The 562,261-nt window shown below is 49.0% G+C and overlaps 15 protein-coding genes, 4 long non-coding RNA genes and 1 other non-coding gene across 68 annotated transcripts; 12 read left to right on the top strand and 8 right to left on the bottom strand.

The window, feature by feature from the left end:
• Nucleotides 1-2,356: 2,356 nt before the first annotated feature.
• Hip1r (huntingtin interacting protein 1 related) lies at nt 2,357-31,392 on the top strand. The gene is made up of 32 exons (XM_052168489.1): nt 2,357-2,576; nt 17,508-17,571; nt 17,812-17,954; nt 18,135-18,191; nt 19,113-19,193; nt 19,607-19,683; nt 19,905-19,966; nt 22,863-23,003; nt 23,572-23,629; nt 23,712-23,787; nt 23,968-24,108; nt 24,267-24,328; nt 24,517-24,589; nt 24,662-24,845; nt 24,933-25,021; nt 25,092-25,208; nt 25,279-25,380; nt 25,613-25,807; nt 26,601-26,748; nt 26,856-26,942; nt 27,282-27,389; nt 27,557-27,693; nt 28,161-28,271; nt 28,397-28,455; nt 28,649-28,679; nt 28,981-29,043; nt 29,227-29,327; nt 29,442-29,547; nt 29,660-29,783; nt 29,867-29,928; nt 30,018-30,224; nt 30,350-31,392. Exons 1-32 carry the CDS (start codon nt 2,484-2,486, stop codon nt 30,395-30,397), a joined length of 3,207 nt encoding a protein of 1,068 aa, XP_052024449.1. The 5' UTR covers nt 2,357-2,483; the 3' UTR covers nt 30,398-31,392.
• LOC127672990 (uncharacterized) lies at nt 3,369-10,212 on the top strand. The gene is made up of 2 exons (XR_007975049.1): nt 3,369-6,781; nt 7,303-10,212. It is a non-coding gene; the product is annotated as an uncharacterized LOC127672990 (long non-coding RNA).
• Nucleotides 31,393-32,630: 1,238 nt separating the features above from the next.
• Vps37b (VPS37B subunit of ESCRT-I) lies at nt 32,631-60,260 on the bottom strand. 4 transcript variants are annotated; one of them, XM_052168492.1, is made up of 5 exons: nt 60,067-60,161; nt 57,309-57,402; nt 38,568-38,739; nt 35,635-35,717; nt 32,631-34,756 (listed from the first exon to the last, which is right to left on the bottom strand). In XM_052168492.1, the coding sequence occupies exons 3-5, from the start codon at nt 38,710-38,712 to the stop codon at nt 34,265-34,267; spliced, it is 720 nt and encodes a 239-aa protein (XP_052024452.1). In that variant the 5' UTR covers nt 38,713-38,739; nt 57,309-57,402; nt 60,067-60,161; the 3' UTR covers nt 32,631-34,264. The 4 variants fall into 4 exon arrangements, with proteins under 4 accessions (XP_052024452.1, XP_052024450.1, XP_052024453.1 ...); XM_052168490.1 differs by lacking the exon at nt 57,309-57,402 and having other exon boundaries at nt 60,067-60,260; XM_052168493.1 differs by lacking the exons at nt 57,309-57,402; nt 60,067-60,161 and adding an exon at nt 41,224-41,526.
• A 4,118-nt stretch (nt 60,261-64,378) lies between these two features.
• LOC127672698 (uncharacterized) lies at nt 64,379-96,802 on the top strand. The gene is made up of 4 exons (XR_007975001.1): nt 64,379-64,487; nt 90,953-91,018; nt 93,367-93,446; nt 96,096-96,802. It is a non-coding gene; the product is annotated as an uncharacterized LOC127672698 (long non-coding RNA).
• Nucleotides 87,363-121,601, bottom strand: Abcb9 (ATP binding cassette subfamily B member 9). Of its 2 annotated transcripts, none has more exons than XM_052168008.1 (12): nt 121,433-121,600; nt 115,445-116,119; nt 109,591-109,705; nt 109,047-109,177; nt 107,991-108,196; nt 106,003-106,200; nt 104,749-104,877; nt 103,113-103,301; nt 102,078-102,251; nt 98,997-99,156; nt 97,214-97,350; nt 87,363-88,422 (listed from the first exon to the last, which is right to left on the bottom strand). In XM_052168008.1, the coding sequence occupies exons 2-12, from the start codon at nt 116,031-116,033 to the stop codon at nt 88,162-88,164; spliced, it is 2,289 nt and encodes a 762-aa protein (XP_052023968.1). In that variant the 5' UTR covers nt 116,034-116,119; nt 121,433-121,600; the 3' UTR covers nt 87,363-88,161. The 2 variants fall into 2 exon arrangements, with proteins under 2 accessions (XP_052023968.1, XP_052023969.1); XM_052168009.1 differs by lacking the exon at nt 87,363-88,422 and adding an exon at nt 94,125-95,278 and having other exon boundaries at nt 121,433-121,601.
• An 11,941-nt stretch (nt 121,602-133,542) lies between these two features.
• Ogfod2 (2-oxoglutarate and iron dependent oxygenase domain containing 2) lies at nt 133,543-136,199 on the top strand. 2 transcript variants are annotated; one of them, XM_052168064.1, is made up of 7 exons: nt 133,543-133,713; nt 133,990-134,046; nt 134,398-134,511; nt 134,612-134,711; nt 135,167-135,294; nt 135,498-135,755; nt 135,827-136,199. In XM_052168064.1, exons 1-7 carry the CDS (start codon nt 133,543-133,545, stop codon nt 136,088-136,090), a joined length of 1,092 nt encoding a protein of 363 aa, XP_052024024.1. In that variant the 3' UTR covers nt 136,091-136,199. The 2 variants fall into 2 exon arrangements, with proteins under 2 accessions (XP_052024024.1, XP_052024025.1); XM_052168065.1 differs by lacking the exon at nt 133,543-133,713 and having other exon boundaries at nt 133,728-134,046; nt 134,312-134,511.
• A 240-nt stretch (nt 136,200-136,439) lies between these two features.
• Nucleotides 136,440-139,412, top strand: Arl6ip4 (ADP ribosylation factor like GTPase 6 interacting protein 4). 5 transcript variants are annotated; one of them, XM_052168066.1, is made up of 6 exons: nt 136,440-137,436; nt 137,601-137,699; nt 138,222-138,445; nt 138,522-138,639; nt 139,048-139,117; nt 139,202-139,412. In XM_052168066.1, the coding sequence occupies exons 1-6, from the start codon at nt 137,285-137,287 to the stop codon at nt 139,256-139,258; spliced, it is 720 nt and encodes a 239-aa protein (XP_052024026.1). In that variant the 5' UTR covers nt 136,440-137,284; the 3' UTR covers nt 139,259-139,412. The 5 variants fall into 5 exon arrangements, with proteins under 5 accessions (XP_052024026.1, XP_052024028.1, XP_052024030.1 ...); XM_052168068.1 differs by having other exon boundaries at nt 137,095-137,268; nt 137,601-137,786; nt 138,161-138,445; XM_052168069.1 differs by having other exon boundaries at nt 137,348-137,436; nt 137,601-137,786; nt 138,161-138,445.
• A 382-nt stretch (nt 139,413-139,794) lies between these two features.
• Pitpnm2 (phosphatidylinositol transfer protein membrane associated 2) lies at nt 139,795-273,205 on the bottom strand. Of its 15 annotated transcripts, XM_052168050.1 has the most exons (29): nt 272,674-273,205; nt 269,816-269,963; nt 238,691-238,792; nt 174,242-174,418; nt 165,355-165,569; nt 163,794-163,915; nt 162,113-162,340; nt 157,697-157,996; nt 156,786-156,881; nt 154,752-154,856; nt 154,556-154,626; nt 152,446-152,493; nt 152,015-152,262; nt 151,391-151,580; nt 151,128-151,247; nt 150,086-150,324; nt 149,501-149,679; nt 148,092-148,262; nt 147,434-147,583; nt 146,399-146,563; nt 145,849-146,010; nt 144,966-145,114; nt 144,552-144,668; nt 144,158-144,274; nt 143,913-144,061; nt 143,614-143,763; nt 142,933-143,116; nt 142,728-142,856; nt 139,795-142,646 (listed from the first exon to the last, which is right to left on the bottom strand). In XM_052168050.1, exons 4-29 carry the CDS (start codon nt 174,317-174,319, stop codon nt 142,323-142,325), a joined length of 4,206 nt encoding a protein of 1,401 aa, XP_052024010.1. In that variant the 5' UTR covers nt 174,320-174,418; nt 238,691-238,792; nt 269,816-269,963; nt 272,674-273,205; the 3' UTR covers nt 139,795-142,322. The 15 variants fall into 15 exon arrangements, with proteins under 15 accessions (XP_052024010.1, XP_052024007.1, XP_052024008.1 ...); XM_052168047.1 differs by lacking the exon at nt 269,816-269,963; XM_052168048.1 differs by lacking the exons at nt 269,816-269,963; nt 272,674-273,205 and adding an exon at nt 241,365-241,480.
• Nucleotides 210,271-217,277, top strand: LOC127672731 (uncharacterized). The gene is made up of 3 exons (XR_007975005.1): nt 210,271-210,934; nt 211,048-213,159; nt 215,982-217,277. It is a non-coding gene; the product is annotated as an uncharacterized LOC127672731 (long non-coding RNA).
• Nucleotides 240,110-241,971, top strand: LOC127672730 (uncharacterized). Its single transcript, XR_007975004.1, has 3 exons — nt 240,110-240,322; nt 240,831-240,952; nt 241,709-241,971. It is a non-coding gene; the product is annotated as an uncharacterized LOC127672730 (long non-coding RNA).
• A 916-nt stretch (nt 273,206-274,121) lies between the features above and the next one.
• On the bottom strand, nt 274,122-345,507 carry Mphosph9 (M-phase phosphoprotein 9). 12 transcript variants are annotated; one of them, XR_007975034.1, is made up of 24 exons: nt 345,393-345,506; nt 342,463-342,726; nt 338,361-338,514; nt 332,754-332,843; nt 332,030-332,559; nt 328,807-328,960; nt 322,626-322,719; nt 320,872-320,975; nt 317,007-317,461; nt 315,881-316,036; nt 310,779-310,866; nt 309,126-309,341; nt 305,273-305,320; nt 304,298-304,362; nt 302,478-302,579; nt 290,513-290,647; nt 288,433-288,611; nt 286,342-286,488; nt 285,366-285,486; nt 284,282-284,382; nt 283,128-283,360; nt 282,102-282,170; nt 279,904-280,015; nt 278,097-278,240 (listed from the first exon to the last, which is right to left on the bottom strand). XR_007975034.1 is itself a non-coding variant. In XM_052168276.1 (23 exons), the coding sequence occupies exons 2-23, from the start codon at nt 342,567-342,569 to the stop codon at nt 278,139-278,141; spliced, it is 3,396 nt and encodes a 1,131-aa protein (XP_052024236.1). In that variant the 5' UTR covers nt 342,570-342,726; nt 345,393-345,506; the 3' UTR covers nt 274,122-278,138. The 12 variants fall into 12 exon arrangements, 11 of the variants coding, with proteins under 11 accessions (XP_052024236.1, XP_052024233.1, XP_052024229.1 ...); XM_052168276.1 differs by lacking the exon at nt 279,904-280,015 and having other exon boundaries at nt 274,122-278,240; nt 309,126-309,287; XM_052168273.1 differs by lacking the exon at nt 279,904-280,015 and having other exon boundaries at nt 274,122-278,240; nt 328,807-328,957.
• A 69-nt stretch (nt 345,508-345,576) lies between these two features.
• Mtrfr (mitochondrial translation release factor in rescue) lies at nt 345,577-360,367 on the top strand. Its single transcript, XM_052168282.1, has 3 exons — nt 345,577-345,809; nt 356,736-357,044; nt 358,781-360,367. The coding sequence occupies exons 1-3, from the start codon at nt 345,801-345,803 to the stop codon at nt 359,042-359,044; spliced, it is 582 nt and encodes a 193-aa protein (XP_052024242.1). The 5' UTR covers nt 345,577-345,800; the 3' UTR covers nt 359,045-360,367.
• A 1,092-nt stretch (nt 360,368-361,459) lies between these two features.
• Cdk2ap1 (cyclin dependent kinase 2 associated protein 1) lies at nt 361,460-369,922 on the bottom strand. 2 transcript variants are annotated; one of them, XM_052168283.1, is made up of 4 exons: nt 369,584-369,922; nt 365,450-365,544; nt 363,889-364,015; nt 361,460-362,179 (listed from the first exon to the last, which is right to left on the bottom strand). In XM_052168283.1, the coding sequence occupies exons 1-4, from the start codon at nt 369,636-369,638 to the stop codon at nt 362,112-362,114; spliced, it is 345 nt and encodes a 114-aa protein (XP_052024243.1). In that variant the 5' UTR covers nt 369,639-369,922; the 3' UTR covers nt 361,460-362,111. The 2 variants fall into 2 exon arrangements, with proteins under 2 accessions (XP_052024243.1, XP_052024244.1); XM_052168284.1 differs by lacking the exon at nt 369,584-369,922 and adding an exon at nt 366,507-366,623.
• Nucleotides 369,923-382,747: 12,825 nt separating this feature from the next.
• Sbno1 (strawberry notch homolog 1) lies at nt 382,748-441,662 on the bottom strand. 6 transcript variants are annotated; one of them, XM_052169128.1, is made up of 32 exons: nt 441,495-441,662; nt 432,759-432,887; nt 431,250-431,354; nt 427,799-428,111; nt 423,979-424,079; nt 422,681-422,777; nt 420,795-420,955; nt 419,441-419,574; nt 419,209-419,299; nt 417,060-417,221; nt 416,293-416,428; nt 416,114-416,219; nt 415,847-416,000; nt 415,137-415,319; nt 413,461-413,558; nt 411,375-411,526; nt 409,660-409,857; nt 409,075-409,242; nt 408,824-408,999; nt 408,046-408,177; nt 404,374-404,509; nt 403,493-403,605; nt 403,320-403,391; nt 402,774-402,873; nt 399,583-399,657; nt 395,773-395,919; nt 395,594-395,688; nt 395,420-395,512; nt 392,976-393,113; nt 392,108-392,184; nt 389,914-390,107; nt 382,748-388,812 (listed from the first exon to the last, which is right to left on the bottom strand). In XM_052169128.1, exons 2-32 carry the CDS (start codon nt 432,885-432,887, stop codon nt 388,670-388,672), a joined length of 4,179 nt encoding a protein of 1,392 aa, XP_052025088.1. In that variant the 5' UTR covers nt 441,495-441,662; the 3' UTR covers nt 382,748-388,669. The 6 variants fall into 6 exon arrangements, with proteins under 6 accessions (XP_052025088.1, XP_052025089.1, XP_052025090.1 ...); XM_052169129.1 differs by having other exon boundaries at nt 427,799-428,108; XM_052169130.1 differs by having other exon boundaries at nt 431,256-431,354.
• On the top strand, nt 424,995-425,098 carry LOC127673446 (U6 spliceosomal RNA). The gene has a single exon (XR_007975176.1). It is a non-coding gene; the product is annotated as a U6 spliceosomal RNA (small nuclear RNA).
• A 12,956-nt stretch (nt 441,663-454,618) lies between the features above and the next one.
• On the top strand, nt 454,619-476,358 carry Kmt5a (lysine methyltransferase 5A). 7 transcript variants are annotated; one of them, XM_052167471.1, is made up of 8 exons: nt 454,619-454,729; nt 460,320-460,435; nt 461,550-461,706; nt 464,922-465,141; nt 465,497-465,584; nt 471,212-471,271; nt 473,813-474,003; nt 474,548-476,358. In XM_052167471.1, the coding sequence occupies exons 1-8, from the start codon at nt 454,720-454,722 to the stop codon at nt 474,756-474,758; spliced, it is 1,053 nt and encodes a 350-aa protein (XP_052023431.1). In that variant the 5' UTR covers nt 454,619-454,719; the 3' UTR covers nt 474,759-476,358. The 7 variants fall into 7 exon arrangements, with proteins under 7 accessions (XP_052023431.1, XP_052023433.1, XP_052023432.1 ...); XM_052167472.1 differs by lacking the exon at nt 454,619-454,729 and adding an exon at nt 458,749-459,453; XM_052167476.1 differs by lacking the exon at nt 454,619-454,729 and adding an exon at nt 459,992-460,098.
• A 1,724-nt stretch (nt 476,359-478,082) lies between these two features.
• On the bottom strand, nt 478,083-491,615 carry Rilpl2 (Rab interacting lysosomal protein like 2). 2 transcript variants are annotated; one of them, XM_052168261.1, is made up of 4 exons: nt 491,019-491,613; nt 484,436-484,587; nt 483,496-483,600; nt 478,083-478,578 (listed from the first exon to the last, which is right to left on the bottom strand). In XM_052168261.1, the coding sequence occupies exons 1-4, from the start codon at nt 491,322-491,324 to the stop codon at nt 478,548-478,550; spliced, it is 594 nt and encodes a 197-aa protein (XP_052024221.1). In that variant the 5' UTR covers nt 491,325-491,613; the 3' UTR covers nt 478,083-478,547. The 2 variants fall into 2 exon arrangements, with proteins under 2 accessions (XP_052024221.1, XP_052024222.1); XM_052168262.1 differs by lacking the exon at nt 483,496-483,600 and having other exon boundaries at nt 491,019-491,615.
• Nucleotides 491,616-498,230: 6,615 nt separating this feature from the next.
• Nucleotides 498,231-506,639, top strand: Snrnp35 (small nuclear ribonucleoprotein U11/U12 subunit 35). 2 transcript variants are annotated; one of them, XM_052167857.1, is made up of 2 exons: nt 498,231-498,368; nt 504,874-506,639. In XM_052167857.1, exon 2 carries the CDS (start codon nt 504,877-504,879, stop codon nt 505,609-505,611), a length of 735 nt encoding a protein of 244 aa, XP_052023817.1. In that variant the 5' UTR covers nt 498,231-498,368; nt 504,874-504,876; the 3' UTR covers nt 505,612-506,639. The 2 variants fall into 2 exon arrangements, with proteins under 2 accessions (XP_052023817.1, XP_052023818.1); XM_052167858.1 differs by lacking the exon at nt 498,231-498,368 and adding an exon at nt 498,517-498,731.
• A 1,462-nt stretch (nt 506,640-508,101) lies between these two features.
• Rilpl1 (Rab interacting lysosomal protein like 1) lies at nt 508,102-543,131 on the bottom strand. The gene is made up of 7 exons (XM_052167856.1): nt 542,405-543,131; nt 534,491-534,641; nt 529,295-529,413; nt 528,263-528,484; nt 518,435-518,613; nt 516,521-516,613; nt 508,102-508,859 (listed from the first exon to the last, which is right to left on the bottom strand). The coding sequence occupies exons 1-7, from the start codon at nt 542,711-542,713 to the stop codon at nt 508,715-508,717; spliced, it is 1,218 nt and encodes a 405-aa protein (XP_052023816.1). The 5' UTR covers nt 542,714-543,131; the 3' UTR covers nt 508,102-508,714.
• A 7,162-nt stretch (nt 543,132-550,293) lies between these two features.
• On the top strand, nt 550,294-560,401 carry Tmed2 (transmembrane p24 trafficking protein 2). Its single transcript, XM_052168029.1, has 4 exons — nt 550,294-550,575; nt 552,864-553,056; nt 556,698-556,805; nt 558,949-560,401. The coding sequence occupies exons 1-4, from the start codon at nt 550,396-550,398 to the stop codon at nt 559,071-559,073; spliced, it is 606 nt and encodes a 201-aa protein (XP_052023989.1). The 5' UTR covers nt 550,294-550,395; the 3' UTR covers nt 559,074-560,401.
• The last annotated feature ends 1,860 nt before the right edge of the window (nt 560,402-562,261 follow it).

Genomic DNA, 562,261 nt, shown 5'->3' with positions numbered 1-562,261 from the left:
CCTGGATGGGGTCTAATTTATACTTCCCTGGAGGAGGATTAAATGATGATTACAATTTAACAAAAGGGGTATCACAGCCGGTAAGTGACAGCCAGTCAATGACCAAGCCCCTCTGCTGAAGATGTCTGGAGATGAACCTTAATACTCAAGGCAGTGGAGTTTCCATTTTTGGTTCCTCATAAATGCTAATTTATAACATATGCTAACAGTGAAGTTTTCACTCTATCCTCCACTCTGTGGGGCTGGTTTATTCTTTTAAAACCTTCATTTTTATATGCCAACTCTTTTTTAATCACTGTATAAACTGGGTTGGCCTCATTTACACAGAGGCCACCTGCCTCGAAAGTGCTGGAATTAAAGATCCCATGCTTAACCTCACACTCATTTTTTAAATTAAATTTTATTTATGTGTTTATTTTGTGTGTGTATACATGTGCTTGCCACACAGCTTGAAATTAAAGGTCAGAGGACAACATACAGTAATCATTTCTCACCTTCTACCACGTGGGTCCTGGGGCATCAAGCATGGCGGCAAGTTCCTTTACTTACCCAGATTGGTAAGTAAATGGAACACAGCCATTTTTAAAAACATGGTCAAGGCTGGGCAGTGGTGGCACACGCCTTTAATCCCAGCACTTGGGAGGCAGAGGCAGGCAGATTTCTGAGTTCGAGGCTAGCCTGATCTACAGAGTGAGTTCCAGGATTGCCAGGGCTACACAAGAGAAACCCTGTCTCGAAAAACAAAATAAATAAATAAATAAATAAATAAATAAATAAATAAATAAATAAATAACATGGTCATGCACCAGGTGCTCTCCTAGGCATGGCAAACAGAATGCTGGTTAACACGAGGCCACCTTGACCTCCAGCAACTCAAAATCTCACAAACTCTCACAAACTCTCACAAAATCTCACAAAATCTCACAAAATCTCAAGATGCATTACTTGTAAGAGCCATAGGGACGCCTATCAACGAGTGTACTTGTTAGAGCACAAGTGCACTGGTTTGAAACCTGGCAGATCTGTGACCACATCCTGAAGGCGTGAACCTGGGCTCTAAGCCTTTTTTTTTCTTGGTCTGCAAAAATACCCCCAAAACTTTAAGATTCAACGGGATCCTGCTGACAGCATGCTGAGTGCCATGCCCAGCACAGTAATGGCTCTATTGATCGAAAAGAATGGGGACTTTTGATAATGACAGGCCACTGTAGTAGATGTTCTATACCCAGTGGGGGCTGGCCTTTTGTATGAAAAAAATCACAGGATAACTGGTTTTTGTCTGGTGTGAGAAAAAGAGTCTGAGAAACAGCTGGCACAGAGCAAAACAGTCCCTTTGTTGTGTTTTTTGAGCATGGCTATTTAGTGACTTGCTGAGGATTAGGGACAAGACAATACGTATAAGGGGTTTAGCCCCGTACCTGGCAAATAGGTTTTCAGTAGCAGCTGTTGTTGTTACTCTACATATTTTGGCAAAGAAGCCTTTCATTGATTGGTATTAGATAAAGCATGGCTAATCTCTTAGTGGTGAAGCAGTCTTGTCCAGCTCTGAAACATTGAGTGTAATATCAACATAGTGAGGAATGCACTATGGGAAAGAAAGGGTCCATCTGGGTGCTCAGAGAGCTTCGCCTGACCTGGGAGACAAGATGGTCAGGTGTCTAACTCAAGACAGCATTTCCTGTCTTGGATAGTTGATACTTCATGTCAGAAAAGCGAACTTGGAGAGATGGCTGCGCTTCCAACAAAAAAGACTAAAGAAACCAGCTGTGTGGCTACTGACCAGACTCGAGAGACAAGACTCCATTTGCTCCATCCAGTCTTCCCCCTACAGGGGTAGAGAAAGACCCAACGTGGGGAAGGGAAGAGACAACTGATTTTTCCTTTGTTTGGGGAGACGTAAGAAGGTATGTAGTAGCCAAGCTAAGTGGGTATTTGTCCCTGTGTTTAATATATCAGAATTAGGGGGCTGATGTGTTGGGGAGTCCTGGAGAGCTGGAATTGTGCAAGGAGACAGGGACAGGTGTGCAAGGGGCACGCCCAGGAAGTCTTGGGGCAACAAAGCAGGTGCAGGTCCAGGTCCAGGGAGTCCCGGGGGACCAGAGGGTGCTGGGTAAGGCGTCCTCGGGGACTGGAAGGGTGCAGGGCAGAGCATTCTGGGTGACAGAGGGTTGCATGGCAGGATGACCTAGGAGTCCTAAGGGACCACAGTGGGCACAGCGCAGTGGCTCCTGGGCGTCCAAGGGTTGACCAAGGGATGTAGTGGGCGGGGCACGGCCAGAGTCCCGGAGACCCGGCGGGGGCGGGGGGCGGAGCGTTCGGAGCCGAGGAGGGCGGGGCGTCGGTTGGCCGACCGGAGTGACTGGCGGGAGGGGCAGCGGCTCCTCCCCGTGCGGCGCGGCGCGCGGCCTCCGGGTGCCTAGGCTAGAGCCGGGCGGCGACGCCTCACTCGCGCGGAGCCGGGCCGGGACGCGGTCGGCGGCAGCATGAACAGCATCAAGAATGTGCCGGCGCGGGTGCTGAGCCGCAGGCCGGGCCACAGCCTGGAGGCCGAGCGCGAGCAGTTCGACAAGACGCAGGCGAGCGCGGGCACGGGCTGGGCGGGCGGTGGCGGCGGCGGCGGCGGCGGCGGCGGCGGCCTTCGGTGCGCTCGGCCCTGCGCCGACGGTTGCGGGCTCCGCGGCTCGGTCGGCGCAGGTGACCGGAAGCCGCGCAACAGCCGGGCTGGGCTCGGAGATGCGGACGCGGCCCAGGTGCGCACGGCCGCGCGGGGCCCGGGGCGCCCTCAGCTCCTTACCGCCTTTCCGGGGAAGCTCCCGGCTCCCTTCGCTCCCGAGTCCATTCCACGGCCGCCCAGTACCTTATTATCTGCTGGGTGAAAAGTTTCACCTATGTCGCCAGACTTGTTTGCCCGCGCGGGGGCCCATTTATAAATAGGCTGCCACCCCCTCGTTAAACACCGGCGCCTGACAGACGGAAACTTCCCAGGTTCCTTCCTGCGCTCCCACGCGCCGCTCTCCCAGGAGAGGGCCCGACCTGAGAAGGTGGCGTGGAAAATTAAATAATGGCTCTGATGCGCATTCATTCATGCATGGGTTCTGGGGACCGCTGTGCAGGTGTTGCCTTTTTTTTTTTTTTTTTTTTTTTTTTTTGTATTTTTAGACAGGGTCTCATGTAGCTCAAGCTAGCCTTGAAATCCTCATCCTCCTGCTTCCAGACGACCACCAATACGTCTGTTTTCCCTCCTTTTTGTTTTACAAACTCTGCCCTGTTCTTAAGTCTTGGGTGGACTCGTGGGGACGGGGAAGGGGGGGATGACTGGGGGTGTCACTACTTATTTCCTAGACTAAGTCAGCCAGACCGAAATGGCTGCTTTTTTTTTTTTTTCAAAGCTTTAGCAATAAAGGAAGCCAAAAACTCCTCCCACCTGTATCTGAAGCAGGTTGGTGGCATTTGCATTGAGTTCCTTCCCCCCTTGGTCAGAGCTGAGAGCAAGGACTTCTGCGGTTGCTTTCAAAACAAGTTAGCACAAGCAGTCTACACTAGCTTTCATTTTAAAATGACAGAATGCGAGGTCTAACCTTTTTGTGTTTCTGATGGATGGTGATAGTGATAAACTTCAGGACGGTGAGGGCTCTGAGCCTGCATGCAAGAACCCGGCTGCAAATGATTAATTTATCCGTGTGATCTCCATCTGGTCCAGTCTGGATCACCCACCATAAAAACAAACATGGCATTGGATGTGAAGTCATTAATACGTAATTAGCTGTGCTAGTAAACTCAAAGAGCCTAGAGAGAAATACTGTTGGCACTGAGGATATCTGGGTGTTGTCAAGAGCTTGATTTAGTCAATGAGTTTTAGAATTTTTTTTTTCTGCTCCTGCTTTTAAGCAGGTGCAGAGAAAACTGACTGCTGCAGGAAAAGATGGGACAGGAGATGGGATTTTAAAGGTCAAGTTCATTGATCTTCTGCCTGAATGATTATGTCAAGGGTAACCTTCCTGAATGTCAGAGGGACGATCTCTGGTACAGGACCACATGCGTTTGGTGGTTGGCTTGTAAATGAGGTAGTTCTCTTCACTTTTAAAACTCTTACTATGTTTAAATATGTTTATTATGTGTATGTGTGGAGATCAGAGGGCAGCTTCTCTCCTTTTCCCATATTGGTTCCAGGAATCTAGCTCAGGTTGTCAAGTCAGTGTCTTTGCCTGCCGAGCCATCTTGCCTGCCCTCCCTGAGTCTTCGAGGCTTTAAAAGGGTTATTCGTGAAGCACAGCTTTGTACTGAGGAGGCTCACGGGACTTACCCAGTCCAGAGCAACTTTTCCATAGGAGAGTTTGAGGCCAGCATCTGGGTATGCCTGTCTTCACAGTGACTTAGTGAGGGAACGGAAGAACATAGTTTTGCAAGTAGTTAATATTTAATTAGATCATTCCCAGAAATATCTAGCAAGCTGCCAGGCAGACTCCTTGCAAGAAAGACCTAGAGAGCCCTGGTTTACTGCTTCTGTGTGTCTTTTGGGACAGAAAATAGCACATCCAGTCCTGGGACCTGCCTCGCTTTGGACCACAACGCCTGTCTTGACATTGATGCTTGGTTGGGTGGTGACTGTTGAGTAGCTAGCTTGGATTTGAAGTCCTCAGCAGCCTGCCAGCCTCTCCTCTTGGGTTCCTGGAGCCAGGAGGAAGAGGAATGCTTCCATGTTTGCTCTGTGGACAGGACACACCCTGTTTTGCAGAGAGCTCTGTGGTTACCTCTCAGGAGTGTGGGGGAGGCAGTCAGTCATCCCTCCTTCTGGCAGCTGGCTCCTCCACTCTGAGCGTCTGACCCCAGGGCGTGTCCTGGAGACAGTGTCCCAGAGGCAGTCCATTCCGCCCCATGACTTTAGTCTCTTTGGTGATACCCCCTTTCAAATTGATTGTAAAATGCTAGACAACTCATTGTACCTGTATTCTGAATGGTACAACTCATTGTACCTGTATTCTGAATAGTACAATTCATTGTACCTGTATTCTGAATAGTACAGCACATTGTACCTGTATTCTGAATAGTACAACTCATTGTACCTGTATTCTGAATGGTACACCTCATTGTACCTGTATTCTGTAGTACACCTCATTGTACCTGTATTCTGAATAGTACAACTCATTGTACCTGTATTCTGAATGGTACAGTACATTGTACCTGTATTCTGAATGGTACAACTTATTGTACCTGTATTCTGAATAGTACAGCACATTGTACCTGTATTCTGTAGTACACCTTTGGAAAAAGAGAGTTGTGACTTCGTGGAGCACACGTGTAGACAGGATAGACCAGATCTCATGTGTTTGTTCACCTTGCGGTGGGCAAGTTGTCTGACTACAGAGCCTGCTGCTTCTGCAGAAAACAGGGATAGTTCTGTGTTTCTGGAAGAGTGTACTCTGAGATACTGTGAGGCGGGTTGAGTCATGTCCCTGCAAAGATGACCACAGCCTAACTGTGTTATTTGTGTAATTCGCATTGTAGATGGAATCAAGTTGCTCATCTGACCTCGAGGTGGGAGGTTGTATGAGTTACCAGGTGGGCCCTGCATAACAGGGTCCCTAAATGTAGATGAGGGAATTGGAGAGGCAACTGGCTACAATGACTTGAGGTTGAACTCTATGGGTGGGTTCGAAGCAGCCAACTGCTAAGGAATAATGCCATCCTTTATAAACTGGGAAAGGCAAGGAAACAGATTTCTGCCCTAGAACCTACACTAAGAAACCCAGCCCTATTGGTGCTTCAGTACCCATTCTAGGGGCTGGGAATGTAGTTCAGTGGATTCCTGAACCCATGAGTTTGATCCCAAGCACGATATAAATCCATCATGGTGGCATAGGCTACACCCTTAGCCACAAGGCCAGCATGGGCAATAAGAACATGGCAGACTGACGGATGGCAGGAAGAACTGTAAGGTGTACCAGTGCTGTTGGAGGACACTACAACTGCAGCAATGTGTTACAGCAGCAACAGGGGATAATACATCCAACACAGTAAGCATAACTAGTGTCTAGCACATAGTAGGGTCTCAGCAAAGTTGCCCTGCCATTCTCCACTCCTTCCACCCCCAGAGTTCAAAATCTGGACCTCTATGAAAGAGGTAAGCCATCTTTGGAGCACACTATGCAGCTAGAGGCCATGAGCATCCTGATTGTACGCGCCCTTCTGCGGGAACACACAGCTGCCCTTGTTGTTGCTTCTCTGAGCCTCCGACTTACCCACAACATGCAGAGACAGAGGGGAGGGACCTTTTCGCAGGTCAGGCTGAGAGAAACCCTGTAATCATAGTGCAGGGTTAAACCCAGGGCAGCATTAGCTTCAGAGGTGAAAGGGTGAGGGGGGGGGTGAGGCAGCCCCACTGGGAGCCAGCTGCTGAGGCAGAGCTTCCGATTGATTTCCAGGTCAATGACGCAGCTCTTCATCAGCCCCCCTCCCCTCCAGGACCAAACTCCTGTAAAGACTGACGTTTATTGACAAGTCCTGACTTCTGGCTGCAGCTGCTTGAATAGTAGCACTGCGGAATAGACACAGAAGAGGGGCCACATATGTAATATTCAGATCATCTACTGGCTTCTAGAAAATGCAAGCAGGCAGGCGAAGTTAATTTGGATTGTGTCTTTGACTTCAGCCACGGTGTGAGTCTTTGAAGCATCCTCTTCCTGTGGAGCTCTGTGGAGTATGAATGGGCTATCTCTCAGTTCTGTCCTCCGAGGAGCCTCAGCCTTGGGGCATTCAGCAGCTGCCTGTGGACAGTGCAGCTGTGAGTAGCAGCAGACCTCAGGCAAATGGGGTGATTTGGTTGGGACAGAGCCCCAGGCATTGGTGTTGTGTGCAGTTTCCTCAACCAGGTGATTCTCACAACCTACTTACCAGAGGCAGGCCACAGGGGCAAACTGGTGCCTGGAACCTGCCCTAGTCTCTGGTTTGAGAACAGTTCTCAAGTTCTGGGAGGCTTTTAGACCCCACGCTATTGCCCAGCCCTGGTCTGCATATAGCTAGGGTGTGTCTCAGTGAGGCTTCACAAGAGTGCTTGCCTACAAATAAGAAACCCCAGTTTGACTCCAAGCACTGTAGACGGGGAGGAGTGTAATTATAACATGTTACCACACGCTTGCACCCTCAAAATATTTACAATAATAGAAAAAGATACCCAGCCCCAGGGTTGGAGAGGAGCCCTGACCCCCATGGTGGGTTTCCCAACCCCAGCTCTAGCTGTTACCTTAGGACTGCTTGAGTTCTCGAGGGCTGATGTGTCCTGTCCTGCCTCCACTGTGTCCCCAGGAGTAGGCATGGGCCTGTGTCACAACAGCTGGCTGAATGAGAGGAGACAAAGTCAAGGCCCCTGTCAGAAAGCAAAGAATAGCCTGACTCACACGCTTCAGAAGCTACGCTTAAGGTGCGTTGGGGCCTGACTCCCAGGATGCCGGAATTCTGAAGTCTCCTCTTCCAGGCTAGGCCAGGGTGGGACTGTGCTGCCTCCTTCCTGCCTTTGCTTCTGTGCACCCCTGGGGCACACTGACTGCGTCTCTTGACCTAGTCCTGCAGAATTGGGGTACAGAGTAGAAGGGGAAAAGTCACCTTTGCACCCCCCAGGGAAGAGACGTACCAGCTTGGCAAGTGCACTGAGCAGTTAGGAACCTCATCAGGCCTGGCTCCGCCATTGCTCTGCGCTTCAGTTTCGCATCACACCACCTTCTCCCTCCCTCCCTCCCCTTTCTTTCTTTCTTTTCCTAGACATGGTTTCTGTGTATTCCTGTCCTAGAACTCACTCTGTAGACCAGGCTGGCCTCAAACTCAGAGATCTGCCCACTTCTGTCTCCTGAGTGCTAGAATTAAAGGCATATGCCACCACCACCACCACCTGGTCTAGTTTCCTCATTTTCAAGACAGTCATAATAACATGGCACTGGCCCAATGGGGTAGCTGTAGGTATTTGCAGGGGTGTAGCAAATATGTCAGCGATTAGATTGTGTGCAGAAAAGCAGACACGACTGAAGGAGATAGAAGGTGTCCCTTGGTTCTGAGGATAGCCAGCTGTGTGCGAGGGACACTGAGCCAAGCAGCACAGGGAAGCAGAGCTGGGTAGAGCATCTGGAGGGGCACATTGTGCACTGCCCCTTCAAGGATGGGGTCGGGGTGCACCTTCCATACACTACCCGCTCCTGTCACTGTCGCACTCCCTGCAGACCTGCCCCCTTTCAGAATGGGGAAGACCTCCTCCCTGACCCAGCTCCAAGGCCGGTGTCCAGCCATTGCTGTACAGGAGCCCGTGAATGGAACCCAGCCGGCCACTTGATCCCAGCAGCTAGGTCCTGTGCGTGAGAGGAAACCCTGTCGGGTAGAGTGAAGGCCTGATTGGCAAAGAGCAGGGAAACTGAGCTGGCTAACCCGAGATGCCAGGCAGGCCTGGCTGCCCTGACTCTACTGGTCAGCTTTGCCCTTCTCCCTTGTCCGCCTGGGAACCGCTATTTCTTTCAGGGCTGACTGGATTATCACTTTATATATGATGGCGTTTCTCTTCCTCTGCCCAAGCTCCTCCTCCCTCTAGTTCCCTGCTTCTGATGGCGTAATGTACGGTGTCTCTACGTGGCCTGGCAGAAATTCTAGAGCAGTGGTACTTCCTAACACTGTGACTATTTAATACAGTTCCTCATGTTGTGATGACCCCCAACCGTAAGGTTATTTTCCTTATTACTTTATAACTGTAAATTTGCTACTGCTATTAATTGTAATATAAATATCTGATATGCAGAATATCTGATAAGTGACCCCTGTGAGAGGGTTGTTCGACCCCCAAAAGAGGTTGGGGCCCATAAGCTGAGACCTGGTGTTGTCTAGAGAGACACACCTCTCAGCTTGGACTGTTAAAACAATGGACCCCAAGAGATGGGAAATTCCCCAGGAATCTCACACTGGGAGAAGGAAAAGGCTGGGAGCAGGAAGGGAACTTGTCTCCTGAAGAGACTTCCGGTTCTAAGAACTTGTCACCATGCAAGATGAGACTGGAGCCCTGCCAGTGGGGATCAGTGGTGGGCATCCTTGCAGGTGGGATGTTCCTGGCCCTGGCCCTCTGTTTAAACTTAATCTGACTGCAGGACCCTGCAGGTAAATTTAAGGGGGTCACTAGATCTTTGTCCTCCTTTCCACTGTGGCCACGTTGAATGAATCTCCTTTCCCTGCTCTTTCCTAGTCCTTTGGCTGTTTGAATTGGCTCCCAGAGGAAGGGTGGTGGAGCTCAGTGGCTCTGACATACAGCAGTCAGCCTGCAGGGCAGGGAGATGTGGGCAGCTGTGGCCCCGCTGCCATTCAGGTATGCCCACCTACTGTCCCTGAGGTCCTCAGGTGAGGACCACGCGCCCTCCTTAGGGCTGCACTGAACGGCTCACGGTAAGGACAGCCCTGGGAAGCAGCAAGCCTCATCCCACTTTTCACTCTCGGGCTGCCTCTCCCCCTGGCCTGGACGGCCACAGCATCACACTGGACTGAGTGAGCCCATGGAAGACATTAGTCCTGGCAGGCAGGCCCTTTCCTTCTTGCTAGATAACATAAGCCCTGAGCTGCATAGGTTCATAGGCCCGGGTGTGACTCAGTCCTCTGCCTTGTGGGACAGACAGGTCTGTGACATCACTAATACCGCAGGAACAAAACCACCCAGCCACCTCCCTGTCCGTCTAGATTCTGGCACAGCAGAGGTGTGACTCAGGACCACGTCTTTCTGTTCTGTATTCCACCCACAAAGTCTGGAGCTGGGGTGGCAGTGGATTGGGCCACGAATTTGTCAATAGTGGCCATAGGACAGGTTCTTTCCCAGGGTTTTTATGCTGTCCTTGAGGTGTTGACTGTCACAGACTAATTCTTGCATTTCCTCAGTGGTAGAATGATGGGGAAGTCAGGACCAAAGGGACAGGAGACTCGAGTGAAGAGGGGTGCAGTTGGATGGACCAGGGCCAGTTGATTGCTGACTTCCTGTCTGCTGAAATGATCAGCCTTGGGCCTCTGTGCTGCTTTGCATATGGCCCCGTCCTAGCCTCCTCGGCTACAGAACTCCTGTGTTTGTGGTCATCAATGGCCTTTGAGGTAGCAAAAGTGTTTGAATGAGAGCACTCTGTCCTCCAAGCCAGTCTTTGGAATCACAGAGCAAAATAACTCACCACCCTGCCAACAGCTCTGAGCCTGGGCTCTTGGAGGAACCTGTCTGTCGCTGCCAACTGCTGCTCTACAGCCTCGTGATTATCACACAAGGAGGCTTCAGTCGATTCACTTCAGGGATGATTTTAAAAATAGAAATTATTTTATAGCTACTTTAATAATCTCTAGTGGCTCAGTTATTAGCTGAAGAAAGATACCGCCTTGAAGTTACCAGTGCTTAGGTCTGAAAGAGCTCTTGTGCCTCAAGTGGTCTCTCTCACAAGTGTCCAATAAAGATTTACTGACTGTCCTGGAAATGCCACAGAGGGAAAGAGGTATGGCCATTCCTCCGTGTCTGGGGTCTTGGTTCCAGGGCCTCTGGAAATGCTATGATCCAAGAGTGTAGTGAGACTCATCTTGAATACGAACACGCAGGAGGCAAAGCTCTGAGTTCTTGGCTAGCCAGAGCTACCCAGTAAAACCCTGTCTTGAAACCAACAAGCAAGTAAACAAATCAGAATCCATGGATGTTCAAGTCCCTTGTATAAATGGTACAGTATTCACATGTGGTTTATACTCAGATACTCACATAATTTAAACCATGTGCCCAGTACAGTATAAGTTACACATGCATGAACCGCTGTCCTCTGTTGCTCAGGGAATGCCGAGTCAGACAAGCCTGCATGAGGGCGGCCAGTGCACACCACTCTCCTGGAATACTCTAACTGGCATTTGGTCAGATCTGTGAGTGTGAAACTCATGGATGTAGTGGGGCACCTTTGTGTTGAAGGAGTTGGAGACAGTGTAGCTGGTAAGCTAACACAGATGACAGATGGCTGTAAATGAACTTAAACAGTGCGCAGCCAGGCACAGGGACACACACCTTTAATTCCCTGCACTGGGAGGGAGGAGATGGTGGATCTCTGTGAGCTCCAGGCCAGTCATAGAGTCTGTCTCAAAACCAAAAAAAAAAAAAAAAAAAAATCCGGGATATCTTCTATCTGGAGGTAGCTCTCTCTTTGGTCAGGGTAGCTGTGGGCAGACCACCCAGAGGCTCAGCTGTGAGTAGAGGTCTGGCTTCATAAGGACCAGGGGGCAGTTGAGGGAGGATCACAAAGATGCATTTGACAGGGTTGTGTGTTGATTTGGTTTTCCTTCTTGCTGGGGATGGAGCCTAAGGCCTCGTGCATGCTGGACAGGGGCCTGTCCGTCCATCACCCAGGCCTGAGCTGGTGAGTCTTCACTTTCTAGGGGGTCCTGGAGGTTTCTGCTTCACCCCGGGGAAGCTCAAGTCGGAGTATGGGAAGTTACTAAAGCTGAGGGCTCTGGGTGAGAAGGTTTGGGTGCCGCAGCCAGCCACAGAGGCACTGTGGGGAAGGAGCCCCTTGGCCTGGGTGTGTGGGCTCCTGGGAAAGAGTGTGCTGACCCAGGCCCATCTGTTCTGTGCCCAGTGGGCTGTGGATTGCAGAACATGGTGCTGACACTGTGAGTATCGTCTGAGGCGCCCCAGAGCCAACCCAACCGTGGCTGCTCTGCATCTTTGTGTGCTGGATAACAGTGCCATCCTGAGCCCCCTTTTGCTGGGCCACAGGTGCTGCTGTGTCCCCTGAGGCCTTAGAGCTGCTGGCTTATGGCTGAATGCACAGCCCGCCCCTCAGCACTGTCATGTCACTCCGTGTGCTCCTGTAGGAAGGGTCTCCTTCCTCACCCAGTCCCTCCTTTTGAAACAGGACTCTCGAGGACGGCTGCTAGGGACCCTCATTCTGCCTGGTCCTGGTGTTTGTCCAGAGCTTTGACCCCTGGCTCTTCCCCTGAAGAGAGAAGAACCCAGTTGTCCGATAAGCAGGGCAGGCACACCCTGAGGACATGGGCTCCCTTGGGCTGTTGTGAGGCCTTCCCAGAGCTCCAACCTGGACCTAGGATGGAGGCTGCTTCGGGCTCCAAGGTGGGGAGGTGAAGGCCAGGTCCAGCGTCACAGTACAGCACCCAGGCATGAGTCTGAGTTGGGTGCTGTAGGGGAGTTCTCTCCTGGTTCCATCTCTGCCCGCCCTCCCAGCCTAGCCAGCCCTACGTCACCTATGACTTAAACCAGTCCGCAGTCCAGAATCCGGTCCTGCCTCGCCGTCAGGACAGGTCCACTGAGTTAGGGGACCCTGGGGAGCTTGGTTTTGGTCTAGGCTAGAAGGCTGCCGACATGTAAATATTTTCCTGAACTGTCCCCAGAGAGAACCAGAGCCCACGGAGTGAGGTGCTGAGAGGCAGGCCGTGCATTCCTGTGGCCCAACAGCTCTAAGGCCTCAGGCAGAACTCAGCAGCACCTGTGGCCCAGCAAAAGGGGCTCAGGATGGCGCTGTCATCCAGCACACAGAGATGCGGAGGAGCCATGATTGGGTAGACAAAGTGGGTCTGTGGTGCCTCAGGTGATACTCACCAGTTCCAGAACGAGGGCCAGGGAATGAGTCCTGCCAGCCCCTGTAGCCACGGGACTGTGGGCAGACATTCTGTTTCTCCATGCTGCTGTTCTCTAGAGAGTCACAGCACACAGCCGCAGGAGGGTCCTGTCATGAGATTGGATGCTTAGGGCGGGCCTGTTTAAGTGGCACACTTAGCATGTTTTGTTTTTGTGACACTGGCCAACTCCTGAAGCACCAGTGTCTTTATCTGGAGCACCCTTGGGGTTCCTCCCTGAGGGCCTGGTCAGACCCCCTGGACAAGCACTTGGATCAGTAAACTGATGCAATCATTATGTTACTGGGACCCGGATGCTGGCCTGTGGCACAATGACGGGCTCTTGAAGCCTGGCAGGTGTCGGGGAGTCTGTCTCCTAGTTGTATGTGTTATCCTTCCATGGCCCCGTGTGGCGGCCTGTGTGGCAGGTCCGTGCTTCCTCTCAGCCTCTGCCCCTCTGAGGGTCAACCCCTCCTGGTGATGACACTGTCCTGTCATAGACTGGTGGCTCCTGGGGCATGGGTGTGGACTTGCAGCATTTTCCAGTGGTCCATGTCTATAAGTGGCCGCCTCCTGTGCTCTGTTGTGTTGGGCTCTGTCCTGGCCACCAGCAGACAACCCCCTGAGGTCCCGAGCAGTTTCCAGGCATCACAGTTGCCATGGAACCTGTGACTGCCCTTGCCGATTGAGAGGGACTCTTGTGATTTATGAAGAAGTGGGGAGACGGGGCCAAGCATGGTGGGTCACGCCTTTAATCTCAGCCATTGAGAGGCAGGCTACATGTGAGACCCTTGTTCAAAGAAAAAAAAAGATGGAGAGCGCCCCTTCTATTGTGGGGTTCCCCAAGCACCATTCTGCACCTCTCAGTTCTTGACTTCCTGTGAAGTCAGACAGGATTTAGGGTGTGGTAAGCACCTAGACAGCCCCATGATCTGGGTTTCTCCAGCTCTGGGTTTGCATCCTGATGTTGGGATTGTCCTCCCCTGGGGTCTCACAGAGTGGCTGACCCTGAGAGCCAGGACAGAGCCCCTTTGCCTTTGCCTGAGGGCAGCTGAGGCCACTCCTGATGTACCAGGTTGATGGAAGGCTGTTTCAGAGCTGGGGATTCCCTCTACCTCCCACTCCCTGTGTGGCTTCCCACCTGTTACGTGAGTGTGGGGGTGACATGGTTTCAGAACCCCAAGTATCACTGTGATCAGGCCATGCCACACTCTAGCCTCAGAACAGAAGTGTGTCGCAGGGTCTGTCAGACATTCCACATACAGGGAGGTTCTGAAGCTCCTAACAACACACTCTACTCAGATGTGACCCAGACACCTCCTGAGGAAATTCACATAGAAGCCCAGGGGAGGTGGGCTGCTGTCACCTCTGCCTGCCACTGCTGCATGGGAGGAGAAGCAAGGGCAGGGAGTGCCCACAGACGCCTACTGTGTGAGCACTGGGCCTCCTTGTGTGGTGCTGGCCACCCCACACATCTGCCCTCCCTGCACACAACGGGCCTGTGTTCCCGGGAGCCAGCCTGCGCCTGCACAGGATGGCTAGCTGACACGGTCCTATCCCTTGTGGCCAGCTCAGGAATGGGTGGCACCCAGGCCCTTCTCAGAAGCCCCTGCCACATTCCCTCCAAGAGTGCATTCCTCTGTATCTCATGACCTCCTTACTGTCACACTGTAAGGCTGGGACAGCAGCCACACACACAGGCAGGACTCCTGCCACATGCCAGCAACTCGACATGCCATGAGGTGACAAGAGAAAGTAACACTACCAGAGGGACATTTGGAGGATCATAAATCAGATTTGAAGAGGGCCAGGGACAACCAGTTATGTGGCTCACACCTTTAATCCCAGCACTTGGGAAGCAGAGGCAGGGAGATCTCTGTTTTCAAAGCAAACCTGATCTAATAGTTTCAGAACAGACAGAACTAAGCAGAGAGATACTGTCTAAATGTAACAACAACAGAGGGGGTTTGGGGGGCTGGTGCTCTTTGTGGCTCAGGCCAGGATGGGAAGGGCCAAGTGTGTTACACGTTGGGGTTTGAGAAAGCAGGGGCTCTCTCTCAGGCATGGTAGTGCACACTTGTAATCCGAACTCTTGGATCAGGAGTTCAAGTTCAGCCTCAGGTACACAGTGAGTTTGAACTAAGCCTCATGGAATGAGTGAGTGTGTGTGTGTGTGTGTGTGTGTGTGTGTATGTGTGTGTGTGTATGTATTAAAGGGTGAGGTTGAGGGTTATAGACAGGGCTCAGCTGGTAAGGGTGTGGGTCCTGGGACTTGCATGGTAGAAGGAGAGAGGATGGCCTTCAAATTGTTCTCTAACTTCTACAAAATGCACACAAATCAGTGTGTGAATTGATTTTCAGGGGTCGGACTCTCAAAGTTTGAATCAACACCAACCATTAGGTTGTGTTGACCCAAACTACCTTCTGCCCACCTTGGGTTATTACTCTGCTGGCCGAGGTGGCTGCAGAGACCCCCTGCAGTTTTTAATTGTGTGCATGTGTCTGCACATGTGTTGGCAGGGGGCCCACAGAGACCAGTGTCTGACACCCTGGAGCTGGAGTTACAGGTGTCTGAGATGCTGGGATTGAACCTGAGATCTTTACAAGAGCAGACAGTGCTCTTAACCCATGAGCCGCCTCCAGTCTCCGGTGTTTGTTTCTTTTTCTTTCTTTCTTTTTTTTTTTTTTGTTTTTTTGGATTTTGCTTTTTTCAAGACAGGGTTTCTCTGTGTAGTCCTGGCTGTCCTGGAACTCATTCTGTAGACCAGGCTGGCCTTGAACTCAGAAATCCGCCTGCCTCTGCTTCCCAGAGTGCTGGGATTACAGGCGTGCGCCACCACCGCCTGGCTGTTTGTTTCTATTTTAAGGTGAAGAAAAACAGAGGTCCTGCTGCAGGCTAGGGTGGCCTGGGTCTCAAAAGTTTCATCATGGCCTCTTGGCCTCTTAGTAACCTTTTTCCTCAGAGGAGGAGACTTCCTGCCTGCCGATTCCCAGATTCACTACTTCCAAGTATCTCAGCCCCTCCCGGGTCCTCTTCCTCTGTGCCACGTGGCACAGCTCTGTCTCCTCTTTCTTGCCAGGAATCTTTTAGGCCCAGTGTCATCATCATCAGAGCCACTCAGGTGCCGGGCAGCGTAGGCTGTGGCTCCACAGCCCAGAGATGGGACGCTCCTCGCTGTGGGCTTGGCCCAGCCCACTTACCACTTACCCTGCCAGGTTAAGCTGTACCAGGAAACTCTGTCACGGTCACTGTAAGAACACAGCATGGAGTCCAGCAGACCTGGCTCTGCCCTTATTACCAATGTACACAAGCCACCGAATCTCTCTGAGCTTCAGTGTCCTCCAAGAAATAAGGAAACAGCATAACTGTCATCCAGACGTCTCTAGGAGATGGGTGGCATTCTGTGCTGTCCCTCTCGGCCACTGTTGTGCCAAGTATGCCCTCAGTAGAGGTGAAATACCCTGGGTGAGCAGGGTGGCAGTCTCCCACAGCTGCTGGGTGGCAGCCCTGTGTGTGTGTGGAAGATGAGACCTGGAGGAGGCCATGGAAGCAGGCTCAGCACATAGAGCAGGGCTGGCTGACTGAGGCTCTGTGTGCTTGGAAAGGCGGAGCTTGCCCGTGTTCCTTCAGGGCCCTAGTTCAGTGAGGCAGGAGGGCTACAGCCCCAGGTCCTCAAATTTCAGTGAGTTCCTCATGGTGGGCCCTGTGTGTGATCAGGGGTCAGTGCATCTCTCTAGGCAGCAGGGGGCAGGGTCCAGCCCAGGAGCAGCCCATGCCCAGCCCTGACAGTCCCCTGACAGATCCATGCATCTTATCAAGAAGGGACTCTGCACCCCCCCCCCCCAGGCCTGCTACTCTTAGGAAAATTCTGTTCAGCATGTGCTGAGGTATCCACTGTTGGGAATCCACTGCCCTGACAAGCGGGGCCTTACTGCTCAGATGCTGCAGCGGGAGTGCTTGGTGGCCTTTGGGTCACGGAGAGAAGAGAAGCTAGCACACTGATTGTGTCGCTAGGTAGCATGCCCAGTGTAGCTCCTTGGCCCATCTGGGTGAGTGCACTCTGGGTCAGCTGCATGCCCTAGCCTCTTGGTCTGTGCCTGTCAGTCCATTCCATCCTCCTGTCTGGGGCCTGGGAAGACTCATCTGACCTCCCGGCCCGGCCCTGCCCGTGGAGCCTCAGAACAGTGGGTGAGGGATCGTGTTCTCTGTGCTCCCTGGCTTCCTGCCTTCAGAACTGGACTGGAAGGTGTTGAGCTGGGGAAATAAAAGGTGTCCAGTGGAGGTGAGAATCCCTTCAAGATCGTGGCGTGGTGTTTTCAAGTGTGAGACTTCTTCCTTCTCAGGTGACAATAGCCTGGCTCCAAACAGAAGCTCTTGTGCCCTTCTCCAATCCAGTTGTCCTCAGTGGCGTGAGCAGGGCTATGGAAGTGTAGCCAGTGGTAGGGCCTGGTTTCTGCGTGGTGCTGGCTGGAATGTCAGCTGACATCTTTGCTGTGGGCTCTGCCGGACAGGAAGAGGGGATGACACTGAGGCCAAGGGGCTCTGCTGGGCCAGAGGGCAGATCTCTACTGTTCTCCAGGTGGGAAACTTGGGCAGGGGATGCTATATTGAGCCATGCCCTCACCCACCTTCCTGGGTCTGGGGACCGTTGTAAGGAGAACAATGTAGGGAAGGTCAGACAGGCCTCTCTGAGCCACAGCTCAGCTCTCCTCCCGCCTCCCTGAGCCTGGAGCTCTTGGTCGCCATGACATTGTCATGTAAGAGAAGTTTCCTCGGAGCGTGGATCAGGGAAAGTGTTCGCTCTTGCTCCTGCACTTGTCTTCCACAGACTAGGTGGCCCGTTGTCTTTGGGTTGTATGTTCCAGACAGCTGCAGATGGTGTCTGATCCTTCCTCTGTGTCTCCCACAGGCCATCAGTATCAGCAAAGCCATCAGCAGCCAGGAGGCCCCAGTGAAGGAGAAACACGCCCGGCGTATCCTTGTGTCCCTGGGTCTTGGGGAGCTGCCAGGAGACTGGGCTGAGCGTGGTCCTGGCCTAGGGCGTGCTGAGTCGGGAGAGCGTGTCCTAAGGACTCCAGTTGTTGTGACTTGGGATGGGATGAGAACTTGGGAAACTGCAGTGTGCCAGGGCCCAGTGGGAGGGGCTTCTGCAGGGCAGGGCATCTAATTGCCCACACGTCAGTCTGTCCTCCACTTGGCCTTGACCCTCTAAGGTATCATCCTGGGCACTCACCATGAGAAAGGAGCCTTTACCTTCTGGTCCTATGCCATTGGCCTGCCGCTGGCCAGCAGCTCCATCCTCAGTTGGAAATTCTGTCATGTCCTTCACAAGGTCCTCCGGGATGGACACCCCAATGTGAGTAGTGACCATAGCCCTTGGTCTCATAGGCTCAGGAGAGCAGAGCCTCCATGCCACCAGATGGAGGTGTGCACCCTGGAAGTGTGCGCTCCTGAGCTATGGACTGGATACCCCGCCCGCCCAATACTGGGAGGGACTGCTCAGGTTCTGTGTCCTCATCCCCTTCTCTGGCTGCAGGTACTGCATGATTACCAGCGGTACCGGAGCAACATACGGGAGATTGGCGACTTGTGGGTAGGTGTGCGGACAGTGCCCAGGCACCGTGGCTGAGCTGAGGGCAGCATCTGGGGATTCTCTGCTCTTGTCCTTGGTTACTGTGGAGGCTGAGCACCAGACTGTGAAGTTGCTGTTGGGGCCTAGTGCAGGCGGATTGGCTGCAGCTCCATAAAGCAAGCCCATGTCCTCCTGAGTGGAGACAGGTGGCAGCGCCATGCCTGTGTGGAGACTCCCAGGATCTCCTAGACTTTAACCCTAAGTTTTAGAAGCCATGTCACATACAGACTTGAATTTTCCATGCATTTGCCCTAAAGTTCGCAGAGTCAGTCCCCAGACCCCTGGGGAGCCTATGTCTGGATTCGCTCTACTGTCCTCAGAAGTCAGAGGCTCAGGCCTCATTCCCCAAGCTCTCGGGGTGCTTAGCTGAGCAGACCCTGAGGCAGAGGGTGGCCTGTCCAGAGCCACTGTGCTGTTATTCATGTCCGTTGGTGTCAGGAAAACGGCAGGCATTTGTCACAGTGCCTGCTGCACACACAGGCCCTGCTGGCATGGCGGCACACCGTAGTGTTTTTTGCAAGAGGAAGCCAGGAAGCTGTGTGTAGAGCAGAATGCACCTCCCCTGTCTGCCACCAGCTCTTTAGCAAAGTGCTCCTGCTCAGAATTGGCCTGTTGCCCTGGACAAAGGGCTCTCTTTGCCTCTCACAAGACTTTCTCTGGCAAGAGTGACAAGGAATGAGATTAAGGAGGGAGAAAAGCTAGAGACAGAGTAATAAGATTGGGAAGGTTAGGAAGAAATGTTTGTTGATTGAGTAACTGACTTGTGGAGGAAGGGCCCGCTTCCCTCCCACCTCGTTCTTCTGGTCTGGGTGCGCGCTTGATCCTTGGGATTCCGAGGTATGTTCTTGACAGTGACCTTACACAGGGCTCTGGTCCCCACAGGGCCACCTTCGAGACCAGTATGGACACCTGGTGAATATCTATACCAAACTGTTGCTGACTAAAATCTCCTTCCACCTTAAGGTAGTCTCCCTGAGAAATCATGGGACTGGGGGACTGGGGGACTCTTCTTTCTGTGACATCCTGGGGCATAGAGGGGATTGGATGGCACCTGGCCTGTCCATCCATGGTCTGTCCACTTGCCATGGAGGCTGGGATGACTGGCAGGAGATCGCCAGGTAATCTCAGTGCTTGTATAGACCCAGTGCAGATGTGAGCCCCTCTGCTCCAGTGGCCTTGCCTGCCAGTCCTGGGCTGGCTGCCCCACCTCAGTCCAGGATTTCTGTCAGCCCCTTTGCCTTAAGCAGAGAAGCTGGGTCACGGGATGAAGGCATTGGGAAACCTCCCTGGCGACTCCCCTTCATGGGAGCTGTCAGGAGCAGGGATGGGACAGTACACCGCTGCTCAGTGAGGCTGAGGGGGGGCTGTCTCCACAGCACCCCCAGTTTCCTGCAGGCCTGGAGGTAACAGATGAAGTGTTGGAGAAGGCGGCGGGAACTGATGTTAATAACATGTGAGTCTGTGTGGCCTCAGTGTCTCCCATGCTCCCAAGCATGGAGACCCAAGTGCCCACGAGGGACCATGTCAAATAAGACTGAAGGTCATGGTCCCCAGTGGGTCAGGCAGTGGATGACGCCATGTTTCTGCCTGATGGAGTTTGCTTCCTGCTCCAGAGGGGTCTTGGGGTTATGTGGGGTGCCTGCTGCCCTTTGCATCACCCCCCCTTCCTCCTAGTTTCCAGCTCACCGTGGAGATGTTTGACTACATGGACTGTGAACTGAAGCTTTCGGAGGCAGGTGAGCAAGTCCCTTGTGCCAGGCTGTGAAGGTAGCGGTGAGCAGGCTGGGCTTTCACTGCCTTCCTGCTGCTGGGGCGAAGCCTGGGCCCCACTCACCCCGGGCAAGTGCACTCCTGATAGGGCATCCACGGCAACCCAATGCCCTGTTCCTTGAGATCCCCTCCCTCCAAGACAAAAGGGGGCTTCATGGAACCTCCAGAGCACAGGCGGAGACTTCCCTTCCTGGAGGCCTGCGTGTGTATCCAGGGCATGGCACCTGCACACCCCTCTGTGGGCCCCTGGGTGTAGAGGGATGGGTGCCCTGTGGAGGAGATCTCTAGGCTCCTGCCTGGCTTCAGCAGCTGCACTGCTCTCTGGGAGAGAAAATATGGTTAACATTTCCTACTCCGTGTTCTGAAATGCCTCTCGGATCTGTCAGACTGTTCAGCTGTTGGACAGGAAATCTCTGAGGGCTCCCCTCCCAGCCTGGGGGGTGGTTGTTCTGGGCTGCACCTTCAAAATAACTGCTGGTGACTCAGTGTTGTCCATGGCAAACCCAAGGCGAACGCCTTTTTAAGGAAAAACAGGGAACTGGGAAGAGGCAGGATAGCCACCCTGTACCCTGGGCCTGGGCCTGGGCCTGTGGCTGTGGTGGGTGAGAGGTCAACATGGAACCTGTCCAGGAGCAGACGACAGGTCACCAGGGGTGTGGCCTGGTAGTGCAGCTGGACCGAGGCCACCAGGAATTGTGTCCTGACTGAACAGCTAAGCCTGAGCTCCTCAGAGCACACAGGCCGTGAGACTCAAGCCATAGACCTATGTCCCCACCCTAGCTGAATATAGCCTAGGAGGAGGCCCAAGGGGGCAGACTGTGGACCCAGAAGGCAAGTGGGAAGAGCCTGCAGGCCCCTGTCCTTGGTGACATAGATGTTTGAGTGATGTACAAAGAGTGGGCGCTGTTAACTGTAGCAGGTGTAGGTGGAAACCCCTGCACCTCGGTGGAAAGCCGGCTACAACACGCCGCCTTCAACGGGAGTGCCGGGCTCTTAAGAGAGATGTGCTCCTCAGAAGGCTGAGGCAGGGTAATCACGAATTTGAGGCCTGCTTGAGCTGAAGGTCAACCTGGGGACCCAGTCTCAAAAGCTAGAAGGGCTAAAGAGAGGCCCTGAGCTAACCCTCCAACTCCAGTTTAGGGGACCGATGCCCTCTTCTGGTCTCGGAGGACATTGCAGGCATGTGGTGCACGGGCAAAACACCTATCTATACATAGAAAATAAAACTTTAAATAAAAAGAGGTATGGGTGTGGTGGCACATGCCCTTAATCCTGGTGCTTAAGAGACAAAAACAAGATATCTGAATTTGAGGCCAACCTGGTCTCGATTAGCCAGGGCTGTGCCTAAATAATGAAGTGCGTGCCCAGCATGTGGCTGGAAAGATGTAGAGAGTATTCTGCCTGAAATAAGGCATATAGTGAACCAGAGTTCACTCACAGATTTGAAATCCGAAGTAGTCCTGTATAGTTTACACACACACACACACACAAAAACAAACAAACAAACAAAAAACCAACCAAAGAAACAACCCCTAGTGTGGCTTTCATCCCTGGCCCTTTCTATACAGCCAAGCCTTGCAAGCAGCTCCACCCCAGGCATGACCGGACCAAGGGGCTGAGGGCTCCTGGAACCACTCGTCGTCTGCCCAGCATGGGCCTGGCTGCTCTCCCAGTCTGGCTCACGGCCTGCTCTTTGTCATTCCTCTCTCTGCCCCAGAGAAGATGCTGGCCAGGGGAGGCAGCCTTGTGTTTGTCCTTTGTCCCTTTCTCTGGAGTTCTGATACAAGCACTGATTGTCAGGGTCTCCAGGGCAGGTGAGGTATCAGGTCACTTGGGGCTTGCAAAGCCTGTGTTCAAGGCTGTGGCCTGGAGCAAACTCTAGTCCGTCTCCACACCTACAAGACGGCGTATTACAATGACAGTCTTTTAAAAAAAACAACCTCGTATGGTGTTTTGCCTGCATATACATCTGTGTACTGTGTCTGTGCCTGATTCCTGCAGAAGCCAGGAGAGGGAGGGCATCAGATCCTCTGGTGCCAGAGTTCTGGGTAGTCGGGAGGGAGGCTTCATGTGTGTGTTGGGAAGTAGAACTTGGGTCCTCAGGAAGAGCAGCCAGCGCAGTTTAACCCTGAGCCACCTCTCCAGCCTCTTTGGTTGTTTTTGAGACAAGGTCTTTCTTGCTTTGTAGAAATTTGGCCTTGAGCTCAATCCTCCTGCCTCAGCTTCCTGAGCAGATTATAGGCAGTAACATGCTTGGCCAGAGTGACAGTATTTTAAAATAGATTTCTTACATTTTAATTTAGTGTGTGTGTGTGTGTGTGTGTGTGTGTGTGTGTGCGTGTGTGTGCCTGTGCCGTGGCACATGTGTGGAGATCAGGGGGCAACTTGAAATGGTCAGCAGTCCTTCTCCACGTACCATATAAGCCACCTCTTTAACCTTTGGTGACAATCCTCAGCTTGTTCCTTCTCTGAGGTGTGCGGCCCTGGTCCAAGGCAGGCATTCCTGTCCTCCAGTACTTGTCTCAGGCTCATCCTGGCCCAGGGTTCTGGAAAACCCTCCCTGAACTAGAGCTGAGAGGATTGCCCAGCCTTGCTGTCGGCCTTGACCTCATTCCTGGGGGTTGTCCGGGCTGTCCTCAACGTGGGACAGCCACCAGCAGAGGGCGCCAGTCCCCGCCTAGAGCGCGCTGTAGAAGGCCCAGATTGGAGTCCCAGCAATCATACCTTCACCCTGGTTTTGACAGCACAGTGGAGGGCCACTCACTGACTCCACAGCCCCAGAGCCTGAGCTGTCACTAAAGTGGACTTGGGTGGGGCCGCCCTCAAGCTACCTCCAGCCACATCCATTCATGCTTTCCTCAGTGTTCCGACAGCTGAACACAGCCATCGCCGTGTCCCAGATGTCTTCTGGCCAGTGTCGCCTGGCGCCGCTCATCCAGGTCATCCAGGACTGCAGCCACCTGTACCACTACACGGTGACACTCATGTTCAAGCTGCACTCGTGTGAGTGCGCGGCCCTGCACCATGAGGGAAGCCGGTGTCCCCTGGTCCTGGTCCCGAGAGAGTGCTAGTTAGAACCTGTCCCCCTGTCCCTGTCCACACCAGTAATGTGTTTCATGGGGGGAACTCACCATTTTCCAAAGCAGAGAGACTTCGTGTGTCAGCTGTTCACACTCACGGCTTCCTGCCCACCTGGTGTAGGAAGGGACAGCGGCCCCTCCCCGGCCACATGATTTCTGGGGCGCAGTAGTGAAAAGGCTGGCCACTTGTGTTTGGAAAAGGTCCTCAGGTCACGTGCGCTGGCTCCGGGCAGCCTCCACTCTAGAGCCAGGTGCGGGGAGGGGGTTCGGCCCTGACAGTGTCTCTGTCTGCTCCTTGCCGCCTTGTCTGGCTCTCATCCAAGCTGAAGTGACCCCATGGAGCCTCGTCCCTTTCCCAGTTAGGGTGCACTGGCCAGGCCACAGTGACCCCTCTGCTCTCCAGTGGGTCCAGAGTCTTGAGGGTCAGGAGGGGAAGCAGGCCTCAGGGCAGCATACGGAGAGGAAGCCCTGTTCACTTTGCTGTCCCTCAGGTCTCCCAGCAGACACCCTGCAAGGCCACAGGGATCGGTTCCATGAGCAGTTTCACAGGTACCAGCCCCGGGGGCAGTGCTAAGGCATGGTTGGACAGAGTGCTGATGGTCCCCATGACCCGTGCCCTTTCCTCCTGCAGCCTCAAAAACTTCTTCCGCCGCGCCTCCGACATGCTCTACTTCAAGAGGCTCATCCAGATCCCGAGGCTGCCGGAGGTGCCTGTCCCTGCCCCCTCCCCTGCACTCCCCCCTCCCGTCCCTGCCCCCCTCCCCTGCCTTCTCCCCTGTACCCCCTCCTGGCCCCACACAACAGCCCCTGGCTCCCTGCAGGCTCTGGATGAGTTCCCAAAAGGCTTGTGGAGGTGGCTGAGACTCCCCCAAACTCTGTCCCTATAGGGACCCCCCAATTTCCTGCGGGCCTCAGCCCTGGCTGAGCACATCAAGCCGGTGGTGGTGATTCCAGAGGAGGCCCCGGAGGAGGAGGAGCCTGAGAACCTAATCGAGATCAGCAGTGGGCCCCCTCCTGGGGAGCCAGTGGTAAGACCCCCATCTGCTGGTCTCCCCATGCCTCGCTGTCTGATCCCGAAGGGCTTCCGACACAAGGCTAGGCAAAACGCAGGGTGACCGGGCCTCCCTTGCCAGGCCTCGAGGTCATAGGCTTCTGAGTCCGAGGTCCGTGTTCTCTGCTATGGCAGGTGGTAGCTGACCTCTTTGATCAGACCTTTGGACCCCCGAATGGCTCCATGAAGGATGACAGGTGAGTCCCCGGGGACTAGCTGAGGCGGGGAGGCTAGAAAAGGCCTTCTGTCTGGAAAGGCCATAGGTAGGAACTACAGAGTAATGTGACACTCAATCCTGAACCGCCACTAGTGGCATCTGAGATCCTGGGTTGGGCAGTCTGGAACCTTCTGGTTGATGAACTGAGCCCAGGATCTCTGTCCCCAGGGACCTCCAGATCGAGAACTTGAAGAGAGAGGTGGAGACCCTCCGAGCTGAGCTGGAGAAGATTAAGATGGAGGTGAGGGGTGTGGCCAAGGGTGGGCCTCACATGGGTGGGCCTGGGGTCCATACTCCCCTTCCTGCCCTGCAGGCCCAGCGGTACATCTCACAGCTCAAGGGCCAGGTGAACAGCCTGGAGGCGGAGCTGGAGGAGCAGCGGAAGCAGAAGCAGAAGGCCCTGGTGGACAATGAGCAGCTGCGCCATGAGCTGGCCCAGCTGAAGGCCCTGCAGCTGGAAGGCGCCCGCAACCAGGGCTTGCGAGAGGAGGCGGAGAGTGTGTACCTCTGGGGTGGCACCTAGCAACGGGGCGCGGGTGGAGCCCACCCTCCTGCCCACTCCACTTAGCCTAGCCTCTCTTCAGGGAAGGCCAGTGCCACAGAGGCTCGCTACAGCAAGCTGAAGGAGAAGCACAGTGAACTCATTAACACGCACGCCGAGCTGCTCAGGAAGGTGGGTGCCGGCCTCAGGGAGGGCAGCGCGGCCCGGGGTCCAGAGTCAGAACCCGTCCCCTGCCTCCTAGAATGCCGACACGGCCAAGCAGTTGACGGTGACACAGCAGAGCCAGGAGGAGGTGGCACGGGTAAAGGAACAGCTGGCCTTCCAGATGGAGCAAGTGAAGCGTGAGTCTGAGATGAAGGTGTGTTCCGTGTGCGCCCCTCCCGCACCTCCCAGCCCTGCTGCCCTACTGACACGCTGTCCCGTCCTAGATGGAAGAGCAGAGTGACCAGTTGGAAAAGCTTACGAGGGAGCTGGCGGCCAAGGCGGGAGAGCTGGCCCGTGCACAGGAGGCCCTGAGCCGGACAGAACAGGTGCCTGCTAGCCAGGGGCACTCCGCTGGTGCTGGGATCAGGCTGGGGCAAGTCAGGTCCTCTTGCCTGTGATTTGAGCCATGCTTAGACGGCAGTGTAGCCTTGACCCTCCAGAAGCTCTCAGTGTCTTGGGAGGCAGTGTGGTAATAAGACACGGCCGCGACGGTGGGCTGTGAACTCGGGGTAAGGCCGGGTAGGCTTGGCGTGGCTGGTGACATCTTCACGTTCACAGAACGGGTCAGAGCTGAGCTCACGGCTAGCTGCACTGAGCGCAGAGAAGGAGGCCCTGAGCGGAGCCATGCAGCAGCGTGAGGCAGAACTGCAGGCCGCTCAGAGTCTGGTGCGGGAGAAGGACGAGGCTCTTAGCCAGGAGCAGCAGCGCAGCTCCCAGGAGAGGGGCGAGCTCCGGGGGCAGCTGGCAGAGAAGGTACGACCGGCTTCCACCACACCCCTCCTGTGGGGCAGCTCACCCCTCTGCTGTGTGCGAGTCAGTCGTCTGTGCTCGGAGCCTGGCACCCCTTTCTTGCTGAGACCATGCTCTCCAAAAGGAAGCCCCCGGCGTACAGCCAGGTCTCCGCGTCCTCCCGCCGTGCTTTGCGGTCTTCTCACTGTGGCCAGTTGCATGGGTACAAAGCGCCAGGTTGGCCTCCAACTCAAGGCAGCCCTGTCTTAGGCCTTCTGCGTGCTGGGTGTGTTCTGTCACCCAGGGTTGTTCTTTGTGATTTTGGTTTGCATTTCTAGTTGTCTAATCATATGGAATATCTTTTTTTTTTTTTAAGTTGGATTTACTGTGCTTGGGGATGGGGAGTACTATGGAGGTCAGAGACAACTTGCAGGAGTCAGTTCTTTCCTTCCACCTTCTGGGCCCGGGGAGTGACCTTAGGTTGCCAGGTTTGGCGGCAGGCACCCTTGCCCTCCAAGCCATCTTGCCAGCATTGAAAACGTTTTTTGTGTGCTCAGTGGCCCTTTGAGATAAGTCTTTCGAGGTCCTGGGCTGTTTCTTACTCTGTCCTGTTCAGTCAGTGTCCCCGCCTGTCATGAGTCACCCAAGTCCTGAGAGGGGGGTGGTCTAGAAATCTCTGCCCTAGCTAGACTAGGGCATCCTTCCCGAGGGGTCAGCGAGCGGAGCCGGGCTCAGCCGCTGTCCAGTCAATCCTTGGAGCTAAGCCCTGGGCCTTGAGGGGTCTGAAGGCCCCACCCCTCCTCTCCCCTCCCTCCAGGAGTCCCAGGAGCAGGGACTTCGGCAGAAGCTGTTGGATGAGCAGTTTGCAGTGTTGCGGAGCGCAGCCGCCGAGGCAGAGGCCATTCTGCAGGACGCAGTGAGCAAGCTGGACGACCCCCTGCACCTCCGCTGCACCAGCTCCCCAGGTGTGTGCTCAGGGCACCCAGCCCTTTCTCCAGCGACGGCGCCTGTCCCCAGTCCTGAGAAGCAGGGGCCATGGGCTGAAGCTGCACATTCTTCTCTGTGCTTACAGACTACTTGGTGAGCCGGGCTCAGGCAGCCCTGGACACCGTGAGTGGCCTGGAGAAGGGCCATGCCCAGTACCTGGCTTCCTCTGAAGGTGAGTTCCGCTGGCGGTGGTGTGGACCTGTAGTTCCCATGGGTGCCTGTGGCTAGGGCTGCCTGCTGGGGGGTCCTGGAGGAGACAGGCACCTCCTCAGGAAGGTGGTACTGCTCAGAGCCCTGTGCCTGTTAGCTGGGAGGTTGTCTGCAGGGAGTGCAGGGATCCAGGGGCCTGGAGTCACCCTGACTCTGTTTCGGCACCCTCTGCCTTCCTTCATATGCTGGGTGGGTGCTGGAGCCTTAGTCCACACACTGAGAAAATGGAACACTTGCCTGAGGGTTCCCACACAAGGATCTTGTTGCTCCCACCCACAACCTTGGCCTTACCCACCTGCAGATGCTTCCGCCCTGGTGGCAGCACTGACCCGCTTCTCCCATCTGGCCGCGGACACTATTGTCAATGGCGGTGCCACCTCCCACCTGGCCCCCACTGACCCCGCTGACCGTAAGTAGGGCCTGACTGTTTCATCTTGTCTCACATGAGGGTCTCCAGTGTACAGGGGGAAAGGAGGGCCTTCCTTTGGACAGGTCCTAGGCCAAGGGTATGTGGGGACCTTATCCAGGACTCAAGCAAAAAGGTTCCCCTCATAGACCTTCCCTTCACCCCGCCAGGCCTGATCGACACATGCAGGGAGTGTGGAGCCCGGGCCCTGGAGCTCATGGCACAGCTGCAGGACCGGGCACTGCTACCAAGGGCCCAGCCTAGCCTGATGCGGGCCCCCCTGCAGGGTATTCTCCAGTTGGGCCAGGTGAGCTGTGTGGCCAAGGCTCTGGCTGGGCTGAGTGGATGCTAACTCTGTACTGTCCGGGAGGCGGGCTGAGCGGATGCTAACTCTGTACTGTCCGGGAGGCGGGCTGAGCGGATGCTAACTCTGTACTGTCCGGGAGGCGGGCTGAGCGGATGCTAACTCTGTACTGTCCGGGAGGCGGGCTGAGCGGATGCTAACTCTGTACTGTCCGGGAGGCGGGCTGAGCGGATGCTAACTCTGTACTGTCCGGGAGGCGGGCTGAGCGGATGCTAACTCTGTACTGTCCGGGAGGCGGGCTGAGCAGAAGCTGACTATACTGTCTGGGAGGCGGGCTGAGTGAGGGTGGATGCCCACGGGCTGCAGCTGCAGTACACACACTGCCACCCTCGCCACCTGGTCTGCTGCCTCTTGTGCATCTTTCCCGGGCCTTAGTGAAGTTGAATCTACGTCTGACTCGATCATTTCAGGACCTGAAGCCTAAGAGCCTGGATGTACGGCAAGAGGAGCTGGGAGCCATGGTGGACAAGGAGATGGCAGCCACCTCTGCAGCCATCGAGGACGCCGTGCGGAGGATCGAGGTGAGTGAGGGCTGAGTGTCAGGACTGCCACAGTTCCTGTGGCGACTGAGGGGACTAGAGGCTGCGTCTGAGCAGGGACAGTTAGGACATCCTTGGAATCCATCTCATTCTGTCACTGGGTGCAGGACATGATGAGCCAGGCCCGCCACGAGAGCTCAGGAGTGAAGCTGGAGGTGAATGAGCGGTAAGCCGGACTCCGCCCACAGCCCCAGCGCACAGCCGTCCCTGGATCCATGATCCGGCCTTCCTGACTGCTGAGCCGCCCAGAAAGGGGCTGGACACGAGTGCATGTCCCCTGCCCTGGTGTGTCGGAGCCTTGCATGATGTCACAAGGCTACACTAGAGCTGTCTTCTCTCTCTCCTCTGCTTTTCCCCAGGATCCTCAACTCCTGCACAGACCTGATGAAGGTGAGCGTGTGCATGGGTGACTCTAGACTGGGCTGTCAGGGCCACCGGAAAGTCACACCAGTGTGTGCGTGAGTGACTCCAGACAGGGCTGTCAGGACCACCGGAAAGTCACACCAGTGTGTGCATGGATGACTCCAGACAGGGCTGTCAGGGCCACCGGAAAGTCACACCAGTGTGTGCATGAGTGACTCCAGACAGGGCTGTCAGGACCACTGGAAAGTCACACCAGTGTGTGCGTGGGTGACTCCAGACTGGGCTGTCAGGGCCACCCGGAAAGTCACACCCATCTTGCTCTTGGCAGGCCATCCGGCTTCTGGTGATGACTTCCACCAGCCTGCAGAAGGAAATCGTGGAGAGCGGCAGGGTAAGCTCGAGGTGCTGTTCTCTGGCAGCCTTCCTGCCTGGGTCAGGAAGAGAAATCAACTCTGAGCCCCTACCCCATTTGTGCATGACATCCCCCACACAGGGAGGTCTCAGGGACATGCCTCTGGACCATCCAAAGTGTCCTTGATTAGACTGTCCTGTCTTGTCCTCTCATTGCCACTAGGGAGCAGCAACGCAGCAGGAATTTTATGCCAAGAATTCACGGTGGACTGAAGGTCTCATCTCAGCCTCTAAGGCAGTGGGCTGGGGAGCCACACAGCTGGTGTATGTCAACCCAGGTGTGGGTGGGGTGGGCGAGGTGCTGAGGTTGGGTGTGGGGGCTTGCCATACTGTTCACGATGCAGAAACCCAGACTCCTGGTTGACCCTGACTCCTCAGGGAGTCAGCTGACAAGGTTGTGCTCCACACGGGCAAATACGAGGAACTCATCGTCTGCTCACATGAGATTGCAGCCAGCACAGCCCAGCTGGTGGCAGCCTCGAAGGTGAGGCAGTGCTGACCTCTGCCGCCCCAGGTTGGACGTGTGCCAGGCCTGGGCTGGGGGCCTTTCCTGTTGCCTGTGGCCAACCAACCGATGCCCACTCTGCTCCCTGAAGGTGAAAGCCAACAAGAACAGCCCCCACCTGAGCCGCCTGCAGGAGTGCTCCCGCACTGTCAACGAGAGGGCTGCCAGTGTCGTGGCCTCCACCAAATCTGGCCAGGAGCAGATCGAGGACAGAGGCGAGCTCTTGGGCATTCAAAGGGGCTTCCCAGAGCTGGTGGGAGGGGTCACTCAGCTACTCACTTCTTCCCCCTGACCACAGACACCATGGATTTCTCTGGCCTGTCCCTCATCAAGCTGAAGAAGCAGGAGATGGAGACACAGGTGGGTACCCCTCATGCCTGCAGCTGCCAGGGCCTGATGTCTGGGAAAGCCCCTGGATCTCAGTGCTGAGTTGGCCGTGTGGCCTGCAGGTGCGAGTCTTGGAGCTGGAGAAGACACTAGAGACAGAGCGCATGCGGCTTGGTGCGCTTCGGAAGCAGCACTATGTGCTGGCCGGGGGGATGGGGACACCTGGAGAGGAAGAACCCAGCAGACCCAGCCCAGCTCCCCGAAGTGGGGCCACTAAGAAGCCACCCCTGGCCCAGAAACCCAATATAGCCTCCAGGACGGACAACCAGGTACCAGGCATCGGTGCTGGGTTAGGGAGGAGAGCTTGACAGGGGTGCAGTGGGGCTACATCCGGGTCATATGTATGCTTCCAAACTCATCTACTGAGCGAGCGCCTCATCTTCAAACCCTGCAGCTCGACCAAAAGGATGGTGTCTACCCAGCTCAGCTGGTGAACTACTAGGCCCTACGGTGTTCAGCAGGATGGCTCTGGTCACGCCTGGGCTTCCTTCACGTGGCTGTCTGGCAATGGTCAAGGGGCCTCTGAGAGACCTCCAACTCCTGCACCTACGGCCCCAGCCTTCCTTCACCTGCCCAAGGGGCCCAGTCTCTGGGACAGTTCTCCGGGTGTGAATCTATTTATCTTTAGTAGGACCTGCCCAGAGCAGGCCTGAGCCACAAACCTACAGCGAGCGTCTGGGATAGTTTGAATGTTGCGAGTTACTGTTATTTCTTTCTTCCTAAGTTTAGTCAGCACACTGGGAAAAGGCCGCCTAAGCGAGGAGCTGCCTTGCCTCTGGACTCAAAAGTCAGAGGCCATAAGTGAACAATTTCTAGAGGGTCCTTTCTAGAGCCCCTGCTGGCTGTCAGGGATAAGGGGATGGATGACCCGTGACCCTTGAGCCAGGAAGACCAGGTAGGCCAGGCCATATCATCATCTGGGGCCTGGCAAGGGAAGCGCTGGAACCGCTGCTGGCCAAGGCTGTGGGTGCCCTGCTCAGGTGCTGTCTCTACCCGTGACCTCAAAGCCACTCTCCTGTTGTGGTTTTCCACTCTCCTGGCTCCGAGTGCGGATGTTCAGTGCCTGCCTTAGTGGATAGATGAGACCCCAAGCTGGCCCTTTCACCCAATCAGAAGCTTAAAAAAGACAGACGCCATAGCACACATTTCTGGAGGCTCAGGAGTTCCTGCTGGAGCAGCCCAGACAGAGGCCTGCCCCTGGCAGTTTGAATAAATTTGTTTCTTGAGCCTGAAGGGGAGTGGCCGGGGTGGGGGATATCCAGGCCACCAATAAAGCCAGCAGCTGGACTGGGACAAGTGCCCAGCTTCCTCCAGCTGCCTGCCCTGTGCGCCCTGAGAAGGCTACCAACCATGGGCCAAGGTCCGGGGCTCTGGGAGGGAGCCAGCTCCTTTGCCGTGTCTGGTGTTCCATTGGCAATAAAACCTTGACTGTTGTTACCAGTGCCCTAGTGAGGGCCTCTGCCAGGCTTTTCATTTCTCCAGAGATGGACACACTCTGGCCCTGGGTGTCTGAACACAGTGCCCAGCTGGCAGCTCTGTCACCAAGACCCAGGCTTTCTATGGACTGCTACAGCATGCATCATCCTTAAGCACAGGCTGGACCAGCCGTCACCTTCTTCTCAAGGCTTCCCTGAGGCCCCTGCTGGTCCAGCCTGGAAGCCCTGTGGTTTCCCAAGGTCTCACCAGTAGTTAATACCAGCACCACATCTGAGACCATGTGTTGCAGTGGAGTTTCCAGACTTGTAGTGTCTGAGCTGGTGGGTTAGGACCCGCACGCCACACACTCCCATGTTCTAGAGTGGCGCACCGTTCAGCTGGCAGCCCCAGACAGTGATGGGGGCTCCTCATCCCCACTCAGCATGTATGGGACAGTCAGGTTCCCACTGTGAAGCCTGCCTTCTCCAGGTGGAGCCCGCTTACCAGGGAGGCCGGGCAAGTGCTTTGCTAATTGATCTCAGCACAAAAGCCTAAGTCTGAATCCTGTTTCTACAGAACTTCAGAACACTTCTCAAGTTCATATTCACAAACCAGAGGGACTTGGCCCAAGCTAGGTAGTGACCCAAGGACCCGTCTGACCTAGCATCCTTGGGGCTTAAACCTAGAACTGGAGACTAGTCACCTCAGGGGTCTGACAGCTGAAGTCAGCCCCTTCCCCATGTTCCCCACCTTCCCTGGTTCCACTCATAAGTGAGAAAGGCCTGAGTGGGAGCAAAGGATCCAGTAGGTCTGAGATGATAAAGACCCACAGTTCCACCACTCAGCCAGGAAACCCCAGGGAGGAGCCCAACAAAGTCCAGCACCTCACCAGGAGGGGCTACAAGCTAGCAGCTGCGGTGAGGAAAGAGACCATCAGGTTCTTTCAAAGTGAACTGATTTCTCAGGACAGGCCTCCCTCTTCCTAATATGACCTCCTAATAGCATCTCCTGTGTGCAGGCATAAGGCTGCGTCAGAGGACGGGACAGCTTGAATAGGGCTGCTCTTGGGTCAAGTCCCTTGTAGGGCCTGTGGTTCAGAAACACAGCAAGGAGCAACCAAGCACAGGCCACAGCTTCATCAGGGACAGCCGGCACAGGAGATCAGAGACGGCTTAGGGGACAGTGGGCATAGTTACCTGAGATCACTGACCTTCCCAGGTAAAGCAGCGGCAGGATCAGTGAAGAGAAACACAACAAACTCAAATTAATAATTCTCAATTTATTAAGAGTTCTACAGCTTTACAGCCCTGGAGCCAGCTACGGCCTGGCAAGGTCACCTGGCGGCCCCACTACATCCACCCAGAGCTCCCATGTGGCTGCAGCCCATGACTGGGCAGTGGGCACTCCTGGGGGCAGCTGGTGGCAGAGGTATTGAGGTGGCACATACAGCTCTGTCTCTTTACAGAATAGTTCCAGTAGGGTATAGAGTCCAAATCCATGAAGAGGATACAGGACGACTTGGGGACAAAGGCTGATGGCCCTGCCAGTGGCCCAGCTGGGACAGGCTCTAGTCAGCGCTGCCTTGAGTGTTACCTTGGGCTGCAGCCAGCTGGCAGGATGGAGGTGGGGTTCTGAGTTCTAGCAACAGGCACGCGGCCCTCTACTAGGGACAGGTGTGGGGCTGCCCCTCCCAGCTGGGCCCTGGGAACTCTGCACACGTGGCACCTGCAGATGAGATCCCAAAGAGGAAGGAAGGAGCTGCTGCTGCTGCCAACCCTGTGGGGTGGACTTTCCCAGACCCCTCCACACCCTGGCCAACCCCCGCAGCACTGCCGGCTGCCCACGACTATCCTGGTCGAAGGAGGACCGACCTTTCCTGGCCTACCACAGAGTGACGAGGCCGACCAGGCCCTGCCTAACTGGGTTCCGTAGGGCAGCAGTGGCTGGTGCGCTGTGGGCATCTGAGGCCTGGCACAAGTGAAGTAAGGCACAGCACGGGCGCGGGCGGATGTGACCGTGCACTGCTTGCCTGACAGGAAGCGGCACTCAATAAATCTGCATTTTTAACCAGCTCAAAACAGTATCTGCATTTTTAAAAAAGTTTCCCTGAATGGTCTTGAGAGCATCAAAAAAGTTTTCTTTTGAAATATAAAACAGGAACATTACAAGTGTGGTAAAAACACTGAGTACTTTTTTTCACAGAAACCGTCATGCGGCTTGGGGTGTGCGGGGAGGGCCGAGGACTGTACTGTGCAAAGTCCAGCTCATGCCGGCCTCACACCCAGGGCCACAGCCCGCCTGGCCTCTGCACACAGCAGCCAAGTGCAAACTCTGCCTGTGGCTTTGAACCATGAGAGCAGCCAGCTTGGGGGGAGAAGGGGGGAGGGGAGGTTACTGTGACGACCTGCCCTGCACAGACTCGGTGAACAGCACAGCTGCCCGGCCTGGCCTGGCCATGGGCACACATTCCAGGCTGGCCAGTGTAGACTGCTTTTACTAGTGCCACAGTAGCTGGTGGGCTACGACTTGAAAATAAAACAGATATAACTAATCATGCTTCTTAAATAAAGCTACAACAGGAGGGCCAAGATTCTAAACTGGGGGCGGGGGGGGGGGTAATCTTTCCAAATGCACGAGTCCATAGACACTAGACACTCAGAAATCACACCCAGAACACAGACCCATGTGATGCAGACTGGCCTGGCACAGCCGGCTCCCTTGGAGCACAAAACCTGCTCTCTATTACTTACCACAGACCTACAGTTCTAAAGTCAGATGGACGCACTGGCCCGGGCACCCAAGCCCTTGGCCCAGATGCTGCACCTTGCAGCCTGTCTGCAGAGCTCAGCCCGGCAGGCAGAGGATGTCTTGCAGGAAGAGCAGGCCCCCGAGCTCACTGCAGGATGAATCCTGGCTGGTGTGGAGCCATCCGTGGAGGGGGTCTCTGGGGCAGGGCTGGTGGGTATGGTGACACCAACTGTGCGGAGAATCCTTGCTGAGGGGGGAGGCCCACTCTGGGAGGCAGAGGTGGGCACTGCAATCCTGGGTATACAGATGCCTGTCCTGAGCCCATGGCAGCAGTGAATGGGGTGGCTATGTGTCCTGCAGGCACCGGGGGTGGAGGTGGGGGGGTGCGCCGAGGCACAACAGAAGGGAGCCCGGTGGCCTCCAGAGGGGGATAGGGGAGGGCAGGGGCAGGTGCCGGCTCCGGCACCCTGGGTGGTAGTGGGGCCCCGGCCTGTGGGAGTCTCTGTCCCTTCAGCACCAGCTCCTGGAGCTTCTCCACTTTGACCCGGCGCATGTGTGCCAGCTTCCGTTTGCTCTGGTAGACATCAATAAAGGCATCTAGAGGAAGCTCTCCATCCAGAAACTTCTCTGCCATGTTCTACAAGAGGCAGGAGAAAGCAGGCTGTAAGAACAGGCCAACTGTTAGGAAGAAGGCTCCCTTCACACTCTGGGCAAAGGAAAGAGGCTCTCAGCTCCCTGTGGTTCCCTTCTCCTGGGTGCCCGTCTTCTGCTGCAGGCTCAGAGCTGCTGACCTGTGTGCCCGGGGCCTGGGTGATGCTGACAGGAGCCATCACCACGCAGAGCCACAGCAAGATGAGGTAGGTGGTCCCACTGTTGACGCTACTCTGCAGAACCATGACAGACAGATGGCAGGCCTGGCAAGGCCCTGCCTTACTACCACACGGTCCTGAACTGCCAGCTCTCTCACTCCTGAGATGGCCACTGCCCAGGCCCTGCCCTCTGGTTTCCACCTGGCTGCGACCCGACCAACACCTGACAGAGCACACAGCCGAGAACCCTACTTGTGGCTATCTGGGCCTGCCAAGGCCTAACGGTTAGTCAGACAAGCACAGCCTGACCATATGGTTGCTACGGCAACCATACAGATGACCCTGACTCATTTCCTCCCTCACAAGGCTCCAGCCATGTATTCAGCCAGCCACGTGTGGAAACAGCAACTAGCTGCTTCACTGACCACAGCAGAGGCCTCAGACAGTAGCGCTCAAGAGGCTGGCACGAGTTAAGAGCAGCATGTACATTCACACCAGGCCGGAGCTGGACCACCTGATCCCTGCCTGGCACGGTCCCTAGCCAGAGGCCAAGATGGCCACTTGCATCCAGACCCTCCTGTATTGGAAGTGCCACTGGTTGGGTGTGGAGTTGTGGGGCTCGCAAGTCCTGGAGGTCAAGGACTGAACAGGGTGACCTAAGAGTCCAGACATGCCGTGGAGTCTGCTAAGGCTGTCCTAGCCTTACCTCAGTGTCTTCCTCAATCTTGGCCCCTTCTGCCTGAAGAAGCGCTAACAGAGTCTCCAAGGAAGCGTTGTTAGACTGCTTATCTGGAAAACAGTAAAAAATATGATGACGTGAGGCTGTGTGTCCTACCAGATGCCTTCCAGTTGGACAAAATCATCTCCAACGAGAAAGGCATCAGGAAAGACTTTCCAGGAAGCTACAAGGAAAGCTTTAAACACACCAGAGGAGCCAGAGGCGGACAGGCTGCAGGAGGCAGAGCATGCCAGCATCCCACCTCAGAGCGGCAGAGCCGCCTCTGTCCACAGAGCTGGCAGCTTCTTATATGTGACCAACACTGTAATCACACAGGCTTTCCCCAGCACCAAGGGCTGGACAGGGGCTTCGCACACGTAAGGCAGCAAGTCTGCCACTGGGTTCTATCCACGCCCTCCCCTGTTCTTACATTGTATACACTCTGACTGAATGGTCGGGTGACCTGAACCTTGCAATCCTCCTGTGGCTGCACTTGCAGGCCTGCCACCATTCAACAGAGCATTTCCCTCATCTCCTCTCAACCTTTTTCCCTTATCACGCCCTCCTGTGGAGAGATGACTTAATGGAGCGTACACACCTGAAGCCTCAGGGTCTTAGATTCAAACAGCAAGAGGGGCTGGAGAGAAAGAAGGCTCAGAGGACCTGGGTTCAGTTCCTAGCACCCACGCAAGGTAACACGCACTCACCGACACCTACGTAGAAATCAATCTCAAACAAAGAAAACTCCAGTAATATCCTGCCAGGTCCGGCTGGTGACACATCCCCAGAGGCACCGACTTGCCTTCTCCCATTCAAGGCCTCTACAGCACGGATGACACTGCCCTGGCTCTGCCTGCCAGCCTCTCACTCAGCCTGTCCCTGCCGTGGAACAGATGTATCTGAACCTTCTTTCTTTCCAAAGCTGCCATTCCACCACAGCCTGCACTCTGCAGATGGGCACTTAGATTAGTCTTCAACTTAATCATTGCAAAAAAAAAATAAAATAAAATAAAACAAAACCAACCAACGTTTGTCCTTATCAACTCAGAGACACAGTGTCTCCTCCCACTGGGCACATGACCAAGCTGTCCCTGTCACAGGACATGACCTGGGCCTTAGAAGACCTGGCTAAGAAGCTCTTCCAAGGTAGTGGCCCTGCACCAGCATGTGATATTCAAGTCTTTAACATTTTCTCTTACAATCTGGGTGCTGTCGGCAGCTGTAGTGGCGTTACGGGGACCAAGGGGGCTGGAGCAAACAGTAGCTGTAAACTTCACGGGAGAAGGTGATTTGGAGTTTGCTGGTCTTTTTTTTTTTTTTTTTTTTTTTTTAAATTTTTGAGGCAGGGTCTCTCTACATAACCATGGCTGCCCTGGAATTCACTCTGTAGACCAGGCTGGCCTAGAAATCAGGTTTCCAGGCCGCCTTGTGAGGTGCTGGGATTAAAGGTGTGTGCTACCACACCAGGTGTTTTACTGTGTGTTTCCGCATGTATGTGCTGGTTCCAGCAGGAGACACCAGATCCAGCCAGTTGTGGGCTTGTGTGGCAGCGAGAACAAACCGTGGAGCCCGTAGAGGAGCAGCACCCAGCTCGCTCAGCCGAGCCACGTCTCTGGTCCAGACAATGTGTCCTTTTTTTGGTTGTTTCTTGAAACAGGGTCATTCTTGTAGCCCTGGTTGTCCTGCCTTTCTGTGTAGACCAGGTTGGCCTCAAACTCACAAACACCTATCCGCCTCTACCTCCCAAGCACTGACGCCAACACAGCCGATTTCCAAGAGGTCTCCCCCCCCCTTTTTTTTAAGTTTTATTTTTATTTTATGTACATTGGTACTTTGCTTGCATTTATGTCTACGTGAGGGTGTCTGATCCTCTGGAACTGGATCACAGGCTGTTGTGAGTTGCCAACTGGGGGCTGGGAACTGAATCTTGGTTCTCCAGAAGAACAGATGGTGCCCTTAACCACTGAGGCCCGAAGGCCTCAGAGGTCCCCCCTCCCCCACTCTGACCCACCATTTCTTAATTTAACTGTTCCAGGACCGCCCTCAGCCTCAGCCCTGAGGCGTGCTGCTTTACACCTGCAATCCCAGCACTGCAGAGGCAGGGGCAGGGGCAGGGGTAGAGGGAGGGGCAGGGGCAGAGGCAGGAAGGTCATCTGCAGCTACAGAGTAAAGTAAGTTCAAGCCCAACCAGGGTTGACACACACTGTGACACACACACACACAGCACACCTCCCACACTCTCCCAGCATACTCACAGTACACAAATCCTGCACGCCCACTACATACACTCTCACAGATATACCACACACCATCCATACTCACACACATACCACATACTCCCACACACCCCACACACACACACTTCACCCCCCACACACACTACACCCCCCCCAGTCACACAGACACCCCACACACTCAGTCTTTCTATCTTTGTATAAAGCCGAAGTGAGCTCTGACATCTCTGCCCAACGTTCCAGCTCTTCCGCACTTCACCTCAACAGCAGACGCACACGGAAGTGTCAGCCGACTGCCCTGGTTCAGAAGATTCCTTCTGTGCTATATGGAGCAAGTGGAGTCTTGGATTTAGGAAGTGGTTTCTTCCCTAAACCAGCAGTGTGGGTCACACACAAACTATGCCTTGCTACCGCAGTCACTATTATGACCTGAAACTTTCTCGTGTCATTTTCCTGGTAGGGCATCCCTTGAACTATGTATGCTAACTTCAACTCTTTTCAGTTAAGACAGGGTTTCTCTGTGTAGCCCTGGCTGTCCTGGACTCTGTAGACCAGGCTGGCCTTGTATTTAGAGATCCTCCTGCCTCTGCCCTCTTGAGTGCTGGGATTAAAGGCTTTCGCCCACCACCACCGTTCAGCCTTCCTTCCTTCAACTCTTAATGTCAAAGATCACCTGGAAAAAGTTACCTAGTTTGGTCTTCTTTATCTGATAGGCCTCGAAGAGAACCTGGAGTTCCTGGTACTTCTGGGTCAGGTGAGCTTTCTGAGCATCCAGTCGGGGCTGGTACAGAAGGTTTCCCTCAGCCAGGCTCCGGTTGCTAGCCAGCGTCATCTCTTTGTTAAGCTGAACGGTCTGCGTCTGCAAGAAACACAGGCTGGTGAGACCGCGGGTGTGTCAGTTCCCAGGCAGGTCCCGCGTGGGGGCGCCCAGAAGGCCACGCCCTCCCTGGTCCCCCAGTGGCCTACATGCTGGGCAGACAAGCTAAGCAGAGACTCCTGCCCCCTCTGCCTTCCAAACAAAGGCCCGAGTCCCTCCCCTCCCGATGGCAGCACACAGGGCTTTGGCTTTGGCTTCAATGGATGCACTGTGACTTGACTTCTGCACAGCTGCTGCTGGGCTGGCAAAAGGACACATCTGTGAAGGCCCAGGGCTGGACTGTTCAGAGCAAGCTTTGCCGCTGCAGAGGAAATCACAGCCACTTTTGTCAGAGGGTGCTCAGTCGGCGGGGTGCCAATGTGCGCTCCACAGCCAGCCTCAGATCAAAGGAGCCCAGCGGGGCCCAGAGAGCGAGCCATGTTTACAGTGACCACTTCTCCATCTTTCTCACGCCCACTAACAGCTCTCCTGCGTCGTCCCCATCAACGCGGCTGACCCAAAGGGAGAGGGGCTACAGTGCCAGTCGACAGTCCCCTCATGAACTCAGCGCACCTCACAGGCATTGAAGCCCGGCTGTGTGGCCTTCGAGAAGGAGGTCCGTGAAAGGAACACGTGTGTTCAAAGAGAAAAACTAGACCATCTGCCTTCCGGTTCCCGACTTCCTCCCTCATGACAACTTCCTCTACAAGGCCTGCCCACCATTACCTGGCTTTCAACCCTCGCCCCAGGCGACAGACCCGCCCATTCGTTTTCCCTTTAATATTTTTCTGCCGCCCCACCCAGGCTATTTTTGCTATAACTTCCTTCCTCTCTGTATTCTGTATATAGGCCTCTGCTCCCCCACCTCCCACCATACCCTAGACAGCTCCAGCATCCTCACACATGTGACACACACAGAGTGGAGACCAGGGGAGCCCCCAGAGGAAAAGAAAAGCCCTCGAATACCTGATCCTGTCGGAGGTATCTGTTTAGCAGATACACGGACCCTAAAGACCACACTCAGCTGAAACCAACCACGGAGGACCTCAGTCACAGAGCCACTTAAACCCAGCTCAACACTGTAAAACACACGCCAGGCACATGCCCAAGGCTGGGGGCATGGGGACACTTTCATTTCTCTCTGCTGCTGAAGCAAGCAGGGAGGACCTGGTAAGCAAGAGGGAAGACGGCTGGCGTCTAGGAGGGTTCCCGGGAGGCAGGTAGGACTCCTGTGGCCCATCTGCTCCAGAGCTGCCCTGAGCTATTTGTGGGCTCTGGGGACCGATGGCCGCATGAGACTTTCCTTCCATTGTTAAGCTGTTGAGAGGAAGAGACGAACCCACCTGTGCATATCCACTCTGGCAGGCCTTATGAAACTAAACATGGAAATATCGTTTGCCCCAGAGCTCGTGGGCATTCTTCCAGAGAAACACAATCTCCTATATGTACACACACACATATGCATCCCTGCACTAAAACTTCCCAGGAGATCTGTTCAAAATAATCTAAAACCTGAGGCAACCCACACATCTTTTACCATGAGAACAGGGCAGCTGTGGTGAGTCCATCCCGTGGAAGAGCATGACGCATGCACCAAACAACTTGAAGAAAACCTCAGAAAGTCAGGTGTGTGAAAATAGCCAACCCTGAATTCAGGGCTGACATCGCAGACTCCATGCATGCAGTAGTCTCAGCTCTCAAGATGGAGAGAAAGGGCAGGGAGGGGCTGACATCGCAGACTCCATGCATGCAGTAGTCTCAGCTCTCAAGATGGAGAGAAAGGGCAGGGAGGGGCCATGAACGGACAACCTCTAACTGGGACAGAGTCTGTTCTATATCCTGGGGATCAGGCTCAGCACCTTGGCCGTGAGTGTAATGTGTTACTTTCCCTGATCCTCCTCCTGGGGGATGAGATCAGAGGGCAGAGGAGCCTCATCTTACGTCTACATCTGAATCTATGCCTACACCAAGTCAGATGCAAACCAACTGTGTGGCCTCACGGTGGCCGGGCTGTGATCAAGGCCAAGGTCGGGACCAGGCATGGCTCTTCTCCAGCTGCTGCTCTCTCTGCACTGTTCATCTTTTTGTTTGTTTACAGACAGATTCTACTGTGTAGGCCAGGCTGGCCTCAAACTCACAATCATCCGGCCTCAACTTCCCAAGTATTGAGATGAATGCATCGTGAACTACCACATCCGCGTGCGTACACATCAGTACTGGAACCGCAGTGCTCTGTTCCATATCACTGATGAAAAGCCACTGTCCTCCAGGCCTGAGGAAGGCAGAGGATGCTCACAAGCCCAGGAGCACTCAAAGTGGAGCCTGTCCGCCCTCTGTGGGGCCGCCCTCTCCCGGTTCCCACTAGCGGACGTGGAGCTGGATCTGTTCGTCTGAGGCCTCCCTGACAGCTCTAGTCGAGTTCACAGCCACCCACCGCCAATGCTCTCCGCTCTCTACGGCAAGGAAGAAATGTCTCTCCTTGCTCACCGTCTGGCGAGTCCCATCCGGATCCGAGCTGTTGGCTCGTGCTTGGCACAACAGGCCCCAGCACACGGAGACCACTCAGTGAAATCTGCTCCACCAACGCACACCCTCGCCTTAGAAAACAAACCAAAAGCCATCTGAGGCCGATTCTCAACCAAAGAACAGGCCTGGGGCTCCGAGGTGCTCATCAGTCATGTGCAGGGCTCTGGCTTTCACCTCCACCATCAAACAACAATGCAAAGGGTAACAAAATATGGACTAAGAAGAGGTGAGCTTTGTCAAGGGACCCAGAGCATTCTGTTGCACAGCTCTGTGCACTCGCTGGGCTCTCGAAGAATGTCACTTGAGTCTAAGCCTGGCTGAGGGCATGTGGGGTCACGCTCTGTGGGTAGTTTCCAAAGCAGCATGTCCCCGGATGTTCTTAGCAGAAGCAACACAGTAGCCTCACGGTCCTGAGGTGGGCGTGGGAAAGGTGACATTCGAGCACTTGCTTCAGCATTGTTAAAGGCAGCTCCACAACAGCGCCCCCCCCCCCATCAGAATAGAGCATGCACGAGGCTCGGGCACCGCCCCCCTACCCCCCAAAATCCAGACCAACCACCTATTAGCCAACTGTCTGGACAGGGCCCAGGCAAGGACTTTTTCCCCCAAAGTCTCAGGGGATTTCAGCATGCAGCTAAACAGAGACACGCCACTTTGGTTTCTCTGTAAAATGCAAATACAAAAATATCTTGTTCCCACGGGGTACAGTCAGGACTGCTTGCCCTACACAGCTCACAGTCCTGGAGGGGAACGCAGGGAAACCTGTGCTAAGAACAGGCATTCATCTGGTGGGATTCATAAAGGCAAAGCCATCTACCAATAAAAGGAACCAAACGAATTCCCAATGAGGGCGGCAGGCTGTTAAACTGGTTATATTTTTTAATATACCCTTTGGGCCAGCAGATCTTTTTTTTTTTTTTTATAGGAACAAATGACACATCCTAAATGGCCACCCAGAGAATATCCTCAGCCTCCAGGAGGACGATGGCAGGCAGCGAAGACACGGATCGGGAATGCCTCGGGCTGACAGACCTTCTGTTCTGAGCTTTTGTAACTTTGGCAGGGACAGGAGGGAAGCTCGCAAGGGCCAGACCCAGCAAAGGCTCTGAGAATGCAGAGGGAAGTCCACTGCAGCAGACGCCAGGCTCGAAAGGAATCGAAGTTGTGCACATCCTCCTCCCCAGCACAGGCAGGGTCTCTGTGAGAACCGCGGCCGCTGCCGGCCAGACTCCTTGATCTTTTCCCACGGTCCATTTTTTTTTTTAACCATAGAGCAATCTTTTCAGGAAATAATTTCTCTCTGGTGAAGAGCCATTTCTGTAAATGTTCTGGGTTTCACTTTAGCTTCCTTTTCCTCCTACGAAAACTGAGCGCTGGGTGCGTGCATTTATCAGGCCCCATTCGCGTGGCTATTTCTGCCCAGGAGTCTGACGGAGGCCGGCCAGGCCATCTGCCCAGAGTTAGTTAGTTAGCACGGCCACTCTGAATGAGTGGGCTCAGCTCACTTTCAAACTTTCTTCTTTGAGCTGCCACTTGATTTTTTTTTTAATGACTTGCTTCATTTTTAACAATCATACAATTTTTAAGAAAAAAAAAGTTATTTCCTTATGTTAAAACCCACACCTTTCTGATGTTAGCACAAACAGAAGGCAAACACCGGGGAAATAAAATACTTCTCTTTAAAAATGGGGGTTGGAGTAGGGCCTGGAGAGGACCTGAGGTCAGCTCCCCGGTGCCCAGTCACACAGGCGTAACCCCGTGTGGGGTTGAGGGGGGTGAGAGGCAGGCAGACCCTGGCGCTCACTAGCCCGTCAGGCCAGCTGACAGGTAAGCTCTGCATACAGAGACCTTGTCTCAAGGAGGTGGCGCTGAGGGAGAATGGACCACACCCAGTGTTGACCTCTGACCTCCACCAGTGTGCACGCCACCCTGTCTGAAATGAGGCAGAAATGAGACCTGCTAGACACTAAACCCCAGCAAGGGAGAAAACAGGTGTAGGCCCCCTCTGCCCATGCCACACTTGGAGATGGGAGACCCCAGCCTGCCGGCTAGGGCCAGGTCAAAGGCTGGGCTTTCCAGTGGACACCATCCAAACCAACTACTTCTCCAAAATGAATTCTGACCCAAGCCAGGCCAGAGCCTGGCTCCCTTGTCTGTAATTACAAGCGTGTCTTCCTAAATGCAGGCCGCTCTGTCTTTTTCATGGAAGACTACTACTTCTGGCCATCACCGAGTCCTCTTGACACAAAGGTTCTCCTAAACGACATGAGCAAATCTGAACAAATGAATGGAAATACTCTGTCTGTCCATCTGTCCTTCCGTCTGTCCCTCCTTCCCTTCCTCTCTCCTGTCTTTCCAGACAAGGTTTCTCTCTGTGTAGTCCTGGAACTCACTCTGGCCTTGAACTCAGCCTGGGAGGCTGCCTCTGCCTCCCAAGTCCTGGGATTAAAAGCCTGTGCCACCAGGGCCCGGCTGGAAATTCTTAACAGTACTGGTAGCCTGTCACATGATGTGAATCCAGGGAGCACTTGGGTCCAGGTGCGTCCCTTGAAGGTAACAACCTGGTTACCTCACCATTCTCTGAAGGCCTAGCGTATGCAAAAGGTGAACGATCTTGCTTTATTTAACAAGCAAACATGTTACTGGGCAATACAGCAGAAGTCCTACCCCTGGCACATATGACACTTGCCACCAGCTTTGTTCATGTGACTCCTAGGTCCCCACTGTCCTGTCCACACCTCTACCGACCTTGGCAATGGCTCTGAGCTGCCTTTATCTGAACAGCCCCACCCCAAACTAGACCATCCCTGCTCTGCGTTCTCTGCCACCTCGTACTGACACAACCCCGGGTGGAGGGGTGTGACCACAGGGAGCTGGCCACAGCTAGAAGGGAAAGAGGAGGCACAGCACACCATGCCAGGCTCCCAGCTCCCACAGAGTGTGACACATGCGCTCTGAGGCCACGGTACTGCGGTGAGCTGCTACAGCAGCCACTGGGCGCTGGCACAGCACTGGCATCTTCTGTGCTCGAGGTCCACCCTCGCTCCCGCTCTGGTCCTCGAAACCAACCGACTGCAACACCTTTGACCTCTCTCCTGTGATCCAACCATGTGGACCAAAGATGGAGGAGGGTAAAGTGGGGTGTGCCTCCTCACAGGGAGTCAGAGCAGGCCAACCTGGCCCTGTCCCCCACCTGTCCCCCTCCCAACTCTGTCTCCAGAGAGGAATCTCAGCACCCCCTCCCACCGGGAAGGGAATCCCTCCATCTAGTGAGCCTGTCTGCCCAGAAGCCTGCAGATAGCCTCCGCGGCTTCCCTAAGCAGAGAGGCTCTCTCTCCCTTCTGATGAGGACACTCAGCCCCTTAAGGCCAGGTTTGGTGCAAGTTCAAGGCCAGCTGGACCCTGCCTCAGAGCAACAAGACTAAACGAGATCGTAGAACTGCAGTCTCTGCAGCATAGCACAGGGCGCGCGCGCACACACAACTTCACTCCTCAGCCACCGCCTGTCCAGCTCCTCCAAGGGCAGAGTCTTTAAGTATCTACCATAATTTTGGCAGTATCATAGACTATGCTTGTTACCACCCAGCAGGTGGTGACCGCCTGTCATCGTGGTTTGCCTTGGCATTGCCTCGGCACTGCAACCACCACTAAATAAAGGGAAAAGGGTAAGTTCATGACAATGGTCACCAGGACAGGACACCTCAGACATGAGGTGGCTTGGGGAACCCTCTGCAGCTATATTCAACCCTCCCCACTGACAAAGCTCAATGCGCAAGAGAACGCTGAGTTATCAGCCACTGTGATTTACCCATTCATTAAAAAGGAAGAAGCTTTATGGGGTGCCAGCCCTAGACAAAGAACTAGGCAAACCAGGACTGTTAGGAGAGAAACAGCCTCCCTCAGGTGGGTGCCCTTACTGGTTGTCTAATACAAGGTAGTCAGCCTTGAAACCTATACATACAAAACAGACATGTGCATACAGAGATCTGTGTGTGCAGCAATAACCAGTGGACAAGAGCTAGCCATTTGAGGAGGGGGAGCAGGGGAAGGAATGGGGATGGTACACGGAGGGGCTGGAGAGAGAAGTGGGAGGGGAAATGTACAATTCTATTTTAATTAAAAATCTATTTTTAAAAACCACAAGCGATTGCTCCTCCTGGCCAGTCACAACATGCTCTAACACAGTAACCGGTCACTCATTCATTAGTTCATCCCTTCGTTCACTCAGGAAACACACCTAAGAGCCCAATAATGACCCGGAAGCAGCCCAGAGCCCCAGCGCCTCACGGTCAAGGTCATCTCCATACATAAAGGCTCTGCAGGTTGGGCGCTGCCCTAGTCCAGGCAGGGCCATGCGATCTGTCACTAGCGGTGTGGCCTGCACACACACAGCACAGTGCCTTGGAAGGGGGTCGAGGGGGATCGAACTGATACGATCATAAAGGCTTAGGGAGTTCCTGGGGTGACTCAACACTTCCACTGTGGTCCCATCTTCCCACCCCAGGATGTCTAGCATTTGTTGGCTGTTCTCTGCCCTGCTGTAACAGTCTGAGGTTTACCCTGAGTGTGCTTTCTCCGTGGCTCTGCTGAGGAACAGAAAGACAACAGTTGACTAGCACCCACTTCCAACAGCCACCTAGAACTCACTCCCACGGTCTGTCTGTTGTTGTTGTCCTTGTCATTTCCACACACAATGCAGCTGCACGTAACCCTATCCCGGGTTCTTGTCGACATTTAAAAATACCTTTTCCTTCATGTGAAGGGATGGACACTGAACCGGAGCCTTGCCTGCCCTTGCTGGACGGAGGCCATGTGCAGAGTCACCGCAACCTTTACGCTTTTTTGCAGCGTCCATCCGGGCCTTTCGCTCTTACAAGCTCGGAAGGCGAGCTCTGTATCCTGACTCCAGCGCCACGATCACGCTCTGCGTCCCACACTATTTCTTCAGCATCATCCATGCCTCCGAGTGTTGGCGGAATCGCTAGAGCTTTCTGCCTTGTTTGATCACGGGAAACACGATTCACGCCGGAACTGCGTGGTATTGGCTTCGCTCCCTTTCACCTTTTTAAAGATGACTTTGAACCAGGCATGGCGGTTCATACCTATGATCTCAGTACTTTGAGGCTGAGACAGGAGGACTGCTGTAAGTCTGAGGTCAGCTACAGTAAGGCTCAAAAGACCAGATAAACAAACAAATAAAACAGCCACACAAAAACAACTTCTGGAAGAGGGAGTTGGCATCTGAGCAGAGTGTGACGCTCTCAAACTGTCCAATTAGTGAAGTCATCGTCCACTGACCACATCTTCATTTGACCTTTGCCACTTCAGATAAATGTAAAGCTCTCTGAGACACAGCGAGGAGGAGACAGACCGTAAGCTTTTGTCCCACTCTGCCACTCACAGCAAAGGGCTGAGGTTGCGCTGGGACCTTGGACACTTGGCTTGTAGACCACGCTGTGAGGGAAGCGCTGGCCTGTGGTCTGCGGGGCACGTGCTCAGCAGGCTAACTACAACTTGTCTTACCCACTCATCTGAATGCAAGTCGCACAGTCGCAGGCCGTACGCCGGGAGTTCCTTTTTAATTTTGTATATTCCAGCGTCTGTATGTGGGTATGTGCGTGAGTGCTGCTGTCGGATAGAGAGCCAGAGGCAGCTGAGCCAACCAAACCCGGTCTTCTGCAGGAGTTGTATACGCCTTTAACTGCTGAATCACCTCTCCAGCTTTGGTATGTTATCATTTTTATATCACATATAGTGCGTGTGCGCATGTGTGCGTTTGTGTGTGTACCCTCACATACACACGAGTGAAGTCATAGGACCACTTATGGGAATTGGTTCTCTCCTTCCATCATCAAACTCAGGTGATAGTAAGACTTGGAGGCAATCTCCTTTACCCTCTGAGCCATCTTGCTGGCCCCGGGGTTATTTAGAAAGCTCAAATTCATCTCCCATTCAAAAAGATTGAACCAATGGCCAAAGCCAGTTCCCAAGTGACTGATGTTTTCAGGAGGCCTGTGGTCCAGGCCGACAGCCCCCCACTCCCACCCCGCCCCACAAAGGCCTGCTGCAGTAGTCTGAGGCACTCCCTTCAATTCAAATCTCCCTTCCCTTTTCCAGAGAAGAACCTAGCAGTTGCAGAGTCAGACTGTTTAGCACGGTGACAGAGGGAAGACAGGATGGTCCAGAAATACAGCGGAGGAGTCGCGGAACATTACAAAACTGGCCTAAAATACAACTGTCCCCGGGGGCTGTGTGAAACCATCTCCAAGACTACAGCCCACTCAGGAAGGAACTCCAGCTGCTTATCAAAAGCTCCACTCCCTCGCCTGGGAAACAAAGGTTTCCTGGATGTGGAGGCGCAAACCATCAGCCCCAGCACACAGGAGGCAGAGGCAGTCGGATCTCTGGGAGTTCAAGGCCAGCCTGGTCTACAGAGTGAGTTTCGGTACAGTCAGAGCTATACAAAGAAATCCTGTCTCAACAAACAAACACACAAAAGGACCAGTGATTTCCAGTCACTTTTTTTTTTTTTAAAGTAAAGATACTTTGTTGCTGGGATGGAAGACAGAAGCTGCTTCTTCAGAAAGGAGGAGGTAGCGGCCTCTGAACTCAGTCCCATCCGCAAGGAGATGGCCGTGAGGCTACGGACTGGGGTGCTGCTCACACGACGACCAAGAGCTCACGTGTGGAGGCTTAAAAACAACGGGACCAGTCCCAGAGAAGAAATTAAGTCAATTCTGGGACACACAGCTTGCCAGTGTCCTAGTTCTGGGAGGATGACCCGCCGCGGCTTGCTACTTCCTAGAAGACTTATTTCCTAATACTCAGATAAAAACAATCAAGCTCTTGAAACTTGGAAATACTTAGATGTGGTGTGAGGAGTGAGGAAGTGTGACCTGTCTAAGTGGCTCTGATAATGGATACCGGCTTTGAGATGTGACTTGACTAGAGCCACTGGCCTTATGCTAACTTGGGACCCTGGGTGGGGGGCAAGGAAGGATGGACCAGCCACACTGATCATGGTACTAATTGCCCTTGTCCCTTATCTCTTAAAAGTGGTGTGTGTGTGTGTGTGTGTGTGTGTGTATGTTCCCAGACCACTGAATCCCAACCTTTGTTACCAAGCCTGGAAATTCGGCACCACACATAATTGGAATTAGTTAGTTAACTGAGCAACTTGGTTAAAGCGCCCTCACACTAAACAACTAAACTTGTTTTGTTTTCTTTCAGATAGCTCTAGATAGCCCAGGCTGGCCACATACTCTTAATCCTGCCTCTCCCAAGCACTTGCACTGACTGACTGGACATCTTAAAGACAGGGATGTGCTCATTTCCCCCCCACCCAAGACAAAGGTCTTTGTTGTGTGTGTGCAGGAGCATGTGTGTATGCACAAGTGTGTGGAAGTCAGAGGACAGAGTGAATTCTTCAGGGGTGTCTGCTGTATAGCCTTCCTTTTTTCCTTTAAGACAAGGTCTCTCTCACTGGCTATTTATTTTGTATATGGGTATTTTATTTGCATGTGTACCACCTGCATGCCTAGTGCCCACAGAGACCACAAAGGGGCACTGGGTCCCCTGGAACTGGAGTTAGAGACGGTTGTGAGCTGTCAATGTGGGTGCTGAGAACTGAACCCAGGTCCTCTGCAAGAGAAAGGAGTGCTGTTACCCGCGGCCCCGTATCTCTCCAGCCCTTCCACTTCATTTTTACGTAGTCACATCTTTCCACTGAGTGAAGACTCAGGCACTGGGCGAACACCGTGAGAGCAGACTCTGAGGACGCTTTGACTGGTTCTGTCTAGTCTGCACCTCACTCACCAGCGAGGCTCTGGGTCTTCACTAGTGAAATACTTTGTATTAGCACTTTCTAAAGCACACAGTTAGTTTGGCCTTCACAAAGAAGCAGTCCTCTTCCTTCCACTCACAGTTCACCAGCTGGTGAGTATTGCATAATCTCTAAGCAAATAAACCCAGAAAGAAGAGGTCTGAAAGCAAACACATTTGGCCCTTGATTACCTTGTGGTTAGGAACAGCAGAAAGGCCGAGCTCACCGTGAGGCGGGGTGAGGGGCAGCACTCTGTTTTATTTTGAGACAGGGTTTTTCTGTGTAGCCCTGGCTGTCCCGGACCTCATTCAGACCAGACTGGCCTTGAGCTCACGGATATCTGCCTGAGCCTGCCTCTTAAGTCCTGAAATTAATTAATTAATTAATTAATTAATTAACTTATTTATGAGGTGTCACTGCACTGCTGGTCTTAAACTTCGGAGCTCAAATGATCTTCCTGAGACAGTCTCCCAAGTAATTGGGATGACAGGCACATGTTACTATGCCTAGCTTAGTCCCTTTTTAAAACTTTTAATGTTTGTGAGTGTGTGCATGTGTGTGCATGCTCCAACAGATAGAAATGCAAAAGGATAGAGATATCACATTGGCACAAGACAGGCCATACTGGACATGCACGAGCCAGGACACACACGTGGTCCGAGGATAACATGGGATCTAGCTCTCTTTTTCTACTCTGTGGGTTCCAGGGATCAAATCCAGGTTGTCAACCGCCATTACCCACTGGGCAATCTCACTGCCCCTCAGTCGCCTCTGCTGACGGCAAAGGCAAACAGATGTAGAATGACTGGAATACTTTGTTCAGTGGAAAGATCTCCATCTTCTGTAGTAATTTTAAAACTGAATTTAGCACTCCCCTTGTTCACACCCCCAACAAAATTCAGCTTACTAAAGAAAATTTCTAAACCCTAACTTTTAATTTTTTCCTTTTGTAGGGGACAGATCACCCATGTTGCCCAGAGTGGTCTTAAACTCATGGGTTCAAGTGACCCTCCTCTCTCAGCCTCTCAGCAGTGGGACTGCGAGAGGGGCCACCGCATGGCCCTGGATCTGAATTTTCTTAGTGGTTTCTGTCTGAGGCCAACCACCAAAGCAGCGGAGGTTTCTTAGGCCCTCTTTCCTCTTACCCACAACTGCGAGCGAGAGGTTTGTGTGGGGGCGGGTGTCTTTCAGTTTGGTCTCTATAAAGTACAAATGGAAGGCTGACTGTCCCAGTGGGCCCTAGGTTGTGTGTCTTCTGATGTTCCCCTCTTATCTTTAATATACATCTTGACATGGCCTTTCTAACCCCGACTCTGACTTCGGTTTAATGAACTTTCTTTTATGACTTTCATTTCTGACTCTCACTTCGGGAGAAAAATCCCATTCTAATTGGCAGATTTTTTTTTCTTCTTGTAGGTAGTTAGAAAAGAAGAAAATGAGTCAGAAGAGAGACTGTTGCTCTCTAGATTAATCCACTTATGTTTCTTTAAAAAAACCTACTATCTCCTGCCTAAGCCACCCTGACTCCGAGTTTCCATCACTATAACAAAATGCCAGAGTTAATCGGCTTATAAAGAAGGAGGGGCTTTGCTTTGTCTCACTATTTCCAGTCCCTCACAGGGCTCACCCATCACCATTGCCTCTGGCCTCTGGTGGGAGGACCAGATGGCAAACGTAGGGAGCACGGTGGGGAGGTGGAGGACACAAAAAAAGTATTAGTATTAGCACGTGCCGGGCTGGAGAGATGGCTCAGAGGTTAAGAGCACTGACTGCTCTTCCAGAGGCCCTGAGTTCAATTCCCAGCAATCACATGGTGACTCACAACCATCTGTAATGAGATCTGAGGGCCTCTTCTGGTGTGTCTGAAGATGTGTACAGTAGACATCAGTGTACTTACATTTAATAAACACAGTAAGTATTTAAAAACAAAAACAAGTGCCTTTGGTTCGTGCCCTCAATGACTGAAAGACAGGTCCCTCTGCAATAAAGTCCATCACTAACCCACTGAGGGTGTGGAAAGTGCTCAATGTCTTTTAACAGAATTCCTGATGGGGAGGGGATTACCTGAGTACTCAGAATACATACATTAGGACAAAGACACAGATAAGATGTCAAGTAGCCACTGAAAATCATGCCGTGGAGACCCGGGGCGTGGCCACCAACCCTGCCCATCTGAACTCTGAGCCTGGGACCCACAAGGAGAAAAGACAGACCGATTCCTGGGGTGCTTTCTGATCTGCAGGGTTTTTATTTTCCTTACTCATAAGTTTAAGGCATCTGTCAGATTTTTTTTTAAGCATTTAAGACGCTGGATCAGAAACAACAAATACAGGCTACCCACCTCCTGAAACAGTCCATAAAAATCACGAGGCCTTCCACATTGCCCCAGAACTCATTCCGGACATTCAACAATTACTGTGCTCCCACTGGTCCCCCAGGAGCCCCGGGCAGTAGCAGCGGATGACATCTATCCCACAGGAGGCCCCAGGGCCTCAGGCATCTACTAGGATCTAGAAAATCAGAACGCAGGTGCACAGCCTCCAGAACTTCACCTCACACCCTCCCAAACCCCTCAAGGTCTCCCCTTCCATCACCCCACCTCCCAACCCGCCAAGGTTGCCCCCCTCTCCTACTACCCTGCCAGAAAGAAAGAAAGCAGCCCCTCCACGGCCCATTAACCATCATTTCCCCAACTCTATTTGCTGGGAGATGTGTAATGATCCTTAAGAATTTAAATTCCAGGAATTAATGCCTGAAGGAAGCGTCTGTCGGCTCCAATGGCCTCGCATAGCAGCCTTAGGACGGAAAGGCCTTTCTGCTCACTGCCTGATTACTGCCAGGTACCACACTGGCTATGCAGGCAGTCTGATTTAATCCTTGGGACAACTACACAGGATGCCTTTTTCTTTTTCTTTTCCCAGGCTGGCAGCCTATATAGCTGAGGATGGTCCTGGATGCCTGATCCTCCTGACTCTGCTCCCAAGTACTAGGACCACACAGAGCCTCCATACCCTGGGTATCCCGTGCTGGGGATTAAATGGATGCCATCTGAACTACAGTGGTTTTTCTTTTATTAAATAAAAAGTCTCAACTATATCACCCTGTCTAATCTTAACTCACTCACCTATCTGAGCTCCCCACAGCTAGGGTAACACGTCACCTGTTTTAGAATGCTACTGTTGATACTACCGTGTTAACAGCGAGCAAACTAGTATTTGAGAAACTAGCCCCAAAGTTTCCTTGCACCCCACATCTTGTCTCAGTCTCCCCACTTCTTACTGCATAGGACACTTTGTTGTCCTAGTACTTCAGAGGCTGAGGCAAGAGAGCACCTGTTTGAGGCTAGCCTGGGCTACACAGCAAGATGCTATCATCCTCCCGCCATCACCGAAAAGCAAATATATACATATAGTTGACTTTCCAGGTTTTTGTAGTTTTTAAATTTTACGCTGCCTTTTTTTGCTGTCATTTTCTTGCTGAAAACACACACACACACACACACACACACACACACGGATTTATTAGCTTTCCACTCTATCTATAGCGCGCAATTGACAGACACATAATAGTTCACTATTAGTCCATCTGGGCAGAGCGAGTCCCAGGTGGCTCTGCTGGGGCACAGCCTCCGGCCCCGAAGCCCACTGCAGTGGCTACTTTTCAGCCTAACTGATCTTCATATTTCCTCATCTTGTCCCCCACACTCCCACACGCACAGCAGAGTCATCTACAGAAATGTCAAGGGCAGCCAACCGCAACACTGCCTGGCCTAAATCCTGCAGTGGCTCTCCAGAGGATCAGGCCAAGCTCCTTACCCCGGCGGCCGGCAAGGCCATCTGGTGCCGCCTGCCTCTCTAGCATCAGCCTAGCACTGGTCCCTCAAGCCACGTTAGTGTATCACTGCGCCTGCGCCTGCGCCTATCTCCAGAACTCTGCGGGAGTCTCTGTTCCTGCTGTTCACCCCAGGCCCTAGAGCCCACTCCCTATCTCCTGATCACCTAGACCTCAACCTCTGGATCCCCGCTGAGTCACTCTCTCCTCCAGGAAATACTCTGTGACCTTCCCCCATGCCCTAAAGGCTTCCTGGGTCTCCCCTGACTACAGCGTGTTGAGTCCCAGTACTCAAAACCTGTCTTGTGGATTTAGCCGTGTGTACCAGCGTGATCCTAAATGATAAAAACCATCCAAACTGAGGGTCCAGCTGGATGGTGGAGAGGGCCTGCCTCGAATTCGGAAGACGCTGGGTTCTATCCCCAGCCCCACAAAAAAAGAAAAAGGAAGAAAGAAAAAACAAACTGTGGCTTTACTAGTTTCACATCCCCAGAGAGAACTGGTTCTCCACAAGGGTTGAGGAATGAATAAACCTCCTGGAACTTAGCTGTGTGCACATGAAGGACACCGGCTGTCTGCAGACAAACATTAATTGGCAGCCACTGTGTCCCTCCACCGTGCTGGCTGCTCGGCTACTGACATGAACACAACTTCAAGAGGCCATTCGCTAACCCTTGGAGAGAACAAAAACATTGATTTAAAAGAAGTATGTGGCCGAGCAGATGGGTTAGCATGTGCACGTGACAGCGATCTGACTTTAACCGCCAAGGCCTACATGGTGGAGAACCAACCCCCACTAGCTGTCCTCACTTCCACACAGGCACACACATAAATAAAATGCACAATGAAAAAAGAAAAAGAAATATCAGGGGCTGAAGCGCATGCCTTTAACGTCAGCACTTGGGAGGAGGGGCAGGGATGTGAGTTTGAGGCCAGCCTGGTCTATACAGCAACCTCTGGGCCAACTGAGCTTACTAAGTGAGAATTAGTCATGTCCCCTAGAGGTAACAAACCCAAGTATCACACATCACACCTCAAATTCCATTCTTCTTGAAGAAATGCTATAAGGAGCTTGGCTTCCGCCTCTGTCCTGCTGCTAGGGAGAGTTCTTCCAAGTGCGGCCAGGAAGGAAACAGCCAAATACAACTCTGGTCTCAGGCGCCAGAGGCTGCCTGGTCAACTGTCCCTGGGACTCTGCGGATAACCTTGTACCGTGTGCCCGCATAAATCCCCATGGCAACATCCACTCCACATAAGGGCCTCGGGAACAACACAGCTGGCCTTCCTCAGCTCAGGAGCACAGCCACTGTAGATCAGGGGCAAACAGTCACTCTAGGTTCCGCTTCAGGCCAGTTCTGACAGAAGCACAGGGAGAGGACATCAAAATGGGGTCAACTCAATTCCCGGAACTTCTTCCAGTTATCTGAGGGCACCTCCTTGCTTCTGACAACACACTAACTACCTGGTTGTCATGCGAACCTTAGTCGCTCTGATTTCCAAGCAATGGGGAAGGTTGGCTGAAGTCACAATCTCATGCAGATGGTTCTGGAGGCTCTCCAGAGCCACACACTCTCCTGTGTGGAGGAGCACTTGCTCCTGTCCTGGAGGTGCCCTGCTGGAGCCCCGCATTCCAACAGGGTCTCATTTCTCCCTATCCACTGACAGACACCTTTCTTCCACACTCAATCCGGGCCACTCTTCATCCACGGAAGCCAGGCCACGGCTCACAGTGGCACTGATGGGGGATGCCCTTTTTGTCAGACACCATGCTGGTGACAGTGTGGAAAACACACGTGTGACAGAATAAAGCCAGGGGGCCACAGGGAAGTGAACAGGGTATAAAATGGATGTCAAATGCCATAGAGGACACAAACGAAGAGGCTGGGAGACAGGGAACACGTCTGTAACTGAGGGAACTGGAGAATTCCAACTTATGCTCAGGTGACAGAAGGGGCATCGAGACTGGCCGGGCCCAGACCCTAGTCTCTTTCATTTTTTTTTACAGACTGTCTCTCAAAAGTGAGCCCAGTCTGGTCTAATTTGTTATAATCCACCTGCTTCAGACAATTCAGCATGTTTCAATCTATCAGCTCAGAGAAACTCTAAGAAAGGATGGGGTGGCCTCTGCGAACCCCTCCCCCTGGGTTTCATAAAACCCTAAAAAGGCAGGCACCACCACTCTCCCTAAAGGCTGAGAAAACTGAAGGGCATAAACTTAAAAGGCAGTCACCCAGTCACATGACTCTTATCTATTCGGCTTCCCATAAAACTGGAACATTACTATTTTAAAAAGGAAAACCCAGATGTGCTGGCTCGCACCTTTAATCCTAGCACTCAGGAGGCAGAGGAAGGAGGAGTTCTGAGTTTGAGGCCAGCCTGGTCTACATAGTCAGTTCCAGGACAGCCAGGGCTACTGACTGAGTCCCCTTCCTAACTTCCGCAAGTTCAAATTCTTGGCTTCTAAAAACCCAAGTCCCACCAGCAGTGATTCAGCCCTGGTGTTGTCCAGGAGTCCCAGGTTAGCGGTCCCGTTCAGTGAGCCGCTGTGACCGGGGCAGTGAATGCGGTCACACACAAGTCACAGCCCAATGGGCCTCAGGGAGGCAGCATCTTCCAGGCTAGAGTTCTTTACTCTCCACAAAACACTATGTCTTTTCAAGACTCCTGGCAGCTCTGTGTGCTGGTACTTTCACTCCCACAGGAATGAAGCTGTGGAGTTTGAATCCTCTGAGAGCGTTAGCTGCAGACCAGGCAGCACTTCCATAGAAGACACACAGGGAGCGCTGACCCCAGAGGTCCAGAGTGCTTGCCTCATCCCCAGGCAACCGTTCCTTTTATGGAAGTGCCTTGCCAATCAATGGGGCTCATGTGGGCAGATAAAGATGCATCCCACCACCATGTGAAAAGAAAGCAAGCCAGTATGTCGGTTTAAGTGAGTGGTTCTCAACTTCCTAATGCTGCAACCACTTAACAGGGTTCCCCAGGTTGTAGTGACCTCCAGCTAGGAAGTTATTCTCACTGCTACTTCCTAAGTGGAGTTTTGCTACGGTTAGGAGTTGTGATGTGAATATCTGTGGTTTCTGATGGCCCGTGGAAGGGTTGTTCACCCTTTGAAGGGGTGGAGACCCGCAGGTTGGGAACTGTCGGTTTAGTAAAAGCCCTTTATTGCACAAGCCTGTGTCCTAACCCTCCGTCCCACAGAGGAAGGAAGGAAAGAACCTCCTCCTCCTCCTCCTCCTCAAAGCTGTTCTCAATTCCCACTCTTCACGGACACCCATGTGGACACAAAACAAATTCAGCCAGGCGCGGTGGCACAGGCAGGCCTTACGGCCTAGCACTTGGAAGGCAGACGCAAGTGAATCTACCTAGGCCCGCCTGGTCTACAAAATGAGTTCCAGGGCAGTCAGAGCTATGCAGGGAGACCCCGTCTCAACCTCCACGTTGTTTTCCCATCCAGTCCCCATCCCTGTTCCCACCTCCCCACCCACACCCACAATATTTTTCCCCAAAAAGAAAAAAGCACTTAGAGAGCAGAATACAGACAGGAAAAGAGAAAACACACAGGGCCCAGCGCTGGCATCACGTTAATGCCTGGAGCTGTGCTAAAACTCACACTCTGCAATTAAAACAGTGAAGACAATGCCCACAGCAGTTAAGGCTAACAGGAGAGGCCTTCACCAAGCCACACTTGACAGCAGCCACAAAATATCCCCTCCGGCTGCGAGAAGCCTCACCCTACAATTTAAAACACTGTCTGTTCTGCCAGTGAGTGAGTGTGTGTGTGTGTGTGAGAGAGAGAGAGAGAGAGAGAGAGAGAGAGAGAGAGAGAGAGAGAGAGAGAAAGCCTTAGTCTTCTAGCCTTCCTCTCAGCTTCTGAGAGTCTGAGCTATGAAAGGCCCACTCCCCCCACCCCCCAGTGCCTCCGAGTCTCACGACCCCCCTGACTGGACAAAGATAAAATGTGTGAGGCTAACAGCAGGTCAACATTTACTTTAAAATTTTAAAAACGAAACCCTATTCATCTGTTAGGGTGACATCAGCTAGTCTTTTTTTTTTCTTAAACATGTATTTATTTACCAATATGAGTGGTCTATCTGCATGTACTCCTTCGTGACAGAAGAGGGCATGGGCCCACTGTAGATGGTTGTGAGTCACCTGTGGGTGCTAAGTATCAAACTCAGGTCCCCTGGAAAAGCAGCCAGGGTTCTTAACCATTGAACCACCTCTCCAGCTCATCGGTTATTCTCTCAAAACAAAAATAAAAACAAAAACAAAAACCCCAGGTATCCCCCCCACCCCCATATGTGTGCGCACACGCATATACATATGGGTACGTGCAAGGAAACATGTATGACAGAGCATGCCGGCCAGTGGAAAACCTCCAGCGTTCCACCTCAGGAGTGCCTGGTCTCCTCAGTTCCAGTCCACCTTGTTTTCTGGGGCAGGGTCTCTGCAGCGTGCCTTAGGGAGCCTCCTGTCTCCCGGTCCTGGGGAAGACAAATGGATGACAACTGCGTGTCACCATTTCTGGCTTTTTATGTGGGCTCTGAGGTTTGAACTCAGATCTTCCCGCTTCCACAGCAGGCGCCTTGCCAACGGAGCTACCACTCCGGCTCCTGCAATTACTCTTTATTGAACACTGAGCACTAACCGTAAACTGTGCTCAGTGTTTCAAAGTCACCATCTCGCCTGCCCCTTATCAACTTTCTGAACCATCTATACCACCCTTCACAAGAGCCAGAGACGCGTGGTAATCTGCCGACGGTCACCCAGTATGAAAGCAGAGCCCAGTCCACTCCACGGTCGACCGTTCCAGAGCCCGAAAGCTTCGGAACACATTCACATAAATCTCCATCTGGTCAGGAGGGGATGGTTCAGGATGGTTCACAGAGTCTTCTCCTCTCTCTTGAAACCATCCCAAAATAAACAAATGTGTGTGACACAGCCAGGGGAGGGAAACTTTCACCACAAAAAAATAAAATAAAAACCGCTGTCGGGAGTTCCACCCATTCCTTTGGAAAACACCGCCCATAACTAGGACAACGGGTGTGCAAACCAGGTGTTTTGGTTTTCGAGTTGCTTCCCTGTTTTAAAAGCTCGACACACTCTCTACTGCTGAGTAACTTCAGTAAGGCTATGTGGTCGCCTCAGGTGCGGTCAGTCCTCAGCATTTCCATCTGGCACTGTGGTAGGAAGAACACCTTGACTCAAAAAAACCTAAACTAAATCAAAAGTCCTACTACGTTTATTTGCCTTTCTCTTTCTCTAGTAATCTCAAGGATCCTTTAATCCCAGCACTTGAGAGGCAGAGGCAGGCGGATTTCTGAGTTCGAGGCCAGCCTGGTCTACAGAGTGAGTTCCAGGACAGCCAGGGCTACACAGAAAAACCCTGTCTCAAAAACAAAGCAAAACAACAACCAACCAATCTCTAGGTTTCTAGGGGGAGGACGGCAAGGTTGGAGCCACAGACCATTTGACTCACTCCCCACCGACCCATCCCTCCGCTAAGTAAGAGTTTATGTTATTAAATGTTCCACTTACGGAGTTCCAGTAGCTGTTCTCACTGAAACGGAATAGTCACAGACAGCAAAGTGGCAGCTTGCAGGCAGGGTCACAAGCTGAGAAGCCTACCTCTCATTTTATTATTAAGCTAGAAAGACACACTGCACACAGCCAACAAAACGTCTCTTAGAAACCACAGCGAGGCCAAGCGAGGATTGTCCTTTCTTGTGCAGGCGCAGAATTCTCATGCAGTCAAGGAAGATGGATTTTTTTTTTTTGTCTCTTATTATTCTCTGAAAATGGACAGTGCCACATGGAGACCACAAACTGGGTAAATTACAGTGCAGGGCAACGATCCATGTGCCAAGCTGCAAAGTCCGTGAATACAAGGGGTGTATTAATGGAAACACTGATACCATCTTACTACAGTGGCCTCTCTGTAGCGGCAGACAATGATCTGTTGAGGGTTTTCCAGGGATTCTGAATGTACAAGCCTCTTACAAGCCACCTTGGAAGGGGGCTGGCTGGGTGCTGAATAATTCCTCTTCGGAAAGCAAGCCAAGAAAAAAAAAGGCCCCCAATACCAGCTTCAGGCAGGAGGCAAAACTAAGCACTGAGGACGACTTAGGGAAGCTCAGACTTCCTAGACAAAGGAGGTAGTGGGCCCCTGAGAACTGGATCAGACAGCTCCAGACTCAAAGCACTAGAGGGTCAGGACCAGTTAGTTGGGAGAGAGGGAAAATGGAAGTACTCAGGGCAGATCTGCAAGGGTGAAGTCAGTCACTCCTCCATGCAAACCACAGGCGAGGTGTGGAGGAAGATAGCCAGAAACATGGGCGGGCACATGCCTTCCAGAGGCTGGGCCGGCTTCGGACAGGGAAGGGGGGGGGTCAGTACTCAGCTCCCAGCCGGTTTCACTCTGTTGCCAGACGCAATTTCAGGAGCCCAAAGAGGTGGGCAGACAGCGGTGGGGCAGAGCCAGGCATGCTAGAATTTCCTCGATCCTTTCTTTACACGAAGGCCGGGATGTCTGGGGAAACGGATCCTCTTGCTACTCACAGACCGTTCACAGAACCACCAAAGGAAGGAACTCTTGAGCCAACTCTCCTAAAGCCACTATCACGGGAAAGGGCCTTTGGGAGAACCGGCAGCCACTGGGCCCCTTCCCACCTTACCCTGGCTGTCTGTGGCCTGAGCCTCTGAACCTCGAGGACCCCTCTCAGAGTCCCGTCCTAGACTCAGCGACAGATCTCTGCTCCCCACAAGCCCATCTTTGAACAGTCCTTCAACTCGAGCTAGTTCCCAGAGCCGATCCGCTTTTACTGGCTTCAGTGCCCCCAGCGACTTTCCAACCTTTCCTTTCAAAACCTTCCCAAATCCATGCCCACTCTACCTGCTTTGGTCCCCTAGAGTCCTTGGAAGACTGAACAGCAGTCACCTCTACCCCTACCAAGCCAATCTCAGCGCCTTCACTCCCTCTCCCGGCCCCAGACCCGGTGCCAAAGACCCCCATGTCTCGGTTCTCGGCTCCGATCCCCGACTCAAACCGGCCTGGGGCCCTCGGTGCCCCCGATCCTCGCGTCAGGGCCCCACTCTGGCTGCCAGCGCGCCGTCCCAGCACCCCCTTCCCCGGGTTCCAAGACGCTCACCTCCTCCATCCCCCGCACCATATCGCCGAGCTGCGCCTCGTCCTCCAGCAGCTCGTGCAGCTGCATCAGCGACAGCCCCGCGAACCGCGCCTCGCTCACGGCGCCCGCCATCCCGCCACTCGGCCGCTGCCGCCGCCACCGCCGCCGCCACTCGGGCCGCCAAGCTCCGCCGACCGGAAGCGCCGCCCTCAGGCCCCACCCCTCGCGGGGGGGGGCACGTGACGCCAGCCCTGGGTGTGACGTCATCGGTGCGCGAAAGCCACGCCCAGAGCGCGTCGCGCCTCTGACTGGATCCGAGGCTTCTGAGGAGGAGCTGGAAGGGACATTGAGAGCATTGTGACACTATCACGCGGTCATGATGTCACCGCGGTGGATGTGAGTATGTGTGAGGTCATAAGAGCCTTTATATTTTTTTTCCCTCAAGGTTAAAAAAAAAAAAAAAAAAAAAGCAGACCAGTCTGTCAAGGAGCAGACAGGGTGGGCTTGGTGGCTCTTGCCTTCAATCCCTATGCCGTGAGTTCCAGGCAAGTCAGGTCTGCATTGAGAGACCCTGCCTTAAAAACTAACAAAGACAAAGACAAAGCAAACAATGAGAAAAGATTCCCGAAGCGTCTGAGTCTAAACTGGAAACCAGAGTCTTGAAGATGGAGACTCCGGAAACAAGTCCAGAGTCCATCAACTCCCTCGGAATTTAGTACAGTGTCAACCAGGCATTGAGTATAGAATTAAAACTCTTTTTGTATGTGTGTGTGAGTGTGTGTCGCGTCAGGACAGTGCACCCTGAAGCGGTAAGACGGTGTCCGAGCCCCCGGAGCTGAAGTTGGAGGTCAGTGAACTCCTGACCTATGACATACTGGAAACTGAAATAGTTTCTCAGGAAGAGCAGCTGGTGCTCTTAACTGCTGACCCACCTCCCCCCGTCCCACAATTTTATCTTTTTTAATGTTTTGAAGCAGGATTTCACTTTAGCCCAGGCTAACCCAGTCTGTAGCCCACGCTGGCCTCAAACTCACAGTGATCCTACTATGGTACCCTCTGATGACCCGGATCTCAGACATGAACCACCGTGCCTGGCTGGGTGTACAGTCCTGAATAAGACACCCTACCTACATAGACCTGACAGGGAACCCCAAACAGTTGAAATGATTATCCCAGCAACGCAAAGAACAAATACCCAAACAAAACCAAAATACCAAAATAACATAATAGGAAAGAACTCAGAGGCTTGGAAGAGGTGACCTTCTAGGAAGCAGCCACTGAGGAGATCTGAAGAAGGTACAAAGCCACCAACCATCCCTGTAGGAAGCCCAAGCAGCATGTCCAGTGTGTGTGAAGGCCCTGAGGCAGGATGAGCTTGGGAAGCTTTATGAGTGAGAGAGAAAGCATGACTGGAGTGTTCTAAACACGGACACATGCAGGTGGCCCCTTTGGCCAGGGGGAAGGTGTCCACACATCCCGGTGGACCATACTGGGCCCTTGAAGGCATCAAAATGTACAGTCATCTACCCAGACTCTCCAGCTATCTGGAATATCTGGAGATGGAGGAATGAGGGAATTCATTACCTTGCTTTACACTTCATCATGGTTCTAGTTGAAAGAAGCCTACGGCCCAGGCTAATCTCCACCTGTATGGATGGGAACTGAGGCCCTGGAACAAGGAAATCCAGCTCTCCAACCCCCAAGTCAAATAACTGGTATGTCTTCTGACTCAGTCTGACACCCATCATTCTGACCTCATACCAGGCTGATCTTGTAACCGTCCTGAGCAGTCAGGCATTCAGTAGATGCTTGATGGCTCACTGCTGTGGCCTGTATATGTGGAAATGGCGCTCGTGTGTCTCTATAGTGGAACATTTGACTGGGCTCCACTGACTGCAGTCTCCTAGCCCTTTGTGCTCAGGGCAGGCACACAAAGTTAGAAGAGGGGTTTCATTTTAACTACAAGAAGAAGGTTTTTTTTTACTGATTTTAGAAAGGAAACGTTTGGGTTTTCTTCCCTTTAAATTGTTATAATTGGTCAAGAAATATAATCCTGAGAAGAAAAGGAACACAATAAAGACAGAAAAGGTTGTCGGAAGCTGAGTTTATGGTATTTTATCTTTTTGCCTATTCTGGAAAGAAATCAGACCTGCCTAAGAGGTATAGTTATGCTCTCAGGAAGCATCCACCTGAGGTTTAAGGTAGAACTTCTTAACAGTACCCACAGAAGATGAGAGTAAGACTAAAGGTCAGAGGATGCAGAGGAAAGAGCCCATTTCACTGAGCATAGATCAAGAGCAAGCCAGGAAGCCCGAGGTGACGACATACATGTATAATCCCAGCACTTGGGAAGCTCAGGCTGGGTTATATGAGACCCTGTCTCAAAAAAAAAAAAAACATAGGAAGGTGGTCTCTGAATGACTCACTGGCACACAGTAACGATCCAAGGGCTTGAGTTTAAGTGAGGCTTACGTGCCACCATTCCAGCCTCGACGGTCCTCAGAACCCACACCTGCTTCTTTGCCACCGATCTATTCAAGTCACATACCACTTCCTTTGTCAGAGCAAACCACAAAATCATCTTGTTTCTGCTCCTCTGAAAACGTCTCATAGCTCTTCCAAGGACCGAGAGTAGTAGAGAAAACCATGTCAAGGTTTTGGGTGCTGATGTCGGACCGGACCTGCCTGTGGAATGCACTGGCGGAGTTTCACGCTCTTTTCTTGTTTTGGTTGTGTGGTGTTTATGTTTCTCTGTGCACCTACATCTCCTGTAGTACTTGTGGATTGACAGGACTGTGCTCTAAGGAATCAAGGACCACATACATATATGTATATGTATACACATATACATATACATATGCCTGGCAGAGCACCTTCTCAAAGGGAATGTTGTTGCTGGATAAGGTAGGCATCTCCTGTTGCACTGTATCAGACATTATTAAACATAGTACTTTTTTTGGGGGGGGATTTGTTTTTTTTTCCGACCCAGGGTTTCTCTGTATAGCCCTGGTGTCCTGGAACTCACTCTGTAGACCAGGCTGGCCTCGAACTCAGAAATCTGCCTGCCTCTGCCTCCCAGAGTGCTGGGATTACAGGCGTGCGCCACCACCGCCCAGCCATAGTACTTTTAAAATAGGGAAAAGTCCTTCCTATTTGAATGGTAAGATCTTCTAACCTTAGGTAGAATTCCTTCTCTTCAGTGGTCACTGGTAGGATTATTAATAAATGATGTCCAATTTGAAACCAGGTAAGGTAGCTTGTTCCTCTCATCACAGCATTTGTAGAGCCGAAGCAGGAGAATTGCTGTGAGTTTCAGACCTGAACTACATAATAAGTTTCAGACCAGCCTTGGCTGTTGTGTAAGATTTTATCTCAGAGAAAATGGGAACGGTTTCTGGAGACGGTGGGAGAATGTGTGTAAATGTGCTGAGGTGTGCCTAGCCCAGGCTGTGCAGCTGTGTGTAGGTGCTGGAGGAATTATTCCCCAAGGCATCGGGTGTGGGAGCCGCACCCTTTGAAGACTCACCGCCTGACATGCCATGCACTCACACCTAAATACCCAGAGTTAGTTACCTTCACACCAGTCACCCACGAGGACTGAAGTGTAGAAACGGTGTTGACTTCGGAGAGTAAGAAGATACACAGAGGATTTTAATGACTGTTTAAAGCTGATGTTATTTGAGTGTGCCATGAAAATAGAGGATGTAAGGTTATTGAGAGGATTGGTTTTAAGGTTTGGGTTTTTTGGGTTCTTTTGTTTTTTAAGACAAGATCTCACTCTAACCCAGGCTGGCGTCAACCTCAGGGTGATTCTCCTGCATTGGCATCACAAGTGCTGGGATTACCAAGGTGCATGCAACCACATTTACCTCCAAGTTGGTTGTTTTGTTAAAGGTTTGATTTTTAATTATGTGTTTGTGTGTGTGGTTCTGTGTGAGTGAACAAGGACATAGGCAGGAAGAGGGTGTCAGACTCCTAGAGCTGGAGTTACAGGTAGTTGTAAGCTAAGCTGCCTGATGTGGGTGGGAACCGAACTTGGGTCCTCTGCGGGAAGAGTGTGTACTCTTAATTGCTGAGCCATCCCTCTAACCCTAAAGTTGGGTCTCTTGTTTTGAAGATTGAGCCTTGGTTTTTTAACTTATGTACTAGTATGCTTACCAGGTTAAGGAAGTACATCACAGAGTGAACTGAAGCCGTGTAGCCTTCCTCCTCCAGCCATCTCCCTCCTCCCTGTTCAGAGAATAGTTAATATCCTACTTCCTTACTTTACACCGATTTGTATAACCATCCATGTGCGAGTGTGGGTTTATGCATTTTGAGAACTGATTCTTTCCTTCTCATGACCTGCTGACCTGCGGGGCTCTAGAGCAGGGTCCAGTCTCCACCACGCAGATGGCCTTAGGAGTGCTGGGGTTGACCGTCCGCGGGTGCACTGCTTTCAGGTATCCTGTTTGTTTGTTGATGTGGTTTCTAGGAAATCATGGCTTGTCGGGCTTGCTGGGGAAGTATTTTACTCACTGAGCCAGCCGGCCATTTCACTGGTCCCCTCTCCTCCCCCTCCCCTCCCCTTCTTCCCATCCTTCCTTCCTTTCTTCTTTTGGGAAATTTCCCTTTGTACCCCTGGCTAGCCTGGACTTTGTTTTGTAGGCTGGGCTGGCCTTACACTTGTATGCATTCCGTCTGTACTCCCAGGTGCTGCTTCTAAAGGCGTGCGTGTGTGCGTGCGTGCGTGCATGCATCGTGATGCCATGCTAGCCGTTGTAAGCGTCCCCAGATGCTTAGCTGCGTGACATCTTGGACATGTACGCTGCATGCCACGTCACTGCTGTAGAGCTCCTTTATCTCACAGGGCTTATTGATGTGTCCCTTTGTCACCACTCCCCTCCTCCCGGCCTCGTGACACATTCTGCTTTCTGTGTGTGTGTGCTCAGCAGGTTCACAGCAGACTTCCTGAGCCTTGACTTCAGGCCCTGAGTTTGCTGGCACTCTAGGGAGAAGCTTGAAACCAAACCTGTCTCCAGAGCATGGTTTTAAAAAGAAACTATAGAAGCTGGAGGTGTGGCTCAGGGTTTAGAGTACTTGTTACCTTTGCAGAAGACCCAAGTGTGATTCCCAGCATCCACCGGGTGGCTCACAGCCATCTGTGACTCCAGTTTCAGGGGAGCTGATTCCACTTCTGACCTCAATGGGCCACAGATCCACACGATGCATACAGGCAAAACACTCAAACACATAAAGAAAATTAAAAAAAAAAAAAAAAAGCTGGGTGGTTGTATACGCCTTTGATCTCAGCTCTCAGGATGAGTTCAAGGCCACCCTGATCTACAGAGCAAGTTCCAGGACAGCTAAGGCTATATAAAGAACCCTTCTCCCCCACACAAAAGATAAACACCCTCAAAAAACAAAAAAACAACAAACAACCAAGGAAAACCAACAAGATAAAAGAAAGATAATATCCAGTGATATTAACCAATATAACCAATAACCAATGATGGTTACCAGTGTGGGGTGGGTGGGAGAAAGGAGTATCTATACACTCCTGGTAGGAATTGAATGACTGCTGTTACTATAGAAATCAGTATACTAGCTAGGATATAAACAAGCCATACCACATCTGGTACCTGCACAGCCATGGTGATTGTATGAAAACCAAGATACAGAATTAATCTAAGGGCCCATGAACAGCTGAGTGGACACAGAAACTGTGCCATGCAGACTAGGGAATGTGGCTCAATTAGTATGATGTTTGCCTAGCATGCACAAAGTCCCGGGTTCAGTTCCCAGTACTGCATAAGTTGTGGTGCACATCTGTTTTCTAGAGAGGTAGGAAGATCAGAAGTTCAAGGCCATCCTAAGCTACCTGTCAAATTTGAAGGCAAGCTAGTCTACATGAGGAAGAAGAGAAGGAAAATGTGATGTAAACACATGATAGAGGGTTTTGTTTGTTCTTGTTTTTGTTTTATTTTTGGTTTGGTTTTTTGTTTTTGTTTTTGTTTTAGCTATTAAACACTAACAAGGCCGTTGTGGTGATGATTCGTGTTTATAGTCCCAGCACTTGGAAAGCTGAGACAAGAGGATTGTCCTGAGTTCAAGGCCAGCCTGGGCTACAGAGGAAGCTATAAAGTAAGACCTTGTCTCAAAACAAAACCCAATATATGAAAGTAGAGGGGGTGTGAGCGGGCAGGGGACAAGCTTGGGCAGAGAACATGAAACAGACATAAATGTCATGACAAAACCCAGCGTTTTCTGAGATAATTTTTTCAAAAGTAGAAATTTTGGAAATGTGTATTGTCCTGCATCCCAGAGGTAACCGTAATGAACAGATGGTTTCTTGCCTCAGATTTTTGTTGGTTTGTTTGACACCAGGCTGGCTTTGATCTTGCAGCGATTCTTCTGCCCCAGCCTCACCATAGCTGGGATTACCATGTGCCCCACTGCCGCATTGCCCCAGCTGCAACCTTTTCTGATTTTAGGTCCGTGCTTCCCATGTGGTTCTCTTTTAGTAGAAGTGAGATGCCAAGCACTGCAATTGGCCTTGTAGTGCCCTTAACTGTACCTAATGCTTTTTAAGTTTATTATTATTATTATTTAATTAATGTATACTTATGGGCACAAGAGTGCAGGTGCCCACTGAGGCCTTGGGCCAGATGGAGTAACAGACGCCTGATGTGGTTGCTGGGAATTGAACTCTGGTCCTCAGGAAAAACAGTGCATGCTCTTAACCACTGAGCCACCTCCTCAGCCCCCAAACTCTTTGTTAATTCTGTTACACAGAATGCCCAACATTTTGGTTTTTCCTTGTTCATTCCAAACATTGGCATGAACACTAAACATCTAATAAGACATCCATGAAATTATTAGAAATTGAACCAAATCACTTTATTTTTAATGTATTTTGGCTTTTTGATTACACTGAATTATTTATGTTGTAGAGGTGGGAGTTTGTATATGCATTCGGAGATGTCAAAGGAGTGGGTTTTCTTCCTTCCACTGCGGGGGTGGGGGTGGGGGGGGAACAGAACCCAGTCATCAGGCTTATCAACTGTCTTTACCCTCTGAACCATCTCCCAAGCCCCTGTTGTTGTTTTTGAGACAATGTCTTGCATGTAGCTCAGGCTGGCTTTGAACTTTCGATCTCCTGACTTAGCCTCCCTTGAGCTGGAATTCCAGACATGAGATACCGTACCTGGCAAATAGAATATATTGTATTGTATTTTTTGAAATGGTGCCTTGCTATATAAACCATACAGACTTCAAATTTGAAGTGATTCCCCTGCCTCTGCCTGCTGAGGATTATAGCCGTGAGCTGCCATACTTGGCCTTACTTTTTTACAACAGTTTTAGATGGACAGAAACATCTAGAAGATAATTCAGAACATTCTGTCTGCTCCCTCACTTTTTGACTTGTTAATGTCTTATAATGTGTACATTTGCCGTGGATAACCAACCAGTATCAAAATGGTAAAATTTTTGGTTAGCTCTATTGTCTACCCTATTTTTTCCCCTAATGACAGTGTGAAGGACTCTCCCTCCCTCCCTCCTTCCCTCCTTTCCTCTCTCCCTCCCCCTCTCCATTTCCCTCTCCCTCTCTCTTCCTGATGAGAAAGGCAAATCCAGGACCTTGAGCACTCCAGGCAAGCTCTCTACCAAAATGAAAACAAAACTCTAAACAAGGTATGGTGTCAGGGCGGTTGGAAGGCTGAAGCAGGGGGACTGGCACAATGCTGAGGCCATCCTGGCATTGTTTGATGCCTTGTCTCAAAAGAATCTAAATAAGCCTCTGCTATTGAGCCTGCCTCCAAGACTTTAGTTTGTATTGGTTTCCAGTGTTTAAGCCAGGGTCTTCACTAACAGGCTGGCCTCCCATCTGAACGTGGGTGACTTCAGACCTCTGAGTGCTGAGATTGGGCATGCACCCTACACTTCCTGCCTAGCCTGTGTGGTGCTAGGCATCAAGTCCAGGGCTTCTTTCATCTTAGGCAAGCATACTATTACATCCCCAGCCACTCAGTTTACAAAATGTTTAATTAATTAATTTATTTATTTATTTATTTATTTATTTTGGTTTTTCGAGACAGGGTTTCTCTGTGTAGCCCTGGGAAGTGGCTGGGATTACAGGCGTGTGCCACCACACCCAGCATGTTTAATTTATTATTTTTTAAAATTATAAAGCCGGGCGGTGGTGGCGCATGCCTTTAGTCCCAGCATTTGGGAGGCAGAGGCAGGCGGATTTCTGGTTCAAGGCCAGCCTGGTCTACAGAGTGAGTTCCAGGACAGCCAGGGCTACACAGAGAAACCCTGTCTCGAAAAAACAAATGTGTGTGTGTGTGTGTGTGTTTGTGTGTGTGTGTGTGTAGTGTATGTGCACATGAGTGGAGCCGTCCTTGGAAGCCAGAAGAGGCCTCAGATCCCCCGGAGCCTGAGTCACTCACAGGTGATTGTAAGCTGCCCATCCTCTGGAAAAGCAGAATGTTCTTTCACTGAGCCCTCTTTCCAGACTTTTTTTTAAGTTTTATTTATTTATTATAAGTACACTGTAGCTGTCTTCAGACACACCAGAAGAGGGCATCAGATCTCATTATGGAGGGTTGTAAACCACCATGTAGTTGCTGGGATTTGAACTCAGGACCTTCAGAAGAGCAGCCAGTGCTCTTAACTGCCAAGCCACCTCTCCAGCCCAACCTTTTTTTTTTTTTAACTTTTTATGTTTGAGACAGTTTCACTAACTTGTCCAAGGCCAATCTTGAACTTACCATCCTCCTGAGTAACTGGAATTGTAAACCTGCAACTCTGGATCCAGCTTTTGTTCTCCTTAGCAATACAGCAAATAGTTTGGGTTTTCTTTCACTGTTATTGTTTTAATTCCATGCCATTTTTTTTCCTTAAGTGAAGATCCTTCTCAACAGAAGGTGTTAATTCAGGCACCAAATCTGGACCATTCTAATCACTGTGAAGTTTTGCATGTCTCAGGGAGAAAATGTGTGCAGATGTGAGTTAACTTCATGACACCTCACAGGTCTTCTGGAGGTGGCTCTGCCAGTGTTGATCCTCTTGGGCCATCTCACACCTCGGGCCACCTCTACCCCTCAGCCTTCCATCCTTCCTCAAGGTTCCAGAAGCCTGCCCACTGCGATGTGATGGGCAGTTTGCCACCTTTGTACATCTTTTATATTCTTTTGTCACACCCTTTCCCTACATACAGATCGGCATTATGAAACCATGTATGGAAAGAACTAAAAGCCCAAAGCAGCAACAAAGGCCAGCGATCCCACCCCAGGCTGAGGCAAAAAGATTAGGAATTTGAAGGTAGCCTGGGCTACATGATGGGGTCACTGACTCAAAAACAGAACAAAGGCCGGCAAGATGGCTCAGGTAGGAAAACTGCACACCGGTCATACTTTATGACCCGGGTTGGCTCTCCAGATGGTGGTGGATGAAGAGAACAGACTCCTGAAAGTGGCCCTCTCACCTCCAGTGCATGCTGTGGTATAGCCACACACATCGCACACTTCACCCATTACATTAAAACAAAGCAAACCCAGCAAACTCTGTAGTTTGAAGGAAAGAGCAGATTTGGGGTAGATGGGGTAGGGCAGCGCCTCTTTAAAAACACAGAGAGAAATGGATGGATAATGCATCAAGTGTTGTCTCAGAGGTGCCCACAAAGCACCCAGCATTGCCACTGTTGGAGGGTGTGCATGGCGAGACATCCTGAGCCCTCTCCTCCTTCCACATCCCACGGGCGTGCTTTCACTCATGCGTCTTTCCTGAGCAGACTTTTTGTTTTGTTTGTTTGTTTTGTTTTGTCTTTTGAAGCAGGGTTTCTCCACGTAGCCCTGGCTGTCCTGGAACTCACTCTGTAGACCAGGCTGGCCTTGAACACAGAAATCTGCCTGCCTCTGCCTCCAGAGTGCTGGGATCACAAGCATGCATCACCACCGCCCAGCTCCTGAGCAGCTTCTAGAGCTGGGAATTGTGGAGACAGAAGCAGGCAGTGAGCAAAACAGGCCCGGCCTTCCCCTGAAGTTGACACACAAGGGTGAGGATTTGTGTGTATGTGGAAGGGCAGCAGCGGGCTCGGAAGTGAGGAGCACTGGCTGCTCCTCCAGACCACGGCTTCAGTTCCCAGCACCCATGTTAGGTACTTCACAGCCATCTAACGCCAGCTGCCAGGAATCGGACACATCGGCTCCTAACGTCACTTGTACTTGTGTGTGTGTGTGTGTGTGTGTGTGTATGCGCATGTGTATGTGCATGTGTATGCGCGTGCACCTATGCATAAATGTGTCAAAGAAAGAAAGAAATGTGTGATGAGACAAGGTGTAGAAATAAGCCAGGCAATGGTGGCTTATTAATCTTAGCACTTGGGAGGCAGAGGCAGGCAGATTCCTGAGTTCGAGGCCAGCCTGGTCTACAGAGTGAGTTCCAGGACAGCCAGGACTACACAAAGAAATCCTGTCTCAGAAAAACCAAAAAAAAAAAAAAAAAAAAAAAAAAAAGGTCAGAGGTCAGTGAGAATGATGTGGTCTACACACATACACAGACTTTTAATCCGAGCAGTTGGGAGGCAGAGGTAAGTGCATTCCTGTAAGTCTGAGCTGGCCTGGTCTATATGGTGAGTTCTAGGACAGCCAGGGCTATGTAGAGAATATTTAACTCTGGTTGGCCTGGAACTCACTATGTAGACCAGGCTGGTCTTGAACTCATGTAGACCCACCTATCTCTACTCCTGAGTGCTTCGATTAAAGGTATGTTCCACACCCATTCGTGTGTGTGTGTGTGTGTGTGTGTGTGTGTGTGTGTGTGTAGCTGATTTGCTTTGTCATTTTCACTTTTTACTTTGAGACAGGGTGTCATACTGTATCTCTCAGGCTGGCCTGGAACTTGCTATATAACCCAGGCGGGCCTCAGACTCACAGCAATCTTCCTGACTTGAGTTCCCGAGTACTGAGATTACGTGCCTAAGCCTTCTTTTCTCTGCTCCCGTCTGGAAAGTGAGGCTCTGTAAAAATAAAACATTCTCCTTACAAAAGAGCATGTGTAACAATCGGTTGGACTTTATCAGCCTGGTCCCGATGTGTGCCCTTGACCCTTAGTATGACCACAATAGCCTTAGAATAAAATCGTCATGAGCTTTGTTCTAATGTGTTCTAATGTGCTGCTCTGTGGCAATAGTGTTTTGGCTGGCGTTCTGAATTCAAAGTGTTCTTTTAACTCAGTGGAGAGAAAGCTCTGACACAGGTGCTCCTCTTGCTGCAGGGGAAGGATTTGGAAGATCTGAGGCTGCACACCGGGCTGGTAGCAGCTGAGTCGCCGGGCAACATTCCTCGCTTGCCTGTCTATTTTAAACCCACAGATAACCAGGGAGGCGGGGGCAGGACAACAAAGACTGAACAGGGGCTGAAGGACATCTGGCAGGGAGAGCTGGCAGCAGGCTGACAGGCTCCCATGATGGGGACTGGTTCCCACTGTGTGCAGCCTCAGGGAGAGAAGGGGCTTTGTCCCCTGGATGCCCACATTGGAGGGGGAGAGCAGAGGCAGGGCCCACATTCAAAGACCTCCCAGCCCTAGTGCAGTCATTCAGCAAGGCTCTGGCCTTGCTGGGATCTGGAGGCTGCTTTTCATTGGCTCTGAGTGAGTCATCCACTTTCTTCTGCCCCACACTGTCTGTCTGTCTGTCTGTCTGTCTGCCTGCCTGCCTTCTCCATCTGTCTGTCTGGAACTTGAAACAAATATAGAACAAAATTTCTCATGCAGTCTTCTGCTTCTACTCCCTTATTCTGGTTTTTTTCTTTATTATTTGTTTATGTTTCTGAATGCTTTGTCTGTGTGCATATGCGTCCGTGTGACAGCAGTGCCCACAGAGACCAGAAAAGGGCATCGCATCTCCTGGAAATGAATCCCACGGTTATGAGCCACCGTGTGGGTGCTGGGAACCAAGCCAGGGTCCTCGGCAGAGCAGCCAGTGCTCTCCTCATGTCCATGTCTGGAGCCAGTGCTCTCCTCACGTCCATGTCTGGAGCCATGGAGCTCTCACGTCCATGTCTGCAGCCAGTGCTCTCACGTCCATGTCTGCAGCCAGTGCTCTCACGTCCATGTCTGCAGCCAGTGCTCTCACGTCCATGTCTGCAGCCAGTGCTCTCACGTCCACGTCTGCAGCCAGTGCTCTCACGTCCACGTCTGCAGCCAGTGCTCTCACGTCCACGTCTGCAGCCAGTGCTCTCCTCATGTCCACGTCTGGAGCCAGTGCTCTCCTCACGTCCACATCTGGAGCCAGTGCTCTCACGTCCATGTCTGGAGCCAGTGCTCTCACGTCCACATCTGGAGCCATGGCTCCAGGCCCAGTTTAGGCTTTTAGTTCCCACCCCTATCCCCTTTTTTTGGATTTGGTTTTTTTTGAGACAGGGTTTCTCTATATTGCCCAGGCTATACTGGAACTCACTCTGTAGACCAGGCTGGCCTCAAACTCAGAAATCTGCTTTTTTTTTTTTTTTTTTGTAACGTCCTGGAAGTCCCTTTGTAGACCAGGCTGGCCTTGAATTCACAGAGATCCACCTGCTCTGACTTGAGTGCTAGGATTACAGGTGTGCCCCACCATAGCCCAGCCTGTAAACATTTGGAAGGGCCTGGAATGCAGCTCAGTTGGTAGAGGACCTGCCTAACAACTACAGAGCTCTGAGTTCCAGCCTCAGCAACACAGAAAACCAGGCATGATAACTGTGTTCCCAGCACTCGGGTGGTGGACGCAGGAGGAGCATTCCTGGGGAGTTTGAGGACAGGGTGGGCTATACAAAACTGTATCAAAAAACCAAAATAATGACAACAACAAAACCAAAGCCAGCTGAGTACTTACTGCTTTAAACATTTAAGCCTAATGGTCTCAGAGTCTGTGCTGGAAATGTTCGGCCCTGGGCTTTGCACGGCCTGGCTCTGCTCAGACGGCCTTGTTCCCTCATGTGGTGCCAGCATATTGTACGCTTTCCGTCAGTATAACAAAGTACTGATCCAGAGTGCTGAGGAAGCGCAGGACGTGTGGCGAGAGGCAGTGCTTACGCCTGTGTGGCTCTTAGGCTTCTTCTCACTGTTCATAAAGCCATCAGGAGTCACTCCAGGGGACTCCACTTCCATGGCCCTTCCTACACTAATTGCTTCTTAGAGGCTGGACGCTTGACACCTTAGCTGACTGATTTTGCAGCCCGGTGGCTCACAGTGGGGGTGACTGTCATGAAGCCCTGAGGCTGCACTCAGGCCTCTTTTAAACCAGAGCTGCCAGGTTTCCTTCAGCTGCTCTGGGATCCCCTCAGACCTAGAATGGTGGGCTGGCCTCTCAGGGAGCAGGTCTGTTTCTGCCATGCTGAGGGAGGGGCTGATACTGTCACAACCACCACACATGAAGCTCTAGGCCCAGGTCCCAGACCACCGTCTGAAGTGTACGGGAGGCAGGCAGGGCTGTAGCAAGAGCCCCTCCGTTTTCCTTTTTCAGGGTTGGTCTGGGTCAAACTTCTCACTCATCCCCCGAGGCTGGAGCCGCTGGTGTCTCTCAGGCTTACTCAGGAAACTTCAGTAAGTGCACTGCCATTCTGGGTACGGCTGCTGCCTGTGGGGTGCGTCCTCCTGCATTGGTGACTGGTAACTTTCCCCTATCTTATTGTTATGCGTACTTATATATAGATATATAGATATACTAAATGAAACAAAATAAAATTACACACACACACATCCCTGGCTGTCTTAAAATTCACTCCGTACAGCATGCTAGCCTTGAGTTCACAAAGTTTTGCCTGCCTCTGCCTCCCAGTGCTGAGATGAAAGGCATCTCCTGCCTCCTAATTTGTTTTTATTTTGCTTTTTTGAGACAGGATCTCAGGTAACCCAGGCTGGCCTTATTTTTGCTATAAATCGAAAGGCAGCTTTGACATCCTGACCCTCCTCCCTCCACCGTGCAAGTGCTGGGATTACAGATGCATGCCACTCGGCTTGGTGCTAGCTGTGGGCCCCAGACAGCCTCAAAGTCAAAGCAATCCTCCTGCCTCAAGTTGCAAATGTATATGCACCCACACTTGGCTCTTGGCTCTTCATATCCCCCCCCTTTCTCTCCTTGCCCACTCCTCTCCCCCTCTATCCCTCCATCTCTCTCCCCCCTCTCTGTGTCTCTATCTGTGTATATTACTGAGAATCAAGCCCAGTGCTAGCTCGTGCTTTCCCTCTGAGCTGAGCTGCAGTTCCAGTCCCCATGGTGTGTGCTGTGGGTGTTTCTGTCTTTCTGTTGAGATGGGGTCTCCCTCTGTGGCCTTGACTGGTCTAGAACTGCTATGTAGACCAGGCTACCCTGGAACTCGCTGCTTCCAGAGTGCTGGGGTTAAAGGTGTGTGACACCCCTTCCGCCCTTATTTCCATCTTTCAAGTGTCTGGGAGACACTCTCACTCTCTGCCCTTTGTCAGGGTCCTCTACAGTGACCTAGCTGTGTTCAAGGGTACTGTGCCTTCTCCAAGGCTGAGCACTGGAGGCTAACTGTGTGCAAGGGCGGTGCCTATGGACAGACTGCCTGTGGTGAGGACCCCCCCCCCCCAGGTCATGAGTTCCCGATGTCTCCAGCAGAGGAGATGCCCATGCTGTAACCTGAATGCTCGCACACAGAAACTGGCTGAAGCACACTAAATAGGAGGCGGAAGTGGCTCTAGGCAGAGGGAGAGGCTGGGTACCAGCCTAGAGGCAAGACCACATCGAGGGACAAGGAAGGCAGTGTGCCTGAGGGCAGTGACTAACAGGGAAGTGGCAGCAGATGAGGCCACAGAGGGGGCGCAGTGCCAGGGCATGTGAGGCCCAGGAGGTCAGCTAAGCCAAGCTCAGAGAAGCAGAGGGTGTGGGCCAGGACTGGGAGGACCTGATTTTCAGCCCTGAGAGTTAGTTCATGACTCACTCACCGGTCATAGGTGTGGGCAGTGAGGAAACTCTCTTCAGGGGCACAGTATAGGAAGGAGAGAAGAGTAACTTCACAAACAGAAGCTAGATAAGCCTTTGGGCTTTTTGTTTGTTTGTTTGTTTGTTTGTTTTTTGAGACTGAGTTTTGTTTATCCTCGGTTGGCCTCAGATTCATTATGTAGTTGAGGAGACTTTGAATTTATGATCCTCCTCTTGTAACTCCAGAGTTCTGGCGTTTGTATGGGCCTTTGATAAAGCAGGACGGCTCTTCCTTCTAAAACCTGCTAAACCAGGGAACAGATCGCAGGAAAGAGCCCTTCTCAAAGCCCTGACGGGGGCACCTCAAAACTCAGGACCATCTGATGCTGGGTGTGGTGACACACAACCACAAGGAAGGAAGATTGGCAGGAGTTCAAAGCCAGTTAGGACTAGAATGAGACCCTGTCTCAGTTCAAACAAACAAGAAAAATATTCAGGATGCAGCTCAATTGGTTTGATGCTTGCCTATGTGCACAAAGTCCTGAGAACTACATAAAACCAGGCACAGTTGTACATGCCTGTGATCTTAGCATTTAGTGGGTAGAGACAGCAGGGTCAAGAGTTCAAAGTCACCCTTAGTTATACGCTCAAGGCCAACCTGAGCTAGAAGCTACCTACCCTACCTCCCCCCCAAAAGTTCAAGAAACAGCAAAAGGAGGGGTAAGGAGATTCATGAACTAAATGTGGTGTGGTTTCTGGTGCTAGGACAACAGATAAAAATGGGGAAACTGAGGGAACCCAAAAACCCAAAATCCAAACCAACTCTAGCCTTTACTTGATGTCTCATTGATTGTAAACAAATGTGCCTTGTAAGATGTGAAGAGAGTAAAGTGCTTTTAAGACCTGAAGAGCGGCACTGGGAGGCGGCTCAGTGTGGAACGTGCCTGCTGTACGCCCGTGAGCACCTAGGTTCTGATCCCAGCACCCTGAAAAGGCTGGAACAGCTCAGGGTCTCACTGGCCAGTGAGCTCCAGGTGCAGCGGGAGGGCCTGTCTCAAAACATAAGTGACAGAGGGAGGCATCTGATGTCAACTCTGGTCTCCACATGCACATAGATATGGATTCCTGCCCAAGCAATACCTGCACACACACACACACACACACACACACACACACACACACACACACACACACACACAAAAGTTGTAAAGAATAGGAAAGTGGAAAGTACGACCGAGAGCTGGGATGCTGGGTCCATCATCCCGGAGCTGCAGCGGAGAGGAAGAGGAACACGGCATGGGGTGGATAGGAACTCCTGAGCTAGCTCTACCAGCTCTTTCATAAAGCTGACTGTGTGAGAAATAAGGTCGAGGGGTGAGAAGATGGCACCGTTGGTGAAGGTGCCTGTGCAGATGTGGGAACCTGAGTTCGGGTCCCAGCACACTTACAAAAGCCACGTGTGGCTTTTTTACTAAAACCCCAGCTCCGGGGAGGAGGAAGCAGGGCTGGCTGACCTAGTTTGCAGGAGTTGGTATCCCCCACGCTCAGGGAGAGACGCTGCCTCAGAGGTGGAGGGCGAGGGAGAAGGCTCACTGGTCTAAGGTGCCTGCTCCTCCTGAGCTCAGCCTGCAGAGTCCGCTGTGGACAGAGACCCAGTTCCTCCTACTTAAATGTAAAAGATAACGAAGTAGAGACAATCAAGAGAGACACCCTAAGCTAGTCTCTGGCTTATATGATGCATACACACCCACACAGGCATGTATATCCATACAAACTAGTACGTATATAACACACACATATACAACAGATAAATAATTAACTCTCAGGTGAAAAGAAAGTCCAAAGGCCTGCGGGGGCAGAGCAGGGCCCGAGGGTCAGATGGCCGATCCTCAGGTGAGATGGTAATTCAGATCCAGGCGGAGCAGCGGCCATGAGGAAACAGGATCCTCTCAGGAAGCAGCAAGGATTGACACAGTCAGCTCCTGCCTGGAGATGAATTCTGGGGCCTGAAGAAAGGGAGGAGCCCGATCAGATGCCTAGATTATTCTGGGCTTGAGCAACTGCCACACGACTCCATTACCTCAGATGCACTGGTGTGGGAGGAAAACAGGTTTGAGGATGAAAACCTCAAGAGGCTTCCTTTGCTCTGCAGTGAGTGTGAGGAGTTGAGGAAACACCAGGAAGGAGCTAGCTGGGAGGAAAGAGCAGGGCCGGTTCTCACAGAGATTAGTGTGTGAACACCTACTATGAGCAAGGAGGGGCCCTCTGAGAGAGGCCAGCCTCAGTCTTTGAGAAACATCGAGCATGTATGCTAAGACAGAAAGCAACATGGTGGGAAGCCAGAAAGGCTAAATAACATGGAGACAACTGGGGAAGACTGAAAAGAAGCAGTCTGGAGGGGCGGGCCCAGAGCATGCCTTCTGGGTACCAGATCAGCCACCTTCCGGTTCTGCAAAGACACAGGAAGCCAGGCTCCTGCTTAGAGAAGACTTTCCCTTTTTCTAGGCCTTGTCTAGAAAAACCCAGATAACAGATGTAGCCAGAGGTCAAGGAACCCAAGCAGGCCTTGTCAGCAAAGCCTCAAGTTGCTTGCCTAACAGAATCTCTCATCACTTTGAGGTGTGTCCACTGCCGATCTGTTGCCAGGACATGGAAGGGTCTCCCGTGTATCCATGGGGTGTTGTGCTGCTCGGGGTTCTGGCTCCCTCCACACTGCACATAAGTCTTTGAAATGTTTCAAAGCAGCTTCTACTCATAGAGCTCCCTCAGTTATAAAGAAGAGCAGGACTTCCTGCGTGCTCGCTGCAGACACTCTCTCAGACCACAGTTCCTCAGACAGGAAGGTAAGCCCAGGTCCAGCCCAGCAAGAAAATGAGCCTCTCTCAGCCCCGTATAACACGTTCACCGCAGTGAGCCGGAATGTGTGACTGTGTCATACCCTGACCAAAACCCTCCAATGCCCTCTGTCTTCCTACATTAAAAGCCACCTCCGGGAGCCCACTGGTCCCGGATGCCTAACCACTGTCCTGCCCTTTCTGCCTCAGGTCCTCTGCCTTCTGTCCACTGCCCATAGCCTGTCCCACATGTCCCAGCTGCTTCCTGCCTATGACCTTTGACCTCACTGTTCCTGGGCAAGATAGATACCTCCCCACACATTTTTTTCTCTCCCTGCCTCTCTTTTCTTCTCTTTTTTTGCAACGGTCTCACCATGTAGCCCTGACTGGCTCAGAGCTGTGTTATTCTGTACATTTAATGCCGGCCTCAGACCTCCAGCAGCCCCCCGCCCCTGCCTTCTGAGTACCGGGATGACAGATGTATGCTACTGTGATCAGTTCATCTCTTTCTTTCTTTATTTTTTTTAAAGTTTTCCCTTTTAATTAGATGAAAATCTCATACTATTTTAAAGATCAAAAATTCTCAATGTGAGGTGATCACATGTCTGCAGCCTCAGGTCTCAAGTTTGAAAACACCATCCCATAATCCCCACCCACCCACCTCCCCCTCCCAGTCTCTGTTAAACAGTCACACCCTGTCTCTCTCCCTGTTTGTGACAACCACTATTTTGCTTTCTGCCTCTATAACTTGGAAGATTCTGAATAGAACAAATGAAGATCATACGTGAGGCTGGCTGTGGTGCCTCACAGCTGGAATTCCAGGGCTGGGAAGGCCAGTCTGGTCCACAGAATGAGACCCTATCTCAAAACAAAAACAAACTGGCCCAAACCATTGGTGGCACACGTCTTTAATCACTGCACTCAGGAGGCAGGGGCATCTCTGTGAATTTGAATCCAACTTTTTTTATGGAATGATTTTTAGGACAGCCAGGGCTACACAGAAAAGCCCTGTCTCAAAAAAACCAAAACAGAAGTTGCCTGCTCTGTTCAGGGCCCCGGGTTCTGTCTTCTGCCCTGGGCAGGTGGGGGGGTTGGGGGCTGGGGGATGGAGAGGGCAACCCTAGGACACACAGCTTTCTGTGCCTAGCGCATTAGAGTCTTCCTCTCACCTTGCATAGTTTAGAAGCAGCCCGTGCTCTGGCGTGAACTCTTGTCCACTGTATACCCAGAACAGGCTTCGCGACCCCACCTGTAGCTCTTCCGACAGATAGTAGGAGCGCTTGTGTGTATCTCTGCTGAGATTTCCATTTCTTTTTTTTTTTTAAGATATATTTATTTATCATGCGTAAGTACAACTGTAGCTGTCTTCAGACACCCCAGAAGAGGGTGTCAGATCTCATTAAGGATGGTTGTGAGCCACCATGTGGTTGCTAGGATTTGAACTCAGGATCTTAGAAGAGCAGTTGGTGCTCTTCACCGCTGAGGCATCTCTCCAGCCCAGATGTTTTCATTTCTTTGGAATAAATGACTAGGACTGAACTTGTTAGGTCACATCTGAGCTGCACCCTCGGCTGTTACATTCCACTTCTCCAGGAGTTTCTAAACTGTCATTCAGGTCTGAAGCCATTTGTCACCTCCTGAGAGAGCCAGCTCAGCAGTGCCTCTCTCCTGGTTACCTTAGTTCCTGATGTCACCTTTGGATCGCATTACCTCAGACTGGAGATACCCCTGCCCTGCCACGGGTTTGGTATATAGCAGGTACTCAGGAAATGCTTGCCGAATGACTGACCTCGGTCTCTCCAGGTGGTGCAGTGACACGAGGACTGCCACCATCATCCTCTGAGGTGGCTGTGAGCACTGCCCAAGTGACTCAGCAATCTAAAGGCCCAGTTTCCCCTGTCTTACCAGCCAAAGCCACTGGGAGCCCTGGGGTGGGTGGCGTTCCTCCTGTACTTCCTGGTGAGTGACTCAGCCCAGTTATCTGGAGCTCCTCCGTGTGGGGCAGCTGACCCTTCGGGACATGTGTGCATTGTTTGATATATTATCATCACTAATGATCTGCGCTGCTAGGGTGGGACCAGTTCCAAGCTGGTGCCCCACTGCTGCACTCACCGAGCCATCTCGCTGCCTCCAGTCTGGAATTCCTAGCCAGCAGTTACACTGAGCACAGGCCTCCACAGAGCCAATTTCCACCTACAGCCTTCTCTGCTTTCGTCCCCCTTTTTAAGCATGCAGGTTATTTGCTGCCGAACTAAGCTATGAGCTCATGCCTTGGACCCACACCGTGGAAGGAGGCAGAGACCAACCGTTCCTGGGCATTGACCTCTGACCCCCATGCCCACTGTGGCATGCGCTCTTGTACCCACACCCCACAAAATGTCAAATGAGTAAAATGTAATTAAGAATTCCAGCTTGAAGCTGGGCAGTGATACTCGAGAACGATCCCAGCACTGTGGAAGGAGAGGCTGGATGGTCCCACAAGTTCTAGATCAGCCAGGCTTGTGTAGCAAGTTCCAAGCCAGCCAGATCCTGCCTAAAATAACAAAAGCCATTTCTAGTTTGGGGAGGCCAGTTACTCTCAGGCTGTCTGGGCTCAGTTCTCAGTTTTCTTTTATTGTTATTGTTGTTGTTGTTGTTGTTGTTTTGAGACAGGGTCTCATATAGCCCAGGCTAGCCTAAAATTTACTATATACCGAGAATGACCTTGAACTTCAAATCCCCAGTCTTGCACTTCCCAAGTTCTGGGGGAAAAAAACTGGGTGTGGTGGTATATACACCTGTAATCCCAACATTTGATGGGCTCAGGCAGGAGGATCACTCTAAGTTTGAGGCTAACCTGGGCTACAGTGAAACCTTTAAATACATAGAAACAAGGTAAATACACCTTCAGGAGAAAAAAATAGTGTGCATGTGAGTGCACATATGCAAGCATGTGAGTGTGCATGCTACGGTCAGGGGACAGACAGCCTTGGGTATCATTCCTCAGGCAAGGCTCACCTTTAGCATTGTTATTACACGTATGCATTTATTTAGTGTGTGGGGGCAGACACTGTGACAAGGCGCTCTGTAGAGGTTAGGAGTTGGCAGTAGCTTCACTCAGAGCATCTGGGTGACAACTCTATGGAGTTGCATCTCCCTCCATCTTTACGTGGATTCCAGGTACTCTGCTGAGGACAACAGGCTTGCCATCCAGGGAGCCATAGCACAGGTCAGTTAGGGAGGGTTTTTTTAATTATTTTTTCATTTGTGTGTGTGTGTGTGTGTGTGTGTCGCGCGTGCACATACACTTGTGTGCGTACAGGTCAAAGGACAACTTTGTAACATTAATTCTCTCTTTGCACCTTTCTATGGGGTGGGTTTGGGGTATTGACCTCGGGTCTCAGGCTTAGGGCCAAGCCACTTCTCTAGCTTCATGCCCAGCTTTCTTTCCCCCAAGCAGTGATAGCGCTGGCTGTCCTGGAACTCACTCTGTAGACCAGGCTGGCCTTTGAACTCAGAGATCCTGCTGCCTCTGCCTCCTGAGTGCTGGGATTACAGGCTAGATCTGCCTTTTATATAGGCCAGACTGGCCTCCCACTCATGAGAATCCTCTGAGTGCTGGTATTATAGATGTGAACCACCTTGGCACCCATCTCTGAAATGTTCTAGAAATCCAGGTCCATTTTCAGAGCAGTATTTCTCAACCTGTGGGTCAAGGCCCCCCTTGGGATTGACCAACCCTTTCATAAGGGGTCACATATCAGATATCCTACATATTAGATCTCTATATTATGATTCATAACAGTAACAAAATTATAGTTATGAAATAATTGTATGGTTGGGGGCACCACAACACATATTAAAGGAACATGGCATTAGGAAGGCTGAGAACCAGTGCTCTAGAGGAAGCTAGGACTCCGCACGGTGATGACAGGGTGGACTGAAGCTTCCCTGTGACAGCCCTGCTCCTGTGGGCTTGGTGGCAGCGGCGTTCAGTCAGGAGAGCCATCAGACCTGGCTTCCATTCCTCCTTGGAAGAATTCCCAGAACAAATCAGCAAGGTGGGGCTTGTGCAGGCTCTTGGCTTTCTGTCCTTCGTGTCCAGGGATCATTTGGATATTCAAAACTGTCCATAGAACATTACAGCAGATATGTGTGTCAAAACCTAGGACAGCTGCTGAGCATGGTTTCTTCAAGGTCTGGCTGTGTAGCCCAGGCTGGCCTACTGAGATCCCCCTACGTCTGCATGACCGGTGTTAAGAGTATTTATTTGTTTGCTTGTTCAGTTGTTTATTTGCATGTGTGTGTGTGTGTGTGTGTGTGTGTGTGTCACAGCACTGTGTGGTGGTCAGAGGACAACTTGCAGGTGTTCTTCCTTTCCTTCACCATGCACAAGAACCTGGAGACAAACTTAGGTCATTAAGTGTTGTCAGGGGCACGCCTTTATCCATTGAGCCATCTGGCCACCCCCTTTTTTTTTAACGTAAAAAAAGACTTATTTACTTTTTTTGTTTGTTTGTTTGTTTGTTTTTTGGATTTGGTTTTTTCGAGACAGGGTTTCTCTGTATAGCCCTGGCTATCCTGGAACTCACTCTGTAGACCAGGCTGGCCTCAAACTCAGAAATCCACCTGCCTCTGCCTCCAAGAGTGCTGGGATTACAGGCGTGTGCTACCACTGCCTGGCTCGACTTATTTACTTTTATTTTATGTATATGAGTGCTTGCATGTATGCATGTATTACCCACACACATGCCAGAATTGGGTACCAGATCCCCAAGAACTTGAGTTATATATGATTGTGAGCTGAACCAAACCTGGGTCCTCTGCAAGGTCAGCTAGCACTGTTAAATGCTAATCCATCTCTCCAGCCCACTCCTTTTAAATTATGTGTATATGTATATCTCTGTGTGGGTATGTGCACATGAGTGCAGTGCCTTTGGTGGCCAGAAGAGGGCATCAAACCCCTTGGAGCTGGAGTTATCAGTGTTTGTAAGCCTGTAAGCCATGCTGGGAATCTCAGGTCCTCTGTAAGAGCAATATGTGCTCTTAACCAGCGAACTATATCCAGTGCCTTTTTTTTTTTTTTAAGTTTTTTTCCGAGACAGGGTTTCTCTGTATAGCCCTGGCTGTTCTGGAACTCACTCTGTAGACCAGGCTGGCCTTAAACTCAGAAATCTGCCTGCCTCTGCCTTCCAAGTGCTGGGATTAAAGTTGTGTGCTACCACCACCCGGCCCAGTGCCTTATTTTATTCTTAATGAAATAACTAAATTATTGTGCATCACCTTCATGCTCTGCCTCCAAACTTCAGAGACAAATCCCCCCGTGAATGTGTACTCTCTTGGCTACTGTAGTTTGGTATTTGGGATAGGATCTCATATAGCCCAGACTGGCCTCAAATTCACTATCTAGCCCTGAATGACCTTGAACTGTTGATCCCCCTGTCTCTGCCTCCCGAGCGCTGTGATTTTAAGCATGTACACCACACATGGTACAGACCACATTAATTTATCATGAACAGATATGTATTTATGTGTTGTGATTTCAGAGGCTGAGGCAACGGCCTCCCATTCCATGTGGACCGTGGGGATCAAACTCAGCTCATCAGGTTTGGCAGCAAGCACCTTTACCTGCTGAGCCAAATCACCAGCCCCAAATAAATAAATAAGCAAGTTTTTGCTGAGTGTAGTGGCTTACAACTTTGATAATTCTAGCACTCTGAGGGCTGAGGCAGGAGGAGGGTCTATGAGTTCAAAGCCAGCCTGGACTACAGAGTAAGTGTCGTCTCTAGAGCTGGGTGTAGTAGTTCGTGCCTTTAATCTCAGAACTCAGGAGAGGCCTGTGTGGTCTACATAGTGAGTTACCAGAGATCCAGGGATACATAGTAAAACCCTGTCTAAAAAAAAAAAAATCTCTGAATAAGCAAACAGGCTGTGGAGATGGCTCCTGGCTAAAGTGCTTTTGAGGACAGAGCCTCTGATCTGACATCAGTGCCAGGCAGGCATGGTGGCTCACCTGCCGTTCCAGCCGTGGAAGGAGGGCACAGGTTCTGCTGGGCAAACTGATTATAAGGGCGAATCATATAGTGGGAGTTCTGGGTATGAATGAGGCAGGGTAATACACAACGTCAGCCTTGGGCATCTACGTGCATTTGCACATACGTGCACACCCACACACACATGCACTCATGTGCTTATAAACAGTAGAAAAAGAAACAAAGTTTTCAAATTTGCCCTGTCTGATCGCCTCCAGGATGCTTATAAGTAAAAAACAAAACAGAAAATACCGAACATTGGAGGTATAGGGAAAGGGTAGAAACCTTGGGCATGGATGTTGGAGTATTTGCCTTTGTTTGTTTATGGGTTTTTTTTATTTTTATTTTTTAAATTTTAAGACAGTCTCACACTGTAGTCCAGGCTGGGCTTGAACTAGGGACAATCCTCCTGTGTCAACTTATTGATTGCTGGGACAGCAGGTGTGAGGCACCTCAGCCTGCTGGGAGTGTAAACTGGTGCGACTGCTGTAGAAACAGCAGGAATATGAGGGTCTCCCAAGAGAACTGTAAACAGACATCTGTACAAAACCACAAATGTTCACATCAGCACTCTTCACAATAGTCAAAGGGTAGCAACAACCAGCTGTCCCTCAGTGGGTGAAGAGACACACAGTGTGGTCTGCGCATACAATGGACTATTATTCAGCCATAAAAAAGAATAAAGCTTTGACACATGCTGCCATATGGAGGGACATCGGAAACAGGATGTGAGTGAGAGGCCAGTCACACAAGGACCCTTTCTAGATGTGTGCAAAATGTCCACACCCTGCAGCCTGCGATCAAGTACATTAGTGGCTATGGAGACTGGGAGACGAGGGGATGTGGGGCTCATGAGCACAGTTTTCTTCCGGGTGATGAATATGTCCTGGAATTAGACCTTGGTGACACCAGCCAACGCTGTGATAAATTTTATAGTGTGTCTTTTATTGCAACTGAGAAACATCCCTGAATGCATCTTAGCACCCTGGTTTGAACATTGGAACAGAAAGCCGTTGGTGGAAAAAGCTTGGAATTTTAATGACTGAGTATGTGTTGGTCCCACAGGCATAGGTGAACCTGTGATATGAGGTGTTTGTGGAGGGGACCGTGAAGGCTGCGAAGGATTTTGTAAGCTTAATCTCCGTCCAAAATAACCACTTATTTCTAAATTCATTGCTAGCCTCTAAAGTGGTGCTAGCTCAGTCTCCAGAAGGTTCTTCCACAGGCAAAGGTCTTGGGCTTGTAAACTGAGGTGCTGGAGCTGACCAAAAGGAGGGAAGAAGCCGGAGAGGGATGAGATGGCTGTTGGGAGAGGGACGGGGGTGCCCGCTCACACCGGGGCCCCATGGCGTCTGTTCAAGCCGAGATCTAGAAGCTGCAGGGACTCCAGGTGTGGCCCATTTCGCCGGCTGGTGGAGCCGGCTGGAGCCAGTCTGTGGCAGCTGACCAGGTCCTCAGGAGGAAGTGCTGCTTGGGGCTGGGTGGAGGGGCTTCCTCCTTCTCTTCAGTCTGTTCCTTCAGGTTAGCCAGAGCCAAAGCTTGCTTTTCCTGGAACTCTGGGCTTCCTTATTCTTTTTCTGAAGTGGCTGCTCTCCAAAATGCTGGCTTATCTTCTCCATTATCCTCCTCCCCTGAGCTTGGAGATTTACACTTGCCTGCCCTGGGGTTTTCAACTCTAATACATCGTCTTTGATGGGGGTTGGTGGGGGGTGAGAATGTGTGTGTGTGTGTGTGTGTGTGCGCGCGCGCGCGCGTGCAGAGACACAGAAGCAGCTGGTTTCCACTCTACAGCTGATATTTCCAACTTAATCTGGAAACATCTGAAGACTACAAACTTTTAGTCCCCCATTCTACAAATCACCTGAGTTCTGAGGTTAATATGAGCCAGGTTGCAGGTTTCCCTTTATGATGAGCTGAATGGATACCCCCCAAAAGATATCCATGCCAAGTACCTGGAACCTGGGACTGGACCCTAATGGGAAGAAAGGCCTTTGCAGACATGATTAAGTCAAGGCTCTCAAGGTAAGCTCACTCTGAAATACCTGGATCACCTTGGTGTAGTGTCGGGCTCTGATAAAATCAAAGGGAGACCTGAGCTGGTAGCTGAGAGGTAGAGGCTAGAGGACGGGGCCGTCAGCCGAGGAACAACAGGAGTCACCAGAATTTGGAAGGAGCACATGACATCCTGCTTTAGATTTATGGTTTCCCAAACTATGAGAGTGTACATTTCTTCAGAGTGGGGTCATTTGTTTCAAGAATAAGAGAAAACAAATGAGCCATGCCCACCCCAGAGCCCCCATCAAGGTAAGAGCACAGAGGCAGGAAGTTCTTGAAATGCATCCCCTTTTACAGTTGGGGAAATAGAGGCCCATTCCATGAAGTGGAAGAGTGCCGTGGCCATCCCAGCTTCCCCTGGACCACTTCAGCTCATCAATGGATCTTGTTGGGTCTTTACAACATTAAAGAAGGATTTACAAAATGTAGTCGCCATAGACAACCAAGGCAAGGCAGGGGTCTGATCACACCTGTGCTGGGTAGTGTTTGTCAGCTGACACAAACCCAGACACCTGGGAAGAGAGCTCAGTGAATTGCCTCTTTCAGATTAGGTTCGTGGGCATAATATCCCCACGGGACCCCAGATGTCACAAGTTCATCATGGTCAGCTCACGAGAAAGAGACCCTGTCTCAAAGCCCAAGTGGAGGCAGGTGGTTGTAGCACACGCCTTTAATCCAGCACTCAGGAGACAGAGGCAGGAGAGCTCTGAGTTTGAGGTCATCCTGGTCTATAGAGGGAGTTCTAGGACAGTCAGGACTAGATAAACTCTGTCTTAAAAAACAAAAAACAAAACGCCCAAGCTGGATTACCCACAGGCCCTTCCTAGGCCCAGACCTCCCTTGCCACAGCGCTGAGTAGTGTTGAGGAGCTAGAAATGGTACAGATGGGGAGAGGGGCCGTGACAAAGAGGCAGGCTTCCTCTCCTGACAGTGGGGCTGTGGCCCAGTCTTGACAATTTCAGGTGCTCGTCCTCCCCTCACTAGGGTCGGTCAGCTGGACAAAGGGAGGGCCACTGATGCAGGGTAAGGTAGGTCATACCTTTTAATTCTCCCCCCCCCCCTTTAATTCTTTTAACTGACAAGAGAAAACAAACTGGATCAATACCCCCAGACAGTAGCAGTGTTCTCTACCTCAGACTGGGCGGGGGTGGGTGCAAAAGCCAGTCAGAGCCACGTCAGATGGTCCTTAGCTGCCAGGGAAACTCAGGAGTCCCTGGTATGTGGAGACAGTTCACACACACACACACACACACTCACCCCCCACCAACCCCCATCAAAGACGATGTATTAGAGTTGAAAAGACCCCCGGGCAGGCAAGTGTAAATCTCCAAGCTCCGGGGAGGAGGATAATGGAGATAAGCCAGCATTCTGGAGAGCAGCCACTTCACTTCCTAGGATGTGAACCCCAGAGACAGGGACTCCAAGACACAGCACCAAACTGCCTGTGCAGCTGTGTGTCTCCCAGACAAGGCCCAGCGGAGAGCCAGCCCCACGGAAAACATAACGGGGAAGAGGTCAGAGGTAGTACACTTTATTGACCCAGTTCTCCCAAAACCTTAAAACCAGGACAGAGCCAGACCCTGGGCAGTGCCTGGGTCCCCCTCCACCAATCTGAGAATATATCTTACAGACAACGAGGTTCCTCCGCAGAGTTGCAGGGGTGGACAGGAGGGTAGGTGCCAGCCAGGGGAAGGATGAGGGTTCAAGTGCTGGGTGCGGGGCTGAGGGCACCGAGGCCCACCAGGCCTGGCCAGCCCCTCCTCTGCTGAGGTTCCGGTGGTTCACAGTGAGACTGGCTTTGATTGGCAGGGGGGTGATGGGCAGTGGGCCACCCCCCCACACACACTCTCTTGCCCCACCTCTGGCCTGACTCACAGAGCCGGGAGACTGGAAGGATGGAAAGGCCACCCCTTGTGTCCCCCTAGGGGACAGGGAAGCTGCTTCTCCCGAGAGGCAGAGGGTAGAGCTTAGTTCCCTCCCAGACATCCTCCAGGCAGTTGGAAAGGGTCGTGCACACTTGGCTCAGAAGTCTTGAAAACATCCTAGTGAGCTTGCTCACCGCCAGTCCCAAAAAAGTGTTTTTGAGATCTAGGAGTTGACTGGAGTGGGTTGAACTGAGCAGTAAGAACCCTGGTCACTTGGTTTAAAAGGCTGCTCTACCTTGGCAGGCCTGGAGGAGCCAAGAAGGACACAGAAGAAGGGGGCAAGCCCGTGGCAGCCGGCGGTGCCTGGGGAGCGAGTGGACAGAGGCAGGGTGCAGGAAGCAAGAGTGGGACTCGGCAGGTCGCCTCCAGTGCGTCAGCCTGGGCCACAGTCAGGCCTTGTGTTCAGTGTTGCTGGGGGGCTCCTTGTGGCCAGCTGTGTAGTCCAAGGGGTGCTCGAGCCCCAACATCTGTCGCTGCACCAGCTTGGCATAGAGGCCGCCCTGTGCCAACAGCTGCTGATGCGTGCCCTGCTGGACCACACGGCCCTTGTCCAGCACCACGATGAGGTGTGCCCGCTCTACAGTGCTCAGCCGGTGTGCGATGATCAGCACCGTGTGTTTCTGCAGGTTGCCGTGGACGGCCTGCTGAATCTGCAGGGACAGGGACCAAAGGTGAGCGGCTCAGAGGCTGCACGCCATCACTGTCCCCGAAAATCCCCTCCTGCCTTCCCCTACCCCCTGCTGCCTTCCGACAGTCAGTTCTGGGTTGTAAAATAAGGACCAAGTCAACTCCTGGATTTCTATTCCAGACAGCCCAGGTGCTACCATAGTGGGACCTGAGGGACTAGAGATCTTTCCCCCTCAGCCTCAGTGCCCAGGACAAGAAAAGCAATCTATACATTTCCCTTAAAAAAGTACTGGTGCTTGCATATGTGTGTGTATATACACCTATGTCTGTGTGCACATGACGCTGGACATCCAACACACGTGGAGGACAGCCTGTGGGAACTGGCTGGCCACTGTGTGGTGTCCTGGGACTAAACCTGTCTAGCTTCATATCGAGCCCTTCACCTGCTGAGACACTGATTGACCCTCACTGTTTTTTGAGACAGGATCTGATGTATCCCAGGCTGGCCTCAAGCCCCATGTAGCTCAGAGTGACCTCGCTCCTCCTGGCTCCTGGAGGGCTGGGGTGGAGGGTGTGCACTGCTCTCCAGGCTCCGTCATGTTTCAGTCAGTTCTTGCCAAACACTTGCTTCCATCCTGCTTTGGGATTTGATGCATATAGTAGGAGTTTCTCCCTGGTGTGTGTGTGTGTGTGTGCGCGCGTGCGTGTACAGGACACATACTGCAGCAGAGAACACACAGATGCAGTGTGCACAGCAGAGGACAGGGCAGGGTGAAAGGAGGGGTGGGAACTATCAACTTCCTGCTTTGTCTTCTTTAAACTTAAAAAGTCTGGAAAAATAAGACCAAGTGACTTGTTACAAGAAGTCCAAATTGCCCGCGAGGGCCTGAGGCATCTGCCTGCCTCTTCAGTGCTTCCCGCTCTCTCTCCCCCTCTGCTCACATCACCTTCACTTTGGAACTCTGTCACCCAGTCCCTGACCTCCCCACAGCTAGCTCCTTTGCTCTCAGGACTTAGCTAAATGATGACTTACAACCTGGTCCTCACAGTGAGTGCCACAGAGTATCTAATGGCTCCATACAGCCCCCAAGACAAAGCCACTGTGCTGCAAGGGACTCCCAGATGCACAGTGATCCTGGGATGCCTCCCCGAGAGCGCTCAGTGTGGGTGTTTGCATTTCCTGGTCAGTACCTGCACAGGCCCCGGCCTTCCCTAGTGCAGTTACTAACAAGGTAACTAACATGTGCCCTTCTGAGACTCTTGTGATGTACATGTAGCTCCCACAACCACAGATGTCTCTCAAGGGCCTGCGAGCATTATTCCTGAACATGACTGTAGAGACAGAGTCCTCTCACCATCCTTTGTAGGAAGACAATCAGCTTCCATCACTTCTGTTGGACTCGGGCTCACTGTATGCCCACACTGGCACACTGCCATTCTGCACCTGTCTGTCTTCTCCTCCTGTGCTGTCTCTTTAAATACCTGTTACCTCTGCCCCAGGAAAATGAAGCTCTCGCTGATGCCCAGATGTGTTTATGCTGGACAGTGGTTGCGCATCCCATTCCTGGGACTAAATGATTGATAGCTTTTCTCTGTAGCACAGAACCTCCAGGCTGTTTTCTTGTTTGTGACCTGTCTGTCCCATGGGAGTAGAAATGCCATGGGGACAGAAGTCTTGTTTGTCTGGTCAGCCTTTCTCTAAGACTCCAGTGTCTAGAGTGGTACCTGGGACCAGGTCAGTTACCATCCGTGTAAGAGCAGATTGACCCTAGGAGGGATGTGGCGCTATCTAGCATCAAGGACATGAGAACTAAATGAGGATTTCAGGAGAGAGGCTGTGTCTGCAAGGTCTGGTTGACTAAGAGTTCTAACGGATAGTTCTAGTAGAACTGCAGTCATGCGGAGAGACTGAAAGGCTGCCGCGTCTAATTACACCTTAGATTGGGCTTTAGCCCCTAAATAGTCATGCTTTGCCCGCCTGTGTCTGGTCTAACACCGTGACCAACAGAGAAGCTGAGATTTCCCCTCTTGGCTATAACCTGTTTCCAATCTGTTCTGTGACTGCTTCCATGTTGGAACATGGAATTCGGGATGAGCTGTGGGTGTGTGCTGACAGATCCCGGTACAGGCTCCAAAACCCATCATCCGCTTTCACCAGAGGAGTCACCTACATAGACGCAAGGTAATGCCAGGGACCCAGTGAGCGAACGCCATTTAGTACACCGTCTCCTCAGGTGTCTTGTGAGGCCCTTACTCTTGGGCCTCTTGCGGGTGGGTCCGTGGCCCATTTGTTTATCTAAGCTCCTGTAGTAGATCCTTCGAGTGGGCTTTGCTTTAGAATATTTGTCTGTTGTGTTTGCTGTGGAACATTTGGTCTAGATGTCTGATTTGGGTTTTGTTTGCTTCTAAAGGTGTTTGGATACTGCCTGGCTTGTTTTCAGTTTCCCACTCTTAGATCCCTGAGGGCACTTGGCTATCTTTTTGGCTTTCTTTGCCCTTGGAATACTTCGATTTGCTGCCATCTGACTTTGTCTCCTGACTTTCCTCAAACAGTTCAGTTCCGAGCTTCTGCTTCTTGCAGCCTTAAGCTGAGGACTTCCCTAGAGCCTGGTAATAAAGGTAAGAGGCACTGTTCCCCCACCCAGGAGACAGACATACTCTATTTCTGGGTCAGAAGGAACATGACTGGCCCAGCTGGGAAGACACACTTGATCACCCAGAGTCTTGACTCTCGAGTTATGGGTGTGTTCACGGTAACTCCAGAGCCGGTGGGAAAAGATGGCTTCAGGCCAGAGTAGAAGCATTCTGTCCCCAAATCAGAACATAAACCTGACCCAAAACACACCTGGTTCCTAGCTAGCACAGAGGGGCTTGTTAATTGTGTTTGGAGACAGTGTTTCTCTGTGTAGTCCTGGCTGTCTTGGAACTAGCTCTGTAGACCAGGCTGACCTCGAACTCAGAGATCTGCCTGCCGCTGCCTCCCAGAATGCTGGGATTACAGGTGTGCACCACCACCTCTAGCTCTTACAGTTTTTCAAAGGAAAGAAAAAATGAGAAAAAGCTTTTTTAAAAAGGAGTTGATTGGGGGCTGGAGAGGTGGCTCAGCGGGTAAGAGCACCGACTGCTCTTCCAAAGGTCCTGAGTTCAAATCCCAGCAACCACATGGTGGCTCACAACCATCCGTAATGAGATCTGACGCCCTCTTCTGGTGTATCTGAGGACAGCTACAGTGTACTTACATATAATAAATAAATAAATCTTAAAAAAAAAAAAAATTTAAAAAAAAGGAGTTGATTGGGGATAAGTCCTGTGTGTACCGGGGCAGGGTCTATGTGATGATTTACAGACTTCAAACTTGAAAGTATTTGAAAATGTGGGAAATGGAACCAACCACAATCACTTGGAACGTTTAACATTTTTTTTTTTTTTTTTTTTTTTTTTTTTGGTTTTTCAAGACAGGGTTTCTCTGTGAGGCCCTGGCTGGCCTGAACTCACTCTATAGACCAGGCTGGCCTCATACTCAGAAATCCGCCTGCCTCTGCCTCCCAAGTGCTGGGATTACAGGTGTGCACCACCACCACCGGCCACATTTAACATTCCTAACCTGGAATTTTTTTCATGCAATAAAGTAATCATGATCGGGCAGCCAGGCTGCTTAAAATCATGTAAGGAAAAGAAATTATAAAAGTGGTAACTTACAAAGGATAGATTTTAAAAAATCAATTTTAGGGGGCTGGAGAGATGGCTTAGTGGTTAAGAACATTTGTTGCTTTTGCAGAGGAGCAGAGTTTGATTCCCAGCACCCACATGGTGGCTGACAACCATGTGCGACTTCATTTTCAGGGGATCCGATGCGTTCTTCTGATCTCGGTGGGCACCAGGCTTGTGCATGGTGCATATATATGCATGAAGGGAAAACTCACACATAAAATTAAAGTTAATAAATTAGTAAATTGTTTTAATATTGAGGTTATAAGGGAACTAAGGGTGAATCCTGAGATGAACCCTATTTATCTCTTTAACGGAGCAAAATTCTTTAATTAAAGGAAAATGTTATGGCCTGTATCAAGATAAAAGCTAGAGAGACGCAGGGAGAATGCATGTTGTATTAAAATCCCCACTCTGAAGCACTGCCCCTTGGGTATCTTAGGTTCTCCTGGAGCAGCCTTCCTTTTACCCCTGTGCTTAACCTATGCTAAGATCTTTATTACACCAGCTCGTCCTACAGTTCCATTCAGAACAGAACTGCCAAGGTCCCTAAAGCTCAGGGGACTCCTTGGGCCACAGGAGCTACACCGGGGCCTTCCCTGCTGGTGAGTCCCTGTCTGTGGTGCCTCTGGTCGGTCGTCAGCCTTCTGAGAGAGGCTTGCCCCATACCTTGGCTCCTTAGCTGCTTTTTTGACCAGAGACCGGCCCTCTAGGTATTTAACCCAGCTGGGGTGTGTGTGTTTGAGCATTTCTGGTCCTAGGGCCTCTAGGGATGCCTAAGGGGAGACGGCAGTGAGGAGCAGTGCTGGGTGTGAGGGGCTACATTCAGGCCAGGGTTCCCAGCTGTGCACATCCCAGGTGGGGCGGGAATGGACTCCAGCCTGACCCTGACCGGGCCAGGTGACGCTGATCCCAAGGCCAGCTCTTTCCCCTTTCTCTTAGAGACAGACAACCATGTCTGGCCTCTCCTCTCCTGCAGCTAGTTAAGCTCTTACAGAGCCATATTACTTTTCAGTCTCCATGATGAATTTCACCCTTTGCTCTTTGAGACACTTTTAAGTCGTTCTCGTACTTTTTTTTCATTTTTCTGAAACAGGGTTTCTCTGTGTAGCCCTGTGTCCTAGAACCTACTCTGTAGACCAGGCTGGCCTGGACCTCAGAGATCCACCTGCCAGCCACTGCCTCTGTGTGCTGGAATAAGATGTGTGCCACCACAATCCACTTTTTAACTTTTTTTAAAAAGTCATTTTATTTTTTAGTTATGTAGGTGGAGTCCAAAAGAGGGCATCAGATCCCCCGGTGCTGGAGTTGTGGTCCTGAGAACCGAGTTCTGGTCTAGGTAAGAGCAGCACAGACTGTTAACCACTGAGCCATCTCTACCTTTTTGAAGTGGGCATAATTGTAGCTGTGTTATGTATATATAGGATTATTTTCATATGTTGTTTCTGTAAAACAAAATTTAACACTGGCTACTTCAGTCAGGGTTTTTAAAACAACATTTTTATTGTGTTATTTTTGGCATGCCTAATTAAAAATACACATGCACCGGGCAGTGGTGGTACATGCCTTTAATCCCAGCACTTGGGAGGCAGAGGCAGGTGAATTTCTGAGTCCGAGGCCAGTCTGGTCTACAGAGTGAGTTCCAGGACAGCAGGGCTACACAGAGAAACCCTGTCTCAGGAAAAAAAAAATACACATGCGAGGCCAGGTGGTGGAACACACCTTTAATCCCAGTACACAGGAGGCAGAAGCAGGCGAATCTCTGAGGTCCAGGCCATCCAGGGCTACACAGAGAAACCCTGTCTTGAAAAAAACCTAATAATTATGATAATAAAAATAATAATCTCCTTTAAGGCTTACAAAGACATCTTGGAGTTTATAGATAGATGTGTTATGTAATTATTATAATGAATATTAATATGTTATACTAATATATTTGGGACAATGATTCATGTTTTTATTTTTAAAGACGAAGCAATTTAAAATACTTAACATAATTACTTTAAAAGTAGCCAGACTATTAATGTGTTTTATCTGTATTTATAACTGATAACTGATAGATACCCTAATTTTTTCTGGGTTTTCATTTAAAATCATCTCATTAAAATCATCTAGCCAGAGGTAGAGAGGTGGTGTATGTCTTTAATCCAAGAACTTTGGGAGGCAGGCAGAACTCCGAGTTGAGAGCCAGCCTGGTCTATATAGTAAGAATCTGTGTCCAACAATTTGTTTTTCAGAAATAATTATGGTAAAATAAAGTATCAAGTTTTTTTAAGTGGTAAAAAGTTAAAGGCTTTTGGGCAAAGAGTAAAGAAAATATTTCAAAATGGAAATAAAATAATGATTGAAGATAGATACATGTTACCGACTAAAAATTAGATATTTGTTGTTGTTGTTTTTGGTCTTTTGAGACAGGGTTTCTGTGTATAGCCCTGGCTGTCCTGGAACTCACTCTGTAGACCAGGCTGGCCTCAAACTCGGAAATCCACCTGCCTCTGCCTTCCAAGTGCTGGGATTAAAGGTATGCGCCACCCCTGCCCTGAGATATGGTTATAACTATACAATTTTAATGTCAAAATTCAATACTTTGAGACAAAATTAATGCTTTATTTTGTTTACAATGTTAAGATTTTCTTTTTTAAAAAGCATATGATCTGGGTGGAGTAGTACATACCTTTAATCCCAACATTCAGAGACAGGAAGATCTCTGAGTTAGAGGCCAGCCTGGTCTACATAGCAGGCACCATGATAGCCAGGGCCACATAGAGATAACCTATCTTAAAAGGAAACAAAGTATTTTGTGTGTGTGTGTGTGTATGCCCGGTGCCAACAGAGATAGTGACTGATTCTCCTGCAACTGGAGTTACCGAGGGTCCTGAGCCACCACATGGGTCCTCTGGAAGAGCACCAGCCTGGTTCATAACCATCTCTAATGAGACCTGGTGCTGTCTTCTGGCCTTCATGCATACACATAGGCAGTATGCTGTATACACAATAAATACATCTAAAAATTGTTTTTAAAACCCTCCATTTCAAGGATATCAATATTTTAAATCAAGATTTTTACATCCAAATTAAATAAACATTTTCTTCTTAAGAAAAAAATATAGCTGGGTGTGGTGGTGCACACCTTTTAGTCCTGGGGGTGAAGTTGAGGTCAGCCAGGGCTACCTGTCTCAAAAACAAAGTCCAGCCAATTAAATCAATAGACACAGTAACCTAAACACTGTAAATCACAAGCTCAGATGCACCTTGAACCCTACTCACTCTAGCTAGAGACGCCCAAAGCCTCGGGTTAACACTTCTTACACAACACACACAAGCTAGTCTCTAAGAACAGCAACATTCACGAAGTTTATCCCTCAAGTGCTAATGTTTCTTGATTAAATTAGCATCTAAACTGTCCCATAGTACAATTTAGCAGGAACTAAACAGTACTTGTATTTTGCTAATGAGAAGGAAATGGACAATACTACAGTGATTCCCAGTCAGATCCCCACTTCCTTTTCTAACATTAAAGCAAAAAGCTCTGTAGAGGCTCTGACACCCTGCGTCCCAACAGGCCTGAGCCTTGCTCCCATCACTGTTACAGTCGGCATGTGCCGAGGTGGTCGGGGACCTGGAGTCTCAGCTAGTGTCTTCTGTCATGTGGTTTCCTGTTTACACTCCCACTGTAAACCTGGTCTGAGGCCAGCACAATGAAGCAGATCAGGTAGTGCCCACAGGCAGAGCCACAGTGAGTCCTTGTCAGCGCCTTCCTGTGAGGTAGAGCTATGCCATCAAGCTGGCTGGCTAGAGGAAAGCTAAAACTACAAGATACATCCATCTAGAAGACAGTCCAGAGAGTGCTAATAACTGTGGTCACAGGGGCGTGGCCAATCTGGTTCTTGAAACAACAGGTAAACCTTGTTGCTTCAAATGCCTTTTCCTTCCTTGTTAATCTCATTGCATTAAAACCAATGGAATTCTTGCTTTTTTTTCCCCTCAGACTCAGAGATCCGCCCACCTCAGAGGCGTGCCTGCCATCCTTGCTTATTACACCGCCGTTTACGTGCCTCAGGTGACATTACCAGAAGGAGGAGGAAGGGGCAACAAAGACCGTACTTTCACTATGCTGAAGGGCCATCCTCCATCACGGCCTCGCTGGCCAGTCCTTTATGAAGGAGATTTTAAAATTCGATAAATAGTGTGTCCCCACATGCACAAAATGCTGTGCTTAGCTCACAAGGAACTGGGACTGAGAATTTCTGGAAATCAGTGTGTGTGTATGTGTGTGTGTGTGTGTGTGTGTGTGTGTGTGTGTGATTAGAGCTATGGTGACCAATACCTCAGGAATTTCAACCGTCTAAGGCCTTTCTTGCCCACCCTGTCAGACTCAAGCTGTGACTGACAAAACCCTTTGGAATGGGTCAAGTTAGCACAGTCGAGTTTCCACCAACCCAGAAGCTAAGAGTGTCATCAGACTGCAGGTGAGGCCTGGACAGAGCTCTAGCTTTGCTGTGACCGCCCGACACCCACATCAATGTGTCTGTAAAGGGTCTTAATTCTGTTGTTCTGTGACTAGGAAAACTTCATGACACTGTAAACGGCTTCCATGTTGATCATGGAACTGGGGTAACCAGAGTCTGTTCCTAGACAGTCTCTCTCATTTGGCTCCAGAATAAACTCTGTGTCATCTCCTTGAGGTGAGAACTATGCTTTTGCACCAGTACTGTCCACTTTACCACTGGAGACCAGGCTCCGGGGGAGAGCGGCTTAGAGCCATGCTGTGGTTGCAGGTGGGGCACTTGTACAAGGCCTGGGGTTGTTGAGCTTTGGACTGAAAATCAAAAGCAATGAGAGGTAGAGAGAGGGAGGAGGGACGAGGGAGGAAACTCGGGAGTACCGAGGGTGGGGCTCCTCGTCAGGTCCTCTGGCCTGGCACCCTGGATTACTACCCACGCCACTAGGCTGTAGTTCTGCTTGGAGCTGGGTGTCCAGGCCCCAAAGTGTCTCTGCCCAGAACTCCCTGCTTCCCTTTCATGGCCTGAGAGAACCTGTGGCGGCTGCTCATCCTGTTGCCCGCCTGCCACAGCCTCCCCTCCCCCACACCTGCTGCCCCCTTACCAGGTATTCACTCTCTGCATCCAGGGCGCTGGTGGCTTCGTCCAGGATGAGCACGGGCGGGTTCCGCACCAGTGCGCGCGCCATGGCCACACGTTGCTTCTGGCCACCGGACAGCTGGGCGCCCTTCTCTCCGGTCTCTGTGGAGGAGGCACAGGGCGAATTAATGGGAGACCTCCCTTCACCTGGGCACCAGCTTTGCAGACATTTCTAGGGTCCCCAGCTGTGACTTCCCACAAAGGGCAGCTCAGGAAGAGACGCTCAGATTAGCCCTTCATGCAAAGGGACGGCACACTGCGGGTTGTCCCCTGTGCACACCAGGGAGATGCCCGGACTATCACAGTGTGGGGCAGACTGTTGCAAGGCTGCTGAGGGACAGCTGCTTTCCCAGACTCGGCAACTCCACTGGGATGCTCTGCCCTGACTCTAATGGGCAGCGACAGAGTGACCATCAGAGTGTACAAGCCTCTGTCAGCAAGCCTGTCGGGGAATGTCCTCAAAATCAGTCCCTCTCACAGAGGACCTGAGGCGATAGTGGGTGTGATTATCAGTATCATTACAAGACAAATATTAATAAGAACAGCTCAAATGCCTGTCAATAGGAAACAGCTGATCACTATAAAAGCCTACACATTTAAAGAGGCAGGGCAAGTCCTTGCACCAATACGACAGGTCACTAAGGTGTGCTAAATACAAAGGCCAGGCGCAGAATTAAAGAGACAAGCTTTTTCTATTAAAAGGCAGAATAAAAAGACAGTTATTTTTACATATTGTAACTCCAATAAAGACCAGTGCCACGGTGCATAGTCTGTAATTCGAGAGCTCTGCTCTTGGAAACAGGTGATGCAGGCTCAAGGCCAGCCTGGGCTACACAGTAAGACTCTGTCTGAAAAAAATCCCAAGAAAGGGCTGGAAGATGTCTTAACTGCAAAAGGCACTTTCTGCACCAGCAACGGTGAGTTCAATCCCGGCCCCTGGGTGGAAGGAGAGAACTGACCCCCGAAAGCTGCCCTCACACAAAGAAGCCTTTAAGTGGCCCCGGGGACTAATATCTCACACACTTTGTTGAGACAGGGTCTCCCCATGAGCCCATGGCTAGCTTTGAACTTGAAGCAATCTCCCTGCACCACTATGTGCAGCCAAACATTATTTAAGAAAATGATTTTACGTGTTGGTGCTTTGCTTCCATGTATGCCTGTACACCACAGGCCTGGTGCCTCTGGAGGCCAGAAGTATTGTATTCCCTGGGACACGAGTGGCAGACAGCTGTGAGCCACCATGTGGGTGCTGGAACAGAACCCTGGTCCTCTGGAAGAGCAGCAGTGCCCTTAAGCCATCCAGTCCTTGTTTATTCAGGGTTTGGTTTTTTTTTTTTTTAAGATTTATTTATTTATTATATGTAAGTACACCGTAGCTGTCTTCAGACACTCCAGAAGAGGGGGTCAGATCTCATTATGGATGGTTGTGAGCCACCATGTGGTTGCTGGGATTTGAACTCAGGACCTTCGGAAGAGCAGTCAGTGCTCTTAACCGCTGAGCCATCTCGTTTGTTCGTTTTTTTTGAGACAGGCTCTCACTATGCAGCCTGGCTGGCTTGGAACTCACTCTGTAGCCCATACTTATGTACCGTCATGCCTGGTAATGTGCATGATCGTTACCAAATGTTCAAGACTGATGGAGGAGGGGTTATGCCACACTGTGACCAACCAGATGCCAGGAGCTAAGTCACAGCGTGTTCCTGTGATGGGGCCCGGGTACATCAGTCCCTGACGCAGTCGCCCGGTACCTGTGCTGTACCCGTCCTGCAACTCCATGATGAAGCCGTGGGCGTTGGCCTTCTGGGCAGCCTCCACCACCATCTCGAAGGGCACGGTGGGCAGGCCGTAGGAGATGTTGTCTGTGATGGAGCGGGCGAACAGCACGGGCTCCTGGCTTACCAGTGAGATCTGTTGAGGGGAATCAGAGCAAGGTGACTAGGAGAGTCTGTAGATGAACCCACCAGCTGTCACTGGAGTCTCCCAGGCCCAACTTGGCTGACACCGCCTGGAGTCTCAGGTCTGAAATCTGATCTGCGTGGCTGGCTGCATTCAGCTGCGTCTCTCCCTTCCAAGTAGGGGCCCTGAGTACCCAGACCACCCTAGACCTCAGGCCTCCCAGAACGACAGTCTGGGGCCGGCAATCTTGTTGCTCTGAGCTAAGCCAAGATTCCCCTGACCACAGGGCAGGCGTGGAATGTAGCTCTGTGACTTTGCCAGGGTGCGTGAGAGCAGGCCTCCCTGGGCTGTTGCCCTTATTCTATCTAGCCCTGCCCCATTTTTGAGGCAAGGTCTTATGCTGTCATCCAAACTCACCTAGAACTCAGTATATAGCTCAGGCTGCCTTGAAATCCTGACAGCCCTCCTGCCTGGGCCTCTTGAGAGCTTTGGGTACGGTCCAAATCTCTCCAGCAGACCCACCTCTCCCTTCGAAGGGAGCAGTCCAAAGACAGTGCTGCTCTGTGATTTGAGTTAGGAATCTAATTTTAAAAAAGCACAGCAGGGGCTGGTGGGATGGCCCGGTGGGTGGTGGGTGAAGGGCATGCCACCGAGTCTGATGGACAATCTGAGTTCCTTTTGTCCCCAGGGCCCACAGAGAAGGGCAGCACCGACTCCCACTAGCTGTCCTGATGTCCACATGCATAGCATGGCCCTGTGCGCGTGCACACACACATGCACGCACACACACACACACACACACACACACACACACACACACACACTCGCGACACAATAGGGAGCATACGGTAATCCTGGGATGGGAGTGCAAACAACCTAGCTGGCCATAAGCTGGGGCTCCGTCAAGCTGGCAACTGATGCAGTAATAATCCACATAGCACGCGTTAACATACTGACACCATCGCATAAAGACAGAAGCTGAGTGGGCAAGGAATTCCCTACGAGCCCTGAGATAGACCTGGAAAGGCAAGGTGGAGGGAACTCTCCTGTCCTCATTATACGATGCACTAGCAGGCTGGGAGGGGCCCTGGGTTAAAGCACTTGCTGAACAAATCAGAGGACCAAGATCAGCTCACCGAGCCCACTCGGTGCTGGTGCTGGTGCTGGGTAGGCGTGGAGGCCTGCCTCTAACTCCAGCTCCAGAGCACAGAGGCAGGCTCCCTAGAGCTGGCCAGTGAGAGGATCAGCAGCTACGGCGGGTTCCACAGAGAAAGCCTGCCTCAAACTATGAGGTGGACGTGATCTGGGCTGACTCCAGGCCTCTCTACACACACCTACAAACATGCATGTCACACATGTGAACACACACACACACAGAATGAAAAAGGGAAAAAATCACTATAATATGAGAAAATCACTAACTCAGGGCTATAGAGTAGCACTTGACTGTGTTTGTAATAATTTTTAAAAAGTCAAGGAGACAGTATTCCCCAGAGGAAACCCAGATGATTAATAAGCAGATAAGTGGGGCCTGATGTCTTTCACCACCAGGAAGTGAGGAAGCCTGCAGGAAGTTTCTCCCTCCCGCTGACACTAGGCTGAGCAGAGGACCGATGCCTGATGCCGATGCCATCTGGGGATCTAAGCCTCACGCTCACGTTGTAGCTGCCCAGGGCTCTTCCTGCAGCCCGCTGTGTCTGTCTCTCTCTCTCTCTCTCTCTCTCTCTCTCTCTCTCTCTCTCTCTCTCACACACACACACACACACACACACACACACACACCCCTCCGCCACCCATTTCTGCTTACATACGTCCAATGCAGCGGGACTTTCCAGCCTGTGGGTCCTGCCACATGGAGACCAGAGCTCTGCTAGCTCAGTGGTAGATCTCTCATCTAACACGGAAGGCCCTGAGATCCCGCTTTGAGAGTGCACGCGTGCACACTCGCTTAGATATAAACATTTGCGCTCTCTCGTGCGTGCTCTCTCTCTTACACACACTTACACACACACACACACACACACACACACGTGCACACATGCCCCTTCAGTGAAGGGCTCTCCTGGATGGATGGTGTGGTCTGGTACACAGATGGAACACCTGGACAGGTCCCCCTATGTGTCAGTCAGCGCAGAATCAACTTTTTCTTTCTTTTAAAGAAAAAAAAAAGCCTGGCAGTGGTGGCGCACGCCTGTAATCCCAGCACTCTGGGAGGCAGAGGCAGGTGGATTTCTGAGTTCGAGGCCAGCCTGGTCTACAGAGTAAGCTCCAGGACAGCCAGGGCTTCACAGAGAAACCCTGTCTTGAAAAACCAAATCCAAAAAAAAACAAAACAAAACAAAACAAAACAAAAAAAAAAAAAAAACAAAAAAAAAGAAAAAAAGAAAAAAGAAAAAAGAAAGAAAACAAAAAAATCTTGTGTGTGTATCTGTTGTGTTATTTCAAAAGGACATTTAAGTAGAAGCAGGAGCAAGAGGAAGTAACAAGGGTGAATACCACCAAGACATTCCATACACAACCCCTGCCACACACAGTGAGAATTACTGTGTAGTGCAAGTCCGCTGCTGAAAACATTAAGAAGGGAAGCGAGGCCTGTGTGCGCAGCGGTCAGTTGGTCTGTCTGCGTCTGTAGGTGAGCAGCCTGCGGGATCAGGAGGGACCTGTGCACTTCAAACCTGCCTGGACAAGCTGGAGTGAGCGGCCCTGCGGAGCTGTGAGGGGAGCCGTGGGGGTTGGGGGGCCGGGTGTGTCCAGGTGGCTACTCAGGTGGGGTGGGGCTTTACCCCTAGGAGAGGAGAGGGGGCATGTGGTGGCCTGTGGAGTGCCACAACATTCTGCATGGGGAGGTCACATCGGTGAGAGAACTACACCCTTCCTTCCGCCCAGTCGCGACCACTAGAGAGGGAAGGGTGTGGGCAGCATGTGGCACTCACCACGCGGTGCAGGTACTTGTGGTCATAGGCTCCGATGGGCTTGCCGTCCAACAGCACGCGGCCGCCCTGCAGTGGGTAGAAGTTCTCCAGGATGTTCACACAGGAGCTCTTTCCACTGCCTGAGGGCCCCACCAGAGCTGTCACCTTGCCTGGGGACAGGCTGAAGGAGACGTTCTGCGGGAACACAAGACGGTCCAGTCTCAGAGGCAGGACACCCCCTGCCTGCCCCATGGGGCGCTGCTGACCTCTGAACGGTCTTCCTAAGATGCCAGGACTGAGGCACTTGAACCAGGTGCTTCCTCTGCAGTACTGGGGAAGTGACCCCAGCACCACTGCTGCTAGCCAAGGCTCAGGCACTGAGCTGCATCCCTACACTAGGACGGAGCGTCTAGAACTCACTAGCCAGACTTTTAAATAGTGACAGTCCCCCTACCGTAGTCTCCCAAAAGGTGGAAAAGATAGCTCAGCTCTCCTTCCACTGACCGGCCTGGCGGTTGCTGTGCAGTCCAGGCCCGGGCTTGAATTTGTGGTCCTCCTGCCCTGGGCCACATCATAGCTAGGATGACAAGCCTGAGACACCAGGACCGGCTTGGTGGCTTACAGCCTTTGGTGTGTTTTCTGTAGAGAGCCACCTGCTCAGCTCCTGCTCCCTGATTAGAGGTCACCTCCGAGGAGAGGCTCTGCCTGGCCGATGCTACCTCTCCCTCAACAGAAGCCACAGCCATTGCTTTGCTTCTGGAAGGGTCTGGCATGCAAATGAAGGATTATATTTACACCAATTGCAGCATAGCTTTTGTTCAGCAATCTGGCTTCTTGTCAAGTTACTAAAGAAGCCCCGCACCCCCAGCCACCACACACAGTCCTCCTCTTGGTACTGGGGTGGAAGTCGGGTGGGGCCTTGTGCCACGCCAGCCTCTCCCGAGGGTCTTACTGGAGGGTTAAGGGTCGGCTTCTCAGTGGAGCCCCTGCCCCTCTTGCTTCTGGCCACACAACCAGGATGTAGGGCAGTTGGGGCAGACCTTGAGCTGCTCTTACCTGGAGGACCTGCGTGTGGGGCCGGGTGCGGTAGGTGAAGGTTACATTCTCAAAGTCCACCCTGCCCTCGAGGTGGTCAGGAGCCAAGTTCCCGTCGTGCACCATGGTCGGCTGCCGGTCAATGAACTCGAACACCTTCTCAGCGGCCCCCACGCCCTGCATCAGGCCACTGTAGACGGAGCCCACGGACTGCAGGGAAGACACACATCCTGGTCCCACTCACAGCCCATTCCTGGCCCCTACCATTGATGGGGTGCGGGGAGGTCATGGGTCAGAGCTGCAGCTTTGAGGAGATGCAGGGAGCCCCCAGATGCCACCTGCTGGTGTAGCAGACAGCGGTTATGAAACAAAGGCGGTGGGGAAGTAATGCCACTGAGTCCATCTGTCCATCCGGGCATTAGGAGCCAGGGCCCAGGGTCGGACCTGCGGGTTCCACTACGACCCTGCTGTGTGTGGTGAGCAGGGCAGAGCAGGCATCCAGTCTCGCTGCCACAGCATGTTCTAGGTTCCCCTTGTTTGTCTCACAGTGTGGTCCTGGCTATCCTGGAACTCCATATGTAAAGGAGGCTGGCCTTCAACTCCCAGAGGTCTGCGGCCTCTGCCTCCTGAGAGCTGGGGTTAAAAGGCAGGTGACAACCAGGCAGTTGTTTTTCTAGGCCTCAAGTAGTCCATCCAGACGTTTCGAACAACTCAATCTGGATTGAGGATGGTCCTTTTTTTTGAGATGGGACCTGAGCATTTGACCAGGCTGACCCAAAACTCAGAGATCCACCCATCTCTGCTTCTGGGGTTAAAGGTGTGCCTGCCGCCCCACTAGGTGCTGGGGAGGGGAAGGAAGTCCACAAAGGCAAGTCACGATGTGGTCAGCATGGCTCCCCTCCCTCTGGGACACCACAGAGCCTTGCAGACAGCCCAGTCGCAGTGTTGGGGACTCTGACTTAGTTCCCGCTCGGTCTCCCGCCCTAGACAGAGGCCCCAGGCCCGCCCTCGGCTTCTGCCTCTGAGGCTGTGATGGAGGCCTCGTTGAGCTGGGGATGAGCCCAGGTTTAGCATGCTCAGCAAGCACTCTGCCAAGGGAGCCAACCTCAGCCATGATTTAATCTTTAAAATGGGTCTTAATGTGTGCCCTGTGTACGTCCTCTGTGGCTACAAACACACCGATATAAACACGAACCAGAACACCAGCCATCTTCATGGAGTGCATCTAAGCAACGGGTGGCTTCTCTCAGAAGCAAGAGAGTGCAAATAATTTGTCCCACCTCGCGCCAAGGGAAGCGGAGGCAGAGTATGGAGGCAGACAGCTGCCTGGCTCCCGTGTGCAGCCCTTGGGGCGCTGTTAGAGTTATGGCCGCCTTGGGGACCGGGTTCACACCTAGATGGCACATGGCTGCTGTGAGGTCCGGGCACACGGCACACACGCAGTGCGCCTGTACGCGGTCCAGCAGCTCGCCGTGCTCCCGCCCAGCGGTTGCTTCTCTGGCATTGTCATCCTAGAGGTGTCGTGTTTGAGTTCTGAGTCGGGGTCCTAGAGCAATTGTGCATGCATTCTGTGTGGCTAAAAACCTACCCACCCCACAGAAACCGGAAGGAAGCTGCTGTCGCCTCCCCCGCCTCGCCCTCCCTGGCTGCCCCTCACCTCCATGCAGTCTCCCAGGACAAACTCGTAGATGATGAAGGCGATGAGGTTGCCGCTGCTCATCTGCCCCGAGATGACGAGGTGGCCCCCGTAGTAGAGGATGCTGACCTGGACCACCAGGAGTGTGAGCTGCACAGGAGGAGAGACCGCAGGGCTTATGCTCCGGGCCTTAGCCAGCCCTGCCCTGCCCCGCCCCTGCCCTCTCCTCTGTCCCCCAGCTCTGTTCCCTGTTAGTAAGACAGGGGAACAGGAGAGACGCTTGAGGAGAGGACCTCAATTCACTGGGCTTGGTGAGTGTCTTTTCCCACTAAACCATCTCACTGGGTGCTGGAGGGCCTTAGAGAAACTCTGAGCACCCTGCCACCAGCGGAAACTTCATGACCCCATCTGTCACTCGCGCCCCTCCCCCAGCAGCTCCCTACAAAGGCCCCTGGCTGGAGCAGGCTGTGGGCTTGGCAGCAGAACAAGGCTTTCTTTGTAAGGCCCTGGCTGGCACATGCCACCTTCAAGTTCCTCTGCCGGGCCAGGCGGGGCGGTTCATTCTCATTGCAAAGAGCAGGGCTCAGAGAGGTTGGTGCACCAGTAAGGTCACACAGCAGCCAGTCAGGCAGGCTAGTGAGGCCTTTTTGTTCCTTTAAGTACGCTCCTGAAGAAGGACAGGATCCTGGGGACCTCGTGCTGTGGGGGTTTTTTTTGGGGGGGGGGGATGTCTGAGAGAAGAGACAGCCTACAACCTTCCCAGGATCCCCAGCAGCCCTGCCCCGCCCCAAGCCAGCGTGAAGTCAGCAGCTGGACAAGTGTCCTTGAGCGTGGCAGAAGGTGCCCAGCTGTGGATGAGCTGACAGGCTCGGCAGGCAGTTTTAGGGGGTAGTGTCAGGTCGTGGCACCTCCTGGCTCCCCTATCCTCCTTTAGCTACCTCCTTCAAAGAAACTATATCTCCCTGCCCTCCACCTCTCCCAGGCCAGCCTAGCTCCTACCACCCAGTCTATTGGGACAAGGACAAACCAGGTTCTCTCCATTCTCTAGGGAGGGGCAGAGGCCTAGGTTGGACCCTAGGTAGCCTGAGGATACGAGCTTCTACCTACCCTGCCACCTTGTAGGGGGACAGATGCCTCTGAAGGACGGGCACTGTGGTCTTTCCAGGAAAGACTCTGATGACTTGTCACCCACATGTGGGGACCTGAACTATCGCCCAGGCAAGGGCCCCTATCTGGACGCCCATCCAGTCACCCCCGGTGTCTGACCACACGTACCCCGCTGCCCCAGACATAGGACATGTAGGCTGCTGCTTCCTTCCGGTTCAGCTTGTACACCTGCTGGAGCTTCCGCAGGAACACCTCCGCCTCCTCCTCCTCATTGGCGAAGCTGCGCACGGTCTTCATTGCGCTGATGGTCTCCTCGGCCGTGGTGCTGGCTCTGGCCAGGGCGCTCTGGACCTCCTTGGAGAGCCTCTGTGCACAGGGATGGGCGGACAGCCTCACTATCCTCCTGCACCCACGTCCTTCCCATCCTGTCCATCTCACCTCCTCCTAACTGATGAGACTGACTCAAGAACAAACCCAGTGGAGCCCCTGGGGTGCGGGCCAGCTTCTGGGGGGCTGGGCGACTCTTATGTCACTCACGGTGCCTAGCATTGGGGAAGCAGGCCCCTGCTGACACTGAGGGAGACCACACTTTGACCACAGTTAGCTCTAGAAAAGGAGCGTCCACACCTGGCCCTGCGCTGGTGTAGAACAGTGGTCCCGGATGTTGCTCAGGCTCTACACAGCATGAGAAACACCGGGCACTCAGGGGCAGTGTTTGTTACCAGCACAAGCTGGGCGAGGATGTGAGGCTCCAGACACAGGTGCCGTGGCCACCACAGGCCGGGAGATCTGCTCACATGGTGAGGACAGGCAGCCTCGGAGGGAGGCAGCCCTGCAGCAGTCTACGCAGCAGCAATTAACACAACAGCTGCCGAGCAGACCGGACTGCTGACCTTCCCACAGGGCTGCTTCCATGACCGGAATGTCACACTTGGTCACAGGGGGCAGAAAAGAGAAAAGACACACCGCACCTGGGAGGTGGGGTCCCAAGTCAGGGTGTGTGTGTCAGGGACACGGGCAGAAGTCCCCTGGTATGGGTCAGCTTTATGGAGTCAATTATGTCCTTTTGCCTTTCCATGGACTCTGGGGACTGGACTCACGCCTTGGCTCTCTAGCAGCCCAGATCACATCTGGGTGCAGGCAGCATGTGTGCTTTGTAAAGACGGTAAGCCCTAAACAAATTTCTTCAAGGCTCTATCCATGTAGAGGCAGGGCCTGAGGTGGGCAGAGGTAGCGGCCAGTGGGAAGGAAGGAAGATGGGGGCAGGGTGGAGGGGGGCAGGGGACAGGCTCTATCCCAGATACTTAGTTTCCCCCTCAGTGAGGAACTAGAATAGAATCCATGATCAGGGATTAGGGGTGGTGGCCTTTTGCTGGAGGTTGAAGGGAAACTGTTTTACACAGGGGAGGGGAAGGGTCCTAGAGCTAGGTAAAGAGACCCACCCAGCAAGGCTGGGAGCTCCCCTCTTGAGTGGCCTCCCCAGGGATGCCTGAATCTGTCACGGGGCCCAGACTCGCATGTCCAAACTCAGCTCTGGGGCTCCTGTAAATCCAGGAGGCCAGGGAGAATGAGTCCAGTCAGCAGGCTATGACAGAGGGACTTCAGGCTGCCTCACAGTATAGCACAGGCAAGGCCCAAGTCGCCATGCCCCTCAAAAGCAGAGGGCCAGACTCTGCCTCCATCACCTGCCACTTCCCTGTCCCCCATCGCCTACCCCATCAGCCACCTGCCGGTTCCTCAGACCCACCAGGCACACTCCTACCGCAGAGCTTTGTGCTGTACCCTCTCCTCAGAACACACAGTCCTGAGAGCGCCCACCTTCCTCAGATCTCGCTAGCCACCCCATTCTTATTGCTTGCTTCACTCTGCCTGCCCTCGGTCCCTACCAGGGCCTCCCCTCTGGCTCAGGTGGGTCGGAACGTGGTGGCAGTCCTCAGCCTTAGGTGCTGGGATTATGGCTGTGACCACCGTGCCTGGCTGATACCTGAGGCCAGGTGTCACCTGCAGCCTGCTTCACTGCGTCCTAGTGCCGGGCACACAGTAGGTGCTCACAAAACACCCAGTGACCAAGTGAAGACAGCGAATGAACGCAGACTGCCTCAGATCAGCCTCCTGTGGCCTCCGAGGCTCTCGAAGCAGACATAGGCCCCGCCTACCTTATAGTACTTGCCGTAGATGTTGGACACCATCATGATGATGGGGAAACCCATGAAGGTGACCAGGGAAAGCTGCCACGAGAGGCTGAACATGAAGACCACCACGCCCGTGACCTTGACCGTGTTCCTCAGGAAGATGTTGATGTTCTGGGAGACCAGGTCGCTGACCATGGTGGTGTCAGAGGTGAGGCGGGAGATGAGGTCCCCTGGAACACAGGCACTCAGCCCTCTGTGGCAAGGATGCCCAGAGCTGCCAGGGTGGGCGGAGGGGACACTAAGGGGCTTCTGAGACGACAACAGAAGTCAGACCTCTTCCCCACTAGGCTGTCTGAGGATGACGGGCGTCACTTCTGGAAGACTAGCCCTAGCACCATTGTTCTCTGTGTTTTGTTTGAGGCCAGGGTGTCCCTGGCAGGGTCACAGGTGTGCACCACACATGGTTCCAGCCTCACATGTCATGTGAGGCGCCTGCTTGTCCACCGAGTGGAAGCTGACTGCAGGTCAGCTGGGGAGGCCAGCGTGATGGCGTACATGTACCCACCACAGCCAGATTTCAAACTTGGCCCTGCTAGTCCTGACTGGCAGAGTAGGGAAACACCTGCACACCCTCCTTAGAAACAGCCTCCTGGTCCCAGGCAGAAACACATGGCAGCGCCTCACACTGTGGGACACTGCACTAGAAGAAGCCTTGCAACAGCCAATGGTGGCTCCTAGCGGAGGGGCGGGGCAGGTGTGGACCCGCCCAGTGCTTGGGGCTGTGGGGGACATGCTGTTTCTCTCCCTGCTGGCTCTTCCCAACACTTGGTCCCCAGGAGCTGGGCCTCTGCAGGCCTCACTCTTGGAAGGGAAGCACTGGCCCCTGGCTTTTCACAGACGAGAGGCCTGGCCAGGGTCCTGTGGTGGCCTCAACTCAAACCAGCAGCTTCGTACCCCAGGGCTCCACCCTGAACTGGAGCACAGGAAGCACTGGTGGGGCAAGCCATGCAGCTGTGGGGAGCGGGGCCTCACAGGAAGCTAGCGCACCCTGGACACCCAAAGTCCCCAGGAGGGACCAACCTGTGCGATTCTCATCGAAGAAGCTTGTCTCCTGTGACACCAGTGAGCGGAAGAGACAGTTCCGGAGGCGAATGTTCAGTCTGGCAAATACGAGGGTGAAAATGCCGCCCCGAATACCTGCGGCCAATGAGCTGATTGCAGATGAGAGACGGTATAGCCGGCATCCTTCCGGCAGGCAGCACCGCCCACCAGCAGCCCCTTCTCCCCAAGGACAGGCCCTCTGTAGGGATGGCATCTGGGTCTAGACCTCCTCACTCCCCCAGTAAGTAAGGGTAAGGACTCAACACTGGCAGCCAGGCCCTTCTAGAAAGTATAGAAAGCCAATCCTTTGGGCTATATATTCACAAACCAACCAGGGAGAGAGAGAGAGAGAGCTATCTTCAGGGACTGGAGCCATTTTCAGAGACAAGAGGGCATGGCTCCAGGCTGTGGCCCAAGCAAAGGGTTCCGAGTCAGTGTGGGGTTGCTGCGGTGCTGGCTGCTCCTGCACCCTCCTGCCCGCCCTCCCTCCTGCAGGAGTGGTGTGTATGGGTTGGGTGGCTACCTGCCGATGGCCAGCAGGCAGACAACCACAACGGCCGTGGTGAACTGGTCCATGCTTTTCTGGATCACGATGCTGTCAATGGCGCGGCCAGTGTAGTAGGGCAGGAAGGTCTCACCTGTGGGGGAGACAGGGCAGGCTCAGCGGGGAGCCCACAGCTGCCCTCTCTGCTCACCTGATCCAAGGCCTGTTCTTCCGGGTGCCTGCTTGTCCCTGCTGTGGCTAAGCTGTCAACCTGATGGGACTTGGCCATCACAGAAACAAACCTCTGGGCATGGCTCTGTGGACTTTCTAGATTGGTGGCGGCAAGACACATCACAGACGTGGGCTACGGCACTCCATGGGCAGGGGTCCCTGACTGGGTAAAAGCGCACGTCCCCGCTTGCCGTGCGGCTGCGGCATCATGTGCCGGAGCCATGACTTCCCCACCGGGATGGACTATGCTCTCAACTGGGAGAGGAAACCGAATACACCTCTCTTCAGAGTGCACTTAACATGACACTGATGACACCTGGGCCATTCCCTCCAGAGCAGGGCCTGCCACAGGTCCCATTCCATATAGGCCACAAAGCTCAGCAGAGGCCAAAGGTCATTTCCTTCCTCCAGGTGTGGAATCCACCTTCTAGAACCAGGAAGGCCTTGCTGGTGTGGCTCCAGGCTGTGCTGGTCCCACCCCTCTGAGGGGTGGCGCTCTACGGCTGGCAGGGAGATTTCTCATCCGTAGACTTCCTGTGTCTTCGCCCTGCTGGCTCAGTGGGTCACAGAGCAAGGAAGACGACCAGCTGAGAGTCACACAAGTTCAGACCTGTGGAGAGCTCCTGTGTGGGAGTGGGGCTTTGAGGTGTGTTTCACTCAGAGGCTGGGGTGAGCCTTTCAAAGCTCCGCCCTGCTTTTCCTGCAGCTGCCTTGGGGGTGAGGGCTGGCGGGTGAGCTATAGGGGGTGGGCACAGTTCCTCTTCTCTAAGGACCCTGCTGTGCTCACGTGGAAGCAGACAGCCACCCTCACCAACACCACAGCCAGCAGCACCTCTGGCCTCTTGCACTGGGGACAGAGCTAACCGCTGGCCTCGCCTGCTCCCAGACTGCGGGGTGATGGTGCCCTGAGGAGGCAAAGCACCTGCCTCCCAGTGTTCTGGAATCCACTCTTACAAAACGGTCAGTGCAGAAGCCCGGCCCCTCAAGGTCCGGTCTCTGTCTCCTGGGGTGTCCACCCTCTCGGCAGGGATTTGCTCAGGCTGAGCTGGGCTTGAGGTCTCACACAGGTAGGTTCCTCAAACTCCTCAGCACGCAAGCTGGCCTTCTGTGGGGAAATGGCGCCCTCTGCCGGATGAGGAGCAGGAATTTCGAGGACACCCTCTAACTCTGGCCAGATGGGGTTTTCAGACAGCTGGCTTTTACCTGAGCTCTGCCTCAGTTTACCCACAGTGAAGAAAACCTTGTCGGATTCTGATTATGATGAGCTGTGTGGTCTTGGGGGCTGGGGGTACAGGGCAAACCCTTCTGAGGAATCTGTAAGCACCACAGACACTCTGAATCCTTCACTGAGGAGGCTTTGGGAGTATTTCCCAAATCTGACCTCTGCTGCTGCCTCGGTAGTCCCTCCTTACTCTAAGTCACCCATCTTGCCTGGACTGTCTCAGGGCCTGCTCCTCACCTTTAAACTCAACTCGGATCTTGGCCATCTCAGCTCAACACGGCCCATTCATGCCCAGCTCTCGGGGTCAGGATCAAGGCAGGAAGGCGCGGGACTTCTGCCTCAGCTCGCTCACCCTGCCCCAGCCCCGCTAGCCTCGGTGCTCCTTAACTACCGGGCTCCTCCTGCCTCAGGACCTGTGCACAGCTGACCCCTCTGCCTAGAACACATCTCACCCCAGACATCTGTTCCTTTATCTCCTCCAAGTCCCAAATGTCACCCGGTGTTCTTACGGGCTTGATATTTTTGTTCTTGCTATTTGTGGAAATGACTTCTCTCCACAGAGGAGGAGACTGGAGCTCTGAGCTTGCCCACATTTCGGTACAGTCAAGATGCCAAGGAACCCAATGGAAGGATCGTGCTTTACACTGCTTAGGAGCTGAGGCAGGAGCATGTCAGGTTGAGGGGGTCAGCCTCAGTGATAGAAGGCCCTGTCTCACATGCCTATAATCTCACTTGGGAGGTAGAGGCAGGGGGATCAGGAGTTCAAGGCCAGCCTGGGTTATATGAGGTCCAGTCTGAAAGAAAAAGCCTCAAATAACCAGGAGCTGAGAAACGGGTACTGGGCATGCAGTGCAAGCTTGAGTTCAGGTCCCTGGTACCCATGTGAGCAGCTCGGCGTGGTAGCCTGCGTCCCAGGACTGGCACTACCCAGCCAGCCCAGCTGAATTCATGAGCTCTGGGTTCAGTGAGAGACTCTGTCTCAAAAGACACTATGGTGACTGAGGAAAACAGCTAACAGCAGCTTCTGGACTCTACCTACCCCCACACAGGTGCCACACATATGTACACAAACATAAAACGGAAAACAAACAGAAGAGAACCCTGAGCCTACGGTGAGATGGCTTAGGGGGTACAGCTCTTGACAACCAGAGTTTCATGGCGGGACCCCATGCTGGAAGGAGAGGACTGACTGACTGACTCTCTTAAGTTGTCCTCTGAGTGTCACAGGGCATGGCATCTGCTCAACCAGCCCCTTCCCCAAATACATAAATAAATTTAAAATGTGATCTTAGAATAATAAAACAGAGCCGGGCGCACGCCTGTAATCCCAGCATTCTGGGAAGCAGAGGCAGGGGGATTTCTGAGTTCCAGGCCAGCCTGGTCTACAGAGTGAGTTCCAGGACAGCTAGGGCTATACAGAGAAACCCTGTCTCAAAAAAAAAAAAAAAAAAAAAAAAAAAAAAAAAAAAGAGGGCTGGAGAGGTGGCTCAGTGGTAAGAACACTGACCGCTCTTCCCGAGGACCTGAGTTCAGTTCCCAGCAACCACATGGTGGCTCACAACCATCTGTAATGGGATCTGACGCCCTCTTCTGGTGTGTCTGAGGACAGCAACAGTGTACTTACATATATAAAATAAATACAAAAAAAAATAAACATTAGCAATGAAAATAATTTTAAAAAATAAAAATGAAAGAATCCTTCTGGGAAATCCAGGGCTATATAAAAAAGACCCTGTCTCAGAAAATAAAATGTAAAAGAATCTTTACAATAAGAGACAGTGCTGATCCCCAGGGCACCTTTAATCTCAGCATTCGGGAGGCAGAGGCTCTGTGAATTCAAGTCCAGTCTGGTCTACAGAGAGCTCTAGGACAGAGAGGGTTATATAGTGAGAACCTGTTTCAGATAAAACGCACACACACACATACACACACACACACACACACACAGAAAGGCAGAGACAGAGAGAATGAATGAATGACTGTGTGTGCAAGATGGCTGAAACACTTCCTCACGCAGTGAGGTGGCTTTTCTGCATTTAGGTCATGGGGGCCCAGACAGGGGTCAGCACAGGTGAACGCTGTGGACTGAAGACACTCCTTCCTGGTCCTGGCCTCACACCTGCTCTGCACCCATGCCAGGTGCCCTGTTTGTCTCTCTAGCACTCACGCGCACCACACCCACTGCAGGGGGGGAAACTGAGGCTTAGCTTGCCGGGCATCAGTGCTCCTGGGCCTAACTTAGACAGAGCCCTTGGCCTGATGTAACCCCGAGGATGCCAGAACTCAGAGGCACTGTAGTACATCTGTGCCCCGCTAGGCATGCCACAGCAACCCAGGGCCACCGTAGGCATGGGGGCAAGGTCATGGAGGGACGTCTGGTTCCAGCGATCAGCAGCAGGGGTGAGTGAGACCTGGCAGTATCACCAGCACAATGGCTGAGGTGCACAGAAAGGCCGGTCAGATGAATCCCGACGGCTACCCAAGAAGGGACCTGCCTGGGCTTTGGTGCAAGTGCAGAAGCGGGTGAAACAGAAGGGGCAGCCTGGAGTTCACAGCCGCTCAAGGCTAGCTCGCTCCCACGTGCCAAGATTTATCTGAGGCAGTTTATCTTCTTAGCGCCTAGGCCGCCCACTCCCTGTCCCTCCACACCACAGGGACTATGGTTTACACTTTACACCCCCTCAGAAGCCTGTGTGATGGAGGACTGCTCCCGTCCTGGGACTTGGTGCAAACATCGGGAGGCGGGGCTTAGTCATGGCCGATGTGCCCTTCTCCCCGCTCCCCCTTCAGCTAGCTGACTCTCTTCTTCCCGGCCACCGTCAGGTGAGCAGCTCCACCACAGTCTGGCTCACTAGAGGCCCTGCAGCCATGAGCCCACACAACCCGAGCTGGAGGCGGTTGCCAGGAGCCAGGCTAACCTTTCTCCCCTTCAACTGTTGTCCTGGGCGTTCTGTCCCAGCAACACAGCCGATTAAAGTGGGGACTGTTCCCTTGTTTACGGACAGGGAGGCCAACAAGCAGAGGCTGAGTAGCTGCCTCACAGTCTGCCTCGCAGACTGTAAAGGGGAAGGGAGGGGATGGGGGGGGTGAGGGGGGCAGGTGTGAGGGAGGGGAGAGGGAGCTTGGGGGAAAAGGTGGTAGCATCTGCCAGCTCAGGTTCATGGGCCTCTGAGAATACTCTGACTGTGTCACTGCCCCCAGGTTCTGTCCCTGTGAATTCCTGGACACCCACCACAGTGTACCAAGCCCTACGCTCGCCATTCCCCACAGGAGAGAGAAGTACGGATCATAAAGGTTGACAGAATTACCCCAGGTCACACAGCTCACTGAGACCCCAGGCACTGCCAGTGGGAGACGCTATGGAGTCTCGACTTCCGATACCACCTTCCTGCCCGTGCTTCGGGAGAGGACCCGACACTTAACTTTCAAACAAAGACACACTTCGCCCTTCAGCTCCGTTCAGTCACAGGAGACAAGCTCATACAACAGGCGACAGATGGAGAAAGACAGACGCTACAGCACACGGGAGAATTCTATGCAGTCAAAGAAAATAATGTTGGGGGGTGGATGCCCAGGAGACATCAGAAGAACAATCAAGAAGCCAAACAGTGTGCACAGGTGAGGGGTGATGTCCTGAGAGCTAGGGTGGGAAACATGGAGAGAGGAGGAGGGCTCCCTGGGGAGACACTGCAGAGGTGGAGATAGGAGGATCCTGGGGGTGACTGACAGCTCCTCTAGCCAATCAATGAGTTCCAGGTTCAGTGACAGATTCTGTCTCAAAAATAAGCTGGGGGGCCATTGAGGATGATACACATGCTGACCTCTGTGTACACACAAGAACACGAACACATATGTATGTGTGTACACATGAGAGGGAGAGTAAATAGGCCTCCTGCCCACACAGAAGGCCATAACCCTGTGTTTAGCCCTGGGCTGGAACACTGTGGCAATCAGGTAGAACTGACTAAACTTTTGCCTTTCCACATCTTCTTTCCTTTTCCTTGTATTTTTTAAAAAGGATTTATTTGTTTTATGTATGTGTACACTGTCGCTGTCTTCAGACACACCAGAAGAGGGCGTCAGATCCCATTACAGATGGTTGTGAGCCACCATGTGGTTGCTGGGAACTGAACTCAGGACCTCAGGAAGAGCAGCCAGCACTCTTAACCTCTGAGCCACCTCTCCAACCCGTTTCTTGGTATTTTTGAGACAAAGGCCTACTCTTTGCCCAAGCTGGTCACAAACTCTCAACAATCCCCATGCCTCAGTCTCACAAATGCTGAGATGACAAGGTAAGACACCATACCCATTCCTTCTGGGTCTCTGGGCGTAAACCACCTAAGTAAACGGCGACACGGCTGAGGGGAGAGTTTGCTAAGCAGCCTGCAGTGCATCCTGGAGACCAAGGCTCAGCGCGGTCAGACCCAAGACCCCACTTACCCAGAGCTGCTACGATGAGGAAGAAGGAGGCAGCGACTAGGAAGGCCACGTCAGGCTTTGTGTAGGACAGCAGCTTCTGTAGCGTGGCTCCGGAGGCCTGCTCAGCAGGGGCCCCGCCCTCCCCGTGGAAGCCCTCATTCCCGGGCTCCAGGGCCTCGGCGTCCGGCCGCACGGTGGCCAGCAGCCCCCACAGCAGGAAGGAGGCCGCCAGCGAGATATAGGTCCACACGAACAGCGCCCAGAACCACGGGTCCCGGATAGGCCTGCGCACTTCGGAGAAGAGCAGCAGTTTGGCCATGGCATAGATGCCCACGAAGAGGCACACGAGGGTGATGACGAGCCACGAGGCCCGCAGGCGCCTCGGCCCCAGAGCGCTGTTCTTGGCCACGCCTATAGTAGCCCCCAGCAGCAGGCAGCTACGGTACAGGCAGGCAGCCCAGAGGTCCAGCACCGAGTCGAAGATGTTAAAGTGTCGGATGTCCTCCAGCAGGCTGCGGTCCAGGTGGCTGAAGGCATAGATGGCCGTGGTCACCCCGACGTCCATGCTCACGAAGGCCAGCGTCACTACGACCGCCTTCCACAGCCTCATCCTGCTGGCTGGTGGCCGGCGGGTGATAGGGACAGACTTCGGCTCACCGGGGCAAGGCCATCACTGCCAGCTGGGCGAGGCCACACCTGCGGGGCAACAGAGAGCATCAGGGCGAGAGGTTCAGCTGTGTTCCTAGGTAATTATAGTGATTTCCTGGGATGCCGGAGGTTCTTCTCGTGCAAGGCGTGTTTATTTCACATCTGCTGTAGGTGCGATTCTGTCCCTTGTGTTTGGGATTTAGCAATGAGCAAAACTGGAGGCAGGTGTGGTAACTTAGGTCTCTGGTCCCTACATTCCCCTCCAGAAGCTGAAGCAGGGAGGACTGCACTGAGGTTGAGTCTGAGGTTAGCCTGAGCTACACAGAGAGACATCTCACTCACACACACACACACACACACGGGGTCTAGGGAAAATGAATGGCTCAGTGGGCAGAGTACTTGGTATGTAAGCATGGGGATTTGAGTTAAATCCCCAGGACCCACAAAAGCCAGACAGAATGCACTCTTCTATGAGTCCCAGGGCGTGGGGTGTGTGTCAGAGACAGGTGGCCCCTGGAGTTCACTGTCCAGCCAGAATGAGCTGAGAGTGAGAGACACTGTCTCAAAACATAAGAGGGCGGGGCTGCAGAGACCGCTCGCTCGGCTTTACGAGCAGTCGTTAACTGCTGCGCTTGCAGAGGACCCAGCGCCTGCATCAGGTGGCCCACAACCACCTGTCACTCCCCCTCCCTGGGATCTGACACCCTCTGGACGCCACAGACTCCTGCACGAATGTGGTGCACATAAACTCATGCAGGCACACATACACATACCTATAAATAATAATTGTTATCAAAATGTGGAGAACTATGGAGAAATATAGCTGATGTCAGCCTCTGAAGCTCATGGGTGGGCTCACATGCAGATCCACATGACCACCACACACACACACACACACACACACACACACACACAGCACCAGACAACAAAGAGGAACAAGAAACAGTGAGCGAAGACCACACAGCTCCCTGCTCCTGTGAAGATGGCCTCCCTCTGCAGGAAGGAGATTGAAAAAGGGCTGATAGGGCTGGGCAAACAGCTCAGTGCTTAAGGGCACCAGCAGCTCTCCCAAAGGACCCAGCGTTGATTCCCAGTACCCACACGGTAACTAAAAGCCTTCTTTTGTTGTTGTTGTTGTTGTTTGTTTGTTGTATTTGGTTTTTTGAGACAGGGTTTCTCTGTGTAGCCCTGGCTGTCCTGGAGCTCACTCTGTAGACCAGGCTGGACTCAAACTCAGAAATCCGCCTGCCTCTGCCTCCCAGAGTGCTGGGATTACAGGCATGCGCCACCACCGCCCAGCACTAAAAGCCTCCTATAATGCCAATTCCAGGGGCTCCGACATCCTCCTGTGGCCTCCTTGGACACGGAATGCATGTGGTGCGCACACATACATGTAGGCAAGAAACTCATACACAGAAAATAAAATCTTAAAAGAAAGAGATGACTGGTCCTGAATGCTAAGAATGAAGCCCATGAAAGGAGAGAAAGGGGGGCAGACAGGGGAGGGGACACTCGAACAAGATGCAGACGAGGTGAAGTAGCGGGGTTTGGTGGCTCAGGACTGGAATTCTAGCTACTGTGGAAGGCTGGAGGCAGGCAAGTTCAGGGCCAGCCTGGGCAACTTAGTGAGAACCAGTGTCAAATTTAAGAGTGAAGAGATAGTATAGGGTTAATTCGGGTAGAATGCTTGCTTATGTGTGAGGCCCTGGGTTTAATGTCCTACATACACACCACACACACACACATACACACAGAGAGACAGAGAGGAAAGAATCGGCCCCAAGGATGCACTGGGGAAAGCATTTTGGAAGGTGAAGAGAAGGCCTGTGCCCTGAGGCAAGAGTGTGTCCTGAGGCCAGGAGGACGATGGGGATCACCTGGAGGACTTTGACACCACTCAGGAGGTGACGCTGAGATTAGCAGAGCTCAACAGATGGCCCCTGAGTCTTCACTCTTCTGGCTGCACAGGGCGGCAGTGAAGTCCAGTGCCTAGATATCAGGCTCAGCAGACCTGGCACTCGCTAACTGCTGCTGATAGCAACGGCACACACTATATCTCAACTCACCTTTCACACTCTTGGGTTCCATGGCAACCCGGAGACCTTTGGTTCTGTTTGGAAGTTTCCAGAGTCTTTAGATCCAGCCTAGGCCCTCACACCTAGCTCTGGACCTTGTTTTCCTTGGTTTTGCTGTCCACTGCACTGAAGTTCCTCCCACGCAGGGCCCTGGGGAGAGCCTGGGAGAGCCCAGAGCTTGAGGAACTCGAGTGTGGATCTTATGGCCAGGGGTGGGGTTTCTTTAGGGTAGGTTTAGGACCTGGCTGAGGCTGACTCCTGATCAGATCTTCCTCAGAGGGAGCAATGGTGTCCTATTGGTAAAGCGGGCAACACTGAGCCCTGTGTGGAGGGAGGCGCTGAGTGACAGAGCGGTCAGTCTTGAGGGACACCTTTCCCCTTTTGCTCTGGTGGCCACACCATATGGATTGACTTCTACTGAGGTATCTAACCTTTTACATGAGGTCAGTTTGTCTGCATCTCCATTTACACTTGGAGAAACTGAGGCACTGGAAGACAGTCACCTGCCCCATTCACTCAGCCAACATGGGCCCAAACCAAACAAAGCCCCTGTGTTTAGGAGCTCGGCACCAGGGTCCTCTACCTGTGTGCATTGCATGCGTGACATGCGGGCGTCTAATACCTGCATCGCGGGCTTGTGGAAGGAGCCAAGCCCCGCACTGCCTGATTTTCATGTGTTAGATTATCCTTAAGATGACTCTGTGAGGTCTGCACTCTCATCATCTCCACATAGCCGATGGCCAAAATGAGGCCTAGAGAAGAATTTACCCAGCATCCCACAACTGGTGCGTGGCAGAGCGGTCAGCGGTACCTCTGAATACAACCAACACTGACAGGAGGGGCCCCTTTAAGAAAATTAGTTAACGTTGCTCAGGCACGAAGCACAGGTGACACCAGCAAGAGTCTGCATTCTCTGGTGGGAACATGAGCGTAGCACTGTGAGACCTCCATGAAATATATTCTAATTTTACAGTTTAGACACTTGAGGCACAGAGAGGTCAAATGACCTGTCCGTGTCACACAGCTAAAGAGAGCTCCAAAGTCTGTGCTCCACGTCTCTATACATGATGACAGGCGGGCATGGCCCCAGATGCTAAGAAAGAGTCTGAGGTGCAGAGATGGCACGGAGGGTCCCGAGCCCCAGGGGTTTTTGGTTTATGTTTTATTTTTTTTTCTGTCATCCCAGCACTGCCAGGCAAACCTGAGTGTCTGTCAGAGCTACAGCTTGTTTAGTCAGCATCTGCCGTTCCAAAGGGAGCCAGGGTCAGGTGGGGTCAGGGCAGAGAGGAGGAGTGAGGCAGGAGGGCTCCCTTGCCCCAGCCTTCCTCCGTCCCTGCTCGGTCCTAGCTGCCGATGCAGTTCCTGGGCTCAGTCTGCTGCAATGCAGACGCCTCAGGGAGTGTGAGTGGGTGAGCTCTACTCGGAGCCCGAGAAGGGAAGCTCCTGGCCTTGCGCCACCCCAGGCCTCCTGCCAAGCAAGTGCTGGCTTCACTAGGCCTGCCAGGCACCCAACTACTGCCTTCCTGGGGTGCGCACCAGGGGTCCACGGCCCCTAGGAAGGGGCCACGGCTCAGGAGTGAGACACAAGATCAGTCAGAAATGGGAAGCTGCAGGCCAGGAGCTAACCAGCCTCCTCCCTCCTTTGGACTGTCAGTCACAGGAGATTCCTTCCTGAGACCCCAACAGCCCAAGTTACCCAGGCGCCCATACCTAGGAGCCCCAAGTGCCCACGTCCTCTGAGGAGAACACTCCAGATGCTAACTGAAGCACGTTTGCAGGTGACAAAAATGAAGCCGGGGAGGGAGGTAGAGAGGCTTGTCTAGGGGTCATCTGAGGCAGACAGAGCACCATCGTACCTAGGTGCCCTGCCTCCCCAGAGCTACGTCCACGAATCCAGCTCAGGTCAGGGCAGGTTTTAATCCCGGGATGAGGGTGGGGTGGCAGGTTACTCTTGTTAAATAAGTGCAGTGGGGGAAGGCCACAGTCACTGAGGACAGGGAGGCGCTCAGGTACCACATGCCTATCCACCATGTGCCTGGACTCTGAGGACGCACAGCTAGGTGGAATTGGAGGACAAATTGTGGTCACACAGGTGATACGCATGGCCCAAGAGACAAGGGCAAGATGGTGGCTAGAGATGGCGTGGGCCTTGCTCAGGGGCCAAGAGGATCCAGGAAGACAAGGCAAGTTGCCTTGCTCCAAATGCTAAGGCAAGACACAAGACTGGCAGGTGACCCCTGCCTCACTGGGCTGTGTTCTGAATTGGTGCTGGGGGTAGAACTCAGGACCTTGCTCATGCTGGGTAAGAACTCTTCCTCTGAGCTACATCCCAAGCACAGGGGGTCTTTGGGAAGGCTTCCCCCACCCCCTGGAGGGGATGCTGCTTGGAGTACCCACAGCTGTCCATTGTAAGCAAGAGTAGTCAGAAACAGCCAGGAGAGTTCCAATCACAACACACATCATCACAATCACAACAGCTACCCATCTTGGGTCTTCCCTGGTGCCTGGACCTCCCAGCTCTGTGGGCCAGAGCCCTGGGAGGCTCACAATCACCATGCCTGTTACAGCTCCAGGGAAACCCCACACTTTACCCTCTGTTGGCAGCGGAGGAGGAAAGGCGTGCCCAGGCTAATTGGGAACTGCAGAGAAAGGTCCTGCCTCCGGTGGCTCAAGGAGCTCCCATTCACCCCTCGCTCTGCAGGTTTGTCATTCTGAGGGCCCAGCCCTGGAGAGGCCGCTCGCTGCTGCTCTCAGCTGCCACTGACTGCCTTGTGTCTGGGGTGGGGGGTCCTCTGGAGACCATGACACACCCAGGCTGGGTCCACATGGCTCCATCCTGACTCCCGCCCTTGCTCGGGCCACCACATCCCATTGCTGTGACTGGCACTCCGTTGGGCGACGCCAGGTGGCCTCAGGGAACCTGGTGGCAAACCAAGGGGGTCCTGACACCTGTCCCCATGCCATCTGCAGCAGGGGCATGGAGGCCACTCATCTCCAGGGGGTGGGGCAGAGGGCAGGGAAGTGTCAACCACGCTTGCAGCTATCTCAATTAACTCAGGCAGGCGACGAGGAGCCTCCTGGGACTGCACAGGCCCGCTTGATGTTGGCCCAGGCTAGGCCTGGCGCTCGCAGCCTTCAGAGGTCGCCACCGGCTCCATGCCGGGCCACAGGCCTCCAGGGTCTCCTCCAAACGCTCCCGCAAGGTACCCACAGACCGCGTCGCAGAAGGGTCAAAAAACAGTCGAATTCCCGTTGCGAGCTCCGCAGAGCTGGAGGCGGCCCTTACCTGCCACCAGGTGAGTCGTAAGAGGGTGACGCCGTGGCCGGGACGCAGGGACACAGACTCCTGCCTCTCACCGAGCCCGCGCTGGGCACCGCTCTGCTCGGAACCGGCGCTGCGCCGCTACAAGGTCGGAGCCTAGCCCAGCTGCCCGCTGACAGGCGGGCGGCGCCGGAGGCGGGGTTTCACGGGAGTGGGCGGGACATCCTGGGTGGGGCGGAGCCTCCGAGGAGACGGCAAGGCCTCCTGGATGGGTGGGGCCTCAGGGGAAGTGGGAGGGACACCTAGGTAGGGAGGGGCCTCGGCGAAAGCGGAGAGAGGCGGAGTCTTCAGAAAAGGGCCTCGGGAGGAATGGGCTGGAAGAATCTCCCTAGTGGGGCGGAGCCTCAGGGGAAGTGGGCGGGATATCCTGGGGGTGGGAACAGAACCTTGAGGATGGGGCGGAGCTTCCGGGGCAAGATGCCAGAGGAACCTCCCTGGTGAGGTGGAGCCTCGGGAGATGTAGGCGGGACACCCAGGGTGGGAGGGTCTTTAGTGTGGGCGGATCCTCTAGAATGGGGTGGAGCTTCTGTGGCAAGATGTTGTAGGCGTCTCTTGGGCGGAGCGATACGGGGACCTCCTGAATCCACAGCTTCAGCACCTTCGACAAACCAAGCTCCTACCTGGCCCTAGGTCCGTAGTGCGGGATGTTCTGCATCTGCAACAGGCCTGAGCGCATACTCAGGAGACAGAAATACTCTTTTTATTTTCCTTGTTGGGTTATTATGATCCTTATTCATTTACTCGTACATCCAATACATGTTTATCCAGCACCTACTGCACATCCTATGTCGTTCTATGCATTTGAGAGCTGGGCATAGAGCTGGGCATAGCTTTATGCATCTGTAAGCCCAGGAACTGGGAGGCTAAAGAAGGGAGTTCAGGGCCAGCCTGGGCAACAAAGACCTTGTCACTTAAGAAAAAAAGAAAAAGACATGTCAGCACACAGTAAAGATTTCTGCCCTTCTGTAAGGACAGTCTAAATATGGAACCAGATAATATATGTATATTGTACATGTTAGAAGAGAGAACATTCTGTGGGGAATAATAAAGTTTATGGACACTGTGCTGTGAAGTAGAAATGTATGGTTTCTTTAGAAAGTTGGTTGTGGGACTGGGGAGATGGCTCAGTGGATAAGAGCACTAACTCCTCTTCCAGAGGTCCTGAGTTCAAATCCCAGCAACTACATGGTGACTCACAACCATCAGTAATGAGATCTAATGCCCTCTTCTGGTGTCTGAAGACAGCTACAGTGTACTCACATATAATAAATAAATCCTTAAAAAAAAAAAAAAGACTTACAAAAAAAAAGAAAGTTGGTTGTGTCAGATGGTGTTTTGCTGGGTTAAACACGTAAAGGAACATTTCATTGAAGCAGACAGAGATGGAAGGGTGATCTGCTAAAGCAGACATGTAAATGGCCATGTGATGAAGGGTTCTTAGTTTAACGACACACATGTATTGGTTCACCTTACAGAAAAACTTCTGGTGGTGTTCTGGTAGCTTTTTGCCACTTTTGCAGACTTGGGCTGATTGGCAGAATGATGTCGGCTGATACTGACTCTTGTAGAATTTTGTTAAGGCGGACAAGGCAAGACACATGGTGAGACGAAAGCCAGGGAGGGCGCAAGGTGCTTGGAGGAGTATAAATAGGACTCGGGCGCAGTGGCGGGGCTGGCCTGCACAGCTGACTTTATATCGTTGGTCTCACATCTTGGTTGATCTTCAGTTTGTTGAGAGAGGCACGGCAAAGAACTCTGGGTGTCCCTGTTGGTCCTGGTCACCCCTGCTGACTCGTGCCGATTTGGCTGTGGCCTGACTGTGTCTACTAGGTCCATGCCACCGCTGCTGATCCGAGTTTGCTATCCTGACACTGATAAATTAGACTCCTGATATATTTGTAAAGTATTCACAATGGATGGAGCTGCCACCTCTAAATCCTGTGACATGAACTGCAGATTTCCTAATAACAAAGATGAGATTTGCTCCAAAGAACAATTTCTAAACAGGTCCATTTCCCTGGTGTCCTAAGAACCTTTCTCTTCCACTACTTCTGGAGGGTGGTGGTCTAGAAGGGAGAGGAAAACATTTAAAGACCCTTACTAAAGGCAGTGTTTAAAAATCAAAGCAACAACGATGGTTTTGTAAACTTGACACAAACGACTTCTTTTGCGAAGCTGCCTCCAATCGACTGTCCTATAGGCAAGCCTGTGGGGACATTTTCTCATCGGGGACTGACTGATGTGGGAGGTCATCCCACCGTGGGCAGTGCCACGGGATCCTGGAGACTGTAATAAAAGCAGTCTGAGCAAGCCATGGGAAGCAAGCCAGGAAACAGCACCCCACCATGGCCTCTGCTTCAGCTCCTGCCTCCAGGTTCCTCCCTTCCCTTCATGATGGACTGTAAGCTGACACAATCACTCCTCACCAAATAGCTTTTGGCTGTAGTGTTTTATCACGGCCATAAGAACCCTAACTGGGACATGAACTATGCTCTGTGTGATTACTGGATGCTAAAAATACTGCAGTGTGCAAGACAGAGAGAGGAGAGGAGGCAGGAAATCCACCAGAAAACATGGAAGGATATGTCAGGTAGCACTAGACGCGGTAAAGAAGCCTGGGCTGGGGACGGGGCTCAGTGGCGGGGTACTGGCTTACCTAACATGCATGAGGCCCCGGGTTCCTGTGCTGGTATTGCAAAAACAAAGCAAAATGAAGTCCACAGATGGGGTGGAAATGGCTTGGGACAATCCTGTCTGGAAAGGCCCCTAATGAGAAAGAGAAAGGAAGGAGTTAGCTCCAGGAGACTGAGGGTGTGTTCCAGGACGGGGGCGTGTAAGTTCAGCGGCTCTGGGTAGGAACTGGCCTGACCATTCTGGGAATAGAAGGTGTCTGTGGGATTTGTAGGATCTAAGTGGGCAGTGAGCTAAGCCTTCAAAGAGCTCTTCCCACACCGGTCCATCCTCAGAGACTTCAACTGCTCTCTGAAACTGAAAATGGCCTCTGCTGGTCCCCTGGGACAGTCTCCTGGAAGGGGAATTTGGAAGCATTCAGATTTTAAAGGTGTTCTGGTTTTGTTTTTGTTTGGGGGTCTTGGGGGGGTACGCCCAGTAGGAACTTCTTTTACTGGGGGATTCATGAAAGGGAGCTAAGATTTGGTTGGCAAACAGATATGATTGCAAAGGGCTGGAAAGAATAACAGAAATGCCCATCATGCCCATCCATCAGGAACTGGACTAATAATTATTGGAGGGACACTTGAGAGCAGGAAGGAGACACACACTGGGGCTTACAAAGAGGTACAAGCCAGCTCCCTACACGCAGCTGTGTTAAACGCAAGGGCGAGTAGGTGCTTGGATTGGAAGAGAGTGTGTCGAATGACTCAGCGAGGTCCACGTCCTGTTGGCTGTGAGACCTCGGGAATAGTGACTCTGGGTCCGTTTTCATATTGAGGGGAAAGTGGGATGGGCACTGCAGGACTGTGCAAGAAGTACTGAGTACCTGTCTGATTAGCTCTGCAGAACTGAGAGGGTCTGAGTGGCCAGGCCTGCCCCAACAGCCATTTCCTCCAGTTTAAAGTTTCCCACCAAATGGAGAAGCTCTTCAAGACATAGGGTGTTTACAAGGAGCTGACATGACAGGTAGTTCTAAAGGGAGCCGAGGCCGTCCATCCTACGGGGAAGCTGGCCTTGAACTCGGAGCTCCACCTGCTTCCACCTCTGAGTGCGGGGATCAAGGGCATGCGCCATCCATCGTGCTCGCCTTACTCTAACTCTTATGAGGGTGAATCCAGAGTTACAGAGAGGTGTGAGCCACTGCCTGGGTGCTGGGAATCAAACCTGGATCCTGTGGGAGAGCAGCTGGTGCTGTGAACTCTTGGGCCATCTCTCCAGCTGATCAGATCATTTTACTACTTAATTATCACCTTGTGTAGCTTTAAGCACCTCTAGGATGGGGGGGGGGAGCGTCCGTTCCCCCCCCACCTCCTTCTCTTACCTCCATTTTTATTTTCAAGGTCTCTATAAAACTCCATCTTAACCAGTAGCCATCCTACTTATTTCTTCCCACTCCCAATCTTATTCATTAAAATCATAGTACTGACGTCAGAGCAGCCTCTGGGATTAACTGGTCAGTGTGACAGTTTGCTTACTAGGGAAGCAAACAGCAGCAGTGGTGGCTCTCTGAGTTAATTTAGCCAGGGCGTCCAATAGGGCTCACACCAGCCCCCTCCCCAGCTCCTGCAGCGAGCGCGCATTGCCTAAAACACATGCCCAACACTGCCACATCCAAGTTCCCCGTGAACACTGCAAACACTTCAATGGAATGAATATAGCTGGTAAAAATTAAAAACAAAAGAAATACATGAAAACTAAAATAATGAACAAATGCCATTAGTGTAAATTCCCACACAGTAACATAAGAAACAGGAGACACCAAGACAATATAAGTCCTTCAGAACCAAACAACAGAACTAATTTGAGAGCAATGCTGTCTAGCAAGAGTGAGTGATAGGAATCCCAGGCAGAGAGCTCAAAATAAGGACACAGATGCTCTAACTGAGACTAAGGAGGCAGAGGGTGACATGGAACAGGGGTTCAGCAAAGAGAGACCAAGGCTAAAACTCTGAAGTGCTGGGGGCAGGGAAACTATGTAGAAAAATCTCAGCAACAGAGGGCTCAAAGAGAGGAGGAGAGTTCCCGAGATTGAAGTCAGTGGGGAAGCAGAGCAATCCAACGAAGGCGAAGCTAAAATAATAATAATAATAATAATAATAATAATAAACCAGTAAGAATTGAAGATGTTGCTGGGTGGTGGCGCACACCTGTAATCCCAGCACTCTGGGAGGCAGAGGCAGGAGGATTTCTGAGTTCAAGGTCAGCCTGGTCTACAGAGTGAATTCCAGGACTGCCAGGGCTACACAGAGAAACCCTGTCTCAGAAAAAAAAAAATCCAAAAAAACCAAAAAAACAAAAAACAAAAAAAGAAAAAAGAAAGAAAGAAAGAAAGAAAGAAAGAAAGAAAGAAAGAAAGAAAGAATCGAAGATGTCTGTGATATTCCAGAAACGACTAAATATACGGGTCATGAGCATAGAAGAAAGAATCTTGTTCAAAAAAACACATACAAAACATTGTCAAAATAACCATAAGACTTTCCCTGAGTTGGGAAAATCTCCCAGGGATAGACACCAGGCAGACAGGACCAGAAAAGAAGCTCCCCTTAGCATCTTGAAATCAAATGCCACACCCAGAGAACAAAGACACCATATTGAAAGCATGAAGCGGGGAACATCAGGTCACATCACTAAGACAGGCCACTGGATTGTCTGAAACTTCAAAAGCCTGACGGGCTGTTTGGGATGACATGTTTCAATTTCTGAAAGAGAACATCAAAACTATCTGCCATTATTGTAACTTTAATTTTTTTTTTTTTTTTATTTTGAGTGCTGGGATTACAGGCGTACGCCACCACCGCCCGGCTGTAACTTTAATTTTTTAAAAGCCTACTTTAAGGTTTTAACCTCCCTTGTAGCCCACCACCTACTAGAGGTAGCAGAAAAGAAAGAATAGGTGTGTGTGTGTGTGTGTGTGTGTGTGTGAAGTCGACCTGTTTAGAAAGGTTCTTTGGAGCAACTCCCGTCTGTGTTGCCTGGAAATTGGCAGTTTAGTTCACAGGTCAGCAGGCAGCAGCAACTCCATCCACTCGCAAACACGTCACGGATACAGCAGCAGTCCAGCTCAGTAGACGCCTGAGAGCAAACATGAATCAGCGGCGGTGGCACTACCTAGCCGAGACAGCCAGGCCTCGGCCGAATCGGCCACGAGTCAGCCGGAGGGACCAGGAGGGACGTTAGGAAACGTCCTCAGCTGCGTCTTTCTCGGTGAAACAAAGATCAAGGAAGACATAAAAATCAACCAACATTTAGCTATGTAGACAAGCCAAGCTCAGCCTCTTCCACTGTCCATCCAGTCCTATTTACACCCTCCAAACATCACGCGTCCCTCACGGGTCTAGCCTCAGCACTAAGTCTGTCTCAGCTGACATTACTCTGCCAATCAACCGGAGTCCGAGGAAGCGACGAGAAGCCACAACGCACACCAAAAGATTTTTGGTGCGTTTCTCTCTCTGGAGTCAACTGCAGCTCAATTATGTTTTGTGAGGCGGACCAATGCATGGGTGTCATTAGTGAAGCATCCTTCGTCACGTGTCCTTTCACGGCTGGCTTTCGCAGGACATCCTCTCTCCTGCGTCTTCTTCAATGAAACGTTCCCTCAGGAGTCTGCCTGAGCCTTTCACCTGTGTCCGCTTCAGTGAAGCGTTGCTTCACGTGTCTGCTTTAACAAAACATCCTTTCACTTGTGTCTGCTTCCGGAAAACAGTCTTCCACGTGTTTGCCCTAACAGAACATCCTTTGACACACCTGACCTTCCAAAGAACCCGTAAGTTTCCACTTCACATCACAGAAGGAAAAAGAAAAGAAACTTGCCACGATAAAAATAAACCAAACCAATCTAATCCTGCCAAACCAGTTCTGTAGAAGACACTTGAAGGAATTTTCAGAATGGAGAGGGAAAAAAAATCATTCAAATCCATCCAGAGGGAAAGAAGAAACCACAGTACAGTAATACTAAGCAAGAGAAATAAAGCACCACCCCACCCCCAGATACACACCCAACAAAATCCACCAACACACTTTCCGATAATAACCAGAACACCAATTCCTTAATTAAAAGACACAGGCTAGCAGGCTGGATCCCCTCCATGGCGTTCTAATGTGTAAAACATGGAGTCCCACTGCTGTAAAACCAACGTGCTGGACAAGATGCCTTCGCTGGTGCAATGGCGGCCCGACCGATGCAGGGATAAGCAACCACTTTCTAGTTGAATCTGAGGCCTGATCATCAGAAGGGGGAATCCACGTCTGTAGTGTCTTAGTTAGGGTTTCTATTGCTGTGATGAAATACCATGACCAAAAGCAAATTGTGGAGCAAAGGGTTTATTTGTGCCTGCATTCAGGTAACGAACAGATGTCAGGGAGGAAAGTCAGGGCGGGAACTCAGCTAGGGCAGGACCTTGGTGGCAGGGGCTGATGCACAGGGCAGAGGACTGCTGAAGACCAGCCTCGACCTCTCCGGTTGCTCACCCAGCTTTCCCATAGCACCTGGGCCACCAGCGCAGGGGAGGCCCCACCCATCATGTACTGTGTATCAACCAATTAAGGAAATGCCCTATAGGCATGCCTACAGCCCAATCTTTCTGAGGGAGGCATTTTTTCCATTGAGGTTCCCATCTTCTCAATAGACTCTCCTCTAAGATGACTCTAGCTTGGGTCAAGTTGACCTCAAAGACCAGCAGGCACACACTGTAATCCTGCCCCTGCCGGCCCTAGTGAGGAACCTACTGTAGTTTTGCTAAATAACATACTAATCTGCCAAGTCTAAATATCTATAGATCACTGCTGCTTTTAGCCTTGCCCAGGGAAGACACACTCTCTCTGTCTGTCTCTGTCTGTCTCTCTCTCTCTGCAGTAAACCGTGGAGTCTCACAGTGGGTACAAGGACTGCCAAGCGCCCAGCCCCAAATAGGCCGTCTTTATCAACCTTGTCACAGAGGCTCAAGGGGAGAATCGCGGAATCCCTGGAGGATGCAGAGGAGTGTGGTGACACGTCCTGGCCACTGAATTCATGAACTTACTGCAGCTATTATTTTGCGGGGGCTTACAAAGAAGCAAGCGGGGTGGGGGGGAAGAGGTGGTTGGAGAGATGGCTCACTGGCTATGAGCACGGGCTGCTCTTGTACAGGACCTGGGTTCGATGCCCGGCACCGGCTTGATGCCTCACAACCCTCTGTATCTCCAGTTCTGGGACATTCAGCGCTCTCTTCTGGCCGCCATGGGTACTGCATGCATGTAGCATATAAATCCATATGAAGGAAAGGCACTTGTAAACATAAATTAAGTAAATATCAAGACAGGATGTTTTAAAAAGTTACTATAAAAATTCCAGTCACCAAGGCACTGTGGCGCTGGCAGAAGAGTCAAGAGTCCAGTGAAACAGAATGGGGAGCCCAGAGGCACCTTTGAGAAAATCGAGGCAATAGAGGGGAGAAAAGGTGATCTTGTCAGCGATTGTGGAGGGGCAAATCCCTATGCACAAAGATGAATCTAGACACAGAACATATGTCTTTCGTTTTGTTTTGTTTTCTTTTCTTTCTTTCTTTCTTTCTTTTCTTTTTTTTTTCTTTTTTTTGGTTTTTTGGATTTGGTTTTTTTGAGACAGGGTTTCTCTGTGTAGCCCTAGCTATCCCAGAACTCACTCTGTAGACCAGGCTGGCCTTGAACTCAGAAATATGCCTGCCTCTGCCTCCCATAAGTCGTTCAAAGAGTATACTCGAGGGGTGGCAAGGAGTGCCCATCATGTCAAAGCGTTGACTGGATATCATAATCTGCATCAAGATGTAAAGAGAAGCCGGGTGGTGGCGGCGCACGCCTGTAATCCCAGCACTTGGGAGGCAGAGGCAGGCGGATTTCTGAGTTCGAGGCCAGCCTGGTCTACAGAGTGAGTTCCAGGACAGCCAGGGCTACACAGAGAAACCCTGTCTCAGAAGAAGAAAAAAAGATGGAAAGCGAAACTCAGCTCCCTAAAGTTGTCCGTGGACCTCCATGGGTGTCATGTGCTCACCCCCCACACCATACTAATAAAAAAGAGAGGACATGAGTTTGGTTCCCGGCACCCACAGCAGGCTGCTCTCAAGGACTTGCAGTTCCAGCTGAGGGCACCTGTGTGCATGTGCACATGCCTACACACACACATACACACACACACACACACACACACACACGGATGTACTGTATGTGTATGAGGGGATCACAGGAGACCCGGGTCAGTGCTGCCCTACTGGACACAGAGCTTCCTGTGACGTTCTTCAGCTGTTCCTCCTTGGTGACTGAGCCAGGACTGGGCAGGGGCATGGGGACACTTTGCATGGAGCAGCGGTGCCAGGGGAGGGGCGGTCTAAAGGGATAAACAACGACCCACTGAGCCTACAAACTTTATAAGCCACGGAATTCAGTCCCCATGGTGGCCATCTGGAGAGCTGAGTATCCTGGGAATCCTGGCGGGGAGTGGGCAGGCCGGGCAATAATGAATTCTGAGAGGAGTATTGGGTCTCTTTCCAGATGGCAGATGGTGGGGGATTCCAGAGAAATCAAGACAGGAGTGAAACTTTAAACACCTTCTTGGCAGGCTGCCTTGGTGCCAGCGACTACGTCCCTGCGGAGGAAGTGGGTCCTCACAGTCCTGTTCTTTGGGCACAGAGTCCTGTGGCCCAGTGACCTCACTTCTGAAAGGGGGTACACTGCTGGAGACTGGGCTGTCCCTTAGGAACAACTCTGGGGTGTCAGGCTTGAGCTCAGTTCCAAACCTACCACTCGCAAGCTGTGTGACCTTGGATGGGCCAGTCCAACTGCCCCCTGTCCCTGTCCCTCACTTTCCTGTGTCAAGAATAGAAGTTGTAAAGACTGGGCTGGTGAGATGGTTAAGAGCACTGACTGCAGTTCTGGAAGTCCTGAGTTCAAATCCCAGCAGCCACAACCAACCAACCAAACAACAAAAAACTATGGGCTGGAGTGAGTGGGACTGGGGCAAGAGGGAAAAGGGAAGGGGAAAAAAAAGAAATTGTAAAGACTAAACTTCACATAGAGCACTATGAACACTAAACATTAGCCGGTGCTTCTTTGGGCATGTTCAGGTGCATTTGTGTATGTTTGTGTGGAGCCCAGAGGTTGTTGTCAGATCTTGCTCAATGGCTTGCTACCTTAGTTTTTTTTTTTCATTTTTATTTATTTATTTATTTATTTATTTATTTTAGTTTTTTAAAGATTTACTTATATTATATGTGTGAGTACACTGTAGCTGTCTTCAGACACACCAGAAGAGGGAATGAGATCTCCTTACAGATGGTTGTGAGCCACCATGTGGTTGCTGGGATTTGAACTCGGGACCTTCAGAAGAGCAGTCAGTGCTTTTCACCGCTGAGCCATCTCTCCAGCTTTACTTTTTTGAGACCGAGTAGTCTCTCGCTGAAGCCAGAGCTCATTTCTTCCAGGTGGGCCACCGAGCCCCGGGGGGTGGGGGGGGCGGGGTGATCTTGTCTTTGCCTCTCCTGGGTTGTGACTGCAGGCCTCCAGGAGCGTCGCACATAGGAGAGAAAAGCACGGAGCCACATAGATGTTGGGGCGGTGGTTCTCAACCTGCGGGTCACTACCCTAGTGGGAGACCTAACGACCTCTCAGGGGTCACCTAAGACCATCCGAAAATACAGATGCTTACATTATCATTCCTAACAGTAGCAACTTTACAGTTACGAAGTAGGAATGATATGTTTGGGGGGTGGCGTCATGAGGAACTGTATTAAAGGGAAGGTTGGGACTCACTGGGCTGGAGAGACGGAGCCTTGCAGGACACCACGGAAGCTGGATGAGGCAGGGCCTGACCCACTTTCTGAGCCCCTTGAAGGAGAGTGGTTCTGCTTCATTCTCTCACGGAAGCCAGAACTCATCAATTCTTGATTTTGAACTTCTGGCCCCCCAGAACCATGAGAGAATGTCTGCTGTTTTAAGCCAGTCTGGTGACAGCAGCCCAGGCAAGGAGTTTGGGACTCGGCACACTGGCCAGAGTCTCACTGCTCCTGTGCAGCCAGCGTGCAAACCAATCAGGCTGTAGTAAGCTTTGCCCAGAAAGCAAGGGCCATCTGTAGTCTGCTATGGTTCTAGGGAGGTTAGGGGGACTTAGGGAGCTGGAACCTGATCTCCAAAGGTGCTGATGAACACTGCCAGAAAGGAAGACCAGGCCCCAAGTCACAGGCTGTGAAGGCCACACCCATCCCACGGAGGTCCAGAGTCTTTTCACCGTCCCAGGTAGGACAGGGCTGGCCTTGTTGTAGCAACAGGAACCTGGGATGTGCTGTCCTGTGGGATGTGGGCGAGTGTGGGTGAACGCCTATGTGAGGGGGGCATATGTGAGGGCACGCGACCTCCGTGAGAGACATTTCCGGATGTGGAGATAGCCAGTTACTACATATGAGTGGACTGATTGATGGCAGTGTGAAGATGTGGCTACCTAAGGTGCACCAGCGTGGCCATGCATGGAATCCCATGGAGATTCACAGAGACATCATCAGTGAAACCATAACCAAAGCAGACCAAAGAGAAGTCGCCACTGGGTTCCCCCACTATGGTGGGGGCGCCCGAGGGCCCTCACAGAACACTCTCCTGAGTTCAGATCCCACCTAGCTCCTGATTGGATGTGTGGGCAAGACCTGCGTTACTGAGCCTCGGTTTCACGATGACAGGCTGGTACCTTTCGTGATGTTTGCTCTAGGGGTGGGAACTGAAAAGCTGGGAGCTGATCTGGGATGAGAACTTTGCCACTTCCATGCCCATTCCAAGCTGAGCAGGGTTCAGGGGTGGACACTACTTCCTCCTTTCGAGGTACCTTGGTTACCCATGAACCACACCACTCTGCAGACCGGCTTCGGGATGCCCGCTGCGTCCACAGTGAGTGGTGGGGCGGGGCGAGGGAAATGTCAACACAAATACTAGAACTTGACCGGGTGGGGGCGTGGTTACCACAGACACGCCCTCCCCCGCCCACACTGCATCCTACGGGAGAGCGGCCGGATGTGACCCTTAACGGAGCGTTTTCGAGGCGACACCCTTTGGGGCAGGCAGGGACGAGCGGTGAATGCGCAACCCGAGCTCAGCCGCACAGCTGGCGCCGTGGTTTCGTCTCAGAATCCATAACCGTCCTGCCTTGCACGCTGCGTTAGGAGGCTCCGCAAAGAAATTTCTAGTAGGAGACAGGGCAGCATTCAAATAAAGGCTCTGAGTCCTGCACTGTTCGCGTCCTGTGACTGTCCCATCTCCCCCCGCTGTCCACCAGTCCGTACCCTGTGCTGGGGACACTTTGCCACCTCGCCCGGGAAGTGTCTCGCTCTTGCCCAGTCTTCGTTATTCTCCGCAGCTAAGAATTCTCAGCGGCCCCTTGGCTGCAGGCGCCGAGCCCTGGGCGGTGACGTATGCGGAAGTACCGCTACGGAAGCTGGTGCGGCCGCTTCACCATGGCGACGGCCGCCCCGCGGCGCTTCTGCCGCTGTGCTTGCTTCTGCTCCCAGAACCTGTACGTGGCGCGCTACGGGCTGCACCTGCGCTTCCGGGACGAGCAGCAGCTGCGCCGTGACTACGGCCCGGTGAGGGGTGGAGTGGGGTGGGTGAGTGGGGGCGACATCAGGAAGGGCTCTGCCAACCCCGTGTGCGCGCCTGGCCGGTCGCTGCAGGCGGGCAGCTACCTGGTACCTGAGCTGCGAGCACGCGCGGAGTGCCGTGGACAGACGTTTTCACAGATCTCCCGATGGTCCGGTCACTCTCATCTCCGTGACAAGGGTGGGGACGCTGAGGCTCGGAGATGTTTGTTCACTCGCCTAGGGTCACGGAGTCCTTCCCGCTAAGTGGCCTTTCGCTCGCAGCTCCTGCGCAGCCGTGGTTGTGTCACCTCCAAGGACTTCCAGCAACTCTTGGAGGAGGTAACGTACCCGGCCAGCCCTTTCTCTGGAGTCCTTGACCCCGAAAGACGTCTTAGCCCTCCTTTTCCTGTCCCTGCTTGCACTCCCCCACTCGTAGAGCCTGGTCCAGGAGGGAGATCACGAAAGTCTAAATCACCTACAGCATCCTTCTCAGCAGCTGAGTGGGATAGACGGGGCCGTCCCCCCTATTCCAGCTGTTAGGTCACCTTGACACCTGCAGTGGACCTTGGCGGGTTCAAGAACTAGAGGGAGACTTGTCCTCCAGCCTTGGCTACACTTTGGTCTTCACGTGTCCAATGGCGTTGGAGGTGGGGGACCCTGGTTTGTAACCGCCTTTGCCCGCCGGCTCAGCTTGAGCAGGAGGTCGGGCGCCGCCGCAGGCTGGGACAGGAGTCAGCTGCCAGGAAAGCCCTCATTGCCAGCGCCTATCACCCAGCGAGGCCTGAGGTCTACAGCTCACTGCAGGTACCGGGCCGGCCTGGGAGCTGGGAGCTGGGGGCTGGCGGCGGCGGAGGCTGCTCTGGCCGGGCTAACTTGGCACAGCTGCCCCGTGTTCTGATCCCAGGATGCTGCTCTGGCCCCTGAATTTGTGACTGCGGCTGAATACAGTGCGTCCCCAGGCGCAGATCTTGAGGGCCTTCTCCAGCTCCTGGAGACAGTGTCAGGTAAGGCCCCATCACCAGCTGGCACTGGTGGGGGAAAGGGTAGCCTGAGATACCTGGGTATGGGAGACTGGGTGGTTTTTGTTGTTGTTGTTTTCATTGGTAGGGAAGAGGTTCCAGACAGGGTTTTTCTGTGTAGTCTTGGATGCTTCGGAACTCAATCTGTAGACCAGGCTGTCCTTGAACTCACAGAGATCCTCCCGTCTCTACCTCTCAAGTTTAAAGGTGCATGGATTAAAGGCATGCACGGGCAAAGCGGGTGCTTTGCCTCTCATCTCTGGTCTAAAAAGAGACGGACCTGGGAAGCCCAGTGGAACCAGTCTGCCTGGAGAAGGGCAGATGTCACTGTCCTCATTGTACAGAGGAAACCGGCTTGAGGCAGTAAGATGGCGGGCTGGTTCCTGAGGGCAGTGAATCACACACAGCTCCAGGCTCACTGCCTGCCCCTCCTTCTCCAGAGGAGAAGCGTATTTATCGGGTGCCAGTGTTCTCGGCCGAGTTCTGCCAGACCCTACTGGAGGAGCTGGAGCATTTCGAGCGGTCAGACATGCCCAAGGGAAGGCCCAACACCATGAACCGCCACGGGGTGGGTGAGGCCTTGCCAGTGAATCTAGGGAGCCAGGGGTGGGGGGCAGCTCGGATGGGGGGGCTCCTCTGAGGTCCTGCAAGCAGGCTTCCCGCCCCACCCTGTGCCCAAAGACACCATGAAAGCAAACGGCTTTTGCCCTTAGCAGCATCTTTGGCAAAGCTACGGGGATGCAGAGTGAAGCCCCTGGGACTCCTTCCTAGGTACTGATGCATGAGCTCGGCCTAGACGACCCACTGGTGACCCCCCTGCGGGAGCGCTTCCTGCTGCCACTGATGGCCCTGCTGTACCCAGACTGCGGTGGGGGCCTCCTTGATAGCCACCGTGCCTTTGTGGTCAAGTACGCACTGGGCCAGGACCTGGAGCTGGGCTGCCACTATGATAATGCTGAGCTCACTCTCAATGTGGCTCTGGGCAAGGACTTCACGGGGGGCGCCCTGTACTTTGGGGGCCTCTTCCAGGTGAGTAAGACCCAGTAGGCAGGGGCCCTGGCAGGTGTGAGTGCTGCAGCCTTGAACCACACCATCTGCAGGCACCGGCAGCCCTGAAGGAGACCCTGGAAGTGGATCACGTGGTGGGCCATGGGCTCCTGCACCGCGGTGGCCAGCTGCATGGGGCTCGGCCCCTGTGTACGGGAGAGCGCTGGAACCTTGTCGTGTGGCTCCGGGCATCTGCGGTTCGAAATCGCCTCTGTCCCATGTGCTGCCAGAAGCCGGAGCTGGTGGACGAGGAGGGTTTCGGTGACGGCTTCACCCGGGAGGAGCCTGCCACGGTGGATGTATGTGTGTTGACTTGAGCCTGTTTCCTCCGGAGGTGTTGGTGCTGTGACAGCAGAAAACTTGCCATCGTGGGCAGGGAGGGCAGAAATAAACTCTGCAACCATGCCACTCCTTGGGTCAAAAGGACACGCAGACTTCCGGGTCATTCTTTGGACAGGTGATCTGTAGTAAGGCGCAGGTGCCGAAAGGCAAACCTTATTTGAGATGAAGTGCTAAGGGTCTGGGGTGGAGCAGACCCAGGAAGGAAGAGAAACCAGGAAAGCTCATGGTTTTCAGCCTGGCCTCAGTCTGACCCCTGAGGAGCTCTGGCTGAGGAGGGGAGGTTGCTTCAGAGATGGGGCTGGGCAGCAAGGGAGGGAGGGGTCTCTCTAGACATCTACCTCAGAGACGGTGGCCCCAGGACTTAAGTGAAGTTCACCGCTCTGACTATCGGCAGTGCTGGAGAGTGGAGAATGGGGACAGGGCGTCCAGACAGACCTGGTTCACATCTGTCGTGTGGCATGTCCAGCTGTGCGGCTCTGGACTGGCTAGTGTCCTGGGTGTTGTGACAGTCCAACAAGTTGATGTTACAAAGCACTGTATAACGCCCCTCTGCTTGCTATTATTTAAGAGGCTGCAATCGGTGGTTCCGGTACTGGGTGAGGGGTAACTGTGCGCACTGCTCCGGTCACATATTTGTAATCCTGAGGACTCTGTCCTAAGTCTCCAATTCCAGCTTCTCTGGGGAAATGGCAAGCTGCAGACATACTAGCCTCCATTCTGACTGCAAAAAGAAGATGCGAGAGTCTCAGGAGCACACCCGACAGGCCGGTGACTCATTGCTTAATCGGTTGTGATCCATGGCTCCTGGTGGGCAGCTGTGTTTGCGACCTCTAGTACTGAGTGATGTGCACCAGACATCTTAGCTCGGCAGAGCTCTCAGTCTGGTGGAGTGGACAGACTGGCAGACTAGGAGGGCGGCTTTCAGGAGAGAGAGAGAGAGAGAGAGAGAGCCCATGGGCTCCCAGGTGGCGCAGGGCCACAACCACCTCCACCTACATGGAGGTGCAAGGAGGATCCCAAAGGACGGCTCTCTAGAGGAGGAACCCAGAGTTCCGGAACTAAAGACATCATAGACTCAAAGTATACCCGGATGGTCTTCCGGGACGGCCCCAGACTGGAAGAACCGGACCTGGCGCTGTTTCCTCGCGCGAAGGTGTGCTGTGGGGCTAATGGTTGATGCAGGAAGCCAGCAGCCTCGAGACTCATCTCTGGGGATCCAGGCAGTCCTATTGCAGTTGAGGAAAGCTGCAGAGTTCCCTCCCTGTACTGCAAAGTCCAGTGCGCAGGCGTGTGGGCGGGGCAGGCCCTTAAAGGCACCGAGGTGCGGAGTCGGAGGAGCCGGGATCCCTAGGGCCGGGCTCTCTCCGGCAGGAATGGGTACTAAGCGCCCCGAGGATCCGGCCTCGTGGGCGCTGCGCTTGGATTCGCCTCTGCGGACCTGCTCAAGAAGAGTCGCAGGTTAAGCACTTTTCTTCCGGTCTCTAGCCCGCCGCGCTATGGCTCACGTAGGCTCTCGCAAGCGCTCGAGAAGTCGCTGTCGGTCCCGGTCCCGGTCCCGTGGTTGGCGAGGGTCAGAAAAGCGAAGTAAGAAAAGTAGTAAGGACGCCTCGAGGAACTGTTCAGCCTCCAAATCCCAGGGTCACAAGGCCAGCAGCACCTCCGGGGTTGAGGGTAAGGGTCGCAGGGACAGGGAAAAGGGGTGTGTGGCGTCTGCATTGCGGGAGACTTGCATCTGCCAGCACCCACCCCCACCCCTGGGAGCGAGGAATTCCGGGTTGAACCCGGACTGAGGCCCTAGGGTACGAAGGAAGTTCTGTTCAGTGGAGGGTGCGCCTTATTCATTCCTTTAATGCATTGGGTCTTCGAGGTGGAGCCTGGAGCCGGGTCACCCTGCCAGGCACATAGTGGCTTCTAGAACCCCAAGGAAGGTTCCAAATGTTCTCTTGGAGAGCCTATTGGGAGGGTCCCACCGTGTAGTGTAGAGGCCTGAGCCTGCCTCAGGTTAGAGCAGGGGACAAAAGCCTTACCTTCTCCCTGCATCACAGAGAGAAGCAAACACAAGGCCCGGAGGACATCGAGATCCAGCTCTTCTTCCTCCTCTTCCAGTTCATCTAGTTCCTCCTCGTCTTCATCCTCATCCTCCAGTGATGGCCGGAAGAAGCGAGTGAAGCACAAGGAGAAGAAGAAGAGGAAGAAGAAGAAGAAAAGGAAGAAGAAGATGAAGAGGAGAGGCAAGGAGAAGGCAGTGGTGGTGCAGCAGGCCGAGGCTCTGCCCGGCCCCTCACTGGATCAGTGGCACAGATCAGCTGGGGAGGACAACGATGGCCCAGGTACCATGCGGGCCAGCGTGCGGTAGGGAGAGGGTCCTCTCCCCAGGTCTGACACCCCCTCTGTATTCCCTTCCAGTCCTGACGGATGAGCAGAAGTCTCGCATCCAGGCCATGAAGCCCATGACAAAGGAGGAGTGGGATGCTCGGCAGAGCGTTATCCGAAAGGTGGTGGACCCAGAGACAGGACGCACAAGGTGTGGTACTGAAGGCACAGCCAGCTAGCCCTGCCCCCAATTCGGAATATTGGCCCAGGATGTGCTCGGGTGGGGAGCTGTCACCATTTCTATAACAGTGTGGGGGAAAGGTCACTTGGGATGTGACATCCCAGCTGTTACCCCTGTGCCTCCTGCAGAGTTGCAGGACTGGAAGGGCCTTGATGCTTTCCAAAGGGTTGTTGTTGGCTCGTCTGGGCCAATGGGGCAGGCTGACAAGGGAGAGCCCACCTGAACATCTCCATTCTGTCCCAAGAGTGGAAACTGATTGGGAGGAACACCCAGGTACCCCCTTTTCAAGATAGTTGGGCTTGAGCCCCAGGATCCCTGTTACCATGGTGTGAGAGTTCCACACTGTCTCTGGCTCAGCTGATGACTTCCTACCCTCAGGCTCATCAAAGGAGACGGTGAGGTTTTAGAGGAAATCGTAACCAAAGAACGACACAGAGAGATCAACAAGGTTGGTGGCACTGCTCTGCCCGTGCTCTGCCCACATTGTGTCTACGCTTAGTTTCTCATGCTTCCAACCTGTTTCCTTCCTCAGCAAGCCACCCGAGGGGATGGCCTGGCCTTCCAGATGCACGCCGGCCTGCTTCCCTGAGGGTCCTGCCGCCCCAGGTTTGTGAGCTGCTGTTGGTAGCTTGAAGACTGATGGGTCCAGGTGCCTTCCCTACATCCTCTTGGGCGCAATGGGTGGCCTAAACACCTAACTGGACAGCAGAGTGTCACTATTAAATGACCTTGGACAGCTGGCATGTCCCCTGGTGTTCCTCTTCAATTGATTCCACCTGGCCTCGCCCTGCCCCTGCCCTGCCCAGTCCTTAGGTCCAGCTTACCAGGCCGCTGCCTGTGTCCTGCCCCATACATCACCACAGATAGGAGCCTGGTCAGGTCGAGTCCAGCTCTGGTTTATTGGCTGGGTCCCCTGGGGAGGAGAGGCCAGAAAACCTACCGAGCTGGGTCCGTGCATGGGAAGGGCTGTCAGGCTCATGTCCCAGTGGTTAGCATATGTCACTTACTGTAGTGGCATCCTTACGCACATACTGTCAAAACCACCATCTCCTGCCCCCCAGCCCCTACACACACACACACACACACACACACACACACACGCCGCCATAGTAATGAGACCAGAAGGAAGCCTCCTGCTTCTTTAATTGGTGTAACAGACTGTGACACGGAATACAGAGAGCACACTCAGGCCGGACGATGTAGAGACAGGGTCAGGACAAAGTTCACACAATGGTCCAGAGAAACGATTGTACAAGGACGGACGGGTGGGAGGGGTCTGAGACATGAAGGTGGACGGGAGGGCGGTGGCTAGCTCACACAGAGCCAGAGGGGATGGGGAGCTTTGCCGAATCCTTCTTTAGAAATCAAAGAGAAGGCAGGTGGTTGGTGAAGGGTGGCATCGAGGCTGGGGACAGGGACAGGGACGGGGAGGGACTGACTAAGGCTTCTATTCTAACAGGCCTGGGGTGGGGCAGGCCACAAGGTCTGCCTCACCCTTTGGTTAGAATGGCTAGGCCTGAGCCCTGCAGCTCAGCACCTGACACTGTAAACATTTTTTTGGTATTTTTAAAGGACTTTGACCTTCCTCTCTTACTTTCTGTAAAAGTGGGGCTTCCTCAAGAGAATGAGCCAAAGGAAATCGTAAGGGAGGCAAAAAAGCAGACTTGAGTGAGGTTTTGGAGGGAGGCTGCCCGTCTCACCATCTATGGCTGAGGGCCCTGGGAGGGCCCCAGGGACTATTGCTGTTGTCCTTGGCTGGCTGGCAGCTGGGTGGGCCCTGGTGTTCAGAGCCTCAGGGGCTGCCCAGGGAGAGGCCAAGCCTGCTGACCCCAGGCCTCCGCTGCCTTTATTGCAGGTGGCCTGAGGCGTCCAGGTGCTTCTCCCAATGGCTGGTCACCTAGGCTGAGGGGAGACGGGTGGGGCTGAGGGAGGAGGCCCTGGCCTCTGGGGCCCCCAGTGGGGCAGTGATTGTCGGGCCAGCAGCTTCCTGTGGGAGCAGGGAGTGGTGGGGCAGATATTGCACTTTTACTGTGACAGTTCCATGGAATCTTGGTCCATAAAATAATCACTGCTTTATACAGAACGCTGGAAACAACACAAAGCTACGCCTTATGAGAAGACCCCAAAGGTCTCACCCCTCCAGACATTTTTTTTTCTCTGCACAAAATAAATAGTTTTCTTCCTGTGTAGATATGCCATGGTGGGAACCCCACGCCCCTGTGCTGTACATATCTACACAGCAAGGTCAGTGTCTCCTGTACACCTGCTGGGCCCAACCATGTAGCCCTGTGTCTGAGTCCAGCCTCGAAGCGACTCAGGTACAGAGCCCCATTGCCGGACAGTGGGCCCGAGCCCCGTGGGCTCAGCCAGCTCCGGGAAGGTGCGGGAGAGCTGTGGTCAGTGCTGCGCGGAAGGCAGGGCTCAGAGCCCGTGTGTAGCCCATCCACGAGAGGGAGAAGATAGATGGCTGTATGCCCTTCAGCTGACAAGTGGCTTCTCGGAGTCGACATTAAACAGAACGGCATTAAGAAAACCTAAGAGCCCCACCCACCCCAGAGGAGGAAGTCAGTGGAATTGTGGGTCAGGCAGGGCAAGAAGCCCACACCTTGCCAAGTGGGCCAGACTGAGTGGGACCCTGTCACAGTGCTGGGTGTTCCTAATGTAGCAGGCTGCGCTGATACTGAGTTAAGAAAAGGAAGCAGCCGAGGATTGCCTGTTAAAAAAAACCTTATAGAAACCAGATGGAGAAGTAGAAAGGCGTAGAAACGCGGTGGGCAGCAGCCATGACGCAGGCCCAGCCCATGGCAGGCGAGCAGAGGTGGAGGCCTGACTTCTCCAGGTCCAGCAGCCCCAGGTGGGCTACCAAGAGCCAGCTGTGCACAGCTGGCCTCACACCTGTGCTGTGCTCAGGGCCCGGAGTGACATCAGCTCTGGGGCTGCACTGAGCTGTAGGTGGGGCAGGTGGGTGGGTAGGTAGCAGTCTGGGACTGCCAAGGGGCTGCCGTGGTGTCGACAGGCTGGGCTGGCAGCAGAAATTAAGATATGGCCTTTCTCTCCTGCTTGTGTGAAGATTTTCCACAGTGGACTATTCTGTGTGGTGACAGACCCTGGATCAGCAGAGACTGGATTTTCATGCATGTCAACATGTCTGGAGCCAGGAGATGGTAACGGGTCTCCACTCTCAAAAACCAGTGCAAAACCAGTGAGGTTAGACAGTTGAGAACTGGAGTCAACAAGAAGCAGGCTGGACCCCATTGGAGCTGCTACCAAATGGGAAGGGGCGCCAGAGGACAGGGAGGTGACAGGCAGGGCAGAGACCCATGCCTGGCCCCAGGAGGCTGAGAGGTCAACACAGCAAGATGTCCAGGAGTGCCTCCCAGGCCGGGCTGAGTGGCCGATCCCGGTTCCTCTTCCATCATGGCCTGGACATCCTGCCAGTTCCCATGACCAGCTGGGCTCCTCGGAGCCTAGGGCATTAGGCAAGGCTGGGAGGACTGTGTTTGGCATGGCCATGTCTTCCAAGGGGCCCTGGGTCAAGTTCTCAGGCCATGTCTGTGCTTGTCCCCAGCCACGCAGTGTGCCCAGGCCAGGCCTGCCAGGAGGGCCGGTGCCCTGGCCTAGCACCATGGAGACCACAGCACCTCCTGAGAGTCCTACTTGGGCCCTGCGGCTGCCCCTGGTTCAAGCCGGCCTGTCATGGCACGGCCCCAGCAGCTGGCCGCCACACTCATGCTGCGCTGGCCCCGCTGCTCGCTGTCCATCTGGGTCTGTGTCCGATCGTGCCGGTGGCTGGGCCCGCTGGGCTGAGCTGAAATGGTGCGGAGCAGGTGATTCCGGGAGCGAAGGAAGTCCCCCTGGCCGGGTAGGCCAAAGCTGCCCTTGCGCAAAGCCATGCGTGTGGCCGTGTTTCGAGCTGGGCGAGCCCGGTGATTGTACTTGAGTTGGGCCAGGTGGGCCGCATAGCCATCTGTGATGAACTGCAGAGGAGCGACAGGGGCAGGCTGTTAAGGGTCCTGGGGCTCCCCAAGGAATGTGTGCCCCTCGGTGAATCCCATTACCTGGCACTGCTGCTGCAGCTTCTTGGTGGGCCGGCCCACGATGTAGATGTGCATGGGAGACAGGCTGATGGAGTTATACACCGCCACATCCTTGGTGGAGCCGTAGGCCGCATGTGCGCGCAGGTGCAGCTGTGGACGAGACAACCATGGGCACCGGCCGGGCCCTCCGGCCCTGCCCTTCTTACCCAGGCCTCCCAAGCCCCACCTCAGAGATGAGCAGCTTCAGGAAGTTAGCCTTGTGGCGCAGCGGGTCGTGCACCAGGCCGTCACAAAAGGACACCACACCGTGAGGGAAATTGTGCTGGGCCAGCCACGCCACCACCCGCTGCTTCTGCATGTCAGGCCGGCCGGTCACATAGATGATGAGGTAGCCCAGGTCCTGCCAGTGTCTGTGGAGGCAAGGGACAGGCGTGGTGTCCCATGGCTGCTCTCCTCTCCCTTGAGCCTCCCTCTCCTGCCCAGCTAGAGCTCCTTTGAGCCACTGAAAAGGCCGTCTTCAGTTCAGCCTTGCCCCGCTGCCCTGGTTGTACTCCCCAGGTATTCACGAGGCTGAGGCAGGAGAATGGCAAGTTCAAGATGGCAACTTGGTGAGACCCTGTCTCAAAAAATGGGGTGTCTGCGGCCTTGTACGCAGGAGAGGGAGGCCCTGGGTCCAGCACTAGTCCTGCACACAGTGTGTCCTGGCCAGCAGTAACTGGGGCGAATGGCTGTGACAAGGCCTGGCAGGCACTGAGCTTATGGGGATGCCCTAGGTACCCTCATTTCCTCAGAAATGGACCAACATCAGGTGTGCCAGCTTGCTCAAGGGCAGCCCAGTCAGTGGTGGCTCCGGGTCCTTAAGGCCACTTGGCTTGCACCCCACCCACCTGCTGAGCGCCACACTCACCGCACCACGTCCACAGCCCCGGCGCGCACCTTGGGGTCACTGCCCATGATGGACACACTGGCGGCAAAGGAGCCATCAATACTGAAAACCACAAACTCTGTGCCCTTGGGGAGCACGGTGATGTAGCTGTCGGCAAATGTGTGGTCTCCCCTGGTTGTCAAGGATAGCTCATCAGAACCAGCCAGAGCATCCACCCACTCCCTCCCTCCCTCCCTCCCTCCCTCCCACCCACCCACTCTCATCTCCTCCTAGGCCCAGGAGGCTGGCCCTGCCCGGCTTGCCTCCACAGAGGCACATACCTGACCACCATCTTGACAGGGTAGACGCCCACCCCCAGGCGGTGTGTTTCTGGAATGGTGTAGGAGACACGCCCACTGCTGTTGGTCACTAGAGTGTCTAGGTACAGCCACTCACCTGAGGGCGGCTGTGTCATGATGTGCACATCCACCTGCAGCCCAGGTAAGCTGGTTACAAGCTGGCCATGGCCTGGCCTCGCTCCCCACTCCCTGGCCAGGGGAATGGACTCAGGTAGCCACACCCTTACCTTTTCCCCAGTCAGGGTGACCATGTCCAAGGGCCCGTACATGAACCGGCCTGTCACAACCTGTGGGCCGTCCTCATTGGCAACTGCATCATTGATCCGGTGGTTGGCTGCCACGTTCTGGGGGAGGGGAGGGCAAGGCGGGGTGAGGAGAAGAATGGAGAGGGTGGGGTCTTCTGGGCTCACCTAATACCTCTGAGTGGGTCTGGGGGTTGGGCCCATGCTGTGATACAGCCAACAGCCTAGCCAGGCAGGCAGAGGGAGCCAGCTGTGCTGTCCTTTCCTCCCTCCCAGCAGCCGCCTCACTCCTCATGCTCAGATGCGACAGCTCACAGCAGTGGGACCCAGCGTCCGACTGCACGGATGACCGCGGGCCTGAGCGCCCGAGGACCCTCACCCGCAGCTTCACGTGGGTCCTCTTGCGCTGCCACTTCTCCCTGGGCTGCGAAGGCGTGAACACGGACATTTCCTTGCCGTCCAGCTCTAGGATGCTTGAGCTGTCATGCCGCATGACCTGGGGGACAGAGAGAGGCAGGTCATGGGGCAGGATCAAACCCGGGTGGCTGCTCTGGAAAAGGACCAACTGTCCCCAGAGCAGGCGGTGAGGGGCACCCGGCAGGGTCTGCAGGACTATCAGACCCTCTAACTACCCCTCCTACCCCCAGCCAGCTCCCCTCTTTGCTGTGACTATGCAATGGTCTGACTCCGGCACTCCCTGGGTGCCCCGAGCCTGGCCTGATGGGACAGGGAGGAGCCCTTGCACACACTCAGGGCATCCTGTGAGGCCCAGTTATATCTGGGCAGTAGGTACCTGTCTCAGCAGAAAGGAGACCACATCAGTTGACTCCCAGTAGCTGGCGTGGAAGAGGTGGGGCAGGGCCACCGTGGGGAAGGCCGTGAGGGCGTCGGGGCAGTACAGGGCGTAGTCAATCCGCTTCTGGCCCCACCACTTGGCAGCAACTACCAGGAGGAAAGGGTTGTGATTGCCCCGCTGGGCTCCCAGACAGAAGCCCTGTGGACCACGGGGCCCTCGGGCCTGTTCACGTCAGACCAGCCCTCCCCCAGGTGCAGTCAGGGCAGGTTTTCTCCCAGGCTGGTTAGCGGCAAGCAGGTGAGTGTAGACGGTGCCCATGGGCAGCCTTGCTGCAGGGAGTGCGAAGCCCCGTGGTAGTGCTGAGGGGCGTGAGGACTTTTGGAGCAGGATGAGATGTCCCAGTGTGGATGGTGATCAAGAGCGCCTGCCCTACACCCTGCCTGGGCCTCTCTCTATTTGTCCTGTTCCCAAGGCTCAGAGATGTAAAAGAAGGAATAGAGACGCCTTGGTCTGACTTTGTAGAACATCCAGGTGAGGCCTGCTGCCCTTTCCCCTGCCTTGCTGCAGAGGTGGAGGTGAGTAGTGAGGCCTGGGCCCTTCAAGACAGGGGCTCTGTCCTCTCAGGGGAGATAGAGCGTGGGACATGCTGTGCCTGGTGGCTGCACACAGGTGCCTACCTGGGTTAGCTCCCTGAGTTCTGCCCTTGGCCTGGGAGGCGGCACCCCAGGCAGTCCTGCTCTCTCCTCCCTAGAGCCTGCATCTTCCTACCCAAGGCTATGTCTCCTGTCAGCCTCAGCAGGAGTTGGCAGCAGGGCCCAGCAGTGAGCTAGTGAAGCATGCTTGGCAGGGTGAGTGACCTCGAGTGCTGTGGATGGGGTACCTTCTCCGATGTCCAAGTCGGGGAGGCAGGGGACCCTCTCCAGGTTGGGGCTCACCTGCCTTGCCCTGGCACAGGGACCCTGGGTGGTAGGGGATGGGGGGGGCAGGGCGAGCAAGGATAGGCGCCTGATGCTGGGGGTGTGGTTGAGTGACGAGGGGCCCTCTGAGGAACAAGAACAAGGGGAATGGTTCAGACACACACACACACACACACACACACACACACACACACACACGGCTCCTACATTGCGTGTAGACCAGGGAGGATATTAGTGTGGGGCCAGGACCCATCAAGGGAAGACCCTAAGACAGCTGAAGTCTCTGAAACCCTCCAGCAGCCCCGGCCCTGGCCCAGAAGCTCACTGCAGCCTCATCCCTAGCCTCCCAGTGAGGTCACCACAGACTGGCACTGCTGAACAGCCATGGTAGTGGAAGTCCCCTGGCCCTGCAGGGTGAGGACCCACTTCCTGCCAGATAGACACCACTGTTGCCCTCCTCCCAGGGTCCCCAGCTGAAATATCTGTGGCAGGAGCGCAGGGGACACCACTCACTCTGGGCAATGCTGGATGCTGTGTAGCTCTCGGCCATGCCTGACACCTGACTGGCAATGCTGACCTCACTGGCTCTGCGGAAGCCACGGCTAGCAGGGGCTGTGCCAGGTGACGAGGGGGCTGCGTGCTCTTGGAAGACTGTGTTGTGGGCCTGGAGCACATCCGCTGTGGGGGAAAGGGACAGAGGTCCAGGTAAGAGAAGGCCTGATGCTAGCTCTCCCAGCAATGGGAGAGGCCAGCTTGCTGGGGCCAGTGTGCACCAGGTGCAGCTGGTTTAGGGCCTTGAGAGCGAGGGGCCTGAGCTGAGGCAGGGAGGGGGGGGCTGGGCAGAGAAGGGTGGACAGATGGACACAGACAGGGGTAGGGAGGCAAGGCGTGGGTTCCTGCCCTCCTTGGCCACTTCTTCCCTAGATTTGGCTACACAGCTGCTCTCTAGGCCTACAGAGGAGCAGCATGACCTTGGGCAGGGGCCTTGGACAGCTTTCTAGGGATGCTGGGCAGGCTGAGGACTGAGAAGAAGGCCGACCCCAGAGCAGCCCTCACACACAGGCTCTAGTCAGCCCCTGAGGGCATCTGAGGACAAAGGCAGGCGCTGAGGGTCCTAGGCTACAGGCCGGACAGAAGAGGAGGAACCAGTGTGGAGGACACAGCAGGCCTGCACATTCTCGGGAAGGTGAGGAGTGAGCCCCTGAGGCCCCAACTCCTTGTGACCACCCAGGTATTCTCCTAGCTGTGGGGTGAGGGGGCTGCCTGAGCCTTTCCCTATGTCTGCTCCCTGCGGCCTCGGGAAGAACACGCTGTCTGACAGGGCCACAGCCTCTGTTAGTCTCTGGGAAGCTGTGAACACTTTGCCTTAGGGTCGCTTCAGCTTCTGGACTGTCATTTACAGAGAGGAGTCACCAAGACTAACTTCCCGTGGCCCGGTCCTTGCTACCAAAGTCCCACAGATAGAGTGGCCAGAGAGGGCATGAGGGGGGCAGAGGGCTAAGGGGCGGCAGCCAAGCAGACATCAGTCACTAGGAGAGGGGTACACACACTCAGCACAGCCCAGGCTCTGGCGGGGCCCATCCTGCCAGGCGAGCGCGGGAACAGGGATACTGGTCTCCAGGAAGCTGTCCCCGTGGGGGAGAGGGGCCAGGGGGCCGCCCTCCAGGACCAGCTCTGGGTTTCTCTGCACGGTCTCGACTGGAGGCAGACGGGAAGAGAGCAGAGGACAAGAACAGACACTCAAGTGGGCCATCTGCACATGTGCTGACACAAACAAGGCTCCTTGAGGACCAGGACGTGACAACAAGATGCCAGGACACACACTGCAGCAGGGGGTGGGCCATTCTGAGGGCAGCCCCCCTACTCCCAGCCATCTCTGGGCAGCTGCCTACCACAGTGGGCCCAGTCCACAGCTCCCCAGCTTGCAGAAGGGCCTCATCTCCTTCCCTGTTTGGGTGAAGTCCCTGGGCAGTAGGGGAGGGAGTCTGGCCCTGCAGTGGCTGGGAAGCTCTCAGGGGGCTCCTCGGTCAGCCTTGCCCCTCAGGGATGGGGAGCTCCTCGCTCTTTACTTGCAGATGTTCGCTGGGGACCTGTGTCTGCCTCTGCTTCCCCTTGAGAAGACCCACTGTATCGAGGGCTATGGCGCAGATAGCACTGCACCCCTCCACGCCCCGCCCCGCCCCACCCACCTTCCTGAAAGCCTCACCCAGCAGCGTGGAGCAGCCATCGCCCAGCGGGTAGCGCTGGTATCGAGGGATGCTGAAGGGCGGCAGGGCATGGAAACGCCGCTCCAGCAGCGGCTCCAGGCGGGAGGCTGAAGGGTCCGCAGGGTGGAAGAGGTTGTACACTTGCTGGCACGCTGGCCGCAGCTGGAAAACTGGGAGTGGAGGGGAAAGAGACAAGACTTTGGGGAGTGGGCAGGAGTCTGGGGCCCAGGCTGCCTTTGCCTTGTGATTTTAATCAGCTTGGGATCTGTGTGGCTCATTTCCTTTATTAATAGATTTTTTTTTTTGAGGCAGGCTCTCACTCCGTAGCCCTTGCTTGTACTGATCTTCCTCCCTCAGCTACCGTGGGTGGCGGTTACAAGTACACCCGATTGCGCCCAATTCCAATCTTTCTGTTTTTTTAGTTGGAAAGATGGTAGTCGCACTGGTAGGAACCACAGTTCGGCATGGAGGGAGTGTGGGCAGCAGGGTGGAGGGCTCCTTCCAGCCCAGGACCCTGGGGCTCCACATGCATCTTCAGCTAGGCAGTGCAGGTACACCCAGGCTGAGGTCACCCGGCAGCACTAGACTATTCCTAGGCTGCAGCTGGGCACTGTGAGTGTCTGGGAAGCAGGACACAGGATTCACACCCAGCTTTCTCAGCTTGGCCTTTTCACAATGGGATGTGTGAGTCCACCTGATTCTTCCTTGGGGTGGCGGGGGATACCACAGAATGCCCTCTACATGTATGTGGGAAGCTGTGAGACTTGTGAGCAAGGCAGAGGGCCCTGCCCTGCAGGGGAACAGTTGCCCTCCTGGAAGAATGCTCACTTGTGGAGTCCCCCTAAGCAGCAGAGCTGCCATTGCTACCTTGTAGACAAGAAGGAGCAGAGGCATCGGTGGAACCCTGAGTATAGGGTCTTCGTTTTAATCTGGCCCCAGAGTGCACCTGCTCTCGGCTTGTCTGAGCCCTCTGAGCCTGTCTCCTCTTTGACACTGGGCTATAACAGCTGTAGTGGGAGTCATGTGCACCTCTGGGGCTGGACTGGTTAACGCTGGCACAGAACAGGGGTTACTGGGATGCTAGGATAGACGACTGCCCCACCTCTCATTGTCAGGGACAATGAGGCACCATGGCCACGTCTGTCCCCATAGGTAGACCCCATACCAGAGCCTGGGTCTGTTTTGTCTGACCTCCCTGACCCTGCTGAACATCCCCACTGCTTCAGGGACCTTGGAGAGAGGTTGAAGCAGCAGGTTTCAGGGGATGAGCAGATGACTGAGCTGCTGGAGAGCCAGGGAAGGACTGTGCCTGCCTTTGGTGGGTAGAGATGTTGAAAGGGCTGGGATGTGACCATGGCCTTGTGACTGATCCATGGAGGTCCCTGTCCCATCCCCACAGGCCTCTCACCATCCAGGGAGGGGATGACTGTTTTCCTCAAGGCTAGGACTAGCCCCAATGGGCACCCGAAGAGGAAGAGGTCAGCGATCTCGAAGTCAAACTTGCCCAGGGCCCCGGCACCGTCCAGCATCGTCGAACTGCTTGAGCGGCGGGAGCTGGGCTCATTCCTCAGCACGCTGGCATGGAGGCTGCAGTGGGGAACGTGCAGGTCACCCAGGGTCAGCTTCACAGGGGTCATACTGGGTCTCATGGTCCCTTAGGAACCAAGCCCTGTACTGTCCCAAAAGCAGGGCTGCCCAGCACCTACTAGGACAATCCTAGTGACAGTGTATCATAGCTTCTCCAGGGGAGCCCAATGCCTGACACACCATGATGGGATCATGCTGCCTGACTCCACCCACCTCCACCCTCAGGACAATGTTTCCAGTGGCTGAGGATAGCCCTTGTTGTATGCAGGGCCACAGTACCCAGCAAACTGGAAGTCCTCCAGATCAGAATGGCCAGGAGCCCACATATGCATTAGGCATATGACTGACAGAGCGCCCTGGCTCCTCCACGCTGGGGCCTTCCTCCTGGTGGTACGGCAAGCCCTACCTGGACAGGAAGGCCTGGTGCTGCTGGATGGTGTCCAGCTCATAGGTGGACGAATCACTCCTTTTGCGGGGCAGCTGCCTCCTGGCATCCTCGGTGCCGTTGCTTCGGGGGATATCAATGTTGCTGCGGCTCAGGTGCCGACTGCCCTCCAGGCTGGAGCCTCCGCCACTGCCACCGCCACTGCCACTGGAGCAGTGTGCTGCATTCACCAGGATGCCCGGGGACAGCAGGTCAGCGTCCTGGAATGGCCACGGAGGCTCACTGCCAGGTGGTCCCTGGCCTAGGCCTTCTTCAGTGCTCTGACTCCAGACCCTGTGGCCACTGCCCGGCTGCAGGCTTCTCACCCAACTAGAGGGGAAAGTCTGGCCTCCCACTGCCCCTCAGACTACTGGCTGAGTCCTAGCAGCCGTCACTCCAGGACTGGCCTGGCATACAATGATCTCTCCCAGGTGATGGCCATTCTACAGCAGGAAGACATCAGGGTCCGACAAAGGGGAACAGGGTGTCCCTATCTCACCTGGGACCAGAGCTGGGCTGTGCAATGCAAGCCTAGTATGTGAAGCCACGTGTGCTCCTGGACACATGGTGGTGGTTCCCCAGACTGCCACTTGTGGTCACCCACACCAGCAACTGTGTCCTTCCCATTTGTCTCCTGGGGATACTGAGGTACACTTTCATCTCCTTCGAACTTTGCTGACCTGCTTTAGGTACTTTCTTTGACTTAACCTGAGACCCAGGGCTTACGCTTGCCCCGTCTCTCCTAGCCCTCTCATGCCCTGCTCCAGAGGGAACTCCTGGGGGCCTCCATGGGCTTTGGACATTGTTGATTGACAAGATAGAAAGAGCAAGGACTGTGGTGTCCGAGTCAGCTCCTTGGGGTTTTGGCTGGGCACACTGCTTGTGGGACACAGCACAGGCCAGCTGATGGCTTGGTGGCCTGCATCAGGAAAGGTAGCCAGTCTCCATGGTGTATGAGAGACAGCAGGCCTTAGTGGAGGTTTGGGACCAAAGGATGCCCCACCGTCTGCCCCTGCCCAGGTACCTGCATGCTGACCACACTGCCCCGGCGGCTACTGCTTTGACTCTCAGACACCGGCTGGCCACTGTAGCATAAGGCATCAAATGCCAGGATGCCCCCAACACAGTCTCCAACCAGGCAGACCTGAAGGCAAGAAGGCAGAAGTTTGAGTCTTTATCCTGCTTTCTGGACTGCTAATTAGGAAAAGCACCCCCCTGCTACCCACGACCTGGTCCTCTGGCCAGCCCACCCTGAAAGGTCTTTCCCTGACCCCTGACAACACTCACCTGTCCGTTGAAGGTCACACCTTCCTGGGACTTGATAAAGTCTCCATAGGCCAGGTTGGCCCGCTGAATCACCGTAGCAACTGCCTCCTGGTACTGGGGTGAGGAAGTGGCCAGCAGGGGCAGAGCGGCCAGGGGGATGTGGTCCTGGCTGCTAGACAGACAGCCCTCATCGTGGCCATAGGGACTGAGGCTGGGGGGAAGGGGCCGGGTCAGCAGAGGGCAGGGAAAGTCAGCTTGACCCAATGGCCCTTCCCTGATCTAGAAAGCAGGCCAAGCAGAGCTGCCGCCTGCCCCGAGGACTCATGGAGACAGTCCTAGGAAGGCCTAAGAGCAGGCGCAGAGTGCCAGGGCCACTGAGTAGACTCCTATCCCAAGGCAGGCCAGCATCTCCACTCTACAGCACTGAACTGCGGACTCGGCTGGGACCGTCCTCCTAGGATCTGAACTTTCGTCGGCACGGGCTCTGCTGCCTTCAGGCTGAGGGGATGGGTGGTGGGAAAGGACGTTGTGGACGGAGGACCTAGCACTGGGAGCCATGCATCGCTCAGGGCCAGAGGTGGGGACAGTGTGCTGCGGCCTCTTCCTGTGGGGCATGATGGGTGTTGGCAGGCACATGCCACTCACTTGGAGACGAGGGCGAAGGCGTCAGCACAGATGGGTGGGCAGGGCACCAGGCGGATGGCCAGGTGGCCTAGGGCACTGGGGTAGTGCACACGCATGACGGTGTCGAACACGTTGGTGATAGTGTTGGTGTCACCCTGCTTGGAGCTGGGGTCCCCCGCTCCAGTGTCCAGGATGGTGCCTCCATGCAGCACCAGCAGCAGCACGTGAATCTTGGAGGGCGGCGCAGCTAGTGGCTGGCTCACCTCATCCTGCATGGGCAGTGGTGGGCATGAATTCCTTGCCAGGCCCCAGGTGCCCGAGTGGGTTTTTTTTTTGTTGTGTTTTTGTTTTGTTCTGCTAGGAATTGGACTTAGGAACTCACATGTGTGGTGGGCAAGCATCCCCCCTGAGCTAGCTGTATTCCCAGCCTGAGAGACCTGGGGGTTGGTTACCTGGTTATGGGGTCTGGGGTTCACTGCCTCAGCCCTTCCCTTGGACCCCTGCAAGGAGCAGAGACTAGAGATGGAGCGATGTGGCCCAACCAGGGTCACAGCAGACTCAAGGAAGGGTATCTTCTGGAGAAACCACATTCTACCTTCAGGGTCTCAGGAGTAGCTTCTGTTAGAGCTACCAGGCTAAGTGGTGGGACTGACTCAAGCAGCCTGGAGTCGTAGGGGTCGTTAGGAGGGGTCAGGCCAGGGAAGGAGTCTGTCCCTCAGGCCAATGCCGCGCTACTTCTAGAATCTAAGACCAAGGGCCTCAAGAGCAGAGGCGGGACCCTAGCACAGCAGGAAAAGGGAGATCAGGTCATGAGCGTACCTTTCCACTGGCCTGCTAGACTGCTATGCAGCCAAAGTGAAACCCTTGAATGTAAGCTGTGCACAGGGCTACAGAGCTATTCCTCTCAGATAAGGTGGGAGGGCGCTGGTCACATGGCTCAGTAGCACCAAGGGAGAAGAGCGCCCAAAGTCCCTGCTAGTTCTCCTAGAAGCCCAGGCCGTGGCCCCTATTCCCAGAGGCCTTTCCCGAATGCCCACTGTGTTCCTAGTGTGTGTGTGACAATGACCACTCTGTGTGTCTGTAGCTGCTGAGCCATGTTATGCCCAAGGACATAACACGGCTCAACACGTGGGGACATGAGGAAAAGAGAGGAGAAGTGATGCCTGTCTTGGGCTTGCTCTCCTCCCTGGGCTGGCATAGAACAACTACATATTCAGGGACTGCCCACCACAGGGGCGTCTGGGCATAGGGAGTGGCGGCCGCTCCCATCATGACCAAATACAGGGGGTTCTCCGATACAGTGGGCAGAAGGTTATGGGAAAATGTCTGTAAAAGCAGCTTTCCAGCGCCTGGACAGGGAGGTACAGTCCAGCTGTCCCTTGTCACCTGGGAATGGGTGGGACTATCCTTTGTGCATTACTCTGGCTCAGCCGCTCACTGATTAGCCCTTCAGGGGTGACCACAGGCCCAGAAACAGCTTTCCTCACACTCGGCCAGAGACAGCAACTCCCCCTGCCCTGAACTCTAGGGGAAGCAGAGCTCACTAGAGCAGTGATGCCTTTGATGGAGAGTCAGGGCACCCTGTCTGCTTCTACCAAGCCATCCTTTCATGAAGAAAGGTTCCAGTTGGGGGTTAGTATGGGCAGAAGGGTCTGGCTTTGGATGGCAGTGCCCCAGAAGTAGTGCTGGGTTCCTCTGACTGCACACCCCAAGGCAGATCCTGAGCCTCGGGCTCTGCCCCTCTCCTGGGGGACAGTCAGAGCTGTGTGCGCTGAGTTGGGAGGGCCTCTGCTTGCTTTGTCTAATGTTAAGCAGCAACTGACAACCATTCCCTCACCTCATACCCTGTCCAGAAAAGTACACCTCCACCTCAGACCTCAAAGCAGAAGACCTCAGGAGGGGAAGAGGTGTGCCTGCCTCTCCCAGGCCTTCCAGGGGGCCAGAGTTCCCACAGAGGAGCTATCTCCACTTGGGCAGCCTGGAGACAGAGCAGGGCAGTGCTTATGACCATAGGATGGCCCAGCTGTGGCCCAGCCTGGCTCCTGCCCCAGTGCAAACAGCTCTGACGGCCTGCAGGCGGAAGGGGCGCGAGCTCCAGCAAAGAACCCCCGAGCGAGCGGACACAGGCTCTACAAAGACAGCTTTATTGGACACTGAGTTCTGCCTGGCCGGAAGCAGCCCTGGGCCACAGCCACATCACTTCTGCCTAGACGGCTCTTTGTTCTTTTTCTTCTTGTGCCACGGGAAGGATGGGAACATGGAGCTCTTAGTTTTTTTCTGGAATTTACAAGGTTCTCATTTTATTTTCCCAAAGGTGGAACTTGGTCAAGGTTTTCCTTGGGGGCTGTCTGCTGTCCCTGGTTCTCAGGAATGTCATAGAGACAGGGCTGGCTGGTGTCCCCATAGAAAGGTGGCAAGGAAAGGGACCCCAGGCCTCTCTGGTGAATGTGGATACACATTCTCTGGCCAAATATGGATACACGGCTCTGGAGAGCTCTGTCTCTGTACCCTGCACCCAGCCCCGCCCCACAGCCTTGGTCTTAGTGTTTAGTAGGTACCCACCTCAATGATGTTCAGCTGTTCCACGCTGGAGGCTACCCTGAACTCAGAGTCACTCTGTTGGTAGATACCATCTGCAATACAGAAGCCACATGGTAACTGCTGGTGCAGTGGACACCCAGGAATGCTGCAAATTCCTGGGTCCCACCGTTGTGCGGAAATTGGGTAAGATGGCACTCTCCTCCCCAAGGCTGGTTACCCTGTGATTCCTCAGGCTCTGGATTCTCCATTTTGTCCATGAGGTCGTTGGAGTTCCACTTGGTGATGTCCTTGGCATGTATTTCCTCCTTGTGGTGCAGGTTCTCTGGGGAGGAAGGAGGACTTGGGTGCTCTTGGAGCCCACATGTCCAGTGTACCTGCTCTGCCTTACCCTTCCCTGTCTTTGGAGGCTACCCGGCAGGTGCAGACACCTGGCCTTCTGTACCATTTAGTGTATTCATGATGCTGCAGAGATCACCACTATCTAATTCCAGAACAGTCTCTCTCTCTCTCTCTCTCTCTCTCTCTCTCTCTCTCTCTCTCTCTCTCTCTCTCTCTCTGTCTCTCTCTCTCTCTTTCTTTGGTTTTATGAGACAGAGTTTTTCTGTGTAGCCCTGGCTGTCCTGGAACTCACTCTGTAGACCAGGCTGGCCTCGAACTCAGAAATCCTCCTGCCTCTGCCTCCCAAGTCCTGGGATTAATTCCAGAAAATTCTCATCACCCTGGATGTAAACCCAGTGCTCAATCCCAAGCAGTCAGGCCTCGCAGCGTAATCTGTTCTCCTCCTGGCCTTAGCTTGTCTGGGACATTTTCAGTGACAGTCACACACTGTGTGTGTGTGTTCTTCCGCGGCTGGCTTCATTCTAACGGCTGGCTTCATTCTAAAGGTGCTGTGCTTTTGAGGTGTGTCTGCTCTGCAGGGTAGGGTGGTGCTTCCTTACCTTTAGGGATTTACCAGAGCCTTTGTTTATCTGTCTACAGCTGATGTTTAAGACTCAGAAACCCTAGCTCAGAGAGGCTGCAGCTGTGAATGTGTCACTCACGACTGGACTCCCATTTCTGCTCCTCTAGAACTACACCCAGGGCCACAGCTGCTTAGCACAAGGCTGACCTTCTCCCTCTGCTGAGGAGAGGCTCCTGGGAGGGATCTGAGAAGCCTGCTGCTGTGGTATCTGTGCTTTTTCCCTACAGCAGTGGTCAATTTGGGGGTCGCACATCAGATACCCCGCATATCAGGTATGTACATTATGACGTACAGCAGTAGCAAAATGACAGGTATGTATTTCCTCTTTAAAGGACAAAGTGTCAGCTAGGAGGGTGGAGTACCAAAGACACCCTTCTCCATTCCTTCAAGTGCACAGGTTGGCTCAGAATCCCTTGCCACACATTTCCAGGTTGTCTAATTCCAGGACAAGTCAACAAACCCCATTTTTTTTTTTTTTTTTTTTTTTGTTGAATGCTGGCTCCTTAAGTTTTCTCACTGTCAGTCTGGCTAGCCAGTTAATTAAGATGCCATGGGCAGCTCCTCTGCTCCTGCTAGCGAGGGCAGAATGAGAGAACCCTGCTGGTCAACTGTGGCATGTTCCCTTCTTTCTGAGCTTCTGTCCTTTGCATGCTCTGGGGCTGGCTGCGCTGCTGGCATGCAGTGAGACCCATCTTTCTTTCTGGGCCTGCCTGCTGGCTCCTCTAACTTCTTTGAAAGCATATTTGTGGTTCCATGTGAGTGGGGTGGGCGGGGCTTGAATCTTCCAGCACAGGTGAGCAATTGGCTGTGAGCTGCTGTGCGTATTTTTCAATTAGTAGGAAATAGGCAGTTCATCTAGTTTCTCTTTATTACTTTTTCTAAATCGTCTACATTAGATGCATATTAATTTGCATTTAATGAAGAAAAGCAATAACAAATAATAAACCAAGCACAAAAATTGAGGACTAAGTCACACTTCTTACGGAGATAAATTTATCTGGGAAATGCTTCAGTAGAATTGTGTGCCGTATAAGGTGGGGTTCAGAGAATGGCACTACCCTTCCAGGCTCTGAGTCCCGACTTATAATTAAGCCCCAAGACTCAAGAGAGATGACTTTCCAGTGACCTCATTTCATTCGCTGTACTCTACCCGCAAGCCCCAGGCTGTCCACTGTGATAGTGTGGGGACAGGTAACAGGGACAGTATAGTGACAGGTGCTTCACACACTTTAACAGCTCTTCCCACCTGACCCAGGAAGGGCCCACAGGCTGCAGGGGTGACCTGCCTACCTTGTGCATCAAAGAACTCCTCTTCTGAGCCTTCGTCAGAGTCCCTGGCGATACTCTGCATCCTCCACTCTGAGATGCTATGTCGGGAGGGGCTGGCTGGAAGGCAAACCCTAGTGTGATGGTCTGGCCTGCAGAAGAGGGCTAGGAGGGCATCACCAGAGAACTTTGCCATAGACAGAAATGAAGAGACGGGTGGAGAGCCCAGGGTTTATCTGAGTAGAACCATCTGGCCCTTTCTTGCCCTGCTGCCTCATGGACTATGCAGTCTTGTCCAGGGAGAGCTTAGGACAGGAGCTCAGATGAGCCCTGGACCTGACCATACACAACTCCTTACACATGGCCACAGCAGACCTGACAAATAAGTGCTGGCTGCAGGGCAGGAGGAAGAGAGGGGAGCCGAGGCAGAGACTCACCTTACCCCACACCTGAAGTCAGGGCCAGTGTCAGCCTGGGGCCAGGTACCCTGGGCTTGGGAGGGGGTTACTGGGACAAGACTAGCCACTCAGTATGTGTGTGTGAGAGAGAGACTCTACAGGGGCACGACTGCCACAAGGGGTGGGGTGGGGAGACCTTACAGGGGCACGGACTAGCCAAAAAAGGGAGACCTTGCTTCCTCTCGTGGCCCAGAATCTGACACCTTGAAAATATCTTCTCTCACTGGGTGTCTACCTGGACCTACTCTCCAGATTTCCTCAGTCACAGACTGTTTGGGGCTTATGGGTAAGCCTGGGGATGCTGCTTAGAAAAGGCCAGGCTCACTTCACGGTCACCGTGAAGCCCCACCTGGTACCACTTAGAAAGTAAAAGGCTCCACAGGAAAGAAAAAGCAATGAGGACACAGTCAAGCTGTGGCCTGGCTGCCCTGGACACTGGAAGGAAGGCCTTGCAGCAGAGGCAGGGACCCAGCTTACCTCCCCGCTTCGAGGACCTGGAGGACTTGGACGAGGTGGACCACTGCTTCTTCAGGCCCCGCCCCAGAGGCTCCCCATTGTTGCCGCTGGGTTCGGGGGTTGCTCCAGATGCCTGGTCCTTGGTAGTACTGTCCTTGCTTAGTTCTGAGGGTCCTTCCTCTGAATACTGGGCCATTTTGCGGGACAGCATGAGCTGTACCTCCCTCTCCAGCTCTCGGATTTTCTCCATGGTCAGCCCATACCATTCGTCCTGCCAGCACCAGGCCTGCCGGTGGGCTCGCACCATCACCCGCCGCAGGCCTGCACAGAGCCAGAGGACAAGGAAGCTCAGAGCAGAGGCAGTATGCACCAGGGCAAAGCTCTAGGTCAGGCTAGAATCACTGGTCATCAGTGCTTCCTGGTTCCTCATATTGTCAACCTAGACAGAGAGCTGGCTCCCAGTGGCCTCAGGAGTTCACAATGGCTGTACACCTGGAGGGCAAGGCTTTGGTCAGAGGTCACAGTTTATTGTAAGGGATTCATGCCCTAGGGGAGGTGGCATTGGACTTCCTAAAAGACTTGTCTGGTCTACGTTTCCTGTTGAATTTTCCATAGAAGACGAGATAAAAAAAAATGGGTTGCATTCTGTCTGTCGGTCTGTCTGTCTCTCTGTGGTGTGTGTGTGTGTGTGTGTGTGTGTGTGTGTGTATGAAAGTCAGAGGTCAACATTGGGTGTCTTTCTTCTGTCATTTTTCTACATTATTTTTGGAGGCGGGGTCTTTCATTGAACCTAGAGTTTGTGGATTTGGTTAGATTAGATAACAGCAAGAGCCAGGAATTGTCTCTATCTCCCCAGCACTTGGATTACAGGCGTGCACCACTGAGTCTGGTTCTTTTATGTGGGATCAAACCTCAGGTCCTCACAATTCTGTGGTAAGCACTTTACTGACTGAGTCATCTCCCTAGCCCCAGCGCACATCTTTAATTCCAATGCTTGGGAGGCAGAGGCAGGTGTATCTCTAGGTTTTAGGCTAGCCTGGTCTACAGAGTGAGTTCTAGGACTGCCATGGCTATACAGTAAAACCCTATCTGAAATCAAAACACCAAAAACCAAAAACCAAACCCAACCAACCAACCAACAAACAACGACGACCACAAAACTGAATGCAGCAGCACACAGTAATGCACCGTTGTAAGTAATGCATAAGGGCATCCTTGGCTAATGCTGAGCTGGAGGCGAGAGTCACATAAGACCCTTCAAACACAAACAACCAGCAGTGAGGGAGAGGGCTCTGTGGGCAGACACTCAGCGTGGAACAGCCCTGGAACCCACACTGTGGGAGGAGTTGTCCTTTGACCTCAGCAGTGCTTGCTGCTTTTCCAAAACGAGCGTTCAGTTTCCAGCACCCCCACCAGGCTGGTCACCCCTACCTATGCCCTCCATGGCCTCCATGGGTATCTGTACCCACATGCACATTCCCCCCCCCTCCACACGCATGGACTTAAAACAGAGCACAAAAGGCAGTAGAACCTTACTGTCCACACCACCCAGCAAAGTAGCAGTGTGTCTGGAGTCAGGGCTTTTCCTCCCCATCTCGGACTCCTTGCTGCCCAGCAGCACTGGTCCTGGCGTCCTAGGTTTTGTGTTTGTCGCTTGCTCTGTTCCTGGGATTAGTGTGCACATGTGTTTTCTACACGGTGTTGGAATGGTCTGGCTGGTGATATTTACATGTATGTGCTGAACTGTGTTTTCTTCTGGCCGAGTTTCACCTTTCCCATACTTCGGTGTGCTCTACATGAGGGAGCTGCTGTGGTCCAAGATGGACGCATTTGAAACACTGGGTTGTTTGTTTAATTTTTGTCATTTCCTGCTAGTGGGTCTTTGGCTCATATGTGTAATATTCTATTTTGTGGCCCTGAACATTTTGAAATGTGAATGAGTTTCTCCAGGGGGCATCCTTGAGAGAAGTGACGGCTGGTATTCAGGGATGTGTCCTCTTGTTTTCTCTGAGAATTCTAGGTGGCCTTCCAAGAGGCTGAGCTCTGGCATGTCCTCAGGCTCCCCGTTCTCCCCACCCTCACATCCCATGCCTCATTTTCTGATTTCAGTCACTGAGAGTCCAGTTGTGGGGCTTCTGCTCACCGGTGGAACAGGACGGAACTCTGTCACTCAGGTCTGACTAGCCCTTGCCTACATTCGAGGGTGGTCTCAGATACAGCACAGAGGAGCTTGTTTCCTTTTCTGGGCCTGTGTCTTTTGGGCTCAGTGTACTCTCACCAAGCAGGGAAAGACGTCCTCTTGGGCCAGTTGGAGGGATGGGACACTGCACTACAGCCGGGGTCAGGCACCTTACGTCTGAGAGGGGTTTGAAGTGACTTCTCCAAGACTACTTGTGAGTACACTCATGATCACAGTGCTCAGACAGGGCTGTGTCATGTCTGCCGGCAGGTCTGCACCCCAAGATATACCCCACAACAGCTCTGCAGAACTGGCACTGTTACCCCCCTCATGGATAAGCAGACGGGACTCAGAGAGGCAACATTGATACCGCTATGGCACTGCATGTCAGCTGTCCTAACGACTTGACCAGGATGTCCTCCTTTCTGAGGAGAGAGGTGACTTTTATGGGAGCTGAGGAAACTGGGTTTTGTTAGAATCTCAGGGATTACCTGGGGGCAGGGGAGGGCATGGGGCCCACAGATCCTGGGACCCACTATCCCCAGGACCAGAAGTCCCAAGTGGGCCATACTGGAGAGATTACAGTAGGGTGGGACAAGACAGTGTCACCTATGGGATGAGGCCTGTGCTCAGGAGGCCCAGTGGGGTGGGCATGCTGACACCCAGGCTGCCTCTATGACACTGTCCTCCTGGCCGAGATCTCAGAGTTAGAGATGTGGGGAGGAAGCAGGGAGGTTTCATGGGTGGTCTCAGCCGCCATGAGGTTGGACAGACTGCAGGGATATATCCCATCTGTCTCCTGCCACCTCTGCTGAACTGTCACAGGCCCTGCAGAAACCTGCTGGGAAGGGAGCAGAAGAGAATGTATCTGAGATGCTGCCCTGACATGGAGCTGGAGAAACTGTCCCTTACTATCAAGGCTGTTGTACACACATCATTTCTGCCTTTCCAGGTGGGAGGTCCCCTCCTCAGAGTCTAGCACTCTGCTGATGGTGCAAAACACCTTCCACAATCTCTGGAATCCATACTGTGTGAGGTTGTCTAATGCCACCTCCATTGCCAGTTGAGGAATGTATATTCTGGGTCCAGCCTATGTGGGGTCTTCATTTCATCCTCTATAAACAGGGCAACGGTGTCCCCAACATGGGTAATCATGAGTCAACATGAGGAGACTGGAGCATGTGGTCAACGGTGTGGCTCTATCTGTGCCTAAAGTAAGTCTCCCTGGTTTGTGCTGACTCCAGGTGACTGCCTGGTGCTCCTGTGAAGTTGTGAGTCCAGGACTCCAAGGGAAGAGAAGGAAAGCCCTGGGCAGCATCCTCTGGCTGGGAGCCCCCAGACATCTGCTAGCCCACCTGCCCTGGAAGGGCCGCGTGGGTGTGAAGGGCTCTATCTGAGCCACTCTGCCATCTGGACATTCTAGCCTGCAGGCAGAGCTCTGGCCCAGCTAGGGAGGGTCTGGGCCCTCAGGTAGAGAGAAGCCTGGGAGCCAGAGGCCCCAGTGGCAGCTATGGGTGTCTGCGGAGGCTTCTGGCCTGAGTGTGCTGCAGGTTACACTATCATATAGCAGCCAGAGCAGGAATGTCTGGGCAGTGGATGAGGCACAGACAGTAGGCACATGGTCCCGGATGGCCGAGACGGAGTGGAGAAGGGGATATGGGTGCAGGCTCTGGGGTCTGTTGTGGCTGTTCTTACTTGTCAACTTGACTACATCTAAATTAACTAAAGTCCAAGCAGCTGTGCACATCTGTGAGAGAGTTTTCTTGAATGGACCACTTAAGGTGGTAAAACCCACCCTAAATTGGAGTTATACCTTCTGGTGGCATCCTAAATAAAGAACATGAAAGAAAAAAGCTTTTCTCTTTGCCTACTTACCCTCACTCTCACTGGCAGGCCCATTCCTGCACTGACATTAGAGCCTACTTTTTCAGGATTCCAGTGTATACTGAAGAGCAGGTGGGACAGCCAGCCTTGTGGACTAAACAACTATTGGATTCTTGGACTTTTCATCAGGAGACAGCCATTGTTTGAATACTTGGACCACATCCTGTACACTTCCTAATAAATCCTGCTTATATTCATTCATTCATTCATTCATTCATTCATTCATTCACTCATTCATTCATTCATTCTCTCATCCATCAGCTCCGTATCTCTAGGAAACCCTGACTTAATACCGGGTCATCTCTTAGCAGTAAACGGTAAGAACACAATCACAGCACGTGGCTAATGGAGGCGGACAGGTACGCACACCTCACCTGTGTCATGGATGAACCTCTCAATCTTGGACTGCATGCCCCAGTATCGGAACTCCACCTTGCAGAGCTTGTAGGCGCACATGATGGGGAGAAGGCGCTTCTTGTACTCCTGAATCCAGTTTTCAGAAAGAGGTCCCCGGCGAGTCTTGGCTGACTGGAATATCTTGGGGTCTTCTTCTGCCTTATATTCATTGGGGGGCACAGAATCCTTGACGATGTCGATGATGTCTACGGGGACACCCTGCAAGTGGTCACGTCTGCCTAACATCTATCCACCCTTTCCAGATACTCTACCCTAAGTCCTTACAGGGCCTAAGGCTCATCATATATGATGCATGCGTGTGTGTGCATGTGTATGAGTGTGTCACTGGGATTGGATCTAGGGCCTCACCTGTGCTATATGAACACTCTATCATTGAGCTACATTCCTAATCTTATTTATACTTTTCATTTTGAGACAAGGTCATACATTAAGTTGTCCAGGCAGGCTTTCGAACTTGTGATCCTTCCACTTCAGCCCATACTACCTGGCTCGGGTCTTGTAGCTTTTTTGAAGTCAGCTTGACAAACCATGGTCTACATGTACAGTTAAGTGGGCCAGTGAGCCAATGAGAAGAGGGGTTTCATGAACAGTGGGGTGGGGAGGACACACAGGGTGTTGAAATCTTTGCAGAACAGGGTGGCATTTTAGACAAAGGAGTAGAACTGGGGGCCCAGATGGCCCCTGCAGCACTGGTGCTGGACTTGAGGTGGGATCTTGGGGACCACTGGGGTGCATGCTGGGGACAGGGGACTATTGTGGAGATGATAAAGAATCTGGAGGCAACAGTTGCTTCTCTCTAGGCTAGGCTCCTGTCTAGCACCCAAGCAAGCCAGCACACCACTCTGCGCCCAGAGATCACCCCTCCGAGGAGGCCGCAGAGCCACGGGAGGTCCTCAGGTGTGGTGTGCTTCACAGACCTAAGTTCATTTTACCAATGTTTAAGAATTGGGAAATTTCAGGCTGGAGAGATGGTTCAGTGGTTGAGAGCACTGACTGCTCTTCCAAAGGTCCTGAGTTCAAATCCCAGCAACCACATGGTGGCTCACAACCATCTATAACAAGATCTGACTCCCTCTTCTGGAGTGTCTGAAGACAGTTACAGTGTACTCACATATAATAATAAATAAATCTTAAAAAAAAAGAATTGGGAAATTTCATATGAAAATCTCCATCTCTGATTTCTCTTAAAAAAAGATTTAGCTGGACATGGTAGTGTATACTTTTAACCCTAGCAATCAGGAGGCAGAGGCAGAGACAGTCAGATCTCTCTGAGTTCTAGGCCAGCTAGGACTACATAGTGAGACACTGTCTAAAACAAACAAACAAACAAACAAACAAACAAAAATGCTTAACAAGTACAGCCAGCTTTCTGCATAGTAACACCAGCCGGAAAACAAAGCAGCAAAGGCCACAGGTCACTCCAGGCAGGCTGTACAATACGGACCAGCCCACCCACGGCACGCCCCAGGAGCGCACACGCACACTAATAGGGAGAGAAAGGCCGACAGACTCGGCATGCACACCAAGAGCCTGGGAGCCTGTCCTGCCTCACTCTGCCCCGCCCCCAGCTGAGAACCCAGTGTGCTCTCAGGAAGATCAGGCAATGGCAGAGGGCCAAGCCTCAGCCTTCACACTCACCTGTTACCAGCTGGTTCTTTTCCACAGGAGTCAGGTTGAACACATTATTGTTTTCCCCAGTGTCTGTCTTATAAAAGGTTTCAATGTCAATGGAGAACTTCTCCACAAAGGGGCAGGTGAACCTGAGAGAAAGAACATCCATTGGGACTGTGCCCTGGAGGGACGGTGACTCCTTACCAGCCTGTTGGGCCACACTGGAAACCAGCAAGTTGACCAGGTAGTGAGGTGGGCTGAAGGAAAACGGCCCCACATATACCCGAGTTCTTATTCCCAAGTTGATGGAACTGTTTGGGAAGGGTTAGGAAGTGTGGCCTTGTTGGCAGAGGTATGGCTCTGAGGATGGGCTTTGAGGTTTCTTTTCTTTTTTTTTCTTTTTTTTCTTTTCTTTTTTTTTTTTTTTTTCTTTTTTGAGACAGGGTTTCTCTGGGTAGCCCTGACTGTCCTGGAACTCACTCTGTAGACCAGGCTGGCCTCGAACTCAGAAATCTGCCTACCTCTGCCTCCCAGAGTGCTGGGATTACAGGCGTGTGCCACCACTGCCCATGCCCACACCATCCCCGGTTAGTGTTCCTTCTCTTTGCTTCATGCTTGTGAGAAGCATGAAAGCTCTCAGCTACTGCTCCACCACAATGTCTGCCTGCCTGCAGCAGGCTCCCTGCTATGATGGTCATGGACTCATCCTCTGGAAACATAAGCCCCAATAAAGTCTTTCTTCTATTAGTTTCCTCGGTCATGGTGTCTCTTCACAGCAGTAGAAACGTCAGTCAGAAGGGGGGGGGGGATGGCTAAGATGTGACAGTGAAATCTATTTCCTATATTGCCATCTTGTCCTAAGAATGGCCAAGGGAGCTTCAGGGAGAGAGACAGGGATGAGATCTGATGAACTTCCTTGGTAGCTTCTGGAAGCCCCACATATGGCATCCCCATGAGTATGGTTTGATGCATACGCAGCTACAATGGCAGTGTGCTACAGAGTCGGCGGATCAGGAGGTGTCTTCTGGTGCATGACACCTGCAAGATGCCCACTCTGACAATAGAACAGCTCCTCTTTGGGATGGAGAAGAGCTCTCTGAAATCCCAAACGAGGTCCCAGCATCCTCCGGGTGTGGGGTTTGTGGGGAGGAAGCCCTGTGAAGCTAGATGGGAGTGCCCTTGGTCAATGCAAAAAGTGGGGTTTTCCACTGGGTTCTGAGAAAAGTTCTGCTTACTATGGGTTGTAGTAAGCACTGCTACAGCAGCTGAGTATCCCAGAGGTGGGAGATCTTGGACCATCTGGTCTACCTTCAGTTCATACTTCTTCACAGCAGGCTGTCTCTGTCTATGGAATGTGGTGAATGTTTATTCCCTGAACTTTCCTAGATGGCAGCCTTTGTTCATTTCCTTCCTGTATTACCTCCATTGACATTTCTGGGAGGCAGGCATCCAGGGGCACATGACCAACTGTGGACCATTAGGGGACACACATGAGACAGGGTTTGATACTTTCAGGGGAGTAGGGGTTGAACCTGCCAGGAGTGTTCCTCCAGCAGACGTCATGCTGAGGAGCTAGAGGCAGACACACCTTGTTCGGGTATAGGGGTAGGCATTCCAGGACTCCTCCACCACCCGCAAGGCTGCCTTGGGCAAGATGGAGCGAAACCAGCCAGGAATGTGCATGCCCACATGATACACCTTGTGGGTGTATTGCCCAGAGCCACCAGGACCATCTGTGTAGGGCCGGTTCTCCAGGATCTCCACTCCGCTGCCTTGTCCATAGGTCTCATTTCGGCTCTTCTTCTGTGGGGGAAAAATGTGGATGATGTTTAGTCAAAGTACTCTGCACAGGAGAAGGGGCTCAGAGGACTGAGAACAGGAAATGTCTTTGGCCTTGAGGCTGGCTCCTTCTGTGTCGTTTCAGGACACCCCAGCCTCCTAAATCTGCATTGTGGCTCCATGACCCCAAGCTTCCTGATGGAAGTGAAAAGAGTCCTGGATATCCTCTTTAAGGTCCAAGTATTAAAAGGCATAAATCATCTATTTTGACTCCTACCTATCCTAGCAGTGAGCACCAAGATGCACGTTTTTCCTTAACTGAGACGGGCTCCGGCTGACCCGGACCAGATCTGCCTTGCTCCCCTCCGCCTTGGCTTCTGCCTCCGGAGGGCCAGGGTTAAAGGGGAGTGCTGCCCTCCTGACTCCTCTTTCTTTCTTTCCTTTTGAGACAAGGTCATTCTATGTAGCCCAAGATTTACATTTCTCTTGCCTCAGCCTCTGACTGGTATTACAAGTCTCTGAGACCACACCAGTGTTGGTTGGCTGCTTCTGCTTACACTCGGCTGTGTACTGTTTGTTCCAGTCACAATAATTAGTAAGAAAAATAAATAATAAGAGGCATGCACTCTGGGAAAAAAAAGTAAGCCCTCTTAGTCTGTTGAGGACATAATCTTTCTATAGAAAACTCTAAGGAATTTTCCTTAAGTCTCTTAGGCTTAATTAAATGAACTCAGCAATGCTTCAGAACACAAAATTAACACACAAAGCTAATGAACAAAGAAAAGAAACTGGTTGCATTTCCAACAGCATTTGGAACAACAAACAGGAATATGTTTACACAGAGAAGTGAGAAACTTGTACACTGAAGGCCACAAAACCAAAAGAAATTCAAGACCCAAAGCCTGGACAGCCTTCTCTCCTGTCAGGGTAGGAGAGCCAGTACTGTTAAGGCAGCAGTACTCCTCAGGAAGCCTGTGGGACCCTACAATCCCCAGCAAAGTTCTAGTGGCTCTTTTTTTGGGGTGGGGGGTAGGAGCATATGGATATTAAAATTCATATGTTATTGCAGAACATCCCACAGCTGAAACAAACCAACCAACCAACAACCTAAAGCAAGCTGGAAGCTCATACCTCCCGGTATCACACAGAACCTTACACTTCAGTGCCTTGTTATTCACTGTAGCCAGAAGGTAGAAGCCATCCCCAGTCTATGTTGGGATTAAAGGTATGTGCTACCATGCCTGATCCAAATAAATGTAATTTTTTAAAGTGAAAAGCTAAAAATAGCCAAACCAACGACAAATCTGCCTTAGAGTTATACTGTGAAGAAATCTCTACTGCCACAAGAAGCTTGGGTCTCTGAGGACAGTCACTGGTCCCTGTGTGCCTCCGGAAGTCAGTGAACTCTGGCTTGTAGTAAGTGGGGAGTGTGGTCTGCAGGACTCTGGAGGAGTCCAGATATCCTCTGGTTTGTTTCTGAGAAAGGAGTGAGGATACAGGCTCAGATAACCCTTCATTCCCTGTGCCTGGAGGCCTGGGGACATAGGTGAGGAGGGCCCGGCTGCAGGCATGGATGCTGTCAGATGGTAGTGAGGACATCGCACAGAGAGGAGCAGGGCTTGGACTTGTAAGGAGCACTCACGGAAAACACCGGGAAAACACCGGGGCTGAGACGTACATCAAGGAAAGAGCTGGAGAGAGGTGGAACTCTGGAGGGAATGCCAAGCCTGAGTAGACACCTTCCGGACCCGGACCCTATCTTGGTGTGCACCTCATCCTCAAACTGGTAGAACGGGGTACTCCAGTCTGTAAGTGAGGAAATGGAGGTACAGGGTACTGGGGCAGCTCATCCACAGCCTCTGGGACAACGTGGAGACAGGAAAAAGCTACAGAGAGCTTGAATCTCAGAAACTATACAAGCATCCCCTCCTGCTGGGTGGGCCTGGTCCCAGGCTACTGGTGTGTAAGAGAGAGGGCAGCCATGCCCAAAGAGGTGCTGGCAGATCCCATGTGTATACAGGGATGCCTATGCCTTGCGGTCCCTCCAGGCTGCTGCCCAAGCTCTTGTCTTCAGAACCATCTAGACCACAGAAGCCCTGCTTCGAGCCATCACTCCTCTCAATATTCCAGTTACTGGGCACAGCTCGGTCTCCCCGGTGAGCAATGCTGTATTATATCTGACTTACTTCAGAGAGGCCCACAGCAGAGGCTGTCTGGAGAGACACCTAGGGATGATGTGGGGGTGGAATTACGTGTCCAGGGACCAGTATCTGACTAGGGAGCCTGAGGACTGCGGCCCATTACTGGGCTAAAGCACTGAGGCTGCTGGTCAGGATGTCCATCAATGTGGGACTTTCCTGTGCACACACGTGATACAAGCATGCATGTGAGTGTAAGCCAAGAGTGCATGGATCCTGCTCTGCTGGGCACGTCAGAGGACAGTGGAGCTGCCTGTAGATGGACGTGGTGCCTTACACGGTACCCTCCACATTTGGGAGCTGAGCCAGCAGGACTGCTGTGTATTCTGAGGCCAGCTTGGACTACACAGTGAGAATCTGTCTAAAGAGAAAACTAATGGGGTAGGGAGGTAGACAGACAAAAAGACTTACTGGGAGGACATTCCATTGGTCATACGTGGAGACGCTGAGGACAGGAAGCAAGTGTGATCCCTCCCACTCAGCTAGAGTGACAGAAGCTGACAAGGCAGCAGAGGTTCTGGCATCACACGGGACCACAGACTCCCTAATGTACATGACTCTCTGGCGGGCTGCTGTTGACAGCTCATTAAAAACATATTCCCTGATGCAAGAGCTAAAACTCTTAGCAGGAATAAGTTTTTATGACCTTGGATTAGACAATGGTTTATAAATGTGACACTAAAACTGTTAAGATTGTTTTTAAAACAGTCTTAGCTGGAAAGGGAAAGGGGAAGTGTGATATGATCTTAGGCAGAGTCATGTTTATTCATGACAAGGGGCACTTTGTCTCGTGTGTGTGTGTGTGTGTGTGTGTGTGTGTGTGCGCGCGCGCGTGCTCCAAGGGCCAAAATGCCTACAGGGGAAGATAGATGTGATGCAGAACTGCCCTTACTAAGGCAGAACTGAGCATTATTTACTCCCATAGTCCACAAGGGCAGGAAACTAGAAAAAATATAAATCACACTCACTCACACACACACACACACACACACACACACGCACACACACATGCACACACACACAGGGCTTAATGAAATAACATGCTCCAAAGAAAGAAATTTAAAAGAACTCATACAATGAAAGAGAAAACATGTCAATGTCTAAGGCCAGGAATTTGGATCCAAGAGAATACCTACTACTCAACAACAGACACATAACACACTTCATGAACGGTCCAAAGACTAGGGCAGTCATGTTTCCACAGAAGACACACAAACGCCCACTAAGTGGATGTTCAACAGTGCAAAAAGGAAGCACAAGCCAAAACCAGTGAGCTAGCACTGTGAACCCACTGGGATGGCTGCAAACATGAACACAGGACCAAGCCCTCTCATTGTGGCTAGTGGAGACAGTGTAGCAGTTCTTCAGACTAGCGATTTTTACTCTCAATACACTGAAAACATAGGAAAATATATCGAAACTCTGTGGTGGTCAGTTTTAACTATGAACTTAACACAAGCTAGAGTCACCCTGGGAAGAAAGCCTCACTGAGTTGTTCTGTCCCTTCCTCCTCTTACAGGGACCAGTTAGTCAACTGGGGCAGGTCCTAAATCTCAGGAGTCTTAACTCTGAGGAGTAAATTCCACGTACACACACTGGAGTCTAGGTGAGGCCACATATTCATATTCTTATGTGAATATGAATTGGGGGCAGGCACTGGTCAACCAGCTATGTTGGTTGCATCTTCAGGACCTCCTGTGGCTGCCTTCAGCCTGACAGTCAGAGACACAACACAAACAGGGAAGTCCCTCGCCTCCTCGGTTGGTCCTTGTGTCTCTGCACAACCACACAGGCCTTTCTCCCGTGATGAGCCTATGGGCAGATCACCATCTATAGTGCTCCCTCACGTTATATGAGCATTTGAGTTCTTGGGGGAACTGTGTAAGGGACAAGGAGGTGAAGGGCACTCTGCTCCAATCCCTAAAACCATGACTTCAAGGAGGAAGAGATGTGGCAGCCATGGAGACCCCAAGTGCTCCAAGTGGAGACAGGCAGCCATCGGCATCTCCAGACAGGACTGGCTGCCTGGGCTCAGCTCTTCTCCCTGGACAAGCTCGTTGACATCTCTGAGCTGCCTTGTTGTGAGGAGGAAGAACATTTCCAGCTTTGCAGGTCATCGTGGGGGTGGGGGTGGGGGGCGGGTGATGTACTTCAGGGAACACAAGCTGATGACATTACTAGGTGAGGGCTATGGATGGTTGCAGCCACTCAGTGAGATGGGTATGGAGACTTGTGGGGCTGGACTCTCTGCAGCAACCCCAGTAGCACTAGGGTGTCTCCATGGAGTAGGTGGAGAAAGGCGGGCCAAATGAACCAGCAATCATCAGGATCACCAGGGATCCTGAAGGTGCCGGCCTCCACAGGCTGACCCCTAGGTCTCCACTGACCACAGCAGCGAAGGGGGCAACAGTCTTCACAGTCCTCACATCGCTGTGACTTAGCCAGACCAGACAAACAAGCTCTCCTTAGCTTCCGCTGTACGCTACCCACAGAGGAAGACACTCTCGCATTCTCGCCCATGACCATTCCTAAGCAGTAAGCAGTGCTGCCCACCCTCGCAGCCTTGGGTCTTGGGTAAGCAGCCTTCAACTTCCATGGGACCACTGAAGAAGGAGAGCAGCAAAAAGGGCAGCCTGTCCCCAGCAGTTCTCAGAACTGTCCAGGGTACTGACGGGCAAGCCCCTCTTCCCAGCTCCAGGACAAAAAGAAAAGGTCTTGCTGAGCACTCTCTAGAGGACAGACAGCACAGTGATTTCCACCAGCCTTCACACCACTGGCTCAGAACCCCTCAGGCAGAGGAATGGCTCTGACTTTGTGTTTTCCACAGCCTGCTCCAACTGCTGCCAGATGAACCTCCTTGCTATTCTTTGCCTGGAAATGTAGCTCTGGGGCACGCTGGCTCTCACAGCATCTGCCTGGACCTGTCTCCCTTTCTCAGCCTTTACCACTCCTGCCTCGCTTTCATTCGGTACATCTACAGTCTTCTCTGAAAGACTCTTCATGCAGGCGGGGACAGAACACCGTGTTACTGTGGTACAACTGGCACACAGAGAGCTGTGCACACACTCAGGTACAGCTTGTGACTGTGACTGTGACATATATTCACCCTGCAGTGGCACAGGCCCCCAGAAACTCTGGATTCCCAGGCCCAGAAGACAAAGACCATAGCAGAAGCAGGGGAGGGGGAGGGGGAGACCAGGAAAGAGGCACCTGTAGGCCCTGCAGCAGCAGAGAATGCTGGGTATGGAAATGATCTACTGGCCGCAGGAGATGAGTAGAGCCTCCAGAGATGGAAATCTGGCTGTGGATGGGTGTCTGAGGAACAGGCAGGGCACAGCACCTAGGGTCCATCCCCACATTTGGAGAGCCTTAGCTGGCCTCTTGCTGAACCACTTGTTCTGCCCTTAGGCCTGTTGGCCACAGCTCACTCCACTTTCATCTAGGAGAAGGGGTGGGGCAAGGCAGGCCTCCTCAGGGCCCCTCCCTGTTCTGGATGAAGAGGACTTCCTGTCTCCCCCACTATCCCGTTCTCTAGCCAGGCACTGGCTCCTTCATATCTGGGACTGATGGTGGATTCCTCCTGAGCCCATCACAAGCCCATAGCCTTCTAGGAGCAGACAGACTCCCTGGGAGCTGGGGGAACTAAGTTCCAAATTTGGCTAAATTTTCCCATCTATAAACAGGAAAGTTTCTTTTGAGAGTCCTTCCAGGGCACTCATTTAAGAAACTAGCTTATGTAAGAAATTGAGGGGGCCAAGCATGGTGGTGCATGTCTTTAATACTAGTAGTCAGGAGGCAGAGCCAGGAGAATCTCTAAGTTTGAGACCAGCCTGGTCTACACAGTGAATTCCAGGACAGCCAGGGCTACACAGAGAAACCCTGTCTTGAAAAACAAAACACAAACAAACAAAACAAGAAACAAATAGTAATTAATACCCAGGAAGACTCATTTGTTCCCCAGAGCCAGGTTCAGCTGGGAAGGCCTACACTTGCACCCAGAGAGTAAGATCGTTAGCTGTGTATTGTCTGGAAACAGACCTTGCCTCAGCCTCTAGAAAGCTCACATCCTGGGGTCCCTGATAGCGAGATGACATCATGGGCTTTCTGTTTAAGACAGAAGCCTTTGCTGCTCAGGGACTCCTTGAGTCAGGCACTCCCCTTGCCTTTCTGCCACTGTGGCCCACGAGGAAAGATTAGAAGACAACCTTAGTTATTTGGGCAGAGTGTGGGGTCCTCTCACAAAGAACCCAGTTTTAAAGGGGCTACACCAGCCATGAAAGCTTTCAAAGAGGTATTTATACCTCTATGGACCTTTCAGGTGAATGGAGGCTGGAGTGGGACCGTGCAAGATGTGTAGATGTATGTGTGCCTATCTGTGCACATGTGCACACATCTGTACATGTATATGCCAGCCATGCTTCTCAGTCTTCCCTCTGGGCATGACAGCTAGCACTTGGCCCAGACACTCCTCTTATGGCAACATCTGGCGTGTTCACCATTCCATCTTTTGCATACACATACTCGCTCACTGGAAGGGGTACAGGGAAAGACTTTGGAAGCTCACAGCAGCAGAGAGGGGCACTTGTGACAGTGCAGACGTGCGTGGCCTATAAAGTAGGAGACATTTCTACTTACTACGGTCTAGGCTAGCAGATCAACATTCATCAAAAGTATAAATTGGCCCAATGGACTGTGTGGTCCAGATACAGATGCCGTGGGTCACTTCACAATTAAACTGGAAGCACAAGGACTGAAGCCGGGCAATGACAGGTGTTGGGAGCTGCTGAGTGCCAGTGACTCCTCCAGTGGCTGGAGGCCATGCTGCTGGACCCTGACTGCCCAACTCGGAGGCCACTGGGGCTGCACCGCCATGACCATGGGTCACTGGTGGAGGGGGAACTAAGCAGCGGCAGACACACAGCAGCCTCAGCAGATGAGTCGGGTCCTTGAACAGACTGAGTTATTTCTAGAGTGCTCAGGGCTAGGGCCTGATTTAAGCTCTTCCTCTCCTGCTCTTTAGAAATAATTAAGGGGTAAGTGGTTCAAGAGGGAATTGAGAGGCGCTTCTAAAGCAGCTCAGAGCAGACAGTCCCCCAGAGAGGTTGGGGGCACTTCCTGCTCATTTCCCAGACAAACCTCTCCTGTGGGAGCTGGCTAAATTCCAGTTGCTTCAAGCTCCTTAGACAGGTTCTGGGTCCCGAGGCTGAAGGTGCAAGCCCATGGGAAAGGGGGAAAGCTGGGCATGGTGGTGCACATGGGAGGCAGAGGCAGGAGGATCTCTGTGAGTTTGAGGCTACCCTGGTTCACAGAGTGAGTTTCAGGACAGCCAGAGGGGTTACACGTAGAATAACAAAAACCAAACCAAACAACCCAGTAGTAGGTGGAAGCTCTGAAGGCTGTCCCCTGTCCCCAGCCCTACAGACTGAGGGTTCAGGGTGATGCAATGACTACAGGCTTATACACCGAGACATTGGTCAGGTACAGGTCCTGGTGGACAACAGGAACAAGAGGCTCCAACACATCAGAAGAGCTAGAGCCAAGCCAAGAGATGCCTTATCATCGGTGTAGAGGCTCTGGGCCCTAGGCATGGAGGACAGTCTCTAGGGTTGGCAAGGGAGAAGGACAGCTGTAAAGGGATGGAAAGCGTTGTAAGCAAGGACTCCAGTCAGTAGCCCTGCAACGCAGGCAGTGGGCAGGTCTGACATTTGGGCGAGAAGCATCTGGAATGAGCAGAAGGGCTTGGGATATGTGCTCGCAGCTGATGAGGCGTGGAGGAGAGTCTGTGGTGTTTCCTCGGAGTGGGTATGACTATGACTAGACTCGTGATCCATCTCATTGGACTGTCAGACACTGGGAGTCAGGAGCCAGGCTGGGTGCTCCTGGACAATCTATCAGTCTCTCTTGCCTCACATCCCCTGTCTTAAATGAGGTTTGGGGGCTAAATGTGTCTCCTCCAATTCCTACATTGAGGCTCCAACTCCCAGGGTGATAATCTATGGAGGCTGTGTGTCTGGGAACTACTTAGATTTATATGTCATCATGGGAGTTGGTCCTCCATGATAGGATTAATGTACTTCTAAGTAGAAGAAAGACTGCCATCACATGCCCAACCCCAATGTGAGAACACATGAAACCCAGGAAGAGACAGACGTTCCTGTCAGAAACCCACCCTGCCACACCTCTATCTTGGAAGTGGCCTCCCAGACAGTAATGGGGAATCTGTGGTGTTTAAGAGCTGAGACCTAAAATAACAGCTGTTCTATGAGGCACTAGGTTGTGAATGCAAAGAGGGTACTAGTGTTATGGGTGTCTAGAATATAATGGTGACAAGATAATCTGGTCTCACAAAAGTCCAGCGTGTCTGTGTGCCTGGTGTCTAGCTGGAAGCCAGATGTGTAGCTGAGGTGCGGCACCTCACAGATTCCGACAGTAGTCCATGTCCACAGGCAGTACCCAGTAGTGTAGGTGGGACTGGTCCAGCCGCCTCTCTGAACTCACCTGTATCATGTACAGCTGGGCGATGCGGTATTCCTCCACGGTCATTGGCAGGGGAATCCGGTATTCCTTTATGATCATCTTGGAGTCCACGCCTTCTAGGCGGCAGGGAACTGCGTGCTTGTGGGGACTTTCTAGGCAAGATTCCTTAAATAACCATGACAGAATTCAATGAAGACCCTAGAGAGAGAGAGAGAGAGAGAGAGAGAGAGAGAGAGAGAGAGAGAGAGAGAGAGAGAGAGAGAGAGAGAACAAGAGAGTCACTTTCTGCAACCTGGTGGCTATGCTAACAAGGTCTAGAATTCTGGTTTCAACCCTCTCAGGCCAATGGTGACCTGGAGCAAATCCCTCCCCTCCCCAGCCTGCGTTTCCTTGTTTGCTGAGCAATCTTAAAGAGTTACCCAAGGACTAAGTGAGAGGCCATGTGAACTCCCCTCCCAGCAGTCTCTGGGTAGTAAAGGGTTCCCAGAACAGGCATCCACAGTTGCCTCTGAAGTTCAGTACTGTCAGGTGGAGGGTGAGCACAGGTTACCCAGGTGGGGAGGGGTTGGACAGGATTACAGCAGCGACGGCAGTCATGGTTCATGGTGGTCTGGGGCTGGTGAGGAGTAGCTCAGGGTACTAATCTATATATAAACATGGCCATGGTGCTACAGCACATGGGTTTCCAGGGGGCTGAGAAACATCAGATCTGCCAAGAGGATAGAAAGAAACCTTTCTTTCTTTTCTTTCTTTTTTTTTTTTTTTTTTTTTTTTTTTTTTTGATTTGGTTTTTTCGAGACAGGATTTCTCTGTATAGCCCTGGCTGTCCTGGAACTCACTCTGTAGACCAGGCTGGCCTCGAACTCAGAAATCCGCCTGCCTCTGCCTCCCAGAGTGCTGGGATTACAGGCGTGCGCCACCACCGCCTGGCGAAAGAAACCTTTCACAACACTTGGGAAGAGAGCCCCAGAAATGGACCAGAGCTGGCCTGTGTCAGCCTAAAATTACTTCTTCATATAAGAGAGGACAATTAAATCAGAGCTCATAGGTGCCACCAACTCAAGTTCCCACGTTCATTTGGGTTATCGTCCACATGATGACCCTTTCAACCAATCAGAGTCCATCTCTACAAATCCTGTGAAGTTGATCCTGTATCTGCTAGCCAGAGAAAAGATAAGGCCTAGAGTTGCAGGCAGACTCAGACCTGTGGCATTCTCTGAGCCAGGGTATTCCCTCACTACACCAGGGTAAGTTCAATGACCCCAAGTATGTCACAGTTGGTCACTTGAATTGTGGAACTCAGACACACTCTATAGACAGCAGGCAGTCCAGGCTGGCTATGCCTTCAGCCTCTTAACCGGGCACTCACAGCAGACCACTTGTTCTCTTGGCTTCCTGGCCCAGCAGGCAAGGCTGCAGGCTTCCAGCCTAGGGTCAAAGTAGGATCTGCAAGCTAGACAAAAAGCATGTTCTCTAAAGGTCTCAGTCTCTCAAAGATGTCCAGGGATGAAACCTTAGAGCCTGGCCAGCTGCAGACACCAGCAGTCTTGGCTTTCAGAGGCTCTGTGAGCACATCTCTAACATAAAGTACATGATGACACTCTCTCCGAAGATAAGCTTCCTGGTGAGCTGTAACCACAGAGATGGTGTCCACCCTTCCACATGGGAACCGAAGACAGAGACACAGTAGCCACACTACGGCACAGGATTCGGGGTGGCTCCCACAACCCAGGAAAGCTGGGTTATCAGCAAAGCTTAGTCATAAGAGCATTCTGAGAAGTGTCAGATAGTGGAGACCAAGACTGCAGCTCCATCTCAGGCTGGGTAAAGCACAGGGACTGTGCTGTGCTTGCAAGGAACTACGGAAGCAGGCAGGCAGGCAGTAGGAAGGCAGGCAGCAGGCAGGCAGGCAGGCAGGCAGGCAGACAGACAGGCAGCAGGCAGGCAGGCAGCAGGCAGGCAGGCAGGCAGGCAGGCAGACAGACAGGCGGCAGGCAGGCAGACAGACAGGCGGCAGGCAGGCAGGCAGGAAGCAGGCAGCAGGCAGGCAGGCAGGCAGGCATGCAGCAGGCAGGCAGGCAGGCAGGCAGGCAGCAGGCAGCAGGCAGGCAGGCAGGCAGGAAGCAGGCAGCAGGCAGGCAGGCAGGCAGCAGGCAGGCAGGCAGGCAGCAGGCAGCAGGCAGCAGGCAGGCAGACAGGCAGCAGTCAGGCAGTAGGAAGGAATCAACAGTAACAGAGAGGACTCAGTTCTGAAGGTAACATGTGACAAGTCAGGTATAGGGTGGCATTACCTGTGGGAGCTAACTGCAAAGCTTAACATTATTTTCCTAGTTATGTGGCCCCGAGGATATGTTGTTGTGAGGAAGGAAAGAAAAGAAACACAGAAACTGCTGGGCGGTGGTGGCGCATGCCTGTAATCCCAGTACTCTGGGAGGCAGAGGCAAGTGGATTTCTGAGTTTGAGGCCAGCCTGGTCTACAGAGTGAGCTCCCGGACAGCCAGGGCTATACAGAGAAACCTGCCTCGAAAAAACCAAATCCAAAAATCCAATAAACAAACAAAAAAAAAAAAGAAAGAAAGAAAAAGAAACACAGAAACTTAGTATGTACTCTGCTTAACTGAGCACAGGGGATAGGATGAGAAATAATTCAACAAGAAAGAGAGATGAAAGAAAGCTAGCTGAGCTCAGGGAGAATGTGGAAAAATAGGCTCATCTTTTTTTTAAAGGTTCAGGAAACCATGAATGAACAGGCAAGACATAAGGAACAACTGGAGATTCCTTGGGTGGGTGTGAGGAACTCACTGAGCAAATGGGAGAAGACTAAGATAGAGATGCAGCGAGGCAGCAACAGGGGCTCTCGCACATACATGACTGGGGTGCACCCGGAACAAAACAGGAGGACACAACAGCAAGCTAAGTACTGAAATAGGTTAAAACAATAAACAAAAAACAAAAAACATTCTTTTTAAACAAATAAGATTTGTTATGCGCATCATGGTTTGTGTCTGTACGAACATGTAAAGGCCGAGGTCAGCGTCAGGTGTCTTCTCTGTTATGATCTGAGACAGTCTATCTCACTGAGCACGGAGCTCACTATTTTGGCCATGGTGGCTGAACAGTGAGCCCCCAGGAGCTTCTTGTACCACCCACTTCTCCAGCACAGAAGTACAGCTGCATGGCCTTACCCTGGGCTTTTAAGTGAGTTCTGAGGAATCCCAACTCAGGTCCTCACGCTTGCATAGCAAGCACTTTATGCACTAAGTCATTTCCATAGCTTCTCCAGAACTTCTTAAAAATAACAAGATAAATTAGATTACAGGCCTGACGCTACAGATTAGCTCACATTCTATGTTCTATGGAAGAAAAAAAAAAAACCCAATGTTATAAATAATAGCAAGGCACATTCTGAAAAACAAAAAACAAACAAACAAAAAAAAAAACAAAAAAAAAAAACACTGACCTTAAAAGGCAGAGAAAAAAAAGTATAAGGGAGAGTCCAGAGAGATAAGTTAGGGAGAACCTGACTTTATAGTGACACAATTTTAGAAGCTCTATGAGTGATATCTGCAGAATTCTAAGAGGCAGAATTTAGGAACCAGAATTTTATGCCCAGCTAAACTGTTTAAGTGTGATATCAGCAAATCTCTGAAATATGAATTTAGGGGCTAAATTACAGATAACATCTTCCTTAAAAATATTATATGGTATTAAAACCTAACAAACTAAAAGATGAGTCATGGAAAAATTCATCCATGGAAAACTATGATGTAAACAAAGTGATTCTGCAATCATGGCAATTATAGTTACTGAAGTATATGAAAACCCCAACAATATACACAAATAATAATATAATTAACAAAGACTGGGAATGGAAGAATAAAGGTGGAGACGTAAATGCCTCAACTCCCACAGCATGAACGTTCATTTGCTACATAGATAAACTGATGTGGTATGAACAGGCAAACACAGAGGGCTCTTCGGACAGACAAACCGTTGCATATGATGTGGTGGACATGACGTTATATGCTTATTTAAATCCACAGAATATACAACCAAGGCCTGGGTGGTTAAGAACACTTAATCCTCTTATAGAGGGCCTAGCACCCATGTTAGACAGCTTGCAGCAGCCTATAACTCCAGTGTTAGGAGTCTTCTGGCCTTTGTGGGCATATGTACTCATGTGTGTATCACACACACACACACACTTAAAAAATAATTAAAATAAATCTTCCAAAAGAACACAAACTGTGGACTCTGCGCATGTGTCAGGTTGTCAGTCGTAACAAAAGGACTGCTTTGGGTGGGCAGGACTGCTGATGGTCACAGTTTGATTCCCTGAAATCCTCATGACAGCAGGAGGACAGAACTGACTCCACCAAGTTGTCCTCCAATCTTCACATGTGCTGAGGCACACATGCCCATCCTTACATCATACATATATCATACACATATGATAATAAATATTTGAAAGGACCACGTTGGTGTAGGAAGGTAGAAGTTGAAGATGTTAATGTGGGACAAGAACCTTACCAGACTCTTAATTTCCACTTTATTTTAATGTGAAACTAAAACTGCTTTTAAAATAGAATTCATTATTTAAAGAATTAATAACTCCAACTTCTTAAAAGTCCTTCTTGTGAGAGCAGTTTAGTGGTTACTAAGCACCAAGGGGTAGAGGTACCAGGGAGTCATTGTGTAATGGTCAGAGTTCTCATTTGGGTGAAGAACACACTTTGGAAGTGGCAGTGGTGACGGCTGCAGGCCCCTGGGACGCTCTTAACACCATGGAGTGGAATGCTGAAGAGTGCTTAAAATAGCATTTTTTTTTTTCTTTTTCTTCAAGGCTATTGAGGGAACCCAGGGCCTGTGTTTGCTAAGTAAGCACTTTACCTCAGAGCTACAGCCCAGCCCTTTAAAATGGAAAGTTTTATGTTACATATTCTCCACCAGACTTTAGGTAATCCAAAATATAATATACTAAGGCCACCGAGTTGCACATTTTAAATGCATTAATGGAATGAATATTTGAACTGCATCTCAATAAAGTTATTTTTTAAGATTTTTTATTAAAATTTATTTTAAAATATACAACTCAGTATTGACCTTTTTTTGTTTGTTTGTTTGTTTGTTTTTTTGTTTTTTTCTCTGTATAGCCCTGGCTGTCCTGGAACTCACTCTGTAGACCAGGCTGGCCTCGAACTCAGAAATCCGCCTGCCTCTGCCTCCCAGAGTGCTGGGATTACAGGCGTGCGCCACCACCACCCAGCTAGTATTGACCTTTTTTAAATCATCAAAATAATTTATAATAGTTAAATGCCTCTTAAATGTTATACATGATATCTTCTGAAGCTAAAATTAATATGCACTTAACTAGTTTTTAAAATCTATTTGGAACATTAAACATGACAGAAGTAGAAAAAAAATCCCTTATGAAGTCCTCTATGAAAGGAAACTGTGACAAGTTTCTGATTAGACAGTATAAAGTTATTTTTAAAAAGTCTTTTTCTGCCCCTAAGGGGATAGGAAGTCCACTGAAGACCAACAGAATCAACTAAGCTGGACCCTTGGGGCTCTCAGACACTGAACCACTAACCACAGAACAAACACGGGCTGGGCCTAGGCCTCCCTGCACACATGTAGCAGATGTGCAGCTTGGTCTTCATTTGCATCCTGAACACCTAGTATGGAGACTGTCCCAAAAGCTGTTGCTGAACGTGGGATATGCTCTTCCAGCTGGGCTGCCTTGTCCGGCTTCCGTGGGAAGAGGATGCGCCTAGCCTTGCAGAGACTTGATGAGCCAGGGTGGGGGGATAACCAAAGAAGCCCCCACCGGATCAGAGGACGGGGAAGCAGGAAGGGGAAAGGATTTTGGGAAGGGATGACCAGGAGGGAGGTGGTGAGCAGGATGTAAAATGAATAAGTGAATAATTTTTTAAAAAAGTCTTTTTTCCTTTTAATCCTTTGGTGACTGTTAGTACAATGAAGAAAATGTTTTTTCTGAAGTTTAGCAATTCTTTTTTCATTTATTTTAGACGGATGTGAAGCTGTGATGGCTAATCTTGGTTGTCAATCTGAGTCAAGGAAAGCCCGAGCAGCTGGGCACGCCAGTGGCGCGTTGTCTTGGAGTCCATCTGTCCTGCTGCCGAGGCACCCCTGCCCTTCACCGGCAGTAAAGCCTGTTCCTTTGGGATTCCAGAGCACACTGAAGACCAGCTGAGACATCCAGCCTCAAGGACTGAACAATTAACCCCTGGGTTCTTGGTCTTTCCCTTGGAGATAGCCACAGCCTGTAAGTCATTCTGGTAAATCCCTTTTAAACATAGATAGATTCATTCTAACAGTTGTGTTCCTCCAGAGAACCCTGACTAAATCAGACCAGACATGTCTTCGGCTAAATTCAAGTATATCTTAAATATGTGAAGTTGCATGTGGGCTAAAATAAACTGATAATGTTAACTTTGATCTTTTATGGGCTGAGGCCTGACCTCACCTTGCCTATGTCAGGCAGGTGCTGTTTCTGAGTCATACCCAAGCCCCTGATTTTCAGTTCAAAAAGCATTTAAAAACTTGGGGATAAAAAACCAACCCCCAGCTATCATCCTTACTTTTAGCACAGGTCTGTCTATACAAGGTTGCTGGATGCTGGTGAGGGACTTGCCTCTGTCAGGAGACTCTGGGGTACCTTGTGCTTGCACGGTTCTACATGGCTTGATACTGGGCTGCAGAGCTGGAGCTGTGCGTGCAAGGGGCAGCGAAGGGCAACAGCACCGAGATGAAGGTAGCTGGCCACACCTGCCCCCCTCCGCTCTGACTCATTCTGAGCCCCAGCTGCCTACTGTCTTTGACCTTTTGTTTTATCTTCTACAAATAGGGGTGAGAACAGGTCTTGGGGTGTCCTGTGGATGAAATGTGATATAGCTCATCAAGTCTCACCCCACTGTCACTACACTGAATCCACTGTTTCTCAAGGTCAGGAAGGCCAGTCATGGACAGATGGCCACCCTGGCTGGGATTCCTATCCCAGTAGCAGACACTAAACCCACTGCCGTGAACCCTGGGGTCTGAAGGAAGAATGCCCTGCCACAGTGCTTTGCTGGCTGGCCTGACAGCCACACTCAGTTCCCCGGGTCTGGCTGATTAATACTATTATCGCCCCTATCTGGCCAGACAGCCCCTCTGCTTTTGTTTCTGCTGAGCCTGAGGCCAGGGAGCGTCCCAGGTGGAGAGGGAACAGGACTTGTTCCCTAACTCAGGCAACTTCATGACATCCAGAGCAGCACCCTGGGCAAGAGACAGACTCGCTCGTCTCTGCCCTGCTGGAGCCATGACAGCACAGACAAATTTATAGTTCCTGCCAGTGACAGGGCAGCTTTGGGGGGCCTGGGACAGCAAGAGGCCAGTTAGTGGGAACTAGACCAGTATCTGCATATCCCCACCTGTCACTCCTCAACAGCCATTTGGGCAAGACAGGAAGGGACCTTCTCTGGAGCCTCGAACAGGCCCTAGCTTTTACCGGCACCTTCAGGTTTCAGACCTTGCTTTTAGAACCCTAGAAGGGAAACCATCCCCCAATTCTTCAGTGTCCTTGATGGTCCAACAGGATTAGAGCACATCGGAGTGGGATCGCTTGGTATGGTGTCAGGAAGGCCTTGGAAGCATTGGGGTGGAGCCCTAGACAGAGTGCAGAGTATGAGCTGCTTCCTGGTCACGGACCAGGCAGAGTGGATGTGTACTGGGTGTCCCTAGTAATCAAGTCCCCAGCTTCTCACAATAAAGCAGAAATCCAGGCTGGGCTCCTAGGCCAGGAGCCCAAAGGCCTTCTCAAATGGAGGGACTGCAGGGGGAGGCCAGAGTCAGGCTCCTCAGGGAGAGCCTGCCAGTGAAGGCATATACAGGAGCTTGTGGAGGATTGTGAGGGCTTGGCTCCGAGGGCAGGGAGCGAGCAGGACAGGGCAGGTCCTCGAGACACCCTGAGCAAGAGGGAAGGCGGGAGAATTGAGTTTACAGAACTTAATCTGTTTTTCCGGGATTAGCTGGGGTTTGACGTCACAGATGGGAGTCAGGCGTGAGGCTGAGCAGACACAGAGGATGGAAGCCATCCAAACACAATTCAGTTGCATTCTGGTTATTAAGTCTGGAAGCCGTTCGATGCAGGGTCATCAGGTGCCTGGATTCTGGCAGCTTAGAGGGAGACAGGGAACCACACCACAAGGGGGTGGAGAGCAGGGGTGGGACGGGGCTCTGTGACTCACTTGTGTGTGTATGCACAGGAACCTGCTGCTCCCTTGGTCTCCTGTTCTAGAAAATCCTACTGCTTCTCTCGGTCTCCCAAACTCTCTGGTCACTAAACAGGAGCCAAAAAGTCTAACAGCAACCTGCTGCCTTTGTCGACCCATATCTAGTGAGGGAAGGGTGACGGGGCGGAAGGGAAACAGTCCCTACACGTGGAATGCCTTGGGTACCGCTGCTCTGGATGTACGAGACGTCTCAGGAGGAGAAAGTACACCACCTCAGAACCCAAGCCCTGCCTCTCACTCTCGGTACCAAAGATTGTGCCCAGAGTCTCATATGTGCCAGGCAGGCCTCCTCCCACTGAGCTGCACTCCAGACCCTGGAGGCTTCTCCTGAGGAATGAGTACTGAGCTAAGGAACAAGGAGGGTCCTGGTCCATGAAGACGCCAAGGTTGCTGTCCTACGTTGGCTGTCAGAGGCTGACTCTGGCTCCAGGCCTCTCCCCATCTAGCTGTTTTGCCATCCTGGGTAGGGACCATGGTGAAGAAGAGCTAGAGCCCATGGCCACTACCCTGTCCCAGCCCCAGTGTCCTCCACTACTCGGTATCATGGCACCCAACCCTCCCTCCCTTACCACGCATAGTGAAGAGAGAGCCTTAGAGAGGGCACTGCTGCACTCGCCTGAACTCCCAGAGAGGGCCCTAAATCTCACCACTATGCACCTAGGACTGCCAGACTTGTCACCAGACCCCACGGCCAAGCAGGCACACGGTGGCACCAGAGTGGTGCAAAGCTCTGCAGGGTATTTCACCTGTGACACTTCACCCCCAGGACAGCATCAGTGAAGCAGTAGATTCTGAGGATCAGACAGTCTAGAGAAGGTGGCACCCAGCTTCAGACCAGCAGCAGGAGAGGACAGCCCTGAACGTATAATTCCCAATCTTAGAGTAGCTGCCAGTGCTGCAGCCTCGCCTAGGATGGCAAGGGCAGAGGAGGCCCGTGAGTGAGAATATGGCACTAGTTCCCAGACACCAGGGCCTGGCACTAGCTGAAACCATCCCTATCCAGGCTGCTGGGGACCCTGCTGGTCACAGCAACCACTGCCACCAGCCTCTGGGGTGGTGCTCCAGTGACCATGGCCAAAATACCTCTGTGGACTGGGCTGTGACCACAGGGAACCTGCTGCTTGCACATGAGTCCCTCCTCCTTAGTCCTGTTCCTCCCAGGGTCACCCCCATCTCACCTCAGAAACAGGCATATCTTTAAGGGGCAGGGTCCCTAGTTCCTGGGCTTTCAGGAGGGAGGATCCCTGAGACAGGAGCACCTCCAGGCAAGGAAGTCTAGGGAAGATTTGTAAGAAGTTTATTGAGCTACAGGCCTTATCCCAAAGCCTCTCCCAGTTCTAAAAAGCCTTAAGGGAAACTCTAGCTTTTAAGAGATCCCAAAACGCCAGAGTTTCTTAGAGGCACAGGTGGAAATTTTACTAGGGATCTTTCATCCCCAAACAGGCAAGCTGGGATAGGAAGATGATGAAGGGACTCAGCACTGTTATCTAAAAATTTAATTTATATAAAAATCTAACATATTTTAAATTTTCATAAATTTATTTTAAATTTATAGTCTTTAAATTTTTTAATTTAAAATACTCATTTAAATTTTTAAAATTTTTAATTAAATTATTAAAATTATACTAATTATATACCTAAATAACATAAAATTATAATAAAATTTAAGATACTCTTTCTGCTAAGTTCTCTAAGTTCCCACTATAAACACTCTTGCTGCTGCTGATTCTCCCACAGATCAGCAAAGACAGCTGGAAGCTGCTGGGTGCTCCCTCGCTGCCTTGTCAGCCTTAAGCAAAAGGTCTGTCAAATTGCAGCCCAAAGACTGACTTTTATTCCAGAAGACCAGCCATCCTGAACACTCCCCGGTACCACGGGGGAACCGCACAGTGATCACAGCTGCTCACTTAGGGTCCCAGCCAGGACTGTTTCAGTTTGCACTGGGACCTTCCCCCGACCCTGGCTGGGACTAAAGAGGCAAGTTGTGATAGGTACAAACACAAATCTTCATTTGCAGCTGAGGTCCAGTGTGACTAGCATGAAGCTGGCTGGCGGCTTAGAGCGTTTGTGGTATCTCCCAGTCTTCCAGCGTGTTGTTTGTTTGTTTGGTCTACTTCCAGTGGAGAGGGCCAGGGCTGAACATGGAGGAAAGAAGCAGAGACAGAAGTGACGGCAGCAGCAATAGCAGAGAAGCAGCCAGGCAGAGCTTGGAGACGGCAGCTGCTAGACAGCCAAAGCCAACAGTTGAACACCGAAAGGAGCAGACAGCCAGGGACAAGGGGCAAGGGGCAAGGGAGATGGGGGACGGCAGAAGAAAAGCGGAGATAAGGTGCTGAGGCTGCAGGACAGATGCTGCAGGCCCTGGCCCTCTGAGGGCCCACAGGGACAAAAGCCTCAGACCTCCCTAGAAGCCGGGGCTGGACACGTCACTATCAAGGGAGGCGGAATTCTCATACCCAGGCCCACCTGGAAGCAGATGCTAGTCAAGTGCTTAACCCTGAGAGCCAGGCTACACTTGTAGAGCAGTGGGGGGTCTTTTTACCAGAGGCATGCACTAGGGGGCACCACCTGCTGCTGCTAAAAAGAGGCATATAAAAGCTGCCGAAGACCAACCCTAAAGAAGCATCTCCTCACTTGCCTAGTTCCTGTCCTGGTGACCCCAGCCAGCTGACTGGCAACAGGGGCTGGGACCCGCATCACAGCATCACAGTCTACCACAGCAGTGTATCAGCTGCTAGATGCAGCTCACCAGTAACCACCTCACCGGTGGCTGCGGGTTCATGCTTCTCCGGGCCAGCCATGCTCGAGAGTTTAAAGTGATACCTCAGGAGGGCCCAGCTCCTTCGCTCCCACCACACTGAGCAAGTGTCCTCATGTCCCCCATTTGATTTTTGTCTATCTTCTTTATATCTTCCAACCCCCTCCATCAAATTGGAGCAACCCCTCTGCACCCAACCCCCCAGCCTCAGAACAGGTGGGGCATCTGATCCTATCTGAAGGCAACAGGTCCCATGTCCTCTTGTTATTCGGGAATCTTCTCCCGCAGCACGTTCCAAGCCTTGGCATCTGGTGGAGATGTCATCACCTCTATTGGTATCTAAATGTTAACAACTACTACAATGCCAAAGCCCCTGGCTCTCCTAATTCTGGCCTCCTTGGTCCCATCCCGTTCCTCTGATATCTGAGCTAACCAGTGCCCCTAACAGTCGACGCTACCTGCTCGCTATCCACCTTCTCTCACACACTTCTGTCTCTGTCCAACATACTTTGGCGCCCCCCCTCCCCACCCACTAAAACTGCATTGATCAGGGGACTCAAGCACCTCCCTGGGTCTAGATGGTGGGGATCCTTAATAGACCCCCCACCTTTCCTTAAAAGATGGGAGAGTTCTGGTACAGGGGCCCCTGGAGCTTGCAGACAGACGGTCTCAACCCACGATTAGATTTCTGTCTGAACCATGTTTTCCCCCTCACCTGGCCAACACAACCACCAGTGAACCTCGGCTGGAGTCCTCTGTGTTCGAGACTCAGCACTTGGCTCTCTGACCAATTTGGAGGCCTGACAGCTGCAGGTTCTGATTTTCTTTCTGTTCCCAAACCAGCAAGTGTCATAAGGTCTGCAAATAGCCCCGTGGGGCTCACATCAGTCTAGAAAGCCTAGGAACTGGGGTTCCAATTCCTGCCCTTTAAACCTCCTCTGCTCATGGACTACAACGGGCACATACAACGGCTGATTCCCCTGGCTAGCAGGCGTGGGCCCAGCTGTCCCTGGGCATCATGGGGAGAGTACCGGAACCCTTTTATTCTGAGAAACTGCCCGGTGCTTCCCAGTTACAATCAATGGACTGTTTCTCCAAGACGGACTCTAGAACATTCAGCATGACTAAGGGTTGGAGCGTCAGATTTCACACCAACTGCCCTCAGTCCTTCATGGTTCTGTGAGGATGGGAGAGAAAGCTCACAGTGTGCCTGATACTACCCTTCTGGGGCACTACCTGGGGGCCCCAAGAAAGCGCTGCAGCCCCACTGAACCCCACCCAATGGTCTCATCCTGAAGCTGCACATCATGGAAACCTTACCCTTTGACCCCAGACCACTGTCCATGCTCAGGCTGTGTCAGTGCACCCTCCCCACAGCTTTGTCAGATCGCCCCATGGATTCACTTCTGTGGTGAGCACAGAACTCATGCGCCCTGCCATTTACCCTCTAAAGTGGTTGTTAATGTATTGAGAGCTCTGCAGCTAACTCCGCTATCTAATTCCAAGACATTTTCTCCAGTCGCTGGCAGTCTCTCCACTAATCTGCTTTCTGCCTGTGTGGACTTGTATATCCAGGACCCATCCTGTACCTGGAGTCTGGGTTCTTGTACTTGGCTTCGTGTCCAAGGCTCATGCCGTATCACATCAGGGTTCATTCCATTTTATGGCTGGCCAATGTTGCCCTGCATGGCAATAGCCCCAGTTTATAACCTAGGAGACGGTGGCTTTGGGTCTCTTGGACGCCTCACCCACAACCTCTCAGTAGGTAAAGAGTCAGGTTTACCTTACTTCCCAGCTAGGAAAGCAGCTTGAGAACTGAACCATCACCTTAATGGGACTCCATTTGTATAAACATATACCTCAAGTATCGATAATAACACTGTGATTCACGCTGTTAGCTTTTAGACCCTCGCTTTCCCAGAACGATCTTTCCAACATGTAAAAGGCAGGGGATGTTGGGACAGAATCACGGCCACCACGACTGAAGAGCGTGAGTTGAGAGCTAGTGGTGTTTACTGAAGGCTGAATGGAGACGGCCTATGATCTGCACACTGCGGAGGGAATGGAGCAGCCTGAAGGCTTTCCCCACTGGTCTATCTGTAGAAAGATATTTGCCTCATTTCCTTTTGGTTCACTCTGTAGGGGGTGCACACCTCCTGTGTGAGGCAGAGCGCTAATTAAATTCCATCAGAGAGGGGCTACTTGGATTTTTTTTAATGTGCTGAATGATATTAATTATGATAGAAACCAAGGCTGGCAGGGGTGGGGGGTGGGGGGAAGGGAACCAACAGGAGGAGGGATGGGAAGAGAGGGCTGGATAATAAAGTATAATGACATGTCTACACTAAATACCACCATGAAACCTATCATTTGTATGCTAACTTTTAAAATTAATTTAAAGAGTGTGCAAGGAAGAAAGAGAAGTGGGGTCCCTTTCTAAACTCTGTCCCCAATACACAGGCCTGGGAATGTCTCATGTTCCCCCAAGTCCGTCTGGAGACCAAAGCTCCACAGCATGGTTTTCCCTCTAGTCTCAACACAGCCCCCAACCTCATCTAGTAAGACCCAACCTTCACCACCTCAACTTCACACCCCGAGCAAATCCAGGCAGCCACCAGGAGAGGGTTTTGTGGATCCAGGCACGAGTACTCAGGAGTACTCCAGCCCCTGGGAGACAAGCAGCACATATGCAACCAAAACCTGGTGGGAAGTATTATTCTGCTCTAAAATGGGAGTACTAACAATTGTTGACATGGATGAAAAGAAAAGACCAAAGCTGGGAGATCCCATCTCTCGACGCTGGCTAGGGCGGTGACGTCTACAGAGATGGAGGCAGAACGGCAGCAGGGAGAGTTAGTGGCTAATGGACTTTGCTTTAGCTCTGAAAGGTGGACTGCTCTGGAGGTGGCTGGCGAAGACGGTTCACACTGCATGGCTGTTCCCCTAACCCTCACCTGGAGATAGGGTCTTTCTGTGTAGCCCTGGCTGTCCTGGGACTTACTCTGTAGTCCAGGCTGTCCTGGAACTCAGATTTCAGCCTGTCTCTGCATCTGCAGTGCTGGGACTGATGATGTCCATGCACCGGCACTGCCTGTCTACCTATGTGGTTCTTCTTGAAGCTTCAGGACTGGGCAGAACTAAACAGAACTAGACCAGTTTGAATTTTGAACTTACATATATTTTGCCTCAATTACAACCAATGGTCAGCTGGGGACCACAACAGAGAGCTATGGCAGGACCATAACAAGAGTGCCCAGACCCTTAATGCTTCCTTCCCTCCCCAGCCCTAGGCAAGCCCCCTGTCTTGTGGGCACGCGCACGGGTGGGGGGTGTCCTCAGGGCGGGGGGGGGGGCTTGGGGGGTGTCCTCAGGGCTCCGGCAGCTCTGCACCAGGTTTACATCTGCAGCTGCAAGTCCCTGCAGCCCCAGCCCTGCCTGCCCACCTACAAACCACAGCTCCACCTCTGCACTGCTGCAGTTCTTGGATACACAAATTCCCTCTCTCTGCTGCTGAGCTGCTGTTGTGACCCTGAAGTGCCCATCTGTCCCCAGGGCCTGGGCACATCTGTTCCTTGTCATCATTCAGGCCCCAGTCCAAATGTCACACTTTGGGCTCCAGCTTCAACCTGATCCCTCCCTCTTGGAGCCTCCTCTGAACCTGAAGTGATCAGGCAAGGCAAGGACTTGTTTACTTCTGGTTCCTTTCTACCCCTCAGGGATAGACTGCCCGCAGGGCTCACTGGTTGCTGTAGACCCAGGAACAAGAAGAACAAAAGAAGAGGGCTGTCTATCTGTGGGACTCATTCTTAGGCAGGAGGCTCTAGACGGCCCTTAGTAGGTACCTAAGAAAGTGAGCCTGGCAAGGGCTCACTGCTCCCTCTCCGGGCAAACAGTGTTCCTAAACAGGCAGTGTTAATTTGCTGCTCTGTTAGCGGTTCCTTAGAGCAACCGTAAGCGGCTCTAAGAATAGTGCGGCCTCCTTGCCTGCTATGTCCCTGTTTTGTGACAGCATCTGTGACTCAGATTTCTCACAGGGCCAGACTTGCCTCCCCAAGGGTGCATGCAGGGGCATGAACAACAGGCAGCAGCTGGAGGCCTCGATGGTAGTGAGGGGTCAGCTGGCCCCTTGGCTCCCTTCCAGTGGGGTGGATTGGGAGAGGTCTGCTTGGACCTAGGGATTGATATTCAGCAATAGCAGGTACACCGAACACTCCAGTCAGGACAAGATAGCAAGAGTGTAGCCCAGGGTGGTCGGGCTATTATTTGATGAGACCACAGAGCGTCCCAAGACAGAAGGGTACAATATTTGAATCCTGGCCAGTGATCCAGGCCTAACCAACTGTTCTCTTGGATTCAGCAAGAGTCCTGGGTGTCACAGATCAACAACAATGGTGCCCAAATGCCCATCTCTGAAGGCAGTCTCCTGGTCCACAGAGGACAAGAAACGCCCAGGCAGTGTCCCTGAGGTAAGTCAGGACAGGTAAATCATGCGTATGAACATTTGGACCTAGATCTTTCTCCATCTCACTGTGAGTGCTGCGGGCTTTCCCACCAGGCCTCCCAGGGCTACCAGGAACACAACCTGCCTGGAAAGTTTCCAGGGTAACTGGCTCTTCTTTACAATGCTATTAGCTTCCTTTCATAGCCCCCATAAAACCTGCTAGATCATGATGGATTGCCATCCCTCTCTGGAGAGAAGAAGAGAGGAAAGAAAGCACAAAGAAAACAAAAACAAACAACAAACACAAAAGTACTGGTCAAACCTGGAAAACCCCATGAGCACACACTAGGGAAAGAAGGCCTGCCTCCGAGCTCACGAGCTAGGTGAGCTAGGTGAGCGTAGCTGTGCAGAGTGTGCCCCAGCCAACTGCATAGCAGGGCAGACTCTCACTGGCGCTCCTTTGGATTAGGCAGTGCTGGGTGGGGAAGGGGGTGGGGAGCCCAGGCAGATGCAAGCCAGTGAGGTCAAAGTTCCCACCCAAACCCCAGGCCCCTAGCCTAATACCTTGCCCTAGGAAATACTCATTGGGAAACTTCAGGCAGGAAGAAATGAATGGGGAAAAAATCCTGATCATCTATTTTCCCTGTCATTTCAAAGGGTAGGGCTGGATCCTTCTTCTAAGCTGAGAACCCTGGGGAGATCGGTCTCAGCCTTCTTTTAAAGAGTTGGACTTAGGACTCCAGCTGCTTTTCCTCTTCTCTCCCTGGACTCTCCGAGGTGTCCGAGGTGTCCGTGTCTCCTCTGTGCCATCCCTGACAGTGCCGCATCCCACAGGCCCCCTTCACAGTCTGCTTCCACGCATCAACCCTTTCCTCATCTGAACCATTAGGAGCTTCTGTCTGGTCCTCCTCAGATCTCCTTCATCGCCTCCAGACTCTTCTATTGGTCTCCACACTGTCTGCTGCTTTTTCCCCTGGAGCGGTGAGCACGCACGCACGCACGCAAGCACACATGCACGCACGCACGCACGCACGCTGCTCTACAGGCTCTGCTCCAGCCACGGCAACCCAGGCAGCCCCAGGGCCTGGGAGTCACTTCTGCCGAGTCATCCACGCAGCTCCTGGCTCTTGGGCTCATCTTGTTTCCTGCATTATTGTGGTGTCAGACTCCAACCCGGGTCTTGTTGTTGTTCCATGGTTCCTATAAGATAAGCTATAATATCTTTTTGCATGCTTGGACATAACTGATCTTATACAAGAATTCACTTCTTTTTTTTTTACTCTTTCTTGGGGCATATTTTTCTTTCTTCTGGGTGAATTTGGGTCTGTAAATATACTTAGAAAGTCAAATATTTCATGGTTGGCCATGACTGCAAGTGCTTGTGATTTTGCAGACAGTCTGGACTCTAGAAAGACTCTATAAAAGAATTAAATCAAGTCACATCACATATGTCCTGTGGGTTTTTCAACTTCTGGGTAAGGTCACTTAGCCTATTCTTTCCCCTTCTTTAGTTATATCTGCTTTCTTGTTAGTCTTCTGTCTTATGTGTGTTGTTTGTTTTGTTGTAAATCAGACTTCCAAAGTCTTACCTCATTTTTATAGTCTTATCAAAGATTGATGAGCAGAGTTTTGTGACCTTATTTATTTATTTATTTATTTAATTAAATTTTTTTTTCCGAGACAGGGTTTCTCTGTGTAGCCCTGGCTGTCCTGGAACTCACTCTGTAGACCAGGCTGGCCTCGAACTCAGAAATCCGCCTGCCTCTGCCTCCCAGAGTGCTTGGATTACAGGCGTGCGCCACCACCACCACCTGGCTGTGACCTTATTTTTTAATGATACTTTGAATGGTTTGTTTGGTTTGTTTGTTTGTTTTTTGCATTTGAAAACTGAGTTCCACAATTTTCTTACTTGTCTCTGAATAGATGGCTATGGGGCAGTAGTGACTGCCCATCAGTTCTTAGACTTCAACCTCTGACCCCCTGCCACCCATGTCTGACACTGCAACAGCAGGTCCTCCTTGAGCATGCAGGGTGTGGTGCACACACCCTGACAGAGGAAGAATCTGGGCAGAGAAAGAAGTGGCTTGGCTCCTCCCACATCCATCATCTTAGTCCTGCTTTGAGTGTCTCAGGAACTTTTCTGCTTTTGGGTTTTTTGTTTTTTTTAAGATTTATTTATTATTATATGTAAATACACCATAGCTGTCTTCAGACAAACCAGAAGAGGGCGTCAGATCTCATTACAGATGGTTGTGAGCCACCATATGGTTGCTGGGATTTGAACTCAGGACCTTCGGAAGAACAGTCAGTGCTCTTAACCACTGAGCCATCTCTCCAGCCCCCATCTTTTGGGGTTTTTGTATGGTTGGTTTCTCTGTGTAGCCCTGGCTCCTGGAACTCTGTAGACCAGGCCGGCCTCAAACTCACAGAGATCCGCCTGCCTCTTCCTCCCGAGTGCCAAGATTAAAGTGCCACCATTGACCAGATGACTTTGCTGTTTTTAAAGTAAGGGTCAAAAAGAATGTGAGCCACTCCAACACTCGGTTAGCTGAGTGTTCTGTAGTCTGGGAGGCCACTGGGCTCCTGCTGTGGAGGAAGCTGGATACACTCACAGCCTTCGGATTCGGCTCCCTTCTCACTGTAGCCAGCTCAGATGGGATTTCTGTTACAATGACAAATACCTGACTAATCCAGGGTGAAGCATTTTTGGAGCCTCTTCATGTTATCTGATTGCTAAGCAAACCTGTTCCTCTTAATAGGCAGAGAGACACAATTCATTCTACCCCAAGGCCAAAAAAATAAAAAATAAAAAAGACCAAGCAAAGCTTACAAATTCACAATTGGTTGCGTGGTTTTTTCCTGTGTCATTCCAAAATCCTCTATCTACACTGCCCTCCTATAAGATATGGTGTGAACCTGGTGGTTCTGGGAAAGACACCACACCTGTCCACGGGTGTTGTTATGTATAGGGTAACCTCATGTACCATGTGTTGGCTGTACGCCACCATCTGTAAAATGTGGTCATTTTCTACAAATCTAGGGAATTGCTCCAGGGCAGGGTTTCTCAATCTGTGGGGTCAAGACCCCTGGGGGGGATTGAAACACCTTTTCACAGGGGTTGCCTAAGAACACCAGAAAACAGATACTTACATTATCGTTCATAACAGTAGCAAAATTATAGTTATGAAGTAGCAACAAAAGTAATTTTATGGGCAGGGATCACTAAAACTGAAGAACTGTATTAAAGGGTTGCAGGATTAGGACGGTTGAAAACCACTTCTCTAGGGCCTAGATCCTCCTCAAAGAAGTCACGGTCAGGGGTCTTCAAACACTGCCAGCTTTGGCCCACCCGCTGTGCATGGCACTTTGCAGACTGGGTGTTAAACAGAGACAATACTTGGGACTAAAATAACACCCGGCTTGGTGACATCTTGATGCAGCTTTGGGGACAGCAGGCTCCTGTGCACACATTGTTCCACTGTGCATGTCTATTTGTAAATTAATCTCACATCGGTAGACTTGGCTCAGATGCCCATGTTCCTGGACCTCTTTGAGGCTAGAGTGGGCTCTAGGCCTCTATTCCACTCAGATCAGACCCTTTCAACAGATGCAGCGGGTCTCCCTCCTGTCAGGTTCTCTCTAGGTACCCTCTTTTGTTATCCTGCTACAAGGGAAAACACACAGGATGGGGAACAGGGGTTCACTATGAGTCCTGTCAACAAGGGTCCCCAGTATGCTAAAGTAGAGGAGAAATACTTGTGCTTGGAAGACACAAGTGTAAGATGAACAGAAACACGCTGGCCATCAGCGGGTCCTCATCTCTGCTACTCTCCTATGATGCTAACCTCCCTGTGGAACCAGAATACCACGTATCCCAATCTGCTGTGACTAAGCTCTGAGAGCTTTGTCTTCAAGTCACTGTGGCAGTGGTGACTCTTGGTAATGGGGCAAGGAAAGAGTGTCAGGTTGAGCTGGCCACTCAAGATGCCGCACACTCTTGGCCTGAGTTTACTCGGAGGAAAGCTAATGCCTGCATTAAGTTAGGATTTCAAGCAGTGCTGGTAGAGCGCAGGCACATGTGCCAGTTTCCTATAACCTTGCAGAAAAACACCTTTTTTCATTCAGAACGACTTGAGAGTGTTCTGTGCTGGACTGACCATGAGGGCCTCATCCAGGAAGGCAGGTGTGAGGTCAGTGGCAGCTTACCCTGGAGGCCTCCTTCAGAATCCAGGTCAGGTTACCTGCCAGAAGCCCCTGCCAACTCTAGGAGGCTGGGCACTGGCACTGCTCCTTCCATACTAAGATGGGAAACAGCTGAACTGTGAGGGCCTCCTTTTCTGGTAAGCCTTCCTTACCTAAGCACCTGAGGGGTGCTAGACACTCTGGAGGGTGTCCTGTCAGAGATGAAGGCAACCTCAGAGTCTGGCTCTTTGCATATGTAGCACTGAGGGCCAATGTCTTCATTACAATAGACAGAGGATGGGAAAGAGAGTCAGGTTTTCCCCATAGGACTTTGTGGGCCCTACATCTAATGTCCACTGAGGTGCAGCACCAGCCTGGTGTAGAAAGCAGGCAGTGCAGGCAGGACTGGGAGATTTCAGCAGCAGCAGCCAGTGGGGTGCACGTCTTTACTCTGAGCCCTCCTGAGGCAGATGCAGGCAGATCTCTGTGTTTGAGACTAGCTTGGTTCTACAGAGCTCGCTCCAGGATAGCTAGGGTTACACAGCAAAACCCTGTCTTAAACAACAAACCAACAAAACTACCACCACCACCACCAAAATAATTCCAGCAGCTAAACTGGGTACCACAGGAAGAGCACAGTAGCCATGCCTGAGAATGGCTAATGCCCGCAGACCAGTGTCCTGCACAGACCATGTGATGAGGGCTGAGACGGTGGGACCCAAGGCTTCTGAGAGCTGTCTCGGACAATGGCTTCTCATGCTGGTTACTTGCCATCCTAGGGCTTACTCAGGCCTGGACACTGGCGGTTATCACAGCCATCCCAGCTGAGGGATAGTCCAGGGAGGCTGACGTAGAGAAGGGAAAGTGGCTGTCTGCTGACTGGGGATGGGGAGTGGGAGGGAGGAGATGCGGGGGAAACTGAGGCAGGAACTTGAAAAGCTAAGGTGAGTAGCAAGTGTGCCTGCTCCAGGATTTTGGGAGGGGGACAAAGATCCTGTGGCTACACAGACCCAAGGAGCACAGAGGCTGGCAGGTGGCCTCCCACGGACCGCAGGGATCACTCCTGGACACCAACAGGTTGGTGCTCCTCCTCTCGGAGCTGTTCACTCGCATAAGGCATGCTCAGACCTTTTCCTACATGTCAGTGTCAGTGCTCCATATTCCTTCCCTCAGGTGAGCCACAGTCAGGCAAAATCATACAGTTCAGGCAGTTCACAGCTCTATGGACTAGACTAGAGGTACACCATGTTCCCCAGGGCCACCCTTAAGTAGACTTCCTGCCACTGTGGGCCAAATCCTACACGGGGAGCTACTGCAGAGAGGCTTCTCTCTAACTTGCCCCATACTGTAACCGAATAGATGACGAATCAGCTCCTGTCTTCCCTAGTCCTCCCATGGTGGCAGAAATAGCTTCCAAGTTCTAAGGGCTCCAGCTCGGGCTCCCTGGGGTCATTCTTCCAGAAGCTGCAGTGGGCATCTTCTCAGTAAGGACCAGACTCACTCAAGCCTCCTGGGCTATGCTCTCTGGGTTCCCCTCTCTATGGCTTGCTAGGCTGGTGCTAAAGCTCTGAGGAACTCCAGGCATGTGGGGGTAGGTGGTGGTCCACACAGAGGCCCAGTAACAGTTAAGGATGGCTCCTCTGCCCAAGGTGGGTCTGCACATTCCCCTTCTTCCATGTACCTGGGTCGCCAAGCATTTGCTCTCCACCCCAATTTCAATGTACTTTGAATGTAAACCTAGGGATAGCCTGTGCCTAAGACTTCCCAGAAGCATCCTAGGGAAAGAGAGCTTAAGGCCCAGCCATCCCCTTCACCTTCCTATACTGAGACAAGATACAGATGACTCAGAATCTGGAGAGGAAGGAGAAGTGATGTAGCCTCTGTGTGTGTGTGTGTCCAGTGATAGTGTGGAGAGCTTCTTATACCAGACCTACCCCACCCCCCACCCCCAAATAAAGTATCCAGCTACCACCAAGTGATACTAACAGTAAATGCTCCTAACTGCCGGGTACTCCGATGACTACATGGGGTCAGGGCAAGGGCCCATGGCTGACACTGGGCCCTTATCTCCAAAGCACAGGAGAGACACTGGCTGGTACTGTGAGCAAAGGGCTTTTACAACCAGGAAAAAAGTCACGGACCGCTTACTCCTGGGGCAAAGGCATATGGAATGTAAGCTTCTTGAATGTCAGACAGGTAGCACATTTCCACACCTTTCAATAATCAAATACATTGAAATTTCTGCACTGAATTCGTGAGTATAGGATATATAACGGCTATAAATAGCTTCCCATGGACTATAAATAGCCTCACCCCAGTTCACGCGGGACTCTGCTGCCAAATGAGCTATGACAAAGCACTCGGGTTCCAGAGCTTGCTGCATTTGGAGACAGAGAGTAAAGCATTGTGGGTGTGCATGTCAACGTTCTTTCTACACCTCGTGAGCCAACTGTACATCAGGCCGGCTCACCCTGCAACCCACAGGGTTCTAAGCAAGGTTATGTGTGTCTTACCCTTGAAATTTGCCAGGCCCTTGGACCCCGGGAGACGGTCCAAGGACATTAGTCACAAATAAAGGCAAATGCATATGCATGCTTCTACACACACACAGACAGACACACACACAGGCAGACACACACAGGCAGACACACACACACAGACACACACGGTGAGGAGGGAGGGAGAGAGGGAAGAAAGGAGAGATAATAGGAGGAAGGGAGGGAGGGAGACGGAGGCAGAGAGAGCAAGCACAACGCACAAGGCCTATAGAAGTAAGATTGAAGGTCGTATGCAGAGGGACAAATGGGAAAGCGCAGCCCTGTTCTGGGATAAACCTGGACAACACCCTTTGGCCGCCGGCTGAGTGACAAGAGCCAGTGTAAGGAAGGCCGGTCCAGCAGAGCGCAGCTTTCCAGTCTCTGTATCCAGAGCAGGGATGGGGCACCAGGCATGGCTCAGCTCTGTCCTGCACCTTCTGAGCTGGGTTGGCCTAGGTGAGCTGAACCTCAACTGACAGCCGTCACTACAGGCTACACAAGTCTTTGGTGGGCAGCTGGAGGTTTGGGAGAGAGAACATGAGGCTTCAGAGCTTCACGGTAGTGTCTCTTAAATATCTGCTCACCATTTGTGAAGCTGTTTGCATGTTCAATACCATAGAGGAGTTTCGTGGTGGACACCTCCATCCCAGAAATGCCTCTACGTCCTAGGGGAGCCTCCTTTGAGCAGGGACCTTTGTGGGTCCATCCTTAATGCAGGTGTGACATTTTAAATGCTCTTTCAAGGGAAACTCCCGAGTTTGGCAGAAGAGCCCAGAAAGTACAACGAAGGCTTCTCTTCGATGAGGCATGGCACCAGTGACAGACACGGGCTGCGAAGTCAGGATGGAGGTTCCAGTTGTAACACTACCTCTCATTGGTCTAGGTCAAATAACTTAAGAGGTTGAGCCTTAGTTGCTATATTTATAAAACTGGACATCTCATAAAGGGCGAACAGGAGAAATAAACAAAGACAGTGTTGAATACCCAGTATGCAACACTCAAGAATGTGGCCGCCACGGTGACAATGATAGGCCACAGTGCTACTGGAGTGTCCCTCGCTCTCACCCTCACACCGCTCTTTCCACAGTCATGGCTGTCAGAAGTTCACCAGTCCGCCGCCAGGCCACTCTGCAGCAGGAAGCCGCCCTGCTGCCTTCGCTCACACCCCCGGCAGCACACTCAACAGTTGGGAAGGTGCCCTCTCCCACTGCACTGAAGCCATGAAAATGACAGGGACTTGGCTAAGGTCATCAAGCAAATCAGAAACAAGGAGGGGCAAGAACTCTTCATTGAGGGCACAAAGACACCCCAGAGCCATCCCAGCTAACACCCAGAAGCCAGTGGCTCTAGAATCCTCTTGCATACTCCATGTCACAGGTGTTGAGAAGTATCCGGTGGGCCAGCCTGGTGGGTGTATCAGGGGCAGGGAAGCGGGGGTGGGGGGTGGGGGGGGGAGAGCAAGAAGGAGAGGGGGTGGCTGGGGTACAGGGAACTGAGTCATCTTCCAACTGGTCCAAGCCCATCGCACACAGTCTGGCTCCTCTGTCTTTGGCGGGGAGCCGGGGGCTATTCTGGGAAGTCTGCACACAACCCGCCACTTCCCTGCCAGGCTGACTGGGTCAGAAACAAAGCCAGCCCAGCAACAGCCCTGTGTCAGCAGGGTGGGAGGTGAAGAGGCGCTGAACAGCCCTGAGCAGAACAGCAGGCACGGGGGAAGCTGGCGGAGGCTGGGGGAACACAGCCACTCCCACCTTGAAAACAGGATAGCATGGTGGAGGAAAAAAGCAAACAAAAACTGAGCTGAAGGTCACAAAGCAAAGCATTGTGGGAAAGACTGGAATTAGTTCAGATGCAAGCTTTGGTGTGTGTGTGTGTGTGTGTGTGTGTGTGTGTGTGTGTGCGCGCGCGCGCGAACCCAGGCCCTTGGCATATATACTAGGTAAGCATTCTACCACTGAACCTCATGTCCAGCCTCAAGCTCTGTCTTTGAGAAAGTGGCTTAACTGCTCTGCTTGTAGGGAGACCATCAGGAATGTAGGGAGACCATCAGGAATGTAGGGAGACCATCAGGAATGTAGGGAGACCATCAGGAATGTAGGGAGACCATCAGGAATGTAGGGAGACCATCAGGAATGTAGGGAGACCATCAGGAATATAGGGAGACCATCAGGAATGTAGGGAAACCATCAGGAATGTAGGGAGACCATCAGTATCACAGAAGTGGGAACTAAACACTGTTAGGATGTCAGAGTAGACATGGGCACGTGTCTGATTGTCCTTTTCTGTCAAGTGTCCTGGTCACCTTTCACGACCCTCCTAGATCAGGGCCACCTCTGTGGGCAATCTATCTATAGCTGCTGCCTTATAGGCACTGGCTGCCCAGCTGAAGCCCCTGTAGAGCTGAAAGCACTTGTCTGTTCTTCTATGACCAAGGTGCTGAGGCCACAGCATCTGCCCAGCCAGTCTATGAGAACTCTTCTGCATCCAAAGAATCAGAAGAGAAAGAATGGAGACTTCTCACCCCAGCAATATTGTAACAGCAGTACTCAGCTGAGCAAAGGCTTCTGTCTTAGGTTTCAGGTGAAGGGCAATGTCCCATCCAGAAGAGAAGTCAAGCAATACCTCTGAAGGCAGAATTGGAGGGTCTGGCAGCAGAGGAGAGAGAACCAAGGGTTTAGACGTTACATGTGTGTGAGGAGCCAGCACAAACTGTCACCTGAGTATGTCTTTTTGACAGATGAGAGGAAAGGCTTGGGGATGGAAAGGAAGGGACATAGCTGAGGCTGCTCAGCACGTGGGTGTGAGGCTTGGTGGCAGCAGCTGGCTCCAGCAAGACTGAGGTTCTCAGCATGCTTTGACTATACCCTGGATAGTGAAACAGGCTCCAGGCAGCAAAGGCACAGGCTAGCAAGGACAAGATAGATAGAACTCTCTAGATTAAAGTCTTTAACTGATGTTATGTGGGGTTTTAAGGTCTAACTTGAAGCCCTGCCAGACACCCAGCCCTGTACTTTGTTTGTTTGTTTGTTTGTTTTTCCGAGACAGGGTTTCTCTGTGTAGCTCTGGCTGTCCTGGAACTCACTCTGTAGACCAGGCTGGCCTCAAACTCAGAAGTCCACCTGCCTCTGCCTCCCAAGTGCTGGGATTAAGGCATGCACCACCACCGCCTGGCTTACTTTGTCTATCCATGCAAGGAAATATCACTCGACCTTAAACAGGGAGACATTCTGATACAAACTCTGAGTTGTATCTGGCTCCTCCCCAGCCTGGCCTGGAACATGGGAGGATATATGGAGGGCACTGTCCCCTCTCGCTGCTAAGAGTTGTATGGTGTTCCTCATCTGAAACAGGCCTAGGCTCTTGCACATGACAAAAGCACTGACCACATGTGTCAAGTCCAGCAGCTCAGAATATCAGAGCTACATCTGAGGCTAGCATCTGCCAGCCAAAGAAGGAGTAGCTTCCGACAGGGCTAGGCAGGAGGCAGTGCTTCAAAACAAGGGTAAGGAGAGTGGAACAAGAGAGTCCCAGCTGTCTCTCAACGGTCCAAGCTCAGCAGCGTAGGCGGGGGCCGCGGTTGCTAATTCTCTGGACACTGCACAATTGTGGTCATGCATCCAACCTCTTAAGTCCACAAATGAGCCAGGAGTAAGACCTTGAGCCAGGCTTGCAGGAAAGATCTCAGTATCCAAGCTTGATTCTGACACCAACGAAGACAAAGGTCTTGGGCTCCCCCGGCCTCATTCAACAGTTGTCAGGTGGGGCTTGAATCTCTGGGAGGAGCACAAAGCCGGGCAGATGGGAGTCCTCTTTCCAAAGCCCACCCTGCAAGAGGGGCTCAGCCCCTCTGGGATGGGCTGCTCACCACCCACAAGATAGGACAAGAAAGCTCTATGCTCAGTAGTTTGTCTCTCTTGTCAGTACCTTGGATCTTTCTTTTAGGGACAACTTGATGGAGTTATTGAACAGCACGCTCTCTCCTGGTGTCTCTTATTCTGGGTTTGGAGGCAAATTAACTTTGCTGGTGATGGGACAGGAAGCTGCTAAGCTTACCTGATCTGTTTCCTAGGACCAGATGCTACCAGGCCATTGTTTCTTAGCCAGTGTAGTAGGCTCCTCCACTGGGAACATTCTGCCTTCTGGGTATGATAGGAGTAAGGTTTCCCTAGCACCCTAGGCTCAGACCTACATGGGATGTCAGAACTGGACCTTACTAGGGTCTTAGCAAATATCAAGACAAATTTGTAATAAGATCTTACTAGATTTAGAGTGGGCTCAAAACATAACTAGCAACTGGTGTCTTTGGAGAAAGGGACAGAAGACAGAGTCACAGAAGTGGAGGCCATGTGATGATGGAAACAGAGGAGAGTGACGCAGCCACAAGCAGAGGAAGTCCTAGAGCCATCAGGAGAGAGACGGAGCTGGGAGGCTGTGCATCAGAGCGGGCAGCGGTTGTGTGGTGGGGTAGATCCCCAGGCCCAGACTTCTGGCCAGAGCAGTGATGACATGCAGTTCAGCAGTTTAAGTCACCAGCCCCAGCAAGGTGTCACAGCACTCAGCTCCAGCTGGTGGCCCCAAGAGACAGCATACACCCTGGGGCTTCGCTATGTCCTAGGCAATTGTTTCTGCTCTGCATGCACTGTGGGAAATGACCACTGCAGCTCTAGCTGTGAGAGCAGCCTCAGCACTTAAGCAGGCCTGAGCCAGCCGGTTGTTGGGCTGTTACCAGGGCTGTGGTCCAATTAACTTGGGGCACTTAAGGAGCCTTCTCATGCTAATGAGAAGTCTGTCTGTATTCAGGTTGTTAAGACACTTGAGGGGAATTGGCCATTCAGTACATATTGTGCAGTTTGCTGTTCAACCTCAGCCTGCTCCCTAATCCTGGACTTTTGTAGGCCCCTGTATTGGTCGGGCCAGACTTGACAACTTAAAAGTCCTGATATGTGCCAGCCCTGTGCAAATAGCTTTCAGACCTAACTCAAGGCTAGCTTCACACACACCGAGACACATGGATTTCACACCCTACACTTTAGTTCTCCACTTCTCAGATCAGAGAAGGCAACAGCCAAGGTTTTGGAAGCTTTCGGACTACTAGCAAAAGCTTCTCTGGCAGATGGCAAAGTGGGTGTGGCAGGATGCTACAGCACGGTAGTCCCTCCCTTTACCCATCTCATCTCAATTCCATGGGTTTGCCCTGACAACAGTCAAGGTCAGGGCTATCACAAAGGCTCATAGAGTTGTAAGATAGCTGAGTCTGGCACTGCTCAGACCTGAGAATTTAGAAATAGCTAGTGTATCTAATGAGCCTCTTTTTTGTTTTGTTTTGTTTTTTTCAAGACAGACTTTTTCTATATAGCCCTGGCTGTCCTGGAATGGGCTCTGTAGACTAGGCTGGCCTCAAACTCAGAGTTCTGCCTCTCTCTGCCTTCTGAGTGCTGGGATTAAAGGTGTGTGCCACCACGCCCTGGCTTCTTGTGGGCCTCTTTAAAATCCAGACTCCTGGGCTGGTGAGATGGTTGGGCAGCCAAGCCTAACAATCAGAGTTTGATCCCTAGAACTCACAAGGTGGAGGGGAGGAACGGACTCCACGGGTTGTCCTCTGACCTCCACAAGCATCCGTGGTGGTACACTCATGCCCTCCACCCACACACAAATAACCGAGTAAATGTAGTTTAAACACAGCAGACTCTTGCCTCTCCTCCCAGGCTCTCTGAATCACACCTCCAGAGGCTCAGCAATTTTAACCCATCTCCTCGGGTGATGGAGAAACCATTGGAAAATGACAGGAGTCTGGGTTGATCTCTTCCATGAACAGAGGGAGACAGCAGAGGCAGAACAGGCATGGGCAGCTTATACATGAGAGCCAAGCCCTGGTGTCCTCAAACTTAGCCGCTGTCCCCATGGGCCTGGAGTCCTCCATGCAGATCCATCTGTCCTTCCCTGGCCCCTGGGCACCATGTCCCAACTGTGCTCTTGGCTATTACTGTTAGCCCATTCTTTGACCATGTGTTTGCCTTTAAACTTAGGCCCTAAGCCTTGTTCAAAGTGGTTCCCCAGGGCGCGTCAACATCGGTGCTCAATAAAGGTGCCCAGTTAATATTGGTTAGGAAAATGATTTTAATTTCAAAACCTATTTCTGAATAGTTCCCTGACCTTGGGAAGGTCACTCAACTTTTATGGAACAGTTCTACCCATCTGATGTAACAATGTCACAGGCCATAGTTAAGAGTAAGCTGACAGATCAGACACAACTGCAAGGTTGCAGAAAGGCCTTAACCTGGACAGTACTGGACAGTACTGGACACCAACCACACAATGGACAGATGACACTGGGCCCAAAAGGCCCAAACTGTGAGACCCAGCCAGGAGACTGCAGGGGGACAAGGTTACTGGGTGGGAGCCTAGAAGGCAGATGAGACTCCAAAATGAGGTAGGTAGGTAGATAGATTCCAGAACCTCTGCCTGCTTCCTTCCCACACAGAGATGGGAGTGGGGGAGACTGTCTTGGTCCTGCCCTAACAAGGTCTTCTGAAGAGGCCCTGAACGCTACTAGGCTGCTAATAGGGGGCATATCAAACAGTGGTCTGCAGGCTTGGCTGCGCTGGGCCATACCCAAGGCCCCTGGGTTGGACAGGTAGCAGCCCACCATCACTTTCAGCTATTAGTGTTCTCGGGGCAACTGTGCGGGCATGGGTAACCAGAAAGGCCTGTCCCTGCAGAGAGGCCTGCTGGAGCCCTAGGTGCGGCAACTAAAGGAATCTACTTTTATGCTGAGGCTGGCTCACAGGGAGGCCAGAGGCCATTGGTAAGGAGACCCTGGAGCTGCCTCAGCCTGAGACCATCCATATCATCTGACGGGGACCAACTGGTTTTCGTCCCATGCTAATGACTGGGAACATCTCTGAGGGCTGAGCAGCAATATGCCCTTTCTGGATCCCCAGCTCACAGATTACAAGTATCTCCAGCTGTGGCCTCATGTGACTTGGGAAAGGTCCCTGGGTTTCTGTGTGGGTTTCTCCCTCTAGCTGGCCTGACCTGGGCAAACAACATGCAACAAGCAGGGGCATACTCAACTCTGCAGTGTAAAAGCTGTGATGCAGAGTACAGAAAAGTCACTCCTGCTTAAGCCCGAGACTAGCCAGGGTCTCACGCATGACTACTGGCCTCTGCCCTTCTCTGGGCCTGCGAAGGCTCCTCCTTTGCACTGTGGCTGAGCTCCAGCAATGAGACACGGAGCTGTTCCCTGGATTCTGGAATGGAGGGACTGTTGCAGAATATTTGATCACACTGTGAACCCTGAGATTACTGGGGAAAAAAACTGTTTTCTAGTTGTGTGGCTCAGCACTGAGCACATGCCTTCAATGCCTCCAACCAGAATACAGACACACTGTACACGTCTAATATCAAACAAGGATGGCAAATTTTGCAGAAGGAAGCACCCATGCTTGAAAGTGATGTCTAGTTGAGTGACAGGCAAAGTGACAAACCAGAGAAAGATTTGATAGAATAGGCTATGCCCAACTCTCAAGAGAAGAGAAGGAGAGGGAAGCTACAGGGCGGGGGTGGGGGTGGGGGGAGCAGGGCAGGAGAGAGAAGAGGCAGTTTTATCTGGACAGTTGTAAAGAGATAGGTTAGAGAGAGAGAGAGAGAGAGAGAGAGAGAGAGAGAGAGAACAAGCTAGATACAGGTGAGGACAGAACAAGCCAGAGGATGAGAAGGAGCCAGAACATTAGAACAGATTCTAGAGTTAGAGGCCAAGCAGCAGAACTGAATGAAGAGCAGAAAGCAGCCAGTTTGAATTGGTCAGCTTGGAGAGGAGTTTTGAGCCAGAATGGCTGAGTGGAACCAGCCAGCCAGAGCTTAGAAAGAACTAGAAAGGGTGAGCTTATTCAGCAGTCAGTCTCAGAAGACTAAAAGATATTTTTATAAAGGACATTCAGAAAGACCTGAGGGTTGGTGAGTGCCAATGATAACCCTCACCCCAAGAGACTAGCCTGGTCTAGGGAACACTCTGGAGTCTGTACTGATAAGGTACAGACAGTTTAGAGGGACTGCCCTGTCCTCAATACCAGGAAAAAATTGGATGCAGAGTCAACATTTGAGGGTAGGCCCTGTGAAGTCATCACCTGTGCCTGTGTCCCTCTCATGATGGAGAAAGGAGGAGAAAGGAGCTGAGACTTGGAGTCACACACCGCACGAGGGCCGATGGGACTACTGCCTGTTCTGCACACCAGGAAGCAGTACAATGGCATTCAGCAGGAATCATGCGGCTAGGACCCACCTGGGTCTCTGTAGCTGCCACACGTTGCACTTCCTATTGTCTGAAGCAGTTCCTGCCCCCAAGCAGCCCAGTCCCCACCCAACCCCATCCCAGGAGCCCCACACAGCCCCACCTGGAGATAGAGCTTCAAAGACCAGCAGTACATCCCACACCCTAAGCAAATGAAACAAGGTAGCAAGAATGTTTTAAAATTAACTAATCCCTACTCCCTGCCTGAGCAGTCCTGAGTAAGCCGGCTCACAGCCATAGGTGGTGTGTACTCACCTAGAAAGCTGTGAAGTACTTTCCAAGGACGTGGCACCAGGCAGAAAGGGCACTGACTGCTGCAGAGATGCTCTGCCTTTTGTCCTCTACAGCTTGTGAGGGTGTCATCACTAACCCTATCACGCAAACCAGGAAACAGGCTCAGAGGGGCCAAGGGGCTCACCAGGATCTCATGAGCAGGCTGATGGCAGGACTGGGACAAGGACCGAGCTTTGGGGCTTGCTTTTTCCCCTCAGCCCTGCATATGAAACTAGTGAGGGGCTCTTGACCCAACAAGGAAGGAAAACTGAGGCAAAAAAATGGGTAGCTATGAAAATACAGATGTGAGCTAAGCTGGTAAGAGCCCCTCCTCTTCCCTCTCCAACCCCCCAGCTCTCCGCACAGTTCATCCATTTCCGACAAGCCTGGTTTTCTTAAGAGACAATGACAGCTCAGAGAAGGTCTCATGGAACAGAGCAGGGACTCCAGACCCTTGGTCTGTGGGCCTAGGACTCCCTTGTAATAGCTATCAAGGTTTTGAGTTGAACATTTAGGGGAAGGGAGCTCACAGCAATGAGCAGTCCACAAAACTCACCTTACAGGGAAACCCACTACTGCATGTTAGATCCAGAAAACCAAAATAAACAAAGGAACACCAGCAGCAGCAGCACCCAGTCCTAACACCAGTGTAAGATCCGGTTTCCTCTCACCCGGCACATGAAAAGGTACAGTTAGGGCCACTCTGCGCACAGAACCTTGACTCTTGAGCCAGACCCTGGGACCTCTTTTGTTTGGAGGAAACTGCTTCAGGCTGGTAACCTAGAAGCTACAGTCGACCCCTCTGCTCCTCGGCTCCCTAATCTCATCTCAGGGCTGCGTAGACACGGTTTTTATTTATTGGGCTTCTAGTGGATTCCTTAAGATAAGAACAGGCCTGTGTCACCCTGAATTCTATCTACCTTTTAGGAAGAATCCTCAAGTGTCTAAGGCAAAACAAACAAACCAATAAAACAAAAACAAGAAAACCCTTTCTTCATAATCTCCAATTTCAGAAACATTACAAAATGAAAACAAGAACTCCCATCTATCTACCAAGAATTGTTGGTTCCCCTCCTTCTGCACTGCTTTATGTCTGTGGCCTCTCCCTCTGTGTTTGTCTGAAGGGTGTATTATCTGTCCTGGCTTATTAAAGAAGCTATGGAGTGACTTGTCCACAACAGCCCTACCACCTCCACCACTGTTGACACACCCTGTCCAGTTCCTGGAAACTGTGTCTGTTGTGAACGGTAGGCATGTGAAGCAGTGTCATCTTTGTCACATACAGGAAACTGAGGCATAGGTCCCACGATGCCCACAGCCCCTCCCATGACATAAGCCACTGTATCTAAGACCTTCGTATGAAGATAAGCAGACTTTGTAATGCATCATCTTCCTGATTGTGGGACAGCTTTTAAATGAGAATCGTTCTAAGTTCTACAGCAGAATAAAAGTGGTGTGGTGGGAGGAGCGGTGTCTGGGTGTGCTGTATTCTCTACTTCACAGCTGAGTCTTGGACTGTACCCTGAGCAAGAGCCTTGAGTGAAAGGGTGGGCTGGAGATAGCAACTCCCTCCACTGTTACCCCAAGCCTCCCCGTCAGCTGGCTGGGATGAAGGGAAGTGAGGCCAGTGGAATGGGCACATCCTTCTTGGGCTGCCTTCCTGCTTGCTTAGCCAGCTCCGCGCAGGCTTCTGCCCAAGGCAAGAGTCAGGTCTAGTTTTCATCTAGTGCCCAGGGCCTGCCGCGCAGAGCAGCCGCATGTGAAAATAACACACGAGTTAGTCAAGAGAACTGGGTTCTGGCTCTGCCTTCATGGCACAGGCTGATCAAACCCTGAGATGGCGTGTGAGCTTGTGAAATGGGGGGTCTGCATAACATTCAATGAGATGGAGTGATGACAGTGCCCATGCAACGGTCAGCAAGACTCTGGGACAGTCACTCAAACCCATCTGCTCAGAGCTGCTCTGGACACTGAGCCAGTAAATAGAAAAGGAATAGGAAGCCAGGATGCCCAGACATCCAAAACTGAACAATGGAGAAGTCACATAGGCATACATGCATACACAAAACACACAGACACACATCACATACACACCACATATTACATACAACATATGTTATATACATATAACATACAAATACCACACAAGTACACATATATAAATTATCACATAAATACCCACATGTTCACAGAACACTACACATGTATGAGCACATACACATATGCTTACACATACTCCAGTGCACACACAAACATACCACATACAGCATATCATACAAATACACATCAGTATACCACCCACATGCACACAACACCAACAACCTGCAAACACACATAGCACATCACACATAACATAGACATACACACATCACATACAATATTTATTTTACACTCTCATATACAACAAATCACACACATGTACACACAACACCAATATATCGCTTATACATACATATCACACATATGTACATTGGTACACTCACATTCATACACATAACACCTCAAACACAACACACTTTTATAGAGCTCTGAAGATACACATAATACTCAGATACTACAAATACAATGAACATACTACAAAAATACTTACACCTTAAACATAGCTCACATGCAAACAAACACACAACATATTACACATGCCACAACTATACAGGCACATACCACACAAATGCACATATACCCACCTACTAAATTACACTTATTCAAATATCAAATATACACATGCACACAACATCAGTCATACATACTACAGGTAATACACACATACACACATATATGGAAAGAAATAAATGCATGCACCCATACATTTACATATACACACAATGTAAACAATTCACAGGCCACACATGTACACAGTCATACACAAAATGCATATATTGGAGCATAAATCCCACATTTATATACCCACTCCTTCACATACACATATCATAAACCACATATACAATGCAATCTCAGATGCACACACATTATATATGCACACATACCAGACAATTGTACCTACACACCACACACGGAGGTTTGCATCTCACTACATCTTAAGTTCATCAATGTCTCCCTTCCTTAGGGCTGGAGACCTTCAAAGAATGAGCATCTGCAGGCTTCTCTGACAGAAGAACATGCCAATTCTGTAATGCCCCAGACACTGTCATACAGGATAAGGAGAGAGGGGCAGGAGAAGAGAGGGTGGACTCTCTTTCTAGAAATGTACAAGGTCAGTCTGCCTTACTCAGCTTAGACAGTGAGCTGAAAAGAAATGAGTAAAGGCACAACTGTGTGATCCCGGCAGGGCTGCAATTATTAAGATCTCGAGCGCATGAGCAGAATGTCAACAGATATATGAGCTCCTGCTAGCAGAAGGGGCACATGTGTTTGTGTGTGGTTCAAGCTTTTTTACATGTGTATATGCACATGCATGGGTATGTGTGTGCATATACAGGAAGAGGATGAAGAAGTGTACATGCATATGCATGTATGTATGTGTCCAAGGAAATCACAAGAGCATGGCAATTTTCAACTCATGAGCTTCTTTCTTCCTATACAGTTAAGGTCACTCAGTTAATACATCAAGAGACTTTTTAAGAGCTGTGTATACTGTATACTACATACTACAAAAATAATTGCAGGTGCCCTAGGTGAGGACAAAGGTTCACCCTCCCAGATAGATAGTATCCTGAGTCCCAGAATCCCTGAATAGAGGTTGAGCCATCTGTCCTGCCTGTCCATGCTCACTCTAGCACAGGAGAAAAGCCTCGAACTTTTCCCTTACAGCACCAGGGCCTCATGAGGTCTGTGTGAACCACAGGCTCCCCTGCTTCCCGCCATCCCTTCCCTGAATCCCGGCGCTCCTGTCAAATTAAAGAAGAAAGAACCACTCACCGCCTGAAAGCCAGCCAATATGGTGATTATTCCACTTTTCCTGGAATGAGCCTTCTACACTTTTGCTGGCTGAAGCCATCGGCAGCCAGGGTTCCCACCTCTCCAAGCTGCTCTCACACCCTCTGAAGCTCCCCAAGATGCTTTCAAGTAAGTCAGCACGATGTGCGATCGTGCAGTCACAATTACACTTGGGAGCATCCACTAAGCAAGGACTTGGGGAGGAGGAGGCAGGGCTGGAGGGCAGCACTCGGGGTCTACCTGGGATGCCAGCAGCGGGAGGTGGAGCCTACCTCTGCCTGAGCTCAGCTCTCTCTGTCCTTTCTGGGTTTGCCAATTGAATGATCAGAGCGGGTGCTTGGCTGGTCCTGGGGGAGCATGAAAGACCCAGGACAAAGGGACTCTTGCTGTGATCGCAGCAGTGGCAGTGGCAACACTAGACCAGCCCCTCACCCAAGCTGAGAGCAGAGATGAGAACAGAGCTGTACTTGAGAGCTTGCCTTTACGTGTCACATCATATTTTCCATTCTCAGGCAAACAAAACAAAACCAAACCAGCATACTGCCTCCCCAGTCAGCTTGTGAAGCCATCAGAACTCACAGCCAGCCAGCAAACCCAGACATGCGGAATGAATGCCACTGAGAGGCCTGCACAGCGCCAGATGCCAAGAGGGTCTTAGTAAGTGCAGAGCCTGGAAGTTCTGCTGCTGGAGACAGCCTCCTTGCCCTGCCCACTGGGGCCGATTTACTGACCAGGAGGGAAGCACTAGAAACACAGAGTCTGTGGCGGCTCTCATGCAGTTTCAAAGAAAGGGGTCATGGAGGAGCTACAGCCAAGCACAGAGCTACCCAGGCCCTTAGCTGCTGTCGAGGTTCTGATGCCATCATTAAAGCAATCTGTCAAGGAGAATGCAGAAACAAAAATAGAGCGCAATCAGGTGGCCATGACCCGACTTAGCAACAAGACCCTGAGTCCTACTCAGGCACTTGGGAGGGTCACCGTATGTCTCAGCCGCAGCCTCAGCCTCAGCCTCAGCACTGGCAACTCAGGTCCACGCCTGCATGGCCCAGCCCCGCTGCAGGCAGCCCCCTGAGCTGTGCACCTCTTTCAGAGTTAGATATGGATTCCCTAAGACCACACCAAACTTTGATGCTCCCATGACTCAGACAGGGCTACTTGTTGTGTGTTTTTCTATTTAAAGATCAGACAGGGCTTACACACAGACACCATTCAAACCTGTAGCTTCTAAGAAATGGGTGCTAAATATGGTATCTTGGGCCCTCACTTTCCATCAACACAGGAGATGTTCTTGTTGACAACTGAGGATTCTTTTTTTCCATTGCCAGCTGCACAGGAAGGAGGGGCAGTGGGGGGGTGCTGCCTGCCTCCTGGACTGGGCTGTGGAGGGGTCAATGTCACTTACTCCCTCTCCAAATGCCATTGACAGGGTGGAAAGAGAGAGAATGCTCACCCACCAGACTAAGAATCTTAGAATCCCACGCCAGTAGAGGTGTCTGAAGATGGATACAGGACATGCTGGCAGGACAAATCCACCTGAAACAAGTTGGGAGACGAGTCCCCGGATAGCACCCTCTTGAAATCTTGGTGGAGGGACAAAACATTGCCACAATGAGTGCCCATTTCCAGAGGATTGAAGACTAATCAGCCGGAAAGCCAGGCAGCCTGTAGCCAGAGCTCTGCCCGCTGGGGGGCACGTGAGCGTCTCTAAATTTCCTCCTTTCCTTGGTGGCACCACGCTCTAGGAAAGCAGACTGTGTGTGCTCTAGCAATCACAGGCAAAATTGGAAGTACAGCGGCGCAGTGTCCCTCGCCCTGGGAGCTACTCAGGAGAGAAGCTGTGTGCTCCAATTCTGCCCAAACAGGCAGCGCCCGAGCAGGCCAGTCCAGGCCTCTCCTTCCAGCTCTCCCTCCAGCCCAGCTTTTTGGAGAGAAAGCAAACAGACCCTTCACCAGATGGAGCCTTCCTCGCTAACAAACCTAGCCTAAGACTGAGACGTGTTCAAGAAGAAACAGAATATTACCTTTCAGGAAGCCAACATGAGGTAAGGGGAGCGGGGCACTCAAGTACCAGAGCTGGAGCCTCACGCAGCAGGTGCTGGCGGGAGCCCTGCTCAGCGGGCCCATCCTGCAGACTCTGCTGGCTTCCCATGTGCAGGTCTCAGAGCCGCCCCCAGCCCGCAGTGCTATAGGCAGCTCATGCCTGGAAGTGCCAGCACACAGTCCCCTGGCTGTGCGAGGAGACACCACGCAGGGACAACAGAGGCAAGGAGGAAGGCAAGCGGGAGAGGAAGGGGTGGGGAGAGGAGCGGGAGGGCGGGAAGGAGGGAGAATTGATTCTCTCTCCTCCACTGGGACCACTGAGCTAAGTTGCCATGGAGAAAGGGGAGCCGCTGGCAGAGCTTGAGGCGGGCGGAGGAGCCATATGCCAGGGGAAGGCGTCAGCAGAGCCAATCCCACAGTTCTGCTGTGGCAACCTCCCCAAACAGGCCTCGGCCTGCACACCAAGGCAGGGTGGGGCATGGCTGGACGGTGGGCGACAACAGCCCTCCACAGCAGCCACCCTGAGGAGAAGCAAAGCCCAGGAAGCTTCCCCTAACTCGGGCTACTCGTCCGCCCTACAGCAGGGACCCTGGACCTGCCTCTTCACGCCTCCAACCTCACAGCTACCCAAGGTCAAAGTCCCAGAACAGACAGGCGGTCCCCTCCCCAGGCTTTTTAGAAGCATTGCCTTTCTATCCTTGCCTCCTGTTTCTAAAACTCCGCCACCAAACCCTGAGTCATACTTTCCCACCCTCAGGAAGGGGGGGATGCCCACCCACAGAAAGGCTTCTGTGGCCCAGAGCCACCCAGGCAGGAAGCCAAGACGGGAGGCTGCTGGGCACCTGCTGGTTAAAGAAGAGACATATCATGGACACTCTGGACCAGACCCACGTTGGGCTATATCTCCCACCTGCACACAACCGACCTTGCTGAAACTGCTGTGCAAACCCCACTACAGGGCTAGCTCTGCCCACCCCCCCACCCCCAGCCTCACACAGCCTCTGACTGCAGAGATGGCTGGGGAGGACTGGCCAGGCTGGGAGATCACAGGGCCATTGCCAGTCTGGTCACATCTCCGTGTTCTCACTCCCTCGGTACGAACTGAGACAGGACCATTTTCTCTACCAAGCTGTGCTCTGGGGCATCGTGATGCTGGCAGGCGTAGGGAAGGCTGAGGCTGTGGACGCTGTGTCCTTCCAGATCCAGTTGGAAGCACTGGGGCAGCATCCAATGCCCTGCCTCCCCTTGTGCACTTGGCTGGCAAGACTGGAGCCAGCAGCAGTGCCCCCAGCTCTGTTGCTCTTGAGGGAACATCTGAGGGAACCATGCCCCACCTTGCCTCTCAAGTCTGCAGTCAAGAAAACATTTCCTCTTCCTAGCCCCACTCCAACAATTTGTTATGAAAATATCCCAGTATATGAATAAATAAGAAAAAGGTTATAAGGAACACATAGATTTACTATCTAGATTTCTGTTTCTTCTCACTTTTCTATTATTAAAAAAATAGAACAACAAATATAGCATTTTCATCAATTGAGAGCAATTCACCAATTTAGCAGCGTGAAGTCTATCCACAGTGAGGTCCACCCGCCACCTGTATCTAGTGGCAAACATCTGCACTACTCTGAAAGGAGGCCAGGGAGACCTGTCTCACTACTGCGTCTCGCTAGCCTGACCGCCACCAGTCTACTGCCCGCAGACGGGCTTGCTTCAGGTATTTCATAGAAATGGAATTACAGAGTGCAAGCAACATTTTGGAACTGGCTTCTTTCACGTATCATGCTCTTTCTCAAAGTTCATACACGGTTGTAACCTATGTAGGCTGCTTCCTTCCTTCATGGTGGAATAATATCCTATTGACCAGGCAGACCCCTTGTGCATATGTACTCAGCACAGGATGGACATGTGGGCTACTTCTACCCTTGGGCTCTCCTCTCATTCCTCTCCCCAAGACCTGAGGAAGCATTCTGGGCATTTAGTCTCCAAACTGCAAGTCCCAGAGACCCCAAACTAAATGTTTACTCACTTGTCTTTCCAATAAGCAGGGCTCACTGGTGCCTGACATGGGACAAAGGCAAAAGGCCCCAAGTGGCCTCAGTCTCCACTGTCCCAAGGGAGCCACCAGCTGGGCAGGAGGAATTACAGGTACCCCCACCCCCCACCCCGTACCTTCTTTGACAGATGAAGCTGAGTTCCGGTGCCACTGGCATTCCTGGCTGTACAACTGGTGAGTGTTCCCCTTTAGCCACAACCTGTCAGGTCTCTATCTCATGGGGTTGCTTCAGAGACAAGGCCAACACAGCCTAGTTGAATTCTCCCTGAGGATGGCCACCCTCTACACCTCTGTCAGCCAGGCGCAGTTGACCTAGGTGGCCACTGACACTCAAAATGTGGCTAGTGCTGATGGGAAATGTTGCTTTGCTTTTATTTACAACTGAAACTAAAGACTTACATGGAGTTGTGGTAATCACCAGAGACAGGACGCTCTAAAGATAGAGGAAACAAATGGTCTAGTTCCTCAACCTCTATCTTTCCCTTTCCTCTCTCCACTTACCTGAGCTGTCTGGGTGTGGGAAGGCTTCTGACTGCAGCCTGGGCTAAGGCCTATCTAGAAGGACAGAGGGTATGTGGTGGGGCTCTCAGGGAACCAAACAGGTAGCAGCTGGGGGGTAGGCTCCTCGGACTCCATAATGACAAGAGTCTCTGAACCTCAGGCCTAGACCCTCCTCTCTGCCCTGTTCTAGAACCACTCCCTTCCCTCCCGTCTCCCCCAGCAACTCCTGATGTCATCCCAGAATGCCTGGCCAGGGGCTGTGGGATCGGAACTTCCCTACCATCTCCATGAGTCAGCAGAACCCCGTGTGGTTATGCAACCTTGGTCCCAGGCTAGGCTGAGCATCAGGTGCTCAGGGAGCCTCCCCCTCGCCCCCCTGCCCCAAGCTGCCCTCCAGACTCCCAGTGCGTGGGTGGTCTCAAAGGAATGCAGACCACACTCTGAAACCACTCTTCCTCAGGAGATGCATAAAGATACACTCAGAGGGTAAAGTGGTTTTCCTGGGCTCATCCAGCAAGGCTGGTCCCAGGCCCATGGCCATCCTGGCATGAAGGGTTGGTGGTACAAGCTCATTCTCCTGGGGTTTCCAGTGCTGGCCAGGCAAAGAGCTGTTTGTCTCAAAGTTAAGGCAGCAGAGATGAGAAAGAGAGTACACCATTGCTCTCACATGAACCTGCCTAGTATGTGTGGGACAACAGTAAGGTGGCCATGAAGATTCCAACAAATAGGGCACATTTAAACACAGCCACAAGGCACCATTGGCCTCAATCTCTGTGGTTTCCATACCCAGAGAGTCAACTAACCACAGACTGAAATGGAAAATATTGAGAAAAAGATGTACAGAGCATGTGCAGACTTTTTTTCTTGCTGTTAATTCCCTGAATGGGACAGTGGGATAGATCGTTGTGGAAACAGCACGGTGTGAAAGATCCTCACACAACTCTAGAGTGTTCAGCACCACAAACAGATGAGCTGAGGTGTCCAGGAGGATGCTCACGGGGCATGTGCAGTACTCTGCCTTCTACAGAAGGGGGTGGTGCACTCTGGTAGAAACAATGCCTCAGACCCTGAGGGACCCTGTTGTTCTGCCCTGACCTGGCAGGTACTGCTGAGGACAGGCCTGTTCTCTTCCTGCAAAGCCTTTCCTCGCCTCCCAGCTTCCCATGTTCCCGTAGCAGAAGGCCCAGGGGACCCACCACAAACCTGTAGGGACATTTTGCCTCCCACAGCTCAAATCCCCAGTGGCCTTCCCTCTTCTTTCTTATTCATGCTGTCCAGACGCGGGGCCCATCTCTCCCCACAGGGTGTTTATACCTGCACAACCTCTGTGTAAGCACATATCACTCAGGCCTTCTTGACCACTTAGTTAACTCCTTAGAGTCCTGCCCTGGCTTTCCCTTGACCCTCTCACTGTTTTCATGGTATCAGCCTTACCCAATATATGATCTACTGTTCTTCGATGTTTTTTCTTTTCAAATGGTGGTAACTGTTAACATTTGCTATCCTTCTAGCGTGTTAAGTGCCTGGTTCAGTGGCATTAAGGATATTAACACGGCTATGCAGCCATCTCCACTGCTTCTACAACCTTTTCATTTCCCAAGCCAGATCTGCACTCGTTACACACTAACTCCCCTCTCCCCCGCCCCTGGCACCCTCCATTTTACTTCTGTCTCTGTGGATCTGACACCAGTCACCGCTTCATGGCATCATTACAGCGCATGGAATTGCACCGTGGCCCTGCCATGCTTGGCGCCTTTCATTTAGCACTTCATGTGTGCTGTGGCATGTTCCTTTGTAAAGCTCTCTGTCATGAGGAGCAGGGCAGGATACGCCTTTGTTTTCAGTACTTGGGATTTAACCTAGTAGGTGAATCTCTGAGTTCAAGGCTAGCCTGGTCTACAGAGGAAGTTTCAGGACAGCCAAGCCTGCAGAGAAAAACCCTGTCTCAAAAACCAAAGCCACCAAATTGAAAAAAAAAAAAAATCAGCTGTCTGTCTCATGTACTAGATGGAGACTTCTAGGGTGGTTGTACTCACTGTAGCATCCCAGGTCTGCCTGTGAGCATACCTGCTTCACAACAGGCACTGAGCAGATGTTTAAATGGATGAATGATGAGTGAGTCCACAGACAGATGGGTGAATGAATGGACAGAGAGGCGGATGGGGAAGATGGATGACTGGATGGCCGAAGGAATGACAGGCAGATAGATGAGAAGCTGCAGAGTGAGTATCTCAAGTCACATGCCGGCGCCAGGCACCGGTTCAGATGCAGGCCTTAGCTCCCGGGCCTGCCCAACGACAAGCCACTTGCCCTGGAGCCCAAGCCTGCCACCCTAAGATGTGGCCATATTCAGTGTGGCAGGCCTCTCTCCTGAACTTCACAATGGCTTCTCTTACTTAGTCAGCCCCTTCAGGGTGGCCCCTCAAATGTGGCAAATCCAGGGAGAATTGACCAGAGAGCCAAAAGTTCCTAATTATAGTTTGTCTCTTCAACAGAGTCTCACTCTATAGCCCCGGCTGGCCTAGAACTCGTGTCTCTGCTTCCTGAGTACCGGGATTAATGTCTTGTACCACCATGCCAGGGTCCCAGCTGTAATGTAAAGGGGTCTAGGAGCCTCACGGTGTGGCAGAGAAGAGAGTGGGAGGCCAGGAAGTGCCTGGAACACACATTTCATCTGAGGAGCAAAGCCTTCGGAAGCCAGGGCAGGAGCCTGGGTAGGCTGAGGGCTAGACCGTCGTCAGCCCTGCTCTGCAGCGGGGCTACAGCCTTGGCAGCACTGCGCCTCTCACCTTTCCACAGCCTGCCTAGCTATTTATAGCCATCCTCTCTGAGAACTACTTTACCCATTTTGGTTTTATTTTTTCTGGCTAGATGGACTTGGTAAATTGAAGTCAGGAGAACCCCACCTTTGTATCCAGGAGGCTTCACGGTATGGCTATACTTGGCTGGGCCTGCCTGCACCCCTTGCCTTGTGATGGGCCTCAGGGCCTGTGACATCCTCTGCCAGGTGTGCGGTGCCTCCAGGGAGAAGGCATTCACACAGTAACCCAGGTTGACCTCAACTTGCGGGGCTGGAAGATGGGTCACCCCAAAGTTACTCTCTGCTCTAGGAAAGACATATTGTGGCAGCGGAAGGACAGCTGTACCTTTAAATGCTCAGGCCCACAGATATGAAAAACATTTGCACTCTCTGGCTGTTTGCATCTTTGGTTATTTTTAGGGTGAACCCAGTTGCCTCCCCTTGGAACCGGATGAAGCCCCAGAGAAGGCACGTAGTCCGTTTTCCCAGATGGGGGTCCTGCTCCTGTTTCCCTGGGAATGAAGCTTTGGACATGGACTATCCAGGGGAACTGCCCCCCAGTGGTACACACTGAACTCCTCTCAGGCTTGCTCGAGGGACCTGTGCACAGAAGCAGCTTCGCTCCGACTGTGAGGATCTGCTGCTGACATCAGGGTTACCCACCTGCACCCTGAGAGCCCCGTGCCACCCCCGGGGGTCTGAAGAAAAGAAAACGTGATGCAATCCCCCACAGAACCCAGCAGTCCCAGCCGACGGGAATGTCTGGCTGGCGTGTTTCTAGAACAAGCAGCAATTAGAGGCGATCTTCTCTCCCGCCCCCCTCCCCAAAACAGAAATAAATCACTGCTACCATTCTCCCAGCTAATGATTTCCTCCATTAAATTAAAAAGAAGAAGCAAATGTTTTTTTAAAATGGATTACCAGCCCTGTGCTTTCAGAGATCACATGACCTGTCAGCTCCTCTCAAGTCCGGATGCATCAAAGTCCCTCAATTATTTTTTAATAAATAAGACAATCCCAGTGTAAGACTCCCCATCAGCCTTTCCCACCCCGCCCCCTTTCACGCTGGCACATAGGGCTGGCCCTCAGAAGATTCAGGCCACAGAAGATTCTTTCTATCTCCCAGATGGGAAGCAGGGCGGAGAGGAGATGCACTTAAGCACACACCCTAGGACCCTATGAAGCGTGGAACAAGCTATGGAGTGTGGAGGAGTGTGGAACATTCTGTTGGTTTCCAGGTGTTCCTGTCTAGAAGCCAGAGCTAAGGAGCCCAAGCAGGGTAGTGTGAGTTACTGCCACCTCTCGTAGTACAGATGGCAGGACCTCACCTCTTTCTCTCCCTCCTACAGTACTCTGTGACATAGCACAGACACTGCTTGTTTAGCAATGTCTACGACAACAACACGGACGGACCCAGAAAACATGCTGCCTAGTGGTAGAATCCAGATTCAGAAGACCACAGGTCCTATGAGCCACTTATGTGACCCGTCCAGCAGAGGGACATCACAGACAGCACAGTATGGGAAGACACAGCAGGCAGAGTAATGCCACACAGCATGGTGAAGCAGTCCACACGCCAGACATGTGTGCTGACAAATGGCTAGCATAGAAAAGTTTACATTATGTGTAAAAATGTCTTGTAAAAACACAAGACAACAGAAAGCTACTTCTCAAAGGCCGTTTGGGAAGACAAGAGCGGCCAGCCACTCTATGGTGACTGGTGCAGCACCCTTTCTTACCAGGGACTGGCTTCTTGTGTTGGCCAGTCTGTCGGAAACAAGATTCCCTGTTTCTCTGATAGCTTGTGGCATGCCAGAAGCCAGAGGGCAGGCAGAGGCTGCAAGGGCCCAGGGAATACCTCTCTGAGGAACTAGGGGGCCTTTGTACTGGCCATGTCCTCTCTGGAAATCACTGCCCCAGATGTTACATAATTTGCTTCTTTTGTTTATTTGTGTTTTTACAGAGATCCCCTCTCTGACCATCTACAGTTAGAGAAAGGCAGGGACGGTCACTGGGGCCAAGAGATGTCATAAGCAAGGACAAGAGACCCAGAGCCCAGATTGCCCATGATAAGCGCCCAGCCCTGTGGCTGTTCCTGGCTGGAGGGAAGCCATTCACAGAGGACTGCCAAGGGCTGGCACTGTCCTTAGCCAACTAGAGGGCCTTGGCACGTTCCCTGTCCCTGCGAGCCTCAGGTGTTCTTCTACACTGTGGGAGAGTTTAGAGAACGTAGCTCCGGCTTTTCGAGGACTATACAAATGACGCACAAATGGTGTTTAGCATATGGCAGGGCCCTGGTCAGATCATAAATGGTAAGGACAAACGGATTATGACCGTAATCTCCCCATCAGGCAGGAATGCTCTTCTTAAGAGGATCAGGGCAACCATCCCAGAAAGCTCAAGAAGGCCACCATGTAACACTAATCACCCAAGGCTGGCCAGAGGCAGAGGCCACCCTGGGACACACTACTGAGGCTCACACCATGCAGACGAGCTGACTTAATCCTTTGCTCCACATTTTACATATGGGAAAACCAAATCCCGGAAAGGTAAGTATTTTAACCCCAGGTCACACAGCTAGGAGCTGAGGATTCAAATTGTATTCATTAAAGTTGGATTCCAACTCTGCTCCACTCCTCCAGGCACAAGCTGGGTAGTGCTGTTCCATGTATCAAGAGAAGCAAGGAAGGAAGGAGCACAGAGAAGTCTGGAGCTGGCAGAGGGTGACCCCAAGGGCTTGCACACCTCTGACATGAAAGAGAGCCTGAGGAAAGCTCTCAGTGCAGGTGGGAACTCCACAGGACAGTGCAGCAGGCCTGGGGCGTCTTAGTTCTAGCCAGAGTCAGGACTGAAGAACTCTGTACTGCATCCCCCTGGGCTAGCTGCTTAGGTGAGTGTAGAATACAGTTAACTCCCTCAGAGTCAGGACAGGGTGCTGAAGGAAGGTCTCCCAAGATCTGAGACCCAGGGATGCAGGGGTTTTCACACAGGTGGAAGATTCTATGTGCACAGCAGAGGGGAGGGAACCTGCTTCCAGCTTGGTGGGGTGGTGATAGTTTGCCCTCCAAGAAAGTCTCTAGAGATAGCTGGAACCTCCCAGCTGATGACTCACAGGCCACTACAAACAACTTCTAAGTAGATCCCACTAACTCTTCCTCCTAGGAGGGGCCCACGGAAATAATGCCCCTGCCTCAGGAGCATCCCAGAGCTCCCTTCACACTTAGAATCAAGTCCAAAGTCCTCACGGTGATGGGAGTCCCCCAGGGTGGCACTCTGCTTTTCTCTGTATTTCCTATGGCCTGTCCTCTCTTGGCCTGTCCTCTCTTAGCCTGTCCCAGTTGCGGCTTCTCAAACTCGGTAAGCATACTTCCATCCCAAGACCACTGCCCCTGCTGCTGCTGGTTTCCCGGTTGGCACACAACTTTCTTCACAGATTTCTAGAGATTTCTAAAGATTGCCCTCCGATCTCCTACGACTCTCCCTGTCCCTCCCCTGCTCGCCTCCCTTCTGCAGTTACACTATTATCTTAGTCACTGTGAGGAGAACCGGCTTTCCCTTGCACAGGATGAGCCCATTATCATCATGGTGGGCCTTGGAAGCAGGCAGGCAGGGCACTAGGGCAGCAGCTGAGTGCTTGCCCACAAGCTGAAGGCAGAGGTGTGGGGGCTGGCTTGGGCTTTTAAAGACTCAAAGGTCACCCAATCCTTCCCAAAATATTTCTACCAACTAGGGACCAAATATTCAAATACATGCACCTACTGGGACTTTTCTCATTCAAACATCACAAGGATCAAAGAGTGTATTTTAGGCAGGGATTTCATGTGATCAATCACCAGTTCTCAAAAATCCACCAGACACACAGGTGGCATCTAAAAAGTTGGCTGGTGGGTTTAGGAGGTGGCAACTGGAAGTAAGTACAGGTGGGAGTGACAAGTGCTTCTGGGTGAAAGAAGAAACCCAGAGCTTAAATAAGCAAATATGAAATAACTTAAGAGGTAAACAAACACCTCCCGTGCTGCCACCCTCAAAAAAGCACCAAGCCCAGGAAGGTTTATAGATGATTCTAGCAAACCCCTGACAACCTCAGGGGAAAGGATGCTCTATTAGAGAGAGGATAAGAACAGGCACACTTCATGAACAAGATATGCCTTTCAAGCAAACCTCAAAGTAGGACAGGCATGAAACACAGCAATAAGAACTTGGGGTCCCCCGGGGAACCATATGGAGTGTCACTTCTGCGACAATGTCACCTACTCTAGAAATATCTTCCTCCGTCTGGCCTCTGTGTCCTCTCCCTTTGTCTCGCTCGCCAGACATTCTCCATCACCCTGGTCACTAAATCACAAAGAGTATCCCTCAAATGTCAGCCACTGTTGAATGCACTGTCTATATGTCCATTTCTGGCTGAAAAAGCAAGACAGGAATTACATTCCCCTCTTCCTGGTATCCTCAATGCCTAAAAACACTGAAAGGCTCCAAGCAGCCAACCCTTAAGAGAAGCCTTCAAGAGCTGCTGCTGTGGACCACAAGCAATGGCGTCTGTGCTGCCTGGTTCTAAGCCATCCTTAAACATGTGCAGTGGGCTTCTGCGGCAGCCTGGGGAGGTTAAGAGCCCTGAAGTCTGTCTTTTTCGGGCTCCTTCTTTAAGCAAGAAGAAGGAAAGCAACAGAAGTATACTCTCCAGGGAGGCTGCGGGCACCTGACAGGGCACATCTGTCCACATCTGTCTACCTACTCTCTGTGAAGCTCAGTGTGAGGTGGTGGGGTCTGGACGACAAAGTGAGAAACAAGGAAGTGAGGTTGGCATCTCCAGTAGCTAGAAGCTGAGCTGAGGGAAGACAGACTCTCCCTTCCACACTCGCAAGGGCCCAGACAGCCCTGCTTCTCCCCCAACTATGGCTATTTACCAAGCAAAGCAGAGAAACTGTTCTAGGGCTGGGCTGCACCCTCCATATCCTCAACAGCCCTCAGATTCTGATCAATGCTGCCAGTTCCATGAGCCATGGGCATAGCTGAGACCTTCCAGGCCATAGATACAGCAAAGCATGGATCCTAATGGGAAGGAGCCCTGCTGTGGACATCAGACCAGCAGGTACCTATCAGAGCTGCTGAGAAGCACCTCTGCAGTCAGCAGATCAAACAGTTTTGCAGCAGAAACAAAGATCCCTTGGCTCAGGAGACAGGGAGCTGGTAGGTCTGGAGTCCCGGACAAGGTGCCTATGGCTGTGTAAAACAGCACACCCCTCTTGCCCCAAATAATGGTTCAGACAATAACCATTCACTACCTCACACTGCTTCTGCTGATTAAAAAACCTAGAGTAAATCCCAGCACTCTGGGAGGCAGAGGCAGGCAGATTTCTGAGTTCGAGGACAGCCTGGTCTACAGAGTGAGTTCCAGGACAGTCAGGGCTATACAGAGAAACCCTGTCTCGAAAAACCAAAAAAAACAACAAAAAAAAAAAAACCAAAAAAACAAAACAAAACAAAAACAAAAAAAAACAAACAAACAAAACAAAAACCCAACAACAAACCTAGAGTAGCCTGGCTGGTGGCTCTGCTCTGGGTGGGACACTCAGCTGGTCACAACCAACCAGTTAACCAAGGCAGGGGCTATGGCCATCTAAAAGCTTGGCTGGGGCTGGAAGAGCCACTCTTGAAGAACTCACTCATGTGACTGACATCAGGTGTAGGCTGATGGCCAAAAGTCTACCTCTGTATCTCACTAGAATTCCAGAATTTTCCAGAGAGCTTCCTAAAACTCCTCACAAGACGGTAGCTTCCTGGAACAATCGATCCAAGAGAAAGGATGGTGGAAGACACACCGTCTTTTATAACTTTGTCTTAAAAGTGACACCGTGTCACTTGCAACACCCTACTGGATATGCACGTCAGCTCCTTAGTGTAGGAGAGGACAATATATGGGTGTGTCCATGAAGGCAGGAGGCAGGACCCTGGGGGCCACCTGCGTGGCCACACTGTACTCCAACCTTTGATCTAACCTGTCTTCTTTCATCTTACAGGCTGCCCTTGAAGGTAGGTATTTTATCTCTATTCTACAGACACAGACAGGAAGCTAAGAGAAGGAACTGCCTTGAGTTCCACTGACCATTCAAGGCCAGCCAGTGTCGGTCTTGTCCAGCTAATTCCCAGTGTCAATCCTCTGGGCAACTTATCCTCCATAGGGAGTCAGAGCCCAGACAGCAGTACAGCCATGTCACAGGGCAGGGACAACAACCAACCTAATGGCTCAGTGAAAAAGGTGCTCATCACTGAGTGTGACTCGATGGACTCACTCCACACATTGCCCCATACACCTGTACAAAAACACACACAAGTAATTTAAAAACAAAACAAAACAAAACAAGCCACAGTTCTAAGTGTCTTGATTTGCCTCCATCCTTCATGACTGTCAAAACTCCCACTGGCCCCTGCCTGGGCTCCCTTGGGCAGACAGACTAGAGGTGACCTAGGCGGTGACAAGGCGACAAGCATACAGCAGACAGGCAGCCGAGAGAAGTGGCAAGGGCTTGGATCACTCACAGTCATTCCCTTGCTGCCATGGCCTGGCTGCCCAGCCGCAGGTGGCCTTCACAGAAACAGTCAGGAGCATCTCCTTTCTCTATCTGACCACCTCATCCCCTGCCGAGGTGCCTGGCTTCACAGCAGGGTCCCTGTCCTGCAGTCACTTCATTAGAAGGCCACCTGCTTGAGGTGCCTGAGTGACCTGCAGCAGCAGGTGCCACCTCATGGGGTGTGCAATTTACAGCCGCTCAGAGGTGCAGTACCCAGGCGACAAATGCATTGACCCTGCCAGCTGCCAGAGCCGCATGGTCTCACAGAAGAAACACGGGCGGCCGAGGCTTACCCATTTCCCCTACCTTGTTTTACACCATTCAGGAGAAGAAAGCAGCAACTAGACCTATAAATCTAACGTCTCTGTCCGCGGCTCCATGGTTCAGGATGCAAAGAACTCTCCCACTGCATGGAGAGATCAGCTGAGGTCAACAAGACAGAAGCTGGCACAACCCTGACCCAAGAAACCAGTTCCAGCTCCTGAGACAGAGACCCTGACTGTCACACATGGACCAGCCCTGCCGAGAGCTGTGAAAACACCTTACCAGTCTCAGGTGGGCCATACTGACTCACAGAGAAAGCACAGCCCTGCTGTCCGCAACCCACAGGAGCTTGACCTTCTCACAGAAGGCAGGCCGTCCTCTGGGCTGCTCTACAACCTTGGAGGGTTAAGCTCCCCCTGTCAGCCTACAACCTGCGAAGCCATCTTGAAGGTGGATGAACGGCAAGGAGACTCACTGTAATGGCTTCTACTAGGTCCCTGAGAGAGCAAATCTCGAGGCACTTCCCTGATTTCCTTGTTCTTCTGCTCTGTTTCAGAGGTGGAGGGATCCCTGGGGTGAGGCCTTCAGCTTGTGTGGAGGGTGATACTGACAGGTCACTCCTTGAAGCTCAGGCCTTACATCTGAGACCCCTGTGGGACCTTTGGACCTAAGAATTAGCAGAAAGGGGCTCTTCCTTTGAATAAAAGGACTCCATTCTCCAGAAAACAGTGCTACCAGGAAGGAGTAAACAAGGTTAGGAGTCACTGTTTGGAAAGACAGACAACCGGAGCAAGATTAAAGAAATCTTTAGCTGTCCTTCCTCTAATCCATGGGCTGTTATCAATCACACTGGCTCTAATCTTGGTCCAATTTCCGGATCTGCCTGCAAGGCTCCTCCAGGCCTAGATGAGCTCCTCAGAGCAGAACCTCCTCAAGGAAGAAACTGCACAGGCTCCAGGACTCCCACCTCCTGCTGTGGCCTCCTCCTGGCAGAGCCTGGTCTGCCTAGGATGAGCCCAGTTCTCACTATCTGTGTGATTTCCCAGAGTCTGGAAAGAGAGAATGAGAAGCTCTAGGAAACCCAAGAGACCCCACCCTTCCAAGCCTCTTCAGTGTCCAGCCAGCTACTTAAGAAAGGATATCATACAGTGTCTAGGCTCAACCTCTAACAAGATCCTGAGGGCCTCTGGGAAGCTGCTCTGTCTACATTCCCCATTGGTGCCCTACCCCGCCCCCAGCCCCCCAGGCCGCAGTCCCACTCCACCAACTCAGAACTGTATTAAGATATAGACATCCCTTAAAATCACACTGGTCACCAAATGGGGTCTGTTCATATGATGGAATACAACTTAGCCATAAAAACAAAAACAGACCAGAATGATATGTGGGTAAACTTGAAAACATCATATTCAGTGACAGATGCCAGAGTAAGGGGTATTATAGAAGTCTATCTCAATGCAACACCCGGGTACCAATGAAGACAGAAGTGGACTGGGGAAGAGAGGCTGCAGAGAAATGGGCTGTCTGTGAAGTGCTGAAAGTGTTTTCAAGTTGACGGTGGTGATAGCTACACAAAATTCAGAACATTTTAAATAATGCCCAGACCGGGACTTTATATGGGAGATCGTATGGCATGTGACTGGATCTCAGTGTTTTGAAATATTTATTTTAAATAAATATTTGACTTAGAATGCTTATGTTTAAGTGCAGGGAATAACAAACTACTCCTTCTATGAGTAGAAGGCAGCTGCAGAGGTGACTCTGGGTAAAGAAACCCCTCTACTCCCACATTCCTTCTCTCCTCTTGCTCTCAGGGAAGCACACGCGCGCGCGTGTGCGCGCGCGCACACACACACACACACCAAAAGCACCCACCTGGGGCTGACACAGGGCTGGTGAACATAGTTGGCACTGTGAAATAATCTGGGTGAAGTCCGTTGGACAGAATGTTGTCCATAGATGTTACAAACACACACACACACACACACACACACACACACACCAAAAGCACCCACCTGGGGCTGACACAGGGCTGGTGAACATAGTTGGCACTGTGAAATAATCTGGGTGAAGTCCGTTGGACAGAATGTTGTCCATAGATGTTACAAACACACACACACACACACACACACACACACACACACACACACACAGTGTATTTAATAACTCCTACCTTGCATACAGCTGGATTGCCAATAAACAGGGCTGACTGAAAGGGTGCCTCTTAACCCTGTGAAGTAACAGCAATGACAAACAGGCACCTGAGCGGAGGCATGCCTAGTGCAGTTGCCAGCACCTGTCAGGTTCAGCTATGTCCTGCTCCCACTTACTATCAGCACAGGACACCCAAGAGTCTCAGAGGCTGGGGAGGCAGGGTCAGTGTGGCTTAGGACAGAGTGTGAAATGACACAGAGCCAGCAGGCCTAGGCTGGGCTGATGCTGTCCAGATATTCTGCCTAGAGGCATTCCTACCTGCTTTCCCAGGACCAGCCCTTCAACTTAGGGACAAGGCCCTCTTTCCCAGCTATTTTAGTGAGAGACTACTGAGGGCCGGCCTAGTACAGAGCATGAGGGCTCTCAAGTCATTTCCGCCGCATCCTGGGTTCCTCAGCCTTCTGTGGTGGAGCTGCCGGCCTGGCCAGTGGAACTAGGCAATGCTTTTCAGAAGCACTTGTCTCATTTAAAGTTAATCATCCCAGGCTAACCACAGACTTAAAGGAGGTAACCTGGGCTCAAAGTAGCAGCTTAGTCTGGAAAGGATAGAACTAGTGTGGTCCAGGGGATCTGGACACCACCCTCCCCCCCCCCCCAGAATCCATCCAGATGCTCACAAAACTCAGAGGAGGCTTCCCAGGGGAGGCAACCGTGACTGGCTCAGTCTGGGGCTCTGCATCCTTAGGTACGTCTGAAGGACAGCCTGCCAAGGCCTGTGCTTTCCCCAACATTTGAAATCTGGTACATCTGGCTCACACACAATGACACTGAGGTCTCTATCATCTTTTCTGGCCCAGGAAAGCCAGCTAAGTACTCTGGGGACATTATCCAAACATCTGCCTTCAACTCTGGCCATAAAGCAAGAAACTGGGGAAGCTGATAATTGGAAGAGTTCTCTCTCACAGCACCATAAATCAACGCCCTCCATTTACATTGGCCAGACAGAGCTCTGTCAAAGCCCAGTCCAGGGCCTTGGGGTCCTCAAGCCAGCCAGCTTCCAGACGGCTGAGAAGAAGAGCAGCCTACAGGAGATGTGTCCATACGTCATCCAGACCTAGAACAAGTTCCTCTCAGCTCCATCCTTAAACCTGGTCCTGTGGGGATCAAGGAAGCAAAGGAAAGGGAAGCAGGTTCTGCAGTCTCCCCAGCCTTCTAGTACTAGGATCATACAGACCCTTAGTGCCCAGGGAGGGAATGAAGCCAGGAGCTGGCTGGGACTGTGTGCTCAGCCAGCTCTGCAGACCTAGAAACTAAGCCTGGAGTAGCTTGCTCAAAGGCATCTGGCTGGATCCTGATCTCCAACCAGTTACCTCTTCCATTCTTCTTAGGTGTTCTGCACAACCCAGGGAAAGAGAAGGAGACCTAGCTAGGTAGGCACCAACTGCTCTCTTCTCACCGGTCACAGCCTTCCCAAGCCTCAGTTTCTTCCTCTGTGTCACCATCTCTTCTTAAAGAGCCAGCCGAATGGCCAGTGAGTCTAGCTGTATTGCCTGACCTGCCTTGACCTGTTTCATCTAAACCACCTGGTGCACGCACCAGGTGGGTGACATTTTAGGCTTCCCAATTTACAGCACAAGTGGAAGCTTAAGAGGGGCAGAGGCAGACTGCCCAGCACCACAGACTGGCCTTCTCTCAGATTCTGAACCTCAGGACCTCCACCAAACATTGACATGCAAGGCAGATGCAGACAACAATCCACTTGGCAGAGGCACAAGCGGAAAGAGCCAGCTTGACGAGGAAGCCAGACTGTATAGCAAACTGTGGCACTGATCAAATGGCCACTGGTTAGGCAGGGGATGGTGCAAGACAGAGAGGGTTCTAGAAAGCCTCTGGGATTCCTCCATACTCCAGCAATTTCATGAGATTCTCACCTCCCTGCTCAGGGGAGAACAATAGCCACAGGTACCTGGATGGCTAGGTTCTCTGTGGGTACTTGGTGTGTGCCCCTCCCCCTCTCCTCCTGGGATGTCTCCCCATTCTCCTCAGATGGTGAAACATCTGAGAAGGGCTGGCTAGAGGCTCTGCATAGGGACAGCAGCACTGCTGATGTCTCCTCTACCAGCTCTCCCAAACGCCACCTCTGTCCCCAGTCTGACGACCGGCCAATCCCAGTTTCTTTTCATCACCCTATTTATCAGTCCACCCTGGCAAAACCACAACATGAAAATATTTACATCATGAGACTGTGGTCTGGTCTTCACTCCAGACTCTGTGGTCCCTGGAAAGATGTGTTTATCCGTTCCTCACACAGCATGCTCTCTTCGTTCACTTTTCTTTGGAGGCTGCGGCTGGGCTCTGCATCACCATGGGGTGACTGGATACAGTTGGCAGGCAGGGATTCAAAGACTGAGCTAGAAGCAGCCTGTGCAACTTTGGGATCTGGGATCTTGTCAAAGGAGCCCCAAGCTAGTCCCTGGGGGATCAGTTATCTCTGCTGTAGGCCTGGCTACTGGCTTGGGCCAAGCTTGCTGGACAAAGTCACCCCTGAAGAGGACAGCTAAGCAAATTGGAACTGATGGTTCTGTGCTTGTCACAAGCCCCAGCAAGCCTTAGCTCATGGCTGCCCAGCACCGCCATCTTTAGAAACAACTGTCTCTTGGGCATGCAGCCACGTGCACACATCCTAGTTTTACAGGTCCCTATGAAAAGAAAAGAAGAGGAGAGAAAAGAAAAGAAAAGAGAGGAAAAGAGAGAAGAAAAGAAAAGAGAGATCTACTAGGTACTCAACAAAGCCATTGCAATGTCACCAGTCCATCCCCAATCCTCAACCTCTAACCTGTTCCACACACAAAGTCAAATGAAACTTTGGAAACACAGACGGCACCTGGCTAAAGCCGCTCAGCATTCTCCTAGATCCCAAGATGGCTTTACCATGCTCAAGGCTCTGCTTGTTCTTCCCTCAGCCCAGCCTCCCCTGACAGTGCTGATCAGGAGCCACAACCGGAACCCAGGCTGTCCATACAGACATGGGCCCGTGGTGCCTCCCTTAGCCTCGCTGGCTCTGCACGAGCTGTTCCCTCCACCTAGGATGCTTTCCCTTACACACCCAACATCTCTGTCCAGCAACACAGCCTTCTCTATGGCTCAGTTCAGATGTCAGCAACACAAGAGCAGAAGCCCCAGCCTCCACAGAGTGTGGTGGTCATGGGTATCACAAAAGCACACAACTCTGTCTCTGTGGCTCAAGATGACCTTGAGAACAAGAGACAAACCTGGAAGCAAGAGGCAGACCTGGCTCATCCTGGCAGGAGCACCGAGAGCTCCGAGTGCACACTTTGGACTGAGTAGCAGGTCCCCGGTGCTATGGTGCTGGGTTTTCCTTTGTCTCCGAAAGCCCTACAGCACCGAGAACACAGGGGGAAGGGAACACGGTTCTCCTTCAAAGCTACTCTCATATAAGACAGCCTGCTCTTCACCTGCAATCTGTAAGAACACCCAGGGCATCATTTATTCATACAATATTAATACTTGCCGCTTCTTGCCAGGGCCAGCTTGCACGCTGTAATGCTCAGCCCTTGTTAAGTGAGGCCACAGAGGGGCTGACAGGGCGCCACTTCCCATGATTGGTGACTACATGGCCATAGTGCTTTCTTGATGATGAGCTCCCAAGACCCTTGACGTGAAGCAGCTCTTGAGCACAGAGCACTTCCCATCCAGCAGCCCCAGATAATTGCTTCTGGCTGAGAGGCAGAGGAGGAGAAAGACAAGGGAAGGGAAGGCACAAGGAGAGGAACCACCAGATGCCCGAGAAAGGCAGGAAGATGGAGACAGGCATGAGGAAGGGGGTGGGGGTGAAGGGCAGAGCTGCAGGTCGGGAATATCTGGAATTCCTGCCTGTGGGAGCTCAGCCTAAACTAGGACCACCTGGTGTGCTGGCCTGGGGTCTGGCAGTGAGGGCGTGGGAATGGGGTAAATAAAACTGCTCTCACAAAGAGGTCTGGGCAGGATGAAAACTGGGGGAAAAAAGACACCAAATGACGCCCTTGCTAGCCTCCAGCAGGAGGAGTACTGCCCAGGGCCCTACAGTCCTCTAGGCCAGCCTCTTTCTTCCCAGCTCTTGCTGGAGGACTGAAGGCTGCAAGAACAGGGGCCACCATTCTTAGCACAATCTACTCCCCATGCCATGTAGCTGTCCCTAGGACCCTCTTATTGGGTCACTCGCCATTTTCTTTCTACAATGGTCACTCAATGCTGAAGAGGACTCCAGCAGTCTACCTGCTATTACAGCCCCCAACACACAGCCCACTTTTCCTTCCCTCCCCTAAGGAACCCCCTTCCACCCGTCTTTTACCCATGACCCTAGAGGAACAAGTGTGCTCAGGCAGGGAGTGGGGAGGGAGTGGATCTCTGAGTGAACACACACAAACACAGTGGCCTGGCAGCAGCGGTGGCATGGCTGGGGGGGTGTTCCAGCAGACCTATTTATAGCCGAGCCCCCATGCACATGCTCCCCCAATGCTGCCTGCCTGCCTGCCTGCCACTGGGGCTTTTCAATCTGTGTCTATATTTATCACTTGAAGCCATTGGGATAATGGCAAGGCCAGAAATAGCCTTGAAGACATTCACGTGAAGCTGATGGGCAGGTCCCCAGCTCCCAGGCCGACCTCACCCCAACATCTGCCACTTGGCAGTAGGGAATGGGAAACAGCTGGATAGGGCTGGGCAGACAGATGGGAACAACATAATCCCTCTTGTCTTGCTGGCCTTGGCCCTCTGTAGTGAGGCAGGGGACACGTCCGAACTGATATATCACAGCTGCCAGGCTGAGGGGAGACCGAAGGTGACACGCTTTTTTGACGTCAGTGTGCTAATCGGAGCAGACCTTCCAGCTCAGAAAGGAGAGGACTACGGTGGCAGGCTGGGCTCAGTGAAAGCAGGTCACTGCTACCCTGGGGAGCAGCCCTCCTGTTTGACCCCCAAACTGAACTTAGTATGAGCCTGCAGGAGGAAACTGGGTCCTGCTTCCTGTGTACCTCAAGTGGAAAGAAGATGCATGGACAGCTCTGTTAGCCAGAGCACTGAAGACCCCCCGATCCTCCTCGTGAACCTCAGTGTCCAGCCAAGCCCCTCCTAGTTGGAAATAAAGTGTCCAGAGGCCTCAGCTTTCAGTTTGGGGACAAGCCCCTACACTGTTGTCAATAGCATGGTGGGTAAGGCTCAGCATTTTGGAGGTCTAACATCTTTATCCAAAAAATGGAAAGGCAGACATGGATGAGAACCTAAGAGCACTGTATTCGGGCTCTTCCAGGCAAGTACCTGGATCTCTGAGGTCCTGCAGGAAGGCTGCTCTTCCATGGGGAAAGGGGGCTGGTCCACGGCACTCACAGAGAAACTGGGCTCTGGGTGCTGGAGAGGCCTGGAATAGGCCAAGAATGTCAGGGGCAATCAGAACCATAACCAGGAGCTAAAGATGTAGGCAGGGCAGGCCAGAGTATCAGCAGGCCCCATCACAGCTGAGAGCTAGAGTAATGTCAGAAACATGACACTGGTGCTGCATGGCCAACCCCCTGCCCTGCCAGCCTCTAACCAAACACTTCAGCAACCTGGCCCTTCCTGAAATTCCAAACATAAGAACACGGGAGTAAAGACATCAGCTTGTGCGGTTCTATTTTTTTCCTTCTCTCCCAGAAAGACTCATCTGCACTCTTCAAAACCCAGCTGAATTGTTCCCTGCCTAAGAGCCTTCCCCCCATTAGGCAGTTAATAGCTGTCTTCATCCTGCTCCAGTTGCACTACTGGCCTCTCCAGCCATGAATCATAAGCTCTAATGTACATCTGTCTCCACCCCAGAGGACATATTCTTCTACCTTACTAGGCTCCTAGTGCCTGGCTGGATGAGAGCGTGAACTGCAGGTCCGCCCCTCATGCTTACCTAGAGCTGTCCTTATAGACGACAGCAGCACATCTGGGTGATGCCCAGGACAGAGGCAGACCTGGGCGCTCCCCAAGTCTGCTGGGCTGGGAAGCTGTACGTGGCTGAGATTTGTCAACAGAGCCAGCAGCAAGGGAGGAGACCCACCTTGGTGCTTGCAGCCACACCTACTGTGCTAGAGCTTCTCAGGCTTTTTGCTTTCTCCTCCCCGCTTTGTCCTTTAAAAAAAATATTTACAGGCCAGGCATGGTGGTATATGTCTTTAACTCAGAATATGGGAAGAAGAAAGAGGCAGGAAGATCTCAATGAGTTCAAGACCAGCCTGATCTATATAGAGAATTCAGGGCCAGCCTGGTCTACATTATGAGACCTGGAAAAGGCAGCTCCCAAAGGCCAGTTCTGTAGACAGCACTGCAGGCAGAGCCTGGACTTACAGTAAGCCCTGATATTGCCCCATCTCACAGATGGGGAAAGTGAGGCACAGAGAGCTAAGGGGACTGAGGACCTGCCCAAGGTGTCTCAGGCAGCTTGCCACAGAACCAGAGCCAGCCAGCACACTGTACAAAGGAAGGTTCCCGGCAGTGCACTTGCCTAAGGCCTTCCAGCACTGCTGGGCTCCAGGAAAGTGTTCTTGATTTTCCTTTGCCGCCATCTTTCCCACGTCTAAATTATCCTTGGGAGATCCTTCCAAGCAGTTAAAAAGCTGAATCCGCCTTCCCCTCTCTCTGCTTCAAGCCTATTATTTCCAGCAGAAAAGGAGAAGGGGGCGGAAGGGGGTACAGATGAGAAAGAAGGGCGGGGAGCTGAGGGGAGCTGCGGAGAGCGGAGAATCAGCCAAAATGAAACACTATCAAAATCCCAAATCGAAAGCTATTACTTTGTAAGCTAATTAAAAAACAAAAGCTTTTAAAAGGATACCTGTGACATCAGATGTGCCTTGAGAGGGACATCTGATGGACCAGCCCTGTTTGCTTGGGGATGCAGGCAGTCCCCTGCTGAGATGCCACATGCACTCCCTGACTTGTGCTTCAATGAACCCCTTCACAGTGTTGTATCAGGGAGTGACTGAGACCCATCTCCCAAGGTCAGCAGCTCTCTGAATGACAAGTGCCACAGAGCAAGGAAGGAGAGACCCACAGTAAGGAGACTCTCCTCCTCCTCCCTCACAACACAGCCCTGCTGCTTCTTACCTGTCTAGTGTCTCCAGCACAGGACACAGTTAATTCATGCTGGTCTGAGGATTGTCCTACTGAGGCCACACCTCAGACCAGGAGTAAGTCAGCAGCCCGCTTTTCTCAGGAAATAAGCCATGAGAAGAGTAACTCCTGAAGCTATCAGTGTGGGGTAGATAGAGCACCCAGCCTTGGGGTCTGAGACAGCCCCAGGAATCCTAGAGCAGCAGTTTTTACCTGAGAGTCCCAGCAGAAATAGCAAAGCACCCCGGGGCAAAGCATATCAGATGCCGCAGGCCTGCCTGGGAAGAAGCTGTGCAGGGGCAGGGGCGGCAGCACTGGAGAGGACAGGGAGGGAGGGAGAGGGTGTGTCTCCACGGCCCCACAGTCCTTTGGACTAGGCAGGCCCTTGTCTTTGAGTTTGTTTGCGGGAGTTTTATTTTGCTCTGTTTGGAGACAGAGTGGTCCAGATTGGCATCAAACTTGAAATTCTCTTAGATTAACCTCCCGAGTACAATGATAGATAGCCCTGCGCCACTCTGCCCAGCCTCTTAGCTATATCTTCAAGGCAGAAGGCTTTTCTCCAGTTGCTTTGTGGCTCTCACCCTCTGCCCCCAGGAAGCTGCCAACAACTGACTTTCCAGAAGCTGGTTGCACACAGGCGCCTGGAGACTGGCCAGGCCTCAGTACTACCTGGTGCCTGGCCCTGTTGTTCTGCCTGTGGAACCATGTTCTTAGCCATGCCCTGTGACTGCCAGGTTGTTCACCAGAGCAAAGGACAGGTGCCAGGGACAGTCTTTGGCAGTCAGAGGCAGCAATTTCCATGTTACCACTCCTCACTGGTCAGGCCGAGTTACCCAGCACAAAGGAAAATCAAACCGTATGCTTGCTTCCACTTTGGCCCACAGACTCATACTTCCTCTAGAGAAAAGAAACAAGATCTTCTTACCTGTCTACCTTCTAACTCTACCTTCTCCAGGCGGCCCTCCTGCGGGGGCTGAAGAAGAAGAACCAGGTCCTACTCTTTGAGGCTGGGGCAGGCCTACCCACCAGCTAGAACGCACTGCAAAGCCTGTCATCAGAGTGCTCTCGAGTGCCCAACCGCAGCCCCTTCCAAAGAAACACCAAAGAGGCACAGAAGCCTCCTGACAAGCGATGACGTCAAGAGTACGGCAGGTCTTCCTGCTGTAAGTAATATCTGTTCTCAGTGACACAGCTGGCCTTCTGTGTGCCTTATTACAACGGACGCTCTCTATCACAGATTCAATCAGACCGCCATGGTAGGCATGAGCTCTGGCTGTGCACAGGGGGGATCAGGGCTATGGAGGCTGTTTCATACCTTAAGTCAGTGATCCTCTGACCTTAGCTAGTCTCGCACAGGCCTCAAATGTGAACATTTGTCCCGCCTCCCACCACACACGCACCTTTGGCTGTCCTGTCAGTCTCAAGACTTGTCAGCTCCTGGAGGACCGGAAGGTCTCTGCCTGGCCTCTACCTGTTCCTCAGCAGAGGCTCAGTAAAGCTGAATGAAGAACACTGTGAACTCTGGCTTTGACATGCCCAAGGCCTGGGATATCACCAACACTGCAGTCCAACTAGAGTCAAAATCCTGGGCAGAAGCCCAGAGAGAGCTGCTGAAGGCCTGATGTGCCAAGCAGAGGCTGCCACCCTTGAGGCCGCTGGCACTGTCGGGTCTCACTGCTCAGCCAAAGCACTGTGGAGCCAGCCCTCCCTCTGCCTGTGGCTCACAAGTCTGCACTGCCCTCCACTCCGCTCGGCCGCAGACTACTGGACTTGGAGTCCAATGCTTGGCTCTGCCACTAACCAGCTTGACTTTGGACACGAAACTTTCTTTATTGGGTTTCCGTTTCCCTACAGGTTACATTAAAAGTCAGACCAAAAGATCTCCTACAGGAACCTTCATTTAGTGAGGATTAAAGTCTCAGAGTCCCTCCAGCCCTAGACCTCACAGACCTAGGGTCCGCCAGCCAGCCAGCCCCTGCCATTACTGCAGCTGTCCCCTGCTCCTCCTGCTTCTTCTGACCACTGCTCCAGCCTGCTCACAGCAGCGCAGCCACAGGCCGTCAATGCCCTGAATGCTCTCGTGACTTCATACCACTCAGAGTGAAAGCCAAGACCTTAACCGACCTACCCTCCCTATCTTCTGACCTCTGCCTCCTTACCTTTGCTCACTCATCACCCAGTCAGCCCCACACAGCCTCAGTCTCTCAGTCCCTCCCCAAGCCCACCTCTGACAGTAAGAGCGAGAGTCACACAGGCTCTGCGCACTCTACCGCCAAGCTGTAGTCGCAGGCCTGGCTTTCCAGCTTGTGGGACTCCCTACACAACTGTGCTATTGGGTTATTATTGGGAGGTGGCAGACATTTTTAAGGGGTGGGGCCAAGAACACTGGGGGCTTGCCTTCAGAGGGGAAAAAGGACTCCACTTCCTTTCTCTTCTCCTGCCTTTCATTTCTGGCTTTGAGGGAAGGGTTCTGGTTTGCCACATGAAGCGCCATGAAGTGGGACCTAAAAGCATCAGGAATGACAGGTCATGGACCGAAGCTTCTAAATCATCAGCCAACCCAAAGCTTTTCTCATCACCAGTTGATTATTTCAGGAATCTCTCACAGTAACAGAAAGCTGGCTAACATGAAGCGTGCTTCTACAGGTAATCATGAGCAGCAGAGAGAAAGAAACATCAGGCAGACTGGGCCACCTTGCTGGACACACAGTGAGCGCATCTGCAGGAAGCAGTGCTTTGCCTAAGCAGATAGGACCCCCAAAAGAGTGAAAAGGACTATCTTTGGGAAGTGCATGCCAGGGGAGGGAAGGCCTGTGGTCGGAGAAAGCGAGTCCTTGGAGGTTTGTGGCCAAAGTCCATGTCCAGATCCTTCTGGATGTGAGTCAAAGCGGCCATCAGACTGCTGGAATACAGGCAGAACAAGCCGGCAGGAACTCATGCAGGGCTGGCCTCAGCATGGCTTGTGTTGGGGTTTTGTCTAAGCTCCACCCCACACCTACCTGGCAATAGCCAGGTATGCCCCGCCCCAGAGATCTGGCCCACTATAAGAGGGGCTACTTGCCCCTCCTCTCTCTCTTTGCTCTCCGCTCTCCCACATACTCTCACCTCTCTGCCCCTGGGGCTCTTCCCCCCCTCCACGTGGTCATGGCCGGCCTCCTCTCTCTCTCTCTCTCTCTCTCTCTCTCTCTCTCTCTCTCTCTCTCTCCACCTTTCTCTCTCTACCACTAACTCCCATCCCCTATTCTGAATAAACTCTATTCTATACCAAGTCTGTGTGTGTGTGGTCCCTCAGGGGCAGAGGTGCCCAGGCAAGGGCCCGCCTGGACACCTTCCCCCACGCCGCCTAGCCACACTCACCTAACCCCTATACTCCCCCCTTTAAGCCCCTTCATCATCCTGCTGAGTCCTTCAGCTTGGACATCAAATCTCACCCAGTTCTCCCACCAGCGCTGTAAGGAGAGCAGAGAGCTGAGGACAAGCTCTTGGCCCTCAGGAGCCTCAGGGTGGTGCCTTTACTCCATGCCAGTAGGCCAGTTAGCCTTTCCCTTTGTCCTCGCCTGTTCTGGGCTGTGGTGTGGCCTAGACCCAAGGGAATAAACTGGCCAATGTTTTCATGTGGAGACAAGACTGCTCACAAAGAGAGATCAGAAGCTGTGCTCCAGAGGCTCAGCGGCCCAGGTAACAACAGCCTAGGTCCAAACTCAGGTCAAGAGCAAGGTGTGGAGTCTATGTCTGTCACTGCTGTGCTCTGAGGCCCTACCCAGGCTCTCTTCCTCTAGAGGAGACAGTGACCTTGCTGAGGCCTACCACAGAGACAATGGCAGGAAGTACCCCTCCCAGCCGGAGCCTACTCCAGGATGTCGGAAAGAAGCCAAAAAGGCCTGTTCCTGGAGACCCGGGAGACCCTTCCTGCTGCATTCCAGCCTCAAGGACATCGAGGTGACCCAAGGCTAAGTGCTCTCTATTCAGTCCCTCAGAATGAGCATGTTCAACTTGCGGAGGGCAAACAGTCTCTGCAGCTGGGACCCTCTTTGGGGCAGACTCTCTGTAATGCCCGTCTCCGGTCTAGGAAATGAGAAGATAGCAGGCTGCTGAGAAAGAAGCCAGTTGTGCTGCCCGGCCCTCCAGCCCACCACCCTTCTGGAAGGAAAGAGCTTCGAGTTCCTTTGGAGCAAGAAGCTTCTCTAAAAATAAACTCTTGTTTGTTGGGCTCTTTCCTTCCTCGCCCTGGCAGAGGACAGGGGGGACATTCCTGATCACAATACCTCTGACAGGGCTGCCGTCCACCCAGGGACTTGCTAGAGTTCTATGCCCATCAGTGACTACAAACCCCAAGGACAGCTCAGAGGCCCACTGTGAGCGAATGTAATTGTCCCATTCAGGCCTGTTCTCCAGATCTGGGTTTGCAGGACAGGCTGAGGGAGCAGGAGAGGTACAAAGTCTCAACCATTAAAGGGTCCTCAGCCTGACGGCACTCAGACACAAAAATGCTTCGGAACTTATGGTGACACTACTATTATCAGAGGTACAGCAGTATGCTGGGACAATATGAAAAGGAGGGATGGGTTAGTATAGGGTGGGGGTCTTACAAGGAAGTAGTTGAAACGGGCTCAGAAAGGAAGACATGAAATTGGCCAACAGAGTGGGTAGAGGAGACTTCAGGACACGGGCACAGCACAGAATGCACCAGGAGGCAAACTGCTCACACGGGGGGCTCTGCTGTGTCTGCTCTATTCACAGCTGCGTCCCTGGCACCTGGAATAGTACCCCCCCCCCCACCGCGCGCGCTTACAGGCTGGCACGACATGCACGGTACACCTAACGTACAGCAAGTACTTGATAAGCACTTGTAGGATACGGGAGTGACTCGGAGAAACCACAGAGGACCCTGGGTGAGATGGGCTGCGAGGCTGTCACCTCTGTAAATTCACTGATGGCAGCTGCCAAGCAGGAAAGAGCCCCTTCCTGTGAGAAAGGAAACAGGAAGTAGAGGCCCCAAGCCAAAGCAGGGGCAGGGTCTCTCTGAACACCAAGAGATGACGTCAACAGTCAGGTTCTGTGGGGCAGGGTTCTTGGGGGGACTCTGACTCACGCTGGAGGCCAACCTTACACGTGCACGGCAACCACGGGGCCCAGACCTGACCACAGAAGCCATGAGTGGGGGCTGTGTGCTCTGATGTCACTGATCCCATAGCTCCTCCTATACAGAGACACCTTAGAAAGTGAAGTAAAAACAAAACAAAGAAAACAAAAAAACATACCACAGCACACTCTCCTTGGCACTTGGAGGCCTTTTCTTGGCAAGTGAAGAAAATGAGCAATTAGAGAAAAGAACAGCCCTGGGTGCCAGCCTGCAAGCAGAAGCCAGAGAGAGGCAGCCCTGCAGCCCTGGGCCCTGGGAGTTTCCAGTGAGGAAGGGGACCAGAGGGCAGGAACCAGGAGCAAGTCAAGGCTGGCCCCAAGGCCCAGCACCATATTTGGAAAGCTGGACTGTGTGCTCCAGTCAGAAGTTGGGGCAGATCTCAAGCCTGCTGCTGGCCAGCCGTGCAACTGAGTCTAAGACCTGAGGCTTCCGCTCTCTCAAGTAAGACGGAGGTCCAGTGGCCACAAGGAGGCTGGGGCCAGTAAGCCCCTCCCCTTCTTCCCTAGAAGGAATGTGCAGCATCTGCAATCCCAGAGCTTGAGCCTTCTCATGAGTGTTTAGAGCAGAGCCCATGGGAAGTCAGGGAGGAAGGCACAGCCGGTTTACCGCCCGGACTTTCCATTAGAGGCTCTTGGGTCAAGCAGGAGGTCAGAGGAGACACTGTTGATGAACCAAAATGGCCAGGGTGCACAGTGGGTTCGGAGGGGCGGAGCCTGAGGAAACACATGGACACCAGTTTCTGGGTGACTGCTACAGCCGGTGGGCTATGGTGAGCAAGCAGCCCGGTCCTGGCTCTCCACAGAGGCCAGGGGTCACGGGGGTCCTAGACCCCAGAAAGAGGGTGCCTCAATCAAAACTCCTGCCTACCTTGTCCCATGTGTCATCTAGAGCAGAGAGCCCAGACAGAACCTTGAGAATAAAAAGCAGAGAACCTCCTTGGTATGCTCTGGATGTGAGTGAGGGGCCAATGGCCAGCCAGAGACAGAATACCTAAGATATTGTCATTTAATCACTAGGTCGCTCACTGTCCACCACAACAATCAGAAAGGTTTTCAAGGGAAGAAAGAAATGGCAAAGGCTCACAGTTCACAGGCTTTAAAGGCTGGGCAGGAAGGTAGGCACCACACAACGGTTGGTCTTTACCTGTAGATCTGAGCAGCTCTGTCAACGTCTCCACCACAGGAGGAGGAATGGTCAGTATGTCTGCAGGAGGGAGTCAGGGACCAAGACACACGTGCCAGCATCCTGCAGGGAAAGCCCAAAGGTACAGGAGATGAGTCGCCTGAGTCTCTCATCCCTCTATGCCAACCGCTAGGGAAATTGGCAGAGCTGGCCTCAGCCTGGACGATACCAGACCCAAGCCTTAGTAGGGCAAGAGGACCAAAGGGTGTGGCCAAAGTGGAAGGATCCATTTTACAAGCTTGGTGGATACATTCAGGGAGGGAGTGTCTATCTCAGAACCAGGGGTGGATCTGCCCAGCTAGGAAAACTACACAGGAGGGAGACAGACAGTTGCACTCAGCTGCCTGCTCACACACAACCAGGACTCTTGGCTTCCAGCCTAATGGTTTCACCCAGGACCCTGTTAGGATTAGAGGACATCAGGCTATAATGTGGGGTGGGGTAGAGACAACTGGAAAACTAGGGAAAGCAGGACGGAGTCAGGAGACGCTTAGCTGGACACTTGGTTGGAAGATGCAGGTGGCCGCCAGCCGTGCCACCGAGCTTCTAATTCCCTTCATCTAGACACAGTAGGAACAGAAGACGCTGAGCTCACAAAGACAAGATAAGAATGATAGAGAACTGGGCCAGGGGATGGTGGTACATGCCTTTCAGCTCAGCACTCTGAAGGTAGAGGCAGGCTGATCTTGGTGAGTTCAGGATAGCCAGGGCTACACAGAGAAAACCAACCAACCAACCAAATAGATAAAAAGATAAATAAATAAGAAAGTTAGAGAAATAGGTTTTTGTGAAGTCCCAGTCACTTACAACTACTAAAGAAGCCACTGCTCAACCCAGGGCTGCCATAAGAACTGCAACATGCCCAGTCCACGCTACAGTCCCCTAGTCTTATCTGCCAAACATAGTCCCTGCCCTTGCACCCAGGTACTGGAAACAGGCAGCTCTCTAGGAACCCCTCCAACGATGTGCCCTGGAGTTCCCCAGCAGGTTACAGACACTGAAATAGTCCAGGAACCAGTGACCAAGCTCAGGATGGTCTCACTTCGAAGGCTGAGGCCAGACACCAGGACTAGTAAAGACAGTGACTGTGGGTGCAAGGGCAGGCAGTCCTGACAGAGGTAAAGGATGTTTAATGGCAGATTGCGATGACAAAGTGATCAACTGCCAGTGAGCAGCACACCAGCCAGCAAGTCAGAGGAGAGAAAGAGAGAATGGGGACGGGGATGGGGACGAGGACGTGCAGAGAGCGAGTGATGCACAGCAGTGGGAGGTGTGGCTGGAGGGAACTGTTGGCTCTTCACACGCCGCCCACACCGCCCCTCCTACACCCTAGGGAACACCATGGTGAGGGAGCGAGCAACTTTTGGGGGTTGGCCTTCAGAGACACAGCCTCCTTGGCAGTCCTGACCCCTGAGCTAGCAGAACACCCCAGATTCCCCAGAGCCCAGCACGGACAGATATTCAGGCTGCCCAGTTCGCCCCACATGCCACAGCTCACCAAGCTCCATGTAACTATACCATCCCAACTCTCAGCTTCCACTGCTGCCCTTCCCCACAGCTACAAGGCCATCACGCAAGGTCCCCATATTCCAGGTAAGGGAAACCGTGGGGAGTGCTGAGTGTCGGTGGCGAGCCAGTTTTGTCAGGCAAGTACCTCTATCCTACCTGGCTCCCCGTGGGTGAAAAGGACAGTGGTGACTCACTCAGCAGAGACTAGGGGAAAGAAGACTCTGGGTCAAAAAAGCAAAGATGGCTGTCTTGTGCTGAACCCTCTGGAGATCAGGCCTCACAGACAATCACTTGTGGGACAGAACTCAGGGTGTTCAGAGCTCCGGTAGAATGAAACAAAAACATGTCACTGGTCAACCCAAGTTCCTCCAAACACATGGACCATACACAGGGTGAAGTGAAGCACCCCCTTGCTGAAGTCTATTGCACGCCTGCTCCATGTATGTGTAGCCATGACCCCAGGAGCTCCAGTCAGTCAACACTCATATACAGTATGTGCTGCTATTCCTAGGAACAGGAAGAAAACATTTTGCTACTTTAAGTTTTAAACTTCAATCTCTAAAATGCTCTTCGATGATGTGGAAAATTGCAGGGGAGATAAAACAGTAAACGGAAACCAAACCTGCCTGAGAGACAAGGATGGCAAGAGTTGGAATTGCTTTCCTCAAAAGTTTTCTGAACCCTGGTGCTGTTTCAGTCAGTGGAAGTGAATTGGTAAGCGAATCTGTTTCTCTATACAGTTTCCATTAATAGAATATCAGTGTCTCCTCAGCCCCACTAAATAAATGTCAAACAAACACTTAAAGAATACCGGTTTGATGGGGTGCCAAGCAGCTCCCTTGCCCAGACGTCCACGTGCCTCTAGCTGGCCCCGGCTGGAAGCAGCTAAGAGTGGGTAGTGAGACTGAAGCCAGTGCTGCTGCCTCCACCCTCCCACCCCCCATCCCCCTACCCCCTCCCCGTTGACATGGAGACTGAGGCAGGTGGCTGCAGAATGGGTAGAGAGGATGGCACACACCGCAGGTGGCTTCAAAGCAAACCGTCCATGGCCTTGGAATGCCACCGCGAAGCAGGATCACTTAATTTTTCAAAATTTGCATATGCCTCACAATGGCATAAAGCTTACCCTTTGCAATCCGGCCATTATCATTGTTGCTTATTGGTCTATTCACGAGGTGGCACAGCCATCACGCTATCTTAATCTGCAGCACTTGTGTCCCTCTTTAAAGAAAGCCAGTACCTGTGAGAGTCACCGCTCATTTGCTCTTCCCTCCCAGCCCCTGGGGACCACTAATTTGCCTTCCGTCTGTGTCGATTTGCCTGTTTTAGACAGTTTGCATCAGTGGGCTCAGACGGTGTGTGGCCCTTTCACATCTGGTTTCTTCTTCTAAGTTGTTCTCAACGACCATGGCATGTGGCAGTCGGCCATTCTTTTAATGACTTAAAATTTTTGATGTAATTTTTTTGCAGTGCCTGTGACTGAGCCCAAAGCCTCACCAATGCCAGGCAAGCCCTCTGCCTCAGAGCCATGACGTCACTCCATCGTACAACTGAACAACATTTTGCTGAATAGAGAGAGCACTCTTTGCTTCTCTGTGCATCTGCCGTTTGACATCTGTATTGCACTGGAGATTAAGGAGTCGCTGCTGTGAACACTCATGGTCGAGTTTTTGTACAGACATATTTCTAATCTCTTTTAATCTTTAAATAAAATATAAAATTTAGTTTGCTCATTTGTTGTAGCACTGGGCATTAAACCCAGGGCCCCACACTTGGTAGGCAGATGTCCCCCACAGGCTAGATCCCCAGGTCAGTGTTGGTCGCTTAATTTACACAAGGAACAAGTACATCTCCATTTTGAAAGCTATCAAAACTCAACAGATCTGTCCCTGCAGAACCCCCTTCCTCCACCCAGACGCTGCCTCGACACCACCTTGCTTCACTGTGATGACAGTGCCTGAGAGGAACTAGGTGAGCAAACCAGGCCAGGGAGAGCAAGCACACGACACAGGGCAGAGCAGAGTCCCACCTGAGTACTCTGCTCAGGATGCACTTAGCTTAGAATCAGTTGGCCAAGCTGCGTTCTCTCCCCCATCCCCCGGGAGAGGCTGTAGACAGATGGACTCTGAAGTCAGGCTCTACCACATCCAGGTTCTGAGGCCTCAAGTGAGGTGCTAAGACTCTTTAGGACTTGGTTTTCTTGTCTGGACAACAGCCACTAGTACAGACTTTGGGCATCTCTGAGAATGAGTCTGTGAGAGCAACCACTTAGCACCTGGCTGGACACATACTGTTGCTACCTTTACTCCCTCATATACACACACGGACACACACCGGACCCTGATGTGAGGGCCCAACACACAGTCACTTCTGAACAGGGGGCTCAGTGTCAGGGGGCTGAGCATTACATCCAGTTCCCCAACTGCACGCCCAGTTCCACACGTACCATCCCAGCTGTACGCCTACCCATAACCCCCTTGGGACAGGGTCTCAGGATGTAACCCTGGCTGCTTGGAACTCATTATGCACTTGAAGCTAGCCACTAATTCAGAGCTCATCCTGCCTCTACCTGGGTGCTGTGAAGAAAGGCGCGCAGCACCATGCCACAGCTCTCATTGGAGGGCTGACTCTCTGTGTTCTCCATGAGACTGGTTTCTGGCCTTCCACAGCGTCACCTCTATCCCTACCTGAGACCAGGAAATGCCCGCCTCTGGAACCACACGTCTGGGCAGGTTGGCTGAGCATCTATCTCACAGCTTAGCTCTCTTTTGTAACCACTCACACACCACGCTGCTCTTCCTCAGGCCCAGTGTGCTGCAGACAGTGGGGCCTCTCAAGACTTTCAGAGTGGAGAGCCCTCAAGTGCGGGCAGAGACATGAGTGGGGCTGAAGGAAAGCCACGAGGAACTCTTCTCTCAACTGGAAGATGGTGAATGCAGAGCTGAAGCAGGATCCTGGGAGCCGGGAAGGCACAGCCGGGGCAAAGGGACCCAGCAATGTTTCCTTGAGAGTGCAAGAGTTCATGGGGGAAAAACCCAGTACACATACACACACACACACACAGACTGAGGAACACATAACAAAAAAGAGAAATTCTTAGCCTGCAGCAGTTGGTAGCATTATGTAAAATCCCAAGCCCACAAAAATATCATTTGGATGATAAAAAGTTAAATTTAGCTAAGTACAGAGTGACTAATACTATGAGGGAGAGGCAGCACCCCCAGCTGCCTGGAGCTGATTCAGCTGGCTTTTAGAAACTTCTGACAAGTAACCAGGGCCTGGTGGAGCACAGAATAACAGATTATGTAATGAGAGGCACAGCCTGCAGCAACACAGAAAAGTGCCAGTGGGAGACTGTGGCCGTCTTCAAGGGAAGCCCTGGCCGGCCTGAGTTGAGCCACCAGGACCCTCTCTCAGAGTTGACTACTCAGGGAACCTGCGTGCTCCACGGGCAGCCAGCAGTGACAGCAAAGACCTTTCCCAGAGTGGTCACAGCAGACTGCTACTTAGATGGCTTTCAAGAAGCCTTGTGGTGTCCCCATCTTTTGAATAAACCCTTTGACCTGTTGTGACCAACAGGGTGGGCTGGAGGTAACACTGGGCCAGGTTTGGACCACCATTTTGAGAAGCCTAATCAAAAACTGAAGGCAGGTATACAAACAGGTGTGTGTCCATCTAAATTCATGGCTGTATTCTGTCCAACAGCTAGAAGCTGTTCAAGAACGGAGGTCCAGATAAGTAAAATGTGGCCATCAATACAGACCACATGCATTGTAAAAAGGATTCCTTAAAAAAAAAAAAAGAACTCAGATACATCCTTCAATACCTGAAAATATCCTGCCAAACGAATTAAGCTGGTCACAAGAGGATTAATATCATCCATCACATAAGATGCATGTAATTCAGTCAAATTGGTAGGGACAGACAGGAGAATTGGGGGGTCACGAGGCTGAAAAGAAGGGAGACAGGGAGACAGATGTTCTGCATGAGTTTTGGTTTCCCATGAGACTGTTCTATGCGGGAATGAGTACCCAACAATAAGAATAGACTTTAACACCACTGTGCCGCACACTTTAGAATAGTTCAGTGCTCAGATGCATGTTTTATATACATTATCACAATGGGAAAAATAAGAAAAGGAGGGAGCAGAAGAGGCAGCTGTGACCTGGATGTGGCTGACTGTGCTCTGAGGGGAGCAACAGCCGCTTGGGAAACCATTTTCCTGAAGGTCACTGGGCTGGGAGAAGCCTGCCCCAGACAAGGGAAGCGGACGGACGCATGAAGGGAGCCCTGCATGTTGGGTCACTCTATCACAGGAATTGTGCCACTTGGAAGTGGGGCTTCCAGCTCAAGTCAAGCTGTTACAGGTGACACTAGAGAACAGAGGTGTTGCAGTTGACAAGACCTTCCCAGATCGCCACCTCAGAGGCAAACCCGAGAGGCTAGCACATGAGAGCTCTGGCCCGCTGTTAGGTAGCAACAGATAGACAAGTGACGGGGTGTAGCTGAGGGGTTTGCAGAAAATTCTGTTCCTAACAGGAGACTAAGGTGGACCTTTTGTCCTCTTCAGAACCCATGAGTCACTAAGAGGAGTCCGCGCCTTAGTGAGGCTTGGGAAGAGGCTGACTTTCCGTGCCGCTCGTTCGGCATCCCAGCATCCCAGCGGGCTGGGTGTGGAAGGAGGCCGGTGCTGAGGTCTCACAGCTGCACTGGAGCTCAGAGCTCTCTAGTGACCCGCTGGAGCAGCCAGGCCAGCCGCTCAGTAGCTCCAGCACTGCGCCATCATGTGCTGCACTGTCCAGAGTGGAGACTTGAGCATGGCTAAAGTGTGACACTGGTGGGACTTCCTATGTACAGTGGGTGATTCTTAGTATGGGGCTGAGACTAGGGTCCCACCTGGAGGCTCTATGCCAGTCAGGTCAGCTCTGTCTGTGCCACAGTTCCCTCATCTCCTGAGTGTGAGTGTAACCCACTCAGCTCCCACCTCCCACAGAGCTACAGTTCTAACAGAAGGAAGTCTGCATGTGTGATCCAAAGCTCAAGCTGACTCCAGGTGAGACCTTCCATGTGAAAGAACCACGGGTCCCTGATTCACTTTGTGGTAACCAGATCCAACTCAATGATAAAAAGGAGTGACAAAGAAGTTAGGCCCGGGGACAAATGCCTGGGCTTCTGCTAACGTGTGAGAGACTAAAGTAAAAGGAAGGTGAATTTAAGGCTAGCTACATAGTAAGCTAGTGCTCTCCTTCCATCCCCCCTCCCCCTCTCCACCCCCCCCCACTTCATAAAACTAGGAAGTTGATATCTATATTGATAATCCAGAGGTCCGACACAGAACACCTGGACAGCTGGCAATCACACTAAAAGCACACGCTAGGGCTGTTGCTTGTGGTCTTCACCACTCCCTGGTTCCAAATGCTCACAGCCTAGTTCACTCCCTGAGACGGCAGCCAACAGGGACAGGAACCTCTGCACCCAGATCCCTAGCTGAAGGTAATCTGCACACTTAACTGTGTGCTTCTTGGTAAACAAGCTGGCCCACAGAGCTCAGGTACACTGGCAAGTTGTGGCTCACAAGAAGCAGACCTTGTGCTGGTGAAGAGCTGAGGGGAATATGGCGCCTCTTAGGGATAGGTGCCACCTCAGCATCTGGGAAGGAACAGGCAGAGATCATGTTTGCCTGAAGCCTTCCAGGTGACAGGGGTGGCTTTGCCGCCCTGCCTGTAACCTGACTGGCTGTCAGGAGCGCCTCATAGTTATTCTTCATCCTTGTTAGTGTCAACACAGCAGCACTGAGGTAATGATGGGAAATATTTACATACCACACCACTGATGGGTTGTTTGGACCATCTGGCTACTGGATGTGTTAAGTATTTGTCAAACACATGGCCCTTCCACGAACACTGTGCTAGAGGCCGGACCACAGAGACTGAAATGGCAGCCCATCTCTCTCTACCATGGAGAACAAGAGAGGCCATCTCCTATTTATGTCTCCATAGCGTGTGCCCATGGGCAGCCTCAGTCACCTGCAGCTTGGGAGCAGGGCCCAGGAAGGTGGCCTGCACCCCTGACGTAAGTGAGCTCAGGGTCATGACAGTCAAGTTCAGCTGAGGGCCTCCTCAGTCGTCAAGTGCTCCAAACAAGGTCTCATGTGGCCAGCGGCAGAACAACTGCAGGGGATGGCTGGAAATGCTCAGAGCAAATCAGTTCAGTTGTGTCTGCTGACAACAGTTTCTGTCACTTTCCAACATGGCTCAGGCTTACAGCTGCGGCCAGTGGAGGATGGGAGTGTCAGCCTTGCCCAGTGGGAATTTCTTTGCTCTCCATGTCCCTGCCAAGTTCTAACTCCATTCTGGACCCGTACAGATTTTTTTTTCTAGGTTGACGTCAATTTTTTCTCCTTCTTCTTTTTAAGTTTAGGGTGTTGGGTGGGTTGTTTTATTATTATTTTCTTAATTTTAGTAAAGGCAAAAAAGTTCTTTTCAGAGCCTGTTCTAAAGTAGCAATTTTCTTAATGAGGAGCACATGCTTGCCACCCACGTGAGGAGGCTGTGTCGGTGCTCATCACAGTGCCCCGTGAACATGGCAAGTCATGTCACCTCCCTGAGCCGGTGAGTCAAGGGAACAGCGGGCTGTGCGTAGCGTGGCCAGCCCGGGCTTCCTTCAGGCACTGGCAGGGAGCATCCCTGGGGTCCACTAGCAGGGGAGGCCTGGCCGTGCTTCTTCACATGTAAGCCCAAAGCAAAACTTGTTCCGCCTACAATGTCAAGTGATCCTCCAAGAAGCTAGATGTAGCAGGGCCTGCTGCAGTCCCAGCCCTTGGGAGGCGGAGACAGTCGAGGTCAAGGCCAGCCGGGGCTGCATGGTGAGTTCCCAGACAGCCTAAAGCTACTTAAGTGAGACAGTGTCTCAAACAGAACAAAATAAAAAACAAAAGGAAACTGCTATTTGAAGGAGAGAGAGAGAATAAACTTCTCCAGGGCTGATTCTGCCCTTCAGGGGCAGTTAGAAAACAGTGGGCGGAGTCTTCAGCTCATTCTGGAAAGTGTCATTTCAGAACATCCAGAAGAATAATGGTCTTAATAGACTATCATAAAATAAGCCCCAGGCACGGTGGCTCATGCCGTATTCTCAGCACTCCAGAGGCGGAGGCAAGAAGATCTCAAGTTTAAGGCCAGTCTGAGAGAGTTCCAGGTCAACCTGGAAAAGACACCCTATCTCTAAAATAAAGAAACAGACCGGTGGTGGTGGTGGTGGTGGTGGTGGTGGAGGTGGTGGAGGTGGTGGAGGTGGTGGTGGAGGTGGTGGTGGTGGTGGTGGTGGTAGTGGTGGTGGTGGTGGAGGTGGTGGTGGTAGTGGTGGTGGTGGTGGTGGTGGTGGTGGTGGTGGTAGTGGTGGTGGTGGTGGTAGTGGTGGTGGTAGTGGTAGTGGTGCACACCTTTGATCCCAGGCAGAAGCAGATCACTGAGTTTGAGGCCAACGTGGTCTACATAGTGAGTTCCAGGACAGCCTGGGCTACACAGAAAAAAAACTCTGTCTCAAGTTTAAAACACACACACACACACACACACACAGAGAGAGAGGGGGGGGGAGAGAGAGAGAGAGAGAGAGAGAGAGAGAGAGAGAGAGAGTTAGTTGTGAGACCAGAAAATAAATGTGCTGTAGTCTGACAGCTCTGACTCCCTGGGTTGTATGGGTTTGGAGGGTACCAGCTTGCTGGAATCTGGTTTAGCTAAAGTGGCCATATTGTTCTAACTACTTCTTGGGTGCTGGGATGAGCCAGTGGGTCCCGGGCCTCTCTGTATTGAAACACCCCATGGAAGGTCATTGGTCTTCCCTTTGCTTTTCTCTTTGCAATGGGTGGGGTCGACAAACCTCCCCTACAGGCAGGGGACCATGACCAAAGTTGGTCAGCACCCTTGGCCAGAGGTAGCCGAGTCCCATCCACATGTGAGATGATCCCTGTCCATCCTAAATGAGTACTCTGCTGGCCATGGCACAGCACTGAGGCTTAGTGGCAGTAACCCCTAATGACAGTACAGAGTGGGTAAGAGCTCTCACTGACAGAACACCTTCAGCATGGTGGACAGCTGTGGGGAGCCAACGTATCTCCGGCAGCGATCTAAACAGACACCTGCTCTGCCGCCTGCACCGAGAGAGCCAGGCAAATGTTCTTCTTATACATTTATCTGAGCCATGGGGAAAACACGAGAACCAGGAAGAGGACTGTGCCCAGGTCACTAGGAGCTTCACTCGTGTCAGACTCCAAAAGGTTCAGCAGCAGGCTGGAGACACAATTGCAAACAGTAGAACCGGGCAGGCCAGGCCTCCCTGTTAGGGCTCAGGACCCCAGGCCACGGAGGATCAGCTAGCTGGCCCAGCCATTCATTTTTTGGGGTGCCTTCTTCGACTCTGGTATACTGGCTTCTCTACATCTCCAAACCTGACCCTAGGGAGTAAATAATCGGGCCACGCTCTCACCAATTAAGGTGGGCCACGAACCACCAAGCTGGCCACGCTGAGAGCTCTGTGCCTTCTCTGTGGCCAGCTCTTTCTATTGCTTCCTATTCCCTTGGGCAGAGGAGGAAGGCACTAGCGAGCTGTGGCTTTCATGAGGTTATGGAGATGAACCATGTACTATGCTGGCCATGTCCAAGTGTACAGTTCAGTGGCACTAAGGTCATTTACCACGTTATGCAACCACTGTAGCCACCACCCTCTGTCTTTAGAGTCTTCATCCTCCAAACTGAACTCTGTCCTCATTAAACATGAACTAACCAGCCACTCCAGCCCCAACTCCTGGTGACTCTTGTGAACTTTTGTAGCACTTTACAATGTCCTTATTTGGAAAATCAGCTTTAATGTTACAGCTCTGTGCAACACAAGCATGTGGAAGGCCCTCCTAGATACATATGGGCTCCCCTACGCATGTATTCCTGAAAGAAAATTTTATCAGGCTAGAACACTGGGGACACAGAAAGCTCCAATTGTTTCTTAGATGCCCTGTGATGGACAGACTGACAGAGGAGAGACAAGGCCCAGGAAGCCCCTTCCCTGCCTCTTATGAGGAAGGAAGCTTGCAGGCTAATCTGAAGACACGACTCCTGAACATAAAGGCCTCCTCTGTTGTGTACACGGGATCTAATGCACGGGGCAGCTTCTGCCTGCTGACTGCAGCCTGCCTTCTGAGTGGACAAGCCCCCCATCCAGGACTTGTCTCAGATTTTCATTTTACTTAAAACCTCTTTCCTTGCCTGGGGCTTTGAGGTTAAAAACCAACCCCTCCTATTCACACGCCATATGTCACAATGCAAGTTGACACTACTTTTGTGGGAACAATTCAGCCATAAGGGTCCCAAGTAGAAAGAAAATACCCACACTGACTTGCGCATGCAGCCTCCAGAACTGTGTTCCTCAGGTGACAAGGTATCTGCATGAGAACCGTGGAAGCCAGAACCCAGCCGCAGGACCCTGGCTTCTGAAAGCACCACCCCAACTCCTTGAATCCTCATCCCAGAAGGGTCCATCTGCGGAACTCAATGCTGATCGTCTGAGAAATCTGGCAATGCTAAACACTGCAACAGGAACTCCCTCGTCAGTGTACGCTCCAGTAAGTTCAAAATGCAGTGTGTAAGAGTAGGCAGCCGTTTCTGTCCTTTAAAACAACACATATTGATATAGTAGAGACTGTCTTGGAAAGAACACACATACACACAATCACACATAAACATACACACAGACACACAACATGTAAACACAGCCAAACATATAAACACAGATATATACATAAACACACATACATATATACAATAATCACTGACAAATACAAACATAAACACATATAAACACGCATACATACATACGATAAGCACACACACTCATCCATCCATAAACACAGACTAACACACACAGAGAGCTGTTGTCTGTCATTGTCCCTAGAGAGGAAAACTAAGTCACTGAAGACACCGCTGGTAAGATGTCTGGCAATTGCCCTCGAATCATAAAATGTATTGTTTATCCAAGCAGTTTTAGAAAAAAACATCAGACCTTCTTATTTTATTGTTTCTATAGTGTATATGTTTTAGTTCCATAAATCACAGACATAATCAAATTCATCTTCTGAGTCACATGTCATGCACAACTTTCTTAATGTTTTGCCATATGTTTTTTAAAAAATGAATGAGCAAATGATTAATGAATAGCAAAGAAAAACATTGGAAAAAATCATGTTCTTTGGATACTAGAAAACTGGAAATCTTATGTTGCTAGAAAAGGCCAGGTTACAAACTGGGATGGATTCTGAGGCACGAATAAGATTCAGGTATCAAAGGTGATACACACCACTATTGGTACAATCAACAGACCATGCTGACATTTAACGCTTGTTTGAAAGAGCAGGGCAAAGCTACATGCGGTGGCACACACCTGTAATCCCAGCTGTTGGGAGGTAGGAGGCAGGAGGATAAAAAGCTGAAGACCAGGCTAGACTACATAACAAGTTTGAGGCTAGCTTGATCTATGTGGAACCCTGTTTCAACCCTCTGATTCTCATCAAGGAAGGAGGAGAGGAGGAAGGGACTAAAGGAAGGTGAGAGGATGGGAGGGGGAACAAAATGCAAGAAAATAATAAGTGGTTCAAATATCCTCAAAATACATTCTTTGGAACAACATTTTTAACTGATTCTGTGAACTTCCTTCAATGACCAAAAAAACAACAAAAACAAACCAGTAAACAACTCCTGTGAGTTGACTCAATTCTAGGAACTCTCCCTGGATCACTAAGTGCCCAATTGGAACTCTTGCATATTCACCTCCAACTCCTGTCCTAGTCACAGGCTAGCCGAGCAGGTTGGCAGCAGCCTTTACTAGACTGACTAGCCAGTCATAATATGGCTTTGAGGACAAGCTATGGTGCAGGACCTGGACCTGTGGCAATCGTAGCAGCCTCCTGGAGCATCAGAGAAGCATCCTCTGATTAAAAAAATTAATGGTAGAAGTGAGAAATCACAAAACCAGAGAAAGGAAGGAAGGAGGAAGGGAGGGAGGGAAGAAGAGAGAGAGAAAGAGAGAAAGAAAGAGAGAGAGAAAGAGAGAGAGAAAGAGAGAGAGAGGAGGAGGAGCTAGGGAGAAGACTAGGCCATTGAGAAAGGAAATGTGAGGTCCTGTGGCATCAGCCTGAGAGCCCTAGAGGACACACACTGATCACTCATTCATCTGTGGTCTCAGAACAGTCTAGCTTGTGATGAGGGGACATTACCACCCCATACCTCTCTTCAGTCACATGATTCAGCCATCAACTGAACTATCCCCAGTGGTCCCTACTAGTTAAAAGACAGGAAGGAACTGCTTTTGAGAAAGATGAGGAAAATGGTTATGAATGTGGCAGGCTGGCTGGCAAGGTGCTCTTGCACAGGTGGTGCTGTGGCAGCAGCTGACTCTGCTTTCTGCAGTAGGTAGCAATCCACCCTGCTTCTCTCACCTGGCTCTCCTGAACACACTGTACACCTTTCCAGACTACACATTAGCATTGGGATGCCAAAAGGCCCTTAAAGCCAAAGTGATACTCTGAGACCTACTCTGGGGTGGAGCATGGTTTATCTTTCCCAGAAGTGCATCCATCACCCAGAACTGAGATAATAGATATCTGGCTTCTGTGATGATGACTTAATGGTGCACAAATACGTTCTAGAACATTCTGACTCTTCAGAACTCCATTGGGAGATCTGGAGCACTCTACACTATAGCCTGCATATATCACTGCCCCTGGGCCTGCTGAGATCCTGAGTCCCAGGAGGCAGCTGGCTGAACTGTCTGATTGTCGCTCTTAACTGGAAAATGGGGCCCCCATCTCCTGGCACTCAAGCGAACAAGTGTCGGAGGTCTCTTCCCCACCAGGTTCACCAACCGGTTTCTGCCGACACACTGGAACACGACGGCAGTTGTTTACTTATCTTCTAGCTGGCCGCCATATTGTCTGGCTACTGCACGGCTGGCCGTCTTCCAGTTTATCTACTTTACAAACCCAAGACAAGTGTATCCACTTAAAACATTAATTTTTAATTAATTTTTAAAACCTCTTTTCTAAGAGTTATGTGTGCTTCTCTGTTCCAGACTATTTTATTGCTTGAATCTAGACTAGTGACTAATAAAGAGAAGGGTGTTTGCCTTAAAACGGACATTTACGGTCCCTCCGTGTCTCTAGCTGCACCCCAGGGACCCTGCCTGCCTCGCTGCAGTGCCTGAGAGCAGCTGCTCCTCAGGCCTGCTTTGGAATCTGCACTAGAGTACTCGGCTGGTTCATGAAGGGGAGTGGACACTGACGGCTGACGTTATCATGCAGAAGGCTTCCCTTGCCGCTCGGTTTCTGTCTTTCAGAGTAAAAACTTAACTCCATCAACTGCTTTGCTATCACTTACCCAAATCATCTTCACAGTTTTGTTTCCCTTTTAATTTTTATTTTCTTTTTTCATTTAGTAGGGTTGCCTAATGTTTAATCATCTTTTACGTTTATGAGGCTGCAACAAATCCTGCACTGGACAGTCTACTTGGGAAACATGGGGAGATGCAAAGACAGGAAGAAGTCCTGCTGCAGAAGAAAGGGAGGAGCCCAGGGAAAGCACAGCAGGCGCATAACCATGTCCACGCCTGCACACCATGGGGACAGCCAGCTAGCCCTTGTGAACCGATGCACCATCCACCAGGCACAGGGAGGACTCTAGACACAAATCAGGCTAGTCACAGAAGGTTTCCTGCAGGAGGCAGCACAGATAACAGGGCAAAGAAGCAAGAATGACGGCCTCTGGATTGGAGTTCAGTCCCACAAGCCCCGAGGCATACTTCTTGCCTACAATTTTCTCAGCTGGGAAACAGTGGAAATAATTACAAACTGTAAGGGGCCGTGGGCAGTAGCCAGTTCAGATTCCATTTGTATGCTGAGGCTGAGGTTCCAAGAAGTAGCTGATCTGTCCAAAAGACACAGAGCCATTTTGATCTCCTTGGCTCTAAAGGGAAGGGATGAGAAACCAGTGAGACTCTGAAGTCATGAACAGAAAAGAACACCCTGCAAGTCATGATTCCCTGTGATAAGTGCTGGGGCTCCAAGCTAGAAAAAGGACTGAGTCTGAGGGTGGTCATGATGCTGGGCTCAGCATGGTGGAGAAGGGGGAAATGGGGGATCCTAGAACCAGCCAGCTTACACCCAGGTCAGGAGAAATGCACCTACTTAAGCACACATCAACAGCTGGGCAGGGATAACTGCTCATGCTCGTGCAGTCATTTATCTAACAACCCAAGCTAAGTAGTGGTACATCAAGATCACGTTCCTCTAAGAAACACAGCTTTGGACATAGGGTCTTGGAAGACATGATTAGCTAAGGTGGGGTCACAGTCAATAGGGAAGGTCCTAATCAAGTGTGACTTTAGTCTTTATAAGAAAATAGGGGGCTGGAGAGATGGCTCAGTGGGTAAGAGCACCGACTGCTCTTCCAAAGGTAATGAGTTCAGGTCCCAGCACCCACATGGTGGCTCACAACCATCCGTAAAGAGATCTGATGTCTAAAGACAGCTATGGTATACTTGCATATAATAAATAAATAAATCTTTTAAAAAAAGAAAGAAAGAAAGAAAGAAAGAAAGAAAGAAAGAAAGAAAGAAAGAAAGAAAGAAAGAAAGAAAGAAAGAAAGAAAATAGGCAGCCGGGCAGTGGTGGCGCGCGTGCCTGTAATCCTAGCACTCTGGGAGGCAGAGGCAGGCGGATTTCTGAGTTCGAGGCCAGCCTGGTCTACAGAGTGAGCTCCAGGACAGCCTGGGCTACACAGAGAAACCCTGTCTCAAAAAAAAAAAAAAAAAAAAAATAGGCACAGGTTTTGGTCTTATACTACTGATGTCTAGTATGCATGAGGTCCTAGGGTCAACCACCAATAGCTTTTGAGCTGGCAAGGTGGCTCAGCGGGTAAAGGGACTTGCAGCAAAATCGATGGCCCAAGTTTGATCCCCAGGACAAGAAGAATACACTCCCATAGGTTGTCCTCTACCTCTACATGTATGCCATGGGCTGTACATACATGCATGTGCACACACATATACACAATAAATAAATGAATACAGTTTAAAACAACCAAGGCAGAATGACACAAAGGGAGCAATCAGTGTGGTGACAAGACTGTCAACATTAGCCTGCAAGTTACAGCCAGCAGCAGCAGCTAGGAGGAAGCCTAGGTGGGGTACCTTCTCCCTGCGGTTTCAGGAAGGGTGCAGCTCATCCAGCATTTGGACTTCGATGTGGAATGAATTCTGGGTGTTGGAGGCCATCCAACTTTTGGTCCTTAGTTATGATGACCTGAGACGCTAACAAAAAGACACAAGAGACTAGCTGCTATAGTTTGCCCTTCAGGGGCTCCAAGAGACAGGGAGAGTCCGTTCCATGTGGTGGCCCTTTCCCTGCCACAACCAACGGTCCCCTCTCTGCTGCCAGTCTTGTCTTCCCTGTACCTGAGGTCCTAATGGGAAAAGAAGACGCACTTGGCTGTGACCACTCCCAAAAAGATTGGTGGTCTGGCCAGGCCCAGCTGGGGACTCTCTCCCTTGCTCCTTTAAGCCTCAGGCAGAGCCAAAAGTGGGAGAGAACACAAAGGTTCTGAGGGAGCACGAGAACCACAAAGGGTCTACAGTAGGTCTGCAGCAAGGCCCCCCAAGCTGTCTACATCACCCACATCCAATGTCCCCGCCAGCATCCTGTGCCCCCCAGAAGTGCTATCTTCCACCCACTCTGCAGCTGGGGACCCTGGCAGGGGCCGTGGGCAGCTGGCATCTGCTCTTTGAAAAGGTATTTATCTTTCCACTTGCTGAGAGCAAAGACTGCCATAAAAGGACATGCCCAATGTCAGGTGCAGAAGTGCTCCACAGAGACAGATGTTGTTCACACGGGCATGAGGCCGCTCACTGCCAGGACTGCCCTTGCAGAAGAACCTGGGGCCCTGCTGTGCAGGAGGTCTCAGGCAGGCCAGTGGACACTGTCCCCATGCCTGCATAAACACCGTGAGGCATCATCTAGCCCATGAGCACCGGGGGTTCTAAGAACGTCTGTGCCAAGCCCCTGAGCTTGAGATTTCTATTTGTTTTCTTTTACCATTTCATCATCTGAAGTTTATAGTCCAGCAGCCTTTAGTGCAAACATAAGGCCGTGTGGCCACTGCTGCTGTTCTAGAGCATTTCATCATCCACTCCCACAGCTCCCGGCTTCCCTCCACACTGAGCCCTGCTAACCAACCACCAGTCGACTTTCCACCTCAGTCTGGGGACTGACAGTGAGTGGGGTCACGCATATTGACCTTGTGTGGTTGTCTTCTTTCACTTAGAACATCCTTTCAAAGCTCCACCCCTGTGTAGTGTGTTATTCCTGTCTATGGCTGGATGCCCCCACCGTATGCAGGGCCCATGTTCTGTTTATCTGGTGTTGGAAAGTCCAAGCCGTGCCTCTTGGTCCTGGTCTCCGGGCCTACTGTGGACACTGGAGAGAAGTTGCTGAGGCCTCTGCTCTTGCTTCTCACGGGTGGCCTGTGCAGTGGACACACTGGTCACGTGCTAATTGTTCTCCACAGCTGTTGCAGTATCTTCCAGCCCACCAACTCCTCCACATCCTCTCTAACACTCACTTTATTTTTAGAGGTTTAAGATCACAGACGAGCCCAAGACTCTGAACAGATACAACCAACAGGATGTGGCTCCACGGCCCTCGGGGCCAGGTGTCCACATTAGACCAGTAACCACTCAGCACAGGACAACGCTGGTGTAGTCAGGAGGAGTTATTTCAGGTTCCTGCTTTAGGGCTTTCTGGCTGTGTGACTTTGGACAAATACTTTAACTTCTCTGGGCCTCAACTAATCCCACTATGGGAAAGGAGCTCGGGTGGAAGTTACACATGCCCCTGGAGCAAGACTGTGACTGACCCTAGAGCTTTATCATAAAGCCTGTAGGATAACACATAAGAGGTAGGGTGGTGGTTTCCTCATTCCTTGCCTGTCTTTTACAATTAGCACGAAAAGGGCGGGAATGTTTTCTCTTCCATCTCTTCTCTGCCTTCAAATGAGAAGGACAAAATAAAGGAAAAAGCAAGGAGTAGGAGGAGTCTACATGTTCTCCTGAGGACAACTGTAGCAACACACACACACACACACACACACACACAGAGCTATATGACTCTCATCCTTTATCATAAACTCAGTTTCCCTAATCATGTCATCAGATCCAAGCAAGTAGGACAAAATTCCTACCATGAAGACATAAAGGTGAAAAGAGGTGAAGCAGCCCACCAAGATCACAGGGTACCTCTCAATGGGGTTCCCACTCTTCCCTATCAGTCTGGCCAATACAAGAGATAGCATGGGCACCGTCCACACACAGGGCCACACCCAGAGACAACCCTGCAGCCATGACTCTATCACAGTGCCTGCCTCTCTGGTGTGCCAGGGCCTTCCCTCCCTTTATCTCCCACTCTGAGAGAGAGAGAGAGAAAGAGAGAGAGAGAGAGAGAGAGAGAGAGAGAGAGAGAGAGAGAGAGAGAGAGAGATTGTTCATGCTGACCAAGGTCCTGACTGAGAAGTCCCAGGAAGGAAGCAGCCCCGTCCTCTCTGCTAGTGGAGGCATGTGTTCTTATGGGCCACTAGCTGATATCTCCATAGTGACAGAGTGACACAGGCAGCGGGGCTAAAAATAGCACCTCTACCTGATGAAAGCCCTGCCTGTCCAGTTCCGGCTGCGTGGGACTCTGAAAAGCTTGGGGACCAAGATCTCCACAAGAGAGGCCCTTAGGCCATTAGAAGGGCGACGGCACACTCAGCTCCTCCAGGGAGCAGCGCAGCCAAGGTCCCGAGTTAATGGGCTCTGTGTGGGTGGCCCCGGAAGGCCTGCAGTCACCAGCATTCTTGTTCTAGTGCAGGCAAACTCCCCTTCTCAGCAGGCCAGCTCCTCTCAGCCCTGACAGTGAGAAGCACTCTCTCCCCAGCGGAGCTCTGTGACAGGCTTCTCAACACGGTTCACACAGTGCTCCGCGCAAATTCTGAAGGAAGCCATGCAGGCTGCTTAGGTAACCCCAAACGTGTTCAACCCCCAAACAGTAGGTCAGTCAGTGTGGAGCTCAGAGCCGGGCAGCCAGCATTGGAGACCAGGAGGCGGGGACACTGAGGCACACCTTCCCCTTGGCCCCAGCATCCTCTTCTCTACCCTAGGCTGACCCCAAACACAACTGTGTGACAAAGCAAGGACATGGCATGGAGCGAATGGCACAGAAAAGCGCATAGCACCACACTCGGCAGGACTGAGAGTGTGTTGTGACAGTGTAGCCTGGAGACCCCTGTGAATGGGCATTTCCCACGTGTGGACGCTGTTGGTCAACTGGATGCTGCCAGATCAGCCAGAACATTGTCACACACAGATGCCAAGCTTAGCCTGGTCCAGGAGAGCCCAGAGTTGAGCGAGAGGTGTCTCGGATGGAACCTTTGCCAGAAGCAGGACCGCAATGGCAAACCGACAGCTTCATGTGTCACTAAAAGCCAAACGGGTGGGTATAAAGCTCAGCGCTACCGTGCCCAGCACGGCTAGCGCCCTTCTCCACCCTCCTCACTGAGGGGAGGGAAAGGTTGGTTTTTTTTTATTTTTTTTTAATGTTCATAGCCAGGAAATACCACTTTTCACTAAAGCTACTTGATTATTTAAAGCCATTTTATTCTGTTGGTTAGTTTTAATTTTACTACACACACACACACACACACACACACACACACACACACAGGTGTTTTGCCTAAATGTATATCTGTGCCCCATGAACGTGCCTGGTGCCCTCAGAACTAGAAGGGGGCATCAAATCCCCTGGGACTGAGTTGCAGATGGTTGAGTCGCCCTATGGGTGTGGGGATCAAACCTGGGTCCCCGGGAAGAGCAGCCAGCACTCTTTAATCGCTGAGTTAAATCTCCCCAAGCCCTATTTAAAGCCTTTAAAGAATTATTGAGAAACATTCTCAAAGTGAGATAACTTCACATGTCCCCTCAGATGTTCACATGTATGATCCGTTACAGACTTGAAGTCCCATGTCATCAAGGCTCTCTGCCAGTTATGAGCCCCTTCCTATCACCTCCACCCGCCCCGCCCCACCCCATCCCACCGGCTCCACCCCATCCCACCCCCACCCACTGTTGGCCCTGGTTCTCTCAGTACCTTTGCCTGGGTGGAATGATGCAGGACTTTTTGCGACTCACTTGCTTCAATTAGCATAATGACCTCAAGTTCAATCTGCACGGTCCTATATCACATATCCATCCCGTGGCTACCCGTTTTATCTACTGATAGACTGTAAAGCTATCTGACTTTTAAATTGTCTTTGTAAATTTACCATGAACATATATTACTCTGAAATTTTTAATGATTTACTAGTGTGTCTGTCTGTGGGTGGGTCCATGCATGTAAGTGTAGCTGCCCCCCCCCCAAGACCAGAGGTGGCCAGCCCTCCTGGTCACAGTTATAGAGAGTAGGGTCCAGCGTGGGCACTAAGAATTGAACTCAGGTCTTCTGCAAGAGCAGGGAGTGTTCTCAACCACCAAGCTCTCTCTCCAGCCCTGAAGGCTTTTAAACCAAAGAAAGGGGCCACTTGCTCCTCTCTCTCGGATGCCTCCTCCCTAGTCTCAACCTGCCACTCCATCTGTGTGACCGTGGACAGAGCTGCCTTCCCCTTCCTCTCCTGTGTAATCTCTAACATGGATTCCCAGCATGACGATGTCAAGGTAAATCTATAAACAGCCTTAAAATTCTCCAGGAGAGCATGGTGAGTGCGGCTAGCCATTCTTCGTGGTCTGAGTTAATCATTAAGTACCCATAATCCTGAATGGGAAACACACCTGGCCTCACTGGTCATGGTAATGGACTCCCCAAGTTGCTTGTTCCTCAGGCACATGGATAGTTAATTAGGGCAATGAAAGCAAGTGTGGCTTTGTGAATTCCAGGCTGACTTCCTGTTCCCACTCAGCTGCCCAGACTAGTGATGTCATGTCACTCTCTTAGCTACCTTTCCTGAGCGCCAAAGGACAAAGACCCAGGGAACACGTGTCCCCTGTGTTCCCTGCCACTTCCTGCTGGGAATCAGGAAAACCTCAGGCCACTGAGCTGAGACACCTGCGTCCTTCTGCAGGCCCTTAGCATGGGAAGGAACCTTCACAGGCCCACGCCATAGGTGAGACCCTTCCGAATGCTCTGATGGTAAGACCTACCAACCTTCACACCTGGGACAGAAAAACACGTGATCAGGATGATAGTGCACAGCAGAGTCACTCTCGTGGACCATCTCCTGCCCAGGCACAGGGAGGTGTGGTTATCAAAGGCCACCCCACCTCTAGCTCTCAGCCTCTTGGCCAAGAATGATTTTTTTCTTCTTGGCTGTTGTTTGGAGGTTTTGTTTGTTTGTTTTTCGAGACAGAATTTCTCCGTGTAGTCCTAGCTGTCCTGAACTTGCTCTGCAAACCAGGCTGGCCTCGAACTCATTAATCTGCTTGCCTCTGGCTCTTGAGTGCTGGGATTAAAGGGGTGTGCCACTACCCAGCTCATTTTTCAACTTGAAGTAAACAAAAGCCAAAATCTCACTGACCCAGAAACACCCAACCAAAATGTGGCCTGTCTACACAATGTTTGCTGCTCACCCCTAAAAAGGCAGGCAATTCTGGTGTATACTATAAGTGACCCCTGAGGCCATGACACCAAGTGAAAGAGGCTAGTCCCCAAATGAGGCATGATGCCACCATCCCTAATATGACATCCCTAACAGTATCAACTCCATAAAGGCAGGAAGTAGACCAGTTGCCAGGACTGGGGAGGAGAGTGAGGAATTGTTGAATGGGGACAGAGTCTCAGCACGGGAAGATGCTGTGGATGGATGGTAGCTGCACGGCCACCTGAGTGTCCTTACGGCTATTAAACTGTACACTTAAAATGATCAGGGTGATGGATTTTTATATTGTGTGTATTCTGTCACAGGAGACAAAGGACCGAGGCACTGACATATGTACAACCTGGTGGCGCTGAAAATATGACGCTGAGTGACAAAGAAGCCAGACACGAAAGGTCACACATTATGTGCTTCTGTTTACAGAACATGTCCAGAGTAGGTGACTATGGAAACAAAAAACCCATTCATTTGCCAAGGGGCCGGAGGAGAATGGGGGCTGCCAACGGGTATGAGGTTCCCCTTTTCGGGGGTAGAGTGTTCTGGAACCAGAAAGAAGATGGATGTAGTAAATGTCACCAGTCATATACTTCCAAAGTGCCTAGTGACTCACACTCTGAATGCCGCCAGGCTTCAACTCATGACCTTCCCTGGAGAGATGTAAAGAGATGGCCGGGTCTATCCTCTCCACAGAGAGGGCGCCAATGGAAGGATTCCACACAAGACAGCTTGGCGGCCTAAAGCAATCACTGGAATTAGTCACAAGAACAGGGAGGATTCTCTACCAGTGAGAAGTCCACTGGGCAACACTCCCACTGCAGAGTCACACTGCTGCATGGACAACTCACAGAAAGACGCACCACTGAAGCCGGTCTCACTGCGCAGTGAGCGGCAGCAGCCCCACCCCCACCAGAGAGCACTACCTCCTGAGTTAGCCTTCCGACAGGGAGGGGCCCTGAAGGCTGTGAACAGCAGTGGCAGTACACGCGTGGGTCCGTCCGCTCCCCGAGTAGGGAATGTGATTAAGTACGCTCTCAGAGAGATCTTGTGTAGACCAGAGCAGTGGTCTTCTTCTTCTGTCTTCTCCCCAGACCCTTTCTTGAGCTCTTTATGCCTCTGCCTATGTTGGAGCCCACTTCACTTTCTCTGTGTCCAAAGGCTGGGACCCTGGATTTTCAAGTGCTCTGTCAAGGTCTGGGTCAAAAAGGAAGCTGTCAATCGACAGTCTGGGAGAACAGGTAGGCCTAGTCCTGAGACCCTAGGACTCTACTCCAAGTTCTGAACCAGCCCAGGTACTCTGAGTAATATATATCAGCCTGTCCTATCTGCCTGGACATTCGGGCCCCAGGAGCTAAACCATGAGGCCAGCAATGAAGTCTGACTTCAAATGGTCAGCGAAGCCTCAACAGAGTGTCTGCACCCTAAGCAGTTCTGCTGCACCCAACACACTGCCTGGGCACCCAGGGAGACGCCCCACTCCTGCCTGGGCACCCAGGGAGATGCCCACCCCTGCCTGGGCACCCAAGGAAACTCCCCAACACACTGCCTGGGCACCCAGGGAGACACCCCACTCCTGCCTGGGCACCCAGGGAGACACCCCACTCCTGCCTGGGCACCCAGGGAGACTCCCCACTCCTGCCTTAGGGGCCTGTCCCAGTTTGCTCTCTGTTGCTGTGATAAATACCACAACCCGAAGCAGCTTAGGGAGTGTGGTTGTTTGAATAAGTATGACTCCCCCATGGGCCTGCTCATACTCAATGTTTAGCTAGCGGGACTATCTGAAAGGGTTAGGACCAGGAGACATGGCCTTGCTGGGGGCAGTGTGTCTGGGAGCAGGCTGCTGTGGGTCAGGGTGCAGCTCATAGCCTCTGCTCCAGCTCCTCCCTCCATGCCTCCGTGTGCCCGTCCTGCCACGCTGGCAGTGGAATAAACCTGACTGTAAGCGAGTCCCCAACTAAAAGCTCTCTCAGCAACAGTTGCCTCAGTCTACTGCTCTCCACAGCAATAGAACCCTGACCAAGTCAGGGAGCAAAGGGTTTATTTCCACTTATGGCCTCCACCATGCAGGAAATTCAGGCCAGAAATTCAAGCAGGAACCTGGAAACAGGAACTGAAGCAAAGGCCATGGAAGAATACTACTTAGAGGTCTCCTCCTGCTGGCCTTCTTTCTTATATACCCCAGAGCCATCTGCCCAGGAATGGCACTGCTGACAGTGAGCTGGCCCTTTCAAACCAATCAAGAAAATGCCTCCTCCAGGACTTGACTATCAGCCAGTCTGATGGAGGTAACTCTTCAATTTAGATTCTCTCTTCTCAAACGGCTCTAGTTTGTGTCAAGTTAACAAAAAAGCTAAACAAGACAAGGCCCAACTCTACAGTTCCTCATCACCTTCTGTTTCAGCAGCCACAGACCCCTGAATTCCTCAGTTCAGTAGCCCCTGAGAAGCCAGGCCCAGCCTCCTCCTCTCCTGGCTGGCTTCCCACGACCATCTTCACAACACAAGAAGACTAAACAAGCACAGGAGAATGATAGGATTGAGGACCCTGGCTCCAGAGGGATACCCTCCCCACCTAAGCAAGTCCCACATCACTCAGAACCTTTACAAAGTCTCACCTCACCACCACCACCACCCACCACCCCCGCAGAAAGGAGGCCACATGCCAGAATCCCTTGGCCAATTGTTTTCTCTTTAGAATAGAAAAAAAACCCACTTACTCCCAATTAACTCATCTCCCAGAACCTCTAGACCCACACCTCTGTGCCTGACCTCTGTCCTCCAGTGATGCAAGCCTTGAGGACTAAACAGGATCAGGATTGGCCTCGGATCCCAGTGCGTGTGATCCTATCTCAGGGAATCTGCTGTCAGGCTCCAAAGCCCTTTGGCTTCTTTTTGGAAAGCACGAACTTCCAAACAGAACAAACAGAAGAGGAATTCTATTTCCCTCTTGGAGAAAAACAAAACAAAACAGAAAAGAAGCAACACGCGCAAACTCAAGCTTCAAAGTTCTTTGTACTGTTTAGACACAACCAGATAGGAAAACACTGACAGATTAAAAGCAATAGCAGCATAACCCACAGTTTGGTCACTTACAGCAGGTGTGACTCAACACAAACAGGTCCATGAGGAATGGGGACCTCCTTAGGCCTGGATCTGAGCCAGTGGCTAACATACTGAGTGCTGGGACTGAAATCATGAAATACCATTGGCAAAGCATAAGTAACTACCCACGGGTGACCACAGTCCCTTTGTGCTGTCCACAGGTCTGGTGGCAATTTTGAATCAAGCACAGTTCCGGGGCTGGGGCATCACATAAAGGCGGATAATCGGCAAACAGTTCCTCACCGCTGCTTCCCAGACAGGCTCGAGATACCAACTCAGCACCAAGCCACTCTGCCAGGCACAGGTGTCCCCAAGACAGACAAGCTACAGTCCCTTACAGTGTGTGCAGCAGGGGAGGAGGCAGATCTGGGCTCCCAGGAAAGAGAAGAGTAGCAGCCTCCTAGAGGAATCTCCATAGAAGGAAATCTAGAGTCCAGAGTAACCTGGCAGGTTATGGTCCGGATGCTACCAGCATGGACTCAAGTAGCAATCACAGTATGCCAGACCACCAGCACAGCCTCTAGTAAATAGGGCATCTCAGATTTTATGAGTGCCAATCCCACTCCACTGTCCTGTGCCCAGCCCTATAATCCCAGGGTGTCTAGGACAGGGGATGTCATTGTTCCTTATGGAAAGGTCAAACTCATGCATTTTCCCCGTACTCTTTCTGGCTCTCCTGTTTATTTGACTCTAAATTCCTCCCCTCCCCGGCCTCCCACTGCAAAGTCAGAACATTCTTCAGAAAAGGGCTGGTCGCGTGGAAAGAACCAAGGTGAGATGAGAAAAGCTAGTGAAGTCAGGAAACGTGATCTCTGCCACCCGAGGAATGCAGGACGAGCGGCGCTGGTCAGCGGTCATTGCTGTGAACTCACGATGCTTCCATGAGTCACCCACCACTGGCAACGGACATCAATCTGGAGCTCTCAGTCACTGGACGGGATAGAAGCTCTGCTGCTCTGCTCGCAAATGGCAGGACTCCGTGACACACATCCCTTGCCACCCCAGCGGCCAGTGCTCAGGCTCTGTGGCACCTGAGTGTAAATTAGCAAGCTCCTCACTACCTTCATACAAATCGTGCTCTGGGCCAATTAAATGAGCTACTTCAGGACTTTGCTTCATTGTATTGGAAAATGTCAAGCACGGGGAACACGCAGTCTTAGGTGACGCATGTCCAATTGATGGCTGAGCAAGGGAGAGTGCTTTCAGAACTCTAGAGGCTTTTGTTATTAATGGTGTTTTAGTGTTGGGTTCTTAAACACATCAAACAAATTTCCTGAGACTGGTAGTTACTGACTGCCACAGGGGAAGACTGTGGGCCTCCTACCTCCCAGATGGTCCAACCACAATAAACGTTTGGCCTGTCAGATGCACAACACTGACGAACTAATTGAAATATGCTGCAAAGAGCAAATCCCAAATAAACGTGAAATCATTGTTTTCTTGTGCTATAGCCCACCGGATTGCCTGATGGAATGTGCCTCCCCATCTTGCACACCGCCAGCCTCCTCGCTGATGTGCGGTTTTCTAAAGACTTAAATGCTTTTTTTCAGTGTGATTACCCAAGTGAGAAAAAGTCTAATTGCAAAAAATGTTTGCTTTTTCTTCCCCATTGGGGGAAAAAAAAGAACGTAAAGAGTCAGTTCTTACAAAGTGGCAAAAAAAGCAATTACGGCCCTGGGCAGAGGAAAGGAAGTGTGTGCTTGTCCTTGGGGGCGATGAGCAGGGCCTGACCACCAGGCAGCCCTACTGCTGGGCCAAGGAGAACTGTTTCTCTTGAAGGACACAGGAATGTCCACCTAGTTATACTCAATACCCACTTCTGACAGGACACTCATGTTCCCTTGAGTCCTCCTCAGGGGACCAGGAATTATAGGACTTGATACCCAATCCTAGGAGGAAAACACTAGGAAAGAGGATCAGCCTGGGCAGACCCAGGCAAGAACAGTCTTTGCCAAGGGCCACTCTTAAAGCAAGCCCTGTGGGGGAAAGAGCTGGAGTGATCTGGAGTCCTGGGGTCAGGGGCAGGAGTGATCTGGAGACCCAGGAATTAATAGAGGTCCACAGCATCATTGGGAAGATTCTGTTGTGAACCTGAGCTGTGGAAGCTCTAGCTTGGCCTGAACGCCTCCTTGGGAAAACCAAGGCTTAGGAGGAAGCCAGCCTGTCCTCAGCAGCTTGTAACAATGGCCAGTTCCGCCCCACGTGGGTGCTGGGCTATGGCTACCCCATGTGTGAGCACCTGTTCCCTCTCTGCCCCAGGTGGGTGCTGGGCTATGGCTACCCCATGTGTGAGCACCTGGTCCCTCTCTGCCCCAGGTGGGTGCTGGGCTACAGCTCCCCCACGTGTGAGCACCTGGTCCCTCTCTGCTTTTGGAGAAGGGAAATAGGCCCTGTCCAACAGAAAGTGCGATTTTCTGGAAGAAGCTACAGGAAAGAAAAGGGCAGGTAGATCTCCTTTCTTCAGCATCTGTGATAACAAGCACACATGAGAATCTGCCACCAGCCAGGTCCTGAACTCCTAACCTTCAATTACCAAGCACAGGCTATGTAGCAGCAAGATTCCTTGAGGTGGACAGATCCAGGATGTCAAGGCCACTGTTACTGAGGAACTTCATACTTGTAAATACATTTAGTCACTAAGACCTACTTCTCAGGCTGGAGAGATGTCTCAGAAGGCTTGGGTTAGATCCTCAACAGCTGTATCCTGATGTGGAAACACAAGGGCTCTTTGGAAGGTCAGTTGGATGGTGTTTTGCTGGGACAAACACATGAAGGAACGTTTCATTAAAGTGGATACAGGTGTGAAAGGCTAAGGCAAACCCAGGAGAGAGGATGTTCTGCTAAATCACATGGAAGGAGACACGATGAAGGATTCTTTGCTAACGACAAGCATATACTGGTCCATCTTATAGTCTATACTTGAGCTGCATTTGTCGGGACTCCATAGAGAGAAAAACACACCAAAAAGCTTCTAGTGGTATGCTGCAGTTTGTTGCTGCTTCCAAGGACCGGCTCTGAGATAAGACCCAGGCTGAGACACGGCATAAGCTGAAACAAGACACGCAGGGGACATGTGACATTTAAAAGGTATAAACCAGACTCCACGGAGTGACAGAGAAAGAGCTTGGCTTGCTGGTACAGCTCACTGCACAAGGCTTGTGGGTCTCGTGTCTTTGCTGATCTTTGCTCCTCTGAGGGAGGCACAGCCAAGAACTCCTGGGGTTCCTCCAGGTCCCTCCTGCTGGTGAGCCAACGCTGAGGCCTGGCCGTCCTGCTAGGTCGTGTCACCACTGCTGCTAACCTGACTCTACTGAGCTGGACTGCTGGTGTATCTGTGAGGTGTTTACGAGTGGATGGAGCTGCCGCTGCCTGCTGACCTGTGAACTGAACTGCCAACTTCCAGACAACACAGACGGAAGTTGCTCCAAAGAATCTTTCTAAACAGGTCTACTTCCCCCGTAACCTTTCTTTTCCATTACCTCTGGTGGGTGGTGGGCTACAAGGAAGGTTAAAGCATTTAAAAACCATTAAAAATGAGATATAAAAGAAATAAAGTTACAGTGTCCCATTGGCTCAAGGCCCCTGTAGCTCTGCTCCCAGTGCCCTCTTTTGGCCTCCTTGGGCACAGCACACATGTGGCATATGTTTACACAGACAAACACACATAAACATAAGTAAAAATAGGGGGTTTTTGGTTTGGTTTGGTTTGGTTTTGGTTTTTCGAGACAGGGTTTTTTTGTGGAGCCCTGGCTCTCCTGGAACTCACTCTTGTAGACCAGGCTGGTCTCGAACTCAGAACTCTGCCTCCCAAGTGCTGGGATTAAAGGCGTGTGCCATCACTGCCTAGCAGTTTTTTTGTTTTGTTTTGTTTTTTTAAAGAGAAAAATCTACTTGTAACTCCTAATCAAGGCTCCAGATGTCTTCAAGGTCATTTACAAACTTCTGCAGATGGCAAATGTGGCTTGCCTGATGTGTGAGTTTCTCACTGAGGAGGAACAAGGTGACGATCCACTGTCTGTTTGTGCTCTCATACTGTAAACAAGTGCCCTTCTGTGGTTGCTTCAGTGCCACATTGTTTTGCATGTCTGAGTTTTGTTGATTTTTGTTGTTCAAAATGCCCCCAGCACAGTACTGAAGCAGTGTCTGTAGTCCCTGAGCAAGGCATACGACATGCAAAGAAAATGCATGTCAGATGAGCTCCCTTCAGGCCTGAGCTGGTGAGGGGAGTGTCAGTGAACAGTAATTATCTCAAGCAAGATGTTTTCTAATAGAAATACACATTAAGGGCTGGAGAGATAGCGGTTAAAAGCACTGACTGCTCTTCCAGAAGTTCTGAGTTCAAATCCCAGCAACCACATGGTGGTCCCCAACCATCTGTAATGAGATCTGATGTCCTCTCCTGGTATGTCTGAAGACAGCTACTTATATATAATAAATAAATCTTTTAAAAAAAAAAGGAAATACACATTAAATAAGTTAATGTGTCCATTAATTGATGAAAAGGTCATGAACAGATGCTCCCAGGAACCTAACCCTTTATTCTCCTAAGCAAAGTTTAAATGTCCCCACAGTTTAGGGTTCAGTGTGACTTTGGACAACTAAAGTCCTTTGACTAGGACAACCCAACTGTCCAGAGAACCGAGATGCACGGCGGGTCCTACTCTTACTGCAGTGTTCACTGTATGGGCCAGCTGCTTCCACGCCTGCAGGCGGTCCGAACATCCACCAGGGAGCTAGCGTTTCGGACTGCAGTGCAGAGTCAGCCTCTGGGTCTCCCCTGCTAGACTGTGTCTATGATTGCTCTTTCTCTCCACATTCAGAGATGGGGTAGCGGAGGGAGGTCACTCCAGGAGGAAAGCTGTGTGGAGCGGGCAGGACTTGAGGAAGGAGCGGGTGCTGCGGCACTAATTCGTCAATGTTGTCACTTCCCCAAGGTTGTAGCTTGGGGTTTGACTGTCACCGGATCCCTGCCTGCTGCTGGTTAACTTCCATTTTGTCCTCTGGCAAGGGCAACTGTGCTATGAGTAACTCCAGCAATCTCCAGCCTTGCCCCTCCTCGCAGCTCTCTGGTGTCCACACCGTAAGGTTTAGTGGAGCTATGTCTGAGTGTTTGCTGGGCTGGGCCTATGGGAGTCGGCACCTTAGACTCATCAGCAGCCTAAGTGCTGCCACCACCAGCTCACAGGCATGAAGAAGGTTCAGGCAAACAGGAACCAGGCTGGTAGTGCGGCCTTGGGACATCCCTGCTTCTCATCCCTAACAGCGGTCCCCACCCCACCTCCAGCACTCTCAGATGAGATCTCCGCCAGCCTCCCCCATCAGGTTTCGGAGCAATTTCCCACTCCCTGGCCCAGAAACCCTGCTCTGACGGGTCAAGGTAGCATCCACAGAGTTTAAACAAAGCCTTATATATGTCTTTATCATGGCTGTGGCTAGTCAAAATTCTACCTATCCATCATTCCTCTATTTCCTGGCCCACCACATACATTTCCTACTAGAATGGAATGAACCCTTTAAACTATAAGCCAAAATAAACCTCTTAAAAAACAAATGTCTGCTGGGCGGTGGTGGTGCATGCCTGTAATCCCAGCACTTGGGAGGCAGAGGCAGGCAGATCTCTGAGTTCGAGGACAGCCTGGTCTACAGAGTGAGTTCCAGGACAGCCAGAGCTACACAGGGAAACCCTGTCTCGAAAGAAAACAAATCCAAAAAACCAAAAAAACAAAAACAAGAACAAAAAACAAAAAACCAAATCTCCAAATATAAGCCTCCTGGGAAGCCATCCCTTGGGGACTTTCTTCAAACCATGCTATGAGTCCACACAAGCATCAAGTGAAGTGTTATTCACCATAGCCAGTCCACATCTGTCCACTGTTGTAGAGAAATTTATTATGATGGCTCACAGAATATATAGACCATGCAGGTGCAATGGCTCCTCTCTTTAACCCCAGCATTTGGTAGGCTGGGGCAAGAGGACCTGAGACTTATTCCCAGGGCCCATATAAAAAGCCAAGTGTGGTGATGTATGCTTGTAATGCCAGCACTGGGGAGGCAGAGACAGTGGGAATCTCCAGAGCTCACTGGGCCAGCCAGTCCAGCCTACTCTGCACTCCTCTAGCCCATAAGACACCTTGTCTCAAAATACAAGGTGGAAAGCACCGTAGAAGTGACATCTGAGATCCTTTGATCTCCACATGCACTGCGAGCACGCGCGCGCGCGCGCGCACACACACACACACACACACACACACACACACACACATACATCCATATGCCCACATGAACACATACACAAAAACTAAGACTATAAATAGATTAACACACACACAGGCCAACAGACTGACAAGTAGAAATAAATATGCAGACTCTACAGTGTAATTGCCACATAGGGTGAATCTGCTATTGTATGGTGAGTATGCAGAATGCCAATGAGGAAAATGATAATGAGTAGGAAAGCCAAAACCCAAACCAGTGTGGTATTAAGGCAGAAAGAGGTGGTATAGATCCCAGCAGAGTCTGATCAAGTCAGTTGATCGCTCTATCTCTCAATTTATTTTTCTGGATTCAGGGGCAATAGCAGATACTGTGTGCAGTGTGTGTATGTGTGAGCCATGTACACACTGTAGCTCAGACGACATAAACCATCCACTGCTGCCTTAACCACTTTCCTTCCTGGTATCATAGAAAAAGTAGCCTAGTTTCCAGGGAAGACAAAGTGATCCTGTCCCTAAATTCTAAAGAAAAAAAAAAAAAGCAAACAAAAAACCCACCAGGACTGGAGAGGTGGCTTCTTCCAGGGGACCCAGCTTCAAAGCCCAGCACCAAGGCAGCTCACAACCCTCTGTACCTCCAGCTCCAGGGGATCCAACACTGCTGGCCTCTGTGGGTACTAGGCATGCATATGGTGCACAGATATGTCTGCAGGCAAGACACCATACATGAAAAGTAATTTAGGTAACTCCTTAAAAGGGAACCACAAGCATCATTTTCCATATGGAACATTGTAAGGAGCTATCAACAAATGGGTTGACCTAAGATGAGGTTTTAGAACAAATCAGATCAGAATCTGTCCTGGCACTATTTGAAAACATCTCTGGATATCCAATAAAGACTTAATAACCATCGATCACATGACCTAAAGAGAAGCTGTGCAAAGACCACCTAGCTGCCGGGGCCTACAAGAAGAGGGGCAACGTTACTATTAAGCAGTTTTGGAGTGACTGTGTGCAAAGGATTGATTGATCTCTGCTGCGCAGAGCTGAGATCTGATCTGCAGGTACCTCATGGCTCCCTTGGGGTGGTCTTTCTGGTCATCTACCTCAGCCCCTCCTGCCGGTGGCAAATAGCACCGTGGCCCAGGAACCCATCCTTGCCCTCCCATGCAGAAGCACATAGTTTCTGGGCTCTTCCCAAAGCGGCAAGACAGCGATCTTGAAGCAACAGATGCTCTCTCTGCTAATCTCTACAAATAACTGCACATACTTCATTACTGGCTCTTCTTAAAGATTATGCTGGGAAGCCTCAACCGGATGGGCTGTTTAGGAAATCTGCCTGGTAGTAAAACAGGCCTCTGGATAAGGAGGAAGGCAGCAAGGGGGTGGGGGGGGACCAATAAGAACTATAACAAAGGAGGCCTCTTGGTTGTCTCTCACACCATCTAGACAATGTTTCCCTAAGTGCCTACTGGGTGTGAAGCACGGGGACACAGGAATAGGATTTAGCCCTGACCATCTGCGAAGTTACAGAAGTTACGGTCTAGCAGGGAGGTGTGTGGAAACAGAAGCCTTCCTTCACCTGGTAACTCCAGATTAGGCCTGCCCAAAGAAGAAGGGAAGGGATCAATCTCCTCCAGTCAAGGCCAGGGAAGACTGACCAGCTCAGTCTCCTGCAGGGAAGAGGTGAAAGGGCTCAAGGAGACTTGGCTCAAGGGAACCTGGAGGGCTGGAACCTGAGAGTGTGACTGATGACACATCAGAAGGGAGACGGCTGGAATAAACAGGGATAAATAAACATGGGATTTTAGATTCTAGAAGAAACAACCAAGCTCAAGAAAAGACACTCAACTCTTGTACTCACACAGCAAGTGTAGGGAAAGGCAAGCATGGACTCCAGCCCCCTGGGCTCAACTCCTCTACCCTGAGCCACTCAAGTATTCCCAGGCAGGGAAGGGAAGGGGAGGGAAGGGGAAGCTAGCTACCCATGCAACATTCACCTCCTGGAGAACTGACCTACTGCCAGGCCTTGGTCATCTCCACAGCAGGGATGTGCTGTCCCAACCATTTGGCAAAGTCACTCCCTCTGGGAGCAGCCCTTCCAAGTCATTGTGTTTCTCTGCAGAGGGAGTGGTCTGGGCATATATTACAACCCCAGAACACCGTTTCTTTACAAGAGAAATGAATTTAACCACAGCAGTCCAGGAACCAAACAAGGAAATGTCAGGGAGGCAAGCGTCAGAAGAAATTCTGCTCCTGTGGATGCTAGCTGCACCCAGTGGGGCTGACCACAGTGGGAGGCCGTATGTGAATCAAACTCCACCTGGGAGCATCCAAGCCAGCCCGGAGATAAGCTAGACACAAAAGTATCTATAAGAGCCACACTGATAGAAGTGCTGTAGGGGGTTCAAAGCAGAGATGGGAGCCTGGGGACTGGGTGGCGGGCGGCCAGACATTTACTTCTTGAGGGAGGGGCTACCCTATCAGTTAGGGTGACTCTCAAATGGGGCAGAGGTGAGAAACTGGCAGTAGACAAAGGATGATGCTTAGTTATGGTCTCTTGAAGAATCCGGTTTTGGGAGGCAGTTAGGCCTAAGAGTTTCAGAGATATAGAGGGGAATAAAGGGAGGAATCCCGGGATTTCAAGGCAGACAGACGCAAGAAGGCTACTTTAAAGGGGCATAAAGCTAGAGGCCTTGCCTTGCCTTCAAATGGCATCTGTACAGAATTTTTACTTAGGATAATCATTTGGGATGAGCGTTAGGGATAGGGGAGATGGTAGCCGTAATCATTGGGGGAAGGGGGGGCATTTAAGTTTCCCTCTGGCTAGCTCCCCACCAGTCTTTCCACCGATAGGAAAGAATGTGGATTCGAGGAAGAGGAAGCCTCCACCCCAGCCCACCAGACCTTAAGATACTAGGATCTCTCAGGACATCTGGAAAGGGAGCTTTGGGATGGAAAGGGGCCACACCCCATCCTTCGGCCCCCAATGTCCACCCAGTCTGGCGAGACCGCAGGGATGTCCTGCTGTATGGATGCAGAAGAAACCCAGACCATAGCTCTGCCCTGCACTTCCTGCCAGCTCCAGAGAGTCGGGGGTCTCTGGGGCAAGCCCTGCACTGCAAACACACCTGCCCCTTGACCCGCTGTGACACTTGTCTCTGGGGGAGGGGAGCCGGGGTCCTCCAGAACCGAGGAATTCAGCATTAATGATCCGGACGGGGAGGGGATGGTCACTAAGCGATACCCGGGTCGGGGATCCCGCGCCTCACACGGTTCTCCCACGCGGCGTCCCGAGGGCCCGACAGCCGGACAGCAGGCCGCGCGCACGGTTGCCCGGCACTGCGGGCTCCCCCGGCCCCGGAAGGGCCGCCGTCCTCCCGCCCGTCCGTCCTCCCTCCCGCCCCCTCACTCACCCGCTCGGCGGGCCGCGCTCCGGACTCCTCGGCCGCCGCCTCACGCCGCGTCCCGGGCAGCGCGGGCCCCACGGCCCCGGCCCGGCCGGCTGCACCCCGTGGCCCCGCGCGCCCCCGCCGCCAGCTGGCCCCGCGCGAACGTCCGGACGGCGGCGGGCATGCTCCGGGCCGTCGGCGGCGGCGCACGTGCTGGCGCGCGACTCTGGGCCGCCGGCCGCTGCGGCCTCCGTGAGCGCGGGCTGAGGGGGACGCGGGCCGGGCCGGCAGGAGCGCTCTGAGCCCGCTGTGCCGCTGTGCCCCACGCGCCTCAGCGGCCGCTGCCTCCCGCGCGCGCCGGCCCGGCTCGCATTCCCTCAGTCGCGGCGGCGGCGGGCGGCGCCTCCTCAGGCCGCGCGGGGGAGCGGCGGGGGCGCGTCGCGGAGGAGCCGGGCCGCAGCCTGCGCCGGAAGAGCCGCTCCGACTCTGGCCCCGCACCTCGCGGGAGGGCGAGGGGCGAGGGGCGAGGGGCGACCGCGCTCCAGGAGGGACCGGGAGCTGGCGGCTTCGGGGTTTTGTTTTTGATTAAACAGCGCAGGAGGCAGGAACGAGGAGTGGCGAAAGCCACGGGGCACTGGGAATACTGGGGCAGGCCCCGCGCTGGGTCCTGGTGGAAACCTGAGGTCTTTGCCTACTGCCGTCGAGTCCTTTGCACAAGACTCCGGGCGGGAAAAAGTAAAGAACGCCTGTTGGCCATCAGCAGAGGCAGGAGTGGCCGCCTGACAGGGTGCAGCTCAGGTCCCCACCTCCCAGAGAGCAGGATCAGGTCCAGAAAAAGCTTCATCTAGATGCTCCTTTCCCATAGGACGCTCCTGGTGCCACATTGAAAGACCAAGAGGGTACTTGGTGAGACTCAAAAGAAAAAGCTAGGTGTGTGTGTGTGTGTGTGTGTGTGTGTTGCACAATGACAGCCCTGTTTGTTAAAACTTGAAGTCGTGGAACTAAGAGCAAACCTAACACCTAGTGGTGACTACCATATGGACAAGAGAGACAAGTCCACAGTGTCACTGGAAACTGCCCTCAAGACGGTATCCAGACAAAGCCAGGGAGCATAGAACCACACTAGGTGTCATCTCCTCGGGCACAGTGGAGACTGCAAAGGCTCGGAAAGGCAGTTTACAGAACGTGATGTCCACACCCAGACAAATGAAGGTGTTCGCTAAATACTCCTACTGTGAAGTCACCAAAAGGTGCCCTAGGGTGCATTTAGAAACACAGTTATAGATAGACACACACATACACCTCTCTAGGTTGAGGCTCTATGCCACTGGTTGCTTGGAATTTACTTCCTGTATTACTTTTAGTATTCTCGTGTCTATTAACCAAACCATGCAGCTCCTGGGACTTGAAGACCATCATTAAAACCCAGCTCTCGCAGACAGTATGAATAAGCTCACGGATACCAGGAAAGCTCATATCCACAAATATTTATTGAGTGCCTAAATGCAAGATGGAGGATGATGTCGTCCCTGCTCTCGCAGAGCTTACAACTTCCATAACAAGCACTTGTCTGACCGTCCGCAGCACTGTATAAAGCAATAACTGTTTTTCACATTATGGGTCCCTGTTACAGTTCAAGTGTACAATGTAAGTAAAACAGAATTACCTTTGAAATCTGTAGTCATAGTGAAGGCATGGTAGGTGAGGATCAGCAGGTGCAAAGTTATGGCTCGATTCCTTGTGTATCTGAGGTCTCTTGTGAAGTAAAGGGCAACCAGATGGGGGGGCACTGGACTAGTTAACAGCGTGTGAAGCTCTCATATTGCTCTTGGCAGGGCAGAAAATAAGTTCTGGCAAAATCTGTGCACTCCCAGGGGTTCAGACTTGCAACATGCAAAAGTGTGCATGATCCACTGATGAATGTGACTTCCAAAGGTCCCTGCCTGCCTGCCACTTACTTTAAAGACTTGCAGCACAAAGTTGCATATTTAAAATTAGTAAAAACTGTTCTTGGGACATGTGAAACTTAAGATGATGAGAATATCCGGGTTGACTACATATGGGTGCGGGTTCAAAAGACAAGCAGCATTTGGCAAAGCGTGTGGCTTTTCTAGGTTAAGAGGGTAACACTAGTCATGTTTATAAGTCCATATATGTCTGACACCCAGGGCCACTTCCCCTGGAGCCAACCCTCTTGCAGGTGGTCCATGGCTTTTAGAAGTCAAATCATGGAATTTTTGAAGGAGAAGTTACTTTAGTTAAGCCAGCAATAAACTATAACGGGAAGAAGCCAATATTTATACTCAATAAATCCCATTAAGATCAAAATGCTTTCTGAATTTACATCTGATGGGTTAACTTTTTATAATTTTCAGTCAGCCAATAAATAAATAACATACCAAGGAAATTCATTTAAAATCCAAGAAAACCCTTGATTTTATCAAAGAGCAAAGACAACATAGACCACCTAACACAAATGACAACCATTGTAGTGATTGAACAAAATCATCAACTTTAAAAAGAAATCACTGGATTGGGAATATAGCTCAGTGGCAGAGCTGTCTAGCATGTGCAAGGCCCTAGTATGCCTTTAAAAAAAATCATGGGGCCAGAAAGATGGTTTAGTGGTTGAGAGCGCTGGCTGCTCTTCCAGAGGGCCCAGGTTCAATTCCCACCATTCACATGATAGCTCACACCTGCCTGTAACTCCAGTTCCAGGGGATCTGACACCTTCATACAGATAATACATGCAGGCAAAACACCAATGCACATAAAAATAAATCCTTTAGAAAATCACTCTCTCAACATCCCAGTAACGGGTTGATCTGAACCATGTTGTTGGTGCACACTTACCTCACACTGGCCTATCTGTACTGAAGGGAATCTCCAATCCTTCGGTCTTTACACTGAGGAGAGCAGGCCTGAGCCGAGGTGTAGTCCAGGTTTGTCTGGCTCCAAACCCCCCTTCTCTGTTCTCTCTCCAGCTGTAGCTAATGCTTCCCCTGGAGCCAACCCTCACAGCTCTTTCAGGCTGGCTTGTGAGAAGATGGGGAGCATCTCCACAGCTGGAGAGCTGGAGAGTTTACTTTCTATGTACATGTTAAAAGGCACTTCCCAGAAGCTGCAGGCTCACTGAGGGTTTTTTTTTTTTTTTTTAAATACTAGCTGCAATATATCCCAGCACAGAAACAGTTTGCCACTCTTGGGTAACAGATGCTCTTTAAGACTGTTACCCTGCCCACTTTTAGGATGAGTTGCTTTTGAGTTGAGTGTTCATAAGATGTGCATTACAGAGGGGAGAGGCAGCTGCAAGAATTTTCCTTGGTGTCTTTCTTTATAGCTATGAAGAAGAAAAGAATGAAATTTCTTTTTCAAATAAGTAATTGATAGTTTAAATCTATTACACACTTCAAAAACCAAAGCATATGCTTTCTGAGAAGCACAGAAGATGTTTTGATGGAGCTTAATGCCTTTTTTGGAATAGGCCAATTACAGGCACCTAAGAAGATAACTCCTTGGTGAGATAAAGCCAGTGGCAGTTTCTTCTTAAGAATGCAGTTGGCTATACAATGAAAGGAGGAGACAATGAGACACCGGGAGCACTGTTAGCTCGTTCAGGCAGCCTTGTTTGCTGGTGCCAGGGCACGTGCCCTCACACACGAGGCAGGCACTCGATCACCACGTGTACGGTGCTCTCAGCTTGTTAGTTCTGCATGCCACATGGAAGGACAGATTAAAAAATAGACTATCCCTTTATAAGCTCTAGTCACAAGCTATACAAGAGCTTGCTTAAAATGAACCTTTTTTACTGTAACATTTTTAAAGGGCTGAAAGAAAAGGCACTTGCTTCTAATGATAAGAAATCCTGATTAAGTAAGTCTTCACTGGTTACTGAAGATAAGCTCAAAGATTAAGTATTATCCCAAGGGCCCCCTCCTGCCTGAGAGTCCCAAGTTGAACAGGACATAGGCCTATCACCAGGTGAAGCTCTGGTGAGAAAATGCTTGAAGACCACCTGAAATCCTGCTGAGACATATACACTGCAATGGAGTTGCTCAGATGCCTTAGTTCATTGTAAATACTCATTATGGAGAAAGAACTCAGGGGCAAACCAAAATCAAAAGCCTGAGCCGTGGCTCTGGAAATCAACTGTGAGAGCTCAGACAAGTCTGTCTGCAGATTCTGAGCACAAATACGTGGGTGCTGGGTTCGGACTGGTCACCAGAGAGTGCGTGGGTGAGCAGCCCAGACATCACCAACAGTCCCAACACAGGATACTTGCTGCTCCTAGATCAGAACAGCATCTCCTGCCCACACAGTGCTCCGAGAGAGTGTTGGGAATGCCACCTAGGTGATGGGCTACAGTCCGCTGCAAGGCCTGGGGGACACACCAGCTCTGTCTGGACACATCCCCTGTCCATTGTCAGGCAGGGTCGAGTGCTCTGCACGCAGACCAGTGGCTCTTACAACAGCTACTGCGGAAGTATTTTTCTCTTTGGCAAGGGTGGGGTGGTGGGTCAGGGTAAAGAGGGTGAAAATGTTTCCACGATGACTTTGGGAGCTAAAGCTTTATGTTTAATGGGAACTGGAGCCACCCTGGGAACAGTCCCAGGTGTGCCCCCACGTAAAGCATGGGCGATGGTAGGACACTGCAGCTCCCCGCCTGCCATCTCCCAGCTCTGACCAGTTCCTTTCCTCACCAACAAAAATATTTCAGAGAAGTAAGTTATATTTGCATAGTTTTTAAACTCTCCAGCGCTCAAGGACTACTATTGTTTTTAACCATTTACTTCCTGGGGTGGGAAAGGGTGTGAACGTGCACAGTGTGTATGTAGAGGTCAGAAGACAACTTGTGGGAGTCAGTTCTCTTTCTAATATAGGGGTCCTGGACCTCAAACTGGTCTTCAGGCTTGACGGCAAGCACTTTTACCTGCTGAGCCTTCTTGCCCGCCCAATTATTCTACTATTCACTTCAAAGCATGTGTTTCACATAAGAATTGTTTTATCATTTCTTAAAAACTTCTATAGAACCTAAATACGAACTCTACTATAATATTTTAAATATCTGACATGTTAGTCTATCCTTATAGAAGCTGCTAAGCATTTATTTTAAAAATGAATTATATTTACAATGTAGAACAAGTTTATAAAACCAGTGTGCAAAGTTCATTGTAAAAGGATAACACTATTTCATTAGAAACAAGTTGCCTCCCAAGTTACATTTCCTTCTTGTTGATAGAAATTGGAGACATATGCTATTTAAAAATAATGCTTTTTAAATAGTAAAATATACAAGAGGTTCCTGAGCATACCAAAAATATCTTGAAAATATGTGGCCATTTTAAGTATAAAATAGCAGGTGTAGGAAAAGCATGATTGTACAACTACAGTCTGGGGGTTGTAAACAGTAGAAAAGAGCTTGCCTTTGCCCAGTGCATAACTGTACATCAGTGCAAACAAAAATGTCTCAAGTTTAATGGCTACCAGTCTCAAAGATTTGCAGAGCTGCGCAAAACATGAAACTTCTTGAGGGTCATTCGAACTGAACCCAGTTCACGATTGATCTTTTCCAAACGATCTTCCAAGGCCTCCTAGATAAAAGTAATGGGAAAGGTGTAATGAGAACCCGCATCAAATCCTCTGGGTCTGCAGTCAACAACTGCTGCAACAGACCTTTAGGATGCAGCAGGAGAACAAGTACACACATTAAAAATTGGCAGATTTTACTTTCTACACAAATCTTTTTTTTTTTTTTTTTGAGACAGGGCTTGTTTGTGTGACCTTGGCTGTCCTAGAACTAGCTCTATAGACCTGAAAGAGCTCAAAAATCACAGAGATCTACCTGCCTCTGCCTCTAGAATGGTGGGATAAAAGTCACCTGCCACCACTGCCCGGCCAGCATTATTTCTCTTAAACTGAACAATGGCTTGGCTTCTCAGCCTTCCAAATAAGCAGGGCAATTTAGGTATCCTCGGTCTGTGTGGTGCCCTTGCCATATGGGAATCCTGCACAGCAGAGCGGCCATGAGAGGGGGTGACGACCTGAGACCGCATGTGCAGAGCCTAAGGTGCTCTCCACGGTCCTCAGAGAAGTGAGCATGCTGGATGTGGCTTGGCCATAGACACACATTCCAAATAACCTGACAACAACGTCTCCCTTTAAAACGTTATCGGAGACCTCAGGGAAAAGGATTTAATAATTAATGAATGATGAAGAAATGCAGCTAACAATACCTGGAATATATATTTACCATTCTAGATAATATATTCCATATTGGTATTCTGAAATAATGCTTGTTATGTTTAACAATTTTAATAAAATGATTGAATGTCTGGTGTAAAACACTAAGAAAAGTGACCAAAGGGAGGGGCCATCCTCTTCTTCCCAGTTTCTCTTGCATATATGCACATCCTGGTTAGAAGTAGAAAACCTCACATGGAAGGTTTCAAATATTGTTCCCTTTAAACTTTCCTGGCATGTTATAAAGTGTCTTCTGACAACATCCTCCTAAATTAATGTACAATATTCCTTTGCAAGTAACACATTTAACCAGGAATCTTTCCGTAGAAGTTTAGGTTGCTTCTAATTTTAGACACTATAAATGAGGCTGCAGTACATTTCTTAGACATATCTCTTTGCAGTGTCTATAAATACTGTCTTTGCAATCACTGGCAGACAGAAAAGAAAAAAAATCCACACTTTGGTTCAAAGAAAGGCAGATTTCTGCATTCCAGAAAGTCTGTGATAATTTGTACTTGCATTGTCTACATTCTATTGAGTTGCTGTGAAAAACAAAATAAAACACCCGAGAAATTGGACATGTAGTGTCCCATGGAGCCAGTGAAGTGGAGGCAGGAAGCTGAGGAACTCAAAGCCAGCCTAGGACCATAGCTCAAAGAAACTGAAAACTAAACTTACTAATGTAATTAGGGAGGAGAAAAAAGACCTTAAAAAAATTACATTAACAAGTTATGTTGTATTTCTCTCTTTTCATTAACAGACATCTCCGAGAGGATGGAGAGATGGCTCAGCAGTCAAGAGAACTTCCTACTCTTGCAGAGGACCCAAGTTTGATTCTCAATACACACATGTTGGCTCACAACAGGCTGTAACTCCAGTTCCAGGGACATGTGCCCTCTTCTGGCCTCCTTGAGCACCAAGCACACATGTGGGGCACAACATACATGCAGGCAAAACACCTATACACATGAAATAATATTAAAAAATAATAAAGCCAGGAGTGGTGGCACACACCTTTAGTCCTAACATTCTGGAGGCTGAGGTACACAGATCTCTGTGAGTTCAAGGCCGGCCTGCTCTACAGAGTAAGTTCTAGGAGAGCCTGGGCCACACAAAGAAACCCAGTCTGGAAAAACCAAAATGAATTAATTAAAAATATATAACAACAACAACAACAACAACAACAACAGCAACAAAGACAAGTCTAAAGTAGTCCATGCTGACCTTAAATTCAATATATGGTTGATGATGGTCTTGAATTTCGAATCCTGCCTCCACTTCTCAAACACTGGACCACAGATGTGTGCAATCATATCCAGTTATGTGTGTGTGTATGTGTGTGTGTGGGTGCTTGGGATGGGATTTACATGGTAGACAAATACCAACCTGCTATAGCTCCAACCCATCTTATTTTTTGAAACAGAGTCTTACAGCCTAGGTTGGCTTCCAAACCAGGATCCTCCTGCCTCAACCTGCTGAGTGTAGAGATGGCATATGCTAATAACCATCTCTGCTTCAGTATGTGGTCCTTAAGAGCGGGCTGAGCGTCTGTCAGTGGTGCTGGGGATGAAGGCCTGGCCTTGTGTGCTACATGAGTACCCTCCACAGCCCCTGCTGCTCTAGCGAGGCTGCATACCTCCCCGGCCTGGCTCTACCGCTGACTTTCTTAGTGACATGTCAGACATGAAGAGAATCTAATGCCCTTTCAGATGTCTCGTAAGAACACAACACTGATGTTTATTAAGGAAAGCACACTAAGGATTTCCTAATGAGCTAATCGCCACAGTTCTCCTCTACTTTCCTAGCTAAGAATCGCAAGTTTCCCATGCTGAGTTTTATGAATTACTCAGTAAGATGATGGTGAGAGGGTTCGGCCGGTAAGATTACCTGCCATCAGCACTCCCTCACAGCTGGAGTCTGATCCCTGGGGTCCAAGAAAAGGTAGAAAGAGAGAACCAACTCCACAGACTCGACATCCACCTATGTGTCCTGGAACATCAATGCCCCCCCCCATATCATACACACACAAATATATAACAATAAAATCAATTTTAAAAATTGGATTTCATGGATGTGAGGATGATCTGGCTGGCTAAGCGTGGGCCCTCCTCCCCCTGCTCTATGTGCAGTCTGTCCTTCCTAAGCTATACATTTAGTAAAAGAGGACAGCCTTCCCCAGACAGAGTTGGGCCAGTTTTCTCTCAAGGCTATATGAGTGGTTGAGTTTCCCATGTCACAACCTCCAAACAAGCTCTCACAAGCAATTCCATCAGGTAGAGAGATGGCTCAGGGGTCAAGAGCAAAGCCAGGTGGGTGCAGGGATTGAACTGATCCACAGACACCAGGCACTGATATAGTGCACATATGAACACACAGGCAGACTCATCACATAACCTGACCCCTCTGCTCCTGAGGATGGAATCACATCTCTCTAGCTGTCTTTCCAATCACAATGGCCATTCCGTTGGTGAAGCACAACTGTTTTCAGGGCTTGCTAGATGGAGAGGTCAGAAGCCATTGACAGACACATTAATCAGACAAAGAGGTAGCACTTACTCGGCAATGTAAAATTTGTCACAGGTTTCTGTGGGGCTGAGGAGAACTCCTTAGCATGCCAAGGCCCTGGGTTTTGTTACCAGTACCTTACTGAACAAACCACAAAATGAATGCTATTTGCTACCATGAACAAACACCATTTTTTATGCCTAAAAGCAAAACTTAATTTTATTCCTGACAGCAAATGTAGCTATGGAATAACTGTAACTCTCCAATACTGACTACAAGCGGTAGCAGCTTTGATTGCTGCATTAGAAGTGGTGGTGGTGTGAATGAGATGGCTCCCACAGCCTTACATTACATACTTGGTCTCCAGTCGGTGGGACTGTTTGGAAAGGATCAGGAAGCACGGCTTTGTTGGAGACACAAAACTGTGAAAGCTTCCTGCTCTCCCCACTCTACTCTCTACTTCCTTGATGTGAAGATGTGAGCTCTCAGCTACTGTTTCAGTCACCTATCTTCACTTTGCCTTCCCAAGACTCTGACCCTCTGGAGCTGTGAGCCAAGACAAACAATGCCTTCTGTAAGCTGCACGGGTCACGGTACTGTCTCAGAGCACCAGAAAAGTAATTAACACGGTGGGCCGTGCCGTGAGGCTCTTCTTGGGGCACTGCCCCTAGCCACCCTCTAATACAGCTCACACTATGCTGTCTCACCTGATTTAGTCTTGTTTGTAAAGTGATTCTTCCTCTAGGAGAAGGCATTCGGCTTAGTGCTGCCTCGATCTGTTAACAAGAGAAATTGTTCCAATGAAACCAAAAGAGTTGTAATTACTGGCAGTGAGCTTTCCGAGACAAAGTGAGAAAAGTGTTCAGCTTAGCATTTTCTTGTCCTTGTTGACCTAAGTTGTCTCAACAGTGTGGCCTAAGGACACAGTCTGATACCCCATGGTACCACACACACACAAGGTAAATTCCCAAGGATAGGTCTGACACAATGACATCCTCTGTGGTGGTTTCAGTAAGAACGGCCCCCACAGGCTCACAGATCTGAATGCTTAGTCATCAGGGACTGGAAAGTGTGGCCTTGATGGAGGAAGTGTCCCTGGGGTAGGCTTTAAGGCTTCAAAAGCCCATTCATTATATCTGGTAGCTCACAAGCATCTATAATGGGATCTGATGCCCTCTTCGGGCAAACAGGTATACAGGCAGATAGAGTGCTCACATACATAAAATAAATGTTTAAAAAAAAGCACATGGCAAGGCTAGAGCAGCGCTCTTAGCTGCTTGCAGGTCTTGATGCAGAGATCTTAGCCACTGTTCCAGCACCATGTCTGCATGCATGGCGCCATGCTCTAGGCCAGGATGATAATGGTCGACTAAACACCTGAGCCCATAAGCCAGCCCCAATTCAAGTTTTCTTTTGTAAAAGTTGCCGTAGTCATGGTGTCTCTTCTCAGCAATTGAACAGTGACTAGGGCATTCTTATTTTTGACTTTTTTTCTGTAGTGGCTTATGTTTATGTGTTTGATTTGCTGTTTTTTTTCGGAGACAGGGTCTCACAATAAAGCCCAAGCTGACTAGGGACTTGTGATCTTTCTGCCTCAGCCTCTCAGAACTGAGACACAAGCCAGGACCACCATGCCCAGATTAGTCAACCCCTTCTGACTAGTCCCTAGACACAAGCATCAGGCTCAGAAAAACAATTTTTTAAGTATTTTGAAATGTATTTATTTGTTTTACCTGGTCCTTTTCTTTTGTAAGTTCATCAAAAAATCGCTCCGTTTCAGCTAGGGTCCTAATCTTTGCTGTATATTCAAAATCATTATCCTGTGGTGTTGCTGACGCTGGCTCCCACTGCTCCAGGCTGACTGATTTGCCCTTCTCCCAGGCTTGTCTCGAGGGCACTCCCTTCAAGGCATTTGGTGAGTGTTCAGGACAAGAGCTAGGATTAACAGGGTCATCACTGGCTTTTTCTGTCAGAAAATAAAGAAATTTCTTATGTTTCTTATTAATTTTTCTAATAGACTGAATATTCGTCGCGTATCCAGCTCAGCCCCACTTCCTGAAAGGAACTGCTATACGGCCTAAACCGCAATGAACAGAGAAGCGTCTTTTCTGTCTTCCCCTCCCAGTTTCTTGAGACAGGGTCTCACACTAATCCAGGCTACTCTGGAAGTCATTAAGTAGCCCCAAACGGCCCTGAAGTCATAGTAACTCTCCTGCTGCAGCCACGAGAGCTGGGATAGAAGATATGAACCACCACCCACAACTGAAGACTCTGTGCTTTATCAGGAACCCTCGGCTTGATAAAAGTTTGAAAAGTGGGGGCTGGAGAGATAGCTCAGTGGGTAAGAGCACTGACTGCTCTTCCGAAGGTCATGAGTTCAAATCCCAGCACCCACATGGTGGCTCACAACCATCTGTAAAAAGATATGACGCCCTCTTCTGGTGTCTGAAGACAGCTACAGTGTACTTACATATAATAAATAAATCTTAAAAAAAAAAATTAAAAAAAAAAAGTTTGAAAAGTTCTCTCAATGACTTCAAATAAACTTTATGTAAATATAATTCAGTTTAAGAAAAGTTTAAAAACAATGATTTATCACATTTGGGAGACATGTTCTGAATCCTGAAACACTTAACACTGTTATATGAAGTGACTTCATATATATAAATTTATTTCAGTGACAGTATAAAAGGGAAGCGGTACAGTATTGTCCTGGTGGTGACAATCAGTACCTCGCACCTCAGCTTCCCAACCTGCTCATCAATACCCGCAGAACAAGCACATAGTGAGTGTCCAGGCAGACACCATCTTCAGAGCCTCACAAAGACACCAGAATTTTGGAAATAAATGCCTTTAGCTGTGAGTAGCAATTTTTATGAAAAGATACCTTCTGAGTCATCGAGAAGAAACTGGAGCTGTTTCCTTGGATTGGTTTGTTGTAACGTGGACACAGGAACGGTATCTAAATCATCCAAAAGGATATCAAATCTAGTGAATGAAGCAAGTTACTCGTGAGAAAAATGTGAAGTGAGTTTTCCTATCTCTCTAGAGAGCTGAGTTGGTACCCTGTGAACTCATAGTCACATCTTTTCTTAAAAGAAAGCTAGACATATGACTTCCAAAGCTGAGTCTGGCTTTCCTGACACCAAGTTCTATTCCTACATCAGAAACTTAGAGCACTGCTGCCACGCACCCTCGTCCTCTGCTCTGCGACAGGCTTCTGGAGCAGGAGGGCCGGCCGCACTCAACTCGCTCAGAAGGTGAAATGAGGTTCCCATGCTTAGGCCATGCATCTAGAACTCAGAGGTCAAGTTCTTCCCAGTTCCTCACTCACAGCTGGTCTACTTTAGGAGTGGATACGCTGCTTCTAGAGACAGGTGCCTGCCACCCTCATACCCACTACCTGGCACCAAAATGTCCCTTTATCACGCTCCTCCTCAGAGCACAGAGGGCTTCATCTACATCTAAACTCTGCTGAGGTGTTGAGGCAACACTTAATATCCAGCAACAGCAAGTTTCCATTGTCAAAAACTATTTCCACACATTACAAGATATGATTTTCCATGATACTCACATCAAGGACCTAAAGCCACAGGGCCCCACTGACAGCTCAGCAATCAGCAGAGCTGGAGCCATATCGATGGCTCAGAATCCTTGCTGGGGTGAGGGAGATGGCTCAGTGGGTAACGGCACCTGTCTCCAAACCTGATGTCCTGAGTTCAATACCCCAGACCCACATGGTGGAAGGAGAGAGCCATCTCCACAGGCTGTCCTCTGATGTGCACGGATTTGCCATGGCACGCACACACATGCATGCACACACATGCACACACATACACACATGCGCACACATACACACATGCACACACATACACACATGCGCACACACACACACACACACACACACACACACTAAATCAATAAAATGTTTTAAAAATGTATTTTTAATCCCACAACTTTACAGAACTCACCGAACTGGACTGCTTTCATTTCTGCTAAGGAGATGACTGAATCCTGGGGACAGATTCTCTTTCGGAGACCTCTTAGGACTATAAGCCACGGTCACTGGCGTTAACATAATCTCTCTTTTTGCTAAAGAAGAAAGTGAAGAAGGAATGCAACTTTTCGTCTGTGTTATGCTGGCAGAACTTATTCCTAATTTTACAAATAATGAAAAACTTGACAGTATTGTAGACAAAGCAAAACTCAAACCACCTAAATCTAGTGTCTGGAGGCCCCCCTGCTGGTGTGGTAGCAAGCCAGACTATAGCACTCTGGCTCAAAACTGGTTTTTCAAGATTTTAGAAGTCGAGTGGAAATAAGGCAGAAACGCCAGTGCAGTAGAGATTGTCCCTGGAACACAGGAAAGATAGATGTCCCTGGGCAGGTGGGAGTGTAGGCAGCAAGGACATGTTAAGTCAAGGCTTTAGAGCCAGCAGGAACAGTGGGGAGGAAAAGCTACAGGCACCAGGAACAGGGCAGACATGTAAAAAAAAAAGCCTTCTCTGACCTCCGGAAACTGTCTCAATTAGTGCTTAACAGCTATCACCTTGATCCAAATGCTCAAAAGCTTTTGCCTTTTTTTTTCCTGAACTAACTTCTTTTTCTTACCCCATCCATGCCAGGCCAGGGCTCCACCACTGAGCTACATCCCAAGCCCTTTTAACATTTTATTTTTAAGATAGGGCTTGCTAAGTTGAAGACTAGCCTTGAACTCACTTGGTAGCTCAGGCAGGCCCTGAACCTTAATCCTTGGGCTCCCAGGCAGCTGGGACGACAGACCTCTACTTCAGGCCTGGCATATAATGAGGTTTCTTGGGTTGTTTAGTATCTGTGCGCCCAATTTCATTCTCTGGCTGTGCTCGGCATGCACATTCTCAGCAGAGTCAAACAGTAAAAGTGCACGGGAAGTCACTCTCCCTAGTCCAAGGCACACACATCTCTTACTTGGAGTGTTGACTTTCCGATTGGAGGGTGGGAGAGACGACGACCTTTGTGAAGCCGAACTCTGTCTCTTTGGTCTCTGCTGGGCACATTTGTCTGGGGAACGGCCTGTATTGACTGAAGGCTCAGTTTGCCGAGGATTCACTAATTCTGCATTAGACAAACACACACAAAAATAAACCAGACCTGGTTCCCCCCATGTGCTTTTCACAGCTGTCACGGCACAAGGTCCTCCACAGAGCGCATGCTCTGCTATCCAGGCTGCAATAATGATTTGCAAATGTACTGCCTTATGATGATGAACTGCTTGAGGAGGAGTTTATAATGAATGCATCCTGGCTTCCGGTTGCAACTGGCATTCAAGGTGAGTGCTCACAGGGAGTTTATTTTTAGGAAGCAGATCCCTAATGTGTTTACCAGGAGATGCAGCTGTGGGACGCTGAAGGTGTGCCTGGTAGGAAGTAGAGAGAGCAAAAGAGCCAGGCATGGTGAGGGGAGCCCAGCGCTGGGGAAGTGGAGGCCAGAGATGAGAAATCAAGGTGAGCAGCACAGTGAATTCCAGGCTGGTCTGGGCTCCGTGAGATCCTGTCTCAGATAGGAAGAGGGTGGAGGACAGAGAGAAAAAGATGGAGGGTGGAGAGACAGGGATGGAGGGAGGAGAGAGAAAGAGTGCTATTGACCTAGACATGCGGGGAAAAGCACACCTTGGAAGATATTACTCTTCTTCTCTATAGATGTTCAGAATCACGAAAAAGGAAAAGTAAAAAGAAAAAAAACAAAAAATGTTTTCTGTATTTTTGGACACTCTGGATTCTGTTGCCTCGGCCTCCAAGTGCTTGGGAAATAGGCATATACTCCCCCGCTGCCCATTTAATTCGTTTTATTAATATAAAATGACTGTCACCATTTTTCAATATGTGCAAGTAAGACAAGCAGATGGAGACACACTTACTCAGGAGTCCAGGCAAGGTGTGATTTCAATCCTCCTATATAGCACATAGAACTGGATTATATGCCTATGTAGCCCAGCTCATGAAGACATTATCATCATCATCATCATCATCATCTTATTATTATTGTTGTTGTTGTTATTATTACATGTAGGTGTGTATGTCAGCATATGGGTATGTTCACATTACTGGAGGGGTCTACAGAGGCTAGAGGCATCAGATCCCCTGGAACTAGAATGGTTGTAAGCTACTGTGTCGGTGCTGGGAACTGAACTCAGGTCCTCTGCAAGATCAAGCGCTGTTAACCACTGAGCTATCCCAGTGTAGGCCTCTTAAATAATCAGAACATGATATGTAGTTTGCTTTATATAAAAGGTACATGCTATTTTAGGATAATTATAAATTACAAATTATTATTAAGGGTCAACTATCTATGGAATGGGGCTGGAGCAGTGTCATAAATTAGGACTTCATTTCATATCTTGAGAACCTTATTTTATTTTTTGAGGCAGGTTTTCACTATGTGGCTCTGACAGACATGGTACATACTATGTAAACCAGGCTGGCCTCAAACTCCTGCCTCTGCCTTGAAAGTGCTGCAATTAAAGACATGCAGTGGGCTGGAGAGATGGCTTAGCAGTTAAGAGCACTGATCCTTCTTCTGAAGGTCCTAAGTTCAAATCCCAGCAACCACATGGTGGCTCACAACCATCCGTAAAGATATCTGATGCACTCTTCTGGTGTGTCTGAAGACAGCTACAGTGTACTTGCATATAATAAATTAATAAATCTTTAAAAAAAAAAGACATGCAGTGCCATGCTTGGTTGAAAATCTAATATTAAAGAATATAAAGAAAAAAGCAGATACCTTTTGCTTTCTTTCAACATTAAAAAAGGAATAGAGTACTACTGGGGGTGGTGTCTAGAAAGATGGCTCATCAGTTAAGAGTACTTGCACTAAGTACTTAACTTGGGTTCAGTTCTCAGCACCCATACAGTGGTTCACAAACATTCACAACCCCAGGCCCAGGAAATCCAATACTTCCATGGACACCAGGCTGGCATGTGGTGTGCATTCATATATGCAGGTAAAACACTCACAGATGTAAAATAAAATCAATCTTAAAATTAAAGAAATACTTACTACTTGAAGAATCCTCTTTCTCTGTCTGCGTCCCCCAATTTTTAAATATTCTCTCTTCATCAAGTTCCTTTAAAGCCTTGATAATTGGTGGTGTGTCTGAAGCATCCCTCTTCTTTTTAATCAATAAGCTTGCTGGTGAACTTTCAAGTGAAGAGTCCTTTTCTGGAGGAGAATGGTATCTAAAACAGTAGCTGCAATTGTAACCACTGTGGGCTGAACATTTGCACGCCCCCCAGCCCAGAATGCCCAGATAACAGCCTAGCTTAGCTGGAGGTTTTCGGAGCTGAAGCCTTTAACAAGAAATGAGACTATACAGGTCATGAGAGAGGAGCCCCATGGTGGGGTCAAAGGTCCTTATAAAAAGAGGAGGAAGACAGGCTGGACAGTACACATATGGCTGTAACCCCAGGACTCAGGCAGCTCAAGCAGGAGGATGGCTAAGAGTTCCAGGCCAATCTTGAACACACAGCAAGACTTGCCTCAAAAAAAGAGAAATTTCTGGTCTCAGGAGGTCTCTGTACACACACACACACACACACATGCAAATTAGGTATGAAAAAAATACATTTAAAATGAAATAAAAAGGAGAAAACAGCACTCTGTCTGGTGCACACCACAAACAGGGCATGTAAAACATAGCCAGGAAGAAGGTCCTCGCCAAGACCTCTGCCATGCTGGCATTCAAAGTGGACAAATCCATAAAAGCATCCAAGTCTATACTCACTAGTTAGAGCAAACCACACTGAATTTACTAGGACAGTCAGGGGACTAATAGGAGAGGTGTGCGTTTATCTCCATACAGATGCTATTATAATGCAAGTAATTAAAACTGAACCTATCTGATATAGTTGTCACCTGGGAGACTGCCAGTGCATGACAAATACTGAGGGGGACACTCTCAGCCGAGCACAGGGTCCCCAATGGAGGAGGTAGAGAAAGGACCCAAGGAGCTGAAGAGGTTTGCAGCCCTGCAGGAGGAACAATAATATGTACCAACCAGTACCCCCAGAGCTCCCAGAAACTAAGCTATGAACCAAAGAGATCACCAGGAGGGACACATGACAACAGATGCACATGCAGCAGAGGATGGCCTTGTTGGACATCAAAGGGAGGAGAGGCCCTTGGACCTGAGAAAGCCAGATGCTGCAGTATAGAAGAATGCCAGGACAGAGAAGTGGGAGTAAGTGGACTGGTGAGCAGGGGGAGCAGGAATGGGTTAGGGGATTTTCGGGTGGGGTTGGGGGGAACCAGGAAAAGGGACAACATTTGAGTTGTAAATAATTTATCTAATAAAAAAAAAAAAAAACTGAACCTACACATAGCAAGCCAGTGCTTCATGGTTCTTTAAACGAGCTAGCATATACAAACATTTCTATTTATATGGTACCCAGAGTACACTGCTGAGCTTGCTCAGGCTAGCCCATGAGTGAAAGGACTATCTTGTCCTATCAACAAGTCTGCACTGTACCCTTGAGTGCAGGCAGAGAAGCTCTGCGAGCCCTATGAAGGTAAAGCACCTGGAAAGCATTAGCCTCTCAGACGGACCGAGGAGGTGGAGCCACTGCTAAGAGAGCTTGCCATGCAAGCAAAGGACAAAACAAAACCAAACCACACAAATTAGGCACAAATAAGACAGTAAAACATTAACAAGTGGATGTGGTGGTGCCTCGAGCACATGGGGGTGAAAAGCAGATCAAGTGTTTAATCAAGGCACCCTGTCTACACTGTCACAGCTGAGCTTTGCTGGAAGACAGTCATCCAACTGCGTCTACTCATCAACACTATCTTGAGTGAACCACCACTCGCCCTTCCATAATTAGCAATCTCTGCAAGACAGCTGATTCACACCCTGTCCACTCTCTACCAACCCTCCATCCTGGCTTTCACAATCCAGAAAGAACCTTGGGTCCAACTTCAAAGAGAATGCAGAAATCCCAAGACAGGAACTGTTTCTTGTCCCCCGCCCCCACACCTCCCCTGCCCCCATCCCTCTCATAGTCTACTTTTGACTGTTTCCTCTAACCAAGACAGCTGCATCTCTACAAAAGCATTCCTCAGCTGACCTCCGCCGTTATCTCACCCAGGAACACCGGTTTCCTCCAGCTGCTTATCTATCTTCCTGTCCCTGGTGTCCAGAGGCTGCCCAGTAAAGATGGAGTACTCTGCTCCTGGAATCAGCCACTTCCTCCTGCTGACATCCGAGGTGGCTAGTGTGCTGTAGGGATAAGAAATATTCCACAGCATCACAAAGTTTGCACTTCAGTTTAAAGAAAATTTACATATATGAAAAATGGGTGAATATTTTGTCTGTGTGCCACATGTGTGTATGGTACCCAACACAGCCAGAAGAAGATGTCAAATTCCCTAGGACTGGACTAAAGCCCCCATGCTGGGGCTTGAACCCTGGTCCTCTGGAGGAAGACCACAAAGCCACAAAACCATCTATCTAGCCCCTTGCACTTCAATTTATACCAAATATTTATATCAACACAACCATCTCCAAGTTTGATTTACATTTGCAGAGACTTAGAAACCATGTATGGAAAACCATACTTTTTTGTTGTTTTGTGGTGTGTGTTTGTTTTTGAAGGGGGAAGGGATTTCGAGACATTTTCTCTGTGGTAGCCCTGGTTGTCATGGAATTTGCTAAATTAGACCAGGCTGATCTCAAACTCTGACTCCCTCATGCTGGAATTAAAGGTGTGTGCTGCCACAATCACCACCTGGCTATTTTAAGGTTTTAAGATTCAACTGAACTTTTGAACATTCCCCTAAGATAAAGAAGAGTCGGGTGCTCAAGGTTCTGCACAGCCCCTACCTGCACTCTAGCATACATACTTCCCTTCTCTCAGTACTAGCTCAGAGTAAGTAGATAAAGCACAGCTGCTTTCCCACCCCTACAAACACTACCTGCATTCTCCAGTACAGCAGTCACAGGCACCATGCTGCCACCCGGCTTCTCAGAGTGGCTACAATGCCAGGGGCACCGGGCTGTACATCACTTCCTCTGTCTGTATATGGAGTTCAGTCCCTGGGACTAATATAGTGCAATGATGACAATAAATAAAACACAAACTACTTTTTAAAACTTCGATTCCCTGTAATCCCAGCACTCTGGGAAGCAGAGGTAGGCGGATTTCTGAGTTCAAGGCCAGCCTGGTTTACAGAGTGAGTTCCAGGACAACCAGGGCTATAGACAGAAATCCTGTCTTGAAAAAAAAAAAAACAAAACAAAAAAAGAAAAAAAGAAAAAAAGAAAAAAGGAAAACAAAAAACAAAAAAACCAACTTTGCTTCCCCAAGGTTCCTATCACTCAAATAATAAATAAAATGTAAGGAGTAATAATGTTCAAAACTCAGTTTGTCAAGGTTTACATCTAGTCAAACCCTGCCCTATACTAGACTTTGAACCCGTGCAGGGAGTGGTAGCCCCGGCCTTAAACTCTAGCATTCAGAGTGCTGAGGACATGGATCTCTGAGTGCCAGGCTAGCCTGGTCTACATAGCCAGGGTAGGAACTTGAGCAGTAACCTGGAGGCAGGAAACAAAGCAGAGATCACGAAGGAGTGCTGCTCACTGGCTCGCTCTCCAGGCTCCTGTATACAGCCAACTTTCCTCTATAGTATACCCCGGGTCTCCTGCACAGGGGTGGCACTGCCCACATCAGCTTGGGTCCTCCCACATCAATGTCAATCAGAAAATGCCCTGCACACTCGCCTAGAGGCCAATCTGATAGAGGTATTTTTCAGTTGAGGTTCCCTCTTCCCAGATGACTCTAGTTTGTGTCAAGTTGATAAAATTAACTAGCACAAACCTATCTCATCTCCAAGCCTGCCGTCACCACCACACTAGGCAACTTACAGAGCTGTCCTTGATCTCTAGACCCAGTGACTCTGTCTACAAAGTCCTCTACCTCCAAGGATACAACTAGACTGTTATAATCAGAGGTTCCAGCTCTAAGGAAACTAAACACCCCAATTCCTCCCCTATCTTTGTTCCTGCTGCTGCTAAGCACCATCCCAGCAAGCAGCTAGCAAGCCCCGGATCCCTCAGCTGACCAATCAATCCCAGCTTCTCCAGTTCCTCTGTCTACTCTGGAATGCAGGCGGCCACCTCAACTATTCACAACCCTGACTCCAACTCTCATTATCTGGCCGGAAGTAAAACCTCAAGCTTGGAGGATGATGGTGGCCTTACTTCCTGTCCACTGTCTGGGCTGAGCTTTGATGAGCAGTCACCTGCCTGAGCCTACTGAGCAACTCCATTGTGGACATTCCTCCCCTTGATCAGCAAGCTCTGACTCTAACGGCTCTTCACCATAGCCTTCAGTCGGGAGATACTCAGGGCCAATGTCAACGAAGAAGCGAACCCTAAGAGAACCCGCCATCTTCCTCTCTGCTCATGTCATCCTTCACCTGCTAGGTCAAGTTCACCACTAGGTTACATTCTGCTTCAACCCCAGGTGGCTCTTGCCCTTTCAGAAACCATCTTCTGGTGAGCCTGGAGCTATCCCCAGGCCTTGCTCACTGCTACACAGGCTCTCTGCCACTGAGCAACAGAACAGAGCCCTTTTCCCTCAATTTTTAAATTAAGAAACATTTCAAACATTCTTAGGAAATTACAGAGAATACTACAAGCGCCCACCTACCTACTCCCAGTCTTAACAGATGCTTAGATCTTAGCCATATTTGTTTTTAATTGTGAGACATAACATTGTATACATATGTATAGCTGCATTTGTTAAACGAGGGCATGCATCCACACCCTTGAATGCTTCCCCTCCACAGTATGTTCATGGTTCATTCACGCTGGCGTGCGGGGCTGTCAATCACGGCTCCAGTCTGAATGCGCTCTGCTGATTCTGTCTCCTGCTGGGGGATGTTTCAACCATGCTACAGTTAACACGTGGGAGACTTAACCTACAGCAAATATCTGAAAGCACAGCTATGAAGTTTGGGATGCACCTTCAGTCTCCTGGCTACTGCCAAACAGTCCTCTAGCCAAGGCCACCAACATGCAGGTGGCCACTGGTATGTGCTAGTTCCTTTCTTCGTCTCTGCCAAACTAATTAAATCTGGCCTGTCTGATGGCGAAAATGGTACATGCAATTATTTTAACTGTCACTTTCCAGATTTCTTAGGAAAATGAGCCTCTTTATTGCTATTAGCTGTTTGGATTTCTCTTTCTGTGCAGCTTCACATCTTTTTCCTTTATCTGTGAAAGAAATTATCTCCTTCTTACTGAATTATGGTAGGTTTTTTGTATTCTAAAAACACATGCACATGCGTGAATGAGCCTGTGAGATGATGGCTCAGTAGGTAAGAATGTTTGCCACCCATCTGACACCTGAGTTTGATCCTGGAAATCATGATGGAAAGAAAACTGACTCCTGAAAGTTGTCCTCTGGCTTTCACACATACACAGTGGCAAGCGCATGCTCACACACACGCAGTTTAAAAATGTATTTGTTTCTTTTAAAGGTTTCAAGCATGTGCTACTGGGCATAAGGTCTTCACTTTGTTCTAGGCCCTGAGATTCCTACTACAAACAGCTAAGCCCTGAGCCTCTTCAGTCCTAGAGTTCCCTGCTCACAGAAGACAAAGGTTCTCACGGGGCTCAGCATTCCTGTTTGCAGTTTTAAGACTTTGATTGCTTTTGTAAGATCAGAACTATGGTTCTTGCTGAAATTAGTGTTAATTCTTTCCTACTGAAGGTCAGGAAGGGGTAGCTCATTGGTAACACATTATCTAGCATTTTCCAGGCCCTGGGTCCCATCACCAGCACTGTCTTAGTCAGGGTTTCTATTCCTGCACAACATCATGACCAAGAAGCAAGTTGGGGAGGAAAGGGTTTATTCAGCTTATACTTCTGCATTGCTGTTCATCACCAAAGGAAGTCAGGACTGGAACTCAAGCAGGTCAGGAAGCAGGAGCTGATGCAGAGGCCATGAAGGGATATTCCTTACTGGCTTGCTTCCCATGGCTTGCTCAGCCTGCTCTCTTATAGAACCCAAGAGCACCAGCCCAGGGATGGCACCACCCACAAGGGGCCCTCCCCCTTGATCACTAATTGAGAAAATGCCCCACAGTTGGATCTCATGGAGGTATTTCCCCAACTCAAACTCCTTTCTCTGTGATAACTCCAGCCTGTGTCAAGTTGACACACAAAACCAGCCAGTACAAGAACTTAAACGATTTTGTTGTAATAATTTCAGATTACTACATCGATAATACAAGAAACAGTTACAGTTTTCCTGGAAAGTGCAGCCACTTGACTTGGTATGGACTTAAAAGAACATGTGGTTATCTTATAACGTGAATGGATTACTGACATATAAAGGCCCTAGTAACTATTTCCCAGGTAAATGTTCCTGGATTTTCCTTTTTGGAAATCTACTTTGTCTATATATGTCTGCATTAATTTATTATGAGGATATGCACATGTCGTGGTGCACTTGTGGAACTCAAGAGTCCAACTTGCAAGAGCCGAGAGCCGATTTTCTCCGTCCACCAGGTGGATCCAGGGATCAAACTCATTTCAGGCGTGAAGGCACAGGCCTTTACCCACTCAGCCATCTGGCCAGCCCCAGCCACCAGCACTTTGAAAAGAAAAAAAAAATCTATTTCTTTCTCAACTAGATTTTATTGTTCTATATTTCACTACTAAAATTACTCCAAATTGACAGTCCAGACGAGACATTTTAATACCATTATCTCCAAAAGGCAAAAGAATAAAAACTACTTAGCTTTGCTGTTGCTGGGCAAAAGCGGGAGGACAATATGCAAATGAATTCCCTTGCTTTGCTTCCCCCAAGGCATCACAACACAGGCCTTCAGCCCTGGCTGGTCTGGAACTCACTGGGTAGATCAGAGATCTACCTGTTTCTGCCTCCTGAGTGCTGTGATTAAATGTCCAGTCCCAAATATCTTATGCATGCATGTGAGTTCATTCACATGGCTGCCAGAGGACAAGCTCAGATGCCAACCTCAGAAGAGGCTGTCCACCCCCTTTGAGACAGGGTCTTTTGCTGGCCAAACTGACGGCCAGTAAGTAACAGCTCCTATCTTCAAACCTGCAGTGCTAGGATTAAAACTATGAAACCTGGCTTTTTTGGGGGGGGAGAGCCTGGGGGTTGCTGTCCTGGAACTCTATCTATACACCAGGCTGGCCTCAAACTCATAGAGATCCTTTTGCCTCTGCCTCCCAAGCACTGAGATTAAAGCAGGCACCACCACTGCTCAGCCATACCTAGTGTTTTTAATTTTTATTTTTTTATTTAGGTTTTTTAAGACAGGCTTTCACTGTGTAATAGACCTGGCTGTCCTGAACTGGCTTTGTATACCAGACTGGCCACGGACATCTGCCTGTCTCTGCCTCCTGAGTGCTGTGCTATTTTTTTATTACTATTTTTTATTATTTTATTTTATATGTATGGATGTTTTGCCTGCATGTATGTCTATGCATCACATACATGACTGATGTCCCTGGAGGCCAAAAACGGCATCAGATCCCCTAGAACTGGAGTTAAAGATGGCTGTGAGCCATCATGTGGGTGCTGTGGGTGCTGGAATTGAACCCAGGTCCTCTGGGACCAAGTAGCCATTGCTCTAAACTGCTGAGCCACCTCTCTAGCCCCACACCTAGCATTTTTATAAGTTTAGGGGCTTGAACTCAGGCCCTTGAGCTTGTAAAACCTCAGCCCTGCCAAAAACACTAAAAATTCCTCAGTCCTACACAGCATAAAAAATGATGGTGTAGGAAGGCTTTGGCCTAAAAGCTGCGACCTGCCAAGCCTTTCCCATCATACACGGCCACACTGAGTAAGTACACAACACATGCGCTTCCAGGTGCTAGACATGTAGGCTGTCTTCAGCACACTACAAAGAGTCTCACACTCTCCACACTTCTGAGTCAAAGCAGTCTCCAGCTTGTAGACCCACTGGGCCGCTTCAGTCCTTACTGCCCGATGCCTCAGTGCATTCAGTGACTGTGGCTGCTTCAGTTCCCCCTCACTTGCAGTAGGTGTTTCAATGGCTCCCTTGCCAAACTCCATACCCACAACCAAAAGCAGGACTCCAAGAGCTCTGTCGTGCACCAGTCCCTGACATCCAGCTCCTATCAACCCTGTAAACACCGTTCGGGAATAACTGGCTCCAGCACTGTGCCCCAGGCTAGCATCCTGAGCCCCAAGCCTACATTCACAATTGCCCGACTGATTTCTGCCTCAACCCATGTAAATCACAAGCAAAAATCTTCATAACGGTCTGATCTCTATGTGTTCTGAGCTGTCTCTCTCTCTTTTTTAAAAGAATTATTTGTTTATGTTATGTATACGGAGTATACTGTTGCTGTCTTCAGACACACTGGCAGAGGGCATCAGACCCCACTACAAATGGTTGTAAGCCACCATGTGGTTGCTGGGATTTGAACTCCGGACCTCTGGAAGAGCAGTCAGTGCTCTAACCGCTGAGGCTCTCCAGCCGGAGCTGTCCCACTCTTGTCTCATCAGCCAATGTTCTATACAACCATGTTCTGTTCAGTGCACTCCACCTCCAGAGCATTCCAAAGGTTCTCTTTTTTCTTGTAATTAAAAATAAATTCATATTACATTTATTTATTTATTTAGTGTGTGCACAGACATGCCATGATGTGTATGCAGAAGTCAGAGGACAACTTTTGGAAGCTGATTCTCTTTTTCAGCCATGAGGTCATAAAATGTGGTGGCAAGCCCCAGCACTGAGCTGTCTCCCTGGCCCTCAATCATCGCTCTTACAGATACCAGACACCTGCAACCCTGCTCTCCCAGCACTAAAATGGCCTACTTCATGTCTTCTCGTGGCAGGAACTGTACACATACAAGCGTCAGGTGGCACTGTTTTATTATACAAAAACCTTCAGGGGCCAGGGGGACAACTCAGTGGATAAAGCACCAAAAGACTAATGACTCAGTTTCATCCCTAGGATCTCTATAAAGAAGGAAGTAAAGAATTCCTCTAGCTTCCAGGTATACCACAGCAAATGAACACCACACACACACACACACACACACACACACACACACACACATCTTTAAAATTTACACCAGGTATAATGGCACACACAGTTAATGCCAACACTTGGGATAAAGGAACAGGAAGATCAGGTTGGGGCCAGCTTGGACTACATAGGAAGTTCTGGTTCAGCCAGGGCTACAGAGACAAGCCCTGTCTCAAAAAAAAAAAAAAAAAAAAAAAAAAAAAAAACCAACTAAAATAAAATAAAATCTTCAAGAGAATTCTCAATTCTCAATGAACTAAAGGTTAAAATCCAAAGGCCTAACAATAACTTAGAAAGCTATCTATGATTAATCCACAGTGTCACCTAGGGCTACATGACTTCTTGCTGTGACTATCCAAGCCATGTATCATGGTGTAAATGCAATGTCCCCTACAGGCTCATGTGTTTTGACATCGGATTCTGAAGTACTACAACTGTTTGGGAGGATCATGGGGCCTTAGGGGTATGGGCCTAGCTGCTGGGAAAGGTCACTGGGGTGAGGGGTGCAGGTCATATGCTTGTTCTGCCTCCTGCTTAGAACAATGTGAATGACCAGCACCCTCACAACCCTGGCGCCTTGCATGCGAAGCCCCAAAAGGGCTCTCGAACCCGAAACTTTATGCCTCTTCTTTTACTTGTTCTCAAAAATTCATCTTTCCCTTTGGTTCCTTTTGACTGGTTTGATTTATATTTTTTGCCTGAGACAAGGTTTTCCATAGCCCAGGCTTAGCATCAAGCAGGCTCTGTAGCTGAGGATGACCTCTGGCTAAATTTTCTTTTTCAAGATGTATTGATTTCTTTTTACTGTGAGAGTAGGCATGCATGCATGTCACGGCTGACATGTGGAGGTCGGAGGTCAGAAAACAACTCTTAGGAGCTGGGTCTTCCCTTCCCTGTGGGCTCCAGCCCGGGCGCTCACACTTGTGGCAACTGTCGTTAGCTGCTGAGACACCGCACTGCACTAATATTTACTTCTTAAACACCATTTTTAAAATAATTTTATTTTTAAATGATAGGTATAGTGTGCTTGTGAGTGGGAGCTTGTGTACATGAATGTAGTTCTCAGAGTTCAGAGGAGAGTGCCATCCCCAAAGCTGGAGTTACAAGCAATTGCTTGCCGCCAACATGGACGGTGAGCACTGGTTCTCTGGAGTAGGAAGTGCCCTTAATTCCACATCATCTCTCCAGGCTCTAACTTTTCTTTTAAATACAAAAACCTATTATATTCTATTATGATTACTCAACAAAGATATAGAAAGTATATTGACAATTACAGCTTAGGAGGGTTAGAAATACAACTTCATTTTTCTGACAGATTTTTTTTTTTTTTTTTTTTTTTTTTTTTTTTTTTGGATTTGGTTTTTTTGAGACAGGGTTTCTCTGTGTAGCCCTTGGCTGTCCTGGCTCTGTAGACCAGGCTGGCCTTGAACTCAGAAATCCACCTGCCTCTGCCTCCCAGAGTGCTGGGATTACAGGTGTGCGCCACCACTGCCTGGCTGGACTTCTTATTAATATACTTTATACCAAAGTCATAACTAAAATTTGAATTCTAACAGTCAAGCCTTCTTCTGTAGATGTGTCATCCAGGTGGCACTGTGCCAGGGCAGTGCATTCCTGTAATCTCAGTATTTTGGAGGCAGAGAGGAGAGGACCACTGCAAGTCTGAGGCCAGCCTGAGCTACAGAGTGAGTACTGGGCCAACCAGAGCTTCATAATAAAGACTGTTCCAAATGCAAAAACTAAACCAAAGGTTACAGTAAGATAATTCTAGAGAACTAAAGCAGAAAAGCACAGCTTAATATAGATCCATCCCTAAAGGTCTTTCCGTTAACAAAAGATAAAATGTCAGCTTATTTCTGGGTCTTCAATTCGATTCCATTGATCAACCTCTCTGTACAATATCATGCAGTTTTTACCACTGTTGCTCTGTAGTACAGCTTGAGGTCAGGGATGGTGATTCAAGCTCTTTTATTGTTCTGGATTGTTTTAGCTATCATGGGTTTTTTGTTTTTCCATATGAAGCTGAGAATTGCTCTCTCAAGGTCTGTAAAAAATTGTGTTGGAATTTTGGTGGGGATTGTATTGAATCTGTAGACTGCTTTTGGTAAGATGGCCATTTTCACTATGTTAATCCTACCTATCCATGAGCATGGGAGATCTTTCCATCTCCTGAGATCTTCTTCAAGGACTTGAAGTTCTTGTCCTACAGATCATTCACTTGCTTGGTTAGAGTTATACCAAGGTATTTTATATTATTTGTAGCTTGTAGTTTCCCTAGCTTCTTTCTCTGCCTGTTTGTTATTTATATAAAGGAAAGCTATTGATTTTCTATGCAGCCACTTTGCTGAAGTTGTTTATCAGCTGTAGAAGTTCTCTGGTAAAGTTTTTTGACAATGAAGCTAAAACCATACAATGGAAAAAGAAAGCATCTTCAACAAATGGTGCTGGGATTGCAAATTTGTTCAACCAGTGTGAAAATAAATCCAAGCAAGGGTGCTTTAATCATACTTAGAAGGGGGAACAAAATAATTGGAGGAGGAGTAGGAGGAGGAGGAGGAGGAGGAAGAAGGAAGGGAAGTGATGGGAGAGGGGAGGGAGGGACGAATGGGATGAGGGGGAGGATTAGATGTGTAGAGGGCCAGGAGAAAGAATGGAAACCTGCAGCTGCTGGGGTTGGGGGATGGGAGGAATCTTTAGGAAGTCCCAGAGACGTGGGATGGTGGGGCTGGGGTTGGGGAGGAGGTGGCTCCTGGGAGTCAATATGGGTGACTTTAGCCAACAAGCCAAACAGTGGGGACATGGAACCTGCAGAGGCCACGTCCTGCAGCCAGACAGAACCCCTAGTGGAGGAATAAGGATGCGAACCCACCCACAAACCTTTTGACCCCAAATTTTCCTGTCTAAGAGAAATGCAGAGACAAAGGTGGAGCAGATACTGAAGGAATGGTTAACCAGAAACTGGCCCAATTTGAAACCCATCCCTGACTCTATTAATGATATTCTGTTGTGCTTGCAGACAGGAGCCTAGCATACTGTCCTCTGAGAGGCTCTACCCAGCAGCTGACTGAAGCAGATGCAGATACCCACAGCCAAACATTGGATGGAGAGTGGAGACACTTATGGAAGAGTTTGGGAAAGACTAAAGACTCTGAAGGAAATGGAAACCTCACAGAAAAACCAACAGAGTCAAATAACCTGGACCCGTGGGAACTCTCAGAGACTAAGCCACCAACCAAAGCACACATGAGCTGGAACGAGGCCCCGGCATGCTCAGTCTCCATGTGGGCTCCCCAACAACTGAAGCAGAGGCTCTCCCTAAAGCTGTAATCTGACTGTGGTGTCCATTCCCCAACAGGGTTGCCTTGTCTGGCCTCAGGGAAAGAATGCACCTGCCCTGGCAGAGACTTGACACACCAAGGATGGGGGAATACCCAGGAGGTGACCTACCCTCTCAGAGGAGAAGGGGAGTAGGGGAGGGTGTCTGTGATGAGGGGACCAGGAGGCAGGACAGCATTTGGGATGTAAACAAATAAAAAAAAATTAATATATATATATTATTTATATTATATATATTATATTTATATTATATATATATATATATATAATATATATATAAATATAATGCCTGGATTCTAGTGGTAAAACTTTAAAATGTTCTCCAGTCCAGGGTCTTGTTCTTTTTTTTTTTTTGGATTTGGTTTTTTTGAGACAGGGTTTCTCTGTATAGCCCTGGCTGTCCTGGAACTCACTCTGTAGACCAGGCTGGCCTCAAATTCAGAAATCCACCTGCCTCTGCCTCCCAGAGTGCTGGGATTACAGACATGTGACACTACTGCCCAGTGTCTTGTTCTTATAGGTAATTATTTGTGCTCCCTTTGCAACTGTCACTGGGGAGGCGGCTGCTAAAATGAAGCCCCATCCCTCTGCAACTTTTTTTTCCCCCAAGACAGGGTTTCTCTGTGTAGCCCTGGCTGTCCTGGAACTCTGTAGACCAGGCTGGCCTCGAACTCAGAAATGCACCTGCCTCTGCCTCCCAAGTGCTGGGATTAAAGGTGTGCGCCACCACTGCCCAGCCCTTTACAACCTCTAACTGAAGCAAGAACAATAAAAAGAATTCAAGGCTAGCTGGGGGAGACATTACAAAGACTAGCCAAGCAGTCTGGTTTACAGAAGGGATGAGCTGCTCGCCTTGGTGTTTGGCACTGTTTTGTTTTAGACAGGGTATCTTTAGATAGCCCTGGCTGGCCTAAAACTTACTATGTAGACCAGGATAGCCTCAAGCTCATAGAGAGCCAACTGCTTCTGCCTCTAAATGCTGATATTAAAGGCATGTGCTACCGTACTTGGCTGCCATCCACACTGAATGGCGATGGGGAGGTTGAGCTAATGTCACAACTGTGCACATAAACACTACGCACATAAACACTGTGCACATAAATACTGTGCACATAAACACTCACCTCAGTAAAAGACAAAACCAACAAAAAGACTCTAGAATGGGGAGTCAAGCAGGAAAATGATAGCAAATGTGAGAAGAAACACTTGAAAAGAATAATCTCATACACAACTCTTATTAAACTCGCGTAGAAATGGCTCAGAGCTCACTGTCCGTGCAATAGACCCAAGTTCATTCCCAGCACCCATGTCCCATGGCTCGAGGCCGCCAGTAACTCCAGCCCCAAAACTCCCACACCTGCTTCTGTATGCCTGCCCAAGAAGAAATAAGTCTTTTCGAAAGTTGCTTACATGAAAAAGACAAGAGTAAAAAAGCAGGAGCTTTGCTCATGGTCACACAGAGAGTGCTGGGACAGATCAGGAACACAACGCTTGTCCAAGGCTCCCAGCCACCTGACTCCGCTTTTCTTTATCCTAGATAATGCTTCTCCGTAGGAATGTGGATAACATCCAGCCATTGTGACCTCAATAGGCATCTAAGACTGCAGACAATTCACCACTGACTTCTTGAGTAATAGAAGGCCACGCTGCAGGGACACTAAGTGGAGTCACTTACTTAGCCCGGGATGGCCTCGTGGGAGCTTTGGCGCCATCGCGAAGACTCAGCACACTCTCATGCTCTGCTTGCTTCACCTGAGCTTCAAGTTTTGAGATCATCCTACGTCAAAAGCAGTAAGAGTATTAAACACATTGAAACAGACTAAAAACTGCAGCTCGATGACCAGATGTTCCTGAACCGTCCCTCTTCTGGAAGGCTATGATAGCCTGCTGCTCAGAAACCTCCTTCACAGTACAACGGCACCATTAAACTTTGAAAAGTTAAAAGAAAACAAACAAACAAACAAAACAAAACAAAAAACCCAGAAATATTCAGGACAACAAATACACTGGGCTCTGCCGAGCAGCATTGCACAGGAAAAAGGACAACTAGGATTCTGTCACGCATGAGGGACAGGAATTAAACTTAAAAAAAATAACATCTTGATTTTTAAAAGAGGCAAAGGCTCTTTTAATGAATAAAAATATTTATTAAATATATAATATTTGTTAATATTTTAATTATAATAGTTTATTAAATATATAATAAAAAATAAAACAACTTTCAACTCTGAGATGAGGCGGCAATTCATCTCATTTGCACTACATCCAGAATAAAAGCTTACTTTCAATTTCCTCATGAGATGAGAACTACCCCAGCCAACTTCAAGTGTTTCCAGTTAGCATAACCCTCCTTTTCTTTTTCTTTTTTTAATTTAATTCATTTCTTTGAATTTGTGTGTCTGTGTGTGTGTGTGTGTGTTTTCAGGTGTTTATATGTGAAAGTCAGAGGCCAACTGACTCTCAGGAACCGGTTCTCTCCTGCCACCTTGTGGGATCTGGGGGAGTCATCAGGCTCCATTCTTTAACTGTGTAGGGGCTGGCGGGATGGCTGAGGGAAGAAGGGCAAGCTTAGGAAGGAACAGCTCTAACATGACAGGTACATCCTCCAGTGTGGTAAGGCGGCAAATCCAGATACTCTGCTGCTCTTTTCAGTATAAATCTTTCAGATTAAAGTGACTCTCTAACCTTGGGGTTGGAGAGAATTTGACCCAAACACAACTATAAAAGGTATGCTTAGAGGCCAATTTAGATATTCCTTTTTCAAGGGGTATAGTTTTTTTTTGTTGTTGTTGTTTTGTTTTTTTGGATTTGGTTTTTTTGTTTTGTTTTGTTTTGCTTTTTTTGAGACAGGGTTTCTCTGTATAGCCCTGGCTGTCCTGGAACTCACTCTGTAGACCAGGCTGGCCTCGAACTCAGAAATCCACCTGCCTCTGCCTCCCCAGAGTGCTGGGATTACAGGCGTGCGCCACCACCCGGCTAGTTTGGTTTTTTTTTAAAGATTTATTTATTTTATGTAAGTAAGTACACTGTCCCTCTCTTCAGACACACCAGAAGAGGGCATCAGGTCCTGTTACAGATGGTTGTGAGCCACCATGTGGTTGCTGGGAATTGAACTCAGGACCTCTGGAAGAGCAGTCGGTGCTCTTAACCACTGAGCCATCTCTCCAGCCCCTGGGGTTTAGTTTTAATAGTATGTACTTGTACACTTTATTCAGGAGGTTGCAATGCCCCTCCCATGATGCTGGGAATTGAACTTGGATATTCTGGAAGAGCGATGTGTGCTCTTAATCACTGAGCTATCTCTCCAGTCCCACCAGTATATTCTAATCACTTCAAAATCTCCCAAGCTAAAATGTAATGCATTTACATACATGCCCAAGGATTAAGATACAACTAGATCCCACATGGCTTTAAAAGTTCTCAAGAGAGTTTCATTCACTGTCAATACAAACACAAAGGACAATTAGCACTGCTCTTTATTAGGAAGACACCTACCTTTTCAAGTCAGAAATCTGTGTGTGTGCATCAAGCAATTTGTTCTCAGTTGTGTTTAATGTATCCTAAGGGGAGAAAGAATTTACATAACTTGACGATGAGCATGCAGATGGAACCTTTTACTTCAAAAACGCGTAATATAAAGCAAATGTAAGGCTAAATAGCCAGCTGTTAACTGCAGTGGAACTCAGCAAGGATGGCATGAGCCACGGAACCAATCTGGGCAACTCAAGGGGAAGCGATATCACTGTCCTCTCCCAGGGACCAACAGCCGCAGTCGATGCTGCCTGAAGGCTTACCAGAACAGCACAACAAAAACCTTCAATGATGTGCAGGCATGAAAAACTCAGTCTTAGCTATAGCTACAGAGAGTTCACTAACCTCAGAAATCCATAATCCCCTACTGCATTCAGTTGACTGGCTGGAATCACATACAGCATTACTGTGGGTACTACTGAGACCAGATATGTAACTCCAAACAGAGCTTCAGCTAAGAATTCAGATACAATGTATAGATTTTTACTACCCCATCAAAATACTGCTTTGAGAATTGTGTAGCCCTAGCTGTCCTAGAACTCACTCTGTAGACCAGGCTGGCCTCGAACTCAGAAATCTGCCTGCCTCTGCCTCCCAAGTGCTAGAATTAATGCTTTGAGAATTCTAATTTTACATTTATAGGGAGCAGATGGTCATCTGAGTATATATAATAAACTTCTGCCCAGTTTCTTCTCAACCCATACCAAATAAACGCAACAGTCATGCAATAATAGTATTTGGTAAATTAACAACAGACCTCACAAACGTGTCAGTCAGGTAGGGCAGATATTTGAAAATAAAGATCTCAACACAGGAAGGGCAAACACAGGGATTGTTGTTTCAAACAGCTGTGATAGAGAAGGGGAAGAAGCCAGGGCCTTTTGCCTCACAAGCCAGGACCTATGTAAGGCCCAAGGTAAAACCCAGATTTACCCTTACCTTTACTCGCCCGTGTTCTTTGCCGAGGGATTCATACTCTCCTAGGAGCTGCAAAGAAATCAGAGACTTGTACACAGAACTAGACAGGTAACAGAAGAACAGTACTCTTCCAACTGCCAAGGTAAGGAAAGGCTGACAGAGAAGCAATGGTTCTAGGAAAGGGGATAGGGTGATTCCTGAGAGGATATTTGAAAGCTTTTTAAATCTGAAACAATTTTATTTTATTTATTTATTTTTTAATAAACCTTTTTTTCCTAAGATTTATTTATTTCATTTATATGATTATACAGTCACTGTCTTCAGACACACCAGAAGAGGAAGTCGGATCCCATTACAGATGGTTGTGAGCCACCATGTGGTTGCTGGGAATTGAACTCAGGACCTCTGGAAGAGCAATCAGTGCTCTTAACCACTGAGCCATCTCTCCATTCCTGAAACAATTTTAAAAGCAGAACAAAACAACACCAATACAAGCCCTCAACATAATAGTAAAATGTGTTTGTACTATCTTTTAAATTTTTATTAGAGTGTCCTACATTTATTTTATAGACTAAAAATATAATGCCAAAATGCCTAGCATTATTTAAAACTGCATATGGTGTACATCCCTGGAAGGCCAGCATCCAGGAGGCTGAAGGAAGATGGCAAATTTGAGGCCGGTTGAACCTCACACAGTGAGCACCCCAGAAGGGCCCAAGATGAGGACAGGATACACTGCTATAGCAGAAAGTATGCAAATGGTTTTTAAAATAACAGAGACATGTCTAAAAGGGCAAGGGAATTCCAAGCCCTGCTACATCCTGTGCCTCTAGACGACTGCCCAAACCTTAGCTGCCATCAGGATTACTGGGCACAAGTGAAAGCACATATAAAACAAACACACTGTGGGAAAGGGGGCTTAGGTTAAGGCTCCTGCCTAAGAGCCTTCCTGCCCTCTTCTGCCTGCAGAGGGATCCTGCGTGCTAGGCCTGGCAGGTAAGTGACAGAGAAGTCTCTACAGAGACTGATACGCCCAGCAGAACAGAGCTGCAGGAACCAAGGCAGCCCGGCAACCCTCGTCCTCATTCACATCCAGTCCAAGGGTGCCACCCACCAGTGAGTCACCCTGCCCAGGGCCACAAAGCTACCTTTTTCTCTATAATTTGGGGGTGGGGGGTAGGGGAAGGAAGGAAGGGAGGGAGGGAGGGAGGGAGGGAGGGAGGGAGGGTGGGTGTATGGATATCTTAAGAGGCTAGAGGAGGGCGTTGTATCCCCAGGAGCTGGAGCTACGGGGTATTCTGTGAGATGGTGCAGTGATTAAGAGCATTCATTGCCCTTCCAAAGGCCTGTTCCCAGCAAAGCTACTTTCTAGTTAGCTTTGAAAAAGTCAATCTTAACAGATAAAAGGCCCTAACATTAAAACACAAGAAGAAAATGAGAGGGACAGAAGGCAGGGCTGAAAATAAAAGTATGTTTTAAAAAATGATGGATGTGGGTGGGGTGGGAAGTCATTAGAATAGAACAGAGTATTTCAGGGGAGTCACTGCCTTGAGAGGGCTTTTTAAAAAACACCCAAGCCTAGAGAAATAGCTTAGTAGGTAAGAGCACTGGTTGTTTTTCCAGAGGACCCAGGTTCAATTCTCAGTACCCACACAGTGGCTCACAACTCCAGTCCCAGGAGATAAACCACCCTCTTCTAGCCTCTGAAGGTACTGCATGCATGTGATGCACATACATGCATTCAGACAAAACACTTCAGTACAGGTTTTAAAAAACACAATCTATTAAAACGCTGGAATGGATTGTAAATGCCCTCTATCCCAGCACTCAGGACACAAAGGCAGGCAGATGTCTGTAGGTTTGAGGTCATTCTGGTCTATACAGTGAGTTCCAGGACAACCAGGGACTGTATAATAGAGACTCTGTCTATTAAAAACAGGCAAACAAACAAAACACAAACAAAATTAAACTAAGAAAAAGGTTTAAAAGTTAAAGAATCAATGTGAAATCCAACATCTGTCTAATAAGAATTCTAAAGAGAACAGCAAAAAACAACAACTAAGAAAACAGAAAACTCCCAGAGAGAACAGTCTTGTGAACAACACAAGGAACACAAAACCATGCTGCAGCATTTCAGGTGGGGCAAGGACCCACCATTTCCAGAGAGAGGAACCAAGCCAGGGACGAAGACCACTGACCACCGCAGAGGTGGGGGTCAGAAGTCATGATCAAACACAACGGCAGCCTGTGAAATCACCACCGGCTATGGGAGGATATCACCACCAGTCCAGCTTCTATTAGGACTCTGGAAACCATGTCTGTGTAGTTCCATGACAACACACCCTCGGCTACCAGGAGGATGTCAGGACAAAATGATTTCAGATCACTTAAGTACCATAACTTGAGAATTAAGATATCAAAATCTTAAGGAAGCCAGCAAGATGGCAGGTGAGAGCCCTTGCCTAGACAACAAGATGAGTTTTAGTCCCAGGACCCAGGTCAGAGTTGCCCTCTGACCTCTACACATCATGATATGTGCATGTGTATAGACACACACATACACAAACAAATATACAGATAAATAAAATGAAATAAATGTAAAAACAAGTTTATGAAAAAAACAAACAACCTGGAACCCAATCCAGAGCCAATGTTTTATGAACCCAATTTTAACTGAAATTAAATCCTCAAAAAAATCTGACACGCTCTTCTGGCCTTTATTGTATATACCAAGCAAGTACACAGTACACATGCATACACACAAAACATTTATACACACAAAATAAAAACAAATAAATCTTTGAAAAAAATTCCAACCTGGGCTGAGCCAACATCTCTAGAGGCTCAAGCTTTGGATGTGTGAGCCTGCGCTCAGACCCTGTATGCCACCGCGGAAGAACCAGCTTCTGAAAACTGTCCTCTGATGTCCACACATGTGACCACACTCGTGCATCATACATACACATAATAAGGTTTAAAAAAAAAAATCAGACTAAGCTAGGGAGTACATGCCTTTAATTCCAGCACTCTGGAGGCAGAGGCAAGCAGATCTTAAGTTCTAGATCAGCCAGGACTACACAGAGAAACTCTGTCTCAAAAAAAAAAAAAAAAAAAAAAAGAAAAAAAATCAAACTGGCTCTAAAGGACCATAGATTGTTAGTATAGCTTGCAATGCCCTGGTCTCTATCCACAACACCCAGGATAGGGAAGAGGAAATGGATGATTATGACACACCACAGATAGTAAACACACACACACACACACACACACACACACACACACACTCAAAACAACAACAACATCATTAGGGTCCTAGACTTTATCTGTGCAATGGGATGGGGTAGGATCGGGTGGCAACACACACAAACAACAGTACCAAAGAGCCAGGCATGCAAGTGAACACCTGTAAGTGCAGCACTCAAGAGACTGAGGAAGAGAACAGAAGAGGGAGGAGCTCAGCCAGCCTTCTACACTGACTTCCTGCTGCAGCATGAAGCTTCCTGTGAGCGCTTCCATCAAGAGGAGGCTGCGAGCAGTTACTGTACAGTCTAAGGCTTGGACAGAAATGTGCATCACAGCTTCAAAGAGTACATTAGCTGACACACCACTTTCGGCCAGCTTTGGCTTAAATGGGAAATGGCCCCCACACAGGTTTCTGGTTGAGCACTTGGTACCCAAGCTATTGGCACTGTTGGAGAAGGTTGTGGAGACTTCCTAAAGGAAGTGAGCCTTGAGGTTAAGTGTGACTGTCATGTGACCACGCAGCCCCCTCCCTACCTTTCATGACAGAGTACCCTTCCTGAGCTGTAAGCCAAATCAGCCCTTTCTCTCTTAAGCTGCTTCTGTCTGAGGAAGTCCTGGGCTGGCTACTTACATCCTGAAACATTTTGTTTTCTTGTCTCAGCCTCGCTTCTTTATCATCTGAGAGTTTGTAAGCATTCTCAAAGGCTTCCTCCAGATCCTGTAGCCGACACTTTAGCCGAGTGATGGTGTTATCTTTCTCTTTATTGCTTGTTCTCATTTCTTCAATTCGTTCCTGCAAAATTTTGGAGGCACTGCTGGCTGCATTGAAGCGTTCTCTCAAGTCATTCTACACAGTAAAAACAGAGATAAACCACTCTAAGTAAAGGTACCTCTGTACGAGCTAAAAAATTATGTGCATTAGAACAAAATGTACAGATGGGAATAAGCTACTTTAACATTTTGTTGTGTCCTGGGACAGAGTCTAGAAAGGACCACTCTAATGAAACACCAAGACGAGATTAACCAAAGGTGGACACACACACACACAAAAAAAACTACACAGGGATACAATGATCCCAGGACCCACATACCCAGAACTGTTTGTGGATCACCCCAATGAAGAAATAAATAACCACAAATGTCAGAGGAATTATGAAACTGTCCTTAAATACACTGCTCAAAACTAATATGCTGGGGAATGGGGGCTTTTATTTTTCAAAAGCATTTATTTATTTTATGTATGTGAGTATACTACACTGTAGCTGTCTTTAGACACACCAGAAGAGGGCTTTGGATCCCATTATAGATGGTCATGAGCCACCATGTGGTTGCTGGAAATTGAACTCAGGACCTCTGAAGAGCAGCCAATGCTCTTAACCACTGAACCATCTCTCCAGCCCAGGATGGGGGCTTTTTAACTATACTCTATGAAAATACAAAATAAAAAATGCATTTCACAAAAAAAAAAAAAAAAAAAAAAAAGATGAAAGCCGGGCAGTAGCGGCGCACGCCTGTAATCCCAGCACTCTGGAAGGCAGAGGCAGGCGGATTTCTAAGTTCAAGGCCAGCCTAGTCAACAGAGTGAGTTCCAGGACAGCCAGGGCTACACAGAGAAACCCTGTCTCGAAAAAGATTAAGGCTGGGTCCAATACCTCATGCCCCAATCCAATTGGTTTGAAAGGCTGAACTATCAAGACTGCTTAAGCCCATGAGTCCAAGAACACTCTAAGCTATAGCACAGCAAAACCCATCTCTAAACAAAACAACAGAAAGTAAGATTAACAAGAGAGATACTAATCCCTAACTTCATGCTGGAGTTTACCACTGAGACAGAGCTAACTAAAACAAAGCAACAAAGGCTGGGTGACTCCGTTTCTAGACACTGCCTAGCTTAGCAAGGACCTGAAGTCTACCCAAAAGGGGACCAGGCATTAAAGCAGAGACAATGTATAGAACAAAACAGGTACTTTTCACCAAAATTTTGCTTATAAGGTACTATATCAAGAATAAAACAGCCAGGTATAGTGCCTCACACCTTTAGTCCCAGCACTTGGAAGGCAGAGGCAGGTGGATCTCTGAATTCAAGGCTAGCCTGGTCTATAGATCGAATTCCAGGACAGCCAGGGCTACACAGAGAAACCCTGTCTCAAAAAACCAAAACAAAACAAAGAACAAAGCCACCATCTGCACTCCTAGGCACACAGCCATCGGTAAGCCTCAAGCTGCAGTGATCTACACGTTTTAGCATCATGCACTAGAACCAGCCCTTCACACAAGCACATACCACTTCTATTTCAAGCAAACTGTTCTTCTTCTCAAGTGTCCGCACTCGGCTAGTAGCTTCATTCAACGCACTATCCAGCTGGCCACATCTAGGAAACAGAAATTTAGGATCAGTTAGAAAACAAAATAATATCTCCTAAGAATATTAAACAAACTCAAGAAGTTTGCTGGTCTGTAAAGTAAAAGCACGCTCCACAATGTTAGCCAGCACCCAAGACACCACTTTCACACAAGCATCCCGGATAGTCTGGTATCTAAAGATAAAAGGGTAATGACCCTAGGAAACAGCAAGAGGAAGAAGGCTTTAGTTTAGAGCATAGCATGAAACCTTGAGTTCAATTATCAGCACCAGAGGAAAAAAGTGAGAATGTTAAGTTGTGAAGAGATACTGAGAACTGTGTCCTTCAGCAGAAACCCAAATGTGGCATTTGTGAGGATGAAGGCCTGGAGTAGAGGAAATTCAGATGCCATGGCCCAGCCTTGAGGATATGCTGAGTGCAGTAAGCCTGTCACTGTATGTCAGCATCAAAGCACATACGAAACCTCTGTGGGAGCCTGGCTTCTACTCCCAGTACCATACCACCCCACCCTCCCAAAAAAAGGAAAGATAAAACACTGGGACTTCACTTGTAGACTGTGCAAGTTCATGAACACGTGGAGAACAGAGGTGACCATGGTCAGGGAAAAGGAGGTAGGGAGGGAGTGACTGTCTAACAAGCACAGGGCTTTAGTTTGTTATTGATTTTTCTTTTTCCAACATTTATACATTTGCACTGGATGGGGGCTGCTGGGAATTGAACTTAGTACCTCACACATGCTGGGCAAGCACTATACCAATGAGCTACATCTCCAGGATTCTTTTTTCATTTACTTATTTATTCAATGGGAGATGGGGGTACATACATGCTGGGGTGCGTGTGCGTACGCGTGCACGCACACACACACACACACACACACACACACACACACAACCTACAGGAATCTCTCCTGGGATCAAACTCAGGTTGCCAGGCCTGGCATCAGGACACTACCCAGAGTTTGCTTTGCAAGCTGAAAGCAATGATTCTGGAGCTGGATGGCTACACAACAATGGTAACAGATTTCAGCCACCAAACTGCACACTTAAAACAGTGAATTCGTTATACATAATTTGATATTTAAATTTTGCATTTTTAAAATAGAGAACACTGTACAAAATGACTTGATGTTAGTATGGAAAAATCTGCCTGGACATACAAGTGCGCATTATGGTTTCTGGAAGGATAAAAAGAGCTGGGCTGTTTGAAGTCAGGGCACAGCATCCTTTCTGAGCTATTTCCTTTTTTTTTTTTTTTTCAAGACAGAGTTTCTCTGTATAGCCCTGGCTGTCCTGGAACTCACTCTGTAGACCAGGCTAGCCTCGAACTCAGAAATCTTTCAGAGCTATTTCATTAACTCAATCAATTAATTTCATCAACTCAACATTAATGCGCTGTTCTTTTCATTGAACATATGCATATGTGGAGGGATCTCAGCTGCCATCTGCAGGACCGCCATCCACCTCCTCTGAGAAAGGGTCTCTCTTTGGCCTGGAGCTCACCAACTACTCTAGAGTGGCAAGTCACTGAGCCCCGGTGTCCCTTTGTCCCCACCTCAATGGCACGGGAATTACTGGTGTGCCACCATCTCAGCTCTTCTTTACACTGCACACCCTCACACTTAGAACAATGTAAGTAAGTACTTGGCCAACTGAACCATATCCCCAGCCCTGAAGTGTGAATCCTTTTTTAAGATTGCACTTTTATTATTTTATTTTTTAATTAATCCTTTGAGATTTTATTTCATGTGTACAGGTATATTACTATGTGAATGTCTGCATGCCATATAGGTACTGCAGTGCAACGGATCTCCGGAGACTGGAATTAAAGACAGTTATTGGCTGCCTGAAGAGTGCTGGAAGTTGAACCAGGATTGTCTGGAAGAACAGCCTATGCTCTTAACTACTGAGCCATCTCTAGTCACAAGATTTTATCTTTAATCTGTAATCCAGAGGCAGTAGATCCCCAGGCGCTAGAGTTATAGACAGCTCTATGCTGCCTGACACAGGTGCTAAGATTGAACTTAGATCCTTCTGGAAGAGAAATATATGCTCCTAATTGTTGAATCATCTCTCCAGTCCCTAAGTTATGATTCTTATAAAGAAGCATTCTTTTGCAAATTATTAAAGACCATCAACGCGGTCCACAAAACTCAGCTACCATCTGACTTGGTGTTTAATGATTAAACTGTAGGAGGAATGGGTTAACACTGATGGTATGCCAGGTCTATGTTAAGCACCACTATCTTTCTTTTACAATGTGTGTGTGTGTGTGTGTGTGTGTGTGAGAGAGAGGGGGGGGGGGGAGGAAGGGTGGGAAGGGAGACAGGTGAGCACAGGTATGCAGAAGAGGGACCCAGACTACAATGGGGAAAGGCAGTGCAGACGTTCTATTGTGTTTCCAGGTTTAATTATAACTTGATCTCCTTGATAGAAAGTCCAATGGAAAATTACCCAACTCTATTCTAGGAACCAAAGGTCAGGAAGCCCTAGCTAACTTATCTTAGCCTTTGTTAAAACTGCTTGCTTGTGTGGACCCTCCCCCAGCTAACCCTTAGTTTCTGTTAATGCTGCTTGCTTCAAACTGCTTACTCTGCAGCTGCCTGGAGGAGCTGCCTGGAGGAGCTGCCTGGAGGAGGTCTCTGCCCCTCAAAGCCCATTGTTCTGGACACTCAAGGCCATAGGGAGGTCCAGGAACACTAGAGTGCTGTCCCAGCCAGATGAATAAAGAGTTTCAATTGGCTACCCAGTGTCTCCATTACATTATCCCCTGAAGCCAAAGTTAAAGGCAATTTGAGCCACCTGACACTGGTGCTAAGACCTGAACCCAGGTCCTCTGAAGAGCAGTATATGCATTCTTTTTGGTTTTGGTTTTGGTTTTGGTTCTTTCCAGGCAGTAGTCCTTTGTGTAGTTCTGGCTGTCCTAGAACTCAATTTCCAGATCAGGCTGGTCTCGAACTCAGAGATCCGTCTGTCTCCAGAGGGGTGGGTGAGAGTAAATGTGTGGACTACCACATCCAGATGCAGTATGCATTCTTAACCACTGAGCCAACTCTCTGGTGCCTCAAGCACCCATGTTAACAAACACAAGAACTAAGAGGCAGGGGGATTTCTGAGTTCGAGGCCAGCCTGGTCTACAGAGTGAGCTCCAGGACAGCCAGGGCTACACAGAGAAACCCTGTCTCAGGAAAAAAAAAAAAAAAAAAAAAAAACAATCCAAAAAAAAAAAAACCAAGAACTAATAACTATTTATTATATGGCTTAGTGCTAAACGACTCACTAAGGATTTGTGGTCCCCACATTCCCTTTTCAAGGCATGTCTTTTTTTCCCCCTTAGAGAGTCTCTCATGGCTCACCTAAACCTCTGCCTGTTTATACCCCACTGAATTCTAAGCAAATGTACTCACCCAGACTCTAACACTACACAGGGCTCTAAGGAGTAAAGCACATGCAAGAATGAGCAGGGCAGTCCCAAAGGCGAGTCCAAGTGCGTCCTCCCTGCATCTCTGTGCCTTTCTGAGCAGCAAAACTGCCTCCATAGGCTCAACAGAACAATAGTACTGTAAAGTTATTCATGACGAAGACATAAAAAAATAAGTTTAAAACTGTTAATGCTCAAAGAATCCTATAGGGGGCTGGAGAGATGGCTCAGCAGTTAGGAGCACTGCCTGCTCTTCCAGAGGTCCTGAGTTCAATTCCCAGCAACCACAAGGTGGCTTACAACCATCTATAATGAGATCCGAAGCCCTCTTCTGGTGTGTCTGAAGACAGCAACAGTGTACTCATATACATGAAATAAATCTTTAAAAAAAATAATAAAAGAAGCCAGGCAGTGGTGGTGCACACCTTTAATCTCAGCACTTGGGAGGCAGACACAGGCGAATTTCTGAGTTCGAGGCCATCCTGGTCTGCAGAGTGAGTTCCAGGATAGCCTGGGCTATAAGGAGAAACCCTGTCTCAAAAACCAAAAATAAATAAATAAATAAATAAATAAAATAATAATAGAATGATATAAGTAAAAGATCATTTTCTTTCTCTTCCTCTCCATTCCTTTTCTTCTGCTATAATGCTAGGGTTTAAACGCAATGACACTAAGTCCAATATTCTACCAATGAGCTACATTGGTATATTCTCAGCTATATTCTCAGCCCCTAAAGTCCAAAACTTCTTATTTTGTGTGCATGTCTATGTGTCTCTCTGAGTGTGTATGTGTACGTGCACACGCACATGGAACATATATAGAGGTTAAAAAAACATTTTTTTTGTTTGGTTGGTTTGTTTTGGTTTTTTCAAGACAGGGTTTCTCTGTGTAGCCCTGGCTGTCCTGGAACTCACTCTGTAGACCAGGCTGGTCTTGAACTCAGAAATCCACCTGCCTCTGCCTCCCAAGTGCCGGGATTAAAGGCGTGCACTACCACCGCCTGGCCTCAGAGGACAACTTAATGTCAGTCCTCTCCCTCCACCATGGGAGTCCCAGGGATCAAGCTCAGGTCATCGGCTTGGTGGGAAGCATGTTCCCTGTTCAGCCATCTCACCAGCCTTCATCCCAGCATTCTTGCTTTTCCAAGAACTCCACAGTATTAACTACCCCACAAATGATATTACTCTGCATTTGCTAGCTCCACTTTCTTCAGGGACTTATCCACATAAAAAGCAAGGCTTTGTGTCAGTTATTAGAGAGAGTTGATTAGCTAAGTTTGAATCTTTAAAAATAATCACTCGATCCAGCACTCTGGGAAGCAGAGGCAGGCAGATTTCTGAGTTCGAGGCCAGCCTGGTCTACAGAGTGAGTTCCAGGACAGCCAGGGCTACAAAGAGAAACCCTGCCTTGAAAAAAACAAATCCAAAAAAAAAACCAAAAATAAAAAAAAAATCACTCATGTCTCTAGATATGTCCTGGTATACATGTCTTTGTGTTGAATTTTCAGACACAAAGTACATATTTTTCAAGCATCTTCCACATCATGATATTCCATATAAAAGAAGTCTCCTCAAGTTGGAAAACATTAACTCCATGGGAGTCTCACCTGTCCACAAGGATTTCATTTTTCTCCTTCCACTCTTCAACAGCAGAATTATCTTTGGCCTCCAGTTTCTGTTTTAAACTACTAATCTCCGACTCGTAATAAGCTCGAAGATCCGCTACGTGTCGTGCATGCTTTTCCTTGAGGTTCTGCCTGATTCTGTCAGTAAAAAGGAAAGACGCTCTTAGGACAGTGCATCCCCCTAAGATAAGCAAGGGCACGGCCTCATGACTCAAGCCGTGTGTTTCAGAGCTGACTGAAAGGGGTGGACCAGTGGCAGTTAATCTTCACTGTCAACTTGAGAGAAATCACCTAGGAGACACACAGAGATGTGTCTGTTAGGGTGTTTCCAGAGAGCTTTAACTGACACACCCTGAATGTGGAGGCAGGGGGAAGCACCGATCCACGTGATGGGGTCCCAGACTAAATAACAAGGAGAAAGGATAAAGTAGGCTGAGCACCAGTGTCGTCTCGTGTCTCTCGGTGGGTGCTTCCTGACTGCAGAAACCCTGTGAGCCTCAGGCCCACTACCCAGCCACCGTGCCTTCTCACCACAATGGACTGTATCCCCTCAAACTGTGAGCCAAGGATAAACCTGTCCTCTTTAAGATGCTATAGCCAGGTATTTGGTCACAGTGATGAGAAGAGCAGCTGACACACACACCACAGTCATTCTCATAGTCGGAGTGCAGCCGGCTCCTCTATTCACCCCAGAAAACACAGCACATGCTCCACCAGCTCTAGCCACAGCAGCATCCTGATTAGCTCCCATTTACCAGATGCCTTTGTCAACACCTCTGTTTTTGATTTTGAGACAGGATCTATCTGTGTAACCCTGGCTGGCCTGGAACTCAATATATAGGCCAGGCTGGCCAGGAGCTCACAGAGATCCACCTGCCTCTGCCCCCCAAGTGCAGGAATTACAGACATGTGCCACCACACCCAGCCTTTGTCAATATTTTATCTTTCACTTCAACAAGCTGCCAATAGTTAAAAAAAAAAAAAAGACAGATAACTTATATTTCATTAAGATTTTTTATATTGCTGTGGTCCAATAGAAATCACTTTCATCATTCAATCAGACATCACAAGTCTAGTAACATTATAAGCCAGTCGCTGAAATACATACTTAGACAATATCACAGGATCTTCCAGGGAAGCCAATGAAATGCATTCTGGGACACTGTTGGCTGTACCTGGAAGCTGGGTCTGACTGACTGAGGCCACTGTGACAGTGTTTTCTTCATCTACAGTTTTGACTGAGATATCGTTGCTAGTTATGGTGTAGCGTGAAGGGATCGTGGAACTGGTCCTACTTTCACTTTGGAATGCATGGTTTTTCCAAGTGTCCACAGGTGATGTTTTCATGGTTGAAGGATATTTGGGGAACCCAGATACCTGAGAAGCATTATGACTTGCTTGGGAAAACGAGTCAATGTCAGAGTGACTAGACAGGCTTGGTTCCAGAACGGAGTCTGGGGAAAAGGATATTCTGTCATCAAGAGCATTCAAAACGCCATGGGGATGAATCCCAGCAGCCTGCTCCTTTGGCTTCATGTGTATGGCTGGATCAAGAGTCAGGACCTAGAAGGAAGATTAACAAGCTTCAAGCTGTGGTTTGGTGCTCATGCTGGCTGTCAGGAAAGCGGGCTTTAGCCTCCAGGTCAGCTCAGGCTCCAGGATGTAGAAGATTATCCTGGAAACTCTCAGTAAAGGAGCATGGAAGCAGAGAAGAGGCCCCATTACTAGCATTAAACTTAAAGACATTTAAACTTAAAAACAAACGAAAAAGAAACTGTTAAACTTAAAACAAAAGCAAGGGTGCTGGGCAGTGGTGGCGCGGGCCTTTAATCCCAGCACTCAGGAGGCCGAGGCAGGCAGATCTCTTGAGTTCGAGACCAGCCCAATCTACAGAGTAATTTTCAGAATAGCCAGGGCTAAACAGAGAAACTCTTGTCTTGAAAAAAAAAAAATGAAAAGAAACAAAAGTCATTTAATCAACAATGACAAAATTCACTATCAAGATCAGCACCTTAAAAAAATTGTGAGCTGGGCAGTGGTGGCGCATGCCTTTAAACTTGGGAGGCAGAGGCAGACAGAATTCTGAGTTCGAGGCCAGCCTGGTCTACAGAGTGAGTTCCAGGACAGCCAGGGTTACACAGAGAAACCCTGTCTCGAAACCAGCCCCTCCCAAAAAAGTTGTGAAAGATTTTAACTAGACTGAAAAATCTAAACTGTCAGATTAATATTGCCAGCTTTCTGGTTATGTTTCCTCCAGAGTAGAAGATTGCTTATCTCCTAACAGTAAGGACTAAGGGGATATTGGAACCCAGTTAGCAATCCACAAACACCACCCTTGTGGTCTGGATCTTCACTGTCCCTCAAAGACTCATAGGAGAGCTGGTTCCCAACTGATAATGCACCAGGAAACTCTGGGGCCTCAAGAGGTGGGGCCTAGGAGAAGGAAGCAGGTCACTAGGGGCGTGTCCTTGAAGGAAACCCGAGGAACCTGGCCTTGCCTTGCTTTTTCTTTACATTACAGCCTCCACGAGAGGTGCAGCTTGTCTCCGATCTGTTCTTGATCTTCGGCCTCACTGCAGACCCAAACACAATTTGACCAAGTGACTGAAACCCTGAAACCATGAGCCAAAATGAGCCTCCTGACCAGACTCTGCACAGCTTGCTTTCCTCACTCTCACAGTGATGGAAAACTGACTAACAGTCCCACTACTCAAAAGAACAACGGCTGGAGCTAGTTCGCGGGTTAAGAGCACTGGCTGCTCTTGCAGAACCCTATCGTGTGGGGGCCTTTTCTTAAAATATGTGTATGGGTGATTTGCCTGCATGTATGAAAGTGCATCACTTGCATCCTTGTGCCCCTGTGGAGAGGCCACTTGGTCTGGGGCAGCACACACACACTTAGAAACACAACTAAGCTGAGGGCAGATTTAGGGGGCTGAGCAAGGAAAAGGAAACTGAGAAACTAAGTTGAGGGCAGATTTAGAGTGTGGAGCAAGGAGTAAAGGGAAAGTCACACCAGCCGTGGGAGGCTTAGAAGAGCCCAGCCGTAAGGCAGGTTAAACACGAGCAGGTGTGAATGGGTATCTTTCAACCATGGGTCCAAGGGAACCAGGGCGGAGGCTGGTATCACAGTCCACCCGGAGACTAGAGCACGATAGCAGAAACTATGTGCTACACAGGGGTTTGATGCCCAGGCTGGCCTCAAACTCTTCGACCTATATGATCTTTCTACTATAGCCTACCCAGCAGCTAGCTAGTACCATAGGCACGCACTAATACACCCAACTGACCAGAAGTCAGTATTTTTGTGTGCATTCATGTTTGCAGGTTCATATGTGTATGTATGTAAAAAGCAGAGGCAACTTCTGACATCATTCCTTCAGCATCTTTTTTTGTTTGAGACGGAGTCTCTCACTGTGCTACAGTCCTGCCAAGCAGGCAGGGCTAGCTGGGCATCAAGTTCCCGGGACCCACCTGTCTCTGGGTCTCTACCTTCATGTCTGTGTGCATGTGCTTCTTTCTTTCTCTTTCTTCTTTCTTTCTTTCTTTCTTTCTTTCTTTCTTTCTTTCTTTCTTTCTTTCTTTCTTTCTTTCTTTTTTGTTGGCTATGTTCGCTTGTATTTTGAGGGCTCTTTGTTTTGTGCTTCTAAGGATCAAGCCAGGGGCTTTACACATGCAAGAGCTCTACAAGTGAGCTGCATCCCCAAATGCTGCTGCTTATGTGAACCTTTCCTTTCCCAGGCCGCTCTCCTCATCAGCTGATCAGAGCCCCAAAGCGAGGCGGGAAGGACAGCACACCCCTGTAATCCCAAACCCTGCGAGCAAAGGACAAGGGGACCGAGAGTTCACAGTCACTCTCAGCCACACAGTGAGTCGAAGGTCAGGTGGGGACACACGAGACCTTGTCTAAAAAAAGTAAAAGAAACAAAATATATTTCTTAAAGAAAATGTTGTAAGTTAAATGCTTCAAACTATGTTACAAATGTATCTAATGGGAATTTTAAAAGGACTGAAATCATCATCAGATCTAGGAGAGAGGAAAAACAAAGAAATTAACTACTAATAACCTAACACACACACACACACACACACACACACACAGAGAGAGAGAGAGGGAGAGAGAGAGAGAGAGAGAGAGAGAGAGAGAGAGAGAGAGACTGATATACAAAACCAACCAACAGAAATAAAAATACTGAATTAATGTTTTAGAAATTAAATGCTTCTGTGTGTATTGGCTTTTCTTCTGTGTGTGTATGTGTGTGTGTGTATGTTTGTGTGTGTGTGTGTGTTTGTGTGTCTGTGTGTATGTGTGTGTGTCTGTGTGTGTGTGTGTTTGTGTGTCTGTGTGTGTGTCTGTGTGTGTGTGTGTGTCTGTTCACAGGCAAGTTCACATTCACATGAAGGCCACAGGACAACCTCTTGCTCCATACATCTTTGTTTTGAGACAGACTAGGGAACAGACTGGCCTGGACCTGCCTAGCAGTAGAGACTGACTGGCCGTGCAGCCAGAGATCGCCTGCTGCAGCTCCTCAGAGCTGCAGTGAGAAGCAGGGACCACTGCTCAAGGCTTTCATACAGACTCTGGAGACTGAGCTTGGGTGATATGACTGCAAGACAAACACTGCACTGACTGAGCTAACCCAGCCTGTATTTTTGTGTTTGTTTTGTTTTCTTGAGAAAGGGTCTAATTATGTAGCCCAAGCTGGCCTCACAGTGATCTACCTGCCTCAACACACTTAGTGCTAAGATTGAGGAAGAGATGGTACTACCACAGCTAGCTTACTTCTATTGTAAAGGAACCTTATTAAGATCGTATAGGAAACGAGATGAGATATAATTTGAAAGGGAGCCTAACTCTCGAGGCTGAGCTTCCCCCAGCATTTCAGAAGCTGAAACAATGCAGTCTATGGTGGCAAAGTTATCTATAACCATAACTCACAAGCACCCACGCAAGCATGGGGTACTTGCATTACCTGGCTCAGGGGCCTCTCTGCAGGAGATGGTACAAATGTCTTCTCCAAGGTCTCAGGCAATGAGTGATACATGTCCTTCTCCTCCAGCTTCCAGTAAGTCAGTCCTGATGGAGAACAGAAAGGAGTGAGGAAGGGTCCTAAACAAACACCAAGCCTTGTGACCTGAGTTCTGTCACTGGAACTTACATGATAGAAGGAGATAACTGACTCCTACAAGTTGTCCTCTGACTTCAACACACACCCATGGTACGCCCTTCTTATCATTCCTCCCAAATCAATCAATCAATCAATGAAGTAAAACCTTGTACCAAAACTATAAACAACCAAAATAAATTAGTAATAACTAAATATGTATTTTGAAGAGAATCTTATTTATAAACACAGATTTCCATAAAATCAATGTAGAGAATTCAAGTTCTCTGTGTACTCCCGGCTGTCCTGGAACTCACTCTGTAGACCAGGCTGGTCTCCAGCTCTGAGATCTGCCTGCCTCTGTGTCACGAGTGCTGGAATTAAAGGTGTGCGCCACCATGCCCGCCTGGATGCAGATTGGTTTGTGAGGTAAATGTCTAGCATCACTTAGTCCCTCCTAGAGCTGCATTTTTGCCCCAGTCACTGATTTTGTTATTTCAGGGAGGGGTCAGAAGGAGGAACTATTTTCAAACAGGCCAGGCCTGTTTCACTGAGAGAGAAGGTGGCTGAGACAAAGTCTTCAAATTAGTCCCCAACAGGCTGTCAGCACAAGTAGAAGGCGATCAGCTCTGTCCTGCTGGGCCTTGTGGGAACCATGGTAGAGTTCTGAGTGGAGGAGCCCCAAGTACTGAAGGAGCACTTGGGCAGCCGCGATGCCCACAGACTGAAAGATGAAGTGGACAGGCAGGTGGGTCAGAAGGCGGAAGACAGAGTGAGCGAGCACCACAGGAGCGGGAGCACCACAGGAGCGGGAGCAGGGGAATGGGAAGAGGTGGCTGAACCCCACAGTTCTGTTAAAACAGCTAATTCAAACAGATGTGTGCATGTGCCGTGGGAAACAGTACTAAGATAGGGGAGTCAGCACAAAAAAACAGTCAGCAAAAAGACAAAACAGCTGACCATGGCTGGCAGAGAGTCTGAACTTGCTGAATCCTTGTGGAGTAACGGAAAAAGGCTGTGAAGATTTCTGCAGCTCTCGGAGCTGTTACGGATGCACTGCTTCAGCCTGTCCTCAGAATTTGTAACAAATTCACAGCAAACAGACAACAGGCAAACATTACTTCTAGAAAAGTCAGACATCGCACATACTTCTAATCACACAGTGGGAAATGCAGGTAAGCTGGGGAAAATAAACTCTCTAAAGTTCTAGGGGCTTACAGAGCCGGCCCAACTGTTACGAGAACCTGCTGTCCTTCCAGAACCCAGTTCAATTCCCAGCACCCTCAGGGTGGCTCACATCTGTAACTCCAGTTCCAGGGGAGTTACAGATACCTTCTACTGGCCTCCTAGGGTACCAGGCAGATACGGTACACAGTTACATGTGTGAGCAAACACGCTTATACATAAATTAAAAGAAAAGTTAATATTTTTCTTTTAAATGTAAGTTCAGACCATGTGCTGGCACAAGTCTTTAATCACAGCCCAGGGAAGGCAGAGGTAGGAAAATCTCTGTGAGGTGGAGGCCAGACCGGTCTACAGAATGAGTTCCAAGCCAGCCAGAACTACATACATAGTGAAACCTGTCTCCAAAAATATGCTTTAAGATACATGAAGTTCCATACCTGTTCCTGAATCGGACAACCAAGAACTCGGGCTCTCGGCCGGCTTAGTGAGGTAAAAGGCGCATGGAAGTGCGGCGTCGGCAGCAAGGGCAGACTGCAAGAGACGAAAGAGGACAATTGGTGGACGGCTACACGCGTCGAACACACACTGCTGAGCCGGCCGTTAATCCAAGCAGAGGCTGCAGCGGGGAGTGAAGGGAGACTGTCGCTTCTCCATGCTTGCAAAAAAACAATGCAGAGGTCAAGCATCCTCACATCATCTCTTGAAGGCTTTCTGTTGGTTTGTTTTGGTCACTGTGGAGCTAGAGGGTACTTGGAAGGAGAGAGAAAGCTGAGGACGAGTATAATATATGAGTTAAGAACCAAAATGAATTTATAGTTTGCCATCAATTTCCGGCAGGAATTTGAGAAATCTGAAATTAGTCACTCAGTTTAAAAAAAAAAAACTAGTAATCTGTTTATATCATTACAACTTCAGTAAATCAAATGACTCAAAACCACAAATCAGTAACATGAACTGCAAATAATAAATTACTTTTGGGTTGTTTGTAGACAACATTAACCCCAGGGTCTCAGGCACACTAGGCAACAGGCTCCACCTAGCCCTTCTTCTTTTGTTTCTTTGAGACAGAGTCTTGTTATGTAGCCCAGGATGACCTAACCCTCATCATCTTCCTGCTCCCTGGATAACAGATTGCGCTGTGCATGTGTTGGTGCTAGAGATCAAACCCAGGGCGGCCAGACTAGAAAAGCACTCTACCAGAAGCCCCATCCCTACCCCTGGTTTGGGTTTTTGAGCTTTTCAGTCATCATCATTATGTGTATGGGTTTGCCTGCTTGTATGCCTGTGTACCACTTGCATACTTGGTAGCCAAGGAAACCAGAAGATGGTGTCGGGTCACCTAGAGATACAGATGGTTGTGAGTCACCACAGAGAATGGAACCCAGATCCTCTGGAAGATGCTCTTAACCACAGCGTCATCAGCCCAGGCCCCAGCCCTTCATTTTCTGAGACAGAGTCTTGCTATATAGCCCAGGCTAGTCTAGAGTGAACTATGCAGTCCAAGCTGGCTCTGTATTCCTGGTGAGCCTGCCCTCTATTCCCTAAATGCTAGGATCTCAGGTGTATTCCACCAGGCTATCTCTTCTCATATACAAATCCCAGCCAAGGCCAAAAGTGCTTATTATCTATTGTGATTAAAAAACAAACCAAGGTGTTGAAGAGGTGGCCCAGTGGGTGAGGGGTTAAGAGCATGCACTTCTCTTGCAAAGGATCCTAGTTCAGTGCACAGTCCCCATTCTCATCAGATGGCTCACAACCACCTGTACCTCCTCCAGCTTCAGGGACCCAATGTCATCTTCTGGCCTTTGTAGGGGCCTTCAGGTGCACATGTGCACAGAAAAAAAAAAAGCCTTTTTAAAGAAACAAAACCTTTTAAATAAGGAATCACCACTCCTTATTCTATTTTACAGAAATGAGTATAGGAACGTGGAATGCTTGCTGCAAAAAGACCTTTGCCAAGTTTCATGATCACCACTACAGAGAAAAAAGAAGCTGCCTCAAACAGAGATGTATGACAAGGACATTTTCCTCTTTTTTATTTTATTTTATTTTTTTTTTTGTTGTTCTGGTTTTTCAAGACAGTGTTTCTCTGTGTTATCCCTGGCTGTCCTAGAACTTGCTCTATACACCAGGCTGGCCTCAAACTCAGAGATCCACATGCCTCTGCCTCCTGAGTGCTGGGATTAAAGGTGTGCACCATCATCACCACCACCACCACCACCACCACCACCTCTCCTTGACTTCCGGGTACTCTTTGTCTCCCCCCTCAGAAGGAAAAGTACTTTATTAGTGCTTCATTAGAAGGACCAAGCTACTCGAAAGTCTGCTGCAAGGGAACCACTCCACCTCTTTCTATCAAGGCACAGATTCCTAAGTACCGTCTGTTTCTTAGACTTCTAGTCTCAGCTGGGCAGTGGTGGAGCACGCCTTTAATTCCAGCACTTGGGAGACAGAGGCAGACGGATTTCTGAGTTCGAGGCCAGGACAGCCAGGGCTACACAGAGAAACCCTGTCTCGAAAAACACAACACAACACAATACAACACAACAAAACAAAAAGAAAGAACTGTTGTCTCTTCCAACTGAGAAAGTGACTGTAAGGGACCAAGTCAAACACTCCCGAGTGAAATAGATCTCACCCGGCTTCTGAGGTTCAAGCCTCGGGACAAGAGTAAATACACTGTGCACTAGAATACTACCATACACAATGTTGGCTGTAAAAGGCCATCCACTGAAGAAAAAGGCCACTTGAAAGTAAAAGCCTGATTCAACAAAAGCCTAAGTCCTCTTAGCCAAAGATGTTCCCCTGAGCCCAGCTCAAGGACCTACTGACTAGCTTAGTCGACCGGAGTCCTTCAGCCCATGAAATGGGAACAAAGGGCCAAAGAAATGAAGAACAACTTAGCCCTAGACAATGCTTGTGCCACACAATACACAAGGTCACGGCAGACTTCAGAGTAACAATTTCCAAGAATAAACCAGCATTGTGCAAAATGAAAGCTCATCAGCAGAGAACTCTGATAAGCAGTCCCCTTTGTGGAATGAAACTGAAAACATTAGGAACAGAGAGAAACACTCAGTAAAGACTTTCTAACTTCTGGGAATCCGGAATTCTACAACGAGGAAATGCACTTGTCATGCCGCTGTTCCTGTCACCAGCCAATACCACCTCAAAAGCCCTTAAAACTTCAGTGACACAATAGAAATATGATTTCCCCAAAATGATTTCATGCTAAATTGTCCATCGTCCATGAGGAAGAATTTGCCTTGCTGAGAGATGGGAGCCCCTCTTTCGGCTGCCCTGCGGGGCACGGACAGCAGTGGACGGTGGTGGCTGCTGGCTGATTCGCAGCTGTCCTGATGAGAACAGCCAGGGAAAGGCTGCTGCTCCAGACACTCCACAACCAGGGACCTCTCAGAGACCCTCCCACACCGATGTCCATGAATAGGACACCCCTCTGCAGGCAGAACACCGAGCAGAAGCAGCCTGGATAGACTCTTTTTTTTTTTTTTTTGGATTTAGTTTTATCAAGACAGGGTTTCTCTGTACAGCCCTGGCTGTCCTACAACTCACTCTGTAGACCAGGCAGGCTGGCCTCAAACTCAGAAATCCACCTGCCTCTGCCTCAGATGACCCCAACTTGCAGCAAAGTTTGGGAACCATGAGGCACCATCAAATATAGTGTGAGTCACAACCACAGTTGTCTACAAGAACCCACTGACTCCACCAGGAGTAAAACCACAAACCAGAAGCAGAAAAGTCTTGGGGTGAAGGTGCAGCAGTAGACAGACACTTAGTGTGTACACACACAAAAGGGGAGAGAGGCATGGTACGGGCCTATGTACCCATGGAACCCCACAACTCAGAAGACAGAGGCAGCTTCATCTACACAGGGAGACCCTACCCTGTCTCTGGGATAGGGGGTGAGGGGTAAGACAGTATTTAAGTATTAAGTTTTATAAAAAAGAAGAAACTATTATTTAGGAAGGAGAACATGTTCCTTTTATGCCAAACAACTACAAAGAAAATAGCAATTTTCTGCCCCAATCTATAATTAGTTTCAGACTATTGTTCCAAAAATGATACCCCACTTTTTTTTTTTTTTTTTTTTTGGGTTTTTTGGATTTGTTTTTTTTCAAGACAGGGTTTCTCTGTATAGCAGCTCTGGCTGTCCTGGAACTCACTCTGTAGACCAGGCTGACCTCAAACTCAGAAATCCACCTGCTCTGTTTCCCAGAGTGCAGGTATTACAGGCGCGTACGCGCGCGCCACCACCACCCAGCTGATATCCCACTATTGATGGCAAAATAGTTCAGAATAAGAGACCTGCCCCTAGAGCATGAACAGCCCTTTCCAGACTGTAACTGCAGAAAGAGCATATCTTGGGACTTTCCCTAACATGAAGCACCCCAACACAGGCTCTCTAGCTTTAGAAGCCTTTGAGGTTCGCGAAGCTTCACTGAATTTCACCCCCTTCCTCTTCAACACCAACTGGGGTTCCATGTGTAGAAAGCTTACTTCTGTAATCCCCCTACCTGAGAAACTGAGGCAGGAGGATTAGCATGAGTTCAATGCCACCTGGACTACAGTGTGAGAGTCTACCTCAAAAGGGGGTAGGGGGTGGAAGGACACTACTAAAAGAAAAATAAGCAGTCTCTAAAAGTCTGAGGGAAGTTGGGCGTGGTAGTGAGTCCCTTTAATCCTAGCACTCAAAAGCAGAGGCAGTGAGTTCCAAGCCTGTCTGATATACATAGAAAGTTCCAGCCAGCAAGGGCTATAGAGAGAGACCCTGCCTCAAAAAATTACAAATAAAAAACAAAAATTTTAAAAGACTGAAGGAAAGAAGAGTGAGATGGCTGGCAGTGGAGGGGTACATGTGCTCGCTGGCTCGCCTGACGGACTGAGTTCCATCTCCAGCCCCTGACTCTCATACACTGACTTCCACATGCTGGCTTACCATGCACACCCACATTAGAATAAAAAGTAAGGAAACAGATAAACGCAAACAAATTTAAAAACTGAGGTATTCTTACAACCTTTTAATTCAAATTTTTTCCTAGGATAATGGACTATGTTCAGCTTCTACAAAGACCTGATTTTGGGACCTCCATGTATGACACCAAGCAGTATGCAGTCCCATTAGGAAACAAACACACACTGGAACTTTCTGTCGGTGACCCTTTAATGAACAGAGTTGCTGTGTTAGCAAAAGCTCTGCATAGAGCATAAACATTTATTCTTGCAAAGCATGATGACACTACCACAATCCTTGATATTCAGGGCACTGAGAGGCAAGAGGCAGAGATAGCCAGGGCTATATGGCAAACTTAGCCACAAGGAGAAAACTAATCTATTATCTACAAACTTAGAACTCAAATTATAAAATCATAATTGTCCAAATTTTCACATTTTTTAAAGATTTATTTATTTATTATATGTGAGTACACTGTAACTGTCTTCAGACACCAGAAGAAAGCATCAGATGTCTTTTCTCTTTTCGGATGGTTGTGAGCCACCATGTGGGTGCTAGGATTTGAACTCAGGACCTTTTGGAAGAACAGTCAGTGCTCTTTCTCACTGAGCTATCTCTCCAGCCCCAAATTTTCACAATTTTAAGATAGTACTTGGCACATATGGTCATAGCATGTCGCACATTACTTGTTGCAACATACTAAAAATATCTACTACCTGGAGGGATGTGCCGTGATGCTGGGGAACAACCCAGGGACTCATGTGCATGTCACACAGACTCAACCACCAGCTATACTCTCAAAGTTTTTTGTTTTTTAATGATCACTCTTTCTTTCTTTTTTTATTTATTATATATGAGTACACTGTAGCTGTCTTCAGACACACCAGAAGAGGGCATCAGATCCCATTACAGATGGCTGTGAGCCACCATGTGGTTGCTGGGAATTGAACTCAGGACCTCTAGAAGAGCAGACAGTGAGTGCTCTTAACCTCTGAGTCATCTCTCCAGCCCCTCTTTCTTTTTTTTTTTTAATTGATCACTTTCTTGCTAAATGTAAACATTTAACACAGAGAATAAACACTCTACAAACATTTTAATTGCATGCCTACTGTCTAGTTTACCTTCATGTGTGCCTATGCGTGTGGGTGCAGTACCCTCCGAGGCCAGACGAGGGCATCAGACCCCTGCACCTGGAGCACAGACTGCTGCACTTGTCACTGGGTGCTGAGAATTGAACTCAGGTCCTCTGGGAGGGATGCCACCACCCCTACCCACCTCTCCTTCATTTTTGTAAAGCTCTGCCCTTCATTAGCTCTCATTTCCAGCCTACTAAAGAGGCTGGGTTTATAGCAAATGACAGCCAATCCCGAGACAAAAAGATCTGTGAGGCTCGAGGAAGGACCGCTGCCCAGCAAACAGCACCATCCATTCTTGCAGAGGACTGGGGCTTGGTTCCCAGCACCCACAGGGCAGCTCACAACCATGGTAACACCACAGGATCCGATGCCCCCTTCTGGCCACCAGCAGCATATGGCACACATACATGTGTGCAAGCAAATATCCATACACTCAGAAGCAAGTAAGGGTTTTTTAAGAAAATGTAAATAAATAATGAGCAAAAGCACAGCAATCTCAGTGCGACTCACAGGAGCCACAGCGTGCGGGACGAGCCCCTTGCCACCTACTGTGTCAACTGGAGGCTTCCGGTTTAGCTCGCTCCCTGGTCTTGAGCAGTCATCTCCTGTATGTGCTTGCTTTGACTGGGTGTGCTTCAGCTTTTGTGCCCATGATGTCTTACTACTTTAAAAAGAGAAAAAATAAAATTACTTCCTTTAGAAGCCATCCTTTATCTATAAAAGTCAGCATACCACCTAGTGCTTTAGTGGCATGCCTCTGTTTTTCTGCTAGTAAAAGGGGGCGGATGCACTGGTGCACCCTGTGTTCTAGCACTCAGCAGATCTCTGGAGGTTTGAGGCCAGACTGGTCTACACAGCATGTTGTGGGACAGCCAGGGCTATGTAGAGACCCTGACTCAAAACAACAAAACAAAAATGATGTTTTATTGATTTTCCTAAATATCATTTTTTTTAAAGATTTATTTATCTTATGTATGTGAGCACACTGTTGCTCTCTCAGACCCGCCAGAAAAGGTCATTGGATCCCATTACAGATTGTTGTGAGCCACCATGTGGTTGCTGGGATTTGAATTTGGGACTTTCAGAGATGATGGCTCAGCAGTTAAGAGCACTGCCTGCTCTTCCAAAGGACCTGGGTTCAATTCCCAGTGACCACATGGCAGCTCACACCTGTCTGTAACTCCAGGTCCAGGGGACCCAACAGCATCACACAGACATGTGTGCAGGGAAAACACCAATACGCATAAGATGTAAAAGTGAAGGACTTTCATATATAGGAACATTTTGCCTACATGTCTGTCTGTGTACCACATGTATGTCTAGCGTCTGTGAGTCTAGAAGAGAATCTTGGTACCCTACACTTAAGTGTTCCAGGCCATTGTCAGCTACTGTGTGGGTTCTGGGAACTGAACTCAGGTCCTCTACGACAGCAGCAAGCTATCTTAAACCCTCTCTTCGACTGCCAATCTCTTTTCCTTAACTTTTTATTTACTCAGTCATTTATGTACCTTTTTTTAATTCTGTGTACATACATGATGCATATGTGTCATAGTGTATACACAGAGGTCAAAGGACAACTCTGTAGAGTCAGTTCTGTTCTTCAAGACAGGACTCTGGTCATAAAAGCCTGCATAGCAGCTGGGCAGTGGTGGCACACGCCTATAATCCCAGCACTTGGAAGGCAGAGGCAGGCGGATTTCTGAGTTCGAGGCCAGCCTGGTCTACAGAGTGAGTTCCAGGACAGCCAGGACTACACAGAGAAACCCTGTCCCAAGAAAAAGAAAAAAAGAAAAAAAAAGCCTGCACAGCAAGCTCTGTTACCCAGAGAGAAACCACTGGCCCTGAGGCTCCTAACTTTCTTTTTCTCTTCTTTCTTTTGCTGTTTTGTTTTGTGACAGGGTCTCTCTGTTGTATAACCATGGTTGTCCTGTGGCCCTTGCTATATAAACCAGGCTGACCTTGAATTCACAGAGATCTACCTGCCTCTACTGGGTAAACGCATGCACCCCCACGCCCAGCTTCTATAACATATTGCAGATGTATAAAACTGAAAACTTAGGGTAAACCACAAAATTTCACAAATTTTGTTTTTTTTTTTTTTTTGATTTGGGGGGGGTATTTGTTTTTTTGTTTTTGAGATGGTCCTGGAACTTACAATATGGACCAGGCTGACCTCCAGCTCACAGAGACCCCCGTGCCTCTGCCTTCCAAGTACTTCATTTTGTTCTGTTCTTTTTTTTTTTTTTTTTGGATTTGTTTTTTTCGAGACAGGGTTTCTCTGTATAGCCCGGCTCTTCCAAGTACTTCGATTAAAGGGAAGCACCACCACACGCAGCCTGAGATAAGAAGGGGTTTTTTGTTGTTGTTGTTTTGTTATGTTTTTTTTAATTCAATATATTTTTTTTATATTTCAAATGATTTCCCCTTTCCTGGCTCCCCCACTCCCCAAAAGTCCCATAAGCCCTCTTCCCTCCCCATTCCCCCATCCACCCCTTCCCACTTCCCTGTTCTGGTATTGCCCTAAACTGCTACACTGAGCCTTTCCAGAACCAGGGGCCACCCCTCCGGTCTTCTTGGACATCATTTAATATGTGGATTATGTCTTGGGTATTCCAAGTTTCTAGGCTAATATCCGCTTATCAGTGAGTGCATACCATGATTGATTTTTTGAGACTGAGTTATCTCACTTAGTATGATGTTCTCCAGCTCCATCCATTTGTCTAAGAATTTCATGAATTCATTGTTTCTAATGGCTGAATAGTACTCCATTGTGTATATATACCACATTTTTTGTATCCATTCCTCCGTTGAGGGACATCTGGGTTCTTTCCAGCTTCTGGCTATTAAAAATAGGGCTGCTATGAACATAGTGTATCCTTATTGCATGTCGGGGAATCCTCTGGGTATATGCCCAGGAGTGGTACAGCAGGGTCCTCAAGAGTGGTATAGAAGTGACGTGCCCAGTTTTCTAAGGAACCGCCAGACTGATTTCCAGAGTGGTTGCACCAATTTGCAACCCCACCAGCAGTGGAAGAGTGTTCCTCTTTCTCCACATCCTCGCCAATACCTGCTGTCTCCTGAGATTTTAATCTTAGCCATTCTGACTGGTGTAAGGTAAAATGAGTCAGGGTTTTCCTGTGGAGCTCTGGCTGTCCTATACTTACGCTGTGGAACTCCAAGAGATCCCCCTGCCTCTACTTCTCCAGTGCTGGGATTAAAAGCATGCACCACCACATCCAGTTCTTAAGAGCCACTTTTAAAGGCTGATTTCTATTTTCCTGCATTTTAAAGGTTGATTTACATCTTCCTCTGTTTGACTATTTTGCCTGCATGATATATATGTGTATCACATGTACACAGTGCCCAAAGGGAACGAGAGAACATGCTGGGTCAACTGGGACTGTGATTATAGTTGTTAGCTGCCTTTTGGGTGCTGGGAACACCTTTTAAAAAGGCCCTTTAAAAATGCAGCTAGAGCTCTTAAATGCTGAGCGGTCTTTCCCACCCTGCATTTAACAGTCTTAAAACACTGCACATGGGAAGAGTCACGAGTCATTAGTACACAGGTCTTGTTTATTTCAGTTCTCCACATGTAACATGCTAGAGTTTAATGGTAAAACTGACTGGTTTCCAAATATATATCATTCTACCATGGTTAAAATATTATTTATTACACTTTAAATGACACTAATAAATGAAGAAAACCTTTCGAAGAGCAGAGACATCTACTTACCTATTTGCTTTTCCACTGTATACTTCAGATATCTTGTTTTCACCAAGGAAATTTCGTTCAAATTCACCAGGAAAAGTGGAGCCATCTTCCTTTAGAGAGGCGCAAAGCTCTTCAGGGGTCTGTGTGAAATAGTTCATGGCTGCTGTGCCTCCTGCAGGGGAGGGGGCATGTGCCTGCACTGCAGAGGCTGTGCGCTGCCCCTGGGAAGCTGCCTCGGGCTCCAAGGGCTCGGGGGACTCCTTAGCCTTGTGCGTGTTCATCTCCAGGATGCAGAAGGTGCCGTAGCCACTGCTCACGGAGCTGCTGTCCACACTGCAGTCTGGGTGGGACGTGGACGACGCTGGCTGTGTCTCGGGCTCCTTAGATGCTGGGTAGCTGACGATGGACTCATTTCGCTCGCTGTTTTCAGAGAAGAAGCCCATTTGGCTTTCTGAAGACACCTGTTCACTCACAGAGCTGCTGCTGCAGGACGGCCAGGAAGCATTGCTAACCCGCAGTTTCACTAACTTCCGGATCTCCGCCTGTATTCGCTGAGAGAAAGAAGGGTAAAGAAAAGCACATTAAACATTTTTTGTTTTTGTTTTTGTTTTAATGTTAAGAAAAGGTCATACTTCAAAATATGCTACTACTCTAAATGTGATATCTTCATAAACAAAATTAACACATAAACTGTTTTGATGGCAAATCTCACAGATAAAAAGCATCAACGTTCAGGGCAACTCACCTGGATCTGCCTATGGAACTGCTCCTGCTGTGCGACAATCTGCTGCTGGCAATGCTGCTCAACCGCACTGAAAAGCTGCAGCCACCTGGCCTAAGAAATTATAAAGACTCTTCACTGAACATAATGTCACAAGAAAAACGCTCTAGTGAGAAACACTCTGTAGCCCAGGCTGGCCTGAAACCCATTACACAACCCAGGCTAGGCTCAAACTTAAAGCAATCCTCCTGCATTAGCCTCCTAAATTCTGGGATTACAGGTACCAAGCCTAGCAAAAACACTTTTTTATTAAATACAGATATAGGCCAATTTATATACTTAGTGTAGCACTATTAAAAGCAGAGATTAAAGAATCTTTTTAAATGTAACCTGAAATCTGGGTAAATCTGAAAGTCTGCCTTCTTTTTCAAATGGAACCTTAAATTGTCTTCTGTTGTTGCCTGGTACTGTAGAGGCCAGAAGAAGGCATCAGATCCCCTAGAACTGGAGTTTCAGCTAATGAGTTGCCATGTGGGTGTTACTAATGGGACATTGGTCCTCTGGAAAGCAGCCTGTGCTCTTAGCCACTGAACCATTTCTCCAGCTCTGTTCTTACATACTTTTAAGAATTTATTATGCACACACAAGGGAATATGGCAAGGTAAATGTGTGGAAGTCAGAGGTCATCTTGTGGAAGGCAGTTCTTTCCTTCCAATGTGGTACCCAGGGGGTGAACTCAGGTCATCAGGCCTGGAGGTAAGCATTCTTCTCTGCTGAGTCAGCTCATCAGCCCTTTTATTTCTGACTAATAATGTACTAGATAGTACCAGGAACAATAGTCCATATCTATAGTTCCAGGACTCAGCAAATTGAGGCAGGATGTTGAAACTGGCCTGGACTAAACATGGAGACAACCACCTGAGAACTGCACTTTGTGTGTGCATATGTATATATGTGCACATGTGTATGCACTCATGCATGTATGCACATGTATAGAAACCAGAGGCAAACCTCAAGTGTCATTCCTCAGGAGCCACCCACCTTGTTTTGTTTTTTGGTTTTCAAGACTGGATTTCTCTGTGTAACCCTGGCTGACCGGGAACTCACTCTGTAGTCAAGGCTGGCCTCAAATTCAGCTAGCTTACTGCCTCTGCCTCCTGAGTGCTGGGACTGAAGGCAGCCACCACCAGCAGTCTGCAGCCTTCCTGATTTTTGAGACAGGATCTCTTACTGGGACCTGAGACTTGCCAATCATGCTGTACCTCTAAAGCACTAGGACTACAAGACCCACTAGCCTACCAGCGTTTCTGTGGGTGCTGGGAGCAACGTGAGCCTCTCATGCCTCCACACTTGTCTTCAGTTCCTCACCCTTTGCTCTCATAAAAGCTGATGACTTCCTTAAGTACGGAAATGTACCCAGAAGAATCTCACATCCCAAAATAGAAATAAAATGGTTAAATATTTTCACTTTCACTAAAGTGTTCCAAATCCCGCAGAGCTCAAAGTGCCAAGAATGAAAAGTTGACTCTCTGACTCCAACTGACTCGGCCTCTGCTTCCCTTCAGAGCCCACATAGATCATGACTCTCCTGACTACTAAGAGCAGTAAGTACTTCCCTAGAGGGGCACATTCTCCAGGACAATCTCCTCCTAAGTCTGGGACCTGCTGAGCCAGTAGAGATGCAAGACCAGCTTTGGTGTTAGCAGCCTTTCAGCCTCTCCACCCTATCACTGCCCTGTATTGCCCAGCTGCTTCCCTCCTCCGACTTCACAGCCCCTCGGTACGGCTGGCTCAACATCCACCAGCCTCTTCCCAGCCTCCAGGCAAGCAGAACGGCCTTTCACCTCCCAGCTATGGAAGTGCCCTCCCTCAACCTGGACCGCTTTACCACAGCTCCTCACATGCTGCCGTCCTCCCAGCCAACAACCACAGACCATCTCCTTCTCCCACCATCCCAAGCATTTCTCTCTTTCTTGCCTTGTGTTCCTTTTATATCAGAAAAATAAGTAATTTGTGCAGTTTTGTGCGAATTGCTCCAAACAAACTTAAGTCTGTTTCAGAAATGAACCCAGTTTCTAGCTCAGAAAATGACATCACTCCGTATTTCAGTTATGGGCATCAATACTAGAGTCCTTTTGGAGCTACACCCCTCACAGTGTAAAGCACTGCAGAAAAGCCAGAGACCTTCACAGACCTACTAGGAACACGGATGCGTCCCTTACATATCATAACGCTCATGCTATAAGCAACTTCCATTTCCTTTAAATCACATCAGCAGGCATGCGTTGCTGCAGACTGACATTAGGCCACAGTGAATAATAACCTAGCATTCTACTTCCCATACTTTTTTTTCTTTTTTGGGGGGGGGGGGTGAGATGGGGGTGGAGGGGAGGGTTGCTCCGTGTAGCCCTGGTTGTCTTGTAACCTGTTATGTGATCCAGGCCAGTCCTGAATTCATAGAAATCTGCCTGCCTCTGCCTCTCAATTAAAGGGACTAAAAGTGCACCACCACCTATGATAATTTTAGTACAAATAGGTTATTTTATCTGTGAATTCACTTCAGAATAGTATGAACTGCTTTTAACTTAAAAGCTACAGAAGGCGGAGGCAGGCGGATTTCTGAGTTCGAGGACAGCTAGGGCTATACAGAGAAACCCTGTCTCGAAAGAAAAAAAAAGTAACGCCTAAAACTAAATGATAAAAAAAAAAAAAAAAGCCAGGCGATAGCGGTGCACACCTGTAATCCCAGCACTCTGGGAAGCAGAGGAAGACGGATTTCTGAGTTAGAGGCCAGGCTGGTCTACAGAGTGAGTTCTGGAACAGCCAGGGCTACACATCGAAACCCTATCTCGAAAAAACCAATTCCAAAAATCAAAAAACCAAAACAACAACAACAAAAAAAAACCCAACAACAACAAACAGCTACAGATAGATGTTTCCAGGTCTAATAAGTTTCCATGTTACAAGCAAAGTGTCTTGTACACTACCCAGCAAAGAGAGAATAAATTGTAAACTTATTATTTTCATCCTATATGTTATGATTGTATATGTAACCCAAGTGGTAAAATGCTAAAAAGATCTAGCTAAAGCAAACTAAGAAAAATGTCACTCTGACCTATCAGAATAAGGAAGGCTTTGTGTCTAGCAAAGTAGATTAGTCTCCTTTGAGTGACAAGAATAAAACAATCTTACTATTCCAGAAGGGAGGTGAGAACCAGAGACTGCAGCGCAAGACCATCAGACTCGGGCTTGCGTGACACTTGACCTTCCGTCCCTAAAGCACCACTCTAAAATGCTGGTGGTTTCTGTCGTTTTTTTTACACTCTAAGAAAGCACCTTAAATAAATCAAGGAAAATCTACTGAAGCGACCCTACACTGCCCTTTCCTCCAATGCAGTGCAGTACGAAACTTTTCATTGAGTAGCTAAACTTTATGAGTCAGGTGGGAAGACACTAAAGACAGCAAAGCTGTCACTGAAGATGCATGGGCAGAAACAGGCTTACAAAACTTTATCCGCCTCCCACCTCAGACATTCCCTGGCTCTGTACCTGAAGGAGGCTAAGCCTGCAAGTGAGAGCTCAGGGTCAGGCTGTGGGCCTGGATCAACAGGCTGCAGGAGATCATTGGCAAAGATCGTGTTCTTAAATCATACATTAAACTCATACACCCTGTCTGTCTCTGACTTGAGGTACTGATTCAAAGTATTAAAGTAATAATTTCTAATCAAACACAGTGCCAGAAAGAAGCTGTGCTGTAGAAGCTGCTCTTGGTTTTACTTCCATGTTTCTGGTCACAAGCTAACGAATGACAGTTCATGGAACTTGTTTTCCCAGATGCCGAAGTAGAGCCTCATGTACCGAAGCATGCATCATGTGGCTGAGCTACACCCAGACCAAGCCACCCTACATCTTTTTTTTTTTCAGATTAAGAAGCATATATGAGACAAATTAAACTTCAGTTACAGGAATATTAAGAATGTAAGAAAGAACAAAGGTATGCATACTTTTCCCGTACATAACAAAAGGTATTGTATTAGTGTATTTCCACCACTCATAAATGCCCCACTACTCAGAAGACTGGCTGTTCTTGAGCACAGTGACAGCTATGACCAAGGGCGAGCTAAATGTGGGGTGTTGTATATCTTAATAGCATCAGACCACAAGGACATCTTAGAGGTTTCCCCACTAGCTCACAGTGACTGTTGGGTGGAGACACAAAATGTGTGTGAGAAAAACTGAAAAACTGCCAATTACAAAAGTTCAAACCTGAAATCTCAGCACTGGGAGCTAAGGCCTGAATGCCATGAACTGAGCTACAGTAGCCTGGCTGAGCTACGGAATGAGTCCCAGCATTCTAAGCTAGGGTGAGACCCTGCTTCAAACCACCACCACCACTCCCCCAAAAAAAATCTGAAAAGCTCATTTATTTGGTATATAGCAACAGTTCTTAAAGAGATTAGGGTATGGCTGCTACTGAATTCTTAAACCAGGAGATTTTATAGTCTAAAAATACTAGTTTGGGTTATAAAAGTACAATTAATATGAAACAAAACCATCTACTGCTTAGAGTTTGATAATCTTGTTTGCATTTCTATAGAGCATTACAACCTCTAAGTCTTAAAACTTAAAACACAGGGAAAAAAGGCCTGGTCTGGTAGCTCACACTTTTAGTCCCAGCACTTGCGAGATAGAGTCAAGAGAATCACTAAGAGATCTCTATGGGTCCTTAGCTAGCCTGGTATATACACAGTGAGCTCCGGGCAAGCCAGAGCTACATAATGAGACCCTGTCTCAAAAAACAAAACAAAACAAAACAAAAAACACAACCAATTGAGAAAAGGCCATCCTGGATAATATTCTCCAAAACAAATCTTGTGAGTATGCTCCTAAATGTCAATCTGTTAAGTTCAGTTCTGTTTGTTTTTCCCTACTCCCCCCTTCTTGGGTTTTGCAGGACTAGGAGAGGGCACTACCACCAGCTTCCACACCAAACTTCAACTGTGAGATGTTCATAAAAATTAAATTTCCATCACCATGTAACCAAAGAAATCGCTATCAGGAAAAGCAGACCGCTCAACACATCACGATGAAGAATGTGTTTATAATCAGAGCCTTCAAAATATCTCAAGCAAGCCAGGCGGTGGTGGCGCACGCCTGTAATCCCAGCACTCTGGGAAGCAGAGGCAGGTGGATTTCTGAGTTCAAGGCCAGCCTGGTCTACAGAGTGAGCTCCAGGACAGCCAGGGCTACACAGAGAAACCCTGTCTCGAAAAAACTAAAATCAAAAAAAAAAAAAAAAATTTTTTTTCTCAAGCAAAGTAAATTATGGACAAAGTGTAGGAGTTACGCAGAAGATTGTAACTCATAGCAGTTGTAACAATCGAGGGCGCTGGGAACAAAGACCAGTTCACAGGGACTATTCCAGTCCATCTATTGAGGCCACCATCTTCCCTCCACCATTTCTTTTTCTTGTTCCTTCAGTATCAGTGCCTGGTTTACCTGCTTAGTCATTTGACTTTACCCTAAAGTTAAATATCACAGTTTTCTAGACATAGATTTCTAACAGTTCAGTAGAGCCCCACTGAAATAGAAATCTTTTCAAGACCCCCAAAATAAAACAAAATGAGATACCTCGCAACTCTTCCAAAGTTCCGAGTCAGTCCGGCCACTGTTCTGTAGGTCTTGTCTTAAAGCAGTGAGGACTTCCACTGTCCCTTGAATGACAGGTGGCCCGGTCTTCCCTGAGAAAGAGGATACCCCATTTGTACTAAGGTGGGGACTACTTCTGTTGAAACATAAATAATTCAGATGGTTTTCCTCATTCAACTGAAGTGTTGAATAATTCAGCAGTTCAAGATTTAGCAGAGCAGAACACAACCACTGATACCTAATCCTCCATTAGAATTGCACCTCCTTTGAAATTCTGACCACAAAGGCTGGACAGGACAGACGACAGGACACACTTCTTTACGAGCGCCACAGGAAGACCTTCTCCACAGAAAAACCTTCTCCAGCACTGAGGGAATGCCCCAAAGCCCAATGGAATCCACAGGGAAACATCCTAGCTTCTCTGAGTTAATCTAAAGGGATCGTCTGGCCCACTTTAAACAGCCTTTCATTGTGTACTAAGGATTCTCTCTCCACTGCCCAGAACAGTCCAGTCTTAGTAAGCAGACCCTGATTTGGTGTGATAAGCCTCTCACCTTTGAATGAAAGTTCTGCCAAGCCAATTAGCAGCCAATAGTCAGGATTTATTGAACCTGTGTGTGGTGTGTAATAGAACACTAATTCTTTCCAGAAGGCTTTTTTTCCAAATGTGGGTTGACTGAAGATTTTTTTGTTTTGTTTTGTTTTTCGAGACAGGGTTTCTCTGTGTAGCCCTGGCTGTCCTGGAACTCACTCTGTAGACCAGGCTGGCCTCGAACTCAGAAATCCACCTGCCTCTGCCTCCCGGAGTGTTGGGATTACAGGCGTGCGCCACCACTGCCTGGCAACTACAGATTTTTTTATAAACACCCTAAGCACAATTCAATTCAGCTGAAGGGGCATTTTTATTTTTTTGGAGGGGGGGTGGTTAATGAAACTTTTTTTTTTTTTTTGGATTTGGTTTTTTCAAGACAGGGTTTCTCTGTATAGTCCTGGCTGTCCTGGAACTCACTCTGTAGACCAGGCTGGCCTCAAACTCAGAAATCCACCTGCCTCTGCCTCCCAGAGTGCTGGGATTACAGGCGTGCACCACCACTGCCCAGCGAAATTTTTTTTAAAAGATGTATTTATTTTATTTATATGAGTACACTGTAGCCGTCAGACACATCAGAAGAGGGAATTGGATCCCATTACAGATAGTTGTGAGCCACCACATGGTTTCTGGGAACTGAACTAAGGACCTTTGAAAGAGCAGTCAGTGCTCTTAATTGATGAGCCTTCTCTCTAGCCCTGAAACATTTTTTGTTTTTGTTTCGTTGTTTTCAAGACAGGGTTTCTCTGTATAGCCCTGGCTGTCCTGGAACTCACTCTGTAGACCAGGTTGGCCTTGAACTTAGAAATCCACCAGCCTCTGCCTCCCAAGTGCTGGGATTAGAGGCGTACGCCACCACTGCCCAGCCCTGAAAAAATTTTTTTGTTTTGTTTTTTTTTTATGCCCCCCCCCCCCAGACAGGGTTTCTCTATATAGCCCTGGCTGTCCTAGAACTTACTCTGTAGATTTCAAACTCAGAAATCTGCCTGCCTCGTCCTCCCAAAGTGCTGGGATTACAGGCGTGCACCACCACCACCCAGCTAAAACATTTTTTTTTAATGATTTATTTTTTATTTTGTAATGTTGGTATTTTGCCTGTGTGAGGGTGTTGGATCTCCTGGAATTGGAGTTATAGGCCACAATGTGGATGTGGAAGGGCAGCTGTACTCTTAACAAAGCCATTTCTCTCCAAATTATGTTTTGTTTTGCTTTTTCAGCTGCGAATGCACTAGGCTGGGCTCACTCACTATATAGGAAATGACAACCCAGGACTTCTGTTCTTTCTGACTCTTCCTCCCAAGTGCAGAAATTACAGTCATGAGACGTGATGCCTGATCTTTGCTGTGCTAGAAACAGAACCCAGGGCTCCCAACATGCCGGACAAGCACTCAACTAACAGAGCTACATTTCTAGACCCTGAGCTTTCTTACACACTTACATACACACACAGCCCAAAATGAAGATACAAAAATAATAAAAGTTAGGACTAGAAAAAAATTAATAAGAATTCAAGAGCAAGAAACTCCTTAAAATATATGTCCATAAGAACTTTACAGAGTTGCAATTATGTAGTTTCAGCATGGTGGATTTAACTGTCGACCACAAGGAAAAAGGATGCAAATTCAATGATACAAACTTTATGAGAAAAACACATTTAGGTTCCTCCAGACAATTCAGGTATTACATTCTAATGGGAGATTCTTCCAACAATGGATTTCAGAGGGGCCATCAAATGAGACAGGAAGTAAAATGTGGGCCAGCACTCAGCTTTCGAGGCAGAGCTCCACAGCAGACACTCCTTCTGGGTCGTTTCTCCCTCCCTACATTCTCCTCTCAGACTTCCTTATGCCAAGTGGTGCTATACAATCCCACAGCTGCTTCACTCACGCTCCCCACAGGGAAGGCAGAGAACCAACAATTCTAAAAGTAGTTTATTCATGATACATAATTTCTTCAAAATCATTATACCTAAAGTTATTTGACCCTCTGCCAAGTATGGTGGCACATACCTTTAATCCCAGCACGCTTAAGAGGCAGAGGCAAGTGGATTTCTGTGAGTTACAGGCCAGTGTGCAGTGTGGTCTACAGACCAGGACAGGTAAAGCTATAAAGAAAAGACCTTGTTGAAAGAAGGAAGGAAAGGAAGGAAGGAAGGAAGGAAGGAAGGAAGGAAGGAAGGAAGGAAGGAAGGAAGGAAAAAAATGCAGCCAAATATATATGTATGTGGTTGTACAAAGCTAAGGCCAGATTGGGAGGTAGCATCAAGGACTGCCACAGGTCCCAGGCCAGCCTGGTCTATACAGCAGGGACATAGAGACCTGAATCAATCAGTCAATAACTAAATATACATAAAGCATTTGGTTGGCTATTTTGTCAGTTCATAGTCTGTTTTGTTATTGTTGTTGTTTGTTTAGTGACTAAGACACTTTCTTTACATTATTTTTTATTTTATGTACACTGGTGTTCTGTCTTTTTATGTCTGTGTGAGGGTGTCAGGTCCCCTGGAACTGGAGTTACAGACAATTGCGAGCTGCCTTGTGCATGCCGGGAATTGAATCCAGGTTCTCTGGAAGAGCAGCCAGTGTTCTTAACCTCTGAGCCATCTCTCCAGCCCCACTAACACACATTTTCAATTGCCACTTCCCAGATTGGTGCAATGCTTCTGCTTTATAAAATATTATATTATTAATTTAAAATGTAGCAATAAATTGTGTATGATAGCTCACATTTGTAATCCTAGTACTAGGAAGGAGGACTGCCATGAGTTTGAGGTTTGACTAACCTGAGCTAAAAAAAAAAAAAAAAAAAAAAAAAAAAGGAGAAATAATTAGGATTATCAGGAGGTAAAAAATCAAAATCGGGCTAGCCTGGGCCACAAGAGACTCCAACCTCAAAAATAAAAAGTATATGTATGTGTTTAGGTTACCAATTCTTTTGTTTGTTTTTTTTCCGAGACAGGGTTTCTCTGTGTAGCCCTGGCTGTCCTGGAACTAACTCTGTAGACCAGGCTGGGCTTGAACTCAGAAATCCTCCTGCCTCTGCCTCCCAAGTGCTGGGATTAAAGGCGTGCACCACCACCACCCGGCTAGGTTACCAATTTTTAAAGATATCCTTATAAGTTGTCAAACTAAAAAAATATATATATAATATATAGTACAATGAGCAAAATAAATTTGGGGCTTTTGCTTTTGTGAGACCACTGTCTTGCAATGTAGACCTGGCTGGCCTGGACCTTGCTACATAGCTAATAAGTTCCTTTCCACAGTGTTCTCCTTGTTCGCCTCTCTGCAGGAAGTGAAAAACATGGCAGAGAGACAGATGGATACTGTTCTCAACTGAGGACTGTACCTGAATAGTTTCTCAGAGGTTGGTTGTTCTGTTCTTTAAGGGAAACCAGCCACTATGTCACTGATTAATTAGATTAACTGGTCGGCTCTGTCAACAAAGTTATTTTCATTTGTTGACACGTGAAAATAGTATCAAACCAACTCTTACCTATTAGCATGCAAGCTCAACCCAAGGGAATGGGGAGCACTTTTGATATCAGATTCTACAGAAGGTGACGTTTTTTGTAAAGTTTCCACCAAGTCAAAATTCTCCATAGCGTACAAAAATTGTTAAGCTCTGTCATTTAGAAATACTGTTGCTTCTCCTTCGGGAGGAGACTGCTTCCGAGTCCTCTTCAGTCGCTTCATCTTCTACCAGCATCCTCAGCAGCTGACATTCAGAACTGTGAAATCAGCTATAGTTCCAAAGAGTCTGAAAATGAATGGGTGAGAACTGCGGTAAACGGCCACTAGAGTATCCACTATCTTCTCATGACTTTAGGACCCTCTCAAATCCATCTACAATAAGAACAGCAATACTCGGTAGGGCTAAGAGCACTTGCCAGGCAAGCCTGACTACCTCAAGCCCCAGAATGCATGGTGGAAGCTGACAACTGACTCCTCTGTTCTCCACGTGGCACAGGTGACTACACACACACAGAGACACAAATGTAAAAGAACAATAATATTATATATAATGGCCAAAGTGTAGAAGTCCCAGTGCCCCTCTGCAGATGAAGGGACAAAGCAATACAACCATGTGATGGAATAAAAGAAGGTCCAAAGGATAGCAATTAGATGTCACTACCACAAGGAGAAGCACAGAAAACACCAGGCTAAGTTTTAAAAAGGCTGGAGAGATGGCTCAGAGGTTAAGATCACTGACTGCTCTTTCAAAGGTCCTGAGTTCAAATCCCAGCAACCATGATAGCTCAAAAACATCTGTAATGGGCTCCAATGCCCTCTCCTGGTGTGTCTGACATCTACAGTGTACTCAGATACATAAAATAAATCATAGAGCTGAAGAGATGGCTCAGCAGTTAAGAGCACTGACTGCTCTTCTGAAGGTCCTGAGTTCAAATCCCAGCAACCACATGGCGGCTTACAACCATCTGTAATGAGATCAGATGCCCTCTTCTGGGGTGTCTGAAGACAGCAACAGTATACTTATATATAATAAATAAGTAAATCTTAAAAAGCCATAAAAAAAAAAACCACCCTACTCTACGAGGCTACCTGCACTAAGCAAGCATCTAATACTACAAACTCACAGGGCAGAAAGGAGACTATGTCTGATGCACTGAGAAAAATGGGAGACAGGAAGTCACTAACTACACTGTAGTCACATTTCAGCTTAGAGTGATGAAAAACTCTGGAATTAGATTTTTTTCCCTAAATCCTCTAAATAATAGACTTTTAAAAGGATGGGGTTTGTATATGGAAACCATACTTTTTTTAAGGTAATTTGTAGGAGTCCATTATCTCCTAGAGGCAACCTTTCAGAATTTTGTGTTTAATAATCAAGGTTCTAAATGCACTCTTATGTAATAAATGGGAGGACTTCTAGGTCGGCTTCGCTTCTTGTTAAGTCCTACATTGCAGAAGTGCTTGGTGACTTAAGAAGCCACTAGCAGGGCTGTCATGACACACACCTTTATCTCAGCGCTTAGGACCCAGAGGCAAGAAGATCCCAGAGTTCAAGGCCAGCCTGGTCTACACAGTGAGTTCCAGGACAGCCAGGGCTACACAGAGAAACCCTGTCTTGGGGGTTGGGGAAAGAGCTATTTAATTGATAAAAATAGTGGGATGTACACTTCACAATACAGAGCCTTTTGTACTTTCTGCCTGTGTATTAACTTCTTGAAAGATAGACTATTACTTGACAAGTTAACTACAATCTTACTATAAAGACAGAGATAAATTTGCTGCTCTAAGCCCAACCATATACCTCCTCCTTCCAGAATCTGTTGATTTAAAAAGATGGGAGGAAAGGAAAAAGGAGGGGAGGGAAACAAAAACAAAAGTCCCATGCTGTTCACAAAATGGGACGTTTAGAGGCTGCATAAGAGGAACTCTCTCACGCTCCTATTCCATTCACCTCTCACTTTCCAGGGCAAAGCAGCATTCCCTTCAGGACAGGCACAGGGGCCAATGGTAACCAGACCTAAGGAAATAGGATTTGCTTCCTTTCCCCCACCTCACCACCCCAGTGTCAAGCCTATCACCAATGACAAATGGGGTATTGAAAAAGCCAGGGGCTGCCTCTTCCAAATGGCAACGAAAATACCTGGATTCAAATGACCACAATGATCCAGAGAGGTGGATCTACAGTCCCATCTCTTCTCCCTGGCCCCACCTCTGCTGAAGTAATCCGGATGCGGGAGATTCAGATAAACACCACTAGAAACTCGATGACGCCTCTCCAGCAACCGGGAAGGTCGAGTAGAAAAGAAAAGGGGAATCCGAGATAAACTTGACAGAGAAGGAATATAGGAACAGGCATTCTTATATATAATATTTTTTAATATATAATTGCCAGGGGGGGGGAAGGTGCTTCTATCCCTCACCCTACAACCCATTGGGGTTGGAGGCAGAAAGTCATGGATCTGCGTTAACAATTTTAAGGTTCACTTCCTCTTTACGAAGAGGCTAACAGGAACCAGCATGAGATAGTTTCAGGTGTCGAATCCAGACGCTAGTCGAACATTGGCAGCGAACATTGATTCAAGGCCGGAGGATAGAGGACATAGGGATGATGGATGGAGAACCACTCACTACCACTGAGATTTCCAAAAGGAGTCCGACTACCACTACCGGGGAGGGGAGGGGAGGGGAGGGGAGAGGAGGGGGAGGGCAGGACACTCACGCCCCTAGAGAAGCCAGCAATCTGATTGGCCCTCGCTGATGTCACTCAGGGGCACGAGTCTAGAAGAGGCGTATGCACCGCAGAGCTGCACTGACCAGTGGGCTCCGGCTAGCTCTGCGGTAGCCGTCAACCTTCAAGTTAGCCTGTCAACGCACCTAGGGGGTCCACTCTGATGGAGTCGTCTAGGACTCAGCCCTCACGGCACGCAGTTCCCCACAAGCCAGGACGCTTACCTGGCCTCCTCACCTCTGCCTCTGTCGGTACCGGGAGATTGGCCTCACGCGACCGTTAAATTCCAAGGAGCGTGCGCGCGCCCGGCGTCTCACCCGCGATTGGCTGCTCGGAAGAGGGCCGAGCTGGCGAGCGCAGCGCGCGCACCTTCCCTAGGTCCCTGACGCGCAGCTCGCGCCAAAGAGGGCAAGGCGACGCCGGAGGCATGAGAGGGTGGGGCTTGAGACCAAGACCTCTGCTGATTGGTTCTCTAGAAACTGCGGGAAAGACGCTTCGGTTTCTCGCGTGCGCAGTTAGTGAGAATGAACCTCCGGTAGGTTGGGCAAGCCGTGGGCGGAGTTTGACGCATGCGCAAACCTGGAAAACTCAGATTCCCATTCTCGGTCCACTGTGGTTTGAAATCTTGCTGAATGCTTCAGGTAAGCGTCTGCAAAGCCTGGTTCGGACTAAGGCTAGTTACTACTGTCAGAGGCTCTGGAATGAAACATTGAGGCTAGAACTCGAGACCTACTTCCGACTTCCGTCACCTAACTTACATAAGGTCTTTTCCAGCCTGACCCCTGAGCTGAGTTGTCTGGACTCACTTTACCCGAAATTTAAGGAGATCGGCTGTGTGTCTCTCTAATCACTTGGCGCGAGGAAAGGGGGAGAGCTGGCTGCTCTGGACAAGATAGTGCCACAAATGCCCAAGGAGAAACGGGTCATACTCATCTACTTATTCAGTGGGACTTGTCTCGCAGCAAGCGCAGCACTAGGGTAGAGGTAGCATCTACCTGGCCTAATCAAGTTCTTGTGCCCTGTCATGTAAGTGCGCGGATTCAGGAGAGCTTTTTGCCCGTGAAATGGCAAACCACAAGAGAAACATCACATTTCGTCCTCCCCACTTAACGGTAATAATATTACTACTTTAGATGGTCTCAATAGCCTTGGCTGCCCAGGAACTCGTTATGTTGACCAGGATGCCTTGAACTCACTGAGATCCTCTTGTTTCTGTCCCCCAGGTGCTGGGATTAAAGGCCTGTGCTTTCAAGCCTGGCTAGGCAGATATTTTTCAACAGTAAAACTTAAGTAGCGATCCCAAACTCAGAGGTGTATACCAGATCTAAAGCCTCCACTGATTCACCCACGTATCAATAATATAATGATTGTACACCAACCAAAATCAATTTTTTAAGCGCAGACATCACCTCATATTTCAAAATGTCTTATCACTTATTTCAGTTGCTCCTTAAAGCTCTTAGCTCTAATAGACCTATTATTTTAATAATTAATCTAGCAATAAACCTATTAGACTCTAATAGTTAGAGACACTAACTAATAGAGTCTAATAGAGAGTGGACCCCCTAGGTGCATTGACAGGCTAACCTGTCAACCTGTCTAATAGTTAGAATCTTGCATTCAAATAAGTGAGTACTGTGAATTCCTCGGACAACTCGAGTCAGAGAAAGGTGTGTGCCTCCAAAGGCAGCTACTACTAGGTCCTAACCATAGAGAAGGTATGGCCACAAAACCAGCGATGCTCTGTAAATTTTGGAGGGTTTTGTTCTTTTCTTTCCATATTGTGATTTTGAGTAGCAGCATTTTTGTTGAGTGTTGGGTTGGTTTTTGAGAGAGGGCCTCCCCTTGTATCGCAGACTGACCTGAAACTCATGTGTGTTTCAGTGTGACCAAGGCTAGCCTTGTACTCTTGATCTTCCTGCCTCTATCTCACAAATCCTGGGATGGCCAACCAGTGTGCACCACCATAGACAGCTTCAGTACATCCATTTTAGATGATTTTTTAGAGAATTCCTTTCATCTGTTCATCTGTTGAGTCATGTTCAGGAACTAGCATTGTTATTAGACTGTTTTGTTAACTGACACAGGTAAATGTTTCTTACCTTGGTTATAACTTTTTGATAAAGGTCTCATTCATTCCTTCATTCTTTTGCTGGCTTAGAACCTCAGTCAACCCTCCTGGGACCTCAGTGCTGGGATTACCTCTCCCTCCTGTTTCCTGGTGTGACTTGTTTCATGGTTTTACTTTGTGTCTTTTCTTTTTATTATTATTACAATGTTTGTCTGGGGAGGGAACAATACAACTAAATCTGTAGCTTACCTAGTGGGCATGGAAAGTGACTGGGTTTCTATTTGGGTTTTGTTTCGTTCTGTGGTGCTGAAACCTACAGCTAAGCAGTGACTCTGCTGTGAGGCTGCATGTTTAACCCTGCGTTTGAACTTTCTGCTTTGTATGAGTTTTCTGCTCTACTTCCTAAAGTTAGTTATGGTTAACCAGAGCTTGGTTTGCTCAAGACACCTCCATGAGCCTGCTGAGACCAGCTGTAATTTTGGCATCATAATGATCTCCTTGGCACCTGATTTCATAGAGCAGGATTATGATCTGAGCAGATAGCAGCTCTCTGGCATTTTCGTGGTTTCCAGGTACTTCTTTAATTGGACCAAAATTGGAATCAAAATAATCTGTAGGCCCCTCTTCTAGATGCCTTTTCTCTCTCAGCTTTCCAGAGCCCAGGAAGTAGTTGCTTTGCAGGCTAGGCTTATGCCATCAGACTGCAGCTTAAGTGGTTTGTGAGTCAGAGACTCCTCCGTTGGGCAATTTAGGGGCTAGTGTGATACCACTAACATGGACTAAAAGCTTTATGTCTGTGGTGACATACTTGACTGTGTCCTCACCCTACATAGTATGATGTTCATCTGACACATAAGGAGGCGTGGCCATGGTTGGAAAGTACTCATGCTCTACACATGAGTACTGCGCAGTTCATGTGCATCCTTCATGGTAGCACAGGCCTGCAATCCCATAATTTGTGATGCTGGAGCAACAGGATCGAGGGACTAGGGCTAGCCTGGGTTACACAAGAAGCTGTCTTAGAGTGGCTCCGTAGCCAAAGCATTTGCTGCTCAGGTGTAAGAACCAGAGTTTGGATCCCCAGAATTCACGTAAAATACCCAGTGAGCTTGGTGACTAGCTTGTAATTCCAGCCTGGGAAGACAGAGGCAGGAGTCCCCAGAGCAGGCTGCCTAGAGATGGTAGCCATGGCACAGAACTCTGGGTCTGATTGAGATCCTGACTCAGCGAATAAGGTGGAGAGCCATGGAGGAGGATTCCCCGCATAGACCTTGGTCCTCTGTGTGCGCATCCTCACACACCCACAAGGGAAAATGGAAAAGAAAAGGAAAAGGAAAGTCTCTTCTGTTCTGCAGTATAGCCTCTGCAATAAATAAGGAGAGGAAGACTCAAAAAGAGAAAGTTAAGCAAAGTGAGCTAACATTTTTTTTAAAGAAATAGAAGGCAAGAACAGGTTGGAGGTATTATGAAACATGCTGGGGAAAAAGATAAATTTAGTTTTTAAAAGAGTCAGGCATGGCCAGGATGCGGCGGCACATGCCTTTAGTCCCAGCGTGATCAAGATCATGGGTCACTGTGAGGTCAAGGCCAACCTGGTCTAAGTCAGGCATGGTGCTACACGTCTTTAAAATTAATTCCAGCACTCAGGACACAGAGGCAGGTGATCTCTGCACATTGGAGGCCAGCCTGGCCTGGTCTACATAACAAGTTCCAGGCCAGCCAGGGCTTCATACCAAGACCCTGGCTTAAATACAATCCCTGAGAACAGCTGGCCTGTATGCCTACTCAGTAGGACTATCAGAAAACTTCAAGATCAGCTGAGGCTCTGTAGTGAGCCTAAAGCTGTCCTAGCCTATATGATTCCCTGGCTTTAAAGCAAAACTAATGATTGCCCACAATAAGCAAACTTAAGAGAATCCACACTTCCTTATTTTCTTTAAAGTATCATTTTTGGCCGGGCGGTGGCGGCGCACGCCTGTAATCCCAGCACTCTGGGAGGCAGAGGCAGGCGGATTTCTGAGTTCGAGGCCAGCCTGGTCTACAGAGTGAGTTCCAGGACAGCCAGGGCTACACAGAGAAACCCTGTCTCAAAAAAAACAAAAAACAAACAAACAAAAAAATTAACATTTTTGGTTTGACTTTTTTGTTTTAAGGGGTTGGGTCTGTGTAGCACAGGCTAACCTCAAACTTGAAATTCTCCTGCCTCTTATCTCCAAGGTGCTGAAAGGACAGGTTTGCTTTACCAGAGCCAGCTCAAGTGCTGTGCTCTGAAGGGTTTTGTGAAGACATCTGAGTACTAAACATATTAAACACCATTAATGGCCATAGACTTTAAGAGCTTTAAGAGAAAAGGGCATGTTGTGAGTTCTGCTTTCTTAATGTTCCCATTGCGATCCCATAGTGTGCTTCATCAATTGGAAACTTCCTGTGAGATGCCACAAATAGGACAGGCATAATTCTCAGTGCATTGGAATGCTCTATTCTAAAGAGAGGAATGGGGTGTTGGTATCGTGTGAACTAGCTACTGGTTCCTTTATATATTTCATTAGTTGTCTCTTGACCTAGGTAGCAGCAAGCTTAGTAAGTTCAGACCAGACACAGAGTGGTGTCCTTGGCCACTGTTCCCCAGATCAAAGCAGGATCGTGTATCCCAGGCCTGCTTCAAGCTTGCTGTAAAACCAAACTTACAATCCTCCTGCCTCCACCTCTCTAGTGTAGTTATGATAAGCATGTACTACCATGCCCGGTTTATGCTCTGCTGGAGATAGACCCTAGAGCCTCATGCATGCTGGGAAAGCACTGCTCCCAGAGCCCACACCCCCAGTCCCTCTATGTCCATGGAGAGCCTCATGTGTGCCTGACAGAATCCTCCCGCTGGAGCACTGTTCCAGAGCAGGCACCTTTTAGCATTCTTTCTTCAGTTGATGCAGATTCTAAACGTCCTTGTTGCCATGTCACCTTCAGTAGTTCAAATCTACATTCGGTCGGTTCTCTTTTCTAGAGGGCCTCCTTTCCTTCCCATCACACTTCTTTATCTCCTCCTGTGTCTTCTCCATCCTTGCCATCAGGATCCCAGGCCTCTCCTCAAACACTCTTGCCGTCCTCACTGTCAGGATAAAAGCAGTATTCCTGCTCCAAGTGAACTCCCTGCCTGAAATAACAGTAGCGGCCTTACCTGGAGCTAGTTAGAGAACACAACTCTGCCAGGTGTGGTGGCACACATCTTTAAAGACCAGCACTGAGGAGGCAGAGGCAGGTACAACCCTTTGAGTTCAAGGCCAGCCTAGGTTACGTAGCGAGGTTCCGGGACTTAAAATAGTGAGGCCCAGTCTCAAAAAAAACAATAACAGAAGAAGGACTCAGACTCCCTGCCCGCCCAAGGTGCAAGCATCAGGTTTAATAAGACTCCCAGGTGTGCCATGTGCTCACTGAGGAGCGGGCAAACTGCTGAGAGCGTCTCTCCTCAAGTGCCCTGTGGAGTTCTCGCCATGAGTTTTTTCTGTTAAGTTTTAATGAAGTTTCTGCAAGGTTGATTCACCATGACAGTGGTGGCCAGGGAGAACTAAACTCAGTGCCTTAGCTTTCTAAAAAACACCAAAGTAGTAAATAAGCAGCCGTCCTAGGGAGTGAAACCCACCCATGGGCTTTCCTAAAATGAAATTCAACTCAAATTAACCTTGCTGGGTGTAGGTGTAGTGGCAGTAATCGTAGCAGTCAGGAGTCTAACACATCAAGTGCAGAAGTCAGGACCTTGTCTTCAGACAGAATATCCTTTATGGGTTGTTTTCCATACATGAGTGTGTGTGCATGAGTGTGGAAAGAGAACACAGCTCATAAGAATCGGTTCTTTCGCCGGGCGGTGGTGGCTCACGCCTGTAATCCCAGCACTCTGGAAGGCAGAGGCAGGCGGATCTCTGAGTTCGAGGCCAGCCTGGTCTACAGAGTGAGTTCCAGGACAGCCAGGGCTACACAGAGAAACCCTATCTCGAAAAAAAACCAAATCCAAAAAAAACAAAAAAACCCAAAGAATCGGTTCTTTCTATCATGTGGGTTCCAGGAACTGAACACAGGTTTTCGGTCTTGGTGGCATGCACCTTTAGTGCTGAGACATGTCACTAGTCCTGTTGTTGGCTGTAATCCTCTGCCTCTTCCTTATTGCAGTGCTGGGAACTAAAACTCAAGGCTAGGCTAAGTAAGCACGCTCACAACTACTAAGCAAGCTCCCAGCCAACACTGAGAGGGGGTGGCTGGGTGTTTAGACAGGGTTTTGTAGACCTGACCATCCAGGAACTCACTCTGTAGAGCAGGTTGGCCTCAAACTTAGATTCACCTGCCTCTGCCTCCTGAGTGCTGGGATTAGAGGCCTGTGCCACCATACCCACGCGCCCAGCCAATCCTGTTTCTCAGAGATGTAAGACTGATCCTCTGCCCCCATCCACAGGACAAAGGCTGTTGAAAACACAGCCCTTGAACCTGGGATTGTTCTGTTTTAGGTCTTGCTGCAGAGCTGAAGGGGCCATCCCATCAGCTGTATCCTCCCAGGTTTGGGTTTATTTAGGGAGCTGAAAGAAGGAATATTTGTGAGCCAGAATTAGTGATATAAGGCATAAATTAACTGCAAGTTCCAAATCCTGACAAGAGCCCTGTGAGAAATCTGGAACCTACCTCCAGGGTCCAGCCTGGGCAATCACAGCTATTGTACTTAGAGATGTCCTCATGTCTCTTTGATGTGCAAACTATTTGTGTTCTTTGAGGCCTATCCTTAATGCTAGATCTTGAAATTTTTCACCAAATTCGTGTCCTCTTTTGGAAGGTCTAGTAGACCTATTTTCTCCACTCTTGATTGAGTTGGGACTTAGATGTTGGGAGACATCAACCCAAACTTCACTTGGCCATAAATAGCTGAAGCCATGATCAAAGAAAAGGAGGGCTAGGGAAGTGCGGTTACAGAGCCAGCCCTGAATTTAAGCCCACATTCCCAGGAAGGAATCAGAACAGAGCTGCCAGCCACTGGTCTCCCCTTACCAGCACTTCTTTTTGTCCTTTTGTCATTTTTCTTTTGTGTTTTTGTAATGTTAACAGTGAGCTATAATTTGAGCTGCTTTTATTGTCCCCCAAAGACTTCAGGTTGCGATATAGTATCACAAAACCTGAAATCCAGTCTGTCTTCTCTGGGCTGTGGGGAAGCAGAGCCATGGGTGTGTTTGTCATTTTTAGCAGTCACTGGAGTAGATCCAATGCACCAGGAGATGCTAGAAGTGTCTAGCATTGTCTGATTGGCTGCTGGAATTCACCATTGAACAAAGCAGCCAGTCACTGAACACTGGGACCTTCTTGAACTCAGTTGGGTGGGGGAGCTTCCAGGGTGTCTGTCAGCTCTGAGCCAGGACAGGAGGGCAGAGACTGAGCCAGTGGCTGTGACAGCTGCCGATGAAAGCACTCTCCTGCTGTCTTTGTCTGGAGTCTGGCCTGTCCCAGACTTGCTTCCTGTCTTTGTCACAGCGCTCTATATCACTGTTGTCCTCTGCTTGGTTAGTTCACTAACCAGCAGAAGAGAAACCCAAAGACACCCTGGGCTCATATTCCACGGTCAGTCCATGGACTTGAAGTTTTCTGTTACACAAAGGAATTTTGTTCTGTATATTGAAAGCAAAAATCAGAAAAGGGCCATTTGGGACATTAATGTAGCCCTGTTACTGGTCTGGGTTCATCACGTTTTTCATCCTTGTATATTTGGAATTGTTTTGTTTTGATTCCATTTTATTTTATTTTATTTTATTTTATTTATTTTTGCTTTGTTTTGTTTTTTCAAGACAGGGTTTCTCTGTGTAGCCCTGGCTGTCCTGGAACTCCCTTTGTAGACCAGGCTGGCCTCGAACTCAGAAATCTGCCTGCCTCTGGCTCCCAAGTGCTGGGATTATATAGTCATGCGCCACCACTGCCTGGCACATTTTATTATTGTATCAGGGAAGAGGTGTATGCCATAGCACACTTCTGGAGGTCAGAGTGCACGGTTTAGGAGCTGGTTCTCTTCCATCTTGTGAGTCACTGGGATTGAACTCAGGTCATTACTTTTGGTGGCAAGCATCTTTATCCACTGAGCCATCCTGCCTGTCTTTGATGTAGTTTTGATGCAGAATATTATGACTCCCAGGCTGGCCTTAAACGCCAGGTCCTTCTGCCTCTACTCCCAAGGTCTGGGATTACAGGCACGGGACAGGGCCACCACTGCTTGTTTATCACTTAGGTTTCCATAAGGGTAATTCTAACATACTTCACACCCAGTGTGTGTGTGTGTGTGTGTGTGTGTGTGTGTGTGTGTTCCACCACAGTCCTCATGTGTTAGAAGATCAGGGAGCAACTTTTCAGTAGTCAGTTCCTATTAAGGATCCCAGGAGCAAACTCAGGTCATCACACTCAGTAATAATAAGGCCCTTTACTACTGAGCTAGCTCACCAGTCAGAAACCAATTTTGTTTGCTTGCTTGCTTATTGTGTGTGCACGTGCTATGTGTGTGCAGTGCCATCAGAGGCCACAAGAGCCCACCAGATTTCCTGGAACTGGAATTTTGAGGAGCAGCCCAGTGTGGGTGCTAGGAACTAAACTCCTGTCCTTTGCAAGAGAAACATGCACTCTTAACACTGAGCCATCTCTCCAGGCTCCTCCCCTGCAAAAACAGTTGTTAGGGTTCTTTTTTGGTGGGGGAGGGTTGCTTTTCAAGACAAGATTTCTCTTTGTAGCCTTGTCTGTCATAGAATTCCCTCTGTTGACCTGACTGGCCTCAAACTCAGAGATGCACCTGCTTCTGACTCCTGAGTGCTGGGATTAAAGGTGCGCACCTTAAAGCCTTTTCATTGCTTTGCATTTCGGTAATACACCCCTCCGCAAGAACGCCTTATGCTGTAGTCTTAGAAACCACCCATCAGTACAGGAAGGACACATTGACTGTCTCAAAAAGAAGCCATGGGTTTAGACCATACTGTCCGTCACAGAATTGAAAAGGGACAGTAGCACAGGCTTGAGAAGACTGTGTCACAATTCATCATATTCAATTCACATAGAAAAAGAGGGTTCGAAAGACTCCCAGTGCCAACTCTTCTGCCTGCTCAGAAGCTTGCCCTTAAAGCTTCAGGAACGTGGGGCTCTGTGACTTAACACCTTTAATCCTAGGTCTACACAAGCGTTCTGGGCCAGCCATGGCTGCATAATGAAAACCTGCCTCACAATAAAGGGGCAGGGGAAATAAGGGCAAAGGGAGGGGAGAGCAAAGAAGCAAGGAGGAGGAGCAAGGCATGGGGGTGCACACCTAGAATCCCAGAACTCAGAAGGTCAAGCCCAGACTCAGATTCTATCTCAGAATTGAATGAATGAATGAATGAATGAATGGGGCCTAGAGAGGTGACTCAATTGTTAAAAATCATTTTCTGCCTTACAGAAGACCTAGGTCAGTTCCCAAAACACATAAGGTGCTCACAGTTGTCTGTCACTCCAGTATCAAGGGATCCAATGCCCTCTTTGGGCCTCTGTAGGCACCAGGCATGCATGTAATGCACATACATACATAAATGAGGGCAAAACACTTCATATGGAAAATTTAGAAAGTTGCTAGGTGTGGTGGCATATGTGTTTAATCCCAGCACTCCAGAGTGGAAGCAGACTGACCTCTAGGAGTTTGAGGCCAGTCTGTTTTACAGAGTAAGTTACGGGACAGCCAGAGCTATATAGCAGACACCCTGTTAACAGACAGGCAGGCAGGCATAAAAAATAAACAAATCAGAAAGTCTCTCTAGCTGACATTGAGTCTTCAAGGGTTCTCCGCAGTCTGACTCACCGCGGTAGACATCAGTTATGGGCAGCCAGTGCATGGCAGTGGGTTAGGGATGAGCAAACAGAAAGCAAGCCCGGGAGCTCTGTCCTGGAGCTCCGGTCATCTCAAGTCCTAGCCCCTCTCTATGTAGCAGAGCAAGGCCAGGAACCTATGTCACCAGGTTTCGGCTGCCTTCAGAGCAGTATGAAAGTGGCACCCCACGTTTGGGGTCTATCTACACACGCCTCAGCAGACATGGTCCGCAAGGAAGCTGTTTCTGAGACAGCTTGGCTGCTAAACACTACTATGATGTAATCTTGAGCCCCAGAAGTCCTTAGCAGAGGCTATCCCCAGAATTCTTTTTCTCTGATCTTTTCTATCCTATGTGAGCTGAGTGGGGAAAAGTAAATTCACCAGTTTTGCAGTTGATGGTTTGGACCTGGCTTGTGACTCAACCTTTCACAAGGAGAACTGGTTTACCTTTGACCCCCTTGAAAACCTCAAAGGCCCATATGATTGACAGTGTCCTGGTAGTTACTGCTCCCTGTCCAATACATTGTCAGCTAGTGATTTCAACTTTATGTTGTATATTTTTTGTTTGGCTGGGTTTGTTTTTTGTTTTTCAATACAGCATTGCTCTGTGTAGTCCTGGCTGGCTGTTCTGTATCTTTAATCATTAAACCTTTTCGACTTTTAGACAGGGCCTTATAACCTAGGGTGGTTATTTAAATCTTTCACTGTTTAAAAACAAAAGACTCCCTGAGCCTGGGGGTGTAACTCGTTAAGAGTGGGTTGCACGTGCAGGGTGCAGCCAGTCTCTCTATGGTCCTAAACGTCTTCTCCGGCTGGCACACAAGTCCAGCTCCTTCATGACACCACTCACATCAGTTGTGTTTAAGCCTCACAGGCGCCTTAATAGAAACTGCTTGACTTGGTAACAAGACCAGTTGGATCCCATTATTGGCAGTGTATCCCAGGGAACAGATGTTCCCATTCAAACCCGTGAAAGTGCCAGCGTGACAACACAGCAGTTGGGAAACTGATGGATGGTGACATTCCAGTGTCAGCTCTAACTCGGCTATAAAGCAGACTCATGCGGACATCCTCGTACAAATGCAGGTTTCACATTTAAATACTGTCCTTGACTGGGATCCTGATTCTTCCTAACTGTGCTCTTCTATGTCTTTATCAGACTGCAGGCCTCACGCCTCTAAGTGACACCTCTTTCTGAGGAGCTAGCACCTCTCAGTGCATTGAAAGTATTTTTAGTGGGGTTTTTTTTTTTGTTTTGGTTTGGTTTTGGTTTTTTTGGATTTGGTTTTTTTCGAGACAGGGTTTTTCTGTATATCCCTGGCTGTCCTGGAACTCACTCAGTAGACAGGCTGGCCTCGAACTCAGAAATCTGCCTGCCTCTGCCTCCCAGAGTGCTGGGATTACAGGCGTGCGCCAACACTGCCTGGCATTTTTGGTGTTTTAAAAGAAACTGTGTAGTCTATGGCCATGCCACCCTGAGCATGCCCAGTTCTCATGTGATCCTGGAAGCTGAACAGAGTCGGGCCTGTTCGGTATTGGATGGGAATACCAGGTGCTATGGGCCCTGGGCATGAAGGACCATCCCTGGGATTGTATGAAAACCTGTGTTTAAAGAGAGCAAAGTAAGAAGTCAGTCTCAATCCTTTCTCCACCCAGGTCCTGCCACACCAAGCCATGTCTTCTGCAAGCGCCTGGGCCTTGCTCCGTCTCCCTGCACCACTGATCGGGATATGCTCTAAGAAGTGGGGGCTCAGGCCTCAGGAGAAGCCAGCACTGCTCTTCCCAGGAATGGCTGCCAGTGCAGTTCAGGTGGCAGGCAGGAAGGATTATCCTGCTCTGCTTCCCCTGAATGAGAGTGAGCTGGAAGAACAGTTTGTGAAAGGACATGGCCCAGGGGGCCAGGCCACCAACAAAACCAGCAACTGTGTAGTGCTCAAACATGTGCCGTCCGGCATTGTGGTCAAGGTAGAGACCGGGTGGGGAGTGCCAGGTAGATGAGGGGCGTCCAGGTCTGTGGCCACAGCAGGTTTCAGCCAAGGGGCATGCCCATTCTGCACTGGCACACTGCCAACCCAGGATAAGGATCAGGGCACTGCAGATGTACCTAAGCCCGGAGCTGTTCCTCTGTAGACGAACCTCCTCGGTTGTCAGTCTCGGGAGCCTGGTGCTGGAGTCTTGTGGAGCCAGGGCTTTGCTGCTGTTCCTGATTCTAGCTCTCTGTGTCACCAGAAGAGAAGCTGTGGCTAAGGAAGGTCTCCTTATAGCCTGCTGTTCTCAAACCCACCCCTGGTCTCCAGCATGGGACTAATGAACCCTGCTGCTGGCTGGCTATCTCCTCTATGACCCTCTGCCCTGTGCAGCTAATGTCTCTAAGACATGCTCTTCTGTGGGGGCAAAGCACACAAACTGAGAAGGCAAAGTGCCCTGTGCAGCCAGCTGCCAGCCACCAGCCGCCAGCGTGACTCTCTTAAGGGCAGTCTCTGGTCAAGGGTGGCACCAGCTCCCAACTAAATGCATATGTAGGAAGTGGCCAAGTGATTTTTAGCCCAGACCCACTGCCTCTGAAATACAAGCCAGGCCAGTAGAGCTGCTACACAGCCACTGCCACTTACGTGTCACACATGCAGCCTTTGAAGGAGCATGAAGGCCAAGGACAGATTTTCCCAGGTACAGCCAGCCCAGCAACTGATACTCCACCTCTAGGGACAAACATGTTCCTACCCATTCTATTCCAGGTTAACTGAGTCCTGTGAGCCGGTGCTCATTGCCTAAGGCGGGCAGGGAACGTGCTCAGTCCTTTGAAAGCTGTTTCTGGCCAGCTTCTTGGGCCAAGACATGAGTTAAAATCCTCAGCTGCTTTTTTCCTCCTTGAGAAACTCATTCACAAAATTCTAAACACTAATTTTGTTGACCCTGCCACTAGCTCCTTCTCCCTTTGGCATTCTCTCCCCCGGGCCACAGCATCTCCTTTGCCCATCAGCTTTCCAGGCTCTCGCCACCATCATTTTCGCATACAGAGTGTTGTGGGAGGCTGTTAGGAAAGGTGTGTGCGTCACAGTCTCAGATGGCACTTGTGAATGGCATGTGAATTATGCACAGTTGCTCCCGGACAAGCTAGACTCTAGTCAGTGTTTCCATAGTTACTTGGGAAGGGCTTAAATCTGTTTGAAAGTGATTGTTGGGGCTGGAGAGATGGTTCAGTGGTTAAAAGCATTGGCTGCTCTTCCAGAAGACCTGGGTTTGATTCCCATGGCTCACGACTGGCTGTAATTCTAGTCCCGGGGGATCTGATTCCTTCTACATGGGCCCAAACAAACATGCAAGCTAAACACTCATACAAATAAAATACACAAATATTTTAGCTATTGTTGCTTCTAAATATAAAATCTTTTATTTTAAAGACAGAGTATTGCTATGTAAACCAGGCTGCCCTCAAACTCAAAGATCCACTGTCTCTCCCTCCACGCCTGGGCCAAAAAGCCTCATTCATAATTATATAAGTGGGAGTCCCACAATACAACTAGTGTGTGCCGCTGAGACCGTGAGCCACATGCAGAAAGGCTGTGCTTTTGGCTGTTGTGACTCATAGGGGCTCTTGGCCTCTCCCTATGTGACAGGAAAGGGTAGATTGAGGAATGAGGACTCCCTATCCATCTCCTGACACTGGTAGGTTTTATATCCCTGCCCATTAACTCTTGCAGTGCCACCAAACACGATCTGTGGATCAAAACAGAAAGATAGCTCGGAAAATCCTCCAGGAGAAGGTGGATATTTTCTATAACGGTGAAAACAGCCCTGTTCACAAAGAGAAGCTCGAGGCTGAGAGGAGAAAGCGAGAGAGGAAGAAAAGAGCAAAGGAGACTCTAGAAAAGAAGAAGCTATTGAAAGAACTGTGGGAAGCGAGTCAAAACAGCACCGAGAAAAAGGCTGATGCTGAGGGCATACCCAGGGACTTCCGGGAATAAAGGTGACAGTGCCTGGCTCCAGCATCTAACATCTAAAGAGAACATTCTGCAACTTGCATGTCTCGAAAAACAAAACAAAAAAATATCCCCCTTTATGCTTCTTTGGTTTTGAGACAGAATCTCATAAGTCCATGCTGGCCTTGAAGCTTACTAGGAGTCAAGGATAATCTTAAATTCTTTTTTTTTGTTTGTTTGTTTGTTTTTTGGATTTGGTTTTTTCGAGACAGGGTTTCTCTGTATAAGCCCTGGCTGTCCTGGAACTCACTCGGTAGACCAGGCTGGCCTCGAACTCAGAAATCCACCTGCCTCTGCCTCCCAGAGTGCTGGGATTACAGGCATGCGCCGACACCACCCAGCTGATAATCTTAAATTCTTGATCTTCCTGCTTCCCTCCCATATTCTGGGATTTTACAGGCTTATGTAAATGTCTGGTTTTGTTTTTGTTTTTTTGGTTTTGTTTGTTTATAGTAGTTTTAAAGACTACTATAACCCAGACTGGCTTCCAATTTGTAGGGAATCCTGCCTGATCATCCCAAATGTTAGGATTCCATGTACCTCTGACCTAGTAGTACAATGTTATTCTAAAAAGGTAGGAAATAGGGTTGACAGCGTGATTCGGCGGCCAGAAACACTTCTCATAAGCCTGACCTGAGCTTTGATCCTCATAAGGGTAAAAGGTCAGAACTGTCTCTGCAAAGTTGTCCACTTACATCACTGTGACCACATGTGCCCACACTCATCAAAAATAAGGATTTTTAAAACTTTTAATTTTTAAAAATTATTTAATATTAAAATAAGCCCCTTTTAAGGCAAGTTGAGTCAAACAATAACATTATCTTTCAACTCCAGCTGCTGAACTGTCATAAGGATCATTTATCTTTAGTTTCTGGTAAAGGGAAAATGACAGTGGAATGTTACTAAGTTACCCACTGTGTTTACTAGCTTTAACAAAGTCACACAGACAACCTAGTATCCCCAGGGAAGAGTCTTAAGAATTTATCTAGGTTGCCTTGTAGGTGTGCAGTTGGAATTGTCTTGTTAACTGAAGTAGGAAGACCAGCCCACTGTGTACAGCTTCTTTCCCTGAGCAGGAATCCTGTGTAGAGCATCATTCCCTGAGCAGGAATCCTGACCAATGGGAGCACTAGCTAAAAGAACCAGCAACAAAGCTTTTATCTTCTCTGCTTTTGCCTGTGAATGTGATAACGGCTAGCTTCTTGAGCTCCTGCCTTGACTCGCCCAAAATGATGAATTATTTCGACTTAAAATTATGATTCTTTGTGACTGGGCTCTTTAGCTAAATAAATGAACTTTCTTCCCTAAGTTGCTTTCTTCCATGGCATTTTACCATAGCAACAGAAATGCAAGCAGAACTTGTCAGGTGTGTCAAAAGTTCATCATTCCCTGTTTATGAGCAAGCAGATTTGAGATAAGGTCCCAGAACCTGATTTCTATCATCACTCACTGGACCTTAGTCTTTGGTTTTGGAGATAGCAAAGGCTAACCCTGAGATCTTCCAGTCTCTGCCTCGCCATTTCAAGGGTCTCACCCAATTTTGGGTGACTACCACCACCCAAAGCTACAGCTGATTTTTCATTTGTTTACACCACAGTTAATAGCTTTCGGATAGAAAGCCACAGATAACATACACCTCTAATAGCATCTGTTGGGAGGCAAAGGCAGGCCTTATCTCTGAGTACAAGGCCAGCCTGGCTTACATAGTGAGACCCTGTCAAGATGTGGGGAGGGGCCTACAGACAGGGAAAACACTGAAGTGAGGCCCGGGCTGCTCCAAGCAGGGCTTCCTGGATCAGCCGCCTGGGGCAGAAGAGCCCACAGGGCGGCCATGGGGGAACTATAGCCACAGGCAGCTGCAGTGTGTCTCTACTCGATCGGTTTGCTGCTGTGGAGATGGGGAAGACCATGGCCGCCAGCCAGCCTTTGAACTCTTTGTGACTGGGCTCTTTACCTGTAACACTACACTGACTGCACAACTGATACTTAACCTTCATCAAGCACAGAGCAGAACCAGTGCAGTGTGGAGATCCTTGGAGTGACACCTACCTGTGACAGCAGAACAGCGGCAGTTTACCAAACCAGTCATGCAATGTGGCAGTCACGCCACACTTAAATCCTACAATGGATCTCTGTCATTGGAGATAGACACACACATCAGAGCCAGCTGTGCTAGTGATATCACCACATAGGTGCCTCTGGGCCAGACAGGGTCCCTCAGTAGACATGTCCCTCATGTATCTCCCTCAGGAGCTCCAGTGGTGACCATAAAACACTTGGGATACCAAGACAGAGATTGTGAGTTAAAAGCCAGAGTCACTATAATTAGCAAGACTCTGTCCTTCTCCAAAGAAAAACAAGCACTTTAAGACCCCAGAGATTCCACATCTTAATACAAAGTGTTAATGAAAATAAGCTTTATTACATCAAGTAATAAATACAAAGATGCAACAGTTTCAGTCGTTTTCTTCCAGATGTTGTGATGGGCTCACAGTAAACACAGAACTGAGATCTGCAGTCTCAGGATGGACATTTGCAGGGTGCTTGGTAGGTTGGGTAGATTGCTCTTTCTCCTGTATGTATAACCGGTACATTTTAAAGATTGATTTCAAAGCACTCAGTCATGCAAACGCTTACGCAGAGAAGCTCCGTGAGGCAGGTCTACACTGTACACAGGCGGGCCAGCTGCTAAGCAAACGGGCTGTGGTCTGCACTGGGCTCCTCAGATGCAGGTGAGCTCATGGTAGGAGTCAACTGGGGTGATGCAGATGGAAAACGTCCAAGGGGGTTAACGTGGACACTGGTATTTGGGGACAAACAACAGCTTGCTGTGAAGTGGCTTCACAAACATCTTTCAAATGTTTGGAAAGAAAAAAGAGCTGGGTCATTCCTAACTACTTAAAATGCACATCGTCAGTTACTGCAAAATGTCTTCCCAATCTTTTTGAGTGTGGGTTCAGAGCTTAATGACTGGTAGAAAAATTACTGCCATTTTGAACAAAGCCTCTCATCTCCTCGGGATAGCGAGATGGGCCTTCAGACTGGCCAGGGGCTAGGACCTGGCATTACGTTCCGTTTCAGCCAAGCACTCCCGAACCAGGCTTCGGGCATGAATGATGCCTGCAAGAGAAGCAGAGACTGGCATCAGCCCATTCACAGAGCACGAAGAAGAGCAGCTAAACCCCAGGCATAAAGTCCCAATTCTGGAGGGCAATGAATGGGTCTACATCCAAACACCTAGAAAGACAGGCCAGGCTGTTCAGGAGGCTGTGATGGAGGATCATCTGAACCTAAGAAGTTCAAGTCAGCAACATAGTTCTCTCCTCCCTCTTTAAGAAGTGTGATAGAATGCACAGGCATGGTGGCTCACACCTGCAATCCTAGTACTCAAGGCAGAGTCAGGAGTTGTGAGCTTGAGGACAGCCTCACAGTTTTTCACACTAGTGTGGCATGTGACTGTATGGGCTCAGCAGATGGCTGTGGTGACATGAACTCTTCCTCATTCTTGAAGGGCCAGCAGCTCCCCCAGAATGTTCCCTGCAATGACTAATTGGTACATCCATATATAATTCAATCCGCTGTCTTGTGGGCTGGATGGGAATCTGCTTAAGACATCACAGGTTAGCCTCTTCCTGAGAAGGTCCATCTGCGGAACCAACTCTGCAGCTCCCATCTCGCTTCCTTTTGCCATGGAAGCAGCAGATCAATGCCTCCAGGGACCCCATCTCTCTCTCTGCCAGTTGCCATCTCCAGCCCTGTCCCCATTTGTACCCAGACTAGCTTCAGTTACTTTCTCAACAGAGGATCCATGAACTCAAGCAAAGACTGGCTCTCAGCTACAGCCTGCCCCTCAGCTGGCCTGGCTATGGCTGCGAATGTGACTTCAGTGCAGCCTTCTGCCCATGATCCAGGCCATCTCCATTCTCTGCCAAGTTCACTCCATGATGTTTTTAACCACCAAGTCCCTCCTGGTCATGAATGAACCTAGAGCCCTGCAGGGCTCCTGTGACAACTTATGAAACAGAACTCCTCACCTCAGCAGCTTTGTCATGCGGCAGGCAGCGCTGCTCAGCACCGTTCACACCTCACTCTGGGGCCCCTGCCCTCTGGGACATCATCCTAAGTCACTTAAGAATCTCACGGGGGTCTGAGTCGGGGTAGTTTGAATTAATAAACAATTTTCATTTTTGTAAGATAAAAGGTTCTGGATACAAATAGTGTGATGATTATATGCTAATATGAATGAACATCATTCAATTCTTAACATGTTAAAATGCATGTCACATATATTTTGCCACAATTGAAAAAAAAAATCTCAAGATGCTCCCCTACCCAGAGGAAAGGAACCCTGACCCAAGACCACCCAGGAGCCTCCGCAGTCATGGCTGCTCACGGGTCTACACTGCAGTCCCACAGGAGCAGAGAGCAAAGACAGCTTAGGGATACAAGCATTCCACTAAACCAGTGGAATAGGGTTAGGGTTGGGGTTAGGTGAGGGACAGGAGTAAGGAGGACTCATTACTACCCACGCCCTTCTCAGAAACCCCATGAGCTCCATGCCCCACCATAACCACCTCCAAAATCTAGAGTTGTCCTAGCAACTGCAACAGTATACGTTTCAGAAGTACCAACCCATGGATCAAGTGATCTTTCCCTGACCAACTAGTGCTTCCCCTAGGAAACCCCTTACCCTCTACTGCCTGGGCTTGAGGCATCCTCCTGCCTCAGCCTCCCAAATATCTAGGACTACAGGTATTTTAGCAGTATGCTTGGCTTCAGAAAGCCCTCTGACAGTGATGGGACACATTCAGCCCCCTGGCCATGCTCACCTCGTTTTAGCCTCTCCATGGCGCTCTTGCTCCCTGCATACGTGGGTCTGATCTCTTTCCCCAACTCTTCAATGATGGCCAGCAGCTCTGCATATTTACTCTGAGGCACCTGGCTATTTCCAGTTCCCTAGGGTCAGAAGACAAGGGTTAGGTTAGAATGACTCACCACTGTGGCCACCGTGGGAAGAGGGATCGTGACCTAGACTTAAGTTCCTAGGCAGGGCTGTCCCAGCTGAAGCCTGTCCGTGCCATAGACAACTTCTGAGTAGGTTAAAAGGTCCTCATGCCAGACTCCATCCAGACAAAACACTTTACCATCAGGAAAAAAGGTCTGTCAAAGTGACAAGTCAAAGGAAGCACCTAGATCCAGGAGACAAAGAGGGGTGCTTCCTGGGAGTCAAGTGTCCACAATGAATGGAGACGGAAGTTACCCCTGGAGGAATTCAACAATCGCTAAGGACCCAGGATGGGCCTAGAACTTTATCAAACTCGCCACATCCTCCCCACAGTCTTTGTCTCCAGGATATGGCCCAAGCAAGCACCCAGATCATCGAGGGCCCTGGCTCCAGCCTCTCCTCCTCCTGCCGCAGCTGGACCATGGTAGCCAGCTCCCTGTCCAGGGCTGTGGCCTGCTCCTCTCGCCTCTGCTGCCTCCACTCCCAAGCCTCGCTAGCAGGCCCACAAGCCAGGCCTTGAAGCTCAGCCTCCTGGCACATCCGCCTCCTGGCCTCCCGCTTCTCCCACCGCCGGCGCCTCATGGCAAGGGCATTGCGCTGCCGCTCCAAGCTGCGCCTCAGCCCGTCCTCCCGCCGCCGCCGCTTCTTCAGCCTATCCCTCTCCCGGGCTCGGGCCTCCTTCTCCTCCTGGGATAGGATGGGCTGTCGGGGCATGGCTGGAGGTCGTGCAGCCTCTTTAGCCAGAGAGAGACCTCCACGGCAACCCCAGAACACTGGTTGGTTGGCTCACAGAACCTTCCTGCTGGCAACAGGGTTGCAGGAAATCTTTTCAGGTGTAACATGTCCTACAGACCCCACCTAAAGGTACAGTATAGCCAGCTGCCTCCTGACCGTGACCTTGGGTTCAAGGAAATGGACTAATGAGAGAGAGAGCTAGGTCTCTAAGAGGGCCATGGTCTCATAAAGGGTAGAACCAGTAATAAATCACGCAGCTGACTTGAAACCACACTCATAACCACCCACTCCAAATATACTGTTACTGTCCCCAATGTCTGTCTCGGACCTCACTTGCCCACGAAACAGGCAAAGCAACCCACAGAGACGTGGAATGGTGACTCAAGCAGCTCAGTGACCACTGGCCCTCTCCAACATCCCTGTACCCGCGTGTCACCGACACAGTCCCAGCTGCCCTGCCTTGTAATCCCTCAAGTGAAGAATGAGGGAAAGCAAGCCTCAGCCATAGCTAAGGACACCCAGGAGAACCTTTGTCCTGCGATCCCTTCTTCGGCAGTGGTCTTCATCTAGCCCCGAGGTGTCCCAGCTGCCCGCATGCCCACAGGGCCCTCCTGCCACCCACAGCCCTCCGGTAACCCGCACTGGCAAACCTGGGCATAGCCTAGCGATGGAGGCCCATAGTCACTCAGCAGCTGGCGGTACTGGGAGGAGGTTGCCATGCTAGTGGATGGTGAGTGGACACTTCCTGCAGCAAGAAAGAGGGAGAAGTTAGAGGTCCCCCAGATTTGAATATCTGTACCAAAGAGCAGCACCAGGTACTATAAAAGGTCATCATTGTCTCTCTCTCTCTCTCTCTCTCTCTCTCTCTCTCTCTCCCTCTCTCTCTCTCACACACACACACAGGCCCCACCTGTGAACTTTTTGTTTTGCAGCAGAGACCTCAGCTCACCTTCTAATGGACACAGCCCAGACGCTAATCTAGACGAATGCAAACAAGTGCAGAAGGAGCGCGCCACACACCTCATACCTCAAGAGACAACCCGCCTCGCCCGCCCTAGCCCACTGCCAGAACTGAAACTGACAACTGTCAGACTAATTCCTGCTGACCCCAGGCCAGTTCCTACTCACTTGAGGCTGAGAACCCAAACTACATCTGTGACTGGCAACTACCAAGGTTGGTCTAACCTGGGCTAGAATTTCTTACATAGAGCCACCTTTGTGCTCCCATGCACCCACCTCTGCTGGAAAAATACATCAAGGAAAACCCAGCAAGGCAGGAAGGCACAAACCCTAGAGGACAGGCGCGCTGCACACTGAGCGAAGCTCTGGAGAACAGCCTTTGTGCCTTAGTCCAGCCCTCAACCTCTCTGGGCTCCTCAGCCCCTCCAAAGACAGACAGAGCTTCTAACTATCCAGCGCGCGCGCGCGCGCACACACACACACACACAAACTCGGACACGCGGCAGCTCTACACTCCAAAAAGAGGCTTAAGACCCCACAGATGGACAGTAGCACTTGAGGACACCATCCAGGTGCAGCAGTCAGAATAAAGCTGGGCCCAGAGCCCAGCACAGAATTTCACATCCTAGATATGCAATGGGAGGCCCCTGGCTGCGGCATGCAGACCCATAATAGCAACCAAGTGGCCATTAGGCGGGGAGAGGATGTCCTTCGAATTACAAACAGCAGTAACCATGGAGAATTTACCTAGTCTTCCTCGGCAGCTGCCTGACCACCGCCCCCAGAGCCAAACTGTCTCTCTCACACACAGCGGCTCTGCAGACTTGGCCCCAGGGATGGACAGCTGGTACCAGGCTGGCCAAGTCACCAGCTGCTCACTTGGTGTGGGCGAGGGGAGGGGCAGGAGGAAGTAAGTTCAGGAGCTGGGTTGGCAGGAGCTGGGAGGAGCCGTGAATCCCAGGGCCTGGCTGCAGGCTGAGCCACACTGCACACAAGTGGCTAAGCAGCAACGCCAACACCTTTCTCTGTCCAAGAATGGACACAGCACTGAAGGGTAGAGAGAGTGCCCAGGTTTAGGCACCAGCATGGACGCGGCTCTGGAGCAGAGCCACACTAAGGCCCTGCCACCCAACCCGAGCAACCCTAGCCTCTCCGCCACTGCGGCGAAACTCCCTTAACCACCCACCAGAGATGGCGCCTTGCAGGTCTGGAGGTGGGTTCCCATTCTCCCCACTACAGGTTGTCAAGTCCTTTCTGGGCTTGGATAGGGAAGGGGCCAAGTGCTGATGGGGTGGGTGCCATGACAGAGCACCGGATGCCTTTAGACGACTCCAGAACCACAGTGTAGAAAGTAGCCTGGCCTTCCTTCACCCCGGGGCACCTTCTGTGCTCCCCAGCTTCTCGCTAAATCTCACCTCCCTGTCACATCGTTCCTCTAGGACTTGGGGGTCTGTCCCAGCAGTGCCACTCCTGGCTCTGGGACCTGACAAGCTTCTTCCTGCCCTCAGTTTCTCCACTTGTTTGAGGCCATGCTCCCCAATGGAAGGTTTCAAGGCGTTGGGAATGCCCTTAGGGGTGGGGATACAGAAGGAATGAGAAGTACCCCCCATTCTGGGGGAGGACCTCAAGCCTATTTCCCATCACCCTGGAGATGAACCTGACTTTGTGTCAAAGCCAGCACCATATTCAGTATTAGGGAAGGTGTCTGCCCCCCTGGGGAGTCGGGTGGAAGGGTGCTCCTCCACCAATCATGCCCTCTCCTTCCGGAAGACAGCGGCACCTGGGCTGAAGGAGGCCAGGGAGGCGGTTCCACGTCAGCTCAGCCGGTGTGGAGCATCTCAGACAATGAGCGCAGTGTGCAGAGCTGAGAGGGCTTGGCAGAGGCCAGGAAGCTCCTGGGGCCAGGCTCAGCTCCCCGCCCCCACGCCAGACAAAGAGCGGCCTGGGCCTGGGGAGCTGGCGGCCTTCCCGCCACTTGGGGCGCCCTGGGGGGGGCTCTCGGGCGGGGAAGGCGGGGGCTTTGTCTAACTCCGCCGCTGCCACTGCCGGCCAGGCCGCAGCTTGGCAACTCAGTAAGCAGGAGGCAGGCCTGGAGGGCGTGAGAGACGATGACAGGGAAGGCGGAGGAGCCACTGCGAGAGTCCATCTTGGATGCAGATGGCAGGGGAGAGAAGGGCTTTCTGCAAAGTAATACCAGCAAGCGGGCAGGCGCCCTCCAAAATGCCGGACACCTGGAGACCCCGGCCCGCATCCTGGCATTTCCCATTGGAAAAAAACTGGCGCTGAACACAGGAGCTAGTGAGCCCAGAACAGGGCTTCAGAGTCTCAGGGGCAGCCTGCCACTGTGACCCACACCCCAAAAGGTCCCCAGTGACACCCACCGGGAACTAACCCAATCAAGCCTACGTCTCTAGCCTTCCTCAGGCTAGCAACTTCTCTTCCATCCTAAATACTGGCCAAGAAGGCTGGGAGGCAAAAATCCTACCTGACAACAAATCCTGTCACCCAAAGGGGGGAGTCGGGGAACCATTTGAAATGATACAGTGGCTGCACGCTCGGGGGAGGGGGGGGTCTCTGTACCCACGTGCTAGCATTTCAACTCTCCCAGGCCGGCACCCTAAATCTCAACCCTTTCCAAACCCCAAAAGAGCAGAGAAGAAGTTTAAAACACACGCCCAAAGCCTTTCCAGGTCCCTTTGAGGGTTTCTGGAGTTCTGGAATCAACATTTGAACACAAGACCTCGAACTTGGAAGTGCCAACTCGGGTGGGATTTTTAACACACGGCGACCATAACCAACTTCGACCCCCCAACTCCCCCGCCCCGAAGGCCTTATCCCTCCTGGCACCCAGTACTAAGAAACTATTTTTTTTTGGGGGGGAGGGTTCTGTTCACAGCCAAATGTCTGGGAGGAAAGGGTACTGGAATTGGACACAAAGCCGGTCACCTCTGCAAGTCAGTTTCACACCCCTATTCCGGGTTCCCTCGGGGTCCGGGGCTAGCCCCTAGCCACAGCAAAAGCTGCCTGAGAACTTTGCAAGAGTTTCCCGGCGGCGCCCAGGCCCGGAGGAGAAGGAAGATCGGGTCCCCGTGGCTAGCGCGGCGTGGCCCTCCTAGCACGTACCCACGTGGGAGATCTGAGATGGGGACCCCTGGGACCCGCGAGTCGCAGCACGCCACCCGCAGGGCCCACGAGGCCCTGGTACTTCAAATTCTTCCAAGGAGCCTCCCGAGGACCCGGGAGTCGCTCTCATACCCTGGACACGGCCCCTGCTCGCCCGCCCGCCCGCCGCCCGGGACCCCGGTCAGGCTCCCGCCCGGCCCCCTCGCGCCGCCATGCACCCGGCCCCGACCCGGCCTGTCCCGCTCCGCCGACCCTCGGAGCCCCGCGCCTAGCTCCCTGCGCCGCCCGCCTCCCGCCGGCAGGGGCCCTCGCCGAGCCGCCCAAAAAGCCTACGGGAAGGGAAAAAAGGGGGGCAAGCCGGGGAGAAAGCCTTCCTCGCCCGGCCGCCCGCGCTCTCGCTTCCCCGCCAGCCGCGGCCGCTCCGCCGCTCGCACCCGAGCCCGGGCCGCTGCCCCGCCGAGCTCCGGGCGCACCGCGAACTTTGGCAGCGCGGCTGAGGCGGCGGAATCATGGCGGCGGCGGCGGCGACGTCCCCGCTCTCCCGGCCCGGGACACCTCCCCCCCAACCTCCACCACCATCCTCCGCTAGCTCGCCGCCCGAGGCACCGCGCGACTCCCAGAGCCCCGGGCCGGGGCCCGGAGCGCGAGCCCCCAACTTGGCGGCACTTGCGGCGCGGCGCGCGCGGCCCGCGCTCACTCACCGGCGTTGAGGGCGGCGGCGGGCATGTGCGCGGTCAAGTTCGGCTTGTACGACATCCCCGCGGGCGGAGGGCGCGCCGGGCAGAGCCGGGCCAGGCCGCGAGCGCGGCGGCGAGGCCGAGGCCGAAGCCCGGGCCGGGCGGCCCCACGTCCCCGCACCCGTCCGAGCGCCCGCCGGGAGCCCGCGCACTTTTTGTTGTCGCCGGCTCGGGCCGCGCCGGCAAATATGGCCGTCCCTCACCCTGCCGCCGCCGCAGTATATCACCCATACATCGGGCGCGCGGCGCAGGGGCGGCCGCAAACTTTGAGCCCAGCCGGTGCTGGGCCCGGCCCGGACCGGGAGGGGGCGGCGGGCGTCGAGGGGCGGCTCCTCCCGCGGCCGCGCCCCGCGCTGCGCCGCCGCCCGCAACTTGCCAAAGTTTGGGGGGCTGCGGTCCTCGCGGCGCCCCCGCCGCGCCCCGGCCTCCCGCGCGCCGCTCATTGGCCCGCGCCTTCCTCTTTCTTAAACAGCCAGGGAGGATGGAAGAAGTACTTTTTTTTCCCTGTGTCTCTTGACTGTGGGGGCAGGGATGGAAAATTACCTGGAGAAAATGGTGGCGATTGGGGTGGTTTGGTTTGGTTTGGTTTTTTTTTAATTCACGGAAATCATTCCAGATGCCCACGTCTGGCTCTATCCCAGAATTAGAATAACCCATTCTTGACATTTATTTCAGGGGGGGTAAAAAAAAAATATCATGTCTCTGCCTGGATTAAGTGAGCCTTTTTTTCTTAACCCTTTGGGAACCCAAGACTCCTTTGAGACTGACAAAAGCTGGATGGAGAGACACCTCCTCCAGAAAATTCGCTCTGGCATCCGAGACGTTTGTCACACGAACTCTTTGGGATATTTCGATGGACCACCTACTGTGTGCCAGACACGGGTTTTATATGCTAAGGAAGCAAGAATGAACTTGACAAAGTTTCGACTCCCCGGAGTTTGCACTCCATTTTTTGGACCCCCCCCTTCCCCTCCCCACCCCGCCCCATACACGCCCCCGCCCATCTCTAAACTGACTGAAACGTCATCACCAAACGTATTTGGGATCTGATGAATAACCTTCCGAAGGTACTATATTTTGGAGTTCTGCCTGAATAGTAATGCTCATCAAATTACATAAAACGCCCACCCTTTTCTGTTGTTTTTAATCGCCACGGTTTGCAGGTTTTTTTTTTTTAATTAGTCATATTTAGAAATCATCTGCGGTCTGGTGACAACAGCGTCAGCCTCTCTGCTAGAGAAAAAAGGGGGGGCACCACCGGGATCTTATCCCCTCCCCTTTTGAGACTAAAGGTGCAGAGAAGGAGACCTCCTCCTCCACCATCACCACCACTCCTGGCCCCCCAGCTCCACCAGCACCCCTACCATCAGCCTTAGTCTTCCTCTGGCAAACGCTTCTTGGTGACATTTTTTATCTTAAAAAGAAACGAATGCTACCCATTCTTCAATGGCTGATAAAAATATAAAGCAAGCCACATACATAATTTTAAATGTTTCACTAATCAATTTTTGAAAGCAGAACGCAGCATGAAATTAATTCTAATAATGCATTTAACACAACCGGACCTAAAACAGGACAAATTAAATTTATAATGAATGAATACACAGAAATTCATCAATAAGATACTTGACTCTTTTTTTTTTTTTAAACAAGGTCTCACTTATTTATCCCTGGCTAGCTTGCAGTAAACTATACCGGCCTTTTATTCACTAAGATCTACCTGCCTCTGTCTCTGCAGTTCTAGCATTAAGGCATGTGCCACATTACCTACCAGGTTTGTGGTTTAGTTGGGTTTTTTATTTGTTATATTGCCTGGGCTAGCTTTCTATGTCTAAGCTTTGGTGGTCGTCCTGTCTCAAACTCCCAACTAGTTAAAACTACCAGCATGCATGCATCAAAGTACCAAATACCATTTGCCTGGTTTTTGTTTGTTAGCTTGGTTGGTTGGGTTTTAGTTTTCGACTTTTTGCTCTTGTCTGGAACTGGAAACAATCCTCCTGCCTCAGCCACTCTGTTCAAATTCCTAGTCTCATGTCCTGTAATCCATATACACATACACACAAAAAAGTAATTTTTTAAATGTTTTGTCTTTTGTGGTGTTGGGGATTGAACCCAGAATCCCTACACTGAACTACACTACCCCAACCTTGGTTTTACTGTTTGTTTTTTAAATTTTGAAACACAATGTGATATATCCCAGGATGGGATCAAACTCAACTGTATAGCAGAAAATCACACTGAACTTTGAAGTCCTTCTACAAACAGCTCCTGAGTGCTGGGATTACAGATGTGTACCACCACATGGTCCTGGGGATAAGAACTCTCCTGAGCCACATCCTTAGACCCGTGCATCCTCCTGAGTGGATGTATGATGTATACATATGCACACATATGCATGCCTACACACCTCCCTACAGAAACCAGTGGAGGACAGTGAGACTGTGCTATATCATTGGCTACCTTATTCCTTTAACTTAAGTTTCTCTATGAACTCCCTTTTACAACCGGCAGCCTAGCCAGATGTCTGGAATCAGCAAGTATGAATCTGGGGACTGGAGAGGAGGCTCTGCTCTTCCAGAGCAGAGTTTGGTTCCCAGCACCTATGTCACCCAGCTCACAGCTCTTGTACCTCTAGTTCCAGGAGATCTTCTAGCATCCAAAGGCATCTATGTGCACATGGTACACAGATGCTCAGGCACATACATATCACAGAAATAAATATTTGGGGGTTATCATTTGTTTTTTAAGTTTATGTGCATTGGTGTTTTACCTGAATATTTTTGGTGCGGGTGTCAGATCCTATGGAACTGGAGTTACAGACAGCTGCCATGTGGGTGCTGGGAGTCGAACCTAGGCCCTCTGGAGAAATAGCCAGAGCTCCATACCTCTAAGCTCTCTCTGCAGCCCCATTTGTTTGTTGTAGTGACCCCACTGGCCTGGAACTTGCTATGTAGTATGTAGACCAGGATGGCCTCAATCATACCCAGTTTATAAGCTTTATTTTCTGATTTTTTTTCGAGACAGGGTTTCTCTGGATAGCCCTGGCTGTCCTGGAACTCACTCTGTAGACCAGGCTGGCCTCAAACTCAGAAATCCACCTGCCTCTGCCTCCCAAGTGCTGGGATTAAAGGCATGCGCCACCACGGCCCGGCTTATAAACTTTTAATAAAGGAAAAAATGGTGACGGTGGCACCTGCCTTTAAACCAAGGCGGAGGCAAGCAGATCCCTGTGAATTTGAGAACAAGCTCAGTCTATGTAAGTTCTAGAACAGTCAAGACTACCTAGAAAAAAAAAATCCTGTCTCCAAAAAAAAAAAAGGCAGGGGTGGGCTTCTAGGATTCTTTGTAGCTGGACATAATCGTGACCTGCTCATGTCCCTGCCTGTCCCCTTCAAGTGCTGGATTACAGATCTAGACCATCACACACAATCCATAAAGTGCTAGAGGTCCAAGCCAGGACCACCCACCTGCTCGGCAAGAACCCTGTCCTCTGAGCCACACACCCCTGGCCCAAGTTTGTTCTTTTCTAAAAGACTTTCTCTGGCCGGGCAGTGGTGACGCACGCCTGTAATCCCAGCACTCTGGGAGGCAGAGGCAGGCGGATTTCTGAGTTCAAGACCAGCCTGCGCTACAGAGTAAGTTCCAGGACAGCCAGGGCTACACAGAGAAACCCTGTATCAAAAAAAAAAAAAAAATTCAAAAAAAAATAATGTGTATATCTGTGTGGGGGTAGGAAAACTATGTATACAGAGATGCAGGTTCCCCTGGAGACCAGAAGAGGGTATCAGGTCACCTGCAACTTAAGTTCCAGGCATCTATCTGTGAGCCTTTGATATGGGTGCGCAGAATAAAACACAGGTTCTCTCAGAGAGCCGCAAGTGACCTGAAGTACAAGCTGTTTCCTTCCGCAGCCCCCCTGCATTTTGTTTAAAGATTTTTTTTTATGTATATGAATACACCATAGCTGTCTTTGGACACCCCAGAAGAGGGCATCAGATCTCATTCCAGATGGTTGTGAGCCACCATGTGGTTGCTGGGAGTTGAACTCAGGACCTCTGGAAGAGCAGCCAGTGCTCTTAACTATTGAGCCATCTCTCCAGCCCCCACCACCCTGCCTTTTTTATGTTTCTTTATTGAGGGGAGTGTGTATATGGGTGCCACCACAGTCATATGGAGGTCAGAGGACAATTTATAGGACTTGGTTCTCTTCTCCTACCATGTGGGACCTAGAGATCAAACTCAAGTCATAAGTTGGCTCTCCTGTTCTCTCTGCAATGTTGCATACGCCAAGCTATGCCCATGAGCTTCAATCAATTCTCCTATCTCTGCCTCCCAGTCCAGGAAGACAAGGATTATGAACTGGGCCACCACATACTTTTATCCAGGTTCTGGAAACTGAACTCCAGTTGTCAGCCTGCGAGATGGGTGCCTTTCAAAACTAAGCCAATTTGTTGATCCTCGGTTCTTTTGGGAAATACTATTATCATCTGCACCTTATACAGTAGGCTTCTCTATACATGCTTTAAAATGACTTGTGCCTGTCTGCGTGTGGGTCTCCATGTACGGATCGAGAGTACAGATGCCTCCTGAGCCCAGAGGCAACAGATTCTCTGGCCCTGGAATTGCAGGTGGTTGTGTGCGCCACCTGATGTGGATACTGGGAATCGAACTCTGGACTTCTGGAAGAACAGAACATGCTTTTGACTGCTGAGAGCAGTGAGGCTTCTGGAGTTGGCTAGAGGAGAGTGGAAAGAGGGGAGTGAGAGGCAAAGCAGGCCCAGGAGACACCTGAGATCTGTGGGAACGCTCTCTAGGGCTTGATACACCATCCTGCTGTCCCTCAGAAAGCAGGGAGATGGTTCGGTTTTCCTTTTTTTTTTTTTTTTAAGATTTATTTATTTATTATACATAAAGTACACTGTAGCTGTCTTCAGACACCAGAAGAGGGCATAGATCTCTTTATGGATGGTTGTGAGCCACCATGTGGGTGCTGGGATTTGAACTCATGACCTTTGGAAGAACAGTCAGTTCTCTTAACCACTGAGCCATCTTTCCATCCCCTCGGTTTTCCTTTTTAATTAGTCAGAGTTACTATGTAGTCCTAGTTGACCTGGAACTCACTATATAGACCAGGCTAACTTTAACTCAGATTAAGGGAAGTATGTACTGCTAAGTCCACATGCTGTTTTTTTGTTTGGTTTGGTTTGTTCTTGTGTGTGTTTTTGTTTCTTTGGTTTTGTTTTTTTGGTTTTTCAAGACAGGGTTTCTCTGTGTGATCGTGGCTGTCCTGGAACTCACTCTCTAGACCAGGCTGGCCTTGAACTCAGAAATTTGCCTGCCTCTGCCTCCCAAGTGCAAGGATTAAAGGCATGTGCCACCACTGCCCGCTATTGTGTCTTTTTTTTTTTTTTTTTTTTTTTTTTTTTTTTGGTTTTTCGAGACAGGGTTTCTCTGTGTAGTCCTGGCTGTCCTGGAGCTCACTCTGTAGACCAGGCTGGCCTCGAACTCAGAAATCCGCCTGCCTCTGCCTCCCAAGTGCTGGGATTACAGGCGTGCGCCACCACGCCCGGCTTATTGTGTCTTTTTTATTTATGTATATGACCACTCCATTTGCATATATGCCTGCATGATAGAAGAGAGCATCAGACAGAAGAGGGCATCACATCCCATTGCAGATAGTTGTGAGCCACCATGTGATTGCTGGGAACTGAACTCAGGACCTCTGGAAGAGCAGTCAGAGCTCTTTTTAAAAAAAAATATATTTATTTACTTATTGATTTATTATTTCAAGACAGGGTTTCTCTGTGTAGCTCTGGCTGTCCTGGAACTCACTCTGTAGACTAGGCTGGCCTTGAACTCAGAAATCCACATACCTCTGCCTCCCGAGTGCTGGGATTAAAGGCACAAACCACCACTGCCTGGCTACTTATTTATTTAATGTATATGAGTACTCCATAGCTGTCTTCAGACACACCAGAAGAAGAGGGCATTGGATCCCATTTCAGATGGTTGTGAGCCACCATGTGGTTGCTGGGAATTGAACTCAGGACCTCTGGAAGAGCAGCCAGTGCTCTTAACCGCTGAACCATCTCTCCGGCCCCAGTAAGAGCTCTTAACCACCCAGCCATCTCTCCAGACCTATTTATTGTGTCTTTGTGAGGAGTACATAGGAAATTACAGAACAACTTGCAAGGGTCAATTTCCAGAAGTGAACTCAGGTACTCCAGTTTGGTGGCAAACCCCGGCACCCAGTGAACCATTACTGTTCTTCCAAGATGGCACTTGTGTTGGCATGTATATGCTTGGCCCAGGGAGTGGGCACTATTAGGAGGTGTGGCCTTGTTGAAGTAGGTGTGTCACTATGGGCTTGGGTTAACATCCTCATCCTAGCTGTCTGGAAGTCTTCAACTAGCAGCCTTCAGATGAAGTTGCAGAACTCTCAGCTCCTCCTGCACCATGCCTGCCTGGATGCTGCCATGTTCCTGCCTCGATGATAATGGACTGACCCTCTAATCCTGTAAGCCAGCCCAGCCCCAATTAAATGATGTCATTTATAAGACTTGTCTTGGTCATGGTGTCTATTCATAGCAGTAAAACCCTAACTAAGACAGAGCTCTTTCTTTTTCTTTCTTCTTCTTCTTCTTCTTCTTCTTCTTCTTCTTCTTCTTCTTCTTCTTCTTCTTCTTCTTCTTCTTCTTCTTTTTCTTCTTCTTCTTCTTCTTTTTTTTTTTTTTGAGACAGGGTTTCTCTGTGTAGCCCTGGCTGTACTGGAACTCACTCTGTAGATCAGGCTGGCCTTGAACTCAAAAATCTGCCTGCCTCTGCCTCCCAGAGTGCTGGGATTACAGGCGAAGCAGGGCAGAGCTCTTTCTTAAAGTTGCTATGGCAGCGGGGGTGGGAGGTGGGTGGGCTGAGGGGGTGATGGTGTGATGGTAGCACATGCCTTTAACTCCAGCTCTGGGAAGGCAGAGGCAAGAGTCAGCCTGGTCTATAGAATGAGTTCCAGGATGGCCAGAGCTACACAAAGCAACCCTATCTTGAAAAGAAAAAAAGAAAGCAAAAAGAAAAAAAAAAGAAAAGAAAAAATTGTTATGTCTCTTTATTTTACAGTGTGGAGGTTAGAGAAACAAAATGACCCCCTCTCCAGCACCTAGGGTGCTGCTTTTTTTTTTTTTTTTTTTTTTTTTGACAACTTCAACCTTTGAGCAGGAGAGATGGCTCAGTGATTAAGTGTACCTCCTGCTCTTTGAAAGGACCTGAGTTTAGTTCCCAGTACCCAAGCTCTTAAAGCTTTCTACCTGTAGTTCCAGCCCCAGGTGACAGGTTGCCCTCTCTGACCTTAGTGGGCACTGCACTTACATGCACACAGGAGTCCTCATATATACACTATTAAAGACTTAAAACAAAACAACAAAAACATCCCAGAAAGGCCCTCCTAGAGTTTGGAATCATACAGTTGGATTCCAGCACAATCCAATGTTCTGGGGCCATCTGCTCCATGGACTTGCCCTAGCATAGGGAAGGAAAAAGGAGACTAATATGACCATGGGGTAACCAAAGGTGGCACCCCTAAGAAGTGTGACCTACCTCAAGGTCTCTGGATCATTGACTGGGTAGGCACTGCAGACTGGCCTCTCCCTCTTCTTTTTTTTCTTAGACTTATTTTTAATTAAATGAATGATGTGTGTTTGTGCACACTACTGCAGCTCCTCAGAGGGCAAAGGCCTTCCCTGCCCAGCAGCTCGAGTTAAAAGGCAGCTGTGAGCCACCAGATGTGGGCGCCATGAACCCAATTCGGGTCTTCTGGCAGGGCAGTCAGTATTCCTACCTGGGGTTGACTCTCCCCTCAAGCAGTCATTTGTGACTCGGTTTTCACAGTGGGATTTCTCACAACTTACTACCCTACGGAGAGTTTCTCTGGTGACTTAGTGGCTCACATAATGACTTTCGTGAACTCCAATCTTACCTGGACCCAAAGATGAATGGGTGTCAGGTAGAGCATTGTTGGTGTTACAGCAAAATCCGCCCTCTGAAATTCCCCCAGTGGAGTGTCAGCATGGTCGGAGGACAAGGGCTTGGCATCAGGAGCCTAAAGGGAAACCACGTACCCATGCCCTCTCTTCTTGTTGGCTACCGAGTGTAAGGGCTGGAGGACAGCTCCAAGGAAGAAGCGCTTTTCTGAAGGCTGAGGGCCAGTGTTTGGATCCCTAGAATCCACAAAACAAAACAAACAAAAAACCTTGCTGGGTAGGTGTGGAAACTCACCTGCAATCCTAGTTCATAGGAAAAAAGGGGTGCCCGGGCCAGCTGGGTTCAGTGAGGGACCCCCGTCTCCATACTTAAAGTAGAAAGCAATGGAGTGACACCCATTGCCAATTGACTTCCATGTAACAGCCTCTCACACCATGGGCCCACATCGGTAAATAGTGTCTGTCTCTGTCTCTCTTCCAACTAATCAAAACTTAAGTCCAGTAAACAAGACCAGCTGAAGACCTGCCTCACCATCTTACGCTGGTTTGGTATTTACCACCAGTCTCTTATTTAGTGGCCGTTCTGGGGGCTAAGCAGGGCTCTTGTCTCTCCTAACCCAGAGAGTACTCACCATCCAGAGTGGGCAGCTTTCAGAGAACTGGCCTCCAAAAATAAGTATTTTGCACATTTCTTTTAGCTTCTCTCTCTCTCTCTCTCCATAAAGGCCTCCACAGATGGCTTCTTTACACCATGCTCTCAAATGACTAGCTGATAAATATTCATACTTATGGAAATTGTACTGTACACATTCCAAACCCTCAGGAGAACAGCATTGGTTTTCATTCTGTCTCTCAGGGGTGGGGCCCTTTGTTCAGGGGCCTTGTCCTTCTGAACTCGCACCTGCAAGGGCTTGCAGACACACCTCACAAACGAGTTTGGCTTCTTTGTGGCTAATTTGTCCTCGGCAGTGCTTCACTGTCAGTGGTGATCTTGTCTCTCATAGGACATATCTGGCAGTGTCTGTAGATATTCTGGGCTTTCACAACTGGAGCTGGGGAATCGTGTCCCTGCTGGGATGTGGGGAGTGCAGGCCCTGATGCTATTATGCAAACATCCTACTAATCTCCAGCTTAGTGACCAGCACCAAGAAACATCAGAGCCAGAAACAACACCCAGGCCAGGGCTGCAGGGATGAGGCTCAAAGTGGAAGCAAGGGATACAGAAAATGTCACAGCAATCAGGCTGGAGAAAACTCAGGGGAACAGGCTCTATATGAAGACTGGGCTAGACTGTTTTAATTAAAGTTCGACTATTGCTATAGTTGAATGTTTCAGCAGTCCTAGGGGTTGAAGCCAGGGCCTCATATATGCTAAGCAAGCATTCAAACACAAGTTTGTTTTAAAGAGGTATTTTTTTTTTTATGATTTATTCATATGAGTACACTGTAGTCATTTCCAGACTCACCAGAAGAGGGTATCAGATACCTTTACAGATGGTTGTGACCCACCATGTGGTTGCTGGGAATTGAACTCAGGGCCTTTGGAAGAGCAGTCAGTGCTCCTAACCACTGAGTCATCTCTCAAGCCCCAAGAGAAACCTTTTCTTATTTATCTATTTGGTTTTTTCAAGATAGAACTTCTCTGTGTAGCTCTGGCTGTCCTGGAGCTCCAGAAGAGAGGGATTTTTATGTAGTCAGGTTACCTCTGAGTTCTCGGTAGCTCAGGAAAGCCTCCAACTGGAGGTCCTTCTGCTGTGGCCACCTCAGGGCTGGGAATCAAACAGGCCCAACTGCTACTTTTTATTTTTTTAATTTTAAAAGGAAGCGCAAGGACAATTTTATTAGTATTTGAAAGAAAAACCTCACAGCAAGCTGCTTGGAAGAGGGCAATAGAGAAACAGTAGAAGCCATGCCATTTAGCCAAACGTGGGGAGGGTAGCTTTGGGGAAGCAGTGACGCTCAGAGACCTTGGGGACACATGCTTAGAAGAGAGAGAAGTCTGCACAACAGGCAGCTCTACAAGCAATAGGGCTGAAAGGAGAGGATTCTGGGACTACTAGTCCTCCTACCTCTTTGGCATGAATTAAAAGGTAATAAGGCTATTTTTATTAGCTAGCATGTTCCAAAAATAATTTTTTTCTTTTTTTAAAAACTTTTTTTTTTTTTTTTTTTGGTTTTTTGGATTTGGTTTTGGTTTTTTTTTTTTTTTTTTTGAGACAGGGTTTCTCTGTATAGCCTTGGCTGTCTGGGAACTCACTTGGTAGACCAGGCTGGCCTCGAACTCAGAAATCTGCCTGTCTCTGCCTCCCAGAGTGCTGGGATTACAGGCGTGCGCTACCACCGCCAGGCTATTTTTTTTTTTTTTTGGATATAGTTTTTTTGAGACAGGGTTTCTCTGTGTAGCCCTGGCTGTCCTGGAACTCATTCTGTAGACCAGGCTGGCCTCAAACTCAGAAATCCGCCTGCCTCTGCCTCCCAGAGTGCTGGGATTACAGGCGTGCGCCACCACCGCCCAGCCCAAAAATAATTTCTTAGCCAGGCAGTAGTGGTGCACACCTTTGGTCCCATCAATTAGTAGGCAAAGGCACTAGTCTGCTCTACAGAACAAGTTCCAAGACAGCCAAAGCTACACAGAAAAAACCTACATTGAAAAACCAAAACGGGGCTGGAGATATAGCTCAGTGTTTAAGAGGACTGACTTCTCTTCCAGAGGTCCCGAGTTCAATTCCCAGCAACCACGTGGTAGCTCACAACCATCTGTAATGGGATCTGATGCCCTCTTCTGGTGTGTCTGAAGAGAAGACAGGACAGTGTACTCGCATACAAAAAGAATACATAAAAATAAATAAAATAAAATAAAAAAGAAAAGAAAAAAATTGTATATGTATGATGAATTTGGTCACATGGATACCATGTTACCTTTACATGGGTTTGGAAATTGAAGGCAGGTACTTTTAGGTACTGAACCATTTCACCAGCCCCACTGGCTACATTTTAATTTGTATTATTACACTGGGTAGTGGTGGTGCACACCTTTAATCCCAGCACTCAGAGGCAGGGAGATCTCTGAGTTCAAGGCCAGCCTAGTCTACAAAGCAGACAAGCAGAACTAGAGAGACTCTCTTGAGCCCTCCCCCCCCCCTGAAAAAAACTTATTTTACATTACATGTATGTTTTGCTTGTATGTGTATAACTGCACCAATACATACCTGGTGGCCTGAGTTCAGAAAAGGACACTGGGTCTCCTGGAAAAGGAGTTGGATGTGCTCTGCAAGCACAACTAGTGTTCCTGGCCCTGAGCCATCTCTCCTAGCCTCACATTTTAAATTAAATATTCTATTATCAATTAATTGGCTGTGTACACATGAGAATAGCCCCCAAAATGGAGACCAGATGACAATTTTCTGGGGATTTCTAGCACGTACATCTATTTGCTGAACCATCCTTGGCTTTACTAAGGACAGGCAGGCTCTCATTACTAAGCCTTGGTGACCTGGAACTTGCTATGTAGAGCAGGCTGGCTGAAATCCACTGAGACCTGCCTACTTCTGTGGAAGGTGTGGGCAACTTCTTAAGCCACCTGGATATAACCCAACTCACACATGGATCTTCTAAATTAGATGTATAAAAATGTAATAAAACAATTTTACACCAATATTTCCTTCCTGTCTTCCAACTCATTGAGTTATTAGTCAATTTAATATTTCCTCATTCAACTTTTTTAAAGCTTTTTTTATTTATTTTTCCCCCCTTTGGTTTTTTTGGATTTGGTTTTTTTTCTGAGACAGGGTTTCTCTGTATAGCCCTGGCTGTCCTGGAACTCACTCTGTAGACCAGGCTGGCCTCGAACTCAGAAATCCGCCTGCCTCTGCCTCCCAGAGTGCTGGGATTACAGGCGTGCGCCACCACCGCCCGGCTTAAAGCTTTTTTTAAAAAAAGATTTATTATTATATGTAAGTACACTGTAGCTATCTTCAGATCTCATTATGGATGACTGTGAGCCACCATGTGGTTGCTGGGAATTGGACTCAGGACCTCTGGAAGAGATGTCAGTGCTCTTAACCACTGAGACGTGTCTCCAACTCTCCCTCAACTAATGCTGTGACGTGTGACAGAAGTCTCTTCTTCCCTTTCACATATACAAGAGGAAGTAAATGGCAGAATTTAGTCTTGGACCCTGCACATTTGACTGAAGTGAGCTCTGACCTCAGTGCCCGCCTCATCTGTAAGTGCTACTTATACATCATCGGGATTCTATGTGGACTTTAAGATGCCGACTTGGCATGCATTGAGCACAAGAGGTCCGCTGGCCACGTGAGATCAGACTCCTATGAGATCGGGTCCACATGCGTGCCAGTGATCCCCAGTCGCTTCTGTACTAGCACCCCACTCAGCTCTCAAGGCAGCTCAATGACAAGTGACTTCTTTCAAGGACACTTTGTGGGCATTCCTGAGGGCTTTTCCTATGAAGTCTACTTGCAAACTGTCCCACGAGCAATCCCTAACTGAATAGCACAGGGTCTCAAACCAAAACCATCCCAATTATTAAACACTTTAAAGGATTAGGAACACCAATTTTATAAAGACTAGATACTGAAGAGATACCGAAGATCAAAGTTCCCTTGACATCTCCAGACAGTGGACCAAGTAAACAGTATAGAAGCCACTGGCCATTCAGTTCTGTGTTCGTGGCACTTCACTGTTCACTTTCCTGGTTCAGACTTAGACTGAAGGGCTCTGCATTCTAGTCATGGGCATGTGAAGCCCCAAACTCTTATCACTGCTGTCTGCTTGAGCCTTTGCAGCCAATGTCAAGATACAGCGTGGGCCCGCAAAATCAACCAATGCTGGCACATAGGCAATTCAACTCTCTCCCTTTTTTTCCCATTATGACTATTTTTTGCTATTATTGTGTGTTTACCACATGTGCAGAGGTGAAAAGACAATTGTGGGAAAGTCTACGCCTCCCACAGTGCTTCCCGTGCATATGCTAGGCAGTACTCCATCACCAGCTACACCTACCCAGCCCCCTAGACCCCATCTTAAACCAAGTGCCAACATAGCAACTTCAACCCTTGCCAAGGAACCTAAAGGTGAGTGAGTTTAATGACACAGGCAGCAGGTTTTCCAAATCTAAACCAAAACACCACAACCTAAAGTGTATTTGTTTAACTTTATTTAAGAATTTTACAAAAACAGAAACAAAATCCAAACAAAAATAAAAAAACAAAACCACAACAAAAACTAAATACAAAGTACTTTCCGTGGTGAGGATCAGGCATTTCTACTTGAGGGCAAATGAACCCTGCTCAGTGAAGCGGACACACTTGTATTGCATGAGACTGATTTTGAAAGTTACATATCAAAATAATGGCAGCACTGAGTTCTGGACACTTGGGAGCAGGTTCCCAGGAGAGGCTGAAGGTGGCAACGTGGCATCATGGGAACAGCGTGCACTCTTCACTCAGGTGGACAGTCCTATGCAGCACAGCAGTACAAAAGAGAACTTAAGGAAACAGAAGCCACCCAAAAGTTTACATTGACTTTGTTTCAAAAGGTCTTTGGACTCCTTCAGATGTCTCCAGATGCACCATGTCAGATCAAGAAGGAAGCCCAGCGCCCGCGTATAAAATACCCTTTGCACAAGGAGGTAGAACCTGGCACAAGTTTATTGCAGAGACACGGTGCACCTCTTCCCCCCCTCACAGTTGATAAAAATGGTGATATGAAGTAAGAGCAGTTTGCAAATTCAGTAAAAACTATGAACAGGGTGACTAGTTTAGTGGTGAGGCTGTACTGTGCTATGTTACAAAAGAAAAGAGAAAGGCCCCTCGGTCCCATACAGTAGAGCCAGGCATGGCTCAGGCTTCTTTACCCTCTTCAGTGCCACAGTCATTACAACAGCAGCAAGCTCCTACAAGACGCCTGAGCAGGGTGTGGGTGAGAGGGTCAGGATCAGAAAGGCCATGCTACCTCTCCCCAGGAGACTGGCATGCTGACTCAGCCCCGAGGAAGCCTCCAGTGCAAAAAGCAGCCTCCATCCCATCTCCTCTTGCTCTGCACTAAATGGGTGTACATCATAGTTAACTGTTTGCTTAGGTTTCCTGGCCTAACTGTGCTCTGCCACAACCCTATAGAGGGTTGGTTGCTGTTGCAGACAGACCACAGGTCAACTGTATCTCAGGGACCAGAAGGAAGGAGCTGGGGTGAGGAGGGAGTTTCTGCTGGAGCAATCAATCTGTGACAGACCCTCATTCTTGACAACTAACTTCTAGAGACAACCAAATGCAGACAATTTTCAACATGTCATCAAGTCTACCAAGCTGATTATTCATTGAAATCTTTCCTGAGAATTACAGGGGACTTTTTTTTTTTTTTGAGTATGTAATTGCCTGTGAATAAATCCCACTCCTGTGTCCTGGGTGAGGGTAGGCACCATCTCCACTGCCCTACTGGGCCTTCAGCACCAACATCAATTCCCCAGAGCTCGGCATCTCTGCTTATAACTCATCAAGCCAGAGATGAGCCCCCAACGCTGAGCCTGCCTTGTGTGCACATGGTAGCTTCCACAGTAGGACTCTTGTCATCCTTTGGATGACAACTGTAAGGATGACAACTGTTCTCTAAGGTCTCCTGTCATGTACAGCTCATCTCCTGTCATCCAATAAATATTTTTGACCAACAGTCTAAAAAACAGATTACTGATGTTTGTTATAAAGTAAATCTCTGGTTGTCATCTGTGGGGGGGTCAAAGAAATCCAATTTCTTATACACACTGTAGCGTGCAGCCAGGCTATGAGCTACTGCAAGGTTTTCTCATCAGGCAAACAGCAGGAGCAAAGGGACTGGAACAGGCCTCAACTGAAAGCAAAAATGAACCAGGCTTCTGAGGAGCTGCATCTGGCTGGCTGAAGACGCTAGAGGAGCTAACGGGAAGTTTAGGGAGGAGTTTTCTTTCTTTCTTTTTTCAAATATCAAAGCATCAGGCTCACTATAGCTTCCAGAGAACAAAAATGAGCATAAGCAGTCACCTGGTGACAGGATCAGGGATGGTGCTCAGATGCATCCCAAGACAGCACAGCAGTGTGTGCTGGAGATGTAGGCAACAAGCCCCCCACAGCTGTGAGGCATCTACGGACTCTTAAACACAAAACTATTAACTCAGCTAACAAGTTTTCCACAGTTTCCTAAGTTAAGAAAAAAAAAAAAGTACTAAGATGCCCCAGATGGGAGTCTGAAAAGAATAAATAGGAGGGAAAGGAAGAGGAGGAGCAAAAAGCCAAGTGAACAGGGTCCTGATTTACAAGATTTACACTCGCAATGTAGAAGAACTCACACATGTCTATACACTCATTATGTACATATATAAGGACAGCATAGAAGAGAGGACGGGCTCTCAGAGGAGACTGCCATCCGCTTGCATCTCCCCGCTTCTTTCCCTTATAGGACTCATTGGATTTAGAAGCTAGCCTTGTGAGGGATTCTTGCAAATATTTCCTGTCTCCTCAGCCATAGCCATGACCTGGAATGCTTGATTCATTTCAGCACTAGAAGGCCAAAGTACCACCTGTGTTGTGTATGTGTTGTTCACCAGAGCCCATATCCACAGGACAGACTCAAACAAACCAGCACAGCAGTTTCTTCTGCCATAGGGATGCCCCAACTAACTAAACATTCAACGTGTGGATCCTGGTTTAATAGCAGCTTTTCTGAAACTCTATTCCTAGGAAGTGCAAGAGCCCACAAGGGTCCTTCTTTAAGACCAGGATCCTTGGGTAAGGTCTCACAGGATAAGAACCTCTCCATCTGCTTTCAAAAGCAGAGTCACAGTGGCCCTAGTGCTAATATGGGAAGAGGACAGACAGGATGAGGTTCCCTCCTGTGACAAAAATGTAAATGGTGGCTCCTCCTACCCCTTCTCTGCTTTCTCAGAAGTTGTTCTAATGACATCACAGAAACCAGCAAATAAAAAGGCTACTGCCAAAATTGTGGTTCTAAAATGCTTAATTCTGGAGTAGTTTGGTAGTTTAGAACTTCTCTCTACACAGACAGCAAATTACAAGATTTATTGTTGCAACTCAAAAAGTTTCTTAAGTGCTGAGTAAGAATAAATACACGTATGTACATACCTACAGAGTCTACAGGGCTTTGGATACGAGTTCTGGCTAGTCTATACAAACAGGAAAAAAGAAGACACTGAAAGCTGACCTGCAGTTTAGTAGTAAAGAGAGAAAACCGCCTAGCCTGCCTAGCCTTCTCACCAACTTGCATTTACAGTAATACTTTCACTGCTTTTCTGACTGCACCACCAACAGCTATCTGACTGGAACAAGAGAGGGTAAGCTGCAGCAGAGATTGCCAGGGGGGGAACATATTCTCCCCAGCAAGCACACCTGAGCAGCATGGGACCTAGGAGTGATTTTCAGCACAAACTACTGTAAACTCTGAAAACACTGATGGGACCGACACTCGGTCTGCTGCTCAGAGCTGCATTGCTCAAGTGGGAGAAGGCATCTCAGAGGCTGGCGGCCTTATGCTGGACAGAGTTAAGTGAGGCCTTGGGTGCGCCTGTGGCATTCAGACCCCACAGGAGACTTTACCATGACAGTAGCTGAAAAGACTTGGATTTGGACACAAGAAACTCTTGAATGCTGAAGCTTGCCTTGAGACTTTTGTAGGGGCAGAGTACAGAGAGCTTGGGTACCAATCCCAGGTGACACACACACACACACACACACACACACACACACGCACACCACAGTGGATGAAGGCTAACCAGCTTCTGTTTGTTCTGCCACACTACTTGCCTTTTGAAGTCTGCTTTGAAAGGGCTTTCAGATGCCTAGTATCTGTGGACTTTTCCTTACTAAACAACAAAAATGCAAAGAAACATTTTTGATGACTAAGACACACAGATACTCGCCTGCTCCAGGAGCAAGTGTCACAGGTCATCAAGCACAGACTAGAGAAGCCCTGCAGATGCTGCTCTGAGAGCTCCAGATACACCAGAATCTGCATACCAGATATCCACACACAGAACGAGGGGATGGCACCTCAGCACACAGAATCTTTCTCATTTCTCATCCTCTGTGACTTGGTCTCCTGGAGAAAGTTAAGTTCCACAGCTCTCCCCCAGCTTCTACTTTAACATGCCAAAGGAAGCTCAATGGTCTGCTACTTCACACACAAAAGCCCGGAATCTATGTAAAGGAGGACCCAGCTTGAGTCTCCGGCCGCCACCTGGATGTAGGCCACAAAGGGGCACTGCTTGATGTTCATGACATCACTGCCTGAGATACATGGAATGAGGAGAAAAGTTGCATCCACTGGGCAAAATGTGCCCTAGAACAGAAACCATTCACCATTTGTTCTTTGAGGCACTAAGAATAAATAAATCCAATGCAGTATTACGGTAAACTTAATCCTAGAAACTAGAGAGAATGAGAGCCCCAAGCGCTCCATCAGGTCTCTGTCACTAAACACACCTCACCCAACTCTTTGAGAAGATTAAAAAGCTACAAAGAAAACAATTCAACTTGAAAAACATTCAAAAGTACCATCATTTACCCAATCCCTAAGATCACCTCAGACTTCAGGAAGGGCTGGGCTCAGTCAGACTCTAAGGCCACCTGGAAGGAAGGCTAAGGCAACGCCAAGGTCTACAGAGCCTGCTACCCTATGCCTGGAGTCCCCGGGGAGGGCCTAAGCAAGAGTCCACTTCGTTAGTATAATAACTTTTTTTATTCAACATCTACAAGATTTTGTTATCTTGTAGTTTTAAACCAGATTTATACAATCTCAATTTTTTAATAGTGCAACCTGTGCAAGCAAAAAAACAAAACAAAACAACAACAAAAGATAGAAAAAATGGGGAAAGGGGAGGTTGGGAGATAAAAACCAAAAAGACCAATTGTCTCCTCACTGAATTATTTTATAAACATCTATTATAGGCGAAACAAAACTTACCCATGTTATAGATAAGTGTCTATTCACATTTGTACATTACCATTTTAAACAGCTGGAGATAATCTCTACAATGTCTTACAGCACATTAAACAACATTCAAGTTACTGGGTAACGACGACAACACATACAGCAGAAGCCAAGTGTTTTCTCACTGTCTAGTTTACAACTCAAGTACGGTTTCGGTTTGAATGACAAAGAAGATTCAGATAATGAAGTAAAAAAGATTGTGTGCAAGACAGAAGCCAATCATACTTCTTCCTAAAACTATGCTTAAGTTAACTGTAACTTATATGGTAAGGCTCATAGCCATTTTTGCAGCACAAATTAGGAATACTATTAACATATTAAAATGAACTTTTAAAGAGTTTTCTCACAAAAAAGTATGTACTTACTACTTTAACAAGAAACTTGGGACAGGGAGGAGCAGGTTGGGCTGAGAGTTAGAAGCAATACCCAGGTATCAACACTAGAAATGCAGTACCCAATGCTGTACATCTCCAATGTTTCTCTCCATATGTGACTTCTGTGGTAATCTTGATTACACATGCTTTCAAAGACATGCACCATCAACAAAAGCTACAAATGAACCTGAATGCATGGCACGCAGCCCTTCACTTCATGCTGTAGGAAACAATGTTTAAGTTGGAAAAGAAACCAATATATATATTCAATATCTAGAGACTTGAAACACATGCATCCGGGACTCCCACAGTAAAGACAAGGATGTGCTGTGTTAACCCTGAGCACTGTAGAAAGGAAAAGTAAAGCCAGTTTGGGAAGTTCCAAGCCTTTTCAACCAACTGTGGCCTTGTAGCATTAACAAACTCTCAGACAGACACATACGCGCGCACACATACACACACATCCGCTCTGCTCACCCAAAGTAAAAGCGCACAGGCAGCGCCAAGGAAGCAGGAGGAAAGACATGTGTCCCCCTGCTCCGTTTGCTGTCAGCTTTGCTGCCTATTTCCAGGTTTGTCCTTAACCCCGCCCCCCAAGATAACTAGAGAGCACAACTGAAGTTAAAATAAAAAAGGATTCTTTGGAAACTGTCCCTGATTTTTATGCAAGTGGTATGCTCTCGCAGCACTCAGCACCGCGTGCGCCGCTGCTCTTTACATGTTGCTCAAGTTGGTGATGCTCTGTGGGTGATGCTGCTGCCACAGCTGTTTTTGTTGGACTGCGAGCTGCTGAGACTGGTCTGAAGTTGACAGGAGATTTACAAGAGGAGACACACAATTTGCTGGAATGATCAAACCTGTAATTAGCAAAAAAAAAAAAAAAAAAAAAAAAAAAAAAAAAAAAAATGAAGTAGAGTTGTCCAGTAGAAACCACTGTACATTCTACCTTCACAGAGAACTGTAAACCAAGTTCCCCAGACACCAGATAGGCAGCAAGCATGCTGTTCCTAGGAAGCTCCCAGATGTGTGAATGTGCACATGTACACACGGGAACACACCCACCCAGTATAACAGCATCTCCTGAGGAGCTCAGTGTGTAGTTCAGCACTTTTCATCTACACACACCAGCTTCATAAACCTCACAGATACCACCACCCTTTCTGCCACTCAGTAAGATGCAAAATGACACTAAGAGGGTAAACATGAATATCTTAGTCAACAAAAACAGCAGAGATGGACACACAGACTGTAAGGGCAATTGGAGGTCCTGGTCCCAACTACAGAACTTCAGTTCTGACCCATGGAGGATCTGAACTCAATGTAGCAGCTAAGTGCCCTTTTACATTTTTTAAAAGCCAGCAGCTAGAAACTCATTTATATGAAACTTTTACAATCACAACCTGAGTTCACATAAAGTTCACTAATTGGCAAAGAGGTTTATTGGTCTTCCTACTACAGGTTATCAGCAAGTAACAGTGTATCAAGCAGCTATATCCAGAGCTGTAAATTATCTGGAGCTGACCACACACTGGTTTGAGCTAGCCTGTTGTCTTAGCTTCTGCAGGACTCAAAGCCCAAAACTGCTCAGCCTGGGAAAGAAATAGGTTGTCTGGAGACCAGAGAGGGGCAACGAGTAATAATCAGGAGGAATTGAGAGCAGCCCCAGAGACATTCACAGGGTAATTACTGTCAACTCACAATGTCCACTATGAGGGTCAAGTACAACTGGCTACTAGGTACCTGCTTGTCATCCCATCTCCTTGAAGGGAGGCACCCAGATAACGCAGATAAGTTTGAAGCTAAAAACAGGCTCAACTGCTCTTGTAGAATGAGTAACATGTTCTGTGCTCACTATTAGAATACATGTGAGACAACAAATCTCTGATGTTAGAAGTAGAAAAATAATATTGGGTATGAAGTGATTCTTTCCCCACCACCAAAACAAAAATGAAGCTTACCTACAATCCGCTGCCCATCTTCAGTCCTTAGCCGCACTATCTGCATTTTCACGTTGGTGCCACTCACAGAGGCCAGCACACCCTCCACTTTTGTCCAGACACTCAGTACTGAGCCACAGAGCACATAATATGTGCGGCAACGAAGACCAATCTCACATACCAATCCTAAGCTTGCTTTTTTGCAATTGCCACGCCTAGAAAACATTGAGGAGGAAATATGTACAGAAAGATGCTGCATACATGAATGATCTGTGGAGCCTAGGCATATTTCAAGAAGAAAACTGTTATTGGCTTTTCCTAGAAAATCCTTTGGTCTTCCTGGGTTATCCTTTCCAAATCTAGGGTGTCACATTATTTCTGCTACTTGTACACTGGGTTATGGGTTACTATCTATTCTCTTTTGATACTTCAGTATCATTTCTTCACTGTGGTGAGAATTACCCACTAGCTGATGCTGCTTTGGTCTGCTTCAAGTATTACTAGTGGATAACTGGAGCAAACAAACCACAGAGAAACATAAACTGAGAAATGAGGTCATAGCACTAGTCAAATGTTTGCCAATTCATTGACACATATCTGAGTTACCTCCAAAGCAACATAAATTTAATAGAAGAAAACCAAACCAGGTGAGTAGGTAGATCTTCCAGAATATGAGATGGCTGCCCAAATCCAAAAATAAAAAAATAATAAAAAAAAGGGGGGGGGGCTTCCTCTAGCTGTCCTTGTCCTGGAGCTCACTCTGAAGGCCAGGATGTTCTGGAACTCAGAGATCTGCTTGATGAGTGCTAAAATTAAAGCCACCATGCCCAGCTCCTTTTTCTTTCTTTTCTTTTTTTTTAATTTTTTTTTATTTTTGGATTTGGATTTTTGGCGGGGCCGGCATAGAGCACGGTCTGCCTGTGCCTCGTGAGGAGGTCTGCTTTTTTGTTTGTTTGTTTTTTGTTTGACAGGGTTTCTCTGTATAGCCCTGGCTGTCCCAGAACTCACTCTGTAGACCAGGCTGGCCTCAAACTCAGAAATCCGCCTGCCTCTGCCTCCCAGAGTGCTGGGATTACAGGCGTGCGCCACCAACGGCCCGGCTTCCTTTCTTTTTCATTTGTTTGTTTTGAGGCCTGACCTTGCACACTCTGGCCTGGTTTGAGTTTTCCTGAATGAGGAGGCTGTAGACACTAACTATCAGGCCCAAGCAGTAAGGTTGTTTTTTTTTTTTTTTTAAAGCCAAAGGGCAAGCATAAACAATCCCAGTACTCAGGCGATTAAGATAGGATTGTGTCAAATTCAAGGCCTGAACTACAAAGTTTCAGAAGCAGTGGTTTCTGGTATTCCCACCTCTGCACCTTCTTGGTTAACTAAGAGACTGGATGGGCTACTGAGGTAACCCTTAACCACTATAACTCAGGGCACATGGCATGCTTATGTTTTCTCCAGTGATATGATATTGCATGAATTTATTAATTTAATAAGTTGCCTGTGACCCTTCCCACCACACCCCAACACACACATTATGTATCCAAATTAGGGCTTTGACCTATAGCTCAACTTCTAAAAAAGATGAATGAATTCACAATGAGGAAATGAGGAGAAGAACGAGGGAGAGAAAAGAAGTGGATGCAAGTTTTACCAGAGGGATAGCAATTAAGGCCATGAGTCAGGATTTCAATGTAGCCCACGCTGGACTCCACTCCCTACAGAGAACAGGGTGATCTGGGAGGTCCTAAGTGTGGGATTATAGCAGTGACTACCATGGCAAGCATCTACATAGAATTCTGATGAAATAAACTGTGCCTACCAACAGGCAACTTGTTTATTTACTCACAATCACATCTTCATAAAGAATGAAAATGTGAGCTGGGTGGTGGTGGCACATGCCTGTAATCCCAGCACTCTGGGAGGCAGAGGCAGGTGGATTTCTGAGTTCAAGGCCATCCTGGTCCACAGAGTGAGTTCCAGGACAGCCAGGGCTATACAGAGAAACCCTGTCTTGAAAAAACCAAATCAAAAAAAAAAAAAAAAAAAGAAAGAAAAAAAAGAATGAAAATGTGTTTAGCAGGCACTGTGGCTCACATCTACCGTCCTTGAACTTGAGAGGTAGATACAATAGGATCACAAGGACACTCTGCACCCTCATGGCACAAAATTGAAAAAAATCTTAATTACACTTAAAGAAATAAGTGAGGTTACAAGATGCACTAACCAGTATGCGTGAGTACAGGTGTCTGCAGAGGAGTTATACTGATCCAGCCAGTGTACCAGGGCGTCATCAGAGACTACCTGCAAAGGCAAGAAAACCATATTGCAACAATTGGATAGCTGACCTAGTCACTAACACCAGAGGTAGCCAACATTGACAATATCATCATTTTCATTAGGAAGCCCAGCCCCCATGTGTAGCAGGATGCAAATATCACCAAGGTAGCGAAAACCCCTCATGGGATGAGCTTTGTTGAGAGCTAGTTGAATAGTTACTTCCAATTCAGAGTGCCCAGAAACGTTAAGGCAATACTTTGCAGAAGGTACAGAAGTAATGCTGGGAAAATAATTGACTATTTTCTGGAAATTTATAGAATGAAAGTATGCAGCATACTCAAGGCAAATCAAAAGCTGCTTGGAAGGACTGTCTCTTACTAAACTATTGCAGATCCTGGGTATTGAAGATCACATGCTTATCTTATATCAATGGTCAGTAACCTTAAAACTGCAACAGCAGTATATAAAAAAACTTGCTCGGGCTGGAGAGATGGCTCAGAGGTTAAGAGCACTGGCCACTTGCTTTTCCAAAGGTCTTGAGTTCAATTCCCAGCAACCACATGGTGGCTCATACCATCTATTATGGGATCTGATGCCCTCTTATGTGTCTGAAGACAGCAACAGTGTACATAAATAAAATAAATAAATCTTACACACACACACACACACACACACACACACACACACACACACTCTCTCTCTCTCTCTGCTATTGTACAAGAATCATCATCCTTGAACCCAGAAACTTTGAAGACACAGTTTCCTATCATGAAAGTAAGCACTGACATAGTACAATATATAAAGTGAGGAAATACCTTCTTATATTTCTTTTTCAGATCAGCATAAATTTCTAATTTGAGTTGCTTTCCAGTGTTTGGTCGATAAATTAAAAATAATTTCTTCTTAGGGTTTACTTCTTTAACTAAGATTGCAGTTTTTTTGTTGTTTCTTATCTATTAAAAGAACAACAGAAAACATAAGATTTTGATCCTACATAATTAAAAATATTCTATCATAATATCACAGCAGCAAATTCAGTACAAAAGGCACACTAGTTAGGCACTAGTAAGTGTATACCCCCAAGTCCACCCTTTAACCGAGGGGAGGCTATTTTTGTTAACTCTGACTAAACTAAGGGTCATAGAGTGTTTGCTTTTGATTTGAGACTTCCCACCAAAGCTGGACCTCCCTCAGTCCATGCAAGCTTTCAACACAGGGTACTCCTACCTCAACCTCCAAAGTGAGCTGTAAACACACAAGTCTTCATATATACCATTGATTTATTGAGAACTTTTCCCCCTTCCTTTTTTTTTTTTTTTTTTTTTTGAGACAAGGTTTCTCTGTGTAGTCCTGGCTAGCCTTTAGCCTTGAATTCAGAGATCGCCTGCCTCTGTCTCCCAAGTATTGGGATTAAAGGTGTGAGCCAGCACCCAGTATGAAATTTTTTAATGTATCCTTTCTTCCTTTTCTTTCCTTTGTCTCCTCCCACACACCCAACTTCTCTCAAATTCATGGCCTCTATCTATTTTGTAAATTGTTCTCTCACACACATTCCTAAAAATAAAAACACAACCTGCTCAGTCTAGTCCAAGTTACTTGTATGTATCTGATTTCAGGGTTTACCACTGCCATTGGCCTGGCTCATACTGAAAATTTCATGTTACGTATGTATGAATGTGTTTTTTGTTATAGTTACCATCTTTCCCTAACCCCCCCAGAGCCAATTTAAAACATTTCCTTTGTCAACTCCATGCCTTGCTATGGTTATAAAACAATCACATGTTCAATCAGTGCTAACCTAATGTGTATGAGCTTGGGACTATCTACTGGAGAGTGCACAACTTATCAGTTGAGTCTCTTTCCTGCAGCCATCAACTGCCAATAGCTTCTGGCAAGGTGTGACTTTGTAACTCTCTTCTCATCCACAGAGACCTTAGAAACTGTCAATAAGCCCAAGTGTTCCACGAACACTTCTGTTCCTTGTACATGAAGTCACAGCAGAGAAGTCTCAAAAGGTAAAGAAAAGAAAACCAAAACTTTTTTTGAGACAAGGTTTCTCTGTAGAGAACTGGCTTCTGCCTCTGAAAGGCTGGGATCAAAGGTGTGCACCAGAACTGCCCAAGAAGAAATTCGTTAACATATAGACAAAAGGAAATAATTCTACTAAAATTATTAAAAAATAAAAGAAACCCTGGTGGTGGAGGGTATGCCTGTAATCCCAGCACTCTGGGAGGCAGAGGCAGGCAGATTTCTGAGTTCGAGGCCAGCCTGGTCTACAGAGTGAGTTCCAGGACAGCCAGGTCTATACAGAGAAATCCTGTCTCAGAAAAAACCAAAAAGAGAGAAAAAGAAAGAAAATTAGAATACTATCAAATTATGAGATTATTACAATATTCCAAAAAGCTAACTATAGGAAAAGGCTGGCCCAGTATGGTAGGCAGTACACGTCTGTAACCTGATCCCCTAGAGTCTGATGAATATTTAACACTAGCCTTGATATAGAGTGAGAATCTGAGCTAAGTTGGTGGTACAGGTCCAATCTTTAGAACTCGAGGAACACATTTAATGTACTCAAGGAAATGTATACCACAATTGGTGTCACTGCAATAACAACGCTTCTGAAGTACCAGAAATACAAACTCAACAGCAGCCAAGTTCACATAGGCCTTCCTAAGGCCTGTTCTACTTACTCAAAAATGAACACTAAGCAGACAAAGCAAACAAAAGGCAGGCAGGAAGTGGTTCAGACGAGATTACATTGATCCATAGTACTAGGAAGAAAGGCTAAAAGAAGAGTATACTTCTTTTATACTGTAATTGCTACAGGCTTCCACAACAAAGAAATACAACTACTCCAACTCAAAGGGGATTTGATGCCCTTTCTGGCCTTTGTGTGTAGTGACCCACAGCCTATACAGACAAACGAACAAACAAAACATTCTATAAACAGACTAACATTAAGCCTAACATGGCATGCACACCCATATACATAATAACAAATGAAGAATTAAAAAAAAGTTAATGGTTAAAGTGAGCCTGGCATGATTGTATGCTGCAGAGTCAGACAGAGCGACCACTGTGAATTCAAGGCTAGTCTAATCAACAAAAGGTTTCCACAGCAGTCAGCAATACATTGCAAGATCTGTCTCGAAAAGGGAAAGGGAAAGGGAAAGGGAAAGGAAAAACCTGAAGCCATAAAAATAAGTAAGAAACAAAGAAAAAGCATTCTTGGTAAGACTAAAGAAAATTCAATTCGTACTTGCAATGATAAGTAAAAGCCATCATCTGGTCCAGTCAGCTCTGCCCAAATCTTGGTTGCTTCCTCCCAGGACATTCCCCTCTCCACACTAATCTGTGAAAGACATGTAGAGATTTAAATGGAGCTCAAGTATGTTAACATCAGTATGGAACATGTAAACATATGTAGACTTACTGTGTATAACTCTACATGACCAGAGGTTGAATATCCTGGAGTTAGAAACTTCTTGACATCACTCTTCCTCACCTTTTCATCTCCAGAACCCAGATCTTAAGGCAGAAACAGAAGTGTGTAAATTGAGGAACACCGCGGAGCAGGAGCACGGAGTACATGGAGATAAGTGTCCTACTTACCCAGGATCCCCATGTCATATCGTCCATTCTTCTTGGCATTCTGAACAACTGCAGTAAGTGTGTCTGCAAAATACTGAAACAACGCATTCTGCTGATGCACCTCCATGCCCAAAATTCTGTTTAAGAATTTTCCTATATTGTTATAGTCTGCAAAGACAAGATTAGAAGAAATCCATCAATTCCCTTGGTAAATTAAAAATTTATTCTTCAGCCAAACAAACCTTCAAAGTCTCACTTGTGGGTAGAGTCCTCTCCCCAGTTTGCAGTGCCCTTATTGTGCAGTACTTATAACCTGCCACCAGCAAAGCAACACAAGCTCACAAAACAGTCCAACTTCCTACTTTTCCTTGAACATAATTTAGCACAAGGACAGTGGTTCACCAATATCAAGTCTTTTACATTTAATTCACCATATGTTTATTTTCCACATATGGGTAAGTTTTGACGGGAAGAACAGCCAGTGGTCTTACGCACTAAGCCATTCCTCCAACCCTATTTACGTTTTTAAAGATAGGGTTTCTTTGTATTCCTGTTTGTCCTGGAACTCACTCTTATAGATCAGATTGGTCTTGAACTCACAGAGATCCACCTGTCTCTCCCTCCTAAATGCCGGGAATAAAAGCATGGTGTGTTAGGGTATGTGTACCTGAGTCGAAAAAAACTGAAGTCACATCCTCTGTAAGCTCCTAACTGCTGAGCCATCATTGTAGAGCCTAAATTCTTTTGTTTTGAGACACAGTCTCCATCTTGTCTCAACTTCCCCAATGGTGGAATTGACTACAACTTTATACCCAGCTTCCCAACATTAATTTTCTTTTTAAATTAAAGGCAGGCTTAGGGGGCTGGAGAAATGGCTCAGTGGGTAAGAGCATCAACTGCTCTTCTGAAGGTCATGAGTTCAAATACCAGCACCCATATGGTGGCTTATAGCCATCCTTAAAGAGATCTGATGCCAAGACACAAGTAGCTTATCAAATGATTCCCAAGAAGGAGAGAGCCCTGGTCCTGGAAAGGCTTGATCCAGCATCATAGGGGAGTACCAGGACAGAGAAATGGGAGGGGGATGATTGGGGAATGGGTGGAGAGAAGAGAGCTTATGGGACATATGGGGAGAGGGGAACTGGGAAAGGGTAAAGCATTTGGAATGTAAACAAAAAATATAGAAAAATTAAAAAAAAAAAAAAAAAAAAAAAGGAAAAAAGAGATCTGATGCCCTTCTGGTGTCTGAAGACAGCTACAGTGTACTTACATATATAAAAAAAATATTGGGAAGCTTCACTCGGACGAATTCATTGGCCCCAAGGACCAAGGCCATGGAAGTTGCCATGGGAAAAGGGAGGAGGGAAGGGAGAAAGAAAGGGGCACTCATAGAAAGAAGAGGGGAGAGAAAGGGAGAGAGGAAGACCCCAACATCAAATTTTAACTTGAAGTTCAACTGTTAAATTGGTGACTCTCAACCCTGGAACTGGAATGTCTGGAGCTTTGGAAAACTGTGAATGTTTAAACTGTTTCTGGATTTAGATACTTTTTTATTTTGTTTGTATTTTGTTTTCAACCTCAACCTCTCAGAGATCTGCCAGCCTCTACCTCCCTAGTGCTGGAATTAGTAAAAGAATTAAAGGTATGCACTCCTCTCCATATACTTTTAAAAAAACTTAGCCACAGTGCAATATGTTTAGCCTATGGATTCACCATTTCTTTAAGCCTCAGCCAGACAAGGTAACTTAGCTTACACCCATAAAGCAAGCATTTGGGAGGCTGAGACCGGAGGACTGCTCCATGTTGAAGGGCATAGTGAGTTCTAGCATAGACAACACAGTAATAACTTGTGTGTGTGTGGGGGGGAGACAACAACAAAAGAAACTCCCGACAGGTTGATAATATCTGTAGTCAGCGCTAGTCATAAAGGTCCGGTCCAAGTGCATGCTACTTACTCCAGTTAAATAGGGGACAAAGGCAATTTGTTCAAGACCTACACTAGACTACATACAGAGTAAGTTAAAAGTTGAACCTGGATCATGCAATGAGACTGTCTCAAAAATAAAGAGAGCACTCAAGGGCAGAGGAAGATAAATGTCTTTCAGTTCCAAGACCAGCGTGGTCTACATAGTGAGCTCCAGGACAGCCAGGGAGACACAGAAAGACTTGGTTTCAATAAACAAAACACCAAACAAGTTAAGTAAGTAAGTAAGTAAGTAAGTAAGTAGGCAGGCAGGCAGACAAAGAAACAAACGAGTTGTTTCAGCATCAATAGGTTTAAGACAGTTCAAGATCTAGCCAGAATGACTGAGGTCATTCCCAAAAACCATTTAGAGAGTAAGGTCCACGTGAACACAAAAGTAATGACACCATGAGGGATCTAAGGAAACAGACTGTAGCCAAACAGGACTGCTGCAGGATATTTCGTTTTGTGTTATTTACTGAAAAAACTGCTTTTAGTTGTGGCATGGCACAGCCTTAGCACACACTTTTAATCCAAGAGCTTTCTGCTTGAATACTGTAAACTGGATAAAGTCAACCACAGATCAAGAGGTGGAACAATCAACCAGTTCAAAGGTAGTGAACATATGATTATAAACAAAAAAACAGAGAGAGCACAGGGAGTCAAGAGACAGAGAGACAACAGAAAGTAGAAGGGAAGGACATTCCATTGGAAGAAGTTTCTGTGAGGAGGACAGTCAGCTGGGTGCTTTCTCTGCCTCTTTGAGCTGGCAGACTTTCACCGCAGCATCTGGATCCCAAGTCTTCACTGGTAAAACTGAAAGATTGATAGGACCGTTGTTGGAATACTATTTTTCTTAAAAGAGATGACCCATTATTTGGGAGCACACGTCTGTGGGAGATCACGATATCCAGGAAAGGACCAACAAGGAGCTTTTGACTTTCTGCCTGCCCTCCACCCTTTCCTGCCCTTACCTGCTACATTCCCATGGATGTTTATTTTTAACTATTCCTATGCATAGGAACAGACATTAAAAATAAATGAGCAAATAAACAACAAAATACAAAGGAGGTTTCAAGCTGACACTTTTAATCCCAGTATTCAGGAGGCAGAGGCAAGCAGATTTCTAGATTCAAGGCCAGCTTGCTCTACAGAGCAAAATAAACAAGCAAACAAACAAAACAAAACCAAAGAGTGCTTCAGGTAATCAGTATATAGAAGGCTCTGGGTTACTTTCTAGAACTACCTGTAATCCTAGCACTAGGTTGTCTAAGGCAAAAATATTGCTATGAGACCAAAAGGGCCAATCTCACCAAGAGTGTGAATGTGCCACAAAAATACAAAAACCATAGAGTTGATGCAACGGTTCAACTTATCAAAGTGAATCCAAGCCTGATGAGTTTGATCACCAAACCCACCATGTAAAAAAAGCCAGATCCAGTGGCTACCATCTTTAATTCTAGAGATTCTAAAGTAAGGGCTAGAGAAATGGCTCAGAGGTTAAGAGGCCGCTCTTCCAAAGGTCCTGAGTTACCATACTATGGCTCACAACAGAAGAGATCTGGTGCTCGCTTCCAGCCTGCAAGCATACATGCAGGCAGAACACCGTATACATAATAAATAAATAAATTAAAAAAAAAATTCTATAGCGGGAGAGGAGGCAGACACAGGAAACTCACCCAGAAACTCAAGGGCCAAGTGGCTTAGTTGGTACAGTCAGAGAAACGGACTCTGTCTCAAAAGCAAAGTGGAAAAAAAGAACCAGATTTCCCCAAAGTCATCCATATGAGTTGAGGCTTCTTTAGAGTACAATAACATAAGTAAGGCCCCACTAATCCAAGTTAAATGCACATACAGTGTGACATTACCTTTATCAAGAGTAAGAATTCCTGAGCGATCTTCTACATTAATCAAGCCCACTCCTATCAGTCCTTGCCGAACATCTATAAGAAAACAAAATTATGAAAAATCTTTACAATCCAAATAACGAGCAAGAACACTGGCTGTTCTTCGAAAGGACCAGGCAGGGTTCAATTCTGTACCTCAAGGCCACTCATAACTGGGGATCTGAACACCCTCACACAATCATACATTCAGGCAAAACATCAATGCACATGAAATAAAAATAAATCAACCTATGTATCTTGCTCTATTCCAATCACCTGAATTGAACTGGTAACCAATGTACCCAAAAATCTCTATCCAATCCAAAAACCTAAACCACTAAACTTTACTTTGAGTGCCTGGTTTCTTTGTTTTCTGGTGTTTTTGGTAGTAATGGAGATTGAACTCCAGGCTGTTACACTAAAATTCCCATTAGCCATTCATTAAAACAGCACTTAAGAGGTTGAGGCAGAATAAGTTCAAGTTAAAAGTTAAGCATGGGTAAGTTCCAGGCCAACCGGACTTTGTGTGTCTCAAAAAAAGCAAAATAGAGCTGCCAAGATTTCTGAGTAGGAAAGAATGCTTGCTGCCAAGCCTCTGACCCCACATATGCTATGAACACTGATCACCCAGCACCAACACTCAATTAATTAAAATAAAGGAAAAAAACCACATTAAAAAAAAAAACCTTATCATTTAACAAGAACATCCTGTATATATTTTAGATCCTTTACCTTGAAGCCCAGATACAGAACTGCAACAATTTTGTACAAGTATGATAATAATAGCTGACTAGTGATTACATAAAGAAGATAATACTTTCATTCACGTTTTACCCAGAACAATGCAAATACTAAAAATGGTAAATGTTGAAAAAGCAGCCAACATGTCACAAGTGAGACCTGAGAGACCTCCTTTTGCATCTGGAGACAGAGTCTTGTCATATAGCCCAGGCATTCCTGTAACAAGGAATGCCTCACAAAGACCCACTTCCTCTGCCTCCCAAGTGCTGGGATTACAGTTGTCCAGCAGCAATGACTGGCTTGATGAGACTATTATAAAAGATAGGCCTAGTGGTTCAGCTGAGTGCTACATATCTGGCATAGTAGGCCCAAAACCATTTTCAATCTTAAGAACTGAAAAGACCAAAAAAAGACAGAGATAGGAATACAAAGATACACAAATAAAATAATAGGATTAATATAGATCAACAGGACTCCTTTCAGGAATGAATCCTACTGGGTTAAAAATAAAAAAGTCACATAACTTGTAAAGCTACCTTAGAAGCTCGGAGCCACTTTCTAGAAACCAACTGTATGCCAGAAAGTGACCAAACCTCACATGAAACTATTAAAAACTGTGCTACCCATCATGGTGGTACACACTGTTATAAATCCCAGCACTAAAGGCAGAAGCAGGATATCTCAGAGTTCAAGGCCAGCTTGATCTATATTAAGATTTGCAGACCAGCCATCCAGGGCTTTAATGAGACCTGTCTTAGAAGAAAACAAAAACAAAAACAAACACACACACACACACACAAAACAAGAAACAAATCCTAAGTTACCATCATAATGAAAACAACTTTTCTGCACAAGCACTATATACAAGGCACACATGTGGTACTCCAATACACATGTAGGCACTCACAAAAACAAAATGAAATAAATAACAAAAGATTATTTCTTTTGATTTTATGAGGATGTATGTTTGTCTATATGCATACATGTGAACTCTGTGAAGAGCTACCTCTGGTTTCAGAATAGTATGTCACACCCTCTAGAACTAGTTACAGAGAATCATGAGCCCCAATGTGAGTGCTAAGAACTGAACCCAAGTATTTTACAAAAGCAGCAAATACTCTGAACTGCTGAATCACCTTTCTCTCTCTAGTCTAGGTATTATTTTTAAAGTAAATTTTTATTTCACTAGTATGCATGAGCATAGACACATTTAGATGTGAAGTACAGACAATCAAATAGCTATTTCCCTCTTTCCATCATATGAATATTAAGTATAACTCTCTGTCTGATTGTCTGTCTGAGAAATCTTGACATTGTAAAAAAAAGGGTTGAAAAAGTGAACACTCGGCTGGGCGGTGGTAGCGCACGCCTGTAATCCCAGCACTTGGGAGGCAGAGGCAGAGGCAGGCGGATTTCTGAGTTCGAGGCCAGCCTGGTCTACCAAGTGAGTTCCCGGACAGCCAGGGCTACACAGAGAAACCCTACCTCAGAAAAAAAAACAAAACAAAAAAACAAAGAAAGAAAGAAAAAGTGAACACTCACCAGGATTTTTAATAAATAGTTCTCAAACAAATACAAAAGGAGAAAGATAAGTATAAACTACATGTGATCAGCACCCATTTGATGTGTATTATTGTTACTTGGCTTTGACTTTAAATTTTTGTTTGGAAGAAGTTATTGCTTTGATTTTTTTTTTTTCAAGACAGAGTCTTACTATGTAACTCTGGCTGTTCTGGAACCCACTCCTGTAGAACAGACTGGCCTCCAACTCAGAGATCCATTTGCCTCTGGGATAAAAGGCCTGTGTCACTATGCTAGTCTTTCAAGATATATTTGTTTATATGAGTGTTCTGCCTATACGTATGTCTGGCACCACATGTGTGCAATGTCTGTAGAAGCCAGAGGATGGCTTTGGATATCACAGAACTCGAGTTACTGATGGCTGTGAGCCACCAACTAGGTGATGGACCTAATCTCAAGTCTTCTCTAAGAATGTTTCTAACTGCTAAGCTATCTCTCTATGCCCTGATTTCATCTTGTTTTTATAGACAGGGATTCACTATAGGCCGGTCCTGAAGTCATCTTCTCGTCTCACCAAGTTGAATTATGGGATTACTGGAATATACTACTATGCTGAGTTTGATACTGGGGATAGAAGCCAGACCTTCACAAATGCAAGGCATACAGTTTACCAACCAAGTATCTTCCTGCCAAGTTAAAATTATTTTTCAAGTTGGGCGGCAGTGGCACACGCCTGTAATCCCAGCACTCTGGGAGGCAGAGGCAGGCGAATTTCTGAGTTCGAGGCCAGCCTGGTCTACAGAGTGAGTTCCAGAACAGCCAGAGCTATACAGAGAAACCCTGTCTTGAAAAAACCAAATCCAAAAAACAACAACAAAAAAACAAAACAAAATAAATTATTTTTCAGTTACCTTTAAAGAACTCTCCAGGGTAGTCTGGAGGTGGTGATACCATAGGTGAATCCAAGTTTACAATGGATTTCATAACAATTTCTAAAGCATTTCTTCCATACTGTTAAAAAAAAAATGTTTTAATCAGATTCAACATGTTTTAACCAATTAAATACTATAAACTATAATTGTATCAAATATTCAGAAACCATGGACATATTTTAGGACTGCCTATTCTGTGCCTTTTCAGACAGCAGAAATTTAATACGTTAATGACTTCTTTTATTTCTTTTTTTTTTACATTTCTTTTTTTTTATTCGATATATTTTTTATTTACATTTCAAATGATTTCCCCTTTCCTAGCCCCCCCACTTCTTTTATTTCTAATAACTCATCTTGATGCTATTCCAAATACTCCAGAAGTTTTCCAACAGGAATAAAAAAATGTACATACAGAGATCTATGATATGTCAAATCCTGTCTCAGATGAAGACATAGAAGGCAAAGCTAACAAGAGCAAGTAAGTAGAGTGGTTAGTTGCACATCATTAGAGACACTGAAATGTACCTTGTTGTCAAAGTTGAACCTGCTCAGATCTCTAGATTCTGTTGCTCTTCTGTCACCATGTGTTAGTGCCCCCTGTCAAAACAGAACTTTTGATCAAACCCCTATCAGTCCTTCCCAGAAGTCAACCAACACAAATCATCTGTGATGCACATTTAATACAACTCAAAACTTACCAAACTCTCAAGTCTCTTAGCAACAATAGATGCAAATCTCTGTTCTCCAGCCAGTTCCGAAATCAAAAAGACATACTCTGGAGCAGTTACTTGGTTTGACCTGTGTGTTCTTCCTATAACAAAAATGTGTACAGTTCAATGATTATGTTCATTAGGTAGAAACAGGCTATTCTGAGACCCTAATTCATAGCTTTAATACTTAATAGGTAGAGACAAGGTCTCATGTAGTCCAGAGTGCCATCAAATGCACTATGCAACCTAAGTCAGTCAGGCCTGGTACTCCTGTGTCTATCAAACAAGTGCTGAGAGTACAAGGCTATGCACATCAACCTGGCCAAGCTAGCACCAAAAATACCCTCATAAGGAAAATTAAAGATTAAATAACCCTTTCCAACACCCCATAATAGCAATTTAAACTCTAATCACTGGCATCACCACTCAAGGATCAGAACCTACCATGACAGTGCAAATGTTGGCATCATTTGGTTAGCCAGTGTTACTAATAGCCACTCTGGATGCCACGTGTACATCACCAGATCATGCACATAAAAAGGAAGAGTAATGTACCCCACATTTAGCTAGTAAGAGCTAAAATGACTGTGGAAATAGTGGACTGCTATGAAAGATTCATGGTGTAGAAATCTACAATGAATGTACTTCCGAAGAATCCTGTTCTGAAAGGCCTGGACCCCTTGGCAATGCTACCAGAGCTCTCAATAACATTTGATAACAGGCAAAAAGGAGTTCACCATTCATTGCACATTACAGTATATGGAGACCACACTTCCAGTATAGAATCTGAAAGCTCCTGGTACCTCAAAAAGACAGACTCCCAGAAACTCTTACCTTACCTCCCAATGGGATCCAGTAGAGACACTTACCAAATTGCTGAATTGCTCTATCAGCACTCCAGGGTAATTCTAAAGTCATGTGAACTCTTCGCCTTTGATTTTTAGCTCTCCGATCTGCTTGTAATGAAATACCTGAGCTGGCAGCTTCTGAGATAATAGCAATATTCTGTATCAAATTTAAAAAGGAAACAAAAATCACCTCAGTAGACAGTGATGGCCATGAGTATGTGCTTTGCTCTCCATAGTAATAAGTAAGATGCCCTAGTGTCAGCTGGGCATATGCTGCCCAGAGTCAAGATTAGCTGCTCTGGCATGATGAGTACATAGGCAAGCTGCAGCCAGTGAAGGATAAGTGGGAGACATAATAACAGGAAATAGTTCGGAAGAAAACAAGGCCATGTGGCCTGTCACTATCCACAGCTTGCATAGCAGGTAGTCACCACCAACGCTGACTTAAGTAGGAAAATGCTAGTGAAGCAGCTCCCACATAGAGAGCGCTCCCCTAACAAGCGCAAGGCCCGCAGTCAGAGAGGGTGGTGGACCTGATGGTGCACAGTGCAATCTCAGTATGCAGGAGGCTGGGGCAGGAGGAAAAATAAGTTCAAAGTCATCCTGGGCCACAGCAAGACTCGGAAAGACAAAAACAGTGGTGGTCCTGCCACTGAGACAGGAAAATCAATTGAAATTAGAAACTGAAGAAAATGGAGACAGACTAGACAGAGTAAGGTCCTGTTTAAAGAAAGGGAATAGAGGGACAAGGAGGGTAAGAGGAGAAGTAATGCAAAGCCTTTTGAGGCAGTGTCATATGTAGGCAAAGCTAGCCTAAAACTCAGGATCCACACGTCCTAGACTCCAAAAGTTCCAAAATTATAGGCATATCATGTCACACACTTAGCTAATACAGATATATGCAAGTAGCATCTTGTTTAAACCATAAGTAGGGAAAAGCAACTTCTGCACAGTCTAAAAAAATGTTAATAATTCTTACAAATATGATTTAGCAACGGTATTGATTTTGACAAATTATTTCATACTTGGGTCTGGGTTGATGACATAATCACATAACTCTAACTCAAAAATCAAGGGGACCTGACAGACTTCTGGCTTCCAGAAGAACTCAGAACACACTCAGTTAAAACACTCATACACAAATGGGCATGGTGGCATAACTCTTTAATCACAACACTTGGGGGAAGGAAAGGCAGACAGGTGAACTTCTGAGTTCCAGGCCAACCTGGTATGGACAGCTCCTGGCCAATAAAGGATATATAGTGAAAACTGTGGAAGAGGAATTGATAGGAGAGAAGGGGAAGGCAGGGGAGAGGAGGAGAAAGTCAAAAACTGTGGCCTCAGCCTTTAATCACAGCAGAGGCAGACATATTTCCGAACTGGAAGCCATCTTGGTCTACCTGGGACAGGGAGGACAACAAAAAGAAACCTTGTCTCAAAAAACAAAACAAAAAAACACAAAACAAAGCAAAACAAAACAAAACAACACAACAGAGAAGGGGCTGGAGAGAACGCTCCACCATTAAGAGCACTGGCTACTCTTACAGAGGTCCTTACTTCAATTCCCAGCAACCAGATTGGCTTGAAACCATCTATAATGGGGTCTGATGCCCTCTTCTGGCATGCAGGTATGCATACAGATAAAAAAGTTCATATACATAAAATTTAAAAGAGAAACAAAACAAGACAAAACAAATTCTCATACACAAAGAAAATAAATATACATCTTTAAGAAAGCAATTTCTTTCTTTAGGCTGGAGAGAACTCAGGGAACTCAGACTTGACTCTCAGCACACACACAATGGCTAACCACCATCTATAACTCTGGCTCCAGGTGTCTCAATGCCCTCTTCCAGCCTCCAAAAGCAACTGCAAACACATTCATACATGTAAAATAAAGTTTTTCTCTTTTCGAGATAATCCTTGGCTGTCCTAGAACTCAGTCAGAAGTTGAGACTTGTCTCAAACTCAAATATCTATTTGCCTGTTTCTTGAGTGCTGGGATTAAAGGTGTGCATCACTATTTTGCCAGTCTGGCAAAATAATGTAAATCTTTCTTTAAATTCTATTTCTTTCAAAAAAATATTATAAGCAAAATATAGGTAATTATGGAAGCAGATGGCTAGACTGGATCTGAGAACCCTAAGGTTTGAGGAAATTCACGACTAAGGCCTCAGGTGTTTAGAGTGAAATACAGTAACAGAAACATGCTCAGGAACCCTACCGAGAACACGCACTACAGAGAAGTCTAAAGAAGGGTCCTAGGGATTCAAAATGTCTTCAGTGTCAGGTATGAATGAAGAGTCTACAAACCATACAAACGCATGGCACAAAACTAAAACAGAAACTCAATAAACCAGTAATCTGAACACATGGGCTTTTTTTGTCTTGTTTTTAATCAAGATCCAGGCTTGCTATAATAGCTCTTGCTGGCCTTGAACTCATAGAAACTCAACTGCTTCCCTCTGACTCTGAGTGCTGAGATTAAAGCAATGCTATGGCACTTACCTTCTAATTATTATTATTATTTTTTTTAATTTTTGTTTTTTGAGACAGGGTTTTTCTGTGTGGCACTAACTGTCCTAGAACTTACTCTGTAGAGCAGGGTGGCCACACTGACCCCAAGCTCAGAGAGATCTAGTTGACTTTACTCTGGGGAGCTGGGATTAAAAGTGCATGAAAGCACTGTCCAGCAGTATTCTTACTGTTCTAGACTCCAAATTAAATGACACTAGATATCACTACATCATGCTGACCAACAGCTAATTTTCCTCATCAGATGACTAGTGAGGCCTTCTCTTGCTAGATACATTACATAATGGCACTGGTAAAGGTGCTAAAGAGTAAGAAGTAGGGTCTAGCTGATACAAGGAAGTCACTGTAACAAATCCTTAGGGCTCTGTCTTGCCTTGGACCCTTCTTGTGATCCTACCCCCCCCTTTTTTTGTTACCATTCCTTGTCAAACATAAACAGAAGTATTCCTCATGTCCTTCCTTTCACAACAGCTAAAACTATGAAATTACCAGATAAAATAACTTCTGTCTTAAATGTTCCTGTGGATATTTAATATCAGCTATGCAAAAGTAACTAACACAGAAAGAAGAAAAGGAGGGAGGGAAAAGAAAGATTAAAGCAATCATTACCATGACCTACTATTTTTATATTCAGATACCTCTCAATTTAATTTTTTAGACAAAGCCTCATATAGTCCAGGCTAGTTTAAAACTCCTACTTTACTGCAGCTAAGAAGAATGAGCTCTTGCTGGGCAGTGGCAGCCCATCCCTTTAATCCCAGCACTTGGGAGCCAGAGGCAGGTCTGGTCTACAGAGTGAGTTCCAGGACAGCCAGGGCTACACAGAGAAACCCAGTCTTGGGGGGTGGGAGGGTGGAGAAAGAAGAGGAATGAGTTCCCAATCCTCTACCTCTACTTCTAAGGTGTACCACCTCACCTAGCTTGTGAATTCAGGAGTTCAAAGGTTCTCATGCACGATACAGAATCTATACTACATTCACCTTATAGAAACTCAAATATGTAAAATAATCAGTACAATTAGTAATAACAAAACAGACTATTCATAAGTATGTAACAGATGCTGTGGGTGTGAGAAAATGGAGAACAGCTCCTTCTGAAGCTGACGCCTAAAACAGGTAGGCAGGTGCCTTCTGATGAGCAGCACCATGGAGAGAATACCTTGTCTCCGTCCATGAACCTCTGCTTCTCCGTGATGTTCAATATCTCCACAGGCACATCAAGTTCAGATCGTGACTCGTAGGATATGCTTCCATCATCGTTGCTCACCACCCGCCCCTTGCGGCCAGTCATCTGAGAATAAACATCAACAGGGTTTTAAGGAAATTGGCTGGGAGCATGAAACATGGATGTGACAAGATGTCACTGGGGACAAAGAAACATTTGCAACATGAGAAACTGGTACATGGTCACAATCACAAAAGATGCACAACAGTACAGGAACCAAGCACAGACCAAACAATCAGACGAGGACAGGATTTCTGTAGTCATGAGAAATAAAGCAGAAAAAGGCTTCTTAGGACATTCATTTCACAGAATTTAAAGTGAAGAAAGGGACTTGAGTGGTAATTCAGTGGTTAAGAGCACTGGCTGGCCGAGCTGTGGTGGCGCACACCTTTAATCCCAGCACTTGGGAGGCAGAGGCAGATTTCTGAGTTCTGAGTTCGAGGGCAGCCTGGTTACAGATGAGTTCCAGGACAGCCAGGGGCTATACAGAGAAACCCTGTCTCGAAAAAACCAAAAAAACCAAACCAAACCAAATAACAAAAAACCCTCCCCCGCCCAAAGAACACTGGCTGTTTTTCCAGAGGTTACAAGATCAATTCCCAGCAACCACATGGTAGCTCACAATCATCTATAATGGGATCTGATAACCTCTTCTGTCATGCAGTCATAAAAGAAACCAGAGCACTCATACAAACAAACCACATCTATTTACCTCAGCCACATTTTCAGGACCACCAAGTTCATCAATAAGTTCATCGAGGGTATTAGGAGGGAGATCTTCAGCTAATTTTTCTAGTTTATCAAGCAGGTCTTTCTTCATCTGTTGTGCCCTTTCAACAGCATCTTGACTTGTTATAAGGCTGCTGTTACTGTTGCTGTTACTGTTGGCTGATAAAGAACATTTGTCAATCATCAGTCAAATTTCAATAGCATATTTCCAAAGCAGAAGTTCCTGTGTGGTACCTGGTGCACTGTTGGAAGCAGGTGAGATGACTGGTGCAGAGGAGAAACTAGGCCGCTTTGATCCGAGACCTGATGCTAACAAGGCACTTTGAATGGAATCTGGATCGATACTTTTCTTCTTTTTTTTATCTTTGCTTTTCTTATGGTCTTTCCTAATTAACCATGGATCTAAAAAAAAAAAAAATCAGGCAAATATGTATCAAATAACTTATTAGAACATTATGGAATTTTCATTTGTGTTTTTAAAGATTTGTCTAATTTTTAACCAGTTATTTTTATGTATCTATATGGAGATTAATTGGTACAGGTGTCTTTGGAGGTCAAATCCTCCTAGAGCCAGAGTCAGGAAGTAACAAGCTCTCAGACCTAGATGCTGGAAAATGAACTCAGGTTCTCTGCAAAAACAGTATTGACCACTGAGCCATATCTCCAGCACCTAGAAAAGGTTGTCTTGTTTGTCTTTGACACAGGTTCTCACTGTGTATCCTTGGCTGGCCTGAAACTTATAGAGATCCTCCTACCTCTGCTTCCCACACAACAGCTCAGTCTCCTGCTCATATACGAGATTTCAGTGAACTAACTCACCATCCTCATTGTCTTCACTGGACTCATCTCTGAAGGGATTGAAATCATCATCATCACCAGAACTCATGTTTTTAGAGCTCTCGTAGTCACTTTCTTCATTATCAGAGACATCAGACTCACTTCCACTGTCGTCAGAGCTGCTTCCAGTAAGGCCACCAACTTTTCGTGCTTTTTTGGCTTCGCGGGTAATTTCTTCACCTACCCTCAAAAGCCACAAACAAAACTCAGCTAGAAATTCATTGTGTATTTTTCCTTTTGTTTATTTTGAGATATGGTTTTGTGTGTGTGTGTGTAGCCCTGGCTGTCCTAGAACTTGCTCTATAGACCAGGCTGATCTCAAACTCAGGGAGCTCCACCTGTCTCTGCCTCCTGAGAATTAATTACTAGAATTAAACGTGTGTGCAACAATTGCCCAGCCTAAATTTAACGTTTCTAAAGCTCTACTGTGTCGTATTTCAATTTTTGAGTTGTCTAGTGAGAAGTGCAGACAGCAAAAGTGCACATGTGAAAAGCAAAGCGAGTTCCCACGGCCAAGAATTCAGGTACAGTCAGCTACTCAACAAGAAACTGGATGTAGGAATACAAACTCAAAACTGATGGAAAAGAACATGAGGAGCTGGATCAAACCACATTATATGCATGCATAAAATTCTTAAACCATAAAAAATTAAATAAAAACTCAAGATTAAGTTCAAACAGAATCAAAATCACACTCACAATTAACTATTAACTAGGTTTGAAAAGAGTAATAGTAACTAGACAGAAAATACCTAGAAAAATTAATGTATAAGCCAGGTGTGGTGGTACAAATCTCTAATCCCAGAACAAGGGAGACAGACACAGGTCTGCCTCTGTTGCATTCAAAGCTAGCCTAGTCTACAAAGTGAGTTCTAGGCACATTAGGATTATATGAGACAGTATCTTAACAGACAAAGGGGGTAAGGAGAGACACAGATGGCATCCTGATATATAAAATCTAATTTTCAAAGGTAATTAAGTGGCCAGGTGGTGGTGGCGCATGCCTTTAATCCCAGCACTTGGGAGGAAGAGGCAAGCGGATTACAGAGTAACCCTGTCTCGAAAAAACAAAAAACAAAACAAAACAAAAAGTGGTTGGTTCGAATGACCTAATATTTAAAAAGACAGTTGTCCTCTGACTTCAACACTCAGAGTGATACATGTGCATGCATGAACAAAAATAATAAAAAACATTTCAATATGAAGAATGTGTGTCTTGTATCTGAAATGATTACGAGTGTCAGGTCATTAGTCAAACAAGACAGAAAGCGTCCAATCACATATTCTAGTTTTCAACAATCCAAGCTAATTAACCAACATGAATGAATACAATTCCTAATAATTAACAAGTACACTAACCAAAGCCTTAATCAGCAAGGCAAACATAATTCCTGCAACCCCAGCTGCTCCAAAGACTGAAGCAGGAAGAATGCAAGCACTGTCCAGTACTACCAAGAAACAGGGGTGGGAGGATGGGGCACTGCCAGCCATTACAATGTTACAAGAGGGCTGCTGTGACAACATAAGACTAAGTGAACCTAGAACAATCCTAACCATCCCTCTAATTTCCTATGACTCTAACCAATAGGGAAAAGCATCAGCCCCTTCCTATTCAGGGAAGGCAGGAGCATCAACTAGCTAATACTAAACAAAGACCAACAGCACTGTCAGCATCAACTACTAAAAGAAGCACTCACCTTTCCGCTTCTTTATTTTATTTTCTTTACAAGGACTATCTCTTGGTGAACTGTTGTTACTTGGGGCTGTCAAATCGATTCCCAGCAAACTATAGAGTTTCTTCCTGTCTGGAGCAGGGAAGTGTTTTTCAATCAGTGACTGCAATACCCCTCTGTAGGAAAAAAGCAGTGAACCTTACTACTTCATGTGGCACCTGTGGAATCCTAAATATATTTAATACATTTTCTTCAATGTTGAGCAATTTTGGTATCTCAGCTCATGTAAATTTTAAGAGAAGCCTGTTCAGCAGCATTAAGCAAGACATACACCCATCTCTTATACATTGTTGTCCTTACATTAATCAGTAAGACAGAGACTGAAGAAATGGTTCAGTGAGTAAGAGTTTGCTCAGCAACAGTAATGAAGATCTGAGTTCAAATCCCCAACAAACTAATTAAAAACAGCATGGCTGCATGTGCTTGTAACCCAAACATAAGAGGGGGAAGAAACTGACCCTGCCTGAGTGCTCACTAGCCAGTCAGTCTAGCTGAAATGGCAGGGCTTCAGTTTAGAGACCCTTCCTCAAAAGAGTGAACGAGCAATAGAAGATACTCAACATGCTGCTGTCTATAAATATGTACACAGGAGCATACACTATACACAGGTGTGCACATATACATACGCCATCCATACACAAAATGATATCAAGAGTAAAGGGTTTAAGGAGGGCATATCAGTATTTGCTTGTAGTCACAACTATTGAAGGAAACTTATGCAGCAGGTATCTTAAGCCCAGAAATTCAAGACTGGCCTGGGAAATAGCAAAACCCTTATGTAAAACAAACTGAACAAAGAGATTACTGAAATTAATTTCAGTAATAGTACATATACTTATCTCAATTATTATCAGTCTTCAATTTGTAATTAGTAAGATGTCTTACAATTATAATACATCTTACATTTCCATTTAAAGATGTCTTTGAAACAGTGTGCTTCACACTACACTAACAACATAAATGTACTTACATACTGCTCAGGCAACTTAACATGTGAATAGTAGAAGTTTCTCAATGATTCAAAACAAAAAGATATTTTACAAGCGTTTTCAGTGACAGGAATTCCTAAAGGTCTTGGATGTGTCCCCCCAAAAGATACAGAACAGCCTCAAAGCTATCATGCTGAATTTATTCACTTAACATTTTCTAAGATTTAAAAAAATTATTTTACGTGTATGTTTTTGTTTGTTTGTTTGTTTGTTTTGCCTACAAGTATGTCTGTTAATCAGATGCACGCCTAGTACCCTCAAAAGCCAGAAGAGGGAGTCAGAGCCCTGGAACAGGAGCTGTGGTTGAGAGCAGGGCCACTTTAAGAGCAGACACTTACTGCTTCTAATTAAACTCTGAGCCATCTCTCCAGTCCCCTCTATTAACTTTTTTCCTTCATGACTTTAAGACAGCGACTCACTATGGCCTAGAATGGCCTTGGACTCTCAGAGATCTGCTGCCTATGACGCCCCAGTGCTGGAAAAAAGGCAGGTAGGGGCCTCTTCAATTATCATCTTCAAAGCTGTCTGAAGTTGCAATTGCAATTTCCACGTTTCATCTTTGTAAAATTTTATATCCATCTGTATATGGATATGAGGTTCATGATATGCAGGTGCTCACAGAGATAAGAAGAGAAGAGTAAGCTATCCTGGGGTTACAAGTTATACACAGGTGTTGGAACTAAAGCCAGGTCCAATAGGAGAGCAATATGGGCTTTAAACATTGGGCTATCTTTCCATTCCCCAATATTGAATGTTTAGAATAGATTTTATGACATTATGTCAAAATAAGTGTCACTTTAAAAAAGTAAGGGTTTTTTAAAACATGCAACACTATATCTGAAGTTAAACCAGTTTCAATATTTATAAAAAATCTAGCTGTTGGTATCTACGTAAAGTCACCAAAATGCTCAGTATCAGGACCATGATACCTATTATTTCCCAGGTGATTTATTATAAAGAAAGAAAGCACAGAACCGTGAAAACTCAGAAAAGGACAATTTTTAAATGAAATGCTAAAGACTCATCTAATTTAATATTCAAAAAGAAATTTAAGACATTACTTGGCAGTTGAAACAAAATCATTTAGTTCTCCTCCACCCTCTTCCAAGGCCTCTAAAGTTCTGGCTTCTCCTGTAGACTGCAGACCAATTACTACACACTGGAAAACACAAAATACACAACTATGAGTAATATACTAGGGCTTTTCACCAAGGCACATGCTAAATATGTAAAAAAAAAAATTTTTTTTAATTTCAAAAAATGACCTAACACATTAAAATAGTTTGGGCTTCATTTACTCTATGTGACCTATGTGTCACAAAGTGGAGAAACCCAGGCATTGTAGCACATGATAAATGTCCCTGACCTTATGGCATTCATAATGCTTAGTGTTTGGTGTGTGTGTGTGTGTGTGTGCGCGCGCCACTTGTTCATACTCTTCATACTCTCTAACACTGGCTGTCCCAAACTCTGGGATAAAAGGTGTTTATCACTACTGCAAGGTGACCCTTTGTGTTTTAAGGAGATATATAATCAGACAAAGCTGGCAAGCTTAGAGTAATACTTAAAGCTGTTAGGAAAGAACACTCCTGAACAAAACACAGAGCACTCCTTATGCTGAACTTTCTAGACAGTCATCACTGAAGCCCAATTCACACTCTGATAGAGCCACAGCTGACCTTGAGATCCTCCAGTATCTCTCTCATGTGCTAGAACTAGATATACACACTACCTGACACTTTTTGGTCTTTTTGTTGTTTGCTTTTTGAGACAGGTTTTCTCTGTTTAGCCCTGATTGTCCTGGAACACACTGTGTAGACCAGGCTGGCCTCAAATTCAAGAGATCTGCCTATGTCTACCTCCCCAGTGCTGGGATTAATGGCATGTAGTACCACTGTCTGTTTTAGAATTTATTTTTAAAATTTTATTTTATATATGACACTTTAGGTGTCATATATATATTTTCAGACACACCAAAAGAGGGCATCAGATCTTGTTACGGATGGTTGTGAGCCACCATATGGTTGTTGGGAATTGAATTCAGGACCTCTGGAAGAGCAAGGGGGTCAGTGCTCTTAACCTCTGAGCCATTTCTCCAGCCCATTAGAATTTATTTTTAAGGATATCTCAAATTCGTTAATACAAGACAAATTATTGTAGCAAGTCCTACTACTTGTGATACTAAAACAGGAAGACTGTCAGTAGTTCAGCCTAGACAACCCACCAAATACCAGTATGTTATAGAACAATACTGTCTCAAAACTAAAATAAAATAAATTAACATAAGATCTTTACTCCAATAGTATTTTTAGTAACATACATTTAAAGACTATTCCAAAGCTGGGCATAGATAGTGGTGCAGCCATTTAGCCTTTAATCCCAACAGTCTGTGAGTTGAGTCCAGCCTGGTCTACATCTTGAGTTCCAGGATAGCCAGAGCTATGTAATGAGACCCTATCTCAAAAAAACATACCAACCAACCAAACAAACAAACAAACATAGAAAAGACTATTCTAGCCAAGTAGCAGTGGTATACACATTTAATCCCATCACACAGGAACCAGAGGCAGGTACATCTCTGAACTTGAGGCCAGCCTGGTGTACAAAGTGAATTTTAACATAGCTACCCAGAAAAACCCTGCCCCTCCCCACTTCCATAGTCTATTCCAAGTAGAAGACCCCATTCCACCAAGACCAGTCAGCTGAGCACAGCCACACCAGACACTCTCCCACTTACCTTGCCGTTCTTGATCTCCTCCCGGGCCAGCTGCACCACCCTTTTCACTTTGGAGGCTATACACAGGTACTTAAAAAACCTCTGGTGAGCAGACCAGAACTGACCCCACATAGATTTCTTCATTCTCTGCTCAGCATCAATCAAATCTGCAGCTTGTTGAAATCGTTCTCTAGCAATAACCCACTGAAAACACATAGACAACATTTTACATGAATCTTTGAATGGTGTTAATCAAAGGTGATCCTTTTAGCCAAACATGTTGTCACATGCCTTTAGTTCCGTCACTAAGGAAGCATGAGAATCTCTGAAAGTTCAAGGGCAGCCTGGTCTACATAGCATATAGAGTTCCAGACCAGCTGCAATGACACAGAGAGGCCCCATCTTCACAAAACCTGACTCCTTCAACCAAAATAATGTGCAGTCACTTGGGACAGACAAAGCCTGGACAATTGGGATTCTCATACTAAACTATCTCAGAAAGTACACTCCCTAAAGCCGTATGTCATTTAGGATATGGTTAACCTGTAACTGTGAGTTCAATCTGAACTGAATATGAATTACCATAAAAAAATAAAAATACAGTCAAATAAGCAACTGTGATTATCTGTTGTTTTACAGCCTAAAAACATTCTATGTTGAAATTTTTCAAGGGATAATACTCATTAAAAACAATTATCAGACACAGTAAATATACTGACAACATTTCTCACCAGCTTGACTGCTTTGTTATACATTTTAACATAGCTTTGAGAAAGAAGAACTTCCTCAATTTTGAAGGTCACTCCAGTAAAGCTCAGCTGTCGTGCAATGTACATTCCTCTAAGCTTCATATCCATAGCAACAATTTCCATGGCACCAACACCTCTGAACAAAATTAAAACACACAGTAACTATCAATACACAAAGCAGGACTTCCCACATAGAAACGGTTCTTGCAAAGACAGTTCTGGCAAAAACAGTGCCACAAGCCTCATTACCTGCGTTCCACAGCTTGGATAAAATCACTGAATTCTCTGAATGGAGTTCCCTCGCCCCATATTCCAAGACGGTTCATATAGGCCATGTTGCGTGGTTCAGAAGCACCTAATAAATATCCCAAACTATTATAGCTGCAAAACTAACAAGCAAATATATTTCTGATTAAATGTATACTCACCAGTGGCACTGGCATACACAACTCTGGCTTTTGGCAATTTGTTCTGAAGCTCTAAAACAGCCAAGCCTGTCTTGGTTGGCTTTGAAGAACCAACAGGACATAAGTTTTTTGCTTTGTGACATTCATCAAACACTATCTGTAAGAAAGAGCTAAGGAATATATCACAGGGCAGGAACTATTCAGGAGTGTGGTTTATAGAAAAGGAACCTACAGGGATCTCTAGATTCCATACATAGATGAAGGCATCTCTGCCTCATCTCTACTCCTTTTCTTTATACTGAAAATTCTGAGGCATTCTCTCAATGTGGTATTCACTCCAGCTGCAAATTTCTTAACAAAATGCAGAGAAGGATCCACTGAGGCAAAAGCTATGCTCTACAGGGGGAATTTCAGGAAACCATAAACAACTAGCAACTAAGTTAAACAGCACTTCAGACCCTGGTGCTCTCAGGACAGCAGCAATTCTGCTGTAAGCAATGAGACAGGAAGCACTAAGTGAGTACTGCTTCCTCCCTCAGTCTCCTCAAGCATGCGCTCCCCAGTCATGGAGGCAGACATCACGAACCCCATGGGGAACAGAGGATGGAGCAATCCCCCAACACCTTACAACTAACTACTTTTCAGTTTTCTGGGACTGGAATCCCAGGACTCTCAATTATTAAATTGATCACCCCACAAAAAACTCACTCAATCTCATTTTTTCTAAAGGTCTATCTACATGTAACTTTTCATGCCATTAAAACTCAGCAGTTTCTACTGAAGGATACCACTCCATCGAAGTCGTCACCACACCAGTGCAGAAGCTGTTTTAACCTGGTCTTGTATTTACCACCAGACTGGCTTTCACCAATAAGCGAGGAATAGGTAGCAAAAATAACACCTTTTTTCACACTCCCATTGTGTTTAGAAGAAATCTTTCCATATTTAAACTAAAAAAGAAAAACCAGAAGAATTTGATTAGTATACCTTCCTTGCAGCAATATCTACTCAAATTTACAATACTCAAGGTAACAGGTTCATGACAGACTCTGAAAAATCAATACATATGACAACTCATGAAAACTACAGATGCACACATATCACCAAAACACCACCAAACAAACAAAAACCTATCAAATCAGATTCCCTACGAAGGTTATAGCACTGGCTCCACAGGTACCTGCTATGCACTCATTGTATCATAAGCTGAACTCAGACTAGGCTAAAGCACAGCACCGAGCATGCTCTGGATTCTATCCCCAGTACCTGCAAACACAGAATTCTGAGTAATGTGCCCATAGGTTACACTGCTCAGAAATCAACATACCTAGATGTCAGATGCATGTTTTAGGTTTACACTGCAGTCATTCAAAATGTAACACATTAACTGCAGATCTACTTAACTAAATACAACCTAACCAGAAAAGTCACTGACCTACCAGAAGAAAAGCCAGTGAGGACATGTATCTCAACAATGGGCCACATATAAACATGAAAATCAGATTCACGTCCTCTGATTGTCAAGCCTAGTAGGGAGCTATTAGTAGGGAACTTCATAACCAACAAAAGGCACACAGTACATATTACAACTTATGCCAGAAGGCCAGACTTGGTGGTACGTGCCTATAAACCCAGCATTCAGCAGTCAGTGGTAGGTAGATCTCTATGAGTTTGAGGCCAATGTGGTTTACATATTGAGTTTCAGGACAGCAAGAACAACACTGTGACACCTTGTCTCAAAAAATAAAAGGAACTTATGCCACACATTTACCTTAGCACTAGGGAGACACTGGCAGGAAGAGTTAACGAAACCATCATGGGCTAATATATGTAGTAAAACTATTTTAAAAACAATAGAATGTGCTAGGTAAGCATTAAAATTTTTTTAAGGTTTATTTGTTTATTTTATGTATATGAGTATATTTGTATGCTGTCTTCAGACACACCAGAAGAGGGCATCAGACCTCAGACAGATAGTTGTGAACTACCATATGGTCACTGGGAATTGAAGTCAGGACCTCTGGAAGAACAGCTAGTGCTCTTAACCATGAAGCCATCTCTCCAGCCCAAGCATTAAAATTCTAATCATGTTAAAATATATTTTAAATATAGAAACCCATTTTCTTGTTTCCACATTAACATAAGCAAAATCATTTAACTCCATTGTTAGACAAATACCAACAGTTCACAAAACAGTTTATAAATCAGAATGATTCTTTCTAGCCTGCACAAATGTGTTGACTGCAGTAATGGGTGCACTACTTTTTTTTTTGTTTTTAAGATTTTATTTTTGGTGGTGCACACCTGTAATCCCAGCACTCTGGGAGGCAGAGGCAGGCAAATTTCTGAGTTTGAGGCCAGTCTGATCTACAGAGTGAGTTAGTTCTAGGACAGCCAGGGCTACACAGAGAAACCCTGTCTTGAAAAAAACCAAATCCAAAAAAAAAAACAAAAACCAAAAACCAAACCAAACCAAAACAAAAAACCCAACAAAACAAAAACCAAAACCTTTATTTTTGTTTTATTTGAGTTCACTGTCACTGTCTTCAGACACACCAGAAGAGGGCATCGGATCCCTTTACAAATGGCTGTGAGCCACCAAGTAGTCACGAGGAATTGAACTCAGGACCTCTGGAAGAGCAGCCAGTGTGCTCTTAACCACTGAGCCTTCTTTTCTATATACAGGCAAAGAAAGTATTCTAGAAACTAAGACAATATAATACTGGAGACCAAGATGATAACACCATTATACCAGGAACCATGCCCACACTGTCTGCCACTAACACATCCTTAGCTTGGCATGTGTTATGTGGAATAGCTCACTTAATCCTCATAACAAACCCAATTCTCCAACTCTCCCGGAAAATTACTCTCATTCTTACACGTAAGTCAGTATGCATTGACTGATAGCCCCAATGAACAAGGAAGCTTCCATACCTTATTTAACGAATGGACCAAAATGTTTTTTGCTCCAATATCCCTTAAATCTCTTTCAGCATCATATTTTAAGTCATTTGATACACTAAACCTATCAAAAAAAAAAAGGTAAACAAAAACTTTAATTCTACTTTTGAACAGAACTAAGGAATAAAGTCAGATCTTGACACTACAAAAAAAATATTCATTTAAATTCATCTCCATACACTAGTAAGTCAGCCTTGGAACTTACCACAATGCTCTTTTTCTACTCAACAAATAGTTTTCATATATGATCCCTGCTATCGTCCGGCCTTTACCCACACCAGCGCCATCGCCAATTAAGAAGCCAGCACGGTCTCCATTAGGGAGGAATGTTTCATGTTGCTAAAACAGAGATAAATTGGGAAAATATATGTCACTTTCTCATCAAAGCAGCTACTGATAAGCTGGCCATGTTTTAATAAATAAGCTCCCATCCAATTAAAAACAAAAGAGTATTAACATTCCTCTTTCATGCAATTTGATATAAGAGTGCCCCCTACCATGAATACTCCCCAAGTACAGGAACTAAACTTTTTACTTCTACCCTGCCACAGAAAGCCAACACATAGGTGAAGTGGCTCTCCAACTCCTCTTCACACCTGTGTGAAAATAGGCCAACTTTCCTATGATGCGTACATCATGGGGACAGTTGGCTAGTCACAACACTGCTTATCTTACAGAGATTAACTTGAAACAACATCTCTTCAAGCATAACAGAAGTGAGTACCATTCGCCTGGCACATTACCAATAGCACTTGAGCAGCACAGGACTGCCAGTTTAGTAACTATGCAACAGTATGTGCTCTCAAGTCTTTAGGCAGGGAAAAGGAAACATATACCTCGGATTCCAAAAAGCATAGTCTTAGAGCTTAGAGAAAAGATACCCGCAGGACCCGCACTAATGATAGCCCCATTAGAGGTTATGACTTGTTATTTCTACTAGCAGGCACTCTCTAGATAGCTACTGCACCTTCTCTTTTCCAAATATGTTAACTTTTCCCAGACAAGGTTTCTGTGTAGCCCTGGCTGTCCTAGAACTCACTCTCTATACCAGGCTGGCCTAGAACTGCCTGCCTCTGCTAGGATTAAAGGCATGTGCCACCATCACCCTGCTAAGATAGAACTTTTGAAAAATTCTGTTTCTAAGTTTTTTTGGCAAAGAAAATTTACCTTTATTAAAATTGTATTTGGTGGGCGGTGGTGGCACACGCCTGTAATTCCAGCACTCTGGGAGGCAGAGGCAGGCGGATTTCTGAGTTCGAGGTCAACCTGGTCTACAGAGTGAGTTCCAGGACAGCCAGGGCTATACAAAGAAACCCTGTCTCGAAAAAAACAAATCCAAAAAGCTAAAAAACAAAACAAAACAAAAATTGTATTTTATATGGGTTGGAAAGAAGGCTCAGTAGCTAAGAGAACCCACTACTCTTCCAAAGTACCTGAAGTTTGAGACTCAGCACAGACCAAGTAAATGACAACTAACTAACTGAATGAATGAATGAATAAATGAATGAAAAAAAATTAATTTTATGTACCAATATAAACCATGGAACTTAATTAATTACCTGGGCTGCATAGGTAACTGCCTCAAGCTGTAATGCGGAGAGCCAGCCGTTATCAATGGTTTCTTCAGAGATGGAGGTTTTGTACCAAACATCAGGAGGAGTGACACTGGACAGAGAGCTAGTCTCCACCACTGCATCAGGGTGACGCAGGCCAATTTTTACTAAATAAAGATTTTAAAATGTTTCATTTAAATCATTTGAGTAACATTTCCAGTTTTATTACAAGATATTTGTCTAATGTAGAGAAAACAGTAACTACTCACTTTGAGCTTCTGTATAAAGTTACTAATTGTAAAGTACTTCTCAAATTTGACAAAAATTACCTAACTACACAGTTTAGAGGTAGATGATGAAAAGACCTAGTTAAAAAGCAGACCTCCAGCTGGGCGGAGGTGACACATGCCTGTGAACCCAGCACTTGGAAGGCAGAGGCAGGTGGATTTCTGAGTTCGAGGCCAGCCTGGTCTACAGAGTGAGTTCCAGGACAATCAGGACTACATAGAGAAACCCTGTCTCGAAAAACAAAAACAAACAAACAAAAAGCAGACTTCCTCTGGAGGCACAGGCAGGCAGTGCTCTATGCCAGTCCCGCACCGCAAACATAACTAGATATGGTAAGGCACACCAGCAGTGCACACTAGCAGTCTCATCTACCATGAGAGATGAAGTAGTAGGATCAGTTGAGACCATGAGCTGAAGGCCAAACTAAATACAAGGAAACCTGATATCAAAAGGTTAAAAAGCCAGTTGGTGGCGCACACCTTTAATCCCAGCAGTTGGGAGGCAGAGGCAGGCGGATTTCTGAGTTCAGATTTCTGAGTTCGAGGCCAGCCTGGTCTATAGAGTGAGTTCCAGGACAGCCAGGGCTACACAGAGAAACCCTTTCTCGAAAAAACAAAAAAAAACAAACAAACAAAAAAACAAAAAAAACAAAAAAAAAAGGTTAAAAAAATCTAGACAAATTTCCCTCTTACAACTCTTAATGTAGCAAAAAGGATTAAATTTCCATACAAAAACTAAAACTTTCAACCTCCTATCATGCCCACCAAGAAGTTATTTATATTACACAAAGGGCAGGAAAATAGCATTACTAAAAACCAATGAAGTCAAGCCTAGTGGCTCTTGGCAATCCCAGTATAGGACTGACAAGAGATCAAAGCAAGCATAAGCTCAAAGCAGAGACTATCTCAGTAAAGTTAAACAAAAGGGTATGGACCCCAGGCAAGGCAGCTTATACTTCAAGCATTCAGACAGTAGATCTCTATGAGTTTGAGACCAGCCTAGCAGAGAATTCCCAGCACACAGAAAACCTGTCTCAAAACATAAACACCAAAGCCCCAAAGAATGGAAAGAAGGTTCCAAAGTGCCTATAATATGGATAAGGTGTGAAAACTAGTGTAAACTCACAATGTGTATTTGTATCTCCATAATTCACGTTAATTTTATACTCAATACTTAATAAGCAAAACTAGCTAGCAACAAAATAAACAATCCCAAGGATTTACTGTCATGGCTTTTAAAGACTTTAACCTCAAATAAGGTTCTAATTTTTTCTAAAAGGGGGAAATCAGAGTAAAACTTCCCAAAGGTAAATTCCACTTAAACCATAACCAGGTATGGTGGGACATGCTTGCAATCCCAACCAGCAACTGTGGATCTGAGGCAAGAGGATTGCCAATTTGAGGAAAGTCTGTACTTCACAAGAACTTGGGGGTGGGGGTGGGGGTGACAGGCAGGCAGGCAGGCAGGCAGTGGGCAAACAGCGGGGTAGGGTGGGATAGCTCACATCTGAGGCATCTGACACTGTCAGGCACTAACATATAGTGGTTTAAGACAAGTTCAAGGGGAACTTGAGTCTATCATTTTGACAAATCCAGAAGACATACATTTTATTGGCATATACTCTGCATAGGTCTCTGCATGACCCATTTCTTCCTCATCTTCTTCTTCTGGCTCTTCTTCCTCTTTAACAACAGGAACCTTCTGCAATACGAAAGTACAATCAATCATAAGTATAGAGAGAAAGGCCCAGAGTCTGTGGGACTGTTACTGTCTGCCCAAAGATAAAACAGCAATGACAACCTACACAGAAATGGGCCACCCACAGGCTTCTATTCCCTTAACCCACCATCTGGAATGACTTTGCCCCTCAATGCTCACACATTTCTCTCCAACCCCAGTCTCTTCAATCTAGGACTTAAAAAAATAAAGTGTGGGATGAATAGTGGGACACACCCAGGAACAAGCTATCAAACCAAGATTTTATAGAATGTGCAAATATAAATAAGGATTAGCATTTTTTTGACACAATGAGAAGACCAAAGGATTAGCATTTTGACATTTTTTTTCTTTCTCTTTGTAAATACTCCACAAACCATGCTATCCACCCTAAACCACAATTAGGCCCTTCTTCTTCTAGCATGCATGTATAACCACAGTCCTTCTATAGAACTCCACCTCCCATGGCCATTTCTTCAGTATGCCTTAGATCACTGATTTAAAAGCAGAACCAACACCACCTCAGTGCCTATTAGTGCTTGTATCCTTCTGAATCCCTGTCAAAGTACATCCTTCCTACTCCAGAAAGCCTACAGAGGGACAGTCATGGTGTCCCTTACTCATATCCCAGAGTCTTTATTATACTTTTTCTTCCCTCAGTTTTAACGCAGTATGCCACCACAGTCTCTCTACATTATATCGTTTGAGGTTTCTCATGTAATTCCTTAAATATAACTGGTATAAATATTAAGTTTACTGAAAAGGAACTCATGAAGCAAAGTCCTTAGAGACACTCACTGCAGAGACATTGCCACCCAGAAATACTATCTAATGAATGCATAGCCACCTGACCTGAGGCACACGGCACTGCTACAGTTAAGGAAAAACTTACTGTAACAACTCATTCAGATCACTGCATGATTTGACAGCTCCTAACTACCTGTGATAAGTTTTTGTAATTAATTAACCTACTTGCAATCAACAAGCTTCCTGAGAACTTTCTTTCTCTGTCTTTCTTTTTTTCCCTCAAGAAAGGGTTTCTCCCTGGCTGTCCTGGAACTCAGTATACAGACCAGGCTGGCATTGAACTCAGAGATCTATCTGCCTCTGGTAGGATTTTTCTAAAGTAATAACCAAGTAACTTCCACATTACACAGAAATAGTAATACTACTATTTAATGCTCACCATAGTGGGAGAAAAACTCCTCATCTTCATGTCATTTATCCATATCCTTGCTACTTCTTTATTAGAAGACTCTTTTTTAACCGCACCATTACTGACATCAGCTGCAGGAAGAAAAGTAGGTTACATTTTACAAGCCTCAATTTTGTTTCCTCTAATTTAAAAATCCAGCAATTTATTCATTTTAAAAAACAAGAGTATCGAAAAATTGTACCACTAGATTAAGCATAATCATGAAAGCATTCAAACTACTGTACATTATTTTGAAGATTTACTTAATATTTTATGTACATCTATATTATAAGTAATGTGTACCATATGTACACAGTGTCTGCAGAAGCTAACACTGAGCATAAGATCTTCTTGGAAGTGGAGTTACAGCCATTGTGACCTGTCTGATGGGTGCTGAGAATCAAACCCATGTGGACTTACAAGCTCAAAGCTGTATGGTTTTATAGAACACTTAAACAAAAACCAGTAACTGAAAGGGGAACATGGGCCTGTCTGGATGGAAAATGCTTTCAAACCCAGCACTCAGGAAACCATGGCAGGCAGATTTGTGAATCTGAGGACATCTTGGTTCATATAGGGATTTCCAAGCCAACCTGGGCTATATAGTAAAAACCCTGCCTCAAAAAAGAAAGGAAAAGGGGCTGGAGAGATGGCTCAGCAGTTAGAAGCACTGCCTGCTCTTCTGAAGGTCCTCAGTTTAAATCCTAGCAAACACATGGTGGCTCATAACCATCCATAATGGGATCTGACCCACTCTCTTCTGGGGTGTCTGAAGGCAGTGACAGTGAGTGTACTCACATCAGTCAATCAATCAATCAATCAATCAATCAAACTTTTTTTTTTAAAAAAAGGGAAAAAACCTTGAGAAATTTTAAAATTGTGAAAAACGGTTTTCATAAGCAAGATACATTAGCCAAACTACTTAATAATTTAGTACAAATACCAAAAACTAGCATTAATTTTGAGATACCTCTCTGGTTCACTTAAAACGACCAAACAAAATACAGGTGGCTCCCTTAATCAACACATATACTACAACTGGAACAATACATAGATTAGCATGCTCCCTTGGCAAGATGACACACAGATTCATGAAATGTTCCTTTTTGTTTGTTTAAAAAGTTGAGATCAACAAAACAATAAGCTAGGGAGAAAGCTTACTCAGCAATGTACTCAGTGCCCAAACATAAGGGAGTAAATCTACACACTAAGAACCTATATAGAGCTTGCTGTTGTAGCACACACCTGTACGCCTAGCAAAGGGGAGACAACAGGATGCTTGTGGTTTGTGAACAAGATAAAGTAGTCACATTGTAAGCTCCAGGCTCAGTGAGAAACCATGTCTCAAACAAGGTAAGGTGCTAAATAGAGTGCACATGGCAACTTCATACTCTTCTGTTACTTCAGCTCCAAGGAGTCTGATACTGTTTTCTAGCTTCCAGGGACAATGCACACACATGGTGCAGACACATCCATACACAGAAAAAATTTTTTGGAATTAAAAACAACAGTAAGAAAACCACTACACTTAGCCAAGCAAGATGCACGTCTGTAATTTCTACAGTTAGGAGCTTGATTTGAGGCAAGGAGGTCACTGAGAGTATAGTGGCCCAGAAAAGAATGTCTTCAAAAAAAAAAAAAAATCTGTATTATAGTTTGAAATAAAGGAAAGAAGGGGCTGGAGAGATGGCTGAGCACTGACTGATCTTCCACTAGTCCTGAGTTCGATTCCCAGAAACCACATGATAGCTCACAACCATCTAAAATGGGATCCCCCCCAATCTCTATTTTTGTGTGTCTGAAGACAAGATATATATAGAATAATAATAACAATAATAATTTTAAAAAAGTCTGGTCAGGGGTGGCGCACACCTATAATCCCAGCACTCTGGAAGGCAGAGGTGGGCAGATTTCGAGGCCAGCCTGATCTACAAAGTGAGTTCCATGACACCCAGGGCTATAGGCTATACAGAGAAAAGCTGTGGCAAAAAAAAAAAAACAAAAAAAAACAAAAAAAAAAACAAAAAAAAAAACAAAAAACAAAAAAAAAACAGAAAACCAAAAAACAGATCAACCCTAATTTCCTCCTAAAACAATACCTTAACCATAGTAACTAGGAAATTTGAGTGCTTTATAAAAACCCAACTTGCTCCTAGAACAAAAAGAGTTGTAAAATCACTAGAATTTCATGGTCATTTAAAAAAAATAAATAAATAAAGGCTATGTGCTGGTTGCTCTTCCAGAAAACCTGGGTCCTATTTCTAACACCTAGTGAGAGTTCACACCATCTATAATTCCAGTCCTGGATGATCTGTTAACATATCCTAGCCTCCACAAGCACTGCACACATGGTACATTACATGAAGGCAAACATTTCATGCACATTAAAAAATAAAATTGCTGGCAGTGGTGGTGCACGCCTGTAATCCCAGCATTCTGGGAGGCAGAGGCAGGGGGATTTCTGAGTTCAAGGCCAGCCTGGTCCATAGAGTGAGCTCCAGGATAGCCAGGGCTACACAGAGAAACCCTGTCTCGGAAAAAAAAAAATACAAAAAACAAAAAACAAACAAAAAAAGTCTTTGAAAATAAAAAAGCTGGAGCCTAAAAAAAAAGCTAGCTGGGCGGTGGTGGCACACGCCTGTAATCCCAGCACTCTAGGAGGCAGAGGCAGGCTGATTTCTGAGTTCGAGGCCAGCCTGGTCTACAGAGTGAGTTCCAGGACAGCCAGGGCTATACATAGAAAACCCACCTCGAAGAAAGCCAAATCCAATAAATAAATAAACAAATAAACAAACAAACAAAAGCTGTAAGCCTTTAATCCCTGTACTTGGGAGGCACAGGCAAGCAGATCTCTGAGTTCGAGGCCAGCCTGATCTACACAGCAAGTTCCAACCAGGGATACAGAGAAACCCAGTCTCAAAAAAACCAAACCAAACAACAACAACAACAACAAAAAAAAAAAAAAAAAAAAAAAAAAAAAAAAACCAAAAAAAAAAAAAAAAAACCAAATGCAAAGACAACAAAAACAAAAGAAAAACAAACAAACAAACAATAGCAACAACAAAAATCTGGTTTTGGTGTTAACAGGAGGACCCCTGGGTCGCAAGGGCTAGCCTAGCCTGCCCTGTTGAAGGGTTCCAGTGTAGGAGAGTGGGAAACATCCCCCACCTGGAGGTTGATGGGCAGACATAGGCAGGCATGCACACGTACCAAATATACCACAGTACACCTTTCAATTCTCTTCACAGCACTAGGGCTGTCTCAGAAATACAATATATTCACTACCAGGCTCTGCAGTACAATATGAGCTCCTAAGAGGTACTGATTATAACTTTCTTCCCAACAGGATCTCAAACTCTAGAAGGGAGCTGGTACAACACACCCACCATAAAGTATTTATTAAATGAACAACAAAAATATGTCTCAAAGACTGTAACATCCACTATTAAGCCAGGTAGTTGTGGTACACGCACTCGGGAGGCAGAGGCAGGTAGAGGTCTGTGAGTTGGAGGACAAACCAAGTCTACAGAGTGAGTTCCAGGACAACTAGGGTTACACAGAGAAACCAACCTCAAAAACAAACAAACAAACACACGCAAAAAGAAAAGAAAAAGTGTAAAAAATCAAACTCCAGTTCCAGTGTGGACTCTGACCTTTTCTGGCCTCCATGGGTACTTTATATACATGGTGCACATAAATACACTCAGGCACACACAAAGAAAAAAAATATTAAACAGATATCCAAAACCACTTGTAAAAAAACAAAACTGCTTGGGAAAGACAAAGTTCAAATGGCTAAAAATGGACTTACTAGCTGCAGTTGCAACTGGCTGAGCAATATTGGCAGGTGGCTTCAGTTTCATGAGTTCATTTAAACTATTATTTTTGAGTAAATCCTTTAACTGAACCTGGTCTTTTGAAGGAGCAGGGGGCATGGCATTTCGTACTGCTGGTGCTGAAACTGAAGGGCGTGTGTTTGCAGTAGTCTGGATGAACTTTGTCAAAGTGATGGTTTGCCTATTTGTTGTTGCAGGTGGTGTTTTAGTCATTACAATTGTAGATCCCAAGGTCGGAAGTTGATTTATTTGATTCAGCACAAACGTTGTAGTGGATGGAGGCTGCTGCTAAAAAAGAAAACAACATTTCACATACTCAATTTGACTTTTAATAGTCTGCATCAAGAAACACATCAGGCCATTTAGAAATCTAAAACTAGAAGCTGGAGGGTGGGCTCAGAAGGGTGAGCTGACTGTGGTAAAGGCAGAGAACCTCGAATCCCCAGGATCCAGAATGCTTAAGTCAGGCAGTCAAGGCACACCTGTAATCCTAGTGCTCCTATGTGGAAGGCAGAGACAGACCTTGTCTCCAACAAGGTTAAAAACGTGAGGATGGGCACTAAAGGTTGCCCTTTGACCATATGCCTACTGGGGCATGTATAAGCTCAGAGTCAACACAAATTCAAACTAAACTTATTCTATTCTTACTTAAGTAATGGCACTTTATTTCTAACTTAATGATTAGCTACAAAGTATCAGATAAAAACATTAACACTCAGTAAAAAGTATAGTAGTAATTTGACATTTTATACAACCATCAAGGGAAATATCCTTTTTTTTTTTTTTTTTTTTTTGTGGTTTTTCGAGACAGGGTTTCTCTGTGTAACCCTGGCTGTCCTGGAACTCACTCTGTAGACCAGGCTGGCCTCAAACTCAGAAATCTGCCTGCCTCTGCTTCCCAGAGTGCTGGGATTACAGGCGTGCGCCACCACTGCCCGGCTAGCTATCCTACACCAGCTGTGGCTTATACTAACTCTAATAAGCCTAATAACAAGAAAAGATTCCACAGCCAACACTGCCAACTAGGCAGACAACTTTAAGCAAACTGTATAAAACATTGAAGACCTAGATTTTATTGAGTATTGAGTCCGTTTAAAAAAAAAAAAAATCTCTATTGTTGCAGAGTGGTAATCAAAGCACTCCAAAGCTGAGGCAGGCAGATCTCCAGGGCCGAGGCCAGCCTGGTCTACAGCGTGAGTTCCAGGACAGTCAGGGCTACACAAAGAACCCGTCTCAAAATAAAATTTTTAAAAAAAAGGGAAAAAACAAGGTTTTCTAATGTCATTTTTTTTCTTTTAATCTGTATGGTTACAGGTATGTGCAGGTGGAGTTAGTAGACACCCCTCGAGCTAGAGTAACAGGCACACGTCAGCTGCCTAGTGCTCTGCAATACCAATAGACTTAACTGCTGAGTCATATGAGCCCTTTGAGGCAGATTTATGGGGTTTTTTTTTCTTTTTTTTTGGTTTTTCGAGACAGTTTCTCTGTGTAGCCCTGGCTGTCCTCAGAAATCCGCCTGCCTCTACTTCCCAAGTGCTAGGATTAAAGGCGTGCACCACCAACTGCCCAGTTTTTCTTTTCTTTTTTAAGATGTATTTTATATATGTGAGTATACTGTAACTGTCTTCAGACACACCAGAAGAGGGCATCACATCCCATTACAGATGGTTGTGAGCCACCATGTGGTTTCTGAGAACTGAACACAGAACCTCTGGAAGAGCAGTTAGTGCTCTTAACTGCTGAGCCATCTCTCCTGCCCCTGCATTTCTTTGATAATTTAAAAAAAAAAGTCTTTCATTTTCTCCACAAATTGATTTTACTGAGGAGGCAAATGTGCAGAAATCAGAGGACAACTTGAAGAGCTCAGTTCTTTCTTACCACATGGCTCTCCAAGAATCAAAGCTGGACCTTTAAGTCTGGCAACAATATCTTTACATCTGACCAACATAAGGATGAACAGCATCACTCCTGCTCAATGCTCTTTGCTATCATACAGGTTACAGTAACTCTTAAGATAACCTAGCCAGGTAAACTCCAAACACTAGAGATAAGATGGTTACTTGATGCTCAGACAATTGCATAGCCACTAGTGTTGTTAGGGAGGAGGTGAGGTAAAAAGAAAACAGGGAGGAGCAAAGCAGCAGCAAAGCAGCAGCAAAGCTGAACACACACATGGCTCATGACTGTGAGCTGCTGTTGCAGAAAATGAAGAACACAAGCTGAGCTCGAAGCCAGCTTAGCCTACAGGAGACCCTATCACAAAAGAAATAAATGGATAGATAGGTAAGTAAATAGATAAATAAGTAAGAAGCCAATTTGGAAATGCTTGTTTGTGGCTTTAAGGTCACTGAATATTTCTGCATATCACTGTGTAACTAACTGTTCTTGGTGCTGGGTTCACCCAGGACCTACCACCTGCAAGGGAAGAATCCCAACACTGAGCTAGAGCCCTTGTCCCTTCACTTACTCCTTCAGTAAAAATCTTCTAAGGGCTGGAGAGGTGGCTCAGCGGTTAAGAGCACTGACTGCCCTTCCAGAGGCCCTGAGTTCAAATCCCAGCAACCACATGGTGGCTCACAACCATCTGTAATGAAATCTGATGCCCTGTTCTGGAGTGTCAGAAGAAGACAGCTACAGTGTACTTACATATAATAAATAAATAAATAGTAAATAAGTAAATCTTGAAAAAAAAAAAAAGGGCTGGAGTGATAGCTCAGTGGTTAAGAGCACTGACTGCTCTTCTAAAGGTCCTGAGTTCAAATCCCAGCAACCACATGGTGGCTCACAACCATCCATAATGAGATCTGATGCCCTCTTCTGATGCATCTGAAGACAGATACAGTGTACTTATATATAATAAATAAATCTTTAAAAAAAAATCTTCTAGACTGCTATTTACCACTTTTAAACTAACAATAAAAATTGACGAATTTTAACCAGTTCAACCAACAATTTTAGATTCCCTCAGATTCTGTTAATATTGACTACATTTGCGGTAAAGAACTGCATGTACAGCATAATTAATCACATAACAGTCATTGTATAACCACCAACAAAAGCCAAGGCACTCAACAATGAAAGGAGTGAGATAACATTTACATTCATCCTTTATTTCCCACTTTAAAAAAATTTCTTGAGCCAGGCGGTGGTGGCGCACGCCTGTAATCTCAGCACTCTGGAAGGCAGAGGCAGGCGGCTTTCTGAGTTCGAGGCCAGCCTGGTGTACAAAGTGAGTTCCAGGACAGCCAGGGCTATATAGGGAAACCCTGTCTCAAAAAAAAAAAAATTCTTTATGGTTACTCTAGTATCCTAGTATCCTCTGCTACTAGGGAGATCAAAGCTAGCCACGGCTAAAGATCTCATCTTTATATTGCTGCTACCAGTCTACACTATTTTAGAATAACAACAAATCTCTGTAGGTCTTACCCTCACATTTAACAGTGCAGGAGTAGACATCGTCTCTGGTTCTTGTTTAACAGGAACTGCTGCTTCTGTCTCCAAACCTAGTTCTAATGCACTAAGTGGCACCGACTGCAGAGAAAGTAACAAAGGGCGGACAGCAATGAAGTCTGTTTCAAAAACAAGAGCTGCATTTTGTTATTAAAAATAAAAAAAACTGCAGAGCTAAGTCCTACTTTGGTGGACAGCACTGGAGTAGCCTGCAGAATCCTTGCTAAGACCCCAGAACCATACACACAAAGTCAAGCTTTACATTCAAAGAGTAGCTCACTCCTTTAATGCCAGCACTCTTAAGGAGAGAGCAGGCTAGATCTCTGAGTTGGAGGCCAGCCTGATCTACAAAGTGAGTTCCATGACAGCTGAAGCCATACAAACACAGTCTCAAGGGAAAGGGGGGGAGGGCAGAGGAAGAGGAGAATACAAACAGAATGTGCAATTAGTACACCTACTATAACAACAGACTAATCTTGGTTAGCATAAAATCTCCACAAAGCTAAACTAGTATCAGAACTTTGTATTTGCTTTTAGCAAACATAAACAGAAGTCACAAAAAAGGTCTCAATAGGCCGGGCAGTGGTGGTGCACGCCTTTAGTCCCAGCACTCGGGAGGCAGAGGCAGGCGGATTTCTGAGGCCAGCCTGGTCTACAGAGTGAGTTCCAGGACAGCCAGGGCTACACAGAGAAACCCTGTCTCCAAAGAAGAAAAAAAAAAAAAAAAAAAAAAGGTCTCAATAAAAAGCAAAGGCAACTGTAAAGGAAATTAGTATTAGTATTCTTCCCATATAAATGCTAAGCAATAGGAAAAGCAAAGCCTTGGTTTTCATGCCAATAACATCTCATTAAAAAAAAAAAAAAAAAAAAGCAAACTGCTTAAAAACATTCTCATGTATCTTTAAAAATAAAGTTTATGACCGAGCGGTGGTGGTGGCACGCATCTTTATTCCCAGCACTTGGGAGGCAAAAGCTGGTGAATTTCTGAGTTTGAGGCCAGCCTGGTCTACAGAGTGAGTTCCAGACAGCCAGGGCTACAGAGAAACCCTGTCTCAAAAAAACAAAACAAAACAAACAAACAAAAAAAAGATAATAAAAGTTTATTAATAATATATACACACATATTTTGTTCTCTCTCTCTCTCTCTCTCTCTCTCTCTCTCTCTCTCTCTCTCTCTCTCTCTCTCGACAGGGCTTTTCTGTATAGCCCTGGCTGTCCTGGAACTGGGCGAGCCATCTGCCTCCTCCTCTCAAGTGTGGGGATTAAAGGTGTATGCGGCCACTGCCTGGTAATAATATCTTTTCCTAAAATGTAAATTAAAGAGCTGAGGCCATACTTCAGCAGTAAAGTGTTTGTCTAGCATTCACAAGTCTCTACATTCAATTCCCAACACCACAAACAGAAAAAAACTACTAGTGTTACTAATAAATAACAATGGAAATTGCAAACTAAGATGAAATTCTGTTAGATCTGAAAACCTGTTACCTGTTGAACTGCAGGGGGAGTGGGCGTGGTAAGGCCAGCATCTCCACCATCAACATCGAAGAGGTCATTCGGACTAATCCCACTCTCGCTCAAGGCAGCAAGCAGTAAATCTTGCCCTGGTTCCACCATCTTTAGAAAAAAGTGAAAAATATTAACTCTTTTCTAAACACTATCAAACATTTTCTACAAGAGCTGTTCATTCAGTACTTATGAAGAACCTGCTACATGTGAGAAGATTAAAAAGTCTTTGATCCCAGAAATGTCACAGTAAAATGAAAGGACACAGAAGCACAGTGAGTATATATCCAAAACACTATGAAAATGACCACGGTGGCACATGCCTTTAATCCCAGCACTTTACAAGGTAGAGGCAGGCTTGTATCTGTGAGTCTGAGGCCAGCCTGGGCTACATAGTGAGTTCCAGAACAGCCAGGGCTACAGATAAAATAAACACACTATGAGCTCTAAAGAGGCAAAAGTGAACTGCACACAGCTTCCTAGGTAGGTAACAACATTGAGTTGGGGGAAAGAAATAACCAGAAAGACAAGTGTCTTCTAAACACTACATTCCAAAGGCCTACCAGGGGCCCACAGGTAAGCCAGTAATCACGATCGATGGCCTCATTCATGCTTCTACAATGATACAGGCCACTAAAGGATTTTTAGATATAGGACAGCTTGACACATCAGTTTCTGATTTAGAAAGATTACTGACACAGGGCAGTGGTGGTGCATGCCTTTCATCCCAGTACTTGGGAGGCAGAGGCAGGAGATTTCTGAGCTTGAGGCCAGCCTGGTCTCCAGAGTGAGCTCCAGGACAACCAGGGTTATAGAGAGAAACCCTGTATCAAAGAAGAAAAAAAATATATATATTTTTTTTAAAGGTTCTTTTTTTTTTTTTTTGAAAAAAATATATATTATTGACACCAGTACAAAAGGAAACTGAGGAGCTGGAGTAGAGCAGACATGGGAAGATTTCCACTGCAACAGGCATTAGAAGTGCTACAGTGGTGGGATCTGGAGAGATGACTCAGTGGTTAAAAGCACTGGCTGCTCTTCCAGAGGTCCACTTCAATTCCCAGCAGCCACATGGTGGCTCACAACCATCTGTATGTAATGGGATCCCTGACGCTCTCTTCTGCTATGTCTGAAGACAGTGACAGTGTACTCACATACATAAATAAATCTTAAAATTAAAAAAAGAATTGCAGTGGTTTGGAGAAAGAAGACAAATGTGTTCCCAAGGTATTTAGCAAAGAAACTCGCTGGGCAATGGTGATGCACACCTTTAATCCTAGAACCGGGGAGGCAGAGGCAGGAGTTCGAGGCCAACCTGGTCTACAGAGTGAGTTCCTGGACAGCCAGAGCTACACAGAGAAACCCTGTCGCAAAATAAAACAAAACAAAAACAAAAAAGAAAAGAAAGAAAAGCAAAGAAACTCTATAGGTTTAAAATTAAAACTCAGGGGCTGGAGAAATGGCTCAAGGGTTAAGAGCACTTGCTGCTTGCTCTTCCAGAGAACCTAGATTCAATTCCAAACACCCATATCACTGCTCTTAATAGTCTGTATCTCAATTATAGAGGATCCAACACCTTCTTCTGGCTTCCTGGAGAAAGGCACCAAACTGGTACACCAATATACATGCAAGCAAAACCCATACCCATATATTAATGTTAAGTATTTTAAACATCTCCAATTTAAATTTTTCTAAATTACATGTACGTTATTGTGAGTAGTTTTCCCCAAGAAACAAATCTGTGCTATATAAATAGTATACTTAAGCTATAAATCTGTGTAAATAAATAGTATACAATGATGCATCCATGACATTCCACAGAGGGTTAGCAAAGAGCCACAGAGACAACCTAATTTACAGAAAGCCAAGAAAAATTCTCTGCTCTATCCAAGTCACATCTATCTATGTATCATTTAAATGGAAGTTCTAACAAACATGAACATCAGGTGGATATCCTAACTGAAACTCAAGGCAGAACCAGGTAGAAAAGGATGGAGGAGGAGCTAGAGAGATGGTTCAGTGGTTAAGAGCACTGCTTGCTCTTCTGAAGGTCCTGAGTTCAAATCCCAGCAACCAAATGGTCGCTCACAACCATCCGTAAGAAGATCTGACTCCCTCTTCTGGTGTACCTGAAGACAGTGTACTTACATATAATAATAAATGACTCTTTAAGGGGAAAAAAAGGATGGAGGACAAATCAACTAGTTTTCTATGAAAATTCCAGACAAAAAAGGAAGTCTGAGACATCTTCGGCAGAAAGGAGGAAAGGTTACGTAAAGTCAGACTCAAGTTTTTCCACATCACAGCACCTCAACTCACAGCAATCTGTGCAGCAGGTCATACATCCTCAAAGCTAGAGCTCAAGTTTACGTAGACAAAGTGATCTAAGATTAGACTCCAGAACAGCACAAATTCCCAAAGCTCACGGGTGTCATTTCCAGCTAGGAGATAGAAATTGACACCAAATTTTAATGTTCTGTCTTGGAATAAATGCTAGACGCTCAGACTAAAATGGAAAGAAGGATTCCAGTTTAAGAGGAAGCTGAGGCCAAAGTGAGCAGGAGATCAGACCAGAATAGCCTGTACAACCATACCCAGGGTTTGGTTCTCAGTACCCACATTACTCACATAGGGCTAGGATTAAAGGCCTGGATTACTATACCCAGACTTACTGAGCATTTAAAGGGCTTTTTTTTTTTTTTTTTTTTTAAATCTAAAACAATGTTTCTCTGTGTAACAGAGCCCTAGCTGTCCTGGACCTTTTATAGAACAGGCTGCCCTCGAAGTAAGAGATCCTGAGTAGCTGGGCGGTGGTGGCGCACGCCTGTAATCCCAGCACTCTGGGAGGCAGAGGCAGGTGGATTTCTGAGTTCGAGGCCAGCCTGGTCTACAGAGTGAGTTCCAGGACAGCCAGGGCTACACAGAGAAACCCTGTCTCAGAAAAAAAAAAAAAAAGAAAAAACAAAACAAAACAAAAACAAACAAACAAAAGGAGATCCTGAGTCTAGGATCAAAGGCCACTATGCTCTGACCATCAAATGATTTATTTAAAATGAACATTAAACGAGCTAGAGAGATGGCTCAGTAGTTACGAGCACTGAGCACTTTTTCTTCCAGAGGTCCTGAGTTCAATTCCCAGCAACCACATGGTGGCTCACAACCATCTGTAATGAGATCACCATGTCTGAAGACAGTGACAGTGTACTCACATATATAAAAAAAAAAACAGAAAAATAAATATTAAAAAAAATCTTAAAAAAAAAAAAAAAACAACAACACTGGAAATACAAAAATAAGCTGGGCAGTGGTGGTGCACTTTAATCCCAGCACTTGGGAGGCAGAGGCAGGAGGATTTCTGAGTTCTGAGTTCAAGACCAGCCTCGTTTTCAGAGAGAATTCCAGGACAGCCAGGGAAACCTTGTGTAGGGGGGGGGGGGGAGCAGGGAGGGGGGAGGTGCACATATGTGTGATAATACGGGTAGGGAACAAAGCATATGAGGAAGTGAAGTAAAGGACAAAGTTTTGGAGTCAGATGTTACCTTTATAGTCGGATCAATTTCAGATGGTCAGGCTTTTCAACAAGCACATTTACTGAGCCATTTCCCTGGCTCTTAACTATTATTTTAACAAACCTGAGAATACAGAAAGATCTCTTTTCTTTTATTTAACTGCCACACCATTGGATTCCCAGAATACAAACTTTTAGCGACAGCAATCTATCCAATAATTCATTTTTAAATAGTTCCATAAGGGGCTGAAGAGATGGCTGTGTGATTAAGAGCACTCACTACTCTCCAGAGAACATGGAATTGGTTCCCAGCACCCACATGGCAGCTCACAACCAGTTCCAGGGGACCTAACACCTTCTTGCCTCCTAGAGCACCAACCATACATATAACACACATGTATACACATACACACACAAACACTGATATACATGAAATAAAACAAAAAATTATATATTTTAAAAAGTATTCGGGAGGGCAGTGAATGGAAAGTGAATGAGTAAGAAAAATAAACTTTAATTTAAAAAATAATTCTATAAAATACTAGTGAAGTGTCTCAAATCTAAGTTGTGCAGATAGTGAAATGCAAAGACAACTGGCAGTCATTTCCAAATGTGCACAGATACTATCATTTAACAAGTATTTTTTGCCTGAATAAAAAACAAAACAGGCAGACAGGCAGTGGTGGCGCACACCTGTGATCCCAGCACTTGGGAGGCAGAGGCAGAGGCAGAGGCAGAGGCAGAGGCAGGCAGATTTCTGAGTTGGAGGCCAGCCTGGTCTATAGAGTGAGTTCCAGAGCAGCCAGGGCTACACAGAGAAATCCTGTCTCAAAAAAAAAAAAAAAGAAAAAAAAAAGAAAGAAAAAAAGAAACAGACAGACAGACAGACAGACAGACAAAACAGGACTGGCAGGTCAGTGAATGCCTTTAGTCCCAACACTCAAAAGACGCAGAGGCAGAAGGATTGATAGGAAGCCATCCTGGTCTACAAAGTGAGTTTTATGATAGCCAGGGTTACATGAAAAAAACCTGTCTCAAAAATACAACAAAACAGGTGTTTTGACCTTATCCTAAAATAGCAAAGGGCCTAGTAGCATAGAACTGGAACCCTAGCTACTCAAAAGGCTAAGATAGACAGATCACAGATTCAAAGCCAAGCTGAACTATACAGTTCAATGCAGCCCGCATAATTTAGTAAAGCCTCTTTCAAAATAAAATTCCAAGACTCATCTTCGCCATACACCTTTGAATCCCAACATTCTGGAAGCAGAGGCAGACAGATTTGAGTCTGAGACTAGCCTGGTCTATCTACAGATTGTATTCAAGGACAGCCAGGACTACAAATAGAAACCCTGAATTGAAAACAACATCAGAACTGACTTAAGACTGACATTCAGTTGAAGAATTTGAAGAAGCCTGCAATCCCAGCACCTGCAAAGTGGGGGTAGAAGGATAAGATGTCCAAGATAATATTCAACTATGTAAGGAGTTCATAGCTATCCTAAAAATTATAAACAGAGGTAGGAGTGGTAGTGAACACCTTTGAACCCACACTCAGAGGCAGAGGCAGGTGAATCTCTTAGAATTTGAGACCAGCGTGGTCTACAAAGTAGTTCCAGGAGAACCAGGCTGTTACAGAGAAAGCTGTCTTAAAAAACAAAACACAACCGGGCGCTGGTGGCACATGCCTTTAATCCCAGTATTTGGGAGGCAGAGGCAGGCGGATTTCTGAGTTTGAGGCCAGCCTGGTCTACAGAGTGAGCTCCAGGACAGCCAGAGCTACACAGAGAAACCCTGTCTGGATAAAACAAAAACAAAAATTGGAGAAGGGAAAGCAAAAACTCATCACCACTACCTCAAATTCAGTTGAGCAGTTTTTTGAGGCAGGGTTATCATTTATCCCAGAGTGACCTTAAATTACTGATCCTGCCTCCAGTGCTAAGATTACAGACACATACTCTGGCACCTTTAATACTCATGATTAGTTTTTCTTTTCATGCTCAGCATATCCCAAGAGTATCCTCCTTATCACAAAGGAGGATCTAAAGCCTACAGAGGAAGAATGTAACAAAGTAACAACTACATAAGCATAGAGCCCAATATCAAACTTCCACAATGCAGCCCTTTTCACCCCAACATATCCACAGGTGCCACATTCCGAAGTTCAATGGGAAAGGTGGTTTGTGATTCCCACACATGTAAACCCAGCACTGAGGCCAGCTGATCTACACAGGAACTTAAAGACCAGCTAGGGCTACATAGCAAGACCTTGTCTCAAAAACAAACAAACAAATAAAAAAGTTTAGCTGAGCAGTGGTGGGGCTTGTCTTTAATCCCAGTACTTGGGAGGCAGAGGCAGAAGCATTTCTGAGTTCAAGGTCAGCCAGAGCTAACAGTTCCAGGACAGCCTGGACTACACAGAGAAACAAAACAAAACAAACAAACAAACAAAAACCACAAAAAAACAGTTTCATCAGAAGATAAAGTACTGCTTGAACTTGTAGACTGTTCACTGGGTTATCAGTGCCAATACCTCTTCACAAAGCACATACACCTGTTAGGCTGTGTGAACAATCTGGAGATGAAGTGATGAAGGGCCTATTACAGGCAAATATGACATTATTACATAAGGGATTTAAACTCCTGTAGACTTTTGCTATTTTCCTGTGTCTTGAACCAATCCCCTATAGATACTAAGACTGTTTTCCATCTGTGGTTGACAATCTAAGAGGGGGCTCACTGTCAAAGTAGCTTACGGTATTTTATGGTAAGCATAATTAAGCATTTCAGTATGGAACAGAAAACCATTCCAGAATACACAGGTGGAGAGAGCAAACATTTTATGAGACTTTTTTGTGATTTCTTCACTACCATTAGGTCACAAACATTTTAGAGTGTAATAAAAACGTCTAAAAATAGTTTTTTAATTTATTTCTTATACCCCAACAGTAAATTTATCTGATATGTTTTGAACCACCTTACAGTGAGGACTTCCTGCTCTTCAAGAAATTCTCCACTGCTGGGCAGTCACAGTACACACCTTTGATCACAGCACTGGGGAGGCAGAGGCCAGCCTAGTCTACATAGTTCTGGGACAGCCAAAGCTACACAGTGAGATCCTGTCTTGGAAAAGAAAACTTGTAATTACATTCAGTGGAGGGGCCCTCAGTGCTATGGCCCCCGTGTATGGCTGTCTGAGGACAGCTTGTCCCTTCTTCCACCATGTGAATCCCAGGTATCAGACTTAAGGTAGTCAAACTTAGTAGCAAGTGTCTTAACCAGCTATGCCATCTCAGTGGCCTCTTTAGATGAACTTTAATTTTAAGCAAGAAAGCTCAAGGCCTACTGTACCTCATGAGAGACTATTTGGAAACGACAGACCTGTGTATTCTTGTCCTTGGAAGGTGCCATGCCTCAACTCAAAGTTCAACTTAAACTATGAAAAAGCACCAAAAACACATCTGCACACAATTTAATTATTTGAAGCAAACATTATCTTTCTAAAGCACAGAAAAGACTGGACATGACAATGAAGGCCTATAATCTCAACATCAGGGAGGCTATGACAAGATCATCTTGAGTTGGAGGCCAGCCTGGCTACATAGTGAAATTATTGACAGCCTCAAAAACCAACTCCCCCACCCCACCCCACCCAAAGAATCACCAGTCTCCACATTGGCCATTTTAAGTAATAACTTCAAAGAACTTAAGATATACAAAAGTGCAAACATAAAATTCAAACAAATAAATACAGGCTCTCTTTCTCAACATTTATACAATTAAAATCAAGTTAAATGTAATATTCTGAAGGAAGTTGTCAAGAATGAAGTTAAACTGCATGCAGAAGCCTGGAGATCCCTGATTAGAAAATGTCTGGGTAAAAAAACCTTAGAAAGATAGGAATATTCCTGTGCAATCAAAACTAATATCCAACTGAAGTCACCTCTGCAAATGCCATTTCATTCCAGAAATACTGCGTAAATGATTCTTTCCCCGATGCTTATGAAAATCAATCCTGACTTTGGGCATTAAGAACTATATGCAAATGCTAGTAAGTAGTAAGATCTAGAGCACTCTGAATTTGACAGTTCGATGGACCGCCCAGGAAGATTCTTTACAAGCCTTCTTCCACCTTGAAGTCCGGAGAATATGAATATTTTACTCATAATACACTGCAAACAACGACGTTTAAAGGTCAAAGGGGACCTTTTATAACCTTCCCCCAACACGTGTTCAGCACAAACTTCCGGGTGCGGCTACAATTGGCTGCGTTATTCAATGGATTAAAAACGATGCTTTCTTGGGCTCATTTTATCTCCAGCTCCCCCCACCCCGCACAATTCTCAAGCAGCAACTCCCCCAAACAAAAGCCTCCCACAGTAAACGCAGCAAGCACATAAAACGGGCTTTCTATATGGGAGCATCAAGTTAGTGGTCCGCAAACATTAACCAAACAGAGGCACAAAGCCGGGATGGAAAGGGGAGGAGCTGGATGCCGGGGTCAGGAAAGCAACAATCACACCGGTTCGAGCAAATCCAAGGCTTCCGAGCGCTGGAGCCCATCCCACGCCACTCCCGGGAAAACACCAGCAGACACAGCTTTGAGGAACTTGGGTGTTCGCTACATCCAACACCGCTAACGAGAACAAATGCCCAACCGCCATCGCCCTCTGCAAGGACTGAACCCCGAGTCTCAAGGTGCACTCACTCACTTCAGGGAACGCTAAGCCCACCACGGCGAGGCGTAAAGGTGTCCCCCACGTGTCCCACGCACCCCACCCGCCAGGGAGCGAGGTCCAGGAAGGGCGTCCCGGTGCCTCCCTCCCGCCCCTGGAACCGTGAGCAATGGGCCGGCGGAATCTAACAGGGTGACCGCCTCAGGTTCGCCACACGCCCCAAGTCCGTGAGGGGAAAGAAGGCGAGGAAGACGATCCCCGGTGGAGCCGGCGTGAGCCGGCCTCGTAGCTGCTATCCGGCTCGGGACAGCGGGACTCCGTCAGGGCCGGCGCTGTCTGACTGAGAATGCCGGAACCAACCGGGCGGACAGCAGAAGGAGACGAAGGAGCGGGCGAGCGAGGCGCGGACAGCAATGAGGTGGCCGCCTCCCCCCACGGCCGGCCCCACACGGACCCTGAGGAGCTGTGGTGGGAGTGGGAGGCTGTCCGGGAGGATGAGCGTGAAAGAAGAAAAGGGCTGAGAGAAGGACTTACTTTCCCCGCCGGACCCAACGAAAGGATAGCTTCTCCCGGTCCGTGAACGGGTGAGGAGCCGGAGGCGACAGGAGCGGAGGCGGCGGCGGCGGCGGCAGAAGCGGCGTCTTGCTCTGCCTACCTCCCCGCCGCCATCTTGAAGCCCCTCCCCCCGACCCCCCGCCCCGCAGGAAGAGGGGGCGGGGCGACGGGTCAGGCGCCGCGCGCACAGAGCGCGCGACACGCCCCACGTGACCTGCCCATTTACCCCCCCATCCCATCCCATCCTCTCTCTGCCCCGCCTCCTTCCTAGATGTAGGAAGCGGATCCCCCCCCCCCCCATCTTGACCGCCCCCTCTGCCTTCGCCACCCAAACCGGACTCCGCTGAGTCCCGCTAGCCTGGTACCAGAGATGGGATCCAAGGGAATTCCGGAACCCAAACGGTCCATTACTGCGGCTCTGGGGTGGGCGAAGGGTGAGGGGGCCGGGTTTCCGAGAAGGGGGAGGGGGCAAGGCAAAGGCGGCCTAGGACAGTCACGTGTCCTCGACTTCCGCCGCCGCTAGCCGAGACCTCGCGAGAATAACGTTTTCCCACCGGTTGTGTTCCGCGGGCTGTCGGGAAGAAGGTCCGCTTCTCTTGGGTGCCACCAGGAGGTCAACCTGAGAGCGTGCGCGCATGCGCCCCACACCTGCCGTCGTACTCGGGCTTAGGAGGCCCATAGCTATTTTCAGATTCTTGGAAATGGGTAGCTACGACCCCGTAGAGTCCTTGTGGGGATTCCTGTCACATGACGAACTTTTATTGTGCATGTTAAAAAAAAAATAGCATAAAAATTGCTTGTGAGGCGGAACTTGAACTTTATTGAACTTTATTGACGCGAAAACCTCCGCGAGCTCCTGAGGTGGTCCATGGTCATTACCTCAAGTATAATAGAGGTGGAGGATCTTGATTCTGTTTTCTTTACACATGCCCAGACACCTGCACCCACCGTTGGTCTCCATTAACGATTGCTGCATACCAAGGCTTCTTTTGCAGCTTCTCCCTTGTTTATTTTCATGTGTTAATATTAAGGGGCCTAACCTTAACTTCTTGGTCCCTCTTTTGTAACGTCATCCTGAGAATGCAGTTTGACTCCTCTGCTTAGGAAATGGACACGCTTGGACGATTCCTACTCCCTTCTGGCTGTGCATCTGTTTTGCCTGGTGCTGAAAGGAAACTGTACAAAGTCGTTTTGACAATTGAGGTGGAAGTGTGTAAACACACCTGGGTGTGGTGGCCCAGGCCTTTAATCCCAGCACTCCGGGAGAGTCCGATCTCCTGGGTTGAAATCAGCTTGGTCTACAGAGTAAATCCCAGGACAGCAAAGACTACCCAGAGAAATCGTCTCAAAAAAAAAAAAAAAAGTGAGAAGTCTTACAAAGTATGAGCATGTGTTTGGTTTTCTGTTGCTATGACAGTTTATTTCATTTTATATCTTACAATCCATCATCGAGGCAGGCCAAGGCAGGAGTCTGGAATCAGGAACTGAATTATAGTGGAGATCTGCTGCTTCTGGCTGGCTTGCTTATAATACCGCCCCGACCCACAGTGGGCTGGGCTCTCCTACATCAATAGCAATTTAGAAAATCCCCACAGGTTGTTCTCATAGGTCAGGTTATTGGAGGCAGTTCCTCAATTGAGATTGCTCTTTTCTCCAGTATATCTAGATTTAATCAACTTAACAAAAACCATAACAGAGGAAAGTAAATATAGCAATAATAGTTATTCTGATTTACAATGCATGCATTTGTATTATAATTGTAGACTATTTTATTTGTTTGTTTGTTTATTTCTTTATTTTGAGACAGGGTTTTTCTGTATAGCCTTGGCTGTTCTGGAACTCACTCTGTAGACCAGGCTGTCCTTGAATTCAGAAATCTGCCTGCCTCTGCCTCCCAAGTGCTAGGATTAACGATGTGCGCCACCACTGCCCTGCTTATTTATTTTTTGAGATTAGGGTTTCTCTGAAGTTCTGCCTGTCCTGGAACTTACTCTCTAGACCAAGCTGGCCTTGAACCTAGAGATCCAACTATCAGCCTGCCAAACTCTGGGATTAAAGATATGCACTACCTTGCCCAGATAAGATTCATTATTTTTAATTAGTTTGTTGAGAAAGAATTGTTCACCAGAGTGCAGGCACCCTCAGAGGCCAGAACTGGAGCTGGAGTCACAGGTAGTCGTGAGACATCTGACAAGTATAGAAGGAATTGAGCTCAGGTCCTCTGGAAAGACAGTATATGATTCTAACCACTGAGCCATCTCTCTAGTACCCCTCTTGAGACAAGTTCTCAGTAGATTTGACAGGTTAATGTTGAAGTCACTCTGTATCCTAGGCCGGCCTCAAACTTGCAACTATCCTGCCTCAGCCTGCCAAGTCACTCTCCTTTTTATTCAGTAACTTCCCCATGCTAACACTGAACTCAAGTTCAGGAGGGCTTTGAACTTGGAATCCTCGTATTCCATCAGCTTACATAGTTAATACTGCAATGAGTAACAACCAAACCTGTCTCTGTACTTTTTCAGGTCAGCTATTTAGCGGGTATATGAATGAGAATGTGTTCCTAATTTCTTTCATTTCCAATAATATTCATCCAGATCTTCCCATGATGGTCTAAATGACGTAAGTACAGTCTTCTTATGGCTTAATAGTATTCCTCTAATAAAGCATCAATTGGTCTAAAACACTCCATGCAGCCATGAATGACCCTGAACTCTCTTTTTTTAAATATATAATTAGGCATATTTTACGTTCACTAGTGTTTCACTTTCACATATGTGTGTGTGTGTGAGGCTGTCAGGTCCCCTGGAACTGGAGTTACAGACAGGCGTGAGCTGCCTTGGGATACTGGGAATTGAACCCCTGGTCCTCTGGAAGAGCACCACCCACGTGCTTTTTTTTTCCCCCCGTTTTTTGAGACAGGGTTTCTCTGTGTAGCCCTGGCTGTCCTGGAATTCACTCTGTAGACCAGGCTGGCCTCGAACTCAGAAATCCACCTGCCTCTGCCTCCCAAGTGCTGGGATTACAAGTGTGTGCCACCACACCCAGCTCCACGTGCTCTTAATCTGTGAATCATCTCTCCATCCCCACCTTGAACCCCTCATCCTCCTGCCTCCACTTCTCAAGTGGTTGAGACAGCACTTACGTGGCTACACCATGTTTTCATTGTCCATTCATCCAGTGATGAAAGGTTAATTCCGCATCTTGGCTTTAGTGAACAGTACCATAATAAACATGCCAGTGGGCTGGAGAGATGGCTCAGCGGTTAAGAGCCACGACTGCTCCTCCGAAGGTCCCAGCAACCACATGGTGGCTCACAACCATCCGTAACAAGATCTGACTCCCTCTTCCGGTCAGCTACAGTGTACTTACATATAATAATAAATAAATCTTTTTAAAAAATTAAATAAATAAATAAATAAATAAACATGCCAGTGCAGGTATCTCTCCAGACTTCAGGTACTGTGCTGACTCTCTAGTCATGGGTTGCTAGGCAATAGAGTTGTACAAGTTCTGAGAAATATGGAATTTTGGCTTCTTTAAAGAACACAGAAGCTTAGCAGTGATGGTGCACGCCGTTAATCCCAGCACTCTGGGAGGCAGAGGCAGGCGGATTTCTGAGTTCGAGGCCAGCCTGGTCTACAGAGTGAGTTCCAGGACAGCCAGGGCTACACAGAGAAACCCTGTCTCCAAAAAACCAAAAAAAAAAAAAAAAAAAAAAAAAGAATGCGCTTTCATTTTAATCCCAGGTAAAGGGATATGGGGCTGCTTCAGGCTGTCTGCAGCAGCTGATTATGATTTGTTGCATGCTCTAGCGGAGGTGTGGTTTTGCCAACTGCAGAGACTTTCTGCAATTGTGTAGTGTTTGGAATTCTGGGAACTTCTCAGAGGGCATATAAATGGAAGAGCCCTGACAGGTGGGGTGGGGTGGGGTGGGGTGGATGTTGTATTTGTTGTCAGAAGTCATGCTCAAGAAGAAACAACGGAATGAAATCAGGTTTGGGGATCTCTAGTTCTCTCTCCTATCTAGCCCGCCAGTCAGCTCTGGCTCGTGCTGCCAGGCTTTCCCTGCCATGACCAACTCCATCTTTTCCTACTGTGGACCACAGTCACTCCTTTCTCCCAGAAGTTGCTCCTTGTCCTGGATTTTGTCCAGGACAAATGACCAGGACAATGAGAAAAGTCACCAAAATAAGTCCCCTTTCCTCTACGCTTACCAGCATTTGTAATTGTTTTTGGTTATTTATTTGTGTTTGAGACAAAGTCTCTCTGTATAAAGTTGGCTATCCTGGACTCATTCTGTAGACCAGGCTGGCTTCAAACTCAGAGATCCCTCTGCATCCTCCTCTGAAGTGCTGGGATTAAAGTCTTGCGGCACAACGATGGGCTATAACTTTTTTGGTTTTTGGTCTTTTCTATATAATACTCTCAAATTAGGGTGATGACATTTCCTTGTACTTTGACTTTGTATTTCCTGTGCAATGTGATTGAGCTGTTTGGGTTTTTTTTCCAGATATTTGTTGGTATTAAGCTGGCAGAGATCCACCTGCCTCTACCACGTGAGTACTGGAATTAAAGGCCTGGCTACCACACAGCTCATTTTTGTATTTTTTCCCCATTTTTTAAAAATATTTATTTATTGTATGTGAGTACACTGTAGCTGTCTTCAGACACTCCAGAAAAGGGCATCAGATCTCATTACGGATGGTTGTGAGCCACCATGTGGTTGCTGGGATTTGAACTCAGGACCTTCAGAAGAACAATCAGTGCTCTTAACCTCTGAGCCATTTCTCCAGTCCCCTTTTCCCTCATTTTTAAGGTATATCTCTTCAGAGCAGGAGTGGTGGCACATATCTTTAATCTCAGCACTTGGGAGGTAGAGGCAGGCATACAGGTGAGAGTTTGAGGCCAGCATTGTCTACCTGTGGAGTTCCAGCCAGCCAGGTTGTATCCTGAGACCCTGCTATGACAAACAACTGTACACACAAAAAGAAAAAATAAAAAAAACTATTAAACTTTCTTTGCACATTTTACATCTGATTTAAATCAGAATGAATTTAAATCAGAAAATCTAAATGAATTTGCTACTATAGTTTAAATTTCTAATGTATTCTGGATCTTTTTTTTTAAGATTTATTTATTTATTATATGTAAGTACACTGTAGCTGTTTTCAGACACGGGAAGAGGGCCTCAGATCTCTTTTCGGGTGGTTGTGAACCACCATGTGGTTGCTGGGATTTGAACTCATGACCTTTGGAAGAACAATCGGTGCTCTTACCCACTGAGCCATCTCTCCAGCCCTGTATTCTGGATCTTAATCCCTTATTGGATAAATACTTTGCATAGATTTTCCTCCATTGGTAGCTATCTCTTCATTCTGTTCATTGTCTATTTTGCTATATAGAAGCTTTCTAATTAAACATAATCCAATTTGCCAATTCTTGGTGATCAATGTTTTAAACTCTTGGATTTTGGTTTTTTGGAGACAGGGTTTCTCTGTATTGCTCTGGCTGTCCTCGAACTCACTTTGTAGACCAGGCTAGCCTCAAACTCAGAAATCTGCCTGCCTCTGCCTCCCAGAGTGCTGGGATTACAGGCGTGTGCCACCACTGCCCGGCTTAGTTTTGAACTCTTATCTAAAAAGTGGTTGCTTAAATGAATGTCCTGACTATTACCTTTTTTTCTAACAGTTTTATAGGTTGTGGTCTTACATTTATTTCTTTGATCAATTATGGAGACTTTTATCTATAGTAAGATATAAAGGGTTCTTCACCCATATTTAGAAAAAAAAACAATAAACATAAAAGACAAGGCCAGCCAGGCGTTGGTGGCTCATGCCTGTAATCCCAGCACTCTGGGAGGCAGAGGCAGGCGGATCTCTGAGTTCGAGGCCAGCCTGGTCTACAGAGTGACTTCCAGGACAGCCAGGGCTACACAGAGAAACCCTGTCTGGAAAAAAACCAAATCCAAAAAAACCCAAAAAAATAAAAAATAAAAAAATAAAAAAAGACAAGGCCAGGGGCTGGAGAGATGGTTCAGTGGTTAAGAGCACTGAGTGTTCTTCCAGAGGTCCTGAGTTCAATTCCCACCAACCATATGGTGGCTCACAACCATCTGTAATGGGATCCGATGCCCTCTTTTGGGGTACCTGAAGACAGCGACAGTGTGCTCACATACACTAAATAAATAAGTAAACAGACAAGGCCAATGAGATGATCAAGGCACTTAGCACAAAGTTGGGTAAACCTGAGTTTGATCCCCAGAAGCTGAGAGAAAGAAGCAACTCCTGCAAACTGTCCTCTGACTCCCACATCTGTGACCTGGCACATGTGCGTCCACAGATACACACATAGCAATAAAGAAATCAGTAACCGTAAAGGAGGAAGCTGCGCACTGGTGTCAGAGCCTTAGTCCCAGCCTCAGGAGACAGGTGGGCAGGTCTCATAACCAACCTGATAATCTGAGTTCCATTCCTACAACCTACATGGTGAAAGGAGAGAATTAACTTCTACAGGCCCTCTGACCTACACACACACACACCACATGCCAGGGAAGGCAGAGGCTTACACTAACACAGAAAATAAATGTTAAAGAAAAAAACTGAGATTTTTTTTTGTGTGTGTATGTGTGACTGGGTCTCTCTACATAACTCTGGCTGTCCTAGAACTCTCTTATGTAGACCAGGCTGGTTTGGAATTCACAGTGATCCTGCTACCTCTGCCAAGAGCTGGGATTAAAGGCGTGTGCTACCATACCCAGCCTTAAGATTTATTTTTACTTTATGTGAATGAAGTGTTTAACTCCAGGTACATGCATGCAGTGCCCTTGGAGGCCAAAAGAGGGCGTGGGATTCCACATAACAAGAGTTATAGATGGTCATGAACAGCCATGGAAGTTGGGGGGCTGGGCTGGGCTGGGCTAAGCCATCTCTGAAAACCCTATGGAGTTTTGTCTTTTAATACAAACAATTTTTACAAGATGCAAACAATATTAACATATTTCCATTACTATTCACTAGGTAGCTTAAGCTGTAGTGTACACCACAGCAAGAGGCAGATAGGAATCTGTCCCGTGGAGCAAGCAGGCAGCTCTCTGAAAGGAACTGTAGTGTATGCCTGTCACCTCCGGCACTAAGGATCAAGTTTAAGGTCAGCCTGAGTGACAGAGTGGGATCCTGTGTCCAAAAACAAGGGGAAACTGAAAGGGGGGAGGGAGAGGAATAAACCAACAAAGGCAGATACAAGCAGACCAGCAGGAAAGATATTTCAGGAACTATGGCTAATATGTTAACGCCTTTGGAGAATGCTGTCCCCCAAGGATAATCACCTTCACCAGGGCAGTTGTGGCTGTTGGTTCCTGACATTCCAGCTGTTACTTCCTACACCTCCCAAGCCAGCTCCATGCAGCTCTGCCCTAATTATAGGTGGCCCTGTGGTCTGCAGAGGTACTAGAATGCATAGAAGACAGAAGGCTGCCTGACGGAGGAACACTTCCTCAGCAGCTAAGGGAAGCTGGCGCTCAGTAAGGCTTTGCAGTGGTCCTGGTGGGGTGTGCTTTGCGGCCATCCATGCCTGTAAGTCCAACACACTCATTGATTTGGCATCATTCTTTGGTATGATATTATTGGTGCACTCTGAGAAGGGAGACTGTTGTTCCAATCTGTCAAAAATAAAGTTCCCACAAGTGTCTTTAGGATTACACATCACTTTCCTGGTGGCTTCCAACTCTTGTTGCACTATTTTACCAGATGAGTCCTGGGTTGACAGTGAGATCCGGCTGGGTGCTCTTTGTGATACTTTCTAAGCATCCAGGTGCCTGCTGTTTTCTCTGCATAATCTCTTTACATTGGAGTCATCTGAAGGATGGCATTTCAGGAGCTGCTTATAACTGCTTGTACACGGGCTGGAGAGATGGCTCAGCAGTTAAGAGCACCGACTGCTCTTGCAGACGTCCTGAGTTCAATTCAAAGGAACCACATGGTGGCTCACAACCATCTGTATAGGTATCTGATGCCCTCTTCTGGTGTGTCTACAGTGCACTTAGATATAATAATAAATAAATCTTTAAAAAAATAACTGGGGCCGGGTGGTGATGGTGGCACATGCCTGTAATCCCAGCACTCTGGGAGGCAGAGGCAGGCGGAATTCTGAGTTCGAGGCCAGCCTGGTCTACAGAGTAAGTTCCAGGACAGCCGGGGCTATACAGAGAAACCCTGTCTCAAAAAAAAACAAAAAAACAAAACAACAACAACAAAAAAAAAAACAAAAAAAACAAACCAAAACAAAAAACCTGCACGTGCACACAAGCATTAAGGACAAGGTTACACACTGCAGCAAGATTTGTACAAGGAAAAGACTGGAAACCTAAAGGTCACTGAAGGACAGTCAGGGCTACACAAAGAAACCCTGTCTTAGAAGGAAAGGAGGGAGGGAGAGAAGGAAAGATAGACTAGTTTTCTAAACTATGGTAATAATTGTTCAAAGAATGAGACCTCTGCATTCCTGTACACTCATGTATGTGGATGTGTGTAATGCTTTTGAATATACATGGAAAGACTGTTATAGGGTATAAGAAGTTAAGACAGTGGGGGATTCCATGCAGGAGGAATACTTACTGAGGACACCTAGAACAGAGACGCTACTGAAAGCAGACTACTGAGATTCCTGTTTGGGCACAGTGTTGACTATTTACCAAGCACGTCTCACTTCTGTGTCTGGAGGCTTCCACGTTACGGGTGGAGACATCTAAGGGCAAGAAAACCAGGGACACCTCTACCCTTGGGACCAATGCCTATATGATCTAATAAGAATCAACCCAGCAAAAAGTGAAAGCCTAATTATAATCGTGCAGGAAGCAGCTGACACAACTGGTGTGTGTGTGTGTGTGTGCCGTGCCTAGCAACAGAGCTTTGCTCTCCTTGTCCTCCTTTTTTTATTTTTTTAAATATTTATTTATTTATTATATGTACATACACTGTAGCTGTCTTCAGATGAACCAGAAGGGTGCATCAGATCTCATTACGGATGGTTGTGAGCCACCGTGTGGGTGCTGGGATTTGAACTCAGGATCTTCGGAAGAGCAGTCGGTGCTCTTAATCGCTAAGCCATCTCTCCAGCCCTGCTTTTTTTTAATTTTTTTTTAATTTTTAAGATTTACTTATTGTTGATCTATGTGTTGCGTACATCTATAGATGTACACTGCTAATAGATTTATATGTTTGGTGTCCATGGAGGACAGAAGAGGGCATCAGATCCCCAGGTCCTCTAAAAGAGAAGCAAGCACTCTTCTGTTTGGTTTGTTTTTTGTTTGTTTGTTTGATTGTTTGCTTGGTTTGGTTTTCTTTTTTTGTTTTTTGTTTTGTTTGTTTTGTTTTGTGGTTTTTCAAGACAGAGTTTCTCTGTATAGCCTTGGCTGACCTGGAATTCACTCTGTAGACCAGGCTAGCCTCGAACTCAGAAATCTGCCTGCCTCTGCCTCCCAGTACTGGGATTAAAGGTGTGTGCCACCCCCCACTTCCCCTACCCCTGGCTGGTTTTGTTTTCAAGACAAGGTTTCTCCATGCAGTCCTGGCTGTCCTGGACCTGGCTCTGTAGGCCAGACTGACCTTGAACTCACAGAGATCTGCCTACCTCTGACTCCCTAGTACTGGGACTAAAGGCAAGGCATAAGCCACCACACCTGGCTCAGGTCCCATTTCTTCGGATGGCAGAGGTGACTTTCCCTGCTGTCCAGTAATTCTTGTGTTTATAGACACTCTAGGCATTTGCTGTGGCAAATGCCACATATTAGCTTTTCTCTAATTGTTCAACTGTGTGTGTGTTCATATGAGTGCACACAACACGTGTGTGGGTACACACAGAGGATAAGGCATCAAATGCCCTGGAGCTAGAGGTACAGAGAGTTGTGAGGTGCCTGACATAGATTCTGGGCATCAGACTGTAGTCCTCTGGAAGAGGAATTCAGAACCTAAACCACTCAGCCATTATGGTTTTGCCAAATGGGACATGTGTAGGCCTCTATATCCACAGACTGGCCCCAGTGTGTGACTCCAGGATACCAGTGTCTGAGGCTATGAAATTCTCCTATTTATTGTGAAATGATCACAGCTTCCATGATCATAAAGATAAGAACAGAACAAAACTGCAAAAGATAGCTGGGTATAGCAGCCTATGCCAGCAATCCCAGGACTCAGGCCAGTGTGGTCTACTTAGTGAGGTCCCAGCCATCCAGGTGTACAGAGTGATCCCCTGTCTCAAAGAGGAAAGGTGTGGGCTGGGGAGGTGATCAGTTGGAAGACTGCTTGGAGTGAGGCCCTGAGTTTGATCCCTATGCCACCATTTTAGCTTAGTTTTAGACTTTTGGAACTGGGCAGTATGGTTCACGCTTTTAATCTCAAAACTAGGAGGTGGAATCAGGCAGGGCCCCGGAGGGAGGCTCTTTTATTATCTCCAAGCCAGTGTGAGACCCTGTCACTGGCACCTGAGGACAACGGCCAAGGCCAAGGATCTCCTCTTTCTTTTACTAGAACCTGCACATACACACACCTGCACACACACGAAAAGCCTCTGGATAATTTAATTCTCAGATTTAATTTTAATATATCATTTTCTATCTTTCTATATAATTTAACACATCTCTATACTTTTTCTGTTCTTTTGAGGAAAGATCCAGGCTAGTATTGAACTCCCAATTCTCCTGCCTCAGTCTCCCATTTGACAAACATAGAAATTTGCCACCACACCCACATTATTTAAAGTAACATTTTTTAAGTTTTTAAAAATGTATATGGGTATTTTTTTCTGCACATGTCTATGCTCCACATATACAAAGGGTATTGGATCCCCTAGAACTGAAATCACAGACCACCTTGAGCACTGGGAATTTAAACCCAGGCCTCTGGATGAGCGGCAAGTGGTTGTAACTGTCGAGTTTTCTATCCAGCTCTCAACAACTATGTTTAAATTAAGCTGGGTATGGTATACAGAGGCATACAGTCCTCTTCAATCCCAGGACTAAAGAGACAGAGGCAGGCAGATTTCTGTGAATTCAAGGCCAGTCTGGTGTATAAAGCAAGTTCCGGGCCAAGCCAGTCAGGACTACACAGTGACACCCAGTCTTAAAAAAAAAAAAACAAAGCTGAATGTGGTGGCACATGCTTGTATTCTCAACACTTGGGAGGCAGAGACAGGCAGATTTTTTGAGTTCCAGGCTATTCTGGCCTGTAGAGCTAACTTGAGGACATTCAGGGCAACACAGAGAAATTCTGTCTTGAAAAGAATTATTTTGTACTTACAAATATAAGATGATCTCAAATTCTCTTGTTTGTTCTTTTGAGATAAGGTCTATGTAGTCCTGGTTGTCCTGGAACTAAAAACTGACCAGGCTGGCTTCAACAGGCTGGACTCAAATTCAAGGATCTACCTACTTCTGCCTTTTGGGGGCTGGGATTAAAGGTGTGCACTACCATGCAGGCCTCTCTCTCTCTCTCTCTCTCTGCCTCTCTCTGCATGTCTGTGCCCTCAGAGGCCCGAAAGGGGCATGAAGTCCAGTTGACCACTGGTGATTGTGAATTGCCATGTGGGCCTCCAACTCTTGGCAATCCTGCTTCAGGCTCATGAGTGCAGAACTTACAGGTGAGAGGGGCAACAGCCAGCTCAGCGGACTGTAAGCAGCAAACTGTTTAAGGGGTGCTGCAGGAAGAAGGGAAGAAACTGAACTGACAAGTGTGGAAGGAAGCAGGTTCTACCTAGCAGGCTGAAGAAACCCATTCATTGGAGGAGGAGTCCGGGAAGTGGCTGCCGCCTGACCACCTAATGAAAGGGCACGGCCAGGTGGTCAGAGGCCCTTCAGACCCAGGCAGTGGGCCTCTGAGCCTAAACTACTCTTTCAGTTCTTTTCAAAGACCTCCTTAGCCTGGAATAATTTTGGTTTTTGCTTGTTTGTTTGTTTGTTTGTTTGTGTTTGGCCCAGGCTACCCTGGAACTCACTCTGTAAACCAGGCTGTGGTTGAAATCAGAGCTCTGCCTGCCTCTGTCTCCCAAGTGCCGCGTGTGTCTCTCTCTCTCTCTCTCTCTCTCTCTCTCTCTCTGTGTGTGTGTGTGTGTGCATTTGTATAGTTGTGGAAGTTAGAGGACAATCTGCAGGAGTCCATTCTCTCCTCCTGTCCCATGGTGTACCTCAGTGATGACACTCAGGTCATCTGGCTTGGTGGCTGGTACTTTCTCCCACTGAGCCCTTCTTTCTCACTTTGCTTTCCAACTACCTTATTGTAGTGGCAAAATCCTTGACAATATGGGATCCACACTGAGAGTGTGTAGTCCACAAAGAAAATTGGTAGCGTTACCTTCCCTGCATCTAAAGCCAAGGGCACTCAGGACACTGTGCTTATTTGGGACCTTGGCTGCATTGTTTTTCTGGAGTTAAGGTGGCTATGTAGCAGTAGTAATATTTACCCAGGGTCTAAAGGGAAATTGTTGGGTGTGTTCCCAAGGAGCAAATAAATTCCCTGGATAGTCTATGATCCCTTCTGTAAAATCGGCAGGTAGTTTGGGTGGCATTTTTGAGGTTGAGTTTACCCACTGACCCAGTTCATAGGAGTTGTACCACAGAGATTACATACTGGAAGAACATACTTTTTGAAGTAAGCCTTTGCAACGTAGGAGTTCGAATGAAATTGCCAAACTGAGGGTGGACGTCAAGGTGATAGAGATGACAAACTTCTGAACGTGATCTCTTGCTTAAGAGCATAAGGAAAGGTCGACAAGTCAAAGGTCTGGTTTCCGGTCAAACCTAAGGCAAACCGGAAGTTTCCGATCAGGTCCACCTCTATACCGGGTCCTCCAACTGAATTTTGACGAACCTGAGGTGGAGCTTCAGCCAGGGGAGGGCGGAGCTTTCAGTTCCTCCCTCCCAATAGCAGAAGATGAGTTTTTCTATCTCAGCCAATCAATGTCTGGAGATAATCAAATTTAAAGTCCCCCCACCCTCCACTTGGGCTGCAGGCCCTGCCTCCTGCAGAGAGGCGGGGAGAAGGGCGGGCCCTGGCCTCGAGCCCGCCAATCACAGTGGGCATCCCGCGAAAGAGCGGGCGGCCGCGCCAATCAGCACCCGCAGTTGCAGTCTAGCTGAGCAGTTGGCTACAGTTGTTGCAACTTTTTTCGAAAGCTGGGTTTCCCGGGAGATTCCAGGCCGTGACAGAGCCGGGCCATGGCTAGAGGTATTTGTTAGGGTGGCCAGCGCAGGAGGACTGCCTAGCCGAGAGCCGCACTGCTGGGAACGCAAGGCGCGGGAGCGGCCGCTCACAGGCATCCTCCTACGGTGGAGCGCGGGGACCCGGAGGGACAGGGGACTCCTGGGTGCTCCCGGAGGACGTTCCCCTCGTCGGGCAGTGCTTTCCTGTCTGGACGCGTGGGCGCCTGTGGTTCAGCCAGTCTCCCCGGAGCTGGCATATCCGTTTGTCAAAGCTCATGGAAACTTAGCGCAGCGCCCCTCTAGGGAACGGTTGTTACCGATGCCGCGAGCCTGGCTGCTGAAGGGGGTGACCCCGAGGCAGGGAGCAAAGTGCTGACCTGCATCTCGGGCAGTGCGCGCCCCTGAGTCAGCTCTGTCCCGCGGGGTCAGGCCTGGTCCCACTGGTCCTTTTCGGGGTGAATCTGGTCCCCAGGTGCCTGAGGAGCAGCCCTTCACCCCTAAGATGAGGCAGGACTTCAGTCTACTGGAGATGGCGTGGGTGGACTTGTGCGGCTGTGCAAGGCAAATCCATCTTTGAAAGCATAATATGCTGTCAGGACAAAAGCCCCTGTTATGCGGCAAAGGGATCTTCACCCGCTGGCCATTTCTAGCCTCTGTGTCACACGCGAAAGGACCAAAAACTTGAGGGTGACTAGAGAATCAGTTTTGTCTGTTTGTTTTTGTTTTTAACATGGAGTATTTTCTCCCAGTACTAAGACCTCATGTATTAGTGGAAAATTTCCTTAATGCAGTCTGCTCTGTAGAACAGCAATCACAGATTAATTTGTCATTCATTCAGGGAATATTTATTGGGTCTTTTAGTGTGTTCTACACCCTATTGTATTATTTATTCTGCCAGCATTCCTACAGGGTCTTTGGAGACAAGACTTCTTCAGTTCTTCAGATAGTAACCAGAAATGAGGCATAATGACCTTCACGTTAAAGTATTTCACTGCCCAGAAAATTAACATTATTCTCCCCTGTAAACCTTCCCTCTCTCCGTTTCTTTCACTTTGTAGCACCTTTTCCTTCTTTTCATTTTTGTTTGTTTGTTTTGCTTTGTTTTTGATACGGACTCTCAGTACCTAGTCCTTACTGAAATGGAAGTAATTATGTAGACCGGGCTGGCATCGAACTTGCAGTGATCCTCTTGTCCTTGTCCTTCAAGGACATTATACCAAGTTTAACACTAAGTTTTTTTTCCTTGGGGGAAAAAGTATCTAGAAGTATATTTAAGTTGTCTGACTTAGTTATAAAATGATGAATTCCTACTTCATTTCTATCACCACAAAACAGCTTTTTTAACTTTTAAAACTCTTATGTTTATTTAACATGTATGGGAATTTTGTCCATATGTGTCTGTGCACCATGTGTGCCTGTTGACCACAGAAGTGAGAAAAGGCTCTCAGATCCCCCTGAAACTGGAGCTGTAGAAGGTTGTGGACAGCCATGTGGATGCTAGGAACCAAACCTTGGTCATCTGGAATAGCAGCCAGTGCTCTAACCACTGAGCATCTCTGCATGCTACCACATGACAACATTCTGGTCTCCAAGGGCACTGCATACATGTAGTACACTGACATACATGCAGGCAAATCACCAATGTATTAAAATAATGAGTGGGGGAATAAAACTTGATTTGATTGAGCTGTGTGTTGGGTGGTTGAAAGCTTTAAATCCCAGCAATCAGGAGGGGCAGAGGCAGCTGCATCTCTGAGTTTGAGGTCAGCCTGGTCTACAAATCAAGTTCCAGGACAACCAGGGATACACAGAGAAACTCTGTCTAGAAACACCAAAACAACAACGAACAGCTTAATTAAATTATAGAAAGAATACTGGCTATTATCGAAATATGGAAATAATTAATATTGAGAATGTTTTATTACCTCAGTTAACTTATATCAAATCTGTATAAACCTATATAACATGTAGCTCTACAGAGGTCAAAGGTGAAGTCTGAAGTCACTTCAGCTGCGCTGTGTGTCACGCTTCAGCCTTTCTTTCTTAGCCAAAGAGAAGGACAGAGTTGTCGAGCTTCTGCCTAGTACCGTGACCCTCAAGGCTGGCTATGTACTCCTTGGACCTAGGGCCTAACGCTTGCTATACAAGCTCTCGTATCCTCTCCACATACCACCCCCACACTCCCTTTTTGAGACAGGGCCTCTCTGTATAGCCCTGGCTGCCCTGAACTCACCGTGCAGACTAGGCTAGCCTCAAACTCACAGAGATCGGCTTGCCTCTGCCTCCAGAGTACTGGAATTAAGGATGTGTACTACTATATCTGGGGCCTGGCTTTGGTTTTCTTTTCACAGAGAGAGTTTTAGGTGGAGACTCACTATGTAGCTGAGGCTGGCCTAGAACTCAAGCACCCCTGCCCTCAGATTGCCAAGGAACTGGGTCTTAACTTGGTTTCAGCCTCTGAGACTTACTGCTGAATAAACTCATCTTTTCTAGTTCCTTCTGAACTCTGGCTGGCTGGTTCAACTCAGCTGGCTGACTCAAAACTCCTCCCCAAGCTGACTAATTCAAATTGTTTTATCTCAGTTTCTGACGGAATTGCCTCATACTAACTTGGGCAATCTGTTCTAATCTTCTGGCTTCTTCTCCTTTTCTGGCTTATTCTGTTTTTACCTGTGAATACTTTGAACCCTCTCTGCAACCTGCCTCTGTACAACTGTCCTGGTAAAACTGCTCTCTCTCCCTTTCTGCTCTCTCTGTGATGTTCTGTAGGTAGCCTCTGTTCTTGTGAGAATTGGGTGTATACTATTCTGTCAAATCTTCCTCTGATCCGTCACTTGTCTGCCGCTCAATTAGACATTACTTTCAAACATAGGTGCTTCCGTCTACAAACTCACTTTACCTTCATTATTTGGGATTATGGGTGTGCGGTAAGGGCCTTGTCTATAGTCCAGCCAGAGTAGACATGCTGCTGGATTCAAATCTTTCTTTGCTTTGGTTTGGTGAAGGGGTTACAGGAGTGAACCACCAGCTGCTCTCTTTTGAGGAAGGTCAGCCCATCTTCCATCCATCCTGCTCTTTTCAAACTGTTCACCTTTCTTCCACTTTCACAGTCTTCCAGCAGCTATACAGTACAGATTTTTGTTGTTGTTGTTGTGTTGTTTTTTGTTTTTTTGAGACAGGGTTTCTCTGGCTGTCCTGGAACTCACTTTGTAGATTAGGCTGGCCTCGAACTCAGAAATCTGCCTGCCTCTGCCTCCCAAGTGTTGGGATTAAAAGCATGTGCCACCACTGCCCGGCAACAGTACAGATTTTTATCACCTGATTATTCCTTCCCTTATTCTTCCATTGCTCCAGGGATCAATTCCATAATAGTCACTATGGCCTACAGGGTCCCCGGCCCCTGCCCCTGACCCCCACGCACACTTCATTGCCCTACAGCCAGCTGTTTTTATATTCACTTTTGAGTATATATGGGCTGGAAGAATGCAGGTACGTAGTCAGAACACAGCTTGATAAGTGGATTTTTATCTGGTATTTGAATTCAGGAGAAACATTCCTTATGCAAAGCGTAGTTAGATAGCAGAAGTGGGTTCCAATCCCATTTCTTCCTTGTCATAGTAGATAAGTCATCTGTCCTAAGCCTCAGCTTCCATAGGTGTGTGAGACAGGAATAATAGTATGTTAATAGTCAGGAGTTCTAATGAAATGATGCACTATTAAAGGTCCTAGCACACTGCAAGCATTCAAGCTATGATATTGTTGTTGGTTTATACTTCTCTGAAGTCCTAGCAAGAATAGTTTGTAATTCTATGTTGTTATTTTGTTTGCTTTTTAAACTGTCTGACTTTACAGCCCAGAGTGGCTTTAAACTTGCAGTCATTCTGCCTTAGTCTGCCAAGTGGAGACTGGAAGCATGAGCCATGTACGGTCCAAATGGATAGTTTCCATTGCTTATTTGCAGAATTTAGGATTGAAACCCATGGCTTCCTGTGTGCGAGGCTCTTGTGATTTACCAAGGTCACTTTGGTATCTTTTTTTTTTTTTTAACTTATGTGAGTCTCCAGTATTCAAGGGTGGAAGGCTCTGCAGTGGGATGGGAAGTTCGAGTTTGAGGTAGGCCTCTAACTTTGATTGTTATTAAAGCAAGTTGATGAGGTGTTAATGTCCTGAGAGTGGCTTGTCCTGTAATCGTCCTCAGTATAAGATTTTTTTAACTGGAAGGGAAGAATAAAGGGCCCTGAAACAGCCCTTTATTATAAATGTTAGGAGGCCCCTTGGGTAGGTCATGGGAAACAAGGCTTTGGAATTTTAGTAACTAAGACAGAGTGCGAGACTAGGGAAGTGACTTAGTTGTGTGGTGTGGTCCTAATGCGAAGGTAAGAGCTGGGTCCTTTGCGTCTATGACTTTGCACAAATACAGAGAATCTTTGGCCGCATGCCCTAACACAGCCATCGCACACCGGCACAAGACAGTACCAGTACGCAGTGACCAGAGTGCTGGAATCCTGCCTACCTAGGCAGTTTTCTTAAAGGGAGGGCCACTGGAGCACAAGGTGGTGACCTGCTTGCAAAACCCTTCGGCCTCGCTGTAGCTCCTCCCAACTTCAATTTCTTCATCTGAAAGGGCCAGGAGTAGCGCGGTTAGGAGTGCAGTCACTCTGGTCTGTTGGCTCGGACTGGAACCTAGATGTGAGAACTTGGCCAGCTCCCTCGCTTCTGAGTCTCAGTTTCCCCATCTGTAGGAAAGAGGTAATAACGGTGTCTGTCTTCCCTGGGCTGTTCTGAGGCGTAAACAAGATAGCGTGGCAGAAGAAGCACCCCAGCAAACTTATCAGGGCTAGCCAGGGCTCCCTGACTCCTCGGGGCCTCCTACCGGCCACAGGCTGAGATCGCTTAGCTTTGAACCAGGGCCCATCACTTCCTGGTTCTGTGGCCCTAGAGACTTCCCCACTTTCTACTGGGATGCCCACGGGGCGGACGCCCAGGCTCTTGTGAACGTCCCACGCATGCACACGCGGCCCAGGTGCGGGCTCCGGGCGCCGTGAAGTCGCTGCGTGGAGTGGCCGGGGGCGCGCGCGCGAGGGGCTGCGCTGAGCCGGGATTGGCCGTCGCGCGCCCTCGCGCCCGCCCCGCAGGCGCCTGGCAGCGCCGCCCCTGCCCGCGCCGTCCCCGGCCTCGCTCCGGGCCCGGCTGCGGCGCGCGCGGGCGCCCGGCCTGCTGCGGGCCATGGGCGAAGCGGGCGCCGTGGGGCGCCGCCGGCCCTTTCCGGGAGCGCCGCGGCGGCGCTGGTGGCGGCGGCAGCAGCAGCAGCAGCGGCGGCGGCAGCGCTGGTGGCCGGGCCGCGGCGAGGGCGAGGGTGCCGGCCGCGCCGCCATGGGCCTAGCCGGGCTGCAGGTGGGTGTGTCGGGCCCGGGCGCATGGGGTGGGGCGGGCGCAGGAGGCCCCGGCCGGGCCGGGTGGGAAGGGCGCCGCGGCTCGGGCCCCGGGACTGCGCAGCCGGGCCACCTGTGTGCGGGCTTGGAGACATGGCTGCGGCGGGCCCCCGCGGTCCCGCTGCCCGCGCCGCCGCGCCCTGAGCGCCCCTCCCCCGCTTCCCCCGGGTCCCCCCTCTCCAGGCAGGAAGATGTGCAAGCCCCGCGCGGTGGAGGCGGCGGCAGCGGCGGTGGCGGCGACGGCCCCGGGCCCGGAGATGGTGGAGCGGAGGGGCCCGGGGAGGCCCCGCAGCGACGGGGTAAGCAGGCTCCTTCCCCGCACTGAGCAGCGCGCCAGCCGGGCCCGGGCCTCGCGCACGTGGGCGCAGCAGGGGTTCCCCCCCCATCGGTGCTCGCTAGCAGGACTGGCCTGGGGCAGCTTCCTTCTCTGCCGCCTGGCCACGAGTGGCGGTCCCGCTCAGCTGTGACCCCTGGCTGGCAGTGTCTGACCTCGAAAAGTTTGACTATGGCTTTGTGGCATTTACCGCCCCTCCCAAGACCTTGAGTCCCTGTTGGTGGCTGCTTTCTCAAGGGTGTCCAGAGCTTGTCCTCGACCCTCTAGTATCCAGAGTGTCTGACTTGGTGTTTAGTTGCTTACCAGGCTTCCAGGCCCTGCATTGTTTTGGGGAGAACCCACTAGGAGGAGAGGCTCCACACCCAAAGACACCAACACAGCAGTGACCTGTACTGACAACCCCCCCCAACCCCATCCCCCCCCCCCCCCAGCCTGCTCCAATGTTTGCAGCCAAGGTGCGGTTTGCAGTGGAGTGACCGCCCTAAATGCGCTGGCCGGCAGCCTGTGCGCTCGCTCATTGGCCTCCCCCATCACTCTGCCACAGCATTGGGAGGTGCTGAGCTGTAGTGGCTTGAGAAGGGCTAGGCCTGGCGCAGAAGGTTAAGGCACTAAGCAAGCCCTCCCAGTCGGCCTTAGCACCAAGTGGTTAATCAGGTTCCCTTAGGCCTGTTTCGGTGCTGGTGACTGACTTCCTAGCCTGGGGAGATAACCCCTGACTCAGCCCAGCCCTTCGAATCCAGAGTCAGTTTTTCCTGGGTCATTCTGACCTCCCTGCTGCTGGTAGGTTAGCTCTTTCCTTAAATGGACGGTACCTTCGTTTAAGGTCTTGTCTTCTGCTGGCCAGACTTATCCCTTAGGGACTTGGTTTAGAGAGTGTGTGTGTTCAGAAACCTGGGGCTTCCAAATCTGCCGCAGCTCTCCTGAGGAAGAGCTCTCCTGGGGCTGGCATCTTCTGGTTGGCATGTCCCAGAGTGGTGATGAAATCTCTTTTGTATTCCTACCTCCCCTTCTCGCCCTAAGCCTCTGTGGGATTGTCGTTGTTTCCAAGCCTCTTTCAGAATCTGTGTTTGTCGTTCTAGGAGAACGTGTTTGCTGGGCAGTCAAAGATCTATGCCTACATGAGTCCGAACAAATGCTCTGGAATGCGCTCTCCACTTCAGGAAGAGAACTCGGTTGCACATCACGAGGTCAAATGCCCAGGGAAACCATTAGCTGGAATCTACAGGAAGCGAGAAGGTAAGCCCTGATTGACCTCGCAATACACACGCAGTCTCTTGCATCTCTGCTGGGTGTGAGGGAGGTATAAACCATGTTCCTCCTCAAGGTGACAAACACACAGGTGGAAAAGGGGAGGATGTTCCGGGTGTGTGTGCTGTGGTCTGACGGGTTTTTCCTATTTTCACAAGAGTTTGCATATCCTTCAGGCGTGTCTTGCCACATCACAAAAAATAACATACCCAACCTGCAATCGGAGAGGCTTCTGACTGTTAAAAATGCAGGGAAAGTGAGTCCAGGTTGTACTGAGCAGCCAGCCAGCTGACTGCAATGGGAAGTAGACCCAGGGGATCAATTAACTTACCGTGTACGGTAGGGCCTGACCCCATTTCTACAGTTTCTTTCCGTTCAAGCGTTCTGTGTTGCTTTCCAAAGCAGTACAGGCTGTGTGTGAAATTTTGAGTTAAATCATAGGCGGGTGGTAAGGCTTGCTAGGTAGAGTACTTGTGAAGCATGTGAGACTCTGGGTGGATCTTGAACATTTTACAAAACAAAAAAAAAAATTAAATAAAAATATAAGGCTGGGGTGGGGGGAAGACCAAGAGTGTGTGATTATTGAGAAATTCTGTGGAAGCCCAAAATTGCAGTGATTTCAAAACCATCATGGCTTACAGTATGACTCTGTCCCACTCCACTGGCCAGTATAAGGAGAATTGGGATGTGGCTCAGCGGTGTGACATTGGCCTAGCAAGCGGAAGGCCCTAAGCTTAGTTCCTAACACCTCAAGAAGAAAATTCCTCTCAGTGCTACGAACAAGGCAATCTTCTAAGAATCTTGCTTTCTCCCAGATATGCCCTTTTGGAGCTTCAGTGGCGAAAGCTCCACAGTTGATTCCTGTGGAAGACTCCTGCCCAACCGAGCTGAGCAGCCCCCCCCCCCCCCAGCAGCTCTTTAGGACAAAGCTGTGTGTTTACCAATAGAAGCATCAGCAGTGCTAAAGCCCAGCTTCTCACGCTGTCTCTGAGAGCTAAGGTCAGGGAGCCTACCCCCACGTATGAGGCTCTGCTGCCTGAGCTTCCCGGCAGCTTAGATTCTAACTGTAGGTGCCACTTGGAAGGAGGGGGTTCAGGTAAGCCACAGCTCTTCAGTGAGTCCTGGGTGACATTGTCTGTCAGTCGAGAGAAGTCCCATCTCACCCATTGGCCGAAGGTGTAGAAGGCCTTGAGATGTTGCAGCTGCATTACCACGTGTGCCTACATCCTTGCGTCAACAGCTGTCAGGAGGGAGGGTACCTGCCGCCCAGGCTTGATCAAAGACCCTGTCTGGGGCCGTAGCCACCTTTCATCTCTTCCAAAATTGGGCAGAGTGAGTATTGGCCTTATGATGCCCAGGGCTTACTGATTCCTGGTGCTGTTAAATGGCAGTGATTAGAATTTGGAGTCACATGAAGTCACATTGGAGTGAGTGGGGCTGATCCGGGTAGAGTTTGGGGTTTTTGTTTTAATTACGTTTACATATTCTTTGTGCTCGCGCTGGCATGTTCATTCAGGGTTCAGAGGAACACTTACAGGAGTCAGTTTTCTCCTTCAAAGGTCATGAGAATCAGATTTGGGGACTTAGGCTGCTATTACCTGCTGATCCATCCCATGCTCTCCACTCCACCCCCCTCCCCAGGTTTTTTTTTTTTTAATGCCTGTGCTCGGAATCCAAACTCAGGTCTTCATGTTCTGTGATTCACTTAACTGACTAAGCCAGCTTCCCAGTTCCACCTTCCTGATACCTATGATACATCTCTTTTTCCTTCATTTGCTGAGCTATAATTCAGGAATCGAAGTTTATTTGCCTATTTTGTAGAACCTGGGATAGAACCCAGAGACTGGGCATCTAGGCAAGCACTCTACCACTGAGCTAACCCAGGTCTTTTTTTTTTCTTTCTCCCGACACAAGCTCTCCTGTAGCCTAGGCTAGCCTCATACATCCCATGCAGCTGAGGATGGCCTTTAAGAACTTGAGTTCTGCCTCCACCTCCCAAGTGTGCTGGGATTATAGGCCTGTGCCACCATGCCAAATTTTACTCGGGCTCCATCCCCAGCTCCAAAGTGTGCACGTGGGTGATATTTCATGTGTCTGCAGTCACACAGCTGGCACCTCTAAGCGCAGACTGTTCTTGTTACCCCACAAAGAACTTCCCCATTAATACTCACTTTGCACTCCCCATCCCCCACAGCTCTAGGCAGCCTTGAAACTCCTCTCTGGGCCTGCAGCTTTGCCTGCTGTGGGCATGTCATGCAAATGAGGTCATGGGATACATAGCCTTTGTGTTTGGCCTTACTAGGTGCTTCTGTCAGAGTCAGCCCTTGCTGCGTGTGGTGTGTGTCTGTGCTTTGTACCTTTTTATGGCTGGATTGTAACTGTTGCCAATGTGGACAGACCACATTTTAACTATTCGTACATTGGGGGGGGAGGGGTTGGAATGTTTGCTCTTCTGACTAATGTGCATAAGCTACCACAGTTCATGTACAGATTTTTTTTGTATAGACATGTGTTTTTAATCCCCAGTAGATGTCAGACTGTGGAGTTTCTGGGTCACATGATAATTCTATGTTTAACCTTGTAAGGAAACCTCTAAACTGTTTTCTAAAATTGGTGTGCCACCTCATATCTCTGGGCAGTATATTAGTTATTTGCTTTAAGAAGTAAATCATTAAATCCATTTTTTAAAATAGCACACAGTTCACCAGCACCAAATTTGCACACTGTTATCAGCAAGGCTATTTGTTGTGTGCCTCATGACAGGATGCGTGCCAGTCTGCCTAGGTGCCATCCGGAGAAGCTCTGGGAGCCTGGGATTTCACCCTTTTTAGAAGGAGGGTTTGTTTGGCTAAGATTCTGAAGTAGAGCTTGCCAGGCAGTGAGTGCAGAAGAGTTGTGGCTCTGTCCTCGCCCCACCCACCCGTGCAAGTGAGCTCTTGCTTTGGAACTGAGCTCATTTTCTTGCGTGTGAGGCCAATGTCTGGAAGCCTCTAGCTGAGCACTCTGGCTCTCTCCCATGTCCACACACAGGCCCAGGCCCTGGCCCTGTCTCCAGGTACTTGCGCCTGAGTGGTCAGTGGCACAGTAGGCTCCGGCTTCTTCCTGACACTCACCGAGTGCTCCTAGCTTAGCCTGTCTTAGAGAACAAGTGATAACCAGTGCATGGAGTAAATAAATCCCTGTTTCCCACCTGTCCTGAGCAGAGAAAAGAAACGCCGGGAACGTTATCCGAAATGCCGGGAAGTCAGAGGAACAGAGGAGCAAAGATACCAGGAGGGGTCCCCTGGCGCCTTTTCCAAACCAAAAATCTGAAGCAGCAGAACCTCCAAAAACTCCACCCCCGTCATGTGATTCTCCCAATGTAGCGGTCGCTAAGCAAGCCTTGAAAAAGCCCCTGAAGGGCAAGCAGGCCCCTCGGAAAAAGTGAGTAGCTGATCCCTCTCCTCACATGCTCGGGCCGCCTGCGGCCTTGCTCCAGGCCCATTGTGGGTGTGTGGACGGCTGACTGGCCTCTCTTCCCCTGAGTCATCACACTTTGTGGTGTTTCACTGTATGTGTGTGTCAGGGTCCAGAGGTCAAGGCCTCCCTCCCTATCTCTTCCCCAGAGAGGAAAGAGCAGCTGTCCTGGAGTCTGCGGCCCGCCCAGGTACATGAGCAGATGTGTACCCAGGTCCCAGCGCACTGAAGTGTTTGAGGAATGAGTGTACAGGGACTACCTCCTGGGTCTGAGCAGGGCAGCAGGCCTCATGTTTATTTTCTCCCCTCCCCACTTACCCAGGTCTCAGGGGAAAACCCAGCAGAACAGAAAACTCACAGATTTCTACCCTGTGCGAAGGAGCTCCCGGAAGAGCAAAGCGGAGCTGCAGGTAAGGTCTGGTCAGCTGTGGCAGGGAGGTGAGGAGCCCGGTGGGTTTGGGTAGCGTGTGTAGGTGGACCCTGGGGCGCGTCTTTTCTAGTAGAGATGATCGTCAGCTTGCTCTCCCTTCCTGGTGGGCAGGAGGCATCCCTAAGGCCCCTGTAACATGTGCTTCATGGCATAGAAAAATCAGATCAGCTCTTCCAGGATGTTTGGAGAGTAGCATCTGCCTGTTCTCTCAGGAGCTTCTTTGCCTTAAGCCTAGAAGTTTCTAAAGCACAGTAGCTCGGAAGTGCTTACTGAGTGCTGGTGGACTGTACTCTTCATGTCTGTAAAATGCCTGGTGAAGTCTAGGGGTGGAGACACAACTGTAATCCTAGAACTCAGGACAGAGAGAACTGACAGAAGTTCTGAGTGATCGAGTCTGAACACCAAGATCCAGTCCAGACAGGGCTACATAGCAAGATCCTGCCTCAAAAAGGAAAAGATATGGTAGTGAGTTGTTAGGAAGATAAAAGAAGTAGATCCACATAGATGTGGTGGTCAGTCCAGCTCTAGGAGAGTAAGGCCAGATCGGCAATTTGAGAGCTTCCTTAACTACATAATAAAACCCTGTCTGAAAGCAAAACTCACAAATAAAATGGGCTCCTAGGGCCAGGGGCATGGCTCAATTGGAGTTCTTTCTTTCTTTATTTTTTTTAAGATTTAGTTACTTTTTATATGTAAGTACACTGTAGCTGTCTTCAGACAGTCCAGAAGGGGACGTCAGATCTCATTATGGATGGTTATGAGCCCACATGTGGTTGCTGGGAATTGAACTCCGGACCTCTGGAAGAACAGACAGTGTTCTTAACAGCCGAGTCTCCAGCCTCTCAGTTGGAGTTCTTACTTGTCATGTTTCTAGAAGTCCATAATTTCCATTTCTTTTTTTTTTTTTTTAAGATTTATTCATTTGTTGTATGTAAGTACACTGTAGCTGTCTTCAGACACTCCAGAAGAGGGCATCAGATCTCCTTATGGATGGTTGTGAGCCACCATGTGGTTTCTGGGATTTGAACTCAGGACCTTTGGAAGAGCAGTCGGTGCTCTTAACTGCTGAGCCATCTCTCCAGCCCCCCATAATTTCCATTTCTAACACTGTATAAACTGGAGATGGTGGGTCTTGTCTATAATCCCAGGAACTGAGGAGGTAGAGACAGAAAGATCTAGAGTTCCAGGCCAAGTCGGAGGTGGTGATACATGCCTTTAATTCCAGTACTCAAGAGGCAGAGGCCAGCTTTGTCTGTAGAGTGAGTTCCAGGACAGCCAAGGCTACACAGAGAAACCCTGTCTTGAGGTGGGGAGGGGTTAAGGGTAAGTTAGGTAGAGAATCTGAGGCCAGTCTGAACGATTTGAGATCCTTTCTCATAAACGGCTGTAATGATGTAGGAGTGCAAATGGCAGGCAGCGAGCTGAGACTGGCACCCTCCCTTGTTTCCCTGTATAGTCCGTTCCCATCTGCCTATTGCCGTCTAAACATGAAGTGGCTTATAGGGAAGAAAGCAAGCAGTCTGGGTGGCCCCACCCGTGTATGCACTACCCAGTGGGCAACCTATCTGCATGGCTGCAGCCGAGTGTGGTTATTGCCTCTCTGTTCCGAATCCCACTCCTACGCCAGGGAGCCAGGCTCAAGCCCTTACTCTCCTGCACGTCTTTTTTGACTCTAAGGCTTCTGATCACCTCGGAACAGGGCAGAAGGTCAGACTGAGCATTTCACATACTGCCGAGATTCCCTCGGTATCAGAGGTGGCAGGACTACATGCAGAGCTTCCGGGTGAGGGAGCTTTAGAAGCCCAGAAGAGGGGGTCTGCTTTCCCCTCCCTCCCCACTTGCCCACTAGTTTTGACTTCATTTCTTGTGAAAGGCAGTGCCTTAGCCAAGAATGAGCTGTTGTAAGCGCCTGCCAACAGTGGGAGGCTGTGCTGGGTCACTCTGGAAGGCTGCATTGCAGAGCAGAGGTGGTGCGGGCCTCGCCACAGAACCCAGGGCTCCTCCCAGCCATGCAGGAGTCATGGCAGGCCCCATAGGGGCTGAGGGCCGCTGGGGGGGAGTGTCTAAGCCAGCGGTGCTAAAGAAAGCCAGGCTTTTAGCCTGGAGAGGGACTGCAGAGCTCACCTGCTTCCTGCAGCAGGGACGCTGTGGCAGGGAAAGCACACCCTGTCCCCACAGAGGTAGAGCAGGAGCAGCACAAGTGCCATGCTGTGCCCCTCACTGTTTGTCTTGGCTCTGATGAAAGAACACTGTTTCCTGTCGCTGGCGTGGCAGTGAAGTGACAGCTGCCCATGGTTCTGTGGATGTGGCTGTCACTGGCAGAGTTTGTATTCTCTCAACTGCAGAGCATAGCAGCAAGGTCTGTCAGAGCTGAAGTTCCTCTTGACCTAACTAGGTTAGGCTAGGGGCTGAGGAGGTGGGCCAAGAAATTGGACTTGACCAGCAGCCAAGAGTGAAGTCAGAGTACCAAGCTGTAGGGTGCCCTGTGGCGCTTAAGAAAAGCTGGTAGGGCAGAACCAGGCCCAGAGTTCAGAGCCGGGGGTAGGGATTTGGACCATAGGGTTTGAGAACAGGGCAAGCCACAGGGAAATGCCCCCAGCCTCGTGGCACCACACAGAGGCGTCTCTGGGCTTCCTGGCTGCCTGCCCATTGGTGGGGTGGTAACCACACTGTAGCAAAAACAACTATTGGCTGTGCCCGGGCCTCCTCCTCCCTGATGATACTCCCCAAGGACTGCAAAGAGCCATCTGTCCTCCCTGGCCACCTTCACGGAGGCCTTGCCTACCCCATAGACAGAGAGTGTGCTTACCAACTTAAGATCTCTAGGAAGTGCTGGAGCACAGCAATAGAGCCCTTGTCCCGCTTGAGGCTGTAGTACAGTCACCAGTACTGTCAGGAGGACAAAACCTAACTGCCTGCCTTTGGATGGTTGGTAAGATGGAGTTGTTTGGTACAGTGGTGAGCCTAAGGCTCCTTGGTCCCCAGGAATCTACAGTTTCTCTGAAAAGGTGCCTGACAACTCCAGAGCTAAGGAGGAAACCAGCGGCCGATGGATCAGAGGAAAGGTCACACTAGGCAGGAAGGACAGCTGCTCAATAGCCTGGGGCTGGAGAGCTGGCCTTCTGGAAGAGCCTGCTGGATGGGAAATGGGGGAGGTGAGACATTGAGGCCCGCCTCTTACAGAATCTACTCACATCAGAACAAGTCCAGCATGGTGACATCCGCCTTTAATCTCAGCACTCAGGAGGTAGAGGCAGACAGATCTCTGAGTTTAATTCCAAACTCCCTCAAAACAGAAAAGTGTAATGATTGGAGAGGTAACCCGCATCCTGGGTTATGTCGTGCTTTAATCTCATTACTTGGGAGTCTCTTACAGGAGGGTTTGAGTTCCATCCCAGCCTTGATACATAGTAAAAGGCTACCTTTTTTTTTTTAACTAGTCTTTGTTTTCCAAACAGTGTCTGTCTATGTAGGCCTGGCTGCCCTGGGACTCACTCTGTAGAACAGGCTGGCCTTGAACTCAGGGATCCACCTACCTCTGCCTCCCCAGTGCTGGGATTAAATTTTTCAGTAATTTTGATTCATAGATAAAAAGATTTTAAGTAGATAAAAAGCAATTCAGATACTTCTCGGAGACCCGTCCCCAACCAGTTCCATTATTACCATCTTGAGTCATTAAATCTGTCACTAGACGGGAAGTAGTGCTGAGCTTCCCGTTAGGTAGATGTATAGGAGTGACTTCTCTTAGAGTTCTGAAAGAGCTGGGTGTGGTGGGGCTCGTAACAATAACAACAGCACTCTTTTCAGAAGATTCCTGTGGGACTAGGTAAAGAATGGAGTCGTCTGTGGGACTAGGTAAAGAATGGAGTCGTCTGTGGGACTAGGTAAAGAATGGAGTCAGGTTGTAGTGGCACTGAGACTCGAGGCCCGACAGAGCACGGCAGTGCGTGCCAAGAAGAACGTAGCTAGATATCAGATACCTGCTCTCACACACTCAGCAGTATCCCAGGGCCTCTGCCAGGGCTGGTGTGGACTGAACGACTGGCTGGTTGTGCCCTGGTCTCAGTCTCTGCCTACAAAGTCTAGCAAGAATGTGAGTTCAACAGGTGTCAGGACCTTCACTGTCTTGGTCAGTGTTTCTATTAAAGGGTTTATTCAGCTTAACACTTCCACAATCAACTTTGCTGTTGATTACCAAAGGAAGTCAGGACTAGAACTCAAGCAGGTCAGGAAGCAGGAGCTGATGCAGAGGCCATGGAGGGATGTTTCTTACTGGCTTGCTTCCCCTGGCTTGCTCAGCTTGCTTTCTTATAGAACCCAAGACTACCAGCCCAGGGATGGCACCACCTACAATGGGCCCTCCCCCCTCGATCACTAATTGAGAAAATGCCCCACAACTGGATCTCATGGAGGCACTTCCTCAAGGGAGGCTTCTTTCTCTGTGATGACTACAGCCTGTGTCAACTTGACACACAAAACCTGCCAGGACACTCCACAGAGTGCAATCAGCCAGAGGAAGTCCCTCCATGCTGGTGAGCCCAAGTGCTTTGGGGCATGTGGTGTCTCTATAGCTCCCTCTTGTTCCCTAGCATCCTGTGTAATTAGAGGGCACAGTGGGATCCAGGACGACATGGGAGTTCCCTGGCTCCTCTGTTCCTTGCTGTGTCCTACTGGTTAGGAGGCACAGGCATAGCTCAGAGACCTGAGCGAGCGTGGACCTCCAAGGGAAGTATGGGTTAGCTAGACGGGACAAGGAACAGAACTGTCCTGCTTACAGGTGCAGCCTATGACCTGTTCTGGTCCATTCATCCATTTATTCATTTGGTGGTGCTGGGCATTTAAGCCATATGTATGCTGAGCAGATGTTGTTCCTCTCGGGCCTCCGTTTCTAGTTTATTTTATTGAGATAGGCTCTCACTAGATTGCCCTGCGCCTCTGCTCATTGAACCCCTTGGTAGCCCTAGAGCCCTGTGTTTCAGATCCTGGTAAATTCAAACTGTTAAGTAGTAAATAGGACAAACTTCGTGCTTAAGCCTCTGGAACAAATACCAGAGATAATAAAGGTTCATTCTCTGTCACTGTTGTAAAGACTTCGGACTATTAGTTGACTCCTGTTGCTTTGGGTGTCATGGAGGGCATGTGGGACAATACTGCTTTCCTGACTGCCAGAAATGAGTGACTAGACAGATGTCTGACTGTCCCACAGAGTGGCTTAACGGGGACCCCACTTGGACCCACCTCTTAATGGATTCAGGGTTTCCCAGTATTTACCACAGGGCAGACCATTCGATTTCACAAGGACCCTTGGGGAACACTTAGGATCCAGACTAGTTGGGTGTGGGTGGTGCCCACTTATATCCCAGGGCAGGAGGAGCATGAGTTCAAGGCCACCCTGGGCTTACAGTGTGAATTCCCTGACCCAGAAACCAAAAGAACAAAGGCTGAAAGCATAGCAGGCCAGAGCTGTGTGCCTATGTCCCGGGCAGAACTGGGTGAGGTCGCCAGTGCAGGTGGGCGAGGAGAGGCGTGCTCAGGGCTGTGACAGCATGAGCTGGCCGTGGCTTGGCTCGTGAACACTAACTGTTCTCTTCTTTCCTCTCCACACAGTCTGAAGAAAGGAAGAAAATAGACGAGTTGATTGAGAGTGGGAAGGAAGAAGGCATGAAGGTAAGGCCCGCCCGCTCCACACAGCTCGGACAGCCGCCACGGCCCTGATGTGCCTGCTCAGTGGCAGCCACCTCTGTAGTCACGGAGCCAGAGCCAACAGTTGTGACACAGGCATGTCAGGAAGGTGCAAGCAGCCGCTGGCTGCTGAGCTTTGGAGATAGTCAGTTCTTCCTCTGGTTTGTTTGTTTGTTTGTTTGTTTGTTTGTTTGTTTTATTGTGGAATGAATGTTTCTCTTGTGTGTATGTCTGTATACCACATGTGGGCCTGGTGTGCCCAGAGGTCAGAAGAGGGGGCGTTTATTCCCCTGAAACTGTTAGGTGGTTATGACTCAGCGTGTGGATGCTGAGAATTGATCCCAACTTCTCTGGAAGGATGAGCGTCCTCAATTGCTGAGCTGTCTTTCAGCCCCATTTTTTAATGTAACTTTTAAAAAGATTTTTATTTAATTATATGTGTGTCTGTATATCTATATGTATCTTTCTGTTTTACATAAACGGAGTAAGGTTCCCACAGGCCAGAAGAAGGCATCAAACCTCTTGGAGCTGGAGTTGCAGGTTCTAAGCTGCCCAGTGACCGGTGTGGGTGCTGGGAACTGAGCCAGGCGCTCTGGAAGAGCAGCAACCGTGCTTGACTGCTGATCTGTCTGTCAGCCCCTTGCTTTGCCTTTGTTTCAGACAGGGTCTCTCTCCTTATGTATTCCTGGCTGTGCTGGAACTCATTCTGTAGAACAGGCTGATCTCAAACTCAAGAATGTTGAAATTAAAGGTGTACACCACTACACCTGGTCCTGGGTAATTATAAAAAAGAAAAGTACTGTGGGAATGGTAGCAGTTTGTCAACCCATCTGTCTTGCTCCAGAGGCTGAAGTAGAGTGGTTGTAAGGTTATAAGATCAAGTCTGAGCCGCGCGGTGGTGGCACACGCCTGTAATTCTAGCACTCTGGGAGGCAGAGGCAGGCGGATTTCTGAGTTCGAGGCCAGCCTGGTCTACAGAGTGAGTTCCAGGACAGCCAGGGCTATACAGAGAAACCCTGTCTCGGGGGGGAAAAAAAACCAAATCAAAAAAACCAAAAAACAAAAACAAGAAAAAGATCAAGTCTGGCCTGAGTCACGGAGTCAGTTCAGTACACAAAGGAGGCTGGAAATGTAGCCTGTGGATCTATGTCTGCCCCGCTCCATCGCTGTACATGGCCTTCTGAGGAGACAGAACGTGGGGACTTTTGACTGCCTTTAGCCCAGCTGGGCTGGGGAACACGCCCTGAGACACCGCAGGCTGAGTGCTGGAAGCTAGAGCTGGTTCGGGGCTCCCCAGGCCTGCAATAAGGCCTGGGCTGTGGGCTTTTCAGACTCTTGGACATCCAGGCACCGCTGGGTGTCGAGGAAGAGCTGAGAACAGTTGGACAGCGGCTAGCTGCGGACTGGGAGAAAGGGGAGCAATGCCCTGGCCCAGCATTGAGAGTCTGTAACTTAGCAGAGGCAGGTTGGAGCACGGAGAGGCCTTCTACGGTGGAATTAAGCTGCAGCTCTGTAGACAAATGCCCTCTCCAAGGCTCTCCACAGCGGATCATGATAAAGGAGACAGTCAGTGGTTCTAAGCTGCTTATTGGCTGTTCATTGTGAGGAATGGATGCATACTGTACCTTACGTCACAGAGCCTCTGGGTCTCAACCCGCTCTTCCTTCCCAGGCTTCCTAGCATGGCTTCCTATCCAACAGTAGTTCAGTGATAAACCGCTTGCAGAGCATCCACAGAGCCTGCACTCAATCCCTAGCCCTCACCCCTAAGGAAGGAAAGCAGCCAACAAAGATGATTACACAGAGACGATTAAGTTCAGCGCAGGTGTCGAGCTCTGAGGAGCAAGCTTTTCTCCACATGGGTCTTGTTTTGGTGCTGTGGATTGACTGAGCCCTGTGTGTGCTAAGTTTGTGCTGTATCACTGGGCCCACACACAAAAAGGTGTGGTGATAGTGGATAGGTCTGTTCTAGGAGTGACGGATTGAAAGCCTTCTTTTTCCACCTATAACCCAGACACACAGACTTAGTCCTTGGGCCTGGAGCAGCCATCCATTCTGTAACTCCATTTGTAACAGAGGGAAGAGAAACACCAGAGGTTTTTGGTGGATCACAGGCGCTTCAGGACACTGGGCTTTGCGTATCCCCCGATAAGCAGAGACCCTGATGGACCAGAGTCCCCAGTAGCACCGTGCCCAAGCTTTGTGGCCTTGGGCACGTGGCTGCCTTTCTAAGCCTCAGTTTTCTCCTCTGTGCCCACTTGACAGATTGCAGCTGGGAGCCTGACATAAAGAGAACTTTGAATGGGCATAGAGGAGCTCTTGACTAGGAATGGGAATGATCTGAGGCTAGACCAAATACATACAGTGAAAGCTATGAGGCCAGCCCACTCAGTGCAAGTGGGTTTTATTTTTATTGCGGTCCAGCCAGTAAAATTAGTAAAGTATAGTCCAAGCCCCTTGGAAGACATCATGCCTGTTGACACCTGCCATATTTTTGAACCCATGCTGTCTTGTCCCTTCCTGACAGATTGATCTAATTGATGGCAAAGGCAGGGGTGTGATTGCTACCAAGCAGTTCTCTCGGGGAGACTTTGTGGTAGAATACCATGGAGACCTCATTGAAATCACCGATGCCAAGAAGCGGGAGGCCCTGTACGCACAGGACCCCTCCACGGGCTGCTACATGTATTATTTCCAGTATCTGAGCAAAACCTACTGGTGAGTACCCAGGGCGGCTTCTTAACCCTGGGGAGGAAAGGCAGACAGCGGTGCCCAGGGCCATTCCTGAGTCTGTGATCAGTTTCCAGTTCCAGTTAGATCAGGATCAAATCTCAGTGTAGCCCCGGCACGCATCAAGCTCACCAGCCTCCTGCCTCAGCCTTCTGAGTGCTTGGATTGCAAGTGTAAAGCGCGTTGTCCAGAGAGAGCTGCTCCTTTCTCCTCCCTAGTTAGCCTTGGAATTGGAGCCACCCTTGAGCAGGAGATGACTCATCCCCTAGAAGCCTGCTCCAGGCGCAGCCCTTCCCTCTGGGCGCTAGTCTGAGGAGCTCTGCGCAAGGGCAGTTGCTCCTTCCTGGCTGAGGTCAGGGAGCCGGTTCTTACAGTTACCTGCTCACCTCCATAGAGAGTTCTTTGGGTTCTGTCCATGAGCTCTGCATGCAGGCCTCTCGGGAATTAACCTGTCTTTCGAGCGAGGCATCCCTCACTGATAAAGTTAAAGCCTGTTTGTCAGTGTAGTCCCCTGTCTCTCCCACCACGCCAGCGTGGATGCCACTCAAGAAACGAATCGCCTGGGGAGACTCATCAATCACAGTAAGTGTGGGAACTGCCAGACCAAACTGCATGACATCGACGGCGTGCCTCACCTCATCCTCATCGCCTCCCGAGACATCGCAGCTGGGGAGGAGCTCCTGTACGACTATGGGGACCGAAGCAAGGCCTCCATCGAGGCCTACCCCTGGCTGAAGCACTAACCATGTGGCCTCCCTGCCTCCCTGCCACCCTGCCTCCTTCAAAGGACAAAGTGCCCTCAAAGGGAAATGAAATTTTTTACACACACACACACACACACACAGACACACTTACTCTTAGCTAATTACTTCAAATGTTTTTAAAAAGTATATTAAAGATGCCTTTTCATGTAGTATTTAAATATCTGTTACAGGTTTCCAAGGTGGACTTGAACAGATGGCCTTATATTACCAAAACTTTTATATTCTAGTTGTTTTTGTACCTTTTTGCATACAAGCTGAACGTTTGTGCTTCCCGCGCAGTGTAAGACTCGGCACAGGTTTTAGAGAATGGAGTTGAACATGAACTAGGAAGCCGGGCTCTGCCCAAGATGAAAGCCAGGACTCCCCCGCACCCCACGTCCAAGGACAGGCCGGTGCGAGGGTGCTGCCACCCCCACGCCCAGCCTGGACGGGATGTCTCCAAGCTCTTGCCCTCCTCAGCGTCCTGACAGGCGTACACACCAATGTGTGTGATTATTTTTTAGCAAAAGTTTCACAGTAAGCTAGTCTTCCCCTCTGCTTTACTCCAAAGCTTACTGAGCCCGGGGTTCGGAGGCCCGGCCAGGAACAGACCTCCTCCACAGGCTACGGCTTTACCAGGCACCTCGAAGCGTCAGGGTGGACAGTCAGACTAGAGGCGGGCCGGGAAAAGCACTGTTCTCCTGCCCAAGAAGGGCAGGTCTCCTGAAACTGCATTAATTCTTTATAGAAATGTGAACACTGAATTTATTTTAAAAAAATAATAAAAACAAAACATTAAAAAAATAAAAAAAAATGAAAAAATGGAAAAAAAAAACACCCACAGAAAACAACTTAACATGTATATAGGTTTTTTGAAGGGAGTGAAATGAATGCGGTTTTCTTTTCTTTGGGGTTTATTTTATTTTTTCTTTTTGACTTGGCTGGTTGGTTTGTGTAGAGAAGATTTGAAATGGTACTCTATTCTAATCAAAAGTGAGGTTTTGTAGTGGGACCAGAAATTACTAAGCCCACTCCCCGTCCCCAACCCCAGTTCTGCTGTGTGGGAAGTTCTCTGCCTGCTGTCGAGGCAGAACCCCTGGTATCCCATGAAGATGCCGTCGACTGTCAGTCTGGGACCCCTGCGAGCATCAGGCCCAGATGTGTTTGGCACTAGGGTACCTGGCCGCCAGCAAGGCTTGGCCAGAGAACCAGGATACTTGTGTTTTGACCTGAGAGAGCAAGAGCAGGTGGCTTCCTTCTCCCTCCCTGGGGAGGGCTAGCCATTCACCTTCAGTCCAGGGGACTGGGGTTCGGGAGCCAGGTCTGAGAACCTACCCTTGTCCCCAGCACCCCATCTCCCAGCCTCATGATGGTGCTACCTAAGAAAGTCTTCCCCGCACCCTTCGCCAGCCCAGTCAGTGGTCAGACTTGGAGGAGGATCCGACAGGAGGGTGGAACTGTGAGATAAAAAATGTCTTGGTTGTACCTGTTTGTGGCTTAGCTTTGTATTTAAATAGCAAACAAAAGAGGAAATAAACTTGAAACTTATTTGTCATCTTAAGAATAAAGCAAAAAAATTAAAATATTTATTGCCAGGCAAGGCCACCTATGTGTTGTTGTTCTTAATAAAATGGAGGTGGAATAAAATAGGGGGAAGATGACTGATTTGCCCTATAGATGCTCTTGCTGCCAAGCCTGATCACTCAGGTTTGATCCCTGGGACCCACACACATGAAGAAAAGCGAGATCTTAACTTCCTGCCCAGTGAACTTTGAGGTTTGTCCCAGGGAGCCAGAATGCAAGTGTGTTTGGAATTTGGCTTCTGATTAACCTATACAAAAGGGGTGGATTCAGAGGGTTCTTGGGAAGGTTAGGGATGTATATGGAACCTCTGGGTAATGGCCAACATGAAACATATATCCTAAATGGTAGCTGCTATAGTTAAGACTCAGGTATTCCAGACTGGCCTGAAACTCCTGATACTTCCTGATGCTGGGATCATAGATGTGTATGCCCACGCCAGCTCCATTGTGGAGTAGTAACTCCCCCTGGCCCCAAGACAGGGCTTTCCTGTGGACCCCTGGCTGTCTTTCAGTGCACTCTGTAGAGCAGGCTGGCCTCAAACTCGGGTCAGCCTGCCTCCCAGATGCCTGGGTTAAAGGTATGTGCCACCTCCCTCACCCAGCTGTAGATTTGCCTCACAAGATGGCTTAACATTACTCAGTCCTTCCTAAAGCTGCACCCCGGTCCCTGCCACACACCATGGCTTTGTCGTTCAGGACTTGTGACCTGTTGGGACTAGATGGCTTAGAGATCCTGCATGCCTGTCAAACTGGAGCAGTCTACCTACAAGGGGTGTCTGCAGACTTGTTCTTTGGACATTTTCACACCATCCCTTTTAGAGGACTCTGGTCATTCAGTTTCCTCCTACCCAACACTGCTGCATAGGATACCCAGAGATGCACTGATAATGAAGAAGCCCACGGTGACCAATACAAGCATCCTTAAAGGCAAAATCCATGCTTTCAAATTCTCTTAAGTGCTTGGGGCTGATAGCCAGTGAGTGCTTCCCAGTTCTGATACCGTAGGCCGGACGGCTCTGTGTAAAAGCTCTCTACCTGTCACCCTTAATCCCAGAACCTGGGAGGCAGAGACAGGTAAATTTCTGAGTTCAAATTCAGACTGGTATACATGGTTGTAGAACAGCCAGGGATACACACTAGTGCCATAAGACCCACACAGCTGGATACTGGCTGGTTGTGCCACACATGTTTAATCCCCGTATTCAGGAGGAGGGGGCATGTGGAGTTCCAAACCAGCCAGGGCTCAATAATGCAGGACTCCAACAGGGAGAAGGTGGCACAGACCAAAGAATCCCCAGAAGCCAGAGCTGGCACATAGCAAATTACAAACGAATGAGACCATACTGCAACAAGATGGCAGGCTAGAACTGCCTCAAAAGCCCTCTGGGGACTGGGAGGGTGGTTCAGTAGTGAAGAGTGCTGACTGCTTTTCCTGAGGACCCAGGTTCAATTCCCAGCACCCACATGGCAGCTAACAGTCTATAACTCTAGTCCCTGGGAACTTGACATCTGATGTTTTGCTTGCTTCAGTAACACTGCGAAGTACTTTGTACTAATCTTGAGCTCAAAAGCCTTGAGTCCCCTTTGAGTCAGATCTTTGGCATTTCCATCAGTCTGGAGAGACTGCCTCCCTGGCTGATACCTTACTTGGGTTCAATTGGATACCCATGAGCTCTACATGCCCACAGGCATATACACCATCTTAACTATTATTTTAAGAGACCAGTCTGAAACAGTAATAGAAACTATAAAGGTCTTTTCACTTTAATACAAATGTCATATAAAGAAAGTTGAATGAGAAAAATCAAGTATTTTCACCAACTATCAGTCAAGACAATTCCACATGCTCCTGCTTTTCCGTCTCTCCTTGCCACGTATTAAGGACCAGATGATCGCTGAGGCAGGAACGCACTGCAGGCCAGAGGCCTCTGTCCATGCATGGATGCGGCCACGCTCTGTGTTCCTTTGCTTTCTCAAGGTCTTGATACTACCACACTAGCCCTGGCCAAAGCTTACTGGCTGTCCAGTTCCAGCTCTATCCCCAGGGAGTGGGAGAGTCATGAGAGCATCTTCCCTTGACTGCTCTGAGGGCGAAGCATGAGAGCAGGCCAAACACATTCCTGGCACAGAAAGATGGTTCTGGAAGGCATATTGGCAATCATCTTCTCAAGTCAGCAGAGTTACCATCTTGGCGATGGTCTTCAGTCTAGGTATGCTTCCCTGACCTGAAGGAGAACCTGTGAAAAGAAAGGACAAGAGGGCATGTATGGTAAAGGATGGTCCTGTGGGCTGTGCACTGCATCTGTTCAGAGGCGCGTGTGATGTTACAGTAGGTACAGGTATTTGCGCCCAGCCTGCCAATCTGGGCTTGGTCCCTAGGAAGAGAATAATTTGCTGTCTGACCTCCACACATCTGTTGTGGTATGAGTACCCATCAATAACCAAATAAGTAAATTTAATTAAACATAAATTGGTGCAGGATCCAGGGTTATAGCTCAAGCCTTTGATCCCATCACTTGAGAGACACAGATAGGATCTCTGAGTTCGAGGTCAGCCTGGTCTACATAGCAAGTTTGAGGACAGCCAGGGCTACATAAGACCCTGTGTCTTTTGTTTTATTGTCTGTATTTTATTGTTGTTGGGGTTTTGTTTGTTTGTTTTGTTTTGTTTTGAGGCAGGGTTTCTCTGTGTAGTTCTGTCTATCCTGGAATTCACTCTGTAGACCAGGATGTCCTTGAACTCAGAAATCCACCAGCTTCTGCCTCCCAAATGCTGGGATTAAAGGCAGCCACCACAGCCCTTCAAGACCTTGTCTTTTTTTTTTTTTTAAAAAAGATTTATTTATTTATTATATGTAAGTACACTGTAGCTGTCTTCAGACACTCCAGAAGAGGGCATCAGATCTCATTATGGGTGGTTGTGAGCCACCATGTGGCTGCTGGGATTTGAACTCAGGACCTTTGGAAGAGCAGTCAGTGTTCTTAACCGCCATCTCTCCAGCCCCCAAGACCTTGTCTTTTTGTTGTTGTTGTAGATTTGTTTCAGGTTTTTTTTTTTTTTTTTTTTTTTTTTGAGACAGTGTTTCTCTGTGTAGCCCTGGCCGACCTGGAACTCACTCTGTAGACCAGGCTGTCCTCGAACTCAGAAATCCACCTGCCTCTGCCTCTGCCTCCCAAGTGCTGGGATTACAGGCGTGTGCCACCTTGTCTTTTAAATAATAAAATAAAAGTTTTGTTTTCGGCTTCTAATGGAACAGCATAGTTCTAGATGTTTCCACCTTCAGTTAATTTCACACTCATAATTCTGCACTTGGAGTGATTAATATTCCCATTTTACAGATGAACACATTGAGGTCTTTTAGAACAGGCCAAACTGGGAAATGAGCTGGGCAACCGGCTTCCTAACTCCTGTCAGACACTGGCCTCTGGTTTTTATTTTTAGAGGGTTTCATAGTAGAGGGGGTTAAAATGGCTTTTCAACATAAACTATAATTTGAAGACAAATCTTTATGATGAAAAACACCTGAGCGCACGCCTTTAATCCCAGCACTTGGGAGGCAGAGGCAGGCAGATTTCTGAGTTCAAGGCCAGCCAGGGCTACACAGAGAAACCCTGTCTCGAAAAGCCAAAAGAAAGAAAGAAAGAAAGAGAAAGAAAGAAAGAAAGAAAGAAAGAAAGAAAGAAAGAAAGAAAGAAAGAAAGAAAGAAAGAAAGAAAGAAAGAAAGAAAGAAAGAAAGAAAGAAAGACACCTGAGAGAGCTGTTAGACCTGATAACCAAGCAGGGCAGTGGTGGCACAAGCCTTTAATCCCAGTCATCAGGACACAGTCACAGGCAGGCGGATCTCGGAGTTCAAGGCCAGCCTGGACTACAGAGGGAGTTCTGGTACAGCCAGGGCTACACAGAGAAACCCCGACTAGAAAAACAAAGGACTGGGAACAACCTGAGCCACAGGGGTGATTACCCTTGGCCTCCCAGGCTCACAGGGCTCATTCACACACAAAGCCCTTCCCCTGCTCCGCCCCACTGTTTTCAAGACAAATCCTTCTTAGCTTGACCTACTTACCCAGAAAGTCACCTGTCCCCTAGTTCCTTCCCTCCACCCATTTAACAAGCTTATCTGATGGCAATCTACAGCCTCTTGGCTACAGACACCTTACTTTTGCCATATTGGGCTCAAATGCACCTGAATTGGTCCCATGGAGGATGCTGAAAGAAGCCAATGGTTTCTGCCTTCTGGGGGGCTTAGTTTAGACAGAGATATACAGAAAAGGGAGAAATACCCCAGCCTCCCCAGAGCATAGACAGCAGGGCATGGTCATGTTGTTAGACTGCTCAGAGCCCCCAATGTGTTTCCCTCTCATGACAAATGGGACCCCAAGCTGGGAGTAGTGGTAGTGACACACATCTGTAACCTCAGCACTTGTGAGGTGGAGGCAGGAGGATCAGGAGTTCAAGGCCAGTCTGGGCAACTTTTAGTGAGAGTATGTCTCAGAATTTTTTTGGGGGGTGGGGAGGGTTGAAAGAGGGTTTTTCTGTATAGCTCTGGCTATCCTGAAACTCACTCTGTAGACCAGGCTGGCCTCGAACTCAGAAATCCACCTACCTCTGCCTCCCAAGTGCTGGGACTAAAGCAATGTGCCACCACTGCCTGGCTCAGATTTTGTATTTAATGCAAAATAAAAAGGGCTGAGACTACAGCTCAGTGGTAGATTATCCCATTACAATGTAGGATAAAGGTGCATGCCTTTAATCCCAGCACTTGAGGACCAAGGAGGTGGATCTCTCTCTCTCTCTGTAAATTTGAGGCCAGCCTGGTCTATATATCAAGTTCTAGGACAGCCAGGCCTACACAGAAACCCTGTCTCAAATATATATATATATTTGTTTATGTAGGAGATGGCAGCTAAGGAACACTGAGGAGGGGTATTTCCAAGGAAAAAGCCCCCAAATTGTCTTTCCAATACCAATGGTCAACCACAAAATCATATACATACAAGTAACATATTATAGACTGGTCAGGTTGTGTTTATGTATTTAGGAATGTGTGTGTGTGTGTGTGTGTGCACTTTAACAAATAGAAGCCATGAATTTCAGAGAAAGACCGGTCACATGGGAAGGGTCAAAGGAAGGAAAGAAAAAAAAAAAAGCCATGGTGGTGCACACCTTTAATCCCAGCAGTCTGGAGGGAGAAGCAGATGGATCTCAGAGCCAGGCCAGCCTGGTCAACAAAGCTAGTTCTAGGACAGCCAGAGCTACACAGAGAAACCCTGTCTTGAAAAAACAAAGGGGGTGTGGTTGGATCCTGGTGGTAAGGCACATACTTTTAAGCTACCACCCAGGAGGCAGAGGCCAGTCTGGGACAGCCAGGATTACACAAAGAAACCCTGTCTTGAAAAACAAAACAACAAAAATGCTCTGAAAGAAGCCTGCAGGACATTTTCTGACAATTTGTGATTGATGTGGGAAGATCCAGCCATTGTGGGTGGCGCCCAGCTCTGGGCTGAGGATTCTGGGTTCTATAAGACAGTGGGCTGAGCCAGGTGAGGAGCAAGCCAGCCAACAGCGCTCCTCTGTGGTCTTTGCTTTGCCTCTGCCTCCTTTGAGCTCCAGCTTCAGTCTTGCAGGGAAAGTCCTTAGGCAGGAGGGTAAACAACTCAAAAGAGCCTCTTCAGGAAGTTCCTGAAACTGACCAGAATCACTAGGTCCCTGCCAGAGTAAGCAATAAAAGCAGAGAATCCCTCTGAGACTACCTGAACAGGGTGCAAAGAAGACCCCGAGACCAGTCTAGCTGCCTGGAAGAGGTTTCCCAGCTGAGAGACCTGGAAAGGACACGTTCCAGCCTTTTCCCCCCAGACTGTCCAGTGTGCTCCAGGTTCCCAGCTTCTGTGTGCTGTGACCCACGCTGGGGTGGGTCTTGGTGATACAGTTGTCTGAGTCACTTCTGCTCCCATAAGTAACCCCAGGAAAACCATGGTTCTCCAAGTTGGACAGACTTTGATGGTATCTGTATTTTGGGCTGCTGTGGAGCCCCTATCTGGGGTGAGTAGGTAGATGTGTGTTTCATCCCCAGGAAAAGTTTGGTCACACAACACTACCCTAAGTGCTTTAGATTATTAACTGTTCAATGGAAGTAGAAGTAAAAGAAACCCTTTCTTCCCCAAGTTGCTTTTGCTCCCGGCATTTCATTCCAGCAATAGAAGGCCTAACTAAGATAACATGTCAGAACAGATGAGCAACAGATGCTCTTAACTGCCCAGCCATCTCTCCAGCCCAACCCGACTCCTTTATTTTTTATTAGAGAGAAGTGTATTGCACGAACAGAGAAGTTCCTTATAGAGATATTAATCTTTAATGTACCAAGTTGCCAGCGTCAGACTCTCCCACCTTGGAGCCGTGGCTAACAAGGTGCTCACCAGGACACAGACCCTGCTCTAGTCCCACCCTTGACCCATAACTGAGATGGCTACCAAGTAATGACTAGGCAGAGGGTGTAGATAGCCTGGCTTTGAAAAGACAACCAGAAGACCTATTGCTCAAACTGGACACGGTGGGAGGCAAAAAATTTCAACACACTGCTTAGAACAGCATGCAACTGAAAATTCACTACTCTTTTTTTTAGAAATATTTGTTTCTCAATACCCGGTTTCTCTCTGTGACAGAGCCCTGAATGTAGTGGAACTCACTCTGTAGACCAGACTGGCTTTGAACTCAGGGATCCCTCTGCCTCCCAAGTGCTGGGAGAAAAAGTGTACACCACCACACCTGGCTGACAACTTACTCTTTCTGGAATATTCCATTTAACATTTTTGGACCCTGGTTGACCACAGCCAGGTAAAACCTAGTGTATAGAATAGTTAACCTATGAATAATTATAATGATATCAGTAACATTACTGTTCAAAGTACTTGAGTCAGAGGGATTCTCATTCAGTGAGCAGACTCTTGCCCACCCCTTGCCAGGATCTATCCAGTGCCCAGACTTCCTCCTGGCATTGGTTACAGCTACAAAAGGGAGCACAGAACTCTCCCACTGGCTGCGACCAAATCCCAGGAGAGAGAAGAACCTCCCCATCCCAAGGCTGCCTAGCCGCCCCTCAACCCACAACATCTCATGCTCATGATATAGCAGTGATGGGGGCATCCAGGTGACTCACAGCTTCTTCATAATGGTCCTCTCCTCCTTCTCACCGTTGCCCATGGTAACCACAGCATCCTTCTCTTTTCTTCCTCCCTGAGTTTCTCTGGGTGGAAGCAGACCACTGGGAAAATAGGAGGTCGAGTAAATAGTGGTACTCTGCATTTCTTTCCTATGTTTTTAGTTCAGTGGTACAGCGCACACTTAGAATTTTCCATGCCTCAGATTCCATCCCTTGCCACGAAAAAGAAATAAAATAGGGCATTTGCTGTCATCGTGTTTTGAGACAAAGTCACATGATATAGACCAGGCTGGCCTCTAACTTACAGAGATCTATCTACCTACCTCAGCCCCTTGAGCGCTAGTTTTAAAGGGGTGGTCTATCAAGTCAGACCCTGTTGTCTTGAGTCGGGGTCTCATTACACAGCTCAGGATGCCTTGAACTTACCATCCTCCAGACTTCCATTAGGATCGCAGGTATGCATGACCACACATGCACAGACCTCTTTTATGTTTGTTTGTAGAGAGGTTTATGACCTTCCTGCTTTTACCTCTGGAGTGCTGGGGTAACAGGCACATTCCCTCCCTCACCCCCGCACCCCCAGCCTAGATTTCCTTTTTTTTCTCCCTAAAAAAAAAAAAAAAGAAAAGAAACGGTTTCTCTGTGTAGCTCTGGCCATCGTGGAACTCACTCTGAAAACCATGCTGGCCTAGAACTCAGAGATCCACTTGATTCTGCCTTCCGAGTGCTGGGATTAAACACATGCACCACCACTGCCCAGGTGCCTGGACACATCTTCCCACTAGACCATCAAGAACCTTTGCTACTAAGGGCCCACATGCCCAGGGCTGTACAGCTGTGCTCTTGGTGCCTGGCACATAGCAGGTAAACTGGTGAGTGAACGCAGGAGCCAGTCTGTCAGGGGGGTGGGCATCTTCGGCCACCACACGGAGCTCACCTTCTGTAGCACTGCAGTTCCTCCTGCACCAGCAGCAGCTGCGACTTGAGCTTGTTCCGTTCCTGCAGCACATCCCTCAGCTCTTGCAGAGTGAAGCGGGGCCGGTTGGGATCTGTCAGATCCACTACCATTTTGTCTGGTCCCAAGTTCACCTGAAAGACATCAAACCAACCGGATCAGTCACCATGGTGGGCCACACTGGTCCCCGAAGGGACCTACTACTCCTCAATCGGAGGAGGGCTCAAATATGGAAATGACAGACACAGGAATGGACAGGATGCATCCATGAAAACCTGAGAACAGGGCTGGCAAGATGATTTTTACTCCGTGTTCTCGCAGAGGACCCAGATGGGGTACCCAGAAGTCACATGGCCGCTCACAAACATTTGTAACTCTAGTTCCAGAGGATCCAACACACTCTTTTGGCCTTCACAGACATTAAGCAAACACATGTGGCACACACATATACACGCAGGTAACGCACCCATACAGATGAAATAAAAGTAAATACATTAGGGATGGAGAGATGGTTCAGTGTTAAGAGCACAGACTGCTCTTCCAGAGGTCCTGAGTTCAATTCCCAGCAACCACATGGTGGCTCACAACCATCTGTAATGGGGTCTGATGCCCTCTTCTGGTGTGTCTGAAGACAGCAACGGTGTATCACATACATAAAATAAATAAATAAGCCTTATAATTAATTAATTATTTTTAAAATAATTAATTAATTTAAAAGGAGGACGATGCTCAGCACTAAAGGCCCCGCCTCACATGTGTGAAGCCAGGGGGGCTCCTTCCCCATCACCAAAAACACCCAAGAAAATATTGAACCACAACAGTCACAAGATCCAGTGTATCATGTCATACGAAATCCAACATGACTCCCGTGTGACACTGTCACTCTGCGGCTGTGTTTCTAGTCTCCCGGCTACACTCGACTACCTCTGATGAAGATAAAAGCTTACAAACAATTGGACTTCACAGACTTCCTCAGTGGGGCGTCCCTATACATTCAGTACAGAACTCTCATCTCTGATTACAAGACAGTGGAATTTTTCCAAGTTCACAGAAAAACAAAGACATTCCTCGTATTTTTTTTTTTTAAATAGAATGCTGACTCAGGACATCCTGTCGTCACTCCCTGGGTGGCTAAAGGGCTCTTGGGAAATGTTTTACCAGTTCCTGAGTCCAGAAAGTAAAACAACAATTAGGCCAGGCGTGGCGGCACAAATCTCTAGTCCCAGCACTCAGGAGGCAAAAGCAGGTGGCTTTCTGTGATTTCAAGGCCAGCCTGGTCTACAATCGGGAGTTCTAGAACAGCCAAGAGTACACAAAGAGATCCAGTCTCAAAAAAAAAAAAAAAAAAGCCCAGGGGGAGGGGCATTAAGAGAGTAGCTACTAGCCCTACCTCCAGGATAAAAGAATAAAGAAACAAACAAACAAACAAACAAAAAACCCAGGTTTTCTTTGGGAGGAGTGGGTTGCTTGTTTTTGAGACAGGGTCCCACTATGTATCCCTGGCCGTCCAGGAACTTGGTCTGTAGACCAGACTGGCCTTAAACTCAGAGAGATCCACCTGCCTCTTCCTCCTGAGTGCTGGGATTAAAGGTGTGCGCCACCACTGCCTGGCTGTGGACTTTTCATTTTGTTTGGGTTGGTTGGTTGGTTGATTGGTTGGTTGGTTGGTTGGTTTTTGGTCTTTTAAGCCCAGATCTCAATCTGCAGCTCTGGCTGGACTCATAGTTATCCTCCTGCCTCTGCTTCCTGGCTGCTGGGCTGACTGACAGGCAGGACCATGTCCAGAGAAGCTATTCTCTGGTCTGGTTACGTTCAACTTTCAGCCGCATTGCAAGAAAGTCACCAAGAAGCAGAGAGGCAGCACGTGATGATCACACAGCTGCAAGACAAGGAAAAAAACCAAGGCCGTGGGTGCTTAGTTGCCGGTGCTTGGTTGCAGGTGCTTCTCCGTGAGGGCTATGCCTCACAAAAGGGAAGGATTGTTCAAAATCTTTCCAGGCTGGTCTACAGAGTGAGTTCCAGGACAGCCAGGGCTACACAGAGAAACCCTGTCTAAAAACAACAACAACAACAAAAATCTTTCCAGGGAAGGGGGGAGGGGGAAGGGGGAGGGAGGGAGGGAGGGAGGGAGGGCAGGGAAAGCTGGGTCTCAGGGAGGTTAAGTCAAGCACCTTTATACTATCTGAATTTTGAAATTACATTTCAGAAACGGAAAGAGAAGAAGAAGAGAGGAGGGGAAGGGAGGGGGTTGTAATACTAAGATGCTAATTGTGTAAGGCTGGACATGCTGGCTCAGACCTGTCAGTACTTAGGAAGCGGAGGCAGGGGGACCAGGAGTTCAAGGCCAGCTTTAGCTTTGTAGTGGGTCTGAGAGCAGCCTGGGCTAAATGAGATCCTGTCACAACGAGGGGAAAGAATGTGATGAGGCGAACTGCCTACAATAGGTCAATGCACAGAGAAAGAACACAAGCTGGGCACAGCGGTGCCTGTCTGCTGTCTGGGACAGTTACCCAAAGGCTGCGACCAGGGAGATCACAGGAGCTAGGCAATCCAATGAGACCACTGCGCTAAACAAGTCAAAAGCAATAAAATAAAACAAACAAACAAAAAAACCCAACAATCACAGTCAGAGAGATGGCTCATCAGGTAACAGCATTTCTGGCCCTCTGAATAAGCTTTGCTCAGGGCGTGGCAGTATTAGGAGGTGTGGCCTTGTTGGAGGAAGTGTGAAACTGTGTGGGTGGGGCTTGGTTCTGAGACCCTTTCCCTGGTTGCCTGGAAGACAGGTCTTTTGTTTGCTTTCAGAACAAGATGTGGAACTCTCAGCTCCTTCTCCAGCACCATGCCTGCCTGGATGCTGCCATGCTTCCTGCTATGATGATAATGGACTGAACCTCTGAACCTGCAAGCCAGCCCCAATTAAAGGTTGTCCTTATAAGAGCTGCCTTGGTCATGATGTCTCTTCACAGCAAAGGAAACCTAACTTAGACAATATTTGCCGCCAAACCTAAAACCATTGATTCCCGGGATCCCACAAGGTCAGAAGAGAGAAACCGTTCTAGAGAGCTGTATGTACATCAGTTCTGAAGACATAACTAAATAACTAAATAAATAAATAAGAAAAAAAACCCTCCAATTCTGTGAGTGAATGAATTTGGTGCCGCTAAACATGGTAAAGGCAGTCAGGGAAAGCCACACAGTGGTAGACCAATTGCCTAGTGTGAGTGAGGCCCTATCTATGGTTAAAAAATAAATAATAATAAATTAACTTTAAAAATACAAATAGAGCCGGGTGGTGGTGGCGCACGCCTGTAATCCCAGCACTCTGGGAGGCAGAGGCAGGCAGATTTCTGAGTTCAAGGCCAGCCTGGTCTACAGAGTGAGTTCCAGGACAGCCAGGGCTACACAGAGAAAAACCCTGTCTCGGAAAAACCAAATCAAAAAAAAAAAAAAAAAAGAAAAGAAAAGAAAAAAGAAAAATACAAATAGAAGGCGGGCAGTGGTGGCACACGCCTTTAATCCTAGCACTTGGGAGGCAGAGGCAGGTGGATTTCTGAGTTCGAGGCCAGCCTGGTATACAGAATGAGTTCCAGGACAGCCACGGCTACACAGAGAAATCCTGTCTCGGAAAACAAAAACAAAAAAACAAAACCCAACTACATGATATTTTAATAAACTCGGTGAAAATCTTTTATATTATGCTTTCTCTCTTCCTTGTTTTTCTTTTTGGAAGCTTGGTCTTGCCATGTAGCCTAAGCTAGCCTCAAACTCCCTATGGTCTAGCCTTGGCCTCCTGAGCTGGTAGGACAGACGTGTCACCACATCTGGCTCCCCACCCCAGTCCACACACAACCCATTTTAAGACTGTATTTAAGGAAGAAAATATGCCACCTCATCTTGTTCCTCTGACACTTGTCCCCTCTGCCCCGTGGGGGAAATCACCAGGCCCCATGCAAACCACTGTTTCTAGGCCATGATGCAGTTTCCTCCGTTTCCCCTGTGCTTGAAGCCCAAACGCGCCAAATGGCATGAACGTGGCTGAGTAACCCAGGCGGCGCAAAGCAGTTCAACTTTTCTTGAACCTTCAAGGCCAGGCTATGACAGAAGGATCTCTCTGCAGGTAAAAAATTGTCACTGTGACTTAGAAATATGCCAGCAGTGGTGGTTCACGCCCTTGATTCTGACCCTCAGAAAGACGGAGGCAGGAGGATTACCATGAGTTTGAAGCCAGCCTGAGCAGCAAAGTAAGACCCTGTCTTAAATAATACAAAACAAGAAAACAGTAAGTGGAAGAGAGAGGGTGAGAGAGAGAGAGAGAGAGAGAGAGAGAGAGAGAGGGAGAAGGAGAAGGAGAGGGAGAGGGGCAGAGGGAGAGGGAGAGAGAGAGAAAGAAAGAGAGAGAGAGAAAGAAAAAGAGAGAGAGAGCGTATCTGGAGGTGCACCTGGATGGTTGAGCAGCTGTTCAGAATGAACAGAGTCCTGGACTCCAACCTTGGCCTTGGAAATAAACAGATTTAAAACTCAAAAAAATTCACTAGGAAATATATATGCCTGCATATCTCTCTCTTTTGTTTTTTCATTTTTGCATTTTTCGAGACAGGGTTTCTCTGTGTAGCCCTGACGCTCCTGGAACTCACTCTGTAGACCAGGCTGGCCTCGAACTCAGAAATCCGCCTGCCTCTGCCTCTGCCTCCTAAGTGCTGGGGTTAAAGGCATGTGCCATCACCGCCCGGCATACCTGCATATCTCAAGAGCCTCTGTGTGTGTGTGTGTGTGTGTGTATTGTAGTAAGAGGAAATCCCTTCTTTTTTTTGAAGATTTATTTATTATTATACATAAGTACACGGTAGTTGTCTTCAGACACTCCAGAAGAAGGCATCGGATCCCATTATAGATGATTGTGAGCCACAATGTGGGTGCTGGGATTTGAACTCAGGACCTCCATAAGAGCAGTCAGTGCTCTTACCCGCTGAACAATGTCTCCAGCCCCCGGGGAAATCCTTTCTTAAAAGTTTTGTTTAAGCTGGGCATAATGGCTCATGCCTGCAATCTTAGCACTCTGCATGCATAAGTAGGTGGGTATCTGTGAGTTTGAGGCCTGTCTGGTCCACATGGAAAGTTCTAAGCCAATGAGAGCTACTTTATAAGAGTCTTTTCTAAAAAAGAAAGAAAGAAAACAAAAGAAAGGAGAGAGAAAGATAGGCCTTATCTTCTACCAAAAAATAAATAAAGCAACGAGTGGGGGTGTCAGTCAGCAGGACACTGCGTGCCTAGCATATTCGGGGACCTTCACCTTCACGGGCCCAACATTTTGACCCTAAACCACAGAAACAACAACATAACCCCCCCACCCCCACCCCCACTTCTTAGATCCCTATTCAGACCCACTGAGTCTGCTTTCCCTTTTTCGTTGCTGCTGTCCCTTTTGAAGACTACTCTTCTGAAAGTGATTCTGAAATGTGTTCATGAAGCCACCATTGGAGGCCAAAAGTCATAGATGCAGTGGGCGGGACTAGAGGGACTGCTCAAGGGTTAAAGGTATCTCGCCAGAAGGCTTAAGGCAATGAGTTTGATCCTGAGAACTGGCATGGTGGTAAGAGAAAAATCACCTTACCAACTCGTTCTCTGCAAAGCATGCATGAGCTCTCACATGTAGCCGAGCTCTCTCTCTGTCTCTCTCTCTGTCTCTCTGTCTCTCTCTCTCACATACACACACACACTCTCTCTCCTGAAACACACACACACAGAGGCACACAGACACATGTGTGCACATGAATATTGACAAATTAAAAAAATTTAGCCGGGCGGTGGTGGCACACGCCTTTAATCCCAGCACTTGGGAGGCAGAGGAAGGTGAATTTCTGAGTTTGAGGCCAGCCTGGTCTACAGAGTGAGTTCCAGGACAGCCAGGGCTACACAGAGAAACCCTGTCTCGGAAAAAAAAAAATTAAAAGGAAGAAAGTAAATCAGGCGCTGGTGGTGCACTCAGACAGCAGAGGCAGGCGGATCTATGCGTTTCAGGCCAGTCTGGTCTACATACCGAATTCCAGGACAGCAAAGGCTACACAGAGAAGCCCCGTGTCAAATAACAACAACAACAACAACAACAATGAAAAGAAGAGAAGAGAAAAGAAAAGAAAAAAAGGAAAAGAAAAGAAAGATTGGGTAGTGGTGGCACATGCCTTTAATCCCACTACTTGGGAGGCAGAGGCAGGTGAATTTCTGCGTTCGAGGCCAGCCTGGTCTACAGAGTGAGTTCCAGGACAGCCAGGGCTACACAGAGAAACCAAATCCAAAAACAACAACAACAACAACAAAAACAAAAAAAAGAAAGAAAGGAAGGAAGGAAGGAAGGAAGGAAGGAAGGAAGAAAGAAAGAAAGAAAGAAAGAAAGAAAGAAAGAAAGAAAGAAAGAAAGAAAGAAAGAAAGAAAGAAAGAAAAGAAAAGAAAAGAAAGAAACGAAGCAGTACACTACTGATGCGGAACACCGCAGGGTCAGACAGTAGGCATTCAATAAATGTTAACTGTGAGGAAACTTCCAGACTAAGGCTTGAGTTTTCTCACCTGGGCTCCGGACACACCGGCTTTCCGCAGCCCCTCCACCTCCTGCTTGAGGTTGTCCCTCTCCATCCTCAGCTCCTCGACCGCCAGGCTGCCCTCGTTCACCAGCGCCTCCAGCATCTCCATCACGCGAACGATCTTGAACTGCAGCCGGGTGACGCGGGGGTCGCTGCCCAGGGCCATCAGCTCGCGGCCCACCACGTAGGAGATGTCGTACACGTCGTCGGTGGTCAGCTGCAGGGGGCTCTTAGCCAGGGCGCCTTCGTCTTCCTCGCCATCCTCCTCCTCCCGCACTGGAGGCTCCTCCATGCTGCCGCGGACTTCGGCGACCTCTGGGGCTGCTGTCACCTACGCGTCCACTGCCTGTGGGTCAGGGAAACTTTGCACTGGGCCGAGTCCACGCCGTGCGCAGTCTGGGTGGCCCTGCGGGATTGCGCCGTGTAGCGGGTAGCACCGAACCATGGGAAACTGCGCGCAGCCACACAGCCGGGCGCCAAAAGTGAGGGGCACGCACCGGGCACTGTGGGAAGCAAAGCAATGGGGAAGGGGCACCGAGAAGCACCCAAGGCCTGGCAGACCGCGAGGGAGGAGCCTCCCGTAGCTCCGCCCTTGGTGACGGGCGCGTGAGAAGCCTGGTTTCCATGGAGACAGGGGCGGACTTCCTAGGGTGGTCATGGAAAGATGGTAGTTAAAAAAAAAAAAAAAAAAAAGCTCACAAGTTTTTTACTTTGCAATCTCGAGCTTTCCAGCTATCGAATTTGCATGGCAGGGGAGGGGAAATCCAGGTCTCTATTGAAAGGTATTATTTTTAAATTGCGTGGCAAATAACAGCCGTTGAGCTGGGCATGAGTAGCTGTTGGTAGAGCTTGGCAACATGGGCCTCTACCCCTGAGTTAGCTATCCTGTTGGCTACCCAGTTGTATCTCCATACACGCGCGAGGGAAAAGTGCACGGAGGCCCGACTCCCCTGCACCGTGAATGAACCTTGAAAACAGGCTGCTGAATGCCTCGTACACAGGACTTCCTTTCTAGGAAAAGATACAGAATAGAGTTCTCAGGCAGGAAAGGAGTATCAGCTTCCTGTTAAAACGAACAGCAATTGGTCCGCCTCAGAAGCTGACAACTCAAGCGGTTCCCTTCAGTGAGATTTGTTAGAATAAAGGGCCTCAAAGCTGGAACCAGATTTCAAGGTGGAGGGACAGCATTATCAGATAGCAACAAGTTCTAAACTAAAAACTAAGACGTTCTTTAAAGCTTAGAGAGGAGCTCGCTTAAGAATGAAATAAGAGCATTTAATATGGTCATTTAATCCCACCACTTGGGAGGCAGAAGCAGACAAAGGTCTCGGAGTTCGAGGATACCCTGGTCTACAGAATGAGTTCCTGGGCAGAGAGAGAGGGGGGAGAGAAAGAGAGAGCGAGAGAGAGAGAGAGAGAGAGAGAGAGAGAGAGAGAGAGACTTCCTCAGTTCCTCACCAACCTTTTGTTTTTCTCTGTTTGTTTTGTCTTTGCAAGAGATTTCTTTTTACTTTCTTTTGTTTGTTTGTTTGGTTGGTTGGTTTGGATTTTGTTTTTTCCAGACAGGGTTTCTCTCTGTAGCCCTGGCTGTCCTGGAACTCACTCTATAGACCAGGCTGGCCTCGAACTCAGAAATCCACCTGCCTCTGCCTCCCAGAGTGCTGGGATTAATGGCCTGCACCACCACCGTCTGGCTCAGGCTGACTTTGAACTCACAGAGATCCTCCTGCTTCTGCCTCCTTAGTACTGCAACTAATGTTTGTTTTGTTTGAAACAGGGTTTCCCTGTGTAGCCCTGGCTGTCCAGGAACTCACTAGGTGAAGGGAGAGCTCCCAGGAGACTCTTTTGTCCCTTCCCACCTAGATATTGAAGCACTGCCACAATTCACACATGCCACTTTTTTGTGTGGCTTCCAGGCATGGAACTCAGGTCCGCATGCCTGCTTTCCCCGTCGTTGGCAGTCTGCCTTCTTTATTTGTTCTTAAGACAGGACCAGGGCTGGAGAGATGGCTTGGTGGTTGGGAGCACTGACTGCTCTTCCAGAGGTCCTGAGTTCAATTCCCAGCAACCACATGGCAGCTCACAACCATCTGTATCGGGAAGACGGGGCCTCTCACTGCACCTGGACCTCTCTGATTCAGTTAGGATCCTTGGCTAGTGAGTCCCTAGCACTGAGATTACAGACATGAGCCGTTGTGTCAAGCTTCTGTGTGGCCTTTGGGGATTGAACTCTAGTGTTTGCAGAGCCAGTGCTTTACTGAGCCATCTCCCAGCCCTCTGAGTTACTCTGTTCCCTTCAACCTGCCCAGATACCAAGACAACCGGGAACTCTTCCAAATGATTGACCTTGTCAAAAGCCTTGCCCTGAATTTTTTCCAGAAATTGACCCTCTGAAGCTCTACAGCCTTCTCCCTCCCTCCCTTATATCTTTTTATTACATAGCAAAGGCCATGGCATGTCGCCTTTAACCGAATTGGGACCGGGGATGTGGTGGTAGGTAAAAGCATTAGCTTTGTACAAATTGACAACTCAAGTTCCATCTTCAAAGGACATGTAAAGAGCTACTTGTGGTGGGGCACATCAAAGGAATCATCTGGAAGCTCCTAGGCCAGCTGGCCTGCAGGACACAGCACAGCAGAAGAAACAAGAGACCCTACCTCTGAAAGATGGAGGAGACTGGAGAACCAACTCTGACTTCCTTGTGTGACTGTGGCCCAGGCACACGCAGAAAATAAAAGCCAGTTACCTAAAGCCACACACCTTTAATCCAAGCACTAAGACAGACGCACTCAGATCTGAGTTCTAGGCCAACGTGGTGTTCATAGCAAGGCCCAGGATATTCAGGGTTACATAGGAAGATCCTGTCTTGGCGGCAGCCATCTTCCGGTAACTCGTCAAAATGAAGAACACAAAGGGAAAGGGGAGAGGCACCCGGTATGTTCTTTGGGCCTTTTAGGAAACATGGAGTTGATCCTTTGGCCACATACATGTGAATCTACAAGAAGGTGACAGTGCAGACATCAAGGGAAGGGGCTCTGTTCAAAAGGAATGCCTCATAAGTGTTACCACGGCGAAACCGGAGGAATTTTACAACATCGCCCAGCATGCCATGGGTATCACTGTGAACAAGCGAGTTAAGGGCAGATTCTGGCCAAGAAGATCCGTGTGCGGACTGAGCACATCAAGCACTCAGCTGAGACATCTTCCTGGAGTGGGTGAAGGAGAATGGTCTGAAGAAAAAGGAAGCCAAAGAAAAGGGTGCCTGGGTTCAGCTGAAGCGCCAGCCTGCGCCACCCAGAGAAGCACACTGTGTGAGGACTGATGGAAAGGAGCCTGAATTGCTGGAACCCACTCCATACGAATTCACGGCCTAGTGTACAAAGAAGAAATAAAGGACCCGGACTGCAAAGACAGAAAAGAAAAAAAGAAAAGAAAAGAAAGGGAAAGGAAAGGAAAGGAAAGGAAAGGAAAGGAAAGGAAAGGAAAGGAAAGGAAAGGAAAGGAAAGGAAAGGAAAAGAAAAAAGAAGAAAAGAAAGATCCTGTCTCAAAGGGAAAAAAAGGCTGGGGTGGGTGTGTTTAATTTTGGCACTTGGGAGGCAGAAGCAGGTGAATCTCTGTGAGTTCAAGGCCAGTCTCTTCTACAGAGTGGGCTTACAGGATGGTCAGAGCTTGTTACACAGAGAAACCCTGTCTTGAATAAACAAAAAACTAAGCTAATTTCAAGGCAACCCTCCCTCTTGAGAAGTCCACAGCGCATCTTGGGAGTGTAATCTCCTCTCTCAGTGTGACTTCTCTCTCCTCCTCCCCCCACTGGCCTTCAGAAAGTCAATAACTTTGCTTTTTTTTTTTTTTCCAAAACCACTGCTCCCCCGAGATAAATTAAGATAGAAGAGAAAAAGAAAGAAAGAATGAAACGGAAAACAGAAGTAAGTGGGTGGAGAGGTCACACGTCATCAAAATGGAACTGGAGGTGTTTGGGGGCTGACGCCCACAGACAGTAAGTTTCCACCATCAACTGGCCTGTGTGGGACAGAATTGTGTTGTTCAAGTCTTCTGGCTCTCTGTGACACCACAGACTTCCTGAGTGGCTCCTTCAAGGTTGTAGACCTTGTTCATTTACACGGGAAAGCAAGCAGGGTTCTGGAGCAGTCCTGGCCTAAGGCGTTCATCTTTAGTTCAACTCTCAGGGGAAGGAGCTGGGAGGCGTGTGAGGAGGAGTAGTATCCTGGAAGCTTGTTTTGAATCTTTGTGAAGCTTGTTTTGAATTTCAGTAGTAACTGAAATTTTGTTTGTTTGAAGACACAGGGGTTTCCTGGCTGTCCTAGACTGGCTCTGTAGACCAGGCTGGTTTTGAATTCAGAAATCTGGAGATCCGCTTGCCTAAGCCACCCTAGTGATGGGATCAAAGGATTGTTCCATCATGCTCCTCAACTGTCTTGTTTTTACATGTCTGTGATCTGTTTCTTCTCGGGAGGAGCCTAAAGGGGATCATGGGAAGGGACTCTAGTTCCCCATCCTCTCTGCCATGAGCTCTGCTCTACCACTACCATAGAACAAGCCTTTCCTTAAGGACCTGTGGGATCGGGGCTGCAGAGATGGCTCAGCAGTTAAGAGCACTGACTGCTCTTCTGAAGGTCCTGAGTTCAAATCCCAGAAACCATGTGGTGGCTCACAGCCATCTGTAATGAGATGTGATGCCCTCTTCTGATATGTCTGAAAACTACAGGGTACTTACATATAATAATAAATAAATCTAAAAAAAAAAAAAAGGGAACTGTGGAGTGAGTGAAATGGGGTTACCTCAGAGAATGTGAGGCTTTTGCTGATGGTGTCAGTGTGAGACCCGCAGAAAGCACACCTGCAATCCCAGAACTCCAGGAGTTGAGACAACAGGCCAATCTGCGCTCCATAGTTAAGAAATAGTCTTTAGGGCTGGAGAGATGGCTCAGTGGTTAAGAGCAGGACTGCTCTTCCAAAGGTCCTGAGTTCAAATCCCAGCAACCACATGGTGGCTCACAACCATCTGTAATGAGATCGGATGCCCTCTTCTGGAGTGTCTGAAGACATATAATATAGTGTACTTACATATAATAATAAATAAATCCTTTAAAAAAAAGAAAAAAAAAGAAATAGTCTTTAAAAAATAAAAAAACAACTAACAAAACAATAAGGAGAGAAAATATAGCCAGCTCTGGTGGTACTCCCAGTAATCTCAGCATTCAAAAGGCTAGCCTGGGACATGAAACCCTATCTCAAACAATCACAACAGAGAACTTTGGGCTTGAAAATTTTCTAAATAGCTCATTGTAGAAGTTAGGCCCCAACTTGGGCAGTGGTGGCACACACCTGTAATCCCAGCACTCTGGGAGGCAGAGGAAGGCAGATTTCTGAGTTCGAGACCAGCCTGGTCTACAGAGTGAGTTCCAGGACAGCCAGGGCTATACAGAGAAACCCTTTCTCAAAAAAAACCAAATCCAAAAAACCAAAGAAGAAGAAGAAGAAGAAGAAGAAGAAGAAGAAGAAGAAGAAGAAGAAGAAGAAGAAGTAGTAGTAGTTAGGCCCCAGTTCTTCCTCCCAGCCCCATAAAACTCAGACTAAAAATATATTTACAAACACCTAGACCATAGAGCTAGACTCTTCTCTGACTAGAATCGTAACGTAAGATAACCCATTTATTTTAATCTACGTTCTGCCATGTGGCTGGTTACCTGTGCTTAGGGTACTATGCCTTTGTCTCATCTTCCCGGCGAATCTCATTCCTGACTCTTTCCCAGAATTCTCTCTCTTCCCAGATGACCCACCGTTTCTAGTTCCTGCCAGAGCCATGGACCAAAGGCTTTTGAATTGACAAGGTGATGCATCTATTCAATACACAAGATGTTTTATCTGCGGCTCCCAGCACTTGCTGTGCTCGCAGAGGACAGAGTTCAGTTCCCAGCACCAATGTCACAGCCAGTTTCGAGGCCCAACTTGCCCTGAAAGAGGAGCAGAGTTTAGATGCCCAACCTACTGATATTCTGAGTGGCCCCCGTGTTCACTGAGATTCCCTGTCTTAAATCCTATAAAGAGGAAGAATCAAGGCCATTCACCAAAGTGGAATGAGATAGCAAAAATAACCAAGCAAGTCTGCCGGCAGCTTATCCAAGTGCACATACGCATTGATTTTTTTTTTTCGAGACAGGGTTTCTCTGTATAGCCCTGGCTGTCCTGGAGACACTCTGTAGACTAGGTTGGCCTCGAACTCAGAAATCCACCTGCCTCTGCCTCCCAAGTGCTGGGATTAAAGTCATGTGCCACCACTGCCCGGTTTTATTTTCATTTTTTTTTTTTTTTTTGAACGGAGTTTCTCTGTGTAGCCCTGGCTGTCCTGGAACTCACTTTTTAGACCAGGCTGGCCTAAAACTCTGACATCTACCTCAATCTGTAGAGTGTTGGGATTAAAGGTGTGTGTGCTGTCACCACCACCCAGTTAGTTTATTCTGTTTTATGCGTATTGGCGTTTTGCCTGCATGACACATGCTTGCAGTGCCCCGGGAGGTCAGAAGTCACCGGATCCTCAGGAACCCACTGCTGTTTGTAACTGCCCTGGGTGCTGGGAACCGAATCGGGTCTCTGAAAGAGCAGCCAGGGCGTGATCTGTAGCTGGCAATCCTCCTGCCTCAAACTCTCAAATGATATTACAGCGTGCCCACCTTGCCCAATACTAAAAGTGAAATTACTAAATCTAGAGATTAGTAAACCTGTGGGACGTGTACGAAAAACTCTTCATTAATCTCACCGGATTCTCTAGGAACCAAGTCAATAAAACGAGATTCGCAGGGTAAACTGGTTTTAGAAAACTAACTGCACATTCGGTAGTCTATCAACTATCAAGTTGTCATGTAAAAACAAATAAACAAAAAACGAAATTCCTTATTCTCAAAATATACACTTCTGTATGCTGACTGTATATCGTCAATTTATTTAAGTAATTCAAAAGACAGAAGGTCCCATGCCTTTAATCTCAGGAATCAAGAAGCAGGCAGATTTCTCTGAGTTCGAGGCCAGCTTGGATTACAAAGTGAGTTCCAGGAGAGAATACAGAGAAATCCTGTCTCTGACAGCACACGCGCACACGCACAAACAAAATCACGTTACTCAACGGCTGTGGCGAATCTGCCGTCGCCAACACACAAACACGCACAAACAAAAACACGTTGCTCAACGACCGTGGCGAATCTGCTGCTGCCAATAAAGAGTTCCGGTGGAGGTCGGCTAAAGAATCCGCAGTCTTTAGCCAACGGACGGTGGGAACGGCTTTTGTCTAGGTGTGGAAAGAACCCAAAATTTGCTGAGGTGAGTGGCAGCTCGAAGGGAGCGGGGCTAACGTGAGAAGGCGGAGGGAGTCGCCCAACAGGCCTGGCGGGGCGCCACGTCCGCGCGTGGCCGACGCCATGTTGAAGCCTGGCAGAGGCCGGGCAGCGGGTGTGGGATTGAGGGTTGGGTGAGAAGGCAGCCCGGGTGAGGGGCCGGGGAGCAGCGGTGTCCAGGCCTAGCTGGAACCTGGGCTCAGAAGCCGGCTTCACTCCGTCCGTCCTTGGCTTCCTCAGCGCCACTGCGCATGCCTAGGACGGTTTGGCAGCGACAGTTTGTTTTTACTTTGTTTTTCTGAAGGAGCGCTTGCCAGTTTCTCAGATTCCTGAGACCACTACACCTTAGGTGAGGACTTTTTTCCTTTCTTTTTTTAAACGAATATATCACATGTCCAAGGCTGGTCTCCAACTCACTAGGTAATCAAGGTCGGGATTACAGACATGCCACCAAGTCTTGCTAGCCCCGGCTACTTTCGGCCCAACCTCAAACAGACAAACAAACAAACAAAGGAGCTATTAAGACAACTTTTTGGAGGGTGGGTGACAGGCCGTGCTAGCGCACGCCTTTAATCCCAGTCCTTGGGAGGTAGAAGCAAGTAGATCTCTGAGTTCTAGGCCAGCCTTCTCTACAGAGCTAATTCCAGGCCTACAGAGAGAATTCCTGTCTCCAAAAGAAAACAAACGAACAAGAAAAAAGAAAAGAAAAAAGGGGTGTGGAAGCTGGAGAGATGGCTCAGTGGTTAAGAGCATCAACTGCTTTTCCAGAGGTCCTGAGTTCAATTCCCAGCATCCACATGGTAGCTCACAATCATCTGTCATGGGATCTGATGCTCTCTTCTGGTGTGTCTGTGTACTCACATACATAAAATAAATTGATCTTAAAAAGAAAAGAGGCCGGGCAGTGGTGGCGCACGCCTGTAATCCCAGCACTTGGGAGGCAGAGGCAGGCGGATTTCTGAGTTCAAGGCCAGCCTGGTCTACAGAGTGAGTTCCAGGACAGCCAGGACTACACAGAGAAACCCTGACTCAAAAAACCAAAAAAAAAAAAGAAAGAAAGAAAAGAAAAAGACCTGCCCACACCCCAAGAAAACGTGATGGGTTGGTGGAACTTACATTGAGGAGGTGGAGACTGGATGATTGAAAGTTGAGGATTCTTGAGTACAGGTATGGCAGCCCAGAAAGCTGAATTAATAGGTATGACAAACGCCCTACAGCTAGGCCAAGAAAAAGGTCTCAATCTCTACATGCACAGGTGGTATACTTTTACAACCATTTGTGTACATGGGGTCATCTACAAGAAAAGAGGGCTTCTTACCTCACAAGGAAAAGCTGTCAAAAATAAGTAGGCGATCCAAAACCTCGTACAAGCAGTGTGGCTGCCCAAGAAAATAGCAGTCATATGGACACCAGAAGAGAGAGAATCATATCCCTAGAGGAAACACCTGGGATTGGGCTGGGACACAGCACTCCAGGTCACCCCTATCCTAATGGCCCAGCTGTTGTGGTGGTGACACCCACATAGCCTGAGGCCTCAATTTACACCAACAAGGAATTACAGATCTGAACCTGTACCAGCAGCCTTCAAGGAAAGGGGATTGTACAGGACCCCGACGGGAGGATCATCTTCCCCTCAGACTGCTAGCCAGTTAATGCTAGCCGTCAAAAGCACCAGAATACCCACTGAGGAAAAAGAAAGGTTGAGGACCTACTCTGAAGGGTGCACCTTAAAGTCTTTAAGGCCAAAACCAGAGGAAACCATGGCTTGGTGCCCCACCAGCCATGTAGTCAAGGCATGGAGGGACCTCCAGAGCGGAGTCTAGGGAGAGAGGAACTTGACCCGGGAGAAACTGGGAAATTGACTTTACAGAAACCAAGCCTGTGGTCGTATAGGTACAGGTATTTGCTAGTGTTAGTAGATCCCTTTTCAGGATGGACAGAGGCCTATTCCACCAAATGTGATGGCCAAGAAGCTGTTAAAAGATATCATTCTTAGGTATGGCCCCCTGTGCTCCTGGAGTTAGACAATTGACCTACTTTTATTTCTCAAGTAACCCAAAAGTTAGTCAAGGTTGTGGGGACAAATTGGAAACCCTATTGTGTTTACATTTCCCAAAGTTAAGATCAAATAGAAAGAAGAAATTAGACTTAAAGGAGACAATAACTAATGTCCCAATTAACCCTGTTGACCCATATGAAGACCCTGACAACTATGCAAGCTGTAGCCCATCCATGAAACTCATTTAAGAGTTCAGAACTCTTGCTTCATATACACCCACCCTGCTGTGCCCTAAACAATGGCGGGTCCTGATTACCTGCTTCTCATACTTGCTCTGCTTGGAGATCAGACTTCAAAGGACACAAATACCCTCATCAAGCTGTTACTAACAAATGGATTCTTCCAGGCCCTGAGAGAACCTCAGGAGATTTAGTAAGGGAGGTACAGACTGGTCCAGTCAATTGATTTTTAACCTAGACCATTGTGTCCTGGCCTGATACATATGGAAGGGTCCAGATCTAAGAGGTTTGTCTTCATGCAAATTGCAGGAAGAACTGTTAAGAACTACAATTCACAACATCCAACTCTATTCATGCCCAGAGACAAATGGTGATACAGAAAGCTTCTTTTGCCATAAATAAGGCTGTGAGATCAACGCCCCCATGGGTACATAATAATTGGAATTTTACCTAGATAGGCAGGATAACGAACCTGACCTCTGGGGCATTGGTGGGCTCAACATTGGGGGCGATCCCATCTGCATCTCAATAATGGAAAAGGGACAATAGAGCAGAGGATGGGAGACTGGAGGAGAGGTTTAGGACTTTTTTTTTTTTTTTTTTTTTTTTTTGGTTTTTCAAGACAGGGTTTCTCTGTGTAGCCCTGGCTGTCCTGGAACTCACTCTGTAGACCAGGCTGGCCTCGAACTCAGAAATCTGCCTGCCTCTGCCTACCAAGTGCTGGGATTAAAGGCCACCACTGCCAGGCGGGGTTTAGGACTTAATGGTATATCATGGACACAATAGGAGACTCCTCTTCTAGATACAAAAACAAATAGTCCTGTCTGCATGCACGCACACATACACCCTCCCCCCCATAGCTATAGGACCAGCAGCACCAGCAATGCCACTACCTGCCTGTCCTGAAAACTACAACATCAGCCTGTGTTTCAGGTTCCTTCTCCCTTGTAAAGTCAGTCTTAACCTCTGTTCTTCACAGTTCCCTCTAGGGCCTTTAACATATCCACCCTGTTTAGACTGCTCAACTTGACCTTTAACTCTGTCACTAACCTCACCTGAGAAAATTGTTGCCTCTTCCTGGAACCGAGGTCCCCATACCATACTGGCTGGGCTACCATAGAAAATTTGTTGACACCTCTAGAAAGACCACCAAAGTGTTCCTGGGGAAGGTCCCCAGTCCTCACCTTTCAAGCAGTGACTAGAAAGGGACTGTGTGTGATAGGAAACGGGAGAAGGCTAAATAGCTTCCCTCACTTTAAACACCTTTGCAATCACAGACCATATTCCCTTACCATAGAAGCCAGCAACTCCCACCTCCTGCTCCCCAGCGGAACTTGGTTTGCCTGCACCTTGAGTGTAGCATTCATCCCCGTAGCATTCATCCGCAGGTACTCCAGCAAAATTCCAGCTCGTGTGTTTCTGTTACCCTGTTCCCGCTATTAACTTTCTGTGATGGGTATTCCTGGTTGTCAACTTGATTACATCTAGAATGCACTAGAATCCAGAAATGGAAGGCACACCTATGATACAGATCTTGAGGCTGGAAGACACAGGTTTCTGCCTCTGCCTCCCAGAGTGCTGGGATTATAGGCGTGCGCCACTACCACCCGGCTCTGACCTGTATTTTGAAGATCTTAAGACATACAGGCAAGGTAGTACATTCCTTTAATCCCAGGAGACTGAGGCAACCAGATCTCTGAGTTTTAAGGTCAGCCTGGGACAAAGCAAGTCCCAGGTCCAGGCTTGGTGGCACACACCTTTAAACTGGGCTACACCTTCTGCTGGAGGCCTACATAAGGACACTGCAAGAGGAAGATTCACTCTTTCACCTGCTTTCACTTGCTTGCAGCACATCTGTTGGGGCCTACGTCTAGTTTATACAGAAGACCAGCTGAAACAACTGGCCTCTTGGGACTGAGCAACTACTAGAGTCTTGAACTTCCATTCACAGCTGCCCACTGTAGGGTTAGTTGCCCACTGTTGGGTTGGACTGAAGACTGTACGTCATTACAATAATTTCTGTTATTATATAGAGAGCCCTTCCATAATCTCTGTGACTCTAGAGAACCCTGACTAATGTATTTTCTATCTATATGGAGATGACTCTGGGTTATCAAAGGAAAGGATGAGGTTTTGACACCTCAGTAATCCTACATACAATGCTAGTGGGGTCTGGCATAGCTGCAGGAATGGATGGGTACTGGTGCTATAGCCCTAGTCAAAGCAGTCAAACTCTTCAGATTCTAAACAACCTTGATATAGATCTAGCTCATTTAGAAAAGTCTATCATATAGAATAGTTGTTAGACTCATTAGTTGAAGTAGTACTAGAAAATAGAAGGGGGTTAGACTTACTCTTCCTGGAACAAGGAGGGTTCTGCCAAGCCCTAGGAGAGCAAAGCTGTTTCTACACCAACAATTCGGGTATTATCAGAAACAGCCTGTCTCCACCAGAGACAGAGGAGAGGGCTAAACTCAGACCGTAGAATCAGAACTGGTATGAATCATAATTTTCTGGTCCATCAGGCTGACTACACTAATCAGCATAGGTAGGACCAGTCTTGCTATTGCTAACTGTCCTCACTTGTGGACCTCATACAGTAAATGCATTAGTCCAATTTGTGTGAGAACACATCTCCACATTCCAGCTTACGGTCGTACTGTCTCAATATGAACATCTCAACCCTGTCACCCAGCAGGGCCTATGATTTGACCCATGGTATAATTTAAAGGGGGAGAATGAGAGAACTCCATTTTAGGACCAGGCCTGACTTCAAAGGAAAGTCACGGGTTCCAGGAACTGACCATAAACACCCTCAAGTGATCAATCCCGGAAACGGTATAAGTCAGCAGCTCCAGGAACAAGGCCATAAAATCCTCCATTCAAAGAACAGCCTGGTGATAACCACTAGGATAAAGGAAATAATCTTATCTCAGGATGGGCCAGCTGTGCTGAGCTACCTTATATGGTTTGGATATCTCATCCTGGGGTTGAATCTTCCGGACACAGGAATGCAGTCCACCTACCACCTGGACACAAGCCAATCAAAAACTAACCCATGTAACATCCCTGCCACCTACCAATGAAGTTTTAGTTTACCTAATCCTAGCTAAAATTCCCTTAGTTCTCTATAAAAAGGACGGTGTGCCTTTATGTGGGGTTGCCTTTTTTAAGTGGCAGACCCCTACATGCAGACTTCTTGCTTTCTCAAAATAAAAACACTCTTGCCATTTGCATTGGTGAGTGGTGGTCTCTGGGAGGTGTTTTCAGCCTTAACAGTCTGCACTTTTTTTTTTTTTTTTTTGGTTTTTTTTTTTGGATTTTGGATTTTTTTTTCGAGACAGGGTTTCTCTGTATAGCCCTGGCTGTCCTGGAACGCACTCTGTAGACCAGGCTGGCCTCGAACTCAGAAATCCGCCTGCCTCTGCCTCCCAGAGTGGTGGGATTACAGGCGTGCGCCACCACCGCCCTGCTAACAGTCTGCACTTTTGTATGTGCACTATGCACATGCCTGGTGTTCACAGAGGCCAAGAGAGCTTCAGATTCCCTGGGCTGGAGTGACTGACAGTGGGGAGCCATCCGTGTGTGGGTGCTGGGAACCACACCTAGATCTTCTGCAGGAACAGCCACTCCTCTTTAACCAGTGAGCCATCTTTCCAGCTCTTTAGTTTTTGAGACAGGTAGCCTAGACTAGCCTCAAACTTGTGGCAATTCTCCTGAGTCCTGGGTCTACATGTGTACATTAGCATGGCCAGGAAAAAATACTGTTTTAGAGACATGGAAAGATGCTATTAGGAATGGAAGGGAGTTGCCTGCAGTGTTTCTCACACTCCTGGTTGTAAACAACAGATTCCAGCATTGGCTCCACAGGGTTAGTGGGCAGTCAAAGCTTTCTGGAGTCTGAATTATCATGTGTCAATATGAATGAGCTATAGCAGAAGTCTGCATGTAGGGGCTCAGGCATTCTCATGTCCAACATAAATGGGGCACCCTGTTGAGAGCTGTGAAGAAAGTCCCTGGTCTTGAGCCCACTGCCTTCAATATGAGCAGTGACGTTTCTTGCTGACACATGCCTGTAATGTCAGCACTCAGGACATGGCAGGAGGATTTGGAGTTCAGGGCCAGCTTGGGCTATACAGGAGCCCCCACATGGTGAGATACACCCTCCATATCGGGGTGGGTAGCATTGCTTTCCAGAGCTGTGGTGAGGGTAGAGAAGCGAGGGTGCCTCATAACTTGCTGTCATGTTCTAGACCATGAGCGACTGGATGCCCATCGCCAAGGAATATGACCCGCTTAAAGCTGGCAGCATCGATGGTACAGATGAAGACCCACATGACCGAGCTGTGTGGAGAGCCATGCTGGCCCGATATGTCCCCAACAAAGGAGTCACGGGAGACCCCCTCCTTACCCTGTTTGTGGCACGACTGAACTTGCAGACCAAAGAGGAGAAGTTAAAGGAAGTCTTCTCTCGGTATGGTGACATCCGACGGCTGCGGCTGGTTCGGGACCTGGTGACGGGCTTCTCGAAGGGCTACGCCTTCATTGAGTACAAGGAGGAGAGGGCCCTGATGAAGGCCTACAGAGATGCTGATGGCCTGGTCATCGACCAGCACGAGATATTCGTGGACTATGAGCTAGAGAGGACCCTCCGTGGTTGGATCCCTCGGCGGCTGGGTGGTGGATTGGGTGGGAAAAAGGAATCTGGGCAACTGAGGTTCGGTGGCCGAGATCGGCCTTTCCGAAAACCCATCAACTTACCAATTGTCAAGAATGAGCCACATAGAGAAGGGAAAAGAGAAAGGAGGGAGCGATCTCGATCTAGAGACAGACACTGGGACCCCAGGCCCAGAGAACGGGACCATGATAGGGGCCGAGAGAAGCACTGGCAAGAGAGGGCCAGGTTGTGGCCTGAGAATGATTGGGAAAGAGAGAGGGAGTTCAGGGAGGAGAGGGCCAAAACCAGGGACAAGAGGGACAGAAGTAAGTAGGCAATGGAGGTCACCCAGAGGGTGGGGCTAAAGCCACCAGGCCTCCACCAGGCTGGGGCAGTTCCTTTGGCAGTACTGGGGATTGAACACGAGAGTGCAGCATGCCAGGCAAGCCCTCCAACCACAGCTACATAGGATGAGAGGGAGAAACAATTGTCTAGGAGCCACCGGCTCATGTGGAAATAGAAAAGTTTTCACATGCTGTCGACCCAGCACTTGGAAGTTGGAGGCAGGAGAATGGAAAGAGAGAGGGGATAATAAAGAATCTGTCTTTGCTTTCTCACACCCTCGGAGGTGGGGTTGAATGTGCGGCAGAGGGGATAGTGGTTTAAAACCCTTAAGTAGCCTGGTGTAATGGCACATGCCTGTCATCCTAGCAGTGGGGAGGCAGAGGCAGGAGAATTGCAAGTTTGAGGTACAAAATGAGATCCTGTCTCAAGAGCCTATGAGAATTAGTTTTATTGACATTGACTCCTGGGATATATTGTCTTTTCTATTTTCATGTTTGTAGCTCCAGGGTTTGCTGAATCGAAAGAAAAGGGCCTAGAAAGGCAGATCCAAGGAGACTTGCAGCCCTTAGTAACTCGGCAGCAGGTTGGGTACCCAGGTCAGCAGGCTGCCACTGTCAAGCCTGTGAAACTCGGCTCCCTGAAAACATGCTGACCGCCAGCCTTCTCCCAGACTGGCATTTAAAATGAAAGTCTTGCAAGGCTGTGATCTGTAGCTGACTCTGAGCTCTTTTAATATAAATCCAGGCGATGGTGGCGCATGGAGAGGCAGGCGGATCTCTGTTTGAGGGCAGCCACGTCTACAAAGTGAGTTTCAGGGCTGCTCAGTGAGACTCTGTCTCTCAGGAATGAGATGAAAGAACGGGAGGAAGGAGAGACTACCTGGACCTAGTTTAAAGGGCTGGTGTACCCTTTTTCCTGACTCTCTGGATTTGGGTTTGTTGGACAGCTGAGTTCTGTGAACTTGAAATCAACCAAAAACTGCTCTCAAGACTTTAATAAAATGGCATTTTGCTGGTCTTGGTGAGGCACACCTTTAATCCCAGCACTTAGGAGGCAGACAGGCAAAGTTTGATATATATGGATTCCAGGCTGTTTCATTCAGTAAACATACTGCCATTGGAGCGCTAACAAGATGGCTCAGAGCGTAAAAGTAGCTATTACTTGAGTTGGAAAGACAGCTCAGCATTTAAGAGCACATGATGATGGGGCTGGAGAGATGGCTCAGTGGTTAAGAGCACTGACTGCTCTTCCAGAGGTCATGAGTTCGAATCCCAGCAACCACATGGTGGCTCACAACCATCTGTAATGAGATCAGATGCACTCTTCTGGAGTATGAAGATAGCTACAGTGTACTCATCACATATATAAAATAAATAAAAATCTTAAAAAAAAAAAAAAAAGAGCACATGATGTTCTTGGAGGCAACCTGGGTTCCATTCTCAGTACCACATAGTGGCTTTAAAATCTAATTCCAGTTCCAGGGGAATCCCATACCCTTTTCTGGCCTTGTGTGTGTGCATGTGCAAACACACAAACACACACAAATTATATATATATATAAAATCTCTTTTTAAAGGTCACACAACCCTGACTTTAGATCCCCAGAAGCCATGATTGATATAATCAATGTGTGACCTCCATATGAGCACATACATAACACATACGATAACAAAGGTTATTAGAGCCAGGCATGGTGGCACAGGCCTGTCAACTCAGCACTTGGGAGACACAGGGCTGTGGGGAATCTGAGGCCAACTATATAATAAAATCTTTTGGGGGGGGGGTTGGTTTTTTTGGATTTGGTTTTTTTTTTTCCCCGAGACAGGGCTTCTCTGTATAGCCCTGGCTGTCCTGGAACTCACTCTGTAGACCAGGCTGGCCTCAAACTCAGAAATCCGCCTGCCTCTGCCTCCCAGAGTGGTGGGATTACAGGCGTGCGCCACCACCGTAAAATCTTGACTCAAAAACCATCATGAAATGAGTTGCTATAGGAATTTCCACAACCTTGCTGTCAGAAAATGGCTGGAACTTGGTGACACTCACGTTGAAGCCACAGTGAGTGCAACAGGCATGCACCCACATGCTCAGCTTCGCCTTGTTTCTTAGCTAGCTAGTGCAGTACACAGCATGGTACTGTGCATCATATGATCTTAGGAAGTGCTACCCTCTGAAGCCCTGATCCCCAAGTGCTCTGCATCAGTAGAAAGTACATGGGCTAGCCTTCAGTTCCTCCCATGCTCACGGCAACTGTGGCTCAGGTCAGCTAGACATGTGGTCTCCAAGCGCCTGCCTCCCCGAGCCCTTCCACCCACCCATACAACTGACTTCCTCATCCACCACAGCATGTCACCTAGGCTGGTGAGCCTGGCACCCAATCCACTTTAAAGCATTGTCGCCTTTGCATAGGACCCAGTGTTTCACCCATGGAACATGAGAAGAGAAAAGATGACAGGAAAGGAAAAAGGCACACACAAACAAGTCGGTGTCTCATCCTAGACAACTTTGTTTGGTTAGTACTGTGTGGCTCACAGCAGATCCAAGGCACACCATCTCGGGCAGGCTGCTTGGGCCTCTAGCTTTATCTGGAACAGAGCATGACAAATCCCAAGGTTGTCTCTAGTGAGTGGCTGGAAGGACTGCATGATTTTCTGTTGTGTCCCAGCCAAACTGGGTAGGCCATCCTATGATTAGAGGCTCCGCCTGTCCGATTCACACTTCCCGTATAGCCTGCTACCTCCAGGGCAACTTCATAATATAAACTTCCCTTCCACTGCTCCTCACTGACAAAGGCCATAAGAAAACAAAACAAAACCCAGAAGTCAAACAGCTATGATAGTGGCGATGTGTTCAGCTTAGGAAGCCTGTTAACTGAAATTAATGTGGTCTGGTTTCATATCTTATTAAATATGTCCTAAAGGGTTTGAGGCATTGAGTATAAACTGGGTAGCCCTACAGATAAATAAAACACTTCTTTAGAATTTGGCATCAGTTTTTCATCATCCGTCCTCAAAGCAAACAGTTCGTTCGAGGCGTTGATGTTGAGGCAGCCAGCCACCTGGAGGGGGTGGCAGGCGGTCCAGGCAGAGGTACAGTCACAGATGCTGCAGGGCTTCTTGTCCTTGCTCTGTGTACCCGTCATCTCGGTGGGTAATTGCCCACTGGCCAAAGGACTCGTGGATGTGTGTGGGTCTCTGCGTGTTGGCCAGGCGCTTCTTGTCCCGGGAGAAAAAGCTAAACCTTTTGGAAAGGAACAAGAAAAAGACGGAGATTAGTGCGTGTCATCTGCTGTCTATCTACCCCCTCCTTTCAGTGATGGGACAGGAACACACACACAGGAGCACACCCATTCTCGGCATGGGGATGCGGTCAGCAGAATTCTAGAAAGCACTGGGGCTTCTGTGTGTCACTTAGTCTCAGAACTTTAGCGATCACAAAGAGTGAGCGGTGCATGTGTGTGATGGGGGTGGGGCACTTCCACCTAGCCACTAGTAGGGAGCCTCTCCTGTAATTACTAGAGAAAATCAACACAACTCATCTTTGTGTCTTCACAAAGGCCAGGTGAGCGCTCTGTGGCTCAGTTATACACACTCAGGAATTTGTTGTTTTTTTTTTCCCCTCTCATATTTAGAAATAAGGTTTTAGATAGCTCACCTCAGCCTCCAAACTCAATGCACAGCAGAGGACAACCCTGAACTTACAAGCCTTCTGTCTCTACTTCCCAGTTGCTGGGATTAGAGGCATGAATCACCAGGGCCCTGTCCATGCTAGGCAAACACTCTTAATGCACTGAGCCCGTCTGCGCCTAGGAATTTCCTTAATGAGCTTAATGATGCTTTGAAAGAATATGAAAGTCATGAGGAAGACGATTCTGAGGCAAACCCATTCCTAATGTTCACTCATTCATCCATTCATTGATGTGTATGTATGAATATGTGGGCAGTCAAGTGACATGGCTCCTGTGTGGGGGTGGGACGACAGCGCGTGGCAGTCAGTTCTCGTCTTCCACTGTGTGGGTCCCAGGAGTTGAACTCAGGTTCTTAGCCTTGGTGGCAAAGGTCTTAATCCGCTGAGCCACTGAGCCTGTCTTGCCAACCTTCGAAGTCACATATGCTAGGTAAGTGTTCTGCCACTGAACGACAATTCCAGCCCGTCCGTCATTTTAAATAAGCTAATTGTGTATGTGTGTGTGTAAAGTCAACTTGTGAAACTGGCTCTCTTCCTCCACTCTGTCTTAGGTGTCAGACCTTAAACTTAAGGTCAACAGGCGTAGCTGCATCCATACACTCGACCAGCCATCTCATCAACATCCCAGCCCTTTAATACTAATCCTACAAGGTTTTACCAACTTGCCCAGACTAGCTTTTACCTTGTGATCCTCCTGCCTCATTCTCCAGTGGTCATGCTTGGCAGCAAGCACCTTCGGCTGCTAAGCCATCCTACACGTCCCCTAGCTTTGTGTGAGACAGTCTCACTCACTTCTGCATTGCCAGCCTCTCTGTCCTGACCCTCAGGAGGAGAGCCAGGATGACAGCCGCATCCTCCTGATTCTGACTTAACGTGGGTCCTGGAGATCTGAACTCAGGTCCTCATGTTTGCTCGGCAGTAACTTTACCATCCCTGCTGAGTGCCCAGTCCCAGGGGTTTGTTACGGTCCTGTCTAGTAAAGATTTTACTCTTCTGGGATGCTACCAAAGCTAACACTTCCTTCCTAGCAGGAATAGGACGTTCTTTGATCCTCAAGCCAAGTTCCCCTGGGAAAATTCTCCAGAGCTTGAAGGGTCAGTGCAAGCAGACAAGTAAAGGTGGGGGGTCATATTCAGCCGGAGAGGGCTCGGATTTCCAACACAGCAGCCATGGAGTTAGCTAGTCCAAACCACTTCAGCCTCCTCCCTGCTGCCCTCAGACTGACGCGGGAAAGCCAGCTGCTACTTCACACTTGGAGGGAAGGCGGACACCAGCTCCCCACACTCCCCAGCCCCCACCCCTTTTCTGCACAAAACCAGACAGCTGCCAAGACAAAGCTGTTTAGGAAGCTTCAGGCACAGTGACTGGAAAAGCAGTTAGTGACACCCCGGAATCCCGGAGGGGCACCGATTACTGACCCGTCGCTTAAAGGGCCTTCTTTACTGCATCGTGGACAAGGTGGTTTTTTAGAGCGAAAACAGAAGAGACAGAAAGAATTATCGGTGACATTGTGGGCTGCACTTGTGGAGGTCAAGAGCAGCCGCGGCGATCACACTCCACACCCACTTGAGATGCCAAAGAGCAGGTGACTGCCATGCAACTGAGGTGCCCAGAAGGGGAGGCTGGCAGCAGCCACAGCAGCCATTCTAAAGGCACAGCAAAAAGAAACCCCCAAACACAAGCCCAAACACAGACAGTGCCTACGAGGGACACGAGTCTTCTGACAGGCTGCAGCGTGGGGTCGTCAAGGATCAATCCAGCTGCCACCATAGGCATCACGGCTGTAAAGAGCCTGCTTCCAGGAGCAGGTAGACAGAAGATAAAAGAGGGCGCTGTGACCGAGAACCCCACCCCCAAAGATGTGTCCCCCACACTCCTCGGTATGTGACCCATGAAGACACAGGATCCTGATGGAGAATGACACAATGGAGGGAGGGGTCACTGATAACCTTGTAGATGGGGAGAAATCTGGACACAGATGTGTACAGAGGCAGAGATGGAGTGATGTTCCTTATAGGCTAAGGAAGGCCAAAGGTCGCTTACCCTAAGAGGACAAGCAACCTAGGTTAGACTCTCTCAAGGACCAATCATACTGACAGGAACCTTGTGTCTCGTCTTTCTTCTCGGTGCCACAGGGTTTCTCTGTGTAGCTCTGACTGTCCTGGAACTCTGTATGCCCAGCTGGTCTTGAACTCACAGAGATCCAGCTGCCTCTCCCTCCTGAGTGCTGGTGAGATAGAGTCTTTATCCTAAGCTGGCCTCACACTCACTATGTAAACTGAGGCTAGCTTAAACTCCTGATCCTTCTGCCTCCACATCTCCATGGGGTTGGGATAACCAGGCATGCACCATCACAACTGATCTTAAACATCATTCACAAACTCAACTAACTGAGGGTCATCGCCAGCACTTCAGACACACTCGCATGGTCTCCAGGGAGGTTTGTGGAGTCCCTCCCTGTGTTTATACCATCTTAGTGCCATCGCAGCGGAGCAGGGAGCCACATCCCACCCAGAAGGCCAGCCACACTGGCTGAGAAGGGAGGGCTCTATTTTCCTGCTAGTCGCCAATACTGAGGCTTTGGGGGCCCCAAGCCGCAGTACTTTGCACCCACCTTTTCCAGGAGACCCACTCAGAGCCCACACCCCTCAAACATTGTCACTGCAAGTCAGGCTGCCCCAGATTCCATACAGACATTCTGCTTAGAGGGGTCTGCCCACCTACAAATACAGCAGCCACACTGATGGCAAGACTTCCTGAGTCACCTGTAACATTACTATCCAGGTGGTCCCTTCCTATTGCGTCCACACAAGCCCAACCTCTAGAGGTATAATGAAGATATTCTTTTTTATAAGTAGTAGTAGTACACTATGTATGTATGTATATATATATATATATATATATATGTATATATATTTAATTTTATGTTTATTAGTATTTGGCCTACATGTATGTCTCTGTGAAGATGTTCAAAAACAAAAACAAACAAAAAAAGCCGGGTGGTGGTGGCACACACCTGTAATCCCAGCACTCTCCCAGGCCAGCCTGGTCTACAGAGTGAGTTCCAGGACAGCCAGGGCTATACAGAGAAACCCTGTCTCAAAAAAAACAAATCAAAAAAAAAAAAAAAAGTCAGAAGTTCTGGAACTGAAGTTACAAACAGAAGTGAGCAGCCAGTGTTCTCAACTGCTGAGCCATCTCCCCAGTCTCAAAATAAAGGCATTCTAAAGAGACACTTAAGTCTCTCCCTCTAACCATCAGACTCTTAAAACAAGGGACTCCGAGGATTTCCCCAGGAAGAGGATACTTGTGTCCAGAGGTACAAAGCGGACCACCTTGTAGGGTGAAACAGCACAGGACGGGCCAATGATAGGAGGGGCTTTACCCTGACCCGGACTGCTTTCTACTTAAGCTTTACCCTGATTTCAGGCCCCTGAAGGTTTGTGTGTGTGTGTGTGTGTGTATCAATGCGGGGCCACATTGAATACATTGAATAAATCTCCTTTTTCTGGTTTTCATTGTTAATTTGGCTCTTATAATTGATTTACTGAATCAATTATAAGGTTCAGGTAGCTGAACCTGAGTTATTGGAGCACAGACTATGCTTCCACCCCCCACCCCCAACTCAGTAAGAGTGGGATAGCCATGCCCAGGACATGGTTTTAATGCCTGTCTCTGCAGGGTATTTTTGGACGGTTCAAACCAAATGAAGTGCTAACTCCTGGCATTTCATGGGTGGCTTCGCCAAAACTATTCCTGGCTGAGGAGGAACGTGGGCAGAGGAGGCCAGGGACAGAGCATATTGTGGTCCTTACTGTTGCAGACAGAGGCAGAGTGTAGTGGCTATTCCTGGTTGTATTCCTAATACACAGAGCCTCTCCACGGCCCGGCTTTCCGGCCCCTAAGGCCAGCTACTGCCTTCCTGTCTCCCTCCAGACTACCCCCTCTTGGCTCCGCCCAGTGGAAAGCCATCCTGGGCTGTGGAACCAACTCAGAAGTAGGGACTACACAAAAGGGACACTGGTGTTTGCGGTTTACTGGAGACAGGGCTGGAGTCACTTGAGGCTCTCTAGTGACCTCCCTGGGCTGTGCCAACCTGTCCTCTCAGGACAGTGACCTCACAGTCACAAGCTATTCTTGGACCATCTTCAGATTCTCTGTTTTGACTGGCAGTGGGAGCTTCTGGTTCCCTGGTGCCCTGTCCAGAAATGTCAAGTCTGACATTTTGGCCTCAGGGTGCATTTGAGTGATAAGGGCCTCTAGCGGATATCAGTGGATGTGAGAGGAAGAGAGGGGGAGGGAGGGAGTCCCTACGGACAGAAGACCCAGTTCAGAGACCCAGCTTTGAGTCTTCCCAATCGCACGGATTTAAATTAAGTCTGTAGCAGCTCCACACCTCAGTTTCCTTATCTGAGATATGGGGATAATTGTCCTAGCTCCAGGACTCTGACCCAACTCAAGTGGTAACCCCCTTCAACTATTCCTGGTGGTTCTTTACTGACTGTTGTGACAGATGTGGGCTAGGAGCAGAGACCCAGAGATGCAGGTCAAACATAGTCCAAAAGCGAGGACAAAAGGGGACAGACAGGGGGCAACACGGAGAGGAAGGGCTCTAGCAGAGCCCACTAATGACAGCTGTCACAGGCCACTGATCTCAGTCAGCAGACGAGGAGGACAAAGGCTACTAGTGTTGTCTCTATGCTGCTCAAAAGCCTTTTGTGTCCGATGGCTGCCCCCATCACCCGTAGTGTGGCTACGGTGGCTGCCATAGAACTGGCCACCTAGGCAGCATGTACAGGAGGTATGGCCCCGCTCTGTCTCCGTCCCTGTCTCCCTGGAGCTGATAACCCTATCAGGCTCAGAGCACCAAGGGTTGCCAAGCAACCGGAGGCAAAGCTAAGGAGAAGAGGGGCTTTGGGGAAACAAACCCAGTTGGAAGGGTGTGGCAGATGCTGTGGCCTGCTCATGTGCTAAAGCAGGGTCCCTACCTTCTACATTTTACCCCATTTCATACTGGAAAAAAATAACTTAAAAAAAGCTATATGCGTGTCTGTGTGTGTATGATAATTGTGTGCGCATGCTGTGATCTGGGGGTGGGTGTGCCTATAGGTCAGAAGACTGATTTTGCAGGGGTCAGTTCTTATGTCCACTTTTACGTGTGTTCTGGGGAATCAAACCTAGTAGGTCCACAGGCTTGTGTTTTATCTGCATCTTACTGGCCTCTGTTTCATTTTTCTCCCACTAAATTCTCCTGGCTTCAAACTTGAAGTCCCTGGATGCTCAACTTCTGAGCACCTTATTCAGCATGCGCTAACACCAATGGGCTGAAAAGTCCGCTGCTGCTTCTAAATTTTCCTCTAGAGCTTCCGAGAGGAGAAAGAGTAGCCTGTTTCTGTTGCTTCAGTTTTTTAAGACATAGTCCCAGTCTATCACCTAGGTGGCTCTCAAAATAGTAGCAGTCCTGCCTCAGCCTCCCAAGTGCTGGACTTACAGATGTGAGTTACCACACCTAGGATAAGTGGAATCCTAAGCTGCAGGTGGCTGCCCCACTGAAGTCCAGGGTCTGAGTTTGCAGGAACACAGTGAGGGATGGAGCCAACCCATGGGGAACCAGGCAAAAGGCCTGAGACAACCATGCCTGAGGCTGGACCAGGCTGGTAACCCTGGGATTAGACTATTCTTTCTCTCCAGTTTTCCCAGTGGAGTTTCAAGGCCAGATGGAAAACAAACCCACCGTCAAAACACGCTGGGATGTCAGGGGAAGCTTTTCTGGCTCTGCCTCACAGAGTATTGAGTATTTATATCTCGTTCAGAAAGAACTCCAAAACCCAGCAGGAACGCAGAGCCTAGCTGGCCAGCTTGGAGGGGCGCAGGCGGGCTAAAGACAGGCCTCTGGGAAGCTGCCGAGCTGTCGGAGGTCCCAGGGCCAAGTGAGCAGGATGCCGCCTCCCAAGGGAGTGGGCCCATTGTACGAAACAGCCCACATTCCATCTGCTCAGAACCAGGCCAACAATCTCCCAGCGTGGTCACTGAATTCTAAAGGGTAGGGGATATGGGGAACACCCACTTCCTCTCCTCACCCACACACATGCTGCCTGCTCTTTTTTCAAAGCTTCGGTTGGGTTTAGGGAGGGGTCCAAGGCCTCTTCTCTAGGACTAGACAAAAGGCCCTCCTGGTCCGGAGAGCCCCTTTCAAGCTCTGATACCCCTGAGAATGCAAGGTGGGTGTACAGAGGGCTTGAATACAGTACTTCAGGGTCAGACTACCTCCTCGGTAGGGCTGCTGCTTCCACAGCAGTGTGGCCACAGCCAGGAGTCTCAGTTGCTTCAAGGGTCCTATAAAAATGACAGTCTTCCACATACTAGCACCAGGAGATGACCTACGAGGGCATCCTGGAAACAGGAGTGGGCCCCCAGCAGGCTTTAGAGACAGATCTTCTAAAGTAGATAACATTTGCACCTCTATTCTTTTGCAAGAAAAACTGTAAAGTCCCATGAGAAGCAAGGAGATCTACAGTGCTAAGCACTCTGGGAGGATTACAGAAGCTACATGCTTTCTTTTCCATGTGTCTCATAGCAACCAGGGCCTGAGTCTGCATATATGTGGCACCAATGTACCAATGTAGACATAACAGCTCAGGGGATTAATCATCATAGAATCCAAAATGGGGTCGACCTAAGTCTCTGTGAACCCCGAACTCCCCCCAGCCCTTTTGTAAACACAGACTTATGTAGCCCAGGATGGTCTTGAACTTACATTGTAACCTAGAAAGATCTTGAAGTCTTGGTCCTACTGTCTCCACCTCCTGAGTGCTGGGATTCAAGCATCGGCCACTACATCTAGCTACTTAAAGCTGACATTTCAAGCTTTAAAAATACATGAGCCTCCCTGCCTTCCAATGTATTCACTGTACCCAGCCCAGCACCACACCCATGCACTTGGCACACCCAAGCAAGCTCTGAGCAGAAGCCACAGGCCCCAGGTCCTCCCAGCCTTGCAGGTGTTCCCCAAATCTCTGCCCAAGAAGAACTGGTCGTCCAGGTGGGGAGACGACCAAAAACGGTGGAGGTAGGCAGGTCCCACAACACTGGAAGCAGCTCGTCCCAGCAGCTGTGGTTAGCAACAAGCCTGAGACAGACCTGGGGTCAGAGGTCGCAGGAACGGAGATGAGCCACCTGTGTGACGCAGCCCACCTAGGAAGCACAACACTTACAGTCGCTTGATCCCTGACTCGGGCTGGGGGGACGTCCTCGGGTGTGTGATGGGCGGAGGCTGGGGTATTCGATTCTCTTCTTCTATCTCTTCACTGAAGGCATGCAACCGAGAAGTCAAAAAAAAAAAAAAAAAAAAAAATCCTGTGAGAACTGCACCATTCCAGAAGCGGATAGAATGATTTGATAGGGTGCAAAATTTCTTGATGGGGAATAAGATGATCTTCTTGGGAAAATGGCATCTGGTGTCTCTGTTGTCACACTGCCTGGGACTCTAAGATGACAGTCTCAGGTCCAGGGGAGGTGGTTCAGGACAGGGACTCAATGGCTTGCTCTCTCCCACCTCTGTCTGTCTGTCTCTCTCGCTCCCTCCCTCCTTTTGTCATGTGTGCATGTATGCATGTCTACAGACATGTGCTCGTGTCTGAATGCACACGCATGTCCGTGTGCATGCGAAACTCCGGGTAGATGGGATGACCCCCCCCCCAGCCCTCTCCCATCTTATTCTCTGAGGCAGAATCTCTCCATCAAACCCTGAGCTCTCAGAAGGGGGTCTCCTAGAATGACCATCGAGCCACACCCCGCCCAGCATTTACAGGGCTCTGAAGATCCCAGGCCCTCCATCCACCGGACCCTTCTTGTTTTTGATTTTCTGACACAAGATCTCGTGTACCCCAGGTGGGCCTTGAACGCCATATGCAGATGAAAAGGACAAAAGCATTGCAGTCCTTTGGCCCCACCCCTCCTAATGCTGCAACCCTTTAGTGCACCTTGTGATGACTTCTAGCCATAAAATCATTTCTGTTGCCACGTTATAACTAATTTTGCTTCTGTTATGAATATTTTTTGGAGGTAGAGGTTTGCTAAAGGGATCACACACTACCTGAAACTATAGGTTTTTGTTGTTGTTGTTTGTTTTGTTTGTTTGTTTTGGTTTGGTTTTTCAAGACGAGGTTTCTCTTTAGCCCTGGCTGTCCTGGAACTTGCTCTATATACTAGGCTGGCCTCGGACTCTCAGAGATCCCCCTGCCTCTGCCTCCCAAGTGCCAACACGCCCAGCTATTTTATTATTCTTAGTGTGTGTGTGTGTGTGTGTGTGTGTGTGTGTGTGTGTGAGAGAGAGAGAGAGAGAGAGAGAGAGAGAGAGAGAGAGAGAGAGAGAATGAATGTGTGTGCAGGGGTAAGAAGGCTTTAGAGTCAGTCTCTAAAGCTGGAGTTATAGGCAGTTGTAGGTTGTCTGGTACCAGTGCCAGGAACTGAACCTGGATCCTCTATAAGAGCAATTAGTGAGCCGGGCAGTGGTGGTGCAGGCCTGTAATCCCAGCACTCTGGGAGGCAGAGGCAGGCGGATTTCTGAGTTGAGTTCAAGGCCAGCCTGGTTACAGAGTGAGTTCCAGGACAGCCAGTGCTATACAGAGAAACCCTGTCTCAAAGAAAAAAAAAAAACAAAATCCAAAAAAAAAAAAAGGAAGAGCAATTAGTGATCTCACCGTCGCTCACCGTCGAAGCCATCTCTCCAGCCATTCTCTTTTATTTTGGGACAGGGACTCTTACCAATTCTAGAGCTCAGTGATTTGGTTGCAGTGGGTGCCAGCCCACACCAGGGATTCATTTGTCTCCAATTCCCCAGGGCCGGGATAACGGGGCAGGAGCACATGGCTGGGGACCTGAACGCGTCCTCAATGTCACAATGTAAACCTTCTGAGCTAGCCATCTCCCCATCTCCCCAGCCCCCGAGACAGACGTCTTTGCAGCTCAAAGGCTTTCTGGTCAGTCTTTTCTTTGTCCAGTCATGCACTTGGTAAGATGTGCAGTGGCCTGCTCCAAGCCTGTGTGACCTCTCTGCCGCCTGTAAGGATGCCCGACACGCTTGGGTCCCGGTGTGTCCCTGTTTGACTCACGGTTCCTGTGCTCACCTCTTATAGTAGGCCAGTTCCTCCTGCAGCAGAAACACCTTCGACTTCAGCTCATTCCTCTCGTGCAGCACGTCCCGCAGCTCCTGCAGTGTGAACCTCGGGCGGTTGGGGTCCTTGAGGTCCAGGGCCGCCTTCTCTGCGTCTGAAATGGACTCTTCTCCATCTGGCTGCGGTTGCATCTGAAGGAGGCAGAGGAGCCATCATCGAAGGACTCCCGGCAGCCAGGCGGGGTGGGGGGGATGCTGGAATTTTCCACCTCCCCATGGCAGGCTGCTTGCTCAGGCAGGTCACTATTTTGAGGACGTGGGCAGCAGCCCCCGCTTACCCTCTATCCTGCTCGCTGACGGTGGAAGCCAGCCGCCACCTGTTCTCAGAGCTCCTTCACTGAGCTAGGCCTGCATGGCGGACACCTACTCCTCAGGGTTCTATTACAAATGAGCGGAGGCCTGCCTCCCACTGTGCCTCCCACCACCACCTGTTGCCTTCTCTTGCAGGTTCTCCTCCCAAACTCTCACTTTAGACCTCAGCTAATCTGTCCACGGTTTGGGGAGACACAGCCTTGAGAAGCAAGGGCACTTTCTGTGACAGACCCTCGGGCCAAATCCCTTCTTCCTTAGAGGCTCCTGGAATCTTGCTGGGGTTCAGAGCCTGGCAGGGCTTCATGCAAGTTACACAAATGCATCCCTGCATCATTCTGAGTCACCTGCCCACTTCCTGCCAGAGCCTGGTAGCTTTTCAAAGGAATTGTGAGACACGCTGAAACACGGAGTTGACCATTTTATCCATTTTAAAGTTTACTAACGGTGTGCTGGTGCACGAGTCTCTAATCCTGACACACAGGGTGCTGAGGCTCGAAGGAGGCCTGGAGGTCAAGGCCAGCCTGAACTATGTAGTAAGTTTAAAAGCATCTGCGCCACACAGTTAGTTTAAAGTCAGCCTGGACTACATGATGAATATGAGGCCAGCCTGGGCTACAGAGACTTAAAGCAAACCTGGGATATAGTATAAGACCTAGCCAAGGAGAGAGAGAGAGAGGAGAGAGAGAGAGAGAGAGAGAGAGAGAGAGAGAGAGAGAGAGAGAGAGAGAGAGAGAGAGAGAGAGAGAGAGAGAGGAGAAAAGAAAAAAAGAAAAGAAAAAAGTCTCATTCAGCAGCCCTTGGCACTTTTATACAACTAATTCCAGAACATTCTCACCATCCAAAGGAACCTCCCCACACTCACTAAGCAATCATCTACCACTCTGCCTTCTTTCAGTCTCAGCACCTCCAGGAAACCCACTCTCATGTCCCTGGAATGCCCAGATATTTCCCATAATGCATCTACTTCATCCAATCAACATTGCGTTTCATGCACGTTACACCCCATGTCAGACAGTCAACCCTTTTAATGCCTAAGTACTATTCCCCAGAATGGAAGGTGTGAATGGTCTCATCCTGTGATTGACGAGCACATAGGTGGCTTCTTCTCTTTAGCTGCAAATCCCAATTTCCAATATCCCCCCGTGGGACACCTGTCTTCCATTCCTGAGAAATATGCCCAGGTGTGAATGGCTGGGTCTCATGGAGACTGTCTCTAACTTTCGGAAATCTCATTCTATACCAAAGCACTTCCCACAGTCAATGCGCTATGTTCGGGCCACAACACGGGGCCCGGTTTCTCCATGTTCTCCACTATGCCCGTCACTTCTGTTATCTATTTATTGTGTGTATCTGTGAGAGTGCTACAGAGTGTGTGCTGGTCAGAGCTCAACTTTTGCAAGTCGGCTCTTTCTTTCCACTATGCGGGTCCTGGGTACCAAAGTCCACACCTTTACCTGCTGCTGGGCCGTCTCACCAGCAACTTGACACAGGCTAGAGCTATTGGAATGAAGGGAACTTCAACTGACAGGATACTGATTTACGGCCCAGCTGTAGGACTGGAGAGATGGCTCAGCGGTTAAGAACACTGCCTGCTCTTCCAGAGGTCCTGAGTTCAAATCCCAGCAACCACATGGTGGCTCACAACCATCTCTAATGGCATCTGATGCCCTCTTCTGGTGTGCATGAAGACAGAAATATATACATTTCAGGTGATCCATCTCTTCGAGGCCACCCCAGTACCTGACACCCAAGAGCCTCCAGTGTCCCTGTGCGTCTGCAACTCTGAGGACTAAACAATCTTTTCACAGGGGCCTTGCTGAAGACCATCCGGAAACCACAGACATTTACATTATGATTCATAACAGTAGCAAAGCGACTGTGACAAAGCAGAAACAAAAAATAAGTTTATGATTGGGTGTGGGGGTGGTCACAGCCTTAGGAAGGTGGAGAATGGCTTCTCTCAAATGGGAAGGCTGGGGTGGCCAACACACCCCTTCCCAGCCCCTCAGCCCCAGAGGGAGAATCAGACTCTAGCTAGGACAGTGGCTCACGGCTGCCCAGAGGCCAAGGACTCCAGGAGGCTGACCTGGGATGTGTCCTGGACAGGCTGTTTTGGGAAGGGAAAGCTGACACCATCAGTCGCCTGTCAGGCAGGTCAGCTGAGCATCGGGGGACGATGAAGATGGGTGGGGGGTGGGGAGGGCTCTGCCCACACCTCTGGTTGGAGCCAGAACCATTGCAGAAGAGGTTGGGAAGCAAGAGAAGAAACAAGACTCCCGTGTCCCCGCAGGGCACTCGGAATCTGGCCATTCTCTTCCCAGCTAGGCTATCCCACAGGGTTTGACTTTCCTGCCCAGCCTGTTGCAGCCTCTGTCAAAGCTTCATTTCTTTTCATGGATGTATAATATTCTACTGTGAGGCAAACCTTTATCTATCTCTATGACTACTGAGGCTGCACCATCAGGGGCTGGCTGCCTACTGAGACAGTGTCCCTCATTAAAGGCCATCATCCAGCATGTCCCTAAGCATTCTGTGCCTTGCTGTCATAGAACAGGGGACGGACTGGGACTGAAGAGCGGGGTCAAGAGACAGACACACAAATATACCAATAAGTGAGGATTGAGGGAGAGGTTCCTGGAGAGGGGCTCTCTCTGTGTGGGGTGCTGATGCATATGTAGGAGTTTTCCACCAACTCTCAGCATCGACTGCATGGACCAAAAGTTGCAGGCTAGAGAACTTTGGGCCACAGTGTTCCTCACATGTGGTTAGACCCCTGCTGTTCCATAAAAATCTACTGAATTAGCTGTCGACAGTTTTAAGATCTGGAGACTCAAATTCCAAGTCCTCCTTCCTTAGCTTCCTTAGTGCTAGGTTTACAAGTATATGTCCTCATGCCCCAGGGAACCTACAGTCCATCCTTAACATTCAGGGTACCCCAGCTCCCCAGTTGTGACTGTGTTCAGACAAGACATAGCGAGATGGGGCTGGAGAGATGGCTCAGTGGTTACGAGCACTGGCTGCTGTTCCAGAGAACCTGGATTATGTATTCCCAGCCGCACATGGCAGCTCACAACTCTAAGCGGAGTCTCATGGTATCTCATACCTTCTTCTTGTATGCAGACAAAATAGCCATAATAAATAAATAAATACATCTAAAGAAAAAAAAAAAAAAAGACACAGAGAGCGTTCTCCGGTCTGGAGCCAGATCAGCTCTGAGCCGGATCGGCAGGGAGGATCAATCACCTAGAGCTCGTGCCAGGCTTAGCTAGGAATATGGCCGTTTTGCCTCTGAGTTTTTATAAACTGGAGTGAAGGGAGAACTGGGGTTCTATTAGCCAGGACTCCAGCCTGCGGGCAGCTGGAGTAAGCTGGAAAGCCTGAATCTGGTCCCTTCCAATGTCACTGTCAGACCAGTCAGAGGCCCTTCCAGACTCATTTCACAAGGGACGGTAGGGTGACTCCGGTCATCTCAGATAAGCTGCTCCCTTGGGACGCTCTGGGCACAGGTGCCAGATGCCTGGAGGCCCCAGGAGCAGCATCTCGGGTTGGGGCCTCCAACCTGAGGCCTAGCCTCCTAGGAAGGTTTCCCTGTGGGATCAATGGAGCCTGGTGACCACAACTCAGAGCAATTGGGACTGATTACTCTCTTGTCGCACTGGACCCAGGATCCAGGATCTAAACCCAGCCTCAAGCCAACCACCAGGCCCTTAGGGGATTGTGGGGTTTTTCCTGCCTTTGTTGTGGTGGTGAGACAGACTCCCTGGGTAGGCCATGTGTTGCTGATGAGGGTCTTGAACACCTCCCATAGGCCAAGTGCTGGGGCTTCAGGCGTGCAGCGCCATACGCTTGGACACCTGTATTGTACCTGAAGACCTGCTTCCTAGAAATTAACTGGAGGTCACTCACTTATTTATTTATTTATTTATTTATTTATTTATTTATTTATTTTTTATTATTTTGGGTTTTTTGTTTTTGTTTTTGTTTTTTTGGGGGTTTTTTTTGTTTTGTTTTTTGTTTTTTCGAGACAGGGTTTCTCTGTATAGCCCTGGCTGTCCTGTTCACTCTGTAGAACAGGCTAGCCTCAAACTCAGAAATCCCAGAAATCTACCTGCCTCAGCCTCCCAAGTGCTGGGATTAAAGGCGTGTGCCACCACCACCTGGCTTTTATTTATTTATCATATATGAGTACACTGTAGCTGTTTTCAGACACACCAGAAGATGGCATCAGATCCCATTACAAGTAGTTATGAGCCACCATGTAGTTGCTGGGAATTGAACTCAGGACCTCTAGAAGAGCAAGCAGTCAGTGCAGTGCGCTTAACTACTGAGCCATCTCCCCAGCTTGGGCTACACGGTGAGACCTTATTTCAAAAACATCATGAAGGAGCTAAGGATACAGATTAGTAGGCAGAGCAACTTCAAGAGACCGTGCGCAAAACACACGGGCACAAACACACACACACAAACACACACACAAACACACATACACAGAGCAGGCTTTGGGTTCGACAGCCCTTGTTTCCATAAACCAGGTATGGTTTACACACTATAATCCTGGCATAAGAGAGTCGGAGGAGGCAGGAGGATCGTGAGTTCTGGGTTATCCTTGGATACTGTCCAGCTTGGGCCAAATGTCAAGACAAACAAACCACAATAAGGGCAAAGAGGATTGGGGAAATGAGACAGAAAACTAGACTACTAAGGAGATCCCAAGATCTTCCTCTGCCAGGCATGGCGGCACACACCTATAACCCTCGGGTTCCCTCCTCCCCTCAACCCCCCTGAAGCAGAGGCAAGTGCATCTCTGTGACTTTAAAGCCAGCCTGGTCTACATAGTGAGTTCCAGCTAGGGATATGTGGAAAGACCCTGTCTCCCAAAACCAGCAGGGTGGGGTGGGGTGGGGTGGGGTGGGGTAGTGTAGTGCTTCCATTCCAGCTCTAGACCCCTCCAGAACGCTCCAGCCCTGGCCTAGGACTGAACCAACGGCACACAACCAGCGGCATGCTGCATTCCCCAGCCTGCTCCCGGCTGTTCCCCGCCTGGAATATCTTGTTCCACATTCCACTGGAAACCTGTCCCCACCCGACCTGTCCCCTCCTCCTCTCCTCCCAGTGCAGTGGCAAACACTCTGCCACAGAGCGTGAGTGCTTCAGAGAACCTTCTGGAAGCATGAGGGCCGCCAGCCATGCCTCTCTGCTCCACTGTCCCCTCCCCCAGCCACCACTCGACTCCACTTGGGCTGTGTAAGATTCTGAATGGCTGACTCTGGGCTGTCCCCTTCAGTGGCCAGAAGCCCCAGGTCTCAGCCAACGCTGCTGCACTCCTGTTGGATGGACAAACACTCCGGACTTCACACAGCTCCGAGGCCGATCGGCCGGAGTGATCCAGGGTGTAGGCAGCCTGACTTTACACCCCATTTCTTTCTATTTTTCTATTCGTGTGCATGTGCAGGGGCCAGATGTTGACATGAGGTGTCCTCCTCAATCGCTCTGTTTTATCTGTTTAGCTCAGCAATTCTGTCAGGCGGCCTAGTTATGGAAGGCCTGAGACACCCCGTCACCCCCACCGTCACCCCCACCCCCACCCCCATCCCCAGTGCTGGGATTATAGGCATAAGCCCTGCCTGGCTTTTTCTATGTCATTGGATCCAAATTCAGATCTCCAAATTCAGGCCCTTGTATCCCTTTATCGACAGCCATCGCCTCCCCGGCTCTTCCCCTCCTCTCTTCTCCATTCCTCAGCTGCCAGAGAGGAAAGGTAAAACCAGCCTGTGCAGCCAGCCAGCGGGTGCAAGATGTCCCTGTCCTCCTTAAGGGAGGACCTGGAGCAGGGCTGGCAATCATGTGAGCCTCAGGGGATGTCCTCAGAGATCCAGGCTTAGACCAGCCCTGCCTGATTCCAAGGATAGAAGCCTGAGTTCCAGGGGTGAGAGTGTAGCAAGGTCACCCCCACCACACCACGCCATGCCACTCCATGTCACGCCCTATGATGGGATTGCGGTCTGGTGGAGCAGTCTTGTGGATCTGGTCCAGCCTTTGATTTCAGGCCTGCATCATTACAAAGTCATTGGTGCTGGGCAGTGGTGGCACATGCCTTTAATCCCAGCACTTGGGAGGCAGAGGCAGGTGGATTTCTGAGTTCGAGGCCAGCCTGGTCTACAGAGTGAGTTCCAGGATAGCCAGGGCTACACAAAGAAACCCTGTCTTGGGGGAAAAAAAAAAGAAAGAAAGAAAGAAAAAAAAGAAAAACCAAAACCAAAATAAAACAAACCAAACCAAAAAACAAAGAAAAAGTCATTGGTGTCTGCCACATCCCTCTTCCCCTTCTATAGTGTCCTCCAAACAACCTCAGGACTGGCCACATCTGCAGAAGCCCTGTCATAGGACCCTCGTGCATTTCTGCTGTGACCCCAGCCTAGCCACCCAAATCCCAGAGTCTCCATAGTTCTGCTTGGTATCCTCCTGTCCTGTGGACCCCTCCATGCCATGACTCAGGAGGGCTCAGCAGCCATCTGGTAGACCTCTCCATACAGGGCTGACTTAGTGATGACCAGTGAGAGAATCCCGGAAGACTTCTACTGGGACTCACGGGATGGGAAAGAGGCTTGCTCCGCAGGCCAGTATCAGGAACCATACCGTGCCAAGAGCCCAAGAGCCCACCCGAAAATGATACCAACTTAGAGATGACAAAACCAAAAAGTCTCTCTCTCTCTCTCTCTCTCTCTCTCTCTCTCTCTCTCTCTTCCATGACACTGTACACCATAATCAAGTCCTAACCAGCTGGCCTATCCTTGGGGTTCCTGGGGTCCCCTGGGGACTATCTATGTGTCAAACCCACTACAGCCTCCTCCTGGCCCTGAGCCTATGACAGCTCCGTCCCCTGAACATAGAGGTCTCTAGTGTTCCCAGCAGATGACTGCTTCTGCCTTCTTGTTGGCACCTGCTGGGCATGTGGGGCTCACACCCCCAGTGTCCCTGAGCCACTCTGGGGCAGGACCTTGTAGATAAACGTCCCCAGTGTCGCCCTGTAGAAAGGCAGCTCTGGGAGGTTCTGGGTACTTTTTGACAGTCCCAGCAGGGTTGAGCATCCTCAGCCTGGGGTGTGGCCTTATCGCCAGGCCTCTTGCTTCCCTGTCACGCACTGCCTCAGGGGTCACACTTCTCAAGTTGGGGTCTTGCCAGAAGCCCTAGTCACCAGCTCTTCCTGAGAGACACTGGTGAGGACGATGTCTCCCTAACAGGACTGTCTCTCCCTCCCGATGGGCTAGGCCAGGGCTCAAACCTTAACCTACTATGAGCCCCACCCCCGCCCCCTCCACAGCACAGACTGGCCAATCTGTCGGAGGCACACAGGCTCCTCTCCCTCAGGAGCCTGCAGGCCTGACCCCTAACTTCCACCCACACCTCATGGACAGCCCCTCCCTGCCACTCACCACACACCAGCCACCGTCACCTTGACTGTCCCCAGGTTCCACCTGCCACTGGCCCTTTGCACAGGCCATTCTTCCCACCTGGAACTCACCCCCCTTTACCCTTGCTGATTCTCCCAGTCACCCCTTGGAGCCCATCTCAGAGGAACCAACATGTTTAACTCTCCTGATGGACAAAGAGTTCTCTCACTAGAGCATCCTGGGAACCCACACAGCAAAAGGAAGGGAACTGAATCCCACAGTTGTCCCCCGCCTTCCACATACTCTGGCACAGCACATGCACACATACAACATCAAAAAATGTTAAAGTCAAATCATGCACATGTAATTCTCATACTGTGACAACTCCCCTCTAAAGAATAAAGTCTGGAGATTTCTAGAATATTCCCAGGTGTACATCCACTGCTGCCATCTAATTCCAAAATGTTTCCCTCATCTCCAAAGAAACCTGTGCCCATTAGCCATCCACCCATACCCTAGTTCCAGCCTTTCCCATCTACATTCTGTCCTGGACCTGTTCAATCCGGACATCTCACATAGATGGAGTCACTCAGTGTGTGGCCTTCCGTGTCTGGCTACTCTCACTCATCATGAATTCCTCAAGCTTCGCTTACAGGGTAGCATGTGCTCATGACTCAGTCTTTTTCAGGGCTGAGTCATATTCCACTATACAGAATATGTATGACCATATTTCCCTATTCGCTTCCTAATTGGGTGTCTTCTCTGCCTGTCAGATCTTATGACTAATACTACCATGGATGTCTGTATAGCTTTTGTTACTGGATTTTATTTTTGCTTTTGAGGCAGGGTCTTATGTAGCTCAGGTTAGTCTAGAATTTGCTATGTAGTCAAGGATGACCCTAAACACCTAATCCTCTCCAGCTTCACCTTCCTGAGTGCTAGGATTACAGAAGTGATCCATTATGCCAGCTTGCCCAGGTTTTATTTTTCAAAGTGTGTGTGTGTGTGTGTGTGTGTGTGTGTGAATGTGGGTATGTGGCACACAGTTTCTCATGGTGGCCAGAAGAGGGCAACAGATGCCCTGGAGCTGGAGTTACAGGCAGTCATGAGCCTCCCAGTGTGGGTGCTCAGGGACTGAACCAAGGAAGTTCAGCAAGTTCTCTTAACTCTGAGCCATCTTTCCAGCGCCCTGTATAGGATTTTACATAGATACATGTTTAGTTCTCCTGGGTATCAGTCTAGAACTTCTGGTCCCTATGGTAACTGTGATTACTGTCCTATGGAAAACATTCGCACCATGGGACAGCAACTAGGGCTAGACAATTCTTACCACTGCGTCCTCTGTCTGTTACACAGTCAACAGTCACTGCAATGAATGAATGAAGGAATGAATGAAGTTCAGTAATCACCACTAAATTACACACCCTTTGGAATGCTGGAGACCTGGGCTTCTGGCCCAGCTGGGCCCTGGGCCCAGTTGTGTGTCCTCAGGCCAATAGCTTCCTCTTTCCTGACCCCCCCTTCCCCCTTTTGTGCCTCCTACCTTCTTTGGTACAATGGGAAAAACAAGATAGTTCTGCCTACCTGATGTTTTGGACTTTTGCTACTTTGTGGTTCTTTTTCCTACCCTTTATCCCCCACCCACCACATTTCACCCAGAGAGAGAGAAAGAGAGAGGGGGGAGGGAGGGAGAGATCCCTTTATCTAATTTCTTTCTTGTTTAGTCTTTAAGCATGACTACAAACCACAGTCAACCTCCCTGAACAGTCACCAACCACCAACCCCACCTCTCAGGGCTCTAGCATTTATACACCCTCTGAAAGTTTCCCAGAATTCCAAATGTTACACAACTGCAGAAAGGATCTGCTGCTGGTAAAACCATGCCTTTGCTAGAGCACGAGACAAATCACAGTCAGCTGTCGCCAACAGTCAGAAGCAGCCCCATAACCCCACACCTGAGATTAAAACAAAATCATAACCATATTTCTGTGTTTTTTAAAGAAACCACAGCACAGCCCGGTGCCCGCTGGCCCACAGCGTGGGTCCCCACACCCACGGCAAACCCGCTTTCTGCTCACCTCGGCCTCCCCGTCTCCATTCTGGCTGTGCTCGCCCTGCAGCCTCTCTCGGAGCTTCCCCAGTTCTGCTCGCAGGCTGCCCATCTCCTGCTCCTTGGTCTGCAGGTCTGCTTCCAGCTCTACCTTCTGCTCAATCAGGGCCTTCCCCTGTGCCTCCACCACCGTGACCCTGTGCCGCAGGTCATGGTTGATCTTCATTAGCCTCGTCTGCTGCTGCTGTAACTGTAGAGAGAAAGGGGCACCGGGTGAGGCTGCTACGTACAGTGAACCAGGTTGTATATGAACATCTTCCAAATCTGTTTTTTATTTTTGTGACTGTGTTTTTAAGACGGTTGATAAGGAATGATAGACTTTTGTTTTGTTTTTTGTTTTTTTGGATTTGGTTTTTTTCGAGACAGGGTTTCTCTGTTTAGCCCTGGCTGTCCTGGAACTCACTCTGTAGATCACGGTGGCCTTGAACTCAGAAATCCGCCTGCCTCTGCCTCCCAGAGTGCTGGGATTACAGGCATGCGCCACCACCGTCCGGGCGTCCGGTGATAGACTTTTTTTTTAAACCCACATTTTTTAAAAAAGATTTTGTTTTATTTATTATATGTAAGTACACTGTAGCTGTCTTCAGACACACCAGAAGAGGGCATCAGATCTCATTATGGATGGTCATGAGCCACCATGTGGTCGCTGGGAATCGACTCAGGACCTTTGGAAGAGCAGTCAGTGCTCTTAACCACTGAGCCATCTCTCCAGCCCCTTCTTTTTCTTTCTTTCGGTATGTGTTTTTTCCTGTGTGTGTGTCTATGCACCACATGCGTGCCTGATGTCTGTGAAGGCCAGAAGGTGTCAGATCTCCTGAGACTGGAGTTGCAAACTGTTATGACCAAGAATCGAACCAGTCTCCTCTTGAAGGGCAGCAGGCACTCTTAACCACCGAGCCACCTCTCAGACCCCCTTCCCTGGGCTTATGAGTGGAAGGCTCGGGCTCTCAGTGGGGCCATGATGTAGGAGAGTGAACTCAGACGAGCGCTGGTCACTTACGGCCTCGACGTCCTCATTCTTCAGGCCCAGCTCCCTGTCTTTGGCTCGGATCTCATCCCTCTGTTTGTCCACCACCTCCTTCAGCCTCTTCATCACCTGCCGCTCTCGCTCTGACATGCCTGGGGGAAGGCGGGATTGGCAGGTGAGCTACTGCCACCGTGTCACATTGCAAGGGGGCCAGAGCTCTCCCCCACACCTCCCATGTACCCTGCACACACCCCGGTGACTGCTTCTGCCTTCAGTCTTGCCAAGCACGTTGCTACCTCGTCTCTCTCTCTCTCTCTCTCTCTCTCCTCCCTCCTTTGGATCTCTGCATGTCAGACATCTTGTTGGTCCCTTCTGCACTATGGCTCCCCTGCCTTTACTCTGAGACACTCCCACCCCTTGCCTCATTTCCATAGCACCTGACAATAACAACACGGGTCGCCACATATTGTGACAGACATGACCTCACACGGTGACCCAGAGGGTGGCCTCCAAAGCTCACACTAAGCCTGTAGAGCCACACTTGGCAGTGTGGCTCTGTGCTCTCTTCTGCCTCCATTTTCTTTTTTCTTTCTTTTTTTTTCTTTTTGTTTTTTTCTGAGACAGGATTTCTCTGTGTAGCCCTGGCTGTCCTGGAACTCACTCTGTAGACCAGGCTGGCCTCGAACTCTGAAATCCGCCTGCCTCTGCCTCCCAAGTTCTGGGATTACAGGAATGTGCCACCACCGCCCGGTTCTGCCTCCATTTTCAAATTCATAAAATGGGATGGTAGTTGCACATACTTAGGGCAGACTTGAGGGTGGGTGGAGCCAACACACGCACTTGTGTGCACACATACATACCACCACCACCACCATTAGGACACAGCACTTGGTGGGCAGCCAGGACAATGTCCCTCCACTATCCCAGGTCCACAGAATGACTGAGAAGATTAAAAAAACTCGTTTAAGCCAGGCTGTGGTGACACACGCCTTTAATCCCAGCACTTGGGAAGCAGAAGTGGGTAGATTTCTGAGTTCGAGGCCAGCTTGGTCTTCAGAGTGAGTTCCAGGACAACCAGGGCTATACAGAGAAACCCTGTCTCGAAAAACCAAAAAACAAAACAAAACAAGCTCTTTTAGCAAATCTTGGAATGGGAATTCCATCCCCAAACCCATGTACAAAAGCCACGTGTTACGGTACACATCTGTACACATTCCAGCATCCCTACCGAGAGATGGGAAGCAAGAACTGCCTGGAAACTAGAGGGTCAGTGAGCCTGGACTACATCACAGCAGAAAGGAAAAAGTCCTGGTCTCTGAGAGGTGAAACTCAAGACCCAATTTCTCAAAGTTGACCTCCGCTGACCTCCATGTATATACACATGTATATACACACATATACAAGATTTTGTAAAAATAGATTTTAGAAACATATTTACTTTTTTGGGTGTGGGGATGTTTGGCCTGCTTGCATGTCTTTGCAGCACGTGTGTGCCCACAGAGATCAAAAGAAGGCGTCAGATCCCCTGGAACTGGGAATCACCAAGGGCTGTGAGCCACCACGGAGGGTGCTAGAACCTGGTTCCTCAGCCAGGGCTCTGAACTGGTGAACTTCACTTTAGGCCACAATGTTGTTTTAAAAATAGGTGAATAAATTTTAATTTCAGAAATATCCCCCCACTTCCAAAAGATGAAGTTCAGGGTGGGAGAGGGTGAACAAATATGGCCAAGGGGGTTCAGGATGCCCCCTGCTGTTACCAGTCTCCATGACACACATCTCCCCTCCCTTGTCTGTCACATTCTCTGCCTCCATCTCACAAGGGTACTTGTGACTACATCTAGCGTCCACCAGAATAATCCAGTCTAACTCCTCCTCGATACTTTGAACTTCCTTCGCAAAAAAACAAAAAAACAAAACACACACACACACACACACAAAAAAAAAAAACCCAAGAAAATTGAAACCAAAGAAGGGGCTGGAAAGCTGGCTGTCAGTTCTGAGTACTCGCTGCTCTGGCGGAGGACCTAGGTTCAGTTCCCAGCACCCACACGGCAGCTCAAAACCCTAACTCCAGTCCTAGGGATCCAGTGCCCTCTGCTGACTACCAAGGCATTAGACACACATATGGTGCCCAGACAGACTTACGGGCATAAAATAAAATAAAATCTCAAAGAAACAAGATCACCATGTGTGGTCAGCTCTGCTCTATTCCTGGTGACAAAATCACTCCTGCAGAGTTTCAGGGCCATTGGCAGGGTTACACAGGTCTCTCTGGTGCACCCCTCCCCTCTCCTGCCCTCTGCAGTGCCGGGACATCATCAGTTCACACACAGCCCTGTGTGCTGACAGCTCTCTGGCTGGACACACCCCAAAGGAGATCTTTATGCTTATTTATTTTTTTTTATTCTTTTGAGGCTCGGTTTCTTGGAGAGCCTTGACTGTCCTGGAACTACCTCTGTAATCCAGGCTGGCCTTGAACTCAAAGAGATCTCAGTGTCTCTGTCTCCAGAGTATTGAGATTAAAAGCCAGCGATACCACTGCTCGACTACCAGAGGGGATTTTTAATTGGAAAGCTTCTGTGGAACACAGCCCCAGTCAGTTATTCAGAAATCTAGTGGCCCACGTAGGGCGGGTTCTTCTGAACAACCCTCTTTCCCCTAGCTTACCTCCACAGAAATCTAACCCCTGCATCTGAGCCTTCATATGACCCTTGACCCTAACCCTGCATCACTCTTGACTGGTTCTCAAGGTCACCAGCTCCAACCTCTCTCTCCCAGGGTACTGGCTGCCCCATTCGAGCCTGTTCCTCCAGTAGGAGGGGAACACTTGGTCCCTGCTGTGTTCCCATGGTTTCCCCAGAAAATAAAAATAACCTTGAAGGCAGCCTGGCATCTGCCTGCCTTTCGGCTCAGGCGGGGGCCGCAGTGTGGAGAACGCAGCTCCCCAGCTGGTCCCAGGAAACTAAGCACTCAGTGTTGAGTGCATCTCCTGCATGCACCTTAGGCTGGTCCACACTGGTCAGCGGGGATTGCGAAAGCTGCCAGGGCAGAGCCGCATTCCCAGAGGGAAGGGGCCTCAGGGAAAACAGCTCAGAGCTAGAGTGGGTAGTGGATTTCCCAGATCACCCCAAGGGGCCTCATAGGCTACAACAAGATTTGCCTAAATAAAATAATTCCACGATTCCAACCCTAGACGTGGACCCCATAGAGCTGAAACTGGGCCTCCCCACAAGCACTGAAAGGATGTTCCCAGCATCCAAAAAGTGGATGAATCCAGAAAGCCCCAACTATGGGTGAATGATGACATGGTGCATTCCTGAAACGGAATAGTATACAGCAGTGAAGAGAGACAGAGAAACCGCCAACATCCATTAAAATACAGACAGACCTAGAAAGTACAAAACTAAGATGCCAGACACACTGATGGGAGAGGGACCACTACGCTTTCTCTTCTTCAAACTGGACAACCAAGGCACACCAAGGTCTTGTGAGTCTGTGAAATCACATAGCACCGTAACACGCTGCTCTCTAAATCCATCATATACATCTCAACAAAGAACCTCTCAAAGAGAATTCCAGACCAGGATTCCCTTCAGTCTTTATCAGTATCTCATTTCTTCATTTGTTTTGAATTTTATCACACTTGTTTGTGTGTGTGAGAGAGAGAGAAAGAGAGAGTGCGTGTGTGTGCATGTGATATGCTTACTTGTGAGAAAGTCAGAGAACACCTTGCAAGAGCCTGTTCTCTCCCTCTACATGTGGGACCCAGGGATTAAACCCATGTTGTCAGGCTTAGCAGCAAGTGCCACTGAGCCATTACACAGACCCTTGTCTCTTCTTTTTAAATTCTTTACTTACTTCACTTTTTTTTCTCCCCCAGACAGGGTTTCTCTGTGTAGCCCTGGTTGTCCTGGAACTCACTCTGTAGACCAGGCTGGCCTCGAACTCAGAAATCCGCCTGTCTCTGCCTCCCAAGGGCTGGCATTACAGGCGTGCGCCACCGCAATTGATGTACGCAGTGCCCAGGATCCAGTTCAGTACCCCATGCATGCTAAGCAAGGACTCTATCCACTGAGCCACAGCTCCAGCCCCAGACTTTATCCTCTCCAAGTTTTAACCACAAGTTCCACAGGGCCTTCCTCCAAATCTGCTCCTGCCTATCAAACCAGAGGGTGGAGTCAGGGATTTTTCTCAGGCCTGCAGCCAGGTGTAGTGGCACACTCCTTTAATCCCAGCACTCAGGAAGCAGAGCTCTGTGAGTTCAAGGCCAGCCTGGTCCAAATAGCAAGTTCCAGGGCCACACAGGGCTACACAGTGAGACCCTGTCTCAAAAACAAGACAAAAGACATAAATCTGAGATTAGGTTCCTTGGTGTCAGCTACAAGAAGCAGAATCAAGGGATGACCGCTGGATGGAGCTCACCAGGGTCCAGCCGAGCTCCACTATCTATTCTTGCTGTCCAGCCCCAACAGAGCCAAGTATGAAGGTCCCGGGTATTGTTCACGGACAGTCAACAGTAAACGGCCTCAGTGCCGATCGAATCAGAATCGCCGTCCCCAGTGTCTGCTGGTCACCCTGTCGCGTGACCACAGCCTCAAATCTCTTCCAACACCCTGAGAACAATCCAGGCCTTGCTCTAGGATGCCGGGTGATCTGACCCCTTAGGCCCCTCTGATATCATCCCCAGCCACTCCCCGCCTCAACCATCTTCTTACACCCTGGCCTTCCAGGATTCCCTCAAGCACTCAGACCCCAGGGCCTTGGGATGTACCACCTGTTCATGGCACTAATGTGCCTCAGGACAGCATTTTCTTAGTGGTTAACAGTGACCACCCTGATGAGTGGATGTAAAGTGACCACAAGTTGCTACCCATGGCCCCATCTTAGCCCTTACATGGTGTCAGTTGCCATCAATCAAAGGAAGACATCTATCTGCCGTCCCCATATCTACTGCCCATCCCCTCTGTGTTAAAACAGAGCTTCTAGTGGCCAAAGTCTGGTTATCCAATGTGTCCTAGGTCCCAGAAGAAACATGCAGACATGCAAGATGGTGGAAAACCATGTTGTCTAGTTGAGTCCACATCAACATCAGTGAACTCCCCACCCCAAGGTCATTTCTCCCTGGGAGAATCAAGATGCGCATCCACCTGCCCACAGGAGCCGAAGGCAGCAGACGCGGGGCGCTGTCCTCGGAGTGGTCACGGGGACCACTGTGACGGCGCGTCTTACCTTCCTGCTTCTGGAACTCCTCCTCTGAGAAGCCCACGTCCTTGTGGTTGAGGTTGGTCATCAGCTGCTTATTCTCCTCCTGCAGTTGGGCAATCTGGGTCAGGAGGTCCTGCGCTTCCCCCCGCCACACATCCTCCACCAGCTCCAGCTCCTGTAAGGGGACAGCAAGGGTCACGACAGGATCAGAGCCACCCAGGATCTCAGCGGCCCATCCGGAGAACTGCTGTTTCTGGTACTTAGAGCCACCCCCCTTCCTCCAAGAGAAGCGGGTCTCTGGCAGGCGGCACACAGAGCTACCACGGGCCTCTTCTGCTGATGTGTGTGCACTGAGGCCATGTGGGCCAAGCCCAGCTGTGCACATAAACCCTCCCTGCTACAGAGTCCTGTGTCTCCCATCACCTCTTCAAGACACAAAGAGGCTGCAGAGACCCCTGTGACAGCGTCACAGCCCTAGGGGGTCCTCTGCTCTCTAGGATATCTCCGGAGCCATGGTGCACAGCTCACATAACCACTGAGTCTCGGTTTTCCTTAGTGAGGGGAAATGAAACTTCTAGGTTTAAAAGGCATGTGAGAGAACGTGAGATTAGTCCGTTAAGAGTATTTGCTGTTAAAGACAAGGATGGTGGCGGCGGCGGCAGCAGCAGCACACACCTGTAATCCCAGCACTCTGGGAGGCAGAGGCAGGCAGGTTTCTGAGTTGGAGGCCAGCCTGGTTTACATGGCGAGTTCTAGGCCAGCTCAGGCTACACACTGAGACTCCATCTCAAAATAATAAGAATAGTAATGAGGGCTGGAGAGATGGCTCAGTGGTTAAGACCACTGACCGCTCTTCTAGAGGTCCTGAGTTCAATTCCCAGCAACTGCATGGTGGCTCACAACCATCTGTAATGGGATCTGATGCCCTCTTCTGGGGTGTCTGAAGACAGCTACAGTGTACTTGTATAAAATAAGTAAATAATTTTTTTATTTTTTAAGAATAGTAATAAGAAATATTAAGACTATAAAATGAGGGGCTGGAGAGATGGCTCAGCGGGTAAGAGCACTGACTGTTCTTCCAAAGGTCATGAGTTCAAATCCCAGCACCCACATGGTGGCTCACAACCATTCATAAAGAGATCTGATGTCTAAAGACAGCTAAGGTGTACTTGCATATAATAAATAAATAAACCCTTTAAAAAAAGACTATAAAATGAATCTTTAAAGAAATTACTTATTTGTTTTACTTTATGTTTACATGCGTATTCTACACACACAAACACACACACACACACACACACACACACACACACACACACACACACACACGAGCACTACATGCAGTGTCCAAAAATGCCAGAAGATGGCAGTAGAACCTCAGGAACTGGGGGTGCAGGCAGTTGTGAGCAACCATGTGGGTGCTAGGAACTGAACTTGGGGTCCTCTGCAAGAAGAGTTAAAGTGTTCTTACCCACTGAGCTATTCTTTAACCCCCTCCCCCAAATAAATTGAAACAAAAATTTTCTTTCTTTTTTTATTGCTCTCTTCAGATGAACCAGAAGAGGACGTCAGATCTCATTACGGATGGTTGTGAGCCAGCATGTGGCTGCTGGGAAGAGCAGTCAGTGCTCTTAACTGCTGAGCCATCTCTCCAGCTCCAACAAATTTCTTTAACAAGTATTCTAAGAGCCAGTCCTCTAGTCCCAGAGTTCAGAAGGTGGAGGAGAGAGAAATTTGATGCGAGTTAGGCTGCACAGTGAGACTTCGTCTCCAACAACTAAGAAATGACAAATGGGTAGGAGCTAGAACTGGCGATGTTCAACCCTGTGGCATTCTGTGGAACAGTCTAGAGGGTGACACAGATCTCCCCAGGACATGTCATCTCTAACCTCGGATCTGCCCAAGTGATGTGAAGACATCTGCCCAAGCTGGGAGTAACACCACTCACCTGTGATTACTAACATTCAGGAAGCTGAGGCAGGAGGCTTGTGGTGACTTATGGTCCAGCCTGGGCCCACACCCACATGATCATGTATACATACAAAGGTCTATAGCAATGCTGCTTACAGCAGAAAGAAGCGAGGCAGCATCTACCAGCCCAGGAAGGTATAAATAAGCCAACGCATCCCTACGATGGGCTATTATCTACACATAAATGGGATGAGATATTGCTAACGCTACCCCCGGCTAAGAAGAGAAGCCAGGTACAAAAGATCACAGTCTGCAATGCCATTCCTATGAAATGTCCCCACAGGCAAATACACAGAGATGGAGGTAACCTGGGGCTCTGACTGGAGCTGAGTGGCACCAGGAGCGTGTTCTTTGAAGGCAAGGCAAACGCTCTCAATTTTACTGTGGTGCTGTCTGTACAACTGTGAACACGAGAGAGCAACCATGCACATGCGTGAATGAGGTCGGAGGGTGGAGTGTGCGGAGGGGTGTGTGTGTGTGGGGGGGGTAGGGACATGAGAAGGACACCATGGCTGTGGCTTAGATACAGCCCAAGCTGAAGGTTGGAAGTTTGCATCCTGTCAACACAAGCTTGCTTGTTTGAGATGCCGGGGATGGATCCAGGGGCTTCAAACGTTCTAGACAAGTACTCTACCACTGAGCCACACCCCCAGCCCCTCCCTGGGGGATTGTAGGCAGGGATGCTATCATTGAGCCACGCCCCCAGCCCCTCCTTGGGGAACTTTAAGGCAGGGGATCTCTCACTGAGCCAAATCTGCGGCATCCCTATTCAGAAATGGTCTCACTAAATTGTCCACGCTGGCCTTGAACTCACCTCATCACCCAGGAAGGCCTTGTTTTGATTCTCCTGCCTCAGCCTCCCCAGTAGCTGGGATTATAGGCTTGTACCACCAGGCCTGGATATGCCAACACAGACTTGAACTTCTGACTATAAAGAGCTGGTCTTGGGCTTTTTAAAGCCCAGGGGCCCCAGAAATGAAAACAGTATGTCCCTTTCAGGGCTGCTGTGAGGATGAGACAGGCAGCTGGATGGGAAGGGTTTAAAATGGCACTTGGCACCCAGACTATACCCACACAGGATGTGGCCAGCTTTCCCTCCCACGGTCTGCCACAGGCTGGCCAGGTGGCCGGACTGCCACTACCACCCTCGCTCTCACTGAGAAGCTCCTCCTCCCACTCTCTGTCCCGAAACTGTGGCCCTGAGTTAACGAGGCCTTAGCTGTGTATACCTACCTTGGGGGTTCAAGGCCCCAAGGGGTCTGAAGTATCAGGTTAGGATGAGAAGTGCCATCCCCCTGCCTCAGCCTGCCAAATGCACCAGCTGTTGAGTGTAACCCAGTTCTGACTCCTGGCTTCTGGAGTGTTACCCAGTCCTGTCCACATTGGTGTTGCCCATCTGTACCCATGATCCCTTGCTCCCCTGTACCTTAGTGTACCCGCTGTATGAACTACCCAGCGCAACAGCACATCTCTCCTGCCTTGTTGTCTTAGGGCAACCATAGGAGATGAATATGGAGTTTAGCCTTCGTTGGCTTTGCTTTTCCTCTTGTGTAGCCCAGGTTGCCCCCAAATTCCCTAAGCAGTGCAGGCTGGCCTTGGCATCTAGATCCTCTTGTCTCCACTTCCAAGCGCTGGGATTCCAGGCATGCTCGCCATGTCTGGTTTTTAGGTTGCTGGGAATCGAACCCAGGCCCCCATGCATGCTAATAACCACCCTACCCGCTGGGCCGCAGCCCCAGCCCTTCGTTTCTCCTTCCTTTCTTTTAGGATTTACTTTTAATTAAGTGTAGGTGTGTGTGTGTGTCTGCTCGTGGGTACGGGCCTCCCCTCTAAGACCTCTTCGCAGCTGCTGGCTCCTCACTTCCCCCAGGCCGCAGCTCAGGCAGTCTCATCAGGAACTTCCTGGAGAGCAGGGCGGTGCTGGCACATGCCTTTAATCCCAGCACTTGGGAGGCAGAGGCAGGCAGATTTCTGAGTTCAAGGCCAGCCTGGTCTACAGAGTGAGTTCCAGGACAGCCAGGGCTACACAGAGAAACCCTGTCTCGAAAAAGCAAACAAACAACAAAAAAGGAACTTCCCAGAGGACCTCCCTCCTCCAGACAACCTCCACCATAGCTCCGGATTTACTTCCTTCACGGGACTTAATCATACGCTGACATCTCCGTTTATTTTTAAATATATGCACTGATGCTAGAACGGGGAAAATCCATGTTGGATTTCAAAGGTGAGGTTAACGAACAGAAGGAGGGCCCTCTAATTTGGCTCATTAGGCTGACTTGACTAGAGGACCACCACGTAGTTTTCTCCAGCTTGTTCTCTGAATTCTACTGTGTAGCCCCCTCAACCAAATATAAATAAATAAATAAATAAGTAAATAAGTAAATAAATAAATAAATGTAATAATTAAATAAAAAAAATTGAGACGGTTTTTCCATGTAGCCCTGGCTGTCCTGAAATTCATTCTATAAACCAGGCTGGTATTGAACTCTGTCTGCCTCTCCTTCCCTAGTACTGGGATTAAAGGTGCGTGCCACCACCACCTAGCTAGTAAAATGGGGCCCAGTAGGTAGAGTTTTTGCCTGGCATTCATAAAGTCCTGGGTTCTGGGCTGGAGAGATGGCTCAGCGGGTAACAGTGCCACCAACTGTTCTTCTGGAGGTCCTGAGTTCAAATCCCAGCAACCACATGGTGGCTCACAACCTTCCATAATGAAATCTGACGCCCTCTTCTTGTGTGTCTGTAGACAGCTACAGTGTACTTACATATAATAAATAAATCTTTAAAAAAAAGTCTTGGGTTCTAGTACCAGGCCTGCAAAAACTAGGCCCAGTGCCCCACTCCTGTATCTCCACCAAGGAGGTCAGAGGCAGGAGAATCAGGAGTTCAAGTCATCCTCTAATTCATACCAGGTTTGATGCTGGCCTGGGATACGTCAGACCCTGCCTCGCACGAAAGAAATAAAAATTGTATATAGGCTAGGCATGGTGGCGTATGCCTTAATCCCAGGGAGGCAGAGGCAGGTGGATCTCTGAGTTTATCCAGCCTGATCTACAGAAGAGTTTCGAGACAGTCAGGGCTACACAGAGAAACCCTGTCTCAAGAAAAAAAAATAGGTTAAAAAATATTAATGGGTCTGGAGAGACAGGTCAGCCCTACAGAACATTGGTTGCTTTTCTAAAGTACATGGAATCAATTCCCAGCTCCCACATGTTGGCTTACAAGCATCTAAACAGCTCTATTCACCCTCATCAGGCCTCTCTGGCACAAAGCACATGCTATACAGACATCCACTGTAGGCAAAAACACATTTATATAATAAAATAATTATAAATACTCCGTAATTCTTACACAAAGAGATGGCAGATCACCCGTCTAGCACATGTGACTCCCTGGATGTGACCTGCAGCACCAGAACGAGCCTGAAAATTAGTAATCTGTGTGCCGAGTCCATGTAACACTGGACCCACAATGGATGTAGTGGTTTCTATTCTCTGTGTTAAAATTAACACATGTGATTCCTCCTAGCATGTCCTTTCCCTTGCGACGGAATGGCATGGCCCTAGAACTGAGGCCCCCCCCCCAGGAGCCAGACCTTCACTTACACCCTCAGTGCCCAGAATGGTGCCCACCCGGAACATGGGAGTACATTTGGGGTTTGGGGATATGGAATATAGAGGGCTCACTTAGCATTGGGTAAGGCCCCCCGGGTTGACTCCTCAGCTTTTAAACCATGACTATCTCATTACTGCGTGAATAACATAGACCGTGTGCGTCCCAAACAGGTACACCGCTCCCGCTCTCTGTAGTCTTGCCCACTTGCTACCTGACTTGAGAACCAGTCTTGGTTTTCCCCCTGCTGGGTCCCGCCCACATCACCCAGGACAGCATTTTGCACACCATGGCATATTCAGGAGGCTGCACATTACATCATCAGAGAGAACCTTGGGTCCCGGGCCGGAGGCTGAGGGCTGAGCCCTTAGGAATAGGTCTAAGTGTGTGAGGAAGGGCAGGGCACAGCAGTTCCAAAGCTGTGTTTAGAGTAGGGAGAGTCAGGAGACAGACGGAGAGTCTCCAGCTGAAAGTTTGGTGGGGGAAAGAAAGAGCAGCTTAAAGAGCCTCGGGCTATATATCTGATCTCTCTCTGATCAGATGGGCCTGTTCTGACTTTACATACAAGCCACACCTCACAAAGAGGCCTGCTCTGGGGAAGCAGGGATTCCACCCTAGCTGTTTACAAACAAACGCTGGTGCCTACTTCCTGGCCTGCAGCTGGTGACATTCTGAAGCAACAAGTGCTGCTGAGAATTCCATTGGACTTGGTGACCTGTGATGGCCCAGCCCAGCCCCAGCAGAAATAAAGCACTGGGAGGGGACACAAAATCCTGCCAGCGGGACTTCTGGCAGACACCAGGCCTAGCCCGTGGTAGGAAGGATTCAGCGTGCACAGGGGGGCTGTGAGGCCCTCCCTCCCCAGAGGCCCTCTAGGGGAGGTGGATATGGGGGTTGGGGGGAGTAGAAATGCCTAGGTGGGGACTCCAATAACCTCTGGGGCATCTCAGTATGTCCCCACTTGGGGTTTAACACTGTGGGCCTCTGGTGACAAACTCATTTACCCACTGGGCCATCTTGCTGGCTCCAGGGTCTGGCCTGTGGAACCCCTGGTGTTCAACACTCTCCTGCATGTGGAGACTGGGATTACCCTGCATTAACAGAGGACACCATGACACAGAGAGGCCAGCAGCTATCTGTCCCAAAGCTCACAGCCTGCCAAGCGTGGGGTTTGAAACCAGGCTGTCTGGTTCCAATGTCCCACTGGTCCTGAGACTCTAAAAATTAATTACAGGACTAAGGGAGGCACCTTCCGGTGCCAAGTGTGAGCCTGGAAATGCGGCTGACTCCAAGGAGCTCAGTTTCCTTCCTGACCCCAGGGCATAGGACAAGGGATATAAACACAGCCAACCCTGTCTGTCGGCCTCTCTTATGCACACCCACAGTCTGTCTTCAGGGTGACACCGAACACCTAGTGTTGACCATTATCTTAGAAAACTTAAGATCCATCCCAACAGTACACAATAGAGGATGGCCTGCCAGCAAGTTTCAGAGAGGCCAACCAAACTTCCTGAGGCCACACAGCAAGCCAGGACAGGTTCTAGCATCTAGGGGAAAGGAGTTTCCTCCCATTCGCAAAGTCCAAGAGATCTGTCAAAAGCAGCCCAGGCTGAGGTTAGGGCAGGAAACCACACGTCTCCCACTTCCCTTCCCTTCCCCAGGCATAGTCTGGTCTGGTCTCCCAAAGGCAGACGGGGGCTCCTTGGCCAAAGGTGGGCCTGAGAGCCACTTGCAGCCATTCAGTCCTGCAAGTCGAGCAGGCTGGAGAAGAGACCCTAGAGGTATCTCCCAAGGGCGGGGATTCTCATCAGTATCCTGGGGCAAATCCCTCTCCATTCGGACCCTCTGCTTCCTCAACAGTAATGTGAAGAAAATCCTCACCTCATACTTTTAAGAGAATTAAAGATATGACCAGGTGAATGAATATTCTGGGAACCCTGGGAAGAAAGTTCCAACTATGAAGCCCCGAGGGCGAGGGTGAAGGGCTGCACTCACTCAGAGGGCCCTGGAGGGACTTTGGATAGGTTGAAATGGGGTGGGTGGGGACTGACTTCCTTCCTGGAATAAAATAATATTATCTAAGTACTGCACCCTCTAAATACCCTTTGGTCCTTGTAGGTAGGTTCTACTGTAATCACAGTAGAAAGACCAGAGAGGTTCAGCAAGTTACCCAAGGTCACACTGCTACTCAATGTTCCAAGGTGAGCCAAGAGGACCCAAGCCTCCCTTCCTCTCTCACCCGGCTCTAGACAATGTGTACACTCATCCACAAAGGACACTAGCGATAGCCCAGGACCTAAGGGCATCCACGGAGCCGACGCCCCTTGCCCAGACCGGCAGACTGAGGCCTCCGCCCACCTTTTGATGCTTGCGCTCCTTTTCAATGCGGTCCATCCTCTCTACGCGCAACCGGTCCAGTTCCAGGCGCAGCTCGTCCAGCTCGGGAGCGACGTGGTGCCGGCTAACCAGTACCTCGAGTATCTCCAGGACCCTCACGACCTTGGGCATGAGGCGTGCGATGGCCTCGCAGCCGTGCTGGTCGATGACCCTCTCGAACTCGTGGCCCACGAGCGACGCGATATCGTACACGTCCATGACGGTCAGCTCCGCCACGTTCTTCTCCAGCGCCGACAGGGCGGCGGGCGGCGACCCTAGCGGCTCCTCCATAGCCCCGAGCGGGCTACGCGCCGTCGTCCACTCCGGTAACTCGTGAACTTGGGGGGTGCGGGGGGCCTGGAGCACCGCGGGGAGGAAGGCGAGGGCGGCGGCGCGTGCGCAGGCCCGCAGCGTCTCCCGACTTGAGGCTCCGACTCGGTGCGATGGAGACGCGGGTCCCGGCCTGAGAGGCGGTGTCGCCCGGTGCCCGGAGGGACCGCGGCCCCGAGACTCCTCCCGGGGAGGAGAATCAAACTTTGGCGACGCCGAGTGACTCCGGTTGGCCGGCTCCTCCCCGTGGGGACGCTACGAGGCGACGTGGGCTTGGAGAGGCGCGGGGGGGGGGGGGGAGCGCGTCTCTGTCCCCGGGGGTCTCGGTACGCAGCCCCGCGAAGCCGAAGCTCCACCCCGGCTCCGGTCCCGCCTCCCGGGCTCCGGTCCCCACGACCCCGGCCCTGCTCCACCTCCTCCAGCCGCGCTCCGCCTCCCAGGCAGCGGCTACCACCGCACACCGCCATTGGCTGCTGCGCGAGGGGGCGGAGTCTGCCTGAGGAGGGCTGGGGTCAGGAGATGGGCTCCCCCTGCGATCCAGCTAGTGCAGGAGGACACCCGCACCTAGGAGCTCCCCGCTGCTCCGTTGCCCACCCTGCGCCCCAGCAGGCGCCTCAAGTACAAAAGCGCACAGGGGTCCTCGGTCCCCAAAGTTGGCCTGTGCCCCACCCGGATTTCAGCTCATTCTGGGAACCCTATGAGCCCCGCAGGTTTGCCTTCCCATATGCTTCTCTGTCTGTTATAACTCCGTGGCACCCCACCCTGTGCTCCAGCAGAGTCTAAGGTGACTTCAGTCGTCAAAGCAAAACAACCTTGGTGTCCAAAGCCGTTGCCTGCTCAGCCACTACCCCTCGAGCTGAGACAAAAACTTCACAGTGGAAAAAAACTTCGCAGTGGAAGTTGGGAATTTGGATCCCAGTTCCAAGACTCTCTTCGTCCTTTGGCCTCACCAAATCCACTTGTCCATCAGACCCCAGCCCAAGCCAGGAGAGATTATCCTGAATCTGCCTCCGCCTCCATCTTTTCTTTTCCCATGCTGGAGGAGGAACCCCATGAATTCTCACCATTGAAAAGTACCCTTCACATACACAACCTTAAGTTCCTAGAGATCCTTGGTCCTTCAGGACAGACATTTTTGCTTTTGTTTTGGTTTTTGGTTTTTGAATTGCTGTCCTGCAATTCGCTATGTAGACCTGTCTGGCTTTGAACTCATAGAGATCCTCCTGCCTCTGCCTCCTTGAATGCTGGGATTAAAGTCATGTGTCACTCTTTATCTCATTTACAACTTTTGGAGGCCCAGAGACTGCAGTAACTGCCACCCCAATCTCTGCTTCTCTATTTAGTGTCTGATAACAGAAGAAACAGTGTATCCGTTTTCATATAACCTTTGATACAGTATATAGTTAGAACAATATACTTTTTGTTAAAAAAAAAATCTTACTCTTTTACAGAGCCAAATTTATACATTAAACCTTGTCACAGATAAATATATAAAGGAAAAAAATCACAGTAGCTGGGTTTTTGTGTGAGCCTGAGTCTGCTGTCCTGGGGCGGGCGTGGGGTGCAGGAGGGGCTTGTTTAAGGCTTGCACTGGGAGAATGGATGCATTGGGTACTGATGTACCAGCGGGTGGGGGGGTGGCAGGGTGGGGGGAGGAGAGGGGGGAGCTGCCTGGAGAGCAGTTGCACTATGGGACTGCGGTGCTGGGTGCCACTGCATGGGGCAGGGAGTAACAAGCTGCTCTAGGGGAACTGTCACAGGAGGGGGATGACCAGGACAGCTGCTACACTTACTTACCTGTGGAATCTGTTCGACATCTCTCCGGAAGTAGATAGCCGGCACCGGAAGAAGCTCTGTCTCAGCCTCTGCACTAAGCACTAAGCACACTGTGCATTTTAGTTTACACAATGGGTCTGTAAATTCCGGGTCTACCGTGTCACTCCAGATGTGACTTTTAAAGTGTTCATGTGTGTGTAAACCGTGCACCTGCTCTGAAAGGTGACTATACTCTCCCAGAGTGGGGGAGGGATAGCTACATCAACAGTGACCCAACCTGGTTTCGACAGCATATCTAGTATTACACCTAGCTGGATGGAGTGATCAGAGGTGGCTTCCTGGAGGAGGAGGGCCTCAGGTGCAGAGTGAAAGGCAGAGGTCCCAAGCACAGGTGAAGTTTGTGAGTTTGTGCATAGGCTGTGCTGTGTGTTCATTATCGGTAAGCTTAGGTGGAGCCAGGGGCAGGCTGGTGGTAGAGAGAAATGAGCAGAAGGGGAATAACTAACCTTCAGTAAGCCATTCATCAAACAGTATAAACTGGGTATGGGCACACACACCTGCAATGGCAGCATGCTGTATGTGGAGGCAGGAGGACCACTGTGTGTGTGTGTGTGTGTGTGTGCACACGCATGTGTCACAGTCTTAGCGATGTAGCAAACTCAGAGGGTAAAGGCATTTGCTGTTAAGTCTTGTGACCATCCCCAGAACCCACACTACAAGGACAGAACTGACTCTGGAAAGTGTTTTCTGACTTCACGTGTCCCCACATGTGTGCCTACACACACACACACACACACACGTCAACAAACAAACAAAGTCTGGTGTGGTTCCACACTCAGAAAACAGGGGCAGGCATATCTCTGTGTGAGTTTCAGGCTAGCCTACACTGCATAGTAAGTTCCAGGCCAGCAAGGGCTACACACTAAGACCCTAGCTAAAAAAGAGGGATAAGGGTTTGTACTGGAGAGATGTTTCCACAGTAAAGAGCACTGACTGCTCTTCCAGAGGACCCACATGACAGCTCACAACTGTCTGTAACTCCAGTTTCAATGGGTCCAATATCTTCTTCTGGTCTTGGTGGGCATCAGATACACATGGTATACAAACATAGATGCAGGCCAAGCACTCATACTCATACTATTAATTTTTTATATTTAAAATAAATAAATGTTAAAAGAAAGGAAGAAAGAAATAGACCACAGAGCTAAGTTTATATTGTGGTTGTAGAACCACAATGGGACTTCAGATCTGCCTTTGGGGGGCAGGGCTGGTTTGGTTTGGTCTTTTTTTTTTTTAAGATTTATTTAGAAAAAATAAACCTTAAAAAAGATTTATTTATTTATTTTATGAATATGAGTACACATCGCTGTCTTCAGACACACCAGAAGAGGGCATCAGATCCCATTACAGATGGTTGTGAGCCACCATGTGGTTGCTGGGATTTGAACTCAGGACCTCTGGAAGAGCAGTCAGGGCTCTTAACTGCTAAGCCATCTCTCCAGCCCCTTGGTTTTTCAATATAGGGTTTCTCTGCACAGGCCTGGCTGTTCTGGAACTCTCTCTGTAGACCAAGCTGGTCTTGAACTCAGAAATCTGCCTGCCTCTGCCTCCTGAGTGCTTGGATTAAAAGCTAAATCACGCTGGGCGGTGGTGGCTCATGCTTGTAATCCCAGCACTTGGGAGGCAGAGGCAGGTAGATTTCTGAGTTCAAGGCCAACCTGGTCTACAGAGTGAGTTCCAGGACAGCCAGGGCTACAAACAAACAAAAAAGCTAAATCGCTGCATCTTCATTTGAATTACTTTCTTTCTTTCTTTCTTTCTTTCTTTTCTTCTTTCTTTCTTTTTTTTCTGATTTGGTTTTTTTTTCGAGACAGGGTTTCTCTGGATAGTCCTGGCTGTCCTGGAACTCACTCTGTAGACCAGGCTGGTCTTGAACTCAGAATTCCACCTGCCTCTGCCTCCCAAGTGCTGGGATTAAAGGTGTGCGCCACCACTGCACGGCAGATGGACACTTTACAAACCTCGACTCAGCTGTAAGGGAAAGAAAAAAAAGATAAAGGAAAATTCCCTAGTGAGTGTCCTGTCCGGAGAAGACTCCAGGCCAGTGTGGGACCCCCTCCCCCACGCCCAGGCTGGCTGGTGGGAAGAAGCATAGGCAGGTGACAGCACAGGAACCTCAGAGACGCCGAGGGGAGCACTGATTCTGTGGATGGAGAAGTTGCGGCTTCCTGGAAACTCTGGCCACAGAGGCCTGAAAGACTGAAGAAGGGCTTAGCAAGTCGACTGTGGAGCCTGACCCTGGCAGGTGGGTTGCAGTCTGTGGTGCGTCCCCTGCCTGGATCGCACTGAGCCAGCAGCAGTAGCAGCGGCGGCGGCAGCGGCAGCAGCAGAAGCAGCAGCCGTGGAAAACCAGGAATAGGCTAGTACTTAAACAGTGCTGCTCACACTCACAAAGCCCACGGCACAACCCGCTGTCAACTCCGGCAGCCACCTACCCTTCTCTTTAGCTCCCTCTGCCTCCTTCCGCTCCTCCTTCCTGTGCCTCCCTCAGTTCTATCTTCCCCTTCTGCGTCCTGCCTCCTCCTCCTTCTCGTCCTCCCATCCCTCCTCTCTCCCACTTCTCCTGATTATCCTCTTCCTCTCCTTCGCCCCACCCCTGCTGGAAGAGCAGAAATCCCACCCAGGCTTACGGTTGCCCTTCAGGGACTCAGAAGGGGGAAACCTGGTCTCACCCTCTCTCTTCAGCCTCCTTCATTTCACATCCTCAGATTTCAAACTCAAGATCCAGTTGTCGGTTCCAGAACTGCCAAGGTCAGAGCCTTACTCCCTGCTGTCTGGAGTGCAGTGTGTGTGGGAACTGGGCAGTCCAAATATTCACTTCCGTTGGGGCCAAGAAATTCAACTCTTAGGTTGCAACTTACCAGGAGTAAGAGAAAAACGTCACCAGCAGCATTATTCAGGATGGTGCAAAGCTGGAAATGCATGGGATTTCTATTGTCAGCAGAACGGATTGATAAAGTCACTTAATGAAATACTATGCAACAGTGTAAAATAACATGATTCTTATATGGAGTAGTATGGTGACTCTCAGGAGAGCACGGTGTTAAGAAAAGCATTTGTTGGATACAAAGGAGAGGCTGGGCATAGTGGTGCAGGCCTTTACTCTGTCATTCAGGAGACAGGGGCAAGCACAGCTCTGTGAGTTCCAGACCAGCCTGATCTACATTGTGAGTTCCAGACCAGCCAGGTCTCTATAGCAAGACCTCGCCTCAAAACTAAACCAAGCCAGGCAGTGGTAGCACATGCATTTAATCTCAACACTTGGGAGGCGCTGGCAGGCAGATTTCTGAGTTAGAGCCTGGTCTACAGAGTAAGCTCAGTATGGCCAAGGCTATACAGAGAAACCCTGTCTTGAAAAACCAACCAACCAACCAACCAACCAAAGAAACAAACAAAAAGCTAAATCAACTTGACAATCACCAGGAATTAAAACTTGAGACTGGTGGCTCATGTCCATAGTTCTAGCCCTTAGGAAGCTGAAACAGGAGAATTGCCTCACGTTTGGAGCCAGCCTGGGCTGCTACACTCCTTCTTATCATGTAAATCAAATTGCCTAATCTCTGAAGGCACTGGAATTTTAGCTCTGGCTTATATAATAAGCCCCACAATCTACGGTTTCTTGTGTTTTCCCAAGACCTTAAATTTTCCTATTTGAAATCCTGGATGGGTGGAAATAAAATAGTATTTAATCTCTTCCAAATTAAAATTTAATGTTGAATTTCTATATATAAGCAAATTTGTTCTTGGGCGATTTTCTAATGATCTGACTTTCTGGGGAGCGAAGGGCCTGTGTGGGGCTGGAGGGTAGAGGAGTCCCAGGTTTGGAAACTTCTGTTGCTGTAAGACATTGTCACCTAAAATGGGACATTGCTGCCCCCTATTGTCTACTGTGTTTCTACATCCGTGAGATGTGCAAGGCTGGTTTGCTATGCTGTCCCCTTTTATAGACCTGGGGCTCAGAGCTCTGACAGAACCTAGTCATGGTCACAGAACTACGTGCAAAAGTGGGAATCCTGGGCCAGAGAGATGGCTCAGTGGTTAAGAGCACTGACTGCTCTTTTGAAGGTCCTGGGTTCAAATCCCAGCAACCACATGGTGGCTCACAACCATTCGTAATGAGATCTGATGTCTTCTTCTGATGTGTCTGAAGACAGTGACAGTGTACTTACATATAATAAATAAATACATCTTTAAAAAATAGTGGGAAATGCAAGTCAGACTCCTAATCCTCAAGTCCAGTGAACTCATCCAACATGTGACGAGGGAAAGTCTTTTGGTCTCAGGGGACCCGGAGACAGCAGCAAATACAAGGCTGAACCACCTCAAGACAACAAGCAAGCAGCTGGGCTTCCAGTGAGAACAAATGTCCACCTCAGGCACAGAGTGGCTGAACAGTGAAGAGGTGACAGGTTTTGAGGGAGGTGTAGGCTGTCAGCAGGCAATGCGACAATCCCAAGTGAGGGTTAGGGCAATTATGTGAGGATTATGTGCATGATATAATATTGGGAGGATAGTATGCAGAAGAAGGTGAACATAGTATTTATTTATTTACTTATTTATTTATTTATTTGGTTTTTTGAGACAGGGTGTCTCTGTGTAGCCCTGGCTGTCCTGGAACTCACTCTGTAGACCAGGCTGGTCTCGAACTCAGAAATCCACCTGCCTCTGCATCCCAGAGTGCTGGGATTACAGGCGTGCGCCACCACTGCCTGGCAAGTATTTTATTTTTGAGACAGGGTTTCTCTGTGTAATATAGCCTTCACTGTCCTGGACTTGCTTTGTAGACCAGACTGGCCTTGAACTCACCTCCCAAGTGCTAGGACACCAGTCCAGCTTTCTGAACAAGGTGAAAATTTACAATATCATATATATAGACCATCTTTATCCCTTCTTCTGCTGTTGTTTGTCTTTCTCTGTGTCACCCTGGCTGTTTTGGAACACACTCTCTAGAGACCGGGCTGGACTTGAACTCACCACTTGGCATGCAAAGAATTTAAAAAAAAAAAAGATTTACTTTTATTCCTTTAATTCTGTTTTGCTGGGAGTGAACTGACTCTCAGAGGCCAGCATCCTCAGAGGTTCTCGGTGGGATGGAGTTAAGAACTTTGAGCGCCCCCTCCCCACCCCAGCCCTCATCCCTGTCAGCTTAGATAAGCAAGGTGATGGGGGAGCAGACTAAAGAAACATCACAGAAATTGGATTTCTCATCTTTAGCATCCACTTCTCAGAGACCCAGTTTTGAGGCTGTCACTGAACCTCGTTATCTCCACAGATCCTAAAATTGTGAAACCCTACAAACTATCACTTTCCGAGTAAGTCCACGCGATCTTTATTTATTGCTGTTTTAAATTTTATGTTTGAGTAGCTGGACACCACGTGTGTGCAGTGCCCGCCAAAGCCAGAAGAGGGCGTTAAATCCCTTGGAACTGAGTACAGATAGTTGTGGGTCACCATGAGAACTCTAGGACTCGAACTCTGCAAAAGCAAATAGCGGTCCAGTCCGTGCAACGCCCTTTCCCTGGCCCTAGTCCACGTGATCTTTAGCCCACGTCGAAGGGCTTGAGCTGAAGGGTTTTTGGCTCTCCGGGGCCGCCGTCCAACCCCACCATCCACCTTGTCCCTCCGCGGCCGCCGTGCGTCCGTTACGTGGCAGGAGTCGGCTCCGGCCAATGAGCGGCGCCCGCATCAGCCCCCTCGGGAGGCGCAGCCGGAAGGGGCGGGGCTGAGGCAGCGGCGGCTGAAGCGGCAGCGGTGGCGGCGGCTCTGGAGGCCGCAGTCCGCGTCCCGGCTTCGGCCCGTGCCGCACCATGGTGACGCTCGCAGAGCTGCTGGTGCTGCTGGCCGCGCTGCTGGCCACGGCCTCGGGCTACTTTGTCAGCATCGACGCGCACGCCGAGGAGTGTTTCTTCGAGCGGGTCACCTCCGGCACCAAGATGGGCCTCATCTTCGAAGTGGCGGAGGGCGGCTTCCTGGACATCGACGTGGAGGTGCGGGCACGGTGCCCGCCGTCGGGTCGCCGTCGCGAGGCCCCTCGGGGGTTGGCGAGTCCCGGGTAGAGAGCGGGGCCTGCGCGGGACAGCGCTCACAAGGGCGCGGGCCAGGGAGGGGCCTCGGCGCCGCCCGTCGCGCAGCCCCCCGACGGGCCCTGCCCGCGCGGCTCGGAAAGCGCTCGTCTTTCCGAGCAGCTTCGGGCTCCGCTCGTAACTTGGGCGCGGACTCGGCCTTTCCCTTCGCTTTGTCCCGCAGCGGCCGCGTGTCGGCTCGGGCGGGAGCGGCTCAGTGTCGTTCTCCTCGGTCCTCCAGAGCACGCGTGCGGCTTGGCGCGGAAACAAACTTTGAAGATCGGAAGCAGCGGCGTCGCGCTAAGGCAGAAAAGTGCTGTTTCTGGCTTTGGCAGAAACCAGCTTAACTTCCTGCCTGCTTCCTTATGCAAGCGGCCAGATGTGACCCACGGGAGATGCACTTGGGTCACTTATCCTAGGAGAGGCTTTCAGCGAAGTGTTTAGAAAAGTTACTTGTTTGGAGAATAAAAATGACCTGCCGAGTTCTTTGAGACAGGATTGCATTTTGTAGTTTTATTGGCATCGAACTCACCTGCCTCTGCCTTGGAGGGATGGGATGAAGGGCGTGTACCGCCGCGTCCCAACAGTTTTCTGCATCCAAAAAATCCCCAAACAAAACAAGCAAATTATCTTCAGTAGTTTTAACTTGCTTGCTAGTGTTCCAGACTGGGTGTAAAGAGCTGAGCAAAACTTGAATACAAGTGTCACTCTAGAAAGTTGGGAGACCGCTTGCATTAGCCAAGACCTTAGATAAAGATGAGCACTTCCAGTTTCTCAAGTTTTGCAGGTGACTGGCTCTGGACGAAGCAGGCTTGGGCTAGAGAGGTGGCTCAGCAGTTATGAGTACTTGCCGCTCTTTCAGAGAACTGGAGTTCAGAGTAGGGGTTCAGCACAAGCTTTGACACCACCTCCGAGACATTAGATAACCTTTTGGCACCTACGTGCACTTAACATGCGCAGGTTTTTTTAAAAGGATTTATTTGTTATATGTAAGTGTAACTGTCTTCAGACACTCCAGAAGAAGGTGTCAGGTCTCATTATGAATGATTGTGAGCCACCATGTGGTTGCTGGGATTTGAACTCAGGACCTTTGGAAGGGCAGCCTGTGCTCTTAAACACTGAGTCATCTCTCCAGCCCCCACATGCACAGTCTTAAAGGGGAAGGTTTGACTGTGTCTGGAACTAATTTGTATTGTTCCTGCTTGGGTAGGTATTTGGGTCTTCTAATTTCCAACTTAGTGCCCTTCCCTAAACCTTAGCAGGGATGTCAGATAAGTTACAGCCCTTTGTTGTTTCGAAGTGACCACAAGAACCTTAAAAGGTGCTCTATAAAATTACTCATTTTGGTAGGGTGTGATGGGGGCATGCCTTTATTTTTTGTACAATTGATAAATTATATATTAAATAAGTATCAACAGTCAACACAAATCCAAAACCAACCACCAGCCTTGGGAACAAGAAACAGCTGGTGACTTCCTCCAGGGTGTTCATGAGGAAGGGCATGGTGGCACCTGCTGTGTGCAGCACACATGACCTGAGAAGGGCTTTGATCTTCTGCAGGAGAATCACTGGCCTGGAATACACTCATTTTTTTTTGTTTGTTTTTTGTTTTTTGGATTTGGTTTTTTTGAGACAGGGTTTCTCTGTATGGCCCTGGCTGTCCTGGAACTCACTCTGTAGACCAGGCTGGCCTCGAACTCAGAAATCCGCCTGCCTCTGCCTCCCAGAGTGCTGGGATTACAGGCGTGCGCCACCACTGCCTGGCTTGGAATACACTTTTAATCCCAGCACTCAAGACAGGCAGCTGGATCTCTGAATCTAAGGACAGTTTTGACCAGTAATGAGACTCTATCTCAAAGCAAAAATAAAATTACTTATTTAGGAACACTTTCTTCCTGAGTTGTCATTTTAGCCTTGACAATTTTTGTTAAAGTTAGACAGTTGGAGACCATGCATTGAGTTGTCCCTTTCTCTGAGAAGTTTACATTTTGCTTGGATAGGTAATACCTAAAGGTAGAGTGAAGAGGTGCTTTAGGGAACCATTGACTCTGCTAGTTTGAATAAGTGGGAGAGTTAGTGCCCGAAGTGTACACTATGGCTGACCGCAGGGGACCTAATCATGTTCCAGCCTCCTGGATTTTCTTTCCTTTGAAAGATGCTACTCTAAGGATTCTAAATATTCAGTGAGTTTTCTGTTTCTCTCCTGCCTCCAGATCACAGGACCAGATAATAAAGGAATCTACAAAGGAGACCGAGAGTCCAGTGGGAAGTACACATTTGCGGCCCACATGGACGGGACGTATAAGTTCTGCTTTAGTAATAGGATGTCCACTATGACTCCAAAGATAGTAATGTTCACCATTGACATTGGGGAGGCTCCCAAAGGACAGGACATGGAGACAGAAGGTGAGATGTCACTCTGGACGCAGCGCTCGTCTCCGTCCGTTCAGTTCAATCACCCATCTTGAGTACAGCCTGTGTGATGGTTTTAAATTTCCAGATTCATGTCTTAAAAACAGAATTCCCATTAAGTGGATGTAATTAGCCAGTGTGTGGCAGTTACTATTTGTTGTCAGTGGTTTTGATTGTCCCTTCTGGCAGCCATGGAGTTACTCTGTGCTGGTGTAAATCGCCAGGCTCCATGCCCCTGGGTTCTGTTAACTTGCTAATCCTGGGGCCCACACGTGCCTCTATTTCCCTTTGCAGATGTGCTAGCTTAGCTAAATCCTTCTTTTGTCTATACCTTACATTTTTTTCTAGGTGGTGGAGACTCCTGGGATGGTATGTGTGGTTGTTTTTGTATGAAGCATCCTACTTTTTTTGTTTAGTGTCCTGTTGTTTCCTGATAACTAATTTCTGACTTCTTCCTCTAACTTTAGCTTGCTGGCATGAAAGTGTGTTCTCCCTTTTTAAACTCCCCTACAGCTAACTATAGGTAACTTTTGGTAAATTTGAAAAATTGGTTAACATTAGCTACAGGTTAGATTACGTTAACTTGATTGGTACATGAACACTGGGACTGACATTTTTATGTGACTTTGCTTAAAACGAATGGTGAATAGTACAAAGGCTGAACTAACTGCTCAGGGAAATGCGCTCCTAGATGCCCTTCAGAGGAAGCAGGTTCTAGGCCTCCTTACTGTTAACCTTTCTAAGGTGAAGTCTGCTTAGGTTTAAACTACTGTCCACAAGTGTTGCGGAGTATCTGATGAGAAGTTTGCTTTGGCTTAATTAAGTTCACTCATTGTTTTTTGTCTCAGTAGTGTTTGTTAGTTTGTTTTTATGGTGCTGGGCTTGAATAGGACTTTTGCATGGTTGGCAAGCACACTAATGTTGAGCTGTATCCCCTGTGATTTAATATTTTTTTTTAAATTTTGAGATAGGACCTCACAGAGTTGCTCATACTGAGTTTGAGTTGTGATCTTTGCCTCAGGTCTCCCATGTAGCTGGGGCTGCAGGTCTGTGCCCCAGGTCTGCCTCTGGCTGGTTCTGGAGACTGCATTAGTGCTTCAGGAGCCAACAGTACGTTTTCCCCTCCTTTGCCAGCATGTGTTAGAATGGTGGAGGCTGGCCTTTGTTTACCATACTGGCTTATGACATACATAATTCAACATAAGCACTTACGAGTACCCCCACAATGAAAGTAGGGTTTTATATGTTTTTTTAATATGGTTTTAAAGTCCATACATTTAAGAATTTTTAATTCCTCTGCTTATTTTTTAGTGCTACTTAGAGTACTGAGCTTGCTTAATTATGAGTGAGAGAACAGTTGTGAGGACTTGGTATTTGTTTACACTGGAAATTCACCCTTGTTAACACAGCTAGAAAATAATGGCTGATAAATGTTGATTGTGAGATTGTGGTTAATCCCTTGCCATCTCAGATTGTTGCTTTTGCTTGTTGATGGCTGCTGTTAGGTTGAGCCTTCTCTAAAATGAGATTCTCTAAAATCGCTAGTTTGTGAGTGGGTCAGTTTTTCCTTTTGAAATGTTGGACCATCAGGAGACATTTTTATTCTTGTCAAAGTGCCCCTTCTAGGAAACCCTACTTGAAAGATTGGACATAGTCCATGGGCTCCTAGAGTGAGGTTGCTTAGAGGGGTCTTTTCTGCGTAAGCTCCCTTCAGCATGGAGGCCTGTGGCTTGACAACTGAGTGTTACTTAGAGAAGCAGGAATCTCATCTGAGGCTGCCTCCTGGGCAGGGGTGCAGCACCTGAAGCTCTCCTAGGACTCCTGAGCTACCTGCTGTTAGCTAGAGTGGAGCACTGTCTGGGAGCATAGTCTTCAGACCAGCTCCCTGCCCCAGGGTTTCATTGTCTGGTTCTGGCTGGCCTTAAATTTACAGAAATCTACCTGCCTTGGCCTTCTGTGCTGGGATTAACAGTGCCAGCACGGCTGGGCGTGGTCTTCAGATCCAGGTCCAGGACGGTAGGGCTATTACAAAGAAACTGTCATCAAAAACCAAATAAAAAAAGGAAAGGAAAGAAGTGCCATCATTCCCAGCAGAAGAGTGTCATTGGAGAGGATCCCGGGGTGGCGCTGCCAGGTTTGAGGACCTGAGTGTGATCTTTGGAACTCACATGGCTGAGAGAACTCCTGAAGGCTGACCTCTGCATGCCCCTCCGCAGCCGTACCCCACACTGGAATAAAGGAGAGCCTGGTTGAGAACCCGTGTCACCGGGCCTGTTTTTCCTTGTCGCCTCTGTACTTGTGGATCAGACACTTAGAGCTGCGTGGCGCTGACTTTTTCCTCAGTGTAACTAAATTTTGTGCTCAGTTTGGTAGAGTTAAAGCCTGTTTGGGCGCTAAATTAACATCAAAGTTACATGATTCTTAATGTAAATTTTCATTTTAGTTTAAAACTGTTATTTGTATATTAGTTTTTGTTGTGCATTTGTTTTTGAGATGGAGTGTCAGTCCAACTGTAGCAGAGGGTGAACTTGAAATCCTGGTCCTCCTAGCTAGGCAAAGTGTCATTTAGCACATTTTTAGTCCCAGCACTTGGGAAACTAAGACAGGTGGCACTACCACTACATAGTGACTTCTGGGGCAGCCAAAGAAAATGGTGAGACCTTGTCTCAACAACAACAGAGAAATTCTGGTCCTTCTGTTTCGTGAGTGCTTTCATTCTAGACGTGTGCCACCATAACCAGTCTCTGTGGGACCCACATGGTAGGAGAAGAGAAAGCAGGACTTCCTTTGAGCTGGGCACACACTGTGCCAACTGGACCACATTTCTAGTCTGCCCAGTCTCCTATTGTATTGAGGCTTAGGTACACTGCTCTGTGCTGCTTTTCTTTGTGTCGTTAGTCAATAGGATGAACTGGAAGCAGTTCCTTAGGGGAAATTGTTCTCTAGTTAGTAAGCATGGCATAGTGTGGTCCCTACTCTAGAGAGGGTCCTCTGCTGCAAAGCTGGTGGCACACACCTTTAACCCCAGTGCTCAGGAGGGAGAGGCTGAGGCAGGCATATCTCTGAGTTTCAGGCCAGCCAGGACAACATAGTGAAAAAAGCTCTGAAGGCCAGGTACAGAGGTACAGAGGTGCGGGGAGGCGGGGCGGGAGTTAAGTCTGGCCTTGACTATCCTGTGAGCTTGAAGCCAGGCAGGGCTCCATGAGACTACACTGTCTTAAAAACAGTAGAACAGCTCTTGAGAATTGAATCTTTATCAGTTTACATTGGTTTTCTTTGTTGTTGTTGTTTTTGGTTTTTTCGAAATAGCTAATACTCTAGCTAATACTTTTTTGGTTTTGGTTTTTTGAGACAGGGTTTCTCTGTGTAGCCCTGGCTGTCCTGGAACTCACTCTGTAGACCAGGCTGGCCTCGAACTCAGAAATCAGCCTGCCTCTGCCTCTGCCTCTGCCTCCCAAGTGCTGGGACTAAAGGCGTGCGCCACCACCGCCTGGCTCAGTTCACATTGTTGCTTGAGCTCTTTCTAAAGCCAGCTGCTTTTGTGTGCCTGAGGAATCTGAAAGTATTTTATTTAATGGTTATTTCTTGAAAAGAAATGACTAAGTGTGTGCTGCTCTGTCTCCTACTCTCCACAGCTCATCAGAACAAGCTAGAGGAAATGATCAATGAGCTGGCAGTGGCGATGACAGCCGTAAAGCACGAGCAGGAGTACATGGAGGTCCGGGAGAGGATACACAGAGCCAGTAAGTCATGTGACATGGGCTCCTGGTGACGGTAGCCCTGCCTATGATGTCGTAAATGCACCATAGCTTTACTGAAGGGTGGTCTGTCAGAGACATATTTATAGAGACTTATATTTTTATTGCTGAATATCATTCTACGCCAGAAAAGTGTGCCTGTGCTGTTTTTGTTCATTTGCAGCTTTTTGTTTGTTTTTTTTAAACTATGTATATGAGTACACTGTCGCTATCTTCAGACACACCAGAAGAAGGAATCAGATCGCATTACAGATGGTTGTGAGCCACCATGTGGTTGCTGGGAATTGAACTCAATACATCTGGAAAGAGTCTTCAGTGCTCTTAACCTCTGAGCCATCTCTCTAGCTCATTTGTTGTATTTTGGTTTTGTTTTTTATGAGATAAGATCTCTTTGTACTCTAGATGTCTCCTGGAACATACTATATAGACCAGGCAGGCCTCAAACTCAAGAGAGCCACTTGCCTCTTTATCCTGGGGGTCAGGCCTAAGGTGTGTATCACCATGTCTGGCAAGCATAAGCTCTTAAGAGTCTCTGAGTTTATTTTTAAGATGTATTTATTTTTATTGTATGAGTGCGAGTGTTTTGCCTGTGTGTATGTGGATGTATCATGTGTGAAGACTCAACAGAGCCCAGAAGAGGGTGTTGACTCCCCTAAAACTGGAGTTACCAATGGGTATGAGCAGCTTTGTGGGTGTTGGGAACTCAACCCCATCCTCTGCCGCACTGGTATTAACTGCTAAATCAGTTATCTATCCCAAGAGAGTTTGCAGGAGTTTTTTGTCTGTTTTTTTGTTTGTTTGTTTCGTTTTTAAGTTTGTAATTAGGGCTAGCAAGAAAGCTCAGTGGGTGAAGGCCTTTGCCACCAAGTCTGATGACTTGAGTTGGAACCCACTTGGTAGAGGAAGAGAATGAATTCCTGCAAAAAATTTTGTTTGGTTCCTTTTCGAGATAGAAATTCCTGTAATCTGTCCTCTTGACTTCTACGTAAGTATACATGCTCACAATAAATGAATGTTTAAAAAAACTTTTATTTTATTTTATTTTTTTTTGGATTTTGGTTTTTTCGAGACAGGGTTTCTCTGTATAGCCCCGACTGTCCTGGAACTCAGAAATCCACCTGCCTCTGTCTCCCAGAGTGCTGGGATTACAGGCCTGCGCCACCACCGCCTGGCGGTGGTAGCTCTCCCTTAACAGACCACTCACTAGCATACAGGTGTCATCTCTGAAGAACTGGGTCCTGTCTATGAGTAACCGCTATTGGTCCACATAGCAGAGAAAGTCCTCTGTGGAGAACCAATGCCACGGACAACAGCGGCTCACTATTTTGTTGAATCAGTAGTTTAAAAAATATTTATCACCTGTTTTGTATGTATGTGCGTGGGCTTGCTCAGGCCAGGCATGAGTGTGGAGGGTGGAGCACAGTGCTGAGCTGCTTCTCCCCTCTGCCATCCGGATCTGCGTGCGTGCGTGCGTGCGTGCGTGCGTGCGTGCGTGCGTGCGTGCGTGCGTGTGTGTGTGTGTGTGTGTGTGTGTGTGTGTGTGTGTGTGTGTACACACGCACGCAGGCTGCCCACCAAGCTCCAAAGGTGTCACACACCATGCAGCTGGAGTTAGGGGTTGTTGTGAGCTCCCAGGAATAAAACTTGAGTCCTCTGTAAGAGCAGTATATGCTCGTAACTGCTGGGCAGTCTTCCTAGCCCCAGATCCCTTAAGTTTTTAGAGATCTATGGTGAGAGAAACTTGACTTTGAGTTTTAACCCTCTAAGTGTGACCTTGGGCAAGTCATTGTTCCTCTTTTCTAAGGTAGGGTCTTGATACATAGTCTTGTTTTTGAGACAGAATTTCTGTGTAGCTCCTACTGTGTTGCAACTCACTCTGTAGTCCAGGCTGGCCTTAAACCACCTGTCTGGCTTGGAACCCAGTGATCCTCAACTGTAGCTTTTTGGATGTAGGAATGTAGGATGGGTCAGCATGCCTGGTTTTCAAGGTCACTTGAAAGCTGTGACTCTCTGGGTCTGGGTGGGCTAGTATTAACCAGGCTCTGGGCGGTGCTGTGTTAGGGAGAGGTGATGACAATCCTCTGCTGCTTTCCGGTTGGTGTTAAAGTCTCTTTGTTTTCCTCCACAGTCAACGACAACACAAACAGCAGAGTGGTCCTCTGGTCCTTCTTTGAAGCTCTTGTTCTAGTTGCCATGACATTGGGACAGATCTACTACCTGAAGAGATTTTTTGAAGTCCGAAGGGTTGTTTAAAAGGCCTTTTTCTGTTGATCCCAAATTCACGATTTGTTTACCAAACACCTTGGTCATAATAATGTCATTAGTTTATACATTTTTATTTTCTGAACGTTCATGACTTCTATTTCTTTCTGATTAGTAGGTGTTGGGGAAAACCTGTTTAAGAGAGTTAGAGTGAAAATTTGACATTTGATTGGCCTATAATTCTTACTTGAAAGCAACCCCATTATACAGGTCCTTCCAAGAATCTAGAGGCTGTTAATGCTGTATGGGACTATGGTCTTTATGTTTTTACCTTTGGTTTTCATACTACAATGCAGTCTGTCCAGGAAGTAGCCCACAGCCTGGCAATACTTGTTCACTCACTGCATTCTTTTTTTTTTTTTTTTTTTTAATATTTCACTCACTGCATTCTAGTAGTCCCTTGGCTGTGGGTCACCCTCAGAGGCTCATTTTGTTATTACAGCAACAGCCATCTGAATCTTGACCCTTGTGGCCCGCCTCAGAGTGGAGAGACCTGACGGGGCTTCTTACCAGGGTGGGCACTCATACTTTATCTTGAGTTTGATTTAAAGACTCATCGCAACACTTCCCTTAAAGTTTTATATTGAACCTTAGAACTGAATCACCTCTAATTGAATTGACACAAGCAGCCAATAGCTTAGCCGTCTGTTGAATCCAGTTTCCCAGGTGTTGGAACAAGACTGCTGTCCCTGTGTGCTGCGTAGTCAGTCCATTGTCGGCACTTAGGAAGATGGAGTTCCTCACGTGGAAGCCTGCACTTCTCAAGCCTCTGGGATTGCTTGCAGTGATAGGCAGCCACTGTCCGCCTTTTAGTCAGTGGCCTTTGGGCCCTGGCCTTCGGTGTCAGCACTAGGGTTTGTTTGTCTTCTGGGGTCTTTCTTTTTTGGCACATGTTAGTTTTGTTTATATAAAATGAAGAGACTCTCTCTGATGATGGATTTAATGAAAGGCGCTCTGCTTTGGGTGTGGGCGGTCAGGATTATGTGGTGACTAATGTCTGTTAGTTACCTGGATATTTTATTTTTCTTTTTGGATCTTGCAAGGGGAAAACTACAAGTAACAAGTTTTATAAATTTAATTTAAATTTGTTACAGGTTTTCATGTTCAGGACAAATAATTTTTCAACCTTTGATGATATCCTTGCAACAGTTTGTTGATAAGGTGACTCTTTCACCCAGGGCAGCTGTTGCATGCCAATTTTTTTTTGTGTGTGTGTGTGTGAAAACACTTCAGAATTGAATTAAAAGATGTAAATTTAAAATTGGTTGTGTATCTAATATGCCCCAGGTTCAGTAAATAAACAATTCTTTTTAAAAACAGTTGGTATTCTGTGTTTTAATGCGGGTTGAGTTGAAACTTTTTTGTTAAATACTTTTATTTCTTTCAATGAGATACGCCATGTTAATTTTTCAAGGATTGTGACCAAGAATACCATTCATTTTAACCTAGGTGTGGTACAAGCCTGTTTTTCTTTTTTTCACTTTTTTTTTGGGGGGGGGGGGTTCGAGACAAGGTTTCTCTGTGTATCCCTGGCCTGTATATGTCCTGGAACTTACTCTGTAGCTCAGGCTGGCCTTGAATTCATGATCCTCCTGCCTCTGCCTCCTTCCGCAAATTCTACCCGTGTGCGCCACTGAAACTGGCAGTATAAGCCCTTAAGAGCACCAGGGAAGCTGGTATAGACTGGTCTCTGAGTTATAAGACTATGCTTTCGTTTTCATCCTAGGTGTGGGATATGGGGCTGCTTCACTGTGTTTAGAGCAGCTGACTGATTTGCCTGGTGCTCTAGCAGAGACATTTTGACTGCTGCAAATAGTTTCTAAAATTGTGTGATATTTGAAATTGTGGGGAATTTTCCGAGGGTGTATAATAAATACCAGGGTTCGAGAGGTAGTGGTGGGTGTTGGTTGTGCTTTATTATGTGTAAAGAGGAAATTAGATACACTGCTGCTAAAGATCAAACTTGCCCCAAGGAATTAGACACCTAATAAGTAGGAAGTAGCCTAACAATGCTGTCCTCATTCTGACCCCTGACTCACTCAAGGATCTTCTTACCCCTTTCCAATCTCTCATCTAGTATTAGAGTGTTGAAGAAAGAGCTCACAAAGTAGCAAAAAGACAGCTAAGCTCTATATACTTACAGGACAGCCAGGGCTTTTGAGAGCCTGTCTCAAAAGGCAAATAAGTAAAAATAAATAAGTAAATAAAAAAGCTGGGCAGTGGTGGTGCACGCCTTTAATCCCAGCACTTGGGAGGCAGGCCAGCCTGGTCTACAGAGGGAGTTCCAGGTTAGCCAGGGCTATACAGAGAAACCCTGCCTCAAAAAACCAAAACCAAATAAGTATTAGCTGGAGAGATGGCTCATTGGTTAAGAGCACTGTCTGCTATTCCAGGGGTCCTGGGTTCAATTTCCAGCAACCATGTGATGGTTCACAGTCATTATGAGATAGGATGCCCTTTTCTGCTGTATCTGAAAAACAGGTACAATGTACTCATATACATAAAGTAAATAAATAAATCTTTTAAAAAAATTAAAAAGCAGAACACCAAAACGAAGTTACAATTTTGGCCTGTGTAGTTTTTTTGGTCAGTGTTTCACACATTTTAAGGCCTTTGGGGGCGGAGGAAGTCACATTTGAATTATTTTTACTTTATCAGATAGTTTATGGATGCTGGGAAATAGGCTGGAGGGAGATGAAGTCGCCCATGGACAGAAAGGTGGAACCAAGCTCCTCTCAAAGAGATCCTTCACCTCACAGAACTGCTAATAAGCCAAGAGAGGCCAGTTATCAAGTATTGTGTCCTGTAAATCTTGGCCTGTTGCCTAGCTACGTACGTGGCCTGTCCTATTTATGTGTCATACCTTTCGTATTGGAAAAGATTCCAAGTTCAGCAAAATAGTAAACAGACTGTGAAAAGAATCATCCGTGTGGTTGCCTGGAGCCCTTACCAGGTTGTCCTCAGATTGCACCTTATCCTACTTGCGAAACTCAAAAAGCTCATTCAAAAGATGCAATGAGGACTTCTGGTTTATTCGTGTCACAAATTTGGCATCTATATGCATGCGGAACCCCCGCCCCCAACACACTGTTGGCGGTTTGCTTTTGAGGGTGTGAACCTACTAAATACGCACGCTAAAAGTCTGTTGGGGGAAAAAGTAAGTCAGCGTTCTGCTTTTT

This window comes from Apodemus sylvaticus, chromosome 22 (assembly GCF_947179515.1).
Source record: "Apodemus sylvaticus chromosome 22, mApoSyl1.1, whole genome shotgun sequence".
NCBI classification, from domain to species: domain Eukaryota; kingdom Metazoa; phylum Chordata; class Mammalia; order Rodentia; family Muridae; genus Apodemus; species Apodemus sylvaticus.
This window is presented reverse-complemented; position numbering and strand designations above follow the sequence as displayed.

Coding starts and splice junctions, on each gene's coding strand:
- Sbno1 (XM_052169128.1), bottom strand. CDS start 432,887: ATGGTGGAACCAGGGCAAGATTTACTGCTTGCTGCCTTGAGCGAGAGT. Junction 402,874..403,319: donor GGTTCAACTTTGACAACAAG/GTACATTTCAGT, acceptor TTTTTTTAACAG/TATGGAAGAAATGCTTTAGA. Junction 399,658..402,773: donor CCCTGGAGAGTTCTTTAAAG/GTAACTGAAAAA, acceptor GTTTTCTTATAG/ATGTTCGGCAAGGACTGATA.
- Mphosph9 (XM_052168269.1), bottom strand. CDS start 342,569: ATGGAGAATTTTGACTTGGTGGAAACTTTACAAAAAACGTCACCTTCT. Junction 316,037..317,006: donor GATCCTGTGATATTGTCTAA/GTATGTATTTCA, acceptor TTTTACTGACAG/AATCAGGCAGAACCTCAAGG. Junction 283,361..284,281: donor TCTTCTCGATGACTCAGAAG/GTATCTTTTCAT, acceptor ATTTTCTGACAG/AAAAAGCCAGTGATGACCCT.
- Rilpl2 (XM_052168261.1), bottom strand. CDS start 491,324: ATGGAGGAGCCTCCAGTGCGGGAGGAGGAGGATGGCGAGGAAGACGAA. Junction 484,588..491,018: donor CCGGTGTGTCCGGAGCCCAG/GTGAGAAAACTC, acceptor GATGTCTTTCAG/GTGAACTTGGGACCAGACAA. Junction 483,601..484,435: donor GAACTGCAGTGCTACAGAAG/GTGAGCTCCGTG, acceptor CTATTTTCCCAG/TGGTCTGCTTCCACCCAGAG.
- Abcb9 (XM_052168008.1), bottom strand. CDS start 116,033: ATGAGGCTGTGGAAGGCGGTCGTAGTGACGCTGGCCTTCGTGAGCATG. Junction 109,706..115,444: donor CCTCATCGTAGCAGCTCTGG/GTAAGTGGGGTC, acceptor TCTCCCCCACAG/GTGAGACCTTCCTGCCCTAC. Junction 97,351..98,996: donor GCAGGACGGGTACAGCACAG/GTACCGGGCGAC, acceptor CCTCCTCCACAG/AGACCGGAGAGAAGGGCGCC.
- Arl6ip4 (XM_052168066.1), top strand. CDS start 137,285: ATGGTTGATGCAGGAAGCCAGCAGCCTCGAGACTCATCTCTGGGGATC. Junction 137,437..137,600: donor AGGCCCTTAAAGGCACCGAG/GTGCGGAGTCGG, acceptor TCCGGTCTCTAG/CCCGCCGCGCTATGGCTCAC. Junction 137,700..138,221: donor GCGAGGGTCAGAAAAGCGAA/GTAAGAAAAGTA, acceptor CTCCTCTTCCAG/TTCATCTAGTTCCTCCTCGT.
- Cdk2ap1 (XM_052168283.1), bottom strand. CDS start 369,638: ATGTCGTACAAGCCGAACTTGACCGCGCACATGCCCGCCGCCGCCCTC. Junction 365,545..369,583: donor CGCCGCCGCCCTCAACGCCG/GTGAGTGAGCGC, acceptor TTCTTGCTGCAG/GAAGTGTCCACTCACCATCC. Junction 364,016..365,449: donor CATCGCTAGGCTATGCCCAG/GTTTGCCAGTGC, acceptor TTCTGACCCTAG/GGAACTGGAAATAGCCAGGT.
- Tmed2 (XM_052168029.1), top strand. CDS start 550,396: ATGGTGACGCTCGCAGAGCTGCTGGTGCTGCTGGCCGCGCTGCTGGCC. Junction 553,057..556,697: donor ACAGGACATGGAGACAGAAG/GTGAGATGTCAC, acceptor TACTCTCCACAG/CTCATCAGAACAAGCTAGAG. Junction 556,806..558,948: donor GGAGAGGATACACAGAGCCA/GTAAGTCATGTG, acceptor TTTCCTCCACAG/TCAACGACAACACAAACAGC.
- Ogfod2 (XM_052168064.1), top strand. CDS start 133,543: ATGCGGAAGTACCGCTACGGAAGCTGGTGCGGCCGCTTCACCATGGCG. Junction 133,714..133,989: donor TGCGCCGTGACTACGGCCCG/GTGAGGGGTGGA, acceptor TTTCGCTCGCAG/CTCCTGCGCAGCCGTGGTTG. Junction 134,047..134,397: donor TCCAGCAACTCTTGGAGGAG/GTAACGTACCCG, acceptor CCGCCGGCTCAG/CTTGAGCAGGAGGTCGGGCG.
- Snrnp35 (XM_052167857.1), top strand. CDS start 504,877: ATGAGCGACTGGATGCCCATCGCCAAGGAATATGACCCGCTTAAAGCT.
- Hip1r (XM_052168489.1), top strand. CDS start 2,484: ATGAACAGCATCAAGAATGTGCCGGCGCGGGTGCTGAGCCGCAGGCCG. Junction 25,381..25,612: donor CCCTGAGCCGGACAGAACAG/GTGCCTGCTAGC, acceptor TCACGTTCACAG/AACGGGTCAGAGCTGAGCTC. Junction 29,784..29,866: donor GGAGCAGATCGAGGACAGAG/GCGAGCTCTTGG, acceptor CCCTGACCACAG/ACACCATGGATTTCTCTGGC.
- Vps37b (XM_052168490.1), bottom strand. CDS start 60,177: ATGGCGGGCGCCGTGAGCGAGGCGCGGTTCGCGGGGCTGTCGCTGATG. Junction 38,740..60,066: donor TGGTGCGGGGGATGGAGGAG/GTGAGCGTCTTG, acceptor TGTTTCTTGCAG/ACGCAGACCGTTCAGCTTAA. Junction 35,718..38,567: donor GATAAAGAAGACCAAACTAG/GTAACTTTTTCC, acceptor ACTGTTTTCCAG/ATAAGCAGTCTAACAACGCT.
- Pitpnm2 (XM_052168050.1), bottom strand. CDS start 174,319: ATGATCATAAAGGAATACCGGATTCCCCTGCCAATGACCGTGGAGGAA. Junction 151,248..151,390: donor GTGTGACCTTCAACGGACAG/GTGAGTGTTGTC, acceptor TCTTGCCTTCAG/GTCTGCCTGGTTGGAGACTG. Junction 142,857..142,932: donor TGAAGCTGCTCATCTCTGAG/GTGGGGCTTGGG, acceptor TCTCGTCCACAG/CTGCACCTGCGCGCACATGC.
- Kmt5a (XM_052167470.1), top strand. CDS start 459,931: ATGGGCGAAGCGGGCGCCGTGGGGCGCCGCCGGCCCTTTCCGGGAGCG. Junction 465,585..471,211: donor AGAGCAAAGCGGAGCTGCAG/GTAAGGTCTGGT, acceptor CTCTCCACACAG/TCTGAAGAAAGGAAGAAAAT. Junction 474,004..474,547: donor TATCTGAGCAAAACCTACTG/GTGAGTACCCAG, acceptor CCACCACGCCAG/CGTGGATGCCACTCAAGAAA.
- Rilpl1 (XM_052167856.1), bottom strand. CDS start 542,713: ATGGAGGAGCCGCTAGGGTCGCCGCCCGCCGCCCTGTCGGCGCTGGAG. Junction 529,414..534,490: donor GGAGTTCCAGAAGCAGGAAG/GTAAGACGCGCC, acceptor GCCTTCCCCCAG/GCATGTCAGAGCGAGAGCGG. Junction 508,860..516,520: donor GAGTCAGGGATCAAGCGACT/GTAAGTGTTGTG, acceptor CCTTTCCAAAAG/GTTTAGCTTTTTCTCCCGGG.
- Mtrfr (XM_052168282.1), top strand. Junction 357,045..358,780: donor CGTCCGGCATTGTGGTCAAG/GTAGAGACCGGG, acceptor TAACTCTTGCAG/TGCCACCAAACACGATCTGT.